Raw genomic sequence first — 443,098 nt, forward strand, 5'->3', positions numbered from 1 at the left:
AGTGTACATGAGACAGCTTGAAATGGGAACTTTTCTATTTTTGTAATGGCAAGGCTGAGTTCAGTTAAAATATATGCTTTATAAGAAAATATAATAATGTGTTTTATAAAGTTTATAAGCATTGCTGGCATACTCGGTGAGGTGTTCCTAGTGTTGGTGGTGGTGGTAGCATGTCAGTGTGTTGAGAGGAAGAGGTAGTCTGGGAAATTCTGCTGAGCATACTCTGGGCCCATTTCCACCCCCAGTTAGTCCATTCCACTCAACTGGTTCACACACTCAGTGGGTCTTTGGGTGTTATTTCTGGGTAGTTGTTTTAGAATCTCTTCCAGTGGTTTGTCAGTATCTCCTTCTGGTCCAAGGAAGGAAACTTTGTCAACCTTAGCATTGACCTTCAGAATATGTTTGTAACAGCGCTGCTTGTGTGGCATTAGGCTATGTAGTGATCGAAAGAAAAAAACAGACCTTTGCACATTTTTGCACTATATGGTGGGTGTATGAGGAGATTCATTTCCTGCACAGTTAAGTCCGTGTGAAGTTACCTTGTGCTGTATTTGACATCTAGCAAGGTCTCTGTTTGGAAGGAAAGATCTAAGCTTAAAAATGAAGTGGCCAGAAGTTATGTTAAAAGTAGATAGCGTAGCTGGTTTTAAGAAAGGTTTGGACAAATTCATGGAGGAAAAGTCCATTGTCTGTTATTAAGACATGGGGGAAGCGTCTGCTTGCCCTGGATTGGTAGCATGGAATGTTGCTACTCTTTGGGTTTTCACCAAGTACTAGTGACCTGGATTGGCTACTAGTGCTGCCCGATTCACGATTCGAATCGGTTCACCGATTCGAATCAGGTGAATCGACTAGTTCGGACTATTTCACGCTGCCGGACTCTTCCCATCTAATGTAACTTCTGGTTTTGCGAAACAGTAAATTACATCGGAAGAAACGAAAGGAGTGGGATAGTCAAGCGGCGAGCGAGCGGACCTCGCGCAGCAGACCTCGGCACTCAGCAGCAACAAATACTAGTTTTGATTGGCTCTTTCCCCGCATTTCTCCTCTCTTCCCCACGATTTACTATCCAGTTCAGGCAGTAAGTAAATGCATCGGCAGGGGGGGTCTGGTAAGTCTTGGGGGCTAGGGATGGAAGGTGAGAATCAGTTCTGTAGGCTATCAGAAATTTGCTTAATTATCTACTCACACAGAAAAGCAGTAAAGTCAATAGGTTCTCTGAGTGGGAACAACCTGTTTGATCTTGCACTCTTGTGATTGACCAATTGTTTATCACTGTTTAATTTATCACATTGATTAATTTGAGCACACCTGAGGTGTCCTATGATGGTGTGCACTGCAGGCAGAGGAGCCTTATTGTGTAAAGCACTGGAGAATTCTCTCCTCTCGCTTACCTCTCACGCTGAGGACACCCTGCTTCAGTATAATCATTTATATGATTTATCTTATAAACATTATTACGTGGTCTTTTCCTCAAGTGCTGAGACATCAGGTTGTTCCCACTTGGAGAACCTATTGACTTTTACTGCTTTTCTGTGTGGCTTTAACATTTTTGCTATTTAGTATACCTAAACTATTATTCAGTAGAAAAAATTTGGTTTGTTCAATCAAATCCTGTGTGGACATTGGACTTCTATGAGTGAATGTTCTGCTTGATTGAACAAACTAAATTTTTTCTACTGAATAATAGTCTAGGTACAATGAAAGTAAATAGCAAAAATGTTTGAGTAGATAATTAAGGAAATCTTTTTCATATTGCTTGCTTATGGACTGGGAAAAAAGACTGTTCAAGCAAATGTCTCCAGAACTGCTTTAATGGAAAAATGTGATTTTTTTTTAAGTACTTTGTGAAATTTATTGTTGTTGTGAAATTTATTGTTGTACTTTGTTTAAACTTAAAAAGCGGTGAATCGAATCGAATGAAATATTTTTCTCTGAATCGGGCAGCACTATTGGCTACCATGAGAATGGGCTACTGGGCATGATGGACCATTGGTGTGACCCAGTTAGGCTATTCTTATGTTATGTTCTCATCTGTAGGGGCCTTTGTTTTCACTTCTTATTTTAATGTATTTTTTTCCTGGGAACTTATCAGTGTTTTTTTATAATGGGAACAAAAATGGAAGAGAATTAATGTGTGTGGAATGGGGGGGGTAACTAATTTCTTCAGCTAAATAATTAAATCCACTTCAAACAGACATAGGAGAACTCGCGCACCATTCAAACACCCTCCAACCAAAAACGTCAAAAGAAAAAACTGTTCGACAACCTCCTAGCCATTCGAGCTGCAACACTCGACTCCCAACTCTACAACCAATTGATATCAACCACAGACTGCAAAACCTTCAAAAAGAAATAAAAACCCTTCTATTCAAAAAACACATAAAACCGAACTAACACAATCAGAACTGTCCCAAGCATCACCTGCAACTACTCCATATGTACTTCTAATGTCATGACAATTTAGACATAATTTATGTTATGTTATGTTTGGAATAATGGTTACATATATGAGGTTCAATAAAAGAAAATTTTCACTGCCTGTTTCTATTCTGACCATTTATTCCATTTCATGGTTATTGCAAAAAAAAAAAAAAAAAAAATTTTTATATGGGGGGGGTGTCAAAAAATGATGGGCCCTGGGTGCCACATACCCTAGGTACGCCACTGCCCAAGATAAAAGTGGTTCACTGGAAGGCCAGTCTTTCGTAAAGACCTCTTGCTGTTGTAAGTGAGAGAACAGGGAAAGGATCATAAAATAGAGCCAGCATTTCAGGTTCACATGCAGACTCTTCTTCTGTCGCTAGGCAATGGTGGGTTGTTCAGTCGGATCTCACTTCATTTTGCCTCCACTGTTCCCTAAGAGCCCCTTTCCCTGCAAAATGGGTTCCTTCTCCCACCCTTGGGAGGCTGGTAGGCTTTAAAAGCAGGCCAACACTTCAGGCCAACACTTCAGCCACAGTCCACTTTGCTACTGGTAGTAGGATTACCAGATTTTGGACCACAAAACCCCAGACACATGGCCATGCCCAGTTCTGCCCCCAGCCCCACCCCATTCCACTCCCAGCCCTGCTCCCACAAAGCCTCTTCTCTTCTTCCCTGATGAGCTCCAGCTGCATCTGGAGGGCCTGGAGCATGCACAGATGTGTGTGACATCAATACTACTGCTGTTGGAGGAGCTTAGGCTCATCTGTGCTGGAACAGAGTGCTTGGAAGAGGGACTAGGAGTAATTGGTTGACCTGAGAACCACTGCTGGTTCAGAATCTTGGGACTAGTGAATATTAAATATCAGTTTGGGGGGAAGAGGCAGGCAGTATGTAATGTGGACAAGTTGTGAGGAGAAAAAAAAGGGAGAAATGTTTGGCAGTGGGGGAAAAGATCCTGTTCGAATGAGTTTACAATCTGACATTGACAAGATGATGAGAGAACAGAATGGGAAATATTCATTGTCTGTCCCTATTTCCCACCAATTTTTTTGGGTTTGTTCCACTTATTCGTGTTTTAGGAATGCTTTGTTGTTGTTGTTTAAATAATCAACCAGAGTTCATTGATAGACTTTTAATTCCTTACAGTCCTTCAAAATTGATTCGTTCAATCAACACATTGCATTCCAATAATTTTGCTGTCACTGCCCCTTCTCTTTGGAACTCGCTACCCAATCATTTGCGCAGTGAATCCTTAATAAATCAATTTAAATCAAAATTAAAAACATTCTTGTTCCAGGATGCTTTTGGACAATAACTGTCCCTTTTAGGACAAAAACAAGCTTTATTGCTTTTTACCCTAACCTATTGTTTTTTCCCCTTTTATTGTGCTCTTGCTCTCACGATTGTAATTCTCTCCTCTCTTCCCTACTGTTTGAAGTTAGTCCATACGTCTTATTATGCATCTTATCTATTTTGGTATTGTTTAGTATCCCTTTTACATTTGTTTTTATGTAATTTTTATATTGTGCACCGCTTAGAAACCTGATTAAGCGGTTTAAAAAATCTTTTAATAAACTTGAAACTTGAAAATCTTTTATAAGCATGCAAATTCATTGTGTGTTTGTTAATTGATAGGTGTGTGTGCTTACAGGTGATTTCTGTACACTTAAATTTTTCACTGCTCAAATTAACTGAATGCATGATCCTAGTAAGCAATTAGTATCTAGATGGCCTTCCTCATAGGCCTTCATTTTTTTCTGAGAATTATCTCTGTTTGCCTTTAGGGTTTTGTTTTTCTTTGCAATGCCCCCTAACTGTGATGGATTTTTGTATTATGCATGAAATATTTTGTTGCCTTGGAATTATATTTGCATTTTTATTGTTATCTTTGCATAGAGAGAAGTATAACCAGCAGAAGAAATGAGGTCTTGATACCCCTGTACAAGTCATTGGTGAGGCTCCACTTGGAGTATTGTGTTCAGTTTTGGAAGCCATAGGAGATTTGTACCACAAGACTTGACCTGAAGATGTACACCCTGCAGGAAAGTAGAAACAGGGGTGATATGATACAGGCATTAAAATATTTGAGAAGTATTAATATATAAACAGACCTTTCCAGATGAGGGCAGATGATAGAACTAGATAGGATTACCCGATGTCCGGATTTACCCGGCCATGTCCTCTTTTAAGAGTACTGTCCAGTCATCCGGACAGGTTTTCAAAACCCAGCACTTTATTTGGTGTTTGGAAACCATTGAGCTCAGAGCCACATCTGGAGGGCATCTGTGCATGCACGGATACGATGCGCTGAAGTCATATGCATTCACGTGATGTCATCATGCCGCATCCACACAAGTACCAGCAATAAAAGGTCTCAAAAAAGTTTATAAACAATTCAGGCTAACAGGCCTCAGAAGTACCTTACTGTATGTCTATTTTTCTTTAAAGAGCATACAGGTCAATTATGGCACCCATGGTCGTCATAGGCCTCTATATCATTTTTTAATTTTTAGAACAATTTTTTAGCTTATCAGCAAATAACTTATCTTTTATCTACGCGGGTGGGGGTAGGCACTCCGACATAGACTATGTTTCGCCCCGAATGGGCTGTATCAAGGAAAATCCCCCTTATATCCAGCGACTCATGCTTCCCGCTATAGATTTTTAGTTCAGGAAAAACTATAGCGGGAAGCATGAGTCGCTGGATATAAGGGGGATTTTCCTTGATACAGCCCATTCGGGGCGAAACATAGTCTATGTCGGAGTGCCTACCCCCACCCGCGTAGATAAAAGATAAGTTATTTGCTGATAAGCTAAAAAACTGTTCTAAAAATTAAAAAATGATAAAAAATGATATAGAGGCCTATGACGACCATGGGTGCCATAATTGACCTGTATGCTCTTTAAAGAAAAATAGACATACAGTAAGGTACTTCTGAGGCCTGTTAGCCTGAATTGTTTATAAACTTTTTTGAGACCTTTTATTGCTGGTACTTTAGTGTTTGATATCTAAGAAGGTCTAAAATATTTGAGTCTGGTACAGTGAGTTTGCATCCACACAAGTGCAGATGCCCTCCAGAAGCGGCCCCGAAGAGACACTTCCAGGTGCCGTGCATAGGAAACGACTTCAGAAGGAGAGCCAACACGGTCACGGAGAACACATTAAAATTGTGGCACCCTCCTCCTCTCCACCCCCCACTCCCCGCCTCTTCCCATTCCTCCCCCCTTCCACCTGCGTGCCCCCCTTCCCTTCCCCGTACCTCTAGTTGTTCACCTCCACGAGTAACAACTTCAACGTGCTTCTCGCAATCACGTCGGCTCCCACTGACTTCACTTCCAGGTACCACGCATAGGAAGTGACGTCAGGGGGAGAGGATGCGGTCGTGAGGAGTATGTTGAAGTTGTTGGGCGTGGTGGTGAACAATTTGAGATACGGGGGAAGGGAAAGGGGGGGCACACGTGCGGCAGGGAGGTCAGGGAAGGAACAGGGGAACAGAGAAAAGGCGGGGGAGGGGCACCACTGCCCCGGGCACCTCTCACCCTTGCTACGCCACTGAGTATCACATAACATATTATGAGTTTATCTTGTTGGGCAGACTAGTTGGACCATACATGTCTTTATCTGCTATTATCTAATATGTTATATTTCCTTAAAACATTTAGGGCTCCTTTTACAAAGGTGCGCTAGGGTTTTTAGCGCATGCTAGGGTTTTTAGTGGCTAGCGCGCTCGGGAATTTAACGCGTGCTATTGCGCATGTTAAGGCCCTAGTGCACCTTTGTAAAAGGAGCCCTTTGTAACTCATAAATAATTAAAAAGAAAATGCAGAGTATTTATTAAGAACACTAGTCTTATAGCCCGTTACATTAATGGGTGCTAGAATATATGTGTGTGTGTCTGTCTTTATTTCTTTCTCTCTCTCTCCTTAGCCGCTTTCTGTATTTCTGTCTTTCTTTCTTTTTCCTCGGCTGTCCACCACCACACCTTGTCTGTTCTCCCTGTCCATTCTCCCTTCCTTTTACCTCCCCTGAGTCCACCACCACCCCTTCACTCCCCTTATCCAGCAGCTCCCTTCTCCCTTTGTTTTACTTTCCCCCTGTCCAGCAGCACCTCTTTCCTGCTCCCCCTTTCCAACAGTAAGCCTCCCTTCCTTTTTCTGCTCCCCCTGTCCAGCAGCACCTCTTTCCTGCTCCCCCTTTCCAACAGTAGGCTTCCTTCCCTTTTCTGCTCCCCCTGTCCAGCAGCACCTCTTTCCTGCTCCCCCTGTCCAGCAGTAGGCTTCCCTTCCTTTTTCTGCCCCCCCCCTCCCTGTCCATCAGCACCTCTTCCTGCTCCCAGTGTCCGGCAGTAGGCCTCCCTTCCTTTTTCTGCCCCCCTGTCCATCAGCACCTCTTCCCCTGTCCAGCATTACCCCTTACCTCCGTTCACGTCTGCCATCCGCCACAGCCGCCTCAAGCTACCGCGGCCTGCAGGCACCGACAGCCGCCGCACGAGCCTGAAGCCGACAGCTGCCTTAATGTTTCTGCCATCCCTGCCACCACCGCTGCTTGAGAGGCCCACGGGACCGAAGGCAGTCTGGGGCTCAGGAGGAGGAGTCCTGGTCTCGCGCATGCGCACTCTTGCCGACCATTGACCTACAGATCAGGGATCAGGGAACATGTGGTAAGAGTGCGCATGCGCGCTTAGCATTTTATTATTATAAATGATTTTTTTTTTTTAATGCAACTCTTTTTCACCCTAATTTAAGAGGGTTTAAATTTAGCAGCAGAATAAATACCTGTGCTGCTCAGTAAATGGCAATGTGGTCACCGTGCCGTTCTCTTCTTAAACAATATGCTCAAATCTGAATTAAGTTGGTCGTAACCAAAGCTAATGTCATCTGGCAACCATTCAATGGCTCTTTATAAAATGAGATTGTGGTTTCCCTTCAGTTTCTAATAGACAGATATCTATTACAAAAGAGAGGACTTTAATTTGCTTCTTAAGGAGTTTACAGACTGAAGGCAAATTTTTAATGGGTGGTGATTTAATGAGCGTACTAACTCCTCAGAGTTAAATCTTAAAAAATAGAGCTGTCACAACACATTAACTACCATACTCATAGTCTTTTCTACAACAGAGGTTGGCAATCCATGGCCCACAGACCATAAGTGACCCATATAGACCAGCTGAGTGGGCCAGCCACTGATATTCACAGACACTAAACCTGGTAGTGGGAAAAGGAAAGGACTTGCCAAATCGTGCACTCAGCACTTGTTGCTCTTACCCTTCATGGTCTGTCGTGAACAATGAGGCATTTTTCAACTAATGTGGAATTTATTTTGGCCGCAGCCATAACAACAGGATTACATCAAACTGTCATCAACAGAACATAATAACGAAGCATAAACAGTGATGAACTGCAGTGGCGTACCTAGGGGAAAGCGGGGGGGGGCGGGCCGCCCCGGGTGCCAGCCCTAAGGGGGTGTTCCCGGCCTTGCCGTTCAGTCCCCCGCCACCCCCGAAGGACCGCTCGCCCCACTGACCTTCCTGCACCACCTGTGAAGCAGCCCGCAGCAGGATCGCGAAGTCAGCGTCAGCATCCCTGCGCTGCTTCCTGCGCCGCGATCCCGCCCCTCCTCTGACGTCAGAGGAGGGGCGGGACCGTGGCGCAGGAAGCAGCGCAGGGATCGCTGACGCTGACTTCGCGATCCTGCTGCGGCTGCTTCATAGGTGGTGTGGGGAGGCCAGGGGGGCGAGCGGTCCTTCGGGGTGGCTCGGGGCATCAGGCCTTCAGGGTGGGGCGGGCGGGCAGGCAAGCAGGCTTTCAAGGGGGAGGGGGTGACAGGCAGGCAGGCAGGCAGGCCTTCAAGGGGGGACAGGCCTTCGGGGGGGGGTGCAGACCTTCAAGGGGGGCAGGCCTTCAAGGGGGGCAGGCAGGCCTTCAGGGGGGTGCAGGCCTTCGGGGGGGGTGTAGGCCTTTGGGGGGGTGCAGACCTTCAAGGGGGTGCAGGCCTTCAAGGGGGGGAACAGGCCTTCAAGGGGAGAAAGGCAGGCAGGCCTTCAAGGGGGGGACAGGCCTACAAGGGGGGGGACAGGCCTACAAGGGGGGAGGGACAGGCCTTCAAGGGGGGGTGCAGGCCTTCAAGGGGGGTGCAGGCCTTCAAGGGGGAGACAGGCCTTCAAGGGGGGGAAAGGCAGGCAGGCAGGCCTTAAAGGGGGGACAGGCCTACAAGGGGGGGACAGGCCTACAAGGGGGTGGGACAGGCCTTCAAGGGGGGGACAGGCCTTCAAGGGGGGGACAGGCCTTCAAGGGGGGGTGCAGTCCTTCAAGGGGGTGCAGGCCTTCAAGGGGGGGAAAGGCAGGCAGGCAGGCCTTCAAGGGGGGGACAGGCCTACAAGGGGGGGAGAAGCTACAAGGGGGTAGTACAAGCCTTCAAGTGGGGGACAGGCCGTCGGGGGGGGGTGGAGACCTTCAAGGGAGTGCAGGCCTTCGAGGGGGGTGGTGCAGGCCTTCAAGGGGGTGCAGGCCTTCAAGGAGGGACAGGCCTTCAAGGGGGGAAAGGCAGGCAGCAGGCCTTCAAGGGGGGACAGGCCTACAAGGGGGGGAGAAGCTACAAGGGGGTGGGACAGGCCTTCAAGTGGGGGACAGGCCTTCGGGGGGGTGCAGGCCTTCGGGGGGTGCAGACCTTCAAGGGGGGGGACAGGCAGGCAGGCCTTCAAGGGGGGTGCAGGCCTTCAAGGTGGGACAGGCAGACCTTTAAGGGGGGACAGGCCTTTGGGGGGGGACCATGATTTAGAAGTACACGGAGGGAAGGGGGTGTTCAAAGAGACATGCATATGCCAAACTTTGGGGGGGGGGAAAGAAATAATGGGTCTGAAAATAGAGGAGAGGGAGAGAGATGATGGACCAAGGGATTTAGGGAGGGAAGGAACAGAAAGGGAGAGAAATTGGACACAAGGGATGGTGTGGAGGAGGGATAGAGATACTGGATAGGAGGGTAATTAGGAAAAGAAAGGGAGAGATGGTGGACTCTGGGATGGTGGGGAAGGAGGGAGAGATGCCGGATGAAAGGGTATTTAAGAAAAGGTGGATCTGTGGAGGGAGATGAAAAAAAGGAAAGATACCAGACTTCCTGGGAAGGGAAGGGAAATGGAAAGGGAGGACAGAGTTGGCAGATGGATGGTTAGCATGCAGAAAGAAGGAGACCCTGGCAAGCAAGTTATCAGAAGAAAACCAGAGCCTTGGACCAACAAGATTTGAAATATAACCAGACAACAAAAGGTAGAAAAATTAATTTTATTTTCTGTTTTGTGATTATAACATGTCAGATTTGAAATGTGTATCCTGCCAGAGCTGGTGTTGGACTGCAAACGTGAGCTAGGATTTAACAGAAAGAGGAAAAGTCCTTTTTGTTTCTTTATTTTATTTACACCACAGCGCCAGTGTGGTTAGGAGAAGCCAAAGGGGGTGAAAAAGCTATAAAACCCACCAGGAGTTTTGAAAAAAATCACCCAACTGGGCAGGAAAATCGAATTGAAAAACCAATTCAATAGGGCTGAATCGAATCAAAATTTTTTTTTCCTGTATCTGGCAGCATTAGTTTGCGCTACTGTCTTAGACTTTAGGACCTGGGATTGGGGAGAGATGGCATCCTCAGTACTTTATAATGCAAGTGAAACGAGGATTTGGTCAGACTTTTGAAGGGTCTGCAGAAAAAAAATATTGTATAGGCCGGGGACATGAGACAGCAGGAAATGGGAACTTTTCTTCCTTCTATTTTTGTGAATGGAAAGGCTGAGGATGTCAGAGAGGTCAGTTAAAATATGTGCTTTATAAGAAAATATAATAATGTGTTTTATAAAGTTTATAGCATAGCTGGCCTACCCAGTGAGGTGTTCCTAGTGGTGATGGTGGCAGCGTGTCAATGTGTTGAGAGGAAGAGGTGGTCTGGGAAATTCTGCTGAGCAAACTCCGGGCCCATTTCCACCCCCCAGTTAGTCCACTCCACTCAACTGATTCACACACTGAGTGGGTCTTTGGGTGTTGTTTTGGGATCTCTTCCAGTGGTTTATCTCCTTCTGGTCCAAGGAAGGAAACTTTGTTATCCTTAGCATTGACCTACAGAATATGTTTGTAACAGCGCTGCTTGTGTGGCATTAGGCTATGTAGTGATCGAAAGAAAAAAACAGACCTTTGCACATTTTTGCACTATATGGTGGGTGTATGAGGAGATTCACATTTCCTGCACAGCTAAGTCCATGTGAAGTTACCTTGTGCTGTATTTGACATCTAGCAAGGTCTCTGTTTGAAAGGAAAGATCTAAACTTAAAAATGAAGTGGCCAGAAGTTATGGTAAAAGCAGATAGTGTAGCTGGTTTTAAGAAAGATTTGGACAAATTCCTGGAGGAAAAGTCCATAATCTGTTATTAAGACATGGGGGAAGTGTCTGCTTGCCCTGGATCGGTAGCATGGAATGTTGCTACTCTTTGGGTTTTGACCAGGTATTAGTGTCCTGGATTGGCTACCATGAGAATGGGCTACTGGGCATGATGGACCATTGGTCTGACCCAGTTAGGCTATTCTTATGTTATGTTCTCATCTGTAGGGGCCTTTGTTTTCACTTCTTATTTTAATGTATTTTTTTCCTGGGAACTTATCGGTGTTTTTTTATAATGGGAACAAAAATGGAAGAGAATTAATGTGTGTGGAATGGGGGGGTAACTAATTTCTTCAGCTAAATAATTCAATCCACTTCAAACAGACATAGGAGAACTTGTGCACCATTCACACACCCTCCAACCAAAAACGTCAAAAGAAAAAAACTGTTCGACAACCTCCTAGCCATTCGAGCTGCAACACTCGACCCCCAACTCTACAACCAATTGATATCAACCACAGACTGCAAAACCTTCAAAAAGAAATAAAAACCCTTCTATTCAAAAAACACATAAAACCGAACTAACACAATCAGAACTGTCCCAAGCATCACCTGCAACTACTCCATATGTACTTCTAATGTCATGACTATTTAGACATAATTTATGTTATGTTATGTTTGGAATAATGGTTACATATATGAGGTTCAATAAAAGAAAATTTTCACTGCCTGTTTCTATTCTGACCATTTATTCCATTTCATGGTTATTGCAAAAAAAAAAAAAAAAAAAAATTTTTTTTACATGGGGGGGGGTGTCAAAAAATGATGGGCCCCGGGTGCCACATACCCTAGGTACGCCACTGATGAACTGTACACTGAAAACGAACCTCTGCAGATGACATAACACTCGATGTATATCAGTTATAGCATGAGGCAACAAATAACCAATCGATGATCATGCGCACAGGATATGCCTCTCTATCCCCGCACAAGGTGGGGTGCCGTACAAGCTTCCTTGGCTCACCGGACCCGTCCCGTTCAAGGAGGTGTCCTCTCATCAGCGATACGTTGCTGTGAAGATCATGGCCTGGCCTCACTGCCATCCAAGCAAGGTGACGTGGTCCATGTCTTAACCACTGTAAAGATGTATGCCTTTCTTCATATGCTGTGCTTACCTGCCAATCTGGCTGCGACAGTAGTCGAGGATGGGTGGAAGGGAAGCAGCGTTGGTCTCCCTGGCGATCGCTGGATCGAAAGGGCGACCTCCCTTCCGCTCCCGCTATTCTAGCCTAACACCCCCCCTCCCTGTTTCCTCTATATTGGTTGGCCTTTCCCCTTCCCCTCCGCCCCACCACCCCACTCGGCTCGCACAGGCTTTGGCCGATTTGGCCGCGCTCCACCCTATGCGGTATCGGAGCTTGTTCTCAAATCGTGCACTCAGCACTTGTTGCTCTTACCCTTCATGGTCTGTCGTGAACAATGAGGACACTCAGGCGTTTTTCAACTAATGTGGAATTTATTTTGGCCGCAGCCATAACAACAGGATTACATCAAACTGTCATCAACAGAACATAATAATGAAGCATAAACGGTGATGAACTGTACACTGAAAACGAACCTCTACAGATGACATAACACTCGTGGCCCATATCTTAACCACTGTAAAGATGTATGCCTTTCTTCATATGCTGTGCTTACCTGCCTTCCGCTCCCGTTATTCTAGTCTAGCCTCCCCCTCCCCGCTTCCTCTCTATTGGTTGGCCTTTCCCCTTCCCCTCTGCCCACCCCCCCCGGACTCGGCTCACACAGGCTTCGGCCGATTTGGCCGCGCTCCGCCCTATACGGTATCGGAACTTGTTCTATACTGCTGTTTTGTAGTTTATACAACCAGACTCAAAGGGCTAGATTCACTAACCTGTCCGATCATGACCGATCTGTATCCGATCCGGGCAGGGCCGATCGATTCAGGAACCAAGAACATTCAAATGGGGCGATCGGAGACACGTCCCCATCCGCCGACCTGGATCGCTAGGTAGTGATCCCGATGCATTCGCAGACCATCTACTTTGCCTGCGCATGTGTTTGCTGTCTGGTTTTTTTGTTGTTTTTTTTTTTTTTACTTTTTTACTGGCCCCAACTCTCCTGCTCTCTGCCGCCCTTCACCGCAGTGTGAGCCCATGGTTTTAACCCGCAGGTTAAAACCACAGGCTCCTGCTGCAGGAATGCGGGTTTAAAGTGGGTTAAAACCATGGGCTTGTGAAGAAAAACAAAGTAAAGTTTCCTGCTCTGCTGGGCACGGAGGGCCAGTGCATGCGCAGACCATCTACAGATGGTCTGTGCATGTGTCGGGATGACTGTAGAGTGATCTGGGCGGTTGGTTGGGGGCATGATTCTGATTGCCCTCAATTGCATGTGGGCGATTCGTGAATCAGCGCCACAAATTGAATCAGATCACTCACGGATCCAATCCGTGGCCTAGTGAATCTGGGCCAAAGTCAGATATTCAATGCCAGGAGCCGTGCATGCCCTGGCATTGAATATCTAGGGTTAAGTGCTAGGTTTAGTTCAGCCCACCTGGGCTAAATACCCTGGACTGAATATCGACCTCTAGCATATTTAAAATTGATCATAGTGTTTGAATACTGGCCCACTAAATCATAACAAAAATAATTAATTCAAACCCTTTGGACCTAATTTTTAAGGATGAAGGAATTTGGAAATAAAGTTTCAAGTTTAAGTTTCAAGTTTATTCAGTTTTTGATGAATCGCCTATTATAAATTCTAGGCGATGTACATGTTACAATTTTAATATAAGAAACTTACAAGATAATTCAAAAATACAAGATACAAATGATACATACATGAGTTTAGGGAGAGAGGGGAAAAAGTTACAATAATAGGGTATTGTTAAAAAAAAGGAAAGAACAATAGGGAGGGTATTTATAAAACCAGAGCACAATGTAAAAAAGAATTAAGAAAGCTGTGTTAAAAATCATAGGCATCTTTAAATAAATAAGTCTTTAAAAGTGATTTGAATTTAACAGAATCAGGTTCAGATCGAATATACTGTGGTAACATATTCCACCACTGAGGGCCCATAACTGTAAAAATATCTAGTCTTCTGGTTCCAATAACCTTTAAAGATGGTACTGAAAGGAGACTCTGTTCCGATGATCTTAACGAGCGTTTTGGCTTGTATGGAATTAATAACTTAGTTGAAAGTGACCAACCTATGTTCCTTATTCTTCCTCCCGCAAGTTATCCTTCAACCAAGCATTTGTTTTTCCCCATTTATGAATTTGAATGTACTGTATACTATCAGTGTGCATTAGAAAACAGATTACTTTTCAGACCTGTTGAAGAAGGCCAGCAAATCAGTATTTGTCACTGTATATCGATTCTCAGATTCAAAACAGTTCTGCTATGGATTTTCCTTGGCAGATAGTAAAACGCCAAGGGATTGCACTAGTAACTAGATGGATAAATTTTGTTTATAAAAAGAGAGAGCTCAGCCTACTTAAAGTAGATACTGTAATAAATCCAAGAGATACTGTGAAAGCAATTAATCCTAATCACCTTGATGACAATATAATTCAATTACCACTTTATGAGGACTAAAATCTCTGAAATTAATGGTAATGGAACTGGTTGTTCTGATTATAGATAACCAACTGTACAGTTAATTGAAGAATAACAAAATGGGTTGGGTTACCTGATGATTCCAACTTTCATCCTGGCTAGAGTTACTTAGCTAGGGGGTCTTTTTAGAGGACACATCCGGGTGTCCGGAAGGCTTTTCAAAACCCGGCACTTTGTTCGGGTTTTGAAACGTTTCCACCTGGGGACCGCGTTGAAAGGGCATCTGCGCATGCGCAGATGTAATAATAAGAATAACAGTTTATATACCGCAGGACCGTGAAGTTCTATGTGATCTACATTGATTAAAAAGATGCTACAGATTGAGTGGAATTAACAAAGTTAAGAGTTGGTGATTAACAGTTCTAAAGATCAGTTGTTGTGGACCAAGATTGTATAGGTCAGTTATCTAAGTACTTCAGGAACAGATGTGTTTTTAGGTGTTTCCTGAATTCCCCATAAATAGTAGGCATGAGCAGTTGTTTCAGATCTTTACCCCATAATGCTGACTGATGTGAGAGAAGATGTTGGTGATGACTTTTAAATTTACAACCTCTAACCAGTGGAGAAACAAAGTTCGGATGTGAGCTTCTCTTATGCCTGTTGGTTGTGAAAGAGAAAAGGTCTGTTATATATTTAGGGGCTAAACTATATAGTACCTTAAAGCAAAAACAACCAAACTTGAATTTCATACGTGCCTCCATCGGCAGCCAGTGTAGAAGTCGATAGGAAGGTGTTACATGAGCAAACTTCTTCAGTCCACAAAGTAGCCTAACCACTGCATTTTGTACCAGTTGCAATCGCCGCATATTTCTGGGAAAGTGCCAAGTAGGCGATGTTACAATAATCAAGTTGACTCAGTATAAGGGATTGTACCAGAATTCTAAATGATGAGACATCAAAATATGCTCTAATGGACCGAAGCTTCTAGAAGGTGAGAAAATCTTTCTAACTAAGGAGTCCATCTGGTCTTTCATGGTCAGGCTCTGGTCCAGTGTTACTCCCAATACCTTCATATTGGGTTGAATAGGATAGCTAAGGTTATTGATGCACATTGATGCTTTAGTGTCAAGCGGGTGTGGCAAAGCTATAAAAAAATTTGTTTTCTCTGAGTTTAGCTTTAGTCTGAATTCAGTCATCCATTGCTATATCCGATTTAGTATTTCTGTTGCTTTGGGGGTAACTTCTGAGAGAGAGGTAGTGAATGGGATAATGATCGTAAAGTCATCTGAGTAGTTTTATCCCCAGCTGGGACAATTGTGCACCTAATGAGGATATGTAAACATTGAAAAGCAAAGGGGATAATGGAGACCCCTGTGGCATGCCAGATGGATTGCTCCATGTATCAGAAAGATCGTAATTAAAAAGTACTTGATAGGTGCGGGATATAAGGAAACCTTGAAACCAGTTTAATACCTCTCCTCTGATTCCAATTGCATCTAAGCATTGTAACAGTTTCCCATGGTCCACCAAGTCAAAGGCAGAGCTCATGTCAAAATGCATGATCAGGGCGTTGAGGCCCTTACTAAACAAGAAACGCCATGATAGCCGCAATTACTGTCTCAGTGCTAAAACAGAGGCCTAAAACCAGATTGAGCTGCGTACAACAGAGATAACTGGTCGAGATATTCCATCAATTGGGTATGTACCAATCCTTCCATGATTTTTACAATAAATGGAATGGATGCTACTGGTCTATAGTTGGTTACTGATGCTGATGATTCTTTACGATTTTTTGGAATTGGGGTTATTATAATATGACCATTATTAGTGCGGAATTTTCCATTTTTTAGGTTATTGATGATATCACATGCACACGCGCATGCGTGTGATGTCATCATGTTGTATCCGTGCATGCGCAGATGCCCTATCAGGGTGGTCCCGAGAATGAGGACAGTTTTATGGGGGAGGGGCTGGGGCAGAACGGGACATGACTTTGGCGTAATGGGGCTGGGCTGGGTGGAACTGGGTGGGCCTGGCGGGGGCTATGGGTCCGGATTCTACGCAGGTGAAAATCTGGTAACCCTAATCCCAGGGAGCTTTAATATAGCAAGAAACTGTAACACTGAGAGAAATTCAGCATAGTAAATGTATGAATTTATCCCTGCTGTTCCTAATTCATTTTTTGGTGCTTTTGGGCCCTATTATATAAACAGCACCCAATTCACAAGTGCCTAGGAAAGCAGAACTTAGCGCATATCAATCTTAAGTTAGACACTGTTTACAGAATCGCACCTAGCAGCACCTTAAGAGAACTTAAGCACACTATTTATGCCAGGGGTTTTGTGGCCTAAATACCAACAACTAAGTCCACTTTAGGCACCTACATGCAAAACACGACCACAGGCTGCCCTCAACCACACCTACTTTTTGGTAGCCACCTTGGACTAGACACCTACTAGCCAATTCATTTTAATTTAAGCTAATTATGAGGTGCTAATTGCTTGTTATCGGTGCCAATTAAACTTTTTAAATAATTACACCCCCCCCTTTTTTTACAAAACAGCAGCATGGTTTTTAGCTCTGACACTCATAGAATTCCTATGAGCATTGCAGCGGTTGACGCTAAAAACCGCACTACAGTTTTGTAAAAGGGGGATTCATTTAGGTGCCTAGATTGGCTAGATATGACACTCTAGGTGCCTAACTATAGGCATCATTTATAGAATTAGGGCCTTTGCGCCTATCTCCTAGGCAGCCATGTCTGTCATAGGTGTTCAGCCAATGAGAGCAGCTTGCATGGACTTGATGCCTGCCTTTTGTTCCCTTTTTTTTTTAAAGCCCTAGAGTTACTAGTTTGCTGTTTTGTGAACTTTTAACCAGTTTTTTTCCTATGCTTCCTGTACCTGTATGGAACCTCAGACCTTCTGTCAACAAAATCTTCTGGAGGTTTAGGGAAACTTACAGAAGCCTATGGAAGTGAAGGAGGGGTTTTGCACTTGAATGATGTACCTGGTGGAAGAAGGAACACCCTAAAGCAGTGGTCTCAAACCCGCGGCCCGGGGGCCACATGCGGCCCACCAGGTACTATTTTGAGGCCCTCGGTATGTTTATAATAATCACAAAACTAAAATAAAACAGTTTCTTGATCATATTTCTCTATAGCTATAAATGACAATATTATTATTAAGACTTAACCAAAAGGAAAGATTTATAAACTATAGAGAGTTTTACCTCATGCAAAATTGTCATTTCTTTAATAAGACATTAACTATTTTTTCTGAGGCCCTCCAAGTACCTTTAAATCCAAAATGTGGCCCTGCAAAGGGTTTGAGTTTGAGACCACTGCCCTAAAGTGATTAAAGTTCTTGTTTTGCCCATCAAAATTGTCTTTGGTTCTCTCCTACCTCTGACCTTCCAACTCACAGGGAGAGACCCTATTGTATGAGTGTTCTTCAAAACGTTTCCAAACTTTCATATTATTGTGGGAAATGGTTGGGGCGGGAAAAGTGTTAAGAAGGTGTGTCATAGAATATCATGTTTCAGAGAAGCTGGTATTTATGTGGAAAAGTGGTATAATTTGCTTTTCAGATATTTTAAAATAGTGTTTAAAAAAATAAAAATGCAGAAACATTTTGAAGATCCCTTGTATTTTCCAGTCAAGCCTGCCACTGTTTTGTAGTGTGAAAAATCAGCCTGCCTATACCCCCATGAGAGGGCAAACATAGGCACTTGGTTTTGGAACAATAATTCAGGAGATGCTTTTAATTAATTAGTCTTTTAAACCAAGTTATTATTCCTAACTGAAGTAGTCAAGTGCTGATCTAATATAACATAACCCCTTATTTGTTCTCTTTTCTATATCAAATTGTAGTTCTTCCCTGACTTTCCTATGAAGGGCATGTCTGTCCATCCCTATATTGTATGTCTCCCTTATTTGAAAATTATTTATTGTTCATCGCTTTGTAATCTTTGAAAAATGTGATTTTATCAAATACAAAATAAACTTGAAACTTGAAACAAGAACAAAAATTAACCTTGTTGCCTGGAATTGTGTTGTGTAATGTGAAACCACTGCACCCCTGAGAAATCCAAGGGAAGGAGAAGATTTATGAAAGCAGTGCATTTGCATCCAGTCTACAGCCCTTTTCCAGCACTGGACTGATTACATCTAAGGCAGAGGGGGGATTTCATGTACTGCTCCAGGATAGCTAAAGTCACGGAGCAGATCCTTTACATCTGACCATTGGGAGTTAACATCATTGCTGGCTGTGTATTTTCCATCAAGATACAGGGCTCCTTTTACTAAGGTGTGCTAGCATTTTTAGCGTGCGCTACATTGTCACATGTGCTAACCCCACGCTACATGCCAAAAACTAACACCAGATAAATGGAGGCATTAGCGTCTAGCGTGCATGGCATTACAGCGCGCTAACCCCATGCTACATGCCAAAAACTAACGCCAGCTCAATTGAGGCATTAGCGTCTAGCGCGCGTGGCATTATAGCGCACGCTAAGTGCGCGCTAAAACCGCTATCGCGGCTTAGTAGAAGGAGCCCATAGTACTACAATACAGGACTATAACATCTGTAACTAGAGAAGAATTAATATAAAGTCTGTGTTGGAAAGAAAAAGGAGAACTGGTATAAAAGGTTGTCCATATGCAATGGTGTAGTAAGGGTGAGCGGCGCCCGGCGTTGTGGTGCCCCTCCCCCGCTCTCTTCCCTGCACCCCTGCCACGTGCGTGCCCCTTTCCCTTTGCCGGTACCTTTTTAACTTCTCTGACCTGAGCAGCATGCCCACGTCAGTGTCGGCTCCTCCTTTGACATCCCTTCGTAGGCGTGGGTCCTAGAAGTGACGACAGAGATAGCACTGATGCCGACGCGGGCAGCAACCTCGTGTCGTGGAAGGTAAAAAGGTACGGGGGAAGGCAAGGGGCATGTGCACATGGAAAGGAGAGGAGCAGGAGGTGGAGAGGAGGAGGGGTGCTGCACCTGGGGCAGACCCCCCCCCCCACATGCACACACACACATCTTTTACTATGCCACTACCCATATGCCCTGAACTGTTTTTGGGAGTTGCTTCGTCAGTTGAAAGCAATAGAAACGTTATGTTTGGTTCAAGATAAAACCTGGTGTGGACTACTTTATTTCCAAGGAGTTATCAGTCTGATGCTAAAGTTAATCCTAATCCCAGCCTTGGTCCCTTTATCCCACTATCCCAGCAGTGACTAGGCAGCCGCCTAGCCTACTTTACTAAACTTTTTTTTTTTTTTAACAAAATGATTCTACAATGAACGTTGTTGTACACACTTACTGCAAGTAGTAAAATATGTTCTATTAACTATTAATAATGTTATTAGTACTTTGCTAGTTGGCCTGCCTTCTAAGTAATTTTTCCTCATCCCCATGGAGCCTCTATGCTTAGAACAGAGCCCGTGAGGTCTCAAAAGCTCATATGGTGGATAGCATTCATTGCTTCTCAGCCTTATAGGTATATTAAATGCAAAGCTGGCCCAAGCATATCAGAATGATAGGTGAACCTTCAGCCATACACCAACCCCCATGGTCAGCCAAAGGCCCTAGTATTCCCTCCCTCATAGTTCATTATCTAACTTTTTCCTTCTCTATTGCCCCTCTCCCTATGGCCAGTAACTCTTATTCTACTTTCTACATTTTCCACAATTGACTGCCATCTCCCCTCTCTACCTCACCCCGTTATCAAGAGCTTTGCATACCTAAGAAAGAAGATATTAAGCAAATCTGCATTTATTGAAAGTAAGAACATGCCAGTTGATATCAAACTAGCAATGCTTTTAGGAACTAGACACATTTATTTTATTTTTAATTATGGTTTTAATGTTTGTGTGTATGCATTGTCTAGTCTTATTATTTCATGTGTTAATTATACTCTACCAAGAATACTATCAATTGATGGATTATAAATATTTTTTAATAAATATACTGTATATAAATATATATGTGCATTCACTGTATATATTTGTGTGTGTGTGTGTGTGTGTGTGTGTAAAACAGATCATGAATAACTTTATAAATTAACCATCAAATTTTGAATTTGATCCTTTGTTCTATAAGTAACCAGTGCAAAGACATTAAAACCAGAGTAATATGCTCATAAATGCCATAGCCAGAGATCAACCTGGCTGCAGCTTACTGAACTGGCTGCAAAGCTAACAAATGACCAGCTGGTAGTCTCAAATAAATGACATTAAAATAGTCCAATCTGCAGAAAGCAAATTGTGGCTGTCAGCGTTCTTTTAAATGCTGACCAAGGCCAGCTAAATTAGCCCCAGCCATTCAATGCTGGGCCACGTGTAGTCACAGGCATTGAATATCCAGGGCTAACCGGCCAAGAGTTTGCTGCCTGGATTTGTGGTGGTCCTGGCCAATGTGATGAATGCACATATGACTTATATAGAATATGTCATTCTATACCCATTCTTTGTCCCAAATTCAACCCTTTTGCTGCACTTTCTTGTAGGTGTCATTGGCTATGTATGCATTTACAGTATTTCCCTTATCTATATAATAAAATGTAGTATCTTACCATATACAATATGTACCTAAGGGGGAATTCATCAAAGGGCGCTGCCACATTAGCATGTGCTAATCATGTTAGTGTGCGCTAATTGTCACAAACACTCCTCAGCGCAGAGCTATTGTGTGACAAACACCGGGATTCTGGCGTGTCCCCTCTAACCAGGGGTACCTTCAGGACTTTTCAGTTGGCCCTAGGCAACTGCCTAGGCCTGGGAGAGACAAGGTAAGTAAAGGTTTCAAAATACCACTAGTCAAACCACGTTCTTCAAATAAGAATAGGATGTTTATTCTGACACAATGGTCAAAAAGATGAAACATAAAACAAAGTCACTTTTGCATTTTCATTCCAAAATAAAGTCAATTGCAAAAATAAAGATATAACAAAACAGCAATCTCATGTAGGTGGTTTTTCCTGAGATCTTGTACTCTGATTCAGAACTGCTTTATACTGGTGTTCACACACAATTCAAATTTTCTCCCAGCACTAATTGTTAGAGACATGCAACAGAAGATTTCAGCAGTCATGTAAAGTTTAGAACAAACCCTTGCTATAAACAATATTGAATACCTCCTTTGGCAATATAGCTACAGCACAGCCTTGCAAACAGATCAGCTTTTCTTCAGCTACCTCGTGAAGGCAAAAACAAACAGCTGAGAGAGATAAGCTAATTAGCTTCTCAGGAACGGGAGCCACAGCAGGATTTCCAGAGTTCAAACATAAACTTAAATATTCCACCTTTAGTTTCTTGTTCTCAAACTTGGCTTTAAGTAAATCCAATAGTTAGAATTCAGGTAAGTATAATCCTTAAACCAAAAATCATCATAAAGCCTGGTTGGCCACATAGCACATTCTTCAGGAATGTGCTTGCACAGAAGGAAAGCACAAGAAAAATAAAAAAAAAAAAACACAAAACACTAATTGTTTCCCAGTTACTCACTTCCTTCATTAAATGTCCATACATTCTGTCTGGCTCTCTAACATAGGACCAGCAACTTGTACTTCCATGCTTTCCACACAATCCGGAATCTGGAAGTTTGAGGTAGGGAGGATTTCTTCCACCTCCTGCATGGGCCAATCTGGAACTGTTGGCTCTGCTGCTTGGCTCCACGGCTCCTCACCTGCCTTGGGCTGTGGGAGTGACTCACCCTGGTCACTCGCTCCTCCCTCTCCTGCTTGTCTCAGCCTGCTTTTAAACAGCTCAGAGCCAATCCCCTTCAGCCTGTAGAGGGGGATGGGCTTTGGTTCCAAAGCAGCCTTTCCCTGCCTGGGTTTTCTAGGTGCAGCTAGTTTTTCTAGCTACATTATAGACTGGAGGCTGCTGTTGCCAGTCTGCCTGCCTCTGCTCCGGATCACTACTGCTCTTATCATAGGGGCAAGGGAGGTCAGCCTCAAGTTGACCGCCAGAATCAATCTGGTCAGCTCTTCTGCACCGGATCCTATTAGGGGCAAAACTAATAAAACCCTAAGCGCGCATGCGCACTTAGGAGGCCATGATCCCTGCCGCCGTGATGTGTGCTTCCGTGGCCGCATTCCATTTGCGGTGCATGGGGCGGCTTGCGGCACGTGCGCCGGCTTTGGGCAGCTTGCGGCGCATGCGGCTTGGGCGCTTGCAGTGGATTGAGCGGTGGTTGACTGTGAGGTGTCCCTTGCTGGTAAGAAGTGGAGGGGCAGAGGGAAAGGGGGCTGCTTTGTGGGGAAGGGTGTGCTTGGGGCTGCCCGGGCTAGCGGACAGGGGGAGCAGGGAAAGGAGACGGGCTACTGCTGGACAGGGGGAGCAGTGAAGGGGTGCTGCTGGACAGGTATTGATGGACAGGGGGAGCAGGGAAGAGGTGCTGATGGACAGGGGGGAGGTAAAACGAAGGGTGAAGTGCTACTGCTGGACAGGGGGAGCAGGGAAGGGGAGGGTGGACAGCCAAGGAAAGAGAGAGACAGAAAGAAAGAAAGACAGACAGCAGCCAAGGAGAGAGAGAAAGCAAGAAAGAAAGACAGACACACACCTCTGTTCTAGCACCCGTTAACGTAACGGGCCTAAAGACTAGCAGGAATATAATCGGAGTCTTTACAATAGAGTTTAGCATGTGCCAATGTGGTAGCACACTTTGATGAATTCCCCCCTAAATGCCTAGTTTTGGCACACATATGTCACCTATATTTTATTTTACCTCCTCTCTGTATAATTAAACATGTAATGAAATGAATAAAATGCAGGCATAACATTATACAGTACAGATAAGAAGTGGCAGCATAAATCACCTCATCAGACTCTATGGCTGAACTTCAGGATTCAAATTGGCGGATTTAAGGTAATCTGGAAGTATTGGATGAAGGCGGGTATACGTACTTTGATTTTTCACAATTGCAACACAAATTTGGTCTTAATAAATCACAAAATTATAGATGGTTGCAGTTGAAGCAGGCCATTCAGGTTGGGTTCTCTGAATGGAAAAATCTCAGTAATCAGTATAGTTTGCCGCTCTTATGCTTTCAGGTGGACTTCCTGGGACAGCAGGCCGCTCAGTGGTATAAATTAATATCTGGATTTTTAAATAAGAAACCAAAAACTGGTCTTCGGGACATTTGGAGCATTGAGATCAAGCATCAAATTACTGCATCTCAATGGCCACGTATTTGGGCTTGGAGGATGAGATGCACAGTATCTGCATCTGAGTCAAACTTGATTTTTCTCTGTTACATAGAGCATTTTGGTTCGTTTACAGAAGTTAGATAGCTCTAAATCTAATAGATTTTGGCACTGTCATCTTGAAGCTGGGACATTAGATCATTTGTTATTCTACTGTCCATTCATACTTGCTTTTTGGAAATCAATATGGGGCCAAATAAATAGTTTGCTAGATAATCCGGTGACATTATCCTATGACACTGTATTGTTTGGTATGTCAATGAGGGCTAAAAGCCAAATATCCTCTAATAACAATAAGCTTCTACTCATTATGAAAGGGGCTGCCATACAACAGATAATGAATAATTAGAAAAATTGGGATAGGCTGAATTATAGCTTTTGGTGAAACTCTTTCCGTCATATATTTAAAATGGAAAGGATAATTGCCGTGCAGCAGGAAAATTTTTAAAAGGAAAATATGGTAACCTTTTTCTCTGAGTTCAAGCAAGACACTTAGGGGGAAATTCTGTAAATTGCGTCTAAATAGCTAGGCGCCTAGCTCATGTCCATCACATTTTGTGACCTATTACAGAATCGCGCCTATCTTAAAACTTAGGTGCCTGTAATATAGGCCAGGATTTTAATGCCTACATTATAGGCACTTAAGTCGTTTAGAGAATTGTGCCTAGCGGTGCCTAAGTCCTTCTCTGCCCCTAAACACACCTACTTTGGAGTTAGGCACTACTAGGAATCATGCGATAGGCCCCTATGTTTTGTAGAATTGCGCCTAAGACAGGATAGATAGAATTTTTTTTTTTTTCAATTATGAGCCAAATTACTAATTAAGTTGGTGCCTAACTTTTACACCTATTTACTAGGGTTCCTATCTTTAGGCGCCTCATAAAGAATTTTCCTCATTACTTACCACATAGGAGTGATGTCATCTAATCCAGCTTGGCACAGCCACTAACCAACATTCTGAATTCTTCTGAAGCGTTTAGCAGCGCCATATCACGGATGCACAGGTACCTTCCTGACAGATTTGATTACACAAGACCAACAGTCTTTTTCATCTGTGGGACAGAGCAGTCACATCTTGATCTGCTTTCCTCAGCATGTCTTTCTTGTATTTTCTGATGCCTTCCCTTGATACATAGAATTTTTCAAAGTTATTTTCTTAAAAAAAAAAAAAAAAATTCCCCTTTTTACTTTCCATATAGTTTTTGGGCCTTTTTAGTTTCTTTAATTTTCTGTTGCTCCACTGCCTCCTTACACCTGAGCACCCAGTCAGGTACATTTTTTTGTTATGAATTAAAAATGATTGAGTTGTTTGATTTTGCTTCAGCTATTTTTGCACTAATGTCCCTTAAAATTCCCAGTTGTTTCTGATCCATACAACTGATATTTGTTTTGTCTAGGACCTGACCACAAGGCTTCTGTTTGGCTCCTCCATTCTAAAATATATTGTTCTAAGATACATTGGTAGGCCAGTAAAAAGCATCATCTACTGCTTTATTCATTCAATTTTCTATACTGTTCTCCCAAGGGAGCTCAGAACGGTTTACATGAATTCATTCAGGTACTCAAGAATTTCTCCCTGTCTGTCCTGGTGGGCTCACAATCTATCTAATGTACCCAGGGCAATGGGGATTAAGTGACTTGACCAGTGTCACAAGAAGTAGTGTGGGCTTGAACCCACAACCTCAGGGTGCCGAGGCTGTAGCTTTAACCACTGCGCCACACTCTCCCCTTAGTTGCTCGCTATTATTTCCACATCTATATGTAAAATTTCAACCAACCTCAGAAACTTTAAAATTCTTTATTGCTTAGATACTGTTTCCTCAATGTAAAGGAATGGGACCCACATTGTCTTCAAAAATCATGGAGCTCATGTAAACTTTTGTTCCTACCTCACCAGTAATTTACCCAAAAAGTATCATAAGAACATAAAAATTGCCACTGCTGGGTCAGACCAGAGGTCCATCGCGCCCAGCAGTCCGCTCCTGCGGCGGCCCTTCAGGTCCATGACCTGTAATGTGATCCTTGTCTAAACCCTTTCATCCCCCATTGTCCTTCTATCTATACCCTTTCATAACCTATCTCTACCTCTATCTATATCCCTCAATCCCCATATCCTTCAGGAATTTATCCAAACCTTCTTTAAAACCCCGTAGTGTACTCTGTCCTATCACAACCTCCGGAAGCGCATTCCAGGTGCCCACCACCCTCTGAGTGAAAAATAAATTCCTAGCATTGGTTCTAAACCTGTCCCCTTTCAATTTCTCTGAGTGCTCCCTTGTTCTTGTGGTTCCCAATAGGCTGAAGAATCTGTCCCTTTCTACCTTCTCTATGCCTTTCATGATCTTGAAAGTCTCTATCATGTCTCCTCTGAGTCTCCGCTTTTCCAGGGAGAAGAGCCCCAGCCTTTCTAACCTGTCTGCGTATGAAAGGTTTTCCATACCTTTTATCATTTTTGTCGCTCTTCTCTGAACCCTCTCAAATATCGCCATGTTCTTCTTGAGGTACGGTGACCAATATTGGACACAGTACTCCAGATGCGGGCGCACCATCGCGCGATACAGCAGCATGATGATTTCCTTCGTCCTTGTTGTAATACCCTTCTTAATAATACCCAACATTCGGTTTGCTTTCTTTGAGGCTGCTGCACATTGTGCCATTGATTTCATTGTTGTATCCACCAGCACACCCAAGTCTTTTTCAAGGTTACTTTCCCCTAGCACTGATCCCCCCCCCATTTTGTAGCTGAACATCGGGTTCTTTTTCCCTATATGCATGACCTTGCATTTCTCTATATTAAAGTTCATTTGCCAGTTATTTGCCCACTCTTCCAGTTTGTTTAGGTCCCTTTGTAGGTCTTCACATTCTTCCGCGGTTCTAACCTTGCTACAGAGTTTGGTGTCATCCGCAAATTTTATAACTTCACACTTCGTCCCCATTTCCAGGTCATTTATAAATACATTGAAAAGCAGCGATCCGAGCACGGCCCCCTGCGAAACACCGCTCGTGACCCTCCTCCAGTCCGAGTAGTGGCCCTTCACTCCAACCCTTTGCTTTCTGCCTGCCAACTAGCGTTTAATCCATCTGTATACGTCCCCTTCCACCCCGTGGTGCCACAGCTTCCTAAGTAGCCGCTCATGAGGTACCTTGTCAAAGGCTTTTTGGAAGTCGACATAAATGATGTCTTTGGGTTCCCCTTTGTCCATCTGGCTGTTTATCCCTTGTCTTGAATCCCTGGAGGGTGTTTTCCCCTATAACAGCCTCCGGAAGAGCATTTCAGTTTTCCACACTCTCTGGGTGAAGAATAACTTCCTGACATTTATAGAGTGCCATCTTGTTCTCTCTACCTTGGATAGGGTGAACAACCTGTCCTTATCTACTAAGTCTATTCCCTTCAGTACCTTGAATGTTTCGATCATGTCCCCTAAACAAAGCAATCAGAAAAAAAAAAAAACCCCTAACTACAGTATATTATTTTATACAAAAAAAACAAACAAACCCTCAACAGTTATACATATTAAAGCACTCCAGCTGGAAGGCTGGAATACAAATTGTCATTTTTAAGGGCATACATTAACAAAATATGGAATGCTTGCTACTGATCTTGGGCTCCTAAATGAGCCAGGAAAGGATAATCCTGGTCAAACTTGGATCCATAATTGCAAAATCATGCTATAATTTATGAAGATAATATTGTAAATTTGTATAATCATTGGAAATTGACATGAATATATCATCTGTGTATATTAATTTTGTATGTTGGTTGTAATCCACTAAGAACATTCGATTCGCTAAATATTAGTATATTTAAATAAATAATTTGTGATCTATGTTCCAATACAAGTTGTGCCTATTTTTAGCCCCTTTTGTCTGTATGAAATGCCAGAAGCAAAACAGTAGAAATGATGCCTCAATTACAGCTGCAGGCATTTACAGTACCTCGGGAACAAATGTAAAATTTAGCACATAGACAAGGGGGTGCTGAAAAGTTCTCAGCCCAACCAGCCAGCTTCCTAAATTCTGAGCGTTATTTTGCCACTGTAGCAGAAAAGAGTGTTATCTTATTTCGTAAAGAGCCAATTTGCAGGAACGAAATTCTATGTTTTGACATGATTTTAGATCATTGATCGAACCATATCCACATTATTCTCTTCTTGGTTGGGCTAAGAACATTTCAGCACCCTCTCGAATGTATATACTTTATTTGTAGTTTCTAAACTATGGGGTCAATATTCAAAGTGATTTAACTGGGCAGGTGAGGCCCCTGCCTGATTCAATCCTTTCTGGGGGCTCTCTGCTGATATTTAGCAGGACAAAACCATGAAACTTAAAGCCAATGATTTTGTAGGTGGTCTGGGGGCAGACTCAGCATTTATGAGGTTGAGGAGGGAATTCATCGAGGGGTGCTAACAGAATTAGCATGCATTAAAGATTAGCAAGCGCTCAATGCTAAGACACCCATTATATTCCTATGGGCATCTTAGGGCTAGATTCACAAAGCAAACCGATCGTGCACCGATCGGTTTGCGAGCCCTTTACGGCCAGATTTCCTCTTGCACTATTCACTAACGCCTGTAGCGATCCAATCCCGATCCTCCCATGCATATTAGTAAAACCCCTTGCAAAATAGCCAAGCGATTGATTCACTAACAATTGCTTGGCTATTTTGAATCGGGTTTTACTATTGGCAAACCCGACTGCTGCAGACTTGTCGGTAACTGAGTTACCAACAGGTCTGCAGGATTTTTGACAGGCCTGCCTGTCTTTTTTATTCATTTTTTTTCCATGGCACAGATATTTTGTGTGTGTTACCCACGCAAAATATCTGCCCCATAAAAAAAATGAAAAGACAGCCAGACCTGTCAAACAGCCGAGGGCCACCCACCCCCCACAAACCCCCCCCTGACAAACGTGAATCCCCCGATGACCTACAAATAGCAGGAGGGATGCCCACTCCCTACTGCCACCACCCGACGTTGCCCTCCCTGCCCGTGTGAATATGGCATGAGGAATGCCAACTCTCCCTCCTGCCACCAACCAGCACCCTCTGACCGGCACAGCACTCGACACCCCACCGGCACAGAATTCGACCCGCTTGATACCCCCCCCCTTCCGGCACTCGACACCCCTCAGCCGGGTCCGGGCCACCTCTGGCCCGACCCGTACCTAAAAGTTGGGAACAGGAGGGGTGCTCAATCCCTCCTGCTCTGTAGGCCCCCCACCATCACCCCGGCCGGGCCAGGCCTGGCACCCCGTACCTCAAAGTTGGGAACAGGAGGGGTGCTCAGTCCCTTCTGCTCCTTAGGCCTCCAGCGATGTCTTCGGGGAGCAAAGTCCTCCTGTTCCTGCCTCTCCTCGATGACGCACTGCTAATGTGGGCCTTAGGCCCCGCCCCATTGCATCATGTGATTCATGGGGAGGAGCCTAAGGCTCTGAATGGCTCAGGGTCCTACCTTGGGAGGGGCCTAGGGTGCCTGAGCTAATCAGGGACTTCCTTTTAGGTACAGGGGAGGTGCTTGGTCGGGCCAGGCCCGACCAGGGGTGGGTTGGTCAGGGGTGGTGTGGTTGGCCAGTCGGGGGGGCTAAACGGTGGCGGCGGGGCAATTTTTTGTGGCGTTCGGGGCACTTGTTGGGAGGGGGGTTTCATTTTTTTTTTTTGAATGGGGCATATATTTTGCATGTGTAAAACACGCAAAATATCTGCCCAATTAAAAAAAAATAAATGTAAAAAGCCAGCGGTTTCTCCTGCCACTACTGTCAGGGCTTTAGCGATCCGTGCAGTTGGCTGCAGGCCTTTAGTGCATTTGCATGCAGGCCTTTAGTGAATTTGTCAGCCTGCATGCAAACGGACATGGATCGCACACAGATCAGAGGGTTAGTGAATCTAGCCCTTAGTGTTTAGTGTGTGCTAAATCCATTAGCATGAACTGAATTAGCACCCCTTGAAGAATTCCCCCCTTAGGGGCTAGATTCACTAAGCAAACTGATCGTGTACCAATCGTTTTGCGACCCCTTTGCAACACGATTTTACTCTGGCCTGATTCACTTACCTTTGTGCTGATCCGATTCTAATCCGTTCATGCAAATGAAGGGAACGGCATGCAAAGTAGGCAGGGACACGGTTCACTAAAGAAATTTTTGGAACCGACTGGGCTGGTCGATCAGCATAAGAAGCGACTGCTGGGGACCAGTTGCAAACGTCCTTTCCGACTGTCCTCGGGCCTTAAATTCCCAGCCCTGCAGCATATTTCTGCCGCTCTGCTCTCAGCCCCTTCCAGCCGAGCCCTGCTGTTGGCGCCCCGACTCTCCTGCTCTCTGCTGCCCTTCCCCGCAGTGCGAGCCCGTGGTTTTAAAGTGGGGCTGCACTGCAGGGAAGGGCGGCAGAGTGCAAGAGAGTCAAAAATTGCCTGGTTTTAAAGAGGCTGCTACCGCCGGGGATCGCGGCAAGCACTCAAGATGCGTTTGCAAGTAATTAAGAAAATGAACTTCTTTGGCGTTTCCGGTAGATTTTCTGGTGTCATTTAAATTTTACGATAGACAAGCTCGTGACAGCAGGGGCATCAGAACCTCTTTTGCTGGAGAAGGCCAAACAAACAGCTCTGCCCCCTTGCCCTTCATCTCTGTAGCTGTTTTTGATGTATGGGGCAAAAAATTAGGGCAATGAGCCCTGTGACCCACCCCATCTTAAAGTTGCCATCCTTTTACAAAGTCGGGTTTTCTCTACTTTCATGAGAAAGAAAAGGAAAGTGGAAGGGGAAGAGGCTGCTGCCACCGGGGATCGTCCTTCACTAGGAGAGCAGGAGAGTTGGGGCCCGTAAACCTCCCCCCCCAAAAAAAAAAACCAAGCAAAAACGGACACAAAACGCATGCGCAGACCATCTGCAGGGAAAGCAGCGATCCATGTGGTCGGAGGGGGGCATTTCTCCGATCGCCCTCATTTAAATTTTTTTGTGTTGTTAATTTGGTCAGGCCTCCACGGATCGGCCACGGATTGAGCACAGAAAGGAGGTTAGTGAATCTAGACCTAAGTGACAAAATTTAGCACTTAACTACATAAGTTAACCAGACAGGCTGGATGATAGGGGGAGAGTGTAGATAATTTATGGAAGGGGCATAGAAACAGGGAAGATGCCATGTGGAAGGAAGAGAGACGTCAGACATGGATAGAAGGGAGAGAGATGGTGGACAGTGGATGGAAGGGGCAGAGAAAGAGAGAGAGAGAGAGTGAACAGTGGATGGAAGGGGCAGAGAAAGAAGGCAGATGCTGGATGGAAAGAAAAGAGTGAAGACAATATGAAGAAAGCAGAAATTAGAGATAACAAAAGGTAGAAAAAAAGATTGTTTTGGGTTATTTAGAATAAAATAGTATTGTAGTTGTATGGATAAATAGAAAATGGAAATAAGGTAATCTTTTTTTTTTTTATTTTTTTTTTTGCAATTGCTAATTTTAATACATTTTTTTACTAACTTTTGGGGATCAAAGTGGGATAGGTGGCAAAGTTCTGGTGTGGAATAGGAATTGGTTATTTGATAGAAAACAGAGGGTAGAGTAAAATGGTCATTTTTCTTAAAGGAGGAGGGTAAACAGTGGAGTGCTGCAGGGATCTATACTGGGACCGGTGCTATTTAACTTATTTATAAATGATCTGGAAATTAGAATAACGAATAAAGTGATTAAATTTGCAGATGCCATTAAACTGTTCAAAGTTGTTAAAATACATACAGATTATAAAAAATTGCAGGCAGACCATAGGAAATTGGAAGACTGGGTGTCTAAATGGCAGATTAAATTTAATGTGGACAAATGCAAAGTGAAGCACATTGGGAAGAATAACCCAAATCACAGTTTCTTGATGCTAGGGTTCACCTTGGGGGTTAACGCCCAAGAAAATGATCTGGGTGTCGCCATAGACAATACGATGAAACTTCCGCCTAATCTGCGTCGGCAGCGGCCAAAGAAGCAAACAAGATAAGCATAAGCATAAGCAATGCCTCCACTGGGTCAGACCCGAAGTCCATCGTGCCCAGCAGTCCGCTCACGCGGCGGACCAGCAGGTCCAGGACCTGCACAGTAGCCCCCTATCTATACCCCTCTATCCCTTTTTCCAGCAGAAAATTGTCCAATCCTTTCTTGAACTCCAGTACCGTACTGTCCTATTACGTCCTCTGGAAGTGCATTCCAGGTGTCCACCACACACTGGGTAAAGAAAAACTTCCTAGCATTTGTTTTTAATCTGTCCCCTTCCAATTTTTCCAAATGCCCTCTTGTTCTTATATGTTTTGAAAGTTTGAAGAATCTATCCCTCTCTACTTTCGCTATGCCCTTCATGATCTTGTAGGTCTCTATCATGTCTCCTCTGGGTCTCCGCTTTTCCAGGGAGAAGAGCCCCAGATGCTAGGAATTATTAAAAAAGGGATGGTTAACAAGACTAAGAATGTTATAATGCCTCTGTATCGCTCCATGGTGTGACCATGGAGTATTTCATTCAGTTCTGGTATTTCATTCAGTTCTGGTATCCTTATCTCAAAAAAGATAAAGCAGCGCTAGAAAAGGTTCAAAGAAGAGTGTCCAAGATGATAAAGGGGATAGAACTCCTCTCGTATGAGGAAAGGCTAAAAAGGTTAGGGCTCGTCAGCTTGGAAAAGAGATGGCTAAGGGGAGATATAACTGAATTCTACAAAATTCTGAGTGGAGTTGAACAAGTGGATTTATTTTTCATTCCATCAAAAATGACAAAGACTAGGGGACACTCGATGATGTTACAGGGAAATACTTTTAAGACCAATAGGAGGAAATATTTTTTACTCAGAGAATAGTTAAGCTCTGGAAAGCTTTGCCAGAGGTTGTGGTAAGAGCGGATAGCATAGCTGGTTTTATGAAAGGTTTGGACAATTTCCTGGAGGAAAAGTCTATAGTCTGTTATTGAGACAGACATGGGACAAGCCACTGTTTGCCCTGGATCAGTAGCATGAAATGTTGCTACTCTGGATTTTGGCCAGATACTAGTGACCTGGATTGGCCACCATGAGAACGGGCTACTAGACTTGATGAACCTTTGGTCTGACCCAGTATGGCTATTTTTGTGTTCTTATGTTCCTCAGGTCAGGATACTGTAACAGTAGTATACTGCATTAACCAGAGGAAGGAGGTTTTGACTCCTGAAAGCTAATTGAAAAATGTATTAGTACAATAAAATGGTATTTTCTATGTTTTGTTTTATTTCTATTTGTTAATTTGTAAAGTGGTGATTGTTATTTGTCAGTTTTTCAAATTTATATCTGCTTTCTTTATATTTTGCACAGTATTGGGGGATGTTTTCCTGTGGTGTTGCATCATATGCAAGGTCTGGCTTCTTGGCGGTTCAGTTTAACTTTTGTTTACATATTTCTATTTTTAGTTTGTGATTACCTATTCCATACTGGGTGAAGGTGTATCTGTGTTCTGTTTGTATGAAAAAGACATGGTTTTCTGTTGGCATTGACTGTGCAGGATTGATCTATACTAATCTGGCTTGTTTAGTTTTACAATGGGTGTATTGATGTTCTAGTGCACTGCAGTGTTTAAGATGCTGCCTTTTCTAGGTGCACCTTTATTGTGTGACTCATGGATTATTACTAAAAAAATATTTTTTATGTAGAGGAAGGGGTCCTAAAAATGATCAGCCTCAGGTGTCAATATAGTAGGTACACCATTGCCCTATTATGACCACAGGGGAGAGGTATTAAAGAGCAACAGGTACAAGAGAAGAGAGGGAAGAAAGACAATGTGAGAACAAGAAAAGAGGAGAAAATGAGAGAGGGGTTATAATAAGGAAATGAGAGAAGGACAGAGAGAATATTTGGGATGCATTACACAACCAAATGCTTCTTTCCCAAATCTGAGAGTTGCCCATGTCTGTTCCTTAAAATATGCTTCACTGTGCTTTGGAGGATGACCTCTGCTATAAAATAATCATTATGTTCAAGTCAGGCTTTCTCTTTCAAGAAAATAGGGCCTGATGCCAACTGTAATGATGATACAGTGATAAGAACACCTGTTCACTAGAAACTGAATCATGTATTTTGCAAAAGCCACTCAGACAGCCATCAGATGACTTTTGGAACAGGTCAGATTTATACTGGTGCCTTATCAGGATTATGTATTCTTGCACAGGAACAATGGGTCATAAATTGAACATTTATATGTCTTCATTTATTTTGCAGGACCATGAGCATCTTAATTTGAATCAAAGCTTTAAAAATGTGAGAAAAAGGTTGCGATATTAAATATTCTTTTTTTATTTCATGCCTGGCATTGAACAAGTGAATTTCATTACTTATACAATAAGTAATGCATTTCAATTATGCATTTGGATCAGAGTTTATCCTAACTGCTAAATAATAGTACATCACTTTCTCAATTTAATTAGAATACAGTAAAAATAATATATAAATCCATTTGCACTGTATTATTATATATACTGTTCAGTTAAGAGATAGGAAGTGAGCATATACAGTACACATACATACGAGGGAATGCTAAAAAGTTCTCAATCCAACCTAGAAGAGTATGATATGGATATGGTTCAATCAATGATATGAAACAATGTCACATAGGGCTTCTTTAACGAAGGCACGTTAGGGCCTTAATATGTGGAATAGCGCGTGCTAAAATGCCACGCACGCTAGCCGCTACGGCCTCCTCTTGAGCAGGCGGTAGTTTTTTGGCTTGCACACGATAATCCAGTACGTGTGCTAAAAATGCTAGCGCACCTTCATAAAAGGAGCCCATAGAATTTAGTTTCTGTAAATTTGTACTTGAAATAAGATAACACGGTTTTCAGCTTTAGTGGCAAAATAACGCTCAGAATTTAGGCAGTTGGTTGGTTGAGCTGAGAACTTTTCAGCACCCCCCCCCGTGTGTGTGTATATTCCATTCAGTCAAATCTGCAAAGGAAAATACCATGCCATATCATACCATATTGTTTCTTATACCCCACAAATGTCAACTGGAAATCACTGCGGCTTACATAAGATTAATAAGGTTATGAATCATAGCAAGACTATAATGAAAACAGATGCATTTTTTAGCACCTTTCTAAATTGAAGATAGGAGGAGGTCTGACGTATACAGGTCGGGAGGCAGTTCCAAATTTTGGGGCCTTGAAACTCGAAGGTGGATTTGAAGAATGATTTCCTCTGAAATTGGCGTGGAGTGGGAAAAGGTAATTTATAATGTTGAGTCATTCTTGAGTTATACAAGAAGTGTGAAACCTGGACGAATGAAGTTAGTCCAGTCGAACTTTCTACATGTGAACCATACATGTGAACCACACATGTTTAGGCAGTGTTTATTTTTTGTAAAGATGGTATAGACAAGTAGAGGGTGCTTATATGAAAAGAAACCTATATTTAGGCACCTAGAGGATGCCTAGGTGCAGCCTATTTGATAAAGAAAAAGTAGATGCCTACTTTCCTTTATAGAATACTAACTTAACCGGGTCTACAATATACAGATGTAGTTAGTTTGAGCACTTATACCACCTATAGAGCCACTGCAGTAAAGAGCCACTATTGAGCAGTACTCCACTGAAGGGTTGAAGAGGTGGTTTTTGTTCCCTCAAATACCAAACTGGCAAGGGAAATCAGTCACTGTGTCGGTGTTGAGATAATACCTAGTTATGTTTCTAAGATTGATAATATAATTGGTTATATAATGGCTTTAAAACCATCAATACTACTGTATACATGTTTACTTTTACATTACATTACATTAGGGACTTCTATTCCGCCTATACCTTGCAGTTCAAGGCGGATTACAAAAGAGCTAACTGGAGATTTCCAGTGAAGTTACAACAGTTTTGGTTTTTTGTTTGTTGTTGTTTTTTTTTTTGGTTACAAGGGAGAAGAGGTAGCTGGATTAATTCCTGAAGAACTTGCAAATGGATGTTTATGTTGCATCAGGCTATATCCCACTTGCCGGACTGACCAGTGACCAGCTATATCATATGACATAGCCAGTCACAGTCAGTATTTAGCAGCTGACCTGCTAAAGCAAGTGGCTAGATAGACTCACCTAAAAATCAGGTCTATCTTTCGCTGCTTTGCTTTAGCCGGCCAGCTGCTGAATATTGGCTCGGTTGGCTAAGTCTAAGGCAACAAACTTTGATGTAGATATTCAGTGCTGGTAGCCAGATATGGCCCCAGCATTGAATATCCAGCATTGCCCTGGCCTACGGGTGGTAGCCAGGCTGCCTCCCACATGCTGAATATTGGGACACATGAATTGACTTTCTTACAAGAGCATGAATATTCCTGATCCATGTTATGTTATGTTAAGGTTTTCTGTTCTGGCTTTACTATTCAGTTCAAGGTCAGATTACATTACAAGAGGTTGGATGTTACCCAGGAAGTTACAATGGATAGATTGACATGGGCATTCAATAGAGTTGCTAGTACAGGCAGATCAGTACAGTTACTAATATAGTTAGGTCACAGTTACAAATACAGTTAAACCTCAGTTTACGAGTGCACCAGTTTGCGAGTGTTTTGCAAGACGAGCAAAACATTCGCAAAATGGGCGCCTCGGAAACCGAGCTTGACTCGATTTATGAGGGCCCCCCCTGCGATCCGTCATCCCCCCCACTTGCGTCACCCCACCACACACACACCACGATCTGGCATCCTCCACTCACCCACCCACCCACCCACCCAAACACATTGTCTTAGCCCCATCTGGCACTGGCACCAGCACCAACGCACAGGACATGCCGGTGCCGGTGCCCGAAGATCTGCTTTCTTCCTTGTGCTCAAGGCCCAGCACAAGGAAGAGAGCAGATCTTCAGGCACCGGCATGTCCTTTGCGTTGGTGCTAGTGCCGGTGCCAGATGGGGGTAAGACAATGTGTTTGGGTGGGTGAGTGGGGGATGCCAGATCACGGCGGGGAGGCGATGCGAGAGAGGGGATACTGGATCACGGGGGGGGGTGGAGTAGCACCGGTGGCCTCGTGGGGGAGGATAAGCTACAGCAGCACCAGTGGCCATGGGAAGGGGGGAGGAGATGGAATGAATCAAGCGAGTTTCCCTTACATTCTATGGGGAAACTCGCTTTGATATACAAGTAACTTGATTTACGAGCATGTTTCTGAAACGAATTATGTTCATAAACCAAGGTTCCACTGTACATAGTTACAAGTTCAAGGGGGTAATCATTGGCTCATCATTATGTCCCAGGAGTTGCATTAGGCCGTTTAGAAATGGGATATTACAATTACCATTTCAGTTACTTCAGGATTGGCTCCCTGTCTTGGTATAGAAATGCTTTTAATAGTTTTCTGAATCTAGTTAGTGGTCACAAGATTGTAGTGTAAGTAGTAACTGGTTCCATCATTTTGCTGATTGATATTGGATGGATAAAGTAATTTGCCTGGTAGACTTTATATTGTTGCATGCTGGGAGTTGTAAATGGAAAAGATTTCTGATGGAGCATCTGTTGGAGGTGCCCTGGAGTAGGATGGCCAACTCTGGAACTCTTTTACTAAGCTGTGGTAGAGGTTTCTACTGCATCCTGGAGTGCTAAATGCTCCGACACTGCTCCGAATCTGTTTTTTTGGCACCTTGTAATTTCTCTTAAGTCTGATTTTAAAAGACATTTTTGCTCTGGTATTCTACAGTGGTTTGGGAACATCCTTAAGTCATTATAGAATTGATGCTAAGTATGATCTTTTCAAGCATATATGGTTAGGTGCCAATCTATAGAATTGCCGCCCAGGTAACCCTCATGTACAAGTTCTTGGAAGAAAAGTGCATAGTCTGCTATTCAGATAGAAATGGGGAAAACCATTGCTGTCCCTGGGATTGGTAGCATGGAATCTTACTAATATTTGGGATTTGGCCAGGTATTTGTGACCTGGATTGGTCAGCTAGATAGACCATCAGTCTGATCCAACTTGGCTATTCTTACATACTTACTGCCACCAGTCACCAAACTGTCTACAGCAGTGCCTCGCAAACTGTGTGAGCAGCGACACACTAAACCGGCGCCGGCGGCTCGAAGGCACTTGGAAGACCGTAGACGTCAACATGATGATGTCACGCTCATGTGCGATATCACATCAACCTCCGCACATGCGCGGAGGCCTTCCAGATGAGGCCCTGAGCCGCCAGTGGGGGATGCTACAAAAGAAGATGTGTGGAGAGGAGGAGAGATGCTAGGGAGGAGGAGAGGCACTGGCGGTAGCTGACTGGCCTCTTGCTATGTAGGCAGTCAGCTGGTGCTGGCACCTCTACCCCTCCCAGCATCTCGTGGCACACTTGAAATCTCAGGCAGCACACTAGTGAGTGATACACTGGTCTACAGTCTTAATAAATGAATCACCAATTGCAATGGTAAACCCCCATATGCTTAACCACTTGGATACACATCTCTGTTGACTTGTATTTAGTGCTAAAATGTGGCATAAAATCTTGAGAATATAAAACAGTTTTGATTTTATCACATCATTACTTTTCCTACAGCTAGTCAAATCACATCTTCATTTGCCCAAGTAGTGTAACTACATTCATGAAACTCAATAATGCCTTTCACTTTCACAGTTGTGACTATATTAAGCTTAATAGCAGGATGCTGTGGAAGGTACAGGGCATGAAAACAATTCTGAACAGGCTGTCAGATATTTAGGGAGGAAAAAAAATGAAGATATGCATTCTTTACTCTTCAACTGGATCCGTCATCCATTGCAGCATTAGCCATCATTTCACAAAACTCAGCATCTTGCTTTATTCAGAGTGACAAAAGAAGACTTGTATAGAAAATAAAGAGTGAAAGAAGCAGGGATGAAGAGGAAGTGAGAGAAATCAATGGCATTCCATGGAATAGCCTTCAGAATGGGGTGTAATTAAGAGGCCTTTATGAGTCTGATTATGTGTATATATGTATATCAGTGGCACCTGCGTCTGTGGGTGTCTGGCACCCAACAGCAAACTGGTAACATTGCAGTATATAATTATGGAGCATTAGCTTCATTCGGCTTTGCTTTGTTTCTAGGATAATTTCCATGTGCATTGTTTGAGAGACCGTGGACACAGCAGGCACCGAGGCTCAAGTACCTGCAGCTGCTGAGATAAATGTTTTATTTATTTTTAAGTAGTGGGCGGAGGGTTGTTTAAGAAGAAAAAAGTTGAACTTGAGTATAATCAGACGTCAATGTTGAAGCTGATATTTTTGGACAGGAGGTTTCATTGTCTTGCTTTGGCATTGGCAATGACCAGCGATTCTTCTAAGGTGCTTGTGCATGCAAGTCCACAGAAGTCTTCCAGCAGCCACGCAATTATACCATGCCATTCGCAGCCTCTGAGCTGGTGTAGCGCCGACTGTGCCCCATGCTCCACCAAACTGGCTTTGTTCAGGAAGTGATATTTAAACACAGCTCAAAATAGAGACGAGAGCTAAATAGTCAATATCAAAATACTCTCCTAAACACTATTGCCTTCTTCTACTAAGGTGCGCTAATCGGTTTAGCGCAAGCTAAATGCTAACGCGTGCATGTTAGTCTATGGATGCGTTAGCGTTTAGCGTGCGCTAAATCAATTAGCGCGCGCTAATCGGTTAGCACACCTTAGTAAAAGAGGAGGGTATAACAAACAGGTAAACACTGTCAGTCAATGTAATGCACTGAAATACAGAAGAAGGAAATAGCCCCAGAATCCATCCTTCACCTTTCATTGATCATGGTAAGGATTTATGGGTAAATACCTCATAAGCATTTTTTTTTTAAAAACCTTCTATCTGTATAAAAAGAGTGCTCTGGGCAATACAAAAAAAAGCTGAAATCAAAATAGACTTATCTACACATATCGAATTATGATGTCCCACCCCCCAACGATGGGCAGCATTTAGCATTCAGCCTGTCTCATGGTAAATGTGGACTAATTGCACTGTGAATCCAAACAAGACTGTGGAAACTCACCCGCTCTTCTACGAAACTGCGCTAGCAGTTTCTAGCGTGGGGAGCTGCGCTGAATGGTCCGCGCTGCTCCCGACGCTCATAGGAGCTCAATGAGCATCGGGAGCAGAGCGAGCCATTCAGCGCAGTTCTCTGCACTAGAAACTATTAGCAGTTTCATAGAAGGGGGGGGGGTCAATGTTCACGGACCTTGAATTATACTTTATTCAAAATGTCTTAATAACAACAAATATGAAAATCTCTATCCACATAAATCATCAGAGGACCCTCTGATGATTTATGTGGATGGAGATTTTCATGTGTTTTTAGCTTATATTTACTGCTATTAAGACATTTTGAATAAACTATAATTCAAAGTCCGTGAACACTGAGGGCTCTTTTTACTAAAGTGCGCTAGTGTTTTTATCGCATGTAGGAAATTACCGCTTCTAGAACTAACGCTAGCTCAATGCTGGCATGAAAGTCTAGTGCTCGCGGCAATGTAGCATGCATTATTCCGCGCGTTAAAGCCCTAACGCAGCTTAGTAAAAGGAGCCCTGAGTTTCCACAGTCTTAGTTGTTTGGATTCAACTAATTGTACTATGTCATCTGTCTTGATTTCACATCAACCCGCACTGGAGTCTGTTGCTTCTGTATTTTAGTTGCTCTGTATTATATCGATTGGTGGTGTTTACTTGTTTGTTATATTGTTTGGGAGAGTATTTTGGTGTTTATTGTATGGTCAGGAAGTAGTCAACAAGTTTTCTAGGCTCTGTAATATCTGCCAGTGAGCAAAAGAAATAGTTTTCTGAATTTCAGGCCAGCCTAACCTCAGCTTTGTGGTGCCAGAGAAGGAAAGATGATGGTTGGCCTTGATTGGAGCTCAATGCCTTTTTTTTCAGTACATTCTCAGATACTGGAGAGCAGAGTAGGATTAATTTGTCGAGGGCCCCTAGGCACACAGGTACACTGGGGCCCCCTGCACTGCCCCGCCCCACCCCACCATGCGCCCAGGCAAAAACAAGAAGCTGCAAAAGAGGGAAGCTTTGGGCAAGCAGCACCACTTGCACAATTACAGTTCCCATTGCCTTTCTTACCCGCTTGCTTGTCTTACTTTCTGTCGATGGGGGGGGGGGGGGCTGCGTTGCCGATCGGGGGGGGGGCCCTCATTGCCGATCGATGCTGGAGGGGCCCATCGCCGTTTGGAAAAAAACAATGTCGATGCCTTCCTTCATCGGGCCCCCCCTGACCATTTCGGGCCCTAGGCACGTGCCTACTTGGCCTATTGATTAATCCTGCCCTGCTGGAGAGCCTGGTGCGTGGCAGCTCAAGGATAAAAGCACCAATTCAGAAGATATACCTGGGACCTCATCTGACCATCAACAGAACCCTAAGGGCTCCTTTTATGAAGCCGTGCTAGCGTTTTTAGCGCACGCACCGGATTAATGCGCGCTAGCTGAAATTTCTACTGTCTGCTCAAAAGGAGGCGGTAGCGGCTAGCACTCATGGTAATTTAGAATGCGCTATTCGGCACGTTAAGGCCCTAGTGCGGCTTTGTAAAAGGAGCCCTATGCCAGGTCAAGCAGTCAGATGTACAGTACTGCCTGCTGGTTAATGTGTATCATTAGCATTTTGGCTGAGGGAACAATGATCATGCAGAGAATTGGTGTACAAAGAAATGATTCTGATCTATAAAGAATGCCTACAGGGCTGAATTGTCACCAGTCCTTCACCTTTCCTCACAGTCCTCTCCTTCTCCTGGGTAGCAGACCTCACAAATTGGGTGCCTTGAGGAACAGTGAACCAACCACTCAGTGAAAACAGCCCTAAGTGAGGCAGGAGACTAAAATTAAGTGTCCTGAGAACCCTTGAAAAAGCCGCGTTTAGCAGTGAAACAGGTCCCCGTCGGGCTTATCAGTACTCTGCACACTTTAAAGATTAATGATGTTTTGCTGTTTGTAAGAACAAAAAAAACAAAAAATTAATGTATGATACAGTACAATTTGGGTTACACAAATAGGGAGGTGAAGGTAATTTGGTCAGTGACGGAAGTTATAAACCTTTAACAACTTGGTATTGGATTAAAATATCCTCGGATTGGAATATCCGTATCCAAGTAGATTTCTGAGACCATTTTTCTCCACGATCTCTTTTGAATACCCTTTGGAAGGATTTATCGTATATTTGAGGATTGTGCCTTGAGGTGTACTCTAAAGGCTAATGCACACACAATATAGTGGTATCTATGGCCAAAATGCACTCCAGTTCTCTTCAGCTTTTCTCTCACAGCACGCAGACTGTAAAGCAGGGGTGCCCAACGCGTCGATCGCAATCGACCAGTAGCTCAGGAAGGCAACTCGAGTCGAAAGCACTCGTGTTGCCGTCCTGATCTACGGGCCGATCAGCCTTCCTCTCCAGTGTTCTCCCTAGGGCCTTTTAGCTGGGCGGTCCGCCCAGCTGTCATCTGCCGCTGCTGAACATTTAAAAAAAAAACCCAAAAAACCGGCTTGGAGATTTCAGTCCCTAGCAAACTTATGCTCCGGGCTCTAACGTGTGCGTGCAGGCTTCTCTTCTCTTCCCTCCGAAACCGGAAGTTATGTTTTCGGGGGGGGGGGGGGGAGAAGGGAAGCCTGCACGCACATGTTGAGAGCCCTGAAGCAAGCGTTCGCTACGGGCTAATGCGGGAGACAGGTTAGTGAAGCATTTGTTCTTGTTCCTGCCGGGTTCTGCCTACTTTCTGTTTCCGCGAAGGCAGGACCCGGCAGCATTTCCCCCAATAGGTTGATCACGATCTTGGGCTGATCAGCCTTCCTCTTCCCGACGGCAGAATTGACGTCGGGAAGAGGAATGCTGGTTGGCCGAAGCAGGGAGAGCTTGGGGCCTGTTATTGGTGGTGTTTGGGTCCTGGTCCCCGATGGTAATGGCAGTGGCAGTGGCTTGGGGGAGGGCAGGGAGAAAGAAAGAAAAAGGACAGGCAGGGAGACAGACAGAAGGAAAGAAGAGAAACAGAAAAAAAAGAAAAGGAGGCAGAGAGAAAGAAAGGGCAGGGAAGAGGAAGGAAAAGTTGGGGGAAGGAATGAGGTCTGGAGGAGAAGAAGCATACAGGCTAAAAGAAGGGAAGAAAGATTGTATGCACAGTCAGAAGAAGAAAGTGCAACCAGAGACTCATGAAATCACCAGACAAGGTAAGGAAAATGATTTTATTTTAAATTTAGTGATCAAAATGTGTCTGAATTTATATCTGCTGTCTATATTTTACACTAAGGTCCCCTTTTACTAAACCGCAATAGAGGTTTTTAGCGCAGGGAGCATATGAGTGTCGAGAGCAGCCCTGGGCATTCAGCGCAGCTCCCTGCGCTAAAAACTGCTATCGTGGTTTAGTAAAAAGGGAGGGGGTATATTTGTCTATTTTTGTATGGTTGTTACTGAGGTGATAGTGCTTAGAGTCATCTGCTTTGACCTCTTTGAAAAACCCTGGAATAGGAATGATGATTAACATTTTCTATGCATAAAGTGTGCTTTGTGGTTTTTTTTTATTTTATTGTTGGTAGATCATTTTGACTTGGTCATTTAAAAAGTAGCTCGCAAGCCCAAAAAGTGTGGGCACCCCTGCTGTAAAGTGTCCCCTGATGATGAACTGAAAATGTTAACAGTTAATAATAACTAAACTAAACCTTAAGTTTATATACCGCATCCTCTCCATAATTATAGAGCTCGTCACGATTTACAAGAGCTTAATATAAGGAAGTTACAGCATAATGGGATTGGAGGTTGAGTATAGGGGGAAGGGAGCAATACATTTTTGTGAATAGGCTAGTTTTCAGATGCTTTCGGAATAGTTGGAAGGAGCCCAGATTCCATAGTGGGGCAGTAAGGTTATTCCAAAGCTCATTGATTCTGAAGAAGAGAGATTTCCCTAATTTTCCCGTAAAGAGGAATAATAACTAGGCACAGTAAATTCTGTATAATAACTAGGCACAGGAATAATAACTAGGCACTAGGTATAATAACTAGGCGCGCTAGGGCCTTAACCGCTAAATTGCCACGTGCGCTAGCCGCTATCGCCTCCTTTTGAGCAGGCAGTAGATTTTCATCTAGCGCGGGCTATAGCACGCGCTAATCTGGTACGTGCGTTAAAAACGCTAGTGCACCTTTGTAAAAGGAGCCCATAGTATATACAGTTTAGTGCTTATTTTCTACAAAACTACAAAAAATCCAATAAAGAGCAGCACAAGTGTCTTACCTACTTAACAGGATGTAAAAAAAAATTGAAAACCAATGAAAAATTAATACAATACAAACCTCATCATAGAGGTTTCAGTTAAACCTATTTCCACCATTCCCTCCACCTATTAATTCCCTCTGTCTGGCTTTCCAAGGAGTACATCCTATGCACTTCCCTCACGATTTCTCCCATAGCTGTTTCCTGGGTGAGTAGACAGTGATGAATAGACAGTTGACATCATGCCATCCATAAAAATAGCAAATACATTCAAAGAACATTGTCTGTAGACACTGTCTAACAGCATGGTGGCAAATGCCATATACACATTCAGTATATGTCATTTGGGAGAAGCTAGGTATCTCCTTGCATGCATATACATATCTTTAATTATTGTATATATGCATATACACATCTTTAATTTCTTGTATATATACCATGCACACCTAAATAAACAAATGTCAAATGAACAAAAAAAATGCCCCAAAATTGGGAATAATTCTTTATAAATGAGTATAAACCATACTCTTTTTGTGGTCACACACACTCCTACTGCAATCTATGTATGCTCCCTGGAGTTTCTAAGTTTCCAAGTTTATTAAAAATTTTCTATCCCACCTTAGGGGTTAGCTTCAGGGCAACTTACAATCTAAACATATTGGGATTCCTTAAATGTCTTGTTTCAGTAGTATCCTTCAAGGATACTGCACACCAAATCATGTACTCTTGGGTAACTTTTGACTTCCCCCCTCCCCCCTCCATTTTAGGTTAAAAGCTGTTCCATCTCCTTTTTAAATGGTTAATGCCTGCAGTCTGGTTCCATTCCAGTTAAGGTGGAGTCCATTCGTTTGATATAGGTTCTCCCTTTCCCAGAATATTGACCAGTTCTTAACAAATCTAAATTCCTTATCCCCTGCATCATCATCCCAACCACACATTGAGATTTTTGAACTCTGCCTGCCACTTGGTCTTGCATGTGGAACAGGCAGCATTTCCATAAATACTACCTTCAAGGATCTGGATTTCAGCTTTCAACCTAAAAGCCTAAATTTAGCTTCCAGAACCTCCAAACCACATTTTCCTATATCATTGGTACTCACTTGTGCCAAGACAGCAGGCTCCTCCCCAGCACTAACTAAAATCTTATCTAGGAGATGTGTGCCACACCAGGCAGGTAAGTAGGGTTGCCATATGGCTCCAGAAAAAGGAGTCTTCAATATTCAAATCCAAATCCCAAATTAAGAATATTTTAAATAGTCTTAAAGGCTTCAGCCCCACCAGCTAAATATCTCATAATAATGGGAAGAATTATGTGGTTCTCATCACTGGCCTATACAAGTGGTGCCTCACACAACGAACTTAATTGGTTCCAGGAGCAAGTTTGTTATGTGAAACGTTCGTTATGTGAAACGCGTTTTCCCATAGGAATACATGTAAAAAAAAATAATTCGTTCTGCAGCATAAAATATGCTAAGATGACATAAAAAAGATAAATTTTTTGTTATTATTTTTATTTAGATACATCTAAACACATACATCTCCCTGTCCTTTTACTTCCACTATCTTCCTATCCCATCTCTATTCCCTTTTGTCCCTCTCCCCATGATCAATCATCTCACCACCTCTCTCTGCCCTCACCCTCAGGGTTCAAGATTGCTTCCACTCTTTTTCCTGTTGTTCTCTCTGCCTGTCACCCTATGATTTAGCATCCCTTCTGCCCTTGTCCAATATTTCCCCTTCTCTCCCTCCCTCTCATCCCCTGCTCCAACATGTGCTTTCAGCGGCCTTCTCCCCCCTTAAGCGTCTTTTCTTCTCCACTCCACCTTTCCTCCCTCCCTGCCTCCACCTTTGTGGCGCTTTTGCACCCGACCGACAACAGAACAGGCCCGGTCGGACAAATCTCCCTGTCCTGTAGCCGCGAATCTAAATTACCTTCTTACAGCAGCTGGATTATTGAAGCTGCTGTAAGAGGTAATTTAGATTCGCGGCTACAGGGCAGGGAGGTTTGTCGGCCGGGCCTGTTGTCGGTCGATCGGGGGACCTGACCAGCTGTGCACATTCTTCGGGGCGGACCGCCCCCTCCCCCCTCTTTCGTTCGCCATTGCCTTCTTCCTACCTGCCCTGCCGCAGCCGCACACAGCCGACCGGAAGTCTTCCTGATGTCAGCGCTGACGTCGGAGGAAGGGAGGGCTTTGCTTAAGCCCTCCCTCCGACGTCAGCGCTGACATCGGGAAGATTTCCGTTCGGCTGTGTGCTGCGACAGGGCAGGTAAGGAGAAGGAGACTACCCTCGACCAACCCCGCTGCGATCCAACCCCGCAGGAACCCCAGAAGGATGCAGCTCGGGCGACTTCGTTGTGTGAAACGAAGTACGTTATACGGATCACGACATAAAGTTCGTTGTGCGCAGCGTCCGCTGTGCGAGGCGGCCGTTATGCGAGGCACCACTGTAAATACTATTTATGCACTTATGGTTTTTTTATTTTGTTTTAATTTACTTGTGTCTTTAAAATTATATTAGCACCATTTAGTACTTAAAGCCACTTATCTTTAAAGCTGACATGACTCGGGAGAGATGACCCGACATGTTTCGCACCCCCAGAAAAAGCAGGACAGATTGAGACATCCAGGTTTTACTGCCATTGAAAGCAGTGGAAGTAAAACCCGGATGTCTCAATCCATTCTTCTTTTTCTGGAGCCATATGGTAACCCTACAGGCAAGTGACCAGGCATTCCTCATGTCCACCAGCCACCCAGCTTCCAATGATTGAGTCTTTTGGAATGGAGCAGAAAAAACTACCAACCCCAGAACTGAGCTCATGAGAATAGGGTGTACTCCTGCAATTACTCTCATTGGTTAGGAACAGTAGCAAACTGCCAAAACATACTGTCATTGGATACATTACCGGTAAGTAGAAGAAAAGTGGCTCAGATACACCCAAGTAGAAGAAATATTTTATTAAAAAAAGAACATTTTTAAAACTTGATAGACGTTCCATAACAATTTGCTTTTTAATAAACAATATTCAAATGTGTACAAATGTTCCACCAGATCATCACAGAATTTTGGAAAACTGAGCCATACATTTTCTAACTCCTGCCACAATCTACTCAGGAACTGCTGCTAGAGACCAGAGGCCTTGATCCGAGTCAACACATGGGAAACATTTTGTTTCAATTAATTAGGATCTCTATCTGAACACTGCAGTTGGAGCCTTATTTGTTTTCACATTTAGCTTTTGAAAAATGTGTAAAAAATGTTTTATCTCATATACTTTAAAAAAAAAAACCCCAGAAGTCATAAATTAATTCGTACACACAGTAGGGTAACCATGTGCTTCAATAAGCACAAGGGTATTTATTTTTAGTTCTATAATTCTTAACACAAAAAGGGCAATTTTATAAAGAGTGCCTGAATTTAGGCCCCCACTTAAGCACACTAACCCCCTTTTACAAAACTGCTCAGTGTCGGCCAGCACTAAAAACCGCTATCGTGGTTTTGTAAAAGGGGGAGGGGGAATTTATAGAATAGGTCTATATGCCTAAATAACATCACTAATTAGTATATATGCACATAAGTGCTAGGTTCATTACTATAAAAATATACCTAAGTCACATAGGGCCTGATTCTATATATAGCATGTAAAACAGAGGCGCCGAGGAACATGGTTCACATTGGGAATAATAACCTGAATCACAGTTACTGGATGCTAGGGTCCACCTTAGGGGTTAGCGCCCATGAAAAGGATATGGGTGTAATCGTAGAGAATACAATAAAACCTTCCACCCAATGTGTGGCAGCGGCCAAAAAAGCAAACAGGATGCTGGGAAGTATTAAAAAAGGGATGGTTAACAAGACTAAGAATGTCATAATGCCCTTGTATCGCTCCATGGTGTAACCTCATTTGAAGTATTGCGTTCAATTCTGGTCTCCTTATCTCAAGAAAGATATAGTGGCACTAGAAAAGGTTCAAAGAAGAGTGACCATGATAGTAAAGGGGATGGAACTCCTCTCGTATGATGAAAGACTAAAATGGTTAGGGCTCTTCAGCTTGGAAAAGAGATAGCTGAGGGTAGATATGGTTGAAGTCTACAAAATCCTGAGTGGAGTAGAACGGGCACAAGTGGATCAATTTTTCACTCCGTCAAAAATTACAAAGACTTGGGGACACTCGATGAAGTTACAGGGAAGTGCTCTTAAAACCAATAGAAGGAATTTTTTTTTTCACTCAGAGAATAGTTAAGCTCTGGAACGCATTGCCAGAGGATGTGGTAAGAGCGGATAGCGTAGCTGGTTTTAAGAAAGGTTTGGACAAGTTCCTGAAGGAAAAGTCCATAGTCTGTTATTGAAAAAAACACGGGAAAGCCACTGCTTGGTATTGGTAGCATGGAATATTGCTACACCTTGAGTTTTGGCCAGGTATTAGTGACCTGGATTAGCCACTGTGAGAACGGGCTACTGGGCTTGATGGACCATTGGTCTGACCCAGTAAGGCTATTCTTATCAATCTTAAGTTAGGTACCATTTATAGAATCATGTATAGTGGCACCTAAAGTGGTCTTAGGTAATGGTAGAGGCCCAAACCTTAGGTAAACCCTATTTATGCCAGGGTTTGGGCCTAACTACCAGCACTTAAGTTAGGTGCCAGTCCAAAACAGGCACCTACATGAACAACATGCGCATGATCCACCCCTAACCACACCTACTTTCAGGTAGGTGCCTTGGACTAGGCACCTACCTGAAAGTGGTAAGCGCCTATTCATTTTAATTTAAACCAATTATGAAGTGCTAATTGCTTGTTATTGATGCCAATTAAGTTTTTTAAATAATTAAACCCCCTCCCCTTTTATAAAAGTGCACAAGAGGTTTTTAGTTCCGTCCGGCATGCTGAATGCTCTGCGCTGCTCTGACAGCTATAGAGTTTTTATGCGCATTGGCGCAGCGCAGAGCATTCAGCGCACCAGCCGCTGCAAAAAATCTCTTGTGTGCGCTTTTTGTAAAAGGGGATATAAATTAGGTGCTTAGATCAACTAGGCACAGTAATCTAGGCACCTAATTTTAGGCGTCTTTTATAGAAACTGGGCCATAGTGCACAACTATAAGAAAGACGTTAATGTGGAAGGAGTATGGGCATGTCACCGGAAACATGCACAACTGATTTGCCATCGGTTGTGTGCATTGCAAGGCATACTTAGATGCACCCACTTATGCTTGCCAATAACATGGAGGTGTATTTTCATAGCACTTAGACTTACAAAATTACTTAGGAGGAACTTTGTAAGTCTAAGTGCTTTGAAAATGAGACCCATGGAGTATGTGACTGCATCTTTCATGAGGCGTGCCAAAGTGGATCTATGCTATTACTGTTCTATAATGGCTTAGGTGTACATATAAACTGCCATTTTGCACCAGATGAGTAGTTTCAAGATGACCATTCTCTTTCTAAACCTTTGTGCAGAAATTGAAATCATGAACAGAATTGGCACAACTTCCCATAAGGAGCATTGCGTCCTCTGATCCCCATGGTGAGCAGTGTTGTAAGAGTGAGGTCTGAGGATATTCCTTCCTTGGCCCATAGACTGTGATTGAGAAGGTTTACAGCCTAATTCAGATATTATAATATTATAACTTTGGTTAAAGAAGGAGGATTAAACCCGCTGCTTAAAAAATATCCTATTTAGTAATAACTCCAAATGCATATGTGGACTGTATGATGATATAATTCTGTTCTGTTGGTTTATATTTATGATAATGCTAAGTAGAAGTAAAAGCATTAGAAATCTATAAAATATAAAAGTAAAGAGAAATAAACAACAGAGCCCTTTGTGTTATAAAAAAAATAAACTAGGGATCACTTCTTGCTCCTTGTGGAAGGTGGTCAGACGGACAGCAGCAATTCTAAACTACCTTGCCAGCTCCAAACTGTCTGTAGTGGAAAAGACTCTTAGCATCCAAGTTTCCTGAGTATTTAATGGCTTCAGCAAAGAGTTTTGCCACCTGTAAAATACAAAGATAGGTTTTGTTATACAAAGCAATGTACTCGTACATACTTAATATCCGCCTTGAGCCGCAAGGTAATGGCGGAATAAAAATTACTAATGTAATGTAATAATCAAACTTAGGGGTGGTAATCTGTCTAGCTTGGCTTGGAGTCTACAAGAGGAAAAGATTCATTTTCCTTAAAGCAAAGGAGTTGATATTTAGAAGAGTTTAACTTGATAGGAGAGGATCCTGCCCAGTTAAATCCCACTGAGGCCATCTACTGATACTAAGTGGCACCACCTGGTTAACTGCCTCTGAATATCAGCTCTATCCAGCCATAGTGAAAGTATTTTTAAATTAAGCCAAGTCTTTTAGAGTTGAGGTATTACTAAGAGACATCAGATCCTGGGGAAGGCAGGTGGGTTTTGTGAGGACTGAGATCCTGCTGTTCCCAGTTAAAGGTTTCCTGTAATTTAAAAAAAGGGGAGGGGGGAACAGAGTGCAAATAGACAACAGTCAAACGTGTTTGTTAGCAACAGGCCTTTTTCTGCATATTTTGTGAATAACCTAGAAATAATAAAGATGGTTCCTTGTGACCTTAAGCAAGTCACCTCCATTGTCCCAAGTACAAAACTTCGATTGTTATCCCACTAGGGACAGGAAAAATACCTACTTGTATCTGTATATAATATGTTAATTGCTAAGGTTATATCATAGAAAAGTGGTATAATAAGAATCTCATGATTGTCTGTTTGGATTAGGATGGTCTTGGAGGTCCCAGCAGAGGTGTTCTTCACTCACTTTTACCTTTGCTGGCACCAGGATTCTAAATGGTGCTGGAAACCCTGAGTAATAGTCTTTCAGTACTACTACTATGAGTCCTGTTTTCTTAAACTGCAAGACTACTGCTAGCGGTTTCAGGTGCCATTTTGAATCCAAACACCAGCAAGGGTAGGAGCAAGTAGGAATCACTCCTGCCCAGACCCTCACCAAACCCCATGGATAATGTAAGGTAGGCTAGAAAGGCCTTCCAGTAGTTAAAGGGAGGGCTTGACTTGGAGAGGACCTATAAAGGAAGGGTCTCAGCTATGGAAGGGAAGTTGGATGGATAGTGAGTGATGGGGGAACCCAGCAATTCAATCATGGCAGCCCCTGCAGTCTGAGAGCATCTGGCTGTGGCTTTGCTAACCAATGCTTCCAGGATGGCAAAATAACTTCAGCTTTTGACTTGGGTCATTTTTTCCAGCTACTGTATAATGCACCTTTCAGTGTTCACCACAAGCTGGTTCGATAATGTACATGTTTTACATCTCATTACTATGTAAACCGCTTAGTGACATGACTAATGTAGCATTACTATAATATAACTTTGTTTGTGCCCTTTAATTCATGTTAAAAGACAAACATCATAACCTTCTGCTGTAATACAGCTTGATAACTTTCTCCCATAGTAAAATCTTTGAGCCACCTCATAAGCAGGTACATCATTTCCCATCTGCGGCTTGTAGTGTGGGACTCTCTCAATATATTCATTTGCTATGAGCAGAATACAATTCATTCGGGAGGTGAGTAGACAGTGGCATAGTAAGGGGAGGGGCGACGGGGGCAGTCCGCCCCATGCGCCATATTGGTGGGGATGATGACATCCCTCCTTCTCTCTGTCCCCCCCACCTCTTCCCATTCCTCCCCTCCACACATGCACCACCTTCCCTTCCCCCATGCCTCTAGTTGAAGTTGTTCATGGCTGTCAACAATGTACTCTTCGCAATCTTGTTGGCTCTCTCACTGATGTCACCTCTGGGTGCTGCGCATAGGAAGTGACGTCAGAGGGAGAGCCGAAGAGGTCATGAGGAGCACGTTGTTGACCGCCATGAGCAACGGCTTCACAGGGAAGGGGGGTATGCGTGGCAGGTGGGATCGGGGAAGAAGCGGGGGGGCAGAGACAAGGGCAGGGGCGCCCCTCACCCTCACTACGTCACTGTGAGCAGATATGTAAGGGCTTGTATCCTACTCTCCATTGAAAACACTTGCTGCAGGTAAGTAACTTTGCTTTCTCTAAGAACAAGTAGGATATCAAGTCCTCACAGCATGGGACTGTCTTGCTATACAGGCTAAACTAAACTAAACTAAACCTTAAGTTTATATACCGCATCATCTCCACGGATGGAACTCGGCACAGTTTACACGAACTTAAAATATAGGAAGAGAAGGGAAAAAAAGGTTTACATGAACTTATATATAGAAGAGAAGAGTAAGGGGGGATAGAATTACATTTTAGTGAAAAGCCAGGTTTTCAGTTGCTTGCGGAATAATTGGAGGGAGCCCAGGTTCCACAGCGGGGTAGTAAGGTCGTTCCAAAGACCTGTGATTCTGAAGAGAAGGGATTTTCCCAGTTTGCCTGCATAGCGAATACCGTGTAGAGAGGGGAAAGATAGTTTATACCTTTGGGCGGGTCTGGTAGAGTCAGGACTCGAGGAGTTATAAGATAGTGGGATTAAAGGAGGAAGGATGCCGTGAATGATCTTAAAAGCCAGGCAGGAGCATTTGAAATGGATTCTGGAAATCACTGTCTTCAACATAAAAATAGTAACAAGGCACTGCAACAGGCAGACATCAACATATTTTGGGTGGAAAGTAGCCATTTCCAAATATACAAAGAGAGAGAGATTTAGAAGTAAGCCTGGAACAAAAAATAAATAAGTCTGGGAGGAGTGGGGTTATATTTTTATCAAAGAAAACAAAAGAGAAGACCATCCCATACAAAAGTATCATCAGCATGAAAAAGGAAAAGACCACTATGATTCAGAACAGTAAGCTTTGGAACATTTATGAAGTAACTGGTTTCCTTTTCTGAGACGTTTTATTTGTCTGAGCTTATATCAGTTGAGTTAAGACAACACTGCGATCCTATGATACTGCAGAAGACTTGATGGGAGACAAACCCCACATGAATCAAACACCTTCTATGTCAGTGGTTCTCAACCCTTTCCTGGGGACCCCCCAGCCAGTTGGGTTTTCAAGATATCCCTAATGAATATGCATGAGAGAGATTTGCATACCTGTCACTTCCATTATATACAAATCTCTCGCATGCGTATTCATTAGGGATATCTTGAAAACCCAACTGGCTGGGGGGTCCCCAGGACAGGGTTGAGAACCACTGTTCTATATGATGATAAGTGAAAACTGCATTAAGATGTACCCTATTGAACTTGGTTCCCAAATCTAACTTAGAAGTCATTCAAATAACTACTCCAAGTCTTCATGGACTAGCAGACATACAGTACCTGGAAATTAGTGATGAGAGCAACTCCCGAGTCAACAGCTGTCCTGCGAATAATATAGTTGTCCTGGATAAATTTGGTGTTATTATTGGGAAGATTTATCACCATGTCAATTTTCCCATCTTTTATCAACCTGAAAAAAAATATGATGGAATATGTTATATTTGCATGCAGAAATCATGAATGCTGCTGACATAGCAGAAAAGAGTACAATGTTCTGATTGGTTTTTTTTTTTAGATGAGACAGATAATCTGTTAGAAAAGTCATTGGAATTCCTCTGTGATCTCAAGTATAGAAATTTGGAGGGCATGCTTGAAATATATGGTGTTAATGGGGTTCAGATGTGCAGTCACATTAGAACAGCTGGATACGTATCTACACTGTAAGTTGCATTGAATGTGTTTGGGAGGAAGGGGGAGAGGTCTAGGATGGGGAGAAGCAATTATCCCTTTTGTTTATCACTTTGCTATAAGGGTGTGTTTGATACTTCGTTTGGAATTCTACTGTGCCACTTGGCTCTCAATGTGGAATTGAGGTCTGTACACCTTTATTTTGTTTTAATATTTCCTGATTTTGTTTTGTTTTTGTAAATTTCAATAAACACTGTTAATTTTAAAAAAAGGAAAGAAAGACAGAAAGTAAGTCAAGCGTGTGATGAACACAGAGGATCTCTAATTAGAATATGAATGGTATAAATTGAAGAATTAAGGCCGGTACTGGGCTAACTTGAACTATCTGTATCCTATATATGGTAATTAAGTTTAGGATGGGCTTGGGAGGGTTCTGATGGGAGCCACAGCAATTTGGAATATGACGATGGTCTAAAATGGCAGGATAGGTGCAGAGTGACTCATCCAGGAAGTGGAGCTGTCATCATTTTCAGTTAGAGCCACTTCTACAAAAGGGTCATCCAGAACTCAACTGCTCCTTGTCTTGAAGAGGTGCTGAGTGAGGATCTGCTAAGTGGAATATCTTACCTGCTGGCATTTAGACTTGGGAAAAGGCAAACTTGGGCTTCAGTAGGTTATAGCATTGTCTTTCTTTTTAACTTTTTTAGTTCAATACTCTCCTTTTTCAGAAAAGTCAATTTAGACAATAGTGCAGCCTTTAGAGGTTCTGTTAGGGTTTTATATAAAAAGTGTTTTAGTCTAGATTAATATTTTAGGTTGCAGTTGAAGAAAGTCTCAGTTTAGTGTTTAATTACCTCCCACTCACCCCAGCTCCCACCCATCTCAAAGCTGATATTTTGTATTTATAGGCTCTTCAGCCAATCAGAAAAAGGACATTGCTTTGGTAGGAATTTTTTCTGCTTTCTCTTTGTTTTCTTTTATCAGGTGCAAGTACAGTATGGCTGGGAAACATCGTGTCGCTAAACCTGTTGTCCAGGTTACAACTTCTATCTTTGTGCAGAGTGTGTTGCCCAAACAGAGTTGGTAGTTCCAGCCTGAATCCCTCATGAAGGAAGTGAAGGAAATGAGAGCGGAGGAGGCAAGGCTAAGAAGAATCCATGAGAATGAGAGATATGTTGATGAAATGCTTCATGAGGCACCAAGGATTTCCAGAAGTGGAGAAGAGGAGACCATGCTGATGGAGGACAGGTTGAGACACCTTGAAAAATCAATACTGTGACCCCACCTTCCCTTGAACTGAATAAAACAGTATGCAGCCCTGGAAGTGGAGGAGATGAGAGGAAGACCAGGGAGAGGAAGGGCCAAAGCTCCAAGGTTGCTGGATCCATGACCACTAGGACATGAAAGATGATAGTGTTTTGTGATTCCCTTTGGATCCATCTGCAGACCAGACATGATGTCCCAGGATATGTGCTGTCTGCCTGGTGCCAAATTCAAGATGTTACGGAAAGCTTGCTGAGACTTATCAAGCCTAATGACTATTATCCGATGATGCTCATCCATGTTGGCACTGACACTGTGAGGTACCCCTCTGAATGTATCAAAAGTGACTTCGTGGATCTGGGAGAGAAGGCGAAGCAGTCAGGTGCGAGGTGGTGTTCTCATCGATCCTCCATGTTGAGGGTAAAGGCTAGGGCAGAGAAGCTCACATTTTGAAGATGAATATGTAACTATGCAGATTGTGTCACAGAGAGCATTCATGAGCCTGTTCTTTTTAACATTTTTGTAAGTGATATTACTGAAGGGCTGACTGCTAAGATTTGCCTTTTTGCAAATGATACCAAAATCTGAAATAGACACCCCAGTGGTGTGGAAAACATGAGGAAGGACCAAGTGAAGCTTGAGGAATGGTCTGAAATTTGGCAGCTAATATTTAATACTAAGAAATGCAAGATCATGCATTTGGACTGCAAAAACTTGAGGAAACAGAACAGTTTAGGGCAGGGGCGTCCAATCTCAGCCCACACCAGGTCGGGTTTTCAGGATTTCCCAAATGAATATACATGAGATCTATTTGCATACAATGGAAGCAAAGCATGCAAATATATCTCATGCAAATTCATTGAGGAAATCATGAGAACATGACTGGCTTGTGGACCTCGAGGACCGACATTGGACAACCCTGGTTTAGGGAGTAAAGAACTTTTATACATGAAAGAGGAGCGGGTCTTGAGTTTGATAGCATGTGATGATCTTAAGGTGGCCAATCAGGTTGAAAAGGTAATGGTGAAAGCTAGAAGGATGCTTGAGTGCATAGGGAGAAAAATAGCCAGTAGGAAAAAGGAGGTATTGATGCCCCTGTATAAAACTCTGGTGAGACCTCATTCAATATCATTCTGGAGACTGCACTTTCAAAAAGATATACACAGGATGGAGTCGGTGGCAACTTAAATGGTTGGTGGTCTGCCTCATAAGGCATATGGTAACAGAGTTAAATATCTCTATATGTATACTTTGGAGGAAAGGCGGGAGAGTAGAGATATGATAGAGATGTTTAAAAACCTATGTGGCGTAAATATGCATGAGGTGAGTCTTTTTCATTTGAAAGGGGACTCCAGAGTAAGAGATCATAGAATGAGGTTAACAGGTGATAGGCTCAGGAGTAATCTAAGGAAATATTTTTTACAGAAAGGGTGGTAGATGTGTGGAATAGTCTCCCAATAGAGGTGGTGGAGACAAAGACAGTGTCTGAATTCAAGAAAACATGGGACAGGCACATGGGATCTCTTAGGAAGAGGAGGAGTTAGTAGATACTGCAGATGGACAAAATGGATGGGCTATTTGGCCTTTATCTGCCGTCATGTTTCTACAAGGGTAAATCAAAAAGTAAAGGCAAAATACATTTAACGGCTTTAATAGAAGTAACTGTGACCAAATGAACATATCACTTTTCCACATAGTTCTCAAGCATGACAATGCATTTGTTGTATTGTTCGACTATCTTCTGCATTCCTATAGAGAATAAGTTTTTCCGCTGCTCCTGAAGCCAAGTGAGCACCCTTCCTTTACTTCATCATGCTTTGTCTTTTGCTCTCTGGAATGCAGTGATGCACCAACATTTGTCACTGATGAACTTGCATGAAAAATTGAAGAAAATTTATTTTTTAAATAAATGTACCGTATTTACAGTACACTAAACCATGAATACTCAAATTCTATGGTTTATGATGGGCATTCTTCAAGTATCATCTTAAAGAAGGGGAAGCTTTGCGTGCTGCCTACTTCAGCATTTACCTGAATGATGCTATACCCTGAACTGTACAGCTGAATATTTTCTATAGACAATAAACAGAAGGAAGGCCACAAGAAAACGAATGTCTATCATGGCCAGACATGTGGCATCAAAAATATTTGTCCTCATAAACTTACTTATTGATGGAGGCCAAGTTGGAGTTCTGTGTCTCTTGGGTTGGCCATGCTACAGGGGTGGCAGGGACATCATTGGCATTGAGCCAGGCTGCAGTGGCATCTGTGGCATAAAGCTGCATTAAGGGAATAGGATGTGCAGTGTGTTATTTGTATTTGATATATTGTTTGTTCAGTATACAAAAGAGCTGTCTAGTAAAGATCCTAACTATACAATTAGGGGCAAATCCATGGATAATTGAACATCAAGGCTCATTTGGCCACAGCCCAACATTGAGGGTACTTCTAGTTGTGCTGGAGGTCCAGTGAAGGATGGGTAAACTGCTGATCGAACAACAGATAGGGAACAAATATTTAACTTACAGTCAGCAAGCTGTCCAGGAATATTCAGCTGCACTTGCCTGGATAGTGTTGCTGAATATCCCCTCTCACTGCTGTGGCACGATTACTACTACTTATCATTTCTATAGTGCTACTAGATATATGCAATGTTGTACATTAAACATGTAAGAGACAATCCCTGCTCAGTTTAGCTTACAATCTATTCAGACAGACAAGCAGGGAAAAAAAGGGATCATGGAATGATTAATACAGACAAGGGTACTGAAGAAGTGAATATGAGTTAAGAGTTAAAAGTAATGCTGGGCAGTCAGGGCAGATCTAGTAGTTAATTGGGTAATAGTAGTAGTAGTAGTGGTGAGATTCAGCCCACTACCCAGTTAGCTAATGAGCTATCAAGATAAATATTGAGTGGCGAATCCTGAATCATCCCCCTTCCATATAATGTAATGACAGGTATGCAAATCTCTCTCATGCATATTTATTAACCTAAAGCCTACGCTTGGGGGGGGGTTCAGTTAGTTAAATAGCTGCCTATTGGATAACTCAAATTCTTAAAACCAGCTATTAAATATTTAATATAAATAAGTATTATCTGAATCAATTCAATTTTAATCTTATCTCCCACAGTTCATTTCATTACAGTACTTTAACAACTTACCAATACTTAATTTATCAATAAATATCAGAATAATTTAGTCAGTGAACCTAATCCCCATCACTCACTTCCCAACTTTCACACACATACTACAGTCATTGTGATTACTTTTATCCAAAACTGGATCTTGTTTAGTTTATGAGTTCATTAGTCCAAGATAATCTAGTCAGAGAGGCTTCAAACTGAGAGTTGCACAACAGTCTAGCACATGAAAATCTCAGTTTCTTAAATACCATCGGCAGGCCTCTCTGTCCTCATGATGGTCCTGTTCTTCAATTCATAAAGCATTCAGCTCAACACAAGACTGTGTTTCGCCACCTGGCGTCTTCAGGAGCTGTGTCTGCAAGGCTCACCAACATCACAACTTCACCTACAATACAAAATAATTCACATACATTCCCTTTCATTCATAGTAAAACCTCACCAAAATCTTTAAAACAACATTCACCTACCAATAAACTAAGCATGACTCGAGCAGGGACCCTGGGTCATGCTCAGTTTACTGGTAGGTGAATGGTGTTTTAAAGATTTTGGTGAGGTTTTACTATGAATGAAAGGGAATGTATGTGAATTATTTTGTATTGTAGGTGAAGTTGTGATTAGAGAGTTGCGCGGGGACAGAAATCCCACCCATCCCCGCCAGGATCCTCTCCGTCCCCACCCGTCCCCGCCAGGATCCTCTCCTTACCCACCCATTCCCGTCAGGATCCTCTCCGTCCCCACCCATCCCCGCAAGGAATTACCTCCATCCCCATAAAAAGCAGCAATTACTTCTGACAAGATTGTCAATTCCACAGTTTCATTTGTGTTTGCACTGCTGTTTTCCTTGTGGAATCTCTTTGGTGGAACCCTTTTTTTGTTTTCTGTTCAGGTAATTAACTTATAAGCCCCCTCTTTTACTAAGGCTGACATGTTCATTATATTATATGGCGAACCCTGCTTACAAAGCCTTCCATCCCCGTGGGAGTCCCGTTGGCTAGAGGGGGGTCCCCGTGGGAATCCTGTGGGCCAGAGGGGGGTCCCCGTGGGAGTCCCGTGGGTTAGGAGGGATTCCCGCGGGACCCCCGCAGGATTCCCGCGATCCCCATTCCCGTGCAGACCTCTAGTTGTGATGTTGGTGAGCCTTGCAGACACAGCTCCTGAAGACGCCAGGTGGCGAAACACAGTCTTGTGTTGAGCTGAATGCTTTATGAATTGAAGAACAGGACCATCATGAGGACAGAGAGGCCTGCCAATGGTATTTAAGAAACTGAGATTTTCATGTGCTAGACTGTTGTGCAACTCTCAGTTTGAAGCCTCTCTGACTAGATGATCATGGACTAATGAACTCATGAACTAACCAAGATCCAGTTTTGGATAAAAGTAATCACAATGACTGTAGTATATGTGTGAAAGTTGGGAAGTGAGTGTGAGTGATGGGGATTGGGTTCACTGACTAAATTATTCTGATATTTATTAATAAATTAAGTATTGGTAAGTTGTTAAAGTACTGTAATGAAATGAACTGTGGGAGATAAGATTAAAATTGAATTGATTCAAATAATACTTGTTTATATTAAATATTTAATAGCTGGTTTTAAGAATTTGATGCCTATTCATTAGGGATATCTTAAAAACCTGACTGACTGATAGTCCCCCAGGATAAGGTTCAGAGCCACTGCTCTAGCCGCTAAGCACTAGCAGCCATCTCGCGTTGAATAATAGCGCTTAGCCAGCTTAGCACTATTTAACCGGTCATGAGCCATTTTTGGCTGATCTAAATAGTGCTGAATATCGGCCTGTGATTTTGTGAACATAACTTTGGCAATGCTTAACTGTTCTACACTACAATTTGAAACAGAAGGAAACAATATTTAAGAAAACAAACAAATAACCCAACCAACCTTGTATCCATCTTCTAAGAACTGCTGGGCTGTGCCAAGGAACTGGGGCCTGAATGAATGCTGAGAGGAAAAAGGAAACACAGAGAAAGTCACTACTTACCATCACAGGGGTCAGTTCTAACAGGTTTAACTTACAGTGTAGTATAGTTCTGGTTGCTCTAAATTGTTGTATAGTGTTTTCATTATATCAAAATGTCAATAAAGTTGAATTATAAACAAAACATAAGACTATATCTCTATGCCTTTGAGCGGGCAAAACCAGGAAAGAATCAGTCTCTTCAGACAATTCTATAAAAACACATAGCTGGACATTTTCTCTTAAATATTATAATACCTACGGGGCTCTTAATCAAAACTTTAAAATGTCCAAAAATCAGCCTAAGTTGGCACTTGGATGTCATAATAGCAGGGATGTCCAAGTGCTGATAATCAAAACCAAGTTTCTGGATGTGCAGCAGCACTTCTAAGCTGCCGTGCGTCCAGAGATCAAAAGGGCATGTTGAGAGGTGTGTTATGGGCGGTAATCGGGCGGACTTCAACCTGCAGCCATAATCAAAGCTTTCCTAGAGGGAACTTAGACGCCGGCAGTTAGACCTGCATGAGTCGCATCTAAGTTCCACAAAGGTGCCCAAACTGACAAGAAGACCACTGGAGGATTTAAAGTATGACCCCCCTACCCCTTACTCCCCCAGTGGTCATGACCCCCTCCCACCACCCAAACAGCAAAAAAAAACCCAAACAAACCATAAGCTTCCCATCAACTGATCACGGCAGAGGAATCCCCATCAGATGAGCTGGTTTCAAGGATTCCTGGTGGCTCAGCTGATGGGGACTCCCCTTGCCAGGATCAGATGAGCCTTGGAGCCCTACACCCCTCCCCCTGACATCCTTGGACCTTCCCCCAACATCCCCCTGATATCCAAGATCTTCCCCGACATCCCCTGACAGGGCGATATCGGGATATCAGGGGGATGTTAGGGAAGGTCTGAGGATGTCAGGGGGAGGGGTGTAGGGCTCCGCAGCTCAGCTGATACTGGCAGGGGGAATCCCCATCAGCTGAGTCACCAGGAATCCCTAAAATCAGCTCAGCTGATGGGGATTCCTTCTGCCGCAATCAGACAAGGTAGTTGGTGGATACGTCTACAAAACTTGCTTTTGTACATTTTTCACGTGGACGTTTTTATTTTTGAAAATGGGCAAAAAAGGTAGACATCCTAAGGACCAAAACTTATATCTAGCTCATTTTCAAAAATAAAGGATAGACATTTGGCAGCTTTGAAAATGGACAATTTTCCTACTGGGTTTGTGGACATCTTGCACAAAACATCCAACCTCAGACAGGCACACTTTCGATTATGCCCCTCACTGTGTTTATTTATTCATTAAGTAGAACAGTGTACAGCAAGATCAATCTGGACATAAGGAATATTCAAACACACACAAATATCCACATACATACACACAAACACTACACAATAAGAACATAAACATATGGGAACAGACTTCAAGATCTCAATATATTCTCGGAGGAAAGGAAGGAAAGGGGAAATATGATAAGAAACCTACATGGCTTGAATGCACATGAGGCGATTCTCTTTCAATTGAAAGGAAACTCTAGAATGAGGATGCATAAGATGAAGGTGAAAGGGGATAGACTCAAAAATAACCTCATAAAATACTTTTTCATGGAAAGATTGGTGAATGCATGGAATGGCCTTCCGGTGGAGGTGATGGAGACGAAAAGTGTATCTGAATTCAAGAAAGCTTGGGACACGTATATTGGGTCTCTAAGGGAGAGGAAGGGTTATGCAGGCTAGATAGGCCATATGTTCTTTTTCTGTCTTCATTTTTCTCTGTTTCTGTGTTACTGTGTTACAAATGCTAATTTCCAATCCACTTTATAGATAAAAGTACTGATTTCCCATCTTTTCTGTGGATAAAAGTAAGAACTGACGGCTTTTGTGTGACTGTCAAGACCTATTGCTATGCTTTGACTACCAACGCTGCCCCCCAGAAGCTGCTACACTAGCCAACTGCCTAGTCTACCTAATGGTTAAGCCGTCCCTCATAATTTATTTTATTTAAAAGACATATCCCCGCATATCCAACAATCTAGGCGTGTTACAATGTACATACGCATTCAATAACAGACAAACAATCTGATAAAAACATCATTCTATAAAATCTTTACAATAACAAAGAAAGAAATTTAAGGGAAGATCAAGGTTCACAAGGCAGTCCTCATCCACATAAAAAAAAAACAGTGAGATTATAAAAGCAAATACAGTAGACTCTCAGTTCACCGGCACCCATGGGGATTGATAGATACTGGTTAAATGTAATTTTGGTGGCCCATCAAAAGCGCACAGGACATTGGCGCCCTGACAATCCCGTCCTGACATTTGCGCACAGGAGAAATGCATGCCACCACTTCTGCCCCCCCCCCACTACATTCCTTGCACTCCCCCCACTACACTGTAAACTCCCAAAGTGTAAAAATGGGAAGGAGAATGGGAGTTTTCAGTGTGCTGAGAGGGGTTCCCCCAAACACCCCCAACGGGAGCCCAAGTGGGAGGGGGTTCCTCCCCATCCCCCCTTTCAGAACACAAATGGTAAGGCCTCAAATCGACAGAAGTGACGGTGTGCATTTGTCCTTCATGCAAATGTCGGAGCGGGATTATCGGCGCGCAAATGTCCTGCATATTTTCGATGGTGTACCGTAATTTTTGGTCGCTTGAGAGTTACTATTAAAAATAGGCCTAACTAATACTCTACCACATACTATGCCATACCATAAACTGTTCCAGACAAACTACCGGACCTGTGGTAGGTCAAGTGTGGGCATACTCAGATGTGGCGTGTCAAGTTTACACTTAAATTTCCACCAGAAATTGATTTTATTTTCATTTTTATTTAAAGTATTACAATATTTCTTCCTGTTAACAGAGAGTCTACTATATTTCAAAAATGCCTTTAAGATTTTAGGGAATTTGGATTGGTAACAGCCTCTTTAAAAGCTGGCCCATTTTCTTTTCTCCAATTAAGAAGTAGAAATCTACAACATAAGAGTATTGATAGAGCCCCAGCATGTGAGCTGCTGAAAACCTTCTAGTCAGGGGTGCTGATTTTCACCATAGCGCTCTAAATTTCTATCAAACAGGGTATTGTACATTTGTGACACATAAAACAGCCACCCAGCCAAAAGAAATTGCAGCTGTCAGTGTGCATCAGAGCAGTCCTGAGATTTAAACGCTGATTGAAGCAGCTTGCACAAGGAAGCATTTGTTACCAAGGGTGAAAAGTATGAAGCACATTTACAGAATTGGAAGGCACTTATTTAGTGAGAGCAGCGTAGTCTTAGGAACTGAGGAAGGTTTTATGTTCTATGTCATTCGCCTAAGGTTAATGGGTGCAAGTCAAGCAACTTTGGCAAAAAAGCTAGCTCATGCTTAGACCATCAGTTATCGGCTTCTTTTGATTTAAAGTCCAGTTTGAGGCAGTCAACTCTTTTTCCGTGCTACTGGATTTTAATTATGGAGAGCTCACAGGAAGCATATGGGTTAATGGCTCTGCGAGATGCTACATTGATGAGAGATTCATGATTTTGATGGCGTCACGAACGGGTGTCAGTTCATAGATTCTACCTTAAAGGTCTGATTCTATATATAACACTCAAAAAATTGGTGTCAACCAGAATGGCGCTTAGCGTGGTTCTACAAAAAGTATGTGCACCATATCGAATTGCCCTTAACACCAGGGTGTGTCGTAACTTTTGGGCCCACCCATTTAGGCCATGGAAAACCAACCCTAAATACCTGCACCTAGGCTGTGCAGAGATCGGGTGAATGCTATATGCAGTAAATGCAAATCACTTTTAGACACGCCTACAATCTACCCATGCCCACTTTTCAGATTCAAGCACTAGAGCTGGCGCACAGCACTTTATAGAACGCGTCTACCAAGTTGTGCGCACAACTTCTAATTAGTGGGAATTAGTGGCAATTATGAGATATTAATTGCCAATTAGCACTAATTGGTCTTGTTAAACAAGTTGTGCACCCAAGTCAGCTGTCAACACCAATTTGTGCACACAACTCATGGAACTATATACAGAATTGGGGGGATTAGAGCACAAAATTGACCTAAATGATGAAATTGTGGATATTTTCCTCTTTATTCATGGTTGGCCTTGGGATAGAGCTCTAGTTACAATTCAGATTTTATGCTGACTTCTCTAAGAGTCATGCAAGTGAGCTGGGAAGTCATTACTGTGTCACACAGTTGTTGCAATGGGCTGATCTATGTTAACAGCAAGGTCTGTCTCTCAAAGCTCTTCTGCATTTGCTGCAATGTTACATTGTGAGACCAAAGACAAGACAGGAATTCCCGACAACTATTTGTAAGTCACACTTCAGAACCAGAATGAGAAAATCTGATGCAAGCCAAATGTCATCCGTATACAGCTTTGCTCATACATTTTTCTGCGTTTAAAAATCAATCAGGGTCATCCAGCTTTTATCTTTGCTGCTTTACCTAGTAAATTATGGGGCCCTTTTATTAAGGTACGCTAACCGGTTTAGCGCACTAAATGCTAAGGCGGCCATTATATTCTATGGGCGCCTTAGCATTTAGTGCATGCTAATCTTTAGCGTGCCTTAAATAAAAGGGCCCCTATATGCTTTGTTGATAATGATTTCTGTGATTCCATGTTTTCCTTTGTGTCACTAGTTTGCAAACACGTTCTATCCTCCCGCTCCAACAGATCGCCAGCCTTACACAAAGCCTGTTCTTACAACATCCTAAAGAAACCCTTTAGTAATCATCTTCTGCAGCACTGATTCAATTAATTTTATATTGATTTTTGTGAAATCTTGCAGGACACTGGCATTATTAAAACACAGCAGACATATCACATGTGGGCCATCAATTCCTTTTATGCAAGGCCAAAGTAATAAAATCTACTATAATCAATCTTTCAGAAGTAATTCATTCCTTCAGCAGGCCACAATAGGGTGACCAGCTGACTCTCAGAGTACACCACGCGTTATCTTTTTTGATTTATTTTGGCATGTCCTCCGAAAGCCATCCTCAAAGTTCTAGCACTGCTTCTTTGTCGTCGTTTTATCTATTATTTATTTAGATTTAATGCCCTAACTAATTTAGAATAGGACTTAAAAAAAACACAGCACATCGAAACAATACCCTCTGAACATGGTACCTTTCTACGCTAGTACTCTGAGGGTGATTCTATAATAAGGCACGCACAACAGACACTGGCTATCAAGGTAGACAAAACCTTCAACTCCGATCCTCTGTTTTTCTATTCTCCAACTCCAACTTCGTCTTCTATTGATGTTTAAATATTTTGTTCTGAATCTAAAGTACTGGTAAATATAAGCTACTTATAGATAGATGGGTATTTTCAAAAGTGCGACTTTGGACATATCCCACAAGACGTCCAAATATCGGGGCAGAGAAACATCCAGTTTCAAAACCACTAGATGTCTAAAAAAAAATTTTCTTGGCCCCTAAGGGTGCCAATCTTTTTTGGCCATTTTCAAATACCAAAATGTCTTATGTTTAAAACATCCTAACCCAGACCATATGGGCACGGGAGGGGCCAGCATAGTAATGGATTGGCCACATAGACACATAGCCACATGCCAACAGAGCAGTGGGGCACCTTAGAGAGCACTGCTGTGAACTTCACGTAAAAAGGGTGCCAGATGTATATCTCACCATATCCCCCTTATAATTTATGGTGAACCTCCCAAAACCTACTATATCCACCTGTGTACCATCCCAATAGCCCTTATGGCAGTATAGAAGGGTTTAGGTGGGTTTTGATGGGCTCATACTTAATACCATAGATGTGGTTAGAGTGGCTTATGGGCCTGGGTCCTCCTCTCTATGGTTCACTAGCCCACCCAGAAGACTACTTAAGACACCTGTATGCTGCTTACTTACAGCCACCATGGGGGCAATTCTATAGCTAGGCACCCATAAATAGGTGCCCAGACAAAGACTGGTAGGAGCCTATTGTATAAAGGAACATAAACAGGGGCTGATTCTGTAAGGGTTTTACAGGCCTGCATTTCTGGTGTCTAGGGTCCTTGCAGAATCATGACCAGTGGCATCTAGTGATGCCGAAGTCTGGCACCACCCCTAAACATGCCCACTTATGGGCTTCAACATCACTTGGACCCAGTTGCCGGTCCCGGAAGGTGTCTAGTGGTGCTTAATTTTTTTAATGAGTTCATTTGTTTTTAATTGCATGATCAATTATTTCTCCATTTAAACTAGTGGTCTCAAACCCGCGGCCCGGGGGCCACATGCGGCCACCAGGTACTATTTTGAGGCCCTCAGTATGTTTATCATAATCACAAAAGTGAAATAAAACAGTTTCTTGATCATATGTCTCTTTAGCTATAAATTACAATATTACTATAAATTACAATATTACTATTCTCGGATCTCCGAGAATCTCAGAGAGAACGGGAACCCGAAGGCCTTGAGCATGCGCAGATGCTCAAGGCCCACCGCGAAGGAGGCAGATCTTCGGACACTGGCATGTCCTGTGCGTTGGTGCCGGTGCCGGTGCCAAATGGGGTTAAGGAATTTGATTGTGTGGGTGGGTGGATGCCTGGGGGATGCCGGATCGCAGCAGGGGGGGGGGATGATGCGAGTGGGGGGATCGCCAGATCGCGGGGGGGGGGGATCGCCGGATCGCCAAAACGAGCGGGGGGGATGGCGGACCACGCGGGGGCACCTTCATGAGCGGGGGGAGCAATGCCGGTTCTTGGGGTGGTAGAGCAGCGCCGCTGGCCTCGGGGGATGGGGGTGGGTGGGAACGAATCAAGCGAGTTTCCCTTAGTTCCTATGGGGAAACTCGCTTTGATATACGAGTATTTTGGTTTACGAGCATGCTTCTGGAACAAATTATGCTCGTAAACCAAGGTGCCACTGCATAGGCACAGATATTTGTACCAGTTCTAGGGCTGGTGTATATGTTTATGCCTGCATTTTAGGCAAATGCTAGATAACATTACACAAGTATTTTAGAAAGAAAAGTAGACACCTACTTTTCTTTCTAAAAACACACCTATGGAGGCCCCTATCCAAGGCACCTTTTTATAAAAATTACCCTCACAATGGAAATTGTATAACCATGTGCCAATAGACACCCAGAGTACACCTATTGTATTGTGTTCAGTTTTGGAGACCATATCTGGCGAAGAATATAAGAAGGCTTGAAGCGGTCCAGAGGAAGGCGACAAAAATGAATTATGAATTTATAATGCATGTAACAGATTGGTTGGACCGTTCAGGTCTTTATCTGCTGTCATTTACTATGTTACTATGAGGTGCCTATATCTGTAAAGGAAAGTAGGTGTCTATCTTCCTTTATGGAATATTAGCATAACCAGATATATACAAGCATATGGTGTTAGAGCTGGTGTAAACCTTGTGCCTAAAAGTCAGAGATACACACAAAAATTATAATAGTCTATAAAATATGGCCCAGATTCTATAAATGGTGCCTGAAGTTAGATGCCTAGATTTTCGCACCTAGCCGATCAATCTAGTCGCCTAACTTAATTTGCTTCATCAGTGCTATTAATGAGCAATAATGAGCTTATAATTGTCAAAAATTTTGTGCCTAAGGTGAGTGTAGTTATGGGCAGATCTTGGGAACATTTTGTATCTAGGTGCCTAAATTGGACTTAGGCGCCGGTATTTAAGCCAAGAAAACCCTTTTATAAATAGGGACTGCCGAAGATTTTGACACCTACCAGTGCCTGAGTCTAATTTAGGAACCGCTAGGCACAATTCTATAAATGGCACTTAACTGAAGATTGACAGCCACTGTGCACCGCATTCCTCAGCATCGTTTATAGAATTGGGGCCTCTGTGTGTAAGCTTCAGGCTTGCCCAGACTGCGCATATGTATATTTACTTTGCTATGCTACTATTCTATAAGGAAAAGTAGACACATACAGAATAAGGGAATAGATTCCGTATAAACGTAAGGAAGTTCTTCTTCACCCAGAGGGTGGTAGAAAACTGGAACGCTCTTCCGGAGGCTGTTATAGGGGAAAATCCCCTCCAGGGATTCAAGACGAAGTTAGACAAGTTCCTGCTGAACTGGAACTTACACAGGTAAGGCTAGTCTCAGTTAGGGCACTGGTCTTTGACCTAAGGGCCGCCGCATGAGCGGACTGCTGGGCACGATGGACCACTGGTCTGACCCAGCAGCGGCAAATCTTATGTTTTTATGTTCTTAAATTGGCTTTGTCTTGGAACCTAAAAATAGGCAGCTTACTACAGAATTAGTCTCCATGTGTTTGGCTATTGCAGTCCCAGGTTTATGAGGGTTAAAAGAAACAGAAAAGCAGATTGGATTGTAAGGGTTTTAGTCTGCTTCAAGCAGAAGGTCGAGGCTATTTTGCAATTCCTGGTGTACAAGATGTGTTCACTTTCACGGGCATAGCCTGGTAATGTAGCAAGGGCAATTGACTGGTTAAAGTAGAAATGTCATACTACCTCAGGCAGGAACTTAAGATTTGTGTGCAGAACATCTTATTGTCAATACTACTACTATTACTTATTTCTATAGCACTACTAGACATATGCAGCACTGTACATTAAATATTCAAGATGCAGTCCCTGCACAGTAGAGCTTACAATCTAATTAAAACAAATAAATAGGACTAGTAGGGGGTTTCTAAGAGAGAGAGATAAAATAAGATGTTAACAAATCATAAAACTTGGGACAGATGATATTTCTAACTTTTGTTTCCCCCGGTATCTCCCATATGTAACCATATAAAGACTTAAATGTAAACCACTTTAATGTAAACCACTTGCATCCCATGTACTGACTAAATGTATCTTTATTGTAAACCGTTTCTATCCCATGTACTGTCAAATGTATCTTTATTGTAAACCACTTCGAACTTTACGGTATAGCGGTTTATAAGAAAGAAATTATTATTATTATTAAAATGTTCTCTCTTTTTGGAACACCCTTGACTCATCCCTAGCCTTGTCCTCTTTTTGAAAGACACACTATGGGAGTTAGACACACTGCCTTATAAAATAGCATTAGATCTGTTTAAGGTAGGTAAATTACTAGGCCTAAAGCTCACTGACTCTATATGTCTGATTCTGACTTCCACTACAAACAAGACATCCAGGTCAATTACTTCACATCACTGGTGGCTCCACTGAGTTAGAACCATGTTGAGGTCCCAAGACACAGCTAAGGCTTAAAGGAAGACTTCAATAGAAGCTAGCCTGGTATAGATCAAACAATTAGAAGCGGTTGAATAAAGGTGGTGGTATGTAGTAGCTGCACCTCTATCCATACAGTAGTTTTCAATATTTATCTGCTAATCCAGTTTCTTGGTTGAACAACTTTTTGTCAAGGATCCAATTTGCAGAGAAGGTAATATCCTCATTTTCTACCATTTCCAATGAGTTTAAAGGTTTAAGTGGCAATGTTTTCTGAGCTGTACTGGGGGGTCCTGTACTCTCATCTTTCTAGTAAAAGAAGGGATGTTCAGACAGATTTGTGTTCAGACTCATTAAATGGAAATGTCAGATAAAGAGGCACCAGTAGTTAGTTATAAGCAAAATAAGAAAGAGATTTACCCCTGATTTTCAGACTCTGCATATGATCAAACATAAGGGAAGTCAGAAATATGGTGGACGAAGACACAGAGTAAATAAGACAGAGATGAATGAATTGCACATATGTATTAAAATGACTGTAGACAAAGCTACAAATGTATATTTTGATCCCTTTTTTTAAGTGTTTCGTAACACTAGGAAAACAGTTTCTGAAATTTTGAAGTTATTGCAATTATCAGTGGATAAAGTTATGCTGGACTGCTGGAATGGTGTATTTTAAAGATAACATCCTGAAAACTCAAGTGGAACCGATACTATCAGAGCAGAATTAAAGAAAGGATAGTAATTGCTGAGGCTGATTTGAGTAAAGTGGTAGATTTAAGGGACAGGAAAAAATAATTGGGCTGAATTTGTAGAAGTTGGTCTTGAGGAAGTGAAATTAGTTTTACAGTTTCTAAATCCTACAGCGTCATTACTAGAACCCCTCTCTGCACAGATAGGAAAAATAGTGTTAAAACCTTGCTTGAAACTGTATAGCCATCTTTGGCTAATTGTTACTTCCCATTTACATTTTAGAAAAGAAAGTGGCAGATGGGCCCTTTCTTTAAAAAATCTTGATTTTATATGAACACTTTGGGCTTCTTTTACTAAGCTGCGATAGCGGTTTTCACTTAGCGCATGCAAAATTGCTGCGTGCGCTAGGCGCTAACACCAGCATTGAGCTGGCGTTAGTTCTAGCCGCGTAGCGCGGGTTTAGCGCGCGCTAAAATTCTGCGAACGCTAAAAACGCTATCACAGCTCAGTAAAAGGAACCCTTTATTTTAATTTTTTTTTACATTACATTACATTACATTTGTGATTTCTATTCCGCCTGTGCCTTGCGGTTCTAAGCGGATTACAGTTAAAACAGATCAGGACATTACCGAGAGAATTACATTACAACGATTTAAGTAAATTACATGTTGTGGTATAGAAATACAAATATAAGATTTCTATATTTATCGATATTTTTTATTTATCGATATTTCTATATTTATCTGGATTTATCGATAGAATAACTTGACAGGGTTCAAATAGTTACAAGGTTCAGTGGGGAAAACAATATAGGCAACTGAAGAAAGATACCTAACTTTGAAGGAATCAGTTAAGTGGATACCTAAGGGAGATGCTTATTTAGGTGAAGGTTAAATGGATACCTAAGGGAGATGCTTATTTAGGTGAAGGTTAAATGGATACCTAAGGGAGATGCTTATTTAGGAGTTTGGATATTTTTCGTAAATGAGGTTCAAGGGGATGACTAGTGTGTTATTTGCTGGGGAGAGTGCATGTGCGATTGGGGAGGGGAATATTAAGTAAGGACGTGTTTTTTGAAAAGAAAGACGTGGTTTTTTTTAGAATTCTTTATTCATTTTGAAACTTTAAATAGTGCACACATGAATACATTACAGAATATATTAGAAAAATAGCACTTACAGCTTTCAATAAAATATATAAATAACATTTTCACACCCTCCCTCTTATTCCAATAAAATCAACAAAACAATCCCAATATAATATCTCCCTCCCTCCCTGGATGTGTATATTCTAAATACCCAACAATTGCACTCAACCATAATTAAATTAAAAGTATTTCCCCACCCTTGACGTGTATGTTCAAAGGGCAAAATCCATAATCACTCCTTACAGAATTTTGTCAATGGCTCCCAAACATCCTTAAATTTCCTATAATGTCCCTGCTGTATGGCAATCATACGTTCCATTTTAAAAATGTGGCATAAAGATATGAACACTTTAAATAACTATTATCCAGTGACTAATATCCCAGGTTGGGGAAAGTTCAGAAGGTAATCTTCAGCTATTTTTACGTTTTTTGCTAGGAACTGATATTTTGAATATATTAGACAACCTGGTTTCCACAAATCTACAGTATAGTAATGAAATGGTTGATTTTAGAAAAATTTGGTGATGGATTCAAATGCAGCCCTGGTTTTGTTAGATTTTAGGGATGTGTTTGATACACATATGCAGGTTTCTTAAACACAACTCAGGTGAAATTGAGAGGAAAAGACCGCAGATGCCTGCGCTAATATAGAATAGAAATTCCAAAATAGCTTTTGCAGGTTCAGGTTATCTTTCATTGGCCAAAAATCTCTCAAATGCTGATCCAAATATACTCATTTATGCAACTTTATAAATTGCTTATTATATCAAGTACTGGTCAGCATCACATAAATAAACAAAATAATGCACTTATCTCGGTGCTTATCAGATATTGTTTACGCACTTTTTCTCTCCATTGCAGTCTTCAAAAGACCCCTGAGGAAGCCAAGAGAGTTGGCAAAACGGGTCCCGTCAGGCTTAAACAATATTACATTACATTACATTACATTACTGATTTCTATTCCGCCTCAACCTTGCAGTTCTGGGCGGATTACAAAAGAGACATCTGGACATTTCCAGGATGATTACAAAGAGACTTTTGGACTTTTCCAGAAGAGTTACAAGAAGAAGAACATTTCCAGAGGAGTTACAAGAAGAATGGTGTAGTATAGTTTAGGGAATGGGATACGGCAAGGAGGATTGGGCTATTCCAGTGGATATACAATTCAGGATGCTGTACAGATAGGATATAGTGCAGTTTCAATATCTGATAAGCACCGAGATAAGTGCATTATTTTGTTTATTTATGGGATGGTGACCAGTACTTGATATAAGGAGAAATTTCTGGGCCAATGATTTATATAAAAAGAATGTTTCTGTAGGATGGGCACTGGAATACAATCTGCTTGGACTCAGTCAAAGCACCATCCCAGATTTAGGCTGGGGAGCTGGTTGGAGCTTGTGGGCTTTCTGCTGATTGAGGCAAGAAAGAGTTCCTTTTGGTTGCTGACAAAAAATAATCCCTTTTTGGTAGATGAAAGTATGTTCTCACATTTTCCTAGACCAGGGAACTCCGGTCCTCGAGAGCTGTATTCTAATCGGGTTTTCAGGATTTCCCCAATGAATATGTATTGAAAGCAGTGCATGAAGGGGCACATATATTCTTTGTAAGTTTTTCTATTCCTGCTTGTGTAAAAGGAACTGCTGAAACTGTTATCATTTTGCCAAGAAACCACAAGGTCTTTTCTTTTTGTGTTCTGAGCTCTGTGTCCCCATTTTGTTCTGTAGTTGACTTGTTTTGATAAGAAACATTTGTTAAAAAAGAAACATTGCTAGACCTTAGACAAGACAGTATTATATGCCATAGTTTCTTCCCCCCCCCCCCCTCCTTATGTTTGCTACCTTTTTCTAGTTGCTTTTATGTATCCTATTACCAAATATGGTCTTTCCTACAGTCATATGCTAAAAAAACTGACCCATGTGAAATGCTATATATATGTTACAGTACTCTGAATAAAGGAGATATCCCTTGGCATATTTGCATGTGCGTTTGTGTGTGTGTGTGTTTTCTTTCTAAAGAGGTGTCCTCGGATGCATCTGTAGTGAGGACAGCAGAACGAGGCTAATACAAATTGGGACCTCATGCATATTTATTGGGGAAATCCTGAAAACCCGACTGAAATACGGCTCTCGAGGAGCGGAGTTCCCTACCCCTGTCCTAGACATTTCTTCTGCAGGAAGTGTTTATAGAGAATACTGCTGCTTAATTTGTGAACCAGAGAGAGTACTAAAGGTGTTACTCTAGAGCAGTGGTAGGCAATTCCAGTCCTCGAGAGCCGGAGCCTGGCCAGGTATTCAGGATATGCACAATAAATATGCATCTCAAGGAGGCAGTGCATGCAAATCCATTTCATACATATTCATTGTGGATATCCTGAAAACCTGACCTGGCTCCAGCTCTCAAGGACCGGAATTGCCTTCCGCTGCTCTAGAGAAAAGTGCACTGTTTGTTTTTATGCTGTTTGTTTTACCTCTCTAGTTTTGCCTCTGCAATGAATTGAAAACCAAGGGACACAGATTCAAACTTCAATAGGTTTCAAGCATCTTATACAAGTATTTAGGTACAGTAGTTATTTGCTGTTTCTGGAAGGCTCAGAATTGTTAACAAACAACAACAAGAAAACGCTGAAGTGGGATTTGAACCTAAGTCCTTTGGTTCATAGTAGTGCTGCCCAATTTAGGGAAGATTTTTTGATTTGATTCGATTTGTCCTACTGAATTGATTTTTCAATTTGATTTGATTCGCTTTTCCTGCCCAATTGGGCTTTTTTTTTTTTTTTTTTCAAACGACCTGACAGGTTAATTTTGTACTCAACAAAAACAAAGGGAGAACACTCACAATAAATGAGTGCACCTTTTAAACTAACAAGCGGAGCTCAGAACCATAGCTGGGGTAGAAATCACAAACAGGGACAAGCCCTCAAATGTGTTTCCATAATGTCTATCATTGCTCTATCTAAAGTTAGTTAGAAGGTTTTTCATATAGTTTCAAAATGAGCTTGACTACTCAAAAGTCCATTTCAAATACAAGAAAAAAAATTTTTTAAGTTTTTTTTTAAAATTGACTTGAATACTAATCTTGAACGTATCTGAAGTTGTCTCATTACAGCGGGTTCTGACGCGTTTCGCCAGAACGGCTTCCTCAGAGAACCCACTCCTGAATGCCATCCAACTAACTTTAGATGGAGCAATGATAGACACTCCTGAATGCCTAACTAACTTTAGATGGAGCAATGATAGACATTATGGAAACACATTTAAGGGCTTTTCCCTGTTTGTGATTTCTACACCATCTATGGTTCTGAGCTCCGCTTGTTAGTTTAAAAGGTGCATTCATTTATTGTGAGTGTTCCCCCTTCGTTTTTGTTGAGTGGATCATACTTTTGGGACACTACTAGTTTGATTTAATCTCTCATTGCCCAGTAGCGTGTTAGAGGTTTATTTTGTAGCCTTTCCACTCACCACACCCTGCTTGTCCATCTGGCACTGTGGTGTAAACAAAATAAACAAAAAAGACTTTTCCTCTCTCTGTTAGGTCTTAGCTCACGCTCGCTAACACCAGCTCTGGCATGATACACATTTCATATTTGACATATTGTAATCATAAAATAGAAAATAAAATTATTTTTCTACCTTCCGCTGCCATATCCAACAATAGTTTCTTTCCCTCTGTCTACCATCTCTCTCTCCCTCCCCTCCCCCCCTGACTTGTGCACTGGGTCAACCTCACTATTCCCTTCCATGCAGCACCTTTCCCTTCCCTTCTGGTTGGTTTTTCCTGTGGAATACTTTGATGAACTCTTTTGCTGCGGTTTGACAATGCAACACCAACAGAGGAGAACCTTCATATGCATAGTATTCCAATTTAGAAACTTCTGAGTTTTGTTGATTTTTCTCTAAGAGTGGCTCCATCATATGATATTGTCCCTGTGTAAGAACTGCATCTTTAGTTTGTCCTTGGAGAACAAACCGAAGACCAGATGTGAAGAAGGAAACCACCAGATCAAAAATCACAACCTAGAGTTCCAATTTGAAGTGCACAGTACATTATCATAGTGCCACCAAATATGTCAATAAATCCAAGCAAAAAGACATGATTAAATAAACTACATCAGTCCACTGAAGGATGGAATAAGACATTTGTTGTCTCGAACCTTACCTCTGAGATTGCATTCATGCCTATATTTGCTCATTTTACTATTATTATACTGTCAACAAATTTGTAAGTTTTATGTCACGCTGTACCGGTTGTACAAACCTTGGGTGAATCTTTTCATAAGGCAATAAATTACATTACATTGTACTTATAGATGACATAGCCATTAGTTCAATGCGGTTTACAAAAGATTACTAACAATGGTCACAATGGGAGAAATAAACTAAGTTAAGTAGTCAGATATTTTGTAAAATATCACAATAAATAAATATGATACTTATCAGACTAACTTGCAATATTCTTTGGACCTGTTTTTCTAGAGTTTTCCTTCATTTTTTTTTAAGCAAGAAAGGTACCTGGATTCCAATGAGAACTCCTTTCTGTGGTGGTTTAAATCCAGTGGAAAGCATTGCTTTCAAGAAGGCTGTGTGGATATTCTCTCCAAAACAGGCTACCTATTTGGACCATAAAGAAAGAAAGACCGATTCTGAGAATTCTTGTGCTAATGTTATTTCACTAGAGTGGCATCATGGACCTAATATTCAGAATCACTTATACTTTCTGCACTGGTGCTGAACATGTATACTGTATATACGTATATATATATATTTTTTTTAGTTCAGCTACAGTAGGAAGGTACTTCAATAAATGTGTGGCTTTATACTGGCATTTAGAGGGTAATTGATTGGCAAATATTTTTGCTCTTTCAAAAAGTACAAAGACTAGGGGCTCCTTTTACTAAGCCGAGCTAGCGGTTTTGGCGCGCGCATAGCACGTGCTGCAATGCCGTGCACACTAGACGCTAACGCCTCCATTGAGTTGGTGTTAGATTTTGGCACACAGTGCGGGGTTAGCGCACACGGCAATGTAGCGCACGCTACAAATGCTAGCGCACCTTAGTAAAAGGAGCCCTAGGAGAAAGTTCCATGGTAAATTACATGATAATATTTTTTAAACGCGCAGGTTTAAATATTTTTTCACTCAATGGATTGTTAAGCTCTGGAACTTGTTGCCAGAGGATGTAGTAACTGCGGTTAGTGCATCTGAATTTTTTAAAAAAAAGGTTTGGACAAGTTCCTGGAGGAAAAGTCCATATCTGCTATTGAGACTTATGGGAGAAGCCACTGCTGTCCCTGGGATTGGTAGCATGGAATGTTGCTGCCAGATACTTGTGACTTGGATTGGCCACTGTTGGAACCACTACTACTATTATTTATTTTTATAGCGCCACCAGATGTGCATAGCGCTGTATAGAGTCACAAAGAGGAAGAAAATAGTCCCTGCTCGAAAGAGCTTACAATCTAAACAGCCAAGACAAACAGGATGTCATGGATACAATTAGGGGAACGGTTAATCAGCTGGCTGGGTTGGAGGGCAGAGGAGTAAGGTTAAGGATTGAAGGCTATATCAAAAAGGTGGGTTTTCACACTAGGCTAGATGGACCATTGGTCTGACCCAGTATGGCTATTCTTATGTACTAGTTGCCCCTTTATAGAATTGCCCTCATATAAAGTAATTTTATAAAAGGAATGCCTACTGAAGGCATTTTTCATGGTCCCAATCGCAAACATATTCTACAGAAATAAGTAAACTCCTACTTTTCTTTATAAAATACTGGTACAAATGGCTACAAACATGCTTACTTTTAAGGCACACTTACTGTAACCCTATAGATGATGTAAACACTGGTGAGCTGGAATGCACTTTAATTATAGTATTCTAGAATTTATGTATGTAAATGTGCATGCTTCCCAAACTTTGCCCATGTGCTCAACTACTGATGTGCTATCAAATCATGGTATATAATTTCCACTAGTTGTATTCTCTAAGAGTTAAATTATGTTGTAAAGCAAAGTTGTGTACTTGTGTACAAGTTTTTTTTCTTTAGACGACAGGGAAACATAATCACACTTTTCCTCCCTGTCACCCCTTCCTCTCCCCACCATACACATAACCCCCCTCCCAAAAAAAACAAAAAAAATACCTCTGAAATGGCTGAAATCTGACTGGTCAATGTGGTAAATCACGCTTGTTTATACAAGTCCAGGGCTGGACTGACTCATCATGGGTTGACCATATGCAATTGAAGAAGGGGGATGGGGAGGAAGACATCTCTAGTTAACTGACCATGCTTTCCTGCCATGATGATTGGTTAGCATCTCATGCACATGTTTTCTTTCAAATACTTGTTTACCAATAGTGGAACTGTACAAAGACAACAAGGAAATAAAAACCCCACGGAGAGCAAGTAAGCACAGAAAAAGTGGGGATCAAACAGTGCACATCAACTGGGAATTATTAATGGGGTTGAGTCTTAATGATAAAAAAATTGTATTTTATTGATATAAAAGGACCAACATGCACAAATACAGGATGTCCGGGGCGGTACTTGGAAAGAGACTTGGGAGTTATGATCGACAAGTTGATGAAGCCGTCTTAACAATGCACTGCGGCGGCAAAAGGGGCAAACAGAATGCTAGGAATGTTAAAGAAGGGGATCCCGAACAGATCAGTGAAGGTTATCTTGCCGCTGTACCGGGCCATGATGCGCCCTCACCTGGAGTACTACGTCTAGCACTGGTCGCCGTACATGAAGGACACAGTACTACTTGAAAGGGTCCAGAGAAGAGCGTCTAAAATGGTTAAGGGGCTGGAGGAGTTGCCGTACAGTGAGAGATTGGAGAAACTTGACCTCTTCTCCCTTGAAAAAAGGAGACTGAGAAGAGACATGATTGAAACATTCAAAATATTGAAGGGAATAGTCTTAGTATATAAAGACAGACTGTTCACAATCTCCAAGGTAGGGAGAACGAGAAGGCACTCTCTAAAGTTGAAAGGGGATAGATTCCTTACAAGAAAGTTCTTCTTCACCCAGAGAATGGTAGAAAACTAGAATGCTCTTCCGGAGTCTGTTATAGGGGAAAACACCCTCCAGCGATTCAAGACAAAGTTGGACAAGATCCTGCTAAACTGGAACGTAAGCAGGTGAGGCTGGACTCATTTAGAGCACTGGTCTTTGACCTGGGGGCCGCCGCGTGAGCAGACTGCTGGGCAGGATGGACCACTGGTCTGACCTAGCAGCGGCAATTCTTATGTTCTTATGTTATGTTCATGGTCCACGTTTCAACTTAAAAAGCCTGTATCAGGGGTACATGTATTTTTTGTGCCGGAAATTGTCAGCGTTGATGGATCACCATTGCCTTATACTAAAATGTATTCATGAAAATTGTGAGAAACATGTTTATGCACAAGGTAGTGCCGATTCATCAACGCTGACAATTTCCAGCACAAACAACACATGTACCCTTGATGCAGGCTTTTTAAAGTTGAAACACGGACTGTGTTGGGTCCTTTTACATGAATATAATATATTTTTTCCCATCAAGACTCAACCCCATTACTAATTCCAGGTTGATATGAACTGTTCCATCCTTACGTTTTTCTATGTTTACCAATAATGGACTCATAGGGACTCTCAAGGTAGGTGGATTGCCAAAACATGGACCGTGTCAAGTTTTGGCTGTCCATTATATTGGATTTCTTTGAATTGGAAGTTTGACTGGGATACCTCAATCAGGCATTGTGACAATAAATCTTGTGTCTACCCAGATACTGGACCATTTTTCCCACTGATTTTCTCCTTTGTGGGATTATTTGAATAAAATACTTTTTTTTTTTTTTGTAAGGTTAGCTGCACACATAACTGCGAATTGGTACTAATTAGTGCCTATTAATACTCTATAGTTCCAATTGCTGTTTATCATACCAAGCGGCATTTTGGGGTAAGGACCTGGAACATCTGATCAAGCTTTCTAATTCATATGTGGAATTTAGGAGTCATCTAAAGACACATTTGTTCTTGAAATATCTGGGTAATTAGTTTGCTTATTACCTTCTTATTTGGTATTTTATTTGAAATTGTTCACTTCATTAAAATTTACCAGAAATTCAGGTATGTTCCTCTTCCCTACCCCAAGAGCCTGCCGTTACAAGACTTTTTTTGGACAGGACATTAGAATATCAGGCAGGGAAGATGAACTCCTGGACTATTCCGTTGACTGTTCAAGCCAATTCTTATCCTATATTTAGGAAATTATTGAAAACATATCTATTCGATAAACAAGATTGTTGAGATTTTAATGATGTGTTCTTTTTAGGTTCCGCATTTCAAATGTACTTTTTATTATGTTTTATATTTTAAATGTATTTTTATCTGATTATGTATTTAACGATGTAGTTGTTTTTCCAAAATTGTATTACTAACTGAAATGTTCAGTCTTACTGTTGTGAACCACCCAGAACTGCTGGTGGGGCGGTATATAAGAAAATAAATAATAATTATTATTATTATTACTGTAAACTTAGGGTTCCTTTTACAAAGGTGCGCTAGCGGTTTTAGCGCACGCAAAGGATTAGTGCGCGCTAGCTGAAAAAATACCGCCTGCTTAAAAGGAGGTGGTAGTGGCTAGCACGTGTGGCATTTTAGCATGCGCTAAGCGCCTGCTAAAACCACTAGCGCACCTTTGTAAAAGGAGTCCTTAGTAATCTATTTCGATTCGTATAATTTTATTCTAATCATTTTATTTCTATCTCTTATTCTATTGTATTTTTAATCTTTTGTAAACCACACAGAACTTCACGGTACTGCGGTTTATAAGTTGTTGTTATTATTATGATTATTATTATTAATGCAATAACGAGCTCGTTATTATATTAAGTTGAACGTGCAACTGGCCTTATTCTAAAACTTGCCCACTCAACTTTGCTAATTTAGGCATCCAACTTTATAAAATTTGAGGGATATTATGTAAGGTTGGTAAACTAGGCCATGTCTCTTCTGTTGCTACTCCTTTGCTTGTTTTCTTCTTTTTCTTTTTTCCACCCCACCCCAGTTTTTTAGATTGTTCAAATAGCTTCACAAACATGTGGACTTTGTGGAATATCGTTAACAATATTCACTAAATGATCATTTTAGTTTTCATTATCCAACAATGGGTGCTTCATATAATTTACTAACACAAAAGCAAGAAAAGCTTTTAAGAAACTAATGCTTTCAGTAAGAAACAAATTGTAGGCTCCCACAGAACCATACCTGGGACACAGGAGTAGAGTGACATCCAGTGGGCACAACATATTATATTGTTTAGAGTATTTCTTGACACTTATCAAGTATCTCATGTTCTTTCTCTGGGTTATTCAGGCTAGGGACAGGAGAGATCTTTTTGCCCAGTTTTAGAATGCTATAGACCAGGCCTGCACAACTCAAAAATGATCTGGGGCCGAAACGAAGTTGGAAAATGTAGCGAGGGCCGCAGGTAGTGGCCATGGCTCGAAGCACCCAGAAGTGTGCGGATGTTGCCGTGATGACATCATGCACATGTGTGACATCATCACGTCGACATCATCACGTCTGCGCATGCGCAGAGGCCTTCCAGACAGGCTCTGAGACGTCAGTAGGGGGTGTCAGCAGAGAAGGAGGTGGAAGAAAAGGAGAGGCACTGGCGCCGGCTGATTGCCTACAGCAGTGTTTCTCAACTACTTCAAGCTAAGTACCCTCAACCCTCAACCAAGCTCTGCCCCAGATCCGGCTCCCTTTACTAATGGTAATGCAATTTTTTCCTTTCATTTTTCATATACACACAATACGTACACACAACAGATATAAATTCTCAAAACTGACACATTTCAACCACTAAATTGAAAATAAAATAATTTTTCCAACCTTTGTTGTCTGGTGATTTAATTAGTTTCTGGTTGGACTTCATGCTGACTGCGCAACCAACATTTCTTTCACAATCCAGGCTCATGTTTTTGGGATCTGTTTCCCACAGATTATTTTAAGTAAATCATTCCATAGATAAGGAGCCAACCAAAGGAAGGTCCTTTTATGGCTCCGTTCTCTTGATGATCTATAAAAATGTGGTATGCCCATTCTTTGGTCCTGCAATGATCTTAATACTCTGCTCAGGGTGTACGGGACAGCTAATGAGTATAGATAAGGCCGCTCCTTTTGATAATATGCAGTGTGTGGTAACTTTAAAATTTTAAATCTAATTCTATAAACAAATCAATAACCAACTATAAGGTTTGTATAAAGGGATTAAGGCTCATGTTCTATAAATGGTGCCTTAACCTAGGTGCTAGTAGGGGCCTAAGCTAAGTATAAAACACCATTTAAAAGACCTTTTTAAAAGAATTTTCAAGGTGCCTAATGGCTCCCAAAAAATGGCACTAGAGTGGCGCCTATGGAGATGCTGTGCAACGCCTAATGCCAGAAGTGGCATTAGGGCACCATAAAGTGCCTCCGTCAAAGGTAGGCACTGGAAACGTAGGCCTTGAAATCCCTGACCTATATTTTCAGTGCCTACCTTTCCCAAAGGCACGATTCTTTAAACGGCACTGTCACATGATTGACACATGATCGGCGACCACTTATAAGGAGGTCGCCGTTTAGACAATCTGGGTCTAAATGATCATATTTGTTATGATTATCTACCTTATAATCTAATAGCAGTACGCTGTAGCATTTCCAATCATTTTAAGTTAGATTGGTCCATTCCTGCATAGCTCATAGTACTATAATCTAATCGTGAAATTATGAGTACATGAACCAGTGTAAATAAAGTTGGTTCATCAAAACAATGCTATACTGATTTTAATTGTCTAAGGCAGGGGTGTCCAATGTCGGTCCTCGAGGGCCGCAATCCAGTCGGGTTTTCAGGATTTCCCCAATGAATATGAATGAGATCTATTTGCATGCACTGCTTTCATTGTATGCTAATAGATCTCATACATATTCATTGGGGAAATCCTGAAAACCCGACTGGATTGCGGCCCTCGAGGACCGACATTGGACACCCCTGGTCTAAGGATATAAAAGCCCTTTCTTATTATGCTAGAGATCAGCTCATTAAAATTTAGGTTAGGATCTATAATGATACCTAGATATTTAAAGCTGCTCACTGGAGTCATGATTTTATCAAACAGAACATTACGTGGCTATAGCCAACCTGTAATCCAGTTTATCTAGCTTTGGGCATGAAAAGGCAGTTAATAAATCCAAATAAATAAATAAAATGTTATAAAACCAGTTACCTCTCCAGTAGAAGCCATTTCACATCGCAGAACAGGATCAGCCCCTCTTAGTCTGGGCCACGAGAACATTGGAGCCTGGTGGGGGAAAAAATAAATAAAAGGTGAAATCTTCCTCAGAAGAGAGAACTCAAGGACAAGAAGGCAGGGGCGTAGTTGTACAGGAAATAAGAAAATATTTCTTTACTGAGAGGGCGGTTGATGCCTGGTACATCCTATGAGCAGAAGTAGTGACAGCCAAAATCATAACAGAATTTAAAAATATTTGGAAAAAGCACCAAACAGAGTGGTAATGGGTGATGGGAGGTAGCAAGTAGAAGATATAGGAAAATTGTGAAGGGCAGTAGTGCTGCCCGATTCAGGGGAAGAAAATATTGATTCAATTCAAATATAGCTTACAGGATCCTGGGTAATTGCCGAGAGCTCAGTCAAATTTGCTGCATTTAACTACTGTTCAAGTTCAACTTTGGGATATATAGCCTTCATTTTCTAATGCGGCATTTAATTGATATTGATACTTCTCTAACATGATGTCTGGATTAAGACTTTCAAGTTAAGGGCTTCTTTCATCTATACTGTATCTTGGTAATATGAAGGAATCTAAGAACTCAGAAAACTGTAATATTTCCCTTCCTTTCTGAGGACTCCTTTCTTACTTCCTCTTCAGTGCACTATTTTCTTATTTGACTCTTCCATACCTTAATCCCCACATAGTCTGCAGGAATGATGGGGCTTTCCAGTGTGGGGAGCTGTGTCTCGTCTATCTTCTCTCCAACCATCACCTTGGTGGCCACATCAATGAAGTCCACCCCCAGAGTCTTAGATGCAAAAGGGAATGATCGCGAAGCTCGAAGGTTACACTCAATCACCTAAGAAGAGCAATGAGTATTTTATTTTATAAATAATCACATAACTATCACCATCATAACGAAAGTCTCCATCAAACAGCTAACAAAAATGGATTCATATACTGAGTGTACTAATGTCAACACAGAACAATCTTGTGTGAGCTTTTAGTTTAAACACATTGACAAAGCTTCAGACCATTTTAGCTTTAAATGTTTTTTAATCCAGAATGCAAACATACACCCCCTAATCTTTAATTAGTTCATAATATGCATGTATTTTTTTAGTACAGTCTCAATGTAAATGAGGGATAGCAAGAGTCAAAAAGTATTACCTACATAAGAGCAATTTGTAGTGTTTTAGAGATAGCTGTCAAAAATTGTATAACTACCTTATTCGGTGCATCCTCGAAACTAAGAAAAAATTTGTATTATGAAAAAAAGGCTAAAGATTATCATGGCAATTCTTTAAACTGGCACCTCAGTTAGACGTTCTAATGCCATTGGCTGCCAATTATTGATTGAACTGAGTATAAAATCTTGACAAGTGGTTTATAGTGCAGCACCCTGGTATTTGACAAATTCTGAAGAAATATTTGCCAAATCGATCCTTGTGATCACAGTCAGCAATAAGATTATCCATTAAATTAGTGAATGAGATACATTATATGAAAACATGGCTTACAGCTATTTTGGTGGCTGGTCCAACGCTATGGAACACTTTACCAGGTTCTTTAAGATTATGTAATAATTTGAAATAATTTAAAATGTAGTTAAAAACTCATTTGGAATGGGTTTTTTTTTTTTAAAACATTTTATTAGAATGGATGTAGCAGATTCTTTGAATTGTAAATTTGTCTTTTTTGTTTAAAGGACATTCTGGCAGCTAACAGTTCTGAATCAGGTTGTTGGTTGTTTTGGGGGTTTTTTTTTGTAATGTTTATATTATATTACTGTTTTCTATCCCGCCAATACCTATTAGTTCTAGCAGTTTACAAAAAGAATTGGTCTGGGCATTCCCAGGGAGCTTACAAGGTTGAACAGATAGAATGAGCTTAAAAGAATTGATGGAAAGCATGAGCGATGGGATCTGGGGAAGGGTTTATAAGGTTTAGTAATATCATTTGATAAATGTTTTGAAAAGCATAGTTTTCAGTTCTTTCCTGAATGTTTTGTAGTTGATCATCTTGGTCAGTAGTTTGTAGATGTGGTGGTCTATTTTTGTTGCTCTGGTGGCTAGTGGTTCATCATATAATTTTTTGCTTTGTACGCCTTTTACTGGGGGATAGGTGAAGAGAGCCTGTGTTCTCTGTGGTCTTGATACGTTTTTTCTGATTAGGCGGTTGTTTAGGTAGCTAGGACCAGTTCCATTTAGGGCTCTGAATAGGGTGCAGTAGAATTTGTACTTGTATTAGGAGCCAGTGTAAGTCTCAGAAAGCAGTGGTAATGTGATCGTATTTTTTTCAGCAAGTATATCAGTCTGAAAGCTGTGTTTTACACTGTTTGTAATTGTTTTAAAGCAGTGGTCTCAAACTCGTAGCCCGGGGGGCCACATGCGGCCTGCCAGGTACTATTTTGAGGCCCTCGGTATGTTACCATTGTTCTGGAACGTTGCCCGCCTCACTGCTGTAACTTCACGCAAGCGCTTTCCTGAGTCTGTACGTAATTGTGAGGAGGAGTGGAGAGGACAATTGCGTACAGACGCAGGAAAGCGCTTGCATGAGGTTTACAGCAGTGAGGGGGCCAACGTTCCAGAATGTAAGGTAACTATTGGAGGCAGTGCAGCTTGTGCGTGTGTACATAATCTCGTGAACTCTCGCAAAATGCGGCACCTCTCCTGGTGGTGACTGCTTGATGTAAGATGGCGATTGTGTCCGGTGCTGGAGGAGGTGAGAGCTGAAGGCGGTTGCGGATGCGACCACCGGACACTTAAGGCATAAGTTTTCCAGGCACAAATCAGATATTGATTCTCCTTTCTACAAAAAGGCCTAGAGAACTACACCAAAATCTTTTCTCTTGGAGTTGATACTTTAGATTAGAATCTAAATCACAATTTTGCATGAGGTAAAACTCTTTATAGTTTATAAATCTTTCCTTAATTGTTTCTGATCATTTCAGCTATACACAGCCGAAAGCAGTGCAACACGCAGAAAGTGAAAAACTATCTAAATTTCACTTTCTGCGTGTTGCACTGCTTTCAGCTGTGTATAGCTAAAATGATCAGAAGCAATTAAGGAGTTTTATCTCATGCAAAGTTGTCATTTCTTTAATAAGACATTATCTATTTTTTCTGCAGCCCTCCACATACCTACAAATCCAAAATGTGGCCCTGCAAAGGGTTTGAGTTTGAGACCGCTGTTTTAAAGTGTAGGCGGGGCATGACAGGTATAGGATATTACAGTAGTCCAGAAGTCCCAGGCTTAGTGCTTGGACCATGAGTCTGAATTGTTCTTTGTTGACATATTTTCAGATTTTTCTTAGGTTGTACATGGTTGCGAATGCCTTCTGGACCGTTCTGCCGATTTGCAGTTGCATGGTGCAGCCCTTGTCTATCATTATTCCCAGCAGTTTTAGGTTGGGTTGTAAGGGATATAAGATGGAGTTTAATTCTAGGTTCGTTATGGTAGGGGTTTTGTTTTTTTCTAAAAGTAAGAATTGGGTTTTGTCTTGATTCAGCTTTAATTTGTGGTCTCTCATTTATTGTGATGTATTGATGTGATAATATGTTACTGTAATCTGCTTAGGTATTAAGCAAAATAGAAAATTTTAAAATAAATAAAATATACATAGTGCCAGTTCTAAAATGGCATCTTGATGCCAAGATTCCATTATAGAATCAACTTTGGAATGCCCACATGTAGGTGCAACCTCTTACGCAGTGCACCAAGTGACATTCTATAAACTACATGCAAAACTCGGAGACATGCTATGACCCACCCACGCTCTGCCCACGTGTAAGCCCTTCCTTACAGTTAGGTACTGTAGCACTTAGGCACTACCTTATAGAATAGCATCTAGGCCCTGATTCTATAAAAGAGACCTAAAGTTATGCGCCTAGATCGGCATGCCGAGCCAATCTAGGTGCCTCACTATATTTTTTTTTAATTGGCTTACTCAGCGCTGATAATTGAAAGCGCCATTAAAAAACAACTAAAAAATGATTTTAAAGTTTTAATTAGCCAGTAGGTACCTAAGTCGATAGGTGCCTAACACTTCAAGGTAGGCATCTACACTGAGGCGCATGCCAGCAAGTAGGTGTGGTTAGGAGCGGATTCAGAGTGGAGCATGAGCGTGGATTTACTTAAGCGCAGTCATTTAGGCCAAGAAAACCCTGACCTAAAAGGTAGTGGGCCTAAGAATTCAATGCCTATAGACTCCTAAGAATGCTTATTTATTTTATTTATTTATTTAAAACACCTGCAGCCGGCATATCAACCATCTATGCAGATAACAATGATACAAACATAATAAAACAAAACATAGCATACAATAAATAACTTACACATTTGCCTTAAAATAAAAAGCCAAGCGATTACAAATTTACAAAGTAACCAAATTTGAAAAGGCAAGTCGAAAAAAAATAGGCTTTCAAACTTTTCCAAAAAGCCCAAAAATCAGAAGTCAGAGACAGATAGAATCTGGAACCGAGTTCCATAGTAAAGGTCCGGCTACTTGGACCATACGTGATTGATTTGCAACTTTGGTGACAGAACGAAGAGTAGGAACAGCCTAAAAGCTCTATCTTGTGATCTCAAAGAAAGAGAAAGCTGAGGCAGAGAAGCACCACTAGGTGTGATCCTATAAATGACACCAAACGGTACCTAGTACTTAGACGCTGTTATAGAATCAGACCCCTGGTGCACATAAGTGCCTGTCGATAAATGGCATCTTTGATGCGTGTAAATGATGTGTACTTCTAGGTGCCAGTTTATAGAACTGTCCTGTATATAGTATATACACATTCATCTCACCCTCTACAAAAAGAAGGGAAAAAGCATACTGGAGACTATCCAAGTGGCTGACAGCAAACTCAGAACAGCTGTCAGAGTACTTCAGTAAGCAGGGATTGTTTTGCTATGATCCATCTCCCACGCCAATACAACTGCCAGGTAGCAGTTTCACATGCTCAGTTTACCCTGATATTACTGCATCCTATAGGCAGACTCAGCACTTTTCCTATCAGCATATCAGAGTGCCATACAAAGGGGAGTGACGTATCAATGGCAGTGTGACAGCACGCAGTCACACAAGCCAGGCATTTCATGCTCAGCGCCATCCTACATGCAGCCGTAAACAACTGCGATAATGCCACTTACTTTGAGATGATATATATGGATAAAGGAAATGTTGGCAGGAGGGGGACATTGTGGCACAGTGGGTAAACAGAGAGTATGCACTGTCCCCTATCTGAGAGGAGAAACAGTCATCAAATGCATTGGATATGCTGCAGTCTGGGGTTAACTTTATATACCTGGGATTCTTTTAATCTATAAATCTGTTTCCAGCACTACTTGAAATGTGCGCACAGACCACTGTGCAGAAAGCATACTGCAAGCTGTAATGGATACTGCTAACGTGCTGTCTGTCTTTCAAGCCCAAATAGATGCACAACTTAGATGTAATTTTATTTTTAAAAAACAGGTGCATGTTTTTAATTATTTTATTTTAGTATTTATATCTCTCTTATTGCCTAAATAGTTTACATTTATTTAAAATTATAAAATAATAGCCTATGCATAACCTATGCCTATGTTGTGAGTGCAGATATTTATCCCAGCCCTAGAGCTAACATTTACCCCTCCCCCTTTTACAAAACTACAGAAGCGGTTTTTAGCGCATTCCGGTGCAAATGCTCTGCGCTGCTCCTAATGCCCATAGGAAATCTATGAGTGTTGGGAGCAGCACAGAGCATTGAGCATGCTGGCCTGTGCTAAAAACTGCTTTCGCAGTTTTGTAAAAGGGGGGTTAGATAGCGAAACCTAAAAATATTCACACAAGAAATATTACAAATTAATATAATTCAATCACAAGCTGTGTGCCACAGAGACGCTGATGTATATAACACCAGTGCCATTTAATTCCGTATTAAAGGCTTGATCTAAAAAAAATATGTTTTAAGTAAAACTTAAACATTTAAAAAAAAAATTTTCTGCTCGGAGATAATTTGAAAGATGATTCCATAAAACAGGTACAAAGTAAAAAAAAAAAAAAAGCTTTGGCTCAGGTCGACTCCTATCTTGCACTTTTTAAAGATGGAATAACTAATCTATGATCCTGTAAAGATCTCATAAACACTTCACTGTAAGTTTTCTGAGGATAGTGGTCATGCCAGTATGGTGGAATAGTTTGCCAAGAGAGTTACAGTGTAAACAAGGTCTTAGGGAATTTAAGAAGTATGGCTGGTGCAAACAACTTAGACCAACTTGTTAGTTACACTTGTTGTATATATCTAACGTTTAGATAGGTTTAAATATTTTTATGAATGTTCTATTTGTCAAAATTGCCTTGTTTTGATGTTTTTCCTGTTATTGGCAGTATATAAACATTTTAATAAAGAGAAAGGATACAAAGAGGTATTAAAAACAGTAACTCAGAAATGTCTGTCACTTAATATGGGAGAATAAGTTAAAATGTTATTTTGTTGTGATGATTTTATTGTATTTTTTATACTCTGTTGTAAACTGTATGGAGCATATGTTGGATATGTGGTTCATGACTGGAAAAAATATACAGGTATGTGCTTCTCTAGGTACTAAAATCTTTAAGACTTGGCTAAAGTACAAGTCACAATTACCCACAAGAGGTACAAGGGATCTCAAGCGCTCACAGCTAAAAGCCCGACTTCTCTAGGTACTGGCAACTATCATTTTCTTTTTTGTCACAAGATATTATAAAATGTTGAGACATCTCATTTTAACTCCCTTTAGCCCATCATTCTAACAAACATATTGATCCTGGCAAAAAGAGGTTTTGAAGACTGTTAACATTACAGATATTGTAGTGCATGACTCTTCCAAGAACATGTAGGTCCCTTCTTCTGATGTGATGTCTTCTGTATCTAAAGGGTGTTCTCATAAAACTAAGTACAGTACTGTCATGCACAATGCCTTGCATTTAGTACAGAATTATGGGTTAAAATAACTTATGGTAGAAGAAATATTCTTGGCAACCTTAGGTCTTCCTTCTTCCTAACACTGAATTGGCACTAGGCTCAAGATGGACTGAACCATTGAGATGGACATGATTTGCTATAGCAATCACATGACGTCCAATCGTGTCCCAGAATTCAGAATTCAAGTAGCTTACCAGGACATCATTTCCTCGGACCAGGAACTGAACATTGAAAGGACCAGAGATTGAAAAGGCATTTGCAACCTTCTTAGTGGCAATTTTCACCTGCAGCAATGAAAAATAGGACATACCATTAACGTTCATCGATATCTGTGAATCTGTAGTCTTCTGGCAAATATCACTGAAGAGATAAGTCAAGCTGAGTCCTAAAGGGTGTTCCATCAAATGTGCACAACACAGTTTAACCAGAGTATACATTCTGATTACAACTACTCTTACTAGCAGAACTTAAATGATCTGAGCCCATGATCCTTAATTTATCTGTTTCCTGAGTCACAATGTTTCAGGAAGCTAGCAAGTCTCTCCCTGAATTTCTTAGTATGGGAAAAAAAAGGAATCTCCTACCCCTAGTGCAATTCCTCTATTTCAAACATGAGATCTTTTGCTGGTTTCTCCAGATTCTTCTCATATATCTCATCATCTCACCTTTTGGATGCCTCTCCAAACTTCTCCTCTGAGTACACGCTAATAGAAGCCCTATATCTTCATCTCCTCCCTCACATCCTATCATCTCTTTTCTTCTTATTAATGGTGTAAGTGAACTTCTCAGGTAGGGGGCACCTCATTATGTCTCTCTCAAGGCCTGCATAATAGATGCCAACAGGGCAATTGCCCTCGGCAACCATGCTATAGGGGGCACCAAGCCTGCCCATAGCTGAAGAAGGCATATGTAGGGAGATTTTCAAAAGGCAAAAACATCCAAAAACCGATACCTGAATGCTTTTCTCTGCAAAATATCCAAGTGCCGATAATTGAAACAAGAACTTAGATGTTGTGCAGGATGTTCACCCTCCAAAACATCTAACTCAGAAAGGAGCATATTAGAGGCATGTTTTGGGCAGGATATAGGCGGACTATGGGCTGGGTTAGACTTCTCGCTGATGCATTCATTCTGCAGAAACACCAACGTGTCTTTATGTGTATGGTTATTTTATCCATTGACCACCATTGAGATATTGTAGTTGTGCTGACTGTATGCCATGATTTGGCCTTTAATTTGTTCCCTCATTGCTTGCTTACTCGACTAAGCTCCAGTGTCCCATGAGGATGGCATATTTGTATTCCGAAACTAGGATCCTTGTTGGGACATGCTTAAATCTATACCAGGGGTCCCCAAAGTCCCTCCTTGAGGGCCAAATCCAGTCGGGTTTTCAGGATTTCCCCAATGAATATGCATTGAAAAGCAGTGCATGCACATAGATCTCATGCATATTCATTGGGGAAATCCTGAAAACCCGACTGGATTCTGCCCTCAAGGATGGACTTTGGGGACCCCTGATCTATACAATAAATTGATGCTGTTGGTTTGGACATCATACTTGCCTTTCTTGTTATTTTTGTTCCTTTTTTGAGGCAAGTCACTTTTCTTCTTTTTTGGTGGTTCTGAGTTATACTTGGACATTTTGTGACAATAATCAAACCATTTTCAGGATTTCCTAGACCTAAACGGAACTTAGACGTTCCAAACTAAACCTGTTTTAAAAACATCTAAATGCAAGCACCTAAACTGATCAGATGACCACTGGAAGGATTAAGTAATGACCCTCCCCCCACTCCCCCAGTGGGCACTCACCCCCTCCTGCCCAACAAAATCTAAATGAAAAAGAACATACCTGTCTCTAGAACAGCACCACCAGGTATAGGAAAGCCTACTAGAGTAGCACACAGCTGTCTTAAGTAGCTATTGAGGGGGCTAGTGAACCACAAAGAGTAAGAGCCAGGTCCATAAAACATTCTAACCACTACATTTATGGTGGAAAGTGTGAAGCCACAGAAACATTCAAATTAGAAACATCCAAATCTAGATCATTTAGACGTGGGAGGGGCCAGCATTGTAATGGACTGGCCACATAGACATCCCAATAGAGCAGTGGGGCATCTTAGAGGGCACTGCTGTGAACTTCACATAAAGCAGGGGTGTCCAATGTCGGTCCTCGAGGGCCGCAATCCAGTCGGGTTTTCAGGATTTCCCCAATGAATATGCATTGAAAGCAGTGCATGCACATAGATCTCATGCATATTCATTGGGGAAATCCTGAAAACCTGACTGGATTGCGGCCCTCGAGGACCGACATTGGACACCCCTGACATAAAGGGTGTCAGAAGTATAATCTCACCATAACTCCCTAAAAATGTATGGTAAGCCCTACAAAACTCCCCCAAAGCCTACTATAACCATGGCTGCAGTTAGCACTTACCATATTTGCCAGCGTATAGGATGCAGCGGCATATAAGATGTGCCCCCTTTTTAATACACATTTTAAAGAAAAAAAATACTGATGTTTGTGTACAGTGCCCCCTCCCCTGTAAAGCTCTGCACCCAGCCCCTCCGTGCCAAGCACTGCTCACAGCCCCCTTCCCTCCAAGGCGTTTCACTCTGTCCCCCCTCCCTGCCCTGTCTGTCCAACCTCCTCTGCCGCTGGAATCCCTGGTGGTCCAGAGGTGAAGCGTGCAGGAGCGAGCTTTCCGCGCTCCTGCACCGTTGCTAATCTGGTTGTTTGTTCGCTGCCATGGCTGCCCCGAATTTTGGCTTCTTCAGCCGCTGAGTGGTACTGAGCAGGGGCGCGTTTTGGTGCTGCTGCTCAGCGCTGAGCAGCTTCCTGAATGGCTCCCACAAATTATCACAAGTGCTTCTATATTAGGCTTGTTTGGCTAATCTTATGTGGATTGCATTGAATAACCCTGTGACACAGGTGGACATGCCAAAACATGTGTTGTGTCCTTTAATAAATAGATTTTTGATTGCTCGGAACATGAAGATCCCTTGTGCTCCACTTACATGCATATCTGCGGCATTTAGGCATGAACACTTAAACCAGCTCTACGGCTGGCCCAAGTGCTTGCATCTAAATTATAGGCTTGAATTTTAGTTGTTAATCTAGCATTCGAAAAAGGAAAATGCACATCTACTTTCCTTTATACAATAGGACTAAATATAGGAGCACACTTATAGAATTGTCCCCATAGTTATTAGGGGGCTCTAGCGCTTTTAGAATAAAGAAAATACCAAGTAGAGTAGTTTAGAAGAATGTGTTGTGTTGTTATAACATCCTCCCAGGGAAAGCTGCCATGGAAGTGGTGTAGTAAGAGGAATTGGGGGGGAGGTGAACCGCCCCGAACGCCATTTCGGTGGGGGCACCAGCACCTCTCCTTCTCTCTGTCTTTCCCTGCACCTCCCCCGCCACATGTGCACCTTCCCTCCCCCCACCCCCATACCTCTAATTCTTCACCGACGCGTGCAGCATCTCCAACCTGCCGCTTGCGCCAGCTACGGCTCTCCCTCTAAAGTCACTTCCTGATTGCGGGACCTGGAAGTGACATCAGAGATTGAGCCGAGGCCGGCACGGGCAGCAGGTTGGAGATGCTGCTTGCACCGGCAAAGTTAAAAAGAGGTGGAGAAGAGGGCAGGGACACCACTGCCCTGGGCACCTCCTACCTTTGCTACACCACTGTGCCATGGTATTTTCCTTCTACAGAGATACACTCTGTTAGGAGAGATCCAAACAGGACACTAACTAACATTTATAACCAGTTTGAAAATGGCTTCCAAATGCACTTGGTAGCTCTGCTAATGAGATCTGACTTGTATTATCTTTTGTAACATGAGCATGAAACTCTAACCTTTTCCAGTGCGCCTTGACTGATGGTCTGTGTTGGCAGCATCAAGGTGGCATCCCCAGAATGAACGCCCGCATCCTCCACATGTTCAGAAATTGCATGGCAAATGACCTGTGAGAAAAGAGATCCCTCATCAGTCCCTCAGCAGGACATGCCGCTCTCCACACCGCTGTGCCAAGGAAAAGCACAGGATAAACCTGCAGAACAGATGCTTGCCACAGGAGAAAACCCAGAAACAAAGAAAATAAACACTCTGCAGGTTGTTGAGCAATTAATAGGCCCAGTGGGATGGTATAAATGCAGAAGCCTGAAAGAAGGCTTACTTTTTCCATATGAAATGTTAAATAGATGTAAAAAAAGAACATGAATATTTAAAAAAAAAAAAAAAAATCTGTACAATAGAGCCAACCCAGCGGCTCAAAAACCAGTACTGAGCACTACCATCTGGATGACCTGGTTTATCTTCCTGGGTCTGGACTGGCCAGGCCAGGGTTAAGGATGTCCTATAGGTTGCATTTAAAGCTGCTGGAAAGTGAAGGAGGCAGAGGAACAGGGAGAGGAGAGACCCTCAGACATCTTTAGCAGTAAAACTTAGGGGTCAAATTGAGAGTCCACATTAGTCAGGTTCTGGAGAGATACATGGTTTGTGGCCCTGATCAAGAACCTTTGCTGCAATGGCTCTGTTTATTTTTATCATTGCATATTGCTTTGCTGTGCTATAATGAAACAAAGCAAGTCAATAAACTAAATAAACAGAAATCAAATGATGGTGTTGAACACAGACAAACATACATTAATAGGACACAGAAATGATGGGAAAAACCTGCTTACAGTATTAAAAACATAATAAACTTTAGAAATATCATGGGGAGAGGTCTGGGGTCATGAATTTGATATACTGCCTTTCTGTACTACAACCAAAGCAGTTTAAAAAAATATATATATATATATATTTCCAATTATATATATATATATATATATATATATATTTCCAATTATATATATATATATATATATATATATATATATATATATATATTTCCAATTATATATATATATATATATATATATTTCCAATTATATATATATATATATTTCCAATTTTCTATACCATTCTCTCAAGGGAACTCAGAATGGTTTACATGAATTTATTCAGGTACTCAAGCATTTTTCCCTGTCTGTCCTGGGGTAATGGGGAATTAAGTGACTTGCCCAGGGTCACAAGGAGCAGTATGAATTTGAACCCACAATCTGAGGGTGCTAAGGCTGTAGTTTAACCACTGTGCCACACACTCCCCATTATACAGGTGCTCTCTCTGTCCCTAGTGGACTCCCAATCTAAGTTTTTATACTTGGGGCATTGGAGGGTTAAGTGACTTACCCAAGGTCATAAGGAGCTGCAGTGAGAATCAGCTCACTGCAGTAACCATTAGGCTACTCCTCCACTCCAAAATATTACAACCCAACAAACACATGGGAGTAGAGAAATAGAGGAATGGACTGAAAACCAGGGAAGACAAAATTCAAATCCCATCGACGCCCATTGTGATTCTGGGTAAATCACTTAACCACCCATTGCCTCAGCAAAAAGCAGGCTGTAAGCCCTCTGGAGACAGGGTAAAAACTTGCTGAATATAAGCATTGCCATAGTGAGACAGGCAAAATCCATCAAGGCCAGTATCCTATTTCCAACAATGACCAATGAAGGTTCATGCAGAGCAGGCATTAGGGGGAAGCAAACAGGGCAGTTGCCTTGGGCCCCAAGGCTCTGGGGGGCTCCCGTGGTCCAACATGTCTTCCCCCTTCTTTCCGCACCGGTCCCATGTTGCCCTCACCTTCTGTCTCACTGAAAAATCCGCCAACCTCGGCAGTGATTCCTCTTCTTGCTTTCCGTCTGCTGCTGTCCACCCAGGTGGAAATATGAAGTTTCGTGATTGGGGAACGGACTGTGGCAGATGGAAAGCAAGAAGAAGAGCCACAGGCAATGCTTCTTTGAATCACTACCCAGGCTGGCGGGTTTTTCAGTGAGAGTGAAAGTGAGGACAGCAACAGACCGGCGCATAGAAAAGAGGGAGAGCATGCTGGGCCGAAGAAGCCCCCTAGATTAACTTTTTTTTTTTTTTTTTTTTAAGTACAAGGGGGAGAGTATTAAAAGAACTGCCAGAATGAGTGTGTGGGGAGAGCTTAAGGGGCCAGAAAGAGAGGAGAGAGAGAGAGAGATGGTGGGCAATGAACTGAAGGGAGAGAAGTTGAATCTGTGGAAAGAGATACTTGAAGAGAGGATTGTTGGGAAGAGAAAGGGAGAGATGGTGGACCTGGGGAAGGGAGGAAGGGAGGTAGGGAGAGATATGGGATGGGGGGGCAGTTGGGAAGAGAAAGGGAGAGAAGTTGGACCTGGGGATGGAAGGGCTTTTAACTGGGTCTTGAACACTGCCTGAGACGGATGGGGAGATAAGTGAAGAGAGATAGTGAGGGGCAGCTGAGTGGGTGCATTTGTAGGTCAGTAAGAGTTTGAATTGTAGTCTGAAACAGATGGGAAGCTAATGAAGTGACTTTAGGAGAAGGGTACCGTGAGTATAGTGACTCTCCCAGAATATAAGTCATGCAGCCGAATTCTAGGCGGATTGGAGGAGAGTGAGATGGCTAAGTGGAAGGCCCGAGAGTAGCGAGTTGCAGTAGTCTAAGCACAAGGTGATGAGGGCGTGGATAAGTGTTTTGGTAGTGTGCTCAGAAAGGAAGGGTCAGATTTTGGTAATATTATAGAGGAAGAAGTGGTAGGTTTTAGCAATATGTTACAAAATGGGCAGCAACTGTGAGAGGCGCGTCGCTACAACCGTTGTAGTGACGAATCTCTCACTGTTGCCACTCATTTTGTAATACTGCAGTATTTCAAATATGCTATAAGGCTCCTTTTGTTATGAGTTTAGCTCACTCAGGATTTATCATAAGGCTTATGTTGAATCCTGACACAGGCTTTTTAGCAGAAACATGGCCGTGTCGAATCCTCCTTATTTAATATCCTTGATATTAAAGACTGTTCTTGTTTTCAGCATTTACTGGTGTCTTTTGATTTTTGATACCCCACTTTTTTGACTTTTTGTATTACATTTTAAAGCAACATTAATGTATCCAAAGGTTGTCTTCCTAATAATTCAAGAATGATAATGCTGAAGAAAGCGAAATTAACATATGTCAGTAAGAAAAATTAAAAATGTAACAAAGGCTATCCTTACTTTTCCTTCCTTGGCAACAGCATCCATTTCAACTTCTCGAGCACCCTGAATGAATCTGGTGATGACCACTGGGTGTTCCTATCAAAACAGATCACAACAAGAATCAAATACATTGAACAATGCAAAATTCAAATCTTTCAGCAGATTATTCAGTGCCTAGATCAGGGATAAAGAGAAAAGTCAGCTTCTGGGAAAATCCACATACAACATTCAAATCGTGCACTCAGCACTTGGTGCTCTACCCCCCTGTCCTGAACACAAAGACACTACACAAGCGTTTTCAACTAGTGTGGAATTTTATTAGGCCGCAGCCATAACAGCACTATTACATCACAACTGTCATCAACTGAGCAGAATAACCAATCAGGTATGACCACCACATGATCAGGTGCACAGCATATGCCTCTCCATCCTCTCCGAATGTGGGTTGCCGTAACAGCTTCCCTTGCTCGCTGGACCTATCCCGTTCAAGGATGTGTCCTCTCATCAGCAGTACGTTGCTGTGAAGATCATGGCCTGGCCGCGTTGGGGCCAGTAGGTGGCTGCCGCTCCAGGCAGAAGAACACACCCGATCCGCTCTCACGCGCCCGGGCGGCTGGGACACCGCAATGGGCCCCGTCGGAGCCACACCGCCGCGTACACCGCCCAGTCATGGGCCCAGGGCACGGACTGCACCCGTCAGCGGCCGGCCGGAGATTCCCCTTGCCGTGCGCGGCGGCTCCCCCGAGACGCTCCTATCTCGCAGGATCCGAGGGAGCGTCTCGGCGGGCCCTGCCAGGCCGCGACACAACAACGGAGAGCCGGGGGTGTGAGCTGCGCGTCGCACGAGCCGGCGATGCCCGTGGGGAGACAAACCCGGCAACTAGGAGACACGTTGCCATGGTCTCCCGCGATCTCCCCTCCGCTCCCAATGGATCGGGGACCGCTCCCTGCCGCATGTGCAGCGGCCCCACGTCCCAGACACTGGAGTCGGAGGCGCCCAAAGGACGCCCTGCCAGCCTCCCGCTTCGCGGGAGCGCTCCAGCCAGATGAGAGACAAATCCATTGCTGCCGTGGGTGAGCGGAAGGGAAGCCGCGTCCGCCTCATGTGAAGCCGGATCGAAAGGGGCGATCTCCCCTCCGCTCACCCCTAATCTATCCTACCCCCCCTTCCCCCCCCTCTCGACCTTGCCGATTGGCCCCAAGGCTTCGGCCGATTTGTGATCGCTCCTCCCTATGTGGTTCGGAGCTTGTTCTCTCTTTTGGTTTCTTTGGTTCAACCGACTGCTTAATTGAATTGTGCTAAGACCTAAAGATTTTCTCACATTTGCGCCACACTGAAATCTGTTTGGCTAAAATTCAGCTCAGACATTCCACTTCTCCAGACATTCCACATTCCACTTCACCTCCCAGTGTTTCCACAGCCTGTTTTCCTTGGCCATAGCCTCTCCTATTTTAAAAGCAACGGTGTTCTTATCTTTGGGACTCACTCATAAATAACAGTCCTTCCTAAGCTCAGTGTTGGTGTGTCCTTTTGGCCCAATTTTTATGTCATGCTGCCAAATTAAACCTGCTCAGATTTTTCTGAGAAATTTTGGATTGAATTGAATAATTAACTTCAAATTCTACTGAATGTCAACAAACTACATTTGAATTGTGATCGTGCTGTACTTAGCAATCACTTACAAGTATATGTTGACCTGTAGGCTGTGAATTTCTGTTTTACAGTTTGTATAGTGGAAGCTTTCAGAGGTATAGTGGAAACAATTTTCAGAGGTGGAACAAAATTAAAATCCTTTGCTTCTTTACTCAAATAGACAATATGGCCATAGATCTTCTCTCAATTAAAATATGTTAATGACTTGTATAATACTGTATAAAGGGCAGAAAATTCAACCTTCCTAGCTATTGTTAGTCACTTCTTCAGACCCATGTGCTAAAATAGTGTAATCGTCAGTGGAAATAAAGTATGATCAAGCTGTGGTGGCCAGCATTTTCTCTAAATGTTGGCTGCTGCAGTTAAAGATAAACTGGTTATTCAGTGCTAGATATCCAAATATCACTGCTTATCAATGGTGCCTGGTTGGCCGTGATATTTAGCAATAGAGCTGTCTTAGCATGATTCTGTTAGCTACCTGGTGAGCAGTTTGAACCAACCTCCATCTCCACTCAGGCTCCACCCACACATCACTCTGGTACTCTCTGGTTAGTGCCAGACCAGTCAGAGGAAATATTCATGTCACTATCTGATTGATGCCACTGAATATCCCTCTTACCAGCAATTATCTGTTTAGCAGCACCTACTAGTTAGATAAATGCTTTTGAATATCAGCCTTAATATTTCCAATAGAGCAATACAGACTAGACTAATTTGAGCTAATAGATAGATAGATATCTATCTATTTATGCTATATATCTATGTATCTCATTAGATAGTTATACGAGGGAGTGCTGAAAAGTTCTCAGCCAACCAAGAAGAGAATAACATAGATATGGTTCAATCAATGATCTGAAATAACGTCAAAACATAGAATTTCGTTTCTGCAAATTGGCACTCAATGAAATAGGATAACGCTCTTTTCAGCTACAGTGGCAAAATAACACTCAGAATTTAGGAAGTTGATTGGTTGGGCTGAGAACCTTTCAGCACTCTCTCATATGTCCATCTATAGTCAGATAGATGTATATATATCGTAGATATAGAATCTGTATCTGGGGCTGTGCATTTGTGAGCATGCATTCAGTTTGTTTGGGCCCTTAAAAATTTCAAGTGCCCACATTGATGAATTGCCACATGTATGTTGAATGGAGCATATTATTATACATGCTTAGAAAAACAAATAAGTCATATGAAAATGAAAAGAATGCCCTAAAGTTTGGAAAAATTCATTTTAAATGAGCAAAAATAGAACTTTTTTTGGTTGTGCACATCCTTCAAACATACAGATATAGGTACATAACGGATTACAGTCTACTGTCTTCACCTCATTGATTATAATTTCTTTCCTCCAAAAATATGCACCTATTATATATGCACTCATAAACACCACACTGGGAACAATCTGATCACCCTACCCAACACCAAACAGATTTCTGCTGTTATGAATAAAACATCAATCAAAAGGCTAAAACTGTTTACTTTGACGCTTCTTCTCATCTATCAAGCTCTTCCATGCAGGTCTTCACTCCCACTCCTCTGCCAACATTCCTACAAAGGCTCCCCAGGCCACCAGAATACCATTAAAGAATAATATCAGATATAAGTGAAACCTGAAAGACGATCCTGATCACTAAGAACTTTTTGGCAGAAAACAAAAGAATGCCCTGTCTGAAAGGAACCCTACTGAATGACATGCGCAAGCCCCATCAGTTATTAAGAGCTTCTGAAGTATCCTGTCTATCGGCTTTGAAATTCCTAGGGCTCCGCTATTCCATATTTCATTCTCCTCACGATCAAACGCTTCCCCATGAAAAGACCAGCCCCCAAATAAGTTTTTGAAATAATTTTAAAAAGGAGCTATAGCTGCTTTCAACTGTATTTCAAGCTCGGCGGATCGATGTATCCACTGAGTAAATATGAAGGCCAGAACACTGTTTGTGCCAAGGAATAAACAGCCAAGAAAGGAGAAGTGGGGGGAATCAGTGAGTCACTGCAAAACCTTACAGTTGTATTCATTTAAGAATGAGGTAGGGGAAATCGATGGCGCTGCAACATCTCTGTATGAAATGTGAGCTGCTGACAAAGGCAAAGTGGCATGATCAGGAAATAAAATAAGATGAAATAAAAGTTACAGCTATCAAGGCAGCTGAGTGGGTTAATGAGGATCATAGATGGATGGCACTCTGGTGCAATAAATATAACTCAGGGAGTGTCTAACACGGAGCAATATGCCAGATTAATCAGGCCTCCTTCTGTTCTGGAAGAGGAAAAGGTTTAGAGATGAATGGAAGGAAATGGGGGATGTCTACAAGAGAAAGCCTCCTTGTGAATTTTAGCATTAGGACTATCGCTGGCCTTTTGAGAGTCCTTTTTTCTCTTTGTGTGCCCCACTCTATCCAGCTACAAATGGAGGACAACAATAAAATAAAGGGTAAGATTCTAAAGCAGGGATCATAACACTGAGTCGTCCATCATACAGATTTAAATATTATTACTATAGCATTTTCACAGCACTGTAAACCAGGGTGTTTTACAACTGCATGTACACAGGTAAAATGAGTCCCTGTCTCAGAGATCTTACAATCTAATGGAACAGAGGATCAAAATGCTCAAAATAAGTTACACAGATAAATTGTCCTGTCTGATAGCTGCACCGCTCTACCCTAAAAAGGAGGAATGGGCTTTCACAGAGTGTGTGCTTTATGCTGGGTTAGAAAGTTATGGAGCAATTCTTTAACTTGGAGCCAAGATATAGGCACCACAGTGGGGCGTGATTAGCACCAATTCTATAATGGCTTCAGGGAGCTCTAAAACTGCTGTACTCGCGGCACACTGAGAATCTCGTCACGGCACACAAAGCCACATTAGCATGCCAAAATATAGGCGTGCTACTTAATGACAGGTCAGTCACTGGTGTAAGCTGACATGCAACTAATAGTACTCTATAAGATGTGTGCATTGCTTGGCGACATGCCTATGGTTTGCCCATGCTCTGCCCATGTGTATGTTCCCTTGCAGTTATGATACTATAAAAGATGCCTAAAGTTAGGTGTACCTAGCCAATCTAGGTGCCAAACAATTATTTAAAAGCTTAATTGGAGGAAAATGGGAATGGATGGGGAGGAGCTTATCTAAGATGGCTGCTTGAAGAGCTCACAGAGATTTCCTTTCCTGGTGAAGAGGAAATCAAAGATCTGGATTTTCCCGGCTGAATCCGCAAATGTTGCCTCATTAACAGGACTAATAGATGCCTTTGTTGAATGGAGTTATGGTGCGCAACGCCTGGAGGGAGCTTCGGCAGGAAAAGACACACTGGCAGAGGCGTGCACATCCTCCATCGAAGGCATCACCTTGTCTCCAGAAGAACGGAGCCCACCAACACAACCTCTATATGGGGGCAGTATGGAAGCTGTACCAGATTGAAGTATTTCACCTTTGCACCAATGCTGTGGGACCAGAGAGGAGTCCGCAGCTGTTTCGGAGCAGGATGGGTCAGCTGAATTGTCGGTGGATGAATTGAAGCAACAACATGGAATGGAACTTGCAAAAGTTTTTCCATCAACTGTGGGTTCAGGTACTCAAATTTCCTTAGAAGGTACCAGAATAGATGTTACTCCCTGCAAAGACCGAAGGTCTTTAATTTGGAGTCTATTTGGGAGGCTATTTCTACACTGCAACTCTGGGTAACCAGATACATGCACTTTCCTATCAACTTTGGGAAATAGATCTTTGGATTATGAGACCAGGTTGAACACATTAGAGGCTCAAGCTTTGACATGGGTGAAAGACAGTGGGAGGTTACATTTAAAGCAGGAGGTGTCTGAGAACGCTGTCAGAAAATATAACCTCAGGATTATGAACTTTCCTAAAGCATTTTCAGTTAATGCTCAAGGAAAGCATCAAAACTACCAGAATTACAGATGTAAGATACACCGGGGAATCCCTTTGGGTTAACCTGGCCAGAGGGAATGAAAAATGCCTATACCTTGGTGTGATATACAGACCACCCAGACAACAGGAAAACAAAGATATGGAATTAATCGAGGACATAGAGAACATCACACTACGCGGTGACACAGTAATGCTAGGAGACTTCAACATGCCAGACGCAGATTGGAACACACTCTCAGCGACTACAAGTAGCAGTAAAAGAATATTAACCTCCATAAAAGGCGCACGTCTCAAGCAAATGGTACTGGAACCCACCAGGGACAAGGCGACTCTAGACCTGGTACTCACCAACGGAGATAGCGTCTCGGACGTCTCAGTAGGCGATACACTGGCCTCCAGCGACCATAATATGGTATGGCTCAACCTTAAGAAAGGCTTCTCTAAGTCAAGCACAGCAACTAGGGTTCTCAACTTTAAAGGCACAGACTTCAACCGCATGAGAGATTTTGTCCATCAGGAGCTATATAAACAAACAAAATCTGAAAATTTAGAGGATATGTGGATGTCTCTAAAGTCCATCCTACATGAAGCAACAAACCGATACATAAGAACAGTAAGTAAATGCAGGAGAACCAAAAGACCCCAATGGTTCACTAAAGAAATTTCAGACCTAGTTAAAAAGAAAAAAGAGGCATTCATCGCCTACAAACATTTAGGAAACCAGGGGGCGAAAGAAGACTATCTAGACGGAGCTAAAGCCGTTAAAAAGAAAGTCAGAGAGGCCAAACTCCGAATGGAGGAAAAACTGGCACGGAATATCAAGAAAGGGGATAAATCTTTCTTTAGCTATATTAGTGACAGGAAAAGAAACAAAGATGGTATAGAACGGCTGAAGAAATCGGATGGTAATTTTGCAGAATCAGACTCTGCCAAAGCAGAACTACTGAACGAATACTTCTGTTCAGTCTTCACCTGCGAATCACCGGGAGCTGGTCCGCAGCTTCAGACGGGAGATACCCAGAAAGACCCGTTTCAAGATTTCGAGTTTACGCCCAGTAACGTCTACAACGAACTATCGAAACTCAAAGTAAACAAAGCCATGGGACCGGACAACCTGCACCCCAGGGTGCTCAGGGAGCTATGTGGAGTCCTGGCCGAACCATTATCTGAGCTTTTCAATCTCTCCCTACGCTCAGGAAGAGTCCCCTTGGACTGGAAAACTGCCAACGTAATCTCACTTCACAAAAAGGGCTGCAGGACAGAGACGGCAAACTACAGACCGGTGAGTCTCACGTCTATAGTGTGTAAACTCATGGAAACACTCATCAAACGTAACCTTGACATAATCCTGGACGAAGAAAACTTACGAGACCCCCACCAGCACGGGTTCACCCAGGGTAGATCCTGCCAATCTAATCTGATTAGCTTTTTCGACTGGGTTACTAGACAACTGGATGCAGGAGAGTCACTGGACGTGGTATATTTGGACTTCAGTAAAGCATTTGATAGCGTCCCACACAGAAGGCTATTGAACAAATTGAAATCGATAGGATTAGGAAGCACTCTAACTGCATGGGTTGGAGATTGGCTAAACGATAGACTTCAGAGGGTGGTGGTGAATGGTACCCCATCCAAGGCGTCAAGAGTGACCAGTGGGGTGCCGCAGGGCTCGGTTCTGGGCCCAATTCTATTCAATTTATTCATAAGAGATATGACACAAGGACTTAAAGGAAAGGTAGCACTATTCGCTGACGACGCCAAACTTTGCAACATAATAGGCAAAAGCTTATTACCTGATAATATGACACATGATCTACGACTGCTGGAAAGATGGTCAACTACTTGGCAGCTAAGCTTCAATGCTAAAAAATGCAAGGTGATGCACCTGGGAAAGAAAAATCCGCACAAAAATTATGTACTGAATGGTGAGACCTTAGTTGAGACCAAGGCAGAACGCGATCTAGGGGTGATTATTAGTGAGGACATGAAGGCTGCCAATCAAGTGGAGAAGGCTTCCTCCAGGGCAAGACAGATGATAGGTTGTATCCGTAGAGGATTTGTCAGCAGGAGACCTGAAGTCATGATGCCGCTGTACAGATCCATGGTGAGGCCTCACTTGGAGTACTGTGTTCAGTTCTGGAGACCACACTACCGTAAGGACATACTGAGGATCGAGTCAGTCCAGCGAATGGCGACCAGGATGGTCCTGGGGCTCAAGGATCTCACGTATGAAGAAAGACTAAAAAAAATTGTGGCTGTACTCACTTGAAGAAAGAAGAGAACGGGGAGACATGATTGAAACGTACAAATACATCACGGGACGTATCGAGTCAGAAGATAAAATCTTCTGTCTCATGGGACCCTCAACAACCAGAGGGCATCCGCTGAAAATCAGAGGAGGGAAATTTCATAGCGACTCCAGGAAGTACTTTTTCACCGAGAGAGTGGTGGAGAGTTGGAATGGACTCCCACTGCAGGTGATTGAGGCCAGCAGCGTGACTGATTTTAAGAAGAAATGGGATACTCATGTGGGATCTCTAAGGGAATGAACTCTGGGGGGAGGCTAATTGCAATGGGCAGACTTGGTGGGCTATAGCCCTTTTCTGCCGTCATTTTCTATGTTTCTATGTTTCTATATTTAACTGAGATTATAAAGGTTCCAGAGGTCTCATATCCACCTCTCTCTAAAATTTATTATTTGCCCGAGAAGAAAAAGAAACAGAGTCCCAACCAGCAGATTTTGGCCCTCTTTTACTAAGGTGTGCTACACCTTTTTGCGCGCATTTAGCGTGTGCTAAATCAATGCGTGCATTAACCACTAATGCGTCCTTAGGATAACATGCACGCATTAGCGTTTAGCGTGTGTTTAGCAAGCACTAATATTTACCGCACGCTAAAAAACATAGCACACCTTAGTAAAAGAGGGGGCTTTGTCTGCAGATAGCTTGGACTTAACAAATTTCCTACAGAAATCAGATACTGAGGCACATGTTCCAGCTACTCTTTTGATACAATTTGCCAGAAGTTGTGGTAAGAGCGGATAGCGTAGCTGGTTTAAGAAAGGTTTGGTCAATTTCCTGAAGGAAAAGTCCATAGTTTATTATTGAGAAAGTCATGAGGGAAGCCACTGCTTGCCCTGGATTGGTAGCTTGGAATATTGCTACTCCTTGGGTTTTGGCCAGGTACTAGCCACCTGGATTGGCCACCGTGAGAACAGGCTACTGGGCCTTATGGACCATTGGTCTGACCCAGTAAGGCTATTCTTATGTTCTTAACCTCGCACAGATGCCCCATTATTCTATAATTATATACATAACGTTGAGGAATGCCCCTGATCTGCCCATAACCTTTCCATTTCTACACCCCTTTTTGGCGCTGCCTGTAAATTTTAGGCGCAGATCCCATGCGCATGTGTAAGAGTCGCTCTCACAGCCATTAATCAGATGGGAGAGTCGGGGATTATGACGAACCTCCACATTAATAGCTCTTTTTTAATCGGCCCAAAAATCAGATCGGAGCAGACCCAGACGGTCTTACCGATCCTCTTAGTGCATCTAGGCCCCAGTTGATTATCTGAACAAATTCTGTGCAAAATCTTGAAAACTACACAAGCTGTTTTAAATTCAGTCCAGGCTTGTGCTGGCAACCAATGTAGTTGAATCAATAATGATGTCACTCTGTTGTAACTCTGCATTTCAAAAATTAATTTAGCTATCGTATTCTGTAATAGCAGGAGTTTCCAAAACAGTTTAGAGGAAACATTCAAATGAAGAGAATTACAATGGTCGACCTGCAAAAGAATAATAATGAGAACTAATAACCTGAAGTGAGCTGCCTGTTGATCTAAACTGTCTCAATCTATAAAAATGTCTTCCAAACTAAATTATTCCCTTGGGCTTCAGTTCAAAAGACAACTGAGAGTCATGTAATACGTATACTCAAAACTTTAGCTGATTTTCCTTTTTGTAATAGACTCCCCCAAATTTCATATAATGTTTGATGGGGCATATTTGATATATAACTAAACCAAAGCATTTTAGTTTTTAATTTAAGTTTTAGAAGATGACCTTGTGCCTAAAAGTCAACCAATTCAATAGCTTGTTTTGCATTATGTAAAACATTGAAGAGAACCTCAAGAAAAGGGATAAGAACAAAAAGTATCATATGCATATGGAAAACTACAGATATTCTTTTTATCCATGAAAACTCCCAATAACTTATATATTACTTTTCACTTGCAGTTTTAACTCATGCATTTTGGCTTGCAGTTTCTCAACCAAACCAAACAAAACAAGGCAGAACTCACCCGGAGTTCTTTCTTCCTCTGCCACCATCCACCCGTGGTCTAGATTTTCTCTCTTTTAACTCTTCTAGAATCCTGGTAGCTAAATTCTTCTTTACCTTTCTTCAATTCCCTTTATGAAGAAAATCCCATTCCACAGCTACCTATGATTTTGTTTTCCCTTATTGGTTGCAGCACCTTGTATCTCCAGTCTATTCTTCCTCAAACCCACTTGCTTCACCCCCTTAAATAATGAGGCACCCCTATTTGACAAGCAGTCTTCACCCCCATACTCTTACAGACCCCTCCTCCAGAATCCCTTTGCCTCTTGGATGTTGTAGTTTCTCTAGCTTTTTAATTATTGCTTTCACTCTCATTATAGTATGAAATGCTGCGCATGAAGTCATTGCAAGACTTGATTCCCCACATGACAGGCTGGTAATAAAGTCACAGTTCTACTCCCTATCTTATGAAATTTTGTAGAGTTATAACTTGAGACCATATTCAAAGCACTTTGAATCAAAGACTACCAGAATAAACAAATAAGATATGTTTTCTACATGTTAACAGAATGGAAACCATTTGGAATTTTAAGTGGCATTTTAGTGTAGACCACAATGATTTTTTTAAGAAAACAGTCCTATCACCCTGGAGAACACAACATTCATTAAACCCCTTTTTTTCTGCCAACATTTATAATGGTGAACAATGCCAGTTCTGTAACATGAAATCTTGCACAGGTCAAGAAATGCATACGAACAGAAGGCAGCATACAGCCCTGCCCTATACCCTTTCATCTCTCCATAACCCTGTCAGTAAGTTTTAATGTTCTAGAGCAGTGTCTCTCAAACTGTGTACCACAGCACAGTGGTGTGCTCCGAAGAGATTCCAGATGTGCCACGAGAGATTCCAGAATTTTACTTTATTTTTAAAAATTATTTTCATAAATATACACTAGAATAGAGGACATGTACATCATGTACGTAACAGCCTGTCAATGTTATGAGCATCTGTGTGCATAAGGATACAACCGCCCAGACAAGCATCATTCTTTGACGTGCTTGGTCCTTGAAAACTAATGCCAAGTAATTTTATTTTTAATGCAGTAGATATCTTAACTTGAGCAACAAAGAAATCAAGACTTTGTTACCGTTTGGATCTTCTTACCATTGTGAACTTGGGTTTTCAACTCTGACGGAAATTAAATCGAAAAAAAGAGAATGACTGCAGATGGTGGATGATGAAATGCATGTTTGCTTGTCGACTATCGAGCCACGTTTTTAGTTAATTTGCACTCAAAAACAAGCTCATCCATTACATTGATTAGCAATTCTATCTACTTTAGTTTCACCATTGTTACAATTACCCATACATAGCTTAAAGAACTTTAAATACATAACTCTCAAATTTAATTTTTTTGTTGGTTTTGCAATTTTATAGTTTCAATTATAATGTACTGTAAAAAACACTTGCTCCATTTAGGGTTCCTTTTACTACAGTGAGCTATGCTTTTTAGCGCACGCTAAATATTAGTGTGTGCTAACCACGCGCTAAACGCTAACATGTGCATGTTAGTGCATGGCGCATTAGCGATTAACGTGTGCATAGATTTAGCATGCACTAAACGCACGCTAAAACACGTGGAGGGGCATAATCGAAAAGGAATGTCTAAGTCCGTTTACGTCCAAGTCGCAAGTCGTACAAAGTAAAAAACAGCCTAAGAAACATTTCCAAAAAATACATCCAAATTATTTTCCGTTTCGAAAATCGTCTAACTATACATCCTGCCAATCTGATCGTCCAAGCTGCCAAATCGTCCATCTTTATACCACATTTTCGTCCAATGTTTCGTCCAAGGCAAAAACACCTAGAAACAGACCTTTTGAATGTGGGAGGGTCTACAAAGTGATGGACTGGACAACCAGACATGGCACCTAAATAGTGGGGTACCTTACAGGGTACTGCTGTGAACTTCAGAAAAAGGGTGCCATGTCTTCATCTCACTACATCTCCCTTATAGATAATGGTGAGGTCCCCAAACCACCTCCTAAATCCCCTAGACTCACCTATCTACCACCCCAATAGCCTTTATAGCTGCAGAAGCCACTTATAGAGCAGTACAAAAAGGTTTTGGGGTTTTTTAGGGGAGTGCACATGTTTAACCAGCAATGCAGTGATTACAGTGGCTTATGAGCATGGGTCCTCCTCTCCACGGGTTCCCAACCCACCCACAAGACGACTTAAGCCGCCTCTGAGCAGGTCAACTAGGCTTTCCTATGCCAGGCTGCCAGGTGATGATGGTCTGGAGGCTGAATTTTAAAGGTGTGATTACGATTTTTATGGGGTTGGGGGGGTCAGTGATCACTGGGGTAGTGTGTGGGGGTCTGTAGTTTCTGTCTGCAGTGCTTATCAGATGACTTTAGGTGGGTTTTTGTGACTTAGACCATGTTTTAAATGGTCTAAATCACAACATCCAAGTTCCATCTATGCTGTGCTGTATAACTTTCGATTATACATGCAGTACGACTAAGTCTAAGCCTGCCCACATCCCGCCCAAATCCCGCCCTCGACACTCCTCCTGAAACGCCCCATTTAGCTATGGTTGTTCAGCGGCACTGTGAAGGCCTAGGGGGTTAGTGTGCCGCAAAAAATGTTTGCTCTATTTAGTGTGCCGGAGCTAAAAATGTTTGAGAGACACTGTTCTAGAGGAATAAATCTGGGTAAATGGGAAGTTAAAAATACACCATATAATGTTCAACTTCTCTACTCAGGCTGTCCACAAGAAAAACAATTGTGACTGTGATTTATCCCCCCTGAAGTGGGTACAGTTAACTGAAAGACTATTGTATCTGTAGCCACAAGGGATTTCAAAAATGGGAATGGGAAGAGAGAAAAGGAGCATAATAATAAAACAAATTATAAACAATGTATACCGTATTTTCACGCAAATAACGCGCACCCGTATAAAACGCGCACACGGGTATAGCGCGCAGAAATCACGATGATATGTACAAAAACTTTGGTATACCGCGCTCACGGGTATACCGCGCATGCTGCCCGACGCTCCTTTCGCCCGCCCTGACTTTCCGACTCTCCGTTCACCCCCCCTGACTTCCGTGCACTGTCCCCCCTTGAAGGTCTGTCCCCATCCTGAAAGCCTGATGCCCCCCCCCCCCCCGACGTCCGATACATCCCTCCCCCCGAAGGACCGCCGACTCCCCAACAATATCGGGCCAGGAGGGAGCCCAAATCCTCCTGGCCACGGCGACCCCCTAACCCCACCCCGCACTACATTACGGGCAGGAGGGATCCCAGGCCCTCCTGCCCTCGACGCAAACCCCCCTCCCCCCAACGACTGCCCCCCCCCAAGAACCTCCGACCGCCCCCCCAGCCGACCCGCGACCCCCCCTGGCGACCCCCACGACCCCCCCACCCCCCTTCCCCGTACCTTTGGTAGTTGGGCCAGAAGGGAGCCCAAACCCTCCTGGCCACGGCGACCCCCTAACCCCACCCCGCACTACATTACGGGCAGGAGGGATCCCAGGCCCTCCTGCCCTCGACGCAAACCCCCCCCCCCCCCAACGACCGCCCCCCCCCAAGAACCTCCGACCGCTCCCCCAGCCGACCCGCGACCCCCCTGGCGACCCCCACGACCCCCCAACCCCCCTTCCCCGTACCTTTGGTAGTTGGCCGGACAGACGGGAGCCAAACCCGCCTGTCCGGCAGGCAGCCAACGAAGGAATGAGGCCGGATTGGCCCATCCATCCTAAAGCTCCGCCTACTGGTGGGGCCTAAGGCGCGTGGGCCAATCAGAATAGGCCCTGGAGCCTTAGGTCCCACCTGGGGGCGCGGCCTGAGGCACATGGGCCCAACCCGACCATGTGCCTCAGGCCGCGCCCCCAGGTGGGACCTAAGGCTCCAAGGCCTATTCTGATTGGCCCCCGCGCCTTAGGCCCCACCAGTAGGCGGAGCTTTAGGATGGCTGGGCCAATCCGGCCTCATTCCTTCGTTGGCTGCCTGCCGGACAGGCGGGTTTGGCTCCCGTCTGTCCGGCCAACTACCAAAGGTACGGGGAAGGGGGGTGGGGGGGTCGTGGGGGTCGCCAGGGGGATCGCGGGTCGGCTGGGGGGCGGTCGGAGGTTCTTGGGGGGGGCGGTCATTGGGGGGGAGGGGGGTTTGCGTCGAGGGCAGGAGGGCCTGGGATCCCTCCTGCCCGTAATGTAGTGCGGGGGGGGGTTAGGGGGTCGCCGTGGCCAGGAGGGTTTGGGCTCCCTTCTGGCCCGATATTGTCGGGAAGTCGGCGGTCCTTCGGGGTGGGGGTGCGAGTGGTCCTGCCGGGGGGGGGGGATGTATCGGACGTCGGGGAGTCGGCCGGGCAAGAGGGCTTGGGCTCCCTCTTGCTCCGATCGTGGATGCGGGTGCGGGTGGGAGCGCGTGCGAGCGGTCGTTCGGGGTGGGGGTGCGAGTGGTCCTGCCGGGGGGGGGGATGTATCGGACGTTGGGGAGTCGGCCGGGCAAGAGGGCTTGGGCTCCCTCTTGCTCCGATCGTGGATGCGGGTGCGGGTGGGAGCGCGTGCGAGCGGTCGTTCGGGGTGGGGGTGCGAGCGGTCCTGCTGGGGGGGGTGAATCGGGCGTCGGGCGGGGTGGGAACTATGTTTTAAAACTTTTGTATACCGCGCTCACGCATATAACGCGCGAGGGGTATGCGCGGTAGGTAAAAACGCGTATAACGCGCGCGTTATATGCGTGAAAATACGGTAATACAAATGAAAATAAAACTAAATAAAAAACCAAGGAATGTGCACAGGCAAAAATAACCACTTTGGGTTTGTTTTCAGATTATTTGGAGTTTTCTCTGATTTTAAAATATTTGAGATTCATTTCAGATGTTCACTTTAATAGAAAATATTTAGTACTCAGAACTTTTGAACATACAGTTGTACACATATTATTTTATAGGTTAGATCTATTAAATTGGTTTGTGCACAAAGATATTTTTAAGGCATGCTAATAAATGTACCGTATTTTCATGCATATAACGCGCGCGTTATACGTGTTTTTACAAACCGTGCATAACCTTGCGCGGTATACGCGTGAGCGCATTGTACAAAAATTTTTTTACATAGTTCCCCCCCCGACGTCCGATTCACCCCCCGCAGGACCGCTCGCACCCCCACCCCGAAGGACCGCTCGCACACACCCGCATCCCCACCCCGAAGGACCGCTCGCACACACTCCCACCCGCACCCGCACCCCCACCCTGAAGGACTGCTCGCACCCCCACAGCCTCCCGACCCTCCCCCCCCCATCATGTAGAAGCTCCTACCGGTGTCCTGCTGCTTCCTCTTGGCGGTCCCGACACCCGACACGATCGGGACAAGAGGGAGCTCAAGCCCTCTTGCCCCAGCCAACCGCAGCACCCCCGACACGATCGGGGCAAGAGGGAGCTCAAGCCCTCTTGCCCCCCCCGACTCCCCAACACGATCGGGGCAAAAGGGAGCCCAAGCCCTCTTGCCCCCCCCGACTCCCCAACTCCCCGACAATATCGGGCCAGGAGGGAGCCCAAGTCCTCCTGGCCCTGGCGACCCCCCCCCCCGCTAGTTGTTTGGGCCAGGAGGGAGCCCAAACCCTCCTGGCCAGGGCGACCCCCTACCCCCACCCCGCACTACATTACGGGCAGGAGGGATCCCAGGCCCTCCTGCCCTCGACGCAAACCCCCCTCCCCCCAACGACCGCCCCCCCAAGAACCTCCGACCGCCCCCCCAGCCGACCCGCGACCCCCCTGGCCGACCCCCACAACACCCCCACCCCCCTTCCCCGTACCTTTGTGTAGTTGGCCGGACAGACGGGAGTCAAACTCGCCTGTCCGGCAGGCAGCCAACGATGGAATGAGGCCGGATTGGCCCATCCATCCCAAAGCTCCGCCTACTGGTGGGGCCTAAGGTGCCTGGGCCAATCAGAATAGCTTGAGCTCCCTCTTGCCCCGATCATGTCGGGGAGTCGGGACCGCCAAGAGGAAGCAGCAGGACTCCGGTAGGAGCTTCTACATGATGGGGGGGGGTCGGGAGGCTGTGGGGCTGCGAGCGGTCCTTCAGGGTGGGGGTGCGGGTGTGGATGGGAGTGCGTGCGAGCGGTCCTTCGGGGTGGGGGTGCGAGCGGTCCTGTGGGGGGGTGAATCGGACATCGGGGGGGAGCATCAGGCTTTCAGGGTGGGGACAGGACTTCAAGGGGGAGAGGAGAGTCGGGGTGGGAAAAGGAGAGTCGGGGTGGCCAGAGGAGAGTCGGGGCGGGCGAAAGGAGAGTCGGGCGGCGACAGGAGAGTCGGGCAGCATGCGCGGTATACAGGTGTGCGCGGTATATAAAAATTTCTGTACATAAATTTGTGTTTTTCGTGCGCTATACCCGTGTGCGCATTTTACACGGGTGCGCGTTATCTACGTGAAAATACGGTACATCCCTAAAAGCAAAGATGCTCAAACATACGCTTAAAACATTATGGAGTACCTGCGAGACTCTAGTGGCATCTTCCAGGAAAGTTTTCAGCTCTTCCTCACCATGTACCACATTCATTGCAGACCCACTGGAAGAGGGAAAACAAATCAATGTATTTGGAAGTTTAAGACACAAAGTAAAATCTCTTTTATATCTAACCCCTGTTTTACTAAGGTGCACTAAGCGTTTTAGTGCGCGTTAACCGCTAAAGCATCCATAGCTTTATCAGCTGCTTCTGATACTCTGAATCATGCAAATAACTATTTTTCAATGCTTTTATTCATTTTTAACTGGAAGGTTGCACAAGATGTATGGGATGACACAAGACTGTCTTGTCCTCCATGAAAATTTAAAAACGCCATCTTGGAAGCCCAGTTAAAATATTTTTAAAAACAAAATTTTAAAAACAGAAGCAAGAGCAAGCATCTACCAGCTTGGCTAAACAATGCTGTGAAAGAGGTTATTAAAGCCAACAAGGCATCCTTTAAAAATGCAAAACAAGTTCTGTTAAGGAAAATTGAAAGCAGTGCAACCAAAGGCAGATTAGATGTGAAATATTAATAAGGCAGAACAATAGAAATTTGAAGAGATTTACCAAAGAGGCAAAAAACGAATAATTCAAATTTTTAAGAACATCAAAAGCATAAAGTCTACAAAGCAGTCATTTGACTCACGCATTTAATGGACTAAACCTATGACTAGATCAAACTTGGGCAAATCTGGAGCCATCTGGCAACCTAAGATTTACTTCCTTGTCCTGCTCAAGTATAGAATGGAATAGTAAATATGAAATAGATCCAAAGCAAAGTTCAACAAAGTGTTTTTTCATTCAACAATTAAACTGTATAAGTTGCTCCTGAAAGGTGTTAAAGTCTGTGAAATAAACTGTTTAAAAACAACACAGAGAAATCTCAAGAGGGCAGCTATAAGAATAGCTATTCTCCAAGGATGGACTTGGAGATAGCAAAATCTTACTTCTGGGAACTAATAGAAAACAATGAATGGATCTCCCATTGAAGATGGTTGAGCAGTCCTTCCATGTGACCTGTATTAGCCACTGTTAGAGACAGAATGCTGATCCCCATGGATCATTAGTCTGACCTAGTAGAGCATTTCTACATTCTTAAATTAGAAATTCTATTAGCAGCCCAGCCCAGGTCACACAATTAAGCTTCATATTTTACCTCAAGACATAGGAAGGTCTCAGCAAGCAAGGATATCCTACAGACTTGGTAAACTCAAGAGCATCCTCCTAGTTAGGTAAAAAAAACAAACATTTTTACATTCTACATTATTCCTATATGCCTCTTCTACAAAATTACCCAATAGAGATATACTGTAGAGTCAGAGAGAGCTTAACATCAGGAGAGAGTAATTCAACAAGTCCATATACAGTACTGTGATTGCCAAGTAAGTCCAGCTGAGCGTTCACAAGTGAAAGTCAACAAAATAAAAAATACAAAGTGACATCTTATTGAATTAATTTCAAACATTTCTTGACAAGCTTTTGGGAGCCATCTCCCTTTCATCCGCTAAAATTCTCTGCCCAGTATTCAAAACAATTTAGCCTACTGCTGACCAATTAAATTGCTTAGTCTGGGCTAGTCACTAATATTCAGTGGCACTTAATTAGCGTCAAACACAAGCAAACTATCTTGGAGGCATTCTGGGGGGTGAAATCAGTACTTGACTACTTTTAAACTAGACACTTTAGACTAGGCACATACCACTGTGTGCTAGGCGCCTACCAAAGTAGGCACCTAAGTTTTAATTAACCTCAATTATGAGGTGTTAATTGCCAATTATCAGTGTCAATTTTGCCTATTAAAGCGCCTATAACAGCTAGGTGTGCCGATGTAGGTGCCTAACATTAGGTGGACTTTATAGAGTTTGGGGATAACTGAATAATGTTAACATAGGAGCCTTTAATGCCCCCTAAATAGGAAGTGGTAGGTGTCTCTGTGTTATTTTCAGTTGCCATGTGCTAATGACAACATTAGCATTCAACCTGAAAATTAAAAAAAATTGAAAAAGTCCTTTTTAGGGACACACTGAAAATGGGCTTAGCATGTGGGGCAGTATTGTATTAGAATATTCTAAACCCATTTCATAGCTTATTTTAGTAAAAGGGTCACTAAAGGTCTGATTCTGGAAATGGCGCCTGCTATGGTAGGCACCTACTTGTCAATCATTGGTAGGTGCTGCGACAAGAATCGTGTCTATTTTTTGGACAGATGCCTTAAATGTTTCAAATTTATCAATTTTCATTTAAAAAAATTTATACCGCTCAATCAGACTTCTGAGCGGTATACAATAAAAATACAGTTTTCAACAAAAGTAAGGTTTGCATTTGACAATTAAAAATCTACGTGGCATACTTAGACAAAGACGAACGGGAACAAATGGAAAAAGTGGTAGGAACTACAATATTTTGAGAAAAGAGAACAATTAAGGAAAAATCGACAGGGAAGGGAAGGATGATGCCTTCTACTGTCAGCATGTGTTTAGCCCTTATAAGGGCAATTAGGTATCGAATGCATCTTGGAACAGAATTGTTTTCAGCTTTGTTTAAAAATGAAGCGTTGTACAGGACTACATTTAAGGCATCTAACTTGTGCCTTTGGAAGCACCTAGGCATGTCTACGGACGCCTAATGCCACTTCTGGCATAAGCCTTGCCTACACCAGCCTTAGACACCTGTAGGCATGCCTAGGCACTTCTGTAGGCATCATTCACCACATTGATTTTTTTTTTAACATGCATCCCGATTGGTCCATTAGATGGCAGTAGAATGCCTACCGCCGCCCACGCTTGGGACACTGGTTTGAGAATCAGGCCCTAAGTGTACACAGGTAGTTCTAAGAACATAAAATGCAATCCTAAATATCTTGATTCAGATTTTGACTCACTAGATTTAGGTGATTTTTTCAGTGTTTCCCTAAAGATAATTGAATAAAATTAACCTGGATTTGTTCAGCAGTTCTTTGAAAACTGATCTTGGTATGGTAGTGAGTTCGAGTCTGAATTATTTTTCCTACTGTTTTGTTTGTTTTATGACTGTCCAGTTGGTTTACATTCAAACTTTTCCCATCTGTTTTTGACCTTTTCTTATACTTCATACCAGTGAATTAACAGCTTTCCAAGGGGCCTGCGCCACATTCAGCTCATCCAGAACAGCTGAGAAAATGGAACGATCTTCTGCCCGGTCAATCTGCAGAGGATTGGTGCCCATGATCTTCACACCATTCTTGTACAGAGGCACTGCCAAGTTATTTGGAATCTGTCCACCAACAGAAATGATGCAACCATCGCATTGCTAAAGGGAAAGAAAAAATATTTCAGGAAAGGAGGGAAATCAGGCTAGAAAATCAGCTAGACTGGTATGACGTGAGAGCCTATTGTGAATAATCCATGAAAAGCTGTTCCATTCCTTGGAAGCCTAGAAACAGATTAAAAGTCCAAAAAGTTGGAAAAGAGAAAATACATACTGTACCTGTATGGAATATGTAAATTATTGTGGTTGTATCACATAAAGGTGATATATCAAGAATCTCATAAACAAACAAACATAAATTAACCACCAAAGCCAATCCCAACTCAGTAAGAAATTTAGCAGTACAACATGTATATTCTAAAAACGCTGAGTTATTTGCTTGGTCACTATATCCCAAATTCTTTAAAGGACACTAAGAATTAGGCACTCAGGGCTAAATGCACTAAAAATTGTCTCACTAGACCGATTCATTGAGCAAATTTAAAACGGTGACTGATGTACGACAGACTCCATGCAAATTAGTTTTGTAGAAGTCGAACGTAATCCCAACTCTCCAGTAACTGAAAAACTGGCATTCACATAGCAGGGGCTTAAGGTATCCAGGCCATTCAGGCCTATTGGCAAGAGGGAGTGGGCATCCCTCTTGCCGACTTCTACAATGAGATATGGGGGAGGGGCTGGGGGGTGCTTGAGCTAGGCTGGAGGGATTCTGACCCCCCAATCCACCAGCCCACCAGGGCTATCTTTTGGAGTCTTGTTGGTGGGGTGGCAGGAGAGGGGATCTTCGTGTAGGGTGGGAGGTATTGAGGAGCATGGTGGAGTGTCAGGGAGGGTTCAAGTGGTCCAGATGCACAACCGGGTTGCTGAGGCAGGAGGGAGCAGGCATCCCTCCTGTCTCTCTGGGTGTGTCGCTGTCGCGGGGGCTGCTGTAATCGTCTGTGGCTGCATAGATGGCATCAAGGACCTGCCGTCGGAAAGGTGCAGCAGCTTGTCATCGGGGAAGGGAGCAGCTCAGCTCTTTTTTTTTTCATGGGGCAGATATTGTGCATGTGTAACACAGGTACAACATATGTGCCATTTAAAAAAATGGAAAAAAAAAAAACCAGGCAGACCTGTCAGTTACTGTTGGTTATTTCAGGTCTGTCAAAGTGATTGCTATTTTTTGTGCACGGTGAAGTAATGTTAGAGCATCGATCGGTCGTCTAGTTTGCATGGCATTTTAATTTTAATGACCTATTTGCATGGTCAGATTGGAGAATGAGCGATCGCACAGAAAAACAAGCAGTGAGCCATTTTGTGCATCAGGTTAGCAAATATGATCGGTCGCTAAACCAGTCAAACTGGTTTAGCGACGATCATTAGACGACTGGAGACTTTAGTGCACCTGGGCCTCAATCAGGTGCACACCAGTCATTTAGCCACATAACTAACCCACCTCTTTTACAAAGCCAGATAGCACGGGCCATTGTGGTAACTGCCCCAAAACTCATAAGGATTTTAAAGGCTTTGGGGCTTTTGCCATGTGGCTTTGTAAAAGGGTAAATTAGCTAAATGGTGCTAAATTAGAAACATAGAAATAGACGGCAGATAAGGGCCACGGCCCATCCAGTCTGCCCACCCTAATGACCCTCCCCTATCTTTCCTCTGTGAATAGATCCCACATGTTGATCCCATTTGGCATTAAGTTTCAATAATTGGTGTCAACAAGAACTAATTGGCACTGATTTGTAGTTAAGTGCATAAATGACTTATGCACCAATTATATGGTATCCAACTCCATTGGGGGAGGGAACAAGAGAGGAGCATGAGTAGGTCAAGGGCAGGCCAAGCTTTTAGGCACTAAGATATAGAATACTGTCTGTTACAGGTATAACTGCTAGTATTTAGGTGTACAAACATATGTATGAAACTCCCTTGCATATTCTTTCTCACACTGAACAGATATTAACTGATTAAAAATGAAATTCAATAAGAAAATAATATGCTCAGAGACCTGGAGGACCACGACAGGGGATACATCCCAAATGTAGCCTCACCATCCAATCATAGCATATATTTCTTTTCATTTTCACTTGCTCTTAATGTTGAAAAATCAGAGTTCTTCACAGAAGGAGTGGGGGGGAGGTGGAGAGGAGGGGGCGGGGGGGATACTACCGCCCCGAGCGCCTCCTACCCTCGCAGTACCACTCGCTAATACACATGCATTCCAACAAGTAATTTTGAAAAGCTCTATGTCAGTAGATCCTTTTCTAAAATACCACTAAAGCTGGGCACATCCCAACCTGGCCATCTCAATTCTGATCTCTACATTCTATATAAATACAAATAGGCACCTTCTTGTATTTCTTGTACTTCACACAGGGTGATTTTTAATAAACTTATTATCTATGGTACAAATTTGGAAGCACTTTCTCAAGGTGAGATTTAGCCATTGGAGATTTTAAGGAGATTATTAGATAAATGGCAAAAGCAGGATGGATTAAGGTCAGTAACCCGAGCCTGGGGGCCTACCCTGGGCATAGTCGGTTTTCAGGATATACGCATTGAATATGTGTACTTGAAACATGGATATTAAGGCACTGGATATACACATATGGATATACACATTGAATATGTGTAACATGAAATATGGATATTAAGGTATTTGTGATGGTTGCTTATTTGTTTGTGTTTTTATATGTATTTTATGTATATTGTATTATGCATGTTTATACTGTGATCTGCCTTGTGAAATGTGATTGGTCCATAAATAAATAAAATAAAACAAAAAGCTTGGATGTATTCCCTACACTGTGCTTTTAACTTTTAATCCCCTCGTCCAAAGCACCCACTGTAGCCTCCTTGTGACCCTGGATAGGTCACTTGCCACTCCATTGCCCCAGGTACAAAACTAAGATTGTGAGCCCACTAGGACAGAGATAATATTTGCATATAGTGTATAGCGCTAGAGAAATGATTAATAGTAGTAGCAGAAGTAGTAAATCTGGCATTCTTTGGGGCATGGTCCCTGTAGATGGTAGTGGAGATGGAGTAGACAATTTTTCAGGTCAAATGCTGAGTTTGGGACAACATTTAGGGCTCCTTTTACTAAGGTGCGTTAGGGCATTAATGCACAGAATAGCGTGTGCTGAATTGCCGCTCGCGCTAGACCTTAACGCCAGCATTGAGCTAGCGTTAGTTCTAGCCACGTAGCGCGCGGTAATATCCTGCGTGTGCTAAAAACGCAAGCGCACCTTAGTAAAAGCAGCCCTAAGTTAGCTAGCGGAAGGTAAGCATAGTGCTAGGTTTGGCTAGTTTTTCAGATTGGCTAGAAAGTTTGTGCTACTTACTTTATAATGTAATTGATGTCCTAATTGTCCAGACATAATACAAAGTTTGCACAAGTCATGATCTAATTAAAATATAAATTTATAGGTAACATTTTTTTTCTTTCATATTACAAGTATGTCATCCTTTATTTTTTATTATCCATTAGTCATAATGTTGACCCTATAAAACACATATGCTCAAAGTGAAAAGTCATCTTGCAGTATATACAATAAATTAAGTGCTGCTACTACAAGAAGTTAAACTCTGCACGCACTTGATTTTGAAATGCGGGATGTTTTTTTCTCTTTACTGGTTTCTTTTTTTACCTCCTGTTGTGAGATGTCCAGGATGCGTTCCAGCGACAGCTCCTCAAAATACAGTTTGTCGCATTCATCAAAGTCAGTGCTCACTGTCTCTGGGTTGCAGTTTACCACCACTGTCTTTTTGCCAAGGTTACGCAGGGTGCGGATGCTGGAGACAGCGCACCAATCAAACTCGACACTGCTGCCTGCCAAAAGTAGGTAACAGAGAGAACAGTTTGTTAAAGAACAGTATGACAAGAACATTCTGATGCTGTATCAGACACCAGCCATTCTATCTGAGCAAGGAGTTGAACAGAATTAGATTTTTACAGAATAAATCTACTCAGGAATCAGGCTGTACTACCGAGTGTAGAAATACACAATGCAGATTTGACAGATGATACAAGATCCTCAGTATTTACACGTTGTACCTTATTTTAAGATCATCTCTGAAAGATAGCAATTTCCATAGCATAATATCGACAGCATTATGCTAGAAGTGTTCAGCATAGGAACAGAGGGAAAATGGCACTAGTCACCAGTATCAGTTCCTGAAGTGCATGGTATCTGTGGACATATTCATATCAAGATACGTTTCCCAGTATTCCTTCAGAAAAGAGCGACGCGCTTGATAAAATGTATGGAAAACCTTTCATCCGCGGAAAGATTGGAGAAACTGGGACTCTTTTCCCTAGAAAAGCGGAGACTTAGAGGGGACATGATAGAGACTTACAAGATCATGAAGGGCATAGAAAAAGTGGAGAGGGACAGGTTCTTCAAACTTTCAAAAACTACAAGAACGAGAGGGCATTCGGAAAAATTAAGAGGGGACAGATTCAGAACCAATGCTAGGAAGTTCTTCTTCACCCAAAGGGTGGTGGACATCTGGAATGCACTTCCAGAGGGTGTGATAGGGCAGAGTTCGCTATTGGGTTTCAAGAAGATGATTTCGTGAAGAAAAAGGGGATAGAAGGGTATAGATAGAGGATTATTTTACAGGTCCTGGACCTGATGGGCAGCCACGTGAGCGGACTGCTGGGAGAGATGGACCTCCGGTCTGACCCAGCAGAGGTACAGCTTATGTTCTTATGTTATGTTCTTATGTTCTAGTGGTCCATTGTGATGATGTGACTTACACATAAAACACCATTTGTGAAATAAAGGGATCTCATACACAAGGTGATGAAGACATCTGACCTTATACCTTATTTTGAATGGTTTACAACTTCAAAGTGGTTGTGATGGAAAAGTCTCGCTTTTTTCTCCTTTACGAGTATTGTTGCACTAACCTTCAGTCAACGGAGTCTCTACAAACTACCAGCATTTAACCCAGGGGTAGGCAACTCCGGTCCTCGAGGGCTGGAATCCAGTCGGGCTTTCAGGATTTCCTCAATGAATATGCATTGAAAGCAGTGCATGCAAATAGATCTTATGCATATTCATTGGGGAAATCCTGAAAACCCGACTGGATTCTGGCCATCAAGGACCAGAGTTGCCCACCCCTGATTTAACATCTAGATGGAAAAGAATTTCTACATACATTTCAGGCATTACTTTCCATAGTATCATATTAGTACATGGCATTAAGGGGGGAGGAAGTAATCAATGTGGGCTGCTGTTAAGTCAAGTTATTTAAGAGCAGGGGTCTCAAAGTCTCTCCTTGAGGGCCGCAATCCAGTCGGGTTTTCAGGATTTCCCCAATGAATATGCATGAGATCTATGTGCATGCACTGCTTTCAATGCATATTCATTGGGGAAATCCTGAAAACCCGACTGGATTGCGGCCCTCAAGGAGGAACTTTGAGATCCCTGTTTTAGAGCAAGGTCTCATTTTATGCAATAACTAGCCCCTATTAGTAACTTCCCCCTTAAATGTTGTAAAGTTCAGCAGCTCCCAAAACTCGTTCATTTAATGAACCAAAATAGAACAAGCAGCACTGGTCTTTTCCAACCTATTTCGCTGAATGTTTATCTGGGGAACGACCATCTCAGCAGAAAAGTACAGTGGGGTTAACAGAGTCGAATTAAATTAAGGCACAGGCTGCCTGAATCCCTGGCTGTTTGTCAGAAAGCAGCAGGGAGTGACCAGTAAGGACAGTCACATGTGTTACCTTTACATAGACTGACAGGTGTGAACAGAGGCCCCAAGCTCTATAAATAGCAGAGGCAATTCCACATGGCAGATCTGAAATCTCGACCTACCAATTTATTAGGCAACTTAAGATTTCCAGAAGGGGGTAATTACATCCTTGACCTAATGTTTCCATGAATGATAGCTACTAGCGATCATTTGAAAAGAAAATCTCTAGTCTCAGTACAGTTTTGCAGAAGATCGCAAACATTTCACTATCCTATGAAGAATTAAGGGGTCCTCTTACTACGGCACGCTAACCTATTTAGCGCTCGCTAAATGCTAAGGCGCTCATAGAATATAATGGGCGCCTTAGCATTTAGCACAAGCTAATCTTTAGCGCACGCTAAATCGGTTAGCGCGTCTTAGTAAAAGGACCCCTACAAGAGGTGGGTGCTTTTGGATCCATGTATTTTGAGTTAAGTTTCTAAGGGAAGCTACCTGTGTATCTTCCCATTAAATCTTCACTAATAGTACTGTTTATTTGTGCAGATATATTTAGACGAAGGAAACTACTGTAGGTGCAAACATTTGAAACTTCAATATTTATGTGTTGTTATTTTCTACCACCATGTTATGCCCACAGAAACACAAACATCTATGGCCTGTTGTATTAAGATTTTACCCATGGACAGATAATGGGAAAAACATTTTAGCAAATCTTACATCCTTTGGGGCATGGTCCCTGTAGAGCTGCTATGTTTGTTGATTTTACGGAATTTTATGAATGTTTTTGATATTGAAAACCGACTAGATTTTAGGTGGTATACAAATGTGTTAAATACATCAAGGTGCGATGTGAAATTCTATGGGTTTTTTTCTCCTCTTCCATTACAGATGTGTTTCTCAGAGGAAAAGATTTGGATGCATTGTTATTGGCGAATCAATCATTACGAATGAAATTGTGATGGTTGTTTACTAACCTACATAAAAACTGTCACATTGGGTCAGACCAAAGGTTCATCAAGTTCAGTAGCCAATAGAGAAAGATGATGGTAAATAAAGGCCAAATGGCCGATCCAGTCTGCTCATCCACAGTATCGCTATGAGATCCCATGTGCCTGTCCCACACTTTCTTGAATTCAGACACATTTTTTGGGGTTTTTTCCTCCATCTCTACCGTGAGATTATTCCATACATCTACCACCCTATCTGTAAAAAAGTATTTCCTTGGATTACTCCTGAGCCTATCACCTCTTAACTTCATCCTATGCACTCTCATTCCGGAGCTTCCTTTCAAATGAAAGAGACTCGCCTCATGCAAATTTATGCCATGTAGGTATTTATTAAAAGACACAAAAGTGCTTAGTAAAAGTTGTACTCAAACAAGCTAGAAAAATACCATGGGCACTTCAGAATACCAGCTGGGTCACAAGACACACGCTGGCTGGACTCCTCATTAGACCCGTTAGCATTTTTTACTGGAAATTTGTTATGTACTATTTCATAATATTTTTCTTCTTCTTTTTGTTTTTTATTCTTAGTATTTATCATTTTTATTTTCTCTAATATTTCTTATTAGACTGCTAAATACATTTCAAACTTCGAACCATGTACTTAGCTTGCTTTGCAGCTACACCCCTCCGACGTGATAGCCCGTTTCAAGCCTTTCATCAGGGATAGGGTGAGAGTAAACATACGCGGTTAGACGCTAACTATTCCTTATGCTGCAAAATCATTGTTCTAACAGAATGGGTCTAATGAAGAGTCCAGCCAGCGTGTGTCTTGCAACCCAGCTGGTATTCTGAAGCACCCGTGGTATTTTTCTAATACAACTTTTACTAAGCACTTTGGTGTCTATTAATGAATAATTTGAATTCATTTTGAACTAGACTTGTGACAACATATAATATTATGTAGGTATTTAAACATCTCTATCGTATCTCCCCCCTCTCCTCTCTTTCCTCCAAAGTATACATATTGAGATCTTTAAGTCTGTCCCCAAATGTCTTATGACCAAAATTACAAAACATTTTAGTAGCCTTCCTCTGGACAAACTCCATCCTATTTATATCTTTTTTGAAGGTGTGGTCTGCAAAATTGTACACAATATTCTAAATAAAGTCTCATCAGAGTCTTATACAGGGGTATCAATACCTCCTTTTTCTACTAGCCATACCTCTCTCTATGCACCCTAGCATCATTCTAACCTTCACCATCACCTTTTCAACCTGTTTGGCCACCTTAAGATCATCACATGCTATCACTCCCAAGTCCTGCTCCTCATTCATGCAAAAAGTTCTTCACCCCTTAAATGGAAACGTTTCTTCGTGTTTTTGCAATCCAAATGCAGGACCTTGCATTTCTTAAGATTAAATCTTAGCTGCCAAATTTTAGACCATTCTTCAAGCTTCGCTAGGTCCTTCCTCATGCTATTCACACCATCAGGGGTGTCTACTCTATTGCAGATTTTGATATCATCCACAAAGAGGCAAATCTTACCTGACAGCCCTTCAGCAATATGTATCACTTACAAACTGTTAAAAAGAACAGACTCAAGAACTGAACCTTGAGGCACATGACTGGTAACATCCCTTTCCTCAGAGTGATCTCCATTGACCTCTACTCTCTGTCGCCTTCCACTCAAGCAGTTCCTGACCCAGTCCATAACTTTGGAGCCCATACTGAGGGATTCAGTTTATTTATTAGACGTTTGTGTGGAACACTGTCAAAGGCTTTGCTAAAATCTAAATACATCACATCTCGCCCTCTCCCTCTATCCAATTTTCTGGTCACCCAGACAAAGAAATTGTCCTGAGTATCTGGCAGGATTCCAGAAAATGACTAGATTCCATGCTACTTTCATCAAGAGAAAAGCAGTGGCTTTTCTCCAAGTCAACCTTAATAACAGCTTATAGACATTTCCTCCAGGAATTTGTCCAAACCTTTTTTAAAACCATCAAAGCTAACTTGCCTACCCGGTTTATAGGATCCAGACCTCACACATTATCTAGATAGCACTAAGAGATTGCTGCCAATAATCCAGCTGTCATAGTACCTGTGAATGCCAATGACATAGAAACATGGAATAGAGAGTATCGAGAAGCCAAACATGGGCCATTAGGTAGGATATTGAATCCGGAACCTCCGCACAAGACCCCAGAGGCAAAGCAAAACACTATTCTCAATGTGATGATGACACAGTGGTGCAGGGATAAGGGATTTAGATTAGTTAATAACTGGACAACATTTTGAGGAGGGGGTTCTATTCCAAAAGGTGGGCTCCACTTTAACCACAATGGAACTAGGCTGCTGGAACTAAAATTTTGAAAAGAGACAGAGCAACTTTTAGAACTTTTTCATGGGGTGACATTCCATGAAACTACAGTAATTGGTAACACATTTATAACAAATCACACAAAGTATTTTCACCCTCAACAAGTAATTATGCTGTGGAATTTGTTACTGGAAGATGTGCTCAAAGTAGTTAGCATAGCTGTCCTTAAAGTGAATTTTAGATAAGTTCTGAATTAAAAGGTCATAAACCATACATATAAGCACATATGCCAAGATAGCATACACTCATTCCAAGGGCTTTAGTTTGGCTAAATAAGGCCAAAGAGGCAATGTACTGTACTTGTGTATTTTATATTTATAAATCCCTGAATTCTATAAATGGTGATTTGAGTTGCATGTGCAAATTTGCGTGCATGCGCAACTTAATTGAATAACGAGCCAATTAATGTTGATAATTGGTTTTCACCCAATTATTGATAGTTAAGGGCTCATTATTCAATTAATTTGCATGCGCACACAAATCTGGCTGCTATATATAGAATCCGAGGGTTTATGCACAGAAATAGCCACACAATTTCATAAAATATCTTTTCCACCAGGAAAAAGCTTTATATAAATTGCCTCCTTTATGCCTCCAGTATTACAACTGTTTAACCCAGCATCCTCTGCAATAACTACAGATTTTAGCAACATTAGAGGGAGGGTGCCTGGCATAGCAGCTAAAGCATAGGTTGATGATTCAGAAGTTTTGAGGCATGAGTTCAAGGTTCACGTCTATCACTGAGTAGCTTTTGTGGCTTTTGGGCAAGTTGTTTTATCTCCTTTTGCCTCTGGGATGCAGTTGCAAAGAAATTAAATTGTAATTGTTTAAGCTGTTCTTTTGCACGCTCCTATAACCCTCAGGGACAATCATGTTTCTAGCAGTGTCACAAATTACTTCCTATGGAAAGGGATATAATTGACTCATATGGTATGCATGAGTTTATTGGTTATGTTGGATAGACTCAGGATGCGTAATATTATATATGGCATTCATTTACGTGCCTATACTTAGCTACACTTGCAAGCAAGGTGTGAAAAGAATTTCAAAATGGACAAAACAGCAATTACCTTTTCAATAGTACAGGGTAAATGAAGTCTATTTCTGAAACACTGCAAAGCACAGAGGATAAACTTTCTTATCTATATTAGAACAATAATTATTAGAGCATTTATTTTGCAAGGTGCTTATTAGTATTGATTTTAAAGAAAAATTGGAATTTAAAGTTGTACATAGCAGCTATCTAGTCCTTTTTGAGAGAGTGTTCATTGGGTGGGGGGGAATGTCCACATTTGTGCTCTTCCTCAACCCTGTTCCATAGGAACAAAATATATGATAGCCATTTGGCTCTCCTAGCCCTCCACATTTCACATCTCTGCTGAGCTTGTTAATTAGGGTGTCCTGAAAGGGACAAAGGTGGCAGTGATCTGTAACAAAGTCAGCATCTGCCTTCTATAACTTAAACTGAAACTACTAATTCATTTCACAGAGATCAGCAAGACTGTCAAATTTTAATAACTGTTGCTCAGTACTATTATGCCCTCAATTCACCTAACTGCAGGCTGAGAGGCGAAGCCTTGAAAGTTAGACGTTTTGAAGATGCTGAGCAATCCAGTGGTCATAGGATTGGCTTACTCTCGGTGGCCTGTTTCAATGGTTGCCAGTCTTTCCCAGAGATCCCCCAACTTGTCAGGTTTTCAGTATATCTGCAATGAATATCCATGAGAAAGATTTGCACTGCTTCCATGACATGCAAATTTGTCGCATACATCTTCATTGCAGATATCCTAAAACCTGACTAGCCGGGGCCCCCGGGGACTGATTTTGGAACTACTGATCTATGCAAAAAGGCTATGGCTCAAGCTGCAAATTATAATACCATATGCAATAGCTTTGAAGGGATAATACAAAATAAAAGACATCTAATTTGCAATACCAATGTGATATGGTCCACATCCCAGTACCATCGTGCCATGGTCATCAAAAGTGATGTCGTGCTCCTAAAAGGAAAGAGAAGTGCATTTAGGAGATTTCTCAGCAGCAAATTTTTATAGTCATCAAGGTTTTCTGTATGTCTTAAAATCTAACTAAGTGGGTCTATGGGAAAACATCCTACACAGTGGCATAAAAATAAATAGCAAAATATTGACAAAATTTATGATGTCATATTAAAGCTTACAAAAGAAGGAAACAATGATTGGCATCAAGATAAAGTACTATTAAGTATATTGAAAGGAAAGGGAAGGTAGATAGGAGGATTTTGTTGATGAGAGTAGATGGACAGCTGACTTCAACAGATGTTCTGTGATTTTCATAGCAGGGACGTCCTCCAAAAGAGGTCATACCATAGTTACAAGGCAGAGGACAGATGCTAGGAAAAGGTGTACCCGTAGCAAGAGTTTTATACCTCCAATATTAAAAGGACACACTGTCAATGCTACAGTACATGAGAGTAAGGACGATATCAGCCGAAATAATTTACCATTTATCTGATAGCTAAAAAGTCTAAAAAGAGATTATTTCAAAGCTAATAATAAGCACACAGGGTAATTATATTTGATTATGACACAGTAAGTACAAGCTATCCCCCTCATTCTACAGTATAATCTTATCATCTAAATGTAAGCACCATTTGCTTGCTATGATTATAGAATATTAGAACTTACAAATGAATGTTACATTCACACATATAAGTGCATTGTACTGTATGTGTTCAGCGGTATTTTAGAATGTGAGCATGCAAAGCACATACACCTAGATTCTGTATAGGTCGCCCAAATTTTGATGTAGAGCGTAAGGTAAACTTTATAAAGCCAGGGCATACAACAATCGGGGCCGCAGCTGGAGGACATCTGTAAGTCTGCGAGTCAATGTGATGATGTCACACATATGTGTGGATGTCTTAGCATTTAGCGCATGCTAAGCTTTAATGTGCGCTAAATCCGTTAGTGCACCTTAATAAATGGACCCCTAAGTGCACATCACAACAACACCTAACTTTGTGTGCCATTTACTGAATCTGGCTTGTGGCACATAACTGCAAGAGGTAAATTATAGAATATTGCTATATACTATATGTAACTTTTTTATTTATTTATTTATATTCCGCATATCCTACAATTCTATGCGGATTACAAATTATTCAGGTACTCAAGCATTTTTCTCTATCTGTCCCGTGGGCTCACATTCTATCTAAAGTACCTGGGGCACTGGGGTATTAAGTGACTTGCTCAAGGTCACAAGGAACAGAAGAAAAAACTCCAGTGATAGAAGAAAAAACTCAGGCGGGATTGTACGTCTTAGGAAACCAGACGGAGACTATGTGGAAAAGGATTCGGAAAAAGCCCAACTATTAAATGAATACTTCTGCTCAGTCTTCACCCGAGAAGCGCCAGGGCTCGGCCCTCAGCTACAGACAAGGGTTGGCTCAGTTGACCCGTTTAGTAACTTTGAGTTTACGCCCAGCAGTGTCTACGGTGAGCTGTCAAAGCTCAAGGTTAACAAAGCAATGGGGCCGGACAACCTGCACCCCAGGGTGCTTAGGGAGCTGAGTGATGTCTTGGCGGAGCCACTGTCCGCGCTCTTCAACCTCTCCCTTAGTACAGGCAGCGTCCCGTTGGACTGGAGGACGGCTAACGTCATTCCACTCCACAAGAAAGGCTCAAAGATGGAGACAGCAAACTACAGAACAGTGAATCTAACATCGATAGTGAGCAAACTAATGGAAACTCTAATCAAACACCAATTAGATAAGATCCTGGATGAGGAGAATCTACGGGATCCCCGACAACATGGATTTACTAAGGGGAGATCCTGCCAATCCAACCTGATCAGCTTCTTTTACTGGGTAACGGGGAAGCTGGATATTGGGGAGTCCCTGGACATCGTGTACCTGGACTTTAGCAAAGCATTCGATAGCGTACCACACCGCAGGTTACTGAGCAAGATGAGTTCTATAGGATTAGGTAACACATTGACGAAATGGGTTGGGAGCTGGCTTGGAGGTAGGCTCCAAAGGGTGGTGGTGAACGGCACCCCCTCCGAAATGATGGAGGTGATTAGTGGAGTACCACAGGGCTCAGTCTTGGGCCCAATCCTATTCTTTCGAGGTAAAATAACATTATTCGCCGATGACGCCAAACTGAGTAATGTAGTGGGCAAATGCACAACAGACGAAGATTCAGTGCCCGACAACATGATGCACGACCTACTCCTACTGGAGCGATGGTCTAGGACATGGCAACTCAACTTCAATGCCAAAAAATGCAAAGTTATGCACCTGGGCAGCCAGAATCCATGCAAGTCTTATACCCTTAATGGCGAGATCCTAGCAAAAACGGTAGCAGAACGAGACTTGGGGGTAATCGTCAGTGAGGACATGAAGTCTGCCAATCAAGTGGAGCAGGCTTCGTCCAAGGCAAGACAAATCATGGGCTGCATACGAAGGGGTTTCGTCAGTCGTAAGGCGGAAGTCATTATGCCATTGTATAGATCCATGGTGAGGCCCCACCTGGAATACTGTGTGCAATTCTGGAGGCCGCATTATCGCAAGGATGTGCTGAGACTGGAGTCGGTGCAAAGAATGGCCACCCGGATGGTCTCGGGACTCAAGGATCTACCATACGAAAAACGGCTTGACAAATTACAGCTATACTCGCTCGAGGAGCGCAGAGAGAGGGGGGACATGATCGAGACGTTCAAGTATCTTACGGGCCGCATCGAGGCAGAGGAAGATATCTTCTTTTTCAAGGGTCCCACGACAACAAGAGGGCATCCGTTGAAAATCAGGGGCGGGAAACTACGAGGTGACACCAGGAAATTCTTTTTCACTGAAAGAGTGGTTGATCGCTGGAATAGTCTTCCACTACAGGTGATTGAGGCCAGCAGCGTGCCTGATTTTAAGGCCAAATGGGATCGGCACATGGGATCTATTCACAGGGCAAAGATAGGGGAGGGACATTAAGGTGGGCAGACTAGATGGGCCGTGGGCCCTTATCTGCTGTCTATTTCTATGTTTCTATGTTTCTTTGAGCCCACAACCCCAGGGTGCTGGGGCTGTAGCTCTAACCACTACACAAGCAAAAAAAATAGACCTTGGAGAGTCCATAGAGAAGAAATTCAAGAAAAACCAAAGAAACATTGTGAAGACACGATGTTCCTGATATGGACTTTATTAGAAAATCAACAGAGCAATCCACATTAAAACCTTCAGGACCCAGTCCGCTGGGAGAGTTGGACCCAGCACGGTCCATGTTTTGACGTAATGTCTTCCTCAGGGGTCCCTGCTAGTCCTGGAGTGGAAAATATGTGGAAAAGCTAAACAATCCAAAAGTGTGATGCACAGAAGCTCTGCATAAAACCGCTACGATAGCCGGATCAGTAGCTCTAACCACTGCACCACATACTCCCCTCATATAATATTGCTATAATGCAACATGTACTGTATATGTTCACATTTATGCATACTTGATAGTGTGCCTAAATTTTGGCACACAAATGTAAACTTATACTCTGTTCCATAACAGAATCTGGGTGCCCAGATGCTATTATAGAATTTGTGCTCAGCATTTTGGCGCTCAAACTTTGGCGACCTTTATAGAATTTCCCCCTGTATTACCTGTCCATTGTAAGTGAGGTAGAGGTAGTTGGTCACAGCAGGGTATTCTGCAGCTAAAGTGTCAATCTGTAGAAAAAATAATAATTAATGAACAGAGTAAGCATTTAGCATTTCATCATGTATCCCTTACAAAGATATCTCTTCTCACCAGTCCTGACAGAACTGAAGTTTGGTTTCCTTTGGCAGAAGAAAATCAAAAGACAGACAAGTCAAACCAATGATTCAGTCACTATAGCTCCAACATTGTGTTGCTTCACTTTCTCTAAGGAGAGACCAGTACGAGCTTTTTCTGTGCTAAGGGTGGATTATAATGGAATGCTTGTAACATTTTCAAGTGTACCCACTGACTTCATTAGGATCAGTGCTGGCCCATTGAACAGGAAATTAATTCTAATGATGGGACATTTAATATGAAGCATCACTCTATAAAGAAACATCTCACTATTGAATTGGATAGTCATAGGAATCTTCTGCTAATTAAGGCTTTGCTTTACTAAAGCTTTTTCCCCATTCTGTGGCCCCAAATGATGTATGCTCATTTGACAGTTCATCTTTTATCATTTTATACATGATGAGAGCAAGCTTTAAAAGGATATTTCCCAGGTAAACATCCCATAAGCCCTCTGTGAGGAAATGTTTGAGTGCTTCTGACAGAATGCCTACTTTTTCCCTTGAGAACTGGCTGAGGTACACACTGAGATTTCATTCTAAAGTCCCGATATGATCTTTAGCCCACATTTCAGTTTAAATCTTTATTGATTTTCAAACTTTGATAGTGCAGTACAATTGGTAAATCATAAATACTGCATAAAACGCACTAATAACTATACAATTATTACATTAAACAATCATTTACTACCATCCTCATCTTAATTATTAATACAATAATACATATGATGTGATTTCAATATTATAATTAAATAATTTAACTCCTCAACGTACATTTCCCTTCCCCCACCCACTCATCCTCCCTGGATGTGTAAAGAAATCTAAAGAAAAGGGAAGAAACATGACCCTTACTGTAATGTAACAAAAGTAGTCAATGGACTCCATACATCATTAAAGGACTTACTAGTTCCCAAACGTTCCGCCATCATTCTTTCATACTTATATGTGGTACACACATTTACCCGCCAAAAGTGTAATTAATCCTGTCATGGTTCTTCCAATTATGTGTGATCAGTTGAACAGCTATTCCTGTCATGATCAGGAAAAGGCGACTTTTATACTTGTCTAAAGTAGGCTTAACATGAAGTAATGTACCACAAATTACAGCCCACATTTAGGACAAGATCATCCCTACAGTACTGGCATCCAATGTACATTTCAAAAGGAATCTTCTTATAATGACTGGGTTGGCCATACAACTAATCACTAGAAATTGGAAAAATTGGGATCGTCTAAATTTTACTTTTTGGTGGGAAACATTTTGTTTATATTACCATTATGAAAGAATGTTAGCGGAGCAATCTGGAAAAATTAAGAATTTTACAGAAATTTAGAATCCATTGGAGTCATTTGTTAAGAACATAAGAAGTTACCTCCGCTGAGACAGACCAGAGGTCCATCTCACCCAGCAGTCCGCTCACGCAGCGGCCCATCAGGCCTATTGCCTGAGTAGTGGTCCCTGCCTATTTCTATAACTTACCTCTTACTCCTATCCCTATAACCTACCTCTGCTCCTTAATGATTCGTAATTCACCTACCAGATTCAATCTTATTTTTACTGGTTTCCACGCACATCCAGGAAGGGGAGGAGGGAGGGGGAGGGATGGGTAAATTGTTTCAGTAATTTGCAAGTAAAGTGCTGTTTATTGAATTTTTGAATGTAAAGTTGTTGCACTTTTTATATGCTTAATAAAATCAATAAGATTTGGGGGGGAAAAAAGGAATTTCAACAGGGAACTTTCTAATGGGAATAGCCTAATAGGAGTGACTGCAGTTCCTTTCGACTCTGGGTAACCCTCCATTGCCCCAGGTACAAGATAAGTACCTGTATATATGTAAACTACTTTAATTGTAACCACAAAAAGGCAGTATATCAAATCCCTTTTACCCTTTAAAAGTTGATTTTCAAGCCCTGCAGGGAGAATCAAAATTACCCTTATCATGACAAACTTAGAAAAACAATTACATTTTCATGTCAGCCAGGCAAACATATGTCTTATAAAAGATCCTAGAATATTCCTTTCTCCCATTTGTCTATAGAATATTGGGCAAATTAGGATTGCGTCCACAGCCAATTGGGACTGCGGTTGCAGCAAATTGGGATTGCAGCCACAGAAATACTGGTGAGCACTGATTTACTATAGGAGTTTAAAAGTTACGCTTATTAATTTAAGCCTGTCATTCATTTGCCTAGATTTGTGAGTCTAATTTATGAACCTAGGGCCAGATTCTGTAAAGGGCACCTAACTTACCCCCTCCCCCTTTACAAAAGCTTAGCGTGGTTTTAACGCTGGCCGCGGTGGTAACAGCTCCAATGCTCATAGGAATTCTATGAGTGTCAGAGCTGTTACCGCTGCGACTGGCGCTAAAAACCACGCTTCGCTTTTGTAAAAGGAGGGTTTAATTGGCAAAATCCCCTTAATAGTTTCAATAATTGTGGAAAAAAAATGTATTGAGCAATAGGCGCCTACCTGATTCTGGAAAAGTTAGGCACTTATCGCATGGAGCTTAGCAATGCCTAACTCCTAAGTGGGCATTTTTATGGGCAGAGTGTGACAGAGAGGCATTTTTGATAGGACATCTAAGTCTGAGTTTGGACATTTGGGGAAAGACAACCAGAAATCCAATAGAGAAAATGTCCATTTTCAAAACAATAAGATGTCCATCATTTTTTTTTTTTTGACGTTTTGGTCCTTAGTACATCTATCTTTTTTGCCTATTCTCAAATATAAAGACGTCCACATGAAAAACGTACAAAAGAAAGTTTTTGGGCAGCTAGAATTCTTAGCAAACTGTCACAGACAGCTGAGCATTCCTCAGTACAACAGAAAGATTACTGCAGAGAATGTCATATTAAAAGTCCCAGGTAACAAATGTCACTTTAACTTGTTTCTGTTGTATGGTGAACCCTCCAAAACCCACCCAAAATTTACTGTACCCACTTGTACACCACCACAATAGCCCTTATGCCTGCAGGTGTCATCTTAATGTAGGTACAGTAGGTTTTGAAGTGCTCACCATATAACAGAAGCGTGACATCTGTACCTGGAACTTTTAATGTGAAATTCACTGCAATAACCTCTGCTCTCTTGGCTCAAATGTCTGTTAACATCTGAAGCTGCCTGGGCTGAGAACTTTTCAGCACATCCTCATAATACAGTCTAGAATGTACTGGTTTTTTAAACATCTTTGGTTGACGGGAGGGGATCGGCGACCACTGGGGGAGTACAGGAGGGTCATAAATTAATCCCTTCAGTGGTCATCTGGTCAGTTTGGGCACTTTTTTAGCATTTAGATGCAGTTAAACTTCTAAAAAAAAAAAAAAAATCCCAGGACCTTTTGTTAAAGGTTTGATTAATCCTGACGAGCTTCTAAGTCCTAAGCCCGCCCTAATCTCACCTCTAACATGCCCCCTTAAGATTTGAACACTCTGGAGTTAAAACAACCAGAAAGATGTCTAGAAAGTCTGTTTTGAGAATGTCCATCTGGGCGTTTTGACTAGTAAGACGTCCAAGTGCTGGTTTATGCTGTCTTTTGGACATCTATCTTTTTTGAAACTGAGCCTGATAGGCACTGCTAAGCATGATTCTCCCAAAACTTAGGCAACAGAAATATAAAATCCTGGTCCATTTGATACCCTTGGTCTAATTCTCTAGTCAGCTAATCAAATAAATTGGTCATATTTTTAAACATTATTTCTCTCTGGTGTAACAATGCTGTTTTGGATTCCACATCCTATTGACACTAGATACGAGTATACTGCATTTACCCTTTCTTCAAAAAGGTCTCCATTAATTTTCCCCCACCAAGGTAAAACTAACCAGCCTATAGTTTTTCAGCGCTAATATTTTGCCCTTCTTTAGTTCTTTCCCTCTTATGTAGCTCTTTCTATTTCATTCACTTGTTTGAATTTACAAATCAGCTTTCCAGAAGCACACGGCAATGTTCAAAGGTCATAAGATGCAATCTTTAGCTTATGGCACACAAGTTTAAGCCACAAAGAATCCAAAAAACCAGAAACGTCACTACTGGTAAAGAAAATCTGGCTTACCTGTTTCACCCAGGGCTTAATGTTGTTCTTCAGCCTGAGTTCTCGGGTCTGAGTTTCAGTCAGCCCCAAGCATTTCCCAATATGTCTGTCTGAGAAGCCGATCTGCTTGGCTCTACTGAACGTCTCAGCTGAGAGAGATCCACTAAGATATCACAGGAAAAATGAGAAGCTTTAAAAAGGCTCATGCCAGAGAACTTTCTCTTTACTATTCTGGTCCCCTCTGATTCTTCCTTATACGCCTCTTCTGCCCTCAGTATGCACACAGAAATATATAGGGGTACGTATACAGGCTTAACTTTGGCAATATACAGAACATTCTGCTAGGGTTACTGGATGTTTCTTTTATAGGTATTTTTACCCCCTTAAGCCATGAATCTAAGGATAAATTGCAAGCACTACTACATAGTCTAAAGATATCTTAGATTTTGTAAACAGAGCATAGAAAGCAGGTCAGCTAACTCTCGTGGTCCGTGAATTTTCAATGCCAGACCATTTCCAATTATTGTCATTGAATATCCAGTTAATTTCTGGCCAGTGAAAACTTACCCCCCCTTTTACTAAGCCACGGTAGAGGTTTCTACCGTGGACCGAAGCACTAAATACTCCGACGCTCATAGGATTCCTATGAGTATCAGAGCAGCGTCGGAGCATTTAGTGCTGTGGGCCACAGTAGAAACCTCTCCTGCAGTTTAGTAAAAGAGGGCCTTGGTCGGTTAAGTTAATATTCAGCACTGGCCAGTTAAGTTTATAGCAGCCAAAGATAGGACTGCCATTGAGGCCTGATTGGCCACTAAACCTGGCTGGTCAGTGCTGAAAATTGCCAGTTATTGCATGATAAAGCCGATTAACTTTTACATACTAACCGCTATTCGGTAGGCACCTAAGTTAATTAAAAAACATTGTTAAAAATGGCAAGGTTTAAGTGCCTACCGATGCCTAAATAAAAGGCGTCAGAATTGCAACTAGTTAGCCGCTTAAGGCTGACCAACACCAAAGGAAGTATGTCCAACGCCAGAAGTGGTGTTAGGCGGGCTAAAGCACCTACCTAGTTCCGATTCATGCCAAGACAGGCAGCTGAAATGTAGGTCCAGAAAACCCTGGCCTACATGTCAGCCACCTATCTCTGCCTTGAGATCCTAAAGTAAGCCCGCAGCTGCCATACGCTGATTGCTGCAGGGGAATTTATCCACGATCAGCTGAGCCATCAGGACTCCGAAGCTTGAGGATGATCCTTCCTTCTGATAACCCTCCCCAGACACGTATAGACCTCCCCCTTGGTCCTGATAGGCTCTCACTAAGCTGCCCCCAAGGTGGTCCAGGGAGGTTGATAGGGGCAGGAGCGAATCGCACAAGAAAGTTAAAGAGGTATGGGGGAAGGGAAGGGGCACACATGCACGTGGCAGGGGGAAGCGGGGAAGGTGAAGGGGGTAGAGAAGAGGGTGGGAGAGAGGCCTCGCTCCTCAGTTCATCAGAACTTAGTGAACTGATAAAAAATATATTCAGAAGCAGAAAGCGTGTCAAAGAGCACTAGATACTATCCAGTAGAGGAAAAACCTTCACAAATGTGCAAAACAATTCATCAGTATACACTATAGTTCAAAAAGCACTCTTCTGTATTACTTTCAATTGATCCTGCCTGCTGACGATGGCCAGCGTTTTGCCTACAGCTGCTTCAGGGCTAATTAAGGACTTCTTGTGCTTTCTATTATCAGCTTACCCACTATTGAGTAGTATCTAGTGCTCTTTGATACGATTCCTGCTTATGAATGTTTCTTATTGGCTTGGTATTTGACTGTGCCAATTTTCAGCCAATCGAAAAAAAATAAAAATAATCAATCAATTTAAGAGTTCGGTGCTGAACTCTTGGACGCCTAGTGATACCTAAGTGGAGGCGCCCTCCCACGCTTAAGAATGCCTAACGATGCCTATCTGAAAAAGTAGGCATGGTTACAGGTGGAGAATAGGCATGGTTGAGCTAGATGTCGTTAGGCAACTGACATAGGAGCAACCAAATTAGATGAGGGAAAAGTTGGCCTAATGAAGTGGTGCCTAACGATGCATAAGTCTACTTAGGCATCGCTAGGCATGATTCTATAAATGGTGCCTAGTAGTTGATTGACAACCGCACCAAGCCACATCTAAAATGTAGGAATCACTAGGCAATGTTTAAAGAATCCAGCCCTAAATGTTTAAACAATTGTAAAGTATTTTGAAACTTTGTAAGGGAAGTCAATTCTTTGATCAGGTATGCTGAAAAGATGCTGATTTAACTCCTGTGCAGCCTCTCCCTTTCCTTTCCTTCCCTTCCCTTCCAACCCACCCTCAGCCCATGCAGCATCTTCAGGTCACCGGCAGCGGTTCCTACATGCTGCTGCGACTGACCAAAAATCCTTCTCTCTAACACAAAATGCAAATGTGTCAAAGGGAAGGCTCTCAGGTCAGCCACTGGCAGCATGTAGAACTACTGCAGGCAGGCGGGCCTGAGCCCAAACTGGGCTCCTGGGACATTCATGTGGCCATGTGTGTATAAAGGTTTCCTAATCATGGACTAAGCTTTCTTGCAGCAATTACAAGAAACAATAATAGGAACCACTTGTCGATAGCTGTTAGTTTGTAAATATCATCTATGGGAACGTTGATAACCCTGAAGGTAAGAAAGGGCCAATAAAGAGTTTTGAAATATGACATTAGAATGTTTATAACAAAGGTGACTTTGTCTCCTGGTGGCCATTCATTTCTTTTCTACTAACTGACCAATCTTTCTAATCTAAGGAATACATAATTAAAATAATGTTAAAAGGAAAGCATAGATTCAGTAACGGAATTTTTTCCTAACACCTTTATCCCACACTCTATGTCTTTCATGTCCAATCTATTATTTTGCCTGGCTTCATACTGTGAGTTTTTAGCATCCTCTTGTGGTGAGAATATAGTTCTGCACAACTGGGACACCAGCAAGGAAACTGAAAAATAATCTTACAGGCTGGCTTCATAAACCATAGAGCAAAGGAATAAGATTGGTCTTCAATTTAGTACTGTTGGTCACTTTATATGGCCACTAAAAATAGAGAAAGATTAATAAGGAAAGTATCACTGCTTTAAAGGGTACTGATTCAAGAACTTAGGCAGATGACTAAGAGATTCATAAGAATGTACCATATTTAGATCAAATATTAAACAGAGACATATTTTAGAGAGCCATAGATTCTACCAAAAGACCCTATGTAAGGGAGTCTATAGGAAACTGCTACTTCACCTTAAGAACACTCCCTCATAGTGTCAGGGCCACCTTAAAACCCTAGTCTCACCCAAGAGGAAAATGACATGAGAGAGTGGAGCCAGGAGGGCACAGTCCAGGAAGTAGAAAAGCCCATGCCAGAGCTAGGTTAAGAGGGCCCAGAGAGATGCAGCGATGCCCATGCAGATGCTTCCACCCTGAAGCTAAGAAACCACAGCCTCTAGGTTCAGGTAGATCAATTTCAACTTGGAACCTTGAAGAGTTTCCCCCTGATATTCAGCGGGACTTAACTGGCCAGGAACGGCTCCTGGCTGGCTAAATCCCCGGTAACCAGCCTAAGTCAAAAAACCAATGAAAATCGGCTTGGCCAGCTAAGTGCGAACTGCTGACCTTTGCCCTGGATATTCAATACTGACGATCCCAGCATTGAATATGAGGGATGCTGCTGACCATGTGAGACAGCTGGACTGCTTCCCAAAGTTCATTATCAGGTCCTTTGTGTTTTAACCTGGCCAACTGCAAGCCAGGCTTCCTTTTTTTTTTTTTTTTTAGTTCAATAATTTTTTATTGAGTATTTTTTTAAAATACAGGAAGCAGTTCAAATACATAAAATCAAAATAAAGCTTTCTGTATAAAGAACCTGCAAATCTATATTCAACTATAGAGGAATATAACAGTGAGAAAGGTTCCTACTATTAGAACTGCATGTGAAGAATATATAAGAAAAAAGTGAGGGAGAACAACAAAAAAAAAAAAAGGAAAGAAGAAAGGAAAAGGAAAGAAAGAAAAGGAAGACAGGAGTGTCTACGAAGCAGAACGTATATAGGTATCCAGGAATGACCAAGGTGATTTGTTAAGCTTCAAGTTCATGGGGGTTCTGGATGTATTTTTTTTCTCATATGCATAGGATTCAAATCTATGATACATACACAGAGAGTTCCACCAGAAAGTATAATCTAATAACGAAGATGATTTCCAATTTTTTAGAATGTGCATGAGAGCAGTCACAAACATGGTATCAATGAGTTTAGAAGGACAATTTGATTGTGCAAAGCAGGGATGTTGAGAGCGAAGGATTACAATGTCCATAGAGATCTCTTCCGAGCAGTTAGTAATAGATTGTATGGTGATCCAAATGCGAGTCCAAAAGGAGCGGACCAGCGTACAGTGAAAAAGCATGTGATCAAGAGTTCCCACTTCTTTTAAACAGTTCCAGCAAACAGAGTCTTGTTTTAAGTTGGCTTTCCTATACCTGCTGGAGACTGTGCTGGTAAGTCTGGATCCAGAGACCAGTAAGAATTGCTGCTGAGCCTAGAGATATTCACGTATACCATGATCCTGTAGGAGCAGACCACCCAAGGAATGTTGTGTTTTTAGAAATAGGTTTGGTATTACTTCTTCCACTCCTGTGAACAGGAGATCGTACCAAACACCCTTAATAAATATTATTTGCTTTCACCATTTTTGCTGTGTGTGTGTGGCTTGTATTACATGGTTTCATGGCCCATCCTCGCTCACTAAAGGATATTTTATCCCACTGATAAGTCCTAACTGGTGTTAGAGTATGTCTTTGGTTACAGATCTAGTTTCATTAATTGTCAGGCTTAGTCTACTTCAAAACTTGCTAGACTGACTGGGGAACCCAATGCATTGGCACTGCAATACTGACATTTTCACTTCTAGCTCTGCGGCATGAATTCAGCACAGTTTACTACCATAAAACAGTAGCCAATGGGAAAGAAATTGCTGGTTTCAGCCCTTTCCTTAATTCTCAGGTGCATGAGTGGCTGGAATGGCACATGGCCATATAACAATTTGGAAGGTTAGGACATGTGAATGATGACTGACTATAGAATACATGTTTTGTTATCTTAAGACACATGGTACTTTATGTTATATTGAATTATTTTTAGAGCTGAACCATTGTGTAAATTGCTCTAGACCGCATTACCTTGAAGATCTATGCGGTTTACAAAAGATTATATTAAACTCATATCGAAAAACGCTCATATCGAAAAGTTAATTACCCAAGAACCTAGAGAACATATGAGTCTTCAAACGCCTTCTGAATTCTAAATATGAAAATGACACAAGTAATAGTTGTTTGAATTCTTTATCCAAGGTAGCAGCTTGATACGAAAGCATACGTTCATGGAATCTTTTAAACTTACAGCCCTTCACTGATGGATAAACAAATAAAAAACATGAGCTTTGCGGGAATGTTTTTGCATAGAAACTGAGAATGAGTTGACATAACTGTATAATAAATGCAACCCAACTTAAAAATAATGCGTGTCTCAACAGGCAGCCAATGTAATTCGCGATAGAAGGGAGTTATATAATCATATTTCCTTAAACCAAAAATAAGAACCCCCAATATCATAAAAGCCACCACAATAGTTGATTCTGAGAAGGTTATCATGCCGCTATACCGGGCCATGCTACACCCTCACCTGGAATACTGCATCTAGTACTGGTCGCCGTACATGAAGAAAGACATGGTACTACTCAAAAGGGTCCAGAGAAGAGTGACTAAAATGGTTAAGGGACTAGAGGAGTTGCCGTACAATGAGAGGCTAGATAAACTGGGCCTCTTCTCCCTTGAAAAGAGGAGACTGAGAGGGGACATGATAGAAACATTCAAGATACTGAAGGGAATAGACTTAGTAGATAAAACAGGTTGTTCACCCTCTCCAAGGTAGGGAGAACGAGAGGGCACTCTCTAAAGTTAAAAGGGGACAAATTCCGTACAAACGTAAGGAAGTTCTTCTTCACCCAGAGAGTGGTGGAAAACTGGAACCCTCTCCAGAGACTGTTACAGGGGAAAACACCCTCCAGGTATTCAAGACAATGTTAGACAAGTTCCTGCTGAACCAGAACATATGCAGGTAGGGCTGATTTCAGGGCACTGACCTGGGGGCCGCCACAGGAGTGGACTGCTGGGCACAATGGGCCACTGGTCTGACCCAGCAGTGGCAACTTCTTATGCTCTTAAAGCAGTTGGGAAGCTGCTCTGCTGCTGTGGTCTACCTGTTCTGTGAGTCCGTGGATATTATAATGTTTCATGAACTGTTCAGTTACACTGGCAGAATGAGAACATGATCTTTCCAGCACAAATGAGCACTCTGGTGTGTAACATCAAGTCGTATCAGTGAGACAGAAGGAAGAACCAATCAAAACTCATTAAGGGAACATAGAGCCTGCATGGAAACATGTGGAATCACTAAAGAGGCTAGGTAATGAGGAGAATGATCACAAACAGCTTTAGAACACATATTTGTGCCTGATCCAATTTGTATTTTATGAACATCCAAAAGCATTTTGTGAACTGTAGTTCTCGTGATTACTTTTCTCCAAGGCTGAGACTAATTAATTTTATTAAGAATTTTTTAATAGTATTTTGCAAGTGGTACAACAGTGAATTGAGGAATGGTACAGATTGGTGTACCTGACATACCTTGAACTCTCCTTCAATTGCGTCTCCATATCCAAAATGCCTTGCATCTTATGAAGGAACCACTTGTCGATAGCTGTTAGTTTGTAAATATCATCTATGGGAACGTTGACAGACAGAGCCTGCCACATGGGAGAGGAGACAAAGGTTTCAGACAACATCCAATCATCAAAGTACATTAACACCGCAAAATATCCTACTTACAGCTCTACCCCTACAACTCAGCATTCCTGACTGATATAACCTTAGCTTTGTGACCTGTTGATCAACCATTTCAGTTTTCAGCAGGTAGGGTGGAAGCACTAAGGCTGAATGCTTAGAAGGACAAAGGAGCATCTCATTATTCGTGTTGTACCACACTGTTGTATAGCTTTCACAGCAGGCAGTAATTTTACTTTAAGTAAAGGAAAATACGAATACATTATTTGAGGTATAAGAGCTAAGAACATAAGAATAGCCTTACTGGGTCAGACCAATAGTCCATCAAGCCCAGTAGCCCGTTCTCATGGTGGCCAATCCAGGTTACTAGTACCTGGCCAAAACCCAAAGAGTAGCAGCATTCCATGCTACCAATCCAGGGCAAGCAGAGGCTTCCCCCATATCTTAATAACAGACTATGGACTTTTCCTCCAGGAATATGTCCAAATCTTTCTTAAAACCAGCAACGCTATCTGCTTTTACCACAACCTCTGGCAACGCATTCCAGAGCTTAACTATTCTCTGAGTGAAAAAATATTTCCTCCTATTGGTTTTAAAAGTATCTCCCTGCAGTTTCATCGAGTGTCCCCTAGTCTTTGTAATTTTTGACAGAGTAAAAAAATCGATCTACTTGTAATTTGGCATGCCCTTATTAGGGATGCCAAGTTACCCAGTTCCAGGCTGGAGATTTTAGGACAGTCCTGAATTTCTGACCGCCACATCCTGGTGTATTATGGGACTTGCAGCACTGATTTCAATAGACAGGATCAAGCACAACAAATCCTACACTACTTTAGGATATAAGTTCAAAATTAGGACTGGCCAAAAAGTCTCCAGCCTGGAACTGGGTAACTTGGCATCTCTGCTTTATACTGGTTCTCCAGCTTACTTGCACTTGGCTTTAGTTCCCTCTGTCCCAATCTACTGCCTGAGATTTTCCCAAGCACACTTTCTGACTATCCCAACTATATTTAGACCGACTGAACTGCTCTCACAATGCTGCTTTTAGTTATTTGGTACCTTTCCTTTGAAATAGGCTCCCGCCAGACATATGGCAAGAAAGCTCCTATTAAGAAATTCAAAGTAAGGGTGAAGATGTAGCTTTATAGTCAAGCTTTTAACTTGTCCTAAAATTGTTTTAATGCTGAAAATTTTATGCATCCATTAGGATTTCTCATTAAGTCTCTCCTTATGTGTCTCAGTTATATATTGGTTTTCTCTGGTAGAATTTGTTGTGCTACCTGTCCCTTCCTCATCTACGGTATCCTGTCTTGAATGTTTAAATTCCATTCTCCAGCTCTGCTCACACTTTGGTTTTTGTAAATTGCTTCAATATTAGATTGACGATCAATCTACCAAATCTTGTAAATAAATAAATAACTTTAAGTCCACCATAAACACCAGAGGGCCTAATATTCAGCACTAGTTAATCGGCCAGGAACAGCTCCCGGCCAATTAAATAGCACATAGCCAGCTATCCGCTGATATTCAGCCAGCTATCCCATTTGATAGATAGCCCAGTGACTGGTTATAATAATAATAATAATAACTTTATTCTTGTATACCGCATTACCATGGAAGTTCTATGCGGTTAACAGAAGAAGAGACTGTACAATTACAGCGAAGATACAATTTCGTTAATGTTACATTAATATTCTAGATAATGCATATTTTCAATCAAATTGAATTTACATTTTAGACGATACATTTACGGAGAAGTTAATTTTTGCAGGTAGGTAATATATTCGGAGTAGTTATGTTTGCTATGAGTTACATACATCAGAGTTACAAGTAGGAGTGTTACATACGGCGGTAAAGAGTCTGGGGAGAGTCAAGGTCAGAGGAGGAGGGGGGAGGAGAGGAGAACGTTCAGAGGAATTTGTCAAAAAGGTAGGTTTTAGTTAACTTCCTGAAAGTTTGATAGGGGGGGAATTGGGGGACTAGCATAACCAGTCACCACCAATATTCATTGGCTTACCAGCTAACTTCAGCAGCCAGATAGATCCGCCTAAAAGCATGTCTATCTTTGGTCATTAGGACTTAGCCGGCCAGCAATAAATATCAGCTTAGTCAACTGTCTCAGCCAGCCAAAAAAACCTTGGAAATTCAGTGATGGTCACAGGGTACAGTGCTGACACTGAATTTACTTTTTCGCTGCAGATCACTGGATACAGCTGGCTATCTCCTGCATTCTGAATATTGGGCGGCAGAGTTTTTTTTCTGTGCTCCAAGTACTAAAAATATCAGAGGAACTATTTCCAGTTGAAACTATTAAAATCTCTGCAGTCACTGAGCACCGCAGACACAGAGGCTGTACAGGCCAAATGAGTACAGTAGACATCCTAGTCTTTTCTCCATCATTACAGTACCTTGGCCATTGCATAGATACGTGTACTGGAAGGCTCGGCCATTTCCTTATGCAGATCTAAATTTGCTGGCCATTCTTTATTCAATGGCAAACGTGCTGTGAAGCCATCTATAGATGGGTGGCACATTCTCAGGGCCTTCTGGAAGCTTTCTTCAAATGTACGCCCAATAGCCATAACCTGAAAAGCAGCAGTTTAAGAAAACTATAATTATCAAGTTCTTTTCTCGGTGCAAAAGTAATGAGCAACAGTTAAAGGAGAGAAAAAGACAAGTTAGTATTAGCAGCGCTTACAAATTTTTCACCATGCGATTTTCTGAAACCAGCCTCTAATGGTACCAAGTCTCCATTTGTAAATAGGGGTTTTCCCTACTTTTAACATACCTCGTCCAGTATTGCAGTTACAGTACTCAGTAGGGATGTACATTCATTACAGCGCATTCGGGGGCTCTTTTCTATAGCCACTCTCCCAAACTTGAATTTCCTTGAACCCACTGACACCCTCCCAAGGCTCAGGCCCCTCACCCCACCCCGCACCTCTAACTCTAACCCCCCCACCCATCCCTTTCAGTTGAATGTCCAGCAGGAAGGAAGGCTCACACCAACCGGCTGGCCGGCCAGCCCATCACTCCAAAATTGTGGCCCTTCCCCTTCACGGTGCATTCTGGGATACACTGGGGAGGGGCCTAAGGCTCTGATTGGCTCAGATTCCTAAGGCCCCTCCCATAGGCCTTAAGCTAAGCCACTTCCACTGACAAAACCTACCTCTAGTGAATCCATGTTGCTTTGGGTCCTGTAATCTACTGGATTCTAGAAATGCCACTATTTTTAGTTATAAAAGCATTTCTACCACAGAAATCAGACTTACTGGCCTGCAGTTCCCTACTTCTTCCTTACTTCCACTTTTGTGGAGAGGGACCACATTTGTCCTTCGGTACCACTCCAAACTCTAAATAAGCATTGAAAAGGGAAGTTCCTGTGGCTTCACTGGTTGACTTTTTCAGTGATTTGGATTTAATGGTGATTATGGAGAACCATGACTGAGATATAGTTATACTGGGCTATAATCTGTTCAAGAAAGACAGGGTGGGAAGAAAAGGAGGAGGAAGGCAGCTGCAGGAACCAACAGCCCCTGCTCACTGAAATTCCACTAAATATTACTTTAAACATAACATTGATTTTATCAGGAAGATGCAGAAATATCCATATTTTACTGCTGAAAACATCCATGACTACTAATAGTTTATAGCTGCAACTTTGAATAGGCTGAGGGATTTATATGACATGGAAATGCTAGAGCAAATATATTCTCTCTCAACCAGGAGTTTAGACATGGGGTCCCTTGAGGGTCTGGGCCCCTCCAATTTGTGTTCAGGCCCCTGGATGACAGAGATCTCCATGCTCCACCAGCAGAAGTGCTCCTCCACTCTCCACAGCGCCCCATCACCACCACACATGCTCAGTTTTCACACAACTGAGCACGCATGGGGGGGCTCTCAACTTCTCATGTCCCTGTACTTCCATACAAGCTCCCCTCTTACCTGCTCTGCCTCCCAACCTCACTCCCTACTCTCCTACTCATTCATCTTTCACATTGTCTCCTTCTGCTGTTCCCACTCCCTCACATGCTCTTTGCCCCCACCACAGTCACCCCCATCAAAAATCTATTTTAGATTATTAGAAAGCTTGTCTCAGGTACAAAAAAGTACTTGTTTATATGTAAACTGCTTGAATGTGTAACCACAAAAAAGCAGTATTCCCTTCCTTTCCCCTTTCCCTTGGTCCTAAAACATGAAAGGAGTGTTGCATTAAGTACAGAAATCTGGGAACTTGTAAAGTCATCTACACATGATGATCTACACAGAATGATAGAGAGCCAAAGTGGAAGACTCATAAACTGATCTGGAGAAGGAGCAACATATTTCCAGAAAGCTATGGTTACCAGAGGTCCAGATTTACCCGGACATGTCCTCTTTTTAGAGGGCATGTCCGGGTGTCCAGATGGCTTTTCAAAACCCAGCACTTTGTCTGGGTGGGTCTATGGATCTGGATTTTACATATGTAAAATCTGGTAACCCTACAGAAAGCAAATTTCTTATGCTAGTATCTGGTTCATATCTTTAGCAGTATAGTCTAGACCAGTGTTTTTCAACCTTTTTTGGGCAAAGGCACACTTGTTTCATGAAAAAAATCACGAGGCACACCACCATTAGAAAATGTTAAAAAATTTAACTCTGTGCCTATATTGACTATATATAAAGTAATTCTCTTGAATAGGAATCAAATAAACACAAAGAAAGTATTTTATAATGCTGCCACCGCCAACAACACCGTTGGCGGCGGTGGCACTCAAGTGGCTAAAGAGCCGCAGTTTGCCGGCCTAGGGACAACACTGGAGGGTGGCCAGCTGTGCACCCCCTTGGGACGTAAACCCGGGGTGGGGCAGACCGCCCCCCCCCCCACCCTGGTATGCCACTATCTATACCTCACTCCCTCCCTATGACCAAAAATTCTCCTTTCTTCTATTCCCCGTGTACACAACCATCTCTTTCCCTCCCTTCCTCTCTCCAAAGTCCATGCCTTCTGTGTCCAAACACTCATTCCCTCCCTTCCTCTCTCCCAAGTCCATTTCTTCTGTGTCCAAAAACGCATTCCCTCCCCCACCTCAGCATCTCTTTCCCTCCCTTCCTCTCTCCCAAGTCTATGCCTTCTGTGTCCAAAAACCCATTCCCTCCCCCACCTCAGCATCTCTTTCCCTCCCTTCCTCTCTCCCAAGTTCATGCCTTGTGTCCAAAACGCACTCCCTCCCCCCTTTTGTGTTCCGTGTTTGCCTACCAGCCCATCTTTGCAACTTTCTCAGCAAAACGAAGCTCAAGCCGCGAGGCTTGTCTTCTGCTTCCTGTCTGCCCTGCCGCACACAAATAGCCGAACGGAAGTATTCTCCGTCGTCAGCGCTGACGTCGGAGGGCAGGCTTTGCTTAAGCCCTCCCTCCGACGTCAGCGCTGACATCGGGGAACGCTTGCGATCGGCTATATGTTAGCTGCAGGGCAGGCAGGAACAGAAGACGAGCCTCGCGGCTCGAGATGTATTGAACTCCGTGGGTCCCCCCGTCCAGCTCTCTCCTGTCCACGTGGGGCGGACCGCCCCTCTCCCTAGACTTGTGGTACTGCTCTGATGGCGGCCCTGACCGTACGGCACACCAGGCAACATCTCGCGGCACACTAGTGTGCCGCGGAACAGCGGTTGAAAAACACTGGTCTAGACTAGTAGTTCTCAGACCTGCCCTAGGGACCACAAGCCAGTCAGGTTTTCAGGATATCCTTAATGAATATGCATTAGACAGATATGCATGCCTTTCACCTCCATTATATGCAAATCTCTTCCTTGCATATTTATTATTGATATCCTGAAAACCCAACTAGCCAGTGGTCCACCAGAACAGGTTTGAGTACCACTGTTTAGAATAACTAAGAAGACTTGATGAGTCAATTGCCCTTTATCTTCCATCATCTTCTATGTTACTGGATAACTCAGGAAAGACAAAAATTGTCTTCAGAAAAAAAAACCCCAAGGATAGTTTGGTAAAAACCTTGACTCACCTCTCCTACACTCTTCATGGAACTACCAATCACGCCGGATGTGCCTTGGAAGCGGTCAAGGTCCCAGCGAGGGATCTTGGTGACCATGTAGTCCAAGCTTGGCTCAAAGCAGGCCGTGGTCTTTCCTGAAACCACATTCTTGATTTGTGGCAATGGAATCCCCAGGGCTATTTTGGCAGCAATGAATGCCAAAGGATATCTGCAGGACAGAAGAAACATTACATATGAGGGATCTTCAGAAAGTTTCTGCACTTATATTCTTTTAAATACTATTTATTAAATATCTCAAAAGCATATTACGTCACTTTTCCACATAATCACCCTGTTTTGTGATAACATTTTTCACATGACATTCTACGACACGCCCTCTTACCATTTCTCCTGCCCCAATCATTTCCCATGAAAACATGAAAGTGTGGAAACTTTTTGAAGAGCCCTCATAAATATAAACAGAAAAGTGAGAATGCCATTCTACAAACAAGAATAAAAATTAAAGAAACTTGCAGAGACTCAAGAAGCTTATGCTGATGTTTTGTGGTATTTCATTTATCAAAACTACTTTCTCTTGAAGACATTAAACACAGTATATAAGGTGTGAGGTATCCTTATTGTGACAAGAAACTAGGATTCCTTGTTATGGAGAAGTCCCCACCTTAAAAGCAAGAAGCTCTGGCTTGCTTAAACAAAGTAGACTACATTTCCCATAAGGCAGAAGGACCTGATGTCAGAAATGACATGTTAGGGCAACCAGAGGGGAAGACTGATAAGACAGCAGATTCCACAGGTGAATTAATTAAGAACATAAGAATAGCCATACTAGATGAGGCCAATGGTCCATCTAGCCTAGTATCCTGTTTTCAGCATCTCTTGCTAAAAAATGAATTTAAATGGAAAGAGGGAAACAGTAAACAGAAGAAGGATTCCCCAGGATAGGCAGTAGAAGGTTTTGTTGCTGTAACAAAGTTCTCTCACTTTCTTCTTCAGCTGCAGAACCAGACAACAAGTTTGTGTATGGGTGTTCCCAGATCAAGAAGTCTTTTCCCCAGGGCAAGAACCGTGTTAAGGGAGATTTTCTCAAGGGCATAAAGCCAGGAGAAGGGGGATGGGTTCTCCAGGACAAAAAGCAGACTGAAAGTCATGAAGTCTTGAGACGAGGGAGGAAGAATTTCTTAGAGCGTGAAGTCTTGTCAACAGTGAAATCTTGTCAACAGGTATCCCAGAGCCCTGGCAGCAGGGTAGAAAAAATAACAAATCAAAGAGGGCTGAAACTATATACTTGGAAAGCACTGGCCCTGTCTCTGGGTGAATTAAAATGTCTATTTTGTAATTTGCTCTCCTGCTCAGGATAAAGCTGGAAATGTGCAAGAGGGGGTAAAGTTAATGGGATGGTGTAGATGGGCTGGAGTGAGCTTTGACGGAGACTTCAGTAGTTGGAACCTAAGCACAGTACCGGGCAAAGCTTTGGATTCTTGCCCAGAAATAACTAAGCAGAAAAAAAAAATTTTTGAATTGAATCAGGTTGGGCAGACTGGATGGACCATGCAGGTCTTTATCTGCCATCATCTACTAGGGTGAACGTAAATCTTTAGGGGGCATACGACTGTTCTTAGGTCTGCAGCTGGAGTGCTTATAGGCACAATAAAGCTGGGTAGCATAAGGGGTTGTTTTAAGGTTGTGCTGGATTTAATTGGAAAGTGTTAAAAACCAGGACGAGAGAGTTAGTCGCAACTGGGGACAAAGATTCAAGAAGAACTTTCTTCCGGGAAAAAAGGGGGAAACTCCAGATTCCTAGTACAACACCATCATATTGATGTGTGGGCTATTAAAGCATTTGGCATCTTGAAAACCTCTATGTACATATTTGACTCATCAGGGAAGGCCCTGAAGAGAAAGGTTCCTAGGCTTAAGAAGGACTTAATGTTGCTGTCCCACCTGCCATGAGAAAGCGCTTCAGCTGGAACATGTGAGTGAAGCATGTATGCAGCTGCAGGTTTGTGACACGACATATCTCATGTCACTACAAACTGCATCTCCTTCCTCTCCCTAAATCTACAATTTTACATAGTCCAGCTTTATAATAATGAGAATCATAAATTGGACAGTCTCAACAAAAACTGTACAACCAAATTTTTCAGAGGGCTAGGCTGGTATTTTATAACAGCTTTTTTCTTCTTGTGGATTGATAATATTTTTTAACAGATTGTTCATAAGTAAGAATAATATGGTGTCTTTAGTCATACCATTCAATGTCCTGTATCTGAATTATATACTAATACTACTACTACTATTTATTATTTCTAAAGTGCTACCAGGCACATGCAGCGCTGTACATTAAACATGCAAGAGACGGTCCCTGCTCGAAAGAGCTTACAATCTAATTATGACAGACATAGAGGACAAAGATAAATATAGATGATACTTAGGTGAAAAACTTAGTATATCTAGAATGTCGAATATGTATGCTTCAAATTCCACCCGTACAACACCATGGGACTATTTGGACAATTATATGCAATCACAATCTCCTGCTTGATTACTCCTCTTCCTCCCCCTTTTCTCCGATGGCCATTTCTCCTTCTTTTCTTCTTTCATTTCACTATTTCACCTTTTTTTTTTTTTTTTTTTTCTTTTCCATATTCTCTCCCTCCTACTGCTTAGATTTCATTTAGGATGAGTCATTGGACTGTTACTTGATTAATCATATTAAGATTTATATTTCTCTGGTTTCAAAAGATATGGTATTTTGTGTTACATCCATGTTCTGTTTATTTGTATTTACATATTTACAAACTTTAATAAACAATTTGAACTGAAAAAAAAAAAAAGATGATACTTAGGTGAGAATTACAAGGGACCTAAGAGGTGGAGGGGGTAGGTTAGTATATAAATACAGTTTCTAGGGGATCTATGTCCTTTGTCGGCTATAAACCCCATCATTTTGTTTTTACTCACCCTGTGGCCTTGGATGCTAGTGCAGAGCTTCGGGACAGCCTAGCATTGACCTCAATGATGACATACTCTAGTGAAGTAGGATGCAGGGCAAATTGAATGTTACATTCACCAACAATGCCCAAGTGGCGGACAACCTTAATGGAGCATGATCTCAACATCTGGGCCTCCTCGTTGGAGAGTGTCTGGCAGGGAGCCACCACAATGGAATCACCTAATCATCAAAACAAAATGATTTAACTATGGGCAAGTAACAAAAATATATCATAAGCAGATGGAACCTTCCTGTTTCCTGGGATATTGATCATTTTGTCCAGTTTTGCTGTTTAATTATCATAGGGGTCCTTTTACTAAGCTGTGGCACAAGTTGGCCTTAGCATACCCTTGCATGGGTTTTTCCCACACGCTAAGGCCATTTTTGCCATAGCCATAAAATGGCAGATTTTCTATTTTTTTTAAATCAATGGCCATGCGCAAATATTGCCATTAACACAGTAAGACCTGGATTCACTAAACAGCGCTGGTAGGCGCCCAAGCTCAGTAAAAAAACACTGTTTAAACAACATTTTTGACTGAGTTTGAAAGCATCTACCGGCACCTACAAAATCGTCGCCAGAATCACGCCTCCGTAGGTGCTTTAGGCTGCCTAACGCTACTGTACGCATGGCTAACACCGGAAGTGGTGTTATACAGCCTAAAGCTCCTATGGAGGCACAATTCCCATCAAAGGTAGGCGCCAGAAATGCAGGCCTGGAAAACCCTGGCTTATATTTCCGGTGCCTACCTTTGCCAGAGGTGCGATTCTGTAACTGGCATCGCCATGTGATTGATATGCAATCAGATGCCTCTCTTAAGGCGGCCACTGACAACGCCACCAGTTATAAAATCTAGCCCTAAGGGTTCATGTGGGACTCCTGCGCTAACCAGTTAGTGAATGCTAATATAGATATGCTAATTGTTCAGCACAGAAATGTCCCCCTGACACACATCCCTCTAACAAAAAATTAAAAAAATAGTTTTAGCACATGGTTAACACATACATATTGTCCCTTACTACAGGATGCCTTAGTAAAAGGACCCTTATGCAAAGCATTCTGGATTTTATTTTAAATTTTTTTTGTAAATATTGCAATGCAATTCAGTACCATGATAAAGACTGTTTCTAAGATAAGTGTCTCCATAAATACTATAATATTTATTACCAGTTGTTTTAATTTTCATTTAAAATCAGGTAATCCTCTAAATTCACACTTTGCAAGTTAAAAAAAAATGTTCCACTGCCCTGTGAGTCTTCTAGATTTTTTACACCATGGGATAATAAATGTGAGCTCTCCAAAGAACACAAGAAAGAGAAGGGTGATTTAACAGATGACTGTACAGAAAAGAGTTTCTGTTACAGATAAAAATTTTCAATAAGTAGAAATGACAGTAAACAAACCACTAGAGGAAAAATGTGTCATACAGAGCAGTTAAATAGTATTTTGCTAAAATATGATAGGTTTTTCCTTATTTGTTTATGAAAGCTTTCCATGCTGTGAGCCATAAATTATAAATAAACAGGATTTTTTTTGTGTATGTGTTCATAAAAAGTGTTTCTATGGTAGAAATCATTTGCTCATAAATTATAGCCCTGTACCAAACAGTAAGAATGGAGGATCTATGTTACTACTGCTACTTATCACTTATATAGCACTGAAAGACGTACACAGCACTGTACATTTTGACATTTATAGACGGTCCCTGCTCAGAAGAGCTTACAATCTAAATTGGATAGGCGGACATGGCATTTAGGGTTGGGGATGCAGAACCCAAGGTGAGAGGAGTTAGGAGTCAAAAGAACTCTCAAAAAGGTGGGCTTTTAACTGGGCCTTGAACACTGCCTGAGATGGAGCCCGCCATAGGGATTCGGGCAGCTTGTTCCAAGCATATGGTACAGCAAGGCAGAAGGGACAGAGTCTGGAGTTGGAAGCTGAAGAGAAGGGCACAGATAGGAGGGATTTACCAGCTGAGCGGAGCTCAAGGTTGGAGATAAGTGAAGAGAGATAGTGAGGGGCAGATGAGTAAATGCATTTGATTGTCAGTAAGAGGAGTTTGAATTGTATTCAGAAACGGATGGGAAGCCAATGTTGAAGCCTTTCAGTATGAGAAAGTTTATAATTTCCTAGTTAATCAGTGTTCATTTTCTGAATCTTCAGAAATATGCTACTGGAAATGTCCCAGTGGCTCAGTTCATCTTTACACATTAGCCCTTGGGTTGAGTGAAGGGGCAAGGTTGCCAGAAGCAATGTGAGTTGAGGGGTGCCTTGGGCAACCCCAGCATTGCCCATGTAGTAGGTCTAAGTCTCGAAAAAGAAGAGCCAGCAGGGATTCCCAAGCCCCACTGGTTGAAGACCTGGAAAAGCTGTGGCTTTCCATGCCATGATGTCTTAGATGCCACTGCTGTCTGTTTTGAACTTCTCTCTGGTTGTTGACTGCATTGTCTACTATGCAGTTGATGGTAAATGTAAAAGAGAGAACATGAGGAGAAGTTGAAGGGGGAAGAAAATTCATGCAGTTGAGTGTGGAAGAAGAGAGCATCAGGATGAGTGAGGGAGACAGAGTTCAAGGAGACATGCTTGGGGAATGAAAGTGGGGAGTGAAAACACATGAGGTATATGAGTGAGTGAGACAGCACAAGGGGGTGACTGTAGTGGAAGGAGTAAAAACATGAAAGTAAGCATATTAAAAGATGAGTGAGTAGGAGAGTTGGGGATGGTGTTGGGATGCAGAGCAGGAGGTAACTGAAAGAGCTTGTAGAGAAGTGCAGAGGTATGAGAAATTGGGAGAGAATATGGGGTTACAGGAGAGATCATGAAGGAAGATGGAAATAAGAATACAGGAATGTGAGTTGAGAGGGGGGAATCTGACCTTCTAACCCTATGCCAATCTTGGAGGTCAGGGTAGACAAATCTTGTGTGCACCTCAATCCCACTACCTGTAATCACTTCAGAAACTGGTGAGGGCCACCATTAACAATATTTGACCAGGGTGCTATTTATCATAAAAGTTGTCCTCAATCCTTGAATGGGGTGTGAAAGCAAATGAGGTATGTGAGTGAGGGAGACAGAGCATGGGGATGACTGTGGTGTAAGGAGTAAAAACACGAAAGAGAGCATATTAAGAGATGAATGAGTAGGAGAGTTGAGCGTGGTGTTGAGATGCAGAGCATGAAGGGGAGTGAGGAAGTAGCTGAAAGAGCTTGTAGGGAAGTACTGGGTCATGAGAAATCGGGAGAGAATATGGGGTTACAGTAGAGATCATGAAGTTAAGGATGATTGAAAAGGGTGCAAGAGAATAAGTTTCTAGAACTCATTGAATAATGCTCTCAAATTATTGAGGTTTTTTTTGTGTCCAGAAAACATTTGGGGCTTTTTCTTGTAGTGTCTTTTTTCACTAGTTTAAAAGCGATGGCGGATGTAATACTGTGGGGTTGGGTGTAATGTGTGGAAATGTCACTCTGGCTTGTCTCTTGCCTAACTTGGCCCCCACTACCCATAGAATGAGCCCAAAGCTCATATTCAGAATCAGATGCATAGTGTGTTATGAAGGAAGATGGAAATAAGAACGCAGGTATGTGAGCTGGAGGGAGGGAGAATCTGATCTTCTAACGCTATGCAATCTTGGAGGCCAGGGTAGATAAATCTTGTGTGCACCTCAACCCCAATAATCCACTTCAGAGACTGGTGGGGGGCACCATCAACAATTTTTGATCAGGGTGCCATTTATCATAAAAGTTGTCCTCAATCCTTGAATGGGGTCTTCTGTTTCGCACTTCAGCCAGGGTTATGGATGCTGCGGAAGCAACATTCACATCACCAAGGCAGGATGTGGTGCCATGGCTATTGCTTGAGAGTGACACTTGGCAGCTAGATTCAGCTCCCATGTTTACAGGTTTCAGGAAGGAGCGTCAGTACATGGTTCTTGGCCAATAACTTCACTGGGGGGAAAATTAGGCGAGAAGAGTGTATAAAATAGGGGAAAACTCCCTGTGTACTTATAAATACAAGGCTCCTTTTACTATGCCGCGTTAGGGCAATAATGCGTGGAATAGCGTGCGCTAAATTGCCCCGCGTGCTAGACGTTAATGCCAGCATTGAGCTGACATTAGTTCTAGCTGCGTAGCGCGGGGTTAGCACACGTTAATCTGCTGTGTGCGCTAAAAACACTAACACAGCGTAGTAAAAGGAGCCCAAAGTGTCATAGTGCCAGATCCTAGCCATGATTCCAAATGAGCTGGAAATACAAAAGAGGAGATTGAGGGATAAAAATATATACAGTGGTGCCTCACACAACGAACTTAATCCGTTCCAGGAGCAAGTTTGTTATGTGAAACGTTCGTTGTGTGAAACGCGTTTTCCCATAAGAATACATGTAAAACAAAATAATTCGTTCTGCAGCCCTACATTTCCCTCCCTCCACCTCACCTTATATGCAGAGTTTGCCAGCTTTCTTTTTCACCCAGCCGCACACTTTCAAAAAGCTGTGCACGCGCAGCTGCTGAAGTTGATCAATGTTCTCCTCTCCTGCAACTTCCAGTTTCCGGTTGCGTCAGAGGAGAAGATTGAACAACAGAGCATGCGCGCATGTGCTGCTCTTTGAAAGTGTGTGGCTGGCTGAAAAAGAAAGCCGGAAAACTCGGCATCTAAGGTAAGGTGGAGGGAGATGATGGAACACTGCATTCAGACAGGAGGGTGCTGCTGTTCCCGGCTCACATTAGGAAGCGGCGAGAGTAGTTCCGCCCCCCCCCCGGGCCCCTCGGGCGACTTCGTTGTGTGAAACGAAGTTCGTTATAGGGAGCAAGACAAAAAGTTCGTTATGCGCAGCGTTCGCTGTGCGAGGCGTCCGTTATGCGAGGCACCACTGTATATTGACAAACAGGATTTCTCCATTATCCTAAGTGTTCCTGACCTTGGACATTCTAGTGTATGATAACAGAAGTTTGTCTTACCAGTATGGACTCCCATAGCATCAACATTTTCCATGTTGCAGACGGTGACACAGTTATCAGCTGCATCTCTCACTACTTCATACTCAATCTCTTTCCAGCCCACCACTGACCTCTCTACAAGAATTTGATTGGTCATCGCAAATGCCTAAGGATGAGAGGGGTTGGACAGAATGGAAGAAAGAGAAAACAAAGAGATGCCACACTTAAATATAAACCATTGCATCTTAAAAGAGAAATGATGCCGCTTTGAAGTTTTCTTGAGGGTTTTGTAGGTGTTTAAAATTCATTCCACAAGTGAGCCAGAAAAAATTCTCAACACTTGCCATGATGAAGGCAAATTTCAAAGGATGCGCCTGGTCACATTAACAATGATTAATGCAACTGTGTTCTTCCATTTGAAAATTGAACCCCCCCTACTCCAGTCTAATGCAGCAAAATTTAAGTTTTTTTCATGACCTGTGTACTTGGAAGCTAAGTTAAAAAGGAGTGGCGCTTGAAAGGGAGTTATTGCTGGAAAAAGAAATTTATGCTGGCACAGACTATGCACTTGCAGGAAAGCAGGTGCAAAGCCGCAGGTGTCCGATAGAACAGAATTTTCAAAGGGAAACTTCATGGAGCACTTCCCTTTGAAAATAAGGTTGCAGTTCCAAATGTTCAAAGGTTTTAGCAAACATGCATAAAGTTAAAGTGCATATATGAGTGCACATATTTTTTTAGTCCATTAATTCCTGAAATTGAGAATTTCAATATAATTTGTTTGCTGATGACATCAAAATCCTTGTACATTCTAAGAAGGATTCTCTAAAGGGCTTGAGTTGTGTTAACCCTTGTCTGGCAACATTGGCCACAAGATTTAAAAGGCATAAAGAAAATCCTGAAAAGTCCACATGTATCTAGTTTAGCTGGAAAAGCAGGGCTTTGTTAATCCATCCCACTTCAGTTGATTCTCCCTTGAATATTCATGCAAACAGTAGCATACCAAGGGGGGGGGATGGGGGTGGTCCACCCCAGAGCAGACCATAAGGGGGTACTCCCAGGGTCGGTGTTGGCATCATGGTCCGGAAACTTCCCCTTCTGGCAGCAGCAGCCTCAGCCTTTACAACTCACTGCTCTGCCGGTGTTGGGCCTTCCTTTATGCTAGGTCCTGCCTTCATGGAAGCAGGAAGTAGGTGGGACTGGCAGAGCAGTGAGTTGTGAAGGCTTCTGACAATGAGAGAAAGAGAGATAGCCATGGGGGGAGGGTTAGAGAAATGCTGCACCATGTACCTAATTGGAGGGAAGGAGGTGTAAGGAATGGGAGGGAGGAAGGGATAAGGAATGGAAGGGAGAGGAGAGAGTGATGCTAGACCATGGGGAAGGGAGGGAAAGGAAAGAGAGGAAATGCCAGAGCATGGAAGGGGAGGGAGAGATGGAAGGAGAGGAGAGAGATGCCAGGGCATGGATGGAGGGAAGAGAAGGAAACTGAGATGCTAGATCATCGGGAAGGAAGGGAGGGAGGGAAAGAAAGGGAAGGAGATGCCAGAGTTTGGAGGGAGAGGGAAAGATGGAAAGAGAGGAGAGAAATCCCAGGGCATGGGTAGAGGGAAGCAGATGCCAGACCATGGGGTGAGTTGGGGTGGGAAGGAGGGAAGGAAAGGAGAAGAGAGAGATGCCAGAGCATGGGGAAGAGGGAGAGGAGACAGAAAGAGAAATGGAAGGAATAGAGGACGGATGTTGGATGAAATGGTGAATGAAGAGAAGACAAGGAAAGCAAAATCCAGAAATGACAAACAGTAGGAAAAGGTTTTTGGTGGGGTTTTTTGTGTTGTTTTTTTTTTTCTTTAGAATAGAGATTTAAAGTGAGAATGAGGATGGAGCTTGCAGGAATGGGGCAGAGAAATGAAAAGAACTCGCGGGGATGGGACAGGAAAATGAGTTCCTGCGGGGACAGGGAAAAATTTGCCCCCGTGTCATTCTCTATTTTAAGATAAAGTAGTATTGTAGCTGTATTGATAAACATTTATAAATAGAAAATTGAAATAAGATAATCTTTTTTATTGGACTAATTTTAATACATTTTTTACTAACTTTTGGAGATCAAAATCCCCTTACTCAGTCAGTGGCATACCAAGAGGGCTGAGGGTGTTGCTAAAAATATTTTTTTATATGGGAGAGTTTGTTAAAAAATGATCGACCCCAGGTGTCACAGACCCTAGGTATGCCACTGCATGCAGGACTCCAAAGTCTGGGGTTTATGCTTGGATGAAGCTGGCCTTTGAAAAACAGATTTCTAATGTTGTGCAATCTTGTTTTCCTAGTCTGTGACTGATAAGGAGAGCTAAAATGCTATTTGATCAGGATGATGTGGTCACCATGGGCCATGCAGTCATTACAAATCGGTTGGACTATGGTGACAGATGGTATATAGGGCTTCCAAAAAACAACTTACTGCTGCACCTGTAGTTGATACATAATGCAGCTGCTAGGCTATTAATGAGAAAGAAACTTTTTGATCACATTACCCCATGTGCTGCAAATGTTATATTGATTAGAAGACAAAAGAAAAATTAGTTTTCAGTTGTTGGGTCTGGTCTTTTCTTGCAGGTGCTGAAATCCAATAAACCCCTTTATCTGGAAGACTTGCTACTTTCCTTATGCCACACTGAGATCTCTGCAATCTTCACAGCAAGCACTATTAATTATATCCTCGCAGTTTCAAATGCCATTTACTCAACTGAAAGCTTTCACTAATATAGGTCCATATTTATGGATTTCCCTACCTTTATCTGTACATTTGCAGGTTAATTACTTGAGGTTCTATAAATTGGCAAAACTGGGGCTATCTCTGTTACATACTAGACTTCAATAAATTGATTGTAGACAATCCCTGGATGATTCTGACCCTGTATTTAATCTGGGAAATTAGGGGTGGGTTTTATGCTTGTATATTTTTGGTTAGGTTGTTTTAGGCTTGTTGTTATATGTGAAATTTTTTTATTACTATTATGCACCATGTTTTGTGACCAGGGCAGGATTAATTCGTTGAGGGCCCCTGCCCCGCCCCACCCTACCATGCGCCCAGGCGTAAACAGGAAGCTGCGTCAGAGGGAAGCTTTGGGCAAGCAACACCGCTTGCACAATTACAGTTCCTGTTGCCTTTCTTACCCGCATTGATTGCTTGTATTACTTTCCGTCGATGGGGGGGGGCTGCGTTGCCGATTGGGGCGGGGCCCGCGTTGCCGATCGATGCTGGAGGGGCCCATTGCCGTTTGGAAAAAACGATGTTGATTCCCTCCTTCATCGGGCCCTCCCTGACCATTTCGGGCCTTAAGCATATGCCTGCTTGGCCTATTGGTTAATCCTGCCCTGTTTGTGACTAAAAGGCATTATCTGATCTAATTAAATACTTTGCGCATGCATTAAAATGAAGCCACTTTAGTGAGCAATGCAAGCAATAAAAAACCTGAGCACAAATGCATAAAGGTCCAGATTCTGGAAACTGCCTAAATCAGTGGCATCTACAAAAATGGACACCAGCCATCATACTTAGGCACTGTTAACGGAATCACGGCTAACGATGCCTATGGAAAAAATTTAGACATCTGCAGCGTAGTCCAGTGTTTCGCTTGCCTACTTTGCAGGCATCTATGTTCTTTAGTGAATTGCGCCTAACAGCGCCTAAGTCCTGCTCCGCCCCCTAACTATGCCCACTTAGGCATAAGGTGCCATTAGGCATCCTGTTGTAGACTCATTACCGGCACCTACACTGTAGACGCCTGCTGGCACCTATTTTTTTTTAAGAAGGTTTTAATCAGTTTTAAATGATGTGGTCAATTACCAAGCCAATTAAAACAAGTTAAGCAGTGGTAGGACACCTACTGCTGCCTAACGTACGGTGCCGATTGTAGAATATGGCTCAAAAAGCACAATGTGCACATATTCAAAGATATTAGGCATTGTAGGTGAACCTTCAGCCTTGTGGCCCTCTCAATTAACTTTCAAGCCCCTAGTCCCCCTGCTGAGCCTGATAATTAAACTCTACATTATCATAGGCTAACACCAGCATTCACCAGAGGAAGGGCTAGATTCACAAAGCAAACCGATCGTGTACTGATCGGTTTGCGAGCCCTTTGCGACCCGATTTCCCTCCGACCCGATTCACTAACCTGCGTAGCAATCCCATCCCGATCTGTGCATGCAAATGAGGGGAATCAGCATGCAAAGCAGGAAGGACGCGATTCACTACCCTTTTTTTCTGACACACCGACTGGTTGGCCGATCAAGAATAAGCAACTGGTGAGGACCAGTCGCTTGTGTAAAAAACTGCTCTGTCATTGGTGAGGCTCCACTCGGAGTACTGCTTGCCCTGGGTCTCCTGCTCTCTCTGCCTCCCCTGACTCTCCTGCTCTCTGCCGCGACCTGCTCTCTGTCTGCCTCGACTCTCTCTGGCTCCCCCGACTCTCCTGCTCTCTGCCTGCCCCGACTCTCTCTGGCTCCCCCGACTTTCCTGCTCTTTGCTGCCCTTCCCCACAGTGCAAGCCCGTGGTTTTAAAGCATGGCTTCACTGCAGGAAAGGGCAGCAGAGAGCAGGAGAGTCAAAAATTACTCACCCCCCAGCCTAGCCCACCCTGGCCCGACCCGACACCCCCCGTACCTAAAAGTTGGGAGCAGCAGAGGTGCTCAGTCCCTCCTGCTCCATAGGCCTCCAGCAGTGGGAACAGGAGGAACTGCAAAGTCCTCCTGCTCCTTCTCCGACCTGCCTGATGTGAATGCAGGCCTTAGGCCAAGCCACCATTGCATCATGTGATGCACAGGGAGGAGCCTAAGGCCCTGATTGGCTCAGGTGGCTCAGGATCCTCCCCCTTTGGGAGGGGCCTGAGGCGCCTGTGCCAATCAGGGACTTCCTTAGGGCTGAGCCTAAGGAAGTCCCTGATTGGCTATTGCTTTCGCCAATCAGGGATTTCCTTAAGCTCAGCACTAAGGAAGTCCCTGATTGGCTCAGATGCCTCAGGCCCCTCCCAAGGAGGGAGGAGCCTGAGAAGCCTATGCCAATCAGGGCCTTAGGCTCCTCCCTGTGCATCACATGATGCAATGGGGCACATTGCATAAAATGGATCTCAATGCAAATTATAAGTGTTAGTGGTAAATAACTTCCTAACAAATAGAGGTCTCCTGTCTACTTAAACCATGCTGTGTGAGCTGTCCACCGATATTCAGTGCCACTAAACTGGGTATCTGCACTGACCACCCCAACACATTTCAGGCAGTGCTGGGGCAGCCTGAGGCAGAATTGAGACAGAACCAGAAGATATGCAAGCACCAGTGATATTCAATGCAGGTGCCTGCATATCTAACCAGATAGGACAGTATTAACAACAGACTTATATTTGCTAGGTTAACTATTATTATTATTATTATTATTATGTTCTTATATCCCGCCATACCCAAAGAGTTCTAGGCGGTTTACATCCATTACATTAGGATCCGGTCTGAACCCGGATTTACAAAAATTTTGTCGGAATTGCAGGTAGCGTGGAAGGAAGCAAAGTAGTTTTAGCACAGGTTTATCGTAGTTGGGTGAGAAGATAAAATGGAGGGTGTGGGAAACCAGAGGAGGGGGGGGGAGAGGGAGGTGGGGGTGGGGGGGTTGGAGTGTATGCGGGGGGTGAGGATTAAGGGTCTTGTTCGCGGAAGAGGTGTGTTTTGAGAAGTTTTCTGAAGTCTAGGTAGGTCGGGGCCTCTAGCATCATTTGGGCTAGCCAAGGGTTCAGCTTGGCCGCCTGGAAGGCGAAGGTTTTGTCGATGAATCTTTTGAGCTGGCATGATTTTATGGAGGGGAAGGTAAACAACTGGATTCTGCGGGATTTCTTGTTGGTGCAATACATGTTGAAATGTGGGGAGAGGTATTTTGGTGAGAGACCAAATACTGTCTTGTAACAGATGCAGGCGAACTTGAAGAGGACTCGGGATTCGAAGGGTAGCCAGTGCAGTTGGTGGTAGAAGGGGGTGATGTGTTCCCATTTGTTCAGGCCGAAAATTAGGCGGACAGCTGTGTTTTGAATCAGTTTTAGTCTTCTGGTGATTTTCTTTGTGGAGCTTAGGTAGATGATATTGCAATAATCCAGTATGCTGAGGATAGAGGATTGAACTAATAGTCGGAATGCAGTGTCATCGAAGTATTTCTTTATGGTACGGAGTTTCCAGAGTGCTGAAAGGCCTTTCTTGACAGTGAGGTCTGTGTGATTTTCTAGGGATAGATGTTTGTCAAGCGTGACTCCTAGTATTTTTAATGTTTGTTCGAGTGGGAAAACCAATCCTTTCACCTGGATTGTGGTGTCTTTGATTTTGTCTTTGGGGGTGGCTAGAAAGAATTTTGTTTTGTCTGGGTTGAGCTTTAGTTTGAAGGAGAGCATCCAGAGTTCTATCTGGCTGAGTATGCTAGTTATGTAGTTGAGAAGATCCTGGGATAGACTGGTTAGAGGGATGACAATTGTGATGTCATCTGCATAGATGAAGAATTTGAGCTTAAGTTTGTGAAGGAGGTTACTGAGGGAGGCGAGGTAGATATTGAATAGGGTGGGGGATAAGGGGGAGCCTTGTGGTACACCGCAGGAGTTCACCCAGCTGTAGGAGAAGTTGTCATTTTTGTGTACCCTGTAGGATCTGTTTCGTAGGAACCCTTGGAACCAGCTGAGTACCCGGTCGGAGATTCCAATGTGGGCCAGGCATTCCAGGAGAATAGTGTGGTCAACTAGGTCAAACGCACTGCTTAGATCAAATTGTAAGATCAGGGCGCTGGAGCCCCGACTGAAGAGTATGTGCAGGTGGTCTAGTAAGGAGGCGATGATGGTCTCTGTGCTGTGGTCCGTGCGGAAGCCCGATTGATTGTCGCTTAGGATATTAAATTTTTCCAGGTATGCGGAGAGTTCTGCTTTTACTGCCCCTTCCGCGATTTTGGTGAATAGTGGTATGTTAGCTATTGGTCTGTAATTGGAAGGTGCGTTGGAAGAGTCCTTTATGCTTTTTATGATTGGGGTTATTAAGATATGTCCTTGTTCTGGAGGGAAGTTTCCTGCGGATAGTAGGGAGTTGACCCATAGTAGCATGTTAGCTTTGAAGTAGATCGGAGCCGTTTTCATCACATTTGGGGGGCAAGTATCTAGTTTGCAGAAGGATTTGGTGTATTTGTTGTAATATTTGTTGAAGGTTTTCCAGTCGATTGTGGTAAGTTGGTTCCAGTTTAGGTCGGATCTAGACCCTTGGTCTGGTTTAGCTATGTCGATGTCAGGGAGGATGGGAAAGAGCTCCAGGGGATTGGTCTTGGTGGGTAGTGCTGATCTTAGTTTTAGGATCTTGGAGTTGAAGAAATCCGCTAGGGTGTTGGCGGTTAGTGTTGAATCTTCCTGGTTGTTAGTGAGTGTTTCAATGTTGTAAAGGTTATTGACGAGTTTGAAGAGGTTGCTGCTGTTGGATGTGATGTTTCCAATTAAGTGTGAGCACAGAATATCAGCTGGCACCCTATAATTTCCAGGGTACTCAATACCTCTGCTCAGACGTGGCCCTACACTGAATGTCTAGGTGTAATTTAGACAACAGCAGCCAGTGCTGCCTGCTAAAGATTGACCAGATAGTATTTTAGGAGAAACAGAAAAGTTACTAATGGCGCTTTCAAGGATTTTTCCCTAAATGCAAATTAAAATAATCCAAGTTACTTAAAATGATTATTTCTGAAAAGTGACTTTGTGCTCAATGTCAGAATAATTTCAGCCTAATTCAGTAATTCAAGTTACTTGGTTTCACTTCCCCTCATTTTTATAAATAAGATCCCATTAATTCAGTAAACACAATTTTTTTTAAAACCCTGGTTTCTGCAACCTAGAAGAATGGCTTAAACTGTACCCTTAACAGATAAGATCACTAGTGCCTTTAGCTAAAAGATTACCTTTGCAGCAAGATCTATCAACTTTTCTTTGTCAGGACATAGGCCTGATCCAAGTCCACCCAAAGCATAGGCTGAGCGAATCATGACAGGATAGCCAATCTTGTCTGCTGCTTGCAAAGCGTCATCTACCTATAAACAGATAAAAACCCGTCTCATATTTAAAAAGTGCAATTTTACAAGTATCTGTATTTTACATGTGAATACTGACCGGTCTGAAATTCACTCTATTATGGTAACAGAAGCCTGGGATTATGTTATATTGCATTCTTTATATCATTTTATTTCTCAATGCAGTTTGGGGACTGGCTGAATTTAAAATACAGTGGTGCCTCGCATAAAGAACGCCTCGCACAGCGAACGCTGCACACAACGAACTTCATGTCATGATTCATACAACGAACTTCGTTTCACACAACGAAGTCGCCCGAGCTTCCACGATCGCTGCCGATGTATTGCATCCTTCCGCGCAGGCACTGCAGGCAGTCGTTAGTCACTGCGCTTAACGCGTTTCACATAACGAACTTTTCGCATAACAAACTTGCTCCTGGAACGAATTAAGTTCGTTGTGTGAGGCACCACTGTACTATTTCAGAAATCAATTGATTGCAGAACATTTGTGGTGGATGGGCATCAAGGTAATCGAACCATGAAGACCTCACTAGGGCTGGTAGCTGTTAATATCCTTACAAAGCTTGGTGGTATCACATGGGGGTAGGAGGGAGAAGAAGAGGACTTTTATACTCATCTACGGTAATCTGAATAGCAGAGAATTATTTATTTATTTATTTATTCAATTTTTTAGCCCGTCCTCCCAAAAGAGCCCAGAACGGGTTAAAGAGGAAGACAACAAGTGGAGCATCATCCAATACGTATTCAAATTAGTTGAGTAGCCTAGTGGTTAAAGCACCAGACAGACAACAAGGAAAATGCATTGCTGCTCCTTGTGCAAGTCACTTAACCATCCATTGCCTCTGACTGAAACTTAGATTGTGAGCCCCCTCCCCCAAGGGACAGGGAAATACGTTGTAACAGTGCGAGCAGGTGTTGGGTCTGGGCCAGTACACAGTTAGACATGAGTACAAAAGGTAAAGGAAACTTCTTTATTAACTCAAAGGAAAGGAAAATCCTGCACCCTGTTTCTTCAAAGGGGCTGGCATACACGGAACAGTCTGTTGTTCAGAAAATTGTGAGGGGAGACCGTAGCTGACAGGACCCATAATATGAACCATGGCTAGTGACTGCCATGCCCCACACTTCAGTTTCAACAGTTTTCCTCAGTCAGGCAACAGGGTCTGGCTCTAGCCAGACTTCAGAATAGGGTTACCAGACATGTCCGAATTTACCCAGACATGTCCGAGCATCCGGACAGCTTTTCAAAACCCATCCCTTTGGGTTTTGGAAAGCTTCCAGCTTGGGACCGCGTCGGGAGTGCATCCGCGCATGTGCGGATGTAACACGGTGATGTCACGCGCATGTGTGTGATGGCAATGTCATCACGTCACACCTGCGCATGAGCAGATGCTCTCCCTACATGGCTCTGAGCACGAGAACAGGTTGAGGGGGTGGGGCTGGGGGACGAGGCTGAGACAGAATGGGGTGGGCCTGGGGGCAGAGTCATGGGTCCAGATTTTACAATAGTAAAATCTGGTAACCCTACCTCAGAACAAATTCACAGGTGTTCAGCAACAAAAAGAAGATTGGCTTACCACAGCCAAGCTGAGTATCTAAGGGTTGTAGTCAAGGTGCATACGATAATCACCTCTTCCTCCTTTTCCCTGGGCTTTCCTGACCTAGCTCTGGCCCTGGCCTTTTGAACTTCTTGATTCCTGTCTCCCTGTCTTTCTCCTCCCGTGTCATGTCCCCTTAAGGAAGAGCTACCTATATCATGATAGCTCTGACAATGTGAGGGAGTGTCCAGCAGGGGGAGTAGTAGCATCTTGTAGACTCCCTCACATACTTGGTGCATCTGAATGTGACACCGTGAGCTACTACTGACAAAGGTATGATCTATACACTTCTCCCTCCGTATTCGCGGTTTCAGCAATTGCGGTTTCGATTATTCACGGTTTTTAGCTTGCTGGCTCCTCTCTCCAAATTACATCAGCTTTCATAGAGAAATCGCTGCTTCCAAGCATTTACAGAGAAAATCACTTATTCCCAGCACTTTCTTCACCGTGTTTTGCCTCTCCTTCAGGAACAGGCCAGGTCTCCCACCATGTTATTCGTGGTTTCACCATATTCACAATGGTTTTTAATAGAAAACAGCGAATAACATATGAAAAAGTTATTTACGGTTTTTCTGTATTTGCAGTTCTGTTAATCCCCTATCACAGCGAATATGGAGGGAGAAGTGTATCTAAATAAGTAAATTAAATGACTAGCATTTGGGTTACGTCCAGTTACGTCCTTAGTCATGTGAACCAAAATAAATGGACTAAGAATAGTTGTGATAAGAGAATGGTCTCCAGTTGCATTATGAAACAGTAAAGTAAAAACAAAAGTTCTTATTAATTAAATAAACATAAAGAAGATCCTGATCCTGAGGTCAATGTACTAAAGTTAATGTGCAATAATTAGCTTATGTTAGCAGTCCAAGTTAATGACATGAAAATAAGCTTTCCATTAATTTACTATTATTAAAATCAGGGCATTAATACAGATGTTACAGCAAAACTTAACTACATCTCCCTAAGAGCCTGTTTTTGAATAAAAGGGTCTATTTAAACTTTTGTACGTATTAATGTGTGCTGTTTTTTCATGTACAGTTAAGAAGCTATTTTCCATAGTTTTGCATCTCATTATCTCATGAACATGGGTTTTTAAAATGCTCACATGCTAATTAAAATGCTCACATGCTAATTTGTGTATGTTAACAACATCTACATGTGTAAACTAGATTGCACACTGAAAACATTAACAGATGTTTAAAATGCTGTTAAAATCTTGGCAGCACACTTTGGCATTCATTTTCTTATGATCAGCGTGTATGGGGCCCATTTTATTCTCCTTCTACCCCCATTCCCAGCTTCAATTGCCTTTCAGCTCTTTAGCCACCTCCACAGATTTTCATAAATAAACTTAACAATTATGATTACTCTGATATCATCCCTCCCAAGAACAATCTTCTAAAAATGCTTAATTGGACATCAGAAGGGTAATTCTAGGTGCTAACATTTACATATATAAACTAAACTAAACCTTGGGTTTATATAACGCACCATCTCCACGAATGCGGAGCTCGGCACGGTTTACAGGAAGAAAGATGCGAGAGGAACTACAGTGGAGAGATTAAAGAGTTAGGTGTAAAGGGGGAAGGTGAGAGGCCTAAGAGGGGGGAAGTGTTACAGTTTTGAGAATAGCCAGGTTTTTAGGTGTTTGCGGAAGAGTTGGAGGGAGCTTGAGGTTCGGAGAGGGGAGGTGAGGTTATTCCAGATCTCAGTGATTCTAAAGGGGAGGGATGACCCAAGTTTGCCTACATGGGAAATACCTTTTATGGAAGGGAAGGATAGTTTAAAAATTTGGGAGGATCTGGAGGAAGTAGGGGTTGGGGAGTTCCAGGATAGAGGGATAACGGCAGGAAGGATGCCATGTAGGATCTTGCATTGCTTAACAAATGCTTCTGTTCTGTGTTCAAAGATGAACACCACAGGAGCCAGGTAAATTAAAGGTAAACAAAACAAGGAGGTCACATAGGATAAGTTCGAAGGTATGGAAGGAATTTAGGAAAGTTCTAGCAGCTCTGCTGCTTGATCTGTTCAATGCTTCTTTAGAGTTGGGAATAATTCCAGAGGACTGGAGAAGGGTGGATTTTGTCCCACTCCACTAAAGCAGAAATAAGGAAGAGATAGAGATCCATAGAGTGGTTTGTCTGACTTCTATGGTGAGTACGCTAATGGTAACACTTCTAAAACAGAAGACAGTATAGTTTCTGGAATTCAATGGATTGCAGGACCCAAGGCAATATGGTTTTGATAATGTTAGATCTTTTCAGGTGAATCTGATTCATTTATTTGATTGTATGACCATAGAGTTGGATTGAGGGAGAATGATAGATATAGCTTACTTAGATTTCAGCAAAGTCTTCGACTCAGTTTGGCATAAGCAATTTATAAATAAATTGAGTGCCTTCAGTATGGGCCCTAAAATGACTGATTGGGTTAGAAAATGGTTGAGTGGAAGACGACAAAAGGTAGCAATGAATGGAGTTCACCGTAAGGAAAGTGGTGTTATAGACAGTGTGCCACAAGGATTGGTTCTTGATCCAATTATTTTTAACAATTTTCGTGAGTGGTATTGGCATCTATAGTATGCTCTGGATCAAGGGGACATAGGATGAAGGTGAAAAAGAACTGATTCAAGAGTAATCTATGAAAATAATTCTTTATGGAAAGGTTAGTGAGTGCTTAGAATGTCCTCTCAGCAGGACAAGCACAGAGAACCTCTAAAGGATTGGAAGAGATAGAGATAAGTAGCTAGTATCGATGGGTAGATTGGATGGGCCATATAGTCTTTGTCAGCCATCATTTCTATATTTCTATGAATCCTGAACCCAAACTGCATTTGTAAGATACTAAATATTCTTTAATATGTTTACAAGGGAGGATCCAGCATGGAACACTGTTAGGATTCCAATTTTTATCAAAAATTTGTACCAAAAGGTATCATTTTATTTGATGACACTATGCACACCAAGTAGTAACTTTTTTTGTGAGTTTATAAGATCTTTTAGCTAGTATGTGCAGCTGCCTTATGGATTTTTCATTTTGGTGTACAGTTGTTGCCTAGCGAGAAAATCAGTGTTTACTGCAGGCTTCAAGAATCACGTCTCTGAGGATTAAAGTATCGAACAATCAGTGATCCAACAGTTTTGCTCTCTTACCGATTCCACAGCAAAGCTTGGCGCTATCCTCTCCTGGATCTCGTTCAGTTTGTCTGAAAATAATTGTCTGTCTTCAGTGGCCATAATCGATTCGACTGAAGTGCCCAGGACTTTCACACCATATTCCTTCAGAACACCTCGTTTGAACAGCTCTACACCTGCAGGAGGATGGCAGGACAAGAACTAGTAATATGTAATACTGGCCATTTAAGCGTATTAGTATTCTCCACCATTCCATATTAAAAAGCAATTTGCTAAGCAGCAGCATCAAACTAAAATAAATACATATTCAGGATGGACAAAATGACTGCAAATAAATCTCATTACCCCTAACCACTGAATAGAGCAGCTAATCAAACTATCTCAGAAGGCTTGACTCTTATACCTTCTAAGCAATCAAATGTTCCCCTCCCTTACCCCTTACACACTCCATGGTTCCAAAAATGGCCAGGTCAGCAATCAACAGAAAACCACCAAAGTGACTACAAAGTATTTAAAAGTAGGCCATGCCCCCCTAGGGACAAGGACTGTAGGTATGGATTCCAAATTTGCCATGTTCTATTTTTAATTGGACTGATATTCAGTGACAACAGTGGGTAACTTAATTTTAACACTGGCAGCACCATTTTAATGAATGCATGCATTCAGCATCATTACACTGAAGGTCATTTATGCACATTAGAAATATAGCTCTTTGGTCATTCTTCATGAATGGTGGAATTTTGTTTGTGTGAACAAAGAAAACAGCACAATGGCCAGAAGAACTGGGACATAAATGTTCTTTATTCAGAAAGATCCAACACGGCCAGTTCTTCTGGCCATTGTGCTATATTCTTTCTTCGCTGCTCACCGTGCATTTGTTGATATCTCTTTCTTTGTGGTGTTTTGGACTTTTGTTGGTGTAACATTTAAATGAGAGGGTTGCAGTGATGATCTCAAATTAAATTGGCAAAGGAGGTCGCCATTTTGCACTGTGAGCGCCGGGGCCTGGGAGTATTTTAGAAAATACATATTTGGGTTTATAATTAAAGTACATCAGACTTCATCCCCAGCTGCTCCAAATCGTTGGCACATCTCAGCTATTTCAGTCTTAGTTACTTACCGCAGTTGAGTGCAGTCTGACCGCCCATGCCAAGGATTAACCCATCAGGCTTCTCTGCTTTGATGACCTCTGTGACAAACTGTGGTGTTATAGGGAGGAAATATACCGTGTCGGCCTGCTTTAAGCCCACTTCATTTGTCTGCACTGAGGCAATATTGGGATTCATGAGTACCGTTTTCACATTTTCTTCCTGGAAAGCACAGTGCACATCAGTACTTTATAATGAGAGTAATAAATTGCAATATTTGTCATCCACACAAGCCAGAGAGAATCCTCAGGGCTCAGCAAAGAACAGTGGTGAGGCCAGCAAAGTAGAGAATCTCACCTTCATAGCTTTAACAGCCTGTGACCCAGAGTAATCAAACTCCCCAGCCTGACCAATGGAGAGGCCTCCAGAGCCAAGGATGAGAACTTTAGAAACCTATTAAAAAGAAAATAGAAACCAGGAGCATCTTAATGGGTAGGCCAGTACTGAAATGCACACTGTATTTCTTTACTCCAAACACTTTATATGCTCTCCATCAATTACCATACCAGATAACAAGAACATGAAAAACTCTGTTACTCTTTTGAGGTTTTTTCCAAAGGAAGGAGGGGTTTGTTCATTTTGAACCCTGATTGATAAGGGTAATGATACAATTTCATAGGGTTAATTACTCCCAAATTCTTTATAAGGCACCTAAGGTTGTATGTGTACATCACCAAGCATAACTTAATTAATTAACATCTACTAATTGGCGCTAATTGGCATCTATTAGAAGTGATGTGCACAACTTGGTAAGTGCATTGCACAAAGTGTTATGCGCAATGTCCACTGCACAGGTGGAATATGGGTGGAGCGTGGGCATTCTTAAAAGTTATGCGCCAACTAATGGGTCGATGCATGACTTTAACGCAGGCATTTACGCCTGGTTTTAGCTGACCTAAATGGGTGCACCAACCAACTTGTGACATGAACTAGCATACCTTATATACACTAAGCGCCATACTAGGTGCTGATTTTTTAAGTGCCATACATTGGGAGCCTGTTAAAATACAATAAGTTCATGAGCACTTGTCCCTTATGGGTTGTTTGTTTTAAGGGTTTGGAAGACATTTTACAATTTTTACCAGATATCAAGCAACAAAACTTTTAAAGTTCAATCTAATCACATTCCATCCTTTATAGATAGGATGTTAATCCCATATGATCCACATAGGACTCTACGTTCTTCCCAACAATATCTTTTAGCAGTTCCTTCAGTCCGCCAACTGTTTTATGATTCAATGCGGAAAACAAACTTTTCTGTAATCGCTCCCACACTGTGGAATACTTTAAGATACAATCATTTTATACTTTAACATCACTTAATATATCATCAAATTCTAACTCACATCAAATATCCCCCCTCCCTTATACCCAATAATTATTCATACACATAAGAAATCATAAAATATCCCCATCCCCCCCCCCCCACACACACACACACACACCCTGGACATGTATGAACAAAATGGAAAGAAATAGAATATTTATTCTATACAGTAATTTGTTAATGGCTCCCAAACATCCCTACATTTTTTTAAAATGCCCTTGCTGTATGGCTATTGCTCGCTCCATTTTAAAAACTTGGCATAATGAATTCCACCAAAAATTATAATTTAGACGATCCCAATTTTTCCAGTTTTTAATAATTTGTTGTCTGGCAACCCCTGTCATGATGAGCAATAATTTGTCCCCTAGGCTTTATAATTTTTGACAGAGTGAAAAATCGATCCACTTGTACCCATTCTACTCCACTCAAGATTTTGTAGGCTTCAATCATATCTTCCCTCAGCCATCTCTTTTCCAAGCTGACGAGCCCTAACCTTTTTAATCTTTCCTCATACAAGAGGAGTTCCATCGCCTTTATCATCTTGGTCGCTCTTCTTTGAACCTTTTCTAGTACCACTATATCTCTCTTGAAATAAGGAGACCAGAATTGAACGCACTACTCCAGGTGAGGTCGCATATACAGGTACTTATTTGTGTCTTGTTCTGAGTCATAAGGAGCTGCAGTGGGAAATTAATTAATTAAATACCTTTACATGTGAAATTAATCACGATTAAAAAGTTTTTAGTCACACAATTAATTGCAATTAAAATTTTTAATTGAAATGCAGCCGTAATTTTCACCAGTTTGCTGAAGTTTGAAGATTTACACCACTGGTAACATTGCCCCCAAAGCAGCCTTTTTAGGTGAAACATGGCAATGACAGGCATGTGTGTATAAGGTCTGAGAGCTTGAGTAGTGAATAAAAAGCCTGCATTTCTACGCAGTCTGCTCTTTCTTTGCTACCAACGTTGGATCTTGCAAACAATTTGTCTTACTATTTTATTGGCCCAAATTTACTAAATTCATTTCTATATAGGGTGCTCTGAGCCATTGTGTATGAAGACTTACCGTATTTTTCGCTCCATAAGACACACTTTTTCCACCTCCAAAAAGGGGATGGAAATAAGGGTGTGTCTTATGAAGCGAATACCCACCCAACCCCCCTACCTCTTTTTCATTGTCACCCTCCCTCGCTAGACGCAGCTGCCTGCCTGGTCCAGGCAAGCAGTGACAGCTGACATGGCTCGAATCCTCTTCTTTCCCTTGCAGGCAGGCAGGCCCCCCTCCCCCCAATTACTTTTTTTTTTTTTTCAATCTGTCGCCCTCCATCGCTAGTCGCGGCTGCCTGCCTTTTCCCAGCAAGCAGCGACGGCTGACGCGGCTCGCAGCTTGAATCCTTTTCCCTTGCAGCGGAGTGGCACAGGGCTGCCTGCCTGGTCTTGTGCCACTTCCCACAAGACTGTTCGCGGGAAGGGGGGCGGAACCAGGCAGGCAGCAAATTTGTGCCGCTCTGCTGCAAGGGAAAAGAATAGGACTCCAGCCGCATGCCGCATCAGCCATCACTGCTTGCCGGGATCAGGCAGGCAGCCGCGTCTAGCGAGGGAGGGCGACAGAATTTTTTAAAAAGGTAATGGGGGGGTCTGCCTGCCTGCCAAATTAAGCATAGGGAGCAGGGATAAGCTGGGCCTGCCTGCCTGCGGGGAAGCCTGGAGGGGGAGGCCTGCTTGCTTGCTTGCCTGGGAGGGCTGCCAGGGAGGGTGAGGCCTGCCTGCCTACCTGTGGGGGCTGCCTGGGAGGGGGGAGGCCTGTTTGCTTAGGGGGGCTGCCTGGGAGGTGGGAGGCCTGCTAGCTTAGGGGGGATGCCTGAGAGGGGGAGGCCTGCCTGCGTGCCCGATCCCTACCTGCCAGCCACTAGGTCTGCCTGCCTTCTGCCCACTAGACCACCAGAGGGGGGACAGAGTACAGAGCCTGGCAGGGAGGGGAGACAGGGTGCAGAGCTTGGCAAAGAGTGTGGGGTTGGGTGCAGAGCCTGGCAGGGAGAATTTGGTTCAGAATGGTTTTTTTCTTGTTTTCTTCTTCTAAATCAGGGGTGTGTCTTATGGTGAGGTGCGTCTTATGGAGCGAAAAATCTGTATAAGAACATAAGATTTGCCACTGCTGGGTCAGACCAATGATCCATCATGCCCAGCAGTCCGCTCACGACCAGTGCCCTACTAGAGTCTATCCTTACCTGCATATGCTTTGGTCCAGCAGGAACTTATCTAACCTTTTCTTGAATCCCTGTAGGGTGCTTTCCCCTTTAACAGCCTCTGGAAGAGCGTTTCAAATTTCTACCACTCTCTGAGTGAAGAAGAACTTCCTTACGTTTGTACGGAGTCTATCCCCTTTTAACTTTAGAGTGTGCTCTCTCATTCTCTCCACCTTGGAGAGGGTGAAAAATCTCTCTTTCTCTACTAAGTCAATTCCCTTCAATATCTTGAATGTTTCGATCATGTCCCCTCTCAGTCTCCTCTTCTCAAGGGAGAAGAGGCCCAGTTTATCTAGCCTCTCATTGTACGGCAACTCCTCCAGTCCCTTAACCATTTTTGTCTCTCTTTTCTGGACCCTTTTGAGTAGTACTATGTCCTTTTTCATGTACGGTGACCAGTATTGGACGCAGTACTCCAGGTGGGGGTACACCATGGCCCAGTACAGTGGCATGACAACCTTCTCCGATCAGTTTGTGATCCCCTTCTTAATCATTCCTAGCATTCTTTTCACCCTTTTTGCCGTCGTCGCACATTGCGCAGATGGTTTCATTGTCTTGTCTTCTGAAACCTGGTATAAATTCTGGCACACAATCTATGAATTCTATAGCGCTGTGCTTAAATATTTGAAATGCCCCTGACCTGCCCATGCCCTACCATGACCACAACCTTTTGGGATTGGGAAAGACACTTTAGGTACTCAGTATTATAGAAAAGCAGATGTGTGCATAAGTCCAAATTAGTGTCATTTAATGCCAATAATTGATAGTTAACCACGCATTAACTAATTTGCAAGCACATCTGCCCTGCACATGAGTGGCAGCAAAGCAACTAAACAGCATTCTTTAAGGGTACACATAAATTTCATAATGCATAAATTGAAGGTAGTAAAGCATGGGTGGAGCATGAGAAAGGCCCGAGGGATACAGACAACTTACAAACTACTATAGGCTATGCTACACTCCCATTGTCATATTTATGTAACCATAGTTATGCCAGGTCTATGACAGGTGCAACTGTGGATACATACAAGGGGCTGCTGAAAAGTTCTCAGCCCATCCAAGAAGAGAATGATGCGGAGCCATGAAACTTGCAAGTTATTCCACACTTTTCTTGACACTTTTCATTTCAGTGATATGAAATGAAATGAAAAGTGTGGAATAACTTTTCATTTCACATCACTGAAATGAAAAATGTCAAGAAAAGTGTGGAATAACTTGTAAGTTTCGTGGTTCCACATCATTCCCTTTTTGATTGGGATGAGAAGTTTTCAGTGGCCCCTCAGAGAATGACATGGTGACAGAATTCATCACCGTTCCCGTCCTTGCGGATAACCACATGACACCATCCCCATGTCATTCTTTAAGGAAAGAGGGAAGAATCAGAGTATGAATGACCCTCAAGCCTTGCATTGAAGAATTTTGGCGTAGAAGGACTGAAGTTGAGATAGACACTGGATGGTTTCCTGAGGTTATCCGCAGGGACGAGAACGATGATGAATTCTGTCACTGTGTCATTCTCGAAGGTTGATACTTTATAATAATAATAATTTTATTCTTATATACCGCCATACCGAAAAAGTTCTAGGCGGTTCACAACAAGGTGAACTAATACATGGGATACAGATAAAATATTATCAGTGCACTAATTATGCCAATACCAGTTCATAGTACCTAGATTCTGTTTCAGAATAGGTTCTCACTGCACAGCATCGGGATGCCTAAACGGAAGTAATCATTCTTCTTCACGGAGAGAGTGATCGAGCATTGGAACAAGCTTCCAGTGCAGGTGGTCGAGGCACGCAGCATCCCAGACTTCAAGAACAAATGGGATACCCATGTGGGATCCCTACGAGGTCATGCCAAGGGATAGGGTCACTAGGACTTGAATGAGCGGGTCAGTAGAGTGACAGTATAATTACAATTATACTTAAGGGGTCAGAAGACTTAAGAGGGTGGGTAAATAGTGTGGGCAGACTTGATGAGCTATATGGCCCTTATCTGCCGTCATCTTTCTATGTTTCTATGTTTCTATATTTAAAGAGCTGCCCCCAGTCTAGGTACAATAGTTTCCCTGTGCACCATCAACACTGCTTATTTCTACTTATTCTCCCAGTCTCAAAATAAATTATGAATTTGAGATTAGGCTGCTTTTTTATTGGAAGGCTATTTAGATAAAAATCTGTTTTCATTCCCCTCACAGCTCCCATCTCTTTTTATTATCTCTATGAGAACAATCGATTTCATGGGTTACTTGCTGCTGTGTAGTCTTTACCAGCGTTTAGAATGTCCTCATTGTGCTGAAGTTTCTGTTCTAGTTTAGGGTCATGTCTAAAAAGCCACCTAAAGCAATCTTTCTAATTTTAGCTACATTCATAAGTGTTCCATTGCTATTAGATGTTTTGAGCAGTGACCTACTCGACCATTTAAAATCATTTTTCACAGGAGGCTGAAATCATTGGCAATCTGCATTGCTCCTCGCCAGTATACCCCAGGCATCATTAAACAACCTGATAACGTACTTCCTGTCCGATACTATTACTTCATTTCAAAGTTCAATTGTCTTGCAGTGATTGCATGCCATTCAATTTCAACAAATGCAAAACTATCATTTACTGGCAGCACACCGTCATTTCAGTTTTATTCTTCCTGTAGGAGGGCTGCGAGCTAAACCTCCAAGAAGTGCATGGGGATGTGGCGGCTTCTGACATGCAAGGGCTGTGCTGAAGGATACTCTTAAAAGTCAATCAGAAAAAAGGAAGCAGTTTTGCCAAAGAAATAAGTAGAGAAATCTTTTTCCTTTATAGAATAGGCTCCAGAAAGGCACTTATTTATACATGGTCGAGTCACATTATTATGACCACTGCCTACCTCTGACATCAGGGACGCAGAGCCAATGAACGAATGTACGTGTCATGTGCAGACTTCATGAGTATATAAGGTGGGATGTCAGCAAGTTGCCAATATGGCAGCCATGGCTATCTTGGGAAAAAAGCTCAGTTTATCAGACATTGAAAAAGGCATGATAATCAACTACAAGGCTAAGGGCGACAGCATTTCGAAACAGTAGAGATTGTGAACTGTTCATGGGCTGCTGTGGTTAAAGTGTCCTGTAAGTGGACAAACAGAAACTTTTTGATGACCTGATGTGGTAACTGTAGGGCAGCATGAGCCATCAATGCAAGAGGTGAACGTCGGCTGCGCAGGTTGGTGCGGGCTGATCAGCATGCTATTGTGGAGCAACTCACCATCCAAATGAACCATGGGGCTTCCAGATGTGTTTCCAAAATCACTGTGCAGTGAACCCTGTTGTGAATGGGGCTCCGATGCAGATGGCTGGTGACTGCATCCATGGTCACGAGGGTTCATCTAAAAAAAACAGCTGCAATTTGCACAGGAGTCCCAACATTGGACTTGTACCAACTGGCAAAGGGTTGCTTTCTCCAGTGAGTCATGTTTTAAGCTCCCTCAAATGGATGGACATTAGTGTGTCAGGCGTGAAGCTGCCAAGAACAAACACTTAGCAACCATGTACACAAGCTAGTGGTGACAGCGTTATAGTCTGGAGAATGTTTTCTTGGTTTGGTATGGGTCCCTTGATACCTCTGGAAGGCTCTCTCAACCGATATTAGTATTTCTCCATCCTTGCCGACCAAGTACACATGTACATATTGATGGTCTTCCCTATGGCTGATGGGATATTTCAACAGGACAATGCGACAAGTCATACCACCTGAATTGTTTATGAGTGGTTCGCAGAGCATGATCAACACTTCCAACTACTTCTCTGGCCTCCGACTTCCCCAGATCCTAACCCAATTGAGCACATTTGGGATCACCTCAATCGGCATGTCCAACAACTGGATCCACCAACACACACCCGTCAGCAACTGTCAGACGCACTGCAGTCTACAGGCCCCAGATACCTCTAGCAACAATCCAGCATCTTACCGAGTCACTCCCATGGTGTCTGGCTGTCATCCAGGCTGCCAGAGGCAGTTATTCTGGATATTAACAGGTGGTCATAATAATGTGACTCGCTCATGTAGAATTTCTTTATAGATTATAGATCTTTTTAGACTTTACTTTCAGATTCTATACGTGGTATCCACAATTGGGCGCCAATATTTGAGTTCCAATCCAAGAAGTGCACCCAACTAAATTGGCTAACAAGCCAATTCATGCCAAGAATTAGATGCTAATTGATATTAATTGGTACCAACTTGAATTTGCATGCACATCTTGCTATGCGCTATTCTATAACAATGTGTGCCCAAATCTTATAGCTTGTGACTCAAAAGGGGGCATGGCCATAGGAGGTACATGAGTGGATCAGGGGCATTCCTAAAATTCACACACAGAGTTATCAAATAACAGGGATGTGCACCCAAATTGGGTGCTGAGAATAACGCCTGTTTTTTTAACAGGTATAAGTCCTGGTGCCTACATTTGGGCACCAAAATCAGCACTCAATATTAATAGCTGCTCATCTTTGTATGCCCATTATACAAGGGTTTTTCAAAAAGTTTCCGTACTTTCATTTGTTCACAGGAAAATAGTGTTTAAAAAAATAAAAGTGCAAAAATTTTTTAAAGATCCCTCATAGAACAGCATTGAGTGCCGATTTTTGGGCACTGATTTTGAGCATCATTTACTGAATCTAGCTCATAGTATACATAACAAACAGCTTAATCCTAGATGCCACAGAACACATTAAAAACCTAACACTCTCCTGGTCACAATGGATGCAGAATCACTATACAATGGCATTCCCCATGAAGATGGCATAATTGCATGTGACACATTTCTAAAAGCATCTACCCTGAACCATCAGTACATATCAGGGAATATTTAAAAAATTACCACCACCACAACCCCCACCCCACTTTTTATGAAGCCATGTTAAGGTTTTTTATCACTGGCTGTGATGCCCATAGCGCCATGGCCAGCGATAAAAAAAACCAAATGCGTCTTCATAAATTGGGGGGGGGGGGTAGTCTAATTCATCCTAACCTACAACTAGTTCCATTGCAACAATGACATCTGTCTACAAATCATAAGCCCTACTATGAGCACCAGGATGACACTAAAATATGCCAACCTTTTTGTGGAAGAACTGAAAGAGACTTTTTTGAGTACATATCAGACCAAACCCATCCCACAATCAGATTCAAAATTGACTACCAGAAATCAATGTTACAAGCAAAACACATTTAAAAAAAATTATATCCATTTAGTTTTTTACATACCTTCTGGCTTAGCCATTAACAATTTAAATATATCTGTTCAAATCCAAATTATATTTGAAAAATGGATTTGAACAGATATATTTTAAATGTTACTAGCTAAGCCAGAAGGTATGTAAAAATGTAAATGGATTGCTCAGTAATGATATTTTTATTTTTAGATGCAATATTTCCTCCTGATAAAGCACTATGCAAAACTCAGCTAAGGGTAGAGGACGTGGACAAATGTGTTCTGATTTCTTTCAAGTCACTTTATTTATTTGAATTGGGAACATCGTGAACTTTGCTGGGTATGGTGAAGTTGTTAAGTTATACCATCATGAACATAGATTGACGAGCTGCTTCACAAGAACTTTATACAAGCTAAGTACTGGGGGGGTTCTATTTTGTTATTAGTGAAGCTGTGCTAATTTATTTTCATTGAAGCAGTGTTGACTGGAATGGGATGATTCATTGTGGCTATTTCATCACGGGACATTTCAGCATGACTGCGATCAAACAGCCATGATGAATCGTCCCATTACAGGGAGGCTGGGCTTCAGGTGACACAGACAGATTCCCTAACCCTAGATTATGGGGAGGCTGGGCTTCAGGCAGCACAGACAGAGATGCTCCAGCCCCCTTAGACTCCTTCCACTGCATCCCAAGATGCACTGGGAGGGGGAAGGCCCTTCATTCTGAGCATGTACCCTATAGGCAGGAGGGAGTGGGTTTCCCTCCTGCCGATGTGTCAGTAGAAGGTACGGGGGTGTTGGGGTATTCAGGGGGGATCCAGGGATATCATGGGGGTCTGGATATTTGGGGGGATGTTGGGGGGTCCAGAGATGTCAGGGGGATGTCGGGGGTGGGGCTCTGGAGATGTCAGGGGGAGGAATATAGGGGATAAGTGGGTGTGAGGAAGGGAGAGACAAATTTTGTTTTTACTTGCTGATTCAGTTGATCCTGGCAGGGGAATCCACAATCAGCTGAGCCAGCAGGACTGCAACAAAACCAGCTCAGTTGATGGGGATTCCCCTTGCCATGATCAGCTGGTGGGAAACCTACTGGGTTTTTTCCCTCCTTGGGTGGTGGGAGGGGGTCGTGACCACTGGGGGAGTAAGGGGGGTCATGCCTTAAATCCTCCAGTGGTCTTCTTGTCAATTGATCATAAAAAATATTGTGGAATCTGATGATACTGATGCACACTTTATTATATCAAGAAGATAATCCACAACTTTGGAACAGTGAAAATGATCTACAACTATGAAAAGAATGAAGCGGGTCCTGTTCATTTGTTCCAAAATTGTGGATGATTTTCACTGTTCCAAAATTGTGGATTATCTTCTTGATATAATAAAGTCTGCATCAGTATCATCAGACTCCACAGTATTTTTTGTGTTGGACTTCCATTTATCTGTGGATGTTCTCATTGTCAGTTGGGTACCTTTGTGGAACTTAGATGCAACTAAAACAGGTCTAACTCCCTGTGTCTAAGTTCTGCCTAAGACAGTCCTGGGAAAGTTTCGGTTATCCCTGCAGGACGTCCAGGTCTAAGCCCACCCGATGCCTGCCCATAATACATCTCGCAACACACCCCTTTGAGCTCTGGATGTTAGCAACTTGCTGAATGTCTAGAAAATTGGTTTTGATTATTGACACTTGGACATCCCAGCTATTAGGACATCCAAGTGCCAACTTAGGCGGGTTTTGAATGTTTCAAAGTTTTTATTATGAGCCTCATTAGCATATATCAGCCATACATGCTTATGCGTTGAGCAATATTCAAAAGCCTCATTTCCGCAATACACTGCTGTTTGATGTGCAGAAAATACATAAATGGAAAAATAAGTGTAGATATTCTTACGTCAACCCTCGAAGACTCAAGTATCGGCTTCGGCATTACAGATGCAACGGTTGTGCCTTTGCCCTTCTGTACCATTGACATGAAGACATCAAAAAGGAACTGAAAATATTAAGGAAATAAATGGTACTTTTGAATTTGAAGCAAAGCACAATTTAGGCCCTGAAAGCAACAAAATAAATCTTCTATTTCTTCTTTATATGTAAAAGCATTTGGATACTATTCATACCTTTCTCAATATGTGAATATTCAGTAGACATTTTTTTTATATTAAAAATGCCCCGCAGATGTGTGGTGAATGTTTTCCTGTTCATAAAAATATACATTCATCTTGAGCTTTTCATTGGGGCATATGTATTTGTGATCTATTGAGGATGATGCTGGGAGTCTATTTTATAAAGATAAGAAGATAAATAGGCTCTCTTTTGGACTTTTCATCTAGACATCCTATTAAAAAATCAACCCTACAAAAATTAGTCACAAAAAGGAAACTCGATATTGAGACTGCAAGAAGCAGCCCGGCTACCTCCCACAGTCTGCGATGATCCTGGATATTCACTGCTGGGGCTGTATCCAGCTACCAGCATTAAATATCCAGGTCAAAGTTCTCTGCCTCAGACTTAGCTGGTCAAGCCAATCTTCAGCAGTTGGCCAGATAAGACAATGCAGCGAAAGACAGACCAATTTTTTTAGGCAGGCCTGTGCAGTCTCTAGTCTTAGCCGGCCAGACGCTGATATTGATGGTGATCAACTAGGTCAGACAACATATTCACTGGCCAGTCTAGTGAACCTGATATTCAGCTATATCCTACTGAATCTGGGTGGATGGGCAACTTAGTGATACTTAGCTGACTGGGTGCTGTTCCCAGCTGGCTAAGTACTGCTGAATATCAGGAGGATAAGAAAATAATTCTCAAAACTTGTACTGAAATTGTTGGATTTCAATAAAAGTTATGAGGATGTTTTGGTGCATCACCCTTCCATTTTTTTCCTGGATGCTATGCACATGCTGTTTGTGCCTCTTGATCTGGTCTTCAAAAATCAGTGCTTGGGTATACGGAAGCCAGATCTTTTGCTTGCAGCTGCAAAGCATAATATAATTTACTTGCCCCTCTTTTTACTAAACAAAAACTTGCAGCCTATTTACATTTCAGCAAAATCCTCTTAAGTATTATTTCTTGACTCCTTCTTAAATTACTGGTGACTTTGGTGATGTTAATGCTCCTCCTGTGCAAACTTCTTTAAAACAGATTCACCAAAGCAGTCAAGATACCTGGAAATATTTAAAAAGTTCATTAGCACAGTTCTCTTTCAAGAAACCCAAAAAAGGACCTGTCTTTGGAGTTTACAACATTGAAAGCAACCTCACTGGAAATAGAGAAATGCATTGGGATATTTTTTTTTTTAAGCCAAAGCACATTTTTTTCAAATCTACTTTCGCTTTGTCTCTTTTTTTTTTTTTTTTAATGTTCCTGACAGTGAATCAAAATTGTACTAAGCTAAAATTAGTCTGGATCAACTTTGAGTGAATTATTTGTGCATCAGTAGTCATGAATATAGATCTCTTGCATGCTCATTATAACTCTTTCTCCTGCTAATTTCTACTGTATGGTCGATTTGGGGAGGTTTTTTTTGTGAAGTCAAAAAGGAATGATGATAGTGCTGCTTTTTTCTGTCATGAGATCTAAGTTCCATTCCTAATCTTCTCTGCCTAAAATCAGTGCGGATGAGGATATTGTAAATGTATCATTCAGAAACTCTCTCTACCAATGACAGTGACAAGCCTCATGGTATAGATGCTAAAAATATATGGATGGGGAAGTTTTAATTTTTTGGATAGCTAGGTAAAGTATAATTTCCTTTGAAAACTAACCCCATACTTTTGAAAGTTTAAAACCATGTTCCCTCTAAGCAGCGTGGCATACCTTTTAGCAGGAGGCCGTGCAGCCATTCAGCCCCACTGCACAGCCGATGGAGTTGGGACCAGCATCCCTCCGTTATCACTCTTCCATCTTGTGCAACTGCTGCTGCTTTCCTGAAGTAGCAGAAGCAGTGGCAAACTGAAACAAACCAGCTATGGGACCTTCCCATACATACCCGCAGCTGCCGACCCGCCCTCTCCAATGTCACTTCTTCTTCCAGGGCAAAGCCGACAGTCGCAGATATGTATGGGAAGGTCCTGCAGCCAGTTTGTTTCTGTTTGGGGACAGACACTAGTGAATGTGGGGTGGGTGGCAGAGAAGGGAGCAGACAATGTTAGATACGGGTTGGGGAAGAGGAGAAGAGGGGGACTGGTGAAAGTAGGGTGGAGAAAAGAGGGGGCAGAAGCTGGTGGAAATGGTTTGGATGGGGGAGGGAGAGGGGGTAGATTTTGTATAAAAGTGGGAAGACAGATTCTAAATAGAACAGGGGAGAGAGTAAGCTCTTCTGAGCAAGAACCGTCTATTACATGTTAAATGCACACGTACAGCGCTGTGTACGCCTTTCAGTGCTTTAAAAATGATAAATAGTAGTAGTGGGTAATTTTGTAAAACCCAATTTTGTGAGAATATATTATATCACCTGTAGGAACAGTTTTGAAAATTATTCTCTCTATGACTTTGTCTTTACTGCTGAGTTGTCTAAATAATGGAATGGGGAAAATGAAAGGGGAGATGCTAGATGGAAGGTGAGGGGGACAGAGGAAGCAGACATTGTATGGAAGGGTAGAGATACAAAGAGGATGGAAAAAGAGAGAGGGAAGATGTTGGATGGAAAGGGGATGGGGGAATAAGCTGAAGAAGGAAGGAAGACTAAAGCCTGGATAGAAGGGGGAGAGACAGGAGGGAGATGATGGAAAGGGAAAGTGAAAGGGGATAGAGGGGGCAGATTGTATGGGAGGGGGAAGAGACAGAGAAGGGAGATAGATACTGATGGAGAGAGAGAGTGTGTGGAGATGCTGGATGGAAAGGGGGAATGGAGGCAGGTTGAAGATTGGAGAGAAATGAGCAGATATTTGAGGGGGGAGAGAAAGAAAGGAGGGAGATAATGATAGATGGGGATAGAAAGGGCAGATATAAGGGGCAAACACTGTATAGAAGGGGGAGAGAAAGAGGGCAGTTAGTGAAATACTGGGACTAAGGAAAAGTAAACTAGGAGAGATAGGAAGAGAGATGGAAAGTTGCCGGTAGACAATAAAAAATAGGGAACTTGAAGGCTAGATAGTAAGAATGAGTTAAATCTGGACATAGAGGTAGAAAAATAAATTGAGGAAAGCTGAAAGGAAAAGGAGAGAAAAATCCTGGAAAGAGACTAAAGATGGAGGAAAGCAGAAACCAGAGAAATGAATGGCCAGAACATAAAGATAGAAAAAATCATTTTATTTTTAATTCAGGATAAAGTAGCGTGGTACCCATGTTATAAAGGTTAATAAATATAAATAGAACATAGAATTAAGATTATATCTTTTCAATGAACTAATTTTAATACATTTTTGACCAACTGTCAGAGACCAAAACCTCCTTTCTCAGATCAGGACTTCTTATTGCCTTGACCTAAGGAAGGGGGTGTTAGCTTCTGAGAGCTAACTGAAAAATGTTTTAAGTTCTTTCAATTAAAAAAATCATCTTATTTTCCATTTTAAATTTATATTTGTAATTCTTATTTGTAATGTACAGTGTGTATATAATGCCATCAGGTTAAGGCAGGGGTAGGCAATTCTGGTCCTCGAGAGCCACAGGCAGGTCAGGTTTTCAGGATATCTACAATAAATATGCATGAGATAGATTTGCATCTCAAGGAGGCAGTGCATGCAAATCATATCTCATACATATTCATTGTGGATATCCTGAAAACCTGACCAGCCTGTGGCTCTTGAGGACCAGAATTGCCTACCCCTGCCTTAACCTGATAGCATTATATACACATTGTACATTACAAATAAGAATTACAAATATAAATTTAAAATGGAAAATGAGATGATTTTTTTTACTGAAATAACTTTGGTTCTCGAGGACCGGAATTGCCTACCCCGGGGTTAAGGTAATGGAAAATCTTTGCTCCAACTCAGTCCTTTGCTCCTGATTTTTTTTTTTTTTTTTTGCTCACATGAACTCAGTACTTAGAGAGAACATTGGTTTAAAACTATGGGCTCCTTTTACTAAGGTGCGCTAGCAGTTTTAGCGCACGCTACAATACCGCACGCACTAAACGCCAATGCTTCCATAGAGCTTGCATTAGTATTTTTCGTTTAGCGCATGGTTAGCGTGCACTAAAAGCGCTAGCGCACCTTAATAAAGGAGCCGTATGCATGTTCTAAAGTTTATTCCTGGCCCCAAAAGAAGATACAATAAACACAAAATGGCATTACATGCCGACTTTTACAGTATGGTGGGCAATTTTGTAAAACCCAATTTAGTGAGAAGATATGATATTCTCTCTATGACTTTGTCTTTATTGCTGAGTTATCTAAAAAAAAATTTTTTTACTAGTAATGTGGCTTTGAATAAGACAAAGAATCTTGGAGATGCCCTTTCCTCTTTTCATTTCCCATATCTCAGCCTACAAACAGAAAACTGTGAACACACAGATGAGTTTTAAAACAGGAAACGGCTATGATTAAAAATCTTCATTTCCCACAGAACCTTTCTGTGCACTGTCTTTCTAGAACTGCCTTGGAATACCCACGCTCTCAAACAGTTCACCCACTTCCCAGTGTAGTTCAGAATCTGAACTATGATATACCTCTGTATCTGATGGACCCGAATTGCCCTCTGGATGGAAGTGAGCTGTGAAGATTGGTTTTGTCTCGTGCATTATACCCTGTGCAAGAGATAAAGAAGAAAGTACAATTAACGACCTACTGGATGATGCATTCTGACATAGTTTACAACATTTAGTGACTGGTAGTATATTTGATTTGTTTTCTTATGCATAGATTCCTTCTCTTTCCCACCTACACTCATATCTCCATCATTCCATACGTGCATCTCCATTTTTACATACACATACACTCTTTATAGTCCAGTGCTTCTTAATCGTCTCCAGGAAACATGCCTAACCAGTTGGTTTTTCAGTGTTACCACAATTAAGACTTCTTTCACAAAGCTGTAGTAAGCACTAGCGCGTGAATATATAGGGCTTGCGCTGAGGCACCTGTGGTAATATAGCTTTCTGTGCATGCAAGCAAAAAATACATTTTATTTTACCACAAAGGGGCCACATCTGGGGATGGAGAGGAGGGCACATTTGAGGGTGGAGAGTGGGTGTTTCTGTGCTAATCAGCGCAGTTTCTTTGCTATGCACTAAGACCTGGATTCCCTAAATGGCGCTGTTTTTTTAGCCACCAGTAGGTGCCCGAGCTTAGTGAAAAACACTTTTTAAACAACATTTTAAACTGATTTTCAAGGTGCCTACTGACACCTATAAAACCAGCGCCGGAATGGAGCCTGCATTTCTGGCACCTACCTTTGCTGAAGACGTGATTCTCTAAATAGAAACATAGAAACATGATGGCAGGTAAAGGCCAAATGGCCCGTCTAGTCTGCCCATCCGCAGTAATCATTATCTCTTTCTCTCTCTGAGAGATCCCACTTGCCTATCCCATGCTTTCTTGAATTCAGATACAGTCTCTGTCTCCACCACCTCTTCTGGGAGACTGTTCCATGCATCTACTACTCTTTCTGTAAAAAAGTATCTCCTCAGATTACTCCGGAGCCTATCACCTCTTAACTTCATCCTATGCCCTCTCATTGCAGAGTTTCCTTTCATGAAAGAGACTCGACTCGTGAGCATTTACATTATGTAAGTATTTAAACGTCTCTAGCATATCTCTCATCTCCCGCCTTTCCTCCAAAGTATACATATTGAGATCTTTAAGTCTGTCCCCATACGCCTTATGATGAAGACCACACACCATTTTAGTAGCCTTCCTCTGGACTGACTTCATCCTTTTTTATATCTTTTTGAAGGTGCGGCCTCCAGAATTGTATACAATATTCCAAATGAGGTCCCTGTATAACCAAAGTCTTATACAGGGGCATCAATACCTCCTTTTTCCTACTAGCCATACCTCTCCCTATGCAACCTAGCATCCTTCTAGCTTTCGCCATCTCCTTTTCAACTTGTTTGGCCACTTTAAGATAATTACATACAAGTCCCGCTCTTCTGTCGTGCACATAAGTTCCCTCAGGTTTTTGCAGCCCAAATGCATGACCTTAAATTTCTTAGCATTAAATTTTAGCTGCCATTTCATGATTGTCACGTGATACAACGGCACCAGTTAGAGAATTCAGGCCTAACTGATTAGCACAGTATTAGCAATAGTACCCTTACCATCTACAAAATAGGTGTTGGTAAGGGCTCATGCACTAATTTTTAATAATCTATTTTCTTTAATAGATTTTTGGTATGGGTAGGATATTATTTTGCGAGCCTGCATCTGATTATTTTATATGGGCTAATTTTTAATAATGGCAGTGTATTAATTAGCCCCCTCTTTTACGAACGCATAGCACAAGTTTTAGCACCGGCAGCGGCGGTAACTGCTCCGTTGCTATGCATTCGTAAAAGAGGGGGTAAGTTAGGTGCCTACTTTGGTTGGGCACACCTATGTGTAGTTAGCTGCACTTTATAGAATGTGAGCATTAGGGTGTAAGACTAGGCTACCACATTTTGGACTAGATTCAGCAAATGGTGCCCAAATTATGTCACTGAAAACATGTGTACTGAGTGCTGCTCTATAAATGGTGCTCCGAGTTGGATGCCTTTTATAAAATAATGTGTAGTACAGAATTCACACCCAACTTTGAACATCCGGGCATAGCCATAACATCCACCAACTGAAACCTGTTGTAAATCCTTGCATGTTAATTAGGAGATGGCCCAATTTTTATAATACAGTACTCCTCTGTTATTTGCGGGGGTTCCATTCCAGGAACCCCCGCAAATCTTGAAAAACTGCAAATACAGTTTTTCGTGGGGGGAGACTGGAGAGGGCAGCGGGAGAGGCAGGAGAGAGCAGCCGGAGCGCTGGCGAGTGAAGGAAATCACTCACTGTATGCTCTGACCGCCTCTTCCTGCACTAAAGTCGGGCCTTACCAATCAGGAGCAGCATGTCAAAGCAGTGCCTGATTTAGGTGCCTAACTGTAGGAGTCTTTTATAGAATCAGGGCCTTAGCATCTACTAAATAGAGCACACTAAAGGCCTGACTCTATAAATGGCACCCAACTCGATGAACGCCTAGGGAAAGGGAACCTACCGTATGTCATTCAAAGTTAGGCACCGATTGTAGAATGGCACCTAAATCAAGCACTGGTGTATTAGGCCAGGCTTTTTTTTATTTTTTATTTTTTAACCTAAAATCCCGGCCCCTAAGGTAGACATCTACGAGCACCTAACTCAATCCATGCCCAAACTCCACCCCTAACAATTGGTTTTTAATGGCGCTGTTCAATTAGCAGCACTAATAAAACCAATTAAAAAGTTAAACCCCCCCTTTTGCAAAGCTGCAGTGTGGTTTTTAGCGTCGGCCGCGGCGGTCGCAGCTCCGACACTCATAGAATTCCTATGAACGTCGGAGCGGTTACCACCGTAGCCAGCGCTATAAAAAAGGGGTAAATTAGGCACATGGATCAGCTAGGTGTGCTGAGCTATGCGCCCAATCGCGGGCGCTTTTTTATAGAATCAGGGCCTAAGTGCTCCTGTGTTGTTTTGCAGACCTTGTGCACTAATGACAATATTAGTGCACAACCTGCAAAAAACAAAACAAAATATGCTCTTGAAAAAACAGAAGCATTAAATTAACAGGTAGTATGCAGGAAATTCCAATGTTAAGCTGCGTTATCTAAACATTTTAGTGCATTTTATTTTAAAAAAAACCTAAATTAGATTAGGAGCAACATTCATTGAACAACTGGCATAATGTGGAAAAATTACACATTCTTATTCTGTTTACTTCTACAGATTAATTTGCTAGGTTTTTTTTCTAAAATGATACCTATTGAAGTTCACTACCAATAGTAGGAACTGAATTACAAGTAGAGTAACTACGGTAGTTACTATTACTAGACTACCTTAGCAGCTTCATTTTGTTAATCCAAATCTGTTTTTATTGACAATAGTATCTGGGGAAAACAGTTCAAAGGTCGCATTTTTACCTCATTGGTTTGATCATTCAGGTTCACAAAAAGGGGTTTCCAGCCAGCTGGGAGGGAGCTGGCGTCAACACCATAGCTGTGATTTTGAGCTGTAATGAAGGCTTGTCCATACATTAGGTTCACAACTGGCTGGTTCTGACCTCTGAAGAGAGAGCAAATAAACGAATGCAGAAATGAGTCACAAAGGAGAGGAGCGGGGGAGGGGGGCGGAGAGGAGGAGGGGGGCCATGCCCTTAGGAAGTCTGCGCCTGGGGCAGACGGCCCCCCTCCACCTCTTTACTACACCGCTGGGTAAAACATCTAGCATAGCTGGGGGGTAAAAGAGGTTTAGACAAGTATTTGAAGGATAAGCTCACAAACAATTGTTAGACTCGGGAAAGTCTATTTCTGCACCTTCCTCTGAACCAGCATGTCACATTTTGGCCCTCTTTTACAAAGGCGTGCTAAGCGTTTTAGCGTGGATTGAGCACGCGCTGAATCAACGTGTGCACTAACCGCTAACGTGTCCATAGGATAACATGCACGCATTCGCATTTAGCGCATATGTAGCGTACGTTAATATTTAGCATGCGCTAAAAAGCATAGCACACTTTTGTAAAAGAGGGAGTTTATGTTCTGCATTGGTAGACAAGCGTTTGGGAAAAAAAATGTACAGATGTCTTACTGGGGTAGAGGAGTTAGAAAGGTAGGCTGAGAACTAGAAAGACTGATTCAAATCTCACTGCAGTTCTTTATAATCTTGGGCAAGTCACTCAACTTTTCAGTGCATTGGGTACAAATTCAGGAACCCACTAAGCACAGAAAAATGCCTATTGTAAGAACATAAGAACATAAGAATTGCCGCTGCTGGGTCAGACCAGTGGTCCATCATGCCCAGCAGTCCACTCACGTGGCAGCCCTCTGGTCAAAGACCAGCGCCCTAACTGAGACTAGCCTTATCAGCGTACGTCCTTGTTCAGCAGGAACTTTTCTAACTTTGCCTTGAATCCATGGAGGGACAGACTCCAGAAGAACGTTCCAGTTTTCCACCACTCTCTGGGTGAAAAAGAACTTCCTTATGTTTGTATGGAATCTATCGTCTTTCAACTTTAGAGAGTGCCCTCTCGTTCTCCCTACCTGTGCTTGAATATACAATACTTCAATGGTTTGCAGGCAGTAGGTAAGAAATTAGAATAATTTTTATGATGAAAATGTCATTGCATTTGTTAATTCTAGATGTTGTTTTCCTGCTCCCTTCAGCAAGGAATATCAAAGAGGATTAAGAAGCGTTTTAATCATCGGAGATGAAGATGCAGTCTAAAAAGAAATTATTGCTTTCCAATCATAATCCCAGCCTTACTTTATTTCTCAAGTTATAAAGTGCAAGACGATGTTTAACCAAGCAGATTGCTCATCTAGTTGAACATTCTAATGCTTAATTAAAGAACCATAGTGCCATACAAAAAAAAAGAACAATTTGGCCAATTATAAAATATTGTTAATGGGGCATTAGTTTAATATAAAACTTAAAGCAACTATAAAGCCATGGAAATAAATCCCTAGCTGTTCTATTGCATATTATAACTTTCACTGTGAACATAATAATATGTATATAGATGCCATGTTAAGAAATAATTAAGGCCCCTTTTTATCAAGCCACGTTAGGTTTGTTTTTTAATCATCGGCTGCTACAGTAAAAGCTCCGACACATAAGAATTCTATGAGCATTGGAGCTTTTACCGCATCTACCGGCAATAAAAAGCACTAACGTAGCTTGATAAAAGGGGGGCCTAATTCTTCTCCCTTTGCCAACATCAGAATCTCTCAGTTCCATCTCCTTTAGCCCTGTACAAGCATAATACTTGAAGGACACAACTGTTAACCATAAAGGTAATAGAACTGCCTTCTTCTAAACCAGGGCTTTCCAAACCTGTCCTGGGAACACCACTGCCCATCAGATATTCAGGGTAACTACAATTAATATGCACGAGAGCAATTTGCTATACTAGTCTTTAATTGCAAGGGTGTCCAATCTCAACCCTCGCCCCATCAGACTTTCAGGATTTTCACATTGAATTTGCTTGAGCTCTACCTGCAATGGAGGCAGTGCATGCAAATAGAGCTCATGAATACTTGACTGAGTTGCAGCGCTGATATAATGCATGCTAATTAATTCCATGCATTTTCTGGGCATGACAAGCTGACTGGCAGTAGGTTCCCTAGGACAGATTTGGGAAGCCCGGCTCTAAATCTTGCATCAATATGCAATACAACACAGCGGTTAACTTGCTCCATACCTATTTGCCATGGGCATCTTGTAGGTTTTGCCGCCAGCCGCTAATGCGGCTATTTCATTCCCTTTACTGATCCCAAACACCGGCTCCTTGCGATCGCTCTTAAAAACCTAAAGCAAAATTTTAAAAAGCAGATTTTTAGGTAAAGTAGTGTAATCATCCAAAAAGAAAAGTCCTAGGAACTTTGAATAGCTCTGAAAATGAATATGGAAAGCAAACAAGGAATTACCACTTTTCTAAGTTTCATAGCATAATAAAAAGTTTTAATACTAAACATCTGACATGAAAACAGTTCACTTTAATAGGAGTATCCAAAGAATAAGAGAAAACAATTATTTTCTTCTTCCTTAACCTATATCTGAAACATGCAAAACAAGCAGGTATGAACAATGGTGACTAGACTATAGGTTTACATCTTATATGTATATCAGTGTAATTTCTACTAACCTATGAATTTGGACATAAAAGTGAAAATTTAGCACAAAATGATATTGGGCTAATACTCAGCCAACACTGATGCATAACCTGGAAATTCAATGCCAGGCCATTTCCAGCGAAAGGCATTGGATATCAGGTTTTTTAGGGGGCAGCTCTATCTTATCCAGCTAAGGAGATATTCGACGCTAGCCAAACCCACCCACCCCCTTTTTTTTTACAAAGCCACGTTAGAGGTTCTACCGTGAGCACTAAATGCCCCAACACTGCTTCGACATTCATAGAATTCCTATGAGCGTCAGAGCAACGTCGGAACTTTTAGCGCCCTGAGTCACAGTAGAAACCTCTACCCAGCTTAAAAGAGGTCCAACATTAATAATGGGCAAAGATAGGATCGTTATTTATGTGGTCTTATTTGCCTGATAAATTTAGCCATCCAGCACTTTCAATATTCGTGGCTAGCCGGCTAAGTCGCATGACATACCCGGGTTAGCTGCTAGCCATTAATTCCAAATATTCAGCAGAGATAATATTAGAAGTTAGCTGGCCATATGCTATTTAACTGGTCAGGAGCTGTCCTAGCCAGTTAAATAGCGCTAAATATCGGAGGGGGGGGTCGTCTTTAGATTAACTTGTGCTGCCTAGAGTTGTTCATTATGCATTCATCCCAGTCAGTGATTGTACTTGCTATTTATCAAAAGATTTTTCATGTGTGTTGTTCTGGAGGACAGGTATGGGGGATACAGAAGATTAGTAAACAAGATGCCCATGGACAATGTACTAGTGAAAGATTTCCATTTTACCCTTATAACCAAAGATGCTGGTTGGCTAAGGTTAGCAAGTGTTCATGAAACTACAGCACGTGTGAAACTCAGCAGCTCGGCTGGCAGCCATGATAAATATGCTGCTGCTTTGGAAAAAAATAAAAAAGCACTATAAATTAAGCAACTGGAGACACTCAACAGACCACTGGTGTTCACTTCCAGTTCTCAAAGGCCGCAAATAAGTTAATTTTTCAAGCTATCCATAATTAATATATATGACATAGGTTTGAATAAAATGGAGATAGTGTGTCTGTCATAATTTAGATTGTAAGCTCTTTCAAGCAGGGACTGTTTCTTGGTAGTGCTGTAGAAATAATAACTAGTAGGAGTAGTATATGCAAATCTCTCTTATGCATATTAACTTGAACATCTGAAACCTGACCTGTTTACAGTCCTTGACAACCAGCAGTAAGTACCACCAGAATAGATAAATAATTGAATAGAGTTCTTTTCTTTCTTTCTATTATTTATATACCACTTATATCCTAAGTGGTTTACATTCAGGTACTTTATCATATTTCCTTATCTGTCCCAGTGGGCTCAAACTCTACCTAGTGCATCTGGGGCAATGAGAGGATTAAGTTACTTGTCCAGGGTCACAAGGAGCAGTGAGGGATTTGAACACACAGCCTCAGGGTGCTGAGGCTGTAGCTTTAAACCCTATACCACACACTCCCCACTGAATTGTTTATTAGGAGTGACCATTCTCTTACCTTCCTAAGATTCTGTATCAGTGGCTGTGCCAATTCTGGATTTCCAGGTCCACTTGTAATGAACAGGCCATCATACTCCATCTTTGAAAAATCTTGGTTCCATGGGATTAAATTCACTTCAGCTCCTCGCTGGCAAAGAGAAACAAACCATGAGACTGTAGAACTGGTTGAAGATTTCTAAAAGCCAGATATTCGAAGGCATTTATCCAGATAAAAGTGGCCATTATTTGCATAAATGCCATAGCCAGTGCTGTATCCACACACACTTCTAACCAGCTATTCAGGGTATAATATCCAAGAATCATTCACAATCACCACCCTGAATAAAGTACTTCAGATCTCAGTGGTGTAACTGCATGAGTAAACTTTAAACATGCAGACTTATCACGCCAACAGATAAAGAGAGATAAGTGGTTTGTTTATCTATCTTTACAGCACCGCACAGAGCTTTTCCAAATAACAGTTAAGGTTTTTTATGCCAATGAGGTTATCACCCCGAACATCTTGAACCACACTTGTGTGGGGTGGAATGGGCCAGGTTTTGAGGGTTTTTTGTCCTCTGAGTTTTTTTTTTTTAATTTAAACCTGTGTAGTTGCATAGTGTGTATTTAAATTGTTTTCTTTTTAGTGCTTCATTCTCTTAGTACCTAGCACTGTCTGTGTAGGAGAGGCAAGCCCCTCTTATCTGTACCCTTCTCTTCCACTACCAACTCCAGACTCCGTCCCTTCTTTCTTGTGGCACCGTATGCCTGGAATAGGCTGCCTGAATCAATACATCACGCTCCATCCCTAGCAGTATTCAAATCCAAGCTAAAAGCCCACTTTTTTTTAAACAGCTTTCAACTCTTAACTCCCACTCACTGCTGTCAGATACCTATACCCACTGTATCATTTCCTCTACCATTATCTCCCCAACCCTGAAATGTCCTGTCTAAATTAGATTGTAAGCTCTTCTGAGCAGGGACTGTCTATTGTATGTTCAAATGTACAGCACTGCGTACATCCTTCAGCGCTATAGAAATAATAAATAGTAGTAGTAAGTGCCAATATTAGATATGTTTGTTGATAAGTTGCCTCCATTGATGTTTTAGACATTGACAATGCTGTGCCACTCATAGCTGGTTGTTGTGCCACTCATAGCTGGCATACAGATGCATTCCTGCAGTCATATTTTATAAAAGGCTCTATGTCAGCAGAACATTTTCTAAAGTACTACAGGAATTTGACACATCCCAAGGTCGACATGTCAATTCCAATGTCAACATTCTGTCTAAACAGGACCTGCATATTTATACATGGAAGACAAATGGAACAAGCTTACCTTTACTAGCTGGCGGATCATGTTATTTTTTACTCCACAGTCCACAGCAACAATTTTAGTGGGATTCCCCTTTCCAAACACTCTAGGCTCCTTTTTTTTGTAGAAAAAGAACAAGAAAAGGTCTGTGATCATCATGCAGAGTAACATCATGAATAGAGAAAAGAACTATAGGGTTCATATTGAAACGACTTGACCAGGTAATTTTGGAGAGAAATCGTTCATTTTTAATTTCTCACCCCACTGACTAGTTACATTTTGGCCAGACAATTTATTGTCTGGCCCAAAGGTAGCTGGTAAAGAAGGAGTCAGAAGCATGCCAAAGACATAATAAAATTTATTTCTAGGAAGGTAGTGCTATCTAGTTAAAATTAGCTAGGTAAAGATAGCTAATTCACTTTAATTGGGTATATTCAAGACTGCTGATTTAACCAGTTAAGGGGATCATTTACTAACAGCACATGCTAATGCATTTTAACATGTTATCTACCACAGGACCTATTACATAAAATAGGCCCTGCACTATTATTAGATAGGGTTACTAGATGTCGGGATTTCCCTGGACATGACCTCCTTTAGAGGACATCTGGGGATCTGGACAGCTTTTCAAAACCTGGTACTTTGGGTTTTGAAAAGCTTCCAACGTTGGGATGGCATCCACAAACATGTGGATGCAACGCAGTGATGTCACGCGCACCTGCATGGCATCATCGCATTGCATGCACGCGATGTTGTCACTTCGCATCTGCGCATTGACGCATGAACAGATTAAGGGGTGGAGCTGGGGGTGTGGCAGGGGGGTGGGATGGGTCATGATGTGGATGGAACTGGGTGGGCCTGGGGGCGTGGCCATGGGTCCAGATTTTCCTTTGGAGTATTAGGGTATGACCCCCCCTAAGATTTTAAATATGCTGATTCAAGCCAGCTTTTTTGCTGTCCCTGCTGGACCACAGTAAAGTCTCTAGGCCTATCTGAACCCTGCTTTTCTTAATGCTTGTGCTCCCCTGCCCTTTCCTCTAGGCTTGAATGTGGTTATAAAGGCTATTTTATTTTGCCACCATTGCAACATAAGAATAGCCTTACTGGGTCAGACCAATGGTCCATCAAGCGCATTAGCCCGTTCTCATAGTAGCCAATCCAGGACACTAGTACCTGGCAAAAACCCAAAGAGTAGCAACATTCCATGCTATCGATTCAGGGCAAGTAGTGGCTTCCCCCATGTCTTTCTCATCTAGCTCATCCAGCAACTGAAAATGTGTTCAGCTGAGGAATAAAAACCATTCTCCTGACATGTAATGCTACTGACCCACAATTTCTCAAACAACAATTTTTAAAGACAATGGACTTTGTGACACATGGAAAAACACTTTAGTCAATATAATGGGAAACTCAAATAGCATCCATTAGCAAGCATTGTATCTTATGGACCCTACAGTTAGAGAGGATCAGAAACCTATATAAGGTTAATCAAATGTTGTTGAGTTTTTTTTTCTTATTTCAATTGCAATTGTAAATTAGCTCCAGATCGTTTTATGGGCACTTTGATAATTTTTTATTTAATTTTTTCCATGAACTGTTTGCATTCAAGGATACATAATCCTATTTATCAGCTGGTAAAAATGTCATTCAAAAATGACAGAATGCTTGTTTGACATAAGCATCAGAAAACAGTTTTAATAGTTTAAAAAAATTTGATAAACCGCCCTTCATAATATGTCAAAGTGAGTTACAATATCAAAATAGCCCATAATAAAAATACAATTTCATCTTAACTACAACATAAACATACAAGAGAAAGAAACAGAAAATATTAAAATAGTTTGCAGAGATGGCCTGAACCACCTCAGCAAAAACCTTCCGTGGTCTTTCAAATAAATAAGTCTATATTTTTTTCTTAAAACATGCTAAGGAATGTTCCTCCTGCAGACTCGAAGGAAGCCCATTCCAAAGAACTCTATGAGCATTGGGAGCAGCACGGAGCATTCAGCGTGTCTCCCTGCGCTAATAACCGCTATTGCAGTTTAGTAAAAGGGGGAGTTTAGTTCATCTTCATCTTTCCCTTTTCTCTATTTTTCCTTCGTTCTTTCTTTCCTTCTGTATAATTGTATTTCCTTTCCTAATTTTTTTGTAATTGTAAACTGCCTTGAGACACTCTGTAAAATGATGGCGGTTTCTCAAGTCTAATGAAATAAGTGAAAAAATAAAATGGTTACAGTCCCTAAGGAGAGGGAAGGTGTATTGCCTCTCCATCCAACAGAGCTGAGTATTTTTTTGAGAGAACAAAAAATTCAGGTTATTCTACTGTGATCACTGTAAACATTGACTCCTTTATTAATTCAACCAGGATAAATTTCTTAGGACATATGAAAGAGGTAAATTCTCGTAAGAGCATATAATTGTCTTACAATTCTAGTTGGTACTTTCAGGATCAGCAGAAAAGCATTTGACAATGGCGTACAGAGAAATATAGTGGAGGCAACTTATGGCACTCAAAAAGAGGTTTTAAATAAATGACTTGTCTGTGGGACTTAAGTGGCTGGAACTAGTAAAATGTAACGTATAACCACATTCAAGCTTAGTTCTTCCTTAATAGTGCAAGAGACCATGACATCTTGAAAAAGAGCAGTAGATAAATAATGAGAACAAAAAATAAGCTTATTAGTGTGAAGACATCTCCAGAGTGATACATGAACCACATCAGGAATACTGACACAATAGATAGCACTGAATATCAGAGAGAGAATTAGTAATGGGGGGTGGAAAGGGAGAGAAAATTAAGGCCAGATGGTAACCTTCAGTAGATCATTGGTAGCAAGAAGAAGGAACTACAAATGTGTAGGGAAAGAAATGATGAAAAGGCTGATAAAGAAGACAGAATAGAATAAGAATGAGAAGACTACATCCGTATCATTCAGGAATGAGTATGATGAGTTAGGAATCTGATAAAGCACAGGAATATTTAGACTATGAGACATTTACTGAATGAGATTTAAAATCATAAAATATAGTAGGGGGCTTAGAGGTTGCTGCTTTCATCCCTATCACCTATCTTCTTATGTTGCTGATGTACAATATCAGAAAAAAATATATCACCTTAGTAGACACTTCTTCAATCAAGTTCCGCTTATTTGGGTCAACAAGCTCCACCGGCTGATCTTCAAATTCAATCTTACCAAGCACAGTGCCCTGTACCAATATGAAATAAAAGCATGTAAACAAGAGAGACAATGAACATCAGATGATGCTTGGAAAGGCCAAAATTCCATTGCCAAATATTTTTTTATCAGTGGCATAGTCCCGAGTGGGCCCAAGTGGGCCTGAGTCCACCCCCTGTAAAGTTCCTATGAGCGTCATAGCAGCATTTAGCACTCCAGGCCACAGTAGAAACCTCTACCGTGGCTTAGTTAAAGGAGCCCTATATGTTTTGAGATGGAAATGGAAAGTGATCCCCATGAAGAATCAAATGAATCAAAATAATAGGAATGAAAAAAAAAACCTTCCAGTTAGGATCCCAAGTTTCAAGTTAAAAGCAACTGAGAGAGTGTGCTTTTTATCCCAGAGACTGAGCAGAAGGATTACATTTTGCCTATTTTACCGCACATTAACTTTAAGATTCATAGCATTTAGACCCCTGAGGGAGGCATCTTTTGCACTGAAACACTAGCTATGTTGGATCCTTTCAAGATGTTGTATTTATCTTTATAGCAATAAATGTTTGACTCAAAACTTGAGATCCCAAGTGGAAGCTTCTTTCCATCCCTACTATTTTGAAATGGGAAATAAAATTACAAGTAGGGTTCATAATCCGATTTAACTGAAAGCATGTTAGGACACAAATACTTTAAAAATTGGATATCTTCCTCTTTACTGTTTAATTTCTTTGTTTGTGGGGGATGCTAGAGATTTACAAATTTTATGCAGTTTACCTTATCCCGGATGATTTTAGCCAACATTCTCGTGTCGATTCCATAAAGGGCAGGAATCTGTAGGCAAAGGAAACATCAACATTCATATTATTCAAAAGGGACTATGTACTAAAATCTGTAGGCCAGAGTAAAATAGACAAAGGTCCCTATTTGGATTTTGAGGCTGCTCTCAATTTTCATGTTATACCGTGGTGAGTCTTCTTTGTGGAGGGATCCATACCTCAGAGATACAGTCCACAGCAACTCTTCCCATTATACTTTCCTTATTTGTACTCTCTTTCTCTAGAATGTTACATAAGAACATAAAAATAGCCTTATTGGGTCAGACCAATGGTCCATCAAGCCCAGTAGCCCATTCGCACGGTGTCCAATCCAGGTCACTAGTACCTGATCAAAACCCACAATGTAGCAATATTCCATGCTACCAATACAGGGCAAGCAGTGGCTTCCCCCATGTCTTTCTCAATAACAGACTATGGACTTTTCCTCCAGGAACTTGTCCAAACCTTTCTTAAAACCAGCTACGCTATCTGCTCTTACCACATCCTCTGGCAATGCTTTCCAGAGCTTAACTATTCTCTGAGTGAAAAATAATTTCCTCCTATTGGTTTTAAAAGTACTTCCCTGTAACTTCATCAAGTGTCCCCTAATCTTTGTAATTTTTGACGGAGTGAAAAATCGATCCACTTGTACTTGTTCTACTCCACTCAGGATTTGGTAGTTCTTACCTTTTCACCTTTTGTTCCTGTTTGTCCCTGGTTTAAGCATCCTTATATGTACTAACTACTCCTAAAGAAGTCTAGTAATTTTAAGTTTGTCAATGTATGTTTTTATTATTATTGTACACCGCCTAGAAGTTTGATTAGGCGGCATAAGAAATTTTAAATAAACTTGAAACTTGAGGTAAAGTGATGTTGGATACTGAGAATAGTCATTGTAAATCTGAACATGTACTTAATTTTCTTGGAATTTATTGCTGGTTGCCTTAGTAGGCAAGGAAAATAAATCAATCCATGACAAAGGGCCTGATCCACGAATGTTTTTTCTCCAGTTCTGTGTCTGGAAGAAAAGACCTTGATAATTCAGGCCCATAGAGTGAATATTACTAAACCACATTAGTATCAGTGTTTCAAGATGAATGGTGATGTCTATTGATGCCAAAAGAAATGTAAAAAAAAATACAAATAAAAACACAAGTCATCCAGCTTTAGAAGAGCCTCAGGAAAGAAAATAATGCAGGCACTATAATACACTGACCAGTCATATCTCAAACATAGAAGCTAATGCACACATATATAATTTAATTCCATCAAAATATTATAAAAATCTAGATGATAAATGATAACCAAGTTTTCTGAGTCCAGTCATGAGCAAGGGTATTAGATACCCACACCCATACCCATACCCAAAATAATCTATATAAACAGGCTATTTGCCTACTGCCCATCCATGCTCAAAGTGGCATAGCTAGGCCCCCCCAAAACACCTCAGCAGTGGCAACTTTGCTCCCCTTTCTCCCACTCCTCTGTCCCCAGATCCAGCTATACACTTAGTCCACTTATTCCATCAGAAAAATACAGAATGAACAAAGTGTAAACTCCCTGGACTAATGGAGCCCTTAATGGAGACTGGTTTGTTGGTTGGTTGGGCTGAGAACTTTTCAGGGGGCCCCTCGTACAATGCAAGTTTGACCTGATTAAGCTGTACTTTTATAGGTTTCTTCTGACCTACTTACATGAGACCCTATCAACCCACTGTAGAACATAGCACATTCTAAACATAAGGGAGGAATTCTGCAAGGGATCTTCAAAAAAGTTTCCACACTTATTTTTTTTAAACACTATGGGGCTCATAATCAAAAAAATACAAACATCTAAAAAGTGGCCTAAATGGGTACTTGGACGATCAAAAAGCCTGATCGTACAACTACCCATAACCAAAGCTGGTTTTAGACGTATCTAAAACCAGCTTAGGCTTTCCCCTGCCTCTAAACGCATAGAACGAAGAGAGGCGTTTTTAGAGGAGGGGAAAGGGCGGGAGGTGGGCCGACCTACACCTAGGTGTGCAGCAGGTATAACCAAAAGTTTAGGCAGGTTGTCTAGTCGGCACTTATACGTTTTGACTTAGACCAAGTCAAAACAGGTATAAGTGCCGAAAAAGGGGCTGCTGAGCTGATCGCTGCAGCTCAGCGGCCCCAGCAACCTGCCTACTGAAACTATCGCTGCAGGAGAGATCTCCTATGCCAGCGATCCTCACCCCGAAGTGCCGCGGTTCAGAGGGGGGTGGGCAATCACCATCGTGGCAGGAGAGATGAGCCATCTCTCCTGCAGCGATCAGCCCTCCCCCGCGACTTGATCCAAGTAAGAGGGAGCCCAAGCCCTCTTGCCCAGCAGCACCCCTCCCCCCCTGCCGATAACGATTGGGCAAGAGGGAGCCCAAGCCCTCTTGTCCGGCGGCACCCCCCCTGCTGATAACAATTGGGTAAGAGGGAGCCCAAGCCCTCTTGACCAGCGGCACACCCCTGCCAATAACGATTGGGCAGGAGGGAGCCCAAGCCCTCTTGCCCAGGGGAACCCCCTACCCCCCCACCCCCACTAAGATACGGGCAGGAGGGATCCTAGGCCCTCCTGCCCTTGACACCCCCTCCCATGAACACCCCCCCCCCGATCCCCCGATCGGCCCCCTCCCGCTGACCCCTTGACCCCTCGACCCCCCCCAACACCTCCAATCCCCCTCCCCGTACCTTAAATTAGTTGGACGGATGGACGGGTTCCAAGCCCATCCATCCAGCAGGCCAGCTATCCGTTGAATGACTGGCCTTAGGGCCTGATTGGCCCAGGCGGCTCAAACCCCGCCCTCAGGTGGGGTCTGAGGCACCTGGGCCAACCGGAATAGGCCCAGTATCATTAGGGCCCTCCTTTGGATGGGGCCTTAGGCACATGGGAGGAGAAATGTTACACTGGGAGGGAGGAGAGATGACTCAAAGAAGGGATAGACAGTGGCGTACCTAGGGGGGGGCGGGGGGGGCGGGCCGCCCCGGGTACCAGCCCTAAGGGGGTGTTCCCGGCCTTGCCGTTCAGTCCCCCGCCACCCCCGAAGGACCGCTCGCCCCCCTGGCCTCCCCGCACCACCTATGAACAGCCGCAGCAGGATCGCGAAGTCAGCGTCAGCATCCCTGCGCTGCTTCCTACGACGCGATCCCGCCCCTCCTCTGACGTCAGAGGAGGGGCGGGACCGTGGCGCAGGAAGCAGCAGGGATCGCTGACGCTGACTTCGCGATCCTGCTGCGGCTGTTCATAGGTGGTGCGGGGAGGCCAGGGGGGCGAGCGGTCCTTCGGGGGTGGCGGGGGACTGAACGGCAAGGCCGGGAACACCCCCTTAGGGCTGGTACCCGACGCTGACTTCGCGATCCTGCTGCGGCTGTTCATAGGTGGTGCGGGAAGGCCAGGGGGGCGAGCGGTCTTTCGGGGTGGGTCGGGGCATCAGGCCTTCAGGGTGGGGCGGGCGGGCAGGCAAGCAGGCTTTCAAGGGGGAGGGGGTGACAGGCAGGCAGGCAGGCCTTCAAGGGGGGACAGGCCTTCGGGGGGGGGGGTGCAGACATTCAAGGGGTGCAGGCCTTCAAGGGGGGAAAGGCAGGCAGGCCTTCAAGGGGGGGACAGGCCTACAAGGGGGGGGGACAGGCCTACAAGGGGGGGGACAGGCCTACAAGGGGGGGGACAGGCCTTCAAGGGGGGGTGCAGGCCTTCAAGGGGGGTGCAGGCCTTCAAGGGGGAGACAGGCCTTCAAGGGGGGGAAAGGCAGGCAGGCAGGCCTTAAAGGGGGGACAGGCCTACAAGGGGGTGGGACAGGCCTTCAAGGGGGGGACAGGCCTTCGGGGGGGTGCAGACCTTCAAGGGAGTGCAGGCCTTCGGGGGGGGTGCAGTCCTTCAGGGGTGGGGTTTAGGCCTTCAGCGGGGGGACAGACCTTCGGGTGGGAGGTAAAGTCCTTCGGGGGGTGCAGGTCTTCAGGGGTGGGGTGTAGCCCTTCGGAGGGGGGACAGACCTTCGGGGGAGGGGGGTCCTGGTGTAAAAGTACACAGAGGGAGAGAGGGAAGGGGGGGTTCAAAGATACATGCATATGCCAGACTTTGGGGGTTAGAAATAATGGGTCTAAAAACAGAGGAGTGGGAGAGAGATGGTGCATAATGGGATTTAGGGAGGGAAGGAACAGAAAGGGAGAGAACTTGGAAACAGGGGATGGTGTGGAGGGGGGATAGAGATACTGGATAGGAGGATAGTTGGGAACAGAAAGGGAGAGATGGTGGATCCTGGGGTGGTGGGGAGTTGAGAAAAGGTGAATCTGTGGATGGAGACAAAAAAAAGGAAAGATGCCAGATCTCCGGGAGAGGGAAGGGAAACGGAAGGGGAGAACAGAGATGGCAGACGGATGGTTAGCACGGAGAAAGGAGACCCTGGCAAGCAAGACAACAAGAGCCTGGGACCAACAAGATTTGAATATTGATCAGAGAACAAAAGGTAGAAAAAATAATTTTATTTTCTGTTTTGTGATTACAATATGTTAGATTTGAAAAGTGTACATGAGACAGCTTGAAATGGGAACTTTTCTATTTTTGTGAATGGCAAGGCTGAGTTCAGTTAAAATATATGCTTTATAAGAAAATATAATAATGTGTTTTATAAAGTTTATAAGCATTGCTGGCATACTCGGTGAGGTGTTCCTAGTGTTGGTGGTGGTGGTAGCATGTCAGTGTGTTGAGAGGAAGAGGTAGTCTGGGAAATTCTGCTGAGCAAACTCTGGGCCCATTTCCACCCCCAGTTAGTCCACTCCACTCAACTGGTTCACACACTGAGTGGGTCTTTGGGTGTTATTTCTGGGTAGTTGTTTTAGAATCTCTTCCAGTGGTTTGTCAGTATCTCCTTCTGGTCCAAGGAAGGAAACTTTGTCAACCTTAGCATTGACCTTCAGAATATGTTTGTAACAGCGCTGCTTGTGTGGCATTAGGCTATGTAGTGATCGAAAGAAAAAAACAGACCTTTGCACATTTTTGCACTATATGGTGGGTGTATGAGGAGATTCATTTCCTGCACAGTTAAGTCCATTTTTTCTACTGAATAATAGTATAGGTACAATGAAAGTAAATAGCAAAAATGTTTGAGTAGATAATTAAGGAAATCTTTTTCATATTGCTTGCTTATGGACTGGGAAAAAAGACTGTTCAAGCAAATGTCTCCAGAACTGCTTTAATGGAAAAATGTGATTTTTTTTTTTTTAAGTACTTTGTGAAATTTATTGTTGTTGTGAAATTTATTGTTATACTTTGTTTAAACTTAAAAAGCGGTGTCATTAACAGTGAATCTAATCGAAAAATCGATTCAACAGGGTGAATCGGATCGAATGAAATATTTTTCTCTGAATCGGGCAGCACTATTGGCTACCATGAGAATGGGCTACTGGGCATGATGGACCATTGGTGTGACCCAGTTAGGCTATTCTTATGTTATGTTCTCATCTGTAGGGGCCTTTGTTTTCACTTCTTATTTTAATGTATTTTTTTCCTGGGAACTTATCAGTGTTTTTTTATAATGGGAACAAAAATGGAAGAGAATTAATGTGTGTGGAATGGGGGGGGGGTAACTAATTTCTTCAGCTAAATAATTCAATCCACTTCAAACAGACATAGGAGAACTCACGCACCATTCACACACCCTCCAACCAAAAACGTCAAAAGAAAAAAACTGTTCGACAACCTCCTAGCCATTCGAGCTGCAACACTTGACCCCCAACTCTACAACCTATTGACCTCGACCACAAACTACAAAACCTTAAAAAAAGAAATAAAAACCCTTCTATTAAAAAAACACATAAAACCAAACTAACATAATCAGAACTGTCCCAAGCATCACCTGCAACTACTCCATATGTACTTCTGATGTCATGACAATTCAGACATAATTTATGTTATGTTATGTTTGGAATAATGGTTACATAAATGAGGTTCAATAAAAGAAAATTTTCTGTGGGAGCATTTGTTGGAACTTCTGTTATCCTGATTTCTTCTATCTGTGGGCTTTCTTTAGCTAACCTACTTATCTGGGGCTTTCCACTTCTGCAGCTGCCCTTTTCACGGTCCACTTTGCGCTTGCACTCTCTGGGGAGGGGGGGTTGGGTCTGGGCTTGGTGGGGTAGGTGTGTCTGGTAGTTTTGTCTGGGTGGTGGCTGGGTGTTTCTTGGGTGCTTGTTGTGCGGATTGGTGTGTCTGGTGAGCGATCTGGGTGTTGTTGCTTGTGGGGGTTTTTTTCATTATAAAATATGGCTGAGGGTCTAGTCCGGCTTATTATTCTTGTGGGTTCTGGGGTGGGATTTGTTTGCTTGCCCCAAGTTTTGGCCTTTTGTTGTGTATTGCTATGCCTCTCATTGGCAATTTTCTCTTGGGAGAGGCTTGTTCATGCTTGTTGTTGCTGTTACTCTCATTCTGTGTTCTTTTTGATAATGTATAAGTTTCTGTACAGACCATGGTTGCTTGTCTGGACCTTTTGCCATTCTCAATAAAAATACTTTGGAAAAAAAAAAAAAAAGAAAATTTTCACTGCCTGTTTCTATTCTGACCATTTATTCCATTTCATGGTTATTGCAAAAAAAAAAAAAAAAAAAAAAATTTACATGAGGGGGGGGGGGGGGTGTCAAAAAATGATGGGCCCCGGGTGCCACATACCCTAGGTACGCCACTGGGGATAGATGCCAGATTCTGAAGAAGGGTGATGAAAGGAGAGAGAAAGAGAGTTGTCGGACCACAGGAGGGGCCTAATGCTACTGGGCCTATTCCGGTTGGCCCAGGCACCTCAGGCCCCACCTGGAGTCGGGGAACGTCAGGCTCACTGGGGCAAGAGGGCTTGGGCTCCCTCTTGCCCCGATCGTGTCAGGGAAGGTCGGGCTGTCGCCGGGGCAAGAAGGCTTGGGTTCCCTCTTGCCCCGATCATAGTCGGCGGGGCCAGGAGGGCTTGGGCTCTCTCCTGGCCTGGTTGTTGTAGGGGGGGGGGGGAATTCTGTAACCAGTGTTGTTTTTGACAGACACTGGTTACAGAATCCAGCTTTTAGGCAAAGGACTGGCTCCTCCTTCGCCTAAAAGCTCTTATTTTGGGCGTTTGGGAGTTAGGCTTTTTTTAGGTGGATTATATGTTGTTAGTAGTGGTGGTCTGAATGTAGAGGCAGGCCATTATCAAAAAAACCTCCTTTTGGATGTTTTTTTTTATAATGGACATTTTCCCTGCTTCTGCACACAAGCGCCTTTCCTCTCTGGCCCTCTTCCCTGCTAGCACCCCCCACTGGCATCTCAGGGCCCTTATGGAGGGCCTTTGTGAATGCGCGGCCATCAACGTGATGATGTCATACATGCACATGACATCGTCACAGTGACATCTGCGCACTTCCAGATGCCTCGAACCACGGCCACTACCTTTAGTGTGCCGCGACTCGAGAAAGTTTGCGGGACACTGCCTTAGATTATAAACCCTCTGGAGATAGAAGAATACCTAGCATATCTGAATGTCACTTGCCTTGAATTACTATTGAAAAAAGTGAGCCAAATCCCATTACAGTATTAATAATATTAGCCTCATGTTTGGAGCACACTCTGAGCATATCTCCATCTAGTTCCAGATTCTGTCGGCATCTTGTGTTTGGAACTGATACTTTATTACACTGTTCACAATAAAGACCAAGCTAAAAAAAAACCTGTGAAAATGGAGTTTATTTCATTTTTCTAAGATTCTATGAGTTTCTAAGTGCTTTTTAAACATAGGATTCAAATATTTTTATTTATCAAAGTTGGTGGAACTTTTTTCTGTCCAGTTTATTTGGACAAATGTAAACTAAATGTAAATTTAACTAAAGGTAAATCGCATTGGATTTGGATTTTGTAATGAAATCAAATATTTTAAATAAACTTGAAAAACTTAAAATAAACAATCTAGCATACACTAACCACAAGAGGTCGCTATTGCACCATAAACATCCAAATTAGATGTGCCTAGTTATAACAATCTATAACAATCAAAAATTATCCATTCAGCCTTGGGATTTTTTTTGTTTTTAAAGCACATGCTGCTGGTACCATCACTGACAGTATAAGTGCTTTCAATATGTGTTTCAGTCCCTGCACTAATCTCATCACTGCAAATACCTCTATTTAATTATGCAAAAGATAGTCCTATTATTTGCATGCCATTTTTTTTTCACATAATTCATCCACGGTCAGTATATAAAATCTTTCAGATGCTTACATAAACCCCAGACATATTTTCTAAACTAAACTAAACTAAACTAAAATTTAGATTTGTATTCCGGGTCTTCAGCCAGAAAGGAGCTCGACTCGGTTAACAATAACTAAAAAATACTGAAAAAAGTAAGAATCAGAAAATATTAATATGACTGGATTCCGAAGTGTTTGGCAAATAAAATAGTTTTTAAAGATTTACGAAAAAGTTGAAATGGACCAGGACCCCTTAAAATAAGAGGAAGTTCGTTCCATAGTTGAGAAAATTTGAAAACCAAGGATTGACTGAAATTCTTGACTCCTTTGATTCCTTTCACTGAAGGAAGGGAGAGTTTGAATTGTTGGGTGCCTCTTGCATAGGAGAATCTATAAGCACTAGTCTTATAGCCCGTTAAATTAACGGGTGCTAGAATATGTGTGTGTGTCTGTCTTTATTTCTTTTTCTCTCTCCTTAGCCGCTTTCTGTATTTCTATCTTTCTTTCTTTCTTTTTTTACCTTGGCTGTCCACCACCACCCCTTGTCTGCTCCCCCTGTTCATTCTCCCTTCCTTTTACCTCCCCTGTGTCCTCCCCCACCCCATCACTGCTCACCTTATCCAACAGCAGCCCTTCTCCCTTTATTTTACCTCCCCCCTTTTCCTGCTCCCTCATCCATCAGCACCTCTTCCTGCTCCCCCTGTCCAGCAGTAGGCCTCCCTTAATTCCCCCCCCCCTGTCCATCAGCACCTCCCTGCTCCCCCTGTCCAGCAATATGCAGTTCAACACCAGAGAAAGAGAAAAAACACTATACACTTTGGAATATAAAAAGAAAGCAGTCTACTTTTATTGTCTGGCCATTTTATTAATGTTTATCCCAGTTTCTGCTCTCTTCTCTCAATTTTCTTACCAGGGTTTGCAGTCTATCTGGCTCTTCTCTCATTCTTGTCTTCACTTCCTCTCCTACATCCATCTCTGACTTTAACCTTATCTTTCAGTTTTCCTCCATTTATTTTTCTGCATCTCTATCTGCTTCTATTTCTCCAGTTGTTTGTTTTTTTGGGAGTTTGTTTTTGTTTTTTTGGGGGGGGTTTTGCTAACTCCTCCCTTCCAGCATCTTCTCTTTCTCTCTCTTCCCCCTTTATTTTCAGTCTTCTAACCAGTATCTGTCTTGCTCCCTCCATCCAGCATATCCTCTCCCTTCTTTCCTCCAACACCTCATCTCTCTCTCCGCCCATCACCTTTTACTCCTTGCTTCTTCCAATGGAGTCGCGAGTCAGGCCTGACATATAAGGCTGGAAGCCGATTCCTCCCGGAAGCAGTCCTCCATGTTGTTTGCCGGCCGCTGGAAGGAGGGGGCAGTGATGAGCCAGCGGTACATCTGGATTGTGAGCAGCCCTGCCTTCGGTCCTGTCTCGGTCCCACTAAACCGGCTGGCAATAACGAAACCAGACATCACGGGGGCTTTCCCTCTTGCTAAATCGCTATAGGCTTTGCCGGTCTCGATCCCGCCCCTCAAAATCAGGAAGTAACTTCAGAGATGGGCAGGATCGAAACCGGCAGAGCCTTTAGCAATTTGGCAAAAGGGAACAACCCATGGCATCTGGCTTTGTTATTGGCAGCCGGTTTAACAGGGACAGGACCGAAGGCAGGACTTGTGAGGAGCAGAGGCCGGAGTCGGGCAAAGGAGGAGACTTACGTTTGAGGGATGGCAGGACTCCGCGTTCACTCCATCTGTGACGGTTCGTCTTCTGCCAGTGACCTAGTAAGCGCGCATGCGCACTCGTGCGGCCACATCCCGACAGAAAAGGGATCAGGGAACACGCGTCGCGAGTGCGCATGCGCGGGCTAGCATTTTATTATTTAAGATTCCATAATAAAGGGACAAGAGGGATGAAGATACCGTATAAAATTTTAAAAGTAATACATGCACATTTAAAGTGAATCCTGAGATAGACCAGAAGCCAGTGAAGGTTTAAAAGCAAAGGAGACACATGGTCAAATTTGCTTTTTCCAAAAATTAATTTTGCAGTGGTATTTTGTATCAGTTGGAGTCTTTGACGGCAGGTCTTTGTTATGCCGAGATAGATAGCATTACACTACCCTCTTCATCACTAAGGCCTGCAAAACCAGCCTACCAGCCCCCTCAATAGCATCACCAGTAGCAGCATCAGCCACACATAGATATTGGCAGTGGTGCTTTCTGAGAAAGAGCAAAACCATGGTGATTAAAGGTAGAATTGCTGTCAGACCTCCTTCTCCTTACTACACTAATCCCATTCATATCGCTAATAAAAGAAAATAGTATTCCAGAACTAAAAAAGAATAAAACAATTCACACACACTCAGAATAAGACTGCCTAACAAAACAAAACATCTCTTGCTCTTTGTTTCTCTTTACTTTCTGTACCAATTTCCCACAAGACCCCTCAAACATGTTCAGCAAGTGGAAACTTCTCCTTTTATACCATCTGTAAAAATAAAACTTCCTGGAAGCTTTCATAAAGCTTTCTGAGTTGGCAGATAAAATTCTCTAATTTTCAGGCCTTTAAAGAGGTCATTTTATAAAGTCATTCTGGCACATATGGGGCCACATGCAACTGGCATAAAAGTACATGCTGTGACATAGTGATATGTACTTTGCTGGTGGGCAAAGTTTGAGCACATCCATAATAGATTATGACATACCTTAATCTACAAACATAGAGGTCCTTTTATTAAGGCGTGCTAACCGATTTAACTCGTGCTATTATTTAATGCACAGTAAATCGGTTAGCGCGCCTTAACTCGATGGGTATGGCGGTATATAAGAATAAAGTTATTATTATTATTATTATTAATAAAAGGACCCCATAAAATATGCTCTGTCATTTATACTAGCTCTTGAGCAGGTGTAAGGGATCACTTCTATGTGCCCAAAGACATGTACAGTATGTCAAATACTCTAATGTTTTATAAAGACAAATAAGAATCTAGTCTTTATAAAGTAACACCAAAGTAACATCTCATACATCGTGTCCTCTTATGAAGTTACTCTCATAATTGATTTTAATACTACTGATGCTACTACTACTACTACTATTAAATAAGAATGTAATTCCATTGTATCAATATTTTACAGATTCCTACAAGCAAACAATGCAGGTTTCTTGCTCCCCGCAGCTCACCTTTTCCTCTTGTAACCACTCGGCTAGGGATTTGGCTGCTGTCCAGTGACTATAGTGTTTGCTGTAGTCAAGTACCACCAGACCTGAGGCCTACAGAGAGAGCGAGAAGTACATTAGCCAACCGAACGCACTGAAAAATAATCCAACAAAGTCGACATTTTTGTTGATTTTATTTTCATTTTTCCAATGAGTGGCGCAAATTAATGCTGGCCTTCTAAAATCTTCATAGGAACCATCATCTAAAGGTTTTAGTGGAAGTCAACATGTTTGAAAGAACAAGAAACTCCTTGTCCTTTTCTAGGAAGAACTGACATTGGATAACCTGGACATACAGATGATTCAACTGGACACTACAGACCTATATTTTCACTTGTGTATGCTGGACACTACAGACATATTTTCCCATAGCCAGCCTGTACCTTGCTGTCTGTAAACATCTTCAGCCTTTGCAATGCTAACAATGATGTTTTTGTTTCCATTCCCTGCTGGGAGGATATCCCTTCAAGGTTCTGCTGAACTGTTATCAGTGCTGTATAACTTATGCCAGACACCCTAGAAAGCCATAAAACCTTTATAATGAGCAAGGAGCCCTGCTCATGTGGGTGTAACGAGATGAAAGAACTTGGTACCAAAACATTTGCTCGCTGTCTCTGAACCAAGCTATGGGAACCAGACAGCTGGATTGTTGAAAGGTCACCTTTGCCAACTTTTCATCTTACAAGGACACCATCCCGAATATGCACAGAATTGTAAAACCACCAATTAACAGCTACATGTCTCAATGCTGAAAGAAGAAAGTTCACCAAGAGTTCTCTGTTTCTGCATGGCCCCCCTTTTTCTAGGAAGGGGGGGTGGAGGTGAGAGAGGCGTGGACGGATGGGAGGAGTTAGCTATACATTATTTCATGTACCAATAGGGAATTACATAACCAGAATTCGGGGATGGACTTTCTTGGAACAAAGGAAGAATTGCTCTGTATAAAAAACACGTGTATTCTAGGTAAAGCCAGAGAGATTTGCTTACTTATGCTGCAGGGAACTGCTAGCCCCCTGCTAAGCATATGAGTATTAGTTCTGCTCTCCATTGCATATCCTGAACTGACAATATATTTACTACGCCTTTGCTACTGCCATTTTTGTAATCTTTTATACTAACAATAAACAAATATTGTCTGTTTTTGGAACATACAATGCTGTCTTGTAGTCATTCCAATGAGGTAAAATAAGTGGCATTACTTCAGAACTTTCATCCTCACTGAAGTGATAAGAGTAATAAGGCAACATTTCAATATAAGCAGCTCAAAAGCAAAGATAAAATGGCACATCTCTACAACATCAACCATCTTTCTTCTCCCCTATTCCCATCAATCCTAAAAAACATTTATTCTATATCTTTTCCCTGTCACACCCATTGCTGTGCACCATCTCCTCCTTCGCTCTTCCCTTCCCCTCTATCCTTGTGCACCATCTCCTCCCTCTCTCTCTCAGTTTCCCTCTTGCATCTCTGTCTTCCCCCTTCCCCCTCCTATGGTCTGGCATCTCTCTCTTCTCCCATGGTCTAATATCTCTCTCCTCTCCCATGGTCTAGCATCTTTCTCTCTCCATCCCTCCCTCTTCTCATGGTCTAACATCTCTCTCTCTCCTTTTCCTTCTTCCCAAGGTCTGGCATCTCTCTCCTCTCCTTCCCATAGTCTGGCATATCTCTCTCCCCTCCTTTTCTTCCCTGATCTGGCATCTCTCTCTCCTTCCCCTTTCAGTGGTCTGACAACTCTCTTTCTCTCTCCTTTCATCATCCTTCTCCAGAATCTGACATCTATCCCTTCTTTGAGTCATCTCTCCTCCCTCCCAGTGTAACATTTCTCCTCCCCTCCACCGCTATTATTTCCAACAGTTCTCCCTCTTTCTTCCTTTCTTCAAGTATACCATCTCTCTTTCCCTCCCACTCCATGCACCTATGTCCAACGATTCTCTTTTTATCTTCCCTCCCCCATTGGCAGCATCTCTCTTTCCCTCCCTTCCCAGCACCCCACCCATGCAGCATCTCTCTTTCCCTCCCTTTCTTACCCCCCCACCAGCCCATGAAGCATCTATCCTTCCCAACCCTTTTCCCAGCCCATGCAACATCTTCCCTGCCTTCCCCTCTCCCATATAACATCTGTCCGCCCTGTCTTCTCAACCCCCTACCCCCAGCCTGTGGAATGTAGCATATGTTCTTCATCTTCCCCCATCTCCCCCTCCATCGGGACCCTGCAGCACAACTTATCTCTTCAGCTCCTGACTCCCCCATCTACCTCCTCCCCAGTCGCTGTTAATTTCAGGCAGCTACCACACAGCATCAAAGAGATGAGCCTGCTGTCGTCAGTCTGCCCCGGAACCCTTCATTCAGCAGCAGCCTGCCTAGGCATGAACAGGAAGTTGCTGCTGAATAAAGACTTCCGGGGCAGGCCAATGGCAGCAGGATTATATTATTGATGTTGGGCAGCGGCTGCCCAAAGATTTAACAGTGACCAAGGAGAAGAAAGGTGGGAGGAGATGGGAGCTGAAGAGGCAGGTCATAACATAGGGTCCTGCAGGGGGTGGGGAGGAGGAAGGAAAGAATAGCATATGCTACATGCTGAAGATTTAAAATTTCAGCGACCAGAAGAGGAGGTAGGTGGGGGAGTAGATCCACTGTCAATTTGGGGGGAGGCCACAGCCCCTGTGGCCACCCTAGTTCCGACGCCTAAGGCATTAACTATTTACTAAACTGTTAGCTACTGACACAGCAATTAATGAACACAAATAGTTAATGTAGCACCTTAACAGTTAACAAGCATTATCTGCCACATTAACAGCTGACATAGAATGGGGTAGAGAATGAGTGGGGGCTGAATTCTACTGGTAATGCAGAAGTAGGTAACATGAATTAATTGTTAATGCAGTAAATAATATGGTGCATTTAATGCTACCTTAGTAGATGTAACTCACATTTCATTATCTGTAATGCAGTTAATGCACAGTAATGACGTTCTTTCTGCATTAACTGAATGGGAAACTGGGTCCTAGATGCACTAAAGAGGATCGGTATGACCATTTGAGTCTGCTTCGATTTGATTTTTGGCCGATTCAAAAAGAGTTATTGATGCACTAAAAAGTTTGCATGCAAATGATTTACACAGAGGTTCATCGTAATCCCCATCTCTCCCATCTGACTGATGGTTGTGAGAGCAACAATCACACATGCACAGAGCCAGCAGGGGAAGCCTGAACAGCTGAGAGAAAGGAGAAGCCTAAAAGCAGCCTCCTGCCACTCAGCCGTTCGGGGCAGCAAAATGGCATGAGGGATGTCCACTCCCTCCTTCCACCAAAGCCCACCCCCATACTAGGCACCCCCTCAAACATCTCCTACCCTTCCCCTTTTGCCCCTGAAAAAAATACAGGAGGGATTTCCACTCTTTCCTGCCACTGAAGATCCCCTGAAACCCCTCCCACTTCCTGAACTCCCCCCCTTACCTTTCAAGGAAATTGGAGCAGGAGGGATGCTCACTCCATCCTGCTCAGAGGCCCACATGTCCAAAATGGCAGACCTTCCTCTCCCTGGTGCATCATATGATAAATGGGGATAGACCTAAGGCCCTGATTGGCTGAGGGGCCTTAGGCATCCAAGCAAATCAGGGCCTTAGGGTCCTCCCTCTATATACTGGGATACGAGGGGGAGGAGCCTAAGACAATGATTGGCTTGACTGAACCAATCAGGGCCTTAGACTCCTCCCTCTTGTATCCCTTGCTTTTTTTTGTGCATAGCCAAGCGATGTTAGTGCATCAATCGCTTGGCTAGTTTGCAAGGGGTTTTAGCTAATTTGCATGGCCGGATCGGAAAATGGTCAATTGAGGGGGAAAACACACAGTCGTTTTGGGCATCGGGTCATTTAGGGCAGTGATTCCCAACCCTGTCCTGGAGGAACACCAGGCCAATCGGGTTTTCAGGCTAGCCCTAATGAATATGCATGAGAGAGATTTGCATATGATGGAAGTGATAGGCATGCAAATTTGCTTCATGCATATTCATTAGGGCTAGCCTGAAAACCCAATTGGCCTGGTGTTCCTCCAGGACAGGGTTGGGAACCACTGATTTAGGGCATCGGGTCGGAAAATGTGATTGTCACTAAAGCTGTCAAAACAAGTTTAGCGATGATCGCTGGCTTTAGTGCGTCTGGGTCTGAATTGGGACTACCTCAACAGATAACAGCAGTTTAGCAGTTAATATACAGTATATATTAATGTTTGTAATTAACATGTGGTAACTGCAGAATCTTACCACACTTTAGTAAGCAAGGTCCCAAACTGGTTAGGCATCAAAACCTTACAAAATCAATAGTAAACCTAAGGCCAGCAATTCAATAAATAGGGGCTCCATTGTAGGTGCCATGAAAGGGATATATTTAGCAACAATTCTGTGATGGCTTAAGGGCATGCCTGAGACATTATAGAATCAGTGATGTAACCAAATCTCAAATTTTGGGTGAATCAATGGGCAAACTGGGAGGGGACATCTTTCCTGTGCCAAGCCCACCAGAAAACTTTCAAAGAATATCAAGTCCACCATACCTGAATGTGCTCTGATTCTAAAAATTTATTGAGTCCTATTTCATCCACTGCTTTGGTATTAGGTACACCTCCATTGCCTATGATTGGGTATGTCAATGTAAGGATCTGTCCCCGGCAGCTTGGGTCTGTAAGTGAGTCGGTGTAACTGGAGAAACAAGATGGACAAATGACAAATAGCACACACCTCTCGAGTGTTCTTTGTTATGAGATATCTATCATCTTAAACTCAGACTAAGGATAATGAAACTCATGCTGTGTTCATCTGCAATCTCCACTAGCCATTATACATCATAGGACTGAACCAAGACATGTGGAGGTGCATTTTCAATATGACGTCTAAGTCTGACTTTATACGTTTTGTGAAGTACATCCAAAAATCAAGTAGGGAAAATGTCCATTTTTGAAACATCAAGTAGGGAAAATGTCCATTTTTGAAACAGCATGACATCCATCTTTTTTGTTGAAATTTACCTTTCTAGACGTGTTCGCTCTTAGTGTGTCTTTCTTTTTTGACCATGTTCATAATACAAAATGTACAAAACAAGCCATTTATATGTAGGAGGGGTCAGCCTTTTTAGCAGACTGGCCACACAGACATGCCAGCAGAGCAGAGGGGCACCCCAAGGGGGCACTACAGTGACTTTCACATAAAAGGTCCCAGTTACACATCCCACCATAACCCCCTTACATTGTATGTTGACCCCTCCAAACCTCACCCAAAACCAACTGTACACAACTGTCTACAACCCCAATAGTCCTTATGTCAGTATAGAAGGTTTTGGTGGGCTCACATTTTCCATTACAAATGTACAAGTTAGGGTGGCATATGGGCCTGGGTCCCCTTCTCTGGAGTCCAGTCTACTGACCAACAGGCTATTCCAGACACTTTTTTGCTGCTCTATTAGGACTGGCCATTACATCTGTTGCCTTCCCACAAACTGAAGCTGAATGCTATTTGGGCTTTTTGTTGCCCAGTTTGGTTATGTTGAAAGCGAAGTTGACTAAAGTTGATATAGACCTTAAATATGCCTCACCTCATTCATGCACTTCAGCTTGGACTTGAACATTTTGGTCATTGACCACAAAGATTTGATTCAGACTGCAGTTATGCTGCCACAGTTTTGTCTTCATTGGGTTGAAGGAGATGAAATGAAGATAAAATACAAAGAACTTCTTCTCTAAGCAATGAAGACAGTAAAGCTGTCTTTAGAACAAACTGCACTAGCTTTATCCAGTAGTGATTGTGGCAACGAAGATTATTTCTTCTGCTTTCAGAATGTTGATAGCAGTGACAGAGATGATGTTACTGCTGAATTGGACCTACAGTACTCCCACGATATTCGCGGGGGTTCTGTTCCAGAAACCCCCGCGAATGTTGAAAAACCGGGGGAGACTGGAGAGAGCAGCGGGAGAGGCAGGAGAGAGCAGCCGGAGCGCCGGCGAGTGAAGGAAATAACTCGCTGTATGCTCCGACCGCCTCTTTCTGTACTAAAGTCGGGCCTTACCAATCAGGAACTGCGTGTCGAAGCCTTCTGGCGCCTATGTGAAACCACACCCAAATTCCATCAAGAATCTGCTTCCCAATCACTCCTACTTGCTGATAGATGCCTTGGGGTAGATGCCTAACTTCCAGCACCATTTGTAGAATCTGGGCCTAAGGGCTCACACATTAACTATGTGTTAATCTGTTAGCACAGGACACACCTGTCTCTACCCTCATAGATACCCCCAGTGCTATTTTAAAAAAAAATTCTATTTTTTTAGCACATAGGAAGCATGCACCACTCCCAAAACTATCAAAGGATGCCTGATTGTGCTCTGAAGTAGTGCATTTTAACCTACAGTAAGCGCACGTTAGTAACAAGACCTCTCAGATTATGAGCCCTTAAAGGACAGGGAAAAAGCTGAGCTGCTTCTGAAAAGTCAGAGCTAAATACAAAACTCCTGAGGTTGACAATACGGCCCTGCTATATTCTCCTAATCAAAATGTATGATGCTGTGACATAGACACATGGAGGGGCATAATCGAAAGTGTGCCTAAGTCTGAGGTTGGACGTTTTGTGCAAGATGTCCACAAACCCATTAGGAAAAATGTCCGTTTTCAAAGTTGCCAAAAATCTATTTTTTATTTTTGAACATGAGCTAGGTATAAGTTTTGATCCTTAGGACATCTACCTTTTTTACCCATTTTCATGCATAATCCTTAGCGCGCGCTTAATCGGTTAGCGCACCTTAATCACAGTACCCCTATATCGTTCTCTAAATGTTACTATATTTTGGCAAGAAAAAAGCTCCCAGACGACCAAGAAGTAGACCGTTTGGTATCCTCAGAATTGGATTCAACAACTTTTTTCAGAGGACTCTTAAATTGTGATAACTAGGTCTATTTTTTTGGTAACTTGTCATAATGAAGGGAATACAGTATATACTCGAATGTAAACAAGGATTTTGGGGCCAAGAAATTGGCCCAAAAATGGGAGTCCCGGTTTATATTCAGGTCAGCGCCCCCTTCCCAGACTTATTGCAGGCTGCCGCCAGGCTCTGCACCCTTCCCTGTCCGTCGTACCTCCTCTGACGATCCCTGATGGTCCAGAGGTGCAGCGGGCAGGAGCGAGGTTTCCACGTTCCTGCCCCACTGCTAACCCGGTCAGTCAGTCACTGCCGTGGCCGCTGCAAATTCTGGTTTCTTCAGCCACTGAGCAGCACCCAACAGGAGCGTGCTTTGGTGCTGCTGCTCGGCACTGAGCAGCTTCCTGACTGGCTCCCGTGAAATCTAATGAGAATTTGCGTAGTCAGTCAGGAAGCCGGTCAGCACTGAGCAGCAGCGCCAAAGCATGCTCCTGCAGGGTGATGCTTAGTGGCTGAAGAAACCAGAACTCGCAGCGGCCACGGCAGTGACTGACCGACCAAGTTAGCAGCGGGGCAGGAGTGTGGACAGCTCGCTCCTGCCCAGCACCTCTGGATCACCAGAGATCAGCAGAGGAGGTATGACAGACAAGGCATGGAGGGGGGCAGGGTGCAGAGAGAGAAAAAGAGAGGGAGGAAAGGAGGGAAGGAAGAGGGCTGGGTGCAGAGCCTGACAGGGGGGAGGGAGGAAGGAGGCTGGGTGCAGAGCCTGGTAGGGCAGGGCACTTGAATATTAAGCTGCCCAACTTATATTCGAATCAACCATTTTTCCTCCTTTTGGGGAGGAAAATGGGGGTCTCGACTTATATTCGGATTGACTTATTTTCGAGTATATATGGTAAGTCTTTGATAATGAAATTATACTTCAAAAAGAAAGATGAGAGTTTCTAAGGAGCTAAAGTAATGATATTTCCTGATGTAGCTAGAGCAACACAAATGAGACTAAAAGCTTTTATAGCTCTGAAGTCTAGAGTGTTGGCTCAAAAAGCTGCTTTCTTCCTTAAATTTCCATTTAAATGCTTATTACATTTTCAGGATCAAGATTATGTTTCTTGGGATCCCCTTCAGTTAGAACACTTTTTGAAGGATGCAGAGAGTAAACAATCTTTATTTGAATATTGAGCTAATGTGCAGCGCTGTTAAATAGGACTATACCCTTATTTTGCCTTTTTTATGTTTTCCTATTTTTTGGGGTTAACAACTTCTCTCTTAATGAGAGCTTGATGGATTATTTGCAAACTATTATCCTTGTAAATTTGTTATTTCATGGTGATATCCAGTTTCTTTTAATGTATCTTTTGACTGTTAGTAACAATTAAAAAATCCAATTAAAAAGCCAATATTGGGGATTTAATATGTTCTTTAAAAAAAAAAAAGACAGAAGCCCATAAAGCAAATTACAGTACCTCTGTACTGCAGATCCCTAGAATGGAGGTTTTAATGTCCTAAGAAGGCCTCTGCATGTGAAGTCCTATCTCAACGCTCCTTAAAGAAATAGTCAACCAAGGATAATATTTCAAGGCTAGTTGTTTTGCACAAGGAATAGAATAATTGGCTAGCAAGGCATGCTATATCCTTCTGGAGATGCATATCGTGGTATGCTGACCTGTTTTGACATTTGATAGATCACACTCACAGATTCTTAGTTCAGGGCTAAAATATCTTACTGAACAACAGAATTAGTTACCATCGATCCACAGACAGTAGTGAAAATCAACTCCTGGAGTAGTTACATAATCCCAAAATAATGTTTTGTCCCAGAAGAATATTGATAATCTTTGTGAAAATGAATGAATATTTGCATTCCTCACTTTTTCTGTTCCTGTATCATACTAAAGAATTAAAGGTTCCTAGCCCTTCCAGTTATTAACCAGGTGTTTTCATGAAACTTACCCAACCATTCCAGTATTGAAGACAACTTCTCCAGCTGCAGATTTTGGATGTCCAAAAGAGTATCCTTTCAGCTTTGTTCCATCTTCAAGCACCAAATTTGCAGTCTGTGCCTATAAAAGCAATATACATGAAAGCAATGATAAAGCAATCAGAATTCAATTTAGATGAATCAGATAAAGAAGACAGCGAGCCTCTTCAAATAAAAAATGGGCTGATATTCAAAGGAACTAATCCAGTTAGCAGGTGCTGCTAACCAGATAAGTGCCAGCCTGCAAAATATTCAGTAGCACTAACTGGATAGTGCTACTGAATATTCCCTCTGATCACCACTGCACTAACCAAACAGTGTCAGAGCAGTTTGTGGGTGGACTTTGTGCAGAGCCAGAGTTTATCCAGTTAAGAGGTCCACCTGAGGAGTCAGCACCCAAGAAAAAGATCTAGGTGTCATTATAGACACTACACTGAAATCTTCTGCCCAGTGTACGCCTGCAGCAAAAAAAAAAAAAAAAAAGCAAACAGGATGCTAGGAATTATTAGGAAAAGGAAGGTAAATAAGATTGAGAATTTGAGAATGACACGGAGACAGAATTCATCACTGTTCCCATCCCCATGGATAACCGTGGAAAACCATCCCGTGTCATTCTTTAATGTCTATCTCAACCTCAGTCCTTCTACATCAGCATTCTTTAATTCAAGGCTTGTGCGTCAGTGGTTGTGCCCATTCATACCCTGATTCTTCCCTCTCTCTTTAAAGAATGGCATGTGGATGGTTTCCCGTGGTTATCCGCAGGGACGGGAACAGAGATGAATTCTGTAACCATGTCATTCTCTACCGAGAATATTATAATGCCTCTGTATTGTTCCATGGTGCATCCTCACCTTGAATATCGCACACAGCTCTGATCACCATAATCTCAAAAAATAAATAGCAGAATTAGAAAAAGTTCAAAGAGCAACCAGAATGATAAAGGGGATGGAACTCTTCTCATATGAGGAAAGGCTAAAGAGGTTAGGGATCGTCAGCTTGCAAAAGAGGCGGCTGAAGGAGGATATGATTGAGGGATATAAAATCCTGAGTGGTGTAGAACAGGTAAGAGTGAATCGATTTTTAACCCTTTTGAAAAGCACAAAAACCTGGGGGCACTCAATGAAATGACACAGAAATACTTTTTAAAACAAATAGGAGGAACTATTTTTTTAATCATAGAATAGTTAAGCTCTGGAACTCATTGCCAGAGGATGTGGTTACAGCGGTTAGCACAGCTGGGCTTAAGAAAGGTTTGGACAAGTTCCATAGCCTGCTATTGAGACAGACATGGGGGAAGCTGCTGCTTGCCCTGGATTGGTAGCATGGAATGGTGCTGCTATTTGGGTTTCTCCATGTACTGTGATTGGCCACTGTTGGAAACAAAATGGTGGGCTGGATGGACCCAGTATAGCTGTTCTTATGTTCTTAGGTTATGCAGAATTTAGCATGTGTTAATTCCATTAACGTACATTAAGAGTTCGTTAAGAGTACATTAAGCCGCTTGATGAATTCACCCCTTAATGTCTTACAAATGGTTTTTCAGTTTTCTTAGACTAGAGATATCCTACCAGATCATACCACTAACTCCATTAAATCTCTCATATCCTGAAGAATAGTGTTTTCCAAAGATAAATCAAGACCCTGGACAGAGATCCTCAACTGGAGAAAAATTGAGTAATCACCTGATTCTAGGTCATTTAAAATAGGTAAACCAGTATTGATTTCCAAACCTGAATAAACTTGTCTATCCCTAATGATCTGAAAAGCAAACAGTCCCCTTAAAGTGAAGAAAAGGGATGGTAAAGGCCAGAGAGAGAGCTTCTACATAAAATGAATGAACAGGATTAGGAGGGGTGTTTGTTGAAGCTTTAAAAGTGCCGCTGTGTTTTATCACTTTCATCCTTTCATGGTCAAATGGTGAAAAAGGGTGACCTCTCTTTTCCAGAGAATTCAGGGCAATATTCTGGAGCATATCCTAATAGCATGACCTTCCTTTTTGCCAGCATAAGCCCAGATGTTGGCTCAGGTTGGCATCTAACTGGCATTTCTAATAGATTAACTAGGAACAAACAGATATCAAAAGAAATCTACAAGCCGCAATGCTTACTGTCCTTTGCGGCTTTCTTGCCAAAAATCAAAAGGTCATAGTAAAGATTTCAAATGAAGCAGTTGCCAATATTGATTTATTAACCAACCACAAAGGGAGAGGAGTAACAAGCAGGCAAGTTTAATGGGACAAGTCCCACAGTTACACATAGTAATGTAGAGACTCCTTAAGTTCTGTTTGAGGAGGTTAGAAAAGACCTCTAATGGTCCTCCTAAAATATTGTAGGGCTGCAGTTTCCAGAACAAGAGGAGGGGTCTCCTGACCAGTGAGGTACAGGTAGGAGGTAACCCCTTTTGGAAACAGGGGCTGGCATAAAACCCTTGCCCCATTTTGAAGTCCTTGTCTTTGGTTTCCTAGACACTAGACCACAATATAAAGATTTTTGGATTCCTGGCCATTGCATCATTCTGTGAGCAATCAAAGTCTTTGGCTAGCCCAGTCATTACACCGGAAGGAGTAAAAGAAGTAGTGAGAGGTGATAGAGGTTGTTTAGGCCTCTGCAGGTCCCTGAAAGTGTGTCCTGTTATCTGTACCAGAACACCACGGTTTCTAAGGAGAAAGAGAAGTTAAGTAGCTCTGGAAGACAGGAGTGGACGTGTAGCTAGAGATAAGCTAACATTGAAGGAAGCCTAGTTCAAATTCCTCTTCCACTCCCTTTTGATTGTGGGCAAGTCATTGCTACTCCTTGTGATCTTGGGCAAATCACTTAACCCTCCATTACCTGTGGTACAAACTTAAATTATAAGACCTCCAGGGACAGAAAAATTACTTAGTGTAACTGTATTTAATATACCTTGAGCTACTTAGGTGTGAATATTTGTGACTGCATCTCATTTCAGTTCAGTTCTGAGAGGAATTCGGTAGAAAAAAAAAAAGGAGTCTCCTGGGTATTTGAGAGTCCTGGAAGAATTAATTGATGGTGTCATCTATCAATATTTGCTCTCTGTCTATATCTTTATTATTGTCGAGATCTTGTCCTTTTGCATGAAAATTATTTGAAGCATTCTGTTTTGGTTCGGAACCCCAGCTCTGGCCTGGACTGATTTACTGACTACTGGTTAAGAATAGAGAGTTATACTAGTCCTAATCTGGCCCTGACCACTGCATCCATCAAGTATAAGCAGCACAACAGTGTTACCTTCCTGAAAGTGTGCCTGCAGTCTGTCCAGTACCACATAAAAGCAATGTGAAGAAAATTCCAGAGTGTAAAATAGTAGATGATGGCACACAAAGACTTAGGCCCCCCTATTCGAAGCCATGTTAGGCTTTTTTTATCACCAGCTGCAGCAGTATTAGCTCTGATGCTCATAGAATTCCTATGAGTATTGGCGCTAATACCGCCACAGCCGGCGATTATAGAAAACCTTACACGGCTTTGTAAAAGAGGTGGGGGAGGAAATGCTAAAATATTTGAACTGGGATGGGGGAAGATATGATGAAATATGGATGATAAGAGGAAAGGAGAAGAAATATGGTGGTTGTTGATTGGCTGAGATGCCTAAGGTCCCTCCCATGGGGGGGGGCTTAGACATCTGGGCCAACCAGAGTCTTAGGCCTCCTTCCCAGTGCATCCTGGGAGGGGCTTTAGGTATCTGACCAATTGGAGTCTTAGGCCCAGTGCATCCCAGGATGCACACCCAGTGCATTGGACTAAGACTCCGGTAGGCCAATCAGGGAACCTAGGCTCCTCCCCGTGTATCCCAGAATGCACTGGGAAGGGAAAGGCCCACCATTTTGCAGTGGCGGGCCTGCTGGCTAGAGGGTGTATGCCTCCCTCCACCCAGACTTTCATTATAAAAATTATGGGCGGAGTAGGGGGTGGTCTTCCTGTTAGGGGGGATGCCCTGTAGGGTCTCCAGGTGGTGGTGGGGCCCTGGAAGGGAGGGTCACCAAGTGGCCGGAGGATGCTTCGGGGGGGGGGCAATGCTTCGGGGGGTGGAGGCAGGAGGAATTGGGCACTCCTCCTACCAAGAGATGCTTCAGGGGGGAAGCAATGCCTTGGGGGATAGTGGCAGGAAGAATTGGGCATTCATCCCACCAAGGGATGCTTCGAGGGGTGGCAGCAGGAGGAATTGGCCAAGCCTCCTGCCAAGGAATGCTTCGAGGGGGGCAATGCTTCATGGGGGGTGTGATGGCAGGATGAATTGGGCACTCTTCCTGCCGTGGACAGTCGGGGGTTGGAATGGACATCCCTCCTGCCAGCCAACTGGGGGTTCCCTGCCACTGCTGCTCAGCTGATCGCTGTAAGGTGATTTTGAAGTCCTATGAAGGATATGATTACTTGTCCTGTTGATTTGCCCATTCTTGTCTATACATTGTAGATTGAAACCTGGACTATCCAGAAATTAGAATTAAAGTAAATAGTTCTATCACAAAGTGAATCATCTCTAAATGACACCAGTACCATAGGAACACAAAATAAAATTTATGACAGAAAAGATCACAAAGCCCATATAGTCTGTCCTTCCTACCACAATAGGAAAAGGAAAGGGGGTGATATTTTTTTAATGAACAAATAGTTAAGCTCTGGAACTCATTGCCAGAGGTTCTTGTAACAGCATTTAGTATAGCTAGGTTTAAAAAGGGTTGGACAAATTCCTGGAGGAAAAAGTCCATAGCCTGCTATTGAGACAGACATGGGGGAATCCACTGCTTATCCTGAGAATAGTAGCATAAAATTATGCTACTATTTGGGTTTCTGCCAGGTACATATGACCTGGATTGACCATTGTTGGAAATGGGATACTAGGCTAGATAGACTATTGGTCTGTCCCATATAGTTATTCTTATGCTCTTGTAAACAGGAGGAGGCACATGGATGGGGGATGGGCAAGCCTCACATTTATGCAGAATATGTTAAGTTACATGCTAAGGTACCACATTTAAGCACATTCATTTACACCTGCTATTGACATGGCACAAGTGGGTGGAACATAAATGCCAACTTCCACTACTATTCTAGAATTAGGGGGCCCTTCCAATAAAGTACACTAGAATCTGGGCTTAACGTGTGATAATGCAGAATTTTACTGTGCACTAAGCCCAGATGTAATGTGGCATATTTGGAGAGAGGGGTGGCTTTATTTTTTACTGCAGATTATGCATTAATGTTACCATGGTAGCATGGAATATTGCTACATCTTGGGTACTAGTGACTTGGATTGGCCACCATGAGAACAGGCTACTGGTCTTGATGGACCATTGGGCTGACCCAGTAAGGCTATTCTTATGTTCTTATACCTGCAGAGAATTAATGAAGGAGTACTTACTACCATGCTTTTAGCCATATAGCACTCGCTAAGCATAACATGCCTGCTGGCTAACACTTCCATGCCCACTCTCTGCCCATGCCACTTCCCCCAGAGAAAATTTCTAAAAACTTCACTAACACATGATTTACTGTGCGATAACAGGCGAACTACTGCAAAACACTTAACATGGTTACATGTTTTCATGTATTAACCATATAGAGATGCCAAAGCTCCTCCAGCCAAAGAAATATAGTGCCTGAGCCACTCCCCTCCTTGCACTGCTTCTGTAATGCAGACATTCATGGTGTGCCTCCAGCTGCCAGATTCAGGACTCCCTGCGAATGCTCAGTTCTTGTGTAAACTGAGCATGTGCAAGATGTCCTGGCCTAGGCGGCAGAAGGCATATCACAAATTTCTGCATTATAGAAGCAGCGGTTTTGGAAGGCGCTGGCATCCTTCTTACAGGGCCTGGTGTAGGCGCCTGTGCCTGTCTCCGTGCTTTCTATGTTGTTTGCCCAGTTTTCCTTCCTGTCCATGTATACTTCTTCTGAAAAACTATTTCTTAGTAAATGTTTTATCTTGGGGAAGAAATGTATCTTATGTTGCTGGCTCTCTCCTGAACCCCCCTCCTTTTGGCATTGGAGGAATCGACTCCATGAACTTATGGGCTGGGAGGCCCGTTTAGCCAGTTCTTCTCGTCGCCGGAGCAGAGACTTTGTTAACACTTGGACTCCATACTTGAACATTTTGTCCCCTGAGAGTCGTAGCCGTATCCTGAACAGACTCCACCTTTGATTCAGTGCATCTGTTTGCCATTGATTTTCCATGTTTGAGAGTTGTCTGTTTCTCTGGGTGGGTGGGGGAGGGCGGGGTGGGGGGTGGGGGTTTCTCTCTGTGGGGTGGGGGTGTTGCTTCGATCGTGGAGGACATCAGAGTCCAGTCCTCCGCGGTTGTTGGTTGAAATTGTATACCATGTTTTCTACTACTGTTGTACTTGCTGTTATCCTTGCTTAATAAAATAGAATTGAACATAGAAGCAGCGGAAGGTGGAGGGGGAGCAGCTCGAGCACTGCATTTCTTTGGCCAGAGGGGCTTCAGCATCTCCACCAAATGTGTAAGGAGATGCTGCAAGTTTGGAGGAAGTCTGAGTCCAAAGTGAGGGACCTAGGCCCCCAAAGCCTCCTCATGTCTACTCCACTGGTACAGAATATTTTATGACTGGTCAGTTTCCCATTCAGTTGGAATCAGGGCTAGGTGCTACAGACTTTCATTCACAATTACTTGAGATTTTTCCTCCTATTTTATAATACACACACACACACAGTCCTAATTACTTTAGCCTTGGGATCCTTGTTGGAACTGCTTGATTTCAATAAAGACTCAATCATTGGTTGAAAAGATGCCTCTAGCATTTTTAAAAGCCATCCGGACATCTGGTAACCCTAAGATTGAGCCATAGTCTTCCCTCCAATTTTGGGGGGCAGTGGTAGACTAGGAGCAATGCAGTCTTCTTCTCTCCCTATAGAAGCCAAGTTTTCACAATGACTGGGGGTGTTCAAAAGTTTTGCCCCAGACCCCAACCCATAATAATAGTATTAATTGTAAAGCTATTTTTTCCATTCATTTTTCATATATACACAGAATATATAATGGTTAACCACAAAATTAAACTACACTGTATGCTTTTCAACATTCATTCCTACCAGAACACCTGGCCTTGGTCACACATGAAGAACAGAGATAACCCTACAGGACCACAAACTAGAAATACTAATATACACAAATGAAACCAGGCTCTACACGCAATATAACACTAGAGAACTAGAAAATCATTTCTTCCTAAACAGTGCAAACTTTAGACAGCACATATAAATTCTCAAAACTGACACATTTCAACTACTAAATTGAAAATAAAATCACCTTATAGAATAGTATCAGATGCATGCATCCAGCTTATAGCTGCAATTGACCTGACGTAAGCTGCTGGGCGCTGTTCCCTCTAAGCGGAGCAGGAATCCTCTACCTACAGTCATGCCAGTTGGAGGTGCTGTTTTACCATCACATTTTCAATAGTGCGGGACAGGCAAATTGTGTAGACTCCAGGGAACCTGCCTGTCCCTAGTTACTGAAAACTTACCCCCTCTTTTACTAAGGTGCACTAATCGAATTAGCATGTGCTAAATGCTAACGCGTCCATAGACTAGCATGCACGTGTTAACATTTAGTGCGTGCTAAATCGATTAGTGCGTGCTAAATCGATTAGTGCACCTTAGTAAAAGAGGGCCTTAGTATTGAAGTACCACCACCTACTGGCAGCAATACAGTTGGATGACTCCCACTCAGCTTAGAGGGAATACGCAAAGTGCACCCCTTTAACGCACCTACATTTAGTTGTCACTTTATAGAATTGACACCCTAGGACTAGATTTACTAAACAATGCTCAAAACAACAGGGCTGAAAAAAAATTTGCACAGAGCACTATTCTTTAAAACAGAACTACGAGTCGTACACTCGTTTATAAGATAGTACTGAGAGCCGATTTCTGCGCCAAGCTTTGGGAGCAAAGATTTGCACCGACTGAAACCTGGTGTGAATCCTGGCACATAAGTTAGGTGCAGATCCCAGATTCTCAGGACAGGATTCTCAAAAAAAATGCGTTAAAAAGCGACGGTCTGCTAACGCAGCCATTTGGATAGCAAACTGAAAAAAATCGAGACATTTTGAAAAAGTTGCACTTGCAGATGAGGTCGGCAGACAGCAGCAAAGATTTTCTAAATTTGCATGTGCCCATCGCTGGTGATAGCAATGGGCACATGCTCAGAATAAACGCATTTTAAAAAACCAAAAATACAACAACAGCAGGAGAGATGCCCACTCTCCCTGCTGCCAAGAACTTTAGTGAATGCCCTAACATGCCCATGTCCTTCCTTTGGTCATGCACCCTTTTTAGTTGTGCACTAGAAGGTCTGCACATGGATCTTTATAGAACAATGCAGAGCAAGATGCACACACAAATCTAAACTATTACCAATAAAACACCTATAATTGATTATTAGCACACAATTATTAGCGCTAACTGGTCCATTCATCAATTTGGTTGCATGCACATCTCAGGGTAACATGCAATTTTGTACACACAAATTATAGAATTTATGAGTTAATGCACAAATCTGTGCATGTAAACTGTTAGTGCCCATACACATTAACCAGTTTTGTGTTATTATAACAGTTCGTGTGCACTAATTCATGGATTAAGGGCATTTTGTGTTGGGACTGTAACTAGGCAAATCACAGGTTTAGAATGGACATGGTAAGTATATTACAGTTTGCACACAACACATACCATGAGTTGACAATTGTGCAGTTAGCACAGGTCCCTATTATGGCTCCCAAATAGAAAGTGCTAAATGCATGCATCCTAATTGTGACCAGGATACCGTGCATAAATGGACATTTTAACATAGACTCTGCAAAGGACATGCTGGGTATACCCACCAATAGTTTCTGCGTTAAATTTGTAATTACCATGCATTCATTTCTTGCATTAAGGCACGGTAACTGCAAACTCTAACATACTTTAGTAAAAGGACCCCTAAATGTCACCATCAAATGAGGGGCCGCTAAAAAGTTCTCCGTACAAGCAAGAAGAAAATGATGTGGAGCCATGAAACTTACAAGTTATTCCACACTTTTCATTTCAGTGATATGAAATGAAACAAAAAGTGTCAAGAAAAGTGTGGAATAACTTGCAAGTTTCAAGGCTCCAAATCATTCTCTTCTTGGTTGGGCTGGGAACTTTTCAGCGGACCCTCATATATCCTCATCCCAACTTCCAAAGAATTTTGGATCTTTAACTTGCTCCCTATATGCTTCTGTCGCTGTCTTCTGGACAAAATCCATCCAGTTTATATTATTTGGATATATTCTTTTGAAACTACATTTAAAGACTTTTTCAAAGCACATAGTTACAAAGTACTTTGTAAATCTACATGCTTTGAAAATGAGTACCATAGTATTCTAGACACGTCCTTTCTCTCCATCTGCATCTAAACATTCTTATGGCTTTTGTCATAGGAATGATCATAAATATGATCACTCCTGGATCCCACTCTTCTTTCATAAACAGAACTTCACCCTCCATACTGTATTGTAAATCTTATCTGACAAAACAAAAAGACAAGAGGAACTGGAGAGCAATATTCAAAACCACAAATCTATAATCTCCAGTATGAACGCTGGAAAAAAAGCTCATAGCTTAAACCTCTTTCTGTCCTGTGCATTCAGTTCAATTAAATATATGTACACTTATTGGGGAAAATGCCTCAGAAGCTGCAGGGCAATCAATGCTCCGGAGCTATGAAGGGGAACCTAAATAGCTCATTAGCTCCCCTCTGAAACAATGCTGCTCCTCTCCAATGCAATCCGTTGTTTGTCGATGATAGAATGTTGGAGGGGAGCTAATGAGCTATTTAGGTTCCCCTTCATAGCTCCGGAGCATTGATTGCCCTGCAGCTTCTGAGGCATTTCCCCCAATAAGTGTACATATATTTAATTGAACTGAATGCACAGGACAGAAAGGGGTTTAAGCTATGAGCTTTTTTCCAGCGTTCATACTGGAGATTATAGATTTGTAGTTTTGTAAATCTTATCTGCCATATCCTAGACCTGTGCTTTCAACCCAATCCTTGAGGCGCGTCTAGTCCCTTCAGGTTTTCAGGATATCCACAATGAATATGCATGAGATAGATTTACACACCAAGGAAGCAGTGTATCAAAATCTATCTCACATCAGCTCGCGGTACTACAGGAAATGCCGCAAGCAGCCGCAAAAGCTCAAGGCATCCATTTTAGAAGGCAGCAGCTTGGAGGCAGGAGTGAGAAAGCCATGCTCCTGCCACAAAGACCCCACTAGACCACCAGGTTCCTCGGTAGGTTCGGCGGGGGACCGTGGGGTTGGGAGGGAGAGTACAGGCTTGGGGTTATGGGTTGGGATGATGGGGAGGGGCAGGGGAGGGAAGGAAGGAAAAGAGGTCAAAGACCTGAGAGGGATTAGAGGGAAAAAAGAGGGGAGAGAAGCTAGACCTTGGGGAGGGAAGAGAGAGTGAGAGACCTGGAATATCTCAAACTCCCTTCTCTACCTATTGCAGCTCTTTGTAAATCTTGGGTCAAATTTTTTAGCATAAATTGGCTCTTTGCTTTAAAAAAGTTGCCAACCCCTGCCCTAGACTATTCTACAGGCTTTGCTTGATCTCTTTTCATGTCTTCTATACCTTCCAGGGCGTCCACCCTGTTGCAGATTTTGGTATCAAAAAGGCAAATGTTCCCTGATAGCCCTTCTGCAGTATCAAAACTCAAAAAACAATAAAAGAAAACTACGAACAAAAGTAAAAACTAGAAAGAGGTGAAAGAGAAGGTTGATGGATGCTACCTTGACACTCAGAAATCTGGCCCCAGCTCTTGAAAAAGTCCAACGATGTTGAGCAGTCTTACTACAGAAGCCAAACCCCTCTTTCAATGTCTTGGTGGTTTTGAAGACTGACAAAATCCTAGTCATCTTGAAGACGTTGCGGTTGCAATTTAACTTAAAGAATTTATCCAGAGATGAAATCTCTGCTTTTCAGATGGAAGTTAGAGACTGTGGAGATGTTGTCTCTGTAGAGGGAGCAGACCGCACAGGAGCTGGTATCTGACTGCAGCCAGTGCCACCTGTAGTGTGCTGGGCCATTCCTGCTGCCATTTAATGCCTTCAGCAGGGGATCCACCCTCTCTCCTCCCACTTAGGACAACACAATTACAAAAGGATAGGTTTCGACACACATCAGACACCCTTCGTGCTAGATGTACTCACTCGTGGCACACGCATTGAACATTTTGCCCAGTGTAAGGAAACATTAAAGGCTTGACTATGGTACACCTAAAAATAAATAGTAGTGGTAGTTTTATGCTTTCAAGAAAGTTGTCTGAAAAGGATTTATTTAAGTTACTTTTATATTTCAGTTTCATGCTCAGTTTTATTCCTGCAAGAAGAATGGTAGATTTCCTCTGTAAAGCACAAGTTTTATCTAACTTCCCAGAAATACAGTAATTGAATCAATATTGAATAGTGGCAGTTACAGCATTTTTATTTTATTTTTTTTTGTTATAGAGTTGCATTTCAGAAAGGACATGTAAATCTGAACTGAGGTATCCAGGTTGGGAAGTCTCCAGCTCTGCTAGTATTTTAGAACAGGAACCTACAGAAGTATGTGCTGGTTATGTGCAGCATGAACGTCCATTTTAGAAAAATAAACATCTAAAATATCAAAAAGGGCACATAAATGCTTATTTTGTGGAATAGCTATTTATCCTAGGGCAGTGGCATAATAGGGAGAGCAGGGGGGCGGACTCCCCGGGTGCCATTTTGATGGGGGCACCGGCACCTCTCTGCCCCCCCCCCATGCCACGCTAACGCCCTCTCTATCCCCTTCCCCATACCTATTTAAATCTTTACCAGCACAAGCAAATTCTCTGACCTGCTGCTGGCTCCACTCTGAAATCACTTCCAGGGCACGGGGCCAGGAAGTGATGTCAGAGGGAAAGACAATGCCAGCGTGAGCAGCAGGCCAGAAAAGCTGTTCACACTAGCAAAGATTTAAAAAGGTATGGGGGAAAGGGAGGGCGCAAGTGTGGAGTGGGGGTGGGGAAGAAGTGGGGGATGGAGAGGAGGGCACCGGGGGGGGTACCTCCACCCAGGGTGCCTCCTGCCCTCACTACGCCGCTGTCTTAAAGTATATCTACTAAAGGACATTAAGCTCTAACTCAACACATGTGAAAATGCTTATCGCAAATTGCATTAAAGTGTTTTGCAGAAAATAACCTTCTTTGCATGTGCTAAGTACGTTATTATTTATTTTTTGTACGGGGATGTGTCAGGGGTAGAGAATAGGCATGGATATTGCAGCTTCTTTCATCTAAGCAGTATTATTTAATGGACACACATAAGAAATCTTTCACTTTGGCCTTTTTTAGTGGAATCAGTTAGGAGGCGTGATATCAGCTTGGCCGAGACCTACTATATTTTTAGGAAATGTTTGAAAGCACTATTTTTTCTCAGCTGTTTAACAAATGATAAGTAGTTGATGCCACATAAAAGCAAATTGGCTGAACTGGCGTGCAAAGTTAGGTGTTATCGTGTAATTTTAATGCTCATCCCAGCAAGCCCTTTTACAGCTTTCCCATTCCACCCCGCATAAGAGCAGAAGTTACTTAAAATATTTCTTCACACAATGTGTAATTAAACTCTAGAATTCATTCCGGAGAATGTGGTGAAATCAGATAGCTTAGCAGGGTTTGAAAAAGATTTGGATCATTTCCCAAAAGAGAAGTCTATAGGCTATTATTGAGATGGCTTGGGGAAATCCACTGCTTATTCCTAGGATAAGCAGCATAAAATCTATTTTACTTCTTCGGATCTTGGGACCTGGGTTGGCCACTGTTGGAAACCGGATACTGGACTTGATGGATCTTTGGTCTGTCCCAGTATGGCAATTCTTATGTTCTTATTAGATAACCCTACCAATAGTAAATATATACTACTCATGTGTTATGGAATGTTTTAAAGGAAGGAAAATATCTCAATAATGCTTTAGCACGGGTTATCAGTTAAAACCAACATCTTTCAAAAACCAGCAGTTATTTATCTGGCTCTCAGTTCAAATCCAGATCATTCCACCCCAGGAAGAGAAAGAGAAAATTCTCAACTGAAGTTTGACTTAGTTCAAATCACTTTCCGTTTCAGCAGAAAAACTCTGTTTTTTTCTATAAAACCAGCAATTACTTATCTGGATCTTGGCAGAAAATTCTGTTTCTTCTACAAAACCAGCGATCATATGTCTGGCTCTACGGATGTTCCGTTCCACTTGGTGCTTCTTCAGGAGACTGGATTCACCAGCTATTAAAAAACGCTTTCATTTTCTATTATGTCATTTATCTGCCAGTCTACATCGCTCTGCAATTATATACCTTTCACAGTGGTGTACCGTATTTATGCCAATTTTTGGGATGTTTTTCTCTTTTGAAAATGAACCCCATGGTGTGTAACTGCAAGGGGAAGGGGGCATGTATGTGGGTGGAGTATAGGTATATCTCCAAGTGTTGTGTGCACCTGATAAAATTCTATCACTTATTCACATCACTTCTTGCATGTAGGCTTGCCCATTTACACCCTTCATTGACTTGGCACCAATGCTGGCTAATGCTAATATTCTATAATAGCATTTCGGCATCTTTATTTATTTATTTAAAAACTTGTATCCTGCTACATCCAACAATTCTGAGCGGGTAATAACAAATATATGTAATAAAATAACTGACAACAAACATACAACATAAAATCACTGATAATATTTCAATTGAAAACACAATTCAGTGCACCTCACAGTAATACTAAAAATAAAAAATAATAACCTACTATAATCTATACTATTAAGAAAACAATCAAATAGCATCGTTTTCACCATTTTCCTGAACTGCAAAATGCTTGATGCAGAAGGCAACGCATTCCAACAAATTGGCCCTTGTAGAGTGAACATGGGTCATCAGGAGTGGAATAAGCTTCCAGGATATTTACGACAGCAAACAAGTTTGAGTAGTTTTAAGAAAATGTTGAAGAAACGCCTTTTCTGTAAGATGAAATATGGAGCTTGATTTATAGTTTTTTGATGTGAGGTGCTGGTAGCCTCTTTGTAATTTTAGGAGGCTTTACATTATCATTAATATGTTTTAATATTATGTGATTCTGTGTATGTATGTACTTTATTGTGACCTGCCTTGGGAAAGGCGGGGTATAAATAAATACAACACAATACAAAATGGTTTTACGATAACCTGAGAGTCGGACCATACTCAAGGACGGCACTTCCAGATACCGTATTTTTCGGCCCATAAGACGCACCAGTCCATAAGACACAGCCACCTGTAGAGGAGGAAAAACCAAGAAAAAAAAAATTTGGTTCAGAATTTTTTTCTTGGTTTTTCCTCCTCTACACATAGGTGTGTCTGATGGGCTGGTGTTGGGATGCCCGAAACAGCCCAAAGAAGCAGCCTGCAGCCCGAAACCACCCGCAGCCTAAAAAAAGGCCTCCCCGAAGCCGCCCAAAGAATGGCCTCTCTGAAGCCGCCCGAAGAATGGCCTCCCCAAAGCTGCCTGAAGAAAGGCCCCCTGGTACCTTTTTTAAGAAGCAGTGGTCCAGTGCAGTGTCCTGCTGGACAGCTGCCTCTCTGTAGAGCGCCACAACGCACAATGCAGGAGTGCGACCTTTGCGCTTCCTGCCTGGTCCCGCACCGCTCTGTAATTGGCTGCAGTCATTAACTGGCATTGAGCTGGCATTAGTTCTAGCCACGTAGCGCAGGGTTAGCATGCGCTAATCTGCTGCGTGCACTAAAAATGCTAGCGCAGCTTAGTAAAAGGAGCCCAAAGTATTCACCGCCACGCTTAACAACTTCAACATGCTCCTCAACACCTCAGAGGCTCTCCCTGTGATGTCAGTTCCTATGCTTGGCGCCTGGAAGTGACGTCAGCAGGAGAGCTGATGTGGTCGTGAGGAACGTGTTGAAGTTGTTGCTCGCGGCAGTGAACAACTAGAGGTACAGGGGAAAGGAAGGGGATGCGCACGTGGTGAGGGGAGGAGTGGGAAGAGGCGGAGGGGTCAGAGAGGAGGAAGGGCGCTGGCACTCCCACCAACATGACGCCTGGTGCAGACAGCCCTCCTCGCCCCCCCCCCCTTACTACACCATCGGACTCTGCCCTGGTAAGTGCTTCTGAATATTCCAAGTGGGCGGAAGTCTTCCCTGCCCAATTAAATCTTTTTGAATATAAGACCCAGTGCTTTAATTTTAATGTATTTTCCTCCTTAGATGTACAGTAGACTCTCAGTTATCCGACACCCATGGGGATTGGTAGATGCTGAATAACTGTAGTTTCTGGTTACTTGAGAGTTACTTTAAAAATAGTTTTATCTCCTTTCCTACCTCACTTTCTTCCTCTCTCTGTCATCACCCCATCCCCACTTGTAGGCCCAACATCTGCTCCTCCCTTCCCACCCTCTTATCTGTTCTAGGTCACTTTCTCTCTCCCTATCCCCACCCCACTAATGGGTCCAGCATTCATCCATCTCCCCTCCCCTGTCTTTCATCCTGCAGGTCTAGCATCTATGTCCGATTCTCCACCCCCTACACACACACACACCTTTGGTCCATCTCCCCCCCCCCCCAGGTCTGCTATCTCTTACCTACAGCTTTCCTGGCTCTGGCAGCACTGTAAACATACTGCCTGTGACCAGCCCCGGCAGGGCCTTTCCTCTGCCATGTCACTTCCAATGCAGCAGAAGAAAGGCCCTGCTGGGGCTGGCCACGAGCAGCCTGTTTACACCGCAGCCTCTGATAACCAGCTGCCACTGCTTCAGGGACTGGAGGGAGGGAAGTTGTTGGGGGCTGCCACTACTGCTTTGGAGGCTGGAGGGAGAGAGTGGGGTTGTCAGGTCAGTGAAGTAGATGATTTTGGTTGTTGGGGGGGTATCGAGTCAATGCGGGAGATGATTTTGGTTGTCGGGTCAGCGTGGGAGACAATTTTTTTTTTTTGACAGAGATTTTTTTTGCCGGTCAGTTGAGAGTGCTGGTTGGTTGAGTACCAGTTAATCTGGATTCTACTGTAGTTTCATGCAGGTTTTTTCCACGCATATGCACAGAGTGAATTCAGATTACAGGACTTTTTAACACAAACTAAAATCCTTCGGGCATCAGAACAATTTTGGCATGCAAAAAATGTGCACTAGATCTAGTGTATGTTAACTACTTCAGGCCCTGTGGCAGGAGATTAATTTATTATAACAATAGTTATTATCTAATAAAATTCACTGCAAAAATAAAAATGGCCTGTTGGAAAATGCTGACAATATCAGAATAAGTGTTACTCGAACATGTTCTACTTTGTCTTTTGGGCAATTTCTCTGTTGGTTGGTGACCCTGTTGGTGACCCTAATGAAAACGAACTGCAGCATAAAAGTTAATATGTACCCAAAAAGGTATCTTATTATGTAAGAATGCCTCTGTGTGCACATTTGTCAAGGCAACAGCAGCAAGGGGAGTGCTTCTGAAAGTCACGTATGTCAGTAGTAAATCAGGTGACTATAACCAATTTATAAGAATTAATGACTATGAATCACTGAGATACTAATTCTGATACCACATATAATCACAGTATTGAATTGACAATAATTATTTATATTTTTTATTTGTTAATTTTATATTCTTTTTATGAAATACTCAGACCCGCAATCGTGTTGGTTAATGTGAAACCACACATACATTGCCATAGGGACCATTACTTTATTTCACTGTCCCAGCCGCCGAGGTAGAAGAATAGTAGTAAATCAGGCCCATACTAAGGGGTATTCACCTAATAATACATTATCTAATTACAGATCAAATAAGAATGAATAATAATTGCAATTTTCAGAATCTTAAATTGTTGCTCTGGGGTGCAATTGCTTCCTTCAGTGTTACAATTACTATTCTACAGTGTGGGGGCACCACTGCACTGTCCCTATATTTTTAAAAAGAACATAGAGGGAGTGACAGCCAGTCCAGCAACTGCATACAGGGACAGACCGAAAATCCATCAACTCCAGTATCCTGTTCCCAAGTAATAAAACAGATTTTATACTGCTTATACTAGGAATAAACAGTGGATGTCCTCACGCCATCTCAATAATGGTCTATTTGCACAGGTGTCAAAATCGGTCCTCAAGGGACGCAATCCAGTCGGGTTTTCAGGATTTCCCCAATCAATATACATGAGATCTATTAGCATACAATGAAAGCAGTGCATGCAAATAGATCTCATGCATATTCATTGAGGAAATCCTGAAAACCCAATTGGATTGCGGCCCTGGATGGACTTCCCTTTTAGGAAATTCTCCAAACCTTTTTTAAGCCCCGCTAAGCTAACTGATTTCACCACATTCTCCGGCAACAAATTCCAGAGTCTAATTACTCGTTGTGTGAAGATATATTTTCTCAGATTTGTTTTAAATCTACTACTTAGTAGTTTCATCACATGCCCCCTAGTCTTAGTTTTTCTGGAAACAGTAAACAAGTGTTTCACATCTACCCTTTCCATTCCACTCAGTATTTTATAGACCTCTATCATATCACTCCTGAGCTGTCTGTTCTCCAAGCTGAAGAGCCCTAGCCACTTTAGCCTTTCTTCATAGGGAAGTCGTCCCATCCTTCAATATATATTAACCTGCTGTATATGTAGTGTATTTCTTCCATTACTACCAATCATATTTAACATACTACCAGTGTTTACCATCAGCACACTAGCATAACCTGCTACAACTTGTTGCTTATTCCTATCTTTTTCTTCTTCTTCCTTCCTTTTCTTTTCTTTTTTCCAGGCCTCTGAGGATCTCTTTCCCTCTTCCTTTTCTTTCTTGCCCCTCTCCTCTTCCTCCCTTTCCTAGATAGCTTCTCCTTTCCCTCCTACCGATTCTATCTTTCCCTTCCTCCTTTTTTTTCTTTCCTTTCCTCCCCTGTCTACTCATCCTTCTTTTTTCTGTCCCTACCTGTATTAGATTTGGGATTATTGAGTATTATATTTTATACCCCTTCCTCACTTACATTGATGTACTTTTCATATGACAGCAACACTTTGTCTGTACATTATTGACTATTGTACTTTTCTTGTGTACCACTTTCTCTTTTGCATTTGTATTTTGTAAAACTTTCAATAAATTTTCAAGGAAAAAAAAAAAATAATAGTAGTGTATACAACAACAACAACAAAAGTTTGGTTTGTGCTTATTTTAAAAACAGTTTTTCCTATTTTGGGGTTTGTTTGTTTTTTTTTTAAATCAAGCAGCAATAGAGCCTTTTAATGCAGGCCGGCGAAGTAAATGATCCGATGCTTATAGGAACTGAATAGGAGCATTTACCTCACTGGCCCACAGTAAAAGCTCTACTGCTGCTTGATAAAAGGAGCCCCCTGGACATTTTTAATGTTTGTTCCACCTATTCATTCTTTGCACATGAACTTGGGGGTTATTTTACTAAGATGAAAAGCACTAGCGCGTGCTTACCACAGCTTAAAAGGGTTTACTGCGGGTGTGCTCAGGTGTCCCATGGTAGATTCCAAATGTGGAATCCAATTAGCATGGAACAAAACTTGCTCAACTAAAATCAAATCAAACCAATGCTCTGATGCAAGTACTGTATAGTGATACCAGTCAACTGATAACACTGAGTGAACCTGGAACTTCAAACACCCAAGAACCCCAACTGGTTGGTGCTCAATGGGGTATGAATATCATCACGAGTTATCAGGTGTACTCCTAAAGGGCTATATATTTGTTTATGCTGAAAATATTAGTATATTCAGATTTAAAGATTTTGCAAAAGTACTTAGCTTGGCCCAACGGGAGCTCTACCGTTTCACTGATATAACTTCCTCAGGGGTTAGAAACTTTTGCAATCTGATTTCCATTCAGAATCCTGCTTGCCCGTGCCTGTTTAATGATATCATAAAAAGGTTTCAAAGCCTGCACGATTTCTATTTTCAGCTTACATCAATTTCTAAAAAAACTACTTTATTCAATAAATTTCTCATTAAAATATTTCTCATTAAAATATAACTCACCTAACAACTGTCTTTCAAACAAACGCCATTACTTTACCCTATCAGAGCACGATATAAATATGCTTTTGATATAAATGTTAAGCCATCTAAATTGGGGAGGCCACGTCAACAATAACATAGCAACGAAGGAAATTTACGAACACTTGCACAGGCGGGGTTATACCTGTCAGGGTTTAGCCCTGATTGGCTTTTTAATGAGGGGTGACGTGTTACTTACTGGTAGGGTAAGGTGACGGCGTTTGTTTGAAAGATCACTGCCATATTTTAGAGGCAGCAAAATCAGCTGCGAGCCTACGATGTCGGAAGCTCAGAGAATATGTGCAGACAGTTGTTAGGTGAGTTATATTTTAATGAGCACCGACCAGTTGGGGGTGCTTGGGTGTTTGAAGTTCCAGGTTCACTCATTAGTGATATCATTTGACTGGTTTCACTATACTTGCTTCAGAGCGTTGGTTAGGTTCCAAATGTGCACATGCTACTCACATGCTAAAAACAAATGTTTTGGTTTTTTTGGTCAAGAGGGCATGCCTAGGGGCTGAGAGTAGGCATTTCTGTGCTAATCAGCGCAGCTAAATTGCTACATGCTAATTGATTAGTGTGGGATTAGCAGGTGAGCCTGTACCACCTACAAAATAGGTGTTGATAAGGGTTCATGCGCTAATATTTAATCATTGCTCCACACTAATGACATTAGCACATGAGCAACAAAATCCAGCAATATTATGTTTAATATATGCAACAATTATAGTACTCAAATGTGCTCAGAGATGTAGATTATTGACCAAAATCAGGGTCAAGCCCCACTCTGCATGTCTCTACTTCTCTCAATCAAAGCATGTGTAAAAAAACAAAAACCCAAATCAAAAAACTTTTACAACATATTAGCAATCCACATCAAAATGTTATGTACTTCTGTTTCTCCGGTCCTGGGTTTTGACACATTTTGACGAAGCTGCCTCTGAAAACCCAGCTCAAAAACGCTTCAAAAAGCAATGGTTTGTTAAAAACCAAAAACAACTATCAGTACATTGTCATAAAGTACTATTATTGTATATGTAAGCTTTCGGAAGCTGCAGCACGTACCATCCCCATGTCATTCTTTAAAGGGAGAGGGAAGAAACAGAGTTTGAATGTGCACAGCCATTGACCTGCAAGCCTTGCTTTGAAGAATGCTGGTGTAGAAGGACTGAGGGTGACATAGACACTAAAGAATGGCACAGGATGGTTTCCCATGGTTATCTGTGGGGACGGGGATGTGACAAATTCTGTCCCCGTGTCATTATCTATGAGCAAGAAAAGAAAGGAAAGAAACAAACCAAAGTATAAATTTCAAGGAAAGGTGCACTTCTATTAATCATACGTAATTGCTATACCAAAACCAACAAGAGAAGAAGAACATCATTCGACTGCCCACTTAGACCAGGGATGGACAACCACAGCCCTTGAGGGCCACAACCCGATCAGGTTTTCAAAATTTTCACAACAAACATGGATGAGATCTGTCTGAAAGTTTTCCTGAGTTTTTCATATAAAATGTAATTTTTCCTCTTTTAGCTTTTTTTGTTGTTGTTAATACACTGAACTTTATACTTCTATTCATTCATTTTTTAAAAAATTTATTCAGTTTCTATACCGTTCTCCCAGGGGAGCTCAGAACGGTTTATATTAATTTATTCAGGTACTCAAGCATTTTTCCGTCTGTCCCATCGGGCTCACATTCTACCTAATGTACCTGGGGCAATGGGGGAATTAAGTGACTTGCCCAGGGTCACAAGGTGCAGCGTGGGTTTGAACCCAGAACCCCAGGGTGTTGAGGCTGTAGCTTTAACCACTGCCCCACACACTCCCCAAATGACAAATTTAAAATTGTGCTTCGGTTTGTCATATTTTAGCATTAAGGGGTCCTTTTACAATGCTGTGCTAACAGATTTAGCACACGCTGATTAGGGTGCCCTAAATCCGTACAGCACATTGTATACCTATAGGCTGCAAGGCACTTCAGCCCAGATTCTCTTTATGGCACCAATATCAGCGGCCGCCTATAAAGCGGCCACAAATCGCATGTCAATCATGCAACGGTGCCGTACAGTGAATCGCACTTCCAGGAAAGATAGGCACCGGAAAGGTAGGACAGAGCTTACCAGGCCTACATTTCCAGCACCTATCTTTGTCGTGAATCACACCTATGTAGGCGCTTTATGGTGCCTAATGCCACTTCCAGCATTAGCCAAACCCACAGTGGCAGTAAGCGCCAGAAAGCGCATATGTAGGCCTGATTCCAGTGTATATTATTTAGGCGCCAGTAGGCACTTTAACTTTGCTGTTTCTCGCCATTTTAAACAATGTTTGTCAATTAACTTAGGTGCCACTAGGGCGCCTACCATTACCTGAGTTTAGGCGCCATTTCTAGAATTTTCCCCTTCATGCACATTAATTCATTAGTGCACCTTAATAAAAGAACCCCTAAGAATGGGTTTATATTCTTCAAAGATTATATTAAAACAGAAATTTTGTTGGTTTGCATTCCATTTTTATAAGTACTGAATAAAAATAGTAATAAATTTGCATGTTTAACAACTGATCAGCTTCTTAACAAGGTTTTCTGGTTGACACTTCTTTTCCTGACTATTTTATAACTAGAATAGTAAGAGCTTGCTGTCTCCCACACCCATATCCCCCCCCCCCCAAAAAAAAAAAATAAAAATGTTCTTTCCTAATATATTTGATAAAGCTGAAATCAAGATCTTGATTCTGACTTCAATTAAGTTCCAATGAACTTTAGGCAATCCCCAGCCCTGTCCAAGTATAACACAGTGTCACAAGGTCATTGTAGACATTGACGGAAGAGAAATTTAAACTTTGATTTTGCTTCCAATCACTTTTTTTTTTTTTTAAAGCATGGTCATGAACTGGCCCAGATGCCCAAAATTATCAGGAGGGATGGGTTTGCTTTGTTATAACCAGCAACTGCTTATGCTTTTTGACCTTGTTCTTAGGACATTACAGATGCAGTATTCATAGCCCTGGGAAGGATTTTCACCCATCACTTTCACAGCTCCCTCTAAGTGCTGAAGAGAGTGTGACTTAATGGTTAGAGCTACAGCCTCAGCACCCTGAGATTGTGGGTTTAAACCTCACACTGCTCCTTGTGACCCAGGGCAAGTCACTTAATCCTCCACTGTCCCAGGTACATTAGATAGATTGTGAGCCCACCAGAACAGATAGGGAAAATGCTCAAAGTATCTATATGTAAACCGCTTTGAGTGTGGTTGTAAAACTACAAAAAGGCAGTATACAAATCCCTTTTCCTATCTCTTGCTGAATATTAGCAGTTACTGGCTTAAACTTGGCTGGCTATATTGTGCAATAGCAGCCAATTTTAAGCACTGACCATCCAAGTTTAGTGGCCAAATTGGGCCGCACAAAAACCAGGTCTTTCTTTGGCCACTATAACTTAACTGACTAGTGCTTAAAATTGAATTAGCCAGCTAAGTTTCAGCCAGTCAAAGACAGACTAGATATTCAATGTTGATCACCAGAAATGGCCTGGCATTGTATATCAGCTGTCAGCGCTGACCACAGGAGTTACCCAGCCTCTCTTCCATTTATTTATTTTAAAATATATAGCTTCCTGCATCCCACAGTTCTGCGCAGGTTACATAAAAATACACATTATTAAATTATGCCAAACAATTGATATATAATAGGATAAAAATCCTATAAAATTCTCAGTCCGCTATTATCTCTACCCGTTTAGCTGAAATACAGTAAATTAAACTATTAATGAAAAAGCTTGCATATATTCTCTCTCAAACAGCTTAGTTTTTATACTTTTTTCTGAATTGTATCACATTAGAGGACTGCTTAATTTCAATGGGTAACAAATGCCAAGGTCTCAATATCGACTTATGAGTACTTAAATTGTTTAGTGTGCAACTATCAAGGGAATGCACAGTACATATGGGGACAGCGGCACACACAGGTGTGTCATTGAACTGTCATAAGCAGGTGCCTCTAATTTTTAGCGTACCATTGTGGCTATGTGTTAATATTCTATAATGGCTTAGATGTGCCCTTAAGCTGTTATAGAATTGATGTTAAGCGCGCCCCTTTGTGACACCTAAAATGAGGCACCAATGTTTAGAATTGCCACCTGAGACTCTAAGCCTCTGACACGGTTCCTCATAGAAGGCTCTTGAACAAACTTGACGGGCTGAAGTTAGGACCCAAAGCGTAGGATGAACTCAGAGGATTTCTAATCAGAAAATAATGGGTATACATTGAAGGAACTTAGGCCAGTACTGGGTATATGAGCATTCAGTTGAGGACGGGCTGAGGAGGATTTTGATGGCTGGGATGGTTAAGATGGGCTGGAGTGAGCATTGAGGGAGACTCCAGTAGATGGAACCTAAGCATACTACTGGGCAGGGCTCTGGGTTTCTGGCCCAGAAATATCTAAGAAAAAGGACCATTTAAACTATATAATTAATTTATGGAGCATGTTTAGTTGGGCAGACTGGATGGAATACTCATGTCTTTATCTGCCGTCACTTACTATGTTACTATGTAATACCTAGTGTATTTAATGTAACTCAACTTGAGCTATTTCTTAAACAGTGTGAGTATGGTGCAGTGGTTAAAGCTACAGTCTCAGCACCTTACAATCATGGATTCAAACCCACACTGCTCCTTGTGACCCTGAACAAGTCACTTAATTCCCCCTTGCCCAGGTACACTAGATAGATTGTGAGTAGAGAATGACATGGTGACAAAATTCATCACCGTTCCCGTCCCTGCCGGAAACCATCTTCATGTCATTCTTTAAGGAGAGAGAAAAGAATCAGAGTATAATTGGGCACAACCACTGACTCGCAAGCTTTGCTTTGAAGAATGCTGGTGTAGAAGGACCGAGGTTGAAATAGACACTAGAAAATGACATGAGATTATTTCTCACGGTTATCCGCGGGAACGGTGATGAATTTTGTCACTGTGTCATTCTCTACTCACAATCTATCTAGTCATTCTCTAATTGTGAGCTCACTACAATAGACAGGGGAAAATGCTTGAGTACCTGAATAAATTCATGTGAACTGTTCTGAGCTCCCTTGGGAGAACAGTATAGAAATTAAATAAATGTTAGAAAGTTCATTTCAAAAATGACTTATTTCTCTTACCAATTGGTAGCATGAAACATATATACTTTTAGTTAGTATATCTGTATTCTCTCTACACCAGCCAAAGGTTGTAAAAGCAGCTGCAGCAGCTTTTGCAAAGACTATTACTAAGCAAACAGTTTTTTGGAAAAAAAATCCTTTCCCCAAGAACAGAGATAAATATGTTTTGCAAGCTTCTGGATCTGGTAGGTGGTCATCGAAGGGCTGGTTGGAGGCAGGCCATGGTCAATCTATAAGCAGCAAAATGGGTAAAGCCTTATGAAAAGTGCTTTTTTTGTTTAAAAAAAAAAAAAAGCGTTCATATGTTGCAATCCCTTTTTGAAGCAGGTGATCACAGGGGTTATCAGTGGGGCATGTAAAAATCCTCATGACTGTCACGAGGGAAATTTTTCAACTGTTCTGAAAGCAAAAAAACAAAAGTAACACATTTTAAAAGGGGGCTATTTGATTTGATTGATATATTCTAGTATGCTTATAACTTATGCAGTGTACATTCAGTTACTCAAATATTTCTACCTATCTGTCCAGGTGGACTCACAATTTGACTAATGTCCTACAGTGTTAGCACACCAATAAAAATGTGCTAACTCCCAAAACACTTTCAGTGTGCTAAAAACATGTACACATATGTTAATAAGCATGCTAGTAGGGTTTAATGCACCCTTCTAATATATTAGATGTTTTTAAAACATGTATTATTTAGCTGGTTTTTTTTTAAAGGTGAAGTAAAAAAGCAAAATTGGTAACAAGATCCAATGAAGATATCTTTACTATAGGACAAACACATGCTCTCTTGAGAACTGGCTGCATCATGCCTGTTAACAGGGAGAGCCAAGCAATATTAGCAGACTATCAATCACCACTTAGTCTAGCTGATAAGGCATAAGATTGTAAGGGAAGTAGTAATGTTTAGGAAGATGAGCATGCTAGCAAATTAGATTCAGCTATTAATATGCTATCAAAAGTTACATGCATTTTGCTTTCAAAGTAATCTATTAACACATCAAGGTTTAATCCTTCATTCAGATCAGGGTGGGAGGTTGCCAGGACTGATCTTTTACAACCTGAAATAGCTCATGTGGGTAATTTAGAGAAAAATCATTTTATACACCCTCCCTTCCACAAGTAGAAGAATCTAAGGAGGTGAGAGTGTATGCTACTGACAATGCATTTAGAACCAGGGGAAAAAATGCTTTTTGTCCATATCCTTTGGACACAATGGTAGTAATTGTGACCACATACACACATAAAAAATATATGTATGCAGAGACGGAACTGCAATGTACACACACATTTTATAAAATACAGTTGTACACATATCAATTACATCAGTGGCGTACCTAGGGTATGTGGCACCCGGGGCCCATCATTTTTTTGACACCCGCCCCCTCCCATGTAAAAAAATATTTTTTGTAATGACCATGAAATGGAATAAATGGTCAGAATAGAAACAGGCAGTGAAAATTTTCTTATATTCCAAACATAACATAACATAAATTATGTCTGAATTGTCATGACATCAGAAGTACATATGGAGTAGTTGCAGGTGATGCTTGGGACAGTTCTGATTGTGTTAGTTCGGTTTTATGTGTTTTTTGAATAGAAGGGTTTTTATTTCTTTTTGAAGGTTTTGCAGTCTGTGGTCGATGTCAATTGGTTGTAGAATTGGGGGTCGAGTGTTGCAGCTCGAATGGCTAGGAGGTTGTCGAACAGTTTTTTTCTTTTGACGTTTTTGGTTGGAGGGTGTGTGAATGGTGTGCGAGTTCTCCTATGTCTGTTTGAGGTGGATTGAATTATTTAGCTGAAGAAATTAGTTACCCCCTCATCCCACACACATTAATTCTCTTCCATTTTTGTTCCCATTATAAAAAACACTGATAAGTTCCCAGAAAAAAAATATATTAAAATAAGAAGTGAAAACAAAGGCCCCTACAGATGAGAACATAACATAAAAATAGCCTAACTGGGTCAGACCAATGGTCCATCATGCCCAGTAGCCCATTCTTATGGTAGCCAATCCAGGACACTAATACCTGGTCAAAACCCAAAGAGTAGCAATATTCCATGCTACCGATCCAGGGCAAGCAGACACTTCCCCCATGTCTTAATAACAGATTATGGACTTTTCCTCCAGGAATTTGTCCAAATCTTTCTTAAAACCAGCTACACTATCTGCTTTTACCATAACTTCTGGCCACTTCATTTTTAAGTTTAGATCTTTCCTTTCAAACAGAGTCCTTGCTAGATGTCAAATACAGCACAAGGTAACTTCATATGGACTTAGCTGTGCAGGAAATGTGAATCTCCTCATACACCCACCATATAGTGCAAAAATGTGCAAAGGTCTGTTTTTTTCTTTCGATCACTACATAGCCTAATGCCACACAAGCAGCGCTGTTACAAACATATTCTGTAGGTCAATGCTAAGGATAACAAAGTTTCCTTCCTTGGACCAGAAGGAGATACTGATAAACCACTGGAAGAGATCCCAAAACAACACCCAAAGACCCACTCAGTGTGTGAACCAGTTGAGTGGAGTGGACTAACTGGGGGGTGGAAATGGGCCGGGAGTTTGCTCAGCAGAATTTCCCAGACCACCTGTTCCTCTCAACACATTGACACGCTGCCACCATCACCACTAGGAACACCTCACTGGGTAGGCCAGCTATGCTATAAACTTTATAAAACACATTATTATATTTTCTTATAAAGCACATATTTTAACTGAACTCTCTGACATCCTCAGCCTTTCCATTCACAAAAATAGAAGGAAGAAAAGTTCCCATTTCCTGCTGTCTCATGTCCCCGGCCTATACAATATTTTTTTTCTGCAGACCCTTCGAAAGTCTGACCAAATCCTCGTTTCACTTGCATTATAAAGTACTGAGGATGCCATCTATCCCCAATCACAGGTCCTAAAGTCTAAGACAATAGCACAAACTAATGCTGCCAGATTCAGGAAAAAAAATTTCGATTCGATTCAGCCTATTGAATTGGTTTTTCAATTCAATTTTCCTGCCCAGTTGGGTGATTTTTTTCAAAACTCCTGGTGGGTTTTATAGCTTTTTCACCCCCTTTGGCTTCTCCTAACCACACTGGCGCTATGGTGTAAATAAAATAAAGAAACAAAAAGGACTTTTCCTCTCTCTGTTAAATCCTAGCTCACGTTTGCAGTCCAACACCAGCTCTGGCAGGATACACATTTCAAATCTGACATATTATAATCACAAAACAGAAAATAAAATTAATTTTTCTTTTGTTGTCTGGTTATATTTCAAATCTTGTTGGTCCAAGGCTCTGGTTTTCTTCTGATAACTTGCTTGCCAGGGTCTCCTTCTTTCTGCATGCTAACCATCCATCTGCCAACTCTGTCCTCCCTTTCCATTTCCCTTCCCTTCCCAGAAAGTCTGGTATATTTCCTTTTTTTCATCTCCCTCCACAGATCCACCTTTTCTTAACTACCCTTTCATCCGGCATCTCTCCCTCCTTCCCCACCACCCGAGTCCACCATCTCTCCCTTTCTTTTCCTAATTACCCTCCTATCCAGTATATCTATCCCTCCTCCACACCATCCCTTGTGTCCAATTTCTCTCCCTTTCTGTTCCTTCCCTCCCTAAATCCCATGGTCCATCATCTGTCTCCCTCTCCTCTATTTTCAGACCCATTATTTCTTCTCCCCCCCCAAAGTTTGGCATATGCACGTCTCTTTGAACACCCCCTTCCCTCCGTGTACTTCTAAACCAGGGTTCCTCCCAAAGGCCTGTCCCCCCTTAAAGGTCTGCCTGTCCCCCCTTGAAGGCCTGTCCCCCCCCTTGTAGGCCTGTCCTCCCCCCTTGTAGGCCTGCCTGCCTGCACCCCCTTGAAGGTCTGCACCCCCCCGAAGGCCTGTCCCCCCTTGAAGGCCTGCCTGCCCCCCCTTGTAGGCCTGTCCCTCCCCCTTGAAGGCCTGCACCCCTTGTAGGTCTGCACACCCCCCTGACATCAGAAGAGGGGCGGGACCGTGGCGCAGGAAGCAGCGCCCAAGCAGCTCAGGGATCGCTGACGTCGCGATCCTGCTGCGGGCTGCTTCACAGGTGGTGCAGGAAGGTCAGTGGGGCGAGCGGTTCTTCGGGGGTGGGGGGGACTGAATGGCAAGGCCGGGAGTACCCCCTCAGGGCTGGCATCCGGGGCGCACCGCCCTCCCCCCACCCCCCACCCCCGCGGTACGCCACTGAATTACATGCCTCCTAGCCCATGACTTTTCAATTTTCTCAGGAGTCTTTCATGAGGAACTTTGTCAGAAGCTTTCTGAAAATCTAGATATAATATCAACCAGCTTACCTTTATCTACATGTTTATTCATGCCTTCAAAGAAATGAAGCAAATTCGTAAGGCAAGACTTTCCTTGACTTTCTCATTAAACCATGTTTGTCTATGTGTTCCATAATTTTATTTTTTATAATAATTGCTACTATTTTGCCCAGCACTGAAGTCAGGCTTTCCAGTCTGTAATTTCCCAGATTATCCCAGAAACCCTTTAAAAAAATCAGTGTTACATTGGCCACCCTCAAATCTACAGGTACTATAGATGATTTTAGCGACAGATTACAGCTGATCAACAATTTCATGTTTGAGTTCTTTCACTAGGGTACATACCATCTACTATTTAATTTGTTGCTTTGGCTCAGTAAATCATCAAGATTCACTGAGATTTATTTCAGTTCCTCTTCATCAATACTCTTGAAAACCATTTCTGGTACAGGTAGATCTCTTACATCTTCTTCCATAAATACTGAAGTAAAGAGTTCATTCAAGCTCTCTACTATGGCCTTGTTATCCCTGACCACCTCTTTTGATTTTCTAATGGTCCTGTGAATTCCCTCATAGGCTTTCTGCTTCTGATGTACCTGAAAATGTTGTAACTATGAGTTTTGCCTCTGTGGCAAGTTATCTTCATATTCTCTTTTAGCCTTCTTTATCAATACTTTGCATCTAACTTGTTGGTGTTTATGTTGTTTAGTATTCTCTTCACTCGGATCCTTTTTTCATTTCATTTTTGAAGGATGTTCTTTTGACTCTGTTAATTTTGTTTCACTTCACTTTTTAACCATACTGGTTATTTGCTCTTCTCTCCACATTTGTTAATATCAAAAGGCAACAAAAAATTTTTTTTTTCAGAATCATCTGACAACACAGTACATTTTTCTACATCAGTTTTTCAAGCTGATTTCAGAATTGTTGTCAGTTTTTTTCAATCACATAAACTTTTAAAGTTATGACTAATGTTAGTTTATAGCATTTTAGCATATAGAGTTTTAAGAATTGCAGCATTAACTTAAAGAAATATTGCCGTATCTTCAGTCCAAAGTCAAATAAGCACCCAGCATAGCATAATTATACTGGACTGTGTCACTTAGCAACCAATATTTCTTCAAAAATGCTTAGAGTATGATTTATTTTTGTGAGTTGTGTCTGGATTGTCACGGCACAACATCCAGCAGTAGTCGGCCATCATACTCTTATTCCAGAAACCTTGGTAACGACACTCCATTAACTGAATGTCCTGGTGAAAACATTCTCCTTGCTCGTCACTTACCATACTAAGATTTTCCGGAAAAAAGTCAAGATGTGAGTGCAAAAAGTGTATTTTTAATGACATGCAACAGCCAAGTTTCTGATATGAGTCAAGGAGATTCTGAACTCCTTCCTTGTATGAAGGAGACTTATGGTTGCCCAGAAAGTTTTCCACTAACCACTTGAATGCCTCCCAAGCTTCAAGCTCAGCTTCTAAGAGTGATTGCTTAAAATCTTCATCCTGCATAACGGACTTGATCTGTGGGCCTATAAATATCCCTTCCTTCAGTTTTGCAGTGCTGATTTTTGGAAATTTCTTAACAAGATATTGAAAGCCTGGCAAGTTTGCTTTACCCATGGCATTTACCAGGTGCTTCATATGAAGAGGTGGAAGAAATATTTTATGAGGATCCACCAATGGCATAAATTTCACACTGCTTGTCCCTGGGTTATAGGTATCCCTCAGCTGCCAGACATGCTTGACATAATGCTCAGCTATAGATCTGCTATCCCACAAGCATAGGAAACAGCAGTATTTAGTGAATCCTCCTTGCATTCCCATTAGCATGCCAATGACCTTCAGATCACCATAGATGTTCCACTGGTATGTTTTATAACTGATTGCTTCTAATAGATTCTTCATATTCTCATAAGGCTCTTTTAGATGAGCAGAATGGGCAATTGAAATACTTGGTTTGGAATTTCCGTTGTGCAGTAACACTGTCTCCAAGCTTCTCTGTGAAGAATCATTGAAGAGACGCCATTCATCTGGACAATGCACTTGTGACAAACTGTTGAAGAGTCTGTTGATGTCATGACAAAAGCACAATGAGCCATTTACAGTGAAGAATGTTGTTAAGTTATGATTCCTTTTTCTGTAATGAGTTATTTTAGCATCTTTTGCAAGCAAGTGCTTTTGCTTAAAACTTGAAGCAAATTCTGCTTTTTCTTTTGAAAGATTTAGATCACGAATAAGTTCATTGAGCTCCTTCTTATTTGGCCCATCTTTCCTTTCCTTTGTTCTTGGGAACATTACCTCCCATAGTAACTCCTCTGACTCTTAGGCCTCAAAGCTCCTTGTTTACTCTCCTTACTTGACATCCAAATTTGCTCTACTGCTACTGCCACAACTTAGACCTTGCTTCTAATTGCAGTCTCTCATACTTCAGTTCTTTTTCTCCTGGACTACCTTCTGAAAACTTTCAAATTTAACAGTCTCCCAAACAGCTTAATCCAGTCACCATCAAGACCTTCAGGAATCTCCAGACTTTAGATCAAAATATCCTCTTTACTTCTGTCTCATTTTTCCACTCCGCTATATTATGTGAATCTATTGAAGAGATAGTTTCTTCTTATAACATCATTCTCTTCTGCTTTGGACACTCTTGCCCCTTATCCCTACTCATCCTTTAAAGCAGTGGTCCCTAACCCTGTCCTGGCCAATCGGGTTTTCAGGATAGCCCTAATGAATATGCATGGGGTACATCTGCATTCCTGTCATCTTCATTACATGCAAATCTCTCATGCATATGCATTAAGGCTATCCTGAAAATCTGACGGGCTGGTGGTCCTCCAGGACAGGGTTGGGAATCATTGCTTTAAAGCATACCAAATCTCAACCTTAGCTTGAGCCTAGAATTTTCTTAGTTCTTGTGCCCACCCTGCAGACTATCTGTATCTAAAACCACATACTTCATATATTTAAAATTCATGCTGACTTCATTCTAGTTTTCTCTTACATGTGCCAAATAAAAATACTACGCTCATCCAATATGATTTCAGTATCTACCCATGTAATTTCCCAATACATGTATGAAGATCAGAACTAGCCTTAGAAAGTTTACCTCTTATTATAGGATTTGGCAAGAGGATTTAAGTGACAGATATGAAGAGGGGCTGAAAAGTTCTCAGCCCAACCATCTTCTTAAATTCTGAGCGATATTTTGCCACTGTAGCTGAAAAACATATTATCTTATTTCATCAAATGTCAATTTGCAGAAACAAAATTCTACGTTTGACATTGTTTCAGATCATTGATTTTTTAAAAATAATTTATATTCCGCATATCCTACAATTCTATGCGGATTACAAATTATTCAGGTACTCAAGCATTTTTCCATAACTGTCCCTTAACTTTCCTGGCAGGCTCCCACTCTAATGTACCTGGGGCAATGGGGATGATTGAACCATATCCACATCATTCTTTTCTTAGTTGGGCAGAGAACTTTTCAGCACCCCTTCATATAGTTTACTGTCTATCCTTCTATTTATTTTACCTCATGTCACCTTTACCTCATGTCACCTCAGTGGGCGATTGTATTATTTAGAGGTTCATAAGTGTTTGATTCACGACATGAATGTAAAAGTTAAATAAGTTTAAAGACAGTACAGTCGACTCCGCTTAAGTGCACGCCCTTCGGACCAGATCTCCATGTGCACTTAAACGGAGTGTGTGCTTAATAGGAGGGGGGAAGGTAGAGGGATGCTGTAGTTAAGCTCGCTCAGTTTAAATATGGAGTATAGGCTGCTGGAGCCTAAAGTACAGGAAATCTATGCCCTACAGCTTCAGTGGAAGTGGAGCACTCACTTTCCCAGCTGTCCCAGAGCTTAAGCTGCTGTGTGAAGCCTAGCAATTCCCAGTCAGAACATGATTGCATTTAACCAGTGTGAACATAACGTGAAAGAATAGAGGTTGGACCTATGACATCAGTGCGCATAAGTGGATTGTGTGCTTATCCGAATTGCAAATATCTGGAGTTTACGTCCATTGACTTTAATGAAAAAAAAAACAGGACCGTGGTGGTAGGTTGGTTTAACCAACGTGCACTTAGGTGGAGTTGACTGTATAACAAAAAGAGCTGGAAGGATAAGTGGCCTAGCATGTAACTAGATAGATTTTACTTCTAAGTTGATGATTGATTCATGTACAGCTTGGATCGGTAGATAATGAAAGTTATTATAACTTGATAAGCATTCAGTGAATCTGATAGGAATTTGTGTTACCAGTTCAGTTTTTAATGGATGAGTGCCCACTTCACTAAAACCATTAGCATCATTATCATTAACTGGCACACTAATTTGTAGTTTTAGCATAGAATCTGAGGACTGAATTTGGTTTAAGATAGAATTCTCTCCCTTCGCAACAATCCAGAATAGAAAAAAAAAACCAACCCATGGACAAAAAAAAAAGAATTAAGAAGTATGTGCAGCAGATGAACTTGTTTTATGGATTAATGAAGCATTTATTTTTCTAGCACTGCCAAACTAGCACTTTTCACCACCAGTAAAATATCAGCTCATTATAATAAAATTCCTAAATCTTGCCATCAAATCCAGTTCTTCCCATTATTTCCTAGACTCAGCTTTATCAAAAGACCACAGGGCTCATTTACAAATGAGAAAAACATCCAAAATTGAATGCAGATGTCATATTGAAAATGCCCCTCCACACACTTTATTTATAGTTGCTAATGATGAGACATGTTTCACTGTAGAAGTCCAGATCTAGAATCTGAATTACTTTTTAAACAGTTTTCTGAAAATGTGTCTGATCATCACCGGTTCAAGTAATGAAACTTATTTCACTTACAAGGGTTCTTCTTCAGAAGAGTACAGTGCCAAAAACGTACACCAGACTCTCACAGTCTCATCTATTGTGAGAAGAATTTGACAATAATAAAACCATAAACGTGAACAGTCAATAAGATCATCATTCATCATTTTCCATAAAGTAGTAATCAGTCTTCCATACATTTCTTAAGTTCAGAATCACAGAAACAAAATAATTTCTTTCCTGTTGTGCTAAGACAATCCATTCTGGAAAAATTAAAGTTCTTCATTCATTTACTGCAATTCTCAAATCCTCTTCTGTTTGGAGAAAATGTGCAGATGACTGTTCAAAACAAGGAAGCATCTGATTAAAATCTATACTGAGTACTTGCATTGAATTGGTATTTGCAGTGAATTGTTTTTTTGAGGGTGGAGTACTGATTTTGCTATCAATAGTATGGCCTTGGACACAGTGTACAGCACATCTTATCAATTAATTTGCATTTGCCAGATTTCCTAATTCTACATTTCTACAAAAAAAATTGCTGTTACAATGTTTGGTTTTTGAAGCTGGCCTTTGCAATCTGAACCTGAGCTACAAAGTGACCTGACCTGGCCTGAACTTATGGATCCTTCTTTAAGGATCATTAATTTTTACAGCCATACAGTACATTGTCCACTCATAAATTCCATGTTATTTATTCTTTTCTCACTCAACACCTGCAGATCACATTAAAGGGAAAGGGAAAGGGAATGGGACTTGTATACCTCCTTTTTGTGGTTACACATTCAAAGTGGTTACATATGAGGGGCATTCAATAATTTATCTACCTCAGTAGGAAAAGAGTTTTCAAAACATTTTTGTTTTATTTTTCAATATAGTTCCCTGATAGCTCCATATACTTCACCCACTTTTCCTGCAATGACTTTGACCCCTTTGAAAATAATTTTTCTATTTGACCTTCAAACCAGGACATCACACCTTCATCACTTAAAAAATGCTAATCATGGAAAGATTTCTTCAAAACTTGGAACAGAAAATAATTCAAGGGAGCCAAGTCAGAACTGTAGGGTGGATGGTTCAGCTGCTGAAACCCACACTCTCAGATTGATTGTCTGTGATTGTCATGACATGTGCACCGGCGCATTGTCGTGAAGAAGCAGCACACCTGCTGTGGGTTTTCCTTTTTTCTTCTTGATTGACTCCCGCAAAGTGATCATTGTTTTGGTGTAACTCTCCCTGGTTATCTTGTGTGGCATGAACTCTAGAAGCAAAAGGCCTTCATCATCCCAGAAGACAGTTGCCATTAGTTTGCCTGCAGATTTTTCTGTCTCAAACTTTTTTGGGGTGGGGATGACTTGTGCTTCCCCTGCCTTAACTCCATTTTGGACTCAGAATCTCTGTAATAGAGCCAAGTCTCATCTCCAGTCACCAAATGAAAAAAACTCACTGGGTCTTCACAGAGCATTTCCAAGTTCTTCTGACAGCACTGAAGCCTCGTGGCCTTCTGACATGACGTCTGAATTCTTGGAACCCATCTTGCACTAACCTTGGACATGCCCAACTTTTCATTAATTATTTTCCAAACTCTACCCATTTCTTCAGTTTTCGGGAAATCTCAATTTGTCTCTCTGACTAAATTAAATCCTTGACTTTCTTCCTTCCACAGGCTATCCAGTGTCGTCTTCAATGGGCTTTACTCCACTGAAACTGCTTGCTCCAAAATTTTACTTTGTAGGATGATGGGGCAGACTCACCATTAACTGCAGTCCTTTGGCTTTCTCCCTTCTTTTGTGAGAAATTTTATCACTGAACTGTGCTCCAAATTTAGCAGTTTCTTACTTGATTGGCATGAGGACTCTCCTAACATCCTGTCTCTTGTAATGTTAGACTTGTACTGAGCCACAACTTTGCATGGGTAACCTTAAAACATGTCACAACATGCAGATTTGTTTCAACATGTTTGCTACTTTCTTTCATAGGTACATAAATTATTGAATGCCCCTCATATATACAAATACTTATTTTGTACATGGCACAATGGAGGATTTGATCCCACAGCCTCAGGGTGCTAAGGAAGAAGTTCTATCACTAGGCCACTTCTCACCTCTAAGAACTCTCAGATGTCTAGTTAGCTGATTCAGTTACTACTACTATTTATCAGTTCTATAACACTGGCAGACGTACGCAACACTGTATATTAAACATGTAAGAAATTGAAAGCTCTATTGAGCAGGGACTACAGTGTTCTCCCCAGCGCTTTTCAGCCGGGCGCTCCGCCCAGCAAATTTACATTACCGCCCGGCTGTCATCTGCCGAAATCTGCTGCCATCACTGCTTAACGCGAGCCTGAAGAGCCGCCGAAAGACTCCCGCCGGACTTTAAACAAAACCCAGCAAGCGACTCGAACCCGGCTTCCCTCCGAAACCGGAAGTTACGTCGGGGGGGGGGGGGGGTAGGTAAGAGAAGCCGGCATGGACCATTAGAGCCCTGGAGCATGCGGGAGATAGGCCAGCCACGGAGGGAAACTTACTTGCTCTTGCTTACTTCGGGCCTTTCTCGTTGCTGGGTCCTGCCTACTTTCTGTTTCCGCGAAGGCAGGACCCGGCAAAGAGAAAGGCCCGAAGTAAGCAAGAGCAGCAAGTTGTAAGCTTCCCTCTGTCGCTGACGTTTGGGAGATAGGTCAGTGACGAAGGGAAACTTGCAACTTGCCTTTGTCTGTAGCGAATCTGCCGGGTGTGTGAGACGGGGGGGGGGAGGGGGGGAGGGAGTGAATGGGAGGAGAAATGCTGCTGTACCCAATTAGAGGGGGAGGGGGAAGAGAAATGCTGGTGCTTCTGCTGTACCCAATTGAGGGGAGGGGGGTTAAGAGAAATGCTGCTACTGTACCCAATAGGGGGAGGGGGAAGAGTCATGCTGCTGCACCCAATTAGGGGGGAGGGTGAAGAGAAATGCTGCTTCTGTTGTACCAAATTGGGGGGAGGAAAGAGAAATGCTGATGATACTGCTGTACCCAATGGGGGGAGGGGAAGAGAAATGCTGCTGCACCCAATTGGGGAGAGAGAGGGAAGGAAGATCAGGAAAAGGAGGAAAGAGATGCAAAGACCATGGGAGGGAGGGAAAGGAGATACCATACCATGGAGTGGAAGAGAGAGATGTCAGGGCATATTGGGGGGGGAAGCAGGGCTGGATTAAAGGATAGGCCCAGTAGGCACAGGCCTAGGGCCTGAAATGGTCAGGGGGGCCCGCCAGTGCTGTGCTTTGGGGCCTCACCCTTGCTGGATTCGCTGGCAGCAGCAGCAGCCTCATCATCATCCCGGGCGCCCCCCCAAAACCCGATCCGACCCTCCTTTTTTTTTTTATTTATAAGATTTTCCATTTTAATACAAGCATTATATTATACAATGCAAAAGATCCAGAAAGAATATTTCAACAAAACTTATTAGAAAAAACATTATGTCTTATTTAGTCCACAATTTAAACCACAATTTAAAGATCAAGAAAGGAAATAAACTTCCAAAACATTAGTAACAAATCAACTAAACAAGGTCACGGCATTAGATTCCCAAGTTACAACCAGCTGGCAAGTCATACATTACTAGTCATGGTTACCATTTTCTCCTTTGATCCAATAAATTCCAAAAGTTGTTTGGGCTCGAAAAAAAGAAAATTCTTATTTTGAAAAGATACATAACATTTTGCAGGAAATTTAACAAGAAAAGTAGCCCCCAGAGCCAGGGTCCTTGACCTCAAGGACAAGAACTCCTTCCTACGTCTCTGGGTCATCTGAGCTAAATCAGGAAAAACTCGAACATTAGAACCCAAAAACTTATCATTTATATGTCGAAAATACATACGAAGAATAAATTCCCTGTCACTCTCCAAGGATAAAGTCAACAACATGGTAGTTCTTTGAGTGACAACCACAAGGGAATTTTCCAGAAATGAAGACAGATTCAAATCCACTACTTTATCCACTGGGGTTTCTATAAGTGTGGATTCCCCTTGTGTTGTTTTTAAATTCAAGTAGTAAGCTCTAACAATTGGAGGCAAATTTTCTGGTGGAATGGCTAAAGTCTCTCGAAAATATTTCCTAGCCATCTCAACTGGTGAAATAATAGGACATTTAGGAAAATTCAAAAATCTTAAATTATTTTTCCTCAGTTGATTTTCGAAATTTTCCATCTTACGTGAAACATAAGATCTCTCCTTAACCAGTTCCACCTGAACCTTCTTTACTTCATTCAAATTATTTTCCTGTTTCTCCAACCTTTCATTAACATTAGTAAGAAGCACCCCTTGTTGCTCCACCTTGGAGAAAACAGTCCCATAATTGTAGATAAAGTCAATTTGAGATTGGAATCCATGACTGATATGGCCTGCCATAGCGCCTCCATGTCTATCTTATCTGGTTTCTTCATCTCCCCAAAACTGACAGAATTCCCTCCCGAGGCACCTCTCACCTCTTCTTCCAAAGTGCAGGGGATTTCTTGATGGCTCCCATCTCCTCCTTCCATTGAAAGGCTTGATAGGGATGTCCCTCCAATGCTGGAGTCACTCTCTCCCTCTCGGGACTGTCGGACTCCAAGCAGTCCCTGCACTTGTGCACTTCCGGGCTGGGGAGGAACCAGCCTCTGGTCCGGACTCAGGTCCGGACTGAGGTTCGCCGAAAGATCCGGGTTCCCTCCCGAAGTAACTGGGGTCGCCTCACCCATGCGAGCAAAAGCGCTCGTTATGGTAGACTGAATCAGCCGTTGAAGGGGTTCAGCCGCCGGAGGAACTACGCGGACGACTCCCTTCCACTTCCCCATGACACCACCGGGTAAGAGGCACCGACACAGATTCAGATACAAACGAGCGGAGAGCTCGCTCAGGCGTCCGCTCCCGACGCCATCTTGATCTTGAGCCGATCCGACCCTCCTATCTCTCCCTCCTTCCCTCATTGATGACGTGCCAGAGGGAATCACGGCAGGAGAAAGCCCTGAAGCAGCCTGTTTAGAGTAGAGCAGGGCTGTTTAGAGTCTCATGATGGTAGGGAGGGAGGGAGAGATAGGAGGGTCGTGGGGGGGGGAGAAAGTAGCAGTTTGCCCCAGGTGCTCGGCCTGGGGTCATGAACTTCTTTGGCTAGCAACAGCATTTACAATTCATTGCTGTTGCCAGCTTCAGGCCTTCTTCTCTGCCGGATCCTGCCTATTTCTGTTTCTATGAAGGCAGGACCCGACAGAGAAGAAGGCCCGAAGTTGGCAACAGCAGCGAATTGTGAATGCTGCTGCCTGAAGAAGTTCATGACGCCAGGCCTTGGGTGACAGAAGGAGGAAAGGGAGCAGAGGGGGAGAGACTTGCTGCACCTAACTGGAGGGAGAAAGAAGATGAGGGAGGGAATGAAACGAGATGCCAGGGATTGGAGGGAAGGAGGAAAGTATGCCAGACCAAGGGAAAAGGAAGGGGGAAAGGAAGGAGAAGATGTCAGAGCATGAAGGGGGAGGGAGAGATGGAAGAAAAGGAAACACGTGAGATGCCAGAGAATCAGGGAAGGGAAGACACCAGACTGTGGGGTGTGAATGAAAGAAAGGAGAAGAGAGAGTTGCCAGAGCATAGGGGACGGGGTGTTGACAGAGAGAGAAAAATGGAGAGGTGGCAAAGCTGAAATCAATCATGTACAAAGGAGAAGAGAAGGGGCACAGGATAGACAGTTTATTGAAGGAGCATAAAAAGAGGGAAGATGCCATATGGAACGGGGAGAGGGTGGACAGTGAATGGAAGGGGCTGATGCTGCATGGAAGACAGAGAGGACAGATGCTGGCTAGAAAGAAGAGTAAAGACAAGATGATTAAAGCAGAAATGACAAAAGGTAGAAAAAAAATTTTTTGTTGCTTTACGTAGAATCAAGTAGTATTGTATCTATTGATTAAAGTTTATAAATAGGAAATATAAATAAGGCAGTTTTTTGGGGAATAAACCCCTTTCCTCAGGTCAGGTCAGGACAGGATACCATAACAGCAGGGGTGCCCAAATGGTCGAGCGTGATCGACCAGTAGATCGCAAAGGCAATGTGAGTCGATCGCGTTTCCTTGGCAATCTTTTTCTTCCTGCCTCCCTGAGCCAGGCCAGGCACGTACAAGCGCCGGACTCACAAGACTTCACCTCCGACGTCAATTCTGATGTCAGAGAGGAAGTTCTGGGCCAGCCAATCGCTGCCTGGCTGGTCTGGAACTTCCTCTCCAACGTAAGAATTGACATCAGAGGTGAAGTCTTGTGAGTCCGGCGCTTGTACATTCCTGGTCTGGCTCGTGGAAGCAGGGAAAAATCGGCATTAGGGGTAGGGAAAGAATCGGGGAAGTGGAGAAATTGGCGCGATGGCTTGGGGGGCAGGGGGAGAGAGAAAGAAAGAGAGACAGAAAGAAAAGGGGAGGGGCAGAAAGAAAAAAATATTGGATTTATAGTCAGAAGAAGGAAGTGCAAACAGACTCATGAAATCACCAGACAAAAAGGAAAACTGATTTTATTTTCAGTTTAGTGATCAAAATGTGTCTGTTTTAAGAATTTATATCTGCTGTCTATATTTTGCACTATAGCCCCCTTTTACTAAACCGTAATAGCGGTTTTTAGCGCAGGGAGCCTATGAGCATCGAGAGCAGCGCAGGGCATTCAGTGCATCTCCCTACTCTAAAAACCAGTATTGCGATTTAGTAAAAAGGGAGGGGGTATATTTGTCTATTTTTGTATAGTTGTTCCTGAGGTGACATTGCATAGAATCGTCTGCCTTGACCTCTTTGAAAACCCGCGGAATATAAATGATAATTAACATTTTCTCTGCGTACAGTGTGCTTTTTAAAAATTTTTACTGTTGGTAGATCATTTTGACTTGGTTATTTTAAAAGTAGCTCGCAAGCCCAAAAAGTGTGGGCACCCCTGCTGTAGAGCCATTTCATGTATGACTGGATGAGCTATATTTATCTTTTTTTTTAGTTGTTTAAATTCATGCAGAAATAAATGGCTAGATTGAACCTAATGATTTCATTAACTCCTTTCCCTTTTTTAAACCTCTATACCATTTGAAAGAGGGCAAATACTTCTTAAATTTAGTAAAAATATTCTGGCACAAGTGTCAAACCTTAAAAAAGGAAGTCATATTGAGCATTGGAAAATAATAATAATAATTAACTAATAAAAATAGTATACATTTAGGGCTCCTTTTACTAAGTTACGATAGTGGTTTTAGTGTGCACTTAGCGTGCGGAGGAATTGCCATGTGTGCTAGATGCTAACACCAACATTGAGTTGGCGCTTGTTTTCCCACGTAGCACAGGGGTTTGAGCGCGCTAAAAATGCTAGCACACCTTAGTAAAAGAGGGGGTTAATTTTCCCAACCACCAAATTTCCTCATCCCGCCCCACCCGGCTACTTTTTCATGCCACCCGGCTGGAAAAAATTTCTGGGGAGAACACTGGACTATCTAATCAAAACAGACAAACAGGGCAAATAGGGGTTAGGGAATTTCCAAAAAGATATAATGGAATTAGAAAAGAAGAGCAAACAAAATAATAAAGAGGATAGAACTCCTCTCGTATGAGAAAAGGCTAGAGGTTAAGGCTTTTCAGCTTGGAAAAGAGACAACTGAGGGGAGATATGACGAGGGCTACAAAATCCTGAGTGGTGCAGAATGGGTAAAAAGGAAATCTATTTCAAAAATTACAAAGACTAGGGAGACACACAATGAAGTTACAAGGAAGTATATTTAAAACTAACAGGAGGAAATATTTTTCACTCAGCGAATAGGTAAGCTCTGAAACTCGTTGCCAGAAAATGCGGCAACAACAGTTAGTCTATCTAGATTTAAAAAAGGGTTTGGACAAATTCCTAGAGGAAAAGTCCATAGTCTGCTATTGAGACAGACATGGGGAAGCCACTGCTTGCCCCAAGATCTGTGCAATGAAATGTTGCTTTTGGGGTTTCTGCCATGTACTTGTGACCTATTGGCCACTGTGCAAACAGAAAATTGGGTTAAGATGGACCATTAGTCTGGCCCAGTATAGCTATTTTTATGTTACTAGCAAAGGAGAGACACTGCCTGGTTGGGCTGGACACTCAGTGTTAACATGGATGGCCCTGAGGCCACATTATATGGTAGCTAGAGAATGGCAAGAGGAGATGATCCCAAGGCATGAGTCAATGGGCAGACTGACCCTTGCAGCAAGTCACCTGTCTATGGGTGAAGCAGAAGGAACAGGTGGGTAACTGCAATTCCATAGTGCACAAGGAATTCACAGGAGTATGAGGAAGAGTTCTTGATGTTATTGCATCTTCTTGGTGCAATCACCCATCTTGTTAAAAAAAAAAAAAAAAAAGGTGTAGGCTGCATGTTCGAATCACGTCGGAGTCACAAGTAATAAGATCGCTACGGATACCCTATTAATGCTTTTCAATGACACAGGCCTCATACAGGAGCTGTTTCTTAGATGTATGAATTTACTGTAAAGAAAATAACAGCATACAAGATTGTATCACAAATAGCTGGTACAGCTTTCCTGTGCAGAAATATTGAACACACAGCTGCAGACTGTGAAATACCCTTCTGCCTTGACGTCCTTATTCTGCAGCATCTGCTATTTCATCCTTACCTTACTATCCTTGCTAAACTTGATTGCATAGAAACATTGCACTATTGGTTATAGATACTTATTTGCCTTCTTAATTGGCTTTACTTTACTGATGGATATCCTTATTATTTACGTATGCCATTATCACATTAGGGTGGCGCTCCAAAAAGCACCTAATTTACCTGCACCCAACACTCTTTCCAGGTTATCCAGGCAGACTGGGTATACGCTCAGGCACAAACCATGCCCAACTTGCAAACACATCAGAACCGCACACCAGTCTTTGAGGTCAGTCTGAAGTCAACAGGACGCGGCCCGGATGACTCTCAAGCCACCGAAGGACCTCGGCCTGGGCGGAAAGACATAACAAAGAACATCTGTAGGCCACGGCTTTACTTTAGCCTCAAGTTCCTCGCTTCTGGGTATGAATCTGTGGCTGAAGAGGCGTGCTGCACTTTTTTCCCCCCGGCTGTAGTCATGAAGACAATGTGGAGCTGACCTCAGCGACTCACAATTGCCTGAAGCACCTGAGGTGACCGGGTCTACTCTCCAGTGTCAAGAGTCTGACGGCTGATGAAGTCTGCTTGAATATAGCCCATTCCAGCCACATGCGCTGTGGAAGACCTGGTTAGCGCAAACAGCACAGAATAAATAGCAGGGCATGACAGAGACCTTTCTAAGTCCTGATCAGAGGGTCTTATATGCAAACACAATAAAACTTTTAGAAGATAGATCACAGAAGACCAGGAAAACGATATGTAGCATAGGAAAATGGGAATTTAGTATTTATGTAAATTGCTGGGTTAAGAAAGATCATAAGGTAAATCGGGTACATGCATATATAACACATTCGTAGAGGTATTAATCTTTCTCTATATCTCTCTCTGTTCAGTCTTCTTTTTCTTTGTCTAAAACAGGGGTGTCCAACCTTTTGGCTTCCCTGGGCCGCATTGGCCGAAAAAAATGTTTCTGGGGCTGCACAAACGTGCAAACACTGCAGCAAGACAGAGGTGGGAGCCAGCAAGACAGTAAACACACGGGGGCAGCAGAGGAAAACACTGCATCGCCCTCGACCGGGGCACACAAAATACTTCACAGGGCCACATGTGGCCCTCAGGCCGCAGGTTGGATACCCCTGGTCTAAAACATTTGTTTCGTGCCTACAAACCTCGTGGTTTTAATTGATGCCAGATGTTAGTAGTGGTAAGGCAGAGATATAGGATAGCACATTCCTGAGCAAAACAGTTTGTATCTAAAGTTATGTACTTCATAATCATATATCTGATAGAAATGAATGTGGTGTGTGACTGAAGTATTTCCTGGATCCAGGTGTGAATATGTGGGATGGAATGATTTGTGCTTAACTTAAAACCTCTTACATTTATAAGATTCAAAAACTTTGAGAGGTCCTGAGAGGCAACATATAGAACTTGTTAAGGCTGAAAGAATGGTTACCATGGAAACCCCCTAGAGGCCCAGGATATAGAAAGGTCAGCTAGTTTGACCTTTGATAGGGGCTTGGGCTTTCTTTTGTATGGCTGTGAAACTGTCAGTGTTTCAAACAATTTGGTCAGAGAACTGTTTTGATTCAAACTCTTAAGGATAATGGGAAAAGGAGTTTTCTTTGGGTAATGTTTTATGCATATTCAGAAATTGCTATAAACAAATATATAATTTGTAAAACTTTTCTTTAAGCCTGGTATCTATAAGAGCTAAAAGGAATTTCTTTGTTCAAATAAGTACAGCCTCTGCTAGCTAATAACCATTGGTAGATCGGAGTGATGTAATATTGGTCATTGTGAGGATTCATAAGTAAGCACCAGCTTCTGCTCAGGGGGAGAAATCTCTCACTCCATATGGATCACTTAGTCCTGGGGCAAGACTAATTCTGAGCCTTCGGCGGGCTGAAATCGAATACACTGACACCTTAGCCCAGTGTTCTTCAACCTTTTTACACCTATGGACCGGCGGAAATAAAATAATTATTTTGTGGACCGGCAAACTACTAAGACTGAAATTTTTTTTAAAAAACCATCACCGCCCAGTCCCCGCGAGCTCGGTCCCACAAACCATCTGATCCCATCCGCACAAGCCTCAAATAGTTATAATTTTATATTGAACATATTTTATTAAAGTATAAAAATAATTTTATATTGAACATATTTTATTAAAGTATAAAAAGAAACAATATTCTATACAATAGTCATTTTATAAATACAAATAATACAGGGCAAAGATCAACAAAACCCCTGTCTCCCCTCCCCTTCACATATATCCCCTCTACTATCAAGAAAACTGAATAAGCCAAATTATTACAGAATGCTACACAAATATCAAGTAACAGAATACCACAGTCACACATGACAGGAATGGTGTTAGGGGAGTGGAACTAGGTCAGAGAGAGCCCTAAGCCAGCTGGAAGCTAAAGAAGCACTGCCTGGGCTTTGCACTCCCCAATTATGTCTAGCAAGATACATATTTCAAATCTGATATATTTGAATCACAAGATAGAAATAAAATTATTTTTTTCTACCTTTTGTCGTCTCTGGTTTCTGCTTTCATTGCCTTTTCACTCTCTTCCAGCCAGTGTCTGTCCTAAGAACATAAGAATTGCCACTGCTGGGTCAGACCAGAGGTCCATCATGACCAGCAGTCCGCTCACGCGGCAGCCCTCTGGTCTAATACCAGCACCCTAATGGAGACTAGTCCTAACAGCGCACGTTCTTGTTCAGCAGGAACTTGTCTAACTTTGTCTTGAATCCTTGGAGGGTGTTTTCCCCTATAACAGTCTCTGGAAGAGCGTTCCAGCTTTCTACCACAGAACTTCCTTACGTTTGTACGGAATCTATCCCCTTTCAACTTTAGAGAGTGCCCTCTCGTTCTCCCTGCCTTGCAGAGGGTGAACAACCTGTCCTTAGCTACTAAGTCTATTCCCTTCAGTACCTTGAATGTTTCTATCATGTCCCCTCTCAATCTCCTCTGCTCAAGGGAGAAGAGGCCCAGTTTCTCTAATCTTTCGCTGTACAGCAACTCCTCCAGCCCCTTAACCATTTTAGTCGCTCTTCTCTGGACCCTTTCGAGTAGTACCGTGTCCTTCTTCATGTACGGTGACCAGTGCTGGACGCAGTACTCTAGGTAAGGGCGTACCATGGCCCGGTACAGCAGCATGATAACCCTCTCTGTCTCTTCAGTCCAGCATTTACCCCTTCCATTCACTGTCTGTCTTTCCCTGCCATCTCTCCTCCTGCTCCCCCCTCCCCCCCAATTTGGTCTGGCATCCATCATCTTCCTTCTGTTCCCCTCATGGTCTGGCATCTCTATCCTTCCCTCCCCCCTGTGGTTTTTAGCATATCTCTCTTCTCATTTCCTCCACTCAGATCTGATATCATTCTCTGCTCTCTCTTCCCTTTTCTTCTCTGGTCTTCCTTCTCTATTTTCTGCCTCCATCTAAATTAAATTCTTTCTTACTATTTAGTCCCGTTTCCCTCTTTTCACTGTGTCTACGCACAGCTTGTCACCCCTTTCCCTCACCCCTCCATTATCTTACTATTTTCTTCCCCCTTTATTTATTTCCTCCTTCCATCCAGTATGTGTTCTTTCCCCACTTCCATTCAGCATCTGCTCTCCCCTCTCAACTGACATCCATCTGCCTTCTGCTCTCTCTCCTTTCTTCTCACTTCCATCATCTGTCCTCTCTCTCTCATCTCCTCCATTCCATCATCTGCCCCGTCTCTCTCACCTCCCCCAACTTCCATCATCTGCCCCCCTTCCCCTCACCTTTGCGGGTCACTTTCTTTCCCCTGAGGGTGGCTCATGTCAGAAGGGAAGCTTTGGCTGAGCAGAACCGCTTGCAAGGAACAGTGGAACTTACTTGATTGATGTCGATGCTGGGGCCCGTTGCCATTTGAAGGAAAAAAAAAAAAAGGTGGAAAAAAGGGAAAGAAGGGAAACCTCCAGGACAGCTGCTCTTTGCCCTCCTTCAGCGGCCCAAGAGTCCAGACCAACAGCTGCAGCTCTGTGTACTTCGGCACAGAGCTGCCCCTAATCAATAGTTTAGCGCGGTTTCATGAGGCAGCCTCGGGGCCTTTGATAGCTGGCCCGCTTCGATGATGCGATGTGGGCCGGCCTAGCAAAGGCCCCGAGGCTGCCTTATGAAACCGCGCTAAACTATTGATTAGGGGCAGCTCTGTGCCGAAATTAAAAGCATACAGAGCTGCCGCTGCTGATCTGGAGGTGCGGAGACAAGGCAGGAGGCAAACGCGGTGGAAGGCAGGAGTCCCGTCACAGCGACTGCAACAGGAAGTTGCAAGTCAGCTGACGCCGGCCTTTCGTTGCGGCGGGGACCGAATCCTTCACGGACCGGCAAGATTTTGTTTGCGGACCGGCGGTTGAAGAACTGTGCCTTAGCCAGCTCTTTCAAAAGGTCATATAAGCCATCCACCAAGTAGTTCATCCCAGCCAACAGAAGCTGAGGAGGCTTAACCACATCAGTATCCAGCATACGCAGCCGAGCCAGACAGGCACGTGCCACAAAGGACAAAACCACAGCAACTTTGACGCCTAAATTAGCTGTTTCAAAAACTTTCCAGAGAATCACATCCACCTGGTGATCCTGCATATCTTTCAAAACAACGCCCCCGTCACTAGGGTGCAAAGTGCGTTGTATCACCTAAGCCACTAGTGAGTCCACCTTGAGTTGCCCCAGCAGCTGCTGACATTCCTGCACCAGAGGATACAAGCAGTATGTAGCCCAAGCATTCTGCAAAGGACCTTCCAGAGGGTCAAACTGTTCTGTAACTATGACACTCATATCCGGATGCCAGGGAAAGGTCAGATTGTGAGCGCGCACTGCAGAGCCAAGGAGAAGAAGTGGAAGAAGAGGAAGGTGTGGGCTTGGCATCCAAGCTCAATTCCTGCAAAGATTCAGCAATCAAATCAGGGAGTGCCGCAAATTTAAAAACAAGTGCACCAAAGTTGGATCATCTCCAGGATCCAGCATCCAAATCCCACAATCTGGGCAGTGCAGCACTGTCGAATAAAAGATAAGCAAGGTATGAATCCGCCGTTAGAGCCCCCTGAACTAGCTGTGAAGAAGGAACAGCCAAAGCGGTTTGAGACGCTGACATCCCCGAGGAAACACCGTCGTTCAGCAAAGTCGCAGGGGGAACAGAACACCCAGCAGCTGGACACCTGGACTGAAACTCGGACCACAAAATTTTCATGAACTCTTAGAAAGGGGAGAGGTTTAGAACAAACGCCAGGAAGTTCTTTTTCACACAGAGGGTGGTGGATACATGGAACGCGCTACCAGAGGATGTGATAAACAGGAGCACGCTACAGGGGTTCAAAGAAGCTTTGGATAGGTACTTGGAAGACAAAGGGATTGAGGGGTACAGATAAGAGTAAAGGTAGATTATAGGGATGGGATTAGAGGTAAATTACAAAATTAATCAGGGACCACTGTTCAGGCACTAGGCCTGATGGGCCGCCGCGGGAGCGGATCGCTGGGCGAGATGGACCTCTGGTCTGACTCAGCGGGGCGCAACTTCTTATGTTCTTATGGCATCTGGACCCTGGGGCATAGAGTCACCCTCAGATGAATTAGACTTGTGCTTCTTAGGATGCGGAGGGTCCACCTCACAGCTGGCCGACAAAGGTGCAGAACCAAGCCCCGACAGCAGAGACGGCCATCCCGACGGGTTAGCTGAGCAAATTATCACCTGCTTCTGTGAAGGGGAGGCTGAATTAGAAGTTACCGCTCCCTGACCGCGCTGTGCAGCATGTGGCACAAGGACGCTCTAAAAGTGGCAAATCCGCACAAATTTTACATGAACCCACACTAGGAGGTACCTGAGGACTCCATCCCAGCAGTTTTCCTGGCAGAAATTCAAATTTTGAAGATAAAGGGAGAAGTGGGGAAAAAAAAGATTGCTGAAAATCCAAGATGGCCGTCGGACCCAAATTAGCACTAAAAACAGCACTTCCCGAAATTTCCGAATTTAAGGTTTTTCAGGTGGGGGAACACCAAGGATTACTAGAAACCCAAGAAAACCCCTCAAAATTAAAGTTAGAAAATCGTTGTTGGAGCTTGTCAGCAACTCTTACTCAACAGTACTGGATACAGAAGCAGCACCTGCTTTCTAGCCCCTATGAGCCAGTCAGACTTCACTGCCACACTGCTGGAAAAGCTGTTGCCAAGCTGATCTTCAGGCTGCCAGTCAGACCCACTGTCTGACTATGCCTCCACCCCTGTGGACCACCGACTGCGCACTAGGACGGGCGGAGACATGAAAACGCAGCCTGCACGCTGCAGAACACCGCTTAGCCCCCTAAGCATGCTGAATGGTCTGCGCTCGACCCCTCACTTAACAGGGAGTAAGACCAGACCAGGCCAGGCCAGGCCAGGCCAGGGATGCCACCCCCCTCCCCCCCCCCCGAGCTCCAAGGATGACTAGCAGACCGGCTAACAGGTACCCCGAAGGGATCGGCCTGTCAGCTACAGACCAAAGTTTGTGAATTCTCAAGCAGGCAGCGCTTCAAATTTACTTTAAACGCGAAAGGGGACGAAATTACATCGAATTAAAACAATAAATGCGGGAAAGCAGAACACAAAAACTGCAGCCGCGCATGCGAAAAGACTGCTGGGAAGAGCTAAGTTAGCCTGTAACGTACACTGGAGGCGGAGTGAAAAAGCTGGAATGACTCTCTTCTGCAGCCCATGCAGGAAAAGGGAAATACTGTAACCCTATGCCTATGGTCTACTCTAGAATGTCTCACCTATTGCACTGGAATAGACCTTAAGAGAGGGTAATAAAAGCGCTACTAGAGCAAGCCACAATAGGGTGAATCCCTCCTGATCTACCTCTCTGGAAAGTAGAAACTCTGGTGGAAGGGCTGCGGAACGTGTGGGTAGGATGGGAGCTGCTGTTAGTGCTATGACAGTTTCTGGTAAGTCACTATAGATTCTCGACACTCAGATTGGCGCGACAAACTACGAGAAAGGGAGCAAAATTGCGGGTTGCGTTCTGTAAATTAGTGAGTGAATCTCTGGCGGTCCCCGCCTCTTTCGGTGGGATGGTTGCAGACTATGGGCGAGGGGGCGGAGTTACGGTGATTGTCTATTGCGCTCTGTAGCGGGTGTGTGACTCAGAAACTCTGATTGGTGGAACGCATGCAGACTGTGGGGGTGGAGTCAGATTTGCGACCGTTGTTCATTTTGCTGGTAGAGTTAAGTGCTGTAAATTAGCGGGCGTGTCTGCCAATCCATGCCTCTCTTGTTTACAGTTGGAGGGAAAGGGGGCGGGGTCTGTAGCTGCAGCCGTCAGCTAGGGAAGCCTGCAGGTTTGGGCCTGTCGGTGGGAGATTGTTCCTGCCTCATCTTTCTGCTGAGCAGCGTGTACTTCAACTCTCTCTTTCTTCTGTAGGTGTGCTGCCGGCGGTATGGAGCGCAGGAACTTCCCGAACCCTTACGCAGACTACAAGGGCCCGTCAGACTCCCACACCGGGCACTTTGACTCTGCAGGAAGGGTGAGTGTGAAGAGTAGGTCTACGGAGACCTGGAGGTGGAAGCATTTTTAGTTTATGCTGCAAGAAGGTTTGTGGTCTTCTGTGTGCCTGAAGCACAAAAGGTCCTTGAGATAGCCTTTCAGTATATGCCCCAGCCTTTAAGTGAGCGGGCCCCAGCTTTGCTTAAACGACACAAATTAATGTGTTTCAGGGAGATGATAACAAGAATATCTCATAAATATTTATTGTGGGGTCTGGCCCATCCACTAGGTGGAGTAGGCCAGTGGTTCTCAACTAGAGAGTTGCGCGGGGACAGAAATCCCACCCGTCCCCGCCAAAGTCCCACCCATCCCCACCCGTCCCCGTGAGGACTCCCACCTGTCCCCACCCGTCCCCGCGAGGAATCCCTCCGTCCCCACCCGTCCCCGCGAGGAATCCCTCCGTCCCCGCCCGTCCCCTCGAGGAATCCCCTACGCCCATCCCTATAAACTACAGAAATAGTTATTTCATTTAATTATGCTACTGAATTAAAGGCTCTGGTAGAAACCCATTTAAAAATAAGCAAAAAGACTTTATTAATTTGGAAATATTAATTGGGAAGAATATATACTTTGTAAACGGGTTTCTACCAGAGCCTCTAATGTTTATAAATTTTTATCAACACAACTAATATACTACTTTATCCTTAAGCAAAAAAAAAAAAAGAATTTTTTTCCTACCTTTGTTGCCTGGTTTCTGCTTTCTTCATATTCTCATTCAATTCCTTCCATCCACTGCCTCTCTTCTCTCTGTGTCTTCCATTTGCTCTGTTACTGTGCCTCTCCCTTTCTCCCCCCTCCCAAATTGGTCTGGCACCCATCTTTTTCCCTCCACTCCCCCCATAGTCTGGCACCTCTGTCTTCTTCCCTGCCAGGGTCTTCTCCCCATTCCCTCTTCCCCATTTCCTTCCAGTGTCCTTCTCCCCCATCATCTTCCCCATGTCCTGTCAGGCAGCATCCTTCTCCCCCCTCTGCCTTCCCCATGTCCTTTCAGCGTCCTTCTCCCCCCTCTGTCTTCCCCATGTCCTTTCAGCGGCCTTCTCCCCCCTCTGTCTTCCCCATATCCTTTCAGCGGCCTTCTCCCCCCCTGTTTTCCCCATTTCCTTTCAGTGGCATTCTCCACCCCTTTGTCTTCCCCAGTGCTTTCAGGGTCCTTCACCCCCCTCTGCCTTCCCCATGTCCTTTCAGCGTCCTTCTCCCCCCTCTGTCTTCCCCATGTCCTTTCAGCGGCCTTCTCCCCCCCTGTTTTCCCCATTTCCTTTCAGTGGCCTTCTCCACCCCTGTTTTCCCCATGTCCTTTCAGTGGCATTCTCCACCCCTTTGTCTTCCCCAGTGCTTTCAGGGTCCTTCACCCCCCTCTGCCTTCCCCATGTCCTTTCAGCGTCCTTCTCCCCCCTCTGTCTTCCCCATATCCTTTCAGCGGCCTTCTCCCCCCCTGTTTTCCCCATTTCCTTTCAGTGGCATTCTCCACCCCTTTGTCTTCCCCAGTGCTTTCAGGGTCCTTCACCCCCCTCTGCCTTCCCCATGTCCTTTCAGCGTCCTTCTCCCCCCTCTATCTTCCCCATGTCCTTTCAGCGGCCTTCTCCCCCCCCCCTGTTTTCCCCATTTCCTTTCAGTGGCCTTCTCCATCCCTGTTTTCCCCATGTCCTTTCAGTGGCATTCTCCACCCCTTTGTCTTCCCCAGTGCTTTCAGGGTCCTTCACCCCCTCTGTCTTCCACATGTGCTTTCAGCATCCTTCCCCCCCTCCTCCCGTTTACCCCATGTCCTTTCAGCGTCCTTCTCCACCCCTTTGTCTTCCCCAGTGCTTTCAGCGGCCTTCTCCCCCCTTAAGCGTCTTTTCTTCTCCACTCCACCTTTCCTCCCTCCCTGCCCCTTACCTTTGTGGCGTTTCCGCACCCGACCGACAACAGAACAGGCCCGGTCGGACAAATCTCCCTGTCCTGTAGCCGCGAATCTAAATTACCTTCTTACAGCAGCTGGAGTATTGAAGCTGCTGTAAGAGGTAATTTAGATTCGCGGCTACAGGGCAGGGAGGTTTGTTGGCCGGGCCTGTTGTCGGTCGATCGGGGGACCTGACCGGCTGTGCACATTCTTCGGGGCGGACCGCCCCCTCCCCCCTCTTTCGTTCGCCATTGCCTTCTTCCTACCTGCCCTGCCGCACACAGCCGACCGGAAGTCTTCCTGATGTCAGCGCTGACGTCGGAGGAAGGGAGGGCTTTGCTTAAGCCCTCCCTCCGACGTCAGCGCTGACATCGGGAAGACTTCCGGTCGGCTGTGTGCTGCGACAGTGCAGGTAAGGAGGAGGAGACTACCCTCGCGGCTCGAATGAAGTGCACTGCGATCCAACCCCGCAGGAACCCCGCGACCCTCGGAGGCGTCCCCACGGGATCCCCGCGACCCTAGGGGGCGTCCCCATGGGATCCCCGCGACCCTAGGGGGCGTCCCCACGGGATCCCCGTGACCCAAAGGGGGAACCCGCGGGATCCCCGCGGGTCCCGCGGGATTCCAGTCATCCCCGTTCCCGTGCAACTCTCTATTCTCAACCCTGTCCACCAGGTCAATCGAGTTTTCAGGATCGCCCTAATGAATAGTCATGGAGCAGATTTGTATGCCTGTCACTTCCATTATATGCAAATCTCCCTCATGCATATTCATTAGGGATAGCCTGAAAACCCTATTGACCTGGTGGTCCTCCAGGACAGGGTTGAGAACCACTGGACTAGGCAGCTGGCAAGTACAGTACAATTTAGGGCCAGCACTGGCACTTAAGTCTGCAGCATCCCACTTATTTTCCTTTCTCCACCCCAAAGCATTCATCCTTTTTGTTGGGAAAGTGATACAGTAGTTAGCATCTATAGAAGATGCAGTGTACTGAGGCTGCATCTGTTTATGCTCAAAGCCTCCCAGCTGATGTTTCCTATGAGCCTCCCATTTTGGAGGTGGCAAAAGTTTGCAGAGAAGAGATGGAAGGAGAGAAGAAATAAGAACTGCTGGACACTATTGGGTGGGGGGAGTGAAGAGAGAGATGCTAGAGGCCAAGAAGTAAGGAAAAAGAGATACTGAACATTAAGGCAGGGGGTTGGAAAGCTTCCCTTTCCTACCCCCACCCCCATGTCTGCTAAGCACTGCTCAGGGGCAGGATGGAGAGATGTTATACAAAGCAGAGAGGGGGTGGCCTCAAGACTTGAGCCACCACTTGGTGAGGGGTTGAGGTTTGGGTTCATGACTGAAAATTCACCTGATGTGTTAGAGGCACTCGGGTCTGTCCTAGCTGGCCTATGTAAAAAGGCACACAAGAACTGCGCTTGTGCGAGTTTTAGTATTCACTTGCTCCAAGTGATAGAGAACTGCAGATGGCTGGAATTTTCAGTTTTTGTTACAAGGCATTTCATATTGAGAACTCCAAGAACAGTTGCAGAATCGTTATTAACTGGTTGTTGCATTAGTGAAATAATGGAGATCTGGTTACCATCATAAGAACATAAGAATTGCCATACTGAGACAGACCGAAGGTCCATCAAGGCCAGGATCCTGTTTCCAACAGTGGCCAACCCAGGTCCCAAGTACTTAGCTAGATCCCAAGTAGCAAAACAGATTCTGTGTTTATCCTAGGAATAAGCAATGGATTTCCCCAAGCCATCTCAATAATGGCCTATGGACTTCTCTTTTAAGAAATTATCCAAACCTTTTTTAAACCCTACTAAGCTAACAGATTTCACCATATTCTCCGGCAACGAATTCCAGAGGTTAATTACTCATTGTGTGAAGAAAGATTTTCTCTGGTTTGTTTTAAATCTACTACTCAGTAGCTTCATTGCATGTCCCCTAGTCCTAGTATTTTTGGAAAGAGTGAACAAGTGATTCACATCTACCCTTTCCACTCCACCCATTATTTTATAGATCTCCATCATATCACCCCTGAGCCGTCTCTTCTCCAAGCTGATGAGCCCTAGCTGCTTTAGTCTCTCCTCATAGGGAAGTTGACCCATCCCTTTTATCATTTTTGCCACCCTTTTCTGTACCTTTTCTAATTCTGCTATATCTTTTTTTGAGATACGGCGACCAATATCTGTTACCTTAATATCTGTCTTTACACTGAGGAGCAGGGTGTATTTGTGAGCAATAGCTGTGTCAAAGGACAGGGAGAAACCTGTCATTGATGCAGAATAGACAGGTCATCCCACTGTAATAGTATTATGTTTACTCCTGGTGGAATTCTGTGTAGAATTCCTTCTGTTCTACCCCCGAACTTGACAGCTGCTACATCCCCTGCGTGGGTCTGGCCTCTCTCCAACTGACAAACACCTGCCCCCCCCCCCCTTCCCGGTCCATGTGATCTGACATGCTAGAGAGCTTCCAAAAGCAGCGGCAGTGGCCAGCCCGCAGAAGCAGTGCTGTGAAAAGGCCTTCCCTCTAAAGGGAAGAGGACAGGGACGCTGGACCGCAATTTGGAGGGGAAGGGAAAGTGGGAGAACATAAGAATAGCCTTACTGGGTCAGACCAATGGTCCATCAAGCCCAGTAGCCCATTCTCAGGGTAGCCAATCCAGGTCACTAGTATCTGGCCAAAACCCAAGGTGTAGCAATATTCCATGCTACCGATACAGGGCAAGCAGTGATTTCCCCCATGTCTTTTTCAGTAACAGACTATGGACTTTTCCTCCAGAGTCTGTTATTGAGCATAAACACTAGGCCCACAGGAGGAGTAGACATGAATGCTGAGGGGGAGAGAGGAGGTGACGTGAATGCTGTAGGGAGAGGAGGGAGAAAGGGACGTGGATGCTGGACCTCAAGTAGGGGAGAGAGGAGGAGATGTGAATGCTGGATTGCAAGTAGTGGGGGAGAGAGGAGGGGATATGGATGTTGGGGCCGTAAGTGGAGGGGGAGCGAGAAGGTAATGTGGATTCTGGAGCTGTAAGCGGAGGGGGAGCGAGGAGGGGATGTGGATGCTAGAGCCATAAGCGGAGGGAGTGAGGAGGGGACGTGGATGCTGGAGCCGTAAGCGGAAAGGAGAAGGGTGGTGAAAAGAAAGAGAAGCTTGGCCAATATCTGTGCCCATTAAAAAAAAAAAAAGTAACATAGTAAATGACAGCAGATAAAAACCCAAATGGTCCATTCAATCTGCCCAAATATACTCTATATAATTTAATGTTTTAATTTAAATTGTTCGTTTTCTTTGATATTTCTGGGCCAGAAACCTAGGGCTCTGGCCGGTACTGTGCATCTACTGGAGTCTCCAGCTCATCTAAACCATCCCAGCCCATCCTCAACTAAATGGCCATATACTGGACACAGACCGTGCAAGTCTGCTTAGTACTGGCCTTAGTTCTTCATTATATACCATTATTTTCTGATTAGAGATCCTTTGTGTTCATCCCATGCTTTTTTGCATTCTGTCAGTTTTCCTCTCAGCCACCTCCCTCAGGAGCGTATTCCAGGCATCAATCACCCTCTCCATAAAGAAGAATTTCCTAACATTACTCTTGAGTCTACCACCCCTCAACCTCAGATTATGCCCTCTGGTTTTACCATTTTCCTTTCTCTAGAAAAGATTTTGTTCTAAGTTAATACCTTTCAAGTATTTGAACTTCTGAATCATATCTCCCTTGTCCCTCCTTTCCTCTAAGGTATACATATTCAAGGCTTCCAGTCTCTCCTCGTATGTCTTAATTTGTGCAAACCTCCTACCATTTTCGTCGCCCTTCTCTGGACCGCTTCAAGTCTTCTTATGTCCTTTGCAAGATAGGGTCTCCAAAATTGAACACAATACTCCAAGTGGGGCCTCGCCAACAACTTGTACAGCCCCTAACAGCTGAGTAGCAGGAGACTACTTCAGAGCTTGCTCAGCTGTTCAGGCTTCCCCTGTTGACTCTCAGTCAGATTCCCAATAACTGATCAGATGGGATTCTGGCGGATCTCTGTGAAACTCTTTTGCATGCAAAATCGTTTCAACATCAATTGCCATTTTGAAATTAGACAGTTTGCCGACCCCACAGCAACCCACTGAATTTTAACAACGTTTTTTGTGCATACAGGCCTGAATTCCTTAAGCACCTGATCTTATATGTTGAAATTTCAGTGCTTTATAGGATACTCCTCAGTACTATGCAAACAGTTCTTTGTTTATCTCAAGTACTGGATTTTTAGGAGTCATTTAGTGGCATTCTAAGGTCTTTTGTTAGACTGAATAGCTCTTGCACTAACATTTCCAGGGTCAGATTTATAATATCCAGAGTCCTTTGCTTGTATTCTGAACACAATCAGCACATAGTAATGTAATGCTGACATTTCAAGTTTATGGCCTGCAGGACCTGTCCATATGGCATTCTCTCCTGCCACTGCTTTAGACACAACAGTGGCCAGGTTGCTATACTATGAGGCGTCTCTTACCTCCAATATATAATCCCCTTGTCCTTCAAAGTCTGTCTCCATGGCTATGGAGATAACCAATTCCCATTATGAGTCCAAATCTCATGTCTTATGTAGGGTAGCATTACATTACTGTGTGCTGACTGCCGCTAATCGTGGATGTTCAGTATGAGAGTGGTTATCTCTCTCTGAATATTTGCATTTAACTGGTTAAGTGGTACTGTATTTCTTTAGCACTCTCCAGACCGGTAGAGGTTAATCTTACAAGCGGGTATATATCTCATCATGACCAGCAGGTGGAAACTGAAACAAAACTGTGGAATAGTACATACCTTCCCCTATTCCTATCAGTCTTCTTTCAGTCTCCAGCAGGTGTGAATGAGCTATACCCATCTCTCTTGGTAGGGCTGTTGAAATTTGTTTAGGGTTTCTAGTCCTTGTTTTTGGCCGGATTGAGCTTGGGTGGGCCCTGTTTGGCGGTCCGTCTGACCTCGAGGGTGTCAAACCCAGCCGGCCTCATGCTGGCTCCCTCCCCCCATTTCCTCCACCTCCCCACATTTTTTTTTAGAGGAGCCTCAGTGGTAAGCCTTGCCTCCTAATTCAAGCAAGGCATATTGCTTTGAGAGCTTGTGGAGTCTGTTCTGTTAAAAAAAATAAAAATCCTGAGCTACTGCCGGTCTGAAGGGTTGATTTCCCTTTAACTATGCTGTAAATTACTGTATTTTTTGACTAACCGTCACTTTTCTTCTAGCTAGGTCACGTATGGACCAATTGAGCACTTCTCGGGGGATGTGGTGCACAATTTGGTCCAGACGCGAGGCACTTGAGGCCGTCCTGAAAACAGCTGTTCGGGCCGGTGCAGTCGTGGAGCTCCGTTGGCAGCGGCTGCAGACGTCCAGGGCTCCTTGGCCTTAGTGCCTCGCGAGTCGGCAGGGAGCAGTGGGGAAGCCCTGTCTTCCCCCATCACTCCCAGAGGGATTCCATCTTAGCTGATTTTTGATAACAGCTGATGCTGGCTTGCCTGCTTTAGCGGCTGGGACAGTTCAGGCTTCCCAGCCGCTACAGGCCCCGGAGGGGTTATTTTTGGCGTGAACTTTGCCATTTTAACAGACAGGTCCCTCCATTTGTTTGGAAAAACAGGGGCAGGTTTCAGCTGGGTCCCCTTCTGTGGCACGGAGTCCCCTGGGGGGTTTTCCCCTGATTTAATTTTTTCTTTGTGCAGAGCCTATTTTCAGGCAATTGGGGGTCCCATGTGTGCCTGGGTGAGTTTCGCGGGGGTTCCCTCCGCACCCCCTTTGGCTTTGCCTCCCTCTTTTCCTTTGGCATCCCCTCTTCCTCCTCCCTCACCCAAGTGCCTGCGGGTGGCTTGGGTTGCGGATTGGGGGTCAGAGGAGCTTGTTGGACTGGATAAAGACCTGGACCCTTTTTAGGAATTCCAAGATCCTCCCGAGAGGACGGCCGCTGGCGGCGGGGCATTGGGTTTCCTGCCTTCCGGCGATGAGGCGTCCGTAGTGCGTCTTTTTCAGAGGGATATAATAATAATAACTTTATTCTTCTATACCGCCATAGTCAGATGATTTCTAGGCGGTTCACATCGAAAAGGGCTGGACAATCGGTGAATTACAGAATGCAAAAAGTGAGGGTACAACATATTACACAAGAAATAGACGGAAAATATAAATTTATGAATTTAGAGTGGCTTCTGTTTAGGAGATGAATCTGTCAAACAATACAGTTTTGATTACTCTCCCAAATGTGCTGTAGGCCAGCCTGGCTCCATTGATGTAGTTACCCAGCCAGGACAGCTGTATGCTTAAGAACATAAGAAGTTGCCTCCGCTGGGTCAGACCAGAGGTCCATCGTGCCCAGCAGTCCGCACCTGCGGCGGCCCATCATGTCCATGACCTGTTAGGTGGTCCCTGACTTTTCCTATAACCTATTTCTACTTCTATCTGTACCTCTCAATCCCCTTATCTTTCATGAATTTATCTAAACCTTCCTTGAACCCCTGTAGCGTGTTCTGCCCTATCACAACCTCCGGGAGCGCGTTCCATGTGTCCACCACCCTCTGAGTAAAGAAGAACTTCCTAGCATTTGTTCTAAACCTGTCCCCTTTCAATTTCTCCGAGTGCCCCCTTGTACTTGTGGTTCCCCACAGTCTGAAGAATCTGTCCCTGTCTACCTTCTCTATGCCTTTCAGGATCTTGAAGGTTTCTATCATGTCTCCCCTAAGTCTCCGCTTCTCCAGGGAGAACAGTCCTAACTGTTTCAATCTGTCAGTATATGAGAGATTTTCCATACCCTTTATCAGCTCAGTTGCTCTTCTCTGGACTCCCTCAAGTATCGCCATGTCCTTTTTGAGGTACGGCGACCAGTACTGAACGCAGTACTCCAGATGCAGGCACACCATTGCACGATACAGCGGCATGATGACTTCCTTCGTCCTGGTCGTGATACCCTTTTTGATGATACCCAACATTCTGTTTGCTTTCTTGGAGGCTGTCGCACATTGTGCCGATGCTTTCATTGTTGTATCCACCAACACACCCTGGTCTCTTTCAAGGTTACTTACCCCTAGCAATGATCTGCCCATTTTGTAGCTGAACATCGGGTTCTTTTTCCCTACATGCATGACCTTGCATTTCTCTATATTGCCACTTTTTTGCCCACTCTTCCAGTCTCGTTAGGTCCCTTTGCAGGTCTTCACAGTCTTCCGTGGTTCTAACCTTGCTGCATAGTTTGGTGTCATCTGCAAATTTAATAACCTCACATTTCGTCCCCATCTCCAGGTCGTCTATAAATATATTGAACAGGAGCGGTCCGAGCACCGACCCCTGCAGAACTCCGCTCGTGACCCCTTGAAAGTCTGAGTATTGGCCCTTTACTCCAATCCTCTGTTTCCTGCCTGCCAGCCAGTGTTTAATCCATCGGTAGACATCCCCTTTCACCCCGTGGTTCCACAGCTTCTTAAGCAGCCGTTCGTGGGGTACCTTGTCGAAGGCTATTTGGAAGTCAAGGTAAATGATGTTTATGGATTCCCCTTTGCTTGCTTGAAACATGAAAGATCTGTCCAAAAAGGATTTGTATTTACAGCCGGTGATCCTTGGGTATGCAAATATGTTACAGTTTCTGGTTGACCGTGTGGGGTTCTGTAGTATGAAATGTGGTAGGAGATAGGAAGGCTCTAGTCTCCAGGCCTGCTTGAAACAAATACACGCAAACTTAAACATTATTTGCGCCTCCATTGGCAACCAGTGTAACCTTCTGTAGTAAGGACTAATGTGGTCGTTTTTCCTCAATCCCAATATCAAATGAACTGCTGTGTTCTGTACTATTTTTAATTTTCGTACTGTTTCTTTGGGATACCTAGATAAACGATATTGCAGTAGTCCAGTATTGATAAGACCAGAGACTGCACCAGTAATATAAAGGATGTAGAGTTAAAGTATTTTTTAATGGACCTTAATTTCCACAGTACACAAAAGCTACCAGACCTGATTCAGCAGGTCTCATCGGTGCTGCGTTTTGAAGGAGCGCCACTGGAGACCCCGCTTGTGGGGGATCCGCACTGTTTCCTGCTCTTTTCCTATGCATCAGGATATTTGGGATTTTGTACTGGTGCAGTGGATTACGCCGGAAGCGCCGTTTCAATTGGCGTGTGCCATGGCTCGTTTGTATCCCATCCCGGACGGCTACTTTAAAGTCACCAGTAGTGGACGCGGTGGTCTCAGCGATTGCTAAGCGGCATACTGTGCCTGTTGAGGGCGGTTCTGTCTTATGGAAATCTGAGGAGCATAAGTTGGAGATCATTCTTAAGCAGAATTTTGATGTCTCTGCCTTGTGGGTCCAGGCGGCTATTTGGGGGGGGCTGGTGGCTCGCGCCGTGTTCGGTTGGCCGAGCGCATCCAGAATCATGAGTCTGATGACTTGTCCTTAGTGGATCAGGAGGTGGCAAAGATTGAGATGGCTGCCTCGTTCCTCTCGGCTGCTCTCTTGACTTGGTGCGGACGTTGGCTAAGTCTGTGGTGTTTAGAGTGGCCGTGCAATGTACATTGTGGCTTCGCACTTGGTCGGCGGATGCTGCATCCAAAACTAAGCTTATCAAATTTCCCTTTTGGGGGTCTTTTTTGTTTGGAGAGGACTTAGGTAAGTTGGTTCAGACTATGACGGACTCTAAGGTGCCCCGCCTGCCTGAAGACCTTGTCTGCCTGGCGTCTTGGGGTGGCAGTGTCCGCAGGTGTCTGCGGGAGTTCCGCAAATATCTTCCAGGCCATGGGGCTGCTACTTTCCTGGCTTCGGGGTTTTCCTGGGGTCGATTTTATCAGCGCATGCAGTCCTTTCAGGGGGCCTGTCAGGGGGCTGGGAATTCCTCCGCCGGTTCCCCTGCTTTCCGTCCTGCACATTGACTCTTTGCTGGCACCCCCTTTGGTTCCGGTGGGTGCCCGGCTGCATGAATTTTTTCCCAAGTGGGCTGAGATCACGTCCGATCAGTGGGTCCTGTAGGTGGTGCAGGACAGTTATGCTCTAGAGTTTTCCCGCTCTCTGCCAGATCATTTTCTAGCCTCTCCATGTCAGGCGGCATGGAAGAAGTAGGCTTTTCGCCAGACTCTTCAGCGCTTGCTAGATCGCAAAGCAATTGTTCCAGTGCCCCCTCAGGAGTGCAGCACCGGCAGGTACTAGATTTCCTTTGTGGTGCCCCATCCAAGATTTAAAAGGGGTCAACAGAGCTCTCGGAATTCCCTCTTTTCACATGGAAACGCTGAGGTCTGTCATTCTTGTGGTTCAGCCGGAGGAGTTCCTGACTTCTCTCAATCTGACGGAGGCCTACTTGCATGTTCCCATTCGGGCCTCCCATCAGCGCTTCCTTCGCTTTGCGATCTTGGGTCAGCACTATCAGTTCTGTGCACTTCCCTTTGGCCTGGCCACGGCTCCCCAGATGTTCACCAAGGTGATGGTAGTTGTCGTGGCAGCCTTGCAGTCAGAGGGCATTCTGGTGCATCCCTACCTGGACAATTGGTTGATTGGGTGAAGTCGTTGCAGGAGAGCACCTGGATTACAGCTTGGGTGGTAGAGTTTCTCAAGATGCTGGGATGGGTGGTCAACCTTTCCAAGTGTCGGTTGGTCTCATCTCAGCATCTGGAGTACCTTGGGGTTCTGTTTGACACCTCCTTAGAGAAGGTCTTCCTTCCAGAGGCCCGGTTAAGGAAATTGCAATCTCAGATTCGCCTCCTTATGGCATCCAGGTGTCCTCAGGCGCAGGATTTCCTCCAAGTCTTGGGGTCGATGGCGGCATCCCTAGACATAGTGAGGTGGGCGCGGGCCCACATGCGTCCTCTTCAGTTTGCTCTGCTCCGGAGGTGGTCGCCCCAGAGGCACAGTTTGGATCTCCCTGTTTCTCTGCGAGACTTGGCGAGCTACAGTCTTCGTTGGTGGCTCCAGACCTCTCATCTTGTTCAGGGGATGAGTCTGGATCAACCACAGTGGACGGTGCTTCTCACGGATTCCAGTCTCCTCGGTTGGGGAGCTCAGTGTCTAGGTCACTCAGCTCAGGGCACCTGGTCCATAGAGGAGGCGTCCTGGTCAATCAGTGTGTTGGAGACCAGAGCTGTCTGTCTGTCTAGCCTTCCACTCCTTCTTGTCAGGCAAGTCAGTAAGAGTTCTGTTGAACAATGCCATGGTGGTAGCTTACGTTATTTGTCAGGGAGTACCAAGAGCACTCAGCGCAGGAGGCGGCTATGCTTATGGTCTGGGCAGAGTCCCACCTTCAGGACATCTCGGCCTCACACATAGCCGGAGTGGAGAATGTTCAGGCAGACTTCCTCAGTCGTCGCGTACTAATTCCGGAGAGTGGTGTCTAAGCCCTATGGCCTTTCAGTTGATGGTGCAGTTTTGGGGTCAGCCCCTGATAGCCACGAGTGTCAACGCCAAAATGCCCCGCTTCTTCAGTCGTCGCAGAGACTGTCTGGCCGAGGGTCTGGATGCTCTGGTTCAATCATGGCCAACGGAGGGGCTGTTGTATGTGTTCCCTCTGTGGCCATTAGTGGGCCGAGTTCTCCGCATCTTTCGTCATCCAGGTTTCGTGGCTCTGGATTGGTCTCAACGTCCGTGGTATGCAGATCTGGTGGCGGATCCTCTGCCTCTCTTGGACGGCCTTCTGACGCAGGGTCCCATTCCAATGTTTGATCCAGTTCCCTCCTGTCTTAAGCTTGGCTCTTAAAAGGTGTCGCCTAGGTAAGAAGGGGTATTCAGATAAAGTGATCTCGACTCTCTTGGGGTCCCGGAGGTTTTCTACCTCTCGGGCTTATGTGAGGGTTTCAGTGTTCTCCCCAGCGCTCTTCAGCCGGGCGCTCCGCCCAGCATATTTACATTACCGCCCGGCTGTCATCTGCCGAAATCTGCTGCCATCACTGCTTAACGCGAGCCTGAAGAGCCGCCGAAAGACTCCCGCCGGACTTTAAACAAAACCCAGCATACGACTCGAACCCGGCTTCCCTCCAAAACCGGAAGTTACGTCGGTGGGGGGGGGGGTAGGTAAGAGAAGCCGGCACGGACCATTAGAGCCCTGGAGCATGCGGGAGATAGGCCAGCCACGGAGGGAAGCTTACTTACTCTTGCTTACTTCGGGCCTTTCTCGCTGCCGGGTCCTGCCTACTTTCTGTTTCCGCGAAGGCAGGACCTGGCAAAGAGAAAGGCCCGAAGTAAGCAAGAGCAGCAAGTTGTAAGCTTCTCTCTGTCGCTGACGTTTGGGAGATAGGTCAGCGACGAAGGGAAACTTGCAACTTGCCTTTGTCTGTAGCGAATCTGCCGGGTGTGTGAGACAGGGGGGGAGTGAATGGGAGGAGAAATGCTGCTGTACCCAATTAGAGGGGGAGGGAAAAGAGAAATGCTGGTGCTTCTGCTGTACCCAATTGGGGGGAGGAGGGTTAAGAGAAATGCTGCTACTGTACCCAATAGGGGGAGGGGGAAGAGTCATGCTGCTGCACCCAATTAGGGGGGAGGGTGAAGAGAAATGCTGCTTCTGTTGTACCAAATTGGGGGGAGGAAAGAGAAATGCTGATGATACTGCTGTACCCAATGGGGGGAGGGGAAGAGAAATGCTGCTGCACCCAATTGGGGAGAGAGAGGGAAGGAGGGAGAAGGAAGATCAGGAAAAGGAGGAAAGAGATGCAAAGACCATGGGAGGGAGGGAAAGGAGATACCATACCATGGAGTGGAAGAGAGAGATGTCAGGGCATATTGGGGGGGGGGGAAGCAGGGCTGGATTAAAGGATAGGCCCAGTGGGCACAGGCCTAGGGCCTGAAATGGTCAGGGGGGGCCCGCCAGTGCTGTGCTTTGGGGCCTCACCCTTGCTGGATTCGCTGGCAGCAGCAGCAGCCTCATCATCATCCCGGGCGCCCCCCCAAAACCCGATCCGACCCTCCTATCTCTCCCTCCTTCCCTCATCGATGACATGCCAGAGGGAATCACGGCAGGAGAAAGCCCTGAAGCAGCCTGTTTAGAGTAGAGCAGGGCTGTTTAGAGTCTCATGATGGTAGGGAGGGAGAGATAGGAGGATCGTGGGGGGGGGGGAGTAGCAGTTTGCCCCGGGTGCTCGGCCTGGCGTTATGAACTTCTTCGGCTAGCAACAGCATTTACAATTCATTGCTGTTGCCAGCTTCAGGCCTTCTTCTCTGCCGGATCCTGCCTACTTCTGTTTCTATGAAGGCAGGACCCGACAGAGAAGAAGGCCCGAAGTTGGCAACAGCAGCGAATTGTGAATGCTGCTGCCTGAAGAAGTTCATGACGCCAGGCCTTGGGTGACAGAAGGAGGAAAGGGAGCAGAGGGGGAGAGACTTGCTGCACCCAACTGGAGGGAGAAAAAAGATGAGGGAGGGAATGAAACGAGATGCCAGGGATTGGAGGGAAGGAGGAAAGTATGCCAGACCAAGGGAAAAGGAAGGGGGAAAGGAAGGAGAAGATGTCAGAGCATGGAGGGGGAGGGAGAGATGGAAGAAAAGGAAAGACATGAGATGCCAGAGAATCAGGGAAGGGAAGATACCAGACTGTGGGGTGTGAATGAAAGAAAGGAGAAGAGAGAGTTGCCAGAGCATAGGGGACGGGGTGTTGACAGAGAGAGAAAAATGGAGAGGTGGCAAACTGAAATCAATCATGTACAAAGGAGAAGAGAAGGGGCACAGGATAGACAGTTTATTGAAGGAGCATAAAAAGAGGGAAGATGCCATATGGAACGGGGAGAGGGTGGACAGTGGATGGAAGGGGCTGATGCTGCATGGAAGACAGAGAGGACAGATGCTGGCTAGAAAGAAGAGTGAAGACAAGATGATTAAAGCAGAAATGACAAAAGGTAGAAAAAAAATTTTTTGTTGCTTTACGTAGAATCAAGTAGTATTGTATCTATTGATTAAAGTTTATAAATAGGAAATATAAATAAGGCAGTTTTTTGGGGAATAAACCCCTTTCCTCAGGTCAGGTCAGGACAGGATACCATAACAGCAGGGGTGCCCAAATGGTCGAGTGCGATCGACCAGTAGATCGCAAAGGCAATGTGAGTCGATCGCGTTTCCTTGGCAATCTTTTTCTTCCTGCCTCCCTGAGCCAGGCCAGGCACGTACAAGCGCCGGACTCACAAGACTTCACCTTCGACGTCAATTCTGATGTCAGAGAGGAAGTTCTGGGCCAGCCAATCGCTGCCTGGCTGGTCTGGAACTTCCTCTCCAACGTAAGAATTGACATCAGAGGTGAAGTCTTGTGAGTCCGGCGCTTGTACATTCCTGGTCTGGCTTGTGGAAGCAGGGAAAAATCGGCATTAGGGGGTAAGGAAAGAATCGGGGAAGTGGAGAAATTGGCGCGATGGCTTGGGGGGCAGGGGGAGAGAGAAAGAAAGAGAGACAGAAAGAAAAGGGGAGGGGCAGAAAGAAAAAAATATTGGATTTATAGTCAGAAGAAGGAAGTGCAAACAGAGACTCATGAAATCACCAGACAAAAAGGAAAACTGATTTTATTTTCAGTTTAGTGATCAAAATGTGTCTGTTTTAAGAATTAATATCTGCTGGCTATATTTTGCACTATGGCCGCCTTTTACTAAACCGTAATAGCGGTTTTTAGCGCAGGGAGCCTATGAGCATCGAGAGCAGCACAGGGCATTCAGTGCATCTCCCTACTCTAAAAACCAGTATTGCGATTTAGTAAAAAGGGAGGGGGTATATTTGTTTATTTTTGTATAGTTGTTCCTGAGGTGACATTGCATAGAATCGTCTGTCTTGACCTCTTTGAAAACCCGCGGAATATAAATGATAATTAACATTTTCTCTGCGTACAGTGTGCTTTGTGTTTTTAAAAATTTTTTATTGTTGGTAGATCATTTTGACTTGGTCATTTTAAAAGTAGCTCGCAAGCCCAAAAAGTGTGGGCACCCCTGCTGTAGAGCCATTTCATGTATGACTGGATGAGCTATATTTATCTTTTTTTTTAGTTGTTTAAATTCATGCAGAAATAATGGCTAGATTGAACCTAATGACTTCATTAATGCCTTTTTTAAACCTTTTTTAAACCTCTATACCAGTGTTTTTCAACCGCTGTTCCGCGGCACACTAGTGTGCCGCGAAATGTTGCCTGGTGTGCCGTACGGTCAGGGCCGCCATCAGGGCAGTACCACCAGTCTAGGGAAAGGGGCGGTCCGCCCCACGTGGACAGGAGAGAGCTGGACGGGGGACCCGCGGAGTTCAACACATCTCGAGCCGCGAGGCTCGTCTTCTGTTCCTGCCTGCCCTGCAGCTAACATATAGCCAATCGCAAGCGTTCCCCGATGTCAGCGCTGACGTCAGAGGGAGGGCTTAAGCAAAGCCTGCCCTCCGACGTCAGCGCTGACGTCGGAGAATACTTCCGTTCGGCTATTAGTGCGCGGCAGGGCAGGCAGGAAGCAGAAGACAAGCCTCGCGGCTTGAGCTTCGTTTTGCTGAGAAAGTTGCAAAGATGGGCTGGGAGGCAAACACGGAACACAAAAGGGGGGAGGGAGTGCGTTTTGGACACAAGGCATGAACTTGGGAGAGAGGAAGAGAGGGAAAGAGATGCTGAGGTGGGGGAGGGAATGCGTTTTTGGACACAGAAGAAATGGACTTGGGAGAGAGGAAGGGAGGGAAAGAGATGCTGAGGTGGGGGAGGGAATGCGTTTTTGGACACAGAAGAAATGGACTTGGGAGAGAGGAAGGGAGGGAAAGAGATGCTGAGGTGGGGGAGGGAATGCGTTTTTGGACACAGAAGGCATGGACTTGGGAGAGAGGAAGGGAGGGAAAGAGATGCTGAGGTGGGGGAGGGAATGCGTTTTTGGACACAGAAGGCTTGGACTTGGGAGAGAGGAAGGGAGGGAAAGAGATGCTGAGGTGGGGGAGGGAATGCGTTTTTGGACACAGAAGGCATGGACTTGGGAGAGAGGAAGGGAGGGAAAGAGATGCTGAGGTGGGGGAGGGAATGCGTTTTTGGACACAGAAGAAATGGACTTGGGAGGGAGGGAAAGAGATGCTGAGGTGGGGGAGGGAATGCGTTTTTGGACACAGAAGAAATGGACTTGGGAGAGAGGAAGGGAGGGAAAGAGATGCTGAGGTGGGGGAGGGAATGAGTGTTTGGACACAGAAGGCATGGACTTTGGAGAGAGGAAGGGAGGGAAAGAGATGGTTGTGTACACGGGGAATAGAAGAAAGGAGAATTTTTGGTCATAGGGAGGGAGTGAGGTACAGATAGTGGCATACCAGGGTGGGGGGGGGCGGTCTGCTCCACCCCGGGTTTACGTCCCAAGGGGGTGCACAGCTGGCCACCCTCCAGTGTTGTCCCTAGGCCGGCAAACTGCGGCTCTTTAGCCACTTGAGTGCCACCGCCACCAACGGTGTTGCTGGCGGTGGCAGCATTATAAAATACTTTCTTTGTGTTTATTTGATTCCTATTCAAGAGAATTACTTTATATATAGTCAATATAGGCACAGAGTTAAATTTTTTAACATTTTCTAATGGTGGTGTGCCTCGTGATTTTTTTCATGAAACAAGTGTGCCTTTGCCCAAAAAAGGTTGAAAAACACTGCTCTATACCATTTGAAAGAGGGCAAATACTTCTTAAATTTAGTAAAAATATTCTGGCACAAGTGTCAAACCTTAAAAAAGGAAGTCATATTGAGCATTGGAAAATAATAATAATAATTAACTAATAAAAATAGTATAATAGTATACATTTAGGGCTCCTTTTACTAAGTTACAATAGTGGTTTTAGTGTGCGCTTAGCGTGCGAAGGAATTGCCATGTGTGCTAGATGCTAACGCCAACATTGAGTTGGCGCTAGTTTTCCTACGTAGCACAGGGGTTTGAGCGCGCTAAAAATGCTAGCACACCTTAGTAAAAGAGGGGGTTAATTTTCCCCACCACCAAATTTCCTCATCCCACCCCACCCGGCTACTTTTTCATGCCACCTGGCTGGAAAAAATTTCTGGGGAGAACACTGGGGTTTGGCGGCTATTTGAGGAGTGGTGTGCTGCGGTGGAGTGGTCTCTTTTTGCGCTTCCCTGCCTAACATCTTAAAGTTCTTACAGGATGGCCTGGATAGGGGACTGGCTTGGTCTTCTCTCCAGGTAGAGCTTGCAGCCTTGTCAGCCTTTCGTGGATTGTTGAAAGGTCAGCATTTGACTGCCGTTTCTGATGTGATTCGCTTCTTGCGGGCGGCCAAATTGCTAAAGCCTCCCATATGACCCTCTGTTCCATCTTGGGATCTGAATCTGGTTCTGTCAGTCCTTTTGAACCATTGAGCGACTGCTCTTTGAAGGACCTTACTCTTAAAGCGGTCTTCTTGGTGGCCATTACTTCAGCTAGACGGGTTTCTGAGCTGCAGGTTTTCTCTTGTAGGGCTCCCTTATTGGAGTTTTCTAGGGAGCGGATTGTCTTGAGGCTTGTTCTTCCTTTCTGCCAAAGGTAGTTTCTCCTTTTCATGTCTAACAGGCAGTGGTCCTCCCGGTGTTGGGTAGTTGGGAGGGATCTTCTGAGCAGAAGCAGTTATGTAAGTTGGATGTTGATCGGGTTCTTCGCTCTTATGTGCAGAGGACCCATGAGATCCGGAAATCAGATCATCTCTTTGTCCTTCTAGCGGGTCCTCGTCAGGGGGATGGCGCTTCTAGGGCTACTATTGCACGCTGGATCAAAGAGACTATTGCTTCCGCTTATCTTCTGAAGAAGAAGCCTATTCCAGAATTTCTCAAAGCTCGTTCCACTAGGGTTCAGGCAGCTTCTTGGACTGAATCTTTGCTTGTGCCTCCAGTGGATATTTGTAAGGCTGCGGTTTGGTCTTCCTTGCATTCATTTGTCAGACACTACTGGGTAGACATTCAGGCGCGTCGGGACGTGGTATTTGGAGAGCGTGTTCTCGTGTCAGCCCTTCGGGGGTCCTACCTATGATGGGGACTGCTTTGGTATGTCCCATTTGTAAGATTAACCTCTACTGGTCTGGAGAGTGCTAAAGAAGGAGAAATTAGGTTCTTACCTGGTAATTTACTTTCTATTAGCTTCTCCAGACCGGTAAAGGTCCCCAAACTGTCTATTGTCATGTTGATTTTGTGCCTGTTGCGCAGGCAGGTCTCTTTTTTTTGTTTTTGCTGTGGGTTCTAGTATTTTTCTAGGGCCGGGGAGAATTAAAGAATAGCGGTGCTGGCTTAGCTGGTGAGCTGTGGGAACATTTTCTTTCTGGTATCGCTCTTCTGCATTTTCCAACAGCATTTGGGTATGTTAGTTATTATTCCTGTTCGGAGTATTGTTTATTTCTGTTTCCAGTTCTTAGTTCTGCTTGGCTATTTGGCAGATTGATAGGATTAGGGGAAGTAATAATAATAACTTTATTTTTCTATACTGCCATAGTCAAACTGACTTCTAGGCGGTTCACATAGAAAGAAGGCTGGCAATCAGCGAATTACACAATGCAAGAAGAAGGAAGTTACATAATAATTAGGGGAGCATCGGGAAGGAATACATGAGAGAAAGAAATTACCTAAGAGGTCGTCTGATTAGGCAAGGAATTTGTCAAATAGAACGGTTTTAATTGATTTTCGGAATGTGTTGTAGGTCTGTCTGGCTTTGTTTATGTGGTTTCCCAGCCAGGATTCCTGTCTGTTTGCTTGGAACGTGAAGGTTCTGTCTAGGAAGGATTTGTATTTGCAGCCTGTGATCTTTGGGTATGCAAAGATGTTTTTGTTTCTGGTTGTACGTGTGGGGTTGTGCAGAGTGAAGTGTGTTTGTAGGTAGGAAGGTGCTAGGCCCCAGGCTTGTTTGTAACAGATACATGCAAATTTGAACAGTATTCGCGCCTCCATTGGTAGCCAGTATAATTTTTTGTAATAGGGGCTGATGTGGTCTTTTTTCTTCAATCCGAAGATCAAGCGAACTGCAGTGTTTTGCATTAATCTTAATTTTTGTACTGTTTTTTTGGGGATACCCAGGTAGGCGATGTTGCAGTAATCTAGGGTAGATAGGATCAGCGATTGCACCAGTAATCTAAAGGATGTTGTATCAAAGTATTTTTTGATAGTTCTTAGCTTCCACATCGTGTAAAAGCATTTCTTCACCAGTAGGTTTGTGTGGTCGGCCATGGTTAGGTGAGTATCTAAAGTGCTACCCAGTATTTTTATGGTTTTGGAAATTGGGTATTCATGGTCGTTTATTTTTAACGATGATTTCGTTATTTTGTCGTTGGGGCTTGCCAAAAAGATTTTTGTTTTCTCTGTGTTCAGTTTTAGTTTGAAGCTGGTGGTCCATTTTTCGATTTCTATCATAGTGTCTGAGAGTTTATCTATAGTTTTATTTGTGATGTCAGTTATGGGGATTAGGATGGTTATGTCGTCTGCATATATGTAGTGCTTTAGGTTTAATTTTTGTAGTAGGTGACCTAAGGGTGCGAGGTAGATGTTGAATAATGTGGGAGATAGAGGGGTGCCTTGGGGCACCCCTGATGGGTTTTTTGCATGGGTTGGAGTAATTTCCGTTGCTGTTTACTCGGTAGGATCTGTTTGTTAGAAATTCTTGGAACCATTTCATTACCTTTCCCGAGATTCCTATTGCGTCAAGGCACAGTAGCATGATTTTGTGGTCTACTAGGTCGAACGCACTGCTAAGGTCTAGTTGCAGAATCAGTGCGCTTTTGCCTTTGCTGAAAAGATCATAGAGGTGGTTTAGTATGGAAGCTATGACAGTTTCTGTACTGTATCCTTTCCTGAAGCCTGATTGGTGTTCACTGAGAGTGTTGAATTTGTCTATGTAGTCTGTTAGTTGTAGGTTGACCAATCCTTCCTGTAGCTTTGTGAAAAGGGGAATGCTTGCTTTGGGCCTGTAATTGGTTGTTAGTGCTGTTGAGGCTTTTTGATTTTTCGGGATAGGAGTAATCAGTATGTGTCCCATATCCTTCTTTAAGGTTCCGTTTGTAAGGGCAGTTGTTAACCAATGGAATAGTTCCATTTTGAAGGCGGGGGGGGGGGGGGGGCAACTGTCATGAGTTTAGGGGAACATTCATCGAGTAGGCAGTTAGATTTGGTATATTTGCTGAATAAACTTATGTACTGTTCCACAGTTTTGTTTCAGTCTCCACCTGCTTGCCACGATGAGATATATACCTGCTTATACGATTAACCTCTACCAGTTTGTAAATTAGCAGGTAACAACCAAATTTCTCCTTAACTGATCATCGCTATTTCTGGCTAGTTAGATAGCAGAGAATATTGGTGGGGGGGGATAATATATTTATATATAATATGTCTATGAGAGAGAGAGAGATTTGACTTTTTTTTTAAACATATGGAAAAGATGACTAGAAGAAAAGCCAAGTTAAAATGGAATACAGGTAAGAAACATCAGTGTTCAAAGGAATGTCATGATATGGATTCTTCATACTATTTCAGTGTTGAGTAAAACAAGGGATGCATGCTTGAAATTAACATTTAGCTAGTACAAAGAAAATCATTCTGCTTTGTCCAATATTTTTTTATTTTATGAAAGGCTTGAAGCATCTTCATGGTGTCTGTTGTATGTTGGGCCTCAGTGGTTAGATGAGCCTTCAGAGAGTACTTGTTTTTAATATCCACAGCTAACAGCAGAGTTCAGGCAGCATCTGAATAATAAGATCAGTGAGTTGTTGCAGCATATGGAGAAAGGTCTGAAGTCTGCTGACCCTGGTGACTGCACTGTCTACACTGGCTGGGCAGGTAGGAAGATGGAGCAACAGGGTGATGCATAATAATCATCGCAGCTTAGATCAATAGACGGGCCCTAGCTGTTCCTGTTCTGCAACATCTGGAATTGTCCATCAGAATATAACTGCTTATGCCCACAACTGTCCTGGAGTAACGCTTGTTACCAGGCCAAATGGAGCAGTGAAATCCTTAGGAAAGTCTGGTGGAAGAGGAGAAAGGTATAGACAAGCAGAAAAAATGTGAATGAAAATGGCAAAGGCTAGTAGCACTTCTAGACCTAAACATTCAAGGACAGGAGTTCGTTATCAGCAAAAATGGACTCTTGTCCACAAAAGTGTATTTTTCAAAAAATTGGTTAGCTTACTACCATGTTATTTTTACTAGTCAAGATTAACATGATTACCCCTCAAAACAAATGATTAATGCTGGCTTATACTAAACCGCGTTAGAGGTTTCTACCACGGGCCAGCAACATAAATGCTCCGCTCATAGAATTTCTATGAGCATCGGAGCATTTATTTTGCTGGCCCGCAATAGAAATCTCTACTACAGCGTTGTAAAAGGAGCCCTAACACAGTAAATCAAAAAGAAACTAATGAAATATATTAAAGCTGGTAGAAGAATATCCAAAATTAAACCTGAGATTTTGCGAGTTAAATCCCAGCCTGCTCCCTGTGACTCTGGGGAAGTCACTTAACCCTCCATTGTGAGCCTGCCTAGACAAATAGGGGAAATAGTTAAGCGTACCTGATTACTACTCAATGTATAGTAAACTGCTTTGGGTGAATTTCTTCATTAAAAAAGGAGGTTAATAAATACATTAAAAAAAAATAGTAATTGAGGTTTATTTCCCAAGTTTTCTTAATATTTTTCCCTGCTCTTTAATATCAGTTGATAGATTGTGAATTTGATTGGCACCTTCACTGTTATGCCAGTTCTGAACATCTCTGGGCTTGCAATTTTATAATCATGGGAGGTCCTTAACATTATTTTTTTTATATTTGTTTTTGCACAGTAATAGTTGTGTGTTTTCTTTATAGTCTGTCAAAATTAGTGCTGGGATCCTTGTATCATAAGCTTTCATTCATAACTAAGCAGGGATTCGTCCCTGTTTTAAAAGATCTCTCACTGTTCCTAGTATGGTCATTGTAGCGACAGTGCAAAGATTGGGAGCCATGTTCCTGGGCCCATTCTAAACTGTGTATCATGGACTCTAAATCCAACCACTAGGTGTCTCCCTTATTAAATATCATATTTTTCGCTCCATAAGACGCACCTGACCATAAGACGCACCCAAGAATTAGAGGAGGAAAACAAGAAAAAAAACATTCTGACCCAAATTCTCTCTGCCAGGCTCTGCACCCAACCCCACACTCCTTGCCAGGCTCTGTACCCTGTCCCCCCCTCTGGTGGTCTAGTTCTAGACCGGAACAGGGCAGGCAGTCCTAACAACCTAGTGATAGGCAGGCCTAGAAGCCTAGTGGCAGGCAGACAGGACCCCCTGACAGGGCCACCCCAACCTGAGGCAAGTAGGCAGGCAGGGCCCTCCTTACCTTAACTCCTCTGGTGGTCCAGCACTGTAGGGCAGGAGCTTTCAGTCTCCTCCCTTCTCTCCCCGAGTGGCAAGCAGGCAGGTGCGAGTTTCTCGCTTCCTGCCTTGTCCCGTGCCGCTCTGTGAATGGCTCTCCCAGTTCTCTATCTGCCTGTATGCTTTCCTTCCTGATCACTCTCTCCCCTCACTCTCTGATGTTGTCCTCCTTCTCTCTGATGCGCTCCTTCTTATCTCTGATATTCTCTTTCTACTGCTACTTATCATTTCTATAGCACTGCTAGACATATGCAGTGCTGTACATTAAAAAAAAAAATGCAAGAGACAGTCCCTGCTCAGTAGAGCTTACAAACTAATCAACGGACAAACAGGACACGTAAGGGATTAGGGAGATTCTCAGGCAGGCAAACTGCCCTCTCCTCTCCCTCTCTAATGCTCCTCCTATGCCTTCCTTTTCTTTTCTGTCTCCTCCTCCTTCACCATCCCCTCCTCTTTGTCCTCTCTTTCTCTGCTTCTCTCCTCCTCCTGCCTTGTCTCTCCTCTCCCTCTCTTCTCCGATTCTCTCCTCCTTCTACCTTGCCTCTCCTCCACCCTCTGATGCTCGCCTCTCCTGACTCCCCATCTGTTGCTCTCAACATGTGGTCGGCACCCAATGGCTGCTCCGCGCGAGACCTGCCAGCGGCTGGATCCAATGGGAAGCAGCCATCTGTTGGAGGCTCGAGTTGAGGGTCAGCGCCAGGAGCTGCGCAGCGCTCTTAACGGCTGGTGCTTCCGCTTAGAAAGAATCTTGCTCCTCTTTTAAAATCGCCATGCTCCGTCCCAGAGCCTCTGGCCAAGACATTGTTGTGGACTGACAGCTCATCCCTGTAGCATAAAGTGATTAATTGTGACCACACTGGTGGCAGTGGGACGCGTGGAGCTGGCCCAGTATTTTAAGGAGCAGTTTGAGGATGGAGGTAAGGAGGCAGCGTCGCTTCATGTGCATGAGCTCGCTTACTCACAGAGTGGCGCAAGACAAGGCAGGAAGCGAGAAATTCGCACCTGCCTGCTTGCCGCTCTGGGAGAGAAGGGCAAGAGGCTGAAAGTTCCTGTCCTACAGCGCTGAACCGCCCGTACCGCCAGAGAAATGAAGGTAGGGGAGGGGAGGTTAGTTAGTATTCGCTCCATAAGACGCACCCTTATTTCCACCCACTTTTTGAGGGGGAAAAGTGCATCTTATAGAGCGAAAAATATGGTAACTGCAACTTCCTCCCTTCTCTCCTTGGGACTGTGAATGTTGGCTATACAACAGTTGTCTCAAACCTTTTCTATGCAGGGCCACATTTTGGATTTGTAGGTACTTGGAGGGCCTCAGAAAAAATAGTTAATGTCTTATTAAAGAAATGACAATTTTGCATGAGGTAAAACTCTTTATAGTTTATAAATCTTTCCTTGTGGCTGTCTTAATAATAATATTGTAATTTATAGCTAAAGAGACATATTATCAAGAAACTCTTATTTTACTTTTGTGATTATGATAAACATACCGAGGGCCTCAAAATAGTACCTGGCGGACCGCATGTGGCCCCCGGGCTGTGAGTTTGAGACCATTGTTATACAATGTTTTCAGCTAACTTGAAGTAGAGAAAATCTGTTTTTTATCAGTCATCAGAATGGTATAATCGTCCTTTCAAGCACTGTTGGATATACTTTCTCATTCTGTGATTAAATTGTCAGTGCTTTCTAATAAAATGTGCTGCTTTCTAGTACTTCACCCTTGCTCTGTGAAACTTTTTACTGCTAAGACTAATTACTTAAGATTTCTTATAATAAATAAAGGCCTGTATTGAATTTTGGGCGTTTTTGTTAAAATGTGTTTGAGGATTGGAATATTATGAGGACAAACTTGTTAGCCATTTTCTATTTAAGTAGGGGAAATAGAGCTGATGGGTGTATGTAAATAGTTTTGCTTTCTTATTGAAAGAGCGGTTCAAAACCAGGACCAGCTCAGCCTCTAGGTCAGTGGTCTCAAACTCAAACCCTTTGCCTGGCCACATTTTAGATTTGTAGGTACTTGGAGGGCCGCAGAAAAAAAATAGTTAATGTCTTATTAAAGAAATGACAATTTTGCATGAGGTAGAACTCTTTATAGTGTTTAAATCTTTCCTTTTGACCAAGTCTTAATAATAATACTGTATTGTCATTTATAGCTAAAGAGACATATGATCAAGAAACTGTTTTAGTTTACTTTTGTGATTGTGATAAACATACTGAGGGCCTCAAAATAGTACCTGGCGGGCCACATGTGGCTCCCGGGCTGCGAGTTTGAGACCACTGCTCTAGGTTGATTAGGGTCATTTGATTTGATATACCTCCTTTCTGTAGGATAACCAAAGCAGTATACATTTATTGTGTGCAGGTATATTCTCTGTTAAACATGAATTTGAAAGTGCTGGTTGAATGATTGGTTCTGCCAGAATTGCATACTTCTGAACAAATATTTTTGCCTATGCATTGGCCTTCCTTTTTATCAGGAGAACTTATTATATGACAAACAAGAGCTAATTCTCCTTTATAGTAAGCAGGAAGGGGGGTGAGTGTATTTATCAGCTGCATGGACAAAGAGGGCAAAGCTATAAAGGGGCACCAGTTTGAAGCCTATTCTATAAAGATTCCTACTTGCCTTTATAGATTACTAGCTTAACTGGGTATATATGAGCATGTTTTTAGGCATGAACACACAACACCAGCCACAGAGCTAGTATTAAAGCACCTAAGTGTGCCCTCTGCTTATGTGTATACCTACCTGCAAAGTATTCACTAGAATAGTATGTAGCCAGATTACCATTATTTATGTGTGTATATGTTTACATACATGTGTAAAAAGATAATACCAGTATTTGTATGTGTATTTATTTATGTTTATTTGGGATCTTTTTAGACTGCCCCTATTGAAGCGGTTTACAGTGGGAGCAGGAAAGGAACTGCATCAATTTAGTAAAGGGACAGAAAGGCAAGAAAGGAAGTTTTTTCATAGAAAAAGGCCAAAAATAAGAACCACATGAGCACTAGACAACCAGTCGATAGACTCAACCTGTGCAGAATGCAAGATAAACGTGTAACTTAAAGAGCAAGCGATACTTTAAATAAGAAAACTCAGAGAAGTTAAGTAATAAGTGAGTTCTGTAGGAAGTGGATATTTGTGAAGAAAGTGGAAATACGAATACAAACTTGCCTAGTCATTTGAACTGGTGGCTTGGTTAACCGATGGGCTGTAGCAGAATGCAGAGGCCACCTAACATCAGGCAGTTCCTTATAAAGTTACCTCCAAAATGTATAAATGCTGAATACTTTGGAGGCCAAGGTGCTTCAGTTCCCTTATATTTAATTTAGCATGATAAATCATCTTGCATTTTTGCCTAATGAAGCAGAAGAAGACTTCAAAACCATTTTAGTAGGTTTTAGGACATGTCTTTTCATTTTTGCCACAGGTACAAACTTTCCTTCAGAATTATCTTAATTTAATGCACAAGTGTTTCATCTGCTATTTTATATGTGGTGTAATATCACAAGTTTAGCATAGTTGATTATGGTACAAACAATATGACTTATACAATTTTTCAGGCATTGCTTTGCTATACCTCCACCTCTTTGATGTACGTGGAGACGAATCTGATCTGCAGCACGCCCAGTCCTACATCACTAAAAGTCTCAACTGCCTGACCAAACGTTGGATCACATTTTTGTGTGGAGATGCCGGGCCTCTGGCTGTGGCAGCAGTAGTGTATCACAAGCTTGGAAGAGAAAGGGATGCTGAAGATTGCATCAGACGGTCAGAATAAAGTGTTCTATTTTTGTTTGTTTTGTTTTTTCTCCCAATTCTTGTTCATTTTTTAAAAACTTACAATAAGTGTTTTGTTTTTGTTGGGGGGGAATTGAGAGGTTCTGAGACTGCTTTGCATTTTGAGCTGCATAACCAAATGCTACCTGAAGTGTTGCATTAGCCAGATTCCTTGATTCTATGACAGAATAAAATCAGAATATCCTGACGTGGACCTGGCCAATTGACTTTTGAATACCTTGATAGGGAGCTGAGCTAATCCTCACTAGCTCATTTGCCTCATGGCAGTAATAGCTCTTGTGAATTCCTGAGTCAGACCTGCTATGTGTGCTGAGGCCTCCAGTCTAGAAAGCTGAACAGGAATGAGGTTGATGGGAATCCTGCAGAACCTATGAGGTTCCCCCCTGGGTTTACGGGGATCTCATGGGGAACCCCTCCCCCCAAGTCACGGGGATCCTGCGGGTTGGAGGCACCTCAAGGGGCTCAAATACCTTAGTGTGCCTCCTTTTCCTGCCCTCCATCAGCATTCGCCCTTCCACAAAGCAGCATGTAGCACTTCCAACACTCTGCCCGTAGCCGACCCGGAAGCCTTCTCTCCGATGTAGTTGGGCCACAGAAAGGAGGGAGGGAGCAGGCAAGCATGCACGCACGTTCACTGGGCCAAGGAAGGGAGAGAGAGGGGGCATGAACTTGAGATAAAGGAGGGAACATGTTGTGTCATGGAAGGGGCACAAACTTGGAACACAGAAGGGAGGGAGGGAGGGAGGGAGGGGAGTGGGTTTGGACACAGATAGAGGGAGGGTACATGAACGACACAGATAAAGGGAGGATACATGAACTTGGGAGAGAGGAAGGGGGCACGAACTTGGGACATAGGTTGGAGGGAGGGAAAGAGATGTTGATGTGGGGGAGGTAATAGAAAGGGAGAATTGTTGGGCATGTGTGAGTGAGATGGAAAGAGAGATGGTGCACTTGGGGAATGGAAAAAAGAGAATTGGGCATAGGAAGGGAGAGGATTGAGGTAGAGATGCATGGGAAAGAGAAAGATGAGGGAGAAATGTTGTGGTGGAGGGGAAACAGTAGGACAGATTGAAAAGAATGCAAGTTGGACATAGTGGTGGAGGGAATAGAGGGAGAGATATGGCATGGTGCTAGAGAGGGGTGATAGAAGGAGAAATGTTGGGCATGGGGTTGGTGGATGCTGCACATGGTCCAGGAATAAGAGAGGGAAAGTTGTTGGAAGTGGCAGTAGAGGGGATGGGAGAAATGCATCCTGGATCCCTCTTTCTTTCCCAGAACTCCCTTTGCAGCAAGGGAGGGCATGAGAGAAAGAGAGGGGAAGACATTGCCCATGGGGTGGAGGAGGGAGAAAGAAATGCTGTGCAGGAGTGGGGAGGGGAAACCGAGGGAGATTTGAACCAGGACAGAAAGGAGGAAGGATGCTGTACAGTGGGAGGAAGGGAAGAGAGGAAGAAATGCTGGACCATGGTAGGAGGAGCCAGTGGACAGCAACAGAAGAATTTGCAGAAGATGGGAAAGCAGAAAAAAGAGAAACTGGGATCAACTTGATGTAAAAATAAATCTCCAGACCGCAAAGATAAAAAAGGAATTTATTGACTGAAATATGTTAGTTTTCTGAAATGTATATAGCAGATGTTTTTGTATTGTGTTCAAAAGAAAAGGAAATGCATTTCTGGGTTTTTTTTTTTCTTCAGTGCTTAAGTACTTGCTGACCATTGCTATGGCTGGTGGAGATCCCCAGCTGAGGACCAACTCCAAAGACGGCCAGAACTCATCTCCATCAAACGCAGCAGTTGCTGGCAGCATCCCTGAGCCACTGAGGTGCCAGCATCTGTGACTCGTGGACGCTACTGCTGACTGCCAAGCGTGGCAAAAGAGACCCCCAGCCACCTACAGAGGAAGTCCTCCGCTGACATAGGGGGTCCTCATCAGCTGGAGTATTTATATTTTATATTTACATTAGAGGCTCTGGCAGAGACCAGTTTACAAAGTATGTATTCTTCCCAATTAATATTTCCAAATTAATAAAGTGTCTTTGCTTATTTGTAAATGGGTCTCTGCTGGAGCCTTTAATTCGGTAGCATAATTAAATGAAATAACTACTTCTGAAGTTTATAGGGATGGGCAGGGATGGATGGGCTTGATTTCTGTCCCTGCGCAACTCTCTACTCCAGTCTTGCTCAATTCCCCCTCCTTTTCTTCTCTTGGATTTTCTATTCTGGACAAGGGAGGCACTCTCTCCAAAATGTTTGCTGGAGGTTTGGAATTGAACTTAATACATCTACTCTTGTACTTGGATGTATTTGTACACATGTGTATATGTTTCCAGATTATGCCAACTACACCCATCTGTTGTGAAACTTGATGCCAAAGTCCCTGATGAGCTGCTGTATGGACGTGTAGGCTACCTCTTCTCACTGCTCTTCATCAACAAGCATTTTGGAGGGGAAAAGATTCCACAAACTTACATCCAGCAGGTATTATCTCTTATTTATAGGTTTCCTGAGAAACAAATTCACTGTACCCAAGTTTAGATAACATATGCCTGTTGTTTTTTGCCTAGCTGGAGGATCAATTAACCAGCTCTGGCACTGATATTAACACATATATTCAGTGCTACTATGTATGTAAGTAATGCATTTACCACTGTCCTGCAAACACACAACTTGCTTTCAGTAGCAGGTTGTGTATCTTCTAATATTAAAAAAAAAGACCAAGCTATGTGCTGAAGGAATCTTGCTGATTGTGGTGCCAAATTCATTTTGATATTGGGCCACATTTTGGGGCGGGGGAAGTGAACTTAAATCAGCCACTGTGGAGGAAGAAAGGGCAGAAGGTACAGATATGTAAAATAAAAACTAAAATATTTAATTTGCAATAACCACATTTCTAAAATTGCAGTAACTGCACATTTTAATGTCCCTCTCATGCTTGATTAGGATATATGTCCTCACTAGGAATGTGATTTAATTTCATTGTTGGAGGCATGTTCATGTTCATTCACGCAAATAATTCAAACGACTCATTGTGGAGGTCATACTTTGGATTTGGTGTTTATACCATTACAAATGATGCAGAAGGGGGGCGTGGCTTGAGCGCGCATGAGGACGGTTGGATAGAGAGTGAGCTCCTATAGTAAGACTGTGAAAGTAATCAAAAGTTAAAAAAAAAAAATTTTCGGGTGAAAGTGAGTGTGGTGGGTAAAGGGAGAGCTATGGCGTCTGGAAAACAAAATAAAGGAGATTCGACATTTGTGTCAACAAGCAGCGTGAAGAGGGCAAAGCCGGAGCCTGAGACGCCGTTAAAAGCAACGGCTAAATCTGGGGAAGTGGATGTTGGAAAAGAGCTGAAAGCAATTAAAGAAATTGTGATGGACACGGCAAAAAAAGTAAATACGATTACAGAAGAAATGTCTGCTATAAATAAAAGGCTGGAACAAATAGAAGTTAAATCAGCGAATATAGATATGAGACTGGAGGCAGTGGAAGCAGTGGCAGCAAGGAAAACGGTGGAACAAAAGCAAATAGACTTTCTTACCCGGGAGCTGGAGGACCTTTCTAACCGTGAAAGACGGTGTAATTTGAGGGTCTTAGGTCTTCCGGAAGGGGTGGAGAAAGGGAGCCCTATTTCCTTTTTGGAGAATTTGCTGACCAAAATACTGCCTGTCAAATCGAAGTTTCCAATTGAAATAGAAAGAGCACATAGAGTACCTGCTAAGAGGGATGAGAAGCAAAAAGATCCTCGTCCCTTAATTTTTAAGCTCCTCAGATATCAGCAGGTTTTGGAAATTATTCAGCTGGCCAAACAGAATAGGAATTTAAAATGCCAGGATGCCAGGATCCATATAGTTCCAGATTTTGCCAGGAATACTGCTATTAAGAGAAAGGCTTTCTTGGAATTCAGACCCCAATTAAGAGCTATGGGGGCTAAGTATGGTTTGCTTTATCCGGCGTTAATGAGAATTACTATAGACAATAAAACTACAACCTTTGACAGCCCGGAACAATTAAGCGAGTTTATAAACAGGCATGAGCAGCCTATGATATCGTAAGAAGAAAGGTGCATGTAAGACTTAAAGGAGAATGAATTCAATTTTTTCATTTAATTTTGGGTTGTGTTATAAATTTATGAGTATGTATGGATGGATGTGTTGAAAGGGATGTTTCTTCTGAATACTTTATTTTATGCTTTTGCTCTATAGACTTCAGTTAGAATCTTCATAATTCAAATTTATAAGAATGGAATGTTTACTACTGCTGATATCCTGAATACTTTTACATGGGTTTTGGTGTCTACTATATCTAGAAGGTGTACGAAGGCACGTGATTTGCTATACGGTCAAGCAATAGATTATACACAATGGATTATATATAAAATATATGGAAATAGCTTGTTGAGAAAATGGAAGAAGCATAAAAGTTTTTGGAATAAGGGTGTAGCGGAATTGAGGGGTGCTGAAGAAAATGAATTTCTTCAATGAATGTCAGACTTTGGGTCTATGGCGTAAAAGAAGAAACAGACTGAGAATAATCTTTAAAGTTTGAAGAATGTACAATTCTTTAAAGTTATTTCCATTGCATATTTAGTTAATTCAATGTAAGGTATGGATATAGTTATATGAAATATTGGAATGTTAGGATACAGAAATGTTAATAAATAATATGTTTCAGTAAAAGGATGTTAGCAGAATAAAAAGAAGTACAGTTAGTGAATGTCCTTATATAATAATGATTTATTTATGGTTGAGTATTGTAGAATTGATTGATAAAAGAAAATATGAATTCACAAGTATAGATAAAGTTGCATAAGAATTCATAGTTGAATTGGTAAATTTACATAGAAGAATGGGGATGGATTGAATGTCTTGAATTGAATGTAATTGTCATGAAAATTTTTAATGTAAAGAGGATATTTGGTTTTTGTTTCTGGGGTACTCTTCTATAGTATAACCTAGAATGTAATATTGGTTAATTTTGAATATTAATTGAATTACATAATAGATGCTCATATATTAAATGAAATATACTATCACTTTGGGTAATTATTTTGAATGGGTATATATGTAATATTTATTATTTTAACTGAAGGTTAAATTAATTTCTTTGAAAATGAAATACAGAGTTAGGAAATGCGGATGAATTTTCTTATGAAAATTTTCTTATGAAAAGATACAACATTTGAGTTTATTAATTTGGGATGTGAATATTGATATAGGAAAGGAATTGATTTAATGAAAATTTTGTCAGTAAGATGATAGATAATGGATGATTTAAGAATATTGTTTTTCCTATATAACACTTTTAATTGAATAATAATTTAAATGAAATGAGATTTTATTAAATAAAGTAAGAAGATTTGGGGAAAAGGTATTAAATACATTTAATAGATAGTATGGTTTAAAGATGGTATGTATTTAATTTATTTTTATTTTGATCATTTTGGATTAATGTTGGATATATTCTATTTATAATTTTTTTTGGACAATATTTATTATTATGTCTTAGAAGATTTGTGTGATTTTTAAAGAGATGACTTTTTCTAAAATGTTGTTTTTAAGATGGTCTTTGGGGAGGTTATTTCTATCTAATTTAGTATGTGTGTTGTCAAGTTTCCACTATTACTTATTAAATGGGGGGGGTAAGGAATGGGAGGGATTTGGGTTACGGGAGAGGGGAATGGGAGGGTATGTGGGTGGATGAATTTTTTTAAATAGGAAGGAAATTTAATTTATTGGGTGTGAGGATGTCTGATCATTTTAATTGTATTAACTTGAGAGTTATGTTTTTAAATGTTATAAACGTCAATGGCTTGAATCATCCAGTAAAGAAGAAGAAAATTTTAAATTTTTTACAGAAACAGAATGCGGATATATATTTTATCCAAGAGACACATCTATCGTTAGCAGAATCTCAGAAATTATTTGGGGGTTGGGTTTCGAAATGTTTTTTTGCTCCAGCAGTAGGGAAGAAAGCTGGGGTTGCAATTCTAATAAATAAGAAATGTTTAGCTAATTTCCAATTAGTTTCGGCAGATCCTTTAGGAAGATGGGTATATATTAAAATGATAATGGGAAATACTGCCCTGAACTTATTCAATATATATGCTCCGAATTCGAACCAAGTGGAGTTTTTTAAAAATATTCAACAGTTGTTACTACTACTGGCTACTACTAATTTAGTGGTGGCTGGGGATTTCAATGCTGTAATGGATCCACTTATTGATAAAAGACCGAGTAGAATTATTAAGTCATTAGGGTTAGAAAATTTAATACAGTCATGTGATTTAGTTGATATATGGCATATTCTTCATTTTAATGATTGAGAATTTTCATTTTGTTCACAGGTCCATAATTCGTTTTCGAGAATTGATTATATTTTTGTTTTTAACAATATAGTTCAAAAGGTGAAGAAAGCAGTTATAGATCCTATAATTTTATCTGATCGTGGTGATGTGTGGATTGAATTGCAATTTGATGATCAAGATTATCCTAAACCAATATGGAGATTTGATAATGGTTTGCTTGCTGATGTAAAATTTGTAGAAGATTTGAAGTAAAAAATGAGTGAATTCTTTCAGATTAATACCGCTGATGATATTAGTATTGAGACGTTGTGGGATGCTTTTAAGGCAACTATAAGGGGGAATATTATTTCGTATTCAGCATACATCAAAAAACAACTTAAAAAATATTTTATTGATTTGGAAAAAGAAATTAAAATATTGGAGAATAAATTAATTAATAAATGGGAACAATATACTTTACAAAAATTATTAAAAGCGAAAGCCAAATAAATTGGGAAGCAATCTCATTATGTTAGGAAAGATTTGTTTTCTCAGCAAGTTAAATTTTATGGAAACTCAAACAAATCAGGAAAACTATTAGCTAATTTTCTTAAAGCAAAAAAAAGGAAAACCAAAATTATTGCAATTAAGGATATGCAGGGAGGTTCTCACACTACAAATGATCATATTTTGAAACAGTTTCTTTCTTTTTATAAGGATTTATATTCTTCTGAATCTTATGAAAATAAAGAACAGGTTGGGTTGGAGTTTTTAAATTTTATTAATGGACCGAAGGTTCCTGATCATATAAAAAGAAGTTTAGAAGATCCTATATCTTTGAAAGAATTAGAAATAGCATTGAAATCTCTTAGAGTTGGATCCGGTCCAGGTGGGGATGGATATACTGTTGAATTTTATAAATCATTTCAAAGTACTCTTTTGCCTTATCTATTAAATTTATATCAATATCAACTGACTAAAGGTTGTATTAATGGTACTATGGCTGATTCTTTAATTATTGTTTTGCCAAAACCAAACAGAGATTCAACTTTGGTTTCAAACTACAGGCCTATATCGTTAATAAATGTGGATGGAAAACTTATAGCAAAAGTATTGGCTCTAAGATTGGCTAAAGCTCTTCCTTTTATTATTGATACTCACCAAACAGGATTCGTTGCTAAGAGACATTCTTCAAATAATACTAGATTAGCTTTCCATTCTCTAAATTTAACAAAAAGTATGAAGGATCCGGCTTTTCTGATATCTTTGGATGCAGAGAAAGCTTTTGATAGAGTTGAATGGTCTTTTATGTATCAGGCTTTAGAATGGTTTGGTATAGGTTCTGGTTTTATTTGAATGATTCAGACATTGTATAGCTCTCCTGGTGCAAGGTTATATATTAATAATAGTATGTCAGATAGATTCAACTTGTTAAGGGGAGTTAGACAAGGTTGTCCTTTATCTCCTTTGCTTTTTGATGTTGTCCTGGAACCTTTGTTAATAGCCATCAATCAGGCAAAGGGGATACAAGGTATTCTTTATTCGAATTGGGAATTTAAACTCTCTGCTTATGCAGATGATATTCTGCTTTATTTGAGAGAACCAGAAATTACCATTCCATGTTTACTTGAATTAATAGAAATGTTTGGAAAGTTTTCTGGTTATAAGATTAATTGGAGTAAGTCAGAAATTCTCCCGCTTAATGTTCACTGTACCAAAGGTTTATTTGATCATTTCTCATTTATATGGAAAGAAGAGGGTTTAAAATACTTAGGTATTACCATTAAAAACACAATAGAAGAAACAGTGAAGGAGAATGAAAAACTTTTATTAAAGAAGATAACAGAGATGTGTGAGCAATGGAATCCTTTACATCTTTCTTGGTGGGGAAGAGTTCAAACGATCAAAATGATGATGTTGCCTGTGGTTTGTTATCAAATGAGTATGATACCAATTTTTTTTCAGGGGTCATTTTACAAAAGGTTAAATAGTATTCTTACTAAATTTGTTTGGTTGGGTAAAAGACCTAGAATTGCTTTAGTATCTCTACAAAAAACAATTATAGAGGGAGGGGTAAATTTTCCAAATTTTTATAGGCACCATCAAGCCTATATTTGAAGACAGAGTATGTATTGGATCCTCCCAGATCTCATGGATAATGTACCAGACTGGTTGTATTTGGAATGGCGGCTCCTGTTTCCCTTACATTTATCTCATCTTATTAGTATAAATTTGCCCAGGAAATATAAAAATAATAGAATTTTGTTGGATACTTGGGAAAACCCTACGTTATGTTAGTAATTTATCACCAGACCCAATTTCAAAGTCTTTAAATCAATCAATTTGGGTAAACTTCAAGATCAAAATTGGCGGGTTTAAAATCGTTTGGAAGCATTGGATTATTGCAGGTATACGGACTTTAAATGATGTGATTACAAATTGATCATTGCTTAGTTTTTCACAATTGCAACATAAATTTGGTTTAAATAAGTCACAAAGTTTTAAATGGTTGCAGTTGAAGCAGGCCATCCAGGAAGGGTTCCCTGAATGGAAAGTTCTTAATTCTCAGTATAGTTTGGAATTCCTGTGCTTTCAGGTGGATTTCTTGGGTCACCAAGCTGCACAGTGGTATAAATTGTTATATGGATATTTAAATAAAAAACAAAGAACTGGTCTTAGGGACATTTGGAGCATTGAGCTTGGGCATCAAATTTCTGCCTCTCAATGGCCACGTTTTTGGTCTTGGAGAATAAAAACTACAAAGGCAGCATCTATGAGACAGACTTGGGTTTTTTTGTTGCATAGAGCTTTATGGACCCCAGTTCGTTTACAGAAGTTAGATAGTTCCAGATCTAATAGATGCTGGCATTGTGGTTTAGAAGTTGGGACATTGGATCATTTGATATTTTTCTGTCCCTATATAAATGCCTTTTGGAAGTTAATTTGGCCCCAAATTAATTCACTGTTAGAAAATCATGTTGCCCTTTCATGACACTATATTATTTGGTACTTCAATGAGATTTAAAAGCCAAATTTCAGCTAATAATAATAAACTTTTATTAATTTTAACAGGGGTTGCCATTCAGCAGATTACAGGGAATTGGAAAGATTATACTAAATTAAATTATACTTTTTGGTGGAATTCAGTGTGCCATATTTATAAGATGGAAAGGGTATTTGCTCTGCAACAAGGTAATTATAATAAGTTTAAAAAGATTTGGGGGCCATTGGCGATTTATTCTAATGATCAGACATCTTAAACACCAAAATATTGAATAAGATAAGGGGGTGGGATTCTGAAAGATAATAATTGATAATTGTTATTTATCCCAGGACAAGCAGGCATGATATTCTCACATGTGGGTGACGTCATCTACGGAGCCCCGGCGCGGACAGCTTTTCAAGCAAACTTGATTGAAGTTTCAAGTTTGCACACTGCACCACGCATGTGCGTGCCTTCTCGCCCACTAGAGGGCGCATCCCACCTCGTGGTCCTCAGTTCAAATTTTTTCCGCGGAGCAAGAAAGCCCTGTGGATCTGAGCTCCAGTGTTTTTGCCTTCTAGCTGCCGCGTTTAGTTTGTTTTTCCCTTCGAATTAGTTCGCGGTACTGTTTTCCTTTCGTTTCTTTTCAAAAAAAAAAAAAAAAGTCTTTCGTTTTTCGTCGGGTTCCGGGGGCTCCCGGAAGCCGTGGCCGCGGGACGTGGGTACGTTCCCGGCCTTCTTCTTTTTCTTCGTGGATGTCCCGTCCTGTTACGGGATTCAAAAAGTGCAGCCGGTGTGAGAGGTTGCTTTCCATCACTGACCCTCACCGGTGGTGCATTGTCTGTCTTGGGCCCGAACATCCGACAGACTCGTGCGATCGCTGTGCTACCTTCCAAAACAGGGCCCTCCGTCGCCGTAAGGCAAGAATGGCCGAATTGTTCGCCGTCGACGCGCCGCCTAAGGCCTCGACGTCGGCCTCGGCTTCGGCCCCGGCCTTGACCTCGGCCTCGGCGTCCTCGGGGGCCTCGGCCTCGCCTCGGCCCTCTTCCTCGAAGGCGTCGTCAGTGAAGCAAGCTTCGGGTAAGTCCTCTGTTCCATCCCCTTCAGCAAAGAAGCCATCCTCGAGTCAGGCCAAGGCGGGTGGGTCGACCCCGGCCCCGCATCGGACCTCGACTCCGCACACCCCGAGGGAATACTCGAGACCGAGGTCGCCCTCCAGGGAGTGTGCCCCGGACTCGGAACTCCCCACCTTCGTGGGGATTCCGGCCTTCCAGGACCTCCTCCGAGCTCTGATCTCATCGGAGCTGTCGGGAGCCCTGGAAGTGTTGCAGCGTGCTGCGGTTCCGGCGGCCTCGACCTCGGCCTGGACGCCTTCGGTCTCGGAGGCCCCGGCCTCGGCTCCCTCGGGAGCCCCGGCCTCGGCGACCTCGGTCTCGGGTACTGGGACCCCGTTCACCTCGGTCTCGGCCCCGCCCCGGACCTCGACCTCGGGGGAACCCCCTGAGCGGAGTGTAAGGCCCAAAGAAAAGTTGCGCAGAGTGCGCCGTCTTTCCTCCTCTTCCTCCGGGTCTTCCAGACACGCCTCGCCCTCGACGCGACCTCGGACGGGGCGTCGATCGAGGAAGTCTAAGCGGCCCCGAGGCTCGCCTCGGCGCGACCGTTCCTCGTCGTTCGGGGGCGAGGCGTTGCAGGTGTCGGAGTTGCGCCTCGACAACCCGAGGCTCCTCCGCTCACCCCATGGGAAGTCTTCCCGGGCCGCCTCGCCGAGGAAACGGGAGAGTGTCCCACGAACCCCGGGGTCCTCACCCAAGGGTTCTGCGAGGAGGATAACTTCCCCTTCCCCCTCGAGGGCCCTCGAGAGGGGATCCTGGGATTCGGGATCGGTTAGGGATCCTCATTATTCCCATGAGGCCTCCCCCCTCTCCTCGGTGGGGCGGTCGAGAACCCCCTCTCCCCAGGCTAGGCCGTCCTCATTTTCATCCTTCGTTCAGGACATGGCCCAAGCCCTGGGGATTGACCTGATGGTAGGCTCTCGGTATTCCAAAGAATTTTTGGAGGAACAGGACCTCCCCATTCTTCCTAGGGAGGTGCCTAGACTCCCTCTCAACAGTGTCCTTCTACAAACCTGGCTGAAGAACTTGTCAAACCCTCTTACAGTCACGTCTGTACCTTCAAAAATGGAATCGAAGTATAGGACGATTCCCCCTAAAGGGTTCGATAAGGCGCAGCTCTCACACCAGTCTCTTCTGGTGGAGTCTGCTCTTAAAAAATCACAGCCCTCACGGGTTTCTGCGGCGGTTCCACCAGGCAGGGAGGGGCGGACCCTGGACAAGTTTGGCCGTCGCCTCTATTCAAATTCCCTGATGGCCACCAGGGTTCTAAATTACGCCTTCACCTTTTCCTCCTTTTTGCGTGGTATGGTGAAGGACCTTCCTCAATATCGAAACTCGTTACCGGACTCCCAAAGAGCAGGATTCGACAAGTTTATGTCCAACCTGTCTCAATTGCGGTTGTACCTATTCCATGCAGTGTACGACGCCTTTGAGCTGGTTTCGAGGGTGTCGGCCCTCGCGGTGGCCATGCGCCGCTTGGCCTGGCTTCGCACCCTCGACATGGACCCAAACCTGCAGGAACGCCTGGCAGACTTGCCTTGTGTGGGGTCCGAGTTATTCGACGAGTCATTGGATGCGGCGACCAAGCGCTTGTCGGAACAGGAGCGCTCTCTAGCATCCCTGGTCCGCCCCAAACCTAGGCCCCCGCCGCAGAAACCCTTTCGGCCTCCGCCGCGCCGATACCCTCAGAAGTCGACCCCGGCTTTCTCGAGACCGCCTCCGAGACGTCCGTCTCAGCGAGGCAGAGGGGGACAACCCCAGGCCCCGGCGCAGGGCCCTTCTAAGCCAGCGCCTTCCTTTTGACGGGCTGAGCGGACGGGGCGGGTTCCCCTCCGCACTTTCTCAGGAACCCCTTCCTATCGGGGGCCGTCTTCGGTTCTTCCGGGAGGCATGGACCGGGATTACCTCAGACGCTTGGGTGCTCCGGATCGTCTCCGAGGGCTACTCGCTCAACTTTGTGTCCTCGCCGCCGGACAATCCCCCAAGTTTAGTCCCCTGCAACCGTTCGCAGCTACCGACCCTTATAACCGAAGCCAAAGCCCTCTTGAAGCTTCGGGCGGTCGAGCCGGTCCCCAAGGACCAGTGGGGTACGGGGTTTTACTCCCGCTACTTTTTGGTCCCAAAAAAGACCGGGGACCTGCGGCCCATACTGGACCTCAGGAAACTCAACAAATTCCTGGCCCGGGAGAAGTTTCGAATGCTATCTCTCCCGGTTTTGTACCCCCTCTTGGGGGAAGGGGACTGGATGTGCTCCCTCGACCTGAAGGAAGCATACACCCATGTTCCGGTGCACCCCGCCTGTCGAAGATTCTTACGATTCCAGGTGGGGGACCTCCACCTCCAGTACAGGGTACTGCCCTTCGGCCTGGCCGCGTCCCCACGAGTATTCACGAAGTGCATGGTGGTGGTTGCAGCAGCCCTCAGGTCACGTGGACTCCATGTGTTCCCTTACCTGGACGATTGGCTCATCAAAGCCCCGACCAGGGAGGGGGTTATCTCAGCGACCCGACAGTCTATTGCCTTCCTGCAAACTCTCGGGTTCGAGATAAACTTTCCAAAGTCTCAGTTGAGACCGTCGCAGTCTCTTCAATTCATAGGTGCGGTGCTGGACACGGTGCGCCTACGCTCCTACCTGCCGACCCAGCGGGTGGAAACCTTGGTACGGATGAGCCGCCAGGTCTCCCAACTATCGAGGGTGTCGGCCAAGCGCATGATGATGCTGCTGGGCCATATGGCCTCGACGGTACATGTCACGCCGTTTGCGAGGCTACACCTGAGGATCCCTCAGTGGACCCTCGCGTCCCAGTGGCGCCAGGAGTGCGACCCGGTGTCTCGCCTCATTTCGGTAACTCCACCCTTGCGGAAATCGCTGCGTTGGTGGACAGACTCTTCAAATCTGTCCATGGGGCTATTGTTTCGCACTCCGCCTTTTCGCAAGGTCCTGACCACGGACTCCTCGGAGTACGCGTGGGGAGCCCATCTCGACGGTCTTCGCACGCAGGGCCTGTGGTCGTCAGAAGACCGTCAGTGTCATATCAACGTGCTAGAGCTGCGAGCCATCTTCCTAGCACTTCGAGCCTTCGTTCACATATTGCAGGACCAGGTGGTCCTCGTCCGCACGGACAATCAGGTGGCAATGTATTATGTGAACAAGCAGGGAGGAACGGGATCATGGCCCCTCTGCTCCGAAGCTCTTCGCCTCTGGGAGTGGGCGGCCTCCCGGAACATCTTCCTCCGGGCGGTCTACATCCAAGGAGAACGGAATTGCCTGGCGGACAAACTGAGTCGACTTCTGCAACCGCACGAGTGGACTCTACACTCAGCAGTTCTACGCGAGGTCTTCGCTCGCTGGGGAACGCCACAGGTGGATCTGTTTGCCTCTCCGGAGACACACAAACTACCACTATATTGTTCTCGGATGTACTCGCAGGACCGTCTGGAAGCGGATGCCTTCCTACTCGACTGGGAAGGGAGGTTCCTGTATGCATTCCCTCCGTTCCCTCTGATCATGCGAACGTTGGTACACCTAAAATCGTCCACGGCCACGATGATTCTCATAGCACCTCGGTGGCCGCGTCAGCACTGGTTCTCCCTGCTGCTCCAGCTCAGTGCCAGAGAGCCTCTTCCCCTGCCTGTCTCTCCTTCTCTGCTGTCTCAGAGTCAAGGATCCATGTTACATCCCAATCTGCAGTCATTGCACCTGACAGCCTGGTTTCTTGTTCCCTGACTCCTCCGGACCTGTCTCAATCGGTGAAGGAGGTGTTGGAAGCCTCCCGCAAGATCTCGACGAGGCTTTGCTATGCGCAGAAATGGACCAGGTTTTCCACCTGGTGCTCGTCTTTTCACCTGGATCCGGTATCAGTTCCGGTATCCTCGGTTTTAGAATATTTGTTTCAATTGTCGCGCTCCGGCTTGAAAACCACTTCGGTGCGGGTTCATCTCAGTGCGATTTCTGCTTTCCACCAACCTCTGGAGGGACGCCCTCTGTCACTCCATCCCTTGGTGACACGCTTCATGAAAGGGTTACTCAGGGTTTGTCCCCCTCTTAAGCCTCCGTCTGTCGTGTGGAATTTGAATGTAGTTCTGGCTCAACTGATGAAACCCCCGTTTGAGCCACTCAACAAGTCCCTCTTGAAATTTCTGACTTGGAAGGCGGTGTTTCTAATTGCCCTCACCTCCGCCAGGCGGATCGGGGAGTTGCAAGCCTTGGTTGCGGACCCCCCTTTCACGGTCTTTCATCACGACAAGGTGGTTCTCCGCACCCATCCTAAGTTTTTACCTAAAGTTGTTTCTGACTTCCACCTCAATCAGTCCATTGTCCTTCCTGTGTTCTTCCCGAAGCCCCACTCCCATCCTGGCGAGACGGCGCTTCACACGCTTGACTGTAAGAGGGCGTTGGCATTTTATCTTCAACGCACCAGGCCTCATCGGAAGGTTCCTCAATTGTTTTTGTCCTTCGATCCCAATCGATTAGGGCATCCAGTTTCCAAGCGCACTCTGTCTAACTGGTTGGCCGCTTGCATTTCCTTTTGCTACGCTCAGGCTGGCCTTCCTCCCCCGGGTCGAGTCACGGGGCACAAGGTCCGAGCGATGGCAGCTTCGATAGCTTTCCTCCGATCCACTCCGATGGAGGACATATGTAAGGCTGCCACTTGGTCTTCGGTTCATACATTCACCTCTCATTACTGTCTGGACACTTTATCCAGGAGTGACGGCCGGTTTGGCCAGTCAGTTTTGCAAAATCTGTTTTCCTAATTTGCCATCCTCCCACCTGCCCTTTTTTGGTTAGCTTGGAGGTCACCCACATGTGAGAATATCATGCCTGCTTGTCCTGGGATAAAGCACAGTTACTTACCGTAACAGGTGTTATCCAGGGACAGCAGGCATATATTCTCACAACCCGCCCGCCTCCCCGGGGATGGCTTCCTTGCTAGTTATGGAACTGAGGACCACGAGGTGGGATGCGCCCTCTAGTGGGCGAGAAGGCACGCACATGCGTGGTGCAGTGTGCAAACTTGAAACTTCAATCAAGTTTGCTTGAAAAGCTGTCCGCGCCGGGGCTCCGTAGATGACGTCACCCACATGTGAGAATATATGCCTGCTGTCCCTGGATAACACCTGTTACGGTAAGTAACTGTGCTTTATTGGTATATGGGTGGGAGGGGTGGGCTTCTTATATAATTATTTATTTGGAGTAATACAAATTGGTATCTGGGAGGGAGGGATGGGTTTCTTATATAATTATTTATTTGGAGTAAAACAAATAAGAATGTCAAGTGATGAATTAAGGTATTTCTGAATGATTGTTGTACACTTGTTGTAATTCTTTTTGAAAATGAATAAAGATTTATTTAAAAAAAAAAAAAAAAACAAATGATGCAGAAATTAATAGTTCTTCCAGTAGTAAAAGCCAATGCTGTGGACAGATGTTTTACTTTGAAAATGACTGATATGCCTCTTAATATAAATAGGATTAAAGCAGAAAGGACTGTTTGTCCTAAATTTGGTCATGTGGTATTGGAAGATTTGTGACTGTGTTGACGCAGTTAGATGAAGGTGTAGATGTCTCTGTTCTGGTTGTAGATTGGTATAACATACTTGAGATTATTTTAGATGAGATTGCCCATTAAAAACAATTAGGCTTCTGATTTATGTCCATGGAGATCAGAGGCTATAAAAGATTTACAATGAGAATTAAGAAAGTTTGAACAGATTTAGAGAAGGACTAAAGACTTAGGTGATTTTGTATAGTTGACTATCGAGCTTTTTGTGAATTGGAGAGGAATAGGTATTATAGTGAGAAAATAAAAAAGCAATTAATAGTCCAAAAGAATTATTTGAGTCAGTGAAATATTTGCTATAGGAACAAGACAGTGGGAAGGAAGAGAGTGAGCCAGATGCTGATAAATTTTTCAGTTTTTTTGTACAGAAACTTGAAAAATTACAAAGAAGGTTACAGACATTGAGGGTAGTGACGAAACTGGTCAATTTGTGGTACCTGTTCAGTAGGAGAAGTTTGAGGAAGTTTCTGATATTGAAATGTCATCGATGTTAAAATCTTTGCATCCAACAAGATCAATGGATGATTCATGTTCTCTCTCCATTGTAAAAGACCTGGGAGATGAAATTTTACCATCTTTAATGTTGATTGCAAATAAGTCTTTAAAAACAAGCACTATGCCAAAATTATTGAAAACTGCAACTATTATTATTTTTTTTTTGTAAATCTTTATTCATTTTCATATCTTACAACAAGTGTATAATAACCAACAGAAAAATGTTTAACAAATCACTTGACAATCTTACTTATAATCTTTAAAGTATAAAAGAATCCCTTCCCACCCACCCCATCTATTAATAATAAAACTGCAACTATTAAATCTAGGTTAAAACCATTTAACTTAGATGGGACAGTTTTGAAGAATTAGAGATCTATAGTAATGTTACCTTTCTTGGGTAAAATTATAGAAAAACGGGTTTTTAGAACAACTAAAGAAATTTGTGGAACAGGAAGACCTACTTGATTATAATCAGTTTGGCTTTCAGATGGGATTTAGTGTAGAATCACTTAATTACTACAATTGATAAATTACGTAGAGGCATATACAAAAATAAGACATATTGTATGGTTTTGCTAGACATATCAGCATTCGATAAAATAGATACTGATATTTTGTTATGAAAGTTGATTGGGATAGGAGGTGAGGTATATTCTTGGTTTTCCTTGTATTTTCAAGACCGTGTAATCCAAGTTAGCAGCAATGGTCAAGTATCGAGCACAGTTTCCATACATAAGGGTGTCCCACAAGGATCGGCACTCTCCATTCTACTGTTTAACCTCTATATAGCGTCTTTGAGAAAGATTTTATGGGCATTGAGGCCCCGATTCTATAAAGAGCGCCTGAGTCCCGCTGAGCGAGACTTAGGTGTCCAAACTTAGTGGTTAATGAGCCATTTAAGGGTCTTAACGAGCGATAATTGGAACATGGATATCCAAAGGATGTGGACATCACTTTGTAGGCGTGGCCACAATTTCATGAACTCCTATTGGGAAAATTCACGTCTAACGGAATAGTTGTGGGCATGGTCTGGGCGAGGCTTCAATATGGGCGTCATTTGATTCATTTGCATAATGCTGAGCGACCTAGGGCATCCATCTTCTGTCTACTTTTGAGCATAGTTTGGGCTTCAGATAGAACTGAGTTTTATGGACGGAACTTAGGCACAGTTTGGACGTCCTTAATGCAATCTGCTAAATAGCTCTATGGGTTTTTATTTTTGCTTTATTAAGCTCAAAATACATTTAATAAGGCACCACATAAACAGGGCACATCAAAACAGATACATTGCGTTCAAAACCTTCCTATTTTTGTGGCCAAATGGCAATGTTTTTTGCCAATTAGAGGAAAGCATCCATTAACTGAAGCAGAGCATATGAAAAAAAACCACAGCTTTAGGTTTCTTGCTAAAAAGCTACCCTTTTTTTCTGACTAAACAGTGTTCCAGTCAGCTCATTACTGAAAGCAAAAAAAGCACATGAAAAAAAAAAGATTGCATACATAACTTCATTTGCAAAAGCTTAAAAACTGAAAAAACAGATACAGACCTTAACATGGCTTCTACTTCATTGCAAATGGAGGTGTGCAGCTGCACATTGCTGACCTCATTGTGAGATCATCAAGGTGCACCTGCAAGGTAGAATGCCACAATTAAAATATGTGCTAGGATTTGATCCTATGACCTCTGGAAGATGGGAACAGGGCTTTTACCCATTGAGCCACAGCAGCTTCCACTAATGTCTTTCTTCCTCACATCTGATATGATAGCTTAGGGATCTGCTAAACTATGAGCTTCTCAGGTATTTTCACCTTCTCATGGCTAGGATCACTAAGCTGTCATTGTAGGAACCCCCATGACTGAAAGGAAGTAGCTGTGGCTGTGAAAGCACATCTTCCATCCTCTGAAGGTCAGGGGTTCAGATCCCAACAATGGTCAGATACCCCAGTACATGTTCTTTTTTTTGTGACAATCTACCATCTAGGTCAGTGGTCTCAAACTCAAACCCTTTGCATGGCCACATTTTGGGTTTGTAGGTACTTGAAGGGCCTCAGAAAAAATAGTTAATGTCTTATTAAAGAAATGACAATTTTGCATGAGGTAAAACTCTTTATAGTTTATAAATATTTCCTTTTGACTAAGTCTTAATAATAATATTGTCATTTATAGCTAAAGAGACATATGATCAAGAAACTGTTTTATTTTACTTTTGTGATTATGATAAACATACCGAGGGCCTCAAAATAGTACCTGGCGGGCCGCATGTGGCCCCCGGGCCGCAAGTTTGAGACCACTGATCTAGGTGTATCTTGATGATGTCACAATCAGGTCAACATTGTGCAGCTGCACACCTCCATTTGCAATGAAGTAGAAACCATGCTAAGGTCTGTATCTGGGGTTTTTTCAGTTTTTAAGCTTTTGCAAATGAAGTTATGTATGCAATCTATATATTTTTTTAATGTGCTTTCCTTGCTTTCAGTAATGAGCTGATTGGAGCACTGGCTGTGTTCCTGCCCCCCCCCCCCAAAGAATCATGTGGAGACTGGTGGGGTAGAGGGTTTCAGACTAATTCAGCATGTGTAAAAGGCAGTGTGAAGAGAAAAGCCCCTGGATATCCTACTTGCTTATCTGATACAGAAAAGGCGAACGTTCAGCATGCTAGATCTTAGGAGAGTTTATCTCCATTATCTCGAGGCGATGAATGATTTTCATCTCTCAAACCATTTTTTTTTTTTTGTACTGATGAGTACAAGCAGCCTTAGAAGCCGGCTTCTATTTTTCCTTATGGAATATTAGTGAAGGTAGGAGGTGAGCGGGTTATGATAATTTAAGTATTAAAAATGAATAGTGTTATTTATATGTAAGAAGAAATAATGGGGGGAGATAAAATTCTTTTTTATTATTATTGAAATATTTCAAGTGATGTAGTATATTATTACATGAATTGTTGTACACTTGATGTTTGAACTTAAAATGAATAAAGATTTAAAAAAAAAAAAAAAGAAGCCGGCTTCTAAGGCTATTTCTTCAGAAGTGAGGTAAACAACCACCAATTTTTTGGGAGGGCACATACTACAAAGAGTGTGGTGTTTTCATGGGTGGAATCCTTGGCAGTTCCGCCTGAGATTTGTGGGGTGGCTACGTGAACCACCTCCTTACTCCACAGAGTTTTGCAAGGTGGATGTAGCAGCACGACTTGATGCTGCTTTTGGGTCTTCAGTACTAGCAGCAGGCTCACCTATCCTGCCAATCAGGGCCTTAGCCCCCCCTCCCAGTGCATCCCAAGATGCACAGGGAGGGAGAAAGGGCCACACTTCAAAATAGTGGCCTATCAGGAGGGAGTGAGCAACCATTTTGCTGATTTTTCATTCAAAGATACAGTGGAGTATGGGGGAATGTCACTGGTGTGTGAGGAGGGGAGAGATAGGCATCGGGATGGACTCAGTGGAATGGGGGCTCTTTTTGGAGAGGGGCTGGGAGTATCGGTGGGTTGGAGGGAGGGAATGAGGAATCAGGGCTTGGCAAGAGGGATTATCTTTGGTGGGGGGCTGGAGAGGATCGATGGATGGGAGGGAAGAAGAAAGGAATGGGGATCACCCTGCTGGTTCAGATGATTGTGGTAGGGGAACCCCAATCAGCTGAGCCGGCAGGACTCCCTGATGCCCCAGTTTCAGGCAGTCCTGCCAGCTGAGCTTATCACTTCCAGGACTGCAAACCAGTTCTTCAGTTTGAGGGCTGGTGGAGTCACAGTATCAGTCCTTTAGGGTCCTATAATCTGAGTCCAGTTATCCTTAGCACTGCCACATCTTCCCAACTGCTGAAAATCTTTGATACCTCATTAAGCATTTCATCGATATACTTCTCTGAGAAGCATTGATGAGAATGTCTTGCCACCTCCTCTGTTGCTTTACTTTCTTCATGAGGGATTCACCTGAAGACATCTTGCACATGGAACCAGCCCCTCTCCTTGGGTAACATTTTCTGTGCAAAGAGGCAGAAGCTGTAACCTAAGCAGAAAAAGCCCTACCAAAGCAATGTTCTCTTCGTAATTGGCTGAAGAACCTATAAATCAAAAGATCAGCCTTGAGATGAGAAGGAATTAAACACTAAAGAGGCTTTCCTCAACTGCTAGCTATGCTCTTAAACAAGTTTCAAGTTTATTAAAAAATTTGATTTGATCGCAAAATCATAATCCAATGCGATTTACAAATAACGATAAAATCGGGGTAAAAAAGAAAAACACATTAATTAAACCAAATGATTAATACAACTTTTGACCAACGAAACACAAAAGGGGGAAAAAAGATTAAATACAATTTGTAAACAAATAAAAAGGGCATAGGTAATGAAACAATAAGATGGGAAATGGTTACCCGCTCAATTTTCACTTAACAGCACTTTTAGTCCGCTAAAGAGTATCCTGATAATATGGAATTCAAATAACTCAGTTAAAGGCGTCCTTAAAAAGCCAGCTTTTCAGGAGACTTTTTAAACTTACTAAGTAATTTTTCTTCCCTTATATTTATTGGGAGCGAATTCCAGATTTGAGGGGCCAAACTTTTCACCACGAAGGCCACATTGGGTATTTCAGCACTTTTCAGCAGACCGTAGTAAAAAAAATATAAAAATAACTCTAGATATGTTTTAATGAAAACAGAAAATTTTATAAAATAATTACAGAGTATGTGAGATTAAATTATCGTATATTAATGAAAACAAACACTACCAGCAAATTCTCATATTTTCATCACAAATTATAATAAAACCATTAATGTGAATGATGGAACTGTTTTTAAAATCTTATTAAACTGAGGTTCAAATTTTGAAACACTAATTACAAGTAGAGTCTTCAAATGTTCATCAGATAAATTTGCCCTGTATTTTAACTTGATATATTTCATTCGGGAAAAAGTTTGTTCACAGTTTTGAATCTTTGAATCCGCTGTTAAGCTGTGCTCCGTACTGCTATTATCCCATGACGAAGCCTAGTAGGGTGAAACGGAGGCCCCATTGGGTTTCACGATGCAATGCCGTTAACAGCATGTGGCGTATATTTAAGATAAGTGCTGTTTGAAGTTTGAGCGCTATCTTATAGAATGTTATAAAAAATAACTTATAAAAAACTATTTCAAAATATTTCAAAAATATAGAGTCCTAAAAACTATTTAAGATTATTTAAAAGTACAAATAGCATTGGGTGATGGGACCAATGATTGAGCCGATGACTTGCAAATATATCAGCAGTCACGCTACCTGAACTAAGGTCTCTGAGGTCCTTCCCTTTATACTTGCATAGTCGTTTTGTGCTTTTCACATTGGTGTGTTTGTTTTTTGTTGACATAACGCTTTTAAACAGTAAACTTGTTATTTAGTTATTAGGACATCTCTCTTGCCTTCTTTGTTGTTTGTTCACTATAGTAAGGCAAGTTCTTTTCTTTGCATGTTGCTTGTAAAATACAGTAATTTGTTTGAACTGCACATTAATGCCATGTTTTGTGAAAAGCTAATCTAAAACCAGAATTTCTATTCATTTTTAACATAATGAATTTCATCAGTGGGGCAGTTAAAAAATTCACTGATATGAAATTGGTCACATTGCCTTGCTCTCTGCAGGTCTGCGATACTATTCTGGCATCAGGGGTGAACTTGGCAAACAAGAGGAACTTTGTAACAAGAAGCCCACTGATGTACGAGTGGTATCAAGAATACTATATAGGACCAGCTCATGGACTGACAGGGATTTACTACTTTCTAATGCAGGTGAGAGACTTTGAAAGACAAGAAGGGTCTGTGGAATGGAGGCTTTAACAGGGACATCTAAGCTGGAAACTGATAATCCAGATAAATGTAAATATAAAAACACCAGTGCATGTTTATTTTGAATCAATGGAACAAACATTTCTGGATAACCCACTGTATGCTGAGGTTTAACTAAATGTGACCAAAATTCTTATCCATATATAAGTGCAAAAGAAATTCAAGAAGATGAAATAAACATATCCTTAAGTTAAACTAGGTAGCTCCATTGGCACCCTGCTTAAGTCATTGGCTTAAGAAATACAATATTTTAAACCTAATAAGTTTCTATTTTAAAAAGTCCTACCAAAAACAAAGAAGCATGCATTTCTATTATAAAGAGTGGGAGGTGTGGGCTAGAACTCTTAACAAAAAATGGTAGTAGAGTGTGAGTGATCATAGACCAACTTGGCTATTCTTTTTCTTTGTAGCTCTTTTGTTGGGAGAGGCATTTTCTCAGCTATTTCTTAAGTTTAATTTGTGTTATCTGTACTGTAGGTATTTGGGGGGGGGGGGTTCTTTTGTTTAAATCTTTATTAATTTTCCAAAGTTAACAAAAATGCAGTACAGTATCTACACAAACAACATTATTCATGTATGCATTTATAATCAATCAAAATCCCCACAGCAAGAAAAAAAAAAAAACCCACCCCACCAATACCTTGCAAGAGAATAAAACCATAACATAAATATCCCTCTCCCACCCTCCCTCCCCCTGGGTGTGTGTGCAATATATCAACAGGATCAAAGGAAAAAAACAATTGGGTATTTTGTAAAAATTTGTTCATGTATAGTTTTCCAACATGTTTTCATTACTTAATGGCTCCTGAAAGGGAAAGCAAAGTACAGTATAGTTACAAAGCCAAAATTAAATTAGTTCATAGGCACCTGATAAAATAGCTGAGCAGAGATGATTCCATTTTTGTAAAACAGATTATGACAATGAAAGCTTTTGACATGACTAAGGTCTCTAAAGAAGAGACTGACTAAGGAAGTCAGTTCCTAACATATTGTGCCATTAGCATAATTGATCTTTAGTATTTTAATTTCACAGCATTTAAAACAAACGAGCTATGATAGCACCAAAATATGAAGGCTATATTTTTAACCTTTTTAAGGTGTGATTATGGGCTGTAATAACTCCTTTGAAGTTTTATAATATAACATCTCAACTCCAAATGCTTCAATGGCTTGTTCACCTAAACACTAAGCAGTCTTCCAATGAACAATATGAATTGGGTTCTTATAAGGTACTCTATGTAACTAAGTGGTCTCTAGAGGAAAAGAGCCTTTTGGAATGATCAGCTATCAAAATGTTAAGGGTACACTATACATATTTTGTAAGGATATGAGACAGGAATGTTCACATGCCTCCTAATCTGGGTATGTTCAAAGTGATGGCTCCCTAAAGCTTGGGTGTGGTAGGCTTATATTCTGCCAGCATTCCGATGTTAACTCTGATGTTCTGCTCTTGTGCCTGTCTATCATAGCCTGCCTGCAATACCAGCCAGGATACGCTGCTCAGGCAAGTCAAGCCCAGTGTGGATTATGTCAACCAGCTGAAGTTTCCATCTGGAAATTTCCCACCTTGCATTGATGATACCCGTGATCAACTTGTGCACTGGTGCCATGGGGCAGCAGGTGTCATCTACATGCTTATACAGGCCTATAAGGTATAGTATCTGCACCCCTCCCCCCTACACACACACACACACGATAATGAGGCTAATGTACATGTAATATTTATTTTTTATTTTGTCATACAAATTAATCCCACCAGGTTACATCCAGCAGTGTCCTTCCTACCCATAGGAGGAGTACTTCATTCTGCTTCTAGCTCCTCTTGCTTCATAATTTGAACATGTAAGACCTGCTAAAACTGCATTCAAACCTCAAGCTAAAGACACAAGGGTAGAGGAAGTGGCAATGCTGTTTTTCTGCTAGGGAGGAAAAAGAGAGAAAATGGGTAGGATGAAATACAGTTGAATGATTATGTGGGTGAGAAAGCTAGAGTATCCAAAACATCAGGTGTTCTGTAACGCCTTCATTATCAGGAGCTTTGCAGTTATAGACTGGGCCTCTTAAAAATCTTGGAAAACGTGGATGTACTGAATAAACAAGAAAACTACATGCACACATGTTCATTTATAAGAATAGGTGTATGCTAAAACTAGATTCCCCAAGCCAAAGGAGCAATGGACTTCATAGATACAGAATTACTGTTATGGATCTCCATCAACCCAAATAAGTAAAAGGGTTGAAATATGAAAGTAAGCTTCCAAATTCTGTTCCCATCATTAAATTTGGACAAGCATTCCAATTAGTATAAATAATGAGTGAAAATCTACCAGAATACATAGGAAAGGAAACAGAAGTATTTTGAGGAAGAACAGTTCTGTTAAAGTACTTTAGATTATTGTAACATTATTTCTTCAAGGACAAAAAGGCATAATATTCTCGCAAGTGGGTGAAGTCATCCACAGAACCTGGTATGGACATTACCAAGTGCACTGTCACTTTAAATCTTTAGGCAGCGCCTATACTGCACAAATGCTGGTACCTTCCCACTCATTTGCTCACAGGTCCATCAGTTCTTTGTTTTCTACAGAGCTAAGAAGCTGTCTTCAGTTTTCTCTTCAGCGCATCAAACTTTTGCCGCTCTTTTTTTTTTTTTTTTTGGTACCTTCCTGTACTTTTTTTTTCAGTATTTTCTTTCTTTTTTTTTTAAATTCTTTATTCATTTTAAATCATAAACAAGTGTGCAATAATATATCCATTAAATTTCAATGTAACACTTGAAAATCTTAATCATATCATCAAGAACAAAAGAATATATCCCCACCCCCCACCCTACTGAAATTAAAATTCATGAATCATTTTCAAACAGACAATAAGTGTACAGAAATACAATCATTATACTTTCAATACAACACTTAAACATCTTTCCAAATCATCTAAATAAAAATATTAATCCCCTCTCTCCCTCCCTACCTAAAGAAATAAAAACAAACTCTCAATGGAAAATATACCACCCCCAACCCCCCAATGCGTAAAATATAGTCTCCCATAAAAAGTGATGTCTACTCATTACAATATTTTTCCATTGGCCCCCAGATCTTTATAAACTTATTTTAAGTCCCTTTCTGCGTAGCAAGAGTTCGTTCCATCTTATAAATATGGCATACTTTCTAGGTTTGTTTTTTTTTTAATATTTTTTATTCTTTTTTTAAATTCTTACATCAAGTGAAATACATGTAATACATTCAATTATGAAAAAACACTTGAAATTATTATTAAATGTTCTTACAATGTGAATTAAATAAACCCTTTATCAGAATTTTATATCATATTAATATTACAATAGTTTTCCCTCCCTACCCCTTCTATATGTTCTATACATGTGTTATTATATCTGATCAATAGAATAATTTGTCAATGGTCCCCATATTTTATTAAATTTTTTAATATAACCTTGTTGTAATGCCAATACTTTTTCCATTTTATATATATGACAAACATACTTTCTAGTTTTATTGTGTTCGTTCCAGTATTTTACCCAGCTTTGGTTCATTTTTGTCAACCTTTTGTTTTTTGGCCTTTATGCCACTCTGAGCCCTTTTTTTTTTCCTTCCTGGGAGTGTTGGCCTCCCCATACCATTATTTGAGCCTTTTGATTTAGCTATTTTCCTCTCCATGTCAAAGAGGGTACCGAGTAGCTTTAAGAAATGTTCTCAATATAATCGGACCATTTCAGGCTCTGACCCATATAATTGGTGTGCCCACTGTCTAGGTCCTGAATGTTGGGGCATTCACTGTGATTGCATGCAAAAGAGGTCAATGAAAGCCCAAAATTTTCAGTTCGAAAAACTTTTTAGTTTCACGTCAGCATTGGCATGGAGCATGGCAGGAATGGAGACAGATTTGTACGCAAATCTGTCTCCTTAGTCTTCCTTGCAGATACCCTGAAAACTGAGTGGCCAGGGGTCCATGAGCACACATTTGGAAAATCATGTGGAAATATCATATGATACTGTTCTGTTCGGTATGTCTATGAGGAAAAAAAGTCAATTATCAGCACATAACAATAAGCTTTTGATGATAATGACGGGTGTTGCTATGCAACATATTACTAACAACTGGAAAAATTATAGTAATCTCAATTATACGTTTTGGTGGAATTCCCTGTGTCATATTTACAAGATGGAAAGAGCAATTGCAATACAGAAAGGAAGTTATAAAAATTTTTTAAAGATATGGAGAATAGGCATCATTTTTCTTTGATAATATACATAGGGGGGTGGGGGGATTGGAAGATAAGATGTAGCGAAATTGAAATTTTGAAGGAATATGATAGTTTTAATGATTGTATAGAAAAATGGGAGGGGGGAGGGTTTTTAATTAATTTACATAAGAACATAAGAAATTGCCTCCGCTGGGTCAGACCATAGGTCCATCGCGCCCAGCAGTCCGCATCCGCGGCGGCCCATCAGGTCCATGACCTGTCAGGTTTTCTTGATTTAGCCCTATAGCCCCCTTATTTCTCTATCTATACTCTTTCTATACCCTATCTACCTCTCTCTATACATATTAAGAATATAATATATGATGTTCAAGTGTTATATGATAGTATTTCATGTTGTTCTTTTTGTGCACTTGATGTAAGTTTGAAAAATAATAAAGAATTTTTTTTTTTTTTAAATTTTTAATTTTTTAAATATGCAAATGTTTTGGGTCGTGAGTTCAGTGCTCATATCACCTTTTAAAGTAGCGGTTCTTTTTTTTTAATTTTTAATTTATTCATTTTTGAATTCTTACAACAAGTGAATTAAACATAATATAATCAATTTTCATATATCATATATATATAGCGGTTCTAATAATTATATCATTCCATATATGGAGAAGGTTCAAAGTAAAGAAGTATGAGCCCAAGTCATATGAAGCCCAAGTAAAAATTGTAACCTTCTTATTCAAATTGTTCCTCTGCAGCTTTTATAGTAAGACATACTAACATTGGACTTCTCTTAATATGAGTATGTCATCCCTTGTTTATTGGGCTTAGAACACAAAAGTAGCATTTCCCCATTGCTGTAACTAAGATGCAAGTTAACATCTGTTCTCTCTCTCCAGGTATATGGTGAGCAGCGGTATCTCGCTGATGCCCTGCAGTGTGCAGAAGTGGTCTGGCAACGAGGGCTGCTAAAGAAGGGTTATGGGCTGTGCCATGGGGCTGCAGGCAATGCCTATGCCTTCCTGGCACTGTACAATATGACTCGGGATGTGAAGTATCTATACAGGGCCTGCAAGGTGAGTGTGGTGGATAATTAATCCTAATAGCAAAGTCCATGCTGGTTGCCAAATAAAAAGAAAACATTAAACATGATCTTAAATAATGGCATTGGTAACAGGATCTCATTAGCTAATGAGCATTGCTTTGTAAATACTCCAGTACTGTTACTTAAAAAAAAGAAAGAAAGAGGATTGAAGCATTTTAACATAGCCAAAAGCCATCTGTTTCTGACTGGCATCTCTCTGGGCTTAAGTATTCATCTTCTCTTCTTTTGAGTGGTGGTCTGATTCTGCTCTCCTTTTTGTGGGGGGTTTTTCTGAAGAATACTTGTTTTAGAGTGGTACAGTAGACTCCACCTAAGTGCATGTTGATTAAGCGCACGCTTCAGTTATCCGTACCCTACCACCATGGTCCCGATTTTTTTACATTAAAGTCAATGGACGTAAACTCTGGATATTTGAAATTCGGATAAGCACACAATCCGCTTATGCGCACTGATGTCATAGGTCCAACCTCTATTCTTTCATGTTGCATTCACTCCGGTTAAATGAAATTGCATTCTGACTGGGAGTGGCTAGGCTTCACACAGCAGCCTAAGCGCTGGGACAGCTGGGAAAGTGAGTGCTCCACTTCTACTCAAGTTGTAGGGCAGTGGTCTCAAGCTCATGGCCTGGGGGGTCACATGCGGCCCGCCAGGTACTATTTTGAGGCCCTCGATATGTTTTATCATAATCACAAAAGTAAAATAAAACAGTTTCTTGATCATATGACTCATTAGCTATAAATTACAATATTATTATTAAGACTTAGCCAAAAGGAAAGATTTATAAACTATAAAGAGTTTTATCTCATGCAAAATTGTCATTTCTTTAATAAAACAACTATTTTTTTCTGAGGCCCTCCAAGTACCTACAAATCCAAAATGTGGCCCTGCAAAGGGTTTGAGTTTGAGACCACTGCTATAGGGCATAGCTTTCCTGTACTTTAGGCTCCAGCAGCCCACGTGCCATATTTAAACTTAGCCGGCTTAGCTACAGCCTCCCCCTCCCCTCTCCCCCACTCCTATTAAGCGCACACTCTGTTGAAGCGCACATGGTGTCCCAGTCTGAGGCCGCCTCTTCCTGTACTAAAGTCGGGCCTCACCAATCAGGAGCTGCTTTGACACGTAGCTCCTTATTGGTGAGGCCTGACTTTAGTACAGGAAGAGGCGGTCGGAGCATACCGCGATTGATTTCCTTTACTCGCCGGTGCTCTGGCTGCCTTCTCCTATCTCCCCCGCTAAAAAACGTATTTGCGGTTTTTCAGCATTCGCGGGGGTTCCTGGAATGGAACCCCACGAATATCTGGGGAGTACTGTATTGTTAAACTCTTCTGATGTTTTTGGAAGTACCATTTCTTCAAGGACAAGCAGTATAGCACGTTGATAGAGCCTGTGCAGGAAAGCTTCTCCAGCTTAGTAAATGCTAGAAACTTTTGTGTCCTTCACCATGCCACTGTCGGTAGGACCAGCTCCACATTCATCTTTCCATGGAGCTGTTTGGACGCATGTCACTAGAGCTTGCTTCAAGATATGGTTATCACTTTAACTATTTTGTAAGTGTCTTGGTAGTCTTCTCACTGTCATGCTGTACATTTTCCTGTTAGCATCATAGATTGGGGTTTTTTGGCTGTTTTTCAAGTTTATTCTTGCGCTCACTTGAAGACTAACTTCTGATCAGAGTGTTTTTGGTCAAAATCAAGTATCTGCCTAACACAGAGCATTGGCGTCGACTTCCTGAGCACTAGAACAGTAAGGAACAGTAAGTGCAATGTTGGTCTGGGGAATCCAGTGGTGGTCCTCAGGGACCTCTTGTGTCACTCGCAGCTCCCCACTGAGTTCCAAAGCTTCCCTCACCTCAAGAACTACAAGGAGGGTGCTGGCGCAATAGCGATTCTCCAGCTCTGCTGGTGGCCTTCTCTACTGATTTTTGCCACAGTGTACTCCCCACCCCCATCTGTAGAAACTTCCTGTTCTTTAGCACTCTCCAGACCAGTAGAGGTTAATCTTTACAAATGGGTATATATCCAATCATGACCAGCAGGTGGAGACTGAAAACAAAACTGTGGGACAGTATATAATATACTCCCTTCTCTATTTACCTCAGTCTTCTTTCAGTCTCCAGCAGGTGTTGAGTGATCTGTACCCATCTCCCTTGGTAGGGCTGTTGGAATTTGTTTAGGGGGTTTATAGTCCCTGTTTTTGGCCCTGTTTTGGGCGGGCCCTGTTTGGGGGTCCGTCCGACCTCGGGGGTGTCAAACCCGGCGGGTCTCGAGCAGGGTCCCTCCCCCCACTTCCTCCACCTCCTCACATTTTTTTAGAGGAGCCTCAGCAGTAAGCCTTGCCCCCTAAATCAAGCAAGGCATATTGCTTCGAGAGCCTGTGGAGTCTGTTCTGTAAAAAAAAAAAAAAAATCCTGAGGTAGTGCCGATCTGAAGGGATGCTTCCCTGTCAGTTTACTGTTTTTTACAGTATTTTTTCTTCTAACTGGCACTTTGTTTCTAGCTAGATCGCGTATGGAGCAATTGTGCCCTTCTCCGGGGGAGTGGGACACAATTAGGTCCAGCCGCGAGGCACTCGCGGCCGGACTGAACTCGGTAGTTTGGCCCGGTGATGTGGTGGAGCTCAGTCGGCAGCGGCTGCAGGCGCCCAGAGCTCCCCGCCGATGGTGCCTCGCGAGTCGGCTGGGAGCAGTGGGGAAGCCCGGTCTTCCCCAACCGCCCACGGAGGGATTCCCCGAAGGATTCCCTCTAAGCTGAGTTTTTGACAGCTGATGCCGACTTGCCTGTTTTAGCGGCTGGGACTGTTCAGGCTTCTCAGCCACTACAGGCTATGGAGGGAGCATTTTTGGCGGGAAAGTCGCCATTTTCACAGTCTGGCCCCTCCATTTTGTTTTCCACCTCAGGTGACCTTCCCCCTGTATTGGAAAAACAGGGGCAGGTTTCTGCTGGGTCCCCTGCTGTGGCAGGGAGTCCCTTGGGACCCTCGGGGGTTTTCCCCTGATTTCTTTTTTTCTTTGTGCAGAGCCTATTTTCAGGCGGCTGGGGGTCCCGGATACGCCCAGGGGGTTTCGGGGAGTTGGGTTTCCTCCGTGCTCCCTGCGGCTTTGCCTCTCTCGTCTGTTGTGGCGTCCCCTCCTCCTCCTCCCTTGTCCAAGCGTCCGCGGGTGTCTTGGGACGAGGATTTATGGTCTGAGGAGCGTGTTGGTTTGGATGAGGACCTGGACCCTTTTGAGGATTTCCAGGACCCGCTGGCGGCGGGTTGTCGGGTTTCCCGTCCTCCGGCGAAGAGGCGTCCGTGGTGCGCCTTTTTCAGAGAGATGAGCTACCGGACCTGATTCAACAGGTTTCTTCGGTGTTGCGTTTTGAGGATGCGCCGCCGGAGACTCCGCGTGTGGGGGACCCTCTGCTTCGGGGGATCCGTACCGTTTCCCGCTCTTTTCCCATGCATCAGGATATTCAGGATATTGTACTGGAACAGTGGAAAACGCCGGAGGCGCCGTTTCGTTTGGCGCGCGTCATGGCTCGTTTGTATCCCATCCCAGTGGGGGATCGGGCTACTTTAACATCGCCAGTCGTAGACGCGGTGGTCTCGGCGATTTCTAAGCGGCATACCGTGCCTGTTGAGGGCGGTTCTGCCTTGCGGGACTCTGAGGAGCGCAAGTTGGAGAACATTCTTAAGCAAAATTTTCAGGTCTCTGCCTTTGGGGTCCAGGCGGCTATTTGTGGGGGGCTGGTGGCTCGCGCCGTGTTTCGGTGGGCTGAGTGTGTCCTGGATCGGGAGTCTGATGACTGGTCTTTGGTGGATCAGGAGGTGGCGAAGATTGAGATGGCTGCCTCGTTCCTCTCAGATGCTCTTTATGACTTGGTGCGGATCTCGGCTAAGTCTATGGCCTTTGGCGTGGCCGCGCGGCGTATTTTGTGGCTGCGCGCTTGGTCGGCGGATGCTGCGTCCAAAGCTAAGCTTACTAAATTTCCCTTCCGGGGTCTTTTTTGTTTGGAGAGGAATTAGATAAGTTGCTTCAGACTCTGACGGACTCAAAGGTGCCCCGTCTGCCTGAGGACCGTGCCCGCCCTGTGTCTCGGGGTGGCACTGCCCGGGGGTGTTTGCGGGAGTTTCGCAAATATCGCCCTGGGCGTGGGGCTGCTTCTTTCCCAGCTCCAGGGTTTTCCCGGGGTCAGTTCTTCCAGCGCATGCAGCCCTTTCGGGGGGCCCGTCGGGGGGCAGGGAATCCCTCTGCTGGTTCCCCCGCTTCCCGTCCTGCACAATGACTCCTTGCCGGCACCCCCTTTGGTTCCGGTGGGGGCCCGGCTGCGCGACTTTTTCCCCAAATGGACCGAGATCACGTCCGATCAGTGGGTCCTGGAGGTGGTGCGGTATGGTTATGCCCTGGAGTTCTCCCGCTCTCTGCCGGACCTTTTCCTAGCCTCTCCATGTCAGACTCCTTGGAAGACGCAGGCTTTTCGCCAGACCCTTCAGCGCTTGCTAGATCTCAAGGCAGTTGTTCCAGTGCCCCCTCCGGAGTGGGGCACCGGCAGGTACTCCATTTACTTTGTGGTGCCCAAGAAGGAGGGGACCTGTCGGCCCATCCTGGATTTGAAGAGGGTCAACAGGGCTCTCAAGATTCCCTCTCTTCGCATGGAAACTCTGCGGTCGGTCATTCTGGCGGTTCAGCCGGGGGAGTTTCTCACTTCTCTCGATCTGACGGAGGCCTACTTGCATGTTCCCATTCGGGCCTCTCATCAGCGCTTCCTTCGCTTTGCGATCTTGGGTCGGCACTATCAGTTCTGTGCGCTTCCCTTTGGTCTGGCCACGGCTCCCCGGACGTTCACCAAGGTGATGGTGGTCGTCGCGGTGGCCTTGCGCTCGGAGGGCATTCTGGTGCACCCCTACCTGGACGACTGGTTGATTCGGGCAAAGTCGTTGCAGGAGAGCTCCCGGGTTACGGCTCGGGTGATGGAGTTTCTCCGGTCACTGGGCTGGGTGGTCAACCTTTCCAAGAGTCGGTTGGTCCCGGCTCAGCGTCTGGAGTACCTTGGGGTTCTGTTCGACACCTCCTTGGGGAAGGTCTTCCTTCCAGGGGCCCGGGTGAGCAAATTGCAATCTCAGATTCGCCTGCTTTTGGCGTCCCGGTGTCCTCGGGCGCGAGATTTCCTCCAAGTCTTGGGGTCGATGGCGTCCCTGGACGTGGTGAGGTGGGCGCGGGCTCACATGTGTCCTCTTCAGTATGCTCTGCTCCGGAGGTGGTCACCCCAGAGGCACGGTTTGGAGGTTCCTGTCCCCCTGCGAGGCGTGGCGCGCGGCAGTCTGCGTTGGTGGCTCTGGACCCCTCACCTGGTTCAGGGGGTGGGTCTGGATCTCCCGCAGTGGACGGTGCTCCTTACGGATGCGAGTCTCCTCGGTTGGGGGGCTCAGTGTTTGGGTCACTCAGCTCAGGGCACCTGGTCCACGGAGGAGGCCTCCTGGTCGATCAACGTGTTGGAGACCAGAGCGGTCCGTCTGGCGCTGTTAGCTTTCCGCTCCCTTTGGTTGGGCAAGTCAGTCAGAGTCCTGTCGGACAATGCCGCGGCGGTGGCTTATGTCAATCGTCAGGGGGACACCAGGAGCACTCAGGTGGCGCAGGAGGCGGCTCGGCTCATGCTTTGGGCGGAGTCCCATCTTCTGGACCTCTCGGCCTCTCACATAGCCGGGGTAGAAAATGTTCAGGCGGACTTCCTCAGTCGTCACTTCTTGGATCCAGGAGAGTGGTGTCTCGGCTCCGTGGCGTTTCAGTTGATAGTGCAGGCTTGGGGGCAGCCCCTGATGGACCTGATGGCCACGAGTGGCAACGCCAAAGTGCCCCGCTTCTTCAGTCATCGCAGGGACAGTCTGGCCGAGGGTCTGGATGCTCTGGTCTAACCGTGGCCAACGGAGGGGCTGTTGTATGTGTTCCCTCCTTGGCCATTAGTGGGCAGGGTACTTCTTCGCATTGTTCACCATCCGGTTCTGGTGGCTCCGGATTGGCCTCCGTCCGTGGTATGCGGATCTGGTGAGGCATCTGGTGGCGGATCCTCTTCCTCTGCCTCTCTTGGACGATCTTCTGACGCAGGGTCCCATTCCCATGTTCGACCCGTCTCTCTTCTGTCTTACGGCTTGGCTCTTGAAAGGGGTCGCCTTAGTAAGAGGGATATTCAGATAAGGTGATCTCTACGCTCTTGGGGTCCCGGAGGCTTTCTACCTCTCGGGCTTATGTGCGGGTTTGGCATCTCTTTGAGGGGTGGTGCCGGGCGTGGGGAGTGGTCTCTTTTCGCGTTTCCCTGCCTACCATTCTAGAGTTCTTGCAGGATGGCCTGGATAGAGGCCTGGCTTGGTCTTCTCTCCGGGTTCAACTTGCGGCCCTGTCGGCTTTTCGAGGGTTGGTGACAGGTCAGCGTTTGTCGGCCATTCCTGATGTGATTCGCTTTTTGCGGGCGGCCAAGTTGCTCAGGCCTCCCTTACGGCTCTCTGTTCCCTCTTGGGATCTCAATCTGGTTCTCTCTGTTTTGGTGCGCCCGCCTTTCGAGCCGTTGGATGGCTGTTCTTTGAAGGACCTTACTCTGAAGGCGGTCTTTTTGGTGGCCATTACTTCCGCTAGGCGTGTTTCTGAGCTACAGGCTTTCTCTTGTAGGGCTCCCTTCTTGGAGTTTTCTAGGGAGCGGGTTGTCTTGCGGCCTGTTCCTTCCTTTCTGACGAAAGTAGTTTCTCCTTTTCATGTCAATCAATCGGTGGTCCTCCCAGTCTTGGGTAGTCGGGAGGGCTCTTCTGAGCAACGGCAGCTGCGCAAGTTGAATGTCGGTTGGGTCCTTCGCTCTTCTGTGCAGCGGACCCAGGAAGTCCGGAAATCCGATCATCTCTTTGTCCTTCTGGCGGGTCCTCGTCGGGGGGCTGGTGCTTCTAAGGCTACTATTGCGCGCTGGATCAAGGAGACGATTGCTTCTGCTTATCTTCTGAGACAGAAGCCTGTTCCGTAGTTTCTCAAGGCTCATTCCACTTGGGGTCAGGCAGCTTCTTGGGCTGAGTCGTCGCTCGTGCCTCCAGTGGATATTTGTAAGGCTGCGGTTTGGTCCTCCTTGCATTCCTTTGTTAGACATTATCGGGTAGATGTTCAGGTGCGTCGGGACGCAGTGTTCGGTGAGCGTGTTCTGGTATCGGCCCTGCGGAGGTCCCGCCCGTGAGAGGGACTGCTTTGGTATGTCCCATTTGTAAAGATTAACCTCTACTGGTCTGGAGAGTGCTAAAGAAGGAGAAATTAGGTTCTTACCTGCTAATTTACTTTCTTTTAGCTTCTCCAGACCAGTAGAGGTCCCCACCCTGTCTGTTGTTGTTATTGTTGTGTTGTTGGGGCTGTTTCGCGGGCAGTTTTTGTTTTTTGCTGCGAGTTCTAGTATTTTTCTAGGGCCGGGGAGAATTAAAGAACAGCGGCTGTGGCTCGGCTGGCTAAGCTGGCGAGCTGTGGGGACATTTTCCTTCGGGTATTTCTCCTCTGCATTTTCCAACAGCATTTGGGTATGTTAGTTGTTACTCCTGTTCGGAGTATTGTTTTCTTTCTGTTTTCCAGTTCTTGGTTCTGCTTGGCTATTCGGCAGACTGAGGTAAATAGAGAAGGGAGTATATTATATACTGTCCCACAGTTTTGTTTTCAGTCTCCACCTGCTGGTCATGATTGGATATATACCCATTTGTAAAGATTAACCTCTACTGGTCTGGATAAGCTAAAAGAAAGTAAATTAGCAGGTAAGAACCTAATTTCTCCTTTCCACTTAGGCAGACCGCAGCAAGGGAACCGTGTAGAGGAGACCGTGGGCAGTGCAAAAGAATTGCTGCCACACCGGCGACCTCCTTGTAGTTTTCATGGTGAGGGGTGCTTCAGAACCGAGTGGGAAGAACATTTGGTGGAACTAGGGGGGTGGGGAGGGAAGAAGAAGAGAGAGATGCTGAATGGGAGGGGCAGAGAGGAGAGGAACGGGGGCATATTGAGTGGATGAAGGGGAAAGGAAGGAGATGGTGGCAAATGGAGGGGGGAATGCAAGAGGAAAGGGAAAGGAGATGGTGCAAATTGTAGTAAGATTTATGGTGTACTAATCAGTTACATAAACAAATACGTGTCTTTTAGTTTTCTAGGGAAGACCATAATATCTCATCCAGATTTAGCTATCTTTGCCTACTTACACGATGCAGAGACCCAGGCGTTATGAAATACTTTTATTATGAAAATAGAAAAATTAATTCATAAGCCAGCAGCAATAACTAATTATTGTTCACAATGTTTCTGTACATACATATATGAAACTCGGTATACAATTATCACACAACACTTGCTAGATAAATGAGTAAAACTAATTCTTACACTCTAAATAATTCCTTATAATAATAATACCTAATTAGCAGCAAATTATTACAGTTTATCACCAAGAGTAGCTTTACAAATCCTTATCCTATAGACAATAGGATTCCCTCTCTAGCCCAGCTGAAAAGATAGATAAGTTCCTTACTCTCACCATCCAATTAGGCCTTAGCCCGGGAGGCGGAATTATTATTCTCAGCACGAAAGATATGAATTCCCGTGATACAGGAACAAGAGTTCGTCAGCCACTGCTCCAGCTGTAAATTAGGTTGGCAGCAAAGGTTTCCTTTATGTGATGGAATCCAGATCTGTTTAAAGTCCAGTTCTCTCTCTCAGGCAGAGGGTCACATGAGGTAACTTTCCAGGTCTTAATTATTATAGAAGAAGTGCAAATTCACTCACATCCTGGCACAGACTAAATTAATAATTAGCACATTTCACTTGGATCTCGTCAGATGACCTCTCCGGACCAATCCAGAAACATAACTTAGATGTATAGCCTTTCTGTATAGAGTCTCGCTCAGGCCGTGAAACAGAGGCACCTTCGTTAGATAAGACCAGCAAATGAGCCATAACTCCCCCAAGATTCACATAGGCAGAGCATGTAGGCATAGCTGGATGACCTTGACTAGAATACAGTTCTGGTACATACCCAGAATGCATCAGGCAGAAACAGCAAAGATGTTTTCTTCTTTCTCTTCTTGCTAGATTTAGGCTGGAATGATTTCTTGCAAACAATGGTTCAGGCTTGATGATGTCAGAGAGGCCTAACCTTCAGGTGCAAATAAGGAAACACCCCTACAAAATGGATGGAGGAAAGTGAGAGAAGAGAGGGAAGGTTTGGTGCACATGGGACGGAGAGAAGAGAGGAAAAAGATGATGCACATGAATGGAGGAGAGGGGAGAGATGGAAAGGTAGATTTGAGATAGAGGCAGAAAAATGGAAGCAAACGAATATGAAAATCAGTGTCGAAGAAGGATGTAGTGCAAAAAGTGAAGGAGAAGAAAGAAACAGCAAGTGCATATGGAGGTTTTGGAAACAGAGTTAAGAGCACAGATGGCACAAGATGATCAGAAAAATAAAATTGCCAGATAACAAAGGTAGAAAAAATGTTTTCAATTGAGTGTTTTTATATTTTGGACTGTTCAGGAAGAAATGCATTGTTTTCTATTTCTTTTGTGGTGTTCTGTGTGCAAAGTCTGGCATATTAGGGTTAGTTTGTGGGTTTGTATTACATTACATTAGGGATTTCTATTCCGCCATTACCTTGCGGTTCAAGGCGGCTTACAAAAGATTTATAAACAGGGTTACAATGGGAGAACAATAGATTTGCTAGAGTGAGAGAGTAGATCTTTTGATATTTCTTTGGTAGTTAAGAACAGGGAGGCTTAACAGAAGATTTATAAACTACAATTGTCCTTGCTATGATAGTAAAGGGTAGATCCTTTGTCTATTTTAGTGTTGTTGAGAGTACGTGAGGTTAGGGTTTTTCTGTTTTCTGCATGTGTGACTGAGGCCAGGTGTTCTGGTGGGAATAGAAGTCCAGAAACTTTGGTTGGTGTCGTGGCCCCAAGTAGAAAGATATTTGTCAGCTCTCCTTCAGCTTTTTGGGCTCAAAACAGTGCCAACTGAAAAATTAGTAATTATGGCATAATCCCTGACAAAACAACACTCACATACCCAAATTTCTAATCTCAGTTTATATTCAAGTCAACCTTTTCTTCTTCCTTTTTTTATGGAAAAAAAGATGACCTCAGTTTATATTCAGATTGGTTTATATATGAGTATACTGTATATGGTATTTGAATGTTTTTGTAGTTTTTGTATTGTATGGTCGTTTTTGTAGTTTCCTATTTTTAATGAAGTTGCTTTCATTTTATTGTTTTAGACTCCTTGTCCTGTTTATTCAGTAAAAGCAGTATAGTAAATTTTAATAAACTGTAAACTTCTATTCTTTCCCATTCAGCTCATATCAATGAGCTGTCATTCATGGTGGCTGATATTTTCCCTACATTGAGTTCTCTTCAAAGCACTAATACAGCAAAGCAATCCAGGTCTGAAGCTGTCCTAGCACTAATTACTCGCTCAAGTTGTTATCTGTTCTATGAATGCAGTCCAAACCTGTATTATAATACCATAGGGTGATATCTCCCTGGAAATACCTTTAGTGTTAGTTTTAAGTGGTAGGTGGCAATGTTTTTTAATATTAGTGATGTTTAACTTTCTCACTTTGCCTTCAGTTTGCAGATTGGTGCATTGACTATGGGCAGCATGGATGCCGGATTGCAGACACTCCCTTCTCTCTCTTTGAAGGTAAGTTTCAACAAACAGAGAAGGGGCTTTAGATAAAGATTAATCATCTCAACTAATTGATATTTATAAGCAATGATCAGTGATTCAGAAGGTCTCCTCATCTAACTGATTTGTATTTATTCTCAAAGAAACAAGAAGGTGGTCTCTAATATAGTCACTTGAACTCTGAGGAAGGTGTGAGCTAAATTCAGATCCCAAGAGGAGGCCAGCAGAGCAGTGCTTGTCAATCTTTTTGTGGCTGTGACTCCATAATATCAGGACAAAGATTTCTGATTACTCTTAATGAATTCCATTTCATATGAGCACTTTAGAAAGTTGCTGAAAATTTCTTTTTTCTAAATTTTTGACAAATTAATTATTTCTGCACTTTTCATAAAACCCATATGTTTTCTTTTCTTTAGTATAATCCTTTGTAAACCGCATAGAACTTATGGTTATACGGTCTAGAAATCCATTATGTTATAATAGCAGCCAAGTAAAACTGTGTGACCCGTGAAAGTGCACAATAATGATGCATCTATAGTGAACCCACCCAAGTCTTGACCTAAATGTGGATTTTTGGACCTCTGAGTTTGACTAATCATATGGTTTTTTTAATTCTCCATAGGTATGGCTGGAACAATCTATTTTTTGTCTGATCTACTGGAGCCAACCAAGGCCAAGTTCCCAGCATTTGAACTTTGAAAAGACACAATGAGTACATAAAGTGCTAAATCACAATTTTGGCATGTGCAATTTCTTGTGTGTTATTTTTTTCTTTAGCTGGTGGCTCACAGGCACTCGATCCTTCTATTTTCAAAGTACTATTCTGTTTTTCTACGGAGGAATTAACGCACTCTTGTTTTGAAAGCAAGATGAGGATTCTGTAGGGCTTAGCACAAATATAGAAAGTAATCAAAAAATTTTATAAAGAGCTCACAGAGATGTGTCACAAACAACTGCTTAAGAATATTTTTTGTGCCACAAAGCAACATCAGAAAGACAAGGTAGCATGGTTATTTTTATCTGTGGCTTTTCAGGGAGAGGGGTTGAGAATGAAACAGCATGGCTTTATTAAAAGTGTTCTGAAACTATTAGGGTATCAGTTTAGAACCCAGTTTATAGTTTACTTCAGTTTTCATTCAAATAAACTGATTGTTGAGTGGGGACACAGCAAAGCTGTGTTCCTCTGACTGAAATTCTGTGTTGGGCTTTTGTAAGAGAGGTTTTGGGACACCCTGTAGGTGGCAGTAACTTAAATCCGCACCAGTAATTCTGTGCTAGATGAGTGTGTGCATTTTATGCATTAATAATTCAGTGCTTGCTAAGTATAGAATGGGGCAGTGTTCCCTTTTCAAAATAAGCTAAAAATATGTGGATACAACAGTAGCTATAGGCCTTGCAACTGCTTCTTCTGTGATACACACAGGATAATTTTTTAAATGGTTGTACTTGTGTATTTTTTTCTCCCAACCCATCTCCACACCTTTAACAATCTGTTTTTACTAGGGCTTCAAATTGGTTAAAACTTTTAATCACATGATTGATTGCATAAAAACTCCCCTTATATTTCCTCCTATGTAGTGCAGAATATAGACAGCAGATGTAAATTCTTAAAATCGGCATTTAAATTATTAAACTGAAAGTAAAATCGTTTTTCTTACCTTTGTTTTCTGTTGATCTTGTTTCCTGCCTCTGGTTCTACTTCCCTCTGTCTGTGTTGTATATTTACTATTTCTTTTCTCTCCTCCTTTCTTCATTTCCTGCCACTGTTCCCTTTAAACTGGACTGAAGTCCTCTAACGGCATTGGGGAACAATGCTTCATTATTGTATCTTCCATCACTAACCCCCTCTTCTATTAAACTACGCTAGCAGTTTGTAGTGCAGAGAGCCACACTGAATGGCCCGCGCTGCTCCCGACGCTCATAGGAACTCTATGAGCGTCAGGAGCAGCGCGGGTCATTCAGCGCAGTTCACTGTGCTAAAAACTGCTAGTGCAGTTTAATAGGAGAGAGCCTTAGTCTAGGCAGGTTTCCTGGAGTCCTGCAGAGCTTCCCTGTCTCTCACTTTTGAAAATGTGATAGTGAAACCGTGACCTCTATTGGCAGGACTGTAGGTGGAGGATTCCCGCTCAGGTTACAGCAGGAAGCACTGTTCCCTCTATATCCATCTTTTACATTCTAATTTCCATATCATCCTTTCCTTCTATGCATGGGCACATGTACACATAATAATGATTAGCTACCATAAGCTGCTCTTGCTAGAAATATACCAGATAATTTTAAAATTAATGAACTAGCAGAGAGAGAGGTTCCTGGGTTAATAGTATTAGGAACCATTTAGGACAGCGGTCTCAAACACACGGCCCATGGGCCGCATGTGGCTCTCCAGGTTTTATTTGCGGCCCGCGGTCTAGATGCGATCAACAGCATTTCTCTTCCCTTTTCCCTTCCTTTTGGAGCAGCAGCGTGCCTGGCCGGCTCGTTCCGTTCAAAGCCGCAGGTTGGCGGCCCCTCGCGCTATCCACTCCTGCATCGGAAGCCTCTCTGACGTCACAACATCAAAGAGGCTTCAGACGCAGGTGCGGATCGTTTTTAAGCCTATCAATCTTGCTGCATACCTCTTCTAGACTGACTGTCAACCCTGTCAGTTTCCCGGCTTCATTTCCTGCATATAGCCTGTTGGCTTCTGGTATATTGTATATATCCTCTTCGGTAAATACAGATGCAAAAAAATGTGTTCAGTTTCTCGGCGATGACTTTGTCCTCCTTTAGTATTCTCTGTATTCCATGGTCATTCAACGTCCCCACCGCTTCCTTCTCGGGTCGTTTCCCCTTAATACATTGAAAGAATGGCTTGATGTTTTTTGCCTCCTTGGCTATTTTTTCCTCGTAGTCTCTTTTGGCCCCTCTTACCGCCTTATGGCACGGGCTTTGATGTTGTTTGTGCTTTTTCCAGTTTTCATCTGTTTTTGACCTTTTCCATTCCTTAAACAAAGTCTTCATGTCTCTGATCGCTTCCTTCACCGCTACAGTGAGCCACGCCGGTTCCTTGTTCTTTTTCCTTTTGGATCCCTTGGTGATACATGGTATATATGGATTTTGCGCCTCGATGACTGTATGCAGACTGTATGATTCTGATTGTGTTTATAATTCAGATGAAAGAAGTCTGAATTGGAAATCACTTCCCAGTAAATCTCTGGCTAGTCGTAAGGAGCAATCAGCTCCTGGGTTCAAGTCATCCAAAGAACGTGTCACACTTTTGGTGTCATAAAATTGGAGTTATTGCTAATTGGTAAATCTAAAAACCCTTGTGCTTTCAAAAATGTACATAAGATACCACTGTTATATGGAAGCCAAAATAAAGCCTGAATGAATTGTGAAATTTTCCTTGACTGGTGCAATGGTTTCATATTAGAAGTGAAAAGATTTCAGGTTCATACAGGAAAAGAAGGAAACATCATTTTTATTATTGGACAGTGCACCATCACATCCTATGGCCGAAAGCTTAGAGTGAGAGGAAGGTGGATTCAGTGCTTTTTCTTCCTCCAAATGTGACATCTGTAATGCAGCCAATGGATCAAGGTGTTTTTGTTTCCTTGAAATGACTTTACAGCAAACAATTGTTACAGAAACTTCTATTGGCTGATAGAAATGGAGAAGGAGAAGATGATAATGTACTTAACAAGATCACAAAGGATGTTCTACAAGTTCCTGGCTGCTTTGATTGTGATGTAGAAAATGTCAGCGAATTGATATACAGTGACGCCAATGATCCAGGGTATCGCATCATAACAGATGATGAAAATGTGGAATCAGTACAAGACAAGGAATAGGAAGAATCAGAAACTGTTGGCGATCTGTGGGACCCACACATGCAGAAGCCTTTGAATGTTTAAATACAGCAATGACTTGGCTAGAAAAGCAAGAAGAGAGCAGCGTGACCCAGCTCCTTTATCTGAAAAGCCTACATGATTTTGCAGCACTGAAGCAATTAAGAATTGCTTCTTTTTTACATAGAAATAAAGTAGTGTAAGTACTACAAATACATTACTGTACTGTAGTTTGGTATTTTTCCCATTTGTTGAAAATATTGTTGAAAGTAAAAAAAAAAAATAATGTTCAACATTTAACACTCAGAATATATGCTCTGTTCAAAAATGTACTATATGTTTAAACAGTAGTATACGAGGTGCTACCCAAAAGTTCAGGGAATTCAATTGTAAAAAAGAATTGTTTACCGAAATTCCTAGTTTCCACTAGAGAATGACACGGGGAAAAAATTTGTACCCGTCACAGCGACCACAGTCCCTGTCACCGCCCCGTCCCCGTGACCACTGTCTCCGCCCCATCCCTGCAACCACTGTCCCCGCCCCATCCCCGCGACTACTATCCCCGCAGCATCAATACAAGCCTCAGTACTGCAATATTTAGCTTATTCCTTCCTTATAAATCAAAGTTCTGGCTGCTGAACTAGAGAAAGAGATGTTCAGCTGGCAGGGCTTTGTTTATAAATTTTTATCAACACAACTAATATATCCTAAAGCAAAAAAAAAAAGGAAATAAATATAATTTTTTTCTACCTTTGTTGTCTGATTTCTGCTTTCCTCATCTCATTCAATTCCTTACATCCACTGTCTGTCTTCTCTCAGCGTCTTCCATTTGTTCTGTTACTGTGCCTCTCCCTTCACCTCTCCCCCCCAATTGGTCTGGCACCCATCTTCTTCCCTCCACTCCCCCATAGTCTGGCATCTCTGTCTTCTTCCCTTCCAGCGTCTTCTGCCCACTCTGTCTTCCCCATTTCCCTTCCGCGTCTTCTACCCACTGGAAGTTGCGTCAGAGGAGAAGCTTCTGCCCACGCACATGTGACTGCAGGCAAGCTCGGCCAGCTTTGAGCAAGTTACTTTACTAATGCTGCAATGCATTGCGAAGGTAAGGGGAAGGGAGGGAGAAAGATAGATAGATTCGATAGGTAGGAAGGAGGGAGGGGGCTTCGGGGCGGTGGATGGCCTTGTCCCCATGCCTGCAGTGAGCACTTCCCCTCCACCATTTTGGCGGGTTACCTGCGGCTAGCCACGGGTAACAGCCACCATGTTATTCTCTAGTTTCCACTGTCTCCTTCGAAATAGTCCCCTTGAGAATGTATACAGCGATACCATGCATCTATGGAAGTCATCTTGGGTGAGTACCTTGAGAACCTCATGTGATTCTGCCTGGATCTCTTCAATCATGTTAAAACTGTGCCCTTTCAGTCGTAATTTCATTGAGGGGAAATAGGAAAAAAATCACAGGGGGCAAGGTGATGCGAATAGGGAGGATGTGTAATCGCTGTAATGTTTCTGGAAGTCAGGAATTGTCGAACAACGAGTAATGTGTGAGTGGGTGTGTTGTCATGGTGGAGCAACCAATTTTTGTTTTTCTACTTGTCTGGGCGTTTGCATCAAATGCTCTCATTCAACCGCTTCAAAACCTCACAGTATGACTATCCTGCTATCTCACAAACATCGTGGATAGTTTGCCTACAATCTGCAAGGATAGTCTCATGAACTTTTGCTATGGTTTCTGGTGTGCTTGTTGACGGTCATCCAGAATGGTCATCGTTGTGTACAGATGTTCGTCCATCCTTGAAGCGTTTGTACCAAAGAAAGGTTTTGCTTTGGCACATGGCATTAACTCCAAAGGCTTCCTGGAGCATACAATGGGTTTCTGCAGTAGTATTTTTAAGTTTGAAACAAAATTTGATGCAGATTCTTTGCTTAGTAAAATCCTTCATATCGAAATCCTCTGAGTCACTAAAACACAACCTTACAAAATCGCACAGAACAAAACAACGCGACCACTCAGCTGCACGCCTGTTGGCACACTGATTCACAAAGCATACTGCTTGACACCTCTAGTTGCGTGCTCTTTTCACATTCCCCGAACTTTTGGGTAGTACCTCGTATGTACTACAAAAACAGTGCTGTACTATAGTTTGGTATTTTCCCCTTTCTTGTTGAAAATAAAAAATAATGTTCAACATGCAGCGCTCAGAATATGTGCTCTGTTCAAAAAGGTATGTCCAATCATCTGGATTTCCCTTTATCCGGACTACCATTTGCCGAGGTTAGTCTGGATAATCAGTGATCCATTGTACTTTTGAAGGCAAAGCAGACACATGGAAGAGAGCTTGAAAAGTTAGGTGAGAAAATAGGACGGAAAGATTAGGGTAATAAGGTAAATTTCTGAATGGGAGTAGAGGAGTAGCCTAATGATTAAAGCAGACTAAGATCTAGGGAAACCAGGGCTCAAATCCCATTGCTTCTCATTGTGAACTTGGACAAGTCACTTAACCCTCTATTGTTTCAGGTACAGTCTTATATTGAGATAAGGAAATACATACCATACCTTAATTTGCCTTGATCTACAATTTAAAAAGGTGTAAGCTAAATCCAGGTACAGAAGAGATCATACTTCTATATCAGGGCTCAAGAAATGTGGAGAAATAAAGGGATTTAGAAAGGGCAGGAGCCAACAGTGATGGAAAAGGCAGACATATCTTGGTAATTGTTTGGTGTCATGTATGGTATGGGAGGGCAGTGATTAAAGCAAGTACAAAAGGTTATATTACAGAGAAAGCAATAAATGAATTGAATTCTGTTATAAGTACTTATTGTCCATCACAACATTATGGAAGGTTAACATGATAAAAGCTCATCTGGTGATAAGTAGTGCTACACTTAGGGCTCCTTTTATAAAGGTGTGCTAGCATTTTTAGTGCACGCACTGGATTAGCACGCAGTACCCAAAAAACTACCGCCTGCTCAAGAAGAGGCGGTAGCGGCTAGCACACGCGGCATTTTAGTGCACGCTATTCCGCACGTTAAGGCCCTAACGCACCTTTGTAAAAGGAGCCCTTAATTTGTCATACTTTTAGTTCTGTATATCTTTTTAAATGTTACAGTAACCTCCAGTAGATGGCAATAAAACTTGACCTAATTTCTGGCTGTATTTTGGTTCTAAAAATCACTTTCTACTGTGGTTTATAGATACTTTTTCACATTGTCATATACATTTTATTGTTATATATTCATTGTGACCTATAAACTCCACAAGGGGACAGCTTTGCTTTGTTAATATGTCTATAAGGTTAAAAATGAAAGGAGTGTTTCAACTGAAGTGAAAAAGGAAAATTTTTCATTAAAAAATTACTGTTTAAATTTTATGTTAAAAAAAAAAATATATATATATATATATATCACAACAAAAGACTGACATTTTTTCCAACAAAACTGAAAGGCTTATTTTTTATCCTTGTTCCTTTTAACTACATTTTATCCTATCTGTTTAAGAATGTCACCAAAATGGGTAGTTGAGAGCTACCTTATACATAGGAGAAATTTTAAAAGAAGTCACTATACATGCAGGTCACACAGATATCTATGTATCTTTATAAATAGTGCTTTTGTCCCTATAATATTGTTGCCATACTGGTAGAAATTGTGGCCTGTTTAAAGTCTTGAACATTTATAACTGTGCAGGAGCAGACATATATGTTTGCACCTGAACTATGTGTATACTTTTTTTTAAATAACCAAAATTTTTCTTAATTTAATTCAGTATGAATGAAGTCAGATTATCAGAAGGTGTGCTTTGATAAACTGTTACAAAGCTGTCTCTATACTTTTCTCATAATATTGACTTTTATCTGTTTTTTCCTTTATTCTTTTTTTTTCTTTTTCATGTTTTCATTTTCACTATAAAATCTATATTTCCAGAATTATGCATTTATCTTAAGAGCATAAGAATTGCCATACTGAGACAAACTGAAGGTCCATCAATCCTATTATCCTGTTTTCAACAGTGGCCAACCCAGGTCCCAAGTACTTAGGTAGATCCCAAGTAATAAAATAGATTTTATCCTAAGAATGAGCTGTGGATTTCCCCAAGCCATCTCAATAGTGGCCTATGGACTTCCCTTTTAGAAATTTATTCAAACCTTTTTTAAATCCTGCTAAGCTAACTGGTTTCATCACTTTCTCTGGCAACAAATTCCAGAGTTTAATTACACGTTGTTTGAAGAAATATTTTCTCCAGTTGTTTTAAATCTACTACTTAGTAGCTTCATTGCATGTCCCCTAGTCCTAGTATTTTTGGAAAGCGTAAACAAGCGATTCACATCTACCCATTTCACTTCACTCACCCCCTCTTCTACTAAACCGCACTAGTGGTTTTAGCGCAGGGAGCAGCACTTAATGGCCTGTGCTGCTCCCGATGCTCATAGAGTCATTCAGGGCGGCTCCCAGAGCTAAAACTGCTAGCGTGGTTTAGTAGAAGAGGCCCTCAGTATTTTATAGTCTTCTATCATATCACCCTGAGCCATCTCTTCTCCAAGCTGAAGAACTCTAGCTACTTTCCTCATAGGAAAGTCGCCCCATTCCTTTTATCATTTTCATTGCCCTTCTCTGTATCTTTTCTAATTCTGATATATCTTTTTTTGAGAGATGGTGACCAGAATTGCACACAATATTCAAGGTGTGGCTGTACCGTAGAATGATACAAGGGCATTATAACATTCTCTTCTTTGTTTTCCATTACTTTCCCGACGATTCCTAACATTCTATTTGCAGTTTCCTTACGCCTTATCACTAAGACCACACATCATTTGAGTAGCCTTCCTCTAAACCAACTCCATCCTTTTTATATCTTTTTGAAGGTGCAGCCTCCAAAATTGTACACAATATTCCAAATGAGGTCTCACCAGAGTCTTATAAAGGGGCATCAATACTTCCTTTTTCCTACTAGCCATACCTCTTCCTATGCACCCTAGCATCCTTCTAGTTTTCGCTGCCACCTTTTCAACCTGTTTGGCCACCTTAAGATCATCACATACAATCACACCCAAGTCCCACTCTTCCATCGTGCACATAAGTTCTTCACCCCCTAAACTGTACCATTTCTTCTGTTTTTTGAAGACCAAATGCATAACCTTGCATTTCTTAGCAAAATTTAATGCTAACAAATGCAAGGTAATGCATTTGGGCTGTAAAAACCAGAGGGAACGGTACAGTTTAGGGCAGGGATCTCAAAGTCCCTCCTTGAGGGCTGCAATCCAGTCGGGTTTGCTTGATTCCCCCAATGAATATGCATGAGATCTATGTGCATGCACTGCTTTCAATGCATATTCATTGGGGAAATCCTGAAAACCCGACTGGATTGTGGCCCTCAAGGAGGAACTTTTGAGATCCCTAGTTTAGGGGGTGAAGAACTTATGTGCACAGTGGATGAGCGGGACTTTGGTGTGATTGTAGGTGGCCAAACAGGTTGAAAAGGTGATGGTGAAAGCTAGAAGGATGCTAGGTTGCATAGGGAGAGGTATGGCCAGTAGGAAAAAGGAGATATTGATGCCTCTGTATAAGACTCTGGTGAGACCTCATTTGGAATATTGTATTCAATTCTGAAGGCTGCACCTTCAAAAATATATGAAAAGGATGGAGTTGCTCCAGAGGAAGGCTACTAAAATGGTGTGTGGTCTTCGTGATAAGGCGTATGGGTCAGACTTAAAGATCTCAATCTGTATACTTTGGAGGAAAGGCGGGAGAGGAGAGATAGGATAGTCATTTAAATACCTACATAATAGAAATGTGCATGAGTCGAGTCTCTTTCATTTGAAAGGAAACTGCAATGAGAGGGCATAGGCTCCTGCGTAATCTGAGGAAATACTTTTTATATGGAAAGGGTGGTAGATGCATAGAACAGTCTCCTAGACTAGGTGGTAGAAATGGAGACTGTGTCTGAATTCAAGAGGGCTATGGATAGGCATGTAGGATCTCTCAGAGAAAGAGATAATGGTTACTGTGGATGGGCAGACTGGATGGGCCATTTGGCCTTTATCTGCCATTATGTTTCTATTTGCGTTCTTAGCTGCCGCATATTAAGCTGAAGGTTTCAAAGTATCATCAAGAATGACACCTACAGTAATGTGAAAAAATTAGGACACCCTATGAAATATTCAGTTCTTTCTTAAGAAATGTTCACATATTAATGTTAAATCATTTTTTATTATTATTTATCTTTGGTAAAGAAAGAAAGTGATGTAACTGCAGATAATAACAACAATTTTCCTTGATTTACTCATGAAACAAAAGATATCCACAAACATGTATATTCTAACTGAGGAATAAATTAGGACACCCCCACCTATCCTCCCACTTACAGTGGCTCAAATCATACATGGGTGTATCACATCAGGTGCACATGATTAGAACATTGTTACTCAGCATTTTGAAGGAGGTTTGCCCTACTTAAACCTCAGACATTTAGTTTGGTGTGCTCATGATTGCACTGAGAGTAAACACTATGGTGAGGTCAAAAGAGCTGTCTGAGACCTTCAGAAAGAAGATTGTAGCAGCTTATAAGTCTGGTAAGGGATTTAAAAAGATCTCAAAAGAATTTGACATTAGCCATTCCATGGTCCAGAAAATAGTGTACAAATTGGAGGACTTTCCAAACAATTGCCAACATGCTCGGGTCTGGCCGTCCAAACAAGTAGACCCCCAGGGAAGACTGCAAGAAAAGAAGTCTCCAAAAGCCCTAAAATGTCATCACGGGACCTACAGCAGGCTTTTATTACTGGGTGGTTGTTTTTGGTTTTTTAAATTCTTTATTATTTTTAACATTTGACAATCTTTAAGAAAAGAAAGAAGAAAAAATACAGTGTAATCTCAAAATAACAACACTTCCAATCCTTACTTCTAGGAAATAAACATCATATTACAGAGTACAATTAGTCCACAATCTATCTGAGAATGGAGCTGAAAATTATTTAACAGATAAAGAAAAAGGAAAACTAAAGATGCAGCCTGACTGCCCTTGAACGTATTCTTTCTGAGCTATCTGAAAACCAGCAAATAATCATGTTGAAATTAACTATGTGCTCTTAACGGAAATAAATTTAGATAGCTGCTGTGGCTCATAAAAACATCTGTTTTCTCTATATACCAAAATGCACTTGCAGGGGTATCTCAGAGCAAAAGTTGCCCCCAACTGAATAACCTGAAGTCTCAAAATGAGAAACTTTCCTTATCTTCTGGGTAGGATGAGATGTCAGGAAACATTCTAAATATTTGTCAAAAAGAGAACATCTTTATGTTTAAAAAAACAACTTTAATATCCATTCCCTATCAGAATCAATAGCAAACGGTACTAACAATGTTGCTAAAACCTGACCCTCAGTATCCGACCTCTCCAGGAAATTGGATAAATCCAAAATTTCAGCAGATAATTCTACTGATTAGGATTTTGAGACTTGACTCTCCTTGACAGATAATATATTTTTGAGAGAGGTGGATAAGAGGTTTGCAGTACCTTCAGAATTTCATTCAAGTATCTTTTGAACATAGTGAGGTTATAGGAAAAACTTTTGGAAAGTTAATAATCCGCAGATTACACCATTTCTTATTTAAAGTGTAAACTAGCATTGTCCTTAACCCAGGTTAAAGCTTGAACTTCCAAAGTTTTTATCCGGGTTTCAAAGTCATCAGATTTATTTTCCAGGGTTGTTACTTTGTTTTTAAGTTCCAAATTTTCTGAAAGTACTATAGTGCACGGTGAGGAGAGTTGCTGCATTTGGTTCCCCAGTGAGATTTGTAAATTAGAAATAGCATTCCAGATCAATTCCAAATTAAAGACCTTAGTTCTCAGTAGGGGAGTAAACTCAGTTCTGGAGACTCCTGTATCAACCAAAGTACCTGTGGCTATAGTAGTTATCAAGGCAATTTCATGAGTTTGCTGTGATCTCTCCGCTGATTGCTGAGCTCTGCTAGGCTGAGAAGAGTACATCCCAGGCCAGCACCGCACCCATCAACTCCGTTACCTCAAGATGAATCGGCGGGCTATGCTCTTCTGGGGATAGAGTAGCGCCCTCAAAGGAGAATTCCCGCGCCTCAGCTTGCGTTCTCTTTCCAGCCGAAGATACTTCCGGTTGTGGTGTTGAGAGCTACACTCCACGAAGGCGTCCATCGGACCAGTCTGCAAAGCAGCTTCATCCGTGAAAACCCGGATCTTTGATTTTCTTTTTACCATCGGGTAAAATAGGAAAAGATTTAAAATGAGCCGCGACGGCGTCTCCACGAAGACATCAAGCCAGCATCTTGGGTAAGCTCTTTCAGGCTTTCACTACTGTTGATGTGCATGCCTCTACAATTGGAAAGAGACTGCAGAAATTTAACTTGCATGGGAGGTGTGCAAGGAGGAAATCTTTGCTCTCTAAGAGAAACATCAAGGCCAGACTGAAGTTTGCCAGAGAGAACATAGACAAACACCAGGACTTCTGGAATAGTGTTCTATGGACAGATGAGTCTCAAATTGAATTATTTGGACACTGGAAAGAGCTCCCTACAGTTTCAATTTCTGCACGCAATCTGTGCAGAAGTCTTTTGAATTGCTCTGCTTCTTTTTCACTTAAAGTTCATCTTTTACTGTGGCTTCAGTGCCTTGACACCCTTTCCAGTGGTCCTCTGTCAGAGAAAAGGATGCAGTCCTGCGAATTCAAACTGCTGCTTCATGGAGAAACTGGTGGATCTGTGAAGCCAGCCTGCCATGTGCCACTATTCTTTGACTCGGGGTCTATTCCCCTGGGAGTTAGCTTGCCCGGGGTTTAAGCACAGGCTGTATGCATCCTGAATGGAAATCCCCCTGAGTTTGAGGGCTCTGGCTACATTTCCTGCCTCCGCTTACGTGGAGAGGATCCATGGGGGTGGCAGTTACAGTCAGTGTCCAGCTGACTGGCAGACCGAAGATTTTCCAAGTCTGGTAAATTTGGAGCTATCTAAGGCAGAAAATCCTTTTCTCCATTCAGCTGCTGTGTAAAAATGCTGACAGGCAAGGCACTTCAGTGACTGGGAATAAACCTCCATTATTTCCTATGGGAATTTCGGGGGTGGTTTGTAAAATGTGTTTTAACCTGTCTTTCACAGTTTCTGAGAGTAGGGTTCAGGTCCCTCATCTCCCCAGACCCCAAATCACTATTTTTTTATTTTGGGATTTTATTTTTGCCATTTTTGGTGCAGATTCGCTGACTGTGGCCATCTTGGATTTTAATCAATCTTTTTTTTCTGCAAAGTTTTATTTCTTCTTCAAAACCCCTCAATTTGATTAAAAATAATTTGGGATGGACTCCCCAGCTCCTAATCTGTCTAATGTGTGCCTTGATTGCACCAGATTGGTGCTGTATATGTGACCATATACCACGTGCCGTAGCACACTGAGGGAGGGGGCGGGAGCTTTGGGCTTTTCCTCTTTCAGGTCCAGGACTGGAGAGGTGGCCTGGGTCTGTGATTTTAGAGAACTATCTCGCAGGCCATACTGGAGTTTGGTGCCAAATGCCCGCATTCTGAATCTGGGGACTCTTGACACAATGCAAGCTCCTCAGCAGGGCCCTGCAGTGTACATGGTGTGAATTGTCACTGAACTTTTGACTCCTCTGGAAAATGTATTCTTCGAACCAAGCTCATTGGACACAGCCAGCATGTGCGTTGGTTTCTTCTAAACCAGTTGTGCCACTGGCAGAGATCCCTTTTCAGGAGCCCTCTCATCCAGCTATGGCTGAGCTCGATTTATGCCACATTTGTCTCCTGACACTGCTCTTATTTTGGATCCAGCTGATACCCTTGTTGGGACTGGTCAACACGGTCACCTCGAGAGTTCAGATTTGGATGAGGACCCCCTCCATCAGCAGGCTTTTTCAGCATGGCTTTGTCCTGCTGGGGTTCTGCAAGAGCAAAAAAAAAAAAAAAAAAAAACCCAACCTCTTTTTCTCCATTCCATCCACAGCTTCTTGGTCTGGTTACAGGACAATAGGATGCCAAGGCTGCTCTTTTCGGCTCTCTCAAGCTACATCTAATTTTTCTCCACTTGCTCCTGCTTTCAGAAGTTTTGAGTATCCTAAAGTAGATTCCACCATTGCGCAGGCATCCGGTGCTGGGACCGCCCTAGTGTTGGAGGAAGAATATTTAAGGACTCCCAGGATTGCACAGTGGTGGTTTTATTTTATTTTTTTTTAAAAAAAAAAAGAAATACCTTTTTGAAGTGGCTTCTTCAGGTTTCCAGGCAGCGGCAACCTCCTTGTGGCACATACCTGTCATGTGATATTTTGCAAGGTGCCCTCTGCGGAAGTGGAGGTCTGTCCCCAGCTAGTGCTGAACAGTATGGATTATGTGGCAGACACCCTTTCTGATTTCATTTGAGTTATTGCCGCATATGCGGTGTCTGCGTGCTGGCCTCTTTGGTTATGTCCTTGGGCTGGGGATGCTGCCTCCAAGGCCACTTTAAGCAGACTTCCTTTCAAAGGTCAGCTTTTTTGGGGACAGATCTGGATAACCTCAGGGCTGGTGTTGCTGATTGCCACCCTAAGTCTCTGCACAAGTCTCACCAGACTTTGGGAGGGGATGGTAGTAATTTTTGTCCCTCGCATCATTTTCATTAGAGATCCTCAGGCTCTTCCTCCCAGAAATATTCCCATGGATATGGTCCTTGTGACAACTCTTCTATTACAGCCATTAGACAACCGGATCCCAGGTAGCTACTGCTCCTAAACAGCCCTCCAGCGGGCCACCTTGCTCAGTTTTACTAGGAATGGACTCATCTGTCCTCGTACAGCATTCGGGAAAGGCACAAGATTAATTTCTTTTGCCTGCCTCCAGCTTGTTTCTGGACTCACCAGCAGGTCAACTGGACAATGAGTCAAGGGTCCTCGCTACTTTGCAGCATCTCTTGGACACGTTCCTGAAATTGGGTTTTTGCAGATATTCTTTATTTTTCATCTTGCCAAAGTACAGCTCAGAGGACTGGAGGCCCATTCTGGATCTCAAGTCGGTCACTCGCTTCCTGCAGATTCCTTATTTCCAAATGGAAACCATGCACACAGTCATTGTTTCTGTCTCTTCTGAATCGCACAGGAGACTTTCCCCCGTATTCTAATATTTCCGGAGTATCGCAGATTTCTGTGTTTCCATTGTTCTGCAACAGCATTTCCAGTTCACGGCTCTTCCTTTTGGGCTTGCGTCAGCTCCCCACACTTCAAAGTGATGGTTCTTGTAGCAGTTTTTTTTCCACAGGCACGATGTCAAGGTCCATCCTTTCTTGGACTAGTTGATCTGGGTTCCATCTTGACACGAGTGCGCCCATACGGTGGAGACGGTGGTCTCTGCTACAGAGTTGGGATTGGATTGTCAACTTCAAACAGAGCCAGTTGATACCATCTCAAACCTTGGAATATCTGGGCTTTCTCTTAGAGTTGTGCATTTCTTCCTAAGCCACGCAGTCCGAAACTTCAGCAGCAGATACCTCCTGAACCTTCCAGCTCCCATGCCTTGGCATTATCTGCAGATCCAATAAAAATTGTAATGCCTTAATTCTTTTTGTTTTGTTTTATTTCTTTAAGTTAGCCATTTAGCAGAGTAATGCTTCCATACCCATGACACACTTTAACAAAAAAAAGTTTGTAGAAAATTGGTGATGAAACAAAATGTCAAAACCTCTCTCTGAATAAGACACCAGCAACAAAAGGAACGGAGTAGACAGCTTGTTTAAAAAATTGCTAACAGCTGGTTTTTCACATGCTAAATACACCTTAGGGCTTTAAATCAGTAGTCTTAAACCCTTTGCAGGGTCACATTTTGGATTTGTAGGTACTTAGAGGGCCTCAGAAATAATAGTTAATGTCTTATTAAAGAAATGACAATTTTGCAAGAGGTAAAACTCTTTATAGTTTATAAATCTTTCCTTTAAAGCTAAGTCTTAATAATAATATTGTAATTTATAGCTAAAGAGACATATGATCAAGAAACTTTTATTTTACATTTGTGATTATGATAAACATACCGAGGGCCTCAAAATAGTGCCTGGCGGGCTGCGAGTTTGAGACCACTGCTTTAAACTGTAAGTCCTCTCAAAACAGGATATTTTCCTGAATATAATTTGCCATGAATTATGAGGAGCCGTTGAAAAGTTCAGTTCAACCACAAAGGGAATGAGGTGGAGCCATGAACCTTACAAGTTATTCCATACTTTTCATATTATTGAAATGAAAAGTGTCAAGTCAAGTGTGGAATAACTTGTAAGGTTCATGGCTCCACATCATTCCCTTTGTGGTTGGGCTGAGAATATTTCATCGGCCCCTTGTACAAATGAACAAGGCATGAGCTGAAAAAAGGGGGCCTTATTGATCTCTGTCTGTAAAGTATTAGGGGCTAGATTAAATACTGAAAGCATTCAGTTAAATTAAAATACATTACATACACAGTACAACTGACAAAGGATGGGGAAAAGGCAAGTGCTAACGGAGAAAATCTTTTCTTTGGCAGTATCTCTGCAAAGTGAAAGACAAAACAAGAGCAATGGCGGTCTTGTCCCTCTTTGCCCTCCTGGGTCACTTGGAGTTTCAGGGATGGGCTTCTGCCATTGGCTGTGTCCTGCTGCTTTGCAGTAAGAATAATTTGCTGCAGTGTTTGCTGTGACTCCAAGGTGTAACCTTATCTCTTGTTGGGGTATCTTCCACAAATCCTTATGTATCTTGGCACATAAATAGCTCTAGTGCACTTCTGAAGTGTACAAGACATGGAACAAATGGAAAACTGATCTGCATAGTTAAGGCAGGCTATAATCAGATCAACTGAACAGATGGTCATGTTACAGAATTTGGTTGAGTTTAGTAACTTGTCAACTTTATACATCATTAGTTCTTATTAGAGATAAGAAGACAGAAATAGCACTATGTAGAAGTCCTTACAGCAGGTCCCTGCCAGTTATGATTTCATTGATTCTTCAGCCCAGTGCTCTCTCTTGTCACATCCTTGTCCCAAATCATAAGAACCTGATATGATTCCACTGCGACACCAGTGTTAACTTTAAGTTAAAACGAGTTCTTGTAAAGTCTTTTAGAACTACCAGTTTACAAAAAAAATGACAGTGAAAACTAGGAGATCCTAACTGCAGGTGGATTTTCTACACTAATAAGCAAGACACAAAGAACACTGCCCAAAAGGGAACCACCAAAGCAAGAGGAGAGTGTGGCACAGTGCCTCATGCAGTTTTCAAGTACTCCCAGTCAGTCTGGTTTCCACAAAGAACATATAGAAAAGGGTTTATATGTGCTAAAACCATTCTATGCAGTAAAACACAACTGCTATGCTCTTAAGAATAAAGTTTGGTGACCAGTACTGGCTCAAGGGACTGGCAACCTGAGCCAATGTTTGCATCAGTACCCAGAATCCAGCAGCTCCCCCTCTCAAGCCCCCAGTGTTGTGTAGTAACTAAGTAAATGTAAACTAATTACTGTATTTAATTAAAAGTTTTGATACTTGCAAAAAAAAGTACAGATAGCATTTGTTACTTTTCATGAAATAAAAATGTTGCCAATTTTCACTAATTTTGCCTAGTTACATTTGATGCTTGCAGTTAAAAGTGGAAGGGGGATTAAATAACAGTTCCTCAGTAAACCAAATGAAATAGCAAAACTAGGAATAGGATTTTGCTATTGCAAATCTCGTCATGCAAACAGTGGATTATTTAATCTTAAATTTTGCTGTTCAGTGAATATAGCCTATAAGAACAGTGAAGTTGCCACTCTCTATCTCAGTGGATAACACTCGCATCCTGTCTCTTCAGCTCACACCTTGATGCCATCTTTGATTTCTCTCCTCTGCGCAAATCTTAACAGACTGCCAAAACCTGTTGCTTCTTTCTCTGCAACATCACTAAAATCCAGCCCTTCCTCGCTGAGCACATTACCAAAACCCTTATCCACACCCTCAAGTTTCAAGTTTATTAAAAATTTGATATCTCGCTTTTTCAGTCAAAGTTTCATCACGTCTTACCTAGACTATTGCAACCTGCTTCTCTCAGGCCTTTCGTATAGCCATCTCTCCTTCAATCCGTTCAGAATGCTGCTGTGCAACTTATATTCCACCAGAGTCACTATACTCACCACCCCTCTCCTCACTTCACTGGCTCCCTATCCACTTCTGCATACAGTTCAGACTCCTCTTATTGACCTACAAGTGCATTCACTCTATAGCTCCTCAATATCTCTCTTTTGTCTCTCCTACACTCCTCCCCGGAACCTCTGTTCATTGGGAAAATCTCTCTTATTTGTACCCTTGTCCTCTATTGCCAAATCCAGGCTACATACCTTCTCTCTTGCTGCACTATAAGCCTGGAACAAACTGCCTGAGTCAGTACATCGAGCTCCGTCCCTGGAACTATTCAAACCCAGGCTAAAAGCCTACTTCTTTGAGAATGCATTTAACTCATAACCTCCCCCCCCCCCCCTAAACATCCTGAGAAACTCCCACAGTCCTTGTCCTTTTGTCTGTGAATTTAGATTTTAAGCTCTACTGAGCAGGGCCATCTCTTTAAATATGTTGATGTACAGTGCTGTGTATGTCTATCAGTGCCATAGAAATGTTAAATAGTAGTAGTAATACTAGTAGTTTGAACTAGTTAGATGAGTTGGGTTACTTTAAAGCGAAGCTGATAGCAATTCTTGATATACAGACATTGTTGCAATACTTTTACTTTTTACTCAAAAAGTATTATTTTAGGCACTTACCCCCACCCCCTTTTATAAAACCATAGCACGGGTTTTTTGTTTTTTTAAATTATAATTTTGAATACTTACAATATCCAATAATTCAAAGGAAAAAAAGGAAATCTCATAAACAATACATAATCATACACACATAATTCCTTTTTAAGCCCACATTTATGGGGAGATATGTTACAATTTCTAAACAAACAAATTTTCAGGAAAAGATAAAGGACAATGATTCTCAGTTCATCCTAACGAACCTTGAATCATTCCTTAACTTAATTGGGATATAAATTTCTCCTCTTTTTCCTCAGCAAATGAAACAACTCATTTCTGTTCTCTCGCAACTAAAAATTGTTGTAATTGAATGGGGTCCCAAAAAACATACTCAATATCCTGCATTTTAACTAAACATTTACAATGAAATTTCAGGTAGAAAGATGCCTCTAGAACCAAAACTCTAACTTTTAACTTCAGAAACTCTTTCTTTCTTAATTGAGTGGCTCTAGAGACATCCGGAAAAATCCTAACCAGATCCCCACAAAATTTCATTAACCTGTTTTTAAAATAAAGTCTCATTATTAACATCTTATCTATCTCACTCATGCATGTTATCACCAGTGTCTTCCAAAAATTCAGTCAAATTTACTTCAGTCGTGACCAAATGGTCCACCTCCTAGGCAGATTCTATTTTTTTGAGGAATATAATAGTAGTTATTTATTGGAAAATTCTCCGCATTAGCCAATCCCAGTATTTCTTTAAAAAATTTTCTTAATAAAATTTCAGATGATAGTAAATGAGTTACTGGGAAATTGACTAAGCAGAGATTTTTCGCTCTATTCATATTTTCCATAGATTCTATCTTAGAGTGTCTCACATTAGAATCTTTAACAGCAGGTACCGAGACAGCTTGAAGTGTATTACATTGAGTTTCCATAACATTTAATCGTTTGTCCAAACAATTCAAATTGGAATCCACATTTTCTAATTTATGCGAAACTGACTGAGAAAAATCCCCCATTTATTTCATCGTTGTCCTGAGAAACCCTTCAACTCTAGAAATACCTAACCATAAATCTTTAAGGGTAATATCCTGTGTTTCCTCCATTAGTGGATTTTCCTCCACTCCACCTGAAAAATTCAGTGGCTTAGGTATTTCAGTATAAACTAACTTATTAATATGGGTGGAGGATACCACTTGTCCATTGGAAATAGTAGGGTTTATATTCCTACTATCGCTGCTGATTCTGAATTCTGAACTGGCAGTTGGAACATTCAGAATCGGCAGCGATGTTACTGCACGTCACGAAGTTAATAGAACAATTACTATCAGCCTTGAGGATTTCAGAACATTCACAATCGGGTTAGCTGAAGCAGAGATCAAAACGGGGCCACGTTGGGACCCCCTGAACCTTATTTATAATCTAAGTGAAAGCATTATAGTTCATTAACATAGTGATGGTTGCATTTTGTTATAAGAAGAGAAGATATCACTTTGAACATCTAAAAAGGACTTTGAAAACAACTCAAAACATTCACCACATCTTAAAGTATGATCATTGCTTAAAGAAGTTGTAATGACTGGAAGGTGAACTCTTACAATAGGGAGGTTTTCATCCTTCCCTACAGAGTTTCATATCTCTGAGCAATCTATATATACATTTTTGATCACTCTCTATAGACAAGGTACTTTATTGAAGTCAGTTGGTTTTGTTGCAATTTAAAGAAGGAAGCAAGGCAGAAAACGAAGAAGGAGAAAAACAATCAATGGATAAGAAGGCACTGGAAACATAGTTAAAAGCACAGAAAAATAAAGTCACCAGACAACAAAGGTAGGGAAAATGATTTTATTTTCAATATAGTGATCGAAATATGTCAGTTGTGAGAATTTATAACTGCTGTGTATATTGTGTGTATATGAAAAATGAACAGAAAAAATTGCATTACAATTCGTAAAGAGGGTGGGATCTGGGGCAGAGCTTGGGTGGACGTAGGGCGGAGCTTGGAGGTACTCAGTTGGGAGATACTCAGTTGATACATGGTTGGGGTACTCAGTTGATATTTGTTAAACTTAGGGGATACTTAGCTTAAAATAATTGAGAAACTGTTGTAGGCAATCAGCCAGCGCCTCTCCAGCCTTCTTCCCTGATGGCACCCTCTACTGACATCTCAGGGTCCATCTGGAGGGCCTCTGCACATGTGTGGATGTCAACATGATATCACGCATGCACGTGATGTCAGCACTGCGACGTCCGCGCACTTCTGGATGCCTTGAGCCTTGGTCACTACCTTTAGTATGCTTCCGGCTTGAGAAAGTTTGAGAGACACTGACTTAGAGGAAACATAACTCACATCCCTCTGCATCCTCCTTTCCCTTCAAATAATGGCTCCATCCAATATTAGAATGCGTACTTCCAAAATAAAGTGACCTTCTTTGGCCAAGTTTGAGGGTAAAAATAGCCCTACAAATAAATGATCAATACTGGTGTTTCCTGTCCATTCTTAGTTTGGAGTGAGTACTCCCCTTGCACATTGCACACATCTCCCATCCTCACTGCTGTTCTTCGGAGGGGTTTCAACAATATCTGGAATCCAGTGGCAGAGAATATTCAAGTCTCATGCTGTCACTCCCTGATCTCACAAGTTATATGAGAGGCAAAGGGAAATTCCTAAGATGGGTCATGTCACTTGACTCCTTTTTCCAAATCAGGCTCTGAAGCTTCCATAGCCATTTAAAGACACTTAAGGTACATTCATCTTGGGATAAGGGTCAATCGGGAGGACACAGTAGCATGACAGCAATACCAGAGTAAGGATTTCTAAAAATGTAATGGTTTAGAGACAGCTGACAGCATTGTGCCATAGATTTACTCTACAAGATTCCTGTTAAACATTTGCTTTGTCTTCAGTGCCAGCTTCCACTTAAGCTAATAATGTTAAACATCTTTAACAGCAATTTATTCTTTTCTTCCACTCTTCAGTCCTTAATCTTTTTTTTTTTCCTACCTCTCACGTTTGTCCAGACAGTTTCCACATGTATGCACTCTGCACATAGCCATTCCAGGGGTCATGGTTTGGGTAAGGCAGGGCAGAGATACAAAGAGCAGTGGTCACTTTTGATCCAAATAAGCTAAAGGTGAGCTGCCAAATATCATCCCAAACTAGGCCACAATACTTCTAATCAGTGTGGGTAAATGGCATCCACCTCACCAGCCTGTCTTCAAATATTGTATTGGGTGTATCCTCAAGAAAGTGGGCACCTCCAAATATGAGGGTGAATCAAAAATTAAAGGCAATTATTAAATTACGTGATAACCAGAACAGCGGAAAAGGAGAGATATGATAAGAGACATTTAAATACCTAAGTAATGTAAACGTGCATGAGTTAATTCTCTTTCATTTGAAAGGGAAACTCTGCAATGAGAGGGCATAGGATGAAGTTAAGAGGTGATAGGCTCCAGAGTAATCTAAAGAAATACTATTGTACAGAAAGGGTGGTGGATGCATGGAACAGTCTTCCAGAAGAGGTGGTGGACACAAAGACTTTGTCTGAATTCAAGAGGACCTGGGATAGGCACGTGGGATCTCTCAGAGAGAGAAAGAGATAATGGTTACTGCAGATGGGCAGACTAGATGGGACATTTGGCCTTTATCTTCCATCATGTTTCTATGTATTCGTACATTGCCTGTTGGTTAGTTCACCCATGCACAGTGCAGCACTTGGCCTTTAGTCATGTGGCAGCCACAAGGTCAGAAATATGAATGGTCCATTGCGAGATTGTACCATTGAAGAACGACTTGCAGTAGTACGCTGGGCAGAGGGAGTGAAACCTGTGGAAATTCACCATCGGATATTGACTCAGTAAGGACATAGCACCATGAATCAATGAAAGGTTTATACTGTAAGTGGTAAAAAGGTTTAAAGCGGGAAGAACAGGTGTAATTGACCAAGGTTATTCTGTTCCCCAATCAGCATCGCGCACTCAAGAGTACACTGATAGAGTGGATGCCTTGATAAGAGAAAACCAATGGATAACGGTGTCTCAACTGGCTGCAAATCTGGATATCAGCTATGGATCTGCATTTGCCATAATGCATAATGACTTGGAATACAGGAAAGTCTGCACACAGTAGGTTTCTAAACAGCTTACTGATCTGGAAAAGCAACAGTGTGTGGAGGTCCGTTCCTGAGGCAGTATGAAGAATATCCGAGTATTCTCTAGAGAATTGCCACCGGCAAAGAGACATGGGTGCATCACTATGACTCAAAGAGCACAAGACAAAACATGATGAAGTAAAAGAAGCGGCTTTGGGAGCAACTAAAAAACTTCTCTGCAGGAATGCAGAAACTAGTTGAACAATACAACAAATGTGTCATCTTACATGGGGACTAAGTGGAAAAGTAATATGTTAATTGCTCACAGTTACTTCTTAAAAAAAAAAAGTCTTTATTCATTTTTAAAACTTTCAATAAGTGTAACATAAGATACAATCATTTTTACTTTAACATCACTTAATATACCACCAAAGTATAACTCGCATCAAATATCCCCCCTCCCTTATACCCAACAATTGTTCTTAAGCATAAGAAATCATAAAGTATTCCCTCCCCCCACCCCACCCTGGACGTGTATGAACAAAAAGGAAAAAATAATATTCATTCTGTACAGTATTTTGTTAATGGCTCCCAAACCTCCCTAAATTTCTTAAAATGCCCCTGCTGTATGGCTATTGCCCGCTCCATTTTAAAGATTTGGCATAACGAATTCTACCAAAAATTATAATTCAGCTGATCCCAATTTTTCCAGTTTTTCATAATTTGCTGTATGGCTACCCGTCATGATGAGCAAAAATGTATTATTATTAGAAGAGATTTGACTCAGCTCTCATGGAAGTACCAAATAACACAGTGTCATATGATAATGCCACCGGATTTTCCAGTAGATTATTCACTTGGCCCCAAATGGATTTCCAAAAACTAAGTATCAACGGACAATTAGAATATTAAATGATCTAATGTCCCGGCTTCGAAATGACAGTGCCAGCATCTATTATATTTAGAGCTATCTAATTTCTGTAAACGAACTGGGGTCCAAACTGTTCTATGTAACAAGAAAAACCAAGTTTGTTTCATAGATGCCGATGTCGTACTTCTCGTCCTCCAAGCCCCAATACATGGCCATTGAGACGTAATTTGATGCTTTATCTCATTGCTCCAAATGTCATGCAGACCAGTCTTTTGTTTCTTATTTAAAAATCCAGATATTAATTTATACCACTGAGTGGCCTGGTGTCCCAGGACGTCCACCTGAAAACATAAGACCAGCAAACTGCTGATTCGTTAGATTTTTCCATTCAGGAAACTCTTCCTGAATGGCCTGCTTCAACTGCAACCATCTAAAATTTTGTGATTTGTTAAGACTAAATTTGTGTTGCAATCGTGAAAAGTCAAGCAGCTTACCATCTGATATTACATCATCCAAAGTGCGTATACCTGCCTTCATCCAGTGTTTCCAGATAACCTTAACCCCGCCAATTTGAATCTTGGAGTTCAGCCAGAGGGACTGACACGTGGATTTATGGATTGGAATAGTTGTTAAATTACTTCACAGTTACTTCTATTAAAGCTGTTAAATGTGTTTTGCCTTTACTCTTTGATTTACTCTCATACATTCTTTTTGTTTATTGAGAAGTGTCTTATGTCTGTTGTTCCAGCATGTTACTCTTCCTCCTATTTGCTTCCTCCTTTCTGTCATGAGCTTGGCTAGAGAGGCAGAAAAAAACCCAAGAATGATGAGGGCCATCCCAGAGGTCTCCAGTGGCTGCTATTGGTCCCTGGGCCTTGCTTTGAAGAACACTGGGAAAGAGTATACAAACAACTTTATACCTGCTTCATAGTAAGTGCATTGGTATTTCTGTAATAAAGGGCCTGGTTCTGGAAGCTAGTTTTTTTAAAGGCACATAGGTGCTCATGTTTCCTTTACAAAATAGATTAAAATAGATACATTTTCAAGCTTCTCATATAGATATCCTCTTATAAAAATTAGGGCCTGGGGGCAATTCTATAACAGGGCACCTACATTTAAGCACCCTAACATTGTGCGATAGAAGCTTATTTGAAAATGACACCTATGTGCACAGGTTATAGAATATTAGCATAATCCAATATCAGCATGCCTTATATTTAGGCATCCACAGTTACACCCTTAGACCTGGTGTAACTGTGAGTACCTAAATATTGCAATGGTGCCCATAACTTACAGTATTCTATAAGTTGCATGCATAAGTTGGAGACACTTCAAGTCCTGCCCATGCTCCACCTATGTGTGTGCTCCCCTTGAATTTGCATGCTATAGCAATTAGGGTGCATATGCACATAAGTGCTGCTTTTTCCAGCCTTATTGCATGCGAGGGACAGGTAACCGAGGGGCACTTAGTTATAGTGTCTTAGCACACTGCTGCATACATCTGGTATGTGCTGTACATGTAGAGGGGCATAATCGAAAGGGACGTCTAAGTCCATTTACATCCATCTCGCAAGTCATCCAAAGTAAAAAAACAGCTTAAAACATATTTTTGAAAAATACGTCCAACTTTTTTTCCGTTTCGAAAATCGTCTAATTATACGTCCTGCCGATCTGATCATCCAAGCCACCAAATCGTCCATCTTTATACCACATTTTCATTCAACTTTCCGTCCAAGTCCAAAACGCCTAGAACAAGCCCTGTTGGAAGCGGGAGGGGTCTGCAAAGTGATGGACTGCACACCCAGACATGCCACTTAAATAGTGGGGTACCTTACAGGGTACCGCTGTGAACTTCACAAAAAGGGTGCCATGTCTTCTCCTCCCTACAGCTCCCTTATAGGTTAGGGTGAGCCCCCCCAAACCACCTCCAGAATCCCCTAGACCCACTTAGCTACCATCCCAATAGCCCTTATGGCGCAGGAGCCACTTATATGCCAGTACAAAAGGGTTTGGGGGGTGTATAGGGGAGTGCGAATGTTTAAGTATCAATACAGTGATTACAGGGGCTTATGGACATGGGTCCTCCTCTCTATGGGTCCCTAACCCACCCCCCAAGATGACTTAAGCTGCCTCTGTGCTGGACGAATAGGCTTTCCTATGCCAGGCGGCCAGGTGATGATGGTCTGGAGGCTGAATTTTAAAGATGTGATTAATATTTTTATGGGGGTGTGGGGGGTTGGTGATCACTGGGGTAGTGTGTGGGGGTCTGTATTATGTGTTTGCAGTGCTTATCTGGTGAGTTTAGATGGTTTTTGTGACTTAGACCGCGGCGGCGGCAAAGAAAGCAAATAGAATGTTGGGCATGATAAAGAAAGGAATCACGAGTAGTTTGGAGAAAGTTATAATGCCGCTTTATAGGGCAATGGTCAGACCACACTTGGAATACTGTGTCCAAAATTGGTCTCCCAACCTACAAAAGGATATAAAACTGCTGGAGAGGGTGCAGAGATGAGCAACGAAGCTAATAAATGGTATGGAGAACTTGGAATATGAGGAACGACTTAAGAAACTGGGACTGTTCTCCCTTGAGAAGAGGCGACTGCGAGGGGATATGATTGAGATTTTCAAAATACTGAAAGGCATCGACAAAATAGAGCAGGGAAAAAAATGATTTACAATGTCCAACGTGACACGGACAAGAGGACATGGACTGAAGCTAAGTGGGGACAAGTCTAGGACAAATGTCAGGAAGTTCTGCTTCACGCAGCGAGTGGTGGACACCTGGAATGCTCTCCCAGAGGAGGTTATTGCAGAATCCACCGTTCTAGGATTCAAAAGCAAATTAGATGCACATCTCCTTACGAGAGACATAGAGGGATATGGGTGACTAAAACTACGTCCAAGTTCCGTCGATTGTGGGCTGTGTTATACATGCTGCACAACTAAGTCTAAGCCGGCCCATATCCCGCCCAACTCCCACCCTCGACACTCCTCCCAAAACGCCCCGTTTAGCTTTGGTCGTTCAGAGACACTATGAAGGCCTAGGTCGTTTAGAAATACTTCCAAAACCCGTTTTTAGTATCTGCACTTGGACGTATTTGAGAAATGTTCGTCCATGTGCCAACTTAGGCCGGTTTTTGGACATATTTCTCTTTCGATTATGAGCCCCATACTTAATAAATATGGTCTGTTTGCTTTGTATTGTTTTGAAATAAATACATATGGACAAGGTACATACAAGTGACTAAAATGTTAGATGTATTTCAGTTTGCTGTAGACCTGGCACTTTTCACCTGCTCCTTTGGTTTGCCCTAGATCACTTATGAAGGGATGCTGAAAAGTTCTCAGCCCAACCAAGAAGGGAATGATGTGGAGCCATGAAATTTACAACTTATTTTACATATTCACCCCACGTTCAACACATGCAGCTTAGTAAAAGGAGCCCTTAATGTGAACAAATGCAAAGTGATGTATATTGGGAAGAATAACCCAAATCATAGTTATTGGATGCTAGGGTTCACCTTAAGGATCAGCGCCCAAGAAATAGATCTAGGTGTCATCATAGATAATACGCTGAAACCTTCCACTCAATGTATAGCAGCAGCCATAAAAGCAAATAAGACACTAGGAATTATTAGAAATGGGATGGTAAATAAGACTAAGTATGTTATAATGCTTATTACTCTATGGTGCATCCTCACCATGAGTATTGCATTAATTTCTGGTCACCGTATTTAAAAAGATACAGCAGAATTAGAAAAGGTTCAAAGAAGAGTGATAAAGGGGATTTAATTCCTCTTGTATGAGGAAAGGCTAAAGAGTTAGGGCTCTTCAGCTTGAAAAAGAGATGACTGAAGGGAGATATGGTTTAAATTAACAAAATCCTGAGTTGTGTAGAATAGGAAATACTTTTAAAACCAATAGGAAGAAATAATTTTTCAAAGAATAGTTAAGCTTTGGAATGTGTTGCCAGAGGATGTGGTAACAGTAGTTAATGTAGCTGGTTTTAAAAAAGGTTTGGACAAGTTTCTGGAGGAAAAGTCCGTAGTCTCTGTGTAGGCATTCCTGGAGGCATAGTTTGAGTGGAACTGGGGACAGACTATACATACACAATTTACTTTCCTTGGATCAAGTGTAAATTTGTATAACAAATTTTCTGTGCAGTTAGGATTAAATTTGAGATCCTATTTTATAAAGGCACATAGATGCCAAAATTAATACATCCACTAAGAAATTGGCTAAGACACCTAGTCCCTTGGATAAGAAGTCAGAAAAAAAATATATATATATAAATCAATGGGACAAAAAGAGGGCTTTGTAGAAATGGACATCAGTATGAGCCTTTAATAAATCAACGAGAACCTCTGGCTCAGGCAAAATCTCAAAGGTGGCCAGCACCAGACATAAGTCTAGGTGAGAATTGCCTCATACATCATATAGTCCATGGAACAATTAATAAGCCGGTGAATAAGAATACACTCCCAATGAAAAAAATACATACCAGTAGTAACAGCAGAACCTCTACATTAACTGGTAGGTTTTGGCCAAGTGCTAGTGACCTGGATTGGCCACCGTGAGAATAGGCTACTGGGCTTGATGGTCCATGGGTCTGACCCAGAAAGGCTATTCTTATGTTCTTATGAGTGTTTCCAGAAGTTTCCTTTGTATTTGATACAGTAAAAAAAAAAAAAAAATTGTTAGCATGCTTTAACTACATTGCAGATTGCATGATATGATTAGCTACACTAGTTGGTGGGGTTAACCAGGGGCATTCCAAGCTGGAGCCACGCCTTCTGTTCCACACCCCCTATTTGCTCCAGCTCTACTCACTGTGTCACAGGCAAGCAGGGGAGGTAATGGACAAGGCACAATTACAACACTCCTGCCTCATTTGCATCATGTATAGTCATAGCACATGCAGATAGCTTCTTATGGCTCTGAGTTTGACTTTGCTGCATTATCTGCCATGTAAACAGTTAGGACTAACTAGATTCAGCAAATGGCACTCAAAATTTGGTGCTGCAAAAATTATCCAGAATGTGCGCCCTGTATAGAATGGGATCCGCACTCAACTGAAACCAGGTGTCAATCCCGGCAGGTAAGCTAGGCATAGATTCCCAGCATCTGCAATATTGCATGCATCTTTAGTAAATGCCCCTGACCCTTTCCTGTCCACACTCTCTTTTGAGATGTGCACTAGAAGATTCATGTGCAGATCTCTATGGAGTAGTGCTTAGCAAAATGCATGCACAAATCCAGATTGTTGGCAATTAACACAAATAATTGGTTGTTAGCGCCTAATTATTGTTAGACAGCAGCTCATTACTCAATTAATTTGCACGGTATACAGAATCCAGGATAAACGTGCAGTAACTACCTATTCCACACCCTCTTCTGCCTTTGTTGGTTAACATAGAGATATGCTAACTGCTAAAGTGCTGCTTGCTCTGGATTGGTGGCATGGAATGCTGCTACTATTTGGGTTTTTGCCAGGTACATGTGACTTAGATTGGCCTCCGTGAAGACAGGATACTGGGCTAGATGTACCATTGGTCTGATCCAGTAAGGCTATTCTTATGTTCGTAAGTGTTAATGCAGCATCCCAGTTAACTGTGTGCTGACTGCCTCATTAACAGCTCACAAGGCTTATTAAATAGGCACCTTAATGTTTATGTAGATCATGAAATTAAACAGGAGAGAGGCTTTGAGAGGAGCATTAAATAGAGATGAGAAATAGGGAAGAGAAGTGAAAGCATTATCTGTAGGAAAGAAGAGAAAGTTAGAGGGACATTTATACAGTGGGCTTAGTTTTGGGGATATCTCAATCTACAAGAAGTACCAGGAGGATTTGTATCTGTTTTAGGAACAAGTGTATCAAAGCAGAAACAAGTGGGTCAGTCGGGATGTTTCCAAATAGAGAATGACACGGTGACAAAATTCATCACCATTCCCGTCCCCGCGGAAAACCATCTTCATGTCATTCTTTAAGGAGAGAGGGAAGAATCAGAGTATGAATGGCCACAACCACTGACCCACAAGCTTTGCTTTGAAGAATGCTGGTGTAGAAGGACTGAGGTTGAAATAGACACTAGAAAATGACATGGGATTATTTCCCGCGGTTATCCGCGGGAACGGTGATGAATTTTGTCACCATGTCATTCTCTATTTCCAAATGAAATATTTCTTGATGGAAAGAAGAGGTACAATTCTGCAGAGAATGACTCTACACTGCAAGCGTTTCAGTATAGTGGACTATATACCTTCTTCAGGAATCTTGGCCACACAGCTGGTGGCGTTGATAATAGGCTGACAACTCCTGCAGATTCGATGCTTGGGTGCATGAATATGAAAGCATTAGCGCTGTAATTCTTTTATACACGTTTAAAAAAAAGTGAGGAGAACTGGTATATGGAGAGAGAACTCCAAATAGAAAACTCCAGCAACATGGTTAACAAACTCTCATAGAAAGTTAAAAAAAAAAAACAACCCCAAGTGTGTCAAGATTGGCAATTTCTGCAGTTCAAAATCCTTTTTTTATGTAAAATGCAACAGTGAGAATCTTCCCCCAGGGTCAGTCTGTGAAAGAAGGGACACAGACTCTGTAAGGAATCCTGCTCATTCAGAGCCAGCATCTTGCCTCGCCTCACTGGCAATCACTCCCAAAGATCTAAGAACAGGTGCTGGGGGGATTCATTTCACTTATTCATTCCTTACAGTTTACAAAGAAGGCAGCTAAGTCTCAAGGCCTTGCTAGAATGCTATATCTGTCCAGATGAAAAGAAATATAAAGCAGAACATTATTACGATCAAGAGTTGGATAGTGCATACCACGTTTTCTGTTCCATTTTGTATTAATTTTACTGCTTGAGAAACCAAGCCACTAATAGTATGGGTTAGCTCCAAGTAGATAGGAATAACAAGATTCTTATATTGCCTCACCAATCTACTACATTTCTTTGAAGGGTTAACTAAACATGTAGATAAAGGTGAGCCGGTCGATATTGCATAACAGACTTTACAGAACACATTTAACATAGAAACATGATGGCAGATAAAGACCAAATGGCCCTCTAGTCTGCCCATCCCCAGTAACCATTATCTCTTTCTCTATCCGAGAGATCCCATTTACCTATCCCAGACCCTCTTGAATGCAGACACAGTCTCTGTCTCCATCACCTCTTCCGGGAGACTGTTCGATGCATCTACCACCCTTTCTGTAAAAAAGTATTTCCTTAGATTACTCTGGAACCTGTCACCTCTTAACTTCATCCTATGCCCTCTCGTTGCAGAGTTTCCTTTCAAATGAAAGAGACTCCACTCATGTACATTTACATTACTTAGGTATTTAAACATCTCTATCATATCTCCCCTCTCCCACCTTTCCTCCAAAGTATACAAAGATCTTTAAGTCTGTCCCCATACTCCTAATGATGAAGACCACACACCATTTTAGTAGCCTTCCACTGAACCGACTCCATCCTTTTTATATCTTTTTGAAGGTGCAGCCTACAGAACTGCATATATTATTCTAAATGAGGTCTCACCAAAGTCTTATACAGGGGCATCAATACCTCCTTTTCCTGCTGGCCATACCTCTCCCTATGCAACCTAGCATCCTTCTAGCTTTTGCCGTTACTTTTTCAACTTGTTTGGCCATCTTAAGATCATCACATAAAATCACACCCAAGTCCCGCTCTTCTGTCATGCACATAAGTTCTTCACCCCTTATACTGTACCATTCCCTCGGGTTTTTGCAGCCCAAATGCATGACCTCGCATTTCTTAGCATTAAATTTTAGCTGCCAAATTTCAGACCATTCTTCAAGCTTTGCCAGGTCTTTCTTCATGTTATTCACACTATCCTGGGTGTCTACTCTATTGCAGATTTTGGTATCATCTGCAAAGAGGCAAATCTTACCCAACAACCCTTCAGCAATATCATTTATAAAAATGTTAAAAAGAGCAGGCCCAAGAACAGAACCTTGAGGCACACCACTGGTAACATCCCTTTCCTCAGAGCAATCTCCATTGATCACTACCCTCTGTCACCTTCCACTCAACCAGTTCTTGACCCAGCCCATCACTTTGGGATCCATCCGAGGGCTCTCAGTTTATTTATTAGACGTCTATGTGGAACACTGTCAAAGGCTTTGCTAAAATCTAAATACGCCACATATAGCGCACATCCTCTATCCAAATCTCTGGTTACCCAGTGAAAGAAATTGATCAGATTTGTCTGACAAGACCTACATCTAGTGAATCCATGTTGCTTCCGGTACTGTAATCCACAGGATTCCAGAAACTTGACCATTCTCTGTTTTAAAAGCGTTTCCATTAATTTGGTTACCACAGAAATCAGACTTACCGGCCTGTAATTCCTTACTTCCACTTTTGTGGAGAGGGACCACATCCACCCTTCTCCAGTCCTCTGGTACCACTCCTGACTCTAGAGACTCGTTAAAAAGGTCAGTTGGCGGAGCTACCAGAACTTCCCTAAGTTCCTTCAGTACCCTTGAATGTACAGCATCTGGCCCCATTGCTTTGTCTACTTTTAGTTTAACTAGCTCCTCATGAACACAATCCTCTGAAAATCAATGAAGTGTAGTCTTCATGAAAGACTCCTGAGGAAATTAGAAAGTCATTGGATAGGAGGCAATGTCTTATTGTGGATTAAAATATAGAAAACAGAGAGTAGGATTAAATTGCCAATATTCTCAATGGAGAAGAGTAAATAGTGGAGTTCATGTTACACTATACTATATGCAGGCATGAGAGAGAACCAATTATATACACCATAAAATATCTCTCTATTTCAATTCAAAGTTCATAAAACAGCTTTGGAATATGGAGAATGTTTTCTATCACTGTTACTGTTTCAAAACTAATACAAGTTCTTTTTAAAGGAGGAAAATCCTCAGATCCCCATATGTTACATATATCAAATCAAGCAAGCATACTAGAAAGGGAGATGACTTCATCGGTTCAAAAACATCCAACCCTAAGCTTGCTTAGAAAACCTCAAAACTACCCACCAAAAGAGTCTCTTTACAATTCCCTCCTTCACTAAGAACAGGTAAGTATCTTTGCTTTTAAGGAGCCTCAATCCCACATTGACTCATGTAAAGCCCTGGCTGAAACAAGTACATAATAAAAATCCTTTGATCTCACTGCAGAACTTTCAAATCACTTTTGCACCCTGCTATGTTGGGCATCTTGATCACATATTCAGGAAGCATGATTCCACAGTTTAAGAATACATCATGAAAAAAATAGTTTCTATGATTTGTTTTCAATCTGCTGGTTGTTGGTTTCATGGTGTGCCCACTCATGATATTATAAACTTCTGTCATAACCACTCTCAATTATCTTGTGTCCAAACTGAAAAGGCCTAACCTGTTTAGCTTTTCATCAGAAAAGTTTTGATATCTTGGCTTTTTGTACAGTTATAATTGATATGATTGATGGTCACCTGTTTCTATCAATGTATTTTAGACTGTTGTGTTTTAACATTAACATATTTTTATTGTAAACTACTTTAATATTCTGGTTGTGCTAAGACAGAACATAAATACAGTAAATCACAAGGGAGACGTTTCATCCCCTTTGTCATTTTTGCCACCTTTCTCTAACCCTTTCTTGTTCCATTATATCCTTTTTGAGATGGGGCTACTAAAACTGTATACATTTCTCAAGATACATTCATACCATAGCGCTATATGAGGTTCTCAACCTAGTCCTTGGTTAGGACTAAATTTTTTAAATATATTTTTTATATGAATTTTGGAATTACAGAGGATAGTGAGTTAGATGTTAATTAAAAATGGAAGACAAGGGAAGTTGTCTCTCTCTGAGATGGCTGACAGGACTATATGGTAAGCATAGTTGTTTTGGGTTTTTTTTTAGAATGACAATCACCTTTGATTGCTTTTCAGTTATTTTTCAAAAACATACTATTTGACTTGGAACCATATATATTCGAGAAGAACCAAGGGATAGCCAACAAGAGATACATGTTGCAGGGTCAACATGACATTGTCCCCTGTAGAGCAGTGTTCTTCAACCGCCGGTCCGTGGACCGGTGCTGGTCCGCAGAAATTTTCTGCTGGTCCACAGGGCCGGCACCTCCATCAGGCCCAAGAGATTGTTATTTAGCCACTGGTCCTCGGTATGATCAATACGGCATCTTCGGGCCGGCTCCCTGAATGCTGCAGTGCACAAAGCCTTGTTAAAAGGCTCCTACCCGCGGCCTGCGCCTGACCCGGAAGCCTTCTCTCTGACATCGCAACATCAGAGGGAAGGCTTCCAGATGAGGCGCGGGACGCACGCGAGGAGCCGCTTCCCACAGCTTTATGCAATGCAGCACTCAGGAGCCGGCCCGAAGACCCTGCGTTGATCACACTGTGGACCGGCCTGAAGCAAACACCGGGGGGGGGGGGGGGGGGGGGCAGGCCAGAAGGCAAGGCACATGGAGGGAGAGAGACAACAACGGTAAGGGAAATGCTTTTATTTTTTTTATTTAGTGATTTTACATCTGCCCTAATTGTCTGTCCTAACTGTCTGTTCAGGAAGAAATGCATTTGTTTGTTTTTCTCTAGGGGTTGTACTGCTTGCAGAGTCTTGCATCTTAGGGTTTGTTTGTGAATATGAGTACTTTTAGTTTTTGGTCCTGCATTTGAATGGGGTTATCTGTTTTCTGGTAGGAATGAATGTTGAAAAGCATACAGTGTGCTTTGTGTATTTTAATTTTGTGGTTATCCATTATGTGTTGTTATTACGATTATATTGTATGTGTGTATATATGAAAAATGGATGGAAAAAATGCTGTTATAATTAGTACTATTATGGGGGCGGGGTATGGGGCGGAGATTGGGTGGAGATGGGCACGATTTAGCCCAGTGTTCTTCAACTGCCGGTCCACAAAATAATTATTTTATTTCCGCCAGTGCATAGGTGTCAAATGATTGAAGAACACTGCTGTAGAGGACCTGATATCTGAGGTAATGGAGCTCATGGTGACCCAGATAGGCTAAAGAGTTCTGGGAAAGGGCTGATGTCCTGTATTCATCTGGACCAATAAGGTACCTGAAGAATAGCGAGATTGCAGGGGTAGAGCCAACCTAGGCCAATGAGAAAGGGCCAGGTGTGAGAATTCTCACCCCCCCCCCTTCCAGGAAGACTGCATCATCAGCTTGCTTTAGGACATAAGAACATGAAATTTTGGGGACTTTCTGTTCAAAGAGCTGTGTGGTTTAAGATATATAAGGCCCTGTGTTAGGGCATGAGATAAATTTGTATTCACTACCTTCATTGTATGCAAATCTATCTCATGCATTTTCATTGTGGGTGTCCTGAAAGCCTGACTAGCTATGTGGGTCCTGATGACTAGGTTGAGAACCCCTGACCTATTCAGAAGCACAATTATATTCTTAGTTTTGTTCTTTCCTTTTCAATTATTTCCTAACACTCTATTTGGCAGCCACAGTGCTCTGGATTTCAAATATATATGGCCACAGTGATTCCATGATATGTTTTTTGGGTGATGATTCATAACCTAGAACCCAGTTTTTTGTACCTATAGTTAGGATTATTCTACCCTATATGCAAGACATTTTTTTTTAGAAGGTACTAAGTGATATTGAATACCAGCACCTTTTCTATTGCTTGATAAAAAATTACCCATGTTCCCAAGTATTAATAAAATAGCTGATTCTCTAGCTGGTTGCAGGGGGCCTGACTACTCTGGTGGTGGGGAGCCCCTCAGTGATCACCCCATTCCTGAAAAATGGCCTGGTATTTGAGTACCTGCAGTGTTTTTGCTAGAAAAAATGCACTCTCTATATGTATCATTTTACTCTTATCCATGTTAAATTTCATCTACTGTTTAGAAACTAAAGAGATTCTAGTATTTATATATGCATATTGAATTAATGTAGAAAACCCAGTTCAAATATGTACAAAGGGCAAATGGGAGCATTTTCTGCATGGTTAAAGGTGTGCTAGGGTAGGGCCAAAACACTGCATGTACTGTATATTTCTCATTTCTGAAGGGGAATACGCGACTATGAGTATCAAGTTTAAAGTTGGGATTTACACTTCCCCCCAGGCCTCTGTCCCTAATTGGGAGAACCTAGGCTAGGTTTCAAAATGACAGACATGAACTTCTAGGATCTGAAATACCAACATACATGTAATGTGTAAGTGGCAACACCATTGCCTCTGATGTTTTAGACCAGGGGTAGGGAACTCGGGTCCTCGAGAGCCATATTCCAGTCGGGTTTTCAGGATTTCCCCAATGAATATGCATTGAAAGCAGTGCATACAAACAGATCTCATGCATATTCATTGGGGAAATCCTGAAAACCTGACTGGAATATGGCTCTCGAGGACCAGAGTTCCCTACCCCTGTTTTAGACATTGATAATTGCAAAATGGATGCTGCCACCACATGCAACCAGTACACACGTGGATCTAGATTCAGTAAATGGCGCTCAAAAAAAGCACAAAAAAATTCAGTGTGGCACTCTTAGGGCTCCTTTTACGAAGGTGTGCCAACAGTTTTTTTTCGCACGCACCGGATTAGCGCATGCTAGCCAAAAATCTACCGCCTGCTCAAATGAAGGCGGTAGCGGCTAGCACACGCAGCAATTTAGTGCGTGCTATTCCGCGCATTAAGCCCCTAGCGCACCTTTGTAAAAGGAGCCCTTAAGAGTCGATGGCACTCTTAGTTGATTTCTGTGCCAAACTTTGGGTGTGAGGATTTACACCAACTGAAACGTGATGGAAAGTCTCGGCACATAGATTCAGTAATGCTGTGCACTTCTTTAATGAACATCCCTATCTGCCCATGCCCCTCACATGACCACACCTCCTTTTGAATTGCATGCTAAAGATCTACACATGGATCTTCATAGAATAGCGCTTAGCAAGATGCATTTGCAAATCCAAATTGTTGCCAATTAACATCAATAATTGATTGCACCCAGTTACTGTTAGTAATTGGCTCATTATCCAGTGTAATTGTGCATGGAAATTTGTGCACCATGTAAAGATTCCAGGGGACATTGTCTAAACTAAACTAAACTAAACTAAACTAAATCTTGGGTTTATATACCGCATCATCTCCACAGGTGGAGCTCGACACGGTTTACATGGTTAGGGAAGCAACGGAACTCCAATGGATTTATAGAAGTAAGTAAGAGAGAGGTTAGGTGTGATAATACTAGGGAGGGGACGGGTTACGTTTTGGAGAAGAGCCAAGTCTTCAGAAGCTTACGGAATGGTAGGAGGGGGCTCACGTTGCGGAGAGGGGAAGGGAGACTATTCCAAAGCTGAGCGATTCTGAAGTGGAGGGAGGACCCGAGTTTACCGACGAGGGAGATACCTTTTGAGGAGGGGAAGGATAATTTTAATTTTTGCGTGGATCTAGTGGAGAATGGATTTGAGGAATTCCAGGATAGAGGAATAAGAGGTGGAAGGATGCCGTGGAGTATCTTGAAGGTTAAGCAGGCACATTTAAAATGGACCCTGGAGATGACAGGAAGCCAGTGCAGCTTGGATAGGAGCGGAGAGACATGGTCAAATTTGCTTTTTGAGAAGATAAGTTTGGCCGAGGTGTTCTGGATTAGTTGGAGTTTGTGGAGGCTTTTCTTTGTTAAGCTAAGGTAAATGGAATTGCAATAGTCCAATCTAGAGAGGATGATGGACTGTACGAGCACGGCAAAGTGTTTTTGGTGGAAGCAGGACCTCACTTTCCTCAGCATGTGAAGGCTGTGAAAGCATGTTTTTATCAGGGAGTTGAGGTGGTCGTTGAAGGATAGCGAGGAGTCTATGGTGATGCCCAGAACTTTGCTAGAGAACTCTAGTTGTAGAGAGGAGCCTGTGGGCAGTGGGATGGAAGTGGGTAAATGATCAAGTTTAGGGCCAAGCCAAAGTAGTTTGGTTTTGGACTCATTCAGTTTCATTTGTACAGCGAGAGCCCAGGATTGAAGTTTGGTTATGCATGAGGAGATGTTTGCTGCGAGATTGGTGAGGTTTGCGTCGGTCTCGAGGAGGACCAGGATATCGTCAGCGTAAGTGTAGAGTATTTCTAGGGGGGAAAGGTGGAGGAGGTTCAGGGAGGACATATAAATGTTGAAGAGGATAGGAGATAGGGGGGAGCCTTGTGGAACTCCACATGTCGGTTTCCACGGGGAGGATGAGGTACCATTCTTGGTGACGTTGTAAGAGCGAGAACGTAAGAAATTCGAGAACCAGTCAAGGACCGTGGAGCTGATGCCTATCTCGGAGAGTAGGAAGATTAGAATGTCATGATGGACAACGTCGAAGGCTGCAGAGAGGTCGAATTGGAGTAGAACGGCAAATTTTTTGTGAGAATGGAGTTGTTGGATCTTCGAGATTAGGGAGGCCAGGAGGGTTTCAGTACTGAAGTTAGGTCTGAAGCCGTATTGATAGGGTAGGAGGATAGAGAATCTTTCCAGGTAGGCTGAGAGTTGGGAGGAGACAATGGACTCAAGCAGTTTGGTAAGGAGTGGGATGTTCGCTATAGGGCGATAATTGGATGGGATGGAGGGATCTAGGTCCGCTTTCTTCAGTAGGGGGGTCAATGCAATGTGTCCCATTTCAGGTGAGAAGAGGCCCGATAGTAGAGCAGAATTTATGAGTTTGGTGAGTGATGAGATGGCCTGTGTGGGTATTTTCTCAAATAGATAGGATGGAAATGGATCCAAGGTGCAGTTACAGGATTTCAATTTCTGGCAGAGCTTGAGGACCTGCGATTCGGATACTTGCTCAAAGGCAGTCCAGGATCTGTTGACTGGGACAGGGGTGATGACATTTGGAGTAGGATTGGGGGTGGCGAACACTAGAGAATTGTAGGAGACTGCGGGAGGGAAGGAGCTTCTTAAGGTGGTGACCTTTCCATTGAAGAAGTTTGCTAGTAGGTCGGCTGATGGGGAGGAGGGGAGTAAGGAAGGGTTGGTGTTGGGGATTAGGGAGCGCCAGATATTGAACAGCATGCTGTTCTGGTTGTTTGATCTGGAGATCTTGTCCCCATGCCAGCATCGATTAGAAAAGGCTCCATGTTGACAGATACTCTTCTAAACATAAGAACATAAGTAATGCCTCTGCTGGGTCAGACCAGAGGTCCATCATGCCCAGCAGTCCGCTCATGCGGCGGCCCATCAGGTCCAGGACCTGTATAGTAATCCTCTATCTATACCCTTCTATCCCCTTTTCCTTCAGGAAATCATCCAATCCCTTCTTGAACCCCAAAACCGTACTCTGTCCTATCATGCCCTCTGGAAGCGCATTCCAAGTGTCCACCACCCTCTGGGTGAAGAAGAACTTCCTAGCATTGGTCTTGAATCTGTCCCCTTTTAATTTTTCCGAATGCCCTCTCGTTCTTGTAGACTTCGAAAGTTTGACAAATCTGTCCCTCTCCACTTTCTCTATGCCCTTCATGATCTTGTAAGTCTCTATCATATCCCCTCTAAGTCTCTGCTTCTCCAGGGAAAAGAGCCCCAGTTTCTCCAGTCTTTCAGCATATGAAAGGTTTTCCATACCCTTTATGAAGCATGTTGCTCTTTTCTGAACCCTGAGTAATGCCATATCCTTCTTAAGGTACGGCGACCAATATTGGACGCAGTACTCCAGATGCGGGCGCACCATCGCCCGATACAACGGCAGGATAACTTATTTTGTTCTGGTTGTAATACCCTTCTTGATTATACCTAGCATTCTATTCGCCTTCTTAGAGGCCGCTGTGCACTGTGCCGACGGCTTCATTGTCTTGTCCACTATTACCCTCAAGTCCCTTTCTTGGGTACTCTCACTCAATGACAGCCCTCCCATCGTGTAGCTGTACCTCGGGTTTCTGTTTCCTATGTGCAAGACTTTACATTTCTCTACATTAAACTTCATCTGCCATCTCGTCGCCCGCTCCCCTAGTTTGTTAAGGTCCCTTTGTAAATCTTCACAGTCTTCTATAGTCCTAGCCCCATTAAATAGTTTGGTGTCGTCTGCAAATTTTATTACTTCGCACTTCATCCCTGTTTCTAGATCATTTATAAATACATTGAATAGCAGCAGTCCAAGCACCAACCCCTGCAGAACACCACTTGTGACCCTCCTCCAGTCCGAGTAGTGGCCCTTCACTCCCACCCTCTGCTTCCTACCTGCCAACCAATTCCTGAATTTGATATGACTTGATCTGGATGTCTCAGTTCTGATTTGTATGTTCTAACTAAAATCTGCCTTCATTTTTCCTGGCCTCACAAGATCTTTCTGCAGTTCCTCACAATCCTTTGCTGTTTTACCCCTCCCCTTTTACTAAACCGCGATAGCGGTTATTAATGAGCTCCTGACGCTCGTAGGAACTCTATGAGCATCGGGAGCAATGCGGAGCATTCAACGCAGCTCCCTGCGCTAATAACCGCTATTTCGGTTAAGTAAATGGGGGGTTTAATGAATTTGAATGATCTGTCATTCATTTGTATCATCTGCAAACTTAATCAACTCCCTTCTTCCTCCTTTCCCCAGATCTTTTATGAATATTTTAAATAGCACAAGTCCCAGTACAGACTCCTCACCAACTCCAATACTGACCTTTATCCATTTGGAAAATTGACCAGTCCTACTCTGTTTTCTGTATTTTTAGCCAGTGTCCAACCCACATTTCCTCCTATCCCATGACTCTTTCATGCTTTCTAAAAATCCACAATACAAACCAGTTAAACTGTATCCAAATGCAGTTAAAACACCTTTTTTAAAGTCTAATAAATTAGACAGACTTTCCTACACTAAACATGCTGGCTCATTCACATTCAGCTTTGTCTATCTATAAAGCCAATAATTTTTTAGAATAGTTTCTACCATTTTATCTACCATTTTACTCATCTAAAGTTTCCCAGATCACCCCTGGAGCTTTTTTTTAAACACATGGGGTATAATGGCCACCTTCCGGTCCTCAGGTATTGTGGCTGCTTTAAATGATAGGTTTCAGATGACTAGTAACATAGAAACATGATAGCACATAAAGGCTAAATGACCCATCCAATCTGCTTATCCTCAGCATCCACTATCTCCTCTAGAGAATGGCGTGGGGACAAATTTTCCCTGTCCCCACAGGAACTCAATTTCCCCATTCTGTCCCTGCAAGTTTTGTCGCTGTCCCTGTCTCTGCCCCATTCCTTTAAGCTCAGCCTTAACCACACAAACCTCGAACACTTATGATTTTAAAGTGTTTGAGACTTGTGCAGATGAGGACAGAGCTTGCAGGGACAGGAAAATTAGTTCTCGCAGGGACATGGAAAAATTTGTCCCCGTGTCATTCTGTAATCTAACGTGCCTGTCCCATGCTTTCTTGAATTCAGACACAGTCTTTGTCTCCACCACCTCTACTGAGAGACGTATCCATCACCCAATTAGTAACAAGTTAGCAATTTTATGTTTGAATTCTTTCAGTACTCTGGGATTAAATGTCATTTGGTCATGGTGATTTGTTGCTCTTCACTTTGTCAACTTCCTCTATTACATCGAGGAATGGGCAATCAGGCTCGAGGAATGGGCATCGACATGGCAGGTGAGGTTCAACGTGGATAAGTGTAAAGTGATGCATGTCGGTAACAAAAATCTCCTGCACGTATACAGGATGTCCGGGGCGGTACTTGGAGAGACCTCCCAGGAAAGGGACTTGGGAGTTCTGATCAACAAGTCAATGAAGCCGTACACGCAATGTGCGGTGGCGGCGAAAAGGGCAAACAGAATGCTAGGAATGATAAAGGGGATCATGAACAGATCGGAGAAGGTTATCATACCGCTGTACCGGGCCATGGTGCGCCCTCACCTGGAGTACTGTGTCCAGCACTGGTCGCTGTACATGAAGAAGGACACGGTACTACTCGAAAGGGTCCAGAGAAGAGCAACTAAGATGGTAAGGGGTTGGAGGAGTTGCCGTTCAGCGAAAGATTAGAGAAACTTGGCCTCTTCTCCCTCAAACAGAGGAGATTGAGAGGGGACATGATTGAAACATTCAAGGTACTGAAGGGGATAGACTTACTAGATAAGGACAGGTTGTTCACCCTCTCCAAGGTAGGGAAAACGAGAGGGCACTCTCTAAAGTTGAAAGGGGATAGATTCCGTACAAACATAAGGAAGTTCTTCTTCACCCAGAGAGTGGTAGAAAACTGGAACACTCTTCCGGAATCTATCATAAGGGAAAACACCCTCCAGGGATTCAAGACAAAGTTAGACAAGTTCCTGCTGAACAAGAACGTGCGCTGGTAGGGCTAAGTCTCAGTTAGGGCACTGGTCTTTGACCAGAGGGCCGCCGCGTGAGCGGACTGCTGGGCATGATGTACCACTGGTCTGACCCAGCAGTGGCAATTCTTATGTTCTTATGTACAATAATTTAATTGGTTCGGTTGAATCTTCATCATCAAAGCAGTTTCTGAGGCGATTTGTACTTGCATATCTTGTTCAGCAAAGACTGAGGTAAAGAAGCTATTGTCAATCTCCCTGAGCACTCCCTTTGCCCCTTGGTCATCTGATTACCTGAGGGGCTTTTTGCTTCAAATATAGTACCAGTTCAAGGCATAGACCAGAAAAGGCATTGGATCAAGACACCAAATCTCAATGGCACCAAAAGCCTACCTCACCTGCTTCCCTGGAGTGGCCACAACCTCCATCTCTGGGTCTAGCAACCCCCTCTCTCTCAGGCTACCATCCCCTCCCCCTGAATACCTTTAAATGCTGTTGTCCTCTCCCAAGCACCAACAGCATTTGACCTAACACTACCTACATCAGCTCTGATTTTTTCTCTCTACCATGCCCCTTCAGAAACAGTGGAGAAGGAAGGTGCAGGAGCTGTGGTGGGTAGCTTTAGATGAAATGCTATCAGTGCTTGAGAGGGGACAACTGCATTTAAAGGTAGACAGGGGAAGGGTTGTCTGAGAGTAGGGGAATATGTGCCAGTGAGGAGGAGTGCCAAATCAAACGTTGGCCCAGGGCGCCATAGTCCATTGAGCCAGTCCTGTTTAAATGTACTTGGAAATGTTTATAGTATTAGTTTTTATCTCTATGGCAAGCTTCTTTTCCAGTTTTCTTTGCGTTGCCTTTTTTTGTTTTATCTTGCTAGTGCTTATGCTTATCCCTATTCTCCTCAGTGGGATTGATTGCCATTCTCTTTAAAATGCCCTTTTAACTTTAACAGATTTTTTTCACCTAACCACTAAACTACTCTGGAGTTATTTGGTTTCCTGTTGACCTTTTTAATGCATAAAATACTTCATATTTTATCTGGGTTCCAAAATGATATTTTTAAATAACTTCCATACCTCATGCAAACATTTTACCCTGACAACTACCTCTTTTAGGTGGTTGTTGGGTTTTTTCCCAAAAAAGTCTTCATTTTATCATAGTATGTATTTTTAAAATTAAAAATGCTATAGTAGTGTTCTTTAGTATCTTCTTCGAGCCATTATGACAAATTTGATTGAACTGTGATTACTATTAGCAAACAGCCCCAGCACTGTTACCCCTGGCAGTATATGTCCTGCCAAGAAAAGCAGAAGAAAGATGAGGAATGTGACAACAAAATGCTGGAAAATAGATTTGTTTATCTAGGCCAGGATTTTAGAATGAACTTCATAGACCTCTACCCACAGTGCCAAATTTTGAAGGCTCTGAGTACTCAGGCCAAGAAACAGTTTTCTTTTACTTAATTTAGGGTTATCCACTAGTACCATTTCAAAGCGGCACCACCATGGCATTCTGGCTCAATATTTCCATTCCTGTTTTCTAGACTTCAGGGGAGCCCCCTCCTTAGCTCTCCAAGTTTCAAGAAAGAATCTCTGGCTTCTTCTCCAAGTCCTGCCCATGGGCGCCAAAATCTTAAATCCAACTCTGTTTTATTCTTGTCTTCTTCCCAGCAGTTCATTTGGACACTCACTCTAAGATGGAGAGTTCCAGGAGAATATCTTGAATGCCAATTACCAACAGTCACCTAGACACAGATATGGTTCTGTGCTCTTTGACAGAATTAGAATGTCTTGAGCAGGAGGGCAGAGTCACAAATGCAAAATCGGTCATAAGCTATAAGCAGCACCACCAGTTGTTACTCAAGCTCATCCTTCGAATGGATACAGCACATACAGACATGCACATAAAAATATGCACACACATGGACACACACATGCAGGCGACTCTATTTGTCTTAAGAATTATAGAATTCTTCAAGAAATCTTAATTCCTTGATGATTATGCAACCTTTTATTGGATCTCTCTAAGTTAAGATCAAATATGTTTTAGTGAATAAACTTTTCAGGCTACATAGATCAGTGGTTCCCAAACCTGTCCTGGAAGACTTTTAGCCAGTCAGATTTTCAGATATCCACATTAACTATGCATGAGAAAAATGTGAATGCAGCAGAGGCAACATATGCAAATGAATATTCATTGCAGATATCCTGAAAACCCAACTGGTTGAGGATCCCCTTGGACAGATTAGATCACTTTTTTTTAGATGTGAAGAAGTCATAGGTGTTAAGTAATAATATACCTAATCTTTATGTTGAAACCTCTGGAACTTCTTTGGTATATTTTTGTGTTCTCTGAAGGTAATTCTTTATTGGTTGCTTAAAGTTAGGCACCAGGATGCTGCATACTATGCACAATTGTCATTTTAAAATACTAACATAAGTCCACAATTAAGCACCTAATGTTAGGCATGAACACCTACACTGGTCAAATGGATGGTGTACTGTATATACGCACACCTAGGTGTACCAGTTAGGCTCACGACTGCTAGTTTTCTATAACATGTGCATGCAATTCCTGCCCATGGCCCACTCCACTCCACATCCCCTTGCACCTATGAAATTTGCATGCACATTATATAGCATACTGACTATGGGCATATACTGTATATGAATAACTGTTTAGTGCCCATTAACACCAATTTAAGCCAACAATTGGTTGTTAATGCCAATTAGCATCTAATTAGTCTATTAATTTATGTGTACAGCTGAACTTATTCTATAACTTGGGCATGCAACTTTGTGGGCTAAGTGTTAAGTTGGGTACACAAGTTTATAGCATGAGGGGCTGAGTGTATACGAGGAATGCTCAAAATATGATGGAATTTGGAAAATAGTGATGGAGGATGGTGCTGCCCATCTCACCAAGGTGGGGGCAGGGATTATAGAAGGGTGGGTCTTTTTTTGCTTTTGTGATTGGATGATTAAATTTAGATGCGGGTTTTCAATGGTATTTTCCCCAACAAACTGGGAGTTAAAAGTTTCAGTGATAGCTTAAAAAATGGCATGAAAAAGCCTGTGGTCTCCTGGTAAGCTCCTTGTCCATCATCAGGGCACTGGAATACTAAGAACATATAAAGGTCAGTTTTGTTTTTTTAAAATCAAAGTTTATATGAAAGAAACTCGTAAATGAACATTCTTATTCTTTACAAGTAGGTTCAACTACCTGTGATCAGAAGGATTGCTGACTATCCGCTAATTTAACTGACATCACACGTAATTCCAATCACAAGGAGTCAGCCTGGGAAATTCAAAGGTTCTGCAATTATACTTCAATATAAAAGTAAATAATTAGAAGATTGAAATCCACTCAGAACCGAAAAAAGAATATATGAAAATATAAAAACATTCTTATGAGTTCTGAAGTAAAAAAAAAAAAAATCGCAAGCAATCAAAACAAAACAGAACATAAAAAGAAAAAGTTAAAGTTAAATCGCACATTGCCACTCAATGTACTCATTAATGGATGGATGCAAAGATTGGAGCTCGAAAATCCAATACTGTTCTCTCCGTTGTAAAAAAATCAACTTATCACCATCAAAGTCCTCAGGAACCTGCTCAATAATGTTCCACCGTAAATCTGTGAAAGAGTGTTGATGTTGAGCACAATGAGGGACTATGGGAGAGCTCATAGACTGTGTATTAATTCTACTCCTATGCTCAATGAGGCGAGTTTTGATAGTTCTTTGAGTGCGTCCCACGTACAATTGACACGGGCAACAAATAATGTAGATAACCCATGTAGACTTACAATGTGTGTTGAACTTGAGGGGATACACTTTGTGAGTGCAGGGGTGCACCCATTCTTTGCATTCAACGGTGGTCTTGCAAATGTCACATGTGGCACTACACCTACTGTGACTGCCCTTATAGATCAAGCTTCTGAGGTCCGATGAAAATTTAGAATGAGCAACATGATCAGCCACATTCTTGGTTCGAGAGTATGCTATACACGGGGAATCCTAAAATATAGGGTGCAGTTGTAACATGTGCCAATGGCATCTGATGCTGCGAGCTATATTTGCTGCCTGGTCTGAAAATGTCAACATACAGATGGTTATAATATCAGAAGAATTAGAGTGTTGTAACAGTAGATCTCTATTAGTATATAGAGCCCTTCTATAAGCACGTTGTAGAACCCATTGGGGATAACCCCGCTCTCTGAAACGATTATGCAATATGCGAACTTGAACTTTAAATTCGTCAGTGGAAGAACACAATCTTCGGATCCTCAGAAACTGGCTGATGGGCAACGATTGCTTTAGTTGTGTAGGATGACAACTAGTATAGCTGACTTCCAAGGGTTTCCTGTATACTGTAGTGATTAATATAGAACCCTCTTTCTGAACTAGAACGTCTAAAAAAAGATACTTGATTCGAATCGATAGCCATTGTAAATCTTAAGTTAGAATCTTGATAGTTCAACCATTCCAAAAAGAATGGGAATAAAGTTATCGAGGGCCAGTCCAAATGCAAAACACGTCGTCGATGAATCTGAGCCAAACCTTGATATAAATATACCAAGGGAACGGGTACAAATACTGTTCATCAAAATAGGAGACCTATAGGTTTGCAATGCTTAGAGCAGCAGCAGTGTGCATGGCGACACCCTGCATCTGCATCTGAAGAAAAAATCTTTGTCAAATTTAAAGTAATTGTGATTCAGAACTAACTGAGTCAGCTGGATGAAAAAATTGGCTCTAATCCGGTCATGGTGGATTTCCTGCATAAAAATTCTAGAAATGAGTTCCAAGGCTGTCCCTTGTGGTATATTGGAATACAGGGATTCTAGGTCCAAAGTTATTAGTATATGAGAATTCTCAATGTCAGAGAACTGTTGAATGATGGACAAAAAATGTGTAGTATCTTTTACAAACGACTGGCTTTGCCAACTAGACGTTTAAGAAACCAATCAATACATTTAGATAGGGGCTCCAAGGACATAATGGGCCGTCCGAGAGGAGGTTGTATACCTTTATGTATTTTGGATACAGTGTAAAAAATTGGTCTTCGAGGGGAAGGAACTTTTAAATACTTAGACTCAGCCTTTGTAATCTGACCCTCAGTGTAGGCAGTATCGACTATGCCTGCGATGGTACTCATAAGAGCATCAGTGGGGTCACCAGTCAAAATAGAATAGAACCGGGGATCACCAAAGTCTTATACATACTTCCTTTTGCTACTGGCCACCATACCTCCCCCTATGCAACCTAGCATCCTTCTAGCTTTTGCCGTCACCTTTTCAACCTGTTCGGCCACCTTAAGATCATCACATACAATCACACCCAAGTCCCGCTCTTCTGTCATGCACATAAGTTCTTTACCCCCTAAACTGTACCGTTCCCTCAGGTTTTTGCAGCCCAAATGTATGACCTTTTGCATTAAATTTTAGCTGCCAAATTTCAGACCATTCTTCAAGCTTCGCCAGATCTTTCTTCATGTTATTCACACTATCCTGGTTGTCTACTCTATTGCAGATTTTGGTATCATCCACAAAGAGGCAAATCTTACTTGATAGCCCTTCAGCAATATCATTTATAAAAATGTTAAAAAGAAAAGGCCCAAACACAGAACCTTGAGGCACACCACTGGTAACATCCCTTTCCTCAGAGCGATCTCCATTGATCACTACCCTCTGTTGCCTTCCACTCAACCAGCACCCTACAGAAATAACTAGGCCCCTAAGGCACACTGCGAGAGCCGCTATCACCGTTCCTACATTCCCTTTCTGTTTTGTTTTGGTTTTTATCCACACCCAGCCTTGAAGGGCCCAAAAACCAGTCCATTACAAGAGTGGAACATACACCATGCCACGCCAAGCCAGGGCAAGACGGGCTGGGTTAGACCAGGCCCTCCCTCTCCCATCCTGAAGGATTATTCTTCCAGCTCCCTTGCACTACAAGATTGGGGGAGGGGGAGCACTGAAACCAGATCCAATGGAGGTCTGAACTAGCCACAGCTGAGCTGATTCAGTTCCAGGCACAGACAGGAAAGGAGCTGCCGCTGAACCCACCTAATCTGGTAGAGTCTCAGCATCTGGAAGAACCCAAGCAGAAGTCAGTGAGCCACAGCAACACTCTTCAAAGCCATCTGAGGAACAGGGAAAGGTCCTGTGTAAGGTTACCATATGGCTCCAGAAAAAGGAGATTGAGACATCCGGGTTTTACTTCCATTAGTTTCAATAGAAGTAAAGCCCAGATGTCTATCTGTCCTCCTTACTTCCATTGCTTTCAGAAGAAGAAAAACCTGGATGTCTCAATCCGTCTTCCTTTTTCTGGAGCCATATGGTAACCCTAGTCTAGTGCCTCAGAAGCAACAACCTTTATACCCCTCCCAACCCTTTGTCCAATCAAAGTTTGCCAGGTGGGAAGCCATGCTTTCCTACGGCTTCCCTCTCCTCAACCTGGACTACCCGCCTCTTTCAGCCCTCACAATAATGTCTGTGCCACAAGTCTACCAATCCTCCCCTCAAAGACCTTTCTAGAAAGATCTCGACCGACGACCAACTTGGGCCCTCCAGCCCACTGTTACAGTCGCCCATCAAGACCACCTCTCGAGCTCAGTTTTCCTGAAGCAAGAAAACTTACACACAAAAGGGTTTACTGAATTATTTTATGTTGTAAAGAATTCACTTTTCCAAACAAGACATTCCTGACTATGGCAAAAATCTTTCTTTGCAAAGTGTGCCATAAGCAGAAGTGTCAAGGAGAGAGTGGACAGAAGGGGAAGGACTCAAGGGGGGAGAGCTTTGGATGTTTTCTATTTATGTAACTCTAATGGAATTTACAAGTGCATAAGTTATGCTTCCAATGATTGCTTTGCTCTTATTTGTAGAAAGCATTCCAGAGTCTGAAGACTATATGAGCAGCAGAATGTTATACCAATGACAAATGAAACGAAAACCTCGTTTTGGATTGCTACAACACTTCTTCCTACTCTGAACCCCGACTGTTCTGCTGGGAACCATGGTTACTCCAAATGTTTTTTATTTCTTAAACGGGATGGGAATTAGCCTCTTCCACAACACATTAAACATACAGAATATGCTTTAAAGACCCCCTGAGAGAATGAAATTCGGATATTTGAATGTTAGACTGATACCCAGTCTGGATTCGTAAACGGAAGAAATCAAATTTTTTTGCAAGTGCATTGTCATCAAGAAAAGGCATTTATAACTTTTTTTTTTAATTCATGCAAAAAGAAAGGGTCAGGGCTGTAGGTGAACAAATCTCGGAGAACACGAAGCCATAGGAGTCAACCTTTCCAAAATTATTAGGAGGCGCTAAACCCGACGGAAATGACCTCATTAGACATAGCCAAGGAGTTTGCTCAATATGGGAGGGGGCGGGGCTCAAAGCATCCACAGAGTTGTCTCTTATGCACAGAGCCTATTTTCTTTAGAAGACAAGGAGGCTTGCCATATACGTCTGCTTTTATTTTTAAACTCTCCCAAGTCTTTGCTAGATCAACACGTTCTCCCAAAGGAAGGGAGGGAGGGCTGATGTTCCCCAGCCCCTTAAAGCCCAAAATTCCACGGTGAAACTCAATCTTTTAAGAAGGTAGCCAGCAGGGGGGGGGGGGAATGATTTATGCGTTCAGCCAAAGTGGCATTCTGGCAGGAAAAAAGCCCTTCTTCGGGGTTACAAATGTCAACAAGACGTCTCAGGCGCTGTCACCCTTGTTTCTCCTTTGACTTATAAAAAGGCAAGGTTTAAAAAAAAAAAAAAAAAGTTCCTTGGTTTGATGAAACTCTGGCCCCCGTCATTCTCCATTTATAGTCTGGCTATGAATGACACCCCCCCTTGTCTAGAGAACCGTCCAATCCAGCTCCATGTGGCAAGATGGTATTAGCCACCGAGTGAAATTCTGTACAGTATATAAATGCCCTTATAGCGTTTAACACATTGGGTCCCCCTTCAGGGCAACGGGCTGTAGGTCACTAAGGCTACTCCTTCTTTCGGGAACCGCGTCCAAGGGCTTGTGCGCTTCTCTCTTTTTTTTTTCTGGATCCTTTCCGTTTGTGATCAAAACACCAGAACCTCGCCTTTGAACGAGATGGCACCGAAGAAGGATGTTAAAAAACCAGCCGCTGCAGCCCCCGCCGCCGCCGCCCCTGCCCCTGCGCCAGCCCCAGCCCCAGAACCACCCAAGCCCAAAGAACCCACCATCGACCTCTCCAGCATCAAGGTAAATGGATACGCTGGGGTATAGTCACTGAAAGCAGGGAAGAGCTTATCAGGGACTCTCGTCAGCTTCGTTTTCGTACAATTTAATGAGAGATTTCCTGGGAAGCCACCACACACAAAGCCAGGGAATCTTATTTCTTAATTCTATAGCGCTACCCAGCGCTATAGATTAAACACGCAAGAGAGGGTCCCTGCTCGGAAGAGCTTACAATCGAATCTAGCCAAAAACTCCAGGTATCTGGAGAGATTTTGCACTGGCTTTTCATGATTTTTTACAAAAATTATTTTTAGAATTTTCTAAGGGATAATGCCTCTTTGCCTTTTTTTTTTTTTCCCTGTAAATGTGGAGTCCCTGATGAGTTAGTTTCATAACAGCACAGGAAGCAGCATCAGCATCTTAATCCCTAGTTTATTTGATCTCTTGCTAAGGGGGACGATGCATGAAATATATGGTGATTGTAAATTAGCTCCATTGGTTTCTCTTTGCAAATTCTGTGGTGTTAACTCTTAGAATTTGGGAATTGCACATATCTGATCATGCAACCCAGGTTTCCTGGTTGTCAATTTTTGATACATACTTTTATCGATCCCCTCAGTTTTGCTAAAAGAGACCATCCACGTTTTCCTGCTGCTGCTCCCTTAAAGTGAGGTTATGAAGTTGAGTCTATATTGAATTTGCTGCTGGATTTCAGTGACTATAGCATCTTTTTGCAGTGAAGAGTGTGCGAACTGCTTCTGTTTGAACCCCCTACCCTCCCGAAGCATCTCACAGTTTGCCTTGACTTTGGCTTTGAGTTGATATGTGTGCCTGTTTTGTGGTCTTTGTGCGCCTGAATGGCGAATAATCCTCAGGCAGTAATAGTGAACCGAGTTTTATGAATGCCTTCCATGTCAATTGGGGGGGGGAGGGGGAGGAATAATCCGTCTCTCTAGAAAAGGAACATTCACTCTTTCTCCACTGCTGTGCTCTGATGGCTCTTAAATGCCAATCAAAGGACCCTTGGGACAGACGTCTCACCTAATATGGGAAGCTTAAAGAGTGAAGGGTGCATTAATTTGGAGGTTTCATTACCACCACATTCATCCCCCAAAGCATGAATAAGCTGCTGAACCATTTATGCTCTATGGGCGACAACGGTTTTATCATTCCCCCGTGATTCTTAATTGCTTCTTCCTTGAATGTTAACGTTTGGTAGAAGATTGTTGAAATGATGCGTCTATTTTTAATAGCTTTCCCTCAGGGCTCCTTTTACTAAGGTGCGCTGGTGTTTTTAGCGTGCGCTAAATGAAAAATACCAATGCAAGCTCTATGGAGGCGTTAGCGTTTAGCGCACCATAGTAAAAGCAGCCCTTAGTGAAGAAAATCCTCAAAATGGAAAGACGAGCAATGTGTGTCAGAAAATAATGGCGTCATTAAACATTATTTTTTAAAAAACCAAACCAAAAACAACTTTACAAGTTTGAGGCTCGCATTCATTACTAGCTCTTACACATCCATCGCAGACCTAGATTCTGTAAAGCTGACTTTAAAAAAATAAAATAAAATTGGGCACTGCATTTCCAGTACAGTGATACAGGGTCAGACTCCTCCAGACAGCTTCACAAAGTGAGGGGGTTAAAGTTATTTGTTCTCTCTGATTAGTCTGAGCCGTACAACAAAACCCCACAAAATAAAACCTATGCCCCAAGGAGCTGTTAAAATGCTGGTTGTACAAGGATGCTTTTGAGACCTAATTATGGGAGTCTCTATTGATCCCATTCATTGCTTAAACTCACTTGTCCTCTATCTTAGGCTCTGAGAAATTGAATATAAAAAAAAAAAGTTCTTAACTTTCTATTATACTTTTATCAATACTTTTAAAATTTCTTACCCTCCGTTTTTGTATTTTCCTTGTATGTATCCTTTACTATACTTATTGCAGTTCTCCCTACTTCCCCTATGTATTGGTACATCCTGTCCGTCTGTGTTGGTTTTAGTTAATAATTAAGACCCTGTTTTAAATTGTAAATCACTTTGAATTAATGATATTACAATACATCAAAATTTTAATAAAACTTGAAACTTACCACTAATAGATTAGCTGTGTTGTTCTAGTTAGGCAAGTTCAGATCATTTTAAAGAAATCTGAACCTGGAATAGCTGGATTGCGTTAGCAGATAACAGCAGGCATTGGATGTAAAATCAACGTGGCATTTACTAGCTCAGGGGTAGGCAATTCCGGTCCTCGAGAGCCGGAGCCAGGTCAGGTTTTCAGGATATCCACAATAAATATGCATGAGATAGATTTGCATGTCAAGGAGGCAGTGCATGCAAATCCATCTCATACATATTCATTGTGGATATCCTGAAAACCTGACCTGGCTCCGGCTCTCGAGGACCGGAATGGCCTACCCCTGTACTAGCTCAAAGAATTCAATTGATTCAAAATATAGCTACTGGCAAAACCTCTGACCACCAGTTTTTGGTTGAGAATAGAATAGTTGTTTATAAACTTGCACATGACTTGGGATTTAACATTGGCAGTTAATGTTGCAGTTTCAAAACAATTTATTTCCCAAATTATTGTACTTATTAAACAAAAAGGGAAAGGGAGTGAGACTTGTATACCGCCTTTTTGTAGTTTTACAACCACACTCAAAGCGGTTTACATACAGGTACTTCAAGCATTTTCCCTATCTGTCCCGGTGGGCTCACAATCTATCAAATTGAAGCTGGGGCAGTGGAGGATTAAGTGACTGCTCTTTTATATCATATTTTGGTAGTGAGTGCTACAACTTTTCCCTAAGATCCTTTGTAGTTGATTTTCACCTTTGGTTCTGAGCATAATTCAATTTTAACTCAAGGGATAACTGAATATCCAAAAATAACGATGTACTGTAGGGTCAGTGGTTCCCAACCCTGTCCTGGAGGAACACCAGGCCAATTGGGTTTTCAGGCTAGCCCTAATGAATATGCATGAAGCAAATTTGCATGCCTATCACTTCCATCATATGCAAATCTCTCTCATGCATATTCATTAGGGCTAGCCTGAAAACCCGATTGGCCTGGTGTTCCTCCAGGACAGGGTTGGGAATCACTGCAAGATAAATTGCTGCTACATTGTACCCTCTGCTGGCGACTTAGTGAAGTGGCATTCGTGAAGTCCTTATTTCCCCACTGTTTGGAGAAGAGAGTGCTTGTGCTGGTAGTCAAAAATAAATGGAAAAAGTGGTTGTTGAAATAAGAACAGGGTTTTTCCTCAAGCTCAAAAGCTACCCATTCCTACCTGCCCTCAAGCCTAGCTAAAATAATCCTAATCCTGTTCACCTAGACATAGAGTTTAAAAATATGGTTTGAGTTTGTTGAAACTTTATATACCACCTGGCAACCAGCAATCACGCCGATTTACAATATGACCAAAAACGCGTGCATAAATATGGAATAGAAAAGCACTGAAGCAAAGTCAAGCATATAGTAGAGAATGACACGGGGCCAAATTTTTCCCCGTCCCCGCAGGATCTCATTTTCCCGTCCCCGCGAGTTCTTTTCCTGTCCCTGCCTCATTCCTGCAAGCCCCATCCTCATCTGCACAAGCCTCAAACACATTAAAATCATAAGTGTTCGAGGCTTTTGTGGTTAAGGCAGAGCTTGCAGGAATGGGGCAGGGACAGCGACATAACTAATGGGGATGGGGCGGGGAAATTGAGTTCCTGCGGAGACGGGCACAAATTTGTCCCCGTGTCATACAAATGAGAAAAAGAAAACACATAGAGCTCCTTTTACTAAGCTGCGCTAGCATTTTTAGCGCACGCTAAAGATTAGCGTGCCCTAACCCTGCGCTACACAAAAATACTAACGCCAGCTCTATGGAGGCATTAGCGTGTAGTGCGCGTGGCAAAGTAGCGAGCGCTAAGCGCATGCTAAAACCGCTAGCGCAGCTTAGTAAAAAGAGCCCATAGTATGTCCAACTGTAAAAAAAAAAAAAAAGCCAAAAAAAAAACTTTTAAATCTATCATCCAACCATATCATCATCCATCATTGGTTGTATTGTTAAAATCCTTAAATAAAGGTCTACAGGTTACACTAATTTGAGATTTGCATTTAACAGATTTCCTTTTGTTGGGAATCTTTTATATTAGTCTTAAGTGTAACAAGCCTAATAATTTTGTTTCAAAAGGATGATTACATTACTTTTATTGCGTTAAGTAATCAATCGGCCCTATTTAAAAACTGGTCTATAAGCTGTAAGTCTTGACAAAGTCTGCCCATGCCCCACCCCCACCCCCACCCCCACCCCCGCAAAAGTTCATCAGTTTCGTCAGGGATAAGTGGCTTTTGGAGGAGGTCAGAGAGCTACCATAATTATTATGGGATATTGTAGAGGAAGCAGACATTTTTCTGCCCCCTCTCTCCCCCCCAAGAATGGAAAATGGAACAGAACAGTTTAAGATTTGCAGCTAACACTGTGTTTGATTTGTACTGTGCCTTTTTTAAATGAGAGATATCACTGTCATATCTACAAAAATTAGGGGGCAAACCAACTCCAAATATGGATTCAATCAAGTAGCAGGAGAGGAATGGATGAGTCCAGAGCAGAATGATGTCATAATGTGCTGATATCCTAGTGCTGTGATGTCAACACCCAGAGGCTATGTAGATTGGAGAGCCAGGGAAGGAAGGGTGGGAAAATATAACATGCCGTCAAATAATCTACCCTTCCTTCTCTGGTACAGATAACTGACATGCATGTACTAAATAAACTGGCATGCGCTGTGCTACTCTGCTGGTTGTGCTAGCCATTATGATCTTTGAATGCCTGAACCCTAAGTGTACACAAAATATTCTTTCAAACTGCATAATCCATGTTGTATTTACTATTCAGCGAGAACTTCTTTGATTGGAGCCTGCAAGTGGTATAAAGAGAAAGGTAAAGAAAAAAGACAAATGCATTGACAGGAATTTCTAATGAATGGGAAGTTGGGTGCAACGACTAACCATCACTTAACAGAGCCTTTCATACAGCAGATTACAAAACTCCAGACAGGCAATATACATAGAGATGTATTGTACAGATATTATGCATATATTAGGACTGATAACATGTTAATGTAGAGTCCAAATGTAATTGAGCTCTTGCTAAGGGGATGATGCATGAAATATATGGTGATTGCTAATTCTTATTCTAGGTACTTTTTTGTAAATTAGTTCCATTTGTTTCTCTTTGCAAATTCTGTTGTGTTAACTTAGAATTGGGGAATTGCACATGTCTGATCATACAACCTAGGTTGCAGGGGTCCTTTTATTACGCTGCATTAAGCACTAACATGTGCTTAACATGGCAAACATAACCTAACAAGGGATGCGCTAAAGCATTCCATGTTGGTTTTGTCATCTGCGCTTGCTAAGCTCATGGAAAGTTTTTTTTTGGGGGGGAAGGGCACGTCGATGGTAGAGAATAGGCATTGACGTGCTACATTACCATCACACCATCCAGTTAGCAAGTCAATAACATGAAATTTGTCATTGGTACTCCTATTAAGGGCCCCTGAGGAAGGCTTCGTTTTAGCTGAAACACAGGACGTGTTGGGTTCCATGGTTAGTTGCATCGAGTTTCCTGGTTGGATTGTACCATTTATATCATATTCATGTGATTTGAGAAATTGGAATCTGCATGAACATTTAATAAAGCACCTTCATCCAGATCATCGGTTCCACTAGTCCAGCATTAGCGAAAGGCCAGAAATAAAACAAATTGAAAAATACAATGTCCTTTTACACTGCCACACTATAAATGGGCTTAGCATGTGGGAAAGGCCCACCTAAGGGCACACTAAGCCCATTTCATAGTGCAACTTAATAAAAGGGCCCCAGAGGGTTTAACACCCCCCCCCCCTTTTACAAAGCACGGCACGGTTTTTAGTGGCGGTAACCGCTCCAACGCTCATAGAATTCCTATGAGTGTAGGAGCTGTTTCCACCACGTCCGATGCTAAAAACTGCACTATGCTTTTGTAAAAAAAAAAAAAAAGGGGGGGGGTTAATTACATTAGCAAGGGCATATGACTGAAATATTTTAGTTTTTAATAATGCTGAGTGGTTCTAATTACTGGCATTGCAGTACTGTATCAGATTTACAGGGTGAGTTAGAGGTTTTGCAAACAGCGTGGCATACATATTTTACTCTAGGGAAAGGAAACACTACAGGAGACAAAATAATAACAGAAAACCAATTGTATGGTATTGGTAGAGTTTTTGTTAAATTTTATATAGTAGCTAATATGTGCCATTAAAACTAACAAATAATTATTTATTTATTCAGTTTTCTGTACCATTCTCCCAGGAGAGCTCAAAATGGTTTACATGAGTTTATTCAGGTACTAGTTAATTAGTGCTATCAGCTCGTGTTCAAGTCCTAGCGGCTTGATAAATTACAGATCTAAAAAGAAATTGGTTTTGTGCTACTCTGGTAAGGTCCTCCGGCGTCATCCCCATGGTTGTTTTCAGTGTTTCCAGCCATCTGATTGCAGGTTGCCCTCTTCACCTGGTTCCTTCGATCTTCCCAAATATGATATCCTTCTTCAATTATCTTTCTCTTCTGACAGTATAACCAAAATAAAACAGTCATAACGTCATCATTTGGGCTTTGAGTGGCATAGCCGGCTTTATCTCTTCCAGAATGAATTTGTTTGTTCTTCTGGCGGCCCATGTCACACATAAAATCCTTCTCCAACACCATAGCTCAAATGAGTCAATATTCTTTCTGGTTTGTTTCCGTAGACAAAATATTCAAAGGCAAGGAAATAACACTCCAAATGAAGATCAGACTTGCCACAGTCGTTTTTTCAGTGGTCAATTACAAATAAGAAAGCTGGACACTACAGACACAAGACAGAAAGAAGAACAAATCATTAAGGGCCCAATATTCAGTGGTCAGCATTTTGATGACCATCACTGACTTTATTCCTGTCCAGGCACCAGCACCGAATATCCAGGCATAGCAGCCAGATAAAATGTTATCTGGTTAAATGTGATATTCAGCACTTAAAAAGTAGCAAGATTCCATGCTAATAATCCCAGGGTTTTCCTCCAGGAACTTGTGCAAATCTTTTGGCAAACCAGGTGTGTGTGGGGGGAGGGAACATAACTCTACCTCACCCTTCCACTGCGCTTTATCCACCCACTACTCCCACATACCTGAGCTAGTAAGGGTCCTGAACTCTACCAGCAGAAGTGTTCCTCCCACCTTTGACCACTGCCACCTGAAGAAACCTCTGTGCCCCAGTCCCTGCACATGTTCAGTTGCACAAAAACTGAGCATGTCCAGGAGAGGGAAGACCCAGTGCTATGGCAGTGGTGGATATGAGTGGAGGAGCACTTCCACTGGTGAGGCATGGGGAACTCTGCCAACCCAGGGCCCCAAATACAAATTGGGAGGAGTCCCCCCCAAACTCTCCCCCCTTCCTTTGGCTACACTACTGCTGCCAGATATGTGTGACCTGGATTGACCTCCGTTGAAAGCAGAATACTGGGCTAGATTGGCCATCGGCTTGACCCAGTATGACTGTTTTTATATTCTTATAAGCAGGCACTAATGCCAGTAATACAGCAGGGGTAAATATTCATACCTACATAGGAAAGATATGTATGTAAATTATGTGCATAAATGTGAATCCTGTCCACACTCTGCCCAAGCTCCAACCATACAAATATCCACCAGCAAAATATGCACTAATAAAACAGAGCATAGCCAGATAATTGTCATAAATGACTAGATGCTTGTAATTACGTGTGTACTTGCTCTCAATAGCCATGCTCCTCCTCATAAAAGTAACCCTTAATAGGGTGGTTTTATAACATAGGACCTAGATGAAGTCATCAGGGAAGTGTCTATTTTATAAAGATATATAAGCACCTGCATGCCTTTATAAAATACTAGTGAAAATCCATCAACCATAAGCACCTCCATTGCGCCTGCTTGAATGCAAGTGCAAATGTCTATACTGACAGTAGAGTGCACAAGTGCGCATGCTGATTTTCGTATTTTATAATCCACAAGCCTACTTCCCAACTCTGCCTGCGTCTCACCCAGGCTGGGCTCCCGGCAACGCCTATAAAAGTACTTATGTTCATGTAATTGTATGTACTGTTATACCTGACCTAATTTTAGAAAAACATAAGGAACATGGCAAGGAAAACAGAGCAGTGGGTCCAGATAGGAATGAAAAAGTGGAGTCTCAAATGCCTTTTCATTCCCATCTGGGCTCACAATATTCCTTTTGCTCTGCTAATTTTATAAAAGCCATTTTGTGTGTATATATTCGTATTACCATATATGAGCTAACATGACTTTTAAAATATACCTCTAAAGGGAATAATTTCTTAATAGGGCACCTAAAAAAAAATCTTTAAAACACCTACAATAGAGTTTTGCTTATCTGATGCTCTGGATTATCCGACATATCTCAATGATGTTACAGCCACTGTTCTAAGTTGAGCAGGAGTCCTCCACATACAGTCTTGTCACTGGGGGATGCTGTTTCAAATGTATCTCATTTTCGGTAGGGAAGAACAGGCAAGCTCTGCAAGATTCCAGAGAATCTGCTTGTCTCTAGCACTAGTGTGCTTCCTGAGATTTCAGGTATGCCGCGAGACACCAGGGAGGAGGAGGAGAGGCACCGACACTAGCTGACTGCCTACAGGACATGTCTCCTGGGGGCAAAAGGCACATCCTGTAGGCAGTCAGCCAGTGCCAGTGCCTCTCCTCTCTGTGCATCTTCCCTTCCACCACCCCCAACTGGCAGCTCAGTCTGTAGGACCTTCGCACATGCACAGACATCATCGCATGGACATCCGTGCACTTCCAGATGCCTTGAGCCACCATGTTTAGTGTGCCGTAGCTTGACAAAGTTTGCAAGACACTGCTCTAGCAGATTGAAAACATAAATATGAATCACCCCCAACCCCACTGGCAGCAGTTCAGTTAGAGGACTCCCATTCAGCTTAGAGATCCTATGTATTCATTCTACACTTTTAATAATTCTGCCACAGTTTTCCTCTCCATCACCTCCCTTGGGAGGGCATTCTAGGCAGCCACAACCCTCTCTATGAAAAATAATTTCCTAACATTACTCCTAAAGACTTGCAACCTGCAACCTCAGTTTATGCCCTCTAGTTTTACCATTTTTCCTTCTCTAGAAAAGATTTGGTTCTATATTAATACCTTTCAAATATTTAAATGTCTGTATCATATCTCCCCTGTTCCTCCTCTCCTCCAGAGTAGAAGGTCCCGAAGCAGCATGTGTACAGTGCTGCAGACGCTGCTGGAGTCAGCAGGTTTGGAGTCGGGACCGCAGAAAGGAAAGGGGGGTGGGCGGCAGCAAGGGACTACGAGAGCCGACCAGACTTCTAGCACCCATTAATGTAATGGGCTAAAATACTAGTAATAGAATAATCGCATAACCCAGTGTCGGTGTGCCAGACATTTACATGTCCACAGTTACACCAGCCATTGACTTGGCGTAACAGTGGGCCTCCCCAATGCAGCAGAGATGAATGTAACTTGCAGTATTCTGTAAATAACATGGATAAGTGGGATCCCCCACCCATGTCTGCTCATGTTCCAGCCATGTGTATACCCCTTTGCCTTTGCACACTATGAGGCTCATAATTAAAACTTTGACATGCACAAAAACCAGCCTAAGTCAGCACTTGCACATTCAAATAGCAGGAAAGTCCACATGCCAATAATCAAAACCAACTTTCTGAACATGCAGCAGCACTTCTAAGCTGTTGTGTGTCCACAGCTCAAAGGGGTGTGTTATGGGCGGGAATCAGGTGGGTTTAAACCTGGACATACTGCAGCAATAATCAAAGCTTTCCTAGAGGCATCTAAGTGCCCCAAAGCAGCCTAAACTGACCAGATGACCACTGGAGGGATTAAGGCATAATCCCTCCTTACTCCCCCAGTGGTTACTGACCCCCCCCCACCACCACCCAGAGATGGGGGGAAAAAACAGCATATTGAGGACTTGCATCAGCTGATTACGGCAGAGGAATCGCCATCAGCTGAGCCATCAGGAATCTCCAGAACTGGCTCAGCTGATGGCGATTTCTCTGCCACGATGCATTTTTCATGGGGATGTTTTTATTTTTGAAAATGGCCAAAAAAGATAGACATTCTAAGGACCAAAACTTATTATCTAGGTCATTTTCAGCTTTGAAAATGGACATTTCTTTCTCCTGGGTTGTGGACATCTTGCCCAAAACATCCAACCTCAGACTTATATGTCCTATCGAACAATGGCAAGGTTGCATATACTTAACGCATTTTTGGTGTTGGCGTATTCTGGGGCAGAGTTTGGGAAGATCATGGAGGAGGTGAAAATTTATGCACATACTTTAGAAAAAAAATAAATCAGGGAAAGTTGGAGGCGTGAATGGTCTGGATACGTCAAAAAAGTGGCCTAAATAGGTACTTGGATGATCAAAAAGCCTGATTGTCCAAGTACTGATAATCAAAGCTGGTTTTAGATGTATATTAGAAATATATTCAGATTATCCTCTAGTCAGAAAGATTATTAAAGATATTGGGAGGAGAGAACATTCAACCACAATGTAAATATATCTCAAAGAAACTATAAGATAACTTCATTAAACTATGAGTAAACCCTGAATTAAAACAACGCCTCCCCTCCCCTCCTTCATTTTACAAAGCCACACCCAATTGGCTTTGGTGTGATTACCACGGACTGCTGCGGTAATTGGCTTTGTAAAAGAGGGCCAAAATACCACCAGTGTTTACCACCAATGTTTACCTATTTTCTCTGACTTGTCCAGAAGGTAATTCTTACCAACTCCTGAGCTAGAATCAAACCTCTAATGTTTAGGATCCAGAAAAATATAATCTTTCCCCTGAGATTTTAGGCTTTAGTTTATTATTGATATTTATCCTGTACTTCCTTGGTCTTTGCACAAGTTCTCATATTTTATCATCCACAAAGAATCTGAATAAGGTAATTGCGGGCTATAAGAATTTTAATAATGTAATAAAATAGAAGAGTAAGAGTGAGATGCTGATTCAGCAAATAAGAAATAGACTTCTGCCTTCCCATAAGGTTGAGTAAATAGGTGAGTCTTCAATGCTGATTTAATACATAAGCAATTTGGTTCACTTTGAAGGGAGTATGGTAATGAGTTCCATTCGATGGAACCTGAACAGAACACAACTGAATGTCTTGTTTTGAGAAGGTGGCACACAGTGGGAGAAGGAAAAGATAGCTGTTTAAGGTATTCAGTGTGTGTTGGATGGTTAGAGTGATATCAAATAAATTGATTTGCCAGATACGAAAAGATACCTGAAAACAAAGTTTTGTGGACCATAAAAAGGCCTTTTTGCCCTCTCAATCCTGGTGACTTTTTATAAATCACCTTATAATAGGCTGGTGTGTCTTATGACTGTCAGGGAAAATGTGTTTCAGGATTTGGCAGCCCTGGTAGCCAGCAATAGAAACAAGGTGAGAAAATAAGGCTAGGGTGGTAGACTGGTGATCTGGAACCCCAGCCAACTGGGTTTTCAGAATAACCATAATGAATATGCATAGAAATCTATCTCATGAATATTCATTGAAGACAGTAGTGGGAACTATCTCATGAATATTCATTGAGGACAGTAGTGGGAACAGCTTGCCTAAAGCAAACTGAGGAATTAAGATTTATCTCACACAGAAACATGATGGCAGATAAAGGCCAAATGGCCCATCCGCAGCATCCAATATCAACTCTCCCTAAGATATCCCATGTGCCCGTTCCACGTTTTCTTGAATTCAGGCATAATCTTTGTTTCCACCACCTCTACTGGGAGACTATTCCATGTATCTACCATTCTTTCTGTAAAAAATATTTCCTTAGACTACTCCTCTTAACTTCATCCTATGCCCTCTCATTCCAGAGATTCCTTTCAAATGAAAGAGACTCGACTCATGCGCATTTACGCCACATAGGTATTTAAACGTCTCTATCAAATCTTCTCTCTCCCACCTTTCCTCCAAAGTATACAGTATATATTGAGATCTTTGAGTCTTTCCCCCCAATGCCTTATGACAAAGACCACCGACCATTTTAGTAGCCTTCCTCTGGACCAACTCCATCCTATTTAAATACCATATTTTTTAAGGTGCAGTCTCCAGACTCAACAGACTCTTATAAAGGGGCATCAATACTTCCTGTTTCTTACTGGCCATTCCTCTCCTTATGCATCCTAGCATCTTTCTAGCTTTTGCTGTTGCCTTTTCAACATGTTTGGCCATTTTAAGATTATCAAATACTATCACACCCAAGTCCCGCTTCTCTTTCGTGCACAAAAGTTCTTCATCTCCTAAACTGTACAAGTCCCTCAGGTTTTTGAAACCCAAATGCATGTCCTTACATTCCTTAGCATTAAATCTCCTCTTCTCTCTGCAACCTGTTATGTCATAAGCTACCATGATTGTCCTATGTAATGTAATGTGAATGTCTAATATAACTGACTTTATGTGTCTACTGTAATCTACTGTGGATGTGCTTATGTAACCCGTTCTGAGCTCACAGGAGGACGAGATAGAAATCTAAATAAATAAATAAAATCTTAACTGCCAAATTTTAGATCATTCCTCAAGCTTCACTCATGTCCTTCCTATGCAATTGCAGATTTTGGTATCATCCACAAAGAGGCATTCCTTCAGCAATATTATTTTCAAAAATCCACATTTCTGGATAGTTCAATGTGAGTTGCATTCAGGTACAGTAGATATTTTCCTGTCCCCAGAAGGTCACAATTTAAGAACATAAGAATATCCTTACTGGGTCAGACCAGTGGTCCATCTTGCCCAGTAGCTCATCCAATCCAGGTCACTAGTACCTGGCTAAACCCAAGGAGTAGCAACTTTCCATGCTACTGACCCCAGATAGCCCGTCCTCATGGTGGCCAATCCAGGTGATCCAGGGCAAGCAGTGGTTTCCCTCAAGTCTGTCTCAATAAGAGACTATGGACTTTTCCTCCAGGGAATTGTCCAAACCTTTCTAAAAACTAGCTCTGCTATCCGCTCTTACCACTAGCAAAGCTTTCCAGAGCTTAACTATTCTCTGAGTGAAAAAATATTTCCTCCTATTGCTTTTAAAAGTATTTCCCTGTAACATCATCGAGTGTCCCCTGGTCTTTGTAATTTTTGATGGAGTAAAAAATCGATCCACTTGTACCTGATTTTGTAGATTTCAATCATATCTCTACTCAGCTGTCTCTTTTCCAAGCTGAAAAGCCCTAACCTTTTTAGTCTTTCCTCATACAAGAGGAATTCCATCCCCCACTCATAACTTGGACCAAGGGCAAAAGTACGTTATAGAATAATAGCACTTACCTGCATCAGAGACAGCAATTATGCATGTAAGCGCTATTCTGTAAGGTATGTACCAAAGTTCTTTAGCTCATAACTGTGAGGAGACATACGAAGGGTGAATCATGGGTGTGTTGCCACATGACATGTGCAACTTACACAATACTATCAGTTGTGCTAACATACAGCAGCTCTTAACCTGTCCTAAGTGAGCCCAGCAACACAGCTTTGCACTGATATTGTATTATGGCTTAGGTGCACCCTGAAGCAATCATAGAACTGGCACTAAGCACATCCCATTATGGCACCAAGTTATAGAACTGCCCCGAAGTTTGTATCTGAGGTAATGGAAGATTAAATTTAACTTACCCAAGATCACAAGAAGTGGTGGTAGGATCTGAACCATGACTTCCCTGGTTCTCAGCACACTACTCAAATGTGTAAAATGGAAGGCTGATCTCTAACAGTAGTAACATGAGACCACCACTAGAGCTTCTAATGGTCATTTTACTGATGGAGTTGGACCATCAGGGAGCGTAAGTAGGCTGGGGGGGTTTCTGTTCTTGGGAGGCCAAAAGCAGGGACTGCTCTTTGTGGGGTTTAGGAGGGGGATAATATCGGGGGGAGGTTGAAAGGGGGATCAGACCTTGTAGGGGGGATGAGAGAGAAGGCAATTGGAACATTGCATGGGAGGATAGGAGGAATGAAAGAAGCCAATGATTGCACCTTTCATCCCTTCCCCTCCACCCAATAGCGCTGGTATGCCTATGGTTGACACAATGATTTAGCGTTTGCTGGTAGTTCTACGCCCCTTCTAGCCACCCATGCCTCTTTCCGTGGACTATTCTGCACATGTGTCAATCGCTATCACCAGTGATGGATCTTATGTAAATTTGGTGACCCTCCGCAAACCTCAGTGAACCTCATTTGTATGTGTAGTTCTTTGAGAATAGCTCATCTTTTTTGAATTGTAGATTTATGGCCGCTACAGCGACCCATCAGATTTTACCGGCAATATTAGAGAATCCTCCCTTTAGTCTTATTTACCATCCCTTTTCTAATAATTCCTAGCATCTTGTTTACATTTTTGGCCACTGCCACACATTGGGTGGAAGGTTTCAGCAGGATTTTGGTTTTGTGATGTAGCTAGATCTTACAACTGCATTCAGATCTGGTGAATCATAATATTCTGCTTGTCAAATTAAGTTTAATGAGAGTTGCTGTCCAGGTTCTCAGTCAATGCTCTGATTTTTTAAGCTCCAGGAGATGAAAGTAGTATGGCAGAGAAATTTATCACTCTCTTGGCACTTATTTTGTGGTGTGCAACAAAGATCCTCTCTCTTGCCAACCCTATTTAATGAATATCTTTGATCACTGGGAAAAATGTTCAGCATTATGAAGTATTTTATTACTCCTATGTTAATGATATTGTTTTGTTCTTTCCCTGTAAAAATTCCTTAGAACCTATCTATAAAAAGATGGGTGAGATTTTCCAACAAGTGCTCCACTGGATAAGTGAAAAAAGTTTGAAATTAAATCCTGAAAAAACTAAAATGTGGGGGTTGGAGTGAAAACCATATATGCCCCACAATTTTTCCTAATATTGCTGGTTCAGTGATCACTTTGTGTGAGGAGGTTAAATTGTTGGGTGCATATTTAACTTCACACCTGACCATGTATGTTCATTTAAATTTCTTAATGAAGAAGGCCTTTGGAAAACTATGACACATTAGATTTATCAGGTTTTTATTTGGAACAACTCTGTATGATAATAGTTCAAGCTGTTATCGTGTCTGCTTTGGATTATTGAAATAGCACCTTGCTGGGACTGCCAGAGGTTCAAATTTTATTTCAGAATACATGGGCACATTGCTATGCTGACTCTGTCCTATCTTAACCACATCCCTGGAAATGCCTACATGAAGATTGCATAACAAATCGGCGCGATGGCTTGGGGGGCAGGGGGAGAGAGAAAGATAGGCAGGGGGAGAGAGATAGAGAGAGAGAAAGAAAGAAAGGCAGAAATAAAGAGGGGGCAGGGGGAGAGAGAAACAGGCAGTCAGGGGGAAGAGAGAAAGAAAATGGAAGTGGCAGAAAGAAAGAAATATTAGATTTACAGTTAGAAGAAGGAAGTGCAACCAGAGACTCATGAAATCACCAGACAAAAAGGTAGGAAAAATGATTTTATTTTCAATTTAGTGATCAAAATGTGTCCGTTTTGAGAATTTATATTTGCTGTCTATATTTTGCACTATGGCCCCCTTTTACTAAACCGCAATAGCGCTTTTTAGCGCAGGGAGCCTATGAGAATTGAGAGCAGCGCAGGGCATTCAGCCATCTCCCTGCGCTAAAAACCGCTATTGTGGTTTAGTAAAAAGTGAGGGGGTATATTTGTCTATTTTTGTATAGTTGTTCCTGAGGTAACATTGCATAAAGTCATCTGCCTTGACAACTTTGAAAACCCGCGGAATATAAATGATAATTAACATTTTCTCTGCGTACAGTGTGCTTTGTGTTTTTTTAAATTTTATTGTTGGTAGATCATTTTGACTTGATCATTTTAAAAGAAGCTCGCAAGCCCAAAAAGTGTGGGCACTCCTGCTGTAGAGCCATTCTTGTATGACTGGATGAGCTATACTTATATTTTTTTTTAGTTGTTTAGATTCATGCAGAAATAAATGGCTAGATTGAACCTAATGATTTCATTAACGTATTTCCCATTTTTAAACCTCTATACCATTTGAAAGAGGGCAAATATTTAATTATTCCCTTCTAGCATTGGATGCTTCTTAAATTTAATAAAAATATTCTGGCACAAGTGTCAAACCTTAAAAAGGGAAGTCATATTGAGCATTGGAAAATAATAATAATCTATCTATATATATAAAATCGGAGGTATGTGTGTATGTATGTGTGTGTGTATGTGCCGCGATCACGCAAAAACGGCTTGACCGATTTGAACGAAACTTGGTATGCAGATCCCTCACTACCTGGGGTGATAAGTTCTGGGGGTCTTGCGGCCCACCTGCACACGTGGGTGGAGCTACAAACAGAAAATCAGATTTCACCCATTCATGTCAATGGAAAAAATGTAAAAAGCTGCCAACGCAAAAGCGGCTTGCCCGATTTGAACGAAACTTGGTATGCAGATCCCTCACTACCTGGGGTGATATGTTCTGGGGGTCTCGCGGCCCACCTGCACACGTGGGCGGAGCTACAAACAGAAAATCAGATTTCACCCATTCATGTCAATGGAAAAAATGTAAAAAGCTGGCAACGCAAAAATGGCTTGCCCGATTTGAACGAAACTTGGTATGCAGATCCCTCACTACCTGGGGTGATATGTTCTGGTGGTCTCGCGGCCCACCTGCACACGTGGGCGGAGCTACAAACAGAAAATCCGATTTCACCCATTCATGTCAATGGAAAAAATGTAAAAAGCTGCCAACGCAAAAGCGGCTTGCCCGATTTGAACGAATCTTGGTATGCAGATCCCTCACTACCTGGAGTGATATGTTCTGGGGGTCTCGCGGCCCACCTGCACACGTGGGCGGAGCTACAAACAGAAAATTTGATTTCACCCATTCATGTCAATGGAAAAAATGTAAAAAGCTGCCAACGCAAAAATGGCTTGCCCGATTTGAACGAAACTTGGTATGCAGATCCCTCACTACCTGGGGTGATATGTTCTGGTGGTCTCGCGGCCCACCTGCACACGTGGGCGGAGCTACAAACAGAAAATTTGATTTCACCCATTCATGTCAATGGAAAAAATGTAAAAAGCTGGCAACGCAAAAATGGCTTGCCCGATTTGAACGAAACTTGGTATGCAGATCCCTCACTACCTGGGGTGATATGTTCTGGTGGTCTCGCGGCCCACCTGCACACGTGGGCGGAGCTACAAACAGAAAATCCGATTTCACCCATTCATGTCAATGGAAAAAATGTAAAAAGCTGCCAACGCAAAAGCGGCTTGCCCGATTTGAACGAATCTTGGTATGCAGATCCCTCACTACCTGGAGTGATATGTTCTGGGGGTCTCGCGGCCCACCTGCACACGTGGGCGGAGCTACAAACAGAAAATTTGATTTCACCCATTCATGTCAATGGAAAAAATGTAAAAAGCTGCCAACGCAAAAACGGCTTGCCCGATTTGAACGAAACTTGCAACACATCTTCCTTTTCAGTTTAAGAGATTGCAAATTCCAGTGAGACTTGCATTCTCTATCACAATCAACAAATCACAGGGACAGACTATTACATACTGTGGAGTGGATTTAAGATCCCCCTGTTTTTCCCATGGACAACTCTATGTTGCTTGCTCAAGGGTGGGTTCACCCAAGAATTTATATGTTCTTGCTCCTGGAGGTGAAACTAAAAATGTTTTTTATCATCACGTTTTGTGTTAGTTGTATTGTATTCATTTTGTCAAATATTTCACATTATAATTTGAATATTGTACTTTTTATAAAGCTGTAAAAAAATAATTTCATTCACCACTATAAAGTATCTTTATTTGAATCCATTTACAGTGTTATTGCTATAATTAGATACCCGTGCAACGCCGGGGCATCAGCTAGTTAACTAATAAAAATAGTACACATTTAGGGCTCCTTTTACTAAGTTGCGAAAATAGTTTTAGCGTGTGCTTAGCACGCGCAGAATTACCACGCGCGGTAGACGCTAATGCCAGCATTGAACTGGCATTAGTTTTCCCGCGTAGCACGGGAGTTTACGCGTGCTAAAAATGTTAGCGCACCTTAGTAAAAGAGGGGGTTAATTTTCCCCATCCCGCCCCACCCAACTACTTTTTCATGCCACCCGGCTGGAAAAAATTTCTGGGGAGAACACTGTCATATTAATTTTGGGTCCAAAAAATGCATTAGGACTTATTTTCAGGGGATGTCTTATTTTTTTCATGTACAACAATCATCTCTCCCCCACCCCAATTGTTCCCCCCTCACCCATCTCGTGCAGCATCTTTCTATCCCTCCCTCCCATTGTGAAACTGATATACCATAATTCCGAGGCCTCCAAAAACAGCAACGCTCTGAAAGGGCTGCTTCGCGGCCTTCCCCGCCGGGGCCTTCCCTCTGCCGCATCACAGATGATGTTATTAGTGACATGGCAGGGAAGGCGCAAAGCAGCCTGTTTAAAGTGCTGCCACAGCTGCTGCTTTAGGAGGCCTTGGAGTGGAGGTATGTCAGGTCTCACTGGGGTGGGGGTTGCTGAATCAATGAGTCCAATTTTTTCGGCGAATCAGGCAGCACTAGTGTCAGGTATGGAGTAAGGGAGTGTCGGGGACATTTGGGGGGGGGGGGAGGGCTTGATGTAGGCAGCTGTCCAGGCCTACCTCGGTAATGAGACCTCGAACGCTATATACCGGTTTCAATAAGTATATATTTATTTAGCCAATCAATAACAGCTTACAGGAATAAATCATTTAGTATATAGCGTAACAGAAGGTGATCTCTAGGCCTAGAGGTCCTCTGATGTCTGTTCTGACCTCTCCCTTCTAAAGGCCTGGTTTTTATACATTTCTTAGTGGCCAACACCACGTTGGTTTACATCACATGATACATCCTTATTGGTTATTTACTTATGCATTACTGCCTAACTACATTCATTTATTGGCTATTCTCACCTACGTCATGTTATATGTCCACTCTGTTTTCCGTAAAACCTACCTTTTTCCCCGAAATGCCTGTTTCCCCACCATATTAGTATTTCCGAGCACAAGCCCCCCTCCCAACTTTAAACATCTCCGATACTTTCTATTAGATGATTTTTCTTATGAATTCTTTCTTCTGAGAATTCTGTCTTCTGACCATGGCCTGTTTATCTCTTTATGGTATCTGGCTGGGTGGGCCTTGGTGTAAAACCACAGCTAGCCCACAGCCTCAGGACCTGTTGCTTTTTCTCTAGTTTTACTTCTACAGTAGCTAATTGAACTCATAAAACAGCGTATTTCTCCATCTTTGCATGCTCTTCAGTTAATGGTGAAATATCTTTCCATAGTTAATCTACTGTTTCTATCATCTGCAGAGATACATAAGGTAGATGTCAGTTGCAGGGGGTGAGGGCAGTTTTTCTGTAAAGAGAAAAGTGATCTTTGTCTTTCTCCCATCCCCCTTCACCTGGCTTGCTAATGTCAGGACTTAGAGGGATGTATCCAGAGCTTCCATGCTTTATCCTCTCTCAGGCTTCTGGGGTCGATCTTAACTAGGGCTTATTTTTGGGGTAGGGCTTATATTAGGAGCATCTTTAAAAATCAATCTAGAGCTTATTTTCGGGATAGGTCTTATTACCACTTGAAACATTTCTTTGTGCTTTCAAAAACTGACCACTGCTTTGACAAACATTCTATATGTGTATGTGATCCTGTAAAAAATTTTGACATTGTGCTGTTTATGCATTACTTTTGTTGAACGTAATTTTAAGAACGTTTATGATATAGTGTTTATAGAACAGTGAAGCTAGTTAGAATTCTATGCATATATATGTGCAGTGGAGTTTTTTCAGCCTATGATTGAAGGTGAACCTCTCTATTTTGCGTTCAACAGGGTCTGGCCCTTTTTACCTGAAGCTTTTTCTTCACCTTTTGATTGACTGTATTATTGGTGGCTGGTTCTGGTATGATTGGATAGGGTTTTTCATAGTGTGAATATATAAAATTTCCCCAATATATTATATTGTAACTGGAAATCCCTCTCAGTTCCATGCTGATTGGAGGTGGGAAGGGAAAGAGAGCTGTGCTGCATTGAACCACATCTTTCCCCTCTACCACTTTAAGACTCACTGCTCTGAACCAGTATATGAGGAGTTCTCCCACCTGAGCACAGTGCATTGATGCACCTTCTTGTCCAGTTTGTCTGTCTTGACTAGATTGTAAGCTCTTTGGAACAGGGACTGTCTTCTGTGTTTTGATGTATAGTGCTGCATATGTCTAGTACGAGCTATGTACTGTAACGCTATAGAAATGATTAGTGGTAGTAGTAGCAGTAGTCTACATGTAGAAGGAACTAAGGAAGGTAGGTTCGAATCTATCTTCTTCCACTGATGATCTTTCTGACCTTAAGTCACTTTATCCTCTGTTATCTCAGATACAATTTAGATTATAATCCCCCCTTCCAGCAAAGAAATAATTGCAGAACGTGAATTGTAACTCACTGTGAGCTCAGATTTGGGAAAAAAAACAGCTATTAAACCAATATCGTTCTCACAACTAAATCTGGCAAACCCTAGCCAGTCCGCAAGTCTCCAAATACAGGAAAAAGCAACTGAAATAAATTATACTGCACTGAAAGGCTCAGAAACCAACCCTAGGTATGACTCCCTAAACCTCTTCCCCTAATGGACACTCTTTACTATCTTATCTGGAGGCTTACAACTGCTGCTATCTCTAGAGCAGTGGTCTCAAACTCAAACCCTTTGCAGGGCCACATTTTGGATTTGTAGGTACTTGGAGGGCCGCAGAAAGAATAGTTAATTTCTTCTTATTAAAGAAATGACAATTTTGCATGAGGTAAAACTCTTTATAGTTTATAAATCTTTCCTTATGGCTAAGTCTTAATAATAATATTGCAATTTATAGGTAAGGAGACATATGATCAAAACGGTTTTATTTTACTTTTGTGATTATGATAAATATACCGAGGCCTCAAAATAGGACCTGGCAGGCCGCATGTGGTCCCCGGGCCGCGAGTTTGAGACCACTGCTCTAGAGTAACATTTCTGCTTTTTTTCTGAAACTGCACAGCTCTCAGTGAGTTTGAGCCATGTGCATGACTGTTTAGAAGTTCAGGCACTGGAAGGTGCCATGAGAAAGCAGAACTGCTATTCTGGAGGTGGTGCTGACAGGAAGCCTTTGGAGAAGGTAAGGAAAAAGGATTAACAGCCTGGGAGGAGAGCCAGCTTGGAGAAGATGAAATCCAAGGGAGCTCTTCATTGTGAAAAAGAGGATGATGGTCCCTGATTGACAGGAGTGTGGGGGTTGAAACCAATTGGATTAGTGTTAAGGATAAATGTATATTGGGAGAACAGTGTATGTAGGGAAGAGATGCTGAAGAGATGAACAATGTATTATTGGAGGCAGATGGCTGAGGGAAAGAGGTGTGTGGGAAGTGAACGTTTCAGGTACAGAAGTTGGTTTGTTCCTGAGCAACTGGTTTGCTGCATCATTGAAGAGAGCACTCTCTCCTCCCCCCACCAACCTCCCCACCACCAACAACCAGGGTCCTAGCTGCCATGTCCTACAAAGATCCTGGCTTTCACATTGACATTTTTTTTTTTTTTGCCAAAGTGGTCTCCACTTGAGAAGCAGTGATAGATCAGCATTATATAACCTCTCTGATTAATACATTTCACACATTAGCCCATTAAATTAGTCAGCACCCCTATATGTGGCATGACCACTTTAGGAATAATCTTTCCTCAAGTTGCACCAGGCCTCGAAAGTGCTGACAAGTTTCAAACTCAGTGAAGCTTGCCGCCGCTCCTTGGCCGATTTGGGTTTTCTAAAAATAGCCCTCCAAATGGGTCAGTCAAGAAACAGATCCTTCTTTTCCCTTTGCCCTAAGAAAGTTAAAGAACTCTCCAAGGGGAGGGGATAGCCTCCTTCAGACACTCGATCTTAGCTCTGATGTCACAACCCCTGCTTAAATAAGAAGTAGAAAGACCAGAGCAGAAGGACCACACTCAGGGACTCAGGCTGTCCACTAGCCGACTTCAGCAGCCTCAGAGCTACTCTCCAACAGACCATCTTAATCATGGTGGGTCCACAAGCCAACTTTCCTTACTATATTATTGGTTGTTTAATTGACTGATTAGTTTTAAGCAAAATATCTTGCATCCAGATGGCTTAGCCCAACAGAGAAGAATAACTGAGTTTAATCTAGGAGCAAAAACTCTCCCAAGTATTCAGAAGCTATAACGTTAGCTCCTCTTTTAATGTAGAAATTGTGCAAACAGGCTTTTATGCACCAGATTCAGTGTAATTTGTCACAATCTGAAGCGGTTGCTGTAGCTCTACTGAGCGGATGCAATTAATTTCCAAACTGAATAGTTATTAAACTGTGTTTTTTTTTCATGCAAAGCACCAGCAAGCATATTTTCCACCAATTTACTGTATACTGCCAAAAATGAATGGGATGTTACTATATTAATTCATTTTGAACATAGCTTAGAAACGATGCTAATTCAAATAAGCTTTACATTATTATTTAGAATAATCTAATGTAGTCTAAAGAAATGTAGCATGCATAGATGATATATAACTGAGCAGGCAAACTTTCAGATAATTGTTGGACTAGATAGGTGTTTGCACAGAATCCTCCCTGTATTCTTAGTAATACATTTTTAGTTAGAGAACTGGAGTTTTAGTGGTATCCCCTCCCTATTCTTTCTACAGTGTTGTGTGGTAAATTGCACCTCTATAGACATTACTCTGTTTGGGTTTGTTCCTGTCAATGCATTTGCCACCTTACTAGTTGCTTGTTTTCTCTCCTTTCTCGTTCCGTTGCAGTCTTTTTCAAAGGATCAGATTGATGGTGAGTGTCATTAATGTCAAGGAGAATACGAAACCTAAGATCTTAGGGTTCTTTCTATTGGGATGCCTTTGTTTCTCTTGCCATGGGCATGAGTGAGAGTAAGTGCTCTGGGACTTGAGCATTTGGGTTTTTGTGCTGCAGAATTTGGAAACATGCAAAAAATTTTCTTATTGCTGAAACTCTCTCTCCCCCCATCCCCCACAAAGTCAGAAAGTGTATCTGATTATGATTTTTAAAGTTTATTTGGGTGGGTGTTGCTCACACCTTTTTCAACAGTAGCTCAAGGTGAGTCCCATTCAAGCACAGTAGGTGGAGGAGTAGTCTAATGGTGAGTGCAGTGACCTTTGATTCTAGAGACCTGGGTTCAAATCCCACTGCAGCTCCCTATGATCCTGGACAAGTCACCCAGCACTCCATTGCCCTAGGTATAAAAACAGATTGTGAGCCCACTAGGGACAGAGAAATTGCCTGCATATAATGTGTACAACACTGCATACTAGTGCTGCCTGATTCAGGGAAAATGTTTTCAATTCATTTCAGCCTATTGAATTGTGTTTTTGATTCGATTCACTTTTCCTGCCCCATTGGGCATTTTTTTTCAAACATCCTGGCAGGGCTTATTTTGTAGTCTTTCCACCCACCCCCACCCATCCCTCTTTGCCATCTCCAACCCTATGCCAGCACTGTGGTGTAAACAAAATAAAAAATGTTTTTTTTCTCTCTCTGTTAGGTCCTAGCTCACCAGTTCTGGCAGGATACACATTTCAAATCTGACATATTGTAATTACAAAATAGAAAATAAAATTATTTTTTGTACCTTCCACTGTCATATCCAACATTTGTTTCTTTCCCACTATCTACTATCTCTCTCTCCCTGCCTTGTGCCCTGGATCAAACCTCTCTATTCACTTCCATGCAGCATCCCTCCTTTCCTCCCCTCCATTATCATATGCAACATTTCTTTCTCTTTCCCCATGCACCATCTCTCCCTGCCCTCCACCTTTTGTCCAACATTTCTCCCTCTCTCTTCTTCATGCTTGTCTCCCTCCCCTCCACCATATGAAGGATTTCTCCCTTCCACACATTTTGATTCATATCTCCCTTCCTTTCCTCCACCCCAACAATTCTTCCTTGTTCCTCTCTCCTTTCTCCCCCTTGTGCAGCATTTTTCCGCCCCTTCCATCCCCCTGAGCAGCAGTTTTCCTCCTCTCCCGCTCATCCCCCCTATGCAGCAGCACCCCATCGATCCTCCCACCATGAAACTTGACATGCCTCCAAGGCCTCCTAAAGCAGCAGCACTGCTCTGAATAGGCTGCTTTGCGACCTTCCCCGCTAGGGCTTTCCTCTGCCATATCACCAATGATGTCATCAGCGACATGGCAGAGGGAAGGCCCTGGCGGGGTAGGCCGTGAAGCAGCCCGTTCAGAGCGTTGCCACTGCTGCTGGTTTAGGAGGCCTTAGAGGTATGTCAGATCTCACCAGGGTAGGGATCGCTGAATCGGTGAGTTCGATTTTCTGTGACAATGAATTGATTCACCGAATCGAATGAACTGGTGATTCAAATTGACAAATCGGACAGTACTACTGCATACTTCTAGTAGCTCTTTAGTAGTAGTAGATATTTCACTATCCCTTGAGGACTCACAATCTAATTTTGTACCTGAGGTAAGGGAGGGTTGGGTGACTTGCCCAAAATCACAAGGATCAGCATTGAGATTTGAACCAAGTTTCCATAGATAGGGGGAGCCCAGCTCTCTAACCTCTAGGCTACTCCTCACAGAATATTTCTAGTTCTCTGCCATTTACATGGCTCAGGGATTTTGCAGCACCAAGGCCTTTGTGGGCAAGGATCACGAGGAGCACTTACTTCATCACCAGCCCTGTTAGGCATCTCAGTAATTTCCAAGAACCTACAAGGAAGCATGTTGACTGATTGGAATGAGTTTTCCTGCCGTGAGCTGGGTGCTTTATAAATCAAACAGGAACAATCATAAAAATAAAAAAAACATTTTCCTGTGGTTGATTTGTTCCTAACAGATCGAGTTCTCACGTGACCAGCAAGAAGGTGAGTCTTGGGAAGCTTGTACAATAAATACAGCTACCTTGAGGCAAAAGATGTTGCTGACATGTTAAACTAGGCATAATATATTAGAAAGCACATTTGAGCCCATGTAAAAATACATTCATAGGAAATGGGGGAAACACATGGTCAATAGATGCAGTATTGAGGCTTAGAATCAGTGTATTTGGTCCCCATTACAATGTCAGAGCGTAAGAGGTTCTTCTGCATTTTAGAACAGATGTCTCAGAGGTTATCCAAGAGAAAATTGGGGGGAGGTTCTCCAAAAGCAATCATCTCATCATGGTCTTTCTTGGGATATTTTCAGCTGCCCATGATAATAACCGATGGATCCCGTGTTGCACCAAAGTAATACATATCTTTGAGGTTGAACAATATGCAAAGGCATCCATTTTCTCCAACCAGGGGAACCTTGCTTTTTTAACAATAGGCATGTGCATAGTCCCCCTTCCCCAAAAAGTTTGCTTTGTATTCATTTTAAACAACTTTTTCCAAATTTTCAGAGTTTTTCCACAATGCTTTACATGTTAATTCTTAAATGTATGTGCATACAGACGATTTGTGCACACTTTTAATTTTTAGCCACCCAACAAACAGAATGTATGATCACACATGCACACCCCTGGGTTATTAAGTGTTTTGCACACCTCTAATCCTGATAAAGAGTGAAATCACAGCCTGTAACATTGCACATTCTAGCCGGCTTTGGGAAAGGGATGAATTTCTAAAGAGGGAATTTCTTAACTGACTAAAAACTGTGGAGAAAGAGAGCTTTCAGGAAAGTATTTGTGATAAAGTAACATTTTGGGCCCAGTAAAGATGCAGAAGAGGGCAATATTGCATAATACTGAGCTTAGTTTCTCAAGAGGACATGCTGAATTCTCTGAGAACATGTGGGCTGCAGGAGGCTTCCCTCATAAATCTGTAGCTATCTACTCTTGACTTAGGGGGAAAAACAGCTGTTAGCTTTGTCACACTATGCCAAGTTGTTTCAACATGGGAAAATTAAGACGAAATTCCAAGGTACCTAAAATAGGTGACCTGTAGATCTTCAAGCAGATTGAGGGACAACTCCTTTGCATTTTAGAAAGGATCATTTTGGTGGATCCTTCAGGGGGAAAATAAAGGAATTTCTTTTGGACTATGTGCTGTTTGTAGCATGGTGAGAGCAGAGCTTTGAAAGGAAAGGAAGAAACAGTATGAAAGTTTGGTAAAAAAGCAAGTTAAATATAGTCTGCATTGAGAGCTATACACGTGTTTGTCCAGTGAGTTTCCAGTTTTTTTCATACCATAGGAAAGCTAGCTTTTCTCAAACTCTGCAAAATACTCATTGACGGCGTCGATGACTTAATGGATTGTGGCACCATCTCATGGAAATTTACCAAACTTTTCAAACCACTCATACTTTAAACTAACGGCCTCTTTTACAAAGCTGTGCTAGTGGCTGCCGTGCGGCAACAACCCCGAAGCCCTTTAAATCTCTATGGGTTTCGGGGCCGTTAGCGCAGCGCAGCCGCTAGCTTGGCTTTGTAAAAGAGGCCATAAGTTCTGCATGATTTTTTGAAATGTTGCGTTTCTGTTTAGGTCCATTTTCTTTGTTCTCATCTTCTAATATATTTTTTATACATTTTTACTTATAAAATTAGGGCTCTAAATCTTATGATCTCATCTCCTATTTCAAAAATATCTTTTTCCTTAGTTTACTCCAGTTCTTCAAGATATACTCATCATTTACATATACAAGGGTGGTTTGAAAAGTTTGGTAAATTTCCATGAGATGGCGCCACAATCCATTAAGTCATCAATGCCGTCAATGAGTATGTTGCAGAGTTTGACTAAGGGCTCCTTTTACAAAGGTGCATGAGCGTTTTTAGCGCATGCACCGGATTAGCACGTGCTATAGCGCATGCTACCTGAAAAACCTACCTGCTCAAGAGGAGGCGGAAGCAGCTAGCGTGCGCGGCATTTTAGCATGCGCTATTCTGTGCGTTAAGGCCCTAACGCACCTTTGTAAAAGGAGCCCTAAATCTATTTTTCGAATGATATGAAAAAAACCTGGAAACTCACTGGACGCACGTGCATAGCCCTCGATGAATACCACATTATTTAACTTGCTTTTATACCAAACTTTTCAAACCACCTTCACACAAACTTCCATACAGACGCTCCAAAACAGTTTATTTGAAATCAATGACATTACCTATTAATTCTACAACGGCTTATATGGACAAGAGTGTGTTTGGAGGTAAATTATTGGTACATGAGACTAAACCTCCCCCACCCCCCCTTTTACTAAACTGCAATAGCGGTTATTAGCGCAGGGAGCTACACCGAAAGCTCTGCACTGCTCCCAGTGCTCATAGAATTCCTATAAGCATCAAGAGCAGTGTGGCTCTCTATAATAACCATTATCGCGGTTTAGTAAAAGAGAAGGTAAGTGATCAAGAGACTTACCCCCTTGCTTTTGTTTGCACAGTAGAAGTCACACACATTAGATACAATTGAGGAGGGCAGTTTTTATTTTGGTTCTTTTTCACTGATAAATGCCATTGTAAATTGTCCTATTAGGGACAATTGGGGAGATCAAAACATTTGAGTGAATCTAAATGCTGAAAATATATGTCACATGCTTGAAATTAGAAAACTGGATATACAATAGATTTGTTCAGGTTATTGCACTGTATGATTAATTAATTAATTTTTTAAAATTTCGATTCCATTGTATTTACAAAAAAGGTTACATACATAAAATATTAAAACAGGTCAGAACAAATAGAAGCAAAAGCAGAAAGAGTCAATCCTTACAAAAGGTCAAATGCTCAAAGAAATGCATCAACAAATAGTTGTGTTTTCAACAGTTTCCTGAATGAACTCCTATCACTACATTTTCCAATTTGGCCAACAAGGCTATTCCACAATTTTACTCCTGCATATGAAAAGGTCATAGCATTCGTTTCCACATATTTAGGATTGGCCTTTGTTTTCAACAGTGATCTAATTTAGTGCATTTCATATAACAATAGATGTTTTCCTCATTGTGGCAGCCTGGCTAATACTGGACAGATTTTCATAATTTGAATAATCTGGTCAATTGAGAATATCTTCTGAGTCCTCCAAGATTGTCCAGAAACTTTCCATAGTGTGGGTGGTGCTTGCAAGAGATGGGTGTGTGCTTCAGGCCTGAATAAACCAGGCATTGTAGGATTAGTTTCACAGGAGTTTCATATTACACTTGAATACTATAGTCCCATATCTGTTTCAGCAATTATCCTGGATGCTAACAGGCGTGACTGTATATGGACATCTGGAGGTAGAACCCAAAATACTCAGTTTCACGTGTCCTCAGTCTGGAAGACGGGAAAGGGTAGAAAGCAACAACTCATTTTGACCAGGTGTCAGTTGCAAAAGCACTAAGATTTTTTTCTGCATCCTCCTCCACCTAGTGAGCCAGGGATGAAAGCTCTTTGGAGAAGTGCAACCAGATTGATTAACCAATCTTGGGGCTCCTTTTACAAAGGTGTGCTAGCGTTTATAGCGCACGCACCGGATTAGCACGAGTGCACGCTATTCCACGCGTTAAGGCCCTAACACGCCTTCGTAAAAGCAGCGCTAGCGGGTTTAACGCGCGCGACTTTTCATCACACACAAAGCTGCGCTGGCGGGTTTAACGCGTGCGACTTTTCATCACACACTAACCCCCGCGCTGGCCGAAAAACTACCGCTTGCTCAAGAGGAGGCGGTAGCGGCTAGCGCATCCGGCGGTTTAGCGCTTGCTATTAAGAGCGTTAAACCGCTAACGCACCTTCATAAAAGGATACCTTAGTTTACAAAATGTAAAAGTGGAAGCCTGATTTTTTTTTTTTTCTGAAAATATATTTTATTATGCAAACTATGGGTAAACAGGGTAGATAAATTCAGTTTACAGATGTGTACAGAAAAGGGATTTCTGAAGTATTATACCAAAATTATTTTGGTTGTGGGATTCTTTGGACTCAGTGAGCTATACAAGGGAAAAGCTATCAGGGTTTGAATTTGCTTAGTGCAACATCTCAAATTGTAGAAACGAAACTAATGTAAAATCAGTTTTGAAAAATTAAGAAATAAATTTTAAAAATCCTATAAAAAGGATGGTTCTGTTGCCATAAAGCCTCTTTTATACTCCTTTCTTAATCCTTTTTCAAAAACGATAAACAGTTAAGTGCTGATCATTTTATTTATTGAATGCCAAAATTGTGCTGAAACAGGGGCAATTCTATATATGGGTGTCACAGTTTTGACACCTAGATGCAGCGCGTTGAGTAATAACTTAATAATGTCATCTGGCACCCAGATTCCATTATAGAATACTAGCATTAGTTGTCAGACACATGCATACCTTTAGGCATGGCCAATTATGTCACATCTATGGTACATGTGGCACTTTTAACATGTAACTTGCAGTGTTCTGCACTGTCCATGCTCATCTCCCTGTGAATGCCCCCTTTCATTTGCATGATAAGCTCATTGCACTTGTTATTAGAGGTGTACTGAATATTCGTATTTGATTTGATTCTGCCTGAAATATATTATTCGTATTTGGCCGAATAATGATTTAAATTCAAATGCAAATAATCCAGGGCTCTACTGTGCTAAATTTTATTTTAAAAATGTCTTACTCGCTGCATCAATAATTCTGAGTGAGGTACAAAAAACACTCATAACTGAAAAAGGATAATTAACACTGGACAACAAACAGTTCAGCAGAAGACAAAATACATTAAGACTTCAAAAGGTCTAATAACCACCATCAATACAATAGCTCCTCCTCAATCAGCCCATTTGCATGAGAAATAGCTCTCAAACAGCACTGTTTTAATCAAATTCCTAAAGTTTAATAAGGACGGAGCATTCTTTGCTTCGAACTGTTCCACAATAGAACGCCTTGCACTGTCATCATCGAGCGACAGAATCGGGACAATTTCACATGTTTCAAAGATGGAACTTCCAAACAGAGCTTCTCAACAGAACACATTGTTCAAGTTGGCTGGTATAGGTTGAAAAGATTACTTAACTCTACCGGCTGTTTTGTATGCCACAGCTTATAGATTAAAGTACCTTAAACTCAATTCGCGCAGCTACAGGCAACCAATGGAGACTTACTAAAATCAGTGTGATATAAATCCTATTGAAATAGAACACTTGATCTCTGATTTCACATTGCTTTTTATTTGTTAAGTTAAAGCTCAAATGCCCATTATCCATAATCAGTATTCTTATCCAACCAAATAGTAAAATGTGCTATTCAGTACAGCTCTACTTGTTGCAGAATATTGCTAAGCCTTGCGCATAACTGCTATTTATCTTTCAAATAGGTGTGGAATGGACACCAAAATTTAGGCAACACGTTATAGAACCAGGTAGAGTCTGCAAAATTGGTATTTCAGAGGAGACAAGGTGCATTCACATAAACAAACTGGCATTAGCTGTTTGTCATTTCCGAAAAAGGATTAAGAAAGTGGTGTGGAAAAGAGTTCATGATAGTAAAACCATTCTAGCCATCCTTTCTCTAGGATTATCCCTTCATTTCTTTAAAATGATCATAAATGCAGCATAAGGTTCAGTGTGACCCAATGACTCTGAAGTAGACCAAAATAACCTTGCGATTCCAACATCTTAATGTACCTGATTAGATTGTACTCGGAAATCTTTCATTTTCTGTCTGCATCCATCCATGTGGAACTTCCTTCCCCAACATGTAACAATAATAATAATAAAATTTATTTATAACCCGCAATACCTTGCAGTTCAGAGCAGTTTACATCAAGAGAAACTGCCAAACGCAGTAAATACATGGTTCATAGATGAAAGCGCACGGGACAATCGCGCACAGACAAATGAGCTGAAACAAATGCACGCAGGACGTCAGTGTGCTGGATTAAAAGATAAATTTAAAGCGCCAACACTTCTAAGTAAAGTGGGGGTTCCCCCCCCCCTCTTGGAGCACTTTAAATTTAACTTTTAATCCGGCATGTTGACATCCTGCGCGCATTTGTCTATGCTCATTTGTCTACGCATGATTGTCTGGCGCGCTTTAGTCCCGTCACCGAATACGTACATGAATGTATTCAATACATGACTGAAATTTCATTAGACAAATTTGTCAAATAAATAGGTCTAGACTAGAGTTAGAGAGTTTCTTAGATTGAGTGTCTGAATGGATGGCAATAGAGTTAACCCCAACCTTCTTAGCGTAATTGGCTAGATGTCAACCATTTATATCATCCTTTCTTAAGATTTGTATCAGTTTTTAGGTTTCATGGCTGAACCATTTGTAAACCAGTTTGTTTGGTTTTATCAGAAGGGCAGTATATCAAATGAAATAATAATAATAAAGAGGGCTTACACAGAATCTTGCAGGAATGAGTTTGGCAAAGGTAGATGGTTGAAGGAAGCTGAATGACTGATCCAAAATCTTCTTGCTACAGGGGATCTGAGCTAGGAGACATCTTAGTAGCACTAGCTGCAACCCCTTCAACCTGCAAGACATAGAAAATAACCACAAAGGGCATGCAAGGAAAAAGCACCCTGTTAGCTTTCGGAGATAGAGAATAATAAAAAAGTAATTTTTTAAAAATAAAAAGAAATTACACATCTTTTTTGGAAAAGGGGATCAGCATGCGAAATAAACATCAAGTTTTTAGGAAGGCTGAACCGATGGTGAACAAGTTCACATATCTCTTTCATCTTAAATCCTCCTCTCTTGCAGACTTCAAGGAAGCCTTTCTCCTCTTTGACAAGGTAGGCGACAGCAAGATTGCCCTTGGCCAGGCTGCTGACATGATGCGTGCTATGGGACAGAACCCTACAAATGCAGAGGTCAAGAAAATTCTGGGCAACCCAACTGCTGAGGGTAAATATATTTTATGATTTCTGACTGGGTTGTGTCATATGCCAGAGAAAGTCTAGGCAGGCAAGTTGGGCTGTCCTGTTTTTGCCCCTTGTCCATACAAACTTGTACAGAGAAGGTATAGACACACGTGGCAGCCCCCTTTTCAACTGAAAGGAAGCGCTGGGGTGATTTGTTATAGGTGAAAGGGGATAGGCCCAGAGTAATCAAAGGAAATATTTGTTTACAGAAAGGGTGGTGATGCATGGAACAGTCTGCCAGTAGAGGTGAGGGAGACAAGGACTATAATTTCAAGAGAGCATGGGACAAGCATAGAAGGTCTCTGAGGAATAGAAAAAGATTGCAGAGCTTTTTAATTGATATGGATGGACAGCATAGAAGATCGCTGAAGAAGAGAAAGGGATTGCAGATCTTAATAGATGATGTGGATGGACAGACTAGATAGGTTGTATGAACTTTATCTGCCATCATTTTCTATGTTTATATGAAAAGTGAGACTGAAAGTTTATAGATCTAATGGGCAAAATTAAAAAAAAAAAAGAATTGAATCAGCCCGTCAAGGTGAATGTGGTTCAGAGGCAACCCAAATGGCCTATAGTTTTTACTGTAAGACTGATTTTTCCCCCTTCTTTTTCTAGCCATACAATAACAAACATTACTTGTATTAATTATAGGAATATTTACATTCTGCTAATTTGAAGGTCTTGTTCTCAGTGAATTATCCCTTTAACGTAAAATACAATAGATGCAAATACATACTGTACAAGCAAGCCAATCCAAAATTAAACTAAACCAAAATTCTATGGGGGCAATAACTTGGCATCTTAATTTAGGTGTCACTATGGCATATGCCGAGTGCCCATTTTATAATGGCATCTAGGTGTGCCTAAGCCATTATAGAATAGTAGTGTAAAATCACACTGGCACAGTGCACACTTATGCAAGGTTACTGACGGGCATAAGTTGGCATGGTTGGTATGCCATGCAGTGGACATAACTGATACTATTCTGTAAGTTGTGCATATGGCTTGGTGACTCGCCAAGGGCCCACCCATGTTCCACCTACATCTAAGCCCCCTTGCTGCCTTTTGGAAAAGTACTCCAGTAAACTGCTATATATGTACACTTACCCCTCCATATTCGCAGACTCGGGTCCGCGGTTTCGGTTATTCATGGTTTTTTGAGCGAAAGCCCCGCCTCCAAATTTACATCACAGGAAATCGCTGCCTGGCGTTGCACAGAGAAAATTGCTACTCCCAGCTGCACTTTCTTCACTGGAACAAGTCAGGTTATTCGCGGTTTGGGTTCTTTTTTTTTTTACAGAAAAACCACGAATAACATACAAAAAGTTGTTCGCGGTTTTTCTCTATTCGCTGCCTTGCCGTTCCCCTGTCACTGCGAATGCGGAGGGGGAAGTGTACTAATAATCACAGAGAAAACCTAGGTAAAGGAAAAAAGCCTCAGAAGGTACACAGAGCCATTTCTAATGTGCCTAATGAAGTGAGCTGAGATCCTGTAGCTCTGCTTCATACCGTCTATCATAGGCAAAAAAAAAAAACAACCTTCACTATACATTGTTCAAACCAGCAGACAAAAAATATCAATCACCACTAGTGCTTGTAGACTGAAAACTGTTAATGTTCCACAAAGCTGCTGGTACTACAAAAGTGCAATTACAAATAGTTACCCCTATGCTTTGAATTGTTACGCTGCCATCGATCCTAACAGCCACGCAAAATCAAAGATTGCAAATAAGAACATAAGAATAGACTTACTGGATCAGACCAATGGTCCATCAAGCCCAGTAGCCCGTTCTCACGGTGGCCAGTCCAGGTCCCTAGTATCTGGCCAAAACCCAAAGATTCATCAGCTTACATTTTTACCACAGAGAAGATGGAAAATATTCAACTAGCTCAATTATGCAGTTTACAGAAAGGATAGTGTTATGGGGGGTGATGTTTTGTACAATTTGAAAAAGGGATCTAGAGATTAATTTATAAACTGGTGAGCCTGATGGTGGTATTGGACAAAACTACTGAGCAAATACATAGACACAGATTCATGGGAATAGTACATAGCAGGAATATGGTAACTGGCACACGTGTCCATATATTTGTGTAAATGACTAAGAACATAGGTATATACAAATGTACTTGCTACCTAAATCTAGGCAGCGCCTTATAGAATTACTCCATAGCGCCTTATACACTGTTTAATATTCATCAGTGTTGCAGCATTTGTGTGAGGCATAGGAAGATTTAGAGGTAAAAAACAGCATAGATACAGTATTTATTGTTTTGTTTTATTTTACTATGTATGTTTTTTGTAGCTGTGTAAGTGTAGACGGCATATAAATTTAAAAAATAAATAAATGCACATTTCAGACCTTTGCTGAGTTCCAGCTGAAAGGCATAATTGTACTGAAACATTACATTATGCATTTTCTGTGTTCTGTGTCCTGTGTCTCAAGTGGCACAGGCTGCTAGACAGGAGATTCAGCAGAATATAAGACACGGAGGCCCCGATGCACAAAAGCTTTCCGTGGCAGTAAGACTTGTTGAAGCAGTCTTACTGTCATGGAAAGCTGTTTTCCCAATGCATCAAAGGGTTCTCTGTGGTTGCTACCAATCCTCATAGCAGCCACTCAGAACCCTATGCAAATGCATCGCAAAGAGCTCATTAGTATTTAAATGAGCTCTCCTTGCAATGCGCAAAAGGAAATGCCCCTTTTTATAGGGCAAAAGTTTCCAGCAGGTCTGGACCTGCCGGTACCTGTCCTGCATGTGTTGTGTGAGGCACACAACACATGCAGGACTGCTGCACCCATGTGCATCGGGAAGGAGATAAACAAAAAGCCAGCAGGCCCTGCTTTCCATGGAAACTACGATCAACTAAGTCACAGGACTTCCCAAAGCTGTCGGCAGCTTCAGGGCTTCCCCGCTGCTCAGCTGTTTGGGGATTCCCCTAGAGAACAGCTGAGCAGCAAGGGAAGCCTCGAAGCCAGAGGCGGCATCGGGGAGTCCTGCAGCTCAGTTGACTGCAGGTTGCATGAAAAGCAGGGCCTGCTGGCTGGCTTTTTTTTTTTTTTTTTTAAGGCTGCAGCTGTTTTGCGGGTGTTACATACACACATCTGCTGCGCCCATTTTTTTTTTTTTTTTTTTTTAAAGGAGGGGAGGGGAGCAGCTGTGCCTAGTGATGTGCTCTTCTGAGCAAGTGCCAGGCACAGTTCCTCCCCCTTTTACTGGGGCTGCTGCACACAAATAGCATGCGTATAATTTGCATGCTATTTTACTGAGCATAGTCCAATAAAGAAAGATCACTCCCACCACGGTAAATACCGTGGTGTCGGAGCTTTGTGCATCGGGCCCTGAGTGAGAACTAGGAGGAATGCTTGTGAACTAGCTTCTTCCCCTAATATAGGTTGATAACTCCTGATATACAGCAGAAAAAAGAACCCAGCTGAGCTTTGAGATAGCTAAGACTGTAAGACCACAGCTAGTCACCAGAATTTTAGATTATTTATCCTGCCAACAATAGGGTGAAAAGTGCCTACAGTTTATCATGTGAGTAAATATGCTACTTCTTACTTGTCCTTTTGCTAGAGTTGGCTCACAAGAGACTCGACTTTGAGCAATGGCTTCCCATGATGCAGGCCGCTAGCAACACCAAGGACAAAGGCTCCTACGAGGACTTTGTTGAAGGTCTGCGCGTCTTTGACAAGGAAGGCAATGGCACAGTGATGGGTGCTGAACTTCGTCATGTACTGGCCACTTTGGGTGAGAACTTCTCATTTCTCCACCAAATTGTCTAAGTGGTTTAGAGCAGGGATATTCAACTGCAGTCCTGGAGGGCTGCAACCCAGTCAAGTTTTCAGGCTACCCCTAATGAATATTCATGAGAAACATTTGCTTGCACGGTATCCATGGCTTGCAAATAAGAACATAAGAATAGACTTACTGGGTCAGACCAATGGTCCATCAAGCCCAGTAGCCCGTTCTCATGGTGGCCAGTCCAGATCCCTAGTATCTGGCCAAAACCCAATATTCCATGCTACCGATCCAGGGTAAGCAGTGGCAGTGGCTTCCCCCATGTCTGTCTCAATAAGAGGCTATAGATTTTTCCTCTAGGAAATTGTCCAAACCTTTCTTAAAATCAGCTATGCTATCCGCTCTTACCACAACGTCTGGCAATGCGTTCCAGAGCTTAACTATTCTCTGAATGAAAAAAAAATATCTCCCTGTAACTTCATTGAGTATCCCCCTGGTTTGTAGCAGAGAGTTGCAAGGGGACAAAAATCCCACCCATCCCCACCCATCCCCGCCAGGATCCTCTCCGTCCCCACCCGTCCCCACCAGGATCCTCTCCGTCCCCACCCATCCCTGCAAGGAATTACCTCCATCCCCGCTCGTCCCCATAAAAAGCAGCAATTACTTCTGACAGGATCATCAATTCCACAGTTTCTTTTGTGTTTGCGCTGCTGTTTTCCTTGTGGAATCTCTTTGGTGGAACCCTTTTTTTGTTTTCTGTTCAGGTAATTAACTTATAAACCCCCTCTTTTAATAAGGCTGATATGTCCATTATATTATATGGACGAACCCTGCTTCCAAAGCCTTCCAGCCCCATGGGAGTCCCGTTGGCTAGAGGGGAGTCCCCATAGGAATCCTGTGGGCTAGAGGGGGGTCCCCGTGGGAGTCCCGTGGGTTAGGGGGGATTCCCGCGGGACCCCTGCGGGACCCGTGGGATTCCCGCGATCCCCGTTCCCATGCAGACCTCTAGTTTGTAGCACTCCAGAATTGCAATTCAATACCTCTTTCTTAGAGATAGAACAATTTTGCTCTTTGTTATAGCAAAAGCAGAACCTTTTTTCATTTGCTAATATTCTGTACTTACAGTCAGTTGCATTATTTTTCCATGAAATAATTCCACATTTTAGATTCGATTCTTAATAGAGCCATGACAGGCAGTAGCTTAGTAATGGGGGTGCGGTCTTCCAAAGGTCGCAGCACCTCTCCTCCTCTCTCTGCCCTCCCCCTGCTCCTCTCCTCGCCTTGTGCATGCAACCTTTGCTTTCCTCCATACCTTTTTTACTTCCCTGGCATGAGGTTGCTGCCTTCATCAGCATTGGCGCTCTCTCTGACATCACTTCCGGGACCAATGCCTAGGAAGTGACATCAAAGGGTCAGCTGACACTGAAGTGAGCATGCTGCTCATGTTGGAGAAGTAAAAAAGGTATGTGGAAAGGGAAAGGGGAGTGTGCACGGTAGTGGGGAGCAAGGGAGGGACGCCACTGCTCTGGGTGCCAATCACCCTTACTACAGCACTGATGACAGGACTAGTGTGACTATGAGATGATGGATTCTCTTAGACAGCTTATCTTAGAGGAGATTTCTGAGGTCTGTGCTGAGACTTTGCACATATAGGGCCAGATTCAGTATATGATGCCATTAAGATCAGCACTAAGCTAGTATTCTATAAACTTTGGGTATGAGCTCTTACGCTTGCCAAACCGTGGTGTAAAGGTTCGCACCCAACCAGTGGCATACCTAGCATATGTGACACCCGGGGCCCATCAATTTTTCACACACACCTCATCTGTATGAAAACATGATTTTTAGTAACAATCCACACGTGGCACAACAAGAGTGCACCTAGGAAAAAGCAGCATCTTACATACACTGCAGGGAGCAGTAGAACATCAATACACCCGTTGTAAAACTGAATAAGCCAGACTAGTACAGATCAATCCTGCACAGTCAATCCTAAAAGAAAACCATGTCTTTCAAACACACAGAAGTGTAACAGGAACCAAGACTTCTCAATATATGAAAGTCAAAAATGGATCTTAAATATAGGTATTAAGAAGTGAGGTAATACAATTTTTACATATACTCAGAATTGTGTAATCCGACCAAGAGCCTTGGCTCCTATAGCCGAACCCACCATTCCATCACTGTGTATGACTTTAATGCAAAATAATAGTAAATAAGGCAACGTGCTCTTTGAATGCTAGATTTGTTCTCAATGGCAATAAGAGGAAAAACCACTCCACTTAGCTTTAAGGTGTGCTAGCAGGTCCCTACATGGGCCATGTTTCGAGGGTCTGTTTCAAGGAACCCAAAGGAGATGTGCAAAACTTCAAATGCCAGAGAAATAGTTGCTGAGTGATTCGGACAAAACACTTGTGTTCATAGGTTGAAAGGTCTCTTCTGATTTTCCATGGAATACCTAAGTTTTCCATGGAAAATCAGAAGAGACCTTTCAACCTATGAACACAGATGGTCTGCGCATGCTTACCAGAGCTGCCTGAGCATGTGATGGGTTGGGGGCGGTACCCGCGAGCAGAGCAGGGAGGATAATAGAAGTCCATGCCGCCCCGACTCTCCTGCTCTGCTGCCTTCCCTGCAGTTCTCGCACTGCAGGGAAGGCAGCAGAGATCCAGAGTCAGGGCAGCAGAGATCAGTCTAGGCGGCAGAGAGCAGAAGGAAATTTGTATTCGGGGCAGAGAGCAGAGCAGCGAGAGGAGAGTCGGGGTGGCAGGGCTGAAAGTCGGAGCTAAAAGGAAGGAGAAGTTGGCAGAGCTCAGGAAAGGTCGTGAGCAACTGGTCCCCCACCAGTCGCTTCTTTTTTGATCGGCCAACCCAGTCGGTGTTGCTAACAAAGTTTAGTGAATCACTTTCCTGCTTTGCATGCCGCTTACCCTCATTTGCATGTGCAGTTCGGAATTGGATCGACCACAAAGTTAGTGAATCGGGTTGGGGTGACAAAGGGGTCGCAAACCAATCGGTACACGATTGGTTTGCTTAGTGAATCTAGCCCTTTGTCCCTGTTAGTCCAGTTAGCACTTCTTAATACCCCCATAGCCACCACTTTGTACTTTAAAAAAAAAAAATGTTAATCCAGGCCCAGCATGTTCTCACCGTTCTCTCCTGTCCAGTTCGATGCCACCAAGCTGAGAAAACTGCCAACCTCAGCAGTGATTCAGTGATGTTGCTCCCCTTCTTGCTTTCCATCTGCCGCTGTCCGCCTGGGCGGAAACATGAAGTTGCATCATTGAGAAAGACCAGGCAGACATGGAAAACAGGAAGGGGAGTCGCGGGCAACGTCGCTAAATTACTGCTGAGGCCAGCAGTTTTTTCAGCTTGGCGGCATTGAACTGGACAGGAGAGAAGGGTGAGAACAGGAGAGAAGAGAAGGGTGAGAGCCTTGGGGCCGGGAACATCCCCCTCATACTTGCATCTGGGGCGGTCCGCCCCCACCCTTGCTACGCCACTGCACCCAACTGATGGCAGTTAGATGTACAAATCCAAGTATTCTATAATATCACTCCTAATTTCTGGGAACGCCCCTGACCCACCCAAGTGCCTCACATGGCCACACCTACTTTTGAGTTGCACACTATGAAATTTAGGCATGCATATTATAGAAGGCAGTGTCCTGCAAATCTTTTGTAGCAGTGGCACACTAAACTCTGGGCTGCGGCTAGAGGACATCTGGAAATGCCATGCGTGGAGTTCCTGCATACGGGGCCCTGAGCCTGCAACTACCACATCGGTGGGGGGTACTGGAGGAGGAGAGGCGCCGGTGCCAGCTGACTGCCTACAGGACGTGCCTCTCACCACGAGCGGCACGTCATGTAAGCAGTCAGTTGGTGCCAGCGCCTCTCCTCCTCACCGGCATCTCGTGGCACACTCGGTATCTCGCCACCACATACTAGTGTGCCACAGCACAGTTTGTGATACACTGGAATAAGGTGTAGGGCAGATGAGCATGTAACTCCTAATATTTGCCAATTAAGTGACAATTAACTTCAATAATTGATTGTTAGCGCCTAATTGACTAGTATACATGCACATCTGAAATCCACACCCAAATTTAGCTGACCTATACAGAATCTGAGGGGGAAATGGCATTTTAAATAGCACAGGTCCTCTGTTTCTCTTTAATGGGAAATTATGAAGCAATAAGGAAGGCAGAAGTCAAAGATAAGGCTTAGATTTGTTTTCCATGTGTTTGTGACACTTCTGGGGCTAATCAAAAGCCTTTCTTCTCCAGGTGAGAAAATGAAGGAGGAAGAAGTGGAAACCTTGCTGGCAGGTCAGGAGGACTCCAGTGGTTGCATCAACTACGAGGGTACGTACCAATTATCTGTGTTATCATGCAAAAATTTCCAGAACATTTCTTGCTAATTCTTATTATTGATGACACCACACTGACTCTGCTTTACAAAGCCAGTTATCTGAGTAGCAGCTCCTGTCACCCAGGTTGGTACCACTGACCAGCAGGGTAACACAGGAGAATGAAATCCACAAACACGACGTGGGCACGAAGGAATGGAAAAGTCCAAGCAAAAGATAATTTACAGACAACCCAGACTTAACAGAACAGCATTCAGAATTATCTGCCAAATGCTGCTAAAATAACCAACAATAAGTTAAGCCAAGATTTAATGCTAGTAGGGATTTTCGCTTCCTATTTCGGTAACATTGCCTCAATTCTGATTTTTCTGTAATGTTGCCTCAATTCTGCTTTACTCCACAGCTTTTGTCAAACACATCCTGTCTGTCTAAAGACTGAAATTTGCAAGGTACAGTATGCACTCATTGTTCAATGTATGATTTTCCCGGTGCATGTTATGTCATTTTATGTCGGGTCCCTTGATTGGTAAAAGGGTTTGCATGTAATTATTTTGTCACAATAAATTTTGCCTACGTCTTGTACAGATCTGCAGTTTTATTTTATGTAGGTAGACAACGTACAGTAATTTGTGATCACTGTGGTCCTGTTTTTCAGCTATTATTCCAAAACATTCTGGAGTTTATAATTAGGGCTTCTGATTCTACAGTTTAAGTAGCAATACATATCCAGGTAGGAGAGGCTTCTATTGGTTAAGTGGTGCTGACAGGGTCATGCCCAGATTTCAGCAGCAAAAAACAGGAGGAATGGAGGGAAGTATAGTACAAAGATTCAAAAATATCACTCCAAAACAAAAGCACCACACAAGCCAAGAAAGCTAGCTTATTACTTAAGCAAAAGAAAAGCCTCAGACAAACGGAGAGGTGTATCCACAGTCTTCCACCAAAGCATCATAGGCAAAAAACTTTCACACAAGTTTAAAGTTAGCAGGTAGGAGCAGTTAGGATCTGCATACTGATAGCCTGGATTTGGCGTTAAGGCCATGAAGCAGTGGTTATCGGCCATGAAACGATCGTCGGCTTGGCCTGTTTGTGTTCAGTGGTTTTTACCATTAATCATTCTCGGCTATTTTTTGCTCCCACCTGCTAACTTTAAACTTGTGCGAACGTTTTTTGCCTATGATGCTTTGGTGGAAGAGTGTCTGAGGCTTTTCTTTCACTTAAAAAATAAGCTAGCTTTCTTGGCTTGTGTGGTGCTTTTGTTTTGGAGTGATATTTTTGAATCTTTGTACAGAATTTCAGCAGCGCATACCAGATAATGCAGCTGAAAATCCAGGCCAACTGCTATGGTCAGGGCCAGTTCAATCGCTGGACCAGGTGATGCTCTGGCCAAGGATGCTGGAGATACAAGGTGCTGAAATCCCAAACCTCTGAGCTCACCACCAGTGCTTCACCTGCTCCAAAGCTTTTCCCCTTCTCTCTCCAACCCCTAGTCCAGCATTGCTCTCTCTCCTCTATTCCTCTCTCCTCCTTCACCTTGGCCCTCTAAATAAGGTTGCCAAAATTTCCTCTTTGAAAAAAGAGGGTACCTGGCCCCACCCCAATCCGCCCCCAACCCTACCCCATTCTGCCTCCAGCTCCATCCCGTTCCTCCCCAGCCCTGCCCCCACACGAACCTCCCCGAGCTCAAAGGACGCATTTGGAAGCCTTCACGCATACACAGACATCGATACAATGATGTCACACACATGCACATGTGTATGACATCATCACGGTGACGGCCACACATGCGCAAAGGCTTCCAGATGCAGCCTCCAAGCTCAGAACTTCCAAAACCTGGAAAAGCTGCCGGGTTTTCCTGGACGTCTGGTAACCCTACCTCTAAATATTAATTTGCTTGCCAGCAGGCTGCTTTTGACCAGCCCTGAGTCTTCCCTCTGCTAGTGTCAGTAAGCGTTTAACAAAATGCTAGCCAATGCCGGCTGGATATTACCCTCTTAGATGTTTATTTTTAAGACTACTAGGCCTTTAGTACATTCTGTACTAAACTTTAGTGCATATTGATGTCATCATGGCACATAATTACATTTTAGGTACAAATTTACATGGATTACATTTACAATTGGTATACTTTCTTCAGGACCATACCAAGCTATAGTTGCACCATACGACTTGCCTACTGGGGCCCACCATCCACTTCATCACTGGCAATGAAAGCAAATGATGGACTGAGAACAATATTTGCAACCTGTGTGGTTGTTCCATACACATGCCCTTGGTACTGTGTTGATTCTTAATCTCCCCTTATCATTCCTGGCACACTCCATAACCAACCTCTTTCATTCCTCCTGTTCTGTTTTCACCAAGTTTCTCACACTCTTATCTTCTCACCCTATCTATAACAGTCTCCCTTTCTCAATCTTAGGGTCATGGCGAGCTATGTGCAAGCAATGCGGCCACACAAGGTGCAAAGGAGGCAGGGGCTCTAAATGTGCATCCTATCCATTGCCTTCCATGCTTGACTGTGATATAGTAGGTGGGATAGGAGCTCTAGGGGACATGTTGCACAGAGTTAGGGCTATAGCAAAAAATACTCGGATATAGTGAAAAACACTAGTAATAAATAAAACACTTTCACCAAGATGGAAAATGATGGTATGACAATAATAAAACACAAGCAAAAGACCAGGCTTACTGGAGGAAAAAGCCTCAGACAGGGGCCCGCCCACCTCCACAATGGTGGAATAGCGGTGTTCGAGCGATCACTTCACTGGCTCAAAACCTCCTGTTTAAATGGTCCAAGCAATGTATTAAGTTGATAGTTGCTTTGAAAAGTTGAGTGAAATAGAAAAAAAAGAACTTATCTTTCTTTCTTTCTTAAGGATCGGTACACCAACGGTGGCCAGCGTTTCACTATCAAGCTGCCTCAGGGTGTAGCATATCCGATCACACTCTCATTCGGACGCCGACAGCGTCTCAAAGATCCAAAGACGCTGTCGGTATCCGAATGAGAGTGTGATCGGATATGCTACACCATGAGGCAGCTTGATAGTGAAACGCTGGCCACCATTGGTGTACCAATCCTTAAGAAAGAAAGAAAGATAAGTTCCTTTTTTTCTATTTCACTCAACTTTTCAAAGCAACTATCAACTTAATACATTGCTTGGACCATTTAAACAGGAGGTTTTGAGCCAGTGAAGTGATCGCTCGAACACCGCTATTCCACCATTGTGGAGGTGGGCGGGCCCCTGTCTGAGGCTTTTTCCTCCAGTAAGCCTGGTCTTTTGCTTGTGTTTTATTATTGTCATACCATCATTTTCCATCTTGGTGAAAGTGTTTTATTTATAGCACAGAGTTAGGGCTACCATATTTGTAAAAGTAAAAAAAAGTGGACATGTGGCTCTGCCCCCATCCCCACCCCAGTCCTGCCCACACACAAACCTCATCTCCTCTCCTTCCTCCAAGCATGTGCAAATGTGATGCGATGATGTCATGCACATGCATGTGATATCATCACATCGCATCCATGCATGCTCAGAGGTCCTTCAGATGTGGCCCCGAGCTCTGGCAGAGAAGGAGCCTTCCAAAACCCAAACTGTTGGATTTTCCAAAATCCATCTGGACACCCAGTCCTCTAAAAGGAGGCCATGACCGAATAAATCCGGACATCTAATAACCCTACACAGGATGCATTTCTGGCTCCAGACTGTCCTACTTAATCTCCATATCAAGTATCTCCCTCTCTCATCCCTTTTGTCCCCAAAAGCTTCCCTCTCTTTTAACCTCCTCAGCTGTCTGTCATTCTCCCTCTCCCTCTCAGTTCCTTTGCTTTCCACAATCCACAACCCTATACATATATCACCACTGCTGAAAACCAAAGAGCACTTTTCCTGTCTTCACCATGGGTAGGGTAACCATATTTCGGGCTGCAAAACCCCAGGCACATAGCCCTGCCCTGTTCCGCCTCTGGCCCTGCCCTGGCCCTGCCCAGTTCCACCTTTGGCTCTGCCCCATTCCACCCCACCCCCTCTCAGTTCATCCTCTAGCCCCACCCCCACAAACCTCCTCTCTTCTTCCCCAACAAGCTCTGGCCACATCTGGAGGGCTTGGAGCAGGCACGGATGTGTGTGATGTTATCCGTGCATGCTCAGAGGCCCTCCAGGTGCGGCTGGAGCTCATCGGGCTTTCCAAAACCCGGACATACTGCTGGGTTTTGGAAAGTTCATCCGGGTACCTGGACAGTCCTCTAAAACGAGGACATGTCAGTTTTCTCAGACGTCTGGTAACCCTAACCATGGGAATTTTATTAGGTTTGAGCTGCACAGTTCAAAAATTCAAATTTCTGCTAGTCTTGCGATGAGATTCAAGAGAGTCAGACCAGCTCAAACCTAGCAAAAGCCACATAGTGAAGAGAAGCACTTGGGTTTTTGTTGCTGCAACAGCCGGGGTGGCAGGAATCAGGCATGTCTCACTCCGGTGACATCATCATGCAGCAGCAGCAGCCAGATGACATCAGAGTGCCCAAGGAAGGCATGATTTCCAGGAGGTTTCATTTAGAAACCCCATTATTGGTGGGGGGAAGTGGGAGAATGGCATCAGGGTTTTCCAGTTATAACAGAAAATCAGAAGCTTTATTTATAATTCAATTTTGCAAATAAGGAGATTAAAAAATACATTTGAAAGTTAAAAAACCAGAATGAAACAAAATTATTCCAATCAGTTGGTGATTAAAATGTTTTTCATATATTTAAAAGCAATAAAGTGCATTTTAGTGTTAGAAACATGTAGGCCTACACTACAGCAAACATCCATCTTCTGTGAAGAGGTGCATTTAAAAAAGCAACATAACACTTGTTGTTGATAATAGCCCTTATTTATTTAAACTTGTTTGCTATAAACAAAGAATAGAAGAAAGTCTTAGGGCCCCTTTTACTAAAGTTTTGCGTGGGCTAACCAAATTAGCATGCATTGAAGGCTAAGAAGCCCATTTTATACTTATGGGCTTCTTTACATTCAAGGGCAGTAATTCCATTAGCACTTACTAAACTTTGGTAAAAGAGTTCCTTAGTAAATCAGGCCCGGTGTTTCTTTTAGAGTGTGATTTGGAGATGGAGGGAGAGGAACTCTTGATTTTAACAATAGTATTAATAACTAATATGCAAACACAACATACTTTGCTGATAGTCTGTGTCTCTTTCAAGGCTCTTAACATCTGTGTAATTCTGTGGCACATCCAAAATTGTCCAAACTGCATTTAATGAAGGTCCAAATTGTCCAGCATAGCATCTAATGAAGGTCCACAATGACAGTTTTCTTAGAAATATGATGGTGTTCCAGAACAATCACCGTGTTGTTGTTTTTTCTTTCCCTTCAGCACTGGCAACATCTCCAAAGACCATGTAGCCATGAGGCCGTTGATGCAGTGATTCTCTTACTCCATCCGGCACTATCACTGTGAAAACCAAACAGGACTGTACTATACAAACATGTCACATGGCTCCCCCCCTTTTTTTAATTATTCGGTGGGAAGTTCCCCTTTGAACCTGCAAATGCTGTTTTTACACAGAACCAAAGCCATATAAATCTGGTTGCAGAAGCAAACTAGATAGATAAACATGCTCTTTTCACCACACCTGAGTATTTTTTCCATGCGGCTTGCCCTCTAGCAGTGTATACCCATGAAAAATGTGACAATAAATCCTTGTGGTCAGTCTGCAGCTGTAAAGTCTTTATTTCTCAACTCGCGTCCGGATTGTGGGCACAACATCACAAAAAAGTCTTAAGTTGTTTACTTTCTGTATGTTGTAATTTCACAAAATAAAGTTTTATGAAAAAAAAAATCACAAGTAAATATTTTCGTCGGGGTTCAAATTTGCACTATCAGTAAGCTGGGAAATGGAGAGGAGAGGATGGGATTAGAAAATGTGCATACTGGACCTATTGAATGTTTTCAGGCCATCAAAAAGAGGTTGGGCCAGTTTTGTTTTCCTAAGCACCTCAGTCCAATCCTATTACAAGCAGATATTATATCTTGATAAAGAAATCAAGAATGTGGATCTCAGCAGAACCTGCTTAATCATTAGGCAAACTAGGTGATTGCCTGGGGGCAGCTTCTAGGGCAATGGTCTCCATCTTTTTTTCTTGTAAAAGGCCAAGTGAATATGAGAAAGCTCTGAGGGCCACCAAAAGATTTCAAGCTTACCCACACACATACAATTAATTTTGTAAACTGCCTTGTCCTGCTTGTTCAGACTGTGTATTAAACATTAAAAATTAATACCAATATTGATTCTACCACACTTCAAGGATGTATTTTTAAAACTCACTTTATTTTGGATCATACAAGCATACAAAAATCAAATTGTAATATAAGTAGGGGAATCATATTTGTAGAAGTAAAAAAGGGGACATGTGGCCCTGCCCAACCCCCGCCCCACACCCACACAAACTTCATCTCTTCTCCTTCCCTGAGCTCAGAGTTATGTCTGGAGGGCTTCTAAGCACACACGGATGCTTGGAGGCCCTCCAAATGCAGCCCCTGAGAGTACTATTAGGACACTCCCTATCTGAGCCAAAACCACACCGCTACGGAGTGCCCCAAGGTGCATTGTTATCCCCACTCCTCTTCAACCTCTTTGTCAGACCAGTACTCGAAATCGCAGCAAAATGCCAAATCAAAATCCACTCATTCGTAGACGATATATAGCTCTACCTTCCCTTAGGCCAGGGGTAGGGAACTCCGGTCCTCGAGAGCTGTATTCCAGTCGGGTTTTCAGGATTTCCCCCAATGAATATGCATTGAAAGCAGTGCATGCACATAGATCTCATGCATATTCATTGGGGAAATCCTGAAAACCCGACTGGAATATGGCTCTCGAGGACCGGAGTTCCCTACCCCTGCCTTAGGCCAACACAGACACCCAAATCATAAAACTCCATAACTGCCTAACTGAAATAAAGAACTGGATGGCTGCAAATAAACTACAACTTAATGCCTCAGAGACTGAACTCCTCTGGATACACAAACACTTGCACTTACCCCCGCCCATCTTTTTCCTGGGGAAATGACACACTCACAGCTAAAGATAACATCCGCAGCCTAGGAGTGTTCCTGGACTCAAATCTATCACTCTCAAATCACCTAGCAAACGTAGTGTCTTCATCCTTCTAACTCCGTCAACTGAAGCGCATCCATCCTTACTTTTCAGAAACCGATTTTACCAAACTTCTACATGTGTTTGTATTTTCCCACTTAGACTATTGCAACGCACTACTAGTGGGCTTACACACAAAACCACTCTCCCAGGGTGTACAAAATGCAGCCATTCGTCTCCTGAAAAACCTAGGCTTCCGAGACCATGTCACCCCAGCAGTAACATCAATGCACTGGTTACCTATCCAATAACGCTGCGCCTTTAAAGCCTTGGTCCTAGCCTTCAAGACCTTCCATAAGCTGACACCGAACTACATGACATCAAAACTACAAATTTATGTCCCAAACAGATAACTGAGATCTCAAACAGAGAGACGGCTCACACTACCCCCTGGTCAGTCACTCAAAACTGAAACAGCCTGCAAACACTCTTATTCACAGTTTATACCCAGATTCTGGAACATCATCCCCATTAGATCGCTAGACAATCAATGGAACTTCAGGAAGGCCATGAAAGCCTTCATCTTCACAAATCCAGCTCCTTAATGTTCAACGCTACTCACAAGCTCCATAATGACCAACGCTACTCACGGGACCTAAATTGCCGACCACCATTCATGTACTCGCTTACAACATTAAAACTTTAGTACAATTATGTTCTGTCCTAAATCTAAACTATGCCATGTAATATCTTTTATGAATGTCGCAAATTCATCTCAGCTATGTCTGCCAAAAATGTCTTTCAATAATTTTGTCCTTCTATACTGTGATTGTATCTTTGTAACCTGTTCTGGGCTCCTTGGGGAGGACAGGCTACATAAATGAATAAATAAATAAATAAATAAAACCCAGACAAACTGCCAGGTTTTCAAAGTCCATCCGGACACCCAGACAGTCCTCTAAAAAGAGGACATGTCCGGGTATATCCAGACATCTGGTAACCCTAAATATAAGTTTGATGGCAATCTATGAATTTTTACAGGATTGTTCTAGAATGGGTGAATAATCAAAATGTTGAGTTTAATTATGAAAATTTCAGGAGTGGCCTATAGGCATGAAAGATAATTAAGGTAGGGTGAGGGTTATGCAAAGGGGTCTTTTACACTGGATCCTAGAATGCATTGGGATGGCAGTTGTAGAACCAGAACTGGCTCAACTTATTCCTGAAGATCAAGCGTTATCTGTTCAGCATATCTTTAGCTTCTTTAAGGGGCTCTGTTTCAGGAGATGACAGTTGTTTCTACTTATAGACTTCCTGTGAGTATTGGAATGTTCCCAGGCCCTCCTTCAGCTGTTCATCACCTGTTGCTAGCATGTGAATTCCAGAAAGCCAAGAAGCATCACTTTTCATCCCTTCTCACCACTGGCAATGCTTCATCCAAAGTGTTGCTACTTGAAGAATTCAACAGTAGCAGAGCCTTCTTTCTGGCCATGAAAAGCTCATTATTGCCTTCCCTTATCTTGCATTCTTTCCCAGTGAGTGAGATCTAGTCTTCCCCTCTCCACACGGTATTCGCTATGCAGGCAAACTGGGAAAATCCCTTCTCGTCAGAATCACAGGTCTTTGGAATGACCTTACTACCCCGCTGCGGAACCTGGGCTCCCTCCAATTATTCCGCAAGCAACTAAAAACCTGGCTTTTCACTAAAATGTAATTCTATCCCCCCTTACTCTTCTCTTCTATATATAAGTTCATGTAAACCTTTTTTTTCCTTCTCTTCCTATATTTTAAGTTCTTGTAAACCGTGCCGAGCTCCACATCTGTGGAGATGATGCGGTATATAAACTTAAGGTTTAGTTTAGTTTAGTTTAGTCTTTTCTAACTTGTCATTTATTTCAGAATAGTAGATCTCCCTTCGCCTCACCCCCAACAGTATTTTAGACATCAACTGATCAGATCATATAACCGCAGACATAATATATGCCTTATTATCAGCTAAGGAAACCGAGATAATGAAGAATTCTGGCAAAGAACATATTTTAGGGGGAAAGGAAAGAGGACGGTGACCTTTGATCTAGCAGTTTTCTTCTGTTCTTTTGGGTTCCCAGCCCCATTTATGATCCATCATTCACATTAACCACAAGTATTTTCCCATGTTTTTAACTCTGTGGCTATCTTCATCCAGGACCATAGAATACGACTCCCTCCCTAAGCATACAACATGAGTCTACTGTTAAGCAATGGTTGGGGCTTCCTCCCCTAGGTACTTTCGGCAGCATCCCCAACCTCAGGAGCCAGACTTGAGAATCAATCCCACTGGTTTTTCAAAATATGTTCATCGAGATTCTTGCATGAAATCATACAAGAAACGCCAATGTGTTCCAGTTATATCCATTCTACATATTGCTGTCAAACACTAGTTTAATTTTGACTTTTAATATCAACATATTAAATCTCAACAAACCTCGGTTTTACTGACACAAAATAACTTACCCTGTCCTAAACCCCGCCGCAGTATATTTATCATGAAGCACCACAAATAACGTAGCGAGTTCTATGCTGTGAGTTTCTTCTTAAAACTTTAATTGTCTTGATTTGTTTTATTTCTTTTTTATGCTTAAATCTTTTATTGATTTTTCAATTTAAATTTCAAGTATTACACTTGTACAGAAAGCAATAATAGAATAGATATCAATTATACAGTAAATATAATTCACAAATTAACAAATTTTACTATTTATGCTCAAGTCCTCAACTTAGGATCCAAGAGTCAAAGAAAATTGGCGAAAAATAGAAGAAATTAATAATAATACATAAGAAACTGAAAGCTATAGCACTGAAATGAGGTCATCAATAATCAAATTTAGGGTTCAAAGGTTGTTGCATTCAGACGAGACATTGCCACAAAGTTTGTCAATTGGGATGGTTCAAAAAACACATATTTGAGAGTACGGTAACACACAATACATTTACACGGATGTCTCAAATAAAAAGTCGCCCCCAAGGATAAAACCCCAGGTTTCAAAAGAAGAAATTCACGGCGGCGCCTTTGCGTCTCCCGTGCCAAGTCTGGAAACATTTGTATTTTGTGACCAAGGAAACTTTTCTGTCTATTTTTAAAGTAAAGTTTTAACAACCATGTTTTATCAATTGGCAAAGCTAAAGTAATAATCATAGTGGCTGATGATGTTAAGTCCTTCTCAGATGTCTCTAAGATTTGTGAAATATTTAAGGGTTCTCGGTCTGGAGATTTTACTTTTTGTTGTTGGTTTCGTTCTTTATCAGGCAAATAATAAACCCGTGAAAATGGTGGTAATGAATCTTCAGGTATTTCCAAAGTTTCCACTAAATATCTCTTAAGCATATCTCTGGGTGTTACCAGATCAAGTCTTGGAAAATTAATTAACCTTAAATTGTTACTACGTGAATTGTTCTCAAGCATTTCAATCTTCTTCCTTAGGTTAATATTATCTTTAACTAAAGTCTCTTGCAATTGTTTCGATGTTATAATTTCCTTTTCTATTTTCTGTATGGATGAGTTAGAGGTATTCATTTCTTTTCTTAAGTCCTTCAATTCTTTATTATGTTCCTTAATTTTCCCTTCGATTTGTTGAAAAGTAGGAGTTATATTTTTAACAAAACCAGCCATTAAGTCCCAAATGGAATCTAAAGTCACTTCAGCAGGTTTAATCAATACAATTGGAGTTTGTGTGAATGTGAAGTGCTCACCATTCTGAAGATTTCCTTCGGGGCTTGTCTTCTGTCCTTCCCCCTCATATTGAGATGTTACTGCCCCAGATATCTCCATGGGGACCCTTGCAGTGAGAGCCCCAGCCTCCAAGCTCTCCAGAAGATCCTTCCTTGCCTCTGGAGAGGAGAAAACCTCAGAATCCGGGGTTTCTCCACCCCTGGGAGAGCTGGTAATCTGAGGCTGCGGGGGTGGTGCCCTAACATCGGGGCTTAGAGTAGTATCGGGCCCAGGAGTGTTCACCGTGGGTTCGCCTCCCTGTGTCCTCAGCAGGCCGCCGTCCGATGTTGCAGTGACCTCCTGCATACGCCGCAGAAGATCTTGGATATTACTAAGAGCGGGGGCTCCAGGACGCCGCGAGGCAGAAGCGGCACTCCGGCCCCGTCTCTTAGGCATCGTGGTAAGCAAAGTACCGCTAGAATTATTCAAAACCGACACTGTTCTGGGACGAGCAACTCAGCGCGTCCTGCTCTCAGTCGCCATCTTGGATCGATTTGTTTTATTTCTAATCCAAAAGGGGTTATAAAATAACATAATACTTATGCAGAGTGTTTCCACTAAATTTACTGTTCCCTCTAAAGTGTCTGTGCTGCAATGCAGTTTTTGAAACCCAGGGTTATTCAACCAGAAAAGGAGTGACACCAAATTCCCATGGAAACGAGAATCACAGTCAAATTGAAGTGGGAGAAAATGACATGCTTTCGAGCGGGATGTTTATTGTAGTTACACCAATTCTTGTCATTTGTATTTCAATTTGTGCTGTTTATGCTACATTATCCCCCCCCTCCCTTTTACAAAATCGTAGTGCAGTTCTTAGCGCCAGTCATGGCGGTAACAGCTCCGATTCTCATAGGAATTCTATGAGCGTCGGAGTTGTTACAACCGTGGCCTGCGCAAAAAAACGCACTACAGTTTTGTAAAAGAGGGGTATATTAGACTGAATTTTCAGTTTTAACCTGCTATGAGGCCCAAAGTAAATTAAAGGTAGAAAATCAAAACAAATAAATAAATACATCAATTTTCAGTTATATAATCCAAATAATGAAGGATGGTATTGTAGTCTCCCAGGCCTAATTATTACCAACACAGATGCCGTCATGAAAAGGGCCATAAAAGTAGCTGGATTACAAGTTCATCTCTCCTACCCACATGTATGTCTCCAACTCTCCATATCATTTACAGCAGTGAGGCGGGCAACGTTCCAGAATGCGACCGCCGGACATTACGGCCGTACACTTAAAATACAAGTTTTCCATAAAGAATCATTCTTTATAATACTGAGGGCCTCATAACAGGACCTGGCACGCAGCATGTGGCCCCTGGGCCACAAGTTTGAGACCACTGATCTAGCAGTATTATATTAAATAAACCTTCAATATCTGCACTTTATTGTGGAAAATAACAGAAATTTAACATACTAAACTTTGCACTCAAGAGCCAGCTGTAAGCCCAAAGCATTCCGGATTCTCTATGGCACAGATGTAAAACTCAAGGCCCCGCCTGGTTGTTTTATGCGGCCTGCAGTGCGATGCAGCATTTTCATTGCTGCCCCCGGTGTTATCTTCTGGCCGGCTCCCTCCTCCTCACTGCTGCAATGTGCACAAAGCCGGCGGCGGCAGCTCCTACGTGCATCCTGCGCCTGAACCAGAAGCCTTCTCTCTGATGTTGCAATGTCAGAGGGAATGCTTCCGGATGAGAGGCGGGACACACTAGGAGCCACCGCCCGCGGCGTTGTGCACACTGTGGCAGTGAGGAGGAGGGAACCGGCCAGAAGATAATACCGGGAGCGGCAATGAAAACGCCTCATTGCATCGTGGGCCACATAAAACAGCCAAGCAGAAGCCGGCCAGAAGTTAAGACACCCGCCAGAGGGAGGCACCTAGTAGAGAGGCACAGCATGGAGGAAGGAAAACAACAAAGGTAGAGGGAATGATTTTATTTTCAATTTAGTGATTGAATTGTGTCAATTTTGAGAATTTACATCTGCTGTCTATATTTTGCACTGTTCAGGAAGAAATGCATTTGTTTCTTTTTCTCTGGGGTTGTACTGCATGCAGAGTCTTGAATCTTAGGGTTTTGTTTGTATATATTAGTACTTTAGTTTGTGGTCCTGTATTTGCATAGGAGTTATCTGTGTTCTGCAGGGGTGACCAAGGTCAGGTGTTCTGGTATGAATGAATGTTGAGAAACATACAGTGTGCTTTGTGTAGTTTAATTTTCTGGTTAACCATTATTTGTTGTTAATAAGATTATATTGTGTGTGTATATATGGGCAAGTAGGGTCCGATATTCAGTGCTATTTACTGTCAATGGACAGGAAGCAGATGTAAACTAGTATACCAACTCCTTATTTTCCCAAAATTTGTATATCCAAGTGAAAACCAGTCTATAGAAAAACCTCCAGACTTTTAACTACTGGAGTTAATTTCAGTTTGACCCCTGCCCCCCCCCCCCAAAAAAAAAAAAAAAATTAGATCACACTGCTAATTTTCCCTTTGCAGCTGTTTCACATGCAGTCTGACAGTCTAATGTTAATCTGTACATATTAAATCAATGAAAAATGAATGGAAAAAATGGTGTTACAATTAGTACTATTATGGGGGCGGGGTCTAGCCCAAGACTTAGCTTGTGTTTTGGATTTTGACCCCTTAATGTGACTGAGTTTGACACCCCTGCTCTATGGGAACCGGGCCCTGTGACAGGAGATCCGGATGGAGTGGCAATCGAAGACCTGTGTCCCTCTGCAGTTGCACCAGACATGGCCAATCTGGAGCCACCAGGATAACCAACCTATGGTGACTCGCTAGTCTGTGGATGACTCGGCCTATAATGGGCCACAGGGGAAACAAGTACAGGAGCTCTTTCTCTGGCCACAGTTGAACTAAGGCATCCAAACCAGTGCTTCCTGACTTAAATCTTCAGCTGAAGAAGCAATCTATTCTCTTGTTTATTGCTGAAGCCATCAGCTTGACTGACAGGTGTCCCCAATGACACACAATGCAGTCGAAGGCCTTCCAAGACAATGCCCACTCCCCTGAGTCCAGAGTCTGCCAGCTGAAATAGTCGGCCTGCACATTCCCTCTGCCCAACGTAATAACAACTGGGTTTCCAGTTGTAACTGAGTAGTTCTGGTGCTTCCCTGCCGGTTGACATAAACCATCGATGTGACATTGTCAGAGAAGAATCTGACATCCTTGCCGTCCTGGAATTTCTCCAGCGCCTGTAATGACAGGCAGATCATTTTCAGCTCTAGTCGATTTATGAACCATTTAAAGCGGGTTAAAACCACGGGTTCGCTGGGCTAAAAATTTAAAAGTTAATTTAAAAAAAGTTGCGGCTCAGACAGCATGCGCAGACCATTTACAGAAGGTCTGCGCATGCGTCGGGATCGCACACCAGCGATCTGTGCCGGCAGATGGGGGCGTTCCTTCGATCGCCCCCATCTGCATATTGGAGGTTGAAGATCGGTCCCGATCAGGCAGGTTCATGAATCTAGCTCAAAGTTTCTTCATTATCCCTGGCTGACTGTGAGCTTATTCCTTCTCAGGCAGCTTAACCTTATTGAGTTACTAGTGCAAAATACCCTACATTCAAGTAAGAGCAGCTGCACAACTGTAGAGGGTGAGAAGAGAGATGCCCTTTTTAAATAGGAAGAACCAGCTGCAGAGGTGACAGCTGCTGAACCAAAATAGCAAAGAAGAACTCCAACTAAACACTCCCAAGAAAATCCTACAAAATACCCAACTGTGAATCTATGAATTCTTATTTCCATGCAGATGAGAATTACGAGTATCTCATAGGGTGCCAGCTGGCTGCTATTTTGTTGTCTATGATCAGGAGAAGAGATGAAAGGGGAAGGCAGTTTGAAATGTGCAATTCATTAAACATTATGAGTAGGGTTACAATATGGCTAAAGAAAAAGGAGGATAGATTGAGACATCCGAGTTTTACTTCCATTGCTTTCAGTGGAAGTAAAACCCGGATGTCTCAATTCATCCTCCTATTTCTGGAGCCATATAGTAACCCTAACTATGGGGCCCTTTTATTAAGATTTGTTAAGTGCTAACAAGTACCTAATGCAGCAAAAATAGCTTAACACAGTTTGTGCCAAAGCACCCTGTGTTAATTTTGCTATCTGTGCTAAGCACATGGTATTTAGAATTTTTACATTTTGGGACGGAGGGGCAGGGAATAGGCAGAGAATGGGCAAGGAATCAGTAACCAGTTAGGGCCAAATTCTATAAACGGTATCCCAATTGTAGGCAGCGGTAGGTGTCCTACTGCTGTCTAATCAGCCAATCAGGACACACATTTAAAACACCCCGAAGCAGGCTGTCTATACTGTAGATGTCTGTCGTGGTTGAGGGAAACACGTAGGGCCGCTTAAGCTCGCTCAAGACTGAGTGTGGGCGTGATTTGGCCTGGAAGTGGGAGGGGCCTTAGGCACCTGGGCCAATTGAAGAATTAGGCCCCTTCCTGGTGCATCCTAGAATGCACCGGGAAAGGGAAGGCCCGCCATTTTGGAAGAGGCGGGTGTGCCATCTAGGGGGAGTGGGAATCCCTCTTGCCAGCCATCTCCCATATGGGGGTTTGGAGTTGCGGTGGTATGAATTGGACATCCCTCCTGCCAGCCAAGTTCGGGGGCGGAGGGGGGTCAGCTGATCATGGCAGGGGATTCCCATAATGCTGACCTATCAAATTCTTCAAAGGCCCATTGCTGGCATCCCAATACTAACTACACTCCTAGAAGTACATGAATGTAAGCTACTCTCTGCCTATATCGAAAAATACTCCTGTCTCCATCCCTCACACTTCAGCTTTCCCCTGCAACATAGCACAAAACTTCTTCTATTAACCTTAACCATCAAAATTAAACAAACCTTAAACATGGGACTCCAATTTGATATATCAACCACCTTCGATTCTGTTAATCATCACCAGCTCTTAACCAAAATAGCCTCCCCCTCCTTTACAGAACCTTGATAGCAGATTTTAGCGCAGCCCAGCACACTGAATGCTCTGCACTGCTCCCGACACACTTAGAGTTAAGTTCTGGAATGCGTTGCCAGAGGTTGTGGTAAGAGCAGATAGCGTAGCTGGTTTTAAGAAAGGTTTGGACAATTTCCTGGAGGAAAAGTCCATAGTCTGTTATTGAGAAAGACATGTGGGAAGCTACTGCTTGCCCTGGATCGGTAGCATGGAATATTTCCACTCCTTGGGTTTTGGCCACATACTAGTGACCTGGATTGGCCACCATGAGAACGGGCTACTGGGCTTGATGGATCATTGGTCTGACCCAGTAAGGCTTGATGGATCATTGGTCTGACCCAGTAAGTTCTTACCATCTCTAAACAGGCCTGCATAGCTGATAGATCTGGGTCAGCAGGAGTACAATAACCCACAAGTAGCAAATAATCAGCATATTCATACACTCCAGTCAAATGCTCTTGTATTCCAGCCAACAGTGGTGCTAAAAAAAAAGATTGAGCAATAATGATAATAAACAGGATCCTTGTGGAACCCCACTCTACATGGAAAACACTGATGATTGATCCTTCCTTCCCTGAACCAAAAAGTCCTTTCTTTAAAAAAAAAAAAAAAAAAAAGTAAACTATTGTAGCACTGTCTTTCACAAACCTATTGAAGACAATCTTTCCAATAATATCTTATGATCCAAAACATCAAAAGTGGCAGTTACATCTAATGACTCCTGTCAATATAAGTGGAGCATCAATCTCAGAAACAAAATCTCTCACTTGCCTCAAAACAATCCTCCAAAAGGAGGATATCTACAAACAGAAGAAATAGTGAACCCCCCATGGGGGTGGGTTTCTGACAGAACTTGAAAAGAAGAAAATCTTTGTGTATATAGTGGAACCTTGGATTATGAGCATAATTCGATCCAGAAGCATGCTCGTAAACCAAATGACTCATATATCAAAGCGAGTTTCCACATAGAAAGTAAGGGAAACTCATTTGATTCGTTCCCACAGACCCCCCCCCCCCTGAGAACCGGTATCATTCCACCCCTGTTCACGAACACACACACCCCCTCCCACGCGACCCGGCATCCCCCACCAGCCTGAACAGAAGCCTTACCCCATCTGGCACTGGCACGAAGCCCCAGGACGTGCTGGTGCCAACTGATGTGAACCGCCTAGAACTCGCTGGGTATGGCAGTATACAAAATAAATTATTATTATTATTATTTAGCTCCATGAGTTTTACACTGCAGTGTTATATCTGTACATTATTTGGGAGATAGCTCTCTAGAAGGGAAACCCTGTTACTGACTTCTACAGAGCAGAACATAAGAATTGCCGCTGCTGGGTCAGACCAGTGGTCCATCATGCCCAGCAGTCCGCTCACATGGCGGCCCCCAGGTCAAAGACCAGTGCTCTAAATCTAAATGAGTCCAGGCTCACCTGCGTAGGTTCCAGTTTAGTAGGAACTTGTCCATTAGAGATATTCTTTTTTTTTTTTTTTTTTACATCTTTATTGATTTTTAATCAAGAACAGTGTTATACAATAAAAGAACATTATATTATTGTGTTCATTCATAACACTAATATCTATATAGATAACAGAACTATCATTCAATAATTACATTATTTTACATATATTAATAACATAAGAACCAAGTAAATAATATAAAAGAAAACCAAGTTACCTAAAACATCATTATCAATATTTCTCCCAACCCCCCCCAAACCCCCCCCCCCACCCTCCCTGGATGTGTAAAGATAAATAAACCAAGAAAAAAATAAGATAAAATATAGTATTATATTTGTACAAATGTAATTAATGGGCTCCAAATTTTGTTGAATATTCCACTAAGCCCCCTACACTCCGCATTAATTCGTTCATATTTGTATAAATGTATAAAAAAAAAAATTAAAAAAAAAGAGGTTTAGGAAAAGGTTTGAGTTTTATAATATATTAAATGTTTAAGAACAGTGTTTCATGGTAATAGTAGTTTATGAGGATTGGGGGGTTATTATAAAATCATTAGAGATATTCTTAAAGAACAGAAGATAAGCGGCCTGTGAGAGCAGCACAGGGCAGAAGAAAAGGGCTTCCTGAGGATATTGCTGCCTAAGGGCCAGGAAGAACAGAGACAGCTCTCTAGAGAGAGACCTGTTACTGGCAGTTGCAGCGCCCTGTTTAGGGTTGGTAATCGGAACTCCAGCAGGGAACTACCCCAGAGGCTCCTCTTGAAGAGGGAGAAGATACTGGAGTGCAGTCGACACTAGTAGCCCAATGGAGAAACCAGGTTATTAGAGTGCGGTCAGCATAGGGTTACCAAATATCCGGATTTCCCCAGACAAGTCCTCCTTTTAGAGGACATGTCAAGGCGTCTGGACGGCTTTTCAAAATACAGCACTTTGTCCGGGTTTTGAAAAGCTTCCAGCTAGGAGTGACATTGGGACGGAATCTGCGCATGCGTGGATGCAGCACAGTGATGTCATGTGCATGCGTGTGACATAATCGTGTCACACCAGCGTATGCGCAGATGCCCTCCTGATAAGTGAACAGGTTGAGGGGTGGAGCTGGGGGCGGAATGAGGCAGGACTTGAGTGGAAATGGGCGGGGCTGAGCAGAAATGGACAGGCCTGGGGGCGGAGCCATGGGTTTGGATTTTAGTTCCGGAAAATCTGGTAACCCTAGGTCAGCACTAGTAGCTCAATGGAGGAACAAGGCTACCAGGGTGCAGTTGGCACTAGTTTTTCCAAACAAAAGGAGAAGGCTCCCTAGAAACAGTCTATGGATGAGGAGAGCTCTTGGGTGGACAGAGGTCCTCAGAGTTCTAGGAGAACAATCAGAAGAATACAGCAGAGTAGGCTTCTGGCCTAGAAGACCAGCAGCCACCTATCCCTGAGAGATCCAAAGGATTGGGTGAAACATTAGGGACTTGGTGAGGGTGGATTGGAAAGGAGAGGAGGAATTAAGGCACACAGCCACACTCCCTATTGACTAAATTGAGAGATTTATGAGGAGCTTGCAGCTACAGAGTTGCCAGTCAGAACTGAAAAGGTGTAAAGGTTCAAAAGACTATCGGCTAATGGTTTTGGATATCTGAAACAGAAACTAATGTTGTTGGGTTAACTGCATAAGTATCGGTTCAAGTGGGGAAATATTGAAATTGTTGAAAACCATTCATGAAATTTTGATTTATGACTAGGCCTGTGCACATAGTTCAAATAAACCTGTTTAATTTATTAGCCAACCTTGTTCACAGAAGGCTTTTTTGGATTTTTCCTGGCAGAAGAAGAGGGTGAATCCACCTACTAACACTTCTTTTCCCCATGAGGAGGCACCGAGCACTAACTGAGTGAGAAACCAACGGAGACTGCCTTCGGGGGACTCCGGTCAGGTCGGGCCCCGGACCCAGAGTTGCCCTGAAGGGGGCATCAAATTTGCATTTAGGATTTACATATGCAAATATACTTACACAGATTCAGCACTACAAATTATTAATCAAAACCAAGTCCTCTATGTATGTCTCTGGGCTAACTAAATTGGATTAGCCTTAGTCCCATTTTTGCATAAAATCCCAGTAGCTCCTATAGTAAACATTCTTGCCTAGTACAGTACCTTCAAAAGAGGGTGGGATTTTTTTTTTTAAATGCATTGACTGATGAGCTGGGGAATGGTAATGAGTATGAGTATATGAATATCCATCCTGATTAGGTAACTGTGGCTGGAATATATCATTTTGTACAAACAGTAAGGCTAAGCCATACACTTGAGTAGTCATAGATGAGGTAAGAATGACATATTGACAAAATTTGTCCCCATTCTCATCCCCGTGGATAATGCTAGTTCTTCTACACCTGCATTCTTCAATGCAAAGCTTGAGGTCAATGGCTGTGCCCATTTATACTCTGATTCCCCCCTCTCTCCTTAAAGAATGACACGGGGATGGTTTCCTGCAGTTAACCATGGGGACAGATATAAATTCTGTCCCCCGTGCTATTCTCTATGGAATCCCAACTACGAATTCAACCTTTGAGGCAATGAGAGAGAAAATTACTTGCTGAAGATCACAAGGAGTGTCCATGACAGAAGCAGATTTCAATGTGGTGCTTAGGGTTACCATATGGCTCCAGAGAAAGGAGGATGGATTGAAACATCTGGGTTTTACTTCTATTGAAAGCAATGGAAGTAAGGAGGACAGATTGAGACATCTAGATTTTACTTCCATCTGAAGTAAAACCCGGATGTCTCAATCTGTCCTTTTTCTAGAGCCATATAGTATCCCTACAGCCTCAGCTCATTTCTCCAAATACTAAGCTGCTTCATTCCCATTCAGTTCTCTTTCTCAACCGTTTCTTCCTAACTAAAATAGGCAAGCCTTAATTGCTAGTGAGGGTAGCAGATAATTACATTTTTTTTAAGTCAAAAGGAAAACTTGATGATGGCATTAGAATTAAGCATATTTAGTCTAATGCAGGGGTCTCCAAAGTCCCTCCTTGAGGGCCGAATCCAGTTGGGTTTTCAGGATTTCCCCAATGAATATGCATGAGATCTATGTGCATGCACTGCTTTCAATGCATATTCATTGGGGAAATCCTGAAAATCCAACTGGATTCAGCCCTCAAGGAGGGACTTTGGAGACCCCTGGTCTAATGCATTCCAGCCAAGTCAGCCCCAGCCAAGTCCCATCATGCACTGAGGTAAACCCAGAACTGGATCAACCCTGTTGGCTGAATCTGGATCCAGTTGGCAGCCTTACCTTAAAAACTCAGGAATCATGAACTTGCTCCAATTCCAATGTTTTTAATCGTCTATGGCACACTATTTTTGCAGTTAAATCAACACACTTAGGCACCCTAA

At 42.7% G+C, this 443,098-nt stretch overlaps 3 protein-coding genes and 1 long non-coding RNA gene across 9 annotated transcripts; 2 read left to right on the forward strand and 2 right to left on the reverse strand.

The window, feature by feature from the left end:
• Positions 1 to 48,674: 48,674 nt before the first annotated feature.
• CPS1 (carbamoyl-phosphate synthase 1) lies at positions 48,675 to 237,991 on the reverse strand. Of its 2 annotated transcripts, none has more exons than XM_033947173.1 (38): positions 237,880 to 237,991; positions 217,735 to 217,844; positions 213,436 to 213,580; positions 208,850 to 208,939; positions 197,434 to 197,490; positions 196,601 to 196,693; positions 193,511 to 193,600; positions 192,190 to 192,318; positions 190,221 to 190,327; positions 187,945 to 188,086; positions 184,531 to 184,608; positions 179,812 to 179,910; positions 169,448 to 169,543; positions 169,123 to 169,312; positions 168,021 to 168,178; positions 163,142 to 163,270; positions 155,221 to 155,365; positions 150,237 to 150,447; positions 147,285 to 147,483; positions 143,689 to 143,865; positions 141,125 to 141,243; positions 134,430 to 134,571; positions 130,211 to 130,276; positions 126,530 to 126,593; positions 119,210 to 119,391; positions 115,422 to 115,616; positions 113,485 to 113,552; positions 112,313 to 112,388; positions 95,997 to 96,074; positions 92,767 to 92,874; positions 89,101 to 89,190; positions 82,648 to 82,818; positions 81,953 to 82,027; positions 75,214 to 75,312; positions 59,629 to 59,688; positions 56,752 to 56,864; positions 52,975 to 53,104; positions 48,675 to 49,702 (listed from the first exon to the last, which is right to left on the reverse strand). In XM_033947173.1, exons 1-38 carry the CDS (start codon positions 237,886 to 237,888, stop codon positions 49,604 to 49,606), a joined length of 4,389 nt encoding a protein of 1,462 aa, XP_033803064.1. In that variant the 5' UTR covers positions 237,889 to 237,991; the 3' UTR covers positions 48,675 to 49,603. The 2 variants fall into 2 exon arrangements, with proteins under 2 accessions (XP_033803064.1, XP_033803063.1); XM_033947172.1 differs by lacking the exon at positions 237,880 to 237,991 and adding an exon at positions 228,550 to 228,699.
• A 12,850-nt stretch (positions 237,992 to 250,841) lies between these two features.
• LOC117361005 lies at positions 250,842 to 266,587 on the reverse strand. Its single transcript, XR_004539570.1, has 3 exons — positions 266,451 to 266,587; positions 259,856 to 260,297; positions 250,842 to 251,415 (listed from the first exon to the last, which is right to left on the reverse strand). It is a non-coding gene; the product is annotated as an uncharacterized LOC117361005 (long non-coding RNA).
• Positions 266,485 to 334,058, forward strand: LANCL1 (LanC like 1). 3 transcript variants are annotated; one of them, XM_033945751.1, is made up of 10 exons: positions 266,485 to 266,621; positions 267,098 to 267,200; positions 288,688 to 288,805; positions 293,946 to 294,153; positions 296,513 to 296,660; positions 316,231 to 316,377; positions 317,904 to 318,086; positions 321,544 to 321,720; positions 332,344 to 332,416; positions 333,024 to 334,058. In XM_033945751.1, the coding sequence occupies exons 2-10, from the start codon at positions 267,114 to 267,116 to the stop codon at positions 333,098 to 333,100; spliced, it is 1,218 nt and encodes a 405-aa protein (XP_033801642.1). In that variant the 5' UTR covers positions 266,485 to 266,621; positions 267,098 to 267,113; the 3' UTR covers positions 333,101 to 334,058. The 3 variants fall into 3 exon arrangements, with proteins under 3 accessions (XP_033801642.1, XP_033801640.1, XP_033801641.1); XM_033945749.1 differs by lacking the exon at positions 266,485 to 266,621 and adding an exon at positions 266,830 to 266,900; XM_033945750.1 differs by lacking the exon at positions 266,485 to 266,621 and adding an exon at positions 266,908 to 267,014.
• A 48,083-nt stretch (positions 334,059 to 382,141) lies between these two features.
• MYL1 (myosin light chain 1) lies at positions 382,142 to 428,136 on the forward strand. Of its 3 annotated transcripts, XM_033946903.1 has the most exons (8): positions 404,485 to 404,544; positions 405,297 to 405,321; positions 407,359 to 407,386; positions 414,147 to 414,290; positions 417,890 to 418,063; positions 422,340 to 422,417; positions 422,826 to 422,871; positions 427,794 to 428,136. In XM_033946903.1, the coding sequence occupies exons 2-7, from the start codon at positions 405,319 to 405,321 to the stop codon at positions 422,852 to 422,854; spliced, it is 456 nt and encodes a 151-aa protein (XP_033802794.1). In that variant the 5' UTR covers positions 404,485 to 404,544; positions 405,297 to 405,318; the 3' UTR covers positions 422,855 to 422,871; positions 427,794 to 428,136. The 3 variants fall into 3 exon arrangements, with proteins under 3 accessions (XP_033802793.1, XP_033802795.1, XP_033802794.1); XM_033946902.1 differs by lacking the exons at positions 404,485 to 404,544; positions 405,297 to 405,321 and adding an exon at positions 382,142 to 382,428; XM_033946904.1 differs by lacking the exon at positions 407,359 to 407,386 and having other exon boundaries at positions 404,418 to 404,544.
• The last annotated feature ends 14,962 nt before the right edge of the window (positions 428,137 to 443,098 follow it).

Source organism: Geotrypetes seraphini, chromosome 5, assembly GCF_902459505.1.
Source record: "Geotrypetes seraphini chromosome 5, aGeoSer1.1, whole genome shotgun sequence".
In the NCBI taxonomy this organism is placed as follows: Eukaryota; Metazoa; Chordata; class Amphibia; order Gymnophiona; family Dermophiidae; genus Geotrypetes; species Geotrypetes seraphini.

Bases quoted from the DNA above. Each gene is read 5' to 3' on its own strand.
- LANCL1 (XM_033945749.1), top strand. From the start codon at position 266,845: ATGCAGACTGTGGGGGTGGAGTCAGATTTGCGACCGTTGTTCATTTTG. The intron at 321,721-332,343 runs GTGAGTGTGGTG...CTTTGCCTTCAG, and splicing joins ATCTATACAGGGCCTGCAAG to TTTGCAGATTGGTGCATTGA. The intron at 332,417-333,023 runs GTAAGTTTCAAC...AATTCTCCATAG, and splicing joins TCCCTTCTCTCTCTTTGAAG to GTATGGCTGGAACAATCTAT.
- MYL1 (XM_033946902.1), top strand. From the start codon at position 382,297: ATGGCACCGAAGAAGGATGTTAAAAAACCAGCCGCTGCAGCCCCCGCC. The intron at 382,429-407,358 runs GTAAATGGATAC...TGTTCCTAACAG, and splicing joins TCGACCTCTCCAGCATCAAG to ATCGAGTTCTCACGTGACCA. The intron at 422,418-422,825 runs GTACGTACCAAT...TTTACTCCACAG, and splicing joins TGGTTGCATCAACTACGAGG to CTTTTGTCAAACACATCCTG.
- CPS1 (XM_033947172.1), bottom strand. From the start codon at position 228,675: ATGACTAGGATTTTGTCAGTCTTCAAAACCACCAAGACATTGAAAGAG. The intron at 75,313-81,952 runs GTAACTGGTTTT...TGGTCCAAATAG, and splicing joins AAATGGCTTCTACTGGAGAG to GTAGCCTGTTTTGGAGAGAA. The intron at 59,689-75,213 runs GTACCTTTCTTG...TTTTCCTCTCAG, and splicing joins GAGTTCTCATTGGAATCCAG to CATTCATTCAGGCCCCAGTT.